Raw genomic sequence first — 498607 nt, forward strand, 5'->3', positions numbered from 1 at the left:
CAACCTTGGAGGTTTTAGGGATGCTTGCACTAACCCCCCTTGAATTATGGGTTTAGCAGGTGGTGTTTCTACAGGAGGTCATTTTGGGAATTTGCTGAACATACTTGTCCTTGGCACCTTAGGTGAACACTGTTCTGGTGTTTTACTGAACATGACCTTTTCATTGAAGACTTGCTTGTCTAACAACCACCTTGGCTTAGAATCTTTCTTCCACTGGTTTTCCGTAATATCAAAAGGTGATTTTCTTTCAGATTGTTTTGATTCATCTGCCAATTTCTTTCTCTGTAGTTGTGGTGATTCCTCCTTTGGAAATGTTGACCATCCTTCTTTTGACTCTGGTAAATCTTTTGAATTAGTAGTGTCTTCAACCTTCTGAATTACCTGGGCTGGAAAAAACTCAGTGTTTCCAGTGGACTGCTTGCCAGTCTGGGTGTGCTGTTCCACTAAAAATGCTTTCTTGATGTTCAAATATTTTTTTATTCGATATTCAATATATTTTTTTTATTTAAGCTCTATTGAGAGTTTACTCTGAAACTGTTTCTATACTGTTTCTTACAGAGAGGATGCCTTCTGTTTGAAGAAAGACCTCTTGGGTGCTACATCACTCTTGAAGTTGTCTTGGGGCTTCCCTGACTTACTTTTAACTCAGAATTGCAGGATGATGTTTGATTCAGACCCCATGATAGTCTTGAAGAAGACAACTTTGGTATGTTACTGCTGTGTTTTTGTTCGCCAAAAGCTCTCACTTTATCAAATATTTTGGAACTTGCCTGTGACACTTTTTGGGGTTGGAGTGAGAATTTATCTTGGGAACCACTGCTTTGACATGAATATGAGATTTTAAAAGGTAGCTCAGCTCCATTCATGTCTGCTTTGGTGCCTTTGTGGGCAGTTGATGGATCTGTTGTGGGAGGTCAAGGTCTAATGGGACCTTGAGCTTTTTGGAATGACTTGGTTTGAACAAATGGAGATGTTTCCCTTGTCATAAAGTCCAACTAGCTCCTGAAATGAGGGTGACTTTTGAAAATGTTGCATTATGACAGAAAATAAAAACACTAAAATGGCAAATCCATGTCAAAATTGTGTGGATATTTTGTTACTAGTGCATTTTGAGTGAAAGAAAGTAAAATGTCATAGTTATACAATAAAACGTGCACTGAAAAACATGCCATGTTGAAAGATGTAAAACACTGCTGGAGATTAATAAACAAAAAAGACTGCAATTAGAATACAAATGTCACATGAAATGGCATGTAAAATAGTTTGTAAGAAAAAAAAACAAAAAAAAAAACTATGCAAGTGGAGCCACAGGAAAGTAGGAATCAAGGAAACATAAATAACATTACATGGTTGAGATAAATAGGCCACAATAAATGAAGAATAAAGCAATGCAAACTATTTTTAAAACGTTCCATTAGAGCTGTAATCTAAATTTGATACATTTGTTTTGTGCCACCTTGATTCAAGTTACGTTATGCCTTTTCATATCTAGTGTGCCAGCACTCATTATTGAACACTATAAATGGAAAAGGTCCTTCTTCGATACAGGCTCAAAACACTGCCATAGTAGTCACTGGCTATTGACATACTCTCCTCTGACCCCAGTGCCACATAGTACACACTTATTTGTGAGGCCCGCACAAGAGCTTCAATCCCCAGGTGTCTGGCTGGAGGGCTCTCAACACAACCAGCATTTGCTTGCCTGCCAGGTGACAAGGGATCCTGAAGACCAGGAGCTCTAGAGCCCAGAGCTTGCATCTCTCTCTCTACTACTGGACCATCACCTGGGATATGGAAAAGCATTGCTCTCCCCCGGCCTTAAAAAAAAACACACACACAAAAAAAATGTTCTGTTAATGGAATATTATAATAATCTAAAGCTTTTTTCAATTGGTTAATTTGAGGGATGTATTAATTCTAATACATTTATGAATTCTGAGCTTTGTTGGAAGGCTTAACAATCACAAGTACTCACTCACTATGTTCTTACCAGTGGGTTGATTGTTTATTGCTTCCCCCTGGGAAGGCATATACTGTTCCTTCATCTCCATGAAGACCTGAGGCTCTTCAGTTTCATCCTCTGTACTGTTTGAGTCTAAAGAGGGAGTAGTCGAGGCTTGTTGAAATGTATTGGTATGATTTTTACAAAAATAACATTGACATTTTTCTTAATGATTTAGCTGCAAGAAATTTCTGAAATAAATAATTTGAGAAAAGTTATGCGAAACTTACAACGTGTCTACACCAGACTCGACAGTTGTCACGCCGAGCTGGAACAGCTAAAGTCTGTCTACACTGGACACGACAAAGCGACCATTGAAAATCATTTGAAATTTGTGTCAATATGACATAAATAAAACACAGGAGAAGTTTTCTGTCGGGGACTTGTCGTGTAGCACCGCACCGTATCCAGTGTAGGTAGCATCACTGATTATAATGAGCTCTATAGTATTTTGTCAAGTCGCATATATTTTGAGCAAAATTTTTTTTTAAAATTAAGAAAATAATAATAATTCTGAATACTAAATAATAATAATAAAAATTTAAGTAAACATATGAGAATTCACACACTTTTGAATTAAAAGCCAAAGAAAAAATCTTAAAAGGAATTGGTTCTTATGGATAAATCTAAGGCACATATCTATTAAAGGTCCAGTTTTCACAATTCCCAGAACACATTAATAAATTACTGTCACTAAAAGATTTTTTTTATAGTAAACCAGTGGCCAGTTGCCTAAAAGGCTAGAACTAGTCTTACAAGTTAGGGATGTTTTTCTTCTTCTTCTTCTTCTTTAAAACTGGTCATAACATTTTAAAGTCAGTTGCATTTAAAAATGTAGATTTGTCTAACTTAAATAATAAATAAATAAATAAATGAGACTTATTAACCCTTGGCTAACTGCTAGTTGGTCAGACTTCAGTATGTTCAGACCAACTAATACAACTGGTCCAAAACCTTTAATGATGTATAACTTGTAAAGTTGATTAGGCCTACATTGTTTCGTTTTATAACTAAACATACAGATACTTTCATACTGTAATTTTCTTTTCCCGGATACATCATGGCAGTATCAGATAAAATCTCCCTATGGATTGAAATGATAGGAATCCACTTTAACTGGCATTAAAGAAAGAAAGAAAGAAAGAAAGAAAGAAAGAAAGAAAATAATGCTGCATTAGAAGCCTTACTCTACCTGTAACAAATAATGTAGAATTTAAGTTAAATGAAAATAAATCAAACTGAAACTAGAGCTCTGGAGTAAAACCTACAGTGTACATTACAGTTATAATAACGCATGCATGCAAATGCTAACCAATCCAAGAGTCCAGTAATGAAAGGTAAGGATCACAGAAATGGATAACAATTACCATTGCTTTCCTTCCTGCACAAGTGAAAAACTTCACTTCCATAACGGCAGCATGCAGAGGTGGACAAGAGAAGACTGTTACTATAGAAACCAATGTCTGCAGACATGCACTTGTGTGGGAGCATATATATAACACACAAACATAAACACAATTCCATAATTAAAGGCAAAATTAAAAATGTTATTATTGTACCGCTTCAATCAGCATTGCACACAAAATTTCTGATGTTTACATTTAAAAATCTATAGATATAAATGTATTTTCTTAGCAGCTATTTCTAAACTGTTTAACCATGTACGCTATGATTATTTTGCAAAACATATCCATTTTGTAAGGTTGTGCACACTCTTCAGTTGTTGTATTTTCTACAAACATGTTTGCAATTTTGGACTTTTAACATATTTGTTGTAAGCAAAACACACCATGAGTGAATCTCCCAAACGTCCAGCTAGAATGTCCAGCTCTCTGGAAAGACAAATAAAATACACAAAAGTCTGTTCGTTAATTTTGGAACATTTTAAATAGATTTTTATTAGCCTGTTTGTTGCATTCATACGGTTATGCTAGTGGTATAAATAATTTGGGTTTCATTCAACAGCTATTCAAAAATATATCATGGTGACACAGGGCTGACACAGAAATGAAACGCAATTCATATATATGAAGATGTATGCTTATTTCCCTTCCTTTGCCAATTCTCATGCTGGTTTGCAGCATTTCAAATGCACTCCTACATTGCTACCAAGGCAACTGGGTAATTTAGTTGTCACGGTGCATGAGGAATTGTATTGTTTATCACCCATTATAAAGGCAAATAACTGGGGGAATATACAGTATATTTATATATATATATATATATATATATATATATATATATAAACTAATGAAAATGGTGTATATATATATATATATATATATATATATATATATATATATATATATATATATATATATATATATATATACAACATTTTCATCAGTGACATTAGGTTTGTTTCTTTAAAAGTTATTGTATTGCTCGTAACTAAATCACTTATTTTACATTGCTACATTATGAGTGTGATTTGCCAAATTCAGAAAAAATCTAAAAGTAAAATTGTAAAAATTGTAAAAAGTAAAATTGTATAGTTTGTGGAGTGTATGATTCTGAATAGAATGATTAAACTCACCTGAAATCTTTTCTTTGACCAGATTTTCTTCATGGCCTCAGATGAACTTGATCTCTCTTTCAGACTAAACAACAGAGACCACTGTCTATTTCTAATCTGAATCCTGGTTATTACTGATTCCTGTGTACTCTCCTAATAGTCTCAGTCATGTCTCTGCCAGAGCCTTTACTTCAAAGAATGTATCAAAATGCACAAATATGCAAAAATCAATAAAAATTCAAACATCCAACCATGATCCTCGTGTGACAAAAGATAGTTTAGGGGAAAAAATCCTCAAGTAAACGACAACAACAACAACATCCAAGCTCTTGGATTCAGATGCTCTTAAATGTCAAACAGAAATCCAAGTAATAAGATATTCCAAAGGCACAGTAGGAGGTGGAGGTCAGCTTGGTCCTAGTCACAAGAGAAGGGATGAAAAATCAGTCTTTTACCGACACCCACTTGCATTCTTTCAATCCCCTTTGGAGAAATAGGGTAGTGGTAGATCAGACTTAAAAGAGAAACAAATAACAAGCGGCAGGTAATGATAGAGGCAGATCTTAGTGCAGTCAAAGCAAAAACAACATTTTCAGCTTCCACTGTGTGCTATCTCTCTTTCTCTCACATCTCTTCCTTTGTCTCTAGTGTTAGTGTGAAGAGAGAGAGAGACTTTTCTTTTGCTACCTAATTGAATTCATTTATTCAGCATACACAATGAACATTTTATTTGCTTAATTTTGTAACTATATGCATAAAATTTTGTCTACTACATGGAGAATGACATTCAATCTTTATCGAGCACACATGCATAAATGGAACAACAAAGACAATAATGTTAAAGATAATAATGTTGTAGATTAATTAATTTTCTCATCTAAGCCTACCTCAAAACAGCAATCCATAAGATAAAGAACTGACTTATTATTTTAAATTTAGCTGCAGTTCATTTCTATTTTTATTTAATTTTGTAAATTAATTCAGTAGCTTTAAAGTATAGGGTCATCGGATTTAAAGGGGTCATCAGATGCTACATGTACTTTTACAAGTTGTTTGAACTGAAATTGTGTTGGCAGTGTGTTTACACAACAACCCTATAATGCTAAAAATCCACCCAATGTTTTTTTCTTTTTGTCTACCAAAATGTTTACCCCTAATCGAGCCGATGTCAGATCACACACACAGGCCCCTCCCATAATAGTTAGATTTACAGTAGCATTTTTGCACAGACTGGACTGGCGTCTTACCTTAGATTCGCCCTGAGTGAGCTGTCATCAGTCCATTATTGTTTCACCACCGGAACAGACGTAGACAAGGATGACTCCTAAGTGATTGAGATGTTTTGTTGTTGGATGTAATAGGAAACAAGACAGTCCTCATTTACTCATGACATCTGAGCCACTGAAGATGCAGTGGATTACATTTTTGTTTTTGAAGGTAATGCACCCCTGATCTGGCTAAATGCATCTCTCTTTGTGTGAATCATTCGTGATCCAGTTTCACCAACAGAAGCAGTAAGTATAATGTTTTTTAGGATTATACTTTTTTTAGGATGGCCATATGTGCCATTCATACAGGACACGTCCCAGCCAGGATTTTAATAATGCCTAAAATATCCAGGTTTTGGCTATTTGCATTGTGCAGGTTGATCATTGTGAACATTCATTAGAGCTATAAAGAGCAGAGCAGATAGTTCCTTATGCTTTCGAATCACTTTCATGTGTTTGTTCGTTCGTTTGATTTGAAGCATTGTGGCACACTTTGTTTTTTTTTGGATTTGTGTGCAGCGATGCTTCAAGTCAATTGAACGAACAAACACGTGTGCATATTTGCATTGCTTTGATCATTCTTTATAGATCTCACCTTCTCACACGCAGCCCCACGATTGGTCGATTATGTACAATACCTGCATGTTATTGGTCAAACTGCTCTGGATGTTTTAGGCAATATTAAAATCCTGGCTGGGACTTGTCCTGTATGAATGGCGCATATGGCCAACCCTACTCTGGAAGAGAGGGGCGGGGTCAGCAGAGCTCAATAACATTTAAAGGAAAATGCTACAAAACAGCTTGCTCTGAAAAGAGCTGCTTTTGACAGGGTAAAAAAGGTGTTTTTTAACCTACCATTAAGAAATTTTAACCAAACTATGTTACAGACTTTTCATTAAGACCCTAAAGAATCATATCAACTTGTGGAAAATGGGCATCCGATGACCCATCCGATGAAGTTATAACGAGAACATTGTGCCCGAAGTGTCCGTTTACAAAACTAGAAAACTGAGGTAAGTGTGAGATGAGTATCCAGTGGCTACAGTCCTGCTCGAGTTGATGCAAGTAATCTACCTTTTTGTAACCTAATTAAAAAAAGTTATGATCAGTCTTGAAGAAAAAATATATATATTAGAATAGCTTTTAATACTAATCTAAGCAGTAATGCCACCTGGCCCAGGAGATTTCCTGGATTTTGTGGTTGGATTGGCTGTTGGACTGGGGATGATAGCTTGAAGAAAGTATGAGAGTGGTACCAAGCAACTTGAAGAAAGCCATCCAGACTTGGCATATGAATTGAGGACTATGGTCGGACACTAAGTCTTCCTAGTGGGCAGAAGTTCCTTTGGGGAACAGTGTCTCCATAGGCCTTTGTAAAATGGTCAGCAGTCACCAGGATAAAGTGGCCATCGTACTGGTGCTGGGGCCACCGGTTCCGTGAAAAGGTCAGCAAAACCTGGGGGTTATGTCCATTTGGCATTGAAAAGATATTCCACACCAAGGTGATCTTGGTAAACAGATGGCACGACTCCTTCACCAACTTGATGGCGAAAAGCACTAAGTTACCGGTATTATAATTTTGCTCAAAGAAAGCGAATGAATGAAGCTTTGCCAGGTGTCTGTACCCTGGGACAGAATAGCCTCACTCTGGTTGTAAAAGCATTATGAAGAATTATCCACACTGAGCAGGAGTTATGTATCGTGGTGAATGCCTCTTTTGTAGGTTTTTTTTTTTGATTGCTTGCACTTCTTAGGGGAATTCCACAGGTACCAATAATGTATCCCAGGATGTGGATGGTGGTTCAGTGCAACTGGCTTTATGAGAGATGCTCCTGAAGGAAATGGAGGACTAGGCATACAAACATGATTGGAGAATGAGGAGGATTAAACCTGGATATTGTTTATGTAGATGATGAGAAGGCGATGAAGATGGTACCTAAAGTTTTCAATAAGGAACCACTTAGAGACTGTAGTTGAGTTGGACAGCCTATACAGATTCATTCAGTATTCATAGTTCCCCAGAATAAGGAATGCCTGCTATAGTGGTTCCTGACATTAGGCCTGGTGTAGATGTGAGCATCTCAAGGGACACTTGAATCATGGGTTCTTTGACGGTTACATTACTGAGGGCATGGTAATGAATGCAGGAACACCTATGCTGAACACCTTGTCATGACCCGTGTCTGAAGGTGGTGCTAGCGCAGTGGATAAGACACATGTCTTTGGTGTGAGAGACCGGGTTCGAATCCACTGTGAGACACCAATGTGTTCCTGAGCAAGACACTTAACCCCTAGTTGCTCCAGAGGTGTGTGACCTCTGACATATGTGGCAATTGTAAGTCGCTTTGGATAAAAGCGTTAGCTAAGTGAATAAATGTAATGAAGCATACATTGAAAAAACACCATTGTTTGAAGCGTGCATCTGAACAACCATGGTAAAAGCGGCCTTCCTCTGATTATCATGGCATCCACTAGCAAGGAATTTGGATGGTGTGTACATCCGTGTCAGCGTTACTTGACACCTGATGACACACAGTCTTTGCGTCTTTTGTTTGGGTGAAGAGCACGCACGCGATGTCCTTGAGGGGGCGGTCTGCGTGCATTGCAAGCATTTTCCTATGAGAGCATGCCCCCTGTAGAAGAGACGCTGGCTAGCTATCTCTCTGTGGGGGAAACATCCTCTCTTAAATCTCCCTCTTTGCCATCTAAGCCCCTCCAGGATACATCCCACTTAAATGGCAAAGCATACGCAGCAACAGGTCAGGTGTGGCTTCATTGCACACGATGGCAGTGCTTCAGACTTATCAGGGCCTTTCAGCTGACCAGGTAGCTTAGCTGCGCTACACCACAGATCTCTCTCTCCGTGCTACCAAGCAGGCCGCCTCCACCATCTCTTGCGCTCCGTAAGAGGAACCATGGGTCACGAAGAGTTAGGGACCTGTAAGGGAGTTAGGGATGTGATCCAGATGAGGCAGCGTTCTCGTCCGAATTAGAGCGATACCTAGGTATCTACTCATTCCCTTTGGGGGTTTTTAACTTCTGCTTTTATCCTCCCCTTCCTAATTCCCCTATAACCACCAGCTCTCCACCTGATCAAGATTAGGTGGAAACTTCTCGCATAACAGTCTCCTATGCTGGACCTATGATGTTTTTGGCTGGTTCTATGTTCATAGCAACCACCTTACTGATGGTCCGGACAAAAAGGAAGCACCCCTTGAGCGGGGTACTAATAAACTCTGTGTGTTTCCCTGTAAGTGGTAAGTGTGCACACAAGACTCTGCACACTTTCTGAAATCCTGTACTGTAAGGGTTACGCACTCAGCTTAATTTCCTTTCTTGAGATGGTTAGAACTTGGTTCCTTGGGCTCCATTCAGCCAGTGTGTATCGGTTTATACACTTCAAGCATCGCTTCCCTCAACGTGAGGGGCTATTTGGGCGATTCTCATGGTATTTTAGTAGCGCTCCCCCTTTCCAAGAAGGGTCGCCTATGAGTGCGCTACTCTGAATTCGGAGTTCTCCTCTCATATGAGACAGAGTTCTCTGTTTTTTCCCCAGAGCGCTCCAGCATTATTTCCACAGATCGAGTTTATGACTCTCAAACATATTGTTTTGAGATGTACCATTCCATGTATGAGCTGCTCTATTAGAGTGCCACGAGAGCCCCTCCTTAGAACAGTATTTGAAAATCCATGCTATGGTAAGTGTCTTAGTCTTTGTACACTTTTGAAATCCACACTGTGGTAAGTTTGCACGCTAGTGCCCTGCATTCTTTCTAAAATCCTATATGGTGAGGGCTTTGCGCAGTTGCTTCGTGTCCTTTCTTGAGTTGGTAACGGCCCCATTCATCTTGATTGCCACTCCACTTATGTATCCTCAGATACCTATCAAAACAGGGTGTTGCTACTAGGGATCTGTTGAGACAGCTCCTTCAGCAAGCTTATGCGAGAGTAAGCAGTAGCCCCTGTGTGACAGGCAAGACTTAATTTAAATACTGGGTTCTTGACCGTATCCCTTTAAAGGAAACCTTCCTGATTCCAAACCTTCAGGGAACGTCTCAGGTTAAAAATGTAACCATGGTTCCCTGAGTAGGGAATGAGACACTGTGTCCTCTAGCTCCCTGCCATGCTTCGGACGCAAGCTTCAGACGAAGAGATGGATGATGTGTTCTTCTGGCGCCTATTTATAATAGCGCTGGTAGCGACGTCAGAGGCTGTCGCCGGCCAAATCGTTGGTGTTTTTTCAATGTATGCTTCAGACACGGGTCACGACGAGGTGTTCCCCATAGCGACCCCTAGAGGATGCAGTGTCTCGTTCCCTACTCAGGGAACCATGGTTACATTCGTAACCTGAGACGTTTTCTTTTCTTCTTTTCATTAAAAAAAGATAGTGAAACACTCTCTGGTGATGTTAATGAAGGTCACTACCTTCAATAACATCACCAGAGAGTGTTTTCACTAACATCACCAGAGAGTGTTTTCGCTATCTTTTTTAATCTATAAAAACAATATATGAAAAACATGACATGGAAAGCCTAGTTTTGTCAACAAACTGTTTTGTGTCTGGAAAATACTCAATTACACGCACCCCTCTTTTGTTTTTTACAGCCCTGAGAAAAGTTTTAATATCCTCAGTTTCATAACTGTGGGTAGAAAAGTCACCCTGATACAAACTAATGCTAGAATCAGAGGACTCACAACTGCTTTCCATTCCATCGTCACAATAAATATTCTCCACATCTGCTTTCTTTGATTTAACAATCTGCTTTTTCTTTTTTGTTAGAACTTTAAATTGGTTCTTTTCTGCCTCCATTTCAATGCCATCCCAAAGCAAATTCCACAGCAAAACATTACATTTATTCATTTAGCTGATGCTTTTATCCAAAGCGACTTACAATTGCTATATATGTCAGAGGTCGCACACCTCTGGAGCAACTATAGGTTAACTGTCTTGCTCAGAGACACATTGGTGTCTCCCAGTGGATTTGAACCCAGGTCTCTCACACCAAAGGCATGTGTCTTATCCACTGCGGCAACACTACCCCACTGCGCCAACACCACCCCTACACCACCACCAATAATTTGTCTTCTTTTAAGATCATGAAAACGCCTAAATTAAACCACATGTTTCAAGAGAGGGGACTTGCAGCCAACTAGTATAATCTTGATAGGTGACACCAGTTTACCATATCAGGAGTAAAAAGGTTGTCAACAACTATACCAGTCTCAACTAACTCATTTGATTTTTCTACCAAGCCAAGAAAAACAACTGTGGCACTATTCTTCCTGGTTGCTGACATGATATGTTCATGCCCCACGACCTCACCTACAGCTAAGCAATAGTCTTACACAGTCTTCACGGACACCACTTTCACACCATGGTGCCACGTGATATTACTGAAAACCTGTGACCACAGTGAACGCCAGCACGTGGCCCAACAAGTCAAATAAGTATCAAACACTTGAAGACAAAAGCTCAAGCAAGGAAAAACCTGCACTCGCACCACTCTGTCCACTTACGCTCAATGCTCTGCCCACTCACTCAGCATGTGCGCACAGAGAGAGAAAGAGAGAGAGAGAGAGAGACTGTGGGGAGAAGAGAACAGGACGAGATACACAGTGCCCAAAAGAGAAAGAGTGAGAAGAACTGAGTGTTCTGACAGCTGATGACCCTGCATAGTCATAGCCATTGACTTTGTAGTTGATGTGAATCTTGTGTATTTTAGACGCAGAACAACAATAACTCACAGACGTAGGACTTGAAATGGTTTGAAAGCATTGAAATTTACACAGTGTAATCCCATTATTCAAAAAGAACAAAACAAGCCTTTCTGGTGTAACACCTTATAATAAATGTCCATCCATTAGCATTAGTTAAACGACTTCAGAATTTTTTTTTTTTAAGTTGACTGTTATGAGATCAAAGTGGAGTTGACATCAACTAGTCGATGACGTCATTCATAAAACCACAAGAGATGGGACTGCTTTGCAACATGCCACAATTTGCTATTTATTAGTATAAAATTATACAGATGCTAAAAGACAGCTCATAATATTTTGCAACTTAACGGTAACAATGCAACAATAACTCCCGTTTTAGTGCAAAAAACAAAATGATGCATTATGTCGGCATAACGATGCCATTTACGCTAGGTAGGCTGTAAGCCTTCTCAATGTGACAGTCCTGCTCATTCACAGTTTTTACTTTTCGATCATGGTTTTCATGTAAGAACACAAGGGAATTGGCATGAGCTGGATGGAGGCTTGCCTGCTGTCGGCTGATGGTGTTCCCAGCCAGTGAAAAAATTTATCTCACTTGGGGTGCTGGTAGCTGGAACAGCCAAGTATCTTTTGCAAAGCTTGGACAAACGGGAAAAAAATTTTGTGGTTGCGGGCCCACCACTGCAAGGGGTTCTCCATTGTGGGAATTTATGGTGCTAAAAAATATTTATGAATTTCTTCGGCTGCTGTAGAGTGTCTCATTTCCACTGTGATAGTGTGGCCCAAAAAACTGCTGCAAATTGTGTTCAAGTCTGGCCTTTTTCCAATTTCTAGCTCACCCTCAATCGTGTCTTAGCTGTTAACCTGCACCCCGACACAGGCATCCTCAACTCCCCATGTTCGCACGTGTAAATATTTACGAATAGATTAAATGAAATGGGACAAATTTAATCTTGATAAACTATATATCATTATAAAGATCTAAGCCTCAAGCATTGACGACAGATCGCTGTTTTTCAATGGAAAGCTTATAAAGACTGTATTTGCTACATTTGTGTAAGCAGTACACATCAAAACATGAAGAATAAAAAACGCAGTACATACCAGATTCATCGTAATAATGAGTCAAACACATCCACAACTGTAAATCCCGGTTTAGTTAGAAAGGTATGTGTTCACTGAATGACATATCACGGAGCACGTTTAGTCCAATGATGCAATAACGTTGTAATATGGATGATAATTCCATTGTTTATGTTTCAGTTCTTCAGAGACCGAACTGTTTGTGTCCGTTATGGAATAACTCATGGTAAGAAACTGTGTCTTGGTAGTAAAATAACGACATAGTTTTGCAGCATACAGTGTCACAAACAGAATGAGATGATCCGCAAAAAAGTGAAAGATAGGAGAAAGTGTAATATGGAAAGATGAGGACCCAATAGCGATTATGCAAGTGAAGCTCCTTTAATAGAGTAGCAATGGAACAAAACTAGTCTTCAGAACAAATAACAAAAAGCAGCCGATGAGCCGGTACCCAAACAGTGAACATAAAGTCTTTTACGTAAAACAGCAACAGAAAGTTCTTGTCGGTAAACGGATCAGCGCTCGGGCAGTGTGAGGGGATAAGCGTTCACTGACCTCCTCTCTCCCTTACAAGATAATGTCAGATGGCAGGAATGGTGACTGCCCAGAATACTCATCAGCACCAGCAGGACTGGACAGAGAGCAGAGCAACAGGTTAATCCAGAGCACCGTTTGATCTGACCTGAGACTGGAGAACAAGAGGCAGGATAGGACCCGACACGACACGACAGGACAGGACAGGACAGGACAGGACAGGACAGGACAGGACAGGACAGGACTGGAACAGGATGATAGTGTAGTTTCTGCATCAACAGCAAACGAAATAATCTAGCAGAGAGCACAGAAAATGGGGAACTAGAAATAGCAAGGATGATTAGGGAAAAGAGAGAACAGGTGTGAATCTATTAGCGTGACAGAGGAGTGATAATGAGAAACAGCTGAAGAGGTGTGTGAGTGTAACAAGATGACAAGCAGAGAGAGGGGGGGAGAGAAGGGAAACCGAATCCATGACAGAAAGATAGTTTCTAGATAGCTCACATAAATCACTTATATGATTTCTAAGTTTCTGTCTAGTGTTTTATAATTGACAATAATATGCAGTGGTATGTTTAATGACAAAAATAGTTTGTAGAAGCCTTCAATACAGTTGGTAAATATATTTTTTTATATCTGCAAAAAAATATTTGCAGAAATCTAAATTTTCATGATATCTTCTTCAGATTCGAAATAGAAACTCATGAGATATGTGACTTTCAACCCATTCATTTTCTAGATTGCTCCAGGACTGATTTCATGTATTTTTATATCAAATAAAAAAAAATTCAATGTGTAAAACATTTTTCAAGGCACTTCAGTGTCTATAACTTTTAATATTTTTGAGCATTATCAAATCTGGTTGATTAAAAGTAAAGCCCAAAGGGTCTTCTTTCCAAAGACACCAAAACCAAATTCTGTGTGTAACAAACATAAGTAAGGAACTGTTACAATTTTAAGTTAGGTAGGGCACTTTCAGCTGTGAGTCCCAATATGGGGGGTGCTGGCTAACAGGTAAAAGCATTTTTTTTTTTACATCATTTGCTATTTTTATTCATGTTTGTACAAATACAATGATTCCTTGTTTGTTCATGTTAGTTCACAGTGCATAACAATAAATAAAAACTTATGATTTTAAAACTATTTTAGTAAATGTTGAAAATATAGTGCTGACGCATTGTTAATTCGTGCTGTTAACTATTGTACATCTTGTAACAAATGGAAATGTATTGTAAAGTGTTATAGTCATGTCTAAGGATAATCATATTTACACTCACATTTAGGCAAAATATGTAAAAACTATACCTTTATGGATACAACAGCTTGTAAATGGGGAAGTACCCTTCAAAGGGTCATCTTAGCACCTTATTTACTACTAAAACATTCATATCAGTAATTTGAGGGTATGTTACTACTCTAAATTACTAATATGCTAATTTTAGATAAGATAGATAAGGTACAACATTTTCCTTTTAAGGGGTACAGATAAGCTGATGTACTCCTAATGATACTTTTTTCTTTCTGACAGTGTAGGTTCAAAACCAGTGACAGAAATGTAGCCATTCTATACTGTCATACCAAGAGAGTCAAGAAGGGTCAACGCCTCCCCCATCCCATTAAGGAAAAATTATATTTTGATAACATTGAGAACATATAGTCATGTCAGTCAAGCCGTCTTACAGCAGCTAAATTAACTTGCATCCATTTACCCTCAGGGATATACTACAACATCTTACATTCTTCAAGTTCCAGAACAGCATGGACAGCACTAGTTCTAGCTTCACCCAGGTGATTAACAGTCACAAAGATGTAGAGGCCTCCATCGGCTTGCTTACAATCTCGTATTCACAAGCCATCATAATCTTCATGATCATTTATCAGAGAGTCATCATTATGGTACCAGTGCAGTGTGGGTCTCGGGTTGCCTCCGACAGATAGCCTCAGACAGACATCACAGCTTTCGGAGGAACACTGGTGGAGCTTCAACAGGGAACTGCTCTGTCAAAGTTTCTTGGGTCGAGGAAATCATGGAGTTTCTCTTCAGCAACTCAGCTTTTTTCATTATGATTATTATATTGAACAATACTGTTAAACTCAAAATTTTGCACTGAGACAAATCATTTGGTGGAGAGTGATTGTTGAGATTTTATATTCCTCAGTTTGCTATTGGTCATGATGAAACTTCTTACAGATTGAAGTCTGTAATCTTCAAAAAATAATTCAAAGCAATGGTATTTGGAAATTTAGCAATTATTAAAACTATTTAATTGCAGATTGTCTGATCAGAACCTTATAATAAACAAAAAATGATTGTGCACATAACATTAAAATACATCTGGATTTAATTAATATTTAATATTAGAATAATTTGCTGTATGTATATGTATGTATATATATATATATATATATATATATATATTGTGGCGAGTATCCCCGTTCCAAATCAGCATCGCTCTGGAAACACCGCTCACACACTCATCACACAGTCACAACACCTGTGCGTGATGAGTGGCGCCCCTTGAGTTTGTTCCCGCCAGCTACAAAAGCCAGAAGAAGAGGCTTTCAAGGCAAGTTGCAGCAAAGCTCCAGAACGCACTAACATACCTATTTTTTGCTCACTTACATACTCAGACACAGAGGTGGAAAGAGTACAAAAATATTCTACTCAAGTAAAAGTACCATTACATTAATGAAATTTTACTTAAGTACAAGTAAAAGTACCAGTCTAAAAATCTACTCAAGTAAAAGTAAAAAGTAGCTCATTTAAAATTTACTCAGAGTAAAAATTACTTAGTTACATTTTAACAGTGGGAGGGAGTCAAAATGGGACAGGCCAAGGTTGTCAAACTCAGTTCCTGGAGGGCCACAGTCCTGCACAGTTTAGATATAACCCTAATTAAACACACCTGATCCAGCCAATCTAATCATTTAGGTTTATTTGAAAACTACATGATATGTGTGCTGGAGCAGGGTTAGAACTAAACTCTGCAGGGCTACGACCCTCCAGGAATTGAGTTTGACACCCATGGGCTAGGTCTATTAATCTCAAACTAGTTGTTTTTAATTAAAGGAATCAGTTATTTAGAATAATAAAACATTTGGGCTGTTACCAGGCAAATCAGTATCAACAAACTCATCTTTTAATGCAGAGGAAATGCAGAAGATTCATTGGAAGTGGCATTTAGATGTATTACACTGTTTAGTGCAGGACAAGAATGCATTTAACCTGCTGTTACAAATGCATGAATAATGTTTTGATATACAAGACATAAAATGTTGAATACTCATCTGAAATGATAAGAAATTAATTATTTAAAAAAATCAAAAGATACTTTAAATGTGAAATTAAAATGGCCAGTATGTGTCAGCAAGTCACTGTTAATAAGTGAGTCATTGCGATTGAACCGAATCATTTAAACGGTTTATTCATTCAGGAATGAAACACTGTCACGTTGCTCAGAGACGCAAAACTGTGCTTTGGTGGCTGTGTTTGGAATTATTTTCTGTTGTAGAAATAGAGCTAAAAAAGGCAATATGGTGTCTAAAACGCAAGTCTCTTAATTAACTTGTTTACTGTACTGTTATATATATTTATGTATATATTCATGATGATTTTTGGAGGAAAAGATGGCATTCTTTGTGTGATTTTGATTTAATATATGAAATTATATAAATATGTTAATTTTCTGCCCCTATATCTTCAATTTTGTGATCATTCTAAATGCATTTTAGGAGACTGAATCACACAGTGAAAGAACGCACAATAAATGCGCGCGCACATCATTAAAACAAAAATAGCACACTCCTCACCACTGTCTTTTTGGCTAATTTGTGCAAAACCTCTTGCTAAAATGTCAAAGCTTCATTTTAACCACCAATGCAATGATGCAATTATTTAGCTTACCTCTAAATTCTTGCGCAGGGTTGATGTCTTGTCGAGATTTTATAAGCTGCTAGTTTGGTCTTCCTAGGCAAGTACAGCTTACACTGCATAATATAGCATACATATGGCCAGGGGTTCACTTCATTTCCTTCGAGTTCAACTTCAGAATATGACGGGGTTTCGTTTTCAGCGGTGGCTGCACCACTAACGCCTGTTTTGTCCGTCTGCATCTTTCTTGTGATTTTAGCGCCAGTTTGCCCTCCTGCCCATTATTTACTGCCGTAGTTTCCAGGGAGCGATTTTTTTTTTTTTACTCAGTAATTAATGTGTTTTAAAATGTAGCAAAGTACAATACTTCAAACAAAATATACTTAAGTAAAAGTAAAATTACAGATTTAAAAAATTACTTTAAAAAGTATTAGTACACAAAAAAGCTACTCAATTACAGTAACGCGAGTAAATGTAATTCGTTACTTTCCACCTCTGCTCAGACGGCACCCCAGGAGAACGATGTTCACAACAACACCGCACCCCACAAGCACAGAGTGGAAGCCTGCACCTGTCACCTGAGCACGTGTGATCAGTTGTGTGTGTTAATAAATCACCCTCCGGGGCACTTACCAGCAGTACCGAGTCTGTGTTCTCATTCACCCCGCGACATATGGTGGAGAATGCGGGCATAACAGGTGAATTGAGACACAGACTTGTGATCGCCAGGTTGCTATAACGATCTCTCTGTTTCATCTAGGAGAACTGCTCTCTCCCCTGACGGCAAATGGAAGAGATCATCTGCCGCCTGACTGAGCTCTCAGCCCATAAGCAGCAGTTCAGAGTATATTGATTGGGTCGTAGAACAACTACAGGCCAGTGTGGTGGGACAAGTGCCCCTCCCGGAGGCGCCAGTTAAAGCTCAGCAATTTCTGGTGCGACTAACGGAGCAAGATGATGCAAGAAGCTTACCTCCACACGTTTGAGGTTATTGCTACTTGAGAGGGGTGGGTTCCGGAGGAGTGGGCCCGCATCATGGGCCCGGGACCTGGCCGGTAGAAGTGTGCATAGTGTCTGATGTCTCTGTGCTGCTGCTCCTGGGACGGGAGTGGCCGGGGTTCGAGAAGCTCCTCCATACTACCAGAACACCAGGCCGCACTGCCCGGACTGGGCCAAGGCGAAGTAGTCAGGGACCGCCCAACCTAAAACCGGCCTACCTGGCAACGGATAGTGAGAGGGAGCGTGAGTGTCAACCAGCTAACCTACCATCTAACTCAATGTGTTTTCACAGGTCATGGCAGGGGGCTCATTCAGCCGAGAACATTGCGAGGACGACCGCCTGTGGAATTGTTGGGACCAAGTACAAGGTAGACGAGGACAGTGTACCGGGCAGTATACCGGGCCCATATCCCCTCCCTCATTTTGTCATAAGAAATGGTCTGCTGTACTGTGTCACCCACAGACGGGGAGGAGGAAAAGGTGCTTCTGGTTGTGCCAAAGACCAAAACGGAGACATACAGGCAAGTATGGTGACCCATACTCAGAATTCATGCTCTGCATTTAACCCATCCAAAGTGCTCACACACAGCAGTGAACACACACCCGGAGCAGTGGGCAACCATTTATGCTGCGGCACCCGGGGAGCAGTTGGGGGTTTAGTGCCTTGCTCAAGGGCACCTGAGCCATGGTATTGCCGGCCCGAGACTCAAACCCACAACCCTAGGGTTAGGAGTCAAACTCTCTAACCACTAGGCCACAACTTCCCATATGCCCATCCAATGGCGGGACACCTGGGAGCTGAAAACACAGTCCAGCGCATCCGGGACCTTTTCCACTGACCAGGCCTGGACGCTGAAGTAAATCGGTTCTTCCGAAGCTGTCCTACCTGTCAGAAGACAGCACCCACTCATTTCACTCCCCTTCATCAATGTGCCCTTCGAGCGGATCGGGATGGAGCTGGTGGGACCGCTGCTGAAGTCTGCCTGGGCTCACGAACATATCCTCGTAATCGTAGATTATGCCACTCGGTACCCAGAGGCCATCCCCCTTCGAACCGGCAACACCAAGAACATTGCACGAGAGCTGTTTCTGCTGGCAAGCCTGGTTTGGATCCTGAAGGAAATACTGACGGACCAGGGCACCCCCTTCATGTGTCAGGTCATGGCGGATCTCTGCCACCTCCCCAAGATTGATGGGCTCATGGAGTGGTTTAATCAATCCCTAAAGCAGATGCTGAGACAAGTGGTGGTGGAAGATGGGCGCGACTGGGACCTCCTGATCCCGTACGTGCTCTTTGGAGTCCGAGAGGTACCCCAGGCTTCCACCGGCTTCACCCCCTTCGATCGCTGTTTTGAAGGCTTCCCAGAGGCCTTCTCAACATCGCAAGGGAAGCTTGGGAGAACCAGCCCAACTGCGCAGCCTGGTCGAGCACATGCGGGAAATGAGTGAAATTATCTTCTGAGTCATGCCCCTAGTGAAGGAACACCTCGTGACGGCCCAGCGTGCCCAGCAACAGCTATATGATCACCCGGCCCAAGCCAGCAAATTCCTACCAGGGGAAAGGGTGGTAGTTCTGGTCCCGGCAGTGGCATGCAAGTTCCTGGCAACCTGGCAGGGGCCCTACACCATGGTGGTACGAATGGGGCCGGTGACGTACCGTGTGCAGCAGCCCGGCTGCCGAAAAACAGAGCAGATCTACCACGTGAACCTGCTCAAGAAATGGGTTCTTCGGCCGGAACAACTCGCAGCACACCGTCCGGCAGTTTAAGGATGTGTTCAGTGAAACCCCAGGCAGAACCACCATAATTGAGCACAAAATCCACACACCACCAGGAGTTGTAATCCGGCAGCATCCCTACCGGATACCAGAAGCTCGGCCAGCTATAGAGGATGAGGTAAAGAAGATACTCCATCTAGGAATCATCGAGACCTCCCGTAGCCCCTGGGCCAGCCCAATTGTGATGGTACCAAAACTGGATAACCCCATCAAGCCTATGCCGCGGCTTACCTGGATGACGTTATCATCCATTCGAAGAGCTGGGAGATGCACCTGGAGCGTCTACAGAGGGTGTTGACGCCAACCCCAAGATGTGTCACCTCGGCCTCACCGACACCAAATACCTGGGTAACAAGATTGGGAGAGGGCTCATCATGCTCCAGGAGAAGAAGGTTTAGGCAGTGAAGAAGTTACCACGTCCCACAAACAAGACCCAGGTATGAGCTTTCTTGGGGTTGGTGGGATACTACCGGTGTTTCATTCCTAACATCTCCTCTATAGCCTGCTCAGGAAACCTTTGCAGGTGTTTTGAGTTGATTAGTTGATTGGCATGTCACCATATTCTCATATTTTCAGATGAATTGGTAGGTTTTTGTTAAATGTGAGCCAAAATCATCACAATTAAAAGAACTAAAGACTTAAACTACTTCAGTCTGTGTGCACTGAATAGATTTAATACATGATTTTCACAATTTGAGTTGAATTACTGAAATAAATGAACTTTTCCACAACATTCTAATTTATTGCAATGCACCTGTATATATAAATACCATTTATTTTTTCTTTTTCATGCACACTAGAATATGGAACTGTAAATTTCAAGGCAAATTAAGCCTTACATCATACTTATTTGTAACAAAATCCAGTTTACTGTAAAAAATAAATAAATACAAATAAATACAAATTAAAATAACAAGAAAGATAAATGTTTTACCTCAACACAATGCATATGAATAGCTTCATTAACTGCAGCTTAACCTTTAAGCCTTCACAGGATTATGTAGTATTAGTCCAGTACTAGGGTCTGTTTATACAAGAGAGGGAAATGGAGTGTGTGTAAGAGAGAGGGGACGAGGCTACATCAATTTCTATATTAAGGGACACTGGAGCAGCGCAATCATTAGTTGTAAACAGCGTATTAAAACTGGTCCCAGGGACTTATACTGGACATTCTTTGAGGGGTGAATACCCACTGTATAAAAGCTCCTCTACATAGATTTTTCTTGAAGTCAGACTTGGTAACCGGGTATGTGGATGTGGCTGTGTGCACACAACTCCGAGTAGATGGAGTTGAGTTCATCTTAGAGAATTACATGACTGGTGGTCAAGTGATCATTCCCTGTATGTGTGATCATGAGAGCACAAGCTCTTAGGTTTTGACGAAGTGGTGAATTTGTCAGATTCATTAATGGTTGCACCTGTGTGAGCGAATCAATTTCTGAAACAGAAGTATGCATTTCTTCTTGAAAGTCCTTTGCAGGTTGGTCGCAGGCTGCGCAGAATGGTGATTTGACACTATCAGGATGTATTGCTGCTGCAACGGATAAACAAAACTGTGACTCAAATGTAACATTTCTGGGAAAATGACATTCTAATGCTTAGATGGGAAACTGAGGATAGTGTGTATCAGATCATGGTTGCCAAGGGTTACCGTAAACAGATAATGTAACTTGCACATAATAATGTTCTTCCAGGACATTTGGGAATCAGGAAAACGTATGAGCGAGTGTTACGTAATTTTTTTCTGGCCTGGGTTAAAGTCTGATGTGTCAGCCTAATGCCATTCCTGTCTTGTGTGTCAGGTGGTGGGAAAACCTAACCAGAAGATTCATCTTGCATCGCTGCATCTGATAACTGGGGGAATCATTGGAACGTGTCATTATCGATTGTGCAGGCCCATTGCCCGAAATCTGAATCTGGGCATCAATACATACTGACCCTCATGTGTGTAGCTACAGTTTCCACGAGGCCATTCCCATGCACAGTATTAGAGCTAAAGGTGTGGTAAAGGAGCTGATCAAATTTTGTTCAGTTTTTGGTTTGCCAAAAATTATTCAAATGGACCAAGGTACTAACTTTACCTCTGCCCTGTTTTTGCAGGTTCTTAAGAAATTTGCAGTTAAGCATCAGTTATCCAGCGCTTATCACCATGAGAGTCAGGGATTACTCAAATGTTTCCACCAAACACTCAAAACCATGCTGCGTGTGTTCTGTGTAGAAACAGGACTGAGATGAAGGTTTACCGATGCTAATGTTTGCCATTTGTGAGATCATACAGGAGTCGCTAGGTTTCTGTCCTGCTGACTTAGTGTTCGGTCACACATGACAGTCACACATGTCTTGACTTTTGATGGGTGGGGGTGTTTCATCCGAAGACATATTTGTATTATTTCCTGTGTATGTGCGTGCGTCTCTCTCTCTCTCTCTCTCGCTTTTAGGTAGCTCCATCTTAATTGGATGTGTTCGGGACATACCAGTAGATTAGCAGGCTGGAGGAAGCGTTCCTCTGAAATACACTGAGAATGCTGACATGGCCCAGAGAGAGCAAGATGTTGTTGGCACGTTGTGGCTGCTGAGAGAGTGTTAAAAGAGAGTTGTTTTTGTTTACTACATATTCTTATTTATTTATATTAAGCATCCTTATTTAGATTTTGAATTTGTTGGTTGTCTATTTATCGTTCTTTTCATTTCTTTATTGTGGCAGTTGTGTTGCCCTTTCATTCTGTAAACATTACACATATATCTTCCTCTTCCGCCGCAAGTCTATGGCAGCCCATAGAACCAAGTCGTCTTCTTTCTGTCGTTGTTGGCGGCTGTACTGCGTTTGAGCTCCGTCACTATATTCTTTTCATTGACTATTTTTAACTCAAAAATCAATTTTATACATCATCGTTTCCGTTTATATAACGTGTGAATATATCCTCTATTGTATTCTACAACAAAAACAATCAGAGCGCCTCGCTATCACTAGTTTTATTTTGATCTCGCTATTAGCTTTTAGCCCGTTAGCATCAGCGGCGTGGTTGCAGCTAACTGCGCTAACATTGCTAATACTCTATTCACACACATTACCACTGCTGTACTCACTGTTACTTGCTTTAATGGCGGATGAATGTCTCCACTCTGTGCAGCTCGAGCTCGAGGCCGTGGGAAAGCAGATTCGCGACCTGGAGGTGAGGCAGGCCCAGCTGAGAGAGCGGAGAGCCGTGCTGGAATCATCCCGGGCTGACGCTCACAAGTCCGGGGTAAGTATACAGCGATCTGCTAACAGTCCCACCACGTCTACTCCGTGTGTTTCTCTGCACAGGCCCGGTGCACCCAGGACGCGATCTTCCCAGATGTCCTTCACTGCGACGCCGGGACACCACGGACCCTGGGTGCATCCACAGCGGAGGACGCGAGCCGGGTCCCGGGCGACGACTTCTCCCCCTCCTGCCTTCGACATCTCCATCCGGAACCGCTTCGCTCCCCTCCGCGAGACAGGACGCGACGCTGTGATCATCGGAGACTCCATCGTCTGACACGTAAGTGCTACGTTAGCCGAAGGTAAAGTGCACACTCATTGTTTGCCTGGTGCTCGTGTTCTCGATGTTTCTGCGCAGATACCCGCGATCCTGAAGGTCGACGAGAGCCCCAGAGCGGTCGTGCTTCACGCCGGGGTTAACGACACCACGCTGCGGCAGACGGAGACGCTGAAGAGGGACTTCAGCAGCCTGATCGAGATGGTTCGCAGCACGACGCCCGCGGCGACGATCCTCGTGTCAGGACCACTGCCCACGTATCGACGAGGACACGAAAGGTTCAGTAGACTTTTTGCTTTAAATGAATGGTTGTTGTCATGGTGTAAAGAACAGAAACTGCTATTTGTTAATAACTGGAATCTTTTCTGGGAGCGTCCTAGGCTGTTTCGCGCTGATGGATTACACCCCAGCAGAATCGGAGCGGAGCTGCTCTCTGACAACATCTCCAGGACACTTCGCTCCATGTGACTAGTAAGACAATTCTCTAACAACTACATCCCGAATTCCGGAAAAGTTGGGACGTTTTTTAAATTTTAATAAAATGAAAACTAAAAGACTTTCAAATCACATGAGCCAATATTTTATTCACAATAGAACATAGATAACATAGCAAATGTTTAAACTGAGAAAGTTTACAATTTTATGCACAAAATGAGCTCATTTCAATTTTGATATCTGCTACAGGTCTCAAAATAGTTGGGACGGGGCATGTTTACCATGGTGTAGCATCTCCTTTTCTTTTCAAAACAGTTTGAAGACGTCTGGGCATTGAGGCTATGAGTTGCTGGAGTTTTGCTGTTGGAATTTGGTCCCATTCTTGCCTTATATAGATTTCCAGCTGCTGAAGAGTTCGTGGTCGTCTTTGACGTATTTTTCGTTTAATGATGCGCCAAATGTTCTCTATAGGTGAAAGATCTGGACTGCAGGCAGGCCAGGTTAGCACCCGGACTCTTCTACGACGAAGCCATGCTGTTGTTATAGCTGCAGTATGTGGTTTTGCATTGTCCTGCTGAAATAAACAAGGCCTTCCCTGAAATAGACGTTGTTTGGAGGGAAGCATATGTTGCTCTAAAACCTTTATATACCTTTCAGCATTCACAGAGCCTTCCAAAACATGCAAGCTGCCCATACCGTATGCACTTATGCACCCCCATACCATCAGAGATGCTGGCTTTTGAACTGAACGCTGATAACATGCTGGAAGGTCTCCCTCCTCTTTAGCCCGGAGGACACGGCGTCCGTGATTTCCAACAAGAATGTCAAATTTGGGCTCGTCTGACCATAAAACACTATTCCACTTTGAAATAGTCCATTTTAAATGAGCCTTGGCCCACAGGACACGACGGCGCTTCTGGACCATGTTCACATATGGCTTCCTTTTTGCATGATAGAGCTTTAGTTGGCATCTGCTGATGGCACGGCGGATTGTGTTTACCAACAGTGGTTTCTTAAAGTATTCCTGGGCCCATTTAGTAATGTCATTGACACAATCATGCCGATGAGTGATGCAGTGTCGTCTGAGAGCCCGAGGACCACGGGCATCCAATAAAGGTCTCCGGCCTTGTCCCTTACGCACAGAGATTTCTCCAGTTTCTCTGAATCTTTTGATGATGTTATGCACTGTAGATGATGAGATTTGCAAAGCCTTTGCAATTTGACGTTGAGGAACATTGTTTTTAAAGTTTTCCACAATTTTTTTACGCAGTCTTTCACAGATTGGAGAGCCTCTGCCCATCTTTACTTCTGAGAGACTCTGCTTCTCTAAGACAAAGCTTTTATAGCTAATCATGTTACAGACCTGATATCAATTAACTTAATTAATCACTAGATGTTCTCCCAGCTGAATCTTTTCAAAACTGCTTGCTTTTTTAGCCATTTGTTGCCCCCGTGCCAACTTTTTTGAGACCTGTAGCAGGCATTAAATTTTAAATGAGCTAATTAAGTGGATAAAAGTGTAAAATTTCTCAGTTTAAACATTTGCTACGTTATCTATGTTCTATTGTGAATAAAATATTGGCTCATGTGATTTAAAATTCCTTTAGTTTTCATTTTATTAAAATTTAAAAAACGTCCCAACTTTTCTGGAATTCGGGTTGTATTATGATGAGTTTTGTTCCACCCGCTTAAATGATAAAAGTACTTGTGCTGTAAAAACTATTAAGACTGTGTCTGTTCCCCGAATAGTGAGGTCAAAATATAATGTAGGATCTAGAAAAAATCTTATCGTAATTAAACCAGAAAAATGTAAAGTAAATGAACAAAAACAATTTTTAAAGTTTGGGCTCATAAATATTAGATCACTCACACCCAAAGCAGTTATTGTAAATGAAATGATCACAGAAAATAGTTTTGATGTACTCTGCTTGACTGAAACCTGGCTAAAACCAAATGATTATTTTGGTCTAAATGAGTCTACTCCACCAAACTACTGTTATAAGCATGAGCCCCTCAGACTGGTCGTGGAGGAGGTGTTGCAACAATATATAGTGATATTCTCAATGTTACCCAGAAAACAGGATACAGGTTTAACTCTTTTGAAATACTTCTGCTAAATGTTACACTGTCAGACATGCAAAAGAAATCTAATGTATCTCTTGCTCTGGCTACTGTGTATAGACCACCAGGGCCGTATACCGAATTCCTAAAAGAATTTGCAGATTTCCTCTCAGACCTTCTAGTTACAGTTGATAAGGCGCTAATCATGGGAGATTTTAATATTTACGTTGATAATGCAAATGATACATTAGGACTTGCGTTTACTGACCTAATAAACTCCTTTGGAGTCAAGCAAAATGTCACCGGGCCCACTCATCGTTTTAATCATACACTAGATCTAATTATATCGCATGGAATCGATCTTACTGCTATAGATATTGTACCCCAATGTGATGATATTACAGACCATTTCCTTGTATCGTGCATGCTGCGTATAACTGATATTAACTATATGTCTCAGCGTTACCGTCTGGGCAGAACTATTGTTCCAGCCACCAAAGACAGATTCGCAAATAACCTGCCTGATCTATCTCAACTGCTATTTGTACCCAAAAATACACATGAATTAGACGAAATTACTGACAACATGGGCACTATTTTCTCTAATACATTAGAAGCTGTTGCCCCCATCAAATTGAAAAAGGTTAGAGAAAAACGTACTGTGCCATGGTATAACAGTAATACTCACTCTCTCAAGAAAGTAACTCGTAGTCTTGAACGCAAATGGAGAAAAACTAACTTGGAAGTTTTTAAAATTGCATGGAAAAACAGTATGTCCAAGTATAGACAGGCTCTAAAAACTGCTAGGGCAGAGCATATCCACAAACTCATTGAAAATAACCAAAACAATCCAAGGTTTTTATTTAGCACAGTGGCTAAATTAACAAATTACCAGACGCCACCTGATTCAAATATTCCACCAACGTTAAATAGTAATGACTTTATGAATTTCTTCACTGATAAAATAGATAACATTAGAAATACAATAGCGAATGTAGATTCTACAGCGTCTAACACTTCAGTTTCATCCATCGCACCCAAAGATAAACTGCAGTGCTTTACAAATATAGGACAGGAAGAGCTAAATAAACTTATCACTGTATCTAAACCAACAACATGTTTATTAGATCCTGTACCCACTAAATTACTAAAAGAGCTGTTACCTGTAGCCGAAGAACTGCTTCTCAATATCATTAACTCGTCGTTATCTTTAGGTCACGTCCCAAAACCATTCAAGCTGGCGGTTATCAAGCCTCTTATTAAGAAACCAAAACTAGATCCTAGTGTACTGGCAAATTATAGGCCTATTTCAAATCTTCCATTTATGTCTAAAATTTTTGAAAAAGTTGTGTCTGCTCAATTGAGCACCTTCCTGCATAAAAATGATCTGTATGAAGAATTTCAGTCAGGTTTTAGGCCCCACCATAGCACAGAAACTGCACTTGTTAAAATTACAAATGACCTGCTTCTTGCGTCAGATCAAGGCTGCATCTCATTTCTAGTCTTACTTGATCTTAGTGCTGCGTTCGACACCATAGATCATGACATACTCATAGATCGATTACAAAACTATACAGGTATTCAAGGGCAGGCTCTAAGATGGTTTAGATCCTACCTGTCCGATCGCTACCATTTTGTTTACTTAAATGGGGTGTCATCTCATTTATCATCAGTAAAATATGGAGTGCCACAAGGATCCGTCCTAGGTCCCCTACTATTTTCAATATACATGTTGCCCCTTGGTAATATTATTAGAAAATACGGAATTAGCTTCCACTGTTATGCTGATGATACTCAGCTATATATCTCAACGAGACCAGATGAAACTTCCCAATTATCTAAGCTAACAGAGTGTGTTAAAAATGTAAAAGATTGGATGACAAATAATTTTCTCCAATTAAATTCGGTTAAGACAGAGATATTAATTATTGGACCAAAAAACACCACACAGAATCTTGTAGATTACAATCTGCAACTAGACGGATGTACTGTTACTGTATGCACCTCTACAGTCAGAAATCTGGGTGTTATATTGGACAGCAATTTGTCTTTTGAAAATCATATTTCCAATGTTACAAAAACCGCATTCTTCCATCTTAGAAACATTGCCAAGCTACGAAACATGTTATCTGTTTCTGATGCAGAAAAGCTAGTTCATGCTTTCATGACCTCTAGACTGGACTATTGTAATGGACTTCTAGGTGGTTGTCCTGCTTCGTCAATAAACAAGCTACAGGTAGTCCAAAATGCAGCAGCTAGAGTCCTTACCAGGTCAAGAAAATATGATCATATTACCAGTGTTGGGGAGTAACTAGTTACATGTAACGGCGTTACGTAATTTAATTACAAAATTAATGTAACTGTAATTAGTTACAGTTACTAAGAAAAAATTAGTAATTAAATTACAGTTACTTATGAAATTTTTAATGATTACAAAAGGGATTACATTTGAATATTTACACACATCCACATACAGATTTAACTGATTTCTTTCCCAAATTGCACTGACTATTCTGAGACATACCGCCCTAATAATTTCCGGGATGCGGAAATACAGTCTGGTTCGTAGAATCCAGTCATAAAAACGGAATGCCTAACGCGGACGGAATATGCCACATTTTGGATGACTAAATCAAAAGTAGGTCAGTTCACTTGAATCAAAACATGACATGGACTAGTGTCTGTCAATATTAAGCTCCAAAAATGCAATATATGACTCCTGCACGTTCCGCGTGTCTGTGGAAATCAGGCGCGGACTGGACACCGGGAGAACCGGGACAATTCCCGGTGGCCTGGCAGCCGATTTGGTCCTCTATTTTAATATTATTATTGTATAATTGCCTCCCGAATGTACTAAAGCGATCATTTGCGAATCCGCCATTTAATAATTAAATCTCTAAAAAGTCATGAAGTGTTATTCATGACTCGCGCGCTCTCCATGCCTCCGCCAAACGGTTTGGATCAGACTCAGAGTAATCAATGCGAGAGAGAGAGAGAGAGAGAGAGAGAGAGAGAATAGAGTGGAGTGTGGAAGCGCACAGCTGGAGCAGAGAAGCAGAACTAGTGTTCAGGGTTTCAGGTCAGTTTCATCTGTAAAGATGCTTTTTTGTCTTTGTTTTTTTATTTATTTGATCAAGCAGCAGCACGTTGCTCATTAGTCATCACTCAAAATACTATTTAAAGGACATCATTATTATAAACGTTATTATTAACGTTTTATTATTTTACTATAAATCCAGAGAAAATGTTTACTATTGTTTAACTGTGGTAACCAAAAATGTAAAATTATTTTACAAATTTATTTATTCAAAAATAAATACAAATCCATTTGCAAAATAAAAAACAAAACAAGGTTATTTTATTTTTATATAGGCTAATAAAAGCATAGTCAATTTTTGTAAGGGAAAAACATGACTCGTGTACAGTATTAGGATTTTTCTATAAACATATTGTAGTATTGTAGAGTATTGTATTGTATGTTTCAGGAGTTTATTATACAGAATATGACACATGCTTAATAGATAACTGTATTTGAATTGATATATATGCTTTTATTTATTATTATTTAATTTTCACAAATTCAGAAAAGTAATCAAAAAGTACTCAAAAGTAATTAGTTACATTACTTTAATAAAGTAATTGAAAAAGTTACACTACTATTACATTTTAAACAGGGTAACTTGTAATATGTAACCTATTACATTTCCAAAGTAACCTTCCCAACACTGCATATTACCCCAATTTTACAGTCTCTGCACTGGCTACCTATTAAGTTCCGTATCAGTTACAAATTATCATTACTTACCTATAAGGCCCTAAATGGTTTAGCTCCTGTGTACCTAACTAGCCTTCTACCACGCTACAACCCATCACGCACCCTAAGGTCACAAAACGCTGGACTTTTGGTAGTTCCTAGGATAGCAAAGTCCACTAAAGGAGGTAGAGCTTTTTCACATTTGGCTCCCAAACTCTGGAATAGCCTTCCTGATAATGTTCGGGGTTCAGACACACTCTCTCTGTTTAAATCTAGATTAAAAACGCATCTCTTTCGCCAAGCATTCGAATAATGTATCTCTTAAATTGTGAGTGTAGTTGCATCTGCATTTTTATTCTTTAGCTTGGGTTAAACTAATTTTACTTTGTTGGATCAGCAGCTATGCTAATGATGTCTCTATTTTGTTTCTATGTTTTGCCACGGGATTTACATCCCGGTGGTAACTAGGATTTACACAAGCTCCAGTCTGGATCCAGAACACCTGAGAAGAGATGATGCTGACCCTCAGAGGACCCCAGATGATGCTAACCTTGAATCAACAAACAGAACTAACAATTATTGCTACATGTGTGACTGCATCCTATAATTACTATTAATTAATAATATTGATAGTTCATCATCTAGCTGACTACGTCTTGTATTATTATTATTATTATTTTTATTTTTCTAAAATCCTGTCAAACGTGCACAAACTACTAGCTACTACTAAATATTGTAGAAACATAATTTTCTGTAAAGTTGCTTTGTAACGATTTGTATTGTAAAAAGCGCTATACAAATAAACTTGAATTGAATTGAATTGCGGGAAAGTTGTATAATTTGGCTCACTGATTGAGGACAGTCCAAACATTAACTATAGCAAATTTGAAGTCTCTATCTCCATTTCTCTAGCGCCACCACTCCAAAGTTTCAATATTTTTATGCTAATAACTTTTGACTCGTCCTAGATGGTTAGTCCGATTTTCACAAAAATTGGCTCAGATCATCTTCAGACCATGCTGGCAAAAAGTTATGGAATTCAAGTTGATTCGTCCAACCGTTCTCGAATGACACTTTAACAAATTCGACGAAAAGCATGCAAAAATGTGTGTGAGGCTACATCTCGGCAACGGTGAGGCATATTGACACCAAACTTGGTGTATGTTATAATAACCATGACCTGAGACTACCTGCAGCGTTTCGACACAGCGCCACCTAGTGGTCAGGAGATATGAAAAATGCATATTTTGGCTTATAACTTCTGAATGCTCAACAAAACTGGTCTCTTTAGATTCAGTGAGTCATGTCGAGTCGAATGATATACAATTTTCCCATGTCAGCCATTTTAGGCGTAGGCCATTTTGAATTGTTTTAAAATGCTGTATTTTTTGAATGCAGCATCGTATCATTACAAAAATAATTACAAAAATCTTCGACTCCATGCCCTGAAGGTAATCAAAAAGTTTGGTTGCAGCGCCACCTTGTGGTCAAGAGTTAAACTGAAATATCACAAAAATGCTAATAACATTTGAATAAATTAGACTACTGAAATTAAAATGGTCTCGCTATATTCTTTGGGTCATGCCGAGAGCATCGATACCAATTATGCGAAAATTGGCCATACTTCCTGTCCGCCATTTTGATTAATGTTGAAAACCTACTTTTTCAAACTCCTCCTAGACCGTTAGTCCGATTTTCACCAAAATTGACGTGGATCATCTTCAGACCATGTTGGCAAAAAGTTATGGATTTCGTGTCGATATACGAAACGGTTCTCATTTAGCGCATCAACGAATTTGCTGGAAGGATGTCAAAATGCATTTGAGGCTGTATCTCTGCAACGCTTAGACATATTTGCACCACACTTTGTATGTGTCATTGACACCTCACACTGACCATGCCACATAAATTTGGTAACAGCGCCACCTATTGGTCAAGATTAATAAACCATTCATTAACCATGAATAATTACACTTATAAAAATGCTAATACCTTTTTAATGCATTAGCATATTGCAATGAAACTGGTCTCAAAATATTCCCTGGCTTATGCCGACAACATAGATACCAAATATGCCAGAGCCCGCGAACTTCCTCTCCGCCATTTTGATTTATGTTGAAAACCTACTTTTTCAAATTCCTCATCAACCGTTAGTCCAATTTTCACCAAAATTGAATCAGATGATCTTTAGACTGTGCTGACAAAATGTTATGGATTTTGTTTCGAAACACAAAACCGTTTTCGCATACCACCGCAACGAAATTGAGGCATCATGCCAAAATGACACTTCAGGCTGTATCTCTGCAATGCTTTAGCATATTGACACTAAACTTTTTGTGTGTTCTTGTCATCTCACACAGAACAAACCAAGATGATTTGATCACAGCACCACCTGTTGGTCAAAAGGGATAGGCCTTTTAATCTCATTACTACTGGTTGTATCTATGATTTTTCAGCCATTTCAATTACAATAATCCTAAAATTGCTGTTATCGCTCATTAATGCTCCGTAATTGCTGCTTGCAGCTATATTTATTATTATTATTATTATTTATCATTTACTTAATTTTTTTGCAAGGTTTATTTAGCTGTTATTTGGGTTTAGTCAGTGGCTGTTTTGTTTATTGTTTTGGCCTTGCCCAACCCTGAAGAGTTGCTTCACTTTGCCTCTATGAAACTGGATAAAAAATAAACAAACAAAGAAACTGTTGAAACTGAACTTTTTCAGAACATTTTATTTATGTTACTTCCCTGACCCTGGACCAGTGTCGTAACATAATTGGGACAGTGACCCTCTCTCCCAGCAATCTACCAGCACGTCACACAGCACCTTGCTGACTAGATGGTAGCATAACTCAAGTCATCAAGATCTAACACATTCCATTCTCTCTTCTCCACCCTTTGTCTTTCCTTTCATGTGCTTTATACTATGCTATAGAGGTGACAGGCCACTACCACCACCTTTCAAGTGAAAGCTGGATCAAAGGTAGGCGGAATCTTTTACGGTGTCCCAAAGCCTCTTGTAATACTTTTACTATGAGATTAGAGTTTAATAATGTGATGAGATTTGTGAGCAAGTCAAACAGAGATATGGGTACACCAGTCATTTATCTATTTTAAATGTGTGTACCATTGAGAGAGAAAAAAAAGTTCTTATAAACTTTTGCAGACCAATGGAACAATCCACTTCACACTTATAAGAATCAAAAATAAATGGACATAAATCCATCATTAACAAATCATCTACTTTAAGAAAATATTTTTTTTATGATTTATTTATTACTTCCTAAATTTAATTTGATCAGAATACATGATTAATTTTCAGTGGCAATTAACTGAGAAAGACGCCTTTGCATGCATAATGGTGTACTTACAGCATCTACCAGTAGGGACTAACTGTTGACACTAACCAGCCAAAGGCATAGTACAGACAAGTATAAATGTGACTACACTCTGTGACACAAATGTGACACTCTTCCCCACTGCTGTGAAACATACCAGACTCTTTGTAACCAACCAACACTAATGTTTTTGTGTATGAAGAAAATGTATTAATGGTGAGTGATTTATTGGTTAAAGATAGCATGGGCTAGCACATGATATGTTTACCGATAATAATTATGTTAAATACCCTTTTGAATAATAATGCAATGAAACATAGGTCTTTAGTTGTGTTGAAACAAAGAGAGTTACGCATATTACTTCAGAAAATTATCAGTAAGAGTGTTCTATTGAATTACACAATTTATTTTTAATAATAATCATAAAACTAAAGGCTACTATATGAAATTTCATACATTATGCAGACTGCAAAACTGATCTCTTCCTGACAAATTTATAATAATGCTGAGCCATTTGCCAACTGTTGTAGGTTGTAGGCTTACCCTACCTGCTGGCACAGTGTGGAAAGCTTAACCATGTTCTACATGTATTCCATTATTGTTATGATGGATATTCTGACTATTATTTTGACTTTTTAAAAGTAGAAGAAATCCATGTGTATCACACCCATTAGTACAATGGTTTAAATCTAAACTAGACACATGTGACTAACAGAATTAAAGGGGTGGTTCGGGATTTTTGACATCGGACCTCATTTTTAAGTCAGCCTGGTTGTTATTCATCAGTGGAGACATTTAAAAAAAAAAATTATCCAGTCTTTATATTTGGATAGATAGCCGATGCTAGGCTAGCGCGAGTCAATGGGTATATGTTAGCCAGCCATTAAAAATCGTTTTACCCGCTCCACAGTGCACCAAATGCAAATCAATTATAACACTAGACTATCGATGCAAATGTCCGTTGATAGAATAATGTTAGAAATCAAACTTACCTTTCATCACATTGCATTAGTTATAATTTGTTCCCTGTAATCATAAGCCTTGTCGACAGCAGCAGCGGAGTGATATTGATTACCTAGGCAACCGAGTGAGCCGGTCCACACATGACGCAAGTGTATTTACCTGCCGCTGGCACACTGAACATTACTAACCGGAGCAAAGTAAAATTCCGCAGCGGCTGAGAAACTAGTTCCTTTAGGATCATTGAGATGAAAGGTAAGTTTGATTTCTAACATTATTCTCTCAACGGACATTTGCATCGATAGTCTAGTTTTATAATTGATTTGCGTTTGGTGCACTGTGGAGTGGGTAAAACGGTTTTTAATGGCTGGCTAACATATACTCATTGACTCGCGCTAGCCTAGCATCAGCCAACTATCCAAATATAAGGACTGGATATTTTTTTTTAAAAAATGTCTCCACTGATGAATAACAACCAGGCTGACCTAAAAATGAGGTCCGATGTCAAAAATCCCGAACCACCCCTTTAAGGTGTCAAAGTGTTTGCCAAAAGAAAAAGACTATTAATATTTAGAATGGTGACAGTTAATATTAGCTTAGAGAAAGCATTACATTTTATCTATATTTCATATCAAACATAATGTCTTATCTTTAACATTTATTCATTCTGGTGGTGTATGTGAAGTGGCTGAGCTGTTCCTTTCTATTTCAGAATAGTCCTGCCAAGATACTGGCAAAACTACTGACAAAACCGTATTCTTGGCAGAGATTTTCACGAAAATTGGCTCAGATCATCTTCAGACCATGCTGGCAAAAAGTTATGGAATTGAAGTTGATTCGTCCAACTGTTCTCGAATGACACTTTAACAAATTTTACGAAAAGCACGCAAAAATGTGTGTGAGGCTATATCTCGGCAACGGTGAGGCATATTGACACCAAACTTGGTGTGTGTTATAATAACCATGACCTGAGACTACCTGCAGCGTTTCGACACAGCGCAACCTAGTGGTCAGGAGATATGAAAAATGCATATTTTGGCTTATAACTTCTGAATGCTTTGGCCAAAATTCACTCAACTGGTCTCTTTAGATTCAGTGAGTCATGTCGAGTCGAATGATATACAATTTTTCCATGTCAGCCGTTTTAGGCGTCGGCCATTTTGAATTCTTTTAAAATGCTGTATTTTGTGAACGCAGCATCGTATCATTACGAAAATAATTACAAAAATCTTCGACTCCATGCCCTGAAGGTACTCAGAAAGTTTGGTTGCAGCGCCACCTTGTGGTCAAGAGTTAAAATGATATATCACAAAAATGCTAATAACATTTGAATAAATTAGACTATTGAAATTAAAATGGTCTCGCTATATTTTTTGGGTCATGCCGAGAGCATCGATGCCAATTATGCGAAAATTTGCCATACTTCCTTTCCGCCATTTTGATTAATGTTGAAAACCTACTTTTTCGAACTCCTCCTAGACCGTTAGTTATTAATTTATAAATGGTGAGTGATTTATTGGTTAAAGATAGCATGGGCTAGCACATAATGTCTTATCTTTAACATTTATTCATTCTGGTGGTGTATGTGAAGTGGAGAGTGGCTGAGCTGTTCCTTTCTATTTCAGAATAGTCCTGCCAAGATACTGGCAAAACTACTGACAAAACAGTATTCTTGGCAGAGATATTGGCACAACCAAGGTCAAACATCTGATAAAGCAATATCTTGTTTGTTCTTTTCAAACTCAAGTTTTATACTGTGGGAAAGCAGGTATCATAGTATCCAAACTGTAAGAAAAATCTTACAAAGAAAAATGAATAATAAGGATGTAATAGAATGTTTTCACGCCTAATTCAGTTCAGGGGTCACCTTTGACTTATAAGACAAAATGCAATGACATCACATAATAAATATAATGGGCTTCTGTATTTAAGATAAACACAAACAGGCCAGAGGCATAAAAGTGCTATCAACTTTTGTGTAAATATGCTCTCTGACAAAAAAATCAATTTTAAAAACCCTTCTGTTTCACGGTGTCAGTTCTCTCCAAAGACAAGAGAACAGGGAAAGAAACGGTCTCATTATTATTTATTGAAAAGCTCAGGAGACCTGCTTCTGATGACACAGATTGCAAAAGAGAAAGGATAGAAATCTCCTTCGAGGACCTTGGCTTGGACAACTGGATTGTTCATCCTAGAGCCTTCACCTTCTACAGTACTACTGCCATAGCAACTGCTCCGGTGCTGAGCAAACTACTACTCTACTTGGGATCAACCATTGCTGCGCTCCTGTCCCAGGGAGCATGAAGCCTCTCCGTTTCACCACCACCTCAGATGGGGGATATTCTTTCAAGTATGAGACCCCGCATAACAACACACCAGAAGAGTGCAACTGTATCTAACACTCTGCTGTTTCTTAGCACAGATAAGCTATTTTAAATGAATGATCAAAGCAAATAATTGTGCATTAAAATAGTATGATAGATAACTTCTCTACTTGTAATTTTAACTTTAGCAATGCTAACCTTCAGCAAAAATAAAAATTGTGTTAATACACAATCACTAGTTTTCCTAAGTAAAACCTTGCTCAGTAAAGTTCACACATATAGCATCAAATGAGGATGTTTTTTTTGTGTATTTGCATATTTATTTCATTGTACTAAATTATAAAGCCAATTACAGAAAAGCATCTTAACCTTGTACACTAAGCTCTTTGAAAAATAATTCTAAAATACTTAAAAAAAATTTGCACAACACCCATACAGTATCTATCAAGATAAATCATAAATGTTTGAAAAAAGAGAGAGAGAGAGAGAGAGAGACATGTCATTATTATATGTGACCCTGGACCACAAAACCAGCCTTAAGTGTAAATTTTTCCAAATTGAGATTTGTACATTGAAACATTGTACATTGCACACCTGAAAGATGAATAAATAATATTTTCATTGATGTATGGTTTGTTAGGATAGGACAATATTTGATGACAATATTTTGAAAATATGGAATCTGAGGGTGCAAAAAGTAGCTACTGAGAAAATCGCCTTTGAAGTTGTTAAATTGAATTCATATCAATGCATATTACGAATCAAAAATGAAGTTTTGATATATTCACAGTAGGAAATGTACAAAATATCTTCATGGAACATGATCTTCACTTAATATCATAATGATTTTTGGCATAAAAGAAAAATCGAACATTTTGACCCATACGTTTTTTTTTTTTTTTTTTTTTTTGCTATTGCTAAAAATATACCCATGCGACTTAAGATTCAGGGTCACATATAATCTTTTATCCACTTTTATCTTAATAATAATTGTTCACTTCTGTAGAAAGTAATATATATATATATATATATATATATATATATATTATAAAGAATACAATACAGTGTAATATGTTGAATGTCATTGATTATATAGCAGATACTTGAAAATAAGCTACAAGCTAAATGAATAGTCACAGAAAGCATTTTGGTTTGCTCAGAGGCACAGTGAAAAGGAACTTTTGTATTACAATTTAAATACAAGACCTTTGGCTTACCAGGTCAGATTTTTTGCAGTTGTACCATCACACTCTTATAAGACTGTAACATTCTGATTAAAATGAAAAGGACAAATGCTGAAGGCAAGAAACAAATGACACATTTATTTTTAAAGGGGCATTAACCAATATTGTATGTCATAACCATAGATTTGGATTTTTACGTCTAATATCAACATGGTAGCCACTGTTAGAGGGAATCCATTAAATACAGGTATTAACAGGTATTCCTATAGGCCACTGGCACAACTGGAGTCATTTACATAACATTTAAAAGATGGTTGTATGTATGGTTGTATGTAAGTGTCATACAAATCAGGGAAAACAAAAAATAATTGATCGAACAATAGTAATGAGCCTTCATCGCATAGTAGTCTACATTTAAAACATATTTTTCAAAGTACTACTCATTTCCTAAGATGTGCCAAATACTTTACCAAAGACACAAATAGTGAGCGTCTATATAATGTCATTGCAAAGTCTGAATTCCAGTTCCCCATAAATCTCATGTAAACCACAAATATCTTCCGTATTAAAAGTAATGCAATTGCTTCTTGTATAGATTATTTTAATTTTATTTATTTTTTCATTTATTTTTAGTATAATCTTACAGTAATACTGAGCATTAAACCTTTTAATAAACAATTCAAAGCAATTTCCAGGTACTTTTTATTTATTTTATTTTTTTTTTATTCTGGTAAGATTCATGTGTATTGCAATGATTTAATTCAAAAGTTCTAAATGTAAAATCCTCAAAATGAATTTCACCAAGAAAAACAGACAACCATTATTGTGCCCTTATTTCTATTTGAAAAAGGTCTTCCATAAACCTACTCGACCTGTGATTTTTGGCTAAACAATAAATACTGGATAATAATGAACAATACTTATATCTTCAACAACACAGGGAATGTATCTTTGTTCTCATGTTGTTGTTTCAATATGTGCACAATATATTTGATTGATAAAGAAAGGGACAGTAGTGTGTATTTTAAGAGCTGGTGTTTGTCTAGTCTTTAAATTTGGCAGTTATGGTTTTAATGCTGTTAGTAACACTTCTTCTGATATGCATTTAGAGGAGCACACAAAATGTTGTCAATAATTGGTCTCCGTTATTTGTTTCTTAGCTTTGAGTTTATCTATTCAATGCCAGATGAACAGGAAAAAAGACACAAAATCTTGTCAACCACTGCCCACCAAAATTGGCATCTCAGCCTGGAGTTGGTTTGTTTGATGAAAAGCCATTAGTCTCTTCAAGCATGACCCTCTTTAAAAAACAGAAAAGGAAAACATATATTATTAAGTATTCATCAAATATGTAAAAAAATAAAAATAAATAAATGTGCACAAAAATCACAAAACATGGCAATTTATATCGAGATGCACTTCAGGTCTGACTGAAATTAATGATTTATATTTCATGAACAGTTTAAATGAAACTTACTCGCTAGCCAATTTTGCTTTTGATTGTTGAGAAACTCAAAACAAACCTTTTTCCTTAGAGCTGACATAGCCTTCCTGAGCTAGGTTGAGTCGGTTTTGCTCAATGGCAGTGCTGTTAGAGTCTGGACAGCTGCTATGTGGAGCCCTTACATCCTCAGAGTGGTAGGCCTGGTCCAGATGTTGCTGTGCCATTTTCAGGTGTCTCCGTAGACGCTCTATATCCCGACCAGTGTAGCCATCACCCAATGACTCCCGTCCAGACTCTCCCAGGACCTCAGCCTTAAGTTTGCCAGTTGAGTGCTTTTTCAGGACAGCCTGATATCCCGGGGGTGCACTAAGGCGGTGACAGATAGTGGATGTGGATGACCTGTGTATAGGAATCCTCCGAGCCGATCGACTACGGAGAGTGTCCCTCACACCACCAATTCCCAGATGAAGGATTTCCAGTACAGTCAGCACCAGGCAGAGTATACTGACAACATACATGATGAGCAGGAAGATGGTCTTTTCAGTGGGACGTGAGACAAAGCAGTCCACGGTGTGTGGACATGGGCTTCGAGTGCAAATGTAGGATGGCGCAACTTCAAAACCATACAAAATATACTGGCCAAAAAGGAAGGCTATCTCAAACGCAACACGAGAGATCAACTGCAGCACATACACCTTCATAAGACCATCTCTTTTGATGCGACGACGGCCGTCATGCTTCGTAGACGTAGCATTGGATGTAGGGGCAGTCTTGGCTGCAGCTACCACTTTACTATCCTTTTCAGAGGGCTCAATCTCCTCCAAGATCATGGGAACTTCATCATCCATTTCGTCAGCCTCGTCATAGTCACGAACCATAGACAGCAGTTTTTGCTTACATGGTCGGTATTCGTCATCAGCCATTCGAGCAATTTTGTGCATGGCAAAGCCGAGGTACATAATGGATGGTGTGGAAATCAAAATGATTTGAAAAACCCAGAATCGAACGTGTGATAGAGGGGCAAATGCATCATAGCATACATTATTACAACCGGGTTGTGCAGTATTGCATATGAACTTGCCCTGTTCATCTTGATAGATTTTCTCGCCCCCCACCACTGTCAGAACTATTCGGAAGATAATGAGGAGTGTGAGCCAGATCTTTCCGACAAAAGTGGAATGGTTGGAGATCTCATCAAGCAAGCGAGTCAAGAAGTTCCAACTCATGGTGCCACCAAAACAAGAGACCTGATCTGCAGAAGAAAAAACAAAAAGGTAGTGGCATCATAGAGGCATTGCATATGGGAAACACAACTTCTCAATTAAAAGGGTTAAAGTGTTCTCCTTTTTGAAAATGTATGCAGTAACCAATGCATGTAAATAACTGCATATGTTTAACGCTGTAACAACGTATATTATTATTTTTTTTACATAATTTTCTGTGATGAAGAAAGTCACCAGCAGGTGTCAGTGTTCATTAGACACACACAATATAGTTTAGCCATATAGTTAAGTGGCTGGGATTACTATTTTTGTAGAATCACTCACATTCAATTAATTAACTTGATATAAGGACTTTTTATGTGATATTTTATCACAAAAGATTATTTGTTTTAAACTCATTAATGTAATGCTTTGTTGATATTGTCATCAGATGCGCCCAAGTTTTTATACACAAAATGTAATAAAATATTGGTGCCAAAGAGGTGCATTATTATTATTATTAATTTAATAAATGTTAAATAGTGTTCAGTAAGTTTAAGGTCATCCACGTGTGTACAAATGTATTATTAGAAACTACTGAAATCAGTGCACAAAGTCAGATCATACTATGTTAAAGTTGCTGAAATGTCATTTAAGCACTTCTGGCCCTATATATATATATATATATATATTAGGGATGTGACGAGATCTTGTGGCATGCGAGAACGTGACGATAATCCTCGCAAAAACAATTTGCTCTTTTTACATAAGAGCTGCAAGATTAACGTTTAAAGATGGCGATCTCAATTTAACCCCCCACGCGATCTTATTCCTGAATGACAACGATTCAGCTATGTCTGTTATGACTGTTTCACATCGGGAGTGTCAGTTTTGTTGCTGCCCATGTTAATTAATCCTTCATGCTACAGCTGATCCAGAAAGAGCTACACAAACAGTCTTTTCAACCACACATCATTATTTCTGTGTTAAATACATTTAGATAGCAGAAGTACTGGGATAAAAGTTTATAATATGGATATAAACACTTATTCTCTATACAGTATCTATCAAAACGAAAGTATCTCTTTTCGTGAATATAACACGTGAATATATTGTAACACCATATCCTTTTCCGCCACGAGGTGGCGACAACTGCACGTTTAAAAAAAGTATTTGTCATTGAATCGTTCATTCAAAAGATTCTAATTGAGAAACAGGTCTTTATGTATGGAAGCATATGGGTAGCATTATTAGCACATTAGCACATAAATATTTATGAACGGAGACACCGACTCCTTCATTACATTTTTATTTTGTACAAATTAATATATATTTTTAAAAGACTATGCGTTTATATATGTGTGTGTGTGTGTGTGTGTGTGTGTGTATAAACATGATTCTCAATTTATCCAGAACCTTGCAGCTCTAGTTTACATGTTGTTTATATCTGCATATAATTATTTAAAATAGAAGTTTAATTTCATAAAGTACTAGTTGATTTTCATTTAAATACAATATTTTCCCCCTATATATTCCTATAGGAGTTCTTCAAAAAAAAAGTCTAAAAATCTTGTTTCGTCTCGTCTTGTGGGATAAGTCTTTCGTCACACCCCTAATATATATATATATATATATATATATATATATATATATATATATATATATATACTGAATATGAAATAGCCTACTGCCAAAGACCATTTTTTGTTGCAACAATACATGAAAATTAAATATAATAATAATAATAAATTATTATTATTATTATTATTATTAGAACAATAACTTAAACATGAGAAAAATATTCATTTCGTGTTTGTTACGTCCATTAATGGAAATGTACTGAGTAGCTGCATGCCATCATCAGCGACCTCACCTGTGAGCTGGAGCTTCAAAGATAAGGACAAGTCACAGCAGGTCACAACCTGAAACTAACCATGTCTAAGGTTCTGCGGTTAAGAGAAAGAATGTGTTGTGAACAGTCATGGATGTACACAGACGATTCACATTTTAACTCCACTATTGAAAAATCTGTCGATGGTATAGTAAAGTGTTAGCATACAAATTCCCTATGCTGACAACAGATAGGGCACAGAGGACAGCTGCTTGTGGAAACACCACAATACCTACATTGCTACAGTACCGTCTGAATTGACTGTCCCTTATCATTCTAGATATAAATAAATACGACATTATACACAATGCAAATTTCAGAAAAGATCATCATAACATCGCCAAAATTCAAGCTGGTGGAATGATTTTTGATTGATGTTTGACTATTCAAACTTCAGGTAAAAGTTGCGTGATGTGTTATTAAACAATTATTTGCGGTACATACAGTACAAAAATAAAATAAAATAAATAAAACCAGGAAAGGTTAAAAGATGCAAAAATTATATAGCTGATGAATAAGAAAACACACATAGGCTAATTCTTTCTTTTTCTACATTAGTATATGCTTCTAAATTACATCGAAAAGTCTTTTCCGCAATCGATTTATTAATCGATAAAATAAAGTTTCAGCAATCTGAGCCGATTAAAATCTATTTTAAGTTTTATTCGCGATAACTTTGTATCACTGAAATTAAATCTGAATTCTCAAGTCACGTGTTGCTACGGTAAATACACAGCACAATTAGACTTTAAACAAAAACCAAAACAAAACAAAACAAAAAACATGAACATACCTTCGTCCAACAGGTGTTTAGTACTCCTGTGCTCAGCTGTTGGACAATACCTGTGTTTGATCAAAACTCCGACACTATCCTGTCACTTATCTCTCAATTAACTTCCACTCCCTTTTTTTCACGTAAACCCATACACAGTTTGGAAGCCACACACCACGTGAACATCCATCCTAAGCAGCGTTTTCAGCTCGTCTACACCCACACGTAAGGCTTTTAAACCTGAAACCTGAGCGCATTCGTTTCCGGGCAAAAATAAATAAATAATCATTCAGTTTCCACTGTAAATATTGATTCGAATATATATATATATATATAGTTATGTGAGTTATCAGGATTGGGCAAAATGTATCTGGAATTACAGGAAAGGAGATTTATTAAATCGCAAAAATTAAAAATAAATAAATAAAATAAACAAATGTAAATATCTGTAATTTCCCATATAAAATAAAAGTTAATTTAACAAATATAATGAAATATACAACCCAACTAAACATAAATTTCAATAGGTGGTGTATCTGCAGGTAGGCTATCAGTACTGTTTGAAGTTGTTTCTGTCTAACCTAAAATATTTTTGTCTTGATTAACATTCTTTTCAGCATCCAGCATCAGCATCCAAGAAAAGCAATCCCCAAATTATAACAGGGCCAAACTGTAACTTAAATTGGCTATAATGTTCAAGAATTTTTCTTTTTCATTTCATTTCCTTAAACATTTCAGATGAGGCAGGTAGAGGCACTCATTTTCCTTCACAAACACAAAATATTGCTTAACATTCAGATGTGAACTATGGGTTTGACATGCAAGGTTTATAGGATGTTGCAGCAGCTGTCCAGTTGTATTTATGTGTGTTTAATATAATTGCTTTTGACTGAAGAAGACCTTAAGGTTTTGACGTTATGATTTTAATAAACTTTTGTTTTTGAGAGCTGGGGGCCGTTCTCGTATGTCGCTAACTCAGCTGGATTTGATTGTTGTGGATTTGGCACTATCTTGGATTATTTGGTTATTTGAAGCTCATCGTGAGGGGCATTGCACCAAAACAAGAGATTAAGCTGAGATTTTCCATTTATCCTTGTTGAATTTAGCCCTGACTCAGTTGCATGAAAGCAGGTTAAATTAAGTTACTATGGAGATGTATTCTTTGCAGCTAGCCTGCTCCAGAGAAGGCTAACAACCAGGCTAAGATTAATCCTAGTTATTTATCTGTTAGTTCCACTGTCAATCCTACTAGAAATGTATGTGTTTTACAGTCAATCCATGGTCTTCTGTAAATATGTTGCATCATTTTAATGATCCTGCATTTAAATGCTAGATATAGGCTACTCTCATTCAACTAAGTATGTCTGTTTTAATGTTATTATGAAGACTGTTCATATTACTGTCAGAGGTTTAGTGAATACATATATTATTGCAGTTGTTGAGATTATACATTGCAAAAGGTGGTTTCATGACGAGGTCAATATGAAGTTTATAGGCTTAAGTCAGATTCAGGTATTTCCTCTTAACGATGGCGTGCCCTTTATTGATGTACTAGACGAGAAAGTGTTAATACTCAGACGCATTAGGCATGAAAGTGTCTTCCGGGATAGGTCAGACCCGTTGGCCTCTGCAGACGAATAATCTGACTAAGAGGTACATATTTTCAGGTGATGGCTTTCGATATCTGTGTAGACTGCTGGGTCCAAAGATACAACATAGATCAGTAGGGAGCCATGCTCTCACTGTCCCACCGATAATCTGAGTAGCGCTGTGATTCTTAGCAAGTGGCATGTTTATTATTTTTTTGGAAATGCTGAAAACCTCTACAAAGGCACTATTTGCCGCATGATAAGAAATGTTTGTCTTACACTGAAATCACTTGCGCACATACTGTATTCATCACCTTCCCTTGCAACAGAAGATCTCTCCACATCAATGAGGAGTTCTTCAAGATTGCAGGTAACATGAATTACAGATTACAACAAAAAAGTGTTACATTAGCACAGTCTCAGGAGGACACTTATATTGTTACAGCTTTCCTTAATGTCATTGGTACAGTGGATAATCATAATAATAATAATAATTCCTTACATTTATATAGCACTTTTCGGGGCACTCAAATCACTTTACATAGAAGGGGTAATCTCCTTAACCACCACCAGTGTGCAGCATCCACCTAGATGGATCCACCGCCAGAACACCAGTTTATTGGTGGAGAGGAGACAGAGTGATGAAGCCAGTTAGTGTATGGGGATTGTTAGGAGGCCATGATTGTCAAAGGCCAATGGGTGAATTTGGCCAGGATGCCGAGGTTACACCCCAACTCTTTTTCGAAGGACATCCTGGGATTTTTAATGACCACAGAGAGTCATTAACTCTGTTTAACATCTCATCCGAAAGACAGTGGTTTTTGTCAGTACAGTATACCCATCACACTATACTGGGGTGTTAGGACCCACACAAACCACAGGGTGAGCACCCTCTGCTGTCCTCACTAACACCTCTTCCAGCAGCAACCTAGTTTTCCCAGGAGGTCTCCCATCCAGGTACTGACCAGGCTCAAACTTGCTTAGATTCAGTGAGCAACCAGTTTAAGGCTGCAGGGTGATATGGATTGCACCCATATCCGTATCAAACACCCCTTAGGGGCACATGAGGGAAATTATGTTAACAGGAAATTTTTCCACAGCATCAACGTTCAGGTAAGAATGATTTATGGATATTGTCATCTACATAAATTATTTATATGCATTAAATGACATTAATAGGTTACATGGTTACAGATTAATAGGTTACATTGTTACAGATGATCTGTGATGCTGACTGCCTTATCACAAATTTAGAGGCAAAGTGGCCTTGCTTGGTGCATCTTTCGGGTCAGAATAATTTACCAGACACTCTCACTAGGTAAGCCACCCCAAAATTTTTAAGCACCTTGTACATCATGTGCATTTCAGAAGTTTACTCTGCTAGTTGTAAGAATTATATTTTGTATTCTCAGGTGAGTTCTCTGGTGTTCTGCTGAGACAAAGCTATGCCTGTGAGATGTTCCTGTTTACTCCAATTGCAGAGCCCCAAACTTCAGCACAGCAGGCTTGCAACCATCCCAGATTGAGGGCTTGATTCGAAATTGACCTTCAGCCTCCTGAAATCATGATTTCAGTGCCTGCACCACCTGAGGGTCTCCTCAGACAGGACCTGAGACATGACTGTTGCCTGCACAGTGCTGCACAATATTGCCAGCCTAAGAAAAGAAAGGGCTCCCAGAGTTGCTTTGGATATTGACTGGGACAATGCTGCCATCTTCCCAGATAACTGGGATAAATGGTAGACTGGTCAGAGAACAGTATATAGCTAATTATTTCAGTTAATTTTGTTTTGATTTCCCTTTTTATAAAGAATACTGCATGTCACTCTTTCATGTGTGCATGCAGTTTGTTTGGCATTAGCAGCACACACTGTGTGGTTATCTTCCCAAATTCTAGGTACAATTTGCTGGATCAATAACTATATAGTGTACTGGAGATTAATGAAAAAGGTAAGAGACCACAATGTTTTTGTATTTTTTTATTTTGCGGTCATCACTTGTTATCTTGGAGCTTTTGAGAGAAAAAAATATGATGATACTCTGCAGTCATGGTTGCAGTGTGGACTGAAATCACTTACTTCTCTGTCTAGTCTCTGGGTTTTCAATTCCAGTTTCCATCTCAAGGTCTATGTCCTGCAGTTTTCTCTTGTTCACTTCAATCTTGTCCTCTGCCAGCTCTATCTGTCTCTTAAGCTGCATTGTGTAGAGATGTCTAACAGTTTGTAAATTCTGTAAAACATCTATCAATTAGCACAGCAGGGTTTGTGCTTAATGTAGGTTTACTGTAGGCAATACTCACTATGTGTTACCAGGCTGCAAAGTGTCTGGATCCTGTTAAAAATATATTTTCTATTAGAACCACATTGCTGACTACTTACCATTATGGACTAAAAATGTAAATTGTAAAATGTACAAAATTGACACGACAACTCAAGCCTTCTGAGTCCAGCAGCACAGTCTCATCATTGGCATCACTGCTGCAGATGTGCCTTTATTACCAGACACTGCTAAGTAAGGCAAAGTCAAACAGTCCACATAACAAACTCTAAATATTTGATTGTTTTCCATGTGCTTTAGAATGGCAATAATGTACCTTGTATGAAGAGGCCAGTTTCTCTTGCTGGGCCAAAGTTAGTGGCTGGTCCTCCATGGATCCCTTCCATCACTGGCTTCCCTTTATTCAACTCCAGGGCCAGCTTCTCTGCTGTGGTGAAGTCTTCGGTCGGAGGGCCACCCCCCATGCCAGATACATTTTTTTTATACTAAAATAAATTATATAATCAATACAGACAATAAAATATGTCAGCAGACACTATTCACCTAATTTGTAAATTGTTTTTCAGCCATCAAATCACCAGCCTGCAAAATGTTCTTGTACTCATTCTTGACTTGCTGCCAGATACTTTTTTGGCCAGACACGCTTGTTCAGATAGACAATTATTATATGTTTCACCTCTTCATATGTTTCCATTAGAAACTGTTGCTCAGCTGGTGAGAAAAATACAGCACAGGTTATAACCATTTTTGCATCATTGATTCTGTGATTGGTCTGTTTAAGAATGCTGCGAACGTGCATTTATCCCAACTATCTACACCTGGCTTGACATAGCTGCATGTTCTCATCCTGGCTCAGCAAATGTGCAACGGACTAAACCAGCATGCATTGATTAAACTAGGTCAAGCCGCGCCTTTTCTGTTATACTGGCTTTCTTAATTCTACTTTTGTGCAATACCCCTCTAAACTTGCTGTCATAGCAACAGAGCAACAACTTGCTCTGGAGAAGTCTTATTTAATGTAAATAGGATTAGATTGCATCTTTTTAAGTGCAACTAATATAGAAAATGTATCCCAGCCACAGCTACTCTGTTACAAGAGTACCTGAAAGATTTATTCATGCTAAAATAATAACTTTATTAGAGTCATACACTTATACACATGCTGTACAGTTAATCTGAATCGTGCACTAATTTGAGCACTGACAGCTAATATAAGAGAGACTTGATGGAGCAAAGGAGATGCAGATAACTTGATCTTGACCATTAAGCAGAGGTGAACCAAGATGAAGTGGGGGGCCAAGGCAAAATTAATAGATGTGGCCCATCTAAAAGATTATTTTGTTAATATATCGATATATGTAAGGAATAATTGACGACGGGCCGTTGAATTATTAGAAAAATAATGCACACCTGTGTGAATTTTTTTTAATTATTTAACGGCCTGGAGTCAATTATTCCGCTTATACTATGGATACCACACCTCAAGACATTGATCAGATGATATATTTAAAGGGATTCGTCCGGTTTTTGTACTTAAATCGCTATTGTGAGTAGGATTATTTGTTCTGCGTCTCACCAACGGCTCTTTTGCTGGTTCCAAGACTCATTTTAAAGCCGGTAATGGAGGCTTGAGCCGTTGATAGCATTTTAATGCAGATATTAATTAAGTTATTTTAAAGAGAGAGTGAGAGAGACAGAGATACACAGAAAGAGAGATAGAGAAAGAGAGAGAACCTGCGTTTCCCAGAAAATAATTGCGTTTTGGTACTAGCAAAATAGGCATTGGATGAGATGCGGAAAAAATAATCATACTCACAATAGCGATTTAGGTACAAAAACCAGATGAATTCTTGAGGTGTGGTAACCATAGTATAAGTGGAATAATTGACTGTTGAATTATTAGAAAAATAATGCACACTCGAGGTGTAACGGCCACTCTGCTTCGCATCGTGACTGCATGACCACCTCAGGTGAGCATTATTTATTTAAAGTTCTGCATAATTAAGGGCTCAGCCACTTGAGTAACAGGTGGATTGCCGCTGCTGTCACCGCCGTCGAGCTAGGTGGGCGTGGTTTCAGCAACCAGCTCCCGCCTTTTTGCCCATTTTCGATTATCCGAGAGTGACGCTCAGCAAAGGCCGCCTCCGCCCACTTTGAGCTTCAAAAACGCTCTTCAGAAACCAATGGGTGACAACACGGACAATACATCCATGTTTTTATACAGTCTATGGTATTTACCCATGTCGAAAGGTATGACAGTGAAATGATGTCACTTAATCAACGTTAATTCTCTATTAGTTTTATTGGATCTTAGTGCTGCATTTGACACAATTGACCACAACATTCTTTTGCATAGACTTGAACACTTTGTTGGCATTAATGGAAGTGCATTAGCATGGTTTAAATCGTACTTATATGACCGCCATCAGTTCGTAGCAGTGAATGAAGATGTATCATATCGATCACAAGTGCAGTATGGAGTACCTCAAGGCTCAGTACTAGGGCCGCTACTCTTCACGCTTTATATGTTACCCTTGGGAGATATCATCAGGAAACATGGTGTTAGCTTTCACTGTTATGCTGATGATACTCAGCTCTATATTTCTCCGCGGCCCGGTGAAACAAACCAATTTGAAAAACTGATGGAATGCATAGTCGATATAAAAAACTGGATGACGAGTAATTTCTTACTGCTAAATTCTGAAAAAACAGAGGTGTTAATTATAGGACCTAAAAACTCTGCTTGTAATAACCTAGAACACTGTCTAAGACTTGATGGTTGCTCTGTCAATTCTTTGTCATCAGTTAGGAACCTAGGTGTGCTATTTGATCGCAATCTTTCCTTAGAAAGCCACGTTTCTAGCATTTGTAAAACTGCATTTTTACATCTCAAAAATATATCTAAATTACGGACTATGCTCTCAATGTCAAATGCAGAAATGTTAATCCATGCATTTATGTCCTCAAGGTTAGATTATTGTAATGCTTTATTGGGTGGTTGTTCTGCACGCTTAGTATACAGACTACAGCTAGTCCAAAATGCAGCATCAAGAGTTCTTACTAGAACCAGGAAGTATGACCATATTAGCCCGTATTATTATATATGACCATATTATCAAACATCGTATAGATTTTAAAATATTGCTTATTACTTATAAAGCCCTGAATGGTTTAGCACCTCTGTATTTGAATGAGCTCCTTTTACATTATAATCCTCTACGTCCGCTAAGTTCTCGAAACTCAGGCAATTTGATAATACCTAGAATATCAAAATCAACTGCGGGTGGCAGATCCTTTTCCTATTTGGCACCTAAACTCTGGAATAACCTACCTAACATTGTTCGGGAGGCAGACACACTCTTGCAGTTTAAATCTAGATTAAATACCCATCTCTTTAACCTGGCTTACACATAACATACTAATATGCTTTTAATATCCAAATCCATTAAAGGATTTTTAGGCTGCATTAATTAGGTAAACCGGAACCGGGAACACTTCCCATAACACCCTATGTACTTGCTACATTATTAGAAGAATGGCATCTACGCTAATATTTGTCTGTTTCTCTTTTATTCCGAGGTCACCGTAGCCACCAGATCCAGTCTGTATCCAGATCAGAGGGTCACTGCAGTCACCCGGATCCAGTCTGTATCCAGACCAGATGGTGGATCGGCACCTAGAAAGGACCTCTACTGCCCTGAAAGACAGCGCAGACCAGGACAACTAGAGCCCCAGATACAGATCCCCTGTAAAGACCTTGTCTCAGAGGACCACCAGGACAAGATCACAGGAAACAGATGATTCTTCTGCACAATCTGACTTTGCTGCAGCCTGGAATTGAACTACTGGTTTCGTCTGGTCAGAGGAGAACTGGCCCCCCAACTTAGCCTGTTTTCTCCCAAGGTTTTTTTCTCCATTCTGTCACCGATGGAGTTTTTGTTCCTTGCCGCTGTCGCCTCTGGCTTGCTTAGTTGGGGTCACTTCATCTACAGCGATATCGTTGACTTGATTGCAAATAAATGCAATCACTTTTTAACTGAACAGAGATGACATCACTGAATTCAATAATGAACTGCCTTTAACTATCATTTTGCATTATTGACACACTGTTTTCCTAATGAATGTTGTTCAGTTGCTTTGACGCAATGTATTTTGGACCCAGGCCACCATGGCCGCCACATAGACCTTCATGGTGGAGTGGGTCAACCCTGCGGAGAGCCTGCAGGAACTCCAGCACTGTACCATACGGGCAGTTAACTGGGTCGAGCTGGCGGTCTCCGTACCAAGAAGTGAAAAGCTTCCACTTCAAGGCATACAGTTTCCTCATTGAGGGAGTTCTGGATTGGAGAATGGTCTTACAACCTTGGTTGACAGACCGGAAGCTAAGAGTTCTGCCTCCTCAGAGACAGCACCTACAGCCTCTAAGCTCCATGCGGGGGCGCACCCTCCGCCTGCGAGAGGAGATCTCTCCTGACGGGAACCTCCCATGGAGTGCCATCAAAAAGAGAAATCAGGCCCTGGAACCATACCCGGCCTGTCCAGAACGGGGCTACTAACAGCAGCCGGACTCCGTCCCGGCGCACTCTCTCCAGAACTCCCGAGAGCAGAGCAATCGGGGGAAAAATGTACAGATGAAGCCTCGGCCATGTCTGTACCATGAGGTCCAGCCCCAGTGGAGCTGGATGAGTCAGAGGAAGCCAGTGGGGACAGTGCGATGTCTCTCGAGTCACAAACAGATCCACCTGAGTCTGGCCAACATCTCTAACTCTGCTTCATCACCTCAGTGTGAAGCCGCCATTCCCCGGGCCTTGGCCCCTGCCTCAACAGGATGTCTGCTCCCATATTAAGATGCCCAGGAATGTGAACTGCTCTGAGCGAGAGGAATTCGTCCTGGGCCAACACAAGGATCTGGTACGCTAGTTGTATAAACGGCGTGAGTGCAGACCTCCTTGGCGGTTGATGTAAGAGACCACCGCTGTGTTGTCGGTGCGCACCAACACATGGCGACCTCTTAGGTCTGGGAGAAAATAACGAAGTGCACGAAGCACGGCCAGCATCTCCAGGCAGTTGATGTGCCATGTCAGATGGCGACCACTCCACAGACCGCGGGCAGGGTGGCCACTCATGACCGCACCCCAGCCGGTGAGGGACGCGTCTGTCGCTAGCCTCCCGCGGCGACAAGGAGCTCCCAGCACCGGGCCCTGAGACAAGAACCAAAGAGTATAGAAGTAACAAGAGGCGAAACTCAATAGAACGTTCCATAGCAACAAACGCACCCATGCGCAGAGCTGCAGCTCCGCCATCTTGGACTGAACACAACACAGCTGTCATAGAATTGAATGATACCGGTTCCAATTCAAAAGCGGTTGAGGGAATTAAATAGTAGTTTCTAGTTTTTAATATCTCTATAGCAGACATCCCATGTCTCTAAAATGTGAAACACAACTTGCTTTCATTTTCGTGCAGTTATAGAGTAAAATATATTTTGATATATATATATATATATTTTATATAGAATATAAATAATTATATTTTTTAATTTGTACATTTTAATAAACTCAAACTTATATAACTTTTTTTCTGTTTCACTTTTCATAATTTATTTCACTTCAACAATAACCTAGCAAATGTCTTCTTTAAAACAAGACCAACCATACAGTAAGTCTAAAAGCATTCCAAAGCATTCTTGAATTACAATAAAAATCATTTTCTAACTGTTTTTAAATGTTTTAATCATTTTAAAAGTTTTAAAATTGCTTGTTTTATTTTTGTTATTATTTTTCTTCATGATTATTTTACTTTCTTTTATGTAAAGCACTTTGAATTACCATTGTGTACGAAATGTGCTATATAAATAAACTTGCCTTGCAGACATAATGTTAATGCTGCAGTGTATACTGTAGTTCTGCCAACGGTAAAGCCGTTGGTTCAGTCCAAAATGGCGGCAGCGCGATGGCGGCAGCGCCATAGCAGCGCCATCTAGCGATTGTTGTCAAAACTGCAACGGAGTTTCGCCTCTTGTTACTTCTATACTCTTTGCAAGAACCAAGGCTTCCTCCACATATCCAAGGCACGTAGGCAGCGCCGCGTGACCTTTAGCATGCGAAGTGGGTTTCCCTTCAGGGAGAACCCCTTGGTCTCGAGCCACCACTGTAGGGGTCTCATGTACAGCAGGCCAATAGTATTCACGTTGGACGCAGCTGCCATCAGACCCAGCAATCTCCGTGACTGCTTGACAGTGAGTGACCGGCTTTCTCTCACTCTCGCGACTGCAGTGAGGATCGACTCGATCCGAGCAGGTGACATACGTGCCTGCATCGTGGTCGAATCCCACACCATGCCCAGATAAGTGGTTCTCTGAACTGGAGAAAGCACACTTTTCTTGGCGTTAAGTCTTAACCCCAGCTCTTTCATGTGAGCGAGAACGACATCTGGGTGCAGAACCGTCATCTGCTCAGATTGAGCTGATATCAACCAATCGTCAATGTGGTTGAGTCGTGAAAGTGTGGGGTGAGAGTGCAAGGCCAGAGGAAGATCCGTATTGGTAGGCTTTTGCCCCCAAAAGCAAACCTCAGGAACTTCCGATGAAGAAGGATGGAGATAAGTGCATCTTTTGATAGATCGTGACACACCAGTCCTTGGACTTGGCCTGTGCAGGCCTGCTAAACTTTAGTCCCCTGACTGAGAGGTTCAAAAAGCACAGATCTAGAAAAGGACACAATACCTCATCCTTCCTTGGAACAGTGAAGTACCGGCTGTAGGACCGGACTCTGCAACCCAAGGAGGGACCACATCGATGGTCTCCGTCCTCAGAGAGAGTCTACTTCTGTTCCATTACCAGAGCCTGCTTGGGGCCCACCAGAACTGGATTCTGTGGCCTCTCACTACAGTGTGCAGGACCCACTGAGACAGCCAAGCTAGCTGCTCTGGAAACCTTCCAGGAGGTCACGAGCCTCTTAGCACCACTATGTTACACTCTCGCTGGAGACCGCTGCGCCCTGGAACACCGGCAGGGTTGGCAGATCGATCTCCTGAGGGCACTGAGGAGAGACGGGCACCGTGTAATGCGGTGTATACCGCTCTTCCCCAGAGGGGCCTGCCCTCCGAGGTCCTGAGCCGCAGCATCAGGACTCTCGTAGCTGAAGTCTCCTAAAAACGACGTGCCTCAGACCCACGTCGTCTGCTAGGAAGACTAGACCAGAGCCTGCTCGGGGCAGGACCCCGTGAAGTACACTTGGCAGGGGCTCCCACACTGCCATGTGACCTCCTAAGGGAACCAGTCTCGCGAGACTGGCCTCTGGTGTGCCTAGAGTCACTAGCTCGGTGTCCTGAAGCGGCGGACCAGCAGGGGACGACCATACTAGCTGCTCTAGAGACCTCCGTAGAGGTAGCGAGCCTCTCAGCACCGCTACGTTTCCGGGCGGTAACTGAGAGAAGCGCTCGCTGGAGACCGCTGCGCCCTGGAACACCGGCAGGGTTGGCAGATCGATATCCTGAGGGCACTGAGGAGAGATGGGCACCGTGTAATGCGGTGTACACCACTCTTCCCCAGAGGAAGCTGGCCCTCAAAACGTCCTAGGCCTTACGCGTCAGGATGTTATGATGAAGGCTATCCAGCGAAAACAACGGTCCGTAGAACTGCTTTCCACTAGAAGCCTTCGGCCTGGGAGCGCCACTCTGACTCTAGCATCTGCGGAGTACAAAAGTGGCACCCCCGGCACAAGGGGCTGGAACATGGTTGGGACTGCTCCGCCCAGCAGCCCCTGACCGCCTCAAGCTCCTCAGAGGAAGAGCGGTACATACGTGTTCTCACATAAGAAATTACATCCCTAGAGCCCCTGCACATCTAACTTCACATAGTCAGATAAATATTAATATATAGTAGTCAACAACCAGACGAGTCAACACGGTCTGGTGTAGAAAAAAAAAAAACTCACATAAAGATGAAACAATGTAATACACGCGTTGCCTCGGCAAGCGTGCATGTCTATTTTTTTATATATATATATATATGCTACTCAGTCACACAGACAGCATCAATGTCCTCAGAGAAAGACGAATGCTGCAGCAACTCTGCCTCCGAGGACGAAGAAACCACAGCACGGGTTTTCAAGCCTCGAGACCGAGCTCTAGATCTAGTGAACATGGGTGCAGATAGGACGAGCCGTCTCCAACCTGTTCGCCGGATCATGTGCGATTCCCGCTATCGCGGTCGCCGCCGTGCATCAGCCCCTTGCGCAACCGCAAATCGCATGCACGGATACACTCCTCATAGCGTGCCCGACGAGAGAGCATGCAGCAGCAGCAGCAGCAGCAGCGAGCTGTCTCAGAGGGCGAAAAAAACGCAGCGCTGGTTTCCAAGCCTAGAGAACGAGCTCTAGATCTAGTAAACACGGGTGGAGATAGGACGAGCCATCTCCAACCCGTTCACCAGATCATGTGCGATTCCCGCTATCGCGGTCGCCGCCGTGCATCAGCCCCAGCGCGACCGCAAGATCGCATGCACGGACACACTCCTCGGAGCGTGCCCGGCGAGAGCGGAGCGCTTAACAGCGAGAAAAGCACAATCAGCCCCCCGAGAGCCGACTGCGCGAGCTCCACTCCTCATTAATGCTGCTTATTATAATATTAGGCATAATATGCGTGTGTAACTGGTGCTTGTGTGACTGGTGCTTGAACAAGCTCATCGAAGCCTTTCCATTAGTGATGGGAAGTTCAGATCATTTTACCGACTTGGACTTTTGAGTCTCGTTCAGCAAAATGAACGAATCTTTTTTCGAGTCATTTCGTTCATTTTAGCAAAATGTAATGAAAATGTTATGTGTTACTTCCCCAACACATCTAGTACTTACGCAAACGTTGATCACATTAAAAACAATACAAAACTAAAATGCTATAAGATACAGAAAAAAAAATTCATTCTTTAACTGGGTCTTCAGTCTGTGATTAGCTCACCTCACCTCTTATCTGACAAGAGTCTTCGGGTTTAAGTCATTCCTTAATCACATGACAGCCCCATACGCAAAACTAACGCAGCCTTGAGCCGGAAAGAGAATTGATTAGTTCATCTCATGAGTCTTTCGGTTCTCGGGTCGAGTTTGACTCGTTCCTTAATCACGTGACAGACCCATACGCTATTTCTGACATTTTCTGTCACTGTGTTTTTGTTACTGTTTGTTGAGGATCTGTGGTTTGATTAATTTGTCTTTTTGACTGTCTATCGGTAAATAAACACTAGGCTATATAATAATATAATAATTCAAGCTTACAATAAAAAGTATTTATACTAGTTTGTTCATTTTTACTCCAATTTTGAGTTTGCTGGTATAATAATTGCTTTTCCTAGGCAGACTTGACATATTGGTGTAATATATGTATAAGAAGATTGCTCAAAAAAGGACATAATGACATATACATTAAAAGCAAATAACATTTTGAATTTGAATTATTAATGTTAGTTTAAAACATTAAGGTTATGATAACTTCAGCTTTAACAGTTTTAACCCAGCTCAGAGTGAGGATGATACTTCAGATCCTGGTGCTACTGCCAGTGCAAGGGCCATGTTTTGGGAAGACTTTGACGAGAGGGTAGCAAGCTTGAGGCCTTCTGCTACCTCTTCTAAGACCTCAGATGCTATAAAGGTGCAGGCCTACCTTGCAGAGCCACTCTTACCCCGCACATCAGACCCTCTGGCCTGGTGGAGGAGATGTTCACCAGTATACAAAAGCCTTTCTGAAGTCACAAAGACAAGACTTTGCATTGTGGCCACATCTGTGCCATCTAAAAGAATTTTTTCTAAAACTGGGCAGATTATCTCAGATAGAGGAAACAGACTCAGCCCATCCAAGGTCAGGGAGCTTGTTTTTTTTTTTTAATGCAAACATGCCTTAAAGCAAGTCCTAAAAATATAGCCACAGTGTGTTATTTATTTTAAAGCTTATTTATTTTTATTTATTTAGAAAAAGACTAGCTTGTTGTGCAATATTTTTGTTGTTGTTGTGATTTTAAAAGTAATTTGTTATTGTTATAAGGCTCCGTAGCTTTAGTATCTCTTAATTTTCATTTATTTTTATTTAAATGGTTTAAAAATTATTTGGGGAATAGTTTTCCTCTTTGATATAAAGTTTTTATTTTGGCACAAAAGTGTTATTTATTTTAAAATGTATTCATTTTAAATTATTATATAAAAAAAGCAAAGCTTGTTGTGCAATATTTAGTTTTTCTTTTTTTTTCTTTCTTTTTTTTATATTGTACTTGTAAAGTTCATTTGTTAAGGTTATTAGACCCTGTGGCTTTATTATCTTTTAATTTTAATTTTATTTTTAATTATTTACTTTTTTATTATTTTGATTTATTTTGGAATAGTTGTCCTCTTTGTTACAAAGCTTTTCTGGCACAAAAATAAACAATAAACAACAATTCAAAAGTATGTACACAGTGTTTTTTAATGTTTATAAAGTGTCATATGTTACAAAAGTATGGTTTATACAGACAATCTGATTTAATAATTACTCTAGCCAATGTTGTCACATCACGGGACAAAAGAACGAACAACCCGAAGAACCAAAAGATGAACTAATTAATTCTCTCTCCGGCTCAATACTGCATTCTTTTACTGTCTATGATTTTAGCGTATGGGGCTGTCGGGGGAGGAGCCAAGATGGCGCTGTGAACGGATGGAACATTCGAGCTGTCAGCATCAAACTTAGTTAATTAGGATAAATTAGTCTTCTGAAAGATCTTTCATACTGAGCAAAACTGTGTAGTATTTTAGCATATCTTTTTACACCAATTCATTAAAACAAAATGCCTAAATCTGCACAAAAACGACCAAGTGCTGTTAGCAAAGCAGTGAACAGTGAAGGCAGGATGTCTATCACTGATCATGATTATGAAGATGGGATGATACATGATCTGGAAAACGAGGAAGAATTTCCCCCACTTCCCTTAACACCCAGTAAGCCTCCGATCGCCAAGAAACCTACGATTTCCCAGTTTAGTGCAGACAACTTAAAGTCTGATGAGATTGTTGCTAAATTGGCTCATCTCATCAATACAAGAAGCGATGCACTAGAAGAGATGGTTAAAGCTACACGAGGAGAAATTAAGGACTTGACGGAAAAGTTGGGCTCCATTGAAAGACGTGTAGAGATAAATGAACAGTCTACTCTGACCTGCATGAATCGTGTGGCAGATATGGAGCGTTACAGCAGGAGATGGAACATGAAAGTGCACGGCATCCCGGAAGCGGTGAAGGAGAATGTTCGCGAGGAGGTGATTCGTATTTGTCAAGAAGTGTTACCGCAAGAAAGAGAGCAGTTGCCAGCTGCGATTGATGTAGTGCACCGGTTGGGATCCAAGCGTTTGAATGACTCCAGGCACAGAGGTGTCAAGTAACGAAGTACAAATACTTCGTTACATTACTTAAGTAGAAATTTGGGGTATCTATACTTTACTTGAGTAATTATTTTTTAGCCGACTTTTTACTTCTACTCCTTACATTTTCACGCAAGTATCTGTACTTTCTACTCCTTACATTTAAAAAATAGCTTCGTTACTGCTATTTCATTTCGGCTTGTTTTCATTCCGGCTTGTCATCATTCAAAAAAAAAAAAAAAAAAAACTATCCAGACAAATCGCGCCATCCGGATGGAGTGAATTTGATTGTGGTTGGATGAGAAGTATAAACAGATACCATTCCGACACTCTATTGGTTTGTACGCGATCCATCGCACCTGCACAAGACAAAAATCACATCACACTCCAGCCAGGACATAGCCAGTTTTGGGTTCGTTTATCAAAAAATATATTTCTTAAAAGTAAGGTTGGGTATGGAACCGGTATGCACCTAACTGAATAAGAGGAAGCAGATTTCGGTGCCTTTTAAATGCCTGAGCGATAGATTGAAATATTTGTCCTGGTTCTCCGAAATGTACACAAGAAGCACGGGCATCGCTAGGCTTTTTTAGCGGGGCTGTAGCATTTAGCTCCATAAACCGTACACAATTTTGTGATCGCCTCAGAGTCATTCCCCTTAAGTTTCATATGAAACCAGCGTCAGACCGGTCTCTTCTCCGTCTTTCAGCGCGCTCTTCAATCCGCAGACCGCGGCGGAGCAGCGCGAGCGGAAACAAACACAGAGGACACAAGGTATGTGTTAACAAAAGATTGTTAGAATATCCGTATCTGTGCAGTTCTTTGTCATAAATGCAGTTTACAGAAGGTCACGAGGGAGCAGTCGGTTTCTCATCTTCTGTAAAGTTTTCGCTGCGTTCACCGCTCATCACTTAACAGCTGTTTCCTCCAGCGAAAATCTAGCCCTTAACACATATGAACGAACACTTAACACTTATTTAAATATACTTAATTTAATCATACGTACTTCATACATACACCAGCTACTGTGCAAAAGTCTTGGGCACGTTAGTATTTTCACTAAAGAATGGTGTTCGGCCAGTTATTTATATACTTTGCTGTTTCAGTATAAAATATCAGTTTACATTTCTAAACATTCATTTCGCCGTTGTCAGACTGCTTGTGCATTCAAAATCTCACTAGATTATTAATAAAATTAATGGCAAACTGATATTTCCTACTGACACACTACAGCAAAAGATATAAATAACTGGCTTAAAACCCTTTTTTGGGGTGAAAATACTAATGTGCCTTAGACTTTTGCACAGTAGGCCTACCCTACTTTACAAACGACTGTTGCTACTTTATAAAGAATGAGCATACAGTCATTCACAGAATGGATTAAAGACAGTGACAGACAGCACTCTTCTTAACTAAATATCAGAGTGAGTGACAGAGGTACAGTCGAAACATTATGTGTGGTTTTTGTATTAAGTAATGACCCAGATTATGAAATACATTTATTAGCCTTAGGCCTTAGATTGAGCACAATTTGGGAAATTAGAGCATCCAAGGTGAAAGCTATGTATTTATTTTAAATATTTGTAATGTTCTTTAATGTTATCCATAGTTTTTTTGTGGGTCTTTTTTTTAAAGTATCGGTTCAGGCACCGTTTAGGCGCCGGTACCGTTTTAAAAGTATCGAAATGGCACTGGATTATTTCTCACTGGCTCATTTACCAAATGGGTGCTTTCTCTTCGTCCTCCACAAATTAAGCTACTGTAGGTAGTTCGGTAGCGAGACGTTTTAATAAATTATCGTTTGCGATTGACGACGCGATTGACAATGTTGTGATAAGTAGGCTATACCAACTTTGTAACTCTTTACCCCCCCCCCCCCCCCCCCCACACACACACACACACACACACACACACTGGACATAGCAAATACAGGAAGCTATCAATCAAGAAGGTATCAGGATTATGGGTTATTTTTCATTTTTAGTTTTTGATTAATCACTTGGATTAATCATTAATTTTGACAGCACTATAATCTTTATTGTATATAGACAACCATACAAGGCTAATTGTTTTTTAGCCTCCACCAATGTTCTTGTCCATTGCCCTTGCAGATTCCTGCAGCTAAACTTGGATGTACATTTACATTCCATTAAAGGTTATTGATGACATGCCTCTGAAGTTTGACTTTTTGCACCATAACAATACTTATAGGCAACTATAGGGTGACCATATGAGCCATTTTCCCAGGACACGTCCTTACCAGGATTTTTATATTGCCTAAAATATCCAGATTTTGGCTGTTTGTGCTTTGCAGATCGATCATTGTATGGCATTCATAAGAGCTATAGAGAGCAGAGCAGACGGCTCCTTATGCATTAAAACCACTCTCTTGGTACTTTGGTGTCATACAATGATTGGTGCGCAGCGATGCTTCAAGTTGAATGAATGAACAAACACCTAACATGTACGTGTATTTGCGTTACTCTGATCGTTCTCTGTAGATCTCACCTCATCACACGCCACGATTGGTTGATTATGTAACATACCTGCATGTTATTGGTCAAACTACTTTGGATGTTTTAGGCAATATAGAAATTCTTGCAAGGACGCGTCCTGGGAAAATGGCTCATATGGTCACCCTAGGCAACTAGTCATCATATCTCTAGTTCTTTAATGTATTTGCATTGTACTAAAGTACATTCATTTTCAATGGGCATATATGCGGCTGAAACAGGTAGCCTAGTGCATCCCAAATTTTTCAACATGAACATTTTAATATAACATTATAGTCATTATGGCCTATGGCTTTTAGAATAATGTTTTTTTGAGGAGGTGGGGTAGTGCACAATAGGCCCCTGTGGCGCGGCCTAAGCTTTTGTTCTTAATGGCATTTTTTTCCCTTACATTACTTTTACTTTTATACTTTAAGTAGTTTTTTAAACCAGTACTTTTACACTTTTACTTGAGTAAAAAGCTTGAGTTGATAACTTCAACTTCTACAAAAGTCTTTTTAAACCCTAGTATCTATACTTCTACTCAAGTAATGAATGTCAATACTTTTGACACCACTGTCCAGGCATCGAGCTGTCATCGTTCGCTTCGTTGTGAGAAGATACAGGGAAGCAGTGTGGAAAGCTGCCAAAAACAGCCCGTTTCTTCGAGATCATGGCTTGCGTTTCACCGAAGATTTAACGAAGGAAGACAGAGATTCCAGGCAGAAACTATGGCCTATAATCAAAAAGGCTCGAGAAGAGGGTAAATCGGCATACTTTGTTGGAGGCCGAGGCTTTATTGACGGCGTGGAGTTGTAAAAGAAACACAAGTATGCTGTTGTACACTTAAAAATCTGGGTTTGTCATTTCATTTTACTAGTGAAAGTGGCCAACAGAAACTGTACTTTTGCTGCTTCAAGGGGGATAAATGTTTTTTGAAGGGCTATTATTCCGTTATCCTGGTTAATGTGTATATGTGTGTACATGTATGTATGCATATATATATATATAGGATTAAAAAAAAAAAAAAAAAAAGAAGACGAAAAAAAGGGTGCTGATCTCGGCTCAACCTGAGTTTTAATTTCTTATAGTTATATAGAGGTTGACTTCATACTGTATATATAAATATATTTTTTCAACTATGTTCTGTTAAATCTGTTAAATTTATCTATATTTTCTTTTAACGCTAGGGGGCTGCGTAATAATATTAAAAGAAAAGCGCTGTTTTTATTTGCTAAACAATACAGGTCTGATTTTTGTTATATACAAGAAGCTCATTCGGTTAATGATGATCGTAAATTTTGGAATGCTCAGTGGGGTAATTCGGTATGGTTTTCTAATGGTTCTGAACATTCAGCTGGGGTATTAACACTCAAGAATAGATTTAATGGGGAAGTAGTGCAGTCTGTAAGTGATCCTGAAGGTCATTTTGTTTGTCTGTTACTCAATTGTAATGGTACGTTTATTATAACAGCTAATGTTTATGGATACAACAGAAAACCAGAGAATTATAGCCTTTTGGGGGCTGTAGGGAACACCTTTGAAGGTTGGCTGGATAAATATCCAAATGCTTATATAATAATGGGAGGGGATTTTAACATTATTCAGGACTATACTAAAGATAAATGGCCACCAGGTCGATCAAATTCAATAAATATTAATCTAAAAATTTTCATGGATAAATTTAATTTAAAAGATATCTGGAGAGTTAAACACCCTACTGATATAGCCTTCACATGGAGTAATAAGTCAGGCTCTAATCTATCCAGAATAGATTATTGGTTAATTTCAGAAAGTTTTAATAAAGATGGGGTCAAAGTAGATATTTTACATACTCCTTTAACAGATCATAAAGCCATTTATATAGATGTGAACCTGCACTCCAAAAACCATAATGCAAATATCTCATATTGGAAACTTAATAACTCCCTCTTGCTGCATAATGAGGCCCAAAAGAAAGTTAAAGATCTGATTTGTAGGTTTTGGTTTAAAGCTAAATTGGAAAATGCCTTTGGTAAAAATTGGGAACTTCTAAAGTTTGAAATCGGCAAATATATGAGAAAGTATGGTTCCTTCATGGCCAAAAGTAAACGTGACAAAGAAATTAGAATAATAACAAGGATAACAAATTTGTCTCAGAGACATCCAGACTCTCTTTTAGAGGATGAAAAACTAGAAATGGCTGAGTTATCAATTAAACTAGATGATTTGTATAAGAAAAAAGCTGAAGGTGCCTTTATTTGTTCCAGAAAAAAGTGGCTTGAAGCAGGGGAACAAAATTCACATTATTTTTTTAATTTAGAAAAGCGGAACTTTGTTTATAACACCATTAATAAATTAAATATTAATGGGGTTATAACAGATGATCATACAGTTATTTCTCACTATTTTTAGTGAATTTTATAAAAATTTGTATACATCTAGTTACTCTCAGGTGTCAGCCGAAGCCTTTTTGAATTCATTGCAGATTAAACCTTGTAATGATATCAACCTTCATATTCATCCGGAAGAAGGAGGCGGGAACCGGCGAACAATCAAAAACATTTTAATAACAAAATAAACACAAAACAGCGCACCAGCCCCTCACGGACGACTGGTGCGCATAAAATAAAAACCAAAACACAACTAAAAACCCAGGCCTGGTCCTCTCTCGTCCTTCACTGTCGTCGCTCCAGTTTTATATCCTTCCATCTCCTCCATGGGCCTCGAGACCGGTGGGACGAACAGGTGCAGTTCATCTCCAATCACTCCCCCGGCCTCGCTCCCATGTCCCTCGGCCCCGCCCCACTCGTCACATACCCCCATCGCCCCTCGCAGGCCGGGGGGTACTCCCGAGACTGCGCTCTACTCCCCCCCCCCCCCCCTCCCTCCGGGGGGGCCGCTCCCGGGGACCTGCGGGAACCTGGGGGTAGGACAGGCGAGGCGAGAGAAAAGGAGATGGAAGGAGGAGCGACAGAGACGAGAGAGGGGAGAGAGGAAAAAAAAAAAAAAAAAAATTCCGGTTCCCAGACGCACCGCTGCTCGGCCCTCCACCAGCTGGGTGATCTCCTCCGCGGTGCCTGGCGGTGGCACTGGACGGCCCTCGGCGGACGGCACGACACTCCTCCGCCGCCCGGTGGACGGCGACGGCTCCTCCGGTTTTGGGCAGCCGGCAGGAGTCCCCCGTTCCCTGCTCCTCCCCGTTCCGGCGGAGGCAGCAGGCTCCGGCCACCTGGCGAACGGCGCCGACTCCTCCGCTCCCTCACGGACGGCAGCCGTCTCTCCACATCGTGGGCGGCCGGTAGCGAGCTCGCCCGTCCCCGGCAACTCGCTCCAGTCCACCGCCTCGAGCGTCCATGGCGGCACACTCCTCGCCAGCTCGTTGGCACCGCGGATTCACCACAGCGGCGAGGGATCTTCAGCAGCGCGTCCCTCCTTCTCCCGGGTTTCGGCACCACTGTAATGATATCAACCTTCATATTCATCCGGAAGAAGGAGGCGGGAACCGGCGAACAATCAAAAACATTTTAATAACAAAATAAACACAAAACAGCGCACCAGCCCCTCACGGACGACTGGTGCGCATAAAATAAAAACCAAAACACAACTAAAAACCCAGGCCTGGTCCTCTCTCGTCCTTCACTGTCGTCGCTCCAGTTTTATATCCTTCCATCTCCTCCATGGGCCTCGAGACCGGTGGGACGAACAGGTGCAGTTCATCTCCAATCACTCCCCCGGCCTCGCTCCCATGTCCCTCGGCCCCGCCCCACTCGTCACAAACCTATTAATAGAACTGAAAAGGAACTTTGTGATAGACCTGTTACAATTTGCGAGCTGATGGATGCAATTAATCATTTGAAAAATTCCAAATCACCAGGTAATGATGGCCTGACATCAGAATTTTACAAATTACTTTCAAAGGAATTGGCTCCCTTTCTTTTAGAGGTTTTTGTTGAAAGTACAAAAAAACAGTGTCTTCCACCTACTTTAACACAAGGTTTAATTGTATTGCTTCCCAAACCAAATAAAGACAGACAGTATATTGATAATTGGCGCCCCATTTGTTTATTGAATAATGATTATAAACTGCTGGCCCTAATTTTAGCTGGAAGATTGAAAAAAACTTTAGATTCAGAAATCGATGAATCGCAATCAGGATTCATGAAAAATCGGCACATAACAAATAATATACGATTAGTTTTGGACATTTTGGACTGTTCAGATCTGATTAATGATAATGGTTTTATATTATTTTTAGATTTTTGTAAAGCATTTGATTCTGTTGAACATCAGTTTATCCTTGATACTCTAAAGAAATATGATTTTGGAAAAAAATTTCTACAGCAATTGAAACCCTTTACAAAAATGGTAACTGTTCTATAAAGTTATTTAATGGTACTTCCCCTAGATTTGATATTTCCAAAGGAATTAGGCAGGGGTGCCCAGTATCTCTTACCTCTTTTTATTAGTAAGTCAGCTTCTTTCCTCTCATATTATATCAAGCCCACTGAGAGGTATTACCATTATTGATAGAGAGATAAAAATTACACAATTAGCCGATGACACTACTCTCTTTATTCAAAATGAGAATCAGATATCTGTGGCAACTGATCTAATTGGCGAATTTTCAAGAGCATCTGGAGTATACTTAAATTTGGCTAAATGTGAGCTTATGGCCATAAAGGAATGTCTCAAAACTAACTATAATGGTATTCCCTTAAAGAATGAGGTTCAATATCTTGGACTATTGATAACCAAAGACCAGAAAAGAAGGTGCTTGCTGAATATTAGTCCTATTATTGAAAAAACAAAAAAAGTTAAATCATTGGCTAATAAGAGACCTCTCTTTAAGGGGTAGAGTTTTAATTACAAAGGCAGAGGGTATTTCTAGACTTATTTATGCAGCAATGGCTTTACATCTTGATAAAAAACTATGTAAAGAAATTGACAAAATATTGATTGATTTCATTTGGAAAAATAAAATACATTACATAAAGAAGTCAGTTATTATGAATTCATATAAGAATGGTGGCTTAAATGTTTTGGACTTTGCTACATTGAATAATACATTTAAGGTCAATTGGCTTAAACAAATTGTTAAAAATCCTAATTCCATTTGGTACTTTATTCCCTCCCATATTCTATCAAAATTGGGTGGTATTCACTTTTTTCTTAGCTGTAATTATAATATTGATAAAATACCAGGAAAACTAGCTGAATTTCACCGTCAGGCATTTTTATCATGGTCTTTGATCTACAAGCACAATTTTTCTCCTCATACATACTATATATGGAACAATAAGGATATAATATACAAACACAAATCGCTTTATCTGAAACACTGGTTTGATAATGGCATCATATTGGTGGATCAGTTATTTAATTTGAATGGTTTTCTTTTTACTTATGGTGAGTTTTTGGCACAGTATAAGATTACGGTTACACCAGGGGACTATGCCAAAGTTTTTGGGGCTATTTCTCCTGAAGTTTGCATGTTATTTAGACATCAAACAAGAATTAACATCCATCAGTGGTCTCTGCCTAATGTAATGAGTTCTTACATAGGTAACATTTGTTTTTCTTTTAAATCACACAACAGTTCCATAAGAGCTTTATTTCAATGAGATATTGTGTCTTTGCCTTACGTTAATTCATATTGGAATCGCCTGACAGACAATATTGTTTTGAAAAAGGTTTGGTTAATACCTAATAAATATTTGATTACAAACAAGGTTAAGGAAGTATCATTCAAAATTATACACAGGATTTACCCAGCCAAACATTATTTGGTAAAATTCAAATCTGACATCGATATAAGTTGCTCTTTTTGTGTTAGTTGCCCTGAAACTGTGGTACATTTGTTTTGGCATTGCCCTTTTGTAAAATTATTTTGGCAAAATATATGTGATTTTATTGTGCAGAATATTGATCATCATTTTGTTTTGTTATGGAAATATGTATTATTTGGTATGTTGGAAAACAGCAAAGAAAACGTTTACATGATCAATCTTATTGTTTTACATGCAAAATTTCATATTCACAAATGTAAGTTCTCATGCAAAAAAACTTGTTTTATTTCTTTTAGGAAGGAAATGGAGCATTATATTGATACTATACGATTTTCATTGAAACAAAAAGCAATTAAAACATTGAAAGTTTGTAAACGCTTTAATATTTTTATATAAATTAGCAGAGGTGGAAAGAGTACAAAAATATTCTACTCAAGTAAAAGTATCATTACATTAATGAAATTTTACTTAAGTACAAGTAAAAGTACCAGTCTAAAAAATCAACTCAAGTAAAAGTAAAAAGTAGCTCATTTAAAATTTACTCAGAGTAAAAATTACTTAGTTACATTTTAACAGTGGGAGGGAGTCAAAAATGGGACAGGCCAAGGTTGTCAAACTCAGTTCCTGGAGGGCCACAGTCCTGCACAGTTTAGATATAACCCTAATTAAACACACCTGATCCAGCTAATCTAATCATTTAGGTTTATTTGAAAACTACATGATATGTGTGCTGGAGCAGGGTTAGAACTAAACTCTGCAGGGCTACGGCCCTCCAGGAACTGAGTTTGACACCCCTGGGATAGGCCTATTAATCTCAAACTAGTTGTTTTTAATTAAAGGAATCAGTTATTTAGAATAATAAAACATTTGGGCTGTTATCTGGCAAATCAGTATCAACAAACTCATCTTTTCAATACAGAGGAAATGCAAAAGCTTCATCGGACGTGGCATTTAGATGTATTTACACACTGTTTAGTGCAGGACAAGAATGCATTTAACCTGCAGTTACAAATGCATGAATAATGTTTTGATATGCCAGACATAAAATGTTGAATGCTCATTTGAAATTATAAAAACTTAATTATAAAAAAAAAAAAAAAAATCAAAAGATACTTTAAATGTGAAATTAAAATGGCCAGTATGTGTCAGCAAGTCACTGTTAATAAGTGAGTCATTGCGATTGAACCAAATCATTTAAACGGTTGATTCATTCAGAAACGAAACACTGTCATGTTGCTCAGAGATGCAAAATTTTGCTTTGGTGGCTGTGTTTGGAATAAATTTTTGTTGTAGAAATACGGCAATATGGTGTCTAAAACGCAAGTCTCTTAGTTTGCTGTCCTGTTGTAAAAAAAAAAATATATATATATATAAATATAAATATATATATATATATATATATATATATCAGTGGCGGCTGCTGGTCTTTCAAAGAGGGGAAGCTCATTTTCGGCCTACATTATAACCCTCTGATGGTCTTCATTTGTAGTGACACTCGGGGTCTTTTTGACCCCAGACAATAACATTTCATTTTGTAATAGTAAAATATTTAAATTTTTTACAAATATAATTTTACTCTGTTCATTTATGTTTTTACTAAACTTTGTACAGTTTTTGGAGGATTTAAATCTTTTACATTTCTATAAATAAATAAATATTTATTTAAATAGGCTTTTTTTTTTACAAAAAAAGAAAAAAGCATTTCAGGTAAAATTCACTTCATAAAAGACCCAGATTTCTAACTTTCATACATGGGGATACCATGGATAATTTTATAAGGTTTAATGTAAGATTTTTGCCCATTTTTGGGGAAATTCAGTTTAAAAATTGTAATAAATCACTTTAACCACTAGATGGCTATAGTGTGTGTGTGTGTGTGTGTGCGCGCGCGCACATTTTCAATCTGTCTTAGTTACCAATTCAATTTTGTGGTGGTTCTGCATTTTACAAATATCAAGAAATATTGCCGAAGTTTGTCTTTCGAATACACTTGAGAAATCCGCGATCATGGGACCGAGCGTGAAACAGCTTCACCGACTTCTTATGGTGCAGACCGCTGTCAGTCAAAAGGAGATCGACAGATCCTCCAATCATCACGCGGAAGCCCAGTCTTCATTCACCTCCAGAGACGCTGAGCGTCCGTGGGCGGGACATAATCGCAGCATTTATCCAATGACCGTCTAGCTTCGGAGCACTGAAAAAAACTGTTCAAAGCAGCCCCATTGAAGTCGCTCGGCTTCTTCAGGGAAATGCACTGTGACGCTACGGGAATGTATGAGAAGAAAATCGAGTCAGCCGACATGTAGCTGATTAACACAATACATAATACACAATAGTACATATTTGACCGTTGTTTTTTTTTTTTTTACATTACGTGGGGTTGATGTCTTGTCGAGATTTTATAAACTGCTAGTTTGGTCTCCCTAGGCAAGCACAGCATACACAGCATAATAGAGTATAAATATGGGCAGGGGTTCACTTCATTTCCTTCAAGTTCAACTTCAGAATATGACGGGATTTCGTTTTCAGCGGTGTCTGCACCACTAACGCCTGTTTTGTCCGTCTGCATCTTTCTTGTGATTTTAGCGCCAGTTTGCCCTCCTGCCCATTATTAACTGACATAGCTTCCAGGGAGCGATTTTTTTTTTTACTCAGTAATTAATGTGTTTTAAAATGTAGCGAAGTACAATACTTCAAACTAAATATACTTAAGTAAAAGTAAAATTACAGATTAAAAAAAATACTTAAAAAAGTAGAAGTACACAAAAAAGCTACTCAATTACAGTAACGCGAGTAAATGTAATTCGTTACTTTCCACCTCTGTAAATTAGTATGTGGATACAGCCCCCTAGTGTGAAATTGTTTATTTCATGTGTAATGTTTGTCTATATCATGTATAATGTTTGTCTTATACATGTAATTTTGATTTTGTTAATTAAAAAAAGTTAATAAAAAAAAAAAAAAAAAAAAAAAAACAAAGCGTATGGGGCTGTCACGTGATTAAGGAATGACTCGACCCGACCCGAAGACTCATGAGATGAACTAATCAATTCTCTTTCCGGCTCATATAGAGGGTTTTCACCTACGTCACGATTTGGTCAGTTACCCGGATGCGCGGCCATATTGGAGGTACTCGGATGTAAACAACGGCATGGATTGCACTGTTTATGTACTACTGAACACATTGTTACACTAATTTCTGATGTCTAAACCACGGTAACAACACATGGAAGCTGCAAAATCATATAGAGAAGGACTTAAAGCAGGAAAGAGCTCAACATTTTGACAAACTTAAGGTAATATGTGGTAAAGATCTGAACGAGCTAGCTTCTCTAACTAGTCCTTACTTTTATTTCATATCCCGACATTGACTAACTTACGTTCAGATTGTCAGTCCAAAAAAAAGCACATGAAATCCGTTTCAAGCTATACATCCATATGTGGTTTAATATCCTATTCAAATCACATATCAGGAAATCCACCAGTCTGAACGCTCTTTCGCGTGGTTTATGTGACTTTCTCACGCCACGTAAAATGTAAACATCAGACGTTGTTATAGGGCACATGCTGAAAGTCGCTGCCGAAACAAGGCTGTGTTGTTGCAAAGTGCCGGACTAGCAGAAAATTATTATTTTTGAAAAGTATTTTGAAACCGGCGCGGAAAAAGAGTTGTGCAAACAGTAACTTACCAGCCGCCTACAGTTCTGCAGCTCGAGACGCAGTAACTTAGTCCAGCGCGGCCAGAGCCGCCTTAACCACTGTCCGTGTGTTGAAAAAAAAACTTAGATTAAACACACTCGCAACAGACACACCCCAAAGCGGAGACGTTACAGCGATGCCATGCGCACTGAGCGGACTTTTGCCGCTGTAGTGGACAGGACACGCACTGAAAGGTGCGTTCAGACCGGACGCGAATAGCGTGTCAGGCGCGAGTGATTTCAATGTTAAGTCATTGCAAAGACGCGTCAAATTTAAATAAGAAAACATTTATATTCCAAATGCAATACCCCTCCATCAACGCAACATCATTGCCGTGTTGTCAAAGAGCTGCGTGGACACACAAATCGGACCTGAACAGTTGCAATACAGCGTGGACATCATTTTAGATAATATTCAAAACGGATACAAAGATAATCGGATTGACAGTGTGTATGTACCCATAGTTAACTATTTTACGTCAAAAATGTAGCCATAGATAATGCTTCATTTACACATGTGGCTGATGCTGTGCCTCTCTCTACCTCAAACGCCATCTTTCATCAGTTTTTTGCACTCTTCTCTTTAACTTTCGGCAGTCTATAGAACTAGAAATGTTTTTTCTCGGTGCGACCAATGAGTACAGACCAAAACTTGACCATTTTTCAGAAGCAATAATCAGAGGTGGAAAGAGTACAAAAATATTCTACTCAAGTAAAAGTACCATTACATTAATGAAATTTTACTTAAGTACAAGTAAAAGTACCAGTCTAAAAAATCCACTCAAGTAAAAGTAAAAAGTAGCTCATTTAAAATTTACTCAGAGTAAAAATTACTTAGTTACATTTTAACCAGTGGGAGGGAGTCAAAAATGGGACAGACCAAGGGTGTCAAACTCAGTTCCTGGAGGGCCACAGTCCTGCACAGTTTAGATATAACCCTAATTAAACACACCTGATCCAGCTAATCTAATCAATTAGGTTTATTTGAAAACTACATGATATGTGTGCTGGAGCAGGGTAAGGGCTATGCCCCTCAAGGAACTGAGTTTGACACCCCTGGGATAGGTCTATTAATCTCAAACTAGTTGTTTTTAATTAAAGGAATCAGTTATTTAGAATAATAAAACATTTGGGCTGTTATCTGGCAAATCAGTATCAACAAACTCATCTTTTCAATACAGAGGAAATGCAAAAGCTTCATCGGACGTGGCATTTAGATGTATTACACTGTTTAGTGCAGGACAAGAATGCATTTAACCTGCAGTTACAAATGCATGAATAATGTTTTGATATGCCAGACATAAAATGTTGAATACTCATTTGAAATTATAAAAACTTAATTATAAAAAAAAAAAAAAAATCAAAAGATACTTTAAATGTGAAATTAAAATGGCCAGTATGTGTCAGCAAGTCACTGTTAATAAGTGAGTCATTGCGATTGAACCAAATCATTTAAACAGTTGATTCATTCAGAAACGAAACACTGTCATGTTGCTCAGAGATGCAAAATTTTGCTTTGGTGGCTGTGTTTGGAATAAATTTTTGTTGGCGGCTGCTGGTCTTTCAAAGAGGGGAAGCTCATTTTCGGCCTACATTATAACCCTCTGATGGTCTTCATTTGTAGTGACACTCGGGGTCTTTTTGACCCCAGACAATAACATTTCATTTTGTAGTAGTAAAATATTTAAATTTTTTACAAATATAATTTTACTCTGTTCATTTATGTTTTTACTAAACTTTGTACAGTTTTTGGAGGATTTAAATCTTTTACATTTCTATAAATAAATAAATATTTATTTAAATAGGCTTTTTTTTTTACAAAAAAAGAAAAAAGCATTTCAGGTAAAATTCACTTCATAAAAGACCCAGATTTCTAACTTTCATACATGGGGATACCATGGATAATTTTATAAGGTTTAATGTAAGATTTTTGCCCATTTTTGGGGAAATTCAGTTTAAAAATTGTAATAAATCACTTTAACCACTAGATGGCTATAGTGTGTGTGTGTGTGTGTGCGCGCGCACATTTTCAATCTGTCTTAGTTACCAATTTAATTTTGTGGTGGTTCTGCATTTTACAAATATCAAGAAATATTGCCGCAGTTTGTCTTTCGAATACACTTGAGAAATCCGCGATCATGGGACTGAGCGTGAAACAGCTTCGCCGACTTCTTATGGTGCAGACCGCTGTCAGTCAAAAGGAGATCGACAGATCCTCCAATCATCACACGGAAGCCCAGTCTTCATTCACCTCCAGAGACGCTGAGCGTCCGTGGGCGGGACATAATCGCAGCATTTATCCAATGACCGTCTAGCTTCGGAGCACTGAAAAAAACTGTTCAAAGCAGCCCCATTGAAGTCAATGGACGCTCGGCTTCAACAGGGAAATGCACTGTGACGCTACGGGAATGTATGAGAAGAAAATCGAGTCAGCCGACATGTAGCTGATTAACACAATACATAATACACAATAGTACATATTTGACCGTTGGGTTTTTTTACATTAGAGGGGAAGCTGAGCTTCCCTTGCAGTCTTAAAGAAATCCTCACTGATCTATATATATATATATATATATATATATATATATATATATATATATATATATATGTGTGTGTGTGTGTGTGTGTGTGTGTGTGTGTGTGTGATTATGATTTTTAGAGGAAAAGACAGCATTCTTTGTGTGATTTTGATTCTAAATGATTTTGATTGATTTCATTCTAAATGCATTTCAACAGACTGAATCACACAGTGAAAGAACACTCTAAATGCGCGCGTACATCATTAAAACAACAATTATGATATTATCGCAGACAATATATATCGCACACTCCGCACCAGTCTTTTTGGCTAATTTGTGCAAAACCTCTTGCTAAAATGTCAAAGCATCATTTTAACCACCAATGCAATGACGCAATTATTTAGCTCACCTCTATATGCTTACGTGGGGTTGATGTCTTGTCGAGATTTTATAAACTGCTAGTTTGGTCTTCCTAGGCAAGCACAGCATACACAGCATAATAGAGCATACATATGGCCAGGGGTTCACTTCATTTCCTTGAGTTCAACTTCAGAATATGACGGGGTTTCGTTTTCAGCGGCGTCTGCACCACTAACGCCTGTTTTGTCCGTCTGCATCTTTCTTGTGATTTTAGCGCCAGTTTGCCCTCCTGCCCATTATTTACTGACATACCTTCCAGGGAGCGATTTTCTTTTTTTTACTCAGTAATTAATGTGTTTTAAAATGTAGCGAAGTACAATACTTCAAACAAAATATACTTAAGTAAAAGTAAAATTACAGATTAAAAAAAATACTTAAAAAAGTAGAAGTACACAAAAAAGCTACTCAGTTACAGTAACGCGAGTAAATGTAATTCGTTACTTTCCACCTCTGGCAATAATCAGCCAAATTTGCGAGTCCATTCAGTTCAATGGCACTGTTTACGTTCAGTCCCTCCAAAATGGCCGACTTCCGGGTTGATGACGTGTCGTGAAAACCCTCTATTGCATTGGTTTTAGCGTATGTGGCTGTCACGTGATTGAGGAACGAGTCAAAAACCCGATAGACCCGAACTATGAACTAATCAATTCTCTTTCCGGCTCATATTGCATTGGTTTTAGCGTATGTGGCTGTCACGTGATTAAGGAACGAATCAAAAACCCGATAGACCCGAACTATGAACTAATCAATTCTCTTTCCGGCTCAAGACTGCATTGACTGACAGGTGAATACATAGACATGTATAGAAAGGCTAGATGGCTCAAGGCGGAGTCAGCTGTGTCGTCACTTGGCGGCCATCTTAGGTCAGGAGACTGCGCTGCTGCTCCCTGCTGCTGTGGACGGAAGGTGAGTGACATACGCCAACTAAAATGCTCGTAACTTGCTGAATTCTTGACGGATTTACAAACGGTTTGGTTTATTACAAACCTTATTAACGTGGCTATGATTTGTGCTGATGCCGATGTTTAAATTGTAGCTTCACGTTTTGAGAAACGCTTAACATTGCAGCGTAGCTGTGTGTTTCATGGCTGCCCTCTACTCTAAAGTGATAACACAGTCGACATTTTCAATTATTAACAGGTTTCCTGAGACCAACAACGTTTCTTGACAACCTAATCTTTTGTCTAAATGTCATTTTGTGGATGTGGTTGTATTTATCCGGTTGCCCGAGAGCGGGCGCCGGATCTGGTGGCTAAGAAAGAACATAGGGACTTGAAAAGACCCGTCTTACATTCCTTCCAGCAGATCCGAAAGCGAATCCCGCGAGCACAACCACCGCTCCGTTTTTTCCTCGACAAAAGCGGGGCTGGCACCGCGAGAAATGCCAGTGAAAGCTCTCTTCTAAAGAGAGCCTTCTGAGAGTGAAGCAAAGAGCTGACTCGAGAGCTGACACTGCGCGCTTCACTCTCAAGCAGACAACACACGAGCTGCGTGTGTCCCTACCTTTTTTTTTTTTTTTTTTTTTTAAACATGAATACAAAATAAAAAAAATAGATCACTGTTCAGCTCAAAGTTCAGTGACAGCTGAACAGTGCTCTGTATGACCGTTCCAAGTCCTTCAGATGCAGCCTTTGATATAGTTGGCAAAAATTTTTTGTCAATATTCTGACAAAATGTTGATACTTTAATTTTCAAAATAATTCCTTTATATTCTCGAACAAATATGAAGTAGTAAGTTTTCTTTTTTTTCTCACAGACAGAAACACTATAAAAATATTATATTTTACAACATTATGCATTGTTTTACATTAAACTAACCAACAGTATATTTAGTACTTTAACTTTAATAACCTTTAACGCATTCAGAAGTAAAATGCAACATACACATTAGTACAGCAGTAATGTTAATGCAAAACCATCCTAACAAGATTTATTATTATTTTTATTTTTTTGAGAAGAATACTGTATACATTTTCTGTTACTCTCAATACCTTAAGTATATTAGAGTATGCAGGATAATACTTTTACTTACAGGATAGCTCACCCAAAAAAAAAAAAAAAAAAAAAAAAAAAAACCTCTTAAGTTGTTCCAGGTTTGGAATTTTCATTTTTGGGTGAACTATCATTTTAGCTGAGGTTTTAAATATAACTAGTTTTACCCAATATGGTATTGGTATTTACTAAAAGTAGTTTACTAAAGTATCTCAATATTTCTTCTACTAAGTACTTTGTCATAGCTCTAAACAATTTCTCTTTACCTTCTTTCCCTTAATCAGACAAGACCCCTGTACCGAAGGATATAGCTGGATGTGCCAGTGGTGGACAGGTTTTATAATGACTGTTACACACAGCCCGATTTTTGGCTGAGCAGGGAGGCTCTGAAAGTGCTGCTGGATCTTCTGAGAAGTGAATGGCAACATTGTTGGGGTGCCACAATCCAGACATTTTTCTGTCTGGCCGGTGGTATATCATACAGAATGGTCTCCAGAGGGTTTAACATGCGCCTCCTTCCACTGACACTGCATTGTCTTCTGAGTCACTGAGGAGGTGCTGGCCATTCATTCATCAAGAGATTCACTTCCCGAAGACCCCAGAACACGGAGGCAGGCTGTTAAACCTTAGCGATGTTATAAATAGTTGTAAAAAGTACTTTCAGTAATGTATAGAACAATTTGTTTTAATTTGTAAAATAAATTATTTACAAGACACATTTTTTTATAGAAGAATGTTTTGTACAAAAAATGATAAGCTGCATTAAAAAATATTTAACAAGGTACACAATTCTTTTTTATTTACACATGTGAATAAGCAAAACAAATATACAAATTGTACAGAAACAGGCTAATTTACAAATGAATTACGCTATAAAAATGAATAATGTATACAAGTTATTCATTTCATTTTGACTTACATCACAAAAATAAACTACAGAAATTAGGTTGTTTCACTGACAATGTGACATTTAAAAAAAATATATAAATAATTTCTATTGTACCCATTTTTCCTCTGTTTTCTCGTGTCTAATAGAGAATGGCTAATAATGTATTTGTTAGGCATACTCTCAAGAAGAGAAAACAGTCTCTTCATTCTCTCCCTGCTCTCCTGTGCTTTTCTCTCTCTCTCTCTGGAGTTTGATGTCCTCCCTGAGCCGCTCCACCAGCTCCACCACTCACTCCCTCACCTATCCCAGGACACTTGTTAAACTAAGGCAGAGAAAATGAACCATGCCTGTTAACAGCAACAGCACAATGAATTTCAGCAAAAATGTGTCCATCAACTTGCTTTGGATTTTTTTAAGTCTTTCCCCATCAGGCACATTTTCTCCAAAAATAGTCCTAAAACAAGAGAAAATGGTAACTTAAATATAAAGTCAGGTTTGCAATTAGAAAATACAACACAGTAGGACATGCATACAAAATACTGAAGTTTGGTTAAAACAATTGTAGACATATCTTGCTTGACAGCACTACAAAAACACAACAAAGAGAAAGACTATTGCCTTAAATAGTGGTTGTCTTATTGTTTGTGGGCTTTGTTTTTTAAAAGGTAGGTATTAGGTATTAGGTATTAGGTAGGTACTAGGTATTTGCATAAATTAAAACACAATACTTAAATTTCAATGTGAATTCTTCCACAGAACTGTCATCCTCCATGTTCTTTGAATATAAATTCCATCATCATCTGCACGCAAGTGATTCTAGGATATTGTAGAGTACGAAGTGCCAATCAGATGTGTACTTCATTTTCCTGGGAAAGGGAGGGTGTATTTGAAGTTGCTTTCAAATTACATCAGCCTTTGTTGCGCCGTGGTGACAAAATCAGCCTTGGAATGCGTATTCGTTGGGTTCATCCTGGGTGCTTCTCAAAGGGAAGGCTGCATATCTCGGCTGCTACGTCATCAAACATGGCTGAAGGCTATCTCAATCGAAACGATCCTTGGAAGGCTGCCTTCATTTCACGCTCTTTAGCTGAATTTGGGATGTATCCTCTGTATCCTTTTGTAAGGGTTGTGATATCCACGTTTTTTGTTGAAGAAATTATAAGGCTGTGTCATCTATAACAAAAAGGTGGCCATAAATGAAAGATTAAGTAAATATTTGAATAAAATATTTGGCCAACAGCTTAAACAAGGATTTGATTGTCCTGTAAGTGTAACAGCAGCAATTACCTTTGGCTCCCTTTACAGATATTTGTAATAACATGTTATGTACATAAATTGTTTATTTTGTATTAACCTACATTATTATTATATTATTTTATGATTATGATTATTTTAACAGCATGGTTTATTTGCTCTGCCTTAGGATTACAAAAGTGCCCTGGGACAATGGCATGCCAAACACTGTCACAGTGTCTGGTCTGTGTTTCCCAGGGTGTCCACTAGTGGTCTCACTTCCCCATAGGCACGTTTCCCATGTTTCTGGATTGATATTGGATTACCCATTAAACACACTGCTTTTGGATCTCTCGTCTCCTGTGTCCTATCGTTACAGAAGGACTCCATCATGTCCAGATCCAGCGGTGTGGGATTTAGTGTCCGTTCCCCAGCCAGCATGGAGAAGCGGAGGGGGAGATTCCAAAAAATTAACCACCCTCCGTCAAAAGGGGAGTGAGGTTGGTGGTTTAGTGCAACTGTTTTGGACTATGGCGGAAGGCATTGGGTACAATGATGAGGCACTGAAAGACCTATTTAACGCCTGCCTGGACAACCCTGTGCCTGAGCGCGAGATGGATGAGCTGGAGATTTTTGATTTTTGTGGATTCACAATGTACCTACAACATCGGTCTCAGTGGGATACCCCAGCCACACCTGTCTCTCCAGGTGTGAAGGCCGACTCTAGACCTGTGTCTCCAGACAGGAGGGTTGCCAACCCAGCACCACTGCACAAGATGGTCGCCAGCTCAGCACCACTGCACAAGATGGCCACCGGCCCAGCGCCACTGCACAAGATGGCCGCCGGCCCAGCGCCACTGCACAAGATGGCCACCAGCCCAGCGCCACTGCGCAAGATGGCCGCCAGCCCAAAGCCATTGCGCAAGATGGCCGCCGACCCAGCGGCACTGCACAAGATGAAAGCCACAGTTGACCCTCCAGAGTCGAGTCAGGTTCCCGTTGACCCTCCAGAGTCAAGTCAGGTTCCCGTTGACCCTCCTGAGTCGAGTCAGGTTCCCGTTGACCCTCCAGAGCTGAGTCAGGTTCCCGTTGACCCTCCAGAGTCAGGTTCCCGTTGACCCTCCAGAGTCAGATCAAGTCACCATTAACACTCCAGAGTCAGGTCAAGTCACCATTAATACTCCAGAGTCAGGTCAAGTCACCATTAACACTCATGAGTTAAGCACTACCACAGTTAGACCTCAGGAGTCAAGTCAAGTCAACAATGATCTTCATGAGCAAGGGCAAGTCACCAATGATCTTCATGAGCAAAGTCAAGTCACCAATGATCTTCATGAGCAAAGTCAAGTCACCAATGATCTTCATGAGCAAAGTCAAGTCACCATTGGTCTTCATGAGCAGAGTCAAGTCACCGTTGATCTTCCTGAATTCGGTCAAAACACCACGGATCTACCAGAGTCTCTTCTCGTCTCTGCTGAACTACCAGAGTCTCTCCACGTCTCTGCTGAACTACCAGAGTCTCTCCACGTCTCTGCTGAACTACCAGAGCCTCTCCACGTCTCTGCGGAACTTCCAGAACCTCGTCACATCTCAGCCGAACTCCCTAAGCGCTCGACTTATCCTGTCATGGCCACGGAGGCCATCCAGGAGCTCACCGCCTGCCATGTCATGGCCATGGAGACCATCTATCATCTCCTCAGGGCCACGGAGGCCACCCTTAACCTGTTCATGTTCTCTATTTCAGGCTTACCTAACCAGACTTGCTCTCCTGTGCCATCGATCCCACTGTGGTGGTCTTCGGCGACCCCATATGACCTCTTGCCTGTTTCTGGATTGATATTGGATTACCCATTAAACACACTGCTTTTGGATCTCTCGTTTCCTGTGTCCTATCGTTACAAACACTCCACACGCGACGCGTCCGGAGTGTGTGTGATACAGGAGAGTTCCCCTAGACTCAGCACAGCTCTTTTATTTTGATTCGATAATCATTAAGTGTTCAATGATAGAAGCAGTTAAATTGTCAGAGCCCTCTGTTTTAAAACGCGGGCGAAATCGCGGAATTCATAAAAACGGAAAACAGTTTAGAGCGTGTGACGCTCGCGGTGATTCCAGCGTCTGCCGTCTGAGGACGAAAACACATGAAGAACATCTCCAGAACTGCTCTGAGAGTCACTTCATGAGCATTTGACCATTTGAATTGTGCAAAAACATCATATCACATGCACAGAATTGTAAATGTATTGTTATCTTTTGTTTTGTGGTAAATTACTTACTAAACGCTAAGCCATCAGGAGACTAGATGACTGTGATTCATTGTACTGCATTATTAGAAAGTTAAATAATATAAAAATTTGTAATACAAAGTATTTTTCCAAAACTAAGGTTTATTAGTGTTTTGGTGCTGACTAGGACTCAAGCCTACAAGACTCTGTAGGTCTGAACTTTATTTTGTCTTCCATTTGAGAAGCAACCCCTGAATTGGGACAGCCATCGTAAGCGCTGCTGTGACGCAGTCGCATTTCAAGTGCTCACTTTATAGTTCGTGCACTTCTATGTTATTATATCAATTTTGGTAGTGTATGTATTCTTGCATATCTTTGTCTTGTCATCTTTTTTGTATAATCCTTGTTTTGTTTTGTTTTCTTTGTTTTATGTATCTGTATGTAAATCATTGACAATGTTCTTATGTTATTGAGCATTAATAAAAATAAATAAAAAAAGTCTGTGCACTTCACATTGGGACACAGCTTTAGATAACTTAATCCAGATATTCTTATCAAATCAACAAAATCTTTTGAAGAACCAAATTAGCCAGAAATCAGTTATCACGATTAGAAGATTTAGCATCTTTCAAATCTTCTCAGATATATGAAGGGACATACGAAGAACAGGCCCCAGTGTTGCGTGCCGATTTTTGTTTAATAACAGTGAAGTGCTCCATGTGATCGAGGTTTTTAAATGTGCTCATATTACACTTTCTTTGAGTATTTGTGTGTGTGTGTATATATATTTACCATTTGTGTAATACAGCTCATAATAATGTTTGAGAGAAAAAAAAAAAAACAGAACCGAGACCAAAGAGCCACCTAAAAAAAACACGCCAACAGTTATTTAAAGCTTGAGTCTTGAAGATTTCAGCAAGAAAAATTACCAAATCTGGATCACTTGTAAGTCTTTTGAAGCCTCCCAGTTGTCACCATCTCAGCTGAAAGCAATTCTGATGTTGATACCAGTTGCATTATGGGCTCTGCCACTTTCCTTTTTTGTTGTTGTTGTTGTAAAGGGATAGTTCATCCAAAAATGAAAATGCTGTCATGATTTATTCACCGTTCCAAACCCATTTAACTTTTGTTCATCTTCAAGACACAAATTAAGTTTTTTTAATGATATCTAAGAAATTGCTGTCCCTCTATTTACACAAAACTTCAAAAAGTTCAAAAAGACATTGTAAAAGAAAACCTAATGAATTGAAACTCTTATGAATCAAGCAGCTTAATCCATTTGTTCTGAAGAGCCACGATGGCTAAACACTGTTCAATACATATAAATAGGGCATACTAACTCTTTCCCCACCAATCACAGAATTTTCCAGGTTACAGGAGACAATGCTTCCCCGCTAGAAGAATCTGCCGCCCCTCATGCCTGGACCCACAGAGGGGAGCATGTGCAGCCCCCAGAATACACCCCTTACCTGGACCCTACCTCCATTAACATTGCCCGACCCACACAAACCCCGCAGCATGACGAGGACACCAGATTCCTAGTTTGTTTGGGACACTTTTCCCCTTTGGATACTTTATTTCCCTACTTTTGCTTTATTTTCTGTTAATAAAAGCCTCTCCGGGGCCTGACGCCACACCCACTGTGTCTGTCGTTTGCTCCTCCCGCCACACTGGTGGAGAATGCGGGCATGGTGGAGCCTACACAGTGCAGGTGGGAAACACCTGGTGACGTCACTCCCTCTCGCTCACAAAAGTTCGTGAAAACCCGGACTGGGACGGAGGAACGACGGAGACAGCCTCCCAGCCACAAAAGGGGTAAGTGAATTCTCTTTTATTGTCATTTTACCCTGTGGTTGGTTGAGGCTGTCGACAAAAATCCGGTTTCTCTGTCCCTGTTCTGGTGCGGTGCGAAAAGGAAGAACTGCCCAGAGAGGAATCCCCGCCCTGCCCACTCCGACCATTTGGAGCCTGGTTGAGGAAGGCAGCACTCCCGTGTAGGCGGCAGCCTGACGACAGGGATGTCGCTTGTGGGGGGGGATGTGACGAGTCAGCTGCCTTCCCCCTAATTATCATCGGCAGCCCGTCCTAATCGCCGCCCTTCACCAGGCTCCCGACAGGAGTGAGTGTGTGAGAGAGGAGGGGTGCTGGATGAGCCAGGGCTGGTGGCGTGTGATATGGCACACCTGATGTAAATGGAGCCTCATCACCGCCGCTGTTGAAAAGTCCAACGCACCTCTCCTCGAGAGACCAGTGTCTTCCCTGTGCATGCACACTTGTGTTCTCGTGGGTCCAGTAAGGGTGTATTGAGAGATTCCTGCGCCACCAGAGACGTGAGCTGCCCGAGGTCCAGACGAGAAACGCACCGCAATGGTATTGCAGGTGGGCCACCAATTACTATTAAAAGAAACAATAATATTGTTCACATATGTAAAAATGTCTAAATCATAACATAATAACATCATATATATATATATATATATATATATATATATATATATATATATATATATATAATTAAATAACAAAAGAAAATATTCTTCCACTGTTCAAGCTTGCTGATTGGTTTAAGAATAAACCGCCAATTTATCTTAGATATTTTTGCTGCATATGCTGCAGAACAGCAGTTGTAACAAGCGATGCCAGCCGGAGTTATTTTCTGTTCATTGCCAGTTCATTCAATAAAGACAGTTAAAAATCTTCCGTCTGAGTACTAAGTTATTAACCCAACAATACCGGGTTCAGTTAATTTTTTTGCAGTGGGTCGCGCAAACATATGTGTTTGGTTGTGTGGGCCGCGAGTCAAAAAAGGTTGGGAACCACTGCTAAAAAGGATTAACCCAGGCAAATCTGTGGGTCCTGACAACATACCTGGCCATGTACTGAGAGACTATACTGCACGGCTGATAGATGTCCTAATAGATATCTTCAACATCTTGCTGAGCCAGGCAGTTGTCCCCACATCAAATCCACAACAATCATACCAGTACCAAATAAATCCTGTCCTGTCCTGTCTAAATGACTACCGTCCCATAGCACTGACTCCAATCATGAAGAAGTGCTTTGAGAGGTTAGTCATGCACAACATCAATACCAGCCTCCCCAACACACTCTATCCAGTCCAGTTTTCATACCTTCCAAACCACTCTTCATGCTGCTGACCCACAACTGCACTGCCAAGTTTAGTTCCAACTAGGGCTGCACGATATGAGGAAAAGCTGCGATGTGCGATAACATTGTTTAATATTGCGATGACGATATGACTTGCAATAAATATTCAAATGTGAATGTTAGCTATACTGTTCCCATGTCAGTGCTTTAATTGGTTATTTGCAAACCTAAACATTGAATAGCCTATTTCCACTGAATAAAGAAACAAAATAGATCATTTTTGACATGCTTTTATTGAACAAATTGCACATAAATGAAGCATTATAACTATGTAACCCCCAGGGGGCGCTCACACCCAAATTTGTATAGATAAACTAGAAACCCCAAAAACCCACACTCCCTTCTTAGATATTGAGGCAGGTGGTATCCAGTGAAGGAAGGGACATGGGACTGATGTACTCAATTATAAATTTATTAAACAATCAATATAATAATTGGCAGTAAAAATAGACAAATATTCCCTCCAGGTAACAGTAAGCAATTTTACAATAAATAGATCACAGTGAGTTAAAGCATCATAGTGCATGGATACAGGATATAAAGTCTAACAATATCAAATCTACAGTGCATAAAGTCTACTAAATAAGTACTGCTCACAGAACACTCAAACACTGCAAGAAATACTCCAAACCAATACTACCATACAGACACACACAACACAGCATTTCACACTTCACTAGTGAACATTACATTACAAAATGGATACTGTTTCCAAGTGAAATATTGCACAATGCCCATAGGCCGAATGTTAGGATGGCTTAAGCCCAACTAGATCCAAGTCATCACTGGTAGTAGCCGCTCCTCAGGACGCACACATACACACACAAAAATAAAAAAATAAAACAATGATTAAGCTCAGGAAAAACAGTGGCTAGTGACCGACGTGGGCAATCCTCATTTTTCTTTGCATCAAAGTCGTATGCCCCATAGCAATTTAATTAAACGATGTGGATGACTGAAAGCTGTGCACACTCTCTATTGTTGCTTGTTGCTGCAACACCTGCGTAAGATCACTACGCTAGTTCTGTAAGCTCTTTACTGCTGGTACCATTTACTGGACACCATAAACACAGACCCCAGACCGAGCTACAAAACAAACAAACAATGAGCTGTGGTAAGCGGCTCAATGACTTTAATATCACGCAACGAACTGGCGTGAACTTCCACAAAGACTTGCGCCACTTACGTTGAGCGCAACACCTGTGTAAGATCACTCCTTACTATGATGACCGCAAGTTTCTGTACGTGCTCTACTGCTGGTACCATTTACTGGACACCATAAATGCAGATACCAGCCCGAGCTACAAAACAAACAAAGAGCTGTGTTAAGCGGCTCAATGAATTAAATATCAACAACAAACCGGCATGAACTTCCAGCAAGACTTGCGTTACTTACATTGCTGCAACACCTGCGTCCAATCACTTGCTATTGTGAAAGCAAGTCTCTATAAGATAGTCACTGCTGGTTCCATTTACTGAACACCATAAAAGCAGCTGTCAGACCGAGCTCCTCCCGTTTGCACAACTGATACACAATAAGACTCACCCTTCAACTCACACCGCATGTTTTTCCTGTTCATATCTCCCCACATTTAAAGGGACACGTCACTTACGCCACCTGATCCCAATAATCAGCAAACCTTAAAGGTACACTTCCCAAACTCACCACCTGACCCACTACATTCACCGCCCCTAAAATGTCACCGTCTCGGTGACAGATGGCAAGTACTACAACCAGGGCCTAAAAACAACATTGTGGGAGCAAACGATTGAATGGGCTTCCCCATGCTCGTCTTCAGGTGATTGTCCAGTTAATGTACACGGGAGGTTAAAAGGGTTTGAATGGTAACCGGCTGTTGTTCTATTGGTCCGCCTTGGCACAAACTCTCGCTCCGGTATTGGCATTTCAGCTGCTAGAGCATGTTCCACAGGCGGATCCTGCCGGGTCTGCTCCTGTTGCACAAAAGTTGAAGGTGACTGGTCACCAGCTGAAGTGGGGACATGACTAATCTGCCCCTCTCTGCCAGGAGTGTCTAAGGCTACCAGTAGTGCCAACTCACCACTGTCATCACTGCTACTGTTTGAATCCTCGGAACCCAGATCAGACTGGTCTAATGTGGGCTCTACGACTGCCAAAGTAGACGGGGGTTGACAGGGGTCCACCGGAAGGTGACGCAACTCCTGTCTATGAATGTTCTTCTCTGGACCCTGCTGGTCCCTTGGTCTAATTTTATAAAGGGTGCCAACCTCATCCAAACAGTTCACCACTTCATATACTACCTGGTCCCAGTGGTCATGAATTTTATGACGACCAAGCGGGTGACTCCGTCGGTACACCAAGGTACCTGATGGTAGAATGGGCAAAGGAACAGCTTGATGCTTTGCTCGCTGCCTGGCGGCTGCCTCAAGATTAGCTTGCGCCCGCCTATAAACTGACGACAAATGTTCCTGATGTTCTCGAACCCACTCTTCTGTGATCAGTTCTGCTGGGGGATCAACTGCACCCAAGAGGGAGTCGAGAGGGAGGATGGGCTTCCGCCCGAACATTAATTCATATGGTGAAAACCCTGTTGATTTATGGGCTGTAGTATTATATGCAAACAGCACCTGAGGCAGGTGTTGAGGCCACCTTTTCTTCTTTTCTACAGGCAGGGTACGAAGCAAATTGTGAAGTGTACGATTAAATCGTTCACACTGTCCATTGCCCTCCGGGTGGTATGGACTTGTACGGGACTTATGAATACCATATAGTTGACACAGTCGCTGAAACAAATCTCCCTCGAATTGACGACCCTGATCTGTATGGATACGTTGTGGAACCCCATAAGTATAGAACCACTGTTCGGTGAGCACCCGCGCTACAGTCGTGGCCTTTTGGTCCACGGTGGGATAAGCTTGCGCAAATTTAGAAAACACGTCAGTTATAACCAAAAGATTTTCTTTTCCATCACTAGACTTTTCCAGTGTGGTAAAATCCATGGCTAGAATTTCTAAAGGCCTAGACGCAAGAAGACTACCCATGAATGTTCTCAGCTTTGGCTGCACCGCTTTTGCCACTACACACCGTTGACATTCTCGGCACCAGCGCTTGATGTCTCTCCGCATAAGAGGCCAATAACAACGTTGACGAACAAGTATATTGGTCCTTTCCACCCCCTGGTGTCCATGATTATCGTGCAAAGCCGTCAAAACTTCCTCTTGTAGCAGCTGAGGCAGCAACAGTTGCATTATTTTTACATTACCACCGGGGACATGACTTTGCCGGTAAAGCACACCATCTTGTTCCTGTATGTTAATCCACTGACGCACCAGTTCTACCACCGCAGGGGACTCTTTAGCCCTTTCCAATGCTGTAGGGGGTTTACCTCTCCTCCAGTAAACTAAAAAGGCCCGTAGCACCGGATCTTCTGACTGAAGAAGCTGGAGATCGGCACTAGTTCTCACTGGGGAGGCATCCATAGCCTGAATGTCAACAGGCCCGGAGAGGTGAGTTGCCACCACGCCTTTAATCTCCGTAGGGACAGAGATTCCTGGTGCTACCGCTTCAATAGAGTCTAAAGCTGGGGATGTAGGCAAGCGAGACAATGCATCTGCATTTCTATTACACACACCTCGGCGGTATTCAATTTTAAAATCAAAAAGAGCCAGCTGTGCTGCCCAGCTGTGCTGCCCAGCTTTGCTCTACCGCTCCCAATTTGGCCGTCTGCAGATAACAGAGGGGGTTGTTATCGGTCAGAACCGTGAACTTTACACCTAATAGATAATCTCGAAATTTGTCTGTTACGGCCCATTTAAGGGCCAGCAACTCAAGCTTCATGGCGGAATAATTGTCCATATTCCGTTCTGTTGGTCGCAACCCCCTACTTGCATAGGCCACTGGCCGCCGCTGTCCCTCCCCCTGCTCTTGTGACAAAACAGCACCCAACCCAAGCCCACTCGCATCTACCTCAAGGACAAAAGGTTTGCTGAAATCTGCATAGCCCAAGACCGGTGCAGTTATCAGTTTCTCTTTTAGGGTTTCGAAAGAACTTTCACAGCCCCAATCCCAGTGGTCTCGCAAAGTAGCATTAAACCCTGCTCTCTTCCTTGGGGCTGGCTGTAATTTTGCTACCAACTTATGCAGTAGCGCCGCATACCTTGCAAACCCCTCAACAAAACGTCTATAATATGACGCAAACCCAAGGAAGGAGCGCAATTCTGTGATGGTAGCTGGGACTTTCCAGTCCCTCACTGCACTGATCTTATCAGGGTCAGTTGCAACTCCCGAAGCTGAAATAATGTGTCCTAAGAACTTCACCTCCGCCTGAAAGAAATGGCACTTCCCCAAATTAAGTTGGAGGCCATGAGAGGCCAACCTGCCTAACACGAGTTCCAGTCGTTCCAGATGTTGCTGGAACGTGGATGAAAACACCACCACATCGTCAAGATACAAAAGAAGGGTATGGAACCGCTGATCTCCAAAGATTCTTTCCATTAGTCTCTGGAAAGTTCCTGGGGCGTTGCACAATCCAAATGGCATCCTCTGAAACTCAAAGAGACCAAATGGTGTGCAAAATGCTGTTTTTGCCCTATCCTTTTTTGCCACCGACACTTGATTATAACCGCTTGCTAAATCAAGAGTAGAAAAAAAACGAGCACCTGAAAGGGCATCCAAGGATTCCTCAATCCGAGGCAGCGGAAAGGCATCTTTTCTAGTCTTCGCATTCAATTGTCTATAATCAACGCATAAACGGATAGACCCATCTTTTTTTTGAACCACCACAATGGGTGAAGAGTAAGGGCTACAACTGGGTGTTACTACTCCCTGTTCCAACAACTCTTGAATGTGGGCCTTCACCACATCATACTGCGACGGTGGCAGTCTACGGTAGCGTTGCCGCACTGGTATCTCATCGACTAATGGAATCTCGTGTTCAATAAGGTCTGTACAACCCAACTCCCCTTCCCCACAACTAAAAGCTGCACTGTGCTTTTGGAGCAAGGACTTCGCCTCTTGCTGCTCCAAGTCTGTCAAATTAGGCCACGTCGTATTGGCAAGACCAGGAAGGCGAGAGGCAGTAACCTCCACAGACTGGATGACAACAACAGAGCCCTGGTTGTCATCCTCTTCCTGAAAACAAATGGACTTATTAGCAGAACATACCTCTATCATATGTATTTGCCCTAAGATGGTGCGTGGCCGTAACCACCGATCCTCCTTTCCCACATTGACGACTGGAACATCAACTGTGCCATCACCCATGGGGAGTAAAGAACTGGGAATGAGCAAATCTGGTGGCAACTGCCACTCTAACTCTCCTGGTTCTATCAACACTGCGGAAATCAACGGGCAAAGCCCTTGCCTGCATAAAGCTGGAATTAACTTCATTGATCCAGCAGGCACAAGAATAGAGGCCCCTGGGGGGGTGGAAACCTTACCCAAGAAGCCAGAGTTTGCCAAGTCTTCAAAGCTTTGACACGCCAACAGAGCATGTTTCCAGATTGAAGGAACATCTGCAGAAGAAGCAAACAAACTTGTGCTCCCTTGACAGAACATTTCTCACAAGAAACAAGGCACGCGATAGGCACCCCTCCCATTTTAACGTCAGCCACCGGACACTGTCCTATAAGTACAGAATGAGAAGGTGGTATCGGGCGGAAAGAAACTGAGCCTGTTGAGGCCCCGTCTAGTGTTTGGCTCCATGCACTAGAGGGTGCTAGTTTCCCTGCAACCCACTGGATTGACTCTCAGCTGCCCTCTGACCAGAATCACTCCGTACCCATGGTCCCTGCCGACGAACTGTCGAACAGTCCCTGGCCATATGTCCAGCCTGGTCACACCGCAAGCAAATAGGCCGACCATCAGCTTCAAATCTGTAACGTCTGGATGGATTACTTGGTCTGCTATTTAGATTAGAATTTACTGGACCGGAAGACAAATGTTTCAAAATGGTGTCCAATTGAGTTTGTTGCCTACGCAAACAATCTTTAAGTTCAGCTAATTCATCGTTTGGTTTTGCAGCTACGGCCTGGGTTTCCGCTCCCCATTCCCCTACTACCCCCGAACTAACATCGCAAGAGAAAGCTCTAGCGCGCACGGGGCGGGCACTCTCCCCATCATCAGCCCAACGAAATGACTCTTTACGCACCTCCAAAAACTGCGAGTTAGGATTAAGGCGAATGAATTGTTTCAATTCTCTACGCAACGTTTTGTCTCGAACATTTTCCACAAACTGATCACGAAGAACTGAGTCAGGGTTTGAAATAGCAGTTGAATTTTTACGCTGACAACTTTCCATTAGGACCATTAAGGAATGGGAAAACTCACGCAACGATTCTCCCTCACGCTGGCGGCATTGGAAGAATTTTTGCTGGGCCTCAATATATGAGTGTGCACAGCCAAACGTCTCCAATAATATCGAAAAAATTCTCTCGGGGTCAGCCCTATCGGTAGCTGGACGAAGTTTAATCTCCAATTTAGCCTCCCCCTCCAGGAGATCATATACGAAGTATGCCTGTTCGCTAGGGGACATAGGTCTAGCCTGTAAACATTTACGAACCTCTTCAACCCATTCCTCCAGAGGAGGACATTCCGGACCTGGACTACCAGAAAATTTGGGATATTTGCGTTCTCTGGGCACATAGACATACCTCATACCGGATGGACCTGGCACTGCCCGACTCGGCTCTCCCTGATTTGTATCCACTGAGGGTACTACATTTCCCTGCCGAAGTCTTTCATTGTCTGCTTGAAGTTGTTGGATCTGCTCAGTTAAAAGTCTAACCTGATCCTCCATAGCCTATAGTATTTGGGCAGAATAGAAAAACACCAAAGAAACAATTAAACCCCAAACACAAACCACTTTATATGTCTAGAGTGTCGTCGTCCCGGCACCTCTCCCCAGCCACTGTTTTTCCTGTAATCAATATAACCTTGGTTATTAACACAAAAAAAACAACCACAACAAAAAAAAAAAAGTACATAAACAAAAACAAAATTCACAGATATTACACCAGTCCCAATTATCCTGCCGACTACGCCAAATGTAACCCCCAGGGGGCGCTCACACCCAAATTTGTATAGATAAACTAGAAACCCCAAAAACCCACACTCCCTTCTTAGATATTGAGGCAGGTGGTATCCAGTGAAGGAAGGGACATGGGACTGATGTACTCAATTATAAATTTATTAAACAATCAATATAATAATTGGCAGTAAAAATAGACAAATATTCCCTCCAGGTAACAGTAAGCAATTTTACAATAAATAGATCACAGTGAGTTAAAGCATCATAGTGCATGGATACAGGATATAAAGTCTAACAATATCAAATCTACAGTGCATAAAGTCTACTAAATAAGTACTGCTCACAGAACACTCAAACACTGCAAGAAATACTCCAAACCAATACTACCATACAGACACACACAACACAGCATTTCACACTTCACTAGTGAACATTACATTACAAAATGGATACTGTTTCCAAGTGAAATATTGCACAATGCCCATAGGCCGAATGTTAGGATGGCTTAAGCCCAACTAGATCCAAGTCATCACTGGTAGTAGCCGCTCCTCAGGACGCACACATACACACACAAACATAAAAAAATAAAACAATGATTAAGCTCAGGAAAAACAGTGGCTAGTGACCGACGTGGGCAATCCTCATTTTTCTTTGCATCAAAGTCGTATGCCCCATAGCAATTTAATTAAACGATGTGGATGACTGAAAGCTGTGCACACTCTCTATTGTTGCTTGTTGCTGCAACACCTGCGTAAGATCACTACGCTAGTTCTGTAAGCTCTTTACTGCTGGTACCATTTACTGGACACCATAAACACAGACCCCAGACTGAGCTACAAAACAAACAAACAATGAGCTGTGGTAAGCGGCTCAATGACTTTAATATCACGCAACGAACTGGCGTGAACTTCCACAAAGACTTGCGCCACTTACGTTGAGCGCAACACCTGTGTAAGATCACTCCTTACTATGATGACCGCAAGTTTCTGTACGTGCTCTACTGCTGGTACCATTTACTGGACACCATAAATGCAGATACCAGCCCGAGCTACAAAACAAACAAAGAGCTGTGTTAAGCGGCTCAATTAATTAAATATCAACAACAAACCGGCATGAACTTCCAGCAAGACTTGCGTTACTTACATTGCTGCAACACCTGCGTCCAATCACTTGCTATTGTGAAAGCAAGTCTCTATAAGATAGTCACTGCTGGTTCCATTTACTGAACACCATAAAAGCAGCTGTCAGACCGAGCTCCTCCCGTTTGCACAACTGATACACAATAAGACTCACCCTTCAACTCACACCGCATGTTTTTCCTGTTCATATCTCCCCACATTTAAAGGGACACGTCACTTACGCCACCTGATCCCAATAATCAGCAAACCTTAAAGGTACACTTCCCAAACTCACCACCTGACCCACTACAACTATAAAAAAAATAACGTTAAATTTCCCCTGCTCCTTTTAGATTATTTTCTTGTAAACTCAACAAAAAGATCTCTCTTTAAACAAAACAAATGTGGGGAAAATAACTGCAAACTAAAAACGAAAATTTTAAATAACTGTATGGCTCATAAAATCAGCAAAAAAAGATCTGCCCCTTTAGGACAAGTTACTGCCTTGGCCATCTCTTTAGGACAAGTTCTTGGCCAAGAAAACCAGCATGTTAACTTTGCTAGGCTTCAAACATGTTCGTTGACATGTTACTACATTCCCTGAAGTGCTGAAGAGCCTCTCGGAGGGAGAACTAGTTGCAGGTATACAAAGATACTTCCGAGCAAGTTTGGTCAGCTTAGGGTAGGTGACCTGGTGGAGTTTCCACCAGGCCAAAGGGTCGGCTTCACTGTGAATGGTGGGGGAGAACAAGTAGCTGTTAAGTTCAGCTTCAACAGCTTGCTCTAGATGCATGAAAGATGCTGTTGGAGTGGGGCTTGGATTTGTTTTGAGCAAACTGCCCAATGATCGCTTTGTTTTTTTTTCGCTGGGTGGCTCCATGGTCTGGGCCTCTGTGTTCTCAGAATGTGTCCCTTCCTTCTGTGCAGAGTCTTTCATTTCTGACATGATCCTGCTCTTGATGTCCTCAACTTTTTCACTGCTGATGTAGGTGACCTTGAACCTGGGGTCCATGAAGGATGCGATGTCCAGAAGTTCTTGTGTTCCTGGGTCATCATACTTTGTATTCATGTAATCCAGGATTTTCACTTTAATGGACTTGGTTAAATCTGTGTCATCTTCCTTTTCTACAAGGACCGATGTCTTTAAAAGATGAAGGACGGGTTTCACATTTGAAACACTGACATAGATTTCCCCGGAAAGAGCATCAGTAAATTCCTGCAAAGGGCGTAATGCCAGGTTTACAGACTCTAGTACATCCAGGTCCTGCCAGGAGGGAACCAGATGCCGTGTTTTACGGTCTGCTGAGAGGACATCAGAAATGGCCCGCCGCTGCTCCAAGACCCTCTCAATCATCTTTTGTCTTGAGCCCCACCTAGTTGGACATTCTGTGATGAGTGAGTGCTCAGGGAGGTTGTGCTCCTGTTGTGCTTTTTTCAGTGCCGTCTTCTGTTTCCAGCTGTGGGAAAAATGTCCCACCAATTTTTTGCCCAGCCCAGCAGCACGGTCAATGCGGCTGTCATCCTTAACAGCATTTCCTGGAAAGAGGATAAGAAATAAATTGTCACAAACTATACAAACTACCAGTAAACATTGTAGCCAATTATTGAATTATTAATAATTTAACTAAATTACATTTTATAGTAATATAATTATTTTAATAAAGTAATTTCAATTTCAAATGCTGCATAATTAACTAAAATTCTTACACAGTGATAATCCTGTTAACGTTAGATAAATGCTGACCATGCAGTGGGGAAATACAACTTACAACAAGTGCTCAGAGTTTCCTATTGTTTATAATAAAATAATACTTGCATTAGCCTAATAGTAACTTAGCATTTATTACATGGCTCAGACCGTATATGAAAAACAGATCGTTGCTATGGATACGCTTCTGTTTAGCAAAAGCAATACACTTATTTTTAAATCAATAAACTTATTTTTAAATTAATATTTTGTGTCAAATTATTTATTTGGAAGGTAGCCATGTAATAAGCGGGATAATGTAGAGCGAATCTGTTTGTTATGCAGCGAATACAATGCCTTCATGCTGATTAGGACTAACGTTAACTTTAGCTGCTATTATAACAACCGCCTCGCTCTATCCCTTACGTAACTTAAAGCAAATATTATCATCACACTTACCAATAGCAAGATGCAGCCTATGGCCAAAGCACTGAAGTCTGACCCAGTGGTTGAGTTGCTTTCACAACGTTTGCCCCGTTGTCGGTAGTAATGTGCCGCGGTAGTATCGCGATGACAATGAAAATTCGATGTATCGTTCAGCCCTAGTTCCAACCACATCATCAAGTTTGCTTATGACACAACTGTGATAGGTCTCATCAGCAATAATGATGAAATACCCTACAGAAAGGAAGTGGCACAACTGGTTGAAAGGTGTGGTGCAAACAGCCTGTCCCTCAGTGTGAGTAAGAAAAAGGAGGTTGTGATGGACTTCAGGAGGAACTCTTGCCGGGTTTCCACCAAGATTACACAGAACAATTGTACCAGGAACTTTTTTCCCCAGGAACTATTTCTCCCCCAGATCTGTTGCTTTCTGCGTTCCACCACGGTCTAAAGTACCCTGAAGATTAGGCAAATAGTCTGGGGACGTAGGTCTGCACGCGCTTCTCAATACAAAGTACGCAAATTTTGGACTTGCATCCTCTGTAGTTTCGACTTTGTGCATTTGACTTGGGAGTGTGATGTCCGCGATGATGCAAATCTTGTGTTTCTGCAAACAGCAGCATACATGATAACATCGGTTAGCTCGCCTTTCCTCACTGTATATTTACAATAAAACTAAATAGGATATCAAATACCACTGCCTCCTTTCGTTTTCGATATACTTTTAAAATTACATTTCATGACACAATATCAGTAATATTTTGAAAATGATCCAAATAAATGGTGGTTGAAATCATAATACTGTGTGAACTCAACCAATCAGCATGTTTAGCACCCAAGTCCCGCCCACGAAAGTTCCAGAACTTTGAAAAAAAATTACCTCGCCAGCAGGGACTTTCTGAGGGGCATTTTTTTTACCCGGAACTTTATTTAGATCCTGGTTCCAGTGGTGGAAACACATCGAGTACCAGCCCAAAATCCCTAGTTTGGGTAAAGTTCCAGCAGTGGAAATGCGACATCTGTTGAGCACACCCCACTGACCATCAACAGCTCTACTGTGGAGAGGCTGTGAGAGCTCTCAATTGCATTTACCTCACCCCCCTCTTAAAACTCATCCAACAACCCTACCTCCTGAAACAAGGATCCTCTACCCACCTGTAAAAACAAACTCTTTTCTCTCTGAATGCACTAGACAGTTTCTTATAAACACTCTATGTTACAAGGAAAATATTGTGCAATTCTGAGTGTGCTACACACAGGTGAGTGGGTTGGACAAACCATATGTAGAATCACTCTTTTCTCACTAAATCCACCAGACACTTTCTTATAAACACTCCATGTTACAAGAACGTAAGAACTTAAAAAAATGTTTACTTGTGAATGCACCACGAATCATATTGCACTATTTGCTTCTTAACCTTAAATATCTATTTTGCAAAATATCATGCACAGTTATTATGTAAAGTACTGATATAGTCTGTCTTAGGTTATGTATATGTATAGTCAACTATTTATAGTATATGTATAGTTAGATTACTGCTTTCAGTAAGTTAGTTATGTATATTTATACAAATTGGGCTTAAAATCCTGTAGTGTAAACTAGGCATAAACTTGCAAACAATCTCAGCTTCACCGTGGATAGTGATGAGCTCCCTGATCTCCGCTTCATTACAATTTGCAAATCTTTTTCTTTGTGAACGTTGATCTGCTTTCAAAACAAAGAGTCAAGGTAAAAGAGTCACATGATAACGTGCATCATCACTACGACACACCCATTACAGCATTTGTCCTGGCTTTTGTTATCACAGGGCTCGTTCTGGGACTGATCCAATTTTTACCCCCTGCCAAATTATTATCCACATCGTTTGAAGTCACTACCTGATTGCCTAACACTAAAACCACTCCAAATCCTAACCCCTCCCCCACGCCTACTCCTTAACCAACCAATACTAGGGGGGTAAAAATCTGTTGGGGGGGGGGGGGGGGTGTCACAATTGGGCACAACACCGGCAATGTTACTAATGTGCCGCTCAAAAACAAATGTGAGGGAGACGCAGAAACTAGCAATCTTGTATTGTACGCGTCTGCATCTAAAAAACAATGCAATCATCAACAATAAACAGCATATAAATCAAAATTGCCCAATGTTACAGAGTGAAATGTTGATCCTGGAAGTGGCAAAGGACTGTGCAAGCTTAAGGGGTGTTGATGGAAGTGATCTATTGCATCTTTGCTTTGATCATCCTACTGAATATGATCCAGATGTAGTATTTGATAAAAATGTGATTTTCTCTCCTCTTTGCTCAAAATGTTACTTTTTTTAATATAAAACTTACCTACATTCAAGTGTTAATAAAAAAAGAGGATCTGTTCTTTATTTTGATGTATTGCATATTCAGATATTCATAAAAAAAAATATTCTGGGGGCCATGACATTTTAGTGAAAATAAAAAATGCTGGCGGTGGCTGGCAACTTTTTTTTTTTTTTCAAAAATGCTGTCAGGGAAAAAGATAAATATGATAAACGGAAGCTCAAAGTACTTGCTTGATGTGTGTAAGCACTGAGAACACAAATGACTATATGAAACTATGACTATATGGAGTTTTTTTAAGATCATTGTAAGATTGGCTGGGTTTTGTCTCATCAGCTGAATGCTTGTCATGCCACAAGTCTAGCCTGCTGTGAGCTCTTTCGATTCGTTTGGGGGTTCTGGGGGAGAGTCAGGCTGCCAGCAGGGTACTGGGACTCTTGAAAGCTTAACCAGCCGCTCACTTGCTCAAGAAGAATCAGATAAATCTGTTTTCTGTGACTCTCCCTTTTTCTATCAATTCCTCAGAGTTTGGTTCCTAGGACAACAGTAGGACCCTAAAAAAAGCAAGCACTGATACATATACCTTTGTACCCTAGTGTTAACCTGGGAAGCTCTATTTCCCACAGTGATCTGATTAAAGGGAGTATGAATCATTTAAGAACTGTAACGGTCATGTGTGAATCACATTAGAGCTTAGACTGAGCTGAATGGAACATTGACTGTGCTATAAACCAATCCATAAATTTCCTAGAGGTGAACATCACACCCATCTTAAGCTTTATTTAATCTAATTATGTAATGTATCAGACATCATGCTTTGAATCTACCACTACATGTTCTGCTACTCTAACCATTTGTAGCTCTTTCCCATCACAGGCAAGTCATCACATGCTGTAACCACCATTTAATTTCTTATCTCATTCCTCTGTGCTGGTTGCTGGCTCTTGCAAAAGATGCATTTTTGGTAAAGAAGGTAAATGCCTATCTTCATCCTGGAAAACACAGACACTCACCCTGCTGAAGGAATGCTAAAAGGTACCGGAAAGGAGGATAGCTGTCATTTTCTTCACAAGGCAGGGCATCCTCACAGACTAGATGTCTATAAAAAGACAGATTAGGATTTAAAACATGTTAAGAAATGATTTATGGTTAGGGTGGCCAGGATGTGTTCCGTTAAAATGACAAGTATGGTCACCCTACTTATGTCTTTTTTAAACAGTAGTGATTATTCTACACCTTCTGTCATGATGATTTATGACTTTGACCTTTGACCTTTTGACAGGTTGAACTTCCGGTGACCTTATGATGGATGGGTTGAACTTCCGGAATGAGTTTAAGGGACAAACCTATGACCGTTTCCCACGCATCGATCATGTGGTTTTGACAGAAAGTTTTACCCTATTGACCTAGTTAGTACTAAATTATAGTTTTGACGGCTAGTTTAAACGGTAAAGGAAACACTCCCCACGCATCGATCATGTGGTTTTGACAGAAAGTTTTACCCTATTGACCTAGTTAGTTCTAAATCATGGTTTTAGGAAACCCTCCCCTACGCTGTTTGAACTTTGTGTCAGTTAGCTTGTTTGAAGTGAATTATATGGCTTCTCCCCCCTCCCATTACATTCCTGAGCAGTGTATAAATGGGATCGGTGTGTTCTACGTTTATATATAAAACATCCTATAATTTATATGATATAATTAATTATCATGCTATAGTTGAAAACATTTTTGTTATTTCACATTTATATATATATATATATATATATATATATATATATATATATAAAACATTATAGAATTTACATATAAAACATTATACAATTTACTAAAACAATTAAAGGTTTAAAACACATTTTAGTTATTTCATATATGAGACATTCAGTTATTTCACATTTTCACATTTATATATAAAACATCCTATAATTTATGTAATATTTATATAATATAATTAATTATCATGCTAAGGTTGAAAAACATTTCAGTTATTTCACATTCATATATAAAACATTATATCATTTATACAATATAGTAATTATCATGCTAAAGTTGAAAACATTTTAGTTATTTCACATTTATATATATATATATATATATATATATATATATATATAAAACATTATATAATTTATATATAAAACATTATATAATTTACTAAAACAATTAAAGGTTTAAAACACATTTTAGTTATTTCATATATGAGGCATTCAGTTATTTCCCATTTATATATAAAACATTCTATAATTTATATAATATAATTAATTAAAGGTTTAAAAAACATTTTAGTTATTTCATATATGTGACATTCAGTTATCTCACATTTATATATAAAACATTCTATAATTTATTTAATATAATTATCATGCTAAAGTTGAAAAAAGAAAAACATTTAAGTTATTTCACATTTATATATTTCATATTTCACATTTATATATATATATATATATATATATATATATATATATAAAACATTATATAATTTATATGATATAATTAATTATCATGCTAAGGTTGAAAAACATTTCAGTTATTTCACATTTATATATAAAACAGCCTATAATTTATATTATATAATAATCATCATGCTAAAGTTGAAAACATTTTAGTTATTTCACATTTATATGTAAAACATTATATAATTTATATAATATTTATATAATTTATATAATATAATTATCATGCTAAAGTTGAAAAACATGCCGTTCTATATATTCTATCTTTTATATAATATACATAATCTAAAAGCAATTTAACTAAGGTTGAAAAACATTGTGTTCTTTTAAAAAGGTTATAAATGAAACGTTTATAAAAAATATACTGAAACCGACTGTTTCAGATAAAACAAGATCCATTTTTAGGGGGCAGAAGAAGCTGTTTTCACATCAGCTTTGATCCTGACCCTCTGTGTCCCACTGTCTACGTCTGCACGCTACAGTGCACACTCGTCCGAATTTACTACAAAATCACAATATCTTCAAAGCCATTGCTAATTAAAACTAACGTATCTCAGGCAGGAATATCGTGTTTTGACAGTTTTCTGACGGTTCACCTATGAATTACGGTTGGTGCGCGGCTAGCATCTCTTGTACCCCCCTCTCTCTCTCTCTCTCTCTCTCTCCCTCTCATGCATTCATTCGTCTCCAAGTCTTATTTTCTTCTTTTAATGAATATAAACACATTATACATTCGCAAACAATATAAAACAAAACATTTACATTAGTTTTAGTCATCACTAAAAATATACATTTTACCAGGATCGGGGAAAAAATATATAATTGAACACAATGAAGAATATGGTCTATTGAGGAACCCGGATGTGTCATTGACACAATTCAGTTAAATTCATCTCACATTAATCATTGCAAAACATTTTCTATATTACATTTAAAACCTTTTATATCCATCTTTATATCATATCTTTTTCAAAAAGCTGTTTAATTATTTATTTTAACCGTACACCTACAGTACCACCACACACTAAAATGCTGCATGCACGTACATTTTTAATTAAATTTAGTTTTTAAGCGATCTGAATTATGACTACCCTATACATTTAATCATAAACCACACGTACCTTGTTATATCACTATAATATCCATTCCACTATACAATTTTGTATTCGGATAAACCATATAAACAAGCAGACATACGCATGAACATATCAAGTTAAAAAGAGACTTATCTCTATTTTAAAAAATATGAAAAAATAAATTAATAAAATTATATATGACAACGTGTTACTAAACCAGAACACACGTTTTAAACAAGTATTCATCATGTTTATAAAACACATCGCAGTAACAGACATGTTACTAAACCAAACCAAATCATTTATCATACATTTTTAATCATGTATTCAACATATACTTATAACACCAATGTCTGGGGGGGGGGGCAAAATACCTCCAGTCACCCCAAAACCCACTCAGACTCCAGGGGTTAAAGAATATGGAAATAAATAATTATATAATGACATCATCATCCTAAAGCAATTCATTAAACAAAAAAAGTATAACTTAAAAAAAAAAAGATCACTTATTTTAAATGTGATAGCATAGTATATAAAATAAACATTTCTGATGATACATATAAAAAATATCCCTTACATTTTTTTAGACCGGGGAGAGATGAGAGTCCAAACATGAATGAAATATCCCAAAATAAAATATTACGACTTAAAAAAATAAAGTAAAATGTTTAAATCATAAACAGAATCTCACAGGTCCAAGTTGGGGTATTCTCCTGTATGTGAGACCTGAAGGGGTGCTTCACACACCCCGCGCGCGGCGAGGGTGGAGTTCCAGACCGCATGATCTAAGCCAGAGGGGTACATTATTTCAAAGTTAACATTAATGTAATGTTTGAATAATCAGTACCCTCACTACATCTGATGTAATTCATTACATCTGTTTAAATGTTTCTTAATTCAACAAAATGATGATATATATAAAATATTTAGATTTTTATATAATATTATATAATAATTATTTATATCATATCATATATATAATTATATTATATTAGATGCGTTATGCATTAATCACTTTAGATTCTTTAAAGTTCTTATTTTTTGCACGATCTTCAAAGTTTTTAATACCATCTTTCTGTCTCCCTCTCCCTCTCTCACACGGACACACACACACACACAGACAATGAAACATGATGCCAAAGTCTTTCTGTATGTTTTAAAAATAAAGCTAAAAATATTGATTTTGCTTTAAATGTATGCTACATTTGTTTGTCGCAGCATAGACTGTGAAGTTTAGATGAAGTTGATTGATCTTTTAGAAGAATTCTTTCAGAGAAAGACCCTCGATCGTATTCACCCATTAAAGATGGTTCAGGAGAGATGGGCTTCTGGACCCACGCATCCTAGAGATGTAATTTATGTGCGTTGCTACGGTCGTAACCTTTCACATATCTACGGTACTTTCAGACACAGAGCAGGAAAGACATTTGCAGGGCCTCTGTTTAACCGTTCCAAAATACCTCCATTTAAAAGCAAAATTAAAATATAAAAATGACCGCCTGTACAGCTGTAGTTCTATTTTATATTAAAAGTATCCTTACTATCCATATTATATTCTTTATTTAAAATGATATATTTAACCGGCAGTATCCCCCCAACGTGTTTTCCATCAGTTGTTTGGCCTTCGGGCTTTTTACGTAGTGCTTTTCAGTTACTGTAAGATCGCTTTACACTAGTGTAATGAAAGTTAACTTTTCTTAAAGTTTATAGTTGTATTTTACTGTATCCGCATCCTTCTATCCTGTAGATTGTATGCGTACTGTAAAATAACAAATATACATTTTGCTTAAAGTCAATAAAATAATTACACCTACAATTTGAAACGTGTTTAAACACATTGTGTGTCACTAAAGCAAGGCACGGCGTCTATCGTCTTATTTTTTTTAAATAACCTGATGACCAGCATTGTTTCTTCATATAATTTATGCCCCCGAGCGCTTTTCTCACACGAGTAGAAAACTCTTTCTCTTTGGATGTGTTTGGCAGAAACATAATTTCTACATCAGAAATTTTTTTAAATGTACGACTGAACTTTTCTCATTCGACAGAAATACTATTTTCAAATTATTTACCCGGCCTATGACACTCGGTGTAAATGTTCTTACCTAAAACATACGCTTTGATTATTTTGTAGGCATCGTGTAATGTTAAATGGTTTACTAAAAAAATTAAAGCACCGGCAGCTGTGATTTTCAAAATGAAAGACATGTACAAGCTAAGGATGTGTCAACTATTATCATCATTTCCTTTTGACCCGGATAATACGGTAATTAATTTTCTATGCGAGTGACACAATATACAGTTCTCATACTATTGGTGTAAATAGCTGTGCTAAAACATTTATGACTATTTTTGCAGGCCAGCAGATCATGTCAAGGGTGTTTCACATCTAAGAATCACAATGTTTTGTAAATGACATTTTTCTTACACCTCGAGATTTAACCGTATCAAGATTTTGGATGGCCGTTCGCAATTTGTTTGTCGGACCGTACATTTTTAGGCGATCTTTGTGCGGCGTCATCGTAATAGGAATAAATGAAAATTAAGAAATTAAGTTACAGTTTTTCTCTTCGAGATATTTCTTTTAGCGCAACTTCGTGTCTGTCCAAAAAGTGTGATCGCATGAAACATCGACGCAAAAATGAAGTCTAGCTGTTTTACACTTAAAACTATTACAACATCAAACGTTACACTCGTTTAAGTTTCCACACTCTTGTTGAGATACATTTTTTTATCCATAACCTTTCGTGTATTCGAGCGACCAAATCACTAAGAAAAGACAGTATAGCAAGAAAACTAGCGTTTACAATGCATATAGAATTCAGAATACAATCGTTAAAGTATTTATTTTTTTTTTTTGATTTGTAAATGATATTTTTATTACTCCGTTAGATTTAGTCATCGTGTTCGGATAGCCGATGACACAATTCACATTCTGTTTTAAGACTCCTGTAAGTTCATGCTAACTCTCGCGTGGGAAAGAGAGTGGGGTGAGCGCATTCTATTCATTTAAGAAGAATTATTAAACATTTGCCCAAACTTTTTTATTATTTTGACAAAACACAACACGACGACATTAAAGAATGTTATCAGTTCCTACGGCCATCTTCTTTGATTCAAATAAAGCAACATCTCTGGTGTACGTGTGTATGCGCTAAACATCTTTGCTTTTCCACTTCTGACAGATTTGTTAGATGGGCTACCGTTGTAATACAAACACATTTGAGAACTACGATGTTCTCACTTTTGTAACGGTTATAGAAAAATGCCATACACACTCTTGCATTTCATAATTCAGTAGTTTTAGCTGTAATGAGCACATGAGACAAAAATTGTCAATGTGTGACTCGTAAACATGAATAATATTTAAACATAAACGTAAACATAATTTTATTTATTTATTTATTTTTACCAGAGATAGTCGACCGATCTGTTGACACGTTGTTTTGCAGTTTTCTGATGAAGAGTTTTCTCTGACCGCGGTCAAACATACACTGCCTGTTCATAGGAATTTTACAGCATAAAAATATCACCCCTACATCTAGAGCTCTTGTTCATATAGCCGATGACGACGTTCACATTTTACTCGTCGTACTCGTTTCAACATTTCCGCTTGACATTAAAGAGTAGACCTATGCGTACGCCCCTTTGGTCGTAAGCATTATCATCTACCGCGTGCTGAGATTTTTCTGCTTTGTCCACTTTTGACGGATTTGCTAGAGGGACTATGTCACCTCGTTGTAACGTGATTACGTTTAAGATCCATAAGATTGCACTACATTCACCTGAAAAGGTTATAGACATACTCTTTTATACAGGAAACGCGTATCAGAATAACAAATACCTAATAGTGAAATCCAGTATTCTAAACTATTGTGAAAGTTTTAATGCAACTCTGTAAATAGCTTTTTTTTCTACTACTGTATACATTATTGTTTGGTTGTCTTTGTACGGTACTTCAATCAATAAACCACTGTTGATAAGTCGTTCATTTAAGTGAGAGACAGGATGATTTAGACTGTTTCAGTCATTCATCGTGGTCTGATCCGGAAACCGCGCTACGACTGGAACTGCGCTCTGTCACGTCTAAATAACCCGTTGTTCTTTAAGAAAACACGAGGCGAGCAGTTTCTGACATCTATTAATTCACTTCATTTTTTCACAACCGCAAATGTTTTGTTTAGCATACATATTAGTTTTAGTCAGTTACATAGGCATCACGCATGAAGTTTATAGTTATTTTAAATAATTATGATAGAGTTACAGGTTTAGGTTAGTGTGGCGCCTGTAAGCGGTGAAAACTTCAAGCATCGTAGACGACGGTGTTACTCAAACAGCCCATAGCGTTATCTTTTAACAAACTATTGTATTGCGCGTTACTAAGACAAAATCTGTAACAGCGTTCATTAATATGTTGAAATGAAAATAAACATACAAAACTTTATAATGACCGCGAGTTTAGTATAGCCTAACACCGCATAGACAAATGTTTGTTCTAACTCTTTCGCCCTAAAATTGTGAGATTTCTTGACTTTGCCGTGTTTAACGGACTCTAGATCTTATCACGCCGCAGCGAACTGTAAACCACACACTTTCTCATCGCATTACGCTAAGAAACTGCACATGGTTAAAGCTATTACACCATAAACTGTCTAAAGTTGTTAATGTACAAGCCGAGTAAGCTATTTCTACAAAAAATATCATTGCACTACAGTTTTTTGTTTTTTTTTGCGTATGATACATCGTTCAACAATACTTTTGCACACTCATTCGACTGTATTTATTACCACCGTTCTCACGTTCCTGCTGTTCATAATGTATATATAATCCTTCAATGCATTCATATTTATATACTGTATATACTCTGATCGGTATTGTACGTATATAGCAACTACACTGTACTTTCTGTATGTCATAGCTTTACTTACTCTGCACTTTTATGAATATAAAACACTATATTCTCACGCTTCTGGTTAGATGCTAACTGCATTTCATTAGCTCTGTACTTGTACTCTGCATAATGACAATAAAGTCGAATCTAATCTAATCTAAACAAGTACAATCGTACGCTTCCAGGACTTTGCTCATTCTTTCTGTTTAAATTTGTTTAAACGGACTTTCACATTCTTATTTTCACCAACTAAGTGTAATTTCCTAGGCCTCGCGGATTGTTTTTCTAGTTTTGCCGTCAACCCCTTTGTTCATACGCAGCGATATCTCTGTGAATCTGCTTGATTTCATAAAATATTTATCTCTTACGTTATATCATTATACTATCCTAGTTTATATCAGATACAAGTTTGTTTCTTCATATTTCTCACGAGTCAAACCCTAACCAGGGCCCTTCACCCTCCTCCGCTTTTGTGTGCAACACCCCCATTTCAACAACCAACCAAGCAACATTTGATACGTAGAAACAAGACCGCTCATTTTTATTTTTTGTTCGAATGTACAGAAGATCCGCCACTACTTCCTCGTGACTACGGCTAGTCTTTATTCCCTGTGAGCGGCTGACCTCATAAACTCTGCAGTTATCACAGGATTTTTTATGATCCGCGAACATCTTGTCAATCAAACTGCAACATCTTGTCAATCAAAACATTATCTACGTGGACTGACAGAATCGGCTTCAGCGATCAAAACGATCAAAAAATTGCACAAGGCCCGGATAGTCGTGGATTTTAAAAACACTCGGTTTACGTCTTGGAATAAATTCTGAAAAGGATGTCTGCCACTACCAGCGCTGGTGCGGATGAGCGAGAGGAGTGCGGCTGTGCCGAAGGAAAGATGTGTCCTGTAAAAGCCAACATAGACTCTATGTTTAAACAATGTTACAGAGAGCAAATAATCGATCTGATGCGTAAAATCATAGACGATGCGTCTGATCCGAATCATGATTGTACGACGGATTCCAAGCGCGTAACAAATCTCAAGAAAGAAATGGACGTTGTAAGAAGCCTGAAAAATAATCCATGGCCCGATTTGTCGAGCTTGTATACGACCAGCAAGGCGCCGATTTGTGTAACGACCAGAAAGATTCTGTATGTGACGGCCGAATGTAGCGACGAGATGTACATTAACGAGACTCTCTGTCTGTGTACGTGCATAACGGATTTGTGTGTGATGTTAGTCGCTAAATATTATGGGTTCGCGATACATGAAATTATTGAAACCGTCGTCAATTTCATAATAGAACAAAACTTGAGGGCCTGCCGAGATTTTCTTTTCTGGCTAGATAACTTGTGATGTCATCACTATTATTTGTAATAACAATTTGATCACTTTCTTCATTACTTCATTGTATGCATGTAAATTCAACACTGTATTGTTGAAATAAAAGTTTGAATCCCTTCACTGTATATTCTTTCACCGAGTTCATTTTTTGGATTTTTATGATTTAGCATACGTCCGAAGAGACTTACAAATGAGTACACAGTCGTAGATACTCTAACGGGGTAGAATGGACGGGAGTAGATGTAAGAGAAATATGAAGAAACAAACTTGTATCTGATATAAACTAGGATAGTATAATGATATAACGTAAGAGATAAAATATTTTATGAAATCAAGCAGATTCACAGAGATATCGCTGTGTATGAACAAAGGGGTTGACGGCAAAACTAGAAAAACAATCCGCGAGGCCTAGGAAATTACACTTAGTTGGTGAAAATAAGAATGTGAAAGTCTGTTTAAACAAATTTAAACAGAAAGAATGAGCAAAGTCCTGGAAGCGTACGATTGTACTTGTTTAGATTAGATTAGATTTGACTTTATTGTCATTATGCAGAGTACAAGTACAGAGCTAATGAAATGCAGTTAGCATCTAACCAGAAGCGTGAGAATATAGTGTTTTATATTCATAAAAGTGCAGAGTAAGTAAAGCTATGACATACAGAAAGTACAGTGTAGTTGCTATATACGTACAATACCGATCAGAGTATATACAGTATATAAATATGAATGCATTGAAGGATTATATATACATTATGAACAGCAGGAACGTGAGAACGGTGGTAATAAATACAGTCGAATGAGTGTGCAAAAGTATTGTTGAACGATGTATCATACGCAAAAAAAAACAAAAAACTAGTGCAATGATATTTTTTGTAGAAATAGCTTACTCGGCTTGTACATTAACAACTTTAGACAGTTTATGGTGTAATAGCTTTAACCATGTGCAGTTTCTTAGCGTAATGCGATGAGAAAGTGTGTGGTTTACAGTTCGCTGCGGCGTGATGAGATCTAGAGTCCGTTAAACACGGCAAAGTCAAGAAATCTCGCAATTTTAGGGCGAAAGAGTTAGAACAAACATTTGTCTATGCGGTGTTAGGCTATACTAAACTCGCGGTCATTATAAAGTTTTGTATGTTTATTTTCATTTCAACATATTAATGAACGCTGTTACAGATTTTGTCTTAGTAACGCGCAATACAATAGTTTGTTAAAAGATAACGCTATGGGCTGTTTGAGTAACACCGTCGTCTACGATGCTTGAAGTTTTCACCGCTTACAGGCGCCACACTAACCTAAACCTGTAACTCTATCATAATTATTTAAAATAACTATAAACTTCATGCGTGATGCCTATGTAATGAAGTGAATTAATAGATGTCAGAAACTGCTCGCCTCGTGTTTTCTTAAAGAACAACGGGTTATTTAGACGTGACAGAGCGCAGTTCCAGTCGTAGCGCGGTTTCCGGATCAGACCACGATGAATGACTGAAACAGTCAAAATCATCCCGTCTCTCACTTAAATGAACGACTTATCAACAGTGGTTTATTGATTGAAGTACCGTACAAAGACAACCAAACAATAATGTATACAGTAGTAGAAAAAAAAAGCTATTTACAGAGTTGCATTAAAACTTCCACAATAGTTTAGAATACTGGATTTCACTATTAGGTATTTGTTATTCTGATACGTGTTTCCTGTATAAAAGAGTATGTCTATAACCTTTTCAGGTGAATGTAGTGCAATCTTATGGATCTTAAACGTAATCACGTTACAACGAGGTAACATAGTCCCTCTAGCAAATCCGTCAAAAGTGGACAAAGCAGAAAAATCTCAGCACGCGGTAGATGATAATGCTTACGACCGAAGGGGCGTACGCATAGGTCTACTCTTTAATGTCAAGCGGAAATGTTGAAACGAGTACGACGAGTAAAATGTGAACGTCGTCATCGGCTATATGAAAAAGAGCTCTAGATGTAGGGGTGATATTTTTATGCTGTAAAATTCCTATGAACAGGCAGTGTATGTTTGACCGCGGTCAGAGAAAACTCTTCATCAGAAAACTGCAAAACAACGTGTCAACAGATCGGTCGACTATCTCTGGTAAAAATAAATAAATAAATAAAATTATTCATGTTTACGAGTCACACATTGCCAATTTTTGTCTCATGTGCTCATTACAGCTAAAATCACTAAATTATGAAATGCAAAAGTGTGTATGGCATTTTTCTATAACCGTTACAAAAGTGAGAACATCGTAGTTCTCAAATGTGTTTGTATTACAACAGTAGCCCATCTAACAAATCTGTCAGAAGTGGAAAAGCAAAGATGTTTAGCGCATACACACGTACACCAGAGATGTTGCTTTATTTGAATCAAAGAAGATGGCCGTAGGAACTGATAACATTCTTTAATGTCGTCGTGTTGTGTTTTGTCAAAATAATAAAAAAGTTTGGGCAAATGTTTAATAATTCTTCTTAAATGAATAGAATGCGCTCACCCCACTCTCTTTCCCACGCGAGAGTTAGCATGAACTTACAGGAGTCTTAAAACAGAATGTGAATTGTGTCATCGGCTATCCGAACACGATGACTAAATCTAACGGAGTAATAAAAATATCATTTACAAATCAAAAAAAATAAATGAATACTTTAACGATTGTATTCTGAATTCTATATGCGTTGTAAACGTTAGTTTTCTTGCTATACTGTCTTTCCTTAGTGATTTGGTCGCTCGAATACACGAAAGGTTATGGATAAAAAAATGTATCTCAACAAGAGTGTGGAAACTTAAACGAGTGTAACGTTTGATGTTGTAATAGTTTTAAGTGTAAAACAGCTAGACTTCATTTTTGCGTCGATGTTTCATGCGATCACACTTTTTGGACAGACACGAAGTTGCGCTAAAAGAAATATCTCGAAGAGAAAAACTGTAACTTAATTTCTTAATTTTCATTTATTCCTATTACGATGACGCCGCACAAAGATCGCCTAAAAACGTACGGTCCGACAAACAAATTGCGAACGGCCATCCAAAATCTTGATACGGTTAAATCTCGAGGTGTAAGAAAAATGTCATTTACAAAACATTGTGATTCTTAGATGTGAAACACCCTTGACATGATCTGCTGGCCTGCAAAAATAGTCATAAATGTTTTAGCACGGCTATTTACACCAATAGTATGAGAACTGTATATTGTGTCACTCGCATAGAAAATTAATTACCGTATTATCCGGGTCAAAAGGAAATGATGATAATAGTTGACACATCCTTAGCTCGTACATGTCTTTCATTTTGAAAATCACAGCTGCCGGTGCTTTAATTTTTTTAGTAAACCATTTAACATTACACGATGCCTACAAAATAATCAAAGCGTATGTTTTCTGTTCTAGGTAAGAACATTTACACCGAGTGTCATAGGCCGGGTAAATAATTTGAAAATAGTATTTCTGTCGAATGAGAAAAGTTCAGTCGTACATTTAAAAAATTTTCTGATGTAGAAATTATGTTTCTGCCAAACACATCCAAAGAGAAAGAGTTTTCTACTCGTGTGAGAAAAGCACCCGGGGGCATAAATTATATGAAGAAACAATGCTGGTCATCAGGTTATTTAAAAAAAATAAGACAATAGATGGCGTGCCTTGCTTTAGTGACACACAATGTGTTTAAACACGTTTCAAATTGTAGGTGTAATTATTTTACTGACTTTAAGCAAAATGTATATTTGTTATTTTACAGTACGCATACAATCTACAGGATAGAAGGATGCGGATACAGTAAAATACAACTATAAACTTTAAGAAAAGTTAACTTTCATTACACTAGTGTAAAGCGATCTTACAGTAACCGAAAAGCACTACGTAAAAAGCCCGAAGGCCAAACAACTGATGGAAAACACGTTGGGGGGATACTGCCGGTTAAATATATCGTTTTAAATAAAGAATATAATATGGATAGTAAGGATACTTTTAATATAAAATAAAACTACAGCTGTACAGGCGGTCATTTTTATATTTTAATTTTGCTTTTAAATGGAGGTATTTTGGAACGGTTAAACAGAGGCCCTGCAAATGTCTTTCCTGCTCTGTGTCTGAAAGTACCGTAGATATGTGAAAGGTTACGACCGTAGCAACGCACATAAATTACATCTCTAGGATGCGTGGGTCCAGAAGCCCATCTCTCCTGAACCATCTTTAATGGGTGAATACGATCAAGGGTCTTTCTCTGAAAGAATTCTTCTAAAAGATCAATCAACTTCATCTAAACTTCACAGTCTATGCTGCGACAAACAAATGTAGCATACATTTAAAGCAAAATCAATATTTTTAGCTTTATTTTTAAAACATACAGAAAGACTTTGGCATCATGTTTCATTGTCTGTGTGTGTGTGTGTGTGTGTGTGTGTGTGTGTGTGTGTGTGTCCGTGTGAGAGAGGGAGAGGGAGACAGAAAGATGGTATTAAAAACTTTGAAGATCGTGCAAAAAATAAGAACTTTAAAGAATCTAAAGTGATTAATGCATAACGCATCTAATATAATATAATTATATATATGATATGATATAAATAATTATTATATAATATTATATAAAAATCTAAATATTTTATATATATCATCATTTTGTTGAATTAAGAAACATTTAAACAGATGTAATGATATACATCAGATGTAGTGAGGGTACTGATTATTCAAACATTACATTAATGTTAACTTTGAAATAATGTACCCCTCTGGCTTAGATCATGCGGTCTGGAACTCCACCCTCGCCGCGCGCGGGGTGTGTGAAGCACCCCTTCAGGTCTCACATACAGGAGAATACCCCAACTTGGACCTGTGAGATTCTGTTTATGATTTAAACATTTTACTTTATTTTTTTAAGTCGTATTATTTTATTTTGGGATATTTCATTCATGTTTGGACATCTCTCCCCGGTCTAAAAAAATGTAAGGGATATTTTTTATATGTATCATCAGAAATGTTTATTTTATATACTATGCTATCACATTTAAAATAAGTGATCTTTTTTTTTTTAAGTTATACTTTTTTTGTTTAATGAATTGCTTTAGGATGATGATGTCATTATATAATTATTTATTTCCATATTCTTTAACCCCTGGAGTCTGAGTGGGTTTTGGGGTGACTGGAGGTATTTTGGCCCCCCCCAGACATTGGTGTTATAAGTATATGTTGAATACATGATTAAAAATGTATGATAAATGATTTGGTTTGGTTTAGTAACATGTCTGTTACTGCGATGTGTTTTATAAACATGATGAATACTTGTTTAAAACGTGTGTTCTGGTTTAGTAACACGTTGTCATATATAATTTTATTTATTTATTTTTTCATATTTTTTAAAATAGAGATAAGTCTCTTTTTAACTTGATATGTTCATGCGTATGTCTGCTTGTTTATATGGTTTATCAGAATACAAAATTGTATAGTGGAATGGATATTATAGTGATATAACAAGGTACGTGTGGTTTATGATTAAATGTATAGGGTAGTCATAATTCAGATCGCTTAAAAACTAAATTTAATTAAAAATGTACGTGCATGCAGCATTTTAGTGTGTGGTGGTACTGTAGGTGTACGGTTAAAATAAATAATTAAACAGCTTTTTGAAAAAGATATGATATAAAGATGGATATAAAAGGTTTTAAATATAATATAGAAAATGTTTTGCAACGATTAATGTGAAATGAATTTAACTGAATTGTGTCAATGACACATCCGGGTTCCTCAATAGACCATATTCTTCATTGTGTTCAATTATATATTTTTTCCCCGATCCTGGTAAAATGTATATTTTTAGTGATGACTAAAACTAATGTAAATGTTTTGTTTTATATGGTTTGCGAATGTATAATGTGTTTATATTCATTAAAAGAAGAAAATAAGACTTGGAGACGAATGAATGCATGAGAGGGAGAGAGAGAGAGAGAGAGAGAGAGAGAGAGGGGTACAAGAGATGCTAGCCGCGCACCAACCATAATTCATAGGTGAACCGTCAGAAAACTGTCAAAACACAGTATTCCTGCCTGAGATACGTTAGTTTTAATTAGCAATGGCTTTGAAGATATTGTGATTTTGTAGTAAATTCGGACGAGTGTGCACTGTAGCGTGCAGACGTAGACAGTGGGACACAGAGGGTCAGGATCAAAGCTGATGTGAAAACAGCTTCTTCTGCCCCCTAAAAATGGATCTTGTTTTATCTGAAACAGTCGGTTTCAGTATATTTTTTATAAACGTTTCATTTATAACCTTTTTAAAAGAACACAATGTTTTTCAACCTTAGTTAAATTGCTTTTAGATTATGTATATTATATAAAAGATAGAATATAAAGAACGGCATGTTTTTCAACTTTAGCATGATAATTATATTATATAAATTACAACCCGAATTCCAGAAAAGTTGGGACGTTTTTAATAAAATGAAAACTAAAAGACTTTCAAATCACATGAGCCAATATTTTATTCACAATAGAACATAAATAACATAGCAAATGTTTAAACTGAGAAAGTTTACAATTTTATGCACAAAATGAGCTCATTTCAATTTTGATTTCTGCTACAGGTCTCAAAATAGTTGGGACGGGGCATGTTTACCATGGTGTAGCATCTCCTTTTCTTTTCAAAACAGTTTGAAGACGTCTGGGCATTGAGGCTATGAGTTGCTGGAGTTTTGCTGTTGGAATTTGGTCCCATTCTTGCCTTATATAGATTTCCGGCTGCTGAAGAGTTCGTGGTTGTCTTTGACGTATTTTTCATTTAATGATGCGCCAAATGTTCTCTATAGGTGAAAGATCTGGACTGCAGGCAGGCCAGGTTAGCACCCGGACTCTTCTACGACGAAGCCATGCTGTTGTTATAGCTGCAGTATGTGGTTTTGCATTGTCCTGCTGAAATAAACAAGGCCTTCCCTGAAATAGACGTTGTTTGGAGGGAAGCATATGTTGCTCTAAAACCTTTATATACCTTTCAGCATTCACAGAGCCTTCCAAAACATGCAAGCTGCCCATACCGTATGCACTTATGCACCCCCATACCATCAGAGATGCTGGCTTTTGAACTGAACGCTGATAACATGCTGGAAGGTCTCCCTCCTCTTTAGCTTGGAGGACACGGCGTCCGTGATTTCCAACAAGAATGTCAAATTTGGACTCGTCTGACCATAAAACACTATTCCACTTTGAAATAGTCCATTTTAAATGAGCCTTGGCCCACAGGACACGACAGCGCTTCTGGACCATGTTCACATATGGCTTCCTTTTTGCATGATAGAGCTTTAGTTGGCATCTGCTGATGGCACGGCGGATTGTGTTTACCGACAGTGGTTTCTGAAAGTATTCCTGGGCCCATTTAGTAATGTCATTGACACAATCATGCCGATGAGTGATGCAGTGCCGTCTGAGAGCCCGAAGACCACGGGCATCCAATAAAGGTCTCCGGCCTTGTCCCTTACGCACAGAGATTTCTACAGTTTCTCTGAATCTTTTGATGATGTTATGCACTGTAGATGATGAGATTTGCAAAGCCTTTGCAATTTGACGTTGAGGAACATTGTTTTGAAAGTTTTCCACAATTTTTTTACGCAGTCTTTCACAGATTGGAGAGCCTTTGCCCATCTTTACTTCTGAGAGATTCTGCTTCTCTAAGACAAAGCTTTTATAGCTAATCATGTTACAGACCTGATATCAATTAACTTAATTAATCACTAGATGTTCTCCCAGCTGAATCTTTTCAAAACTGCTTGCTTTTTTAGCCATTTGTTGCCCCCGTGCCAACTTTTTTGAGACCTGTAGCAGGCATTAAATTTTACATGAGCTAATTAAGTGGATAAAAGTGTAAAATTTCTCAGTTTAAACATTTGCTACGTTATCTATGTTCTATTGTGAATAAAATATTGGCTCATGTGATTTGAAATTCCTTTAGTTTTCATTTTATTAAAATTTAAAAAACGTCCCAACTTTTCCGGAATTCGGGTTGTATATAAATATTATATAAATTATATAATGTTTTACATATAAATGTGAAATAACTAAAATGTTTTCAACTTTAGCATGATGATTATTATATTATATAAATTATAGGCTGTTTTATATATAAATGTGAAATAACTGAAATGTTTTTCAACCTTAGCATGATAATTAATTATATCATATAAATTATATAATGTTTCATATATATATATGTATATATATATATATATATATATATATATATATATATAAATGTGAAATATGAAATATATAAATGTGAAATAACTTAAATGTTTTTCTTTTTTCAACTTTAGCATGATAATTATATTAAATAAATTATAGAATGTTTTATATATAAATGTGAGATAACTGAATGTCACATATATGAAATAACTAAAATGTTTTTTAAACCTTTAATTGTTTTAGTAAATTATATAATGTTTTATATATAAATTATATAATGTTTTATATATATATATATATAAATGTGAAATAACTAAAATGTTTTCAACTTTAGCATGATAATTACTATATTATATAAATGATATAATGTTTTATATATGAATGTGAAATAACTGAAATGTTTTTCAACCTTAGCATGATAATTAATTATATTATATAAATTATATAAATATTACATAAATTATAGGATGTTTTATATATAAATGTGAAATAACTGAATGTCTCATATATGAAATAACTAAAATGTGTTTTAAACCTTTAATTTTTTTAGTAAATTGTATGTTTTATATGTAAATTCTATAATATTTTATATATATATATATATATATATATATATATATATATAAATGTGAAATAACTAAAATGTTTTCAACTATAGCATGATAATTAATTGTATCATATAAATTATAGGATGTTTTATATATAAACGTAGAACACACCGATCCCATTTATACACTGCTCAGGAATGTAATGGGAGGGGGGAGAAGCCATATAATCACACACACACACACACACACATAACCGTATAACTCGGATAAACTTCAAACAAGCTAACTGACACAAACTTCAAACAAGCTAACTGACACAAAGTTCAAACAGCGTAGGGGAGGGTTTCCTAAAACCATGATTTAGAACTAACTAGGTCAATAGGGTAAAACTTTCTGTCAAAACCACATGATCGATGCGTGGGGAGTGTTTCCTTTACCGTTTAAACTAGCCGTCAAAACTATAATTTAGTACTAACTAGGTCAATAGGGTAAAACTTTCTGTCAAAACCACATGATCGATGCGTGGGAAACGGTCATAGGTTAGCCCCTGAACTCATTCCGGAAGTTCAACCCATCCATCATAAGGTCACCGGAAGTTCAACCTGTCAAAAGGTCAAAGGTCAAAGTCGTAAATCATCATGACAGAAGGTGTAGAATAATCACTACTTTAAACTATGCAAATTAGTCTTTATTTACATTCTCACACATTTGATGCATTTGATGCCAAGATTTGGGTAGGATAGGCAGACAGAAAAATAAAAACCCTGAGGGAGAAATAAAGAGAGGAGGAGTTGGAGAGGAAAAAAAAGGCCTGTCTGTTTGCTGCGTACCAGAGGTGGTACATACAAGCTGGGTGGCGGAGATTTCCTTCAGGTGCTTTCGTACTTTGGGGCCAATTCCCTTGCAATTTCTGCATGAAAACATAGTGCTGTATTAAGAAAGAATATCTGTACAACTTCTTTGCAAACTCTAAACTTAATAAAAATAAAATATATTTTTTACATTACGTATACATAGTTATATTTATGTTTAAAACAAAGATTAAAAACAAAAGAAGATGTTGCGGCAAACCAAATAAAGAATCAAATAAATCTGCAAGCAGAAATTACAGGAATATGCATAAAAATTTTGATTTAAAAACATCTTTAATTTGTTGATTTAATGTGAAAATGCTTATGATCACAAGTTTTAATATTAGGTGTGATTGATTGTGATTAATTACAGAAACGTGTGTGGATGGTTGACTGCATGATAACTGCATGATGCCCCTGGTAGTAGAGAGAGTGCAGGGATGTCAGCCGTTAGGTATGATTCCTGTAATGTAATTGGCCCAGTATACCAGACAAATATATTTTTCCTCAGCTTAAACCTCATAAAACCTAAAGTCCTCCTTCAGGTAATACTTACTTATTTTAGAGACTACAACACCTTCATACAATAAATTTTAAATCTTTGCTTTATCCAAAGGTTGTCTTATGGATTGTGTTTGGATTTTCTTTTATATATATATTATTATTATCATTATTATTATTATTATTTTTTTCACATGTCTTTCCTTCTGGTGAATCTTTATGACCCTAACAGGGCCGATAAGCTTGTCTCAGCACTGTCCAACTTGAATCACATTGTTTGATCTGATGGGTTGGGATCTGAGTAATGGGATCAATCTTAGACCTAGAATGACATGCTCAATCTTAAAATGCAGACTAAGTAAGTGTTTCTGAGTCAAATTGGGTGTGTAGATCCCTGGATGTTTGTATTTTTTTTTTTTTTTTTTTTTTTTTTTACCAGTAATGGTATTGACACATTTTGATATGGACATTACTCAATGTAAAGTTCTTGCAGTTAAGGGAATCAGTGATTAAGTGAACCAGATGTTGATTTATTAGATTCTCTGATGGATTCAGTTCAGTGACTATTTAGTAAAATAACTTTAACTTTAATAACTTTTAAACAGGAGTAATTTTCCCTAAATCCGACTACTTGCATTGTATGTTGATTTGAGTTCAGCCAGCAACGGGTGTCTCAACAGAAATATCAAGAGATGTTTTTTGAGGGGGTTTTTTGCCATTATTTTTTGGAATACAATCTTGTTTTAAGTCATATTCAATACAGACTGCAAGCTCACATTCACAACTCAAGGTAAAATGCTACATTTTGCTGCAGTGCTAAAGAATACTGTACGTGCTTTAGAGATCATCACTCCTGGGTGGAGTTCCCCTAGTGTCAACAATTGATGCAGTTCCAAATTGACTGAATGAAATACACTGAACAAATTTATAAACGCAACACTTTTGTTTTTGCCCCCATTTTTCATGAGCTGAACTGAAAGACTTTTTCTATGTACACAAAAGGCCTCTTTCTCAGAGTATGCTGGCCATGCAAGAACTGGGATGTTTTCAGCTTCCAGGAATTGTATACAAATCCTTGCAACATGGGGATGTGCATTATCATGCTGCAACATGAGGTGATGGCTATGGATGAATGGTACAACAATGGGCCTCAGGATCTCGTCACGGTATCTCTGTGCATTCAAAATGCCATCAATAAAATGCACCTGTGTTCGTTGTGTATAACATATGCCTGCTATACCATAACCCCACCGCCACCATGGACCACTCGATCCACAATATTGACATCAGCAAACCACTCACCTACACAACGCCATACACACTGTCTGCTATCTGCCCTGTACAGTGAAAAACGGGATTCATCCGTAAAGAGAACACCTCTCCAAAGTGCCAGACGCCATCGAATGTAAGCATTTGCCCACTCAAGTTGGTTACGATGACGAACTGCAGTGAGGTCGAGCCCCCAATGAGGATGACGAGCATGCAGATGAGCTTCCCTGAGATGGTTTCTGACAGTTTGTGCAGAAATTCTTTGGTTATGCAAACCGATTGTTGCAGCAGCTGTCCAGGTGGCTGGTCTCAGACGATCTTGAAGTTGAAGATGCTGAATGTGGAGGTCCTGGGCTGGTGTTAGGGCTGTGTATTCCCAAGAATCTGGTGATACAATACGTACCATGATACGTCCCCTTATTTGGTGAAGTTGTGGATTGTAGGGAAGTCATGGCGTAGTGGTTAGAGAGTTTGACTCCTAACCCTAGGGTTGTGGGTTCGAATCTTGGGCCAGCAATAACATGACTTAGGTTCCCTTGAGCAAGGCATCGAACACCCAACTGCTCCCCGGGTGCCGCAGCATAAATGGCTGCCCACTGCTCTGGGTGTGTGTTCACAGTGTGTGTGTGTTCACTGCTGTTTGTGCACTTTGGATGGGTTAAATGCAGAGCACAAATTCTGAGTATGGGTCACCATACTTGGCTGAATGTCACGTCACTGTCACTTTTTAAAAAAATGTTATTCCATGTGGGAATATCCAGTCTATGGGAATCACAGAGACCGTGATGCAAGCACTGCCCCAACTGCACAAAAAGCCCCCAAAATGAGGGGGCTACGATACGTATCATGATACATGGGTTGCGATATGATGTGTTGCGATAGATTGCGACATATTTTTTAGGAAAGAACACAATTTAATTCAAGTTTATTTGTATTGTGCTTTTTACAATACAAATCATTGCAAAGCAACTTTACAGAAGATTTATTTTCTACAATATTTAGTAGTCACTTTTCAGTGGTGACTGTCAGTTTATGTACATATGGCAGAAATGTACGGAGAAATCAATCAAAAACATAATCAAACAGACGCTGAACACTATTAACAGCAATTATATGATGTAATCAAACTTATAGAAAAATTTGGTAGTTCTGTATGTTGTAAGAACACACCACCATATGCAAATCTTAGCAATAAGTAAATAAAAATTATTAAACCAGAACACAGTGGGATCTGCATTTGCAATAATCAGTCCCTGCAACATTCAACGTTATTGAACCAATTTTTGTGCTGTACGAGTAAAGGTTGGGGTGTTGGGAATTAAAGTGCTTGCAGGATCCTTTAGTTATAAAATGTATTTTATAAAAAGACCACACATATATATATATAAATTTTTATTGTTATAAAACAATAAAATACAGATTTCGAACCTTTCCACTTGGATTTCACAGGTTTTTCATTTTGTATTTATGTTCTGTTTTGATGAATCAATACAGTATCGCCAAACAAAACATTACGATACTCTCGTGTATTGATATTTTCTTACACCGCTATTTGGAGATGGCTTATGGTAGAGAAATGAACATTCAATTCATGGGCAACAGCTCTGGTGGACATTCCTGCAGTCAGCATGCCAATTACACGCTCCCGTAAAACTTGATACATCTGTGGCATTGTGCTGTGTGATAAAACTGCAAATTTTAGGGTGGCCTGTTATTGTGGCCAGCCTAAGGCACACCTGCACAATAATCATGTTGTCTAATAAGCATCTTGATATGCCATACCTGCAGGGCTGGGGAGTAACGAAATACATGTAATAGCGTTACGTATTTAAAATACAAAATATGAGTAACTGTATTTCGTTATAATTACATTTTAAATAAGGGGTAATCAGTTTACAGTTACATCCAAAAAATATTTTAGATTTCCAAAGTGATTACTTTTAATTTAATGTCATTTCTTAATTTAATACTCAAGTAAACATTCTGGGGATTTTAAACAATACGGCAACCGATTCTCCGTTGAAAAACAAAAGAAACAATAAAAAATAAAAACTGCATGCAGCAGCCTGTTCATTTAGCAAATCTTAGTGTGCGTACATACATGCTCATCATCAGGACACAAAAATTATCCTAGAATTCACACTTTGCATTAAGTTAACAGATCCATACAACTCATGCATGAAATAAAAGTTTATAAAGTCAAACGATAGCTTTATGTGCTTTACAGATGAACTTTAGTCTTTATTCATTCAAAATGTTCAAGAATAGATCAAATTTGGTGTGGTAACGCGAGTTCATGATCCGATTCGTGAACAGATTATTCTTTTGAGTCAGTCTTTTAAAATGATCATTTATTCTGTTTAACAAAACCAGTGTGAAAACCAATGGTTCACAATCTGTTTCCCAAAAGCTTCATTAGCGAACTGTGGTTGTTAAATATTGAACTATAACGACATTGCTTGCGAGCATGTGAAATGAGCCCTGTCAATTTTGACTCTGCTATTCTTTTATTCCGACAGCCACAAAAATGAAACAAATTAAACGGCACAAATGGGTTGCTGTGAGGAAAATTGCCAGTTTCATTGTTCAAATTGTTCATGTAACTCAGTGTCAGAAATCTGTCAGCTTCTAAATACAATAGTGGCTGTGCCAGAAGTTTACTGTTTCTGCAAGACTTCTTTCTAAGCTTGGTGCACAGGTGGATTGTTGTTAAAAGTTCATACCTTGTTAGTTGCTCCATAAAGATAGCAGTGAATCTGTTATGGACTTCAAGAGTTGTATTTAAACTTTGAATTAAAATATGTAATGAATGTGCATACAGTATCCTGTATTTTAATGTGTTAACGCAATAAACCATGAATCCTTCATTCATTCAGCACTTCCTTCTAAATCTTGTTTGACCAGTTCTTTTAATTGAATCCAGGAATCAAATATTTTGTTCAATTTCACAATAAAACAATTTGTCATGGTGAATTGTTAACCAACTATAAATCTATTAAACAAGCCATTTTTCACATGATTTTAATGCAGTTTCTTAGCAAGTCTACTAAGTGCTCTTTTCTGCAGCCAGTCTGAGGGTTGCCCTCTGCAACAGAAATGAGAGATAGTGTAAGAAAATGTCAGAAATATGAAAAGGTAAGATATATGGAAAGTAATATTCTTGTAAAATCATTAGTAAAGCCAGTCAGCGAATATAGATTTATTCCCTATGTGCATGATTTTAAAGATATGATCATTTAGTGGAAATGGCTTAAAACTATAATCCCTTATGATTAAACCTTATCTAGATTTATTAAGCCAGTAACACAGTGGACAAAAAGCTCCATGCAGAGTCATGTTGAGGGTGTGACAATGCACACGCAGTATTGAATGCCAGACATCATTCTTTACTGGCTTTCAAATCACCATGCAGGCAAAAGTTCACTTCAAGAATGAACAAGTTGGTAAGTATGAAATATGCTATTTTTTTCATAATCTGTATGAAAAAAAAAAAAAAACACAGCAGTGCAAATTGTTTAGATTACAAGGGCGATGTACTGTAAATTATAGAATTTCCCTTTATGATGTTGCATATACATTATTAACTTAATATTCAGCAATATTATTGAATTGTTGACTGTACAGACAACAATATTATTGACTGTACAGACACCATTGGATAACTCAACAGAACTGGATGATAGCATCACTGTTTTCCACAAGGCTGCTTAACAGCTGTATTGAACTACTTTTATAATTGATGATCTTCATAGATCTAATCAACACTAAACTCACCTCATCTGAACAATGACACTATTGTTTTTTAGAGCTGCTTTACAGCAGAATTGAGCTATAAACAATCATTAAACCATTATTTTACAGATTAAAATCTGTATTGCATTATGTGGTATACAAATAAAGGTGACCTTACTTGAAGTTATGCTGTCAAATCACAAAACTTGAAAAACAAATCTATACAAATGTTCCTAACCTAGTGTAAATTATGTATGTACATTGGCAAGGAAAAATATATTTAAATAAATTAAAGAAGAAAAAAAAAGGCTGCATGGTGTGAAAGGATTTTGAGCAGCCTCAGAAGTCATAGTTGGGTGAGTGGCACAGTACGTGCAAATTCATAGAAAACAATGTGTTCAACTTCTAGGAACCTTTGAGTCATCCACGAGATGTGTGCTGCCTCCTTTAAAGTTTTATGTAGGTCCACCTAAACAAATATTTGCTGAAAATTTACACAACAGGCCATCAAAGATGTTGATGAGTTTGTTTCTTCATCAGAACAGATTTGGAGAATTTACATCACATTGCTACTTACTTCACCTTTACATTGAATAGGTGCTATGAGAATGGCAGCTGCATGCTATTGTCCTCTCACATTAAAATCCACCAACAAATTTGGTTAGAACTGTTTTTGCTTGTAAATTATACTTAATCCGTGCATATTTCTCTCCTGATGCAGAATAAACTGAAACAGACTTTTTCATTAAAGAAAGCAATATTATGGATACAGGAATATTTTAGCCAGAAGCAACAGTCTGATGTTAAAAAAGTCTTTATTATGAATTTGTTTATTACAAATACACAGCTTCTTACTTTACAAGAGGTTAATTGATGGACTGTAGTCATGACAATTACTTGTGGAGTATTATGATGCTTGCGATGCTGGAGGATGGCACTACTGTCTTCTTAAGGGATGCAAACTCATTATGGTTAAAAAAGGTGACAGACGTGCAATAACATTCACTTTAAAGACTCACAAATCATTCATGAAGATGACATTTTTAAAAATTGTCTCCTGGTGGAAAACAAATACTTGTAAGAATGAAAACGACATGAAAATAACATCACTCATCAGCTCAGTTGCCATTTCAACTTTTTTATTTTTTATTACAAAATGACAAAGTATAGCGAGTGCAGTAAGTCACAAAGTACAAAGTCTCATGTCATTAAATAATAATACAATAATTTAAAAAAGTTATTAATTATTTGAATACTTAACTAGTTAACAACAAAATAAGTTAATTTTTAATGGTATGAATGAGTGTAAATGAGTACTAGTCTGGTGAAATACCTATCACACTAATTAGATTGTAAGAGAAGACTTATTGCTATAAAAGGAGGGAAGAAGCACTTCCAATCATTGTGTTCTTGTTAGCAATGGTTACCTCCAAAGAAATGTGCAACCATCATCACTTTGCATCCAAAAGGCCTCACATGCAAGAAAATTGCTACAAAGAATATTGCACCTGAATAACTTTTGATCAAATAAATCGGTGAAACTATCGTAATATCACCACCACAATGAGAAATCGTAGCTGTATCCTGAGTGAGTCAAGAAGAGAGCTTATCTGATAGTGAAATGATCTTGAGAGCTAATGCTTCCTTTAATTTTCCTCGAGGGAGAGTGGTTAAAGAACAGAAAACACAAAGCGCTGTAAGAAACTTTGCTTAGCACAGCATTATCTTTGTGTCTTTGGAGCATCTGTTTTGGCACGTTCTTATTATTATTAAACTGAGGAGCCAACTTTCAACTGGACACGTCGATATTATTATTTTTCTCAACAATAACACATGCAACAATATAAACACGATAAACAAAGGCTGACTTGAGTGCATGTACGTTCTGTATTGCAATTGGCATGGTCTGCTTTATTTTTTCTGTTTGATCTGCTTGAGCTTGAATGCTTTTATTCTCTATATAAGGCTATGGTCTTCTGATATACAAAAATACAGCATTTTTATTCATGTGATATTGCTTAAATATATATAATACAAAAAAAAGAAGGGCTGTCAACGTTAACGCGTTAAAGAGATAGTTCACCCAAAAATAAAAATGTGATGTTTATCTGCTTACCCCCAGGGCATCTAAAGATGTAGGTGACTTTGTTTTTTCAGTAGAACACAAACAGAGATTTTAAAAACAAACCAGTCTGTTATTCATATAATGCAAGTGGATGGGAATCACGGCTAAAACATACAAAAAAACAAAACAAAACCATACATAAACAAAACCAAATTAAACCCAGCGGCTCATGTCGATACACTGATGTGTAAAGACACAAAACGATCGGTCTGTGAAAGAAACTGAAACCGTGTTTTGAGGAGACATACAGTTTAGACAGTTCAGGCACTGCAGTGCATCATAGGTAAAAAATGATAATACTGTTCAGTTCCTTGCACAGACTGATCATTTTGTGTCTTTAAACATCAATGTATCGCCACAAGCCACAGGGTCTAATTTGGTTTTGTTTGCATATGTTTTTTTTTTTTTTTTATGTTTTAGCCATGATTCCCATCCACTTGCATCATATGACTACAGACTGCAGTGGTTTGTTTCAAAAATGCGTTAATGCGCCTTAATGCGTTAAAATTTTCCTGTGGCTCAGTGGTAGAGCATTGCGTTAGCAGCGCAAGGTTGTGGGTTCGATTCCCAGGGAACACATGTTAGGTAAAAAATGTTAATAATAATAATAATAATAAAAGCGTTGGATTGGATAAAAGCGTCTGCTAAATGCATAAATTTAATTTTAAAATAATTTAACGCAATTAACGCAAAATTACTGAAGCACAATTTCTATTCTAACCCTTTAACCCAATTTTGCTTCTCTGCTTGCGATCAGATAATTTTAAGCTGCTAAGCTCCGGGGAAGTTTTCAGTCCAATGATCCAGTAAGCAAATGCATTCAAACAATCCATCCAAAACATCACTTATATAAAGGAAACCATACTGATTACATAATTACTCTGTCATATTCTGTGATTGTCTCAGAAGAGCGCGAGCCCTCACAAGTTGCACTGTGTGAAGTAAAGACTGAACCAATTGTCAACACATCCCACCGCTGTATGTCCAGATGAGATGCAAACTATGTTTTCTCGACTGGATAACCAGTCTTGCTAGTAAAGTTTTGATGGATGAAGACTGCAGTCAAGGTAAAGATGATTGCAGTGGCATACAGGAGTCGTAGGCTATAGTAAGCATGCGTGAGTCTGTTATGTTAATGCGTGTATGAGTGCTCTTGACGCACAGATCGCACATTGTATTTATGCACAGGCACAGACATTTACATACATTCACCTGGTTTTCACACACATTCGCAATAATGTTTTGATTTGTCATGTGTCTGTTGCTGTATCACGTGTTACTTATTCTGAATGGATCCATGTACTGTAGCAGATATATGCAGTCAGCAGGCGCTTTAGTTTTTTATTTGGCATCACCATGTGGTCCTTATCAAATGAAAACATCTTGAAAACAAGATGGCGCCATTGTGCGTGGCTTGCCGTCTGTCACTGTCATTGCTGTGTGTGTTTTTGCTGTTTGTTTTATTTTTTGCCTGGGATGTCGACTCTCTACTGGTGTACGATCGTCAAACACTGCTGGATCTGCGATTTTCTGCTGGAAATATAGTAAAATTGGATGATGGTGGAAGTGAAACTTTGCCCCCCCTCCTGGCGAGGCTCCCGGCTCACCTTTGGTGTGCCCCGGCTCGAAGTAAGCGCCGAAGAAAGCGCACCCGCCGCCGGGGAAAACGCAGCGGCCGGCTGGTGAGGTTGAAGGCCCGTCTTGCATGTTGTTCTACGCCTTTTTGGACTGAGTTTGGAGTCGTGCCTATACCTCGACGCTCGCTGGACCCTGTCGACGCCTGGCTGGTACCTGTCGTCGCCCCGGAAGAGGTGTTCCAGCCCCGCGGCCCCTGCTCTCCTCGTCTCCGCTGGCGCGGAGTGAATCACAGCAACTTGCGAGCTGTGTCGGGTTTCACGAACATCCATTGCCGCGGACCCCCCGGTTCCTGTCAGGTTTGGGCTGGTAAATGCTAGATCTCTAGCAAATAAGACTTTTGTATTAAAGGATTTTTTCACGTCCCGAGGATTGGATTTCCTCTGTGTAACTGAGACATGGCTGAGCGATGGTGAGTCTAGCGCTTTCACTGAATTTGTACACCAAGATTGCCGCTACTTTAACTCCCCGCGAACATCTGGCCGAGGAGGAGGAATAGCGACTGTATATAAGAGTCATTATAAATGTAAACAGATTTTGTTGTCTTCCGCTTTCAGCAGCTTTGAGCTGAATTTATTTGAGATGGGTCACCCCCACACAGTGTTGTGTGCTGTGGTCTATCGGCCCCCTAAGTACAATAAGGACTTTTTAAATGATTTTTCAGATTTTTTGGCTGAAATCATGCCTAAATATGATCGTGTTCTTATTGTTGGGGATTTTAATGTTCATGTGTGTTGTCCTGAAAAGCCAATGGCAAAGGGGTTTTTAAACCTCATTGATTCTTTTAATCTTGTGCAATCTGTGTCTGGACCCACACAAGAACATGGACACACACTTGATCTTGTTTTATCATATGGCTTGCCTGTTCTTAATCTAGAGATATGTGACGCAGTGTTTTCTGACCATATGCCTGTTTTATTTGAGACTGCTCTTGCCTGTCATACAGTTAAACCTCGCACTGCTGCACGGTGCTGTCGTATGATTAACCACTGCTGTTCAGTTCTCGGTTGCGTTCAAACAGAACTCCATCACTCCCGAGTCTGTATTGCACCCAGATGAGCTTTGCTCATGGTTTCACTCCACCTGCCAAACTGTTTTAGACACTGTGGCTCCATTAAAATCCAGGCAGCCTAAAACTAAATGAGTTTTAGGCCCTGGTTAAATGACATGACTCGTGCCGCCAGACGTGAGTGCCGTAGAGCTGAGGGCAAGTGGAAGAAGGACAAACTGCAGGTGTCTCTTCAAATGTTAAGGGATTGCTGGCGTCATTACCAGAAAACTGTGAAAGATGCCAAAAGAAAACATTTCTCAGATATTATTCTGGCAAATTGTCACAAGCCTCGTGTTTTGTTTAACACCATTGACTCACTTTTAAATGCCCCACAGAATGCTTGTATGGAAGCATCCCCTGTTATGTGTGAAAACTTCCTTTGCTTTTTTATTGATAAGGTCACTTCTATTAGGTCTCAAATTGTCCCTTCAGCTTCAGACCCTTCAAACTCTGTCCCCTGCTCGGCTGTCTTTGATCATTTTGAGCTGGTGACTTTTTCCTCTTTAGAGGAGGTTGTTGGTCATTTGAAGCCCTCAGGTTCTCCATATGATGCTGTCCCCCCTCGACTATTTAAGGAGGTTTTCCCCGCTGTAGGATCATCTGTTGTAGCAGTTATAAATAGTAGTCTGACCTCGGGTGTGACCTCAGTAGTTCAACCTGATTAAAAAACCTGCTCTAGATCCGTCAGTTCTTGCTAATTTCAGGCCTATTTCCAAATTGCCTTTCCTTTCAAAAATCTTGGAGAAGATTGTGTACAGTCAACTATTGGCCTTTTTGGAAGAACATAATATACTAGAGGTTTTCCAGTCCGGTTTTAAGACCTTGCACAGCACCGAAACTGCTCTTTTAAGAGTTTTTAATGATATATTTTTAGCTACTGACTCTGGTGACTGTGTTATCATTGTGCTTTTAGATCTAACTGCTGCATTTGACACAGTGGATCATGAAATATTGATTTCACGTTTAAGGCAGTGGGTTGGCATCAGTGGCATAGCACTGGATTGGTTTAGGTCATACTTAGCGGATCAAACTTTTTGTGTTAGCTTAGGTGACTCTGTATCCTCCTCTGCTCCTCTCTTGTGTGGGGTCCCACAGGGCTCAGTCCTCGGCCCTCTACTTTTCTCTCTGTATTTGCTTCCACTTGGTTCCATACTTAGAAAGTATGGCATTTCATTCCACTGTTATGCAGATGACAGTCAGATTTATGTACCTCTTAAAAAGAAAAATTATAACTCTGTTGGACAACTACTCAATTGTCTCGACGATATAAAGGCCTGGATGGCTCTAAACTTTTTAAATTTTAATGATAAAAAAACAGAAGTGATGGTTTTTGGAGGCACCACTGGGACCCCACCTGTAGATCTGGGCTCCTTAGCACCCTATATTAAACCTACTATCACAAACCTAGGAGTTAAAGTGGACCCTGAGCTTAAATTTGACAGTCAGTTCAAAGCTGTTGTCAAATCAAGCTTCTTTCATTTAAGGCAGCTGGCCAAAATAAAGCCAATTCTGTCAAGACAACATTTTGAAACTGTTATCCACGCCTTTGTAACTACACGGCTGGACTACTGTAATTCACTATATGCGGGGGTTAGTGGGTCCTCCATCACCCGTCTCCAGATGATACAAAATGCAGCAGCACATCTTTTAACGGGCACACGTAAACATGAGCACATTTCCCCTATTTTAGCTTCATTACACTGGCTGCCTATTCAATTTAGGATCCATTTTAAAATTCTGTTATTTGCTTTTAAATCACTAAATGGTCTTGCTCCGCCATACCTCTCTGAGCTTCTACACTCTTATAAACCCGTCCGCTCTCTCAGATCAGATGATCAGCTGCTCCTGACTGTGCCTAAAACTAAGCGTAAGCTCAGAGGGGACCGTGCCTTTGCTGTGTCTGCCCCTAAACTATGGAATGATCTGCCTTTGCATGTTAAGCAGGCCTCTTCTTTATCTGTTTTTAAAACCCTTCTTAAAACCCATCTTTTCTCTTTGGCTTTTGACACCTAGTAAGAAGTCGACTTTATTTACTTGATTCAATTTGTTACTTTGAATGCTTTTATTGTGTGGTTATAAATGGTACTTATGTTTATTTTATCTATTTTATTTTTATTTATTTATTTATTTTTCTGTACAGCACTTTGGTCAACTTTGGTTTTTGTAAAGTGCTTAACAAATAAAGTTGGTATGGTATGGTCCTGTTCAGTATCCCAACTTGACTTCTCTAAAATGTAAAAAAGCTATTTGCTGTTGCAGTGTACACATACTATACAATTAAGATATTTATCATTTGTTTTGCATTTTTCTTTCATATGTGCTTATATGGGCTCCTTTTATGATTTGGTTCTTGTGTCCTTTTGGAGTCCTTTTTTGGAAAGAGATATAAAAAAAAAAAAAATACAGAAAATACAGATCTTTGAGAATCAGCCTTCAATCTTTTTGTTTACTTTGCTGAATATAGCAAATTATGACAAAATAACCATTTGAAACCAGATAAATGGCCCTTGCTTATTTTCATGAAGTGTGCAATTAAACAAGATTAATCAAAGAAAAAGGGTGTGATTAATTAAATGTAAAATTTTAATCTATTGACAGCCCTAAAAAAAGATAAGTATGCTGAATTGGTGGATTCTACAGATAAAGGACCATGACATTTACTCTGCTGACACATAAAACCCACAATAATGCTGAAAGTTTCAGTGTTAATTTTTTTCTGGACTACCCATTCCGAGCTGAAAGCTGTTCTTTGAAAGCCTGCATTTAAAGGTGCACTAAGCATTATCTGAAAAATGCTTTTGTCCACAGTATGACCAAGTCCCAAAACACACTCGCTGCCAATCAGCAATAGGTGTTCCCCAAAGCGACCCCTAGAGGACGCAGTTCGAAAAGGGAACACTCAGTTTGGTCAATGAGTTTCAAAGCTACACTACACTATTGCCGTAACTGGCAATCCTAAAATTGACCTGGGTCCAGTATCTACAGCTTTTCTTGCCATTTCCAATCACAGTATGAATCCATCCTTTTCGGGGTAGTTTTTCCTCTTTAAACAAATTCTCATTACTGTCTCCCTTTTTAACCACTCCACTGATGAAGAACATTTTAATTAATTTAAACAATTTAATGCAACACATTAAACTGGAACCAGGGAATGAATCCTAATGTTTGGCATAGTTTATAGTTTATATTCCAATGAGGGATTTAAACATAAACATTATTTTCATTTCAGCTCATTTTGACCTGCTGTCAGAGACAGTGGATCATCGGCTTCAGTTGTTTCTGGATGTGTAAGTGTTTGGGGGAAAGAGGAGTTTTGCTGCTTTTTAAAGGCAAGATAACATGTACACAATGCCCACAGTACACAATTTGTTTTCAGTAATGGTGATAAGATTTTTAAACACATTTCCGATGTTTCGACACCAGTGTTTGCCATACATTGATTTATTTGTGGCATTTGACTTCGTTGAATAAACTGCACAGTTTCAAAATCAAAACTCTTTTTTTTCATGATTCTTTGATGAATATAAAGATCAAAAGATCAGCATTTATCTGAAATAAAAAGCTTTTGTAAAATTATACATTATTACATTCAAAAGCTTGGAGTCAGTATGATAATTTTTTTCCCTTTTTTTCTTTTTTTTGGAAATAAACTATAGAAATGAATACTTTTATTTATCAAGGATGCTTTAAATTGATCAAAAGTGATGATAAAGACATTTATAATGTTACAAGATTTCTATTTCAGATAAATGCTGGCCTTCTGAACTTTCTATTCATCAAAGAAACCTGAAAACATTTATTTTTGAGTAGCAAATCATAATATTAGAATGATTTCTGAAGGATCATGTGACTGGAGTAATGATGCAAAAAAAAAATTATATATTGCTTTAAAACCACCGGAATAAATTATATTTTCAAATATTTCCATATAGAAAACAGTTATTTTAAATAGTAAAAATATTTCAACGTTATTGTTTTTGCTGTATTTTTGGATCAAATAAATGCAGACTTTGTGAACAGAATAGAATTCTTTAAAAACATAAAAAATCGAACTGTTCAAAAACTTTTGACTGGTAGTGTATGTTAACCTAAAGTTTGAAGTTAAAGATATTAATATTACGGGAGAGGCATGCTCCAGTTTTACAAACCTCTGGCGAGGGGAGCATCACCTGAGGCAGTATATACAGGAAGAATTCTGTAACTACCACCTCCACCTTCCCGCTGGATGTGAAAGCACATTTAAGCGGCCAGGAGGCCCCTCAGGGTGACCTGGCCGGACATTCATGAAATCCCCTGCAGTGCTGTGCCAGTTCTGATGATCAGCAAGGCTCCCGCAGAAGCCTGTGATCTCACCCGCCTAATACCAGAGCACGAGGCCGGAAGGTCGGTGCTGACGGGTGTTAGTAAATGCCACAACTGAGCACTGTAAAAGAGACTCACAGAATGTTAGTAGACACATAACCACCAGCAATTTAACCCATAAGTATATACAGAAATTGTTACATACTCACCCAGCCTCCTGTACTGGAGCCCCGCTCACGGGGCGCCTCCTTATAGTCCGGACCATCAGTAAGGTGGTTATTATGAATATAGAACCAACCAAAAACATCATAGGTCCAGCATATGAGACTGTTATGTGAGAAATTTTTCCACCTAACCTCGATCAGGTGGAGAGCTGGTGGTTACAGGGGAATTAGGCAAGGGAGGATAAGAGCAGAAGTTAAAAACATCCAAAGGGAATGAGTAGCTACCTAGGTATCGCTCCGATTCGGACGAGAACGTTACCTCGTCTGAATCACATCCCTCAGATCCTTACCTCCTCATGACCCACGATTCCTCTTGCCCCTGCCCACAGGCGGGGGAGGAGCGCAAGCCGCGACACTAGCCTTCTGCACCCGTCTTTGATCCTCAGAACGAGACAGGCCAGAATCCCTATGTTGTTGGAATGAAGGATTTAAAGGCAGCTTAGCGCGCCCTTGCCTCCCTGAACTTCTCGACCACCGTCTCGACGGAGGTACCGAAAAGCTCAGAAGGCGAGACCGGAGCATCGAGAAGAAAGCCCCTTTCTTTCCTCCCGATGTCTGCCAGGTTCACCCACAGATGTCTCTCCATTTCTACCATGGCAGCCATAAACCTATCCATGGCGGAGGCGGCCTGTTTGGTAGCACGGAGAGAGAGGTCTGTGGTGCGGCGCAGCTCGGCTACCTGGTCAGCTGAAAGGCCCTCGCCTTTATCCAGGTCCTTCAGCAGGTTAGCCTGATCGGCCTGAAACACTGCCATCGTGTGCAATGAAGCCACAGCCTGACCTGCTGCTGCGTATGCTCTGCCATTTTAAGTGGGATGTATCCTTGAGGGGCTAAGATGGCAAAGAGCGAGATTTAAGAGAGGATGTTTCCCTCACAGAGAGATAGCTAGCCAGCGTCTCTTCTGCAGGGGGCATCTTCTCATAGCTATTTTCGCGCATGCCCTCGATGTTAGCATTACTCGTATGCTGAAACCAATGGATGCAAGAAGAAAATGGTCTCTTCCATTCTTTTTCGACTTCTGCATGTATAACAGGCAAGAATGGAAGGCTCACCTGGGCTGGAGGGCTATGGTCAGATAAATAACGGTCATCAAGGTGACCTCGCGGCGTTACTTTGCTGGCACGCTTCCATGGCAAGTCTAACTTTGCCGTGGCACGATCCATAACCTCTAACAGCTCCATATACGCAGGGCAGGAGGATTGAGAAGGCTCAGCCTCAGCTTCTTCGCCATCCTCAGACATCTCCTGCTCTTCCTGGGCAGAACCCAGCAGAGCACTAACTTCAGTATCAGAAAGGGTTAATCACAACACATCTTCCTCCTGAAGTTCACTCTCGTCTGCCGTCGAAGAGTGTGAAAGGGAAAGTCCCTCTCTAAACTCCTCAATGCGATCCACCTGTGATCCCCACGAGCTCATTCTCCTCCGTGCCTCAACAGCGGCTGGTCCTGAGCCGCGGGTGAAACAGATGGCTGTTCCTCTTTCCTCGAAAATAGAGACAAACGAGAGCGGAGCTTTTTCATAGGAAAACGCTCACAATGCACGCAGATCCCCCCCCTCAAGGACATCGCGCGCGTGCTCCTCGCCCAAACAAGAGACGCAAAGACTGTGTGTGTCATCAGGTGTCAAATAACACCGACACGGATGTAAGCACTGTTTAAACGCCTTGCTAGTGGATGCCATGATAAACAAAGAAAGATCGCTCTTACCTTGGTCATTTCTCAGATGCACGCTTCAAACAAAACGGTCAATGAAGACGAAGAAGATAAATGACCTGTTCTCCAGGCGCTTATTTATAGTCCCACCGGTAGTGACGTCAGAGGCTGTCGTCAGCCAACGCGTTGGTGTTTTTTCAAAGTATGCTTTAGACATGGGTCACGACGAGGTGTTCCCCAAAGCGATCCCTAGAGGACGCAGTTCGAAGTTCCCTCGAAAGGGAACACTCAGTTTGGTCAATGAGTTTCAAAGCTACACTACACTATTGCCAGAACTGGCAATCCTAAAATTGACCTGGGTCCAGTAACTACAGCTTTTCTTGCCATTTACAATCACAGTATGAATCCATCCTTTTCGGGGTAGTTTTTACTCTTTAAACAAATTCTCATTACTGTCTAACCACTCCACTGATCTTCATCCCAAGAGTGGACCACCTACCATTGTTGGAGCATTCTGTGGACATTGATGACTGTTGGTCCTGATGTTTCTGATATCTGTTGTTGCAGGAATTGACAGCCACCTCCTCCTTAATCTCCTCTGAGTGACCCTGCACTTGTCCATCAGTTGTGCTGAAGTTGATTAGTTGAGAGGTTCTCAGATCAACCCATGTCTCATTATGGTTAGTCAAGCAATCAGGCAGGAAGGTATGGGCTGTGTGGAAGTAAGCTGTGGCTCCCTCTGAATGCTGAGGCGAATGGAGGGGACTGCCATGGAATAGCAAAGACTATCCTGGGACCAACGCCTAAGGAATTAAGCAAATTCAGTGAGTGAAAAGAGAACATTAACATTATACTACCATGGAAATATCAAGTCAAAAAGAGCATAAACCCATACCTCATTGAGCATGGGTTGAACCATGTTGTCCCTGTCATCAAAGGTAAAGTATCTGGCATCATTCTGTTCAAATGGTGTACTGATGGAAGGAGCTGATTGGGCAGCCAACTGAACTACATGATCACTATTGCACTCTAAGCAGATGACAGGATAACCTGCAAATGTAAATAAATAATAATAAAATAAAATAAGGTATATAAAGATAAATGTTCCTATCTTGAGACATCCAAGACCATCTAAGCAAAAAAGAAAATCAAAGAGATGTACCTATGCCATTCAAGGTACACTCAATACAGAGTGTTCAACATCCTTCTTTCTTTCATCCTTCTTCCTTTTTCTTTCCTAAGATTTATTTTAAGGACGTTAATGCTCCTAAAATAAACAACTTCACTGATCTCTGCCCCATGCAGGTCCAACTATGTGTTTGGCCTAGATGATCTGCAGGACACCAAGCAAACTGAAAGCAGCTGAACAAATGTCCCAGAACCTCTGGTTTGCATGTCAAAGCACATTTTAAAACTATGCACCACTGCAGAGGCGGAGGATGAACTGTGTATTAGACTAGTCATTAAAAGATTATGGCCTGCATGATGTAACAGTGGGGAGAGAAAGAAAAAAAAGCAAAACCATATAAAGCTGGTTACGCTGAAATTAGGTCATATGATAAAATTATTGGCTGCCTGATGGAGTCCCAAGATAAAAGGCTCTCACACCCAGTGCTTGGCAACCATTCCATATTCATGAAATTCTTTAGTAGCACATTTTATCCAGGTTCTCTCATGTTCCAACAAGATGATCACCCACTCATGGGTGTTTTTTTTTTTTTTTTTGCCATGATAATAACCAGTATCAATCAACTGGTGTAATATAAACTATTAAGAAACATTAGAATATTGTATTTTATTAGGTTTAGGCAACCACAAGCTAGTCATGCTACAATAATTGTCATTTCTGTAATACTAATGAGAAGTGTGTTGGGAGTTGCATGTGTTTGTACCACTCCCTGGAATGTTCTGGCAGGACAGTATGTCCGCCTATGCTTCCAGGGCCTTGCTCATGACACACAAATAATTATCTTTATGACTGTTAGGGCCATATGCCTACGGTCATTACTTAGCTCATCCAGGTGGCTCAGGCTGCTGTCCGATTCAGTCGGTGGCTGGCAAAATTCAGTCTGACATTTTAGGCACTAAAGCCAAACTGTCTCTGGTCTATCATCATCCACCTGCTGCTTGTTTACCTCCACGACTCTTGAGAGAACCTCTACTAATACCTGAGGAGTTCGAACTCTGAACTCAATTGGGTAACATTACATTACTTTAAATTTGAAAGTTGTCTTTAATTACTTAGTAAAGACCACTAAAAGTTCTCCTGAATAGCAGTAAAAGTTTTTAGCTAAAAACTATTCACAAAGCTGCTGAGACAAAGGAATAGAGTCTTAAGCTATGAGTAAGGGTGGGGTTAGTCTCGCGTAGCCAGACCTTCAGGCTGAAGGTCTGGAATTCATGGCAGCTTTCACTGGTCAAGGCCTGCCCATGAGGCCGTTTGACCGACATGTCCAACAACCAATCACAGTTCGTTTCATTCATTGTCACGTTTCGAGGCATGGAAATGTCGCCACAACAACTTTAAATATTTTACATACTTTTGAAAATTCAACGTTTAGTTGATCCTTATAAGCGCTGGTCATCACAGTTGTAAACACAACGTCGTTCTTCTTTCGTGAGGGGGTTTGGTGCCACTTTGTCTTTGTTTCCAGATGGAACGTTAAAGAACGTGACACACACGTCTCAAGGAAATTCTGTACAATTTATCTAATCCAATAACGATTTCCACATTCCTGAAGTGTTTCCACTTTTGTGTCCCATATGCATCAGACGTTTAGCCAACAGTCTGTGTGCGTGATGTCTGAGGCTGAGACTAGGGAGGGATTGACCTCGTTGCTATGGATGATGTCAGAATCCTTACTAACTATGCACACAGTGCAGGGGTCTCTGTCACAGATTTATTCATAGAAATAATGCAGAGCACAATATTATGTTGCCATAGTCAAATAAAGGTTTAAAAATAAAAATGATGCAACATTCAAATTAATTTTAAAATGCATGCTTAGTGTCACTAATTAATTAAGTACATGTTCAGCTAATTGTTAGCCTCTTACATGGCTACATATTAAGAGACTGCATAATTTAAGCAACAAATTATATTTTCTAACTTTTTCAGTGTTTTATTTTCCATCATTCAATACATTTTGCCTGTGCATAAATTGAAACTTTATGTTATGTCATCGCAGATTCAGATATATAAATCACAATATTTATCAGTGGCGGACAAACTTCTCCACTACAAGTAAAAGTTGTAAAGACAGGCTTTTACTCAAGTAAAAGTACAAAAGTACATGATTTTAAAAGTACTTAAGTATCAAAAGTAAAAAGTAAATGCATTGTTTTATTGTCACATTGTTGTATACTTACAATACCTTATGCCACTAATGCAACCTACTGAATACACTGATTAGCTTGTATTACCTTTGGAATTAAGGGCTTTTATGTTACCAATCCTATAAAAATGGAACAACTTAATGAAGATAATCATCTTTATTTTTTATTTAACACTCCTACTGTCACGATCATTAGCTGGAGTGCCCATGAACTTCAGTAGAGGGCACTCAACTCAGGACCATTCCACCCATCAACCACCAGATGTCACCATATCATCACTTGGACACTAGCACCTCTCATACTGTTGCACCACACCCAAACTACATCTCCCATGAAGCACTGCATCACTATCACCTTGCCACACCTGCACCTCATTCATCAGCTAATCTCCTTGCCACACCTGCACCTCATTTACACACTCATATAAGCAGCACTCCCACACAGTCACTTTGTGAAGTCTTGATTTGCTAGTCAGTCTTTTCAGAGCGTTTTCTCCCTATCTCCTGGTTCTCCTTAAGGTTTTCCTGTTTGGCTCCCCGACCCTGGACTGTGTACCCCGTTTATGAACGTTCTCTGCCTGCCTCGACCCTTAGCCTGCCTCAGCCTAAGCCCTGTGTTTTGTCATTGCTTTTGTCATACCGGCTAATAAAAACCTGCGAATGGATGCCTCTGATTCTCTCTGCATAACACCTACAGCTGCATTGAACTCATTTTAATACTTGTTTAAAAGTTACAAAGTTTTTTTTCAACGAGATATTGAAGGATACGATATGGCTCATTTTAGGCAAACAAAGCAAACACTGAAAATAAAACACATCTTTAGTCTTTTCAGAAAACATGTGGCTAGGGTTGGATATTGTTTGAATTTTATCCATTCTGATTCTGCTTATTGACTTAAATTCTTTTGGATTTCCAGTTTAGATTCCAAAGTTGTAAAAAAGCATAGTAAAACATATTGACCTGTGTCATTTAACCTACTTATTGATCGATTGTTTGCAAATAATATATATGTATTAATGTACAGTGTTTTGACAATAAAATAATGTTCAGATTTATATACTTCCTTGACCAGTTTTTAGCAGCAATTCACCAGTAGGTCTGGGTAGTAAGGTTTTTTTTAATATATGGTAATAGCAGCCGTTTTTGATGGATATATTAGCCCACCATTTGTATTGCCTTAATATTGTATTGCAATATTTACACAAATATTAAACTATAGTTACTATAATGAAACTGTTAAATTTGTGGTTACTGTAGTTTTACTACAAATAGCATTATTATGGTTACAATAGTGAGAGAACAGTAAATTTGTGAAAACTGATTTTACCGCAAATACCAGTTAAACTAGTTACTATAGTAAAAACATGGTTAATTTTCCAAAGAGCTTTAATGAGATAACATACACATTTTTTATTTACCGCATACCGATCAGATGCAGGGTTGTAGACCCCTGTTAAAGACATTTGATATAGCATTTTACTACAAAACTCAAAATGGATGACGTCCAAAAAGGCTGACGTAGGAAAATTAGGTATTGTTCGGTCAGAAGTTATAAGCAGAAATGCAGACAATTTTTATATAGCTATTGACCAGTAGGTGCCACTGTGCCGAAACTACTCATGTTCCCTTAGGTTATGTTAGTTATAATGCATACCAAGTTTGGTCATAATCTGCAAAAGCAGGGGTCTACAAACTCAGTCCTGGAGGGCCAGAGTCCTGCAGAGTTTAGCTCCAACTTGCCTCAAAATACCTGCCTGGAAGTTTCTAGTATGAATAGTATGACCTTAATTAGCATGTTCTGGGTGTATAATTAGGGCTGGAGCTAAACTCTGCAGGAAACCAGCCCTCCAGGACGGAGTTTGGAGACCCCTGCGCTAAAGCATTGCTAAGATATAGCCTCGTGGCCATTTTTGCACAAATTTTGTCAAATTCATTAACACACTTTACTGAAATGGTTTGGTATAACAAAAAGTGTTTGATAACTTTTTCCAAAATTCTCTGAAGATGATCTGAGCTGTCTAGGACAAGTTTGGAAAAGCTGATTTTTTCAAAGGAAAGCATTTTTGCTTCTAGACCTTAGGGTTCAAAACGTATTAGCAGAAATAAAAGAAGTGCAAATTTGGCCTATGGTTGCGCTACATAGTTTAAGATAAAGACTCCTCATTTGCTATGGTTAATATTGAGACTGTCCTCTATCTGTGTGCCAAATTTCATATCTTTCCCACAAGCAGTTCTATAAGATTCATAAGATTACAAATAAAATACAGCATTTTACAAAAAATTGTCCATGCTTAACTTTAGTTCATAGTTCATTTATAATTAATGTTAACAGAAGCAAGTTTAAAATATAAAAATGTATTAGTACATTTTTGAATAAACACACTCTAACAAGGAACTTTTACAGCTTTTGTCAATAGTCACGCTTAATGACCATCTTTAAATATTGATACAAAGGCCATAACATTTAAATTACATACATATGGATACTCTCACACTTTATTTGCTTCTATTTTAGAACAATTTATTCTATAATAAAAATAACAAAATATGTTTGCTATTCACACCGGCATAAGCGTAGTGCTGGGTCACATCTAGGACAACTCGCAGCTATCACACACACCAGACACTATGGATTTTTGCTGATAGTTCCTGCAATCAGCTATCTGTGCCATTTAATCAATCAATCAATTGGTCGACCTCTAATTTGCCTCTGCATGACCCAAGGGATCAGAGGAATGAGGAATTTTGCCTCTAGACCTTATGGTTGCACTACATAATTTTGAGATAGAGACTCCAAATTTGCTATGGTTAATATTCTATATGGTAGAATGGTTCTATGGGCTGCGATAAATGTACAGAGCAGAGGAAGAGGAAGAGGAAGTAGAAGAAAAAGAAGGAGAAGGAGATGAAGAAGACTAACAGATACAATAGGTGCCTGAGCACCAACACCAGTGAAAAACAATAAATTCTAAGATTAATTTTCTGTCTTAGTGTTTTGTTGTGATGCAAACCACTAATCAATAACTAACCAAACGTGGTGCAGTTATTGAAGGTTAAACTGTTGTTGCTGTATAACACATACATCTTTATAAAAACATACATCTCTGTATATAAAAAGTAAGAACATTGCTGAACTGAGAAAGCAAGTTTGAGTGAGTGAGACGGCAATACATAAGACGGTACATAAGCATACAAACTGCTTCTATCGCTCCAAACTCTTTGAGTGTCTTGACTAACGTCACAGCAAACACCAGTCCCATCAGTTGTTATTCAATTGTGGAACACAATGCAAAATCAACAAAATGCTAAATTGGCCATTTTAACGCATAATTGTTAATTTTGCCACAAAACAGAAACCACAGTTTTCCCTTATGTAATTACTAGACTACTAGACTCGTGCCGGTATTCGGTAATGCAATATATTGCGGTGATTAATATGGACGATATTGTTATCGTGGGTACTAAATACCGTGAATAAATATACATAACAAATTATTCAGAATTTGGAATGCATTTTAAGAATAGTATTCCTATCAGCTGCTTAAAATGCACAACATTGCTGTATGCTGCTTGAAAGAGCCCATGCGCTCTGATGTAAACAAGCACGCATGAGAAGCACACGGAGGAACAGGTGAGAGACGTGCTGAATGAAATCACATTCACTCTCTGACAGCAGATGGCGCTAAATGCAGCCCTTACCCTGTAAACACAGTAAATAAAGCAGCTGTTACTTTCAAAACCGTATTTAAATAATCTTTTTATTTTTATTTTTTTCCTTTTTTTATTTTTTATCTGGACTACAAATGCCCTAGATATTGTTTGAAAGTGTTTTGATCTTTTATTGTTCATTCACACTTTACATTATGGCTTCATTAGTTAACATAAACTGCCAATGAAAAAAATATTCTGAACATTCATTAATCTTAGGTATTCCAATATTTAATAACACATTGTTAAAATTGAAAGTTGCAACTGTGTTATTTAATGAGCTAACATGAACTAAGACTTGTATTTTTTAACAAAGATTAATAACTTTTATAGTAAATGTAGCTATTGCTCATTGTTTAGCTGTGCATTTATTGAATGAGCACTATGCGATCTCCGAACTGATTACACTATATTTTATTTATTGCACTGTATTTTATGTAAAATCATTTTCAATTTTCAGTTTTTTTTCAAAACTGTCTTAAATTCATTTTAAGTAAATTTTTTTATCAATTTCATTTTCAAGTTCTTAAATTTCTTGTTTATTTTTGTGATTATTTTTCTTCATGGCTTTTTTTTTTTTACTTTCTTTTTGAATTACCATTGTGTACGAAATGTGCTATATAAATAAAAGTTATTTAACCTGTTATACTGTATTATAACCACTTTTTTAAAACAAAATTTCAATACCGTGATAAAACCGTATAGCGTGATAAACGCATTATCAATTAACCGCAACAGGAAAATTTGATACCGGCATATCCCTATAGACTACAAATGTCGTACTTGATGCCAAATTCTTCTGTCATATGGCATTCTTGATTTTAGGAACATTTTTATTAGTAAAAAAAAACAAATTCTTGATATGCAAAAATTGCATAAACAGCAGTTTCAAATCAAAATATAATTCCGAATTAAGCAGAAACAATAACTGAGATCTATAATTGAATTTTCAGAATTATTCAATTATGTCATACTTTTGCATGCAGATTTTAACATTATTTTAACATTATTTGAACATTATTACTCATCTATGCCCTGCCTTTCTGAAATGCATCGATTTTTACAAATTCTGAAAAGCGAGGTCTGCTTTGTTTTTCCAGCTATATATATTGTGATTGGCCGAATACCTCAAGAGTGTGACAGAAATGTTAGCCCCTTAGCATACTGTGATGCCGTGTCCTTGTGGTGCAACAAGACAAAAACAATAAAACCCATAATAAACCAGACATTTGTTGCATCCAGTGGGGACATAATGACTATATAATGATGATTATAATGACTTATACTATGTTTTTATGCATTGCATTGCATCACGCCGAGTAAACCTAAAACCATGTCTGCGTCTGTGATCAGAGAATGACAAACAACAAGGGCTACTCTACACTGCTCAAAACTCGCGTTCCAATCATCAGTGGCAAATTATTTAAATATGAAAACGCACTTACAGACTGCGAGTCAGAAGAGACGGCATTGTAGGCTACTCTCACAGGTTCAGGAAACAGTCCTCCGTAAAATGCGCTGCACACATCTGAATATTTGGGTTGAAATGTTCTGGAACAGTGTTGTAAATACGACTTAACCATTGACTTCTAGTTGTGTCTTTTGGAAGGCCAAACAAAGTATTTTCGCTTTCACAGCAAAACAAAGCATCTCAATGACAGGGCGGAGGTGGCAGCAACAATACTACAGTGAGAATCAAAGCTACGCCTACTTTCTTTTTGCATAAACATTTGGGCGGTTTTATGCAAATCTTCCCTCACAGTGACATAGACGTGGGGGCGTGTTTAAACAAAGCATTTAAGGAAGGCATGGACGAGTCTTAACTTATATAAAGAATATCTCTTTGGGTTTGAGACTTCAGTCTTTGCAACTTTGGGGATCTTATCTATTCATGAACAGCTTGTAACATTCCAAAGAGAAGGGAAAACTTGAAATCGCATCATATGACCCCTTTATTAAAATACACATTTTTTATATCAGAAATTGAATTTATACTAAAGAAAGGTGGATCCGTACACCCATTCTTGAAATATCGGTTGTAATTTTTAGGATTATATCCCAAGCACTGTTTGATTACACTTGATTCTATAATGATGAATGATCCTTCTGACCTGTAATGCTTCCTGTGGCTTGTCATCCAGCATTATGTAACATCGTTTACGTCTTTCACGACTAATGTACCGGAAGTGGCGCTCCAGGGCTGGGTGAGTCATCTCCATGTTCTATAAAATGTAAAGAGAGAGTGTTAAACGTAAAACAAATATGCTCCATCATCTTATAGATCCTTATCAAGAGAAAATATGCCATCTAACCTCCACCGTGCAGATGACCTCAGTGGTCATGACATCTTGCAAACTGTCTAGTTCTACACGTTTTTAAACACACCCCTGGTGCATGTCGACTTCCAGCAGGCAACCCTGCCGCACTCTCCACATCCTCTAAGAGCAGCCCCACCAGCATTGGTCTGCACAAGTCAATGTCAATGTCAATGTCAATGTCACCTTTATTTATATAGCGCTTTAAACAAAATACATTGCGTCAAAGCAACTGAACAACATTCATTAGGAAAACAGTGTCAATAATGCAAAAATGATAGTTAAAGGCAGTTCATCATTGGATTCAGTTATGTCATCTCTGTTCAGTTAAATAGTGTCTGTGCATTTATTTGCAATCAAGTCAACGATATCGCTGTAGATGAAGTGTCCCCAACTAAGCAAGCCAGAGGCGACAGCGGCAAGGAACCGAAACTCCATTGGTGACAGAATGGAGAAAAAAACCTTGGGAGAAACCAGGCTCAGTTGGGGGGCCAGTTCTCCTCTGACCAGACGAAACCAGTAGTTCAATTCCAGGCTGCAGCAAAGTCAGATTGTGCAGAAGAATCATCTGTTTCCTGTGGTCTTGTCCTGGTGCTCCTCTGAGACAAGGTCTTTACAGGGGATCTGTATCTGGGGCTCAAGTTGTCCTGGTCTCCGCTGTCTTTCAGGGATGTAGAGGTCCTTTCTAGGTGCTGATCCACCATCTGGTCTGGATACGTACTGGATCCGGGTGACTGCAGTGACCCTCTGATCTGGACACAGACTGGATCTGGTGGCCACGGTGACCTCGGAACAAGAGAGAAACAGACAAATATTAGCGTAGATGCCATTCTTCTAATGATGTAGCAAGTACATAGGTTGTTATGGGAAGTGTTTCCGGTTCCGGTTTACCTAATTAATGCAGCCTAAAAATCCTTTAACGGATTTGGATAATAAAAGCATATTAGTATGTTATGTGTATGCCAGGTTAAAGAGATGGGTCTTTAATCTAGATTTAAACTGCAAGAGTGTGTCTGCCTCCCGAACAATGTTAGGTAGGTTATTCCAGAGTTTGGGCGCCAAATAGGAAAAGGATCTGCCGCCTGCAGTTGATTTTGATATTCTAGGTATTATCAAATTGCCTGAGTTTTGAGAACGTAGCGGACGTAGAGGATTATAATGTAAAAGGAGCTCATTCAAATACTGAGGTGCTAAACCATTCAGGGCTTTATAAGTAATAAGCAATATTTTAAAATCTATGCGATGCTTGATAGGGAGCCAGTGCAGTGTTGACAGGACCGGGCTAATATGGTCATACTTCCTGGTTCTAGTAAGAACTCTTGCTGCTGCATTTTGTACTAGCTGTAGTTTGTTTACTAAGCGTGCAGAACAACCACCCAATAAAGCATTACAATAATCTAACCTTGAGGTCATAAATGCATGGATTAACATTTCTGCATTTGACATTGAGAGCATAGGCCGTAATTTAGATATATTTTTGAGATGGAAAAATGCAGTTTTACAAATGCTAGAAACGTGGCTTTCTAAGGAAAGATTGCGATCAAGTAGCACACCTAGGTTCCTAACTGATGACAAAGAATTGACAGAGAAACCATCAAGTCTTAGACAGTGTTCTAGGTTATTACAAGCAGAGTTTTTAGGTCCTATAATTAACACCTCTGTTTTTTCAGAATTTAGCAGTAAGAAATTACTCGTCATCCAGTTTTTTATATCGACTATGCAATCCATTAGTTTTTCAAATTGGTGTGTTTCACCGGGCTGCGAAGAAATATAGAGCTGAGTATCATCAGCATAACAGTGAAAGCTAACACCATGTTTCCTGATGATATCTCCCAAGGGTAACATATAAAGCGTGAATAGTAGCGGTCCTAGTACTGAGCCTTGAGGTACTCCATACTGCACTTGTGATCGATAGGATACATCTTCATTCACTGCTACGAACTGATGGCGGTCATATAAGTACGATTTAAACCATGCTAATGCACTTCCACTGATGCCAACAAAGTATTCAAGTCTATGCAAAAGAATGTTGTGGTCAATTGTGTCAAACGCAGCACTAAGATCCAATAAAACTAATAGAGAGATACACCCACGATCAGATGATAAGAGCAGATCATTTGTAACTCTAAGAAGAGCAGTCTCAGTACTATGATACGGTCTAAATCCTGACTGGAAATCCTCACATATACCATTTTTCTCTAAGAAGGAATATAATTGTGTGGATACCACCTTTTCTAGTATCTTGGACAGAAAAGGGAGATTCGAGATTGGTCTATAATTAACTAGTTCTTTGGGGTCAAGTTGTGGTTTTTTGATGAGAGGCTTAATAACAGCCAGTTTGAAGGTTTTGGGGACATGTCCTAATGACAATGAGGAATTAATAATAGTCAGAAGAGGATCTATGACTTCTGGAAGCACCTCTTTCAGGAGCTTAGATGGTATAGGGTCTAACATACATGTTGTTGGTTTAGATGATTTAACAAGTTTATACAATTCTTCCTCTCCTATGGTAGATAATGAGTGGAACTGTTCCTCAGGGGGTCTATAGTGCACTGTCTGATGTGATACTGTAGCTGACGGGCTGAATGGTTGCAATTTTATCTCTAATAGTATCGATTTTAGAAGTAAAGTAGTTCATAAACTCATTACTGCTGTGGTGTTGGGAAATGTCAACACTTGTTGAGGCTTTATTTTTCGTTAATTTAGCCACTGTATTGAATAAATACCTGGGGTTATGTTTGTTTTCTTCTAAAAGAGAAGAAAAGTAATCGGATCTAGCAGTTTTTAATGCTTTTCTGTAGGATATGTTACTTTCCCGCCAAGCAATACGAAATACCTCTAGTTTTGTTTTCCTCCAGCTGCGCTCCATTTTTCGGGCTGCTCTCTTTAGGGTGCGAGTATGCTCATTATACCATGGTGTCAAACTGTTTTCCTTAACCTTCCTTAAGCGTAAAGGAGCAACTTTATTTAAAGTGCTAGAAAAGAGAGAGTCCATAGTTTCTGTTACATCATCAAGTTGTTCTGAGGTTTTGGATATGCTAAGGAATTTGGATACATCAGGAAGATAACTTAAAAAGCAGTCTTTTGTGGTAGAAGTGATGGTTCTTCCATACTTGTAACAAGAAGTAGAATTTACAATTTTGGCCATATGAATTTTGCAAAGAACTAAATAATGATCTGAGATATCATCACTTGGCTGAATAATTTCAACACCATCAACATCAATTCCATGTGACAGTATTAAATCTAGAGTATGATTTCGACAATGAGTAGGTCCTGAAACGTGTTGTCTAACACCAATAGAGTTCAGAATGTCTATAAATGCTGATCCCAATGCATCGTTTTCATTATCAACATGGATATTAAAATCACCAACTATTAAGACTTTATCTGCAGCCAGAACTAACTCGGATGTAAAATCACCAAACTCTTTAATAAAGTCTGTATGGTGCCCTGGTGGCCTGTATACAGTAGCCAGTACAAACATAACAGGGGATTTATCATTAACATTTGTTTCTTTGGATAATGTTATATGAAGTACCATTACTTCAAACGAGTTATACTTGTAGCCTGCCCTCTGAGAAATCCTGAAAACGTTGTTATAAATTGAAGCAACACCTCCACCTTTGCCTTTTAGACGTGGCTCATGTTAATAATGTAATCATCAGGTTTTAGCCAGGTTTCTGTCAAACAGAGTACATCTATATTATGATCAGTGATCATATTATTTACAAAAAGTGTTTTCGTAGAAAGGGATCTGATATTCAATAAGCCAAGCTTTATCATTTGTTTATCCATATTGCTTCTGTTTTTTATTTGTTGAACCTCAATTAAATTGTTAATCTTAACTTGGTTTGGACGTTTTTTGTATTTTCTAGTTCGGGGAACAGACACAGTCTCTATAGTGTGATATCTAGGTGAAAGAGTCTCTATGTGCTGAGAATTAACTGACCTCTGTGACGGGAGGCAGCTAGCAGATGGTCGGTTTAGCCAGTCTGTCTGCTTCCTGACCTGGGCCCCAGTTAGTCAAGTATAAACACTAAGACTATTTGCCATATTTCTAGAGAGAAGAGTGGCGCCACCCCAGGAGGGATGAAGACCATCTCTTTTAAACAGGTCAGGTCTGCCCCAAAAGCTCGTCCAATTGTCTATGAAACCTATGTTATTCTGTGGGCACCACTTAGTCCACTGTTAAACAAAGTGTAACGATGAAAAAGAGTTCTGGACACAAACTGGACAGGTTATAGGACAATGAAGAATTAGAGATGTATCAAGAATTTTTTGGTGGGCACCAGATATTTTTGTCATTATAAATACATAAAACAATATCTTCAGAAACAAAGTAGATCCAAACATTTGGTCCACCACATTTTTGTCATACATACATACATTTTGTTACTGTTTATGGTAATCAGAGTTGAAGAAACTTTAAAAGGGTAGCTTGCAAATTCGAAGTAGTTAAACAACAGTCAAGCTACTGATAGAAATAGAACAAAAAAGTAACCAATTGCAAATTACTTAAGAGGGCAATATGCTTGAATACACAACTGTCCAAAAGTTTTGGAGAAGTAAGATTTTTTTTATTTTATAAAAAATCTGTATAATATCAGTATAATAAACAGCATACACATTTAAATATCAGTATGTAAAGTATAGTTATCAGTGTCAATGTATCCCTAGGAAGGAACAGACAGACCTCCCCTATCGTCATCTTCTTCTTCTGCTGGTGGTTTTGGGTCAGAGTAGGCCTCATCTGTAGCTTGAGTGTTTCCTAAACTCATCTCAAGAGTAGATTTAGTGTTTGGGGGGCTGTGGCCTGTATACTGTAAGGTGGACTCTGTCTCAGGCTGCAGGAATTTACAATTTTGGCCATATGAATTTTGCAAAGAACTAAATAATGATCTGAGATATCATCACTTGGCTGAATAATTTCAACACCATCAACATCAATTCCATGTGACAGTATTAAATCTAGAGTATGATTTCGACAATGAGTAGGTCCTGAAACGTGTTGTCTAACACCAATAGAGTTCAGAATGTCTATAAATGCTGATCCCAATGCATCGTTTTCATTATCAACATGGATATTAAAATCACCAACTATTAAGACTTTATCTGCAGCCAGAACTAACTCGGATGTAAAATCACCAAACTCTTTAATAAAGTCTGTATGGTGCCCTGGTGGCCTGTATACAGTAGCCAGTACAAACATAACAGGGGATTTATCATTAACATTTGTTTCTTTGGATAATGTTATATGAAGTACCATTACTTCAAACGAGTTATACTTGTAGCCTGCCCTCTGAGAAATCCTGAAAACGTTGTTATAAATTGAAGCAACACCTCCACCTTTGCCTTTTAGACGTGGCTCATGTTAATAATGTAATTAGTCTGTGCTCTGTGCTCTCCATCTCTTCTTTGTCCACTTCCTCTTTCAATTCAGAGGACAGCAGTGGAGGAGGAAGCAATTCCAGACTAGCTGGATGTGTGTTTGTTTTAAGCAGGGGGGGGGTGGGGCATGGAGGTGCACAGTGGCACTTGGAATTCACTTTATTGGTTACACTGTCCACTATTGGGAAAGCTGAGTTTTATGGAATATCATCAAGATGATGCTGGTAGCGTAGCCAGTCCTCCCCTAACTGCTCTCGAAAACTGTCCATTCTCTTATGGAGGAGGAAAATATCTGAAGAGAATCAAACATTTCACATGAGAAGCATAATACATATTCTTAATAAATACACAAGCTTGTCAATTAATTTTAATTGTAAATGTGATCATTGGAAAGAGTAAACTTTAAAATGTTCTTTAAAGAGTTAAAGGGATAGTTCACCTACAAATGAATATAGCAAAATCATTTACTCACCATAATATAATTCCGAACATATAAGACTTTCTTCTGCTGAACACAAAAGCAGAACTTTTGAAAAATGTACTTTCATTCTGTTATGGAAATTTTTAGTTTTGTTAATTTGGCATTGATTGCATTAATCTCATTTAAGTATCTTTTACATACAATGAATAAGGTAGTATATATAGTCCATAGAGACATTGAGTTATTTTATGTAACTTGTGCACATAACTGCTTTAGGTTGAAAAACAACATTTAAGGGGAAACTGTGTAGCAGAGACGGACAGTTTTTGAGAGTAACCAGGCATCTAAGATGAGATGTGCATGTGTTATGATGTGATGTGCACTGAGCAACATGATTGGCTCAAAGGTCCTAGTCTGTCCTTCAATGTATCTTTTTTACATTCTATAAAAAGAGGGCTGTAAGTCTGTGTGTTATCTCTTTGCACACAGACTCAGAAGCTGTGTGTAACCCAGATCATTCTCTGCAGAGAATTAAAGCAATACAAAGACAAAACTCTGTTTGGTTTTTCATTCTCAGTCTCTACAAATTGTTTTTGAATTAGAATTTCCATAACAAACTTGGCGACGAGTGACGGGATTCCACAACTGATCGTCTGGGACCTGAGGACGTTAGTTGGCTGATCACCCTAAACCCCAAAAAGGTTTCAGGGAAGGGGGGACTGACGTCTGAGGGCTTGTGGACCTTCACTGCTGGTTTCTCAACGGATTAGAAAACGCGTGCTACAAACGGTGAGACTGATTTTGAAATTCCAATAACCTAAAATTTACAAATTGGTATTTTAAATTGGCAAATTAAGATCTGGTATTCCCAGACTTTACTGGACTAAAACCTCCATTGCTGCAAGTCCAAGCCACCCCGTTTCACGAGTAAGTGAAACCAGGTTTCGCAAGTAAGCGAAAATAGGTCTGCGAGTAAGCAGGACCGTCTTGCAAGGAAGCAAGACAGGGGGGTGACAAGGCAAGACTTCGGCAAGTAAGCGCGAAGCCACACTGTAGTGACGACTAAGTGTGAGGAAAAGTGGACACGTTACAGAAAGTCTTGGATTGTGAATATGGGGTCTGGGAATGTCACATCTAAGATCAATCTTGATGATTTGGACAGTTCAATTTACAATGACATGAAATAGAAATATGGGAAATAAAAATGGTTTAAGTCATACCCTGGATTGAGAATTATGGTTTTCCAAAAAAAAAAAAAAAACAAAGGGGTACCTTTAGCCCTTAACAATATAAAAGAGAGCTTGGAAAAATGTGAAAACAAATTAAGAGAATATAAAAAGTGAAAAACAAGCAAAAAGACAAGTTTCAGAAACATAGGAATTTTTATTTTACTTTTTAAAGCACAGGCGTGAAGCAGCAGAACGCCGAGAAATAAATAGCAATGCCATTTAGGAAAGAACTGAGAAATTACAGTTCTGTAGAAAATGCTGACAAAAGAACTGATCATACTGTTCAGAATTCTTCTCTTTATCCCCTTAGAGAACTCTAGTGTGCCAAAGTGGACTTTGATCTGGACTCCTGGCTTCACCCCTATCGAGAAATGCCACAGCAGCACCAGATTCAACCACCACAGCTGCCTCCATCCTACAGAGCAACTGCATCTGCACCGCAGTCCTTACCGCCCGACGAAAGACAAGCACAACTTCGACAGCATCATCATCATCCAAACCGTCTGCTCTGCCACCAGCAATGTCATTGGAATGAGGAAATACTCCATGGCTGGAGTCAGCACCAGATCTTAAGCTCATGAGAGAGTGACACTGCAGCCGAACAGCCTGAACGAGAAGAAACTGGAGGAAAAGGAGAGCACGTCAGAGCTTTCCCCATGATTCAAGTGGCTGGGCAGAAATCAAGGGTCAAGAGCCCAACTTATACAAACACTGATCTCTAACATGGTTACTTCAAATGAAACAATAAATCAACATCTAAACCTTAGTTCATTCTCAATAAGATCTTCCGTAGACGTTGATTTTATCTTAGACTGTGTCTGAAGTCAGTTGTAGTAGTTCTTGTGTTTCTCTTTTCTTCAGTGATTCTGTTTGTTAACAGCAGCTGTTCATCACTAATTCTCAATCAGCACTTAGTTAATTACTTAATTACTTGAATGCAAAGTTTTAAAACTTACATGGTTTAAATCAAGGCAATCTGTTTACTCAAACGGTTTGAGTTAAGTTTACTAGTCGGGTTTTACAGTGCAATTTCTTTTGTCTGTTTTCTTAATTGCAGAATATTTATCATGGGCATCCAGTCCTTTGTGCTGTCTTTGCTGTAAACTGGTTGAAAGGGACAGAAGTGAGAGACTTATTTACCCTCATTTGATAAAACGGTTTTGAAAAAAAATATTTTACATTTAGAAGTTTCTAGAATCTCCGTTTCGGGTTTTTAATTAGTGTAAAAACATTTCCAAATTACTTTTCCAAAATAAAAAAGTAAGTAAGTGAAATTTTCACTTATTTTTCACAAAATCTTGAAGTGTTCCTGTAGCTCAGTCGTAGAACATTGCATTAGCAAGTGCAAGTTTGGGGGGTTCGATTCCCCGGGAACACATGATAGGTGAAAATTGTTAGTATGAATGCACTGTAAGATGCTTTGAATAAAAGTGTCTGCTAACTGCATTAATTTAATATTATTTAATTAAAATTTACTCAAAAAAATGTACTTATTCGTATTTTTATTTTTACTTAACTTAGTTAAGTAGATTTACTTAATTTCCAAATGTGTTAAATTTACTTGAAAAATGCTTGTGCAAAAACTTGCCAAATAAAAATTAAGTAAATGTACTTAGTGTTTTTTTCAGTGTGTGTCTTTTGTCACTGAACACATGAAAACTGTAAACTGCTTCATTTTAACAGAAAGGATCCTGAATTTTTTTAAAGCCAACAATCCTGAAAAAATAAGCAATCTGTAACCATTCTACCATCCTTAATTGCAGAATTTTACCAGTTTTTAAGACTTTGTTGCCATTTAAGGACATAAAACTTTACTAAATCCTTTTCAAAATGAATGTGGGGAAAAATACAGCACAATCTTGGATCTTGTTGTGGCTCAACCACTTTAGGACACTATGAAACAATTTTGAAAATTGTTAACTGCAGATTCCGATATTTGTTACTCTATTTTTACATATTTCATAAGTTTAAAACAGGAGATTCTTACTAGCGACTTGTCAAGACGGGAAATGGAATTGTAACTGAAATTAAGGGTATGATGTTCTAACCAGGGTAAAGCTGAGCTGAGATCTCCTCCACACAGAGAGAGAAGCTCCTATTAAACACACACATATAACAGTTACTTTATTTATGTATACAAACATGGTTAAGTTTACAGTGGCTATGTCAATGCTTGTTGGAGCAAAAATTACCCCTAGAGCCGACACCTTTTGAGCAAGTGAAGACTTCCAGCTGAGAATACACTCCAAGACCCTCCAGACAAGGAGGAGGAGGAATACGCTTGAGCTAAATAGAAAGATAAATCAAACAAAAAGCAACATTAAGGACAACATGGTAGAATAAAAGTTATGATGCATTTCTACACACACACACACACACAAAATGATAAATAAAAACATATATAAGGATTAATCAGGACACTTTGTTGAAGTCAGAAAATCATCTTAATCGAAGATGACCTACAAAAATGTAGTACTAATTAATATGGAATACATTTTTCCTCAGACTATTACAATCAAGCTGTCCTCCTGATAAGTTTGTAATTTTATAGATACATAAAAGCATCATCAGAACCTTCAGTACCTTGAGTGATACGCTCTTCTGCAGCATGTCAAAGAGGAACTGGACTTCCAGCAGGGAGGCAGTGTCTGCTGTGTGGGATGGCAGGGCCAGAAAACCATGCTGATGTGTTCGCGACAGAAGATGCTGCTTGAAGAGTTGTGTCAGGTGCTGTAAACATCCCACTTGCAGAGTGAGAGTACTGGAACCATCCAGTACTGTGTCACCTATACAGAAAGCAACGAGAACATAAGGCATTGCTTGAGCATGCTAAGCAGGGGCGTAGCAAGCTTTTCAAAAGTGTGGGGGATGGATGTGTTTTATTATAAACAATAAAAATGATGAATACAGTGACAGAGGGGTACAAAATGCAGGGCTTAAAGTTCTCCGGCACTGTGCCGGATTTCCGGCTTGCAGTGTTTGGCTTTTTTTACTGTTTTTAAACATATAATAATATACACTTTCAATATACACTTTCAATATACTCTTTCATAGTTCTTCAACAGGAATGCAAACAATAGCTGATGAATAATATCCCAATTATAGCAATTAGCATTAGTCTAAAAAACGAAATATAATACCGAAAACACTCGACAAAAAAACGATAACAGAACATCTTCCCAAACACATATCAAGCTTATTTAAAAACCTCGAAAGCATAAACACGCATAGATACAGTCGGCATCTAGTCATAGATGGGGGCGTGGCAAGGGCGGAGTCGGCGTGGGGGAAAACACTGCGAACATCGTGTGTATCTGAATGACACAAATGCACATATTGAGCACTCATTCCCAGAGACACGTAGAACAATTGTAGTCTCTTTTAACTTTAATATTCATATACACTAGTCCATATCGATATTTGATTCATTTTACAGCCCTAATGTAGATGTATTCATTCAAAAATAGCCAAATTCCGTGACGTTCTGCTTTATACAGCAAGTTCTATTTTTGACTGGATTCCGCGATTCAATCGTTTCACAAACACAGACGGGGTGAATTTATGAATGAAAGTGTAAAAGTTCTGACACAAAACTAAGTTGTTACGTGTCCACACGCTTTTGTGGGTTTATTTTCCACACGCTTTAGTGGGTTTATTTTAGGGCTGTCAAAATTGCTCAAAATTGACGTTCGAATATTCCCTCTAAAAATATATGAATATTCGAACTATTCGAACATCTGGTTGCATGTTGTCAATGACGCGCATTACGTCAATAACAGGCAAAAATAATACAAAGAGACATAACTACAGATAACTATAGATAGTCTATTTAAGTTTAAACATAATATGACAACGTATTACCTACACAAAAACAAGGAAATCAACTAATGGCCAAGACTGCAGACCTCACGCTCTCTCACCCTCACGTTCTCTGCGCATAACGGTTTAAATGAACTAAAAAATTTTGTGCAAGCAATTTAAGGTCGCGACTGTTGTCCCAAATATAGCAGGCTTCATTCAGTGATTGAAACAAATATTATTAATATTAATTAAAGTTTTACAGCATATAGAACTGACATTGAATGCTCCGAGCTACCTGTGCTGTGGTAAACATGTAACTTTTCCTTGACATGAAACGATAAATAATCAAACCTCGGATCCATTGCTTGACAGAACTCCCCGAAGCGTGCCCCATCCGTGATACTGATCGTCTCATGTCCTTAAAAATGAACGAAATTATTTTATCCGTTATGGCCTCTTGTCATGTTGCAAACAAAGTGCTTGCGGCGGGCGATGCAAAGTAACGTTAAGTGTCATGACGTGACAGTTTAGCTGGAGTTCCACACATTATGCCATGCTCATTTGGGTGCACATTTTTGAGATGTGACCTCATGTTGCTAGTTGTCGAATGGTATGCTAACTGTATCTTAAATAGCTTGCATCAGGGCTGGACTGGGACAGAAAATCGGCCCGGGCATTTTTGCCCAGACCGGCCCACTATATGATCATAAACACCACCCATCTTTGCACGCCCTTAATTATATGCATACCAACTCCTATTCATTAAAACCACTAACGCCATGTAATGAGTGAGTATAGGAACGAGTGAGAGTTAACAGATGAAATAAGTCAAAATTTTATATTTATTAATACAGTTGAACTATACTCCACAGCGGTGAATCCTAAAACAAGCTATAAGCGACTCTGGCATAGCAATACCAGTGTTTCTTACAGGATTTTTGTTAAAACTATGGTGGTGTGTCCTCGGTCCTTCTAGGGGGGTTCGGGGGTTCGGGGGCATGCCCCCCCCCCCCCCTCCCCCGTGAGAAAATTTTGTGCATTTTAATGTTAAATTCATTAATCTGATGCACTTTGAGAGTTCAAAATTAAAAGCTCCAACCCATATTCAGTGTGCAAATTAAACAAAGAAAAATTCAAACCTCTTTTAGTTACAGTGTCTATTTACATTACACCTATACATAATAATAGTTATAATATTAATCCAATGACAGTAATAGCCATATTTTGTAAAACAAATGCACAAAAAAATAAAGGAAACTTTCTTAATTAGTTACCATTATTAGTACCAATTTCTTTACTTGAAAGAGATAAGCACAGGATCTTTTATTTTGACGCAAACTGCATCAAGCTTTTATTTTGGCGGAAAACATGGTTTACAAACGCCTCTTATTAAATTTCTAGTGAATTGCGGTAATCGTCAACTATGCAGATGTGGAAATAATCTACACTCATGACATGGCCTAAGTGTTTTGAAAGTAGTTATGCTTACCGCAGGCTCTACACTTTCTCATCTCTCTCCTAATCCTCCTTCCTCACTATCATCATCTGCCAAGGGAGCTGATGAAGGTCAGAAAACATATATTTTGACACAGTTTACAGTGTCTGCTTTAAGGGCCTGGTTCTATTTTTTCACGCTATTTATCTGCACATTCCTTGCGTTTCTTCTCCATCTTTTTTTACAGATACACACTGACACTGCTGCCGCTCGCTCACTCGTTTAAAGTTGTGATTGGGCCAGCCCAGTGTCAATCAAGAAAAGAGCCAATGGGCCGCTGATCTACGTGTTTCATGGGCTGGTCTGTCAGAAAAAAAAAACTAACACTGACTTTGACCAATGCATTACACCGGCACAAACCCAACGCCGCCAATTAAGCAAAACAAAACAAAACGAATAGGCCGCCGATGTACAAATTTTATGGGCCGTTTAAAAAAAAAAAAAAAAGTATGAGTATGAGATATCGGCCCAAAAAGCACGTCGGCCCACCGGGCAAATGCCCGGTATGCCCAATGGCCAGTCCAGCCATGGCTTGCATACAACAATCTCGCGGGTCAACAATTTTACCTAATTTTCTCTGCTACGGTCGAGCTGGGCTCTGCACTTGCTGGCATCTTCCATGAAGACGCGTCAACTTTCAGCAGTGATGCTGCACCAGACAGTGCGACCTGTCCCTGAACCCTCAGGCGCGCTAGCGCGCCCACTCGCAAAGCAGACAACCAGCCTCTACTACCGCAGGCCTTTTTTTCCAAATTTTTTTTTATTCGAATATTAATTTTCACCTTCGCAATTTGTTTTTTAAAACTATTCGAATACATATTCAAATTTAGAATATTCGTTGACAGCCCTAGTTTATTTTCAACACTAGGCTAACGTTACATAGTTTAGCTTCAGGTAGAATGATAAGGCTAATTATATATACATGCCACTTTCTGAAACAACCTTACACAGTTTGGATAACATTAATAAAGAACATGATGTTAATATAGCCTGCCTGTGATGAATGCCGACTGCACACATACACATGCTTAGTCTTGGGATTCCACAACTTCCCTTGATCATCCTCACAACTTATTGCTTGTAGCGTTCCCAGACCAACCGTCTGTATCTATAGAGCATCACAGTCCCGCCCACAGCTGGTGCCGGAAGTAAAAATTCAATGCAATTTTATGCAAGACTTAAAACCAGCTACGGCTGTACTAAGCGATAGTATATGCTCATATAAACGCCAAAGGATCATGGGGCACTAATCTTGTTTTGATATAAATGCCTTTTATTCGCTATGTCTTGGATAAGTACTTCATTACCCACAATCCTGAACAATCCCACAATCCCACAGTGATGCATCTGATTGGTGGAGCTCGTGTAACCATCTGTTTAAACCCCGCGAAGGTCCGTGAAGACTGAAATAATAAAAATAATAAAATAATATAAGATATATTTTATCTTTTAAAAATAAAATAAAAACCTGTGTTGCGTTTTTGCACGGTAGACTTATCAGTGCAATCATGATCTCCTTGGCTGCCATGAGAGTTTTGCAGGGAGGTTGGTAACTTAGCTAGGCTACTGTAGCCTTCATATGGTATGAGTCATATCGAGCATTTTATAATGCCACTGTCAAAACAATATTTAGCCTAGGCATACCTTTTTGTGCATTTACTGAACATTTGTGTAATGGCAACGACATGTGTTGACGACTGAGCGGTGATTGCAGTCAGGTACAATGCACTGCACCATGTTGCTGACGTTATTGTTAACAACTTCCACACACGCACACAATATATAAAATACACGATGATAAATATAAAAATCAATACACAATACCTATATAAAACACTATTTATTTACACAATTGTAAATTCACTACATTCACTATATAAAATAAAATTCACTGGAGGAAAAAGTTCGCGCGAGCGGCCATCATCAGATTTGGAAGTCGCTCAAAAGGCTCGTTCGCGGTTGTGGCTTCAGTCGAATTCAATGAGGTGCGGTGGTTTATGGGATGAGTAGTTCCTGCGCTCAAAATGAAAATATGTACACAGTCTTGTACCTTTGACTTTTTTTGGATTTTCTCTTAATTGTTTCACTCAAAATGATATGTTATATGCTTATGAGTTCAGCCGTAGCTGGTTATCCTCACACATGCTCTAAAAAGCTTTAGATACGGATTTTTCCGAAAGTCAATGGGAGAAATGAATGGGAAATTTACTTCCGGCACCAGAGCTCTCTCGGGCTGTGGGCGGGACTGTGATGCTCTATTCACTATTCTCTAAGTACCTGGAAAAGGTAGATGTAAATAACCATAACCATAAGTTCCCGCCTCCTCAGCACGAGCTGACCGATAACACCACAAGAGAGGCGGGACTTAATGCAGAACAGCCAATCATTAGCCGGTCACACTCAAAGCCGGTGTCATGTTTGAGAGGGAGGGGGAGAGGAGGCAGCCGCAGCAAGCGCAGACACAGAGCGGCCAGAGAAACGGAGGAGCGACTGTAGTAAGGCGTTTGTGCAAAACTGCAGAAAAACTGCAGAAAACTTGCGGGTGTTGAACCCTCTCACAAGGGAAAAACACCCACATCCCCCACGGGTGCGACGCCCCTGATGCTAAGCATCCTCAAACATATGCAAAAGTGCTCTCAGATTTTATTGACTTTATCTCTGTCAGTGTGCAAACATAATCTTTGTGCATAGCAGTGTCCACATTAGCAGTTGTAAATACGGAGTACATTGGCTTATCCCCATGTTTTCAACATAAAGAGAATAGAATTTAATTCTCAACTTGCAGCAGAGTTGCACTTATTCCTACTCAATGTAATTCCAAACCTTGAGTGACTGCGGACAACTTCTTTGTTACATTTTTTTGCTGTATGGATTTTTTTCTGGAACTGGGCCTAGTGAAACTGTTTAAATATACAATGATAAAATTAAATTACTGCTTTTATACCATTATTTCGCAGTAACGTGGCAAGTCTGTGTACAACCGTTGACTGACCAGCCTGAGTGGATGAAACTACTATTAATTTGGATAATAAAATAGGCTTATAAAACTAGATGTAAGCAGGGCCGGTGCTACCGGCGCAGTAGGCAGTTGCCTAGGGCTCGGGCTTGGAGGCGGGGCCTCCAAATCATCCCTATAGAGCATCACAGTCCCGCCCACAGCCCGAGAGAGCTTTGGTGCCAGAAGTAAATTTCCCATTCATTTCTCCCATTGACTTTTGGAAAAATCCGTATCTAAAGAGTTTTAGAGCATGTCTGAGGATAACCAGCTACGGCTGAACTCATAAGCATACAACATATCATTTCGAGTGAAAAAAGTAAGAGAAAATCCAAAAAAAGTCAAAGGTACAAGACTGTGTACATATTTTCATTTCGAGCGAAGGAACTACTCATCCCATAAACCACCGTGCCTCACTGAATTCGACTGAAGCCCACAGCCGCGAACGAGCCTTTTGAGCGACTTCCAAATCTAATGACGGCCGCGCGAACTTTTTCCTCCAGTGAATTATATTTTATATAGTGAATGTGCAGTAATAGCAGTTCTTTCAGTATTAATCGTGTAAATAAATAGTGTTTTATATAGGCATTGTGTATTGATTTTTATATTTATCATCGTGTATTTTATATATTGTGTGCGTGTTTGAAAGCGGTTAACGATAACGTCAGCAACATGGTGCAGTGCTTTGTACCTGACTGAAATCACCGCTCAGTAGTCAACACATGTCGTTGCCATTACACAAATATTCAGTAAATGCACAAAAAGGTATGCCTAGGCTAAATATTGTTTTGACAGTGGCATCATAAAATGCTTGATATGACTCATACCCAGAGCCGGCCAAGCCACTAAGCGATCCTTGCAATTGCAAAGGGCCCCGTGGCCAGCAGAGGGCCCCCTTATAGAGTCACTGCTATATAGTGGGTGAAAAAAATCATACATCAAAAGTAACATAAAATAAATAAATAAAATTAAATGGGCCTACAGCGCTCTTTATCAGGCATCATGATAAGCACAGTTGTTTTTTATTTAGTTCTTTATTATGGCGAGTTCCCCGCGAATCTTGACCCTGACTGACCCCTATGATGTCACTCATCACCCGGTCAGTGTCTGTCAGTCAGTTACTCCAGCGTCGACGATGTCTGACAAGAAACGAAAATATCTTTCTGGCCATGAAAAACGACAAAAGAAAAGGCTGGAAGAAGAGAAGAAGCAAGAAGATAAAGGTACGTAAACCTGTAGGCTTAATTTTCCGATACCTGTATAGATAATCTGCAGTCTAAAAGTCTTATATTGTGATGCAAACACCATTACAGCGCAGTTTTTCGGCGCCTCCCGCTTTTTTTCTCGGTTTTGGGTGACTTGGATCTGAGATGGTCCGTCTGATTATAATTTCACGAAGTCATCTGAAGCCATTCCATAGCTTAATGTGAGGGACAGAAGACTATTTACATCATTAAAGTTTACGGAAACTCGTTTTTCCCCGTCAATCATTCTCCATTCAGTAACGTTATTCAAACAGTGCGCGCGCCTCGTGCATGGTAAAACTCTCTTCAATATATGATATATTCACATTATAATGCTTGATCTGTAGATAAAAGGCTGTGGATTTGCATAAGATGACTTTATTTTGTGTATTTGTATTTTATGTTTGTTGCTGTTTTTTAACGACTCGCTACCGTGTGTAGTGTTAGATCACGGACACATCACAAGGACTATGAATAGGCATCAAACGCACAATAACTGGAATTTAAAACTGTGAAGAAACAACTGATCAATAAACTGTTGGACAGATATACATTAGGATTTGTGCGCTCGACATTTCTTCGCCTTGTGCCGTGAACTTTTAAATGCGCACTTGAGCAGCGCAGCGCTGCACACTGTGACTCCATGTTAAAGAAAATCTGCTCCGCGTCCATAGCAACGCTCTGTTTTTCATGGCACGGTGTGTTCTACTTCGCAGCGGTCTGTTATCAAGAAATAACAAACCGCATTCTATATTGGGATTCAACCAAGCCATGTAATAAATGCTAATAACATGATGCATAAAATTGGTTTAGTATTATACATTTGCTGTGATGTTAAAGCATTTAACAGAACAATATAAACCCAGTTTGGCTTCTACACTAAAGGCCTAACATTAATTTACTCCTTATGTCCCCTTTCCAGGGCACTATTAAAGTATATGCTGCCAGTAAGCAAACCTCCAGCTGTTGGTGAGTATAAAGGGGCTGTAAAATGATAACCTTCTGCATTTTAAAAATTAAGTCTAACTTTATGTATAATTATTTTCTTTATTTCATTGCAGCTCCATCAACAACTACTTTTCCTGGTTCACAACACAGTCATGTCACCCAAGAAGCTGGCGATGCTGGTAAGTTCTGTGTTTTAGTTTAACCTATAGAGATACATTTCCCACTTGTTGTAGTGTCCTGTCCTTTGCTCATAAATGAAATCGGTCATGAGGGGAGCGTGTAGTAGCTGTTTTTAAGGACTGATTATTCAGCAAAATTATGGAGTTTCCTCCAAAGCTGCTAATATTGAAAAGACATTTTATCTAAAGTAACTTTTTAAAAGAAGATGGCATCAAACTCTTGCAGATTGTTTTGCATTTTAAGATTCTCTAAGTTTGATGCTAAGAACACAGGTAATTTCAATTCAGTCAATTTATTTCATTATTTTATTTTGATTTTTCCATTAGCATTCCCATCAACCTCTACCTCCAGCTCTGGTGTCACCCAAGAAGCTGACAATGCTGGTAAGTTTACTCCGACATCGACAATAAATTAACAATTATTCACCGCTAGGAAAACTAACATCCAACATATTTCAACTTACTAAATTTAAGAATTTTTGGTGTTAAACTTCCCCATAGGTCTTTCTCCTGTTGAAGTGGAGAGCAGTACCCCCATGCCTTCCATCACACCTGGCTCTCTTTCTGGCATTGATCTGGTTAACAGAGGGCCAGCACATGTTGACCACCACTTCACATTTCCAAAAAGACAATCAGACAATAGGAAATTTCACTATCATTTCATGTTTCGATCTCTCACAAATGGTGAAAAGGTAAAGAGAAGTTGGTTAATATATTCACAGAAAAGTAATGCTGTCTACCGTTTTTGTTGTAAATTGTTTTCAAAAAAATCAACAAAGCTCAGTACAGATGGTCAACAAGACTGGATCAATATTGGCACATTACTTAAGCAACATGAAAACAGCCCAGATCATGCTAAAAATTTGCTGTCTTGGAAGGAGCTAGAAGTCCGTCTACGAAAAGGGGAGACAATAGATCAAACTGAATTGTCCCTCTTAGAGTCAGAGAGAAACAGGTATAGAGAGGTCCTCATTAGGCTTGTGTCAATCATACAATCTCTAGCAGAGAGGAATATGGGTCTTAGAGGATCTGTTGATACGTTACATGTCAACAATAATGGTAACTTCCTAAAAGAGGTTGAATTACTAGCGAAGTTTGATCTTGTTTTAAAAGAGCATGTACGACGCATTGACAGTGGAGCAAATCACACAACATACTTAGGGAAAACAGTACAAAATGAGCTTATCGCTTGCATCAGTGACACCATTCTCCGCACAATTGTTGTTCAAATCAAGGAGTCAAAGTATTTTTCCCTGATTTTGGACTGCACTCCAGATGTCAGCCACCAGGAGCAGATGTCTTTGTGATCCGTACAGTCGACCTAAAAAACACACCAGAAATCAGAGAGTACTTCCCGGGGTTCCCATTAGCCCATGAATCAACTGGACTCGGCTTATCCACACTGATTCTAAGAAGGCTAGAGGAGCTGAACATCCCCTTTGAGGACTGCAGAGGACAGTCTTATGACAATGGTGCCAACATGAAAGGCCGAAATAAAGGGACACAGGCCAGGCTGTTGAAGAAGAATCCTCGAGCTCTCTATGTACCTTGTGCAGCCCACACATTAAATCTGATGGTGGCAGATTCAGCCAAGGGGTCAGTGGATGCTACTAACTTCTTCGAAGTGGTGCAGAAATTTTACACCTTATTTGCAGCTGCGTCCCAGAGGTGGGCCATCTTAAAAGATCATGTGGACCTCACTGTCAAGGCCTGGAGTGAAACAAGGTGGGAAAGCCGAATTAACAGCATTGAGCCTTTACGCTACCACACCGTCAAAGTCAGGGAAGCTTTGCTTGAGGTGAGAGAAAAGACAAATGACCCTATGATTAGAATTGAGGCCCAGTTCCTGGCTGAAGAAATTGGATCATTTAGGTTCCAGATCTGCACAATTGTCTGGTATGACATTCTATCAAAAATTAACACAGTTAGCAAACTCCTTCAGTCCGTCAACATGCAGCTGGACAAAGCAGTAAGTCTCATAAATAAAACCAAAGCATCTCTAAAGACCTACAGGGCAACTGGGTTTGTAGATGCTCAGACCACTGCAAAAGAGCTCTGTGAAAACATGAATGTTGAGGCAGTGCTGAAAGAGAAGAGGCTGCGAAGTACAAAGAAGCACTTTACCTATGAGGCAGCTGACGAGGTAGTGATCACTGCAATGAAGAGAATGGAAACAGGATTTTTCAATGTTGTGGTGGACTGTAGCATCCAGTCTTTGGAGGACCGATTCAAGTCAATGGGGGAAGTAAACGATAAATTCGGAGTGCTCCTGAACCTCCACAAACTGGATGAAGAGTTACTTAAAGAACAATGTGCCCAGCTCGGAAAAATACTCATCTGCGGAGAAGAGGAAGATATTGATTGGAGAGAGCTAGCCATGGAGATGCAGAGCCTTCCAGAGCTTCCCAAAGAAGTCACGACAGTGTTGGACCTTCTTATTTATATACATGAAAGGGGGCTGTGTGAGTTATACCCAAATCTTTGGGTAGCACTGAGGATAGCCTGCACTCTTCCAGTGACAGTGGCAACTGCAGAGAGAAGCTTCTCTAAGCTTAAACTCATAAAAACCTTCCTGAGGTCCTCCATGTGTCAGGAACACCTGAGCGGAATGGCAATGATTAGCATCAATCACCAGATAGGCAGCCAGACCTCATATGATGAGGTTATAAATGACTTTGCATCCAGGAAGGCAAGAAGAGAACAATTCTGAGGAATGAGTAAATGGATGTATAGCATCACAGATTTGAAGAACTTCAGAGGAGAAAGGCATTTCCCACAAATGTCTTTTTTGAAAATCACAAATGATCAGCATCATTGTAAACTTATGATTATATTTAGTCAATAATACATGGTTAATAGCCTGCCTACTTATAAGTCAAGTTTTGGCACCTTATTGCACTCTCTTAAAGGTTGTATCAGTGATTTCAGGCCCAACCATAAATGAACGCATTCATCTAATCTTTCTTAACGATCCGTTAGCTGCCCGCCCCATAAGCAGGCCGTCAAAAAAACGTGTCTCTGTTGGCAGCCTAGGCCCTGAGATCTGCACATAAAAAACAGTTGCTTTCACCACCACTCAAAACCAAAACAAATAGTGTTCCAACCAATCTCCGACAGGGGGAGGGCGTTGTGAGGCTTTGCGCTTGTGTTCTCCGACTTCGCATGCAGCCGTGCATGAGCGCAGAGACACGTTTTTTTGACGGCCTGCTTATGGGGCAGGCAGCTACTGGATCGTTAGGAAAGATTAGATGAATGTGATCATTTATGGTTGGGCCTTTTTTGGGCCTGAAATCGCTGATACAACCTTTAATTCAATTTTTTGTTTTTTAGCAAATTACTTTTTTCCAAGGAGAACATGTATGCATGTGCTCGCACACAAATACACAAGTTTGGATTTTAATAGTTCTATTGAAATGTTACCTAATTCTTATTATTGGTACTATTAATCTTGTTTTTGGTGTTTTAGATGTTATTGTTAATTTTGTTTATTTGAAAAATTCAAACATTTAAATGTTCTATTTATTATTATATATAATATTTTATTTTAATGTTATTCTATTTGCTCTATTTCATTTAAATTCTATATAAAGGCTGTTGTTTGTGCCTCTTAAACTCTGGTGTCAATTAAAAATGTTTCTTTTATGGTCAGTGAAAATCACTTTATCAGTCTTTTTATTCAGCAAGTTCATCAGTGTGTGTTCGTTGCACTGCACTGCCATTCAGCTCAGTGGTATCATAATTTTCCTGTTAGACATCAAACATGGGACTCAACTCAATAACTCAAGGTTTTTATTGTCATTCTGTACATGTTGCCACATAAGAACGAAATACTCACTCAGGGCCAGCAGCGTAAAAAAGATAATTAACATACAGCATACATAGAATAATTAAAAGATAATTTAATAGACTAAAAAATCTAAAAATAGCATAGTAGATATAATATGTACAGTATAGTTACAAGGTAGTCATTAATTTCTGTAGGCCTTACTTAAAACGGTCAAAGGGGCCTCCAACCAAATTTTGCTTAGGGCCCCCAAAGGTCTAGGGCCGGCTCTGCTCATACCGTATGAAGGCTACAGTAGCCTAGCTAAAGTGGACGATAATGCTAACTAATGTTACCAACCTCCCTGCAAAACTCACCAAAACTTTGTAGGTCTTGTCCCTCATGCCGGCCCTTACTAAACCCACAAGCTGACCCTCGGACCACTCAACGTACGTTACATGACCCTATCTAAAGTGTTTTTCACCCCTTTGAACACTTGTTTTCCTCCTTGAAAAAAGCCATCATGGCAGCCAAGGAGCTCATGATTGCACTGATAAGTCTACCGTGCAAAAACGCAACACATGTTTTTATTTTATTTTATTTTTTTATTAATGATCTTCAGTCTTCACGGACCTTCGCTGGGTTAAACCAGACAGTTACACGAGCTCCACCAATCAGATGCATCACTGTGGGATTGTGGGATTGTTCAGGATTGTGGGTAATGAAGTACTTATCCAAGACATCGCAAATAAAAGGCATTTATCTCAAAACAAGGTTAGTGCCCCATGAACTTTTGGCGTTTATATGAGCATATACTAGCATATATATTTATATGAGCATATACGCTTAGTACAGTCGTAGCTGGTTTTAAGTCTACCATGTATGGTTACGTTTTTATGGCTTATTTCCCAAATGTCAATGCAGAAATTGTATTGAATTTTTACTTCCGGCACCGGCTGTGGGCAGGACTGTGATGCTCTATATGCTTGTCCACCAATCATGAGCAGCAAAATACTAGGCTGTTTGTCCATTGGATACAACAATTGTCATTCACCTGTAGTAAAACCAATTAGTATCCTCGTTTAAAACTGAGTCACGCCCACCCTCTGAATAATTGAATGAAGAGATTACATACCGGTTTTATGAATGAGATCCAACTTTCCTAATTGATCTGATGGCGCCGAAACGAACGCATCCTTCAGGGGCTGCTAAGCGTAAGGCTAAGCAGGCACGCAAAGAAAGTGCAGCTCGTCATGCAGGTATCATCTACTTTGGAGTGATTGTAATGTATTGTAAAAATAAATAAATAAACTGAGCCTGACGATAAGCGTCATTTTGGGATAGATCATTTGATGGTTATTCTGAGTTCAAAAGAGCGCGATCACCGTTGATGGACAATTCGCTTCTGACACTTTGAATCTGAGCGTACAATGCATAATTTTGTTAGAAAATAGATACGTTACGAACCGTCCGAAAGAATCTGTTCGCGGAAATGAATCGTAATTCCAGTCACTAGCTGTGTCCCAAAGTTGAGTGTACACACTTCGAAGGCCACGGACTTCGAAGACCTGTCTCCGAAGTGCACGAAGGGCCCTCCGAAGTGCGTGGATGCTCCGCCTTCGCAGGATTTCCTAATTCCTCCACCTGGTGTTTACGATTAGCGCTCTGTCGCATAGCAACGGTGCGAGCGGAGCACTGACAAGAGGACAATTCTGCCAGGAGAGGTGGAGCCAGAGCGGTTTTTGTTTTTATGTTTTACGTCAAAGCAGACATGGGGACTTGTGACTTTGTGACTTGGACTCGAGTCGACTCAAGTCGCTATTTTTATGACTTGTGACTTGACTTGACAAAAAATAAAATACTTGAGACTTGACTCGGACTTGGAAGTTAAAGACTCGGGACTTGACTTGAGACAAGATGACTTGAATGACTTGAGTGTTAATCACATCATGTTTTCAGTTTGAATGTAAAATATATAAATTATTTTTAAAAATAAAATGAATTACTCAGCTGGAGCACAGGCTGAGAATCGCGTTGTCTCCAGGACACTATCATCAGTCATGCCCTCTCTACCTTACGCACACCACGCCCACTTAGATCAGATATCACATCACATCAACATCTCAGCTTGAGGGGTACCGAGGGTCATCGCTTTTGTCGTATATAATTCGCGCCTAAAAACGCGTGGAAATCGCTAGGCGCGCCGCTTTCTCCTTGTTTCCAAAGCGCTCGGGCAGTTGCGCCCCTGAGGCGTCTGCCGTTGCTAAGCAACCATGACGCGCTCTCTCCATGAAGACACGGGAATTTCAGCAAATGATAAATGGATTTGCAGCACTAAAAATCGCTTGCAGTAGCTCTGCTACTAAATTTATTTTGAAATGGCAATCCATATACAGCTATGATCAGCTGTTCCTTCATCTTGGCTGAGCTTTCAATGTTGTTAGGGGAAAGGATGAAGCTGATTGGTTGGTTCTTGTCACATGACCTGCGGTGCGCTTGCGGCTCTCTGAAAAGTTGAGATGTTTTTAACTCGATGCGGTGCGGACGCGATTGGAAAAAACGAGCGCATCGCGACCGCGTTGCTTCCATTATGAGCGTGCATACCGGTGGCGCATAGGGGATCATTGGTTGGTTCTTGTCACATGACCTGCGGTGCGCTTGCGGCTCTCTGAAAAGTTGAGATGTTTTTAACTCGATGCGGTGCGGACGCGATTGGAAAAAACGAGCGCATCGCGACCGCGTTGCTTCCATTATGAGCGTGCATACCGGTGGCGCATACATGGTGGGATAGGCCACATCGTGCTCGGCTTGCAGACAAGACTCTCTCGAATCTTATATTTTGCAAGTGCAATACCTTGTAATAGAGGTAATGACTTACGGATATACTCTGAGAGAGAGTGTGTGTGTGTGTGTGTGTGTGTGTGTGAGAGAGAGAGAGAGAGAGAGAGAGAGAGAGAGAGAAAGAGAGAGAGAAACACACTCGTGCTTCACCTGATGAAGGAAACCCAAACTGATTCTGACTCCAATCACAACCCCAACATTCAGAAACTAATTGACAAAAATCTGAAGTATAATTATGATGAAAAATGAAAAAATGAATTTGAGCTCCAAACCAAACTCCAGTGTTATTCGGCCCTAAACAGAACCACAAAACTGGCAAATTACTTATCACTCAAGCAATTAAAAGAAAGACAAATCCTTTCAAAATATTGACTCAGTGATCATGATTTGGAAATAGAGATTGGTAGACATAAAAGATCCTGGCTACCGAGAGAAGAGAGACAAACACTGTGAGCTGAATCAAACAGAGGATGAGAAACACTTCCTTCTTGTCTGTCCCAAATACAGCACTACAAGAGAAACATTCTTCCCACAGTTTGAAGCTTTGAATCGTTCATTCTCTAAATGACTCAGTCTCTAAATGACTCAGAGAAACTACTCTTTATACTTGGAGAGAATGAGACGGCAGTCACACTAGCTGCCAAATATTTATACACCATACACACCATACGAAAGGCATCATTTATTGTATTCAACTGTTTTATTTGATATTCTTAATTTTATATAATTACTATTATTAATATTAGAAATAGTATCTGCTGTTGCTATTTTTATTGTATTGTATTTTATTGTAATCATATTTTATATTTTATTCTGTATCTAAATGCTTTGGCAATACTGTAACTCAAATGGCATGCCAATAAAGCAACTTGAACTTGAACTTGAGAGAGAGAGAGAGAGAGAGAGAGAGAGAGAGAGAGAGGAGAAATGTAAGAAAGTTTAATGTTGTATGTAAACTTAGGTGCCCTTGAGCAAGGCATCGAACCCCCAACTGCTCCCCGGGCGCTGCAGCATAAATGATGAATACTGCTCTGGGTGTGTGTTCACAGTGTGTGTGTGTTTCCACTGCTCTGTGTGTGTGCACTTTGGATGGGTTAAATGCAGAGCACGAATTCTGAGTATGGGTCACCATACTTGGCCGAATGTCATGTCACGTCACATCGTTAGAGAGAGAGGTGTTCAGAGAGGAGTCTGTTGGATGTTTAGCTGTTATTTGTTTTATGGACTCAATGTTGAAAATGTAAAACATTTCAAACACTGTTGGCAGAAGTGAAAAATATATAATTTTATGAAGTTACAATTTTGTTTGATTCCATGATGTATTTTACTGAACATGAGTATTTACAATGCAAATCCAAATTATTTTAATTTACTGACAGTTACTTATATCTTGTCTTTTAACTTTATTAAGATCAGATTCTGCAGGTAAAATTACAATAATAAGGTGACTTGACTTGGACTTAACTTGACTTACTACAGGACTTGACTTCACATAACTTGTGACTTGACTTGACTTGCCCAAGAAAAAAATACTTGGGACATACTTGAGACTTGAAGGTTAAGACTTAAGACTTACTTGAGACTTGCACATGTGTGACTTGGTCCCATCTCTGCGTCAAAGTGGAGAAGCCTCCGGCATAACCAGGACTGAGGCCAAGTTACAACTGGTTTGCTGCGTCCTTTGTCGGATTACAACTTTAAATGCAGGTACTGGTTTGGAGCTTACTTGAATAATGTAACGTTAATGATACATAATGAAAACCTACAAAATACACGAACACGCATATCAGTTAAAATGCTTACTGATATCTTACAAAGGTGCGATTTTATGTAATTTATTGTCTTGACCATGGTGATCATGTGTAGACATGTTTGCAACCCGTTTTTATTAAGCAATTAAGCATGAAAATAAAACTGAAAAAAGTGCATAGTATGAACAGTGCTCTGTTTGATTTTAATATTCTGACAATAAATGTTGTTACTTTAATCAGAGGTGGACTGTAAGGAAGTACATTAGTTAAGTTTACTCAAATATACAAATATAAAGTACTATGTTTTGTTTTTCTCACAGACAGCAGCACTACAAAAATATGGTATTTTACAACATGATGCATTGTTGTAGATTAAACTACCCTACAGTGTATTGGTAGGCACCTTGAATAACATTGAACATATTTAGAAATTAAACAAATTATTTTTCAAAACAATACTGTACATACCTTTACTTTTACTCTCAATACCTTAAGTATATTAGAGTATGCAAGATAATACTTCTACTTAAAGGATAGTTCAGCGAAAAATGACAATTCTGTGATCTTTTGCTCACCCAGTTGTTCCAGATTTGTAATTTTCCTTTTTGGGTTAACTATCCCTTCAGCTAAGGTTTTAAACATTTAAACAATATGGTATTGGTAGTTATTAAAAGTAGTTTGCTTAAGTATCTCAATATTTCTTCTACTAATTACATTGTCATGGAGCTAAACTATTTCTCTTTTCCTTATTTCCCTAAATCAGACTAGAATCCTGTGCAGGATAGAGCTGAATGTGGCAGTGCTGGACAGGTGTTTAATGGTTTTGGCCCTGACAGTGCTGCTGGATCTTGTGAGAAGTGAACGCCAACAGTGATGGGTGCCACAATCCAGACCCTGGTGTTTCTCTTCTGTCCGCCAGTGGTACATCATAAAGATGGTCTCCAGAGTGTTTGACATGTGTGCCTCTGTCAATGCATTGTCCTCCAAGTCTCTGCTTCACCAAGAGATTCACCTCCTGAAGACCTCAGAACACATGGAAGCAGCGCTGGGCTCAAACTGATGTTCTTTTTCTGATTTTAAACCTAAACTATGCTGTAAATGGTTGTAAAAAGTACTTTCAATTATAGAGCAATGTGTTTTAATGTGTAAAAAAAATATTTACAGGATGAAAAAATAAAAGATTGTTTTGAGAAAAAATGTATAAGCTGCATTAAACAAATTAACAACGTACATAAGTACTTCTTTTATTTACACGTGAATATGCAAACAAATAATATACAAAATGTACTTATTTACAAACAAATAACACACAAAAATGAATAATGTATACAACTTGCACCACAAAAATAAACTACAGAAATTAGGTTGTTTCACTGACAATATGATATTTATAAAAGATACTGAAAAACTGTTATGTACCCATTTTTAATGAAGAATATATTTGTTAAGCATTCTCTCAAGAAGAGAAAGCTTGTGCTCCTCCCTCTCTCTTTCTCTCTCTCTCTATCGAGTTTGATGTCCTCCCTGAGCAGCTCCACTTGCTCCCTCACCTGTCCCAGGACACTTAGCAAATAAACCATGCCTGTTAACAACAACAGCACAATGAATTTCAGCAAAAAAAAATTGTCTATTAACTTTGTATTAAGTCTTTCCCCAGCAGGCTCACTTTCTCCAGAATAGTACTTGAATGAGAAAATGGAAACACTTGTAAAAAACAAAACAAAAAAGCAAACAAATAGATCTTAACATTAGAAAATATGGCACAGCAGGACATGCATACAAAATACTGAAGTGCTAAAGTTTGGTTAAAACATTTGTAGACATATCTTGCATGACAGCACTTCAAAAACACAACAAAGGGAAAGACAATTGCCTTATACTATATATAATCTTGACTTGACTGTCTTATTGTTTGTGGGCTTTATGTAAAAAAAAAAAATAACACTGGCTTTTAACACTTTGGCTAGATATTTGGGTAAATGAAAACACAATACTTATATTTCAATGTGAAGTCCCCCACAGAACTCTCACCTGCCTTGTTATTTGAAAAACAAGACCATCGTCGTATGCACGCAAGTGATTCTGGGATATGGTAGGGTGCGAAGTGTCCATCAGATGTACACTTCGTTTTCATGGGAACTGAAGGGCGCATTTGAAGTCGCTTTCGAAATTCGTCAGCCTTCGTCGCGCCGCGGTGACGCATTCGCACTTCAAATGCGCCCTTCCAAGTGCGCATTCTGACTTTGGGACAGCTTACGTCGTGACGCTGTGTTGCAATCACACTCCACATCCGCACTTCGGAGTCCACGCACTTCACTTTGGAACACCCTTCGTCGCGCTGCTGTGACGCATTCGCACTTCAAATGCGCACTTCGGAGTCCACGCACTTCACTTTGGGACACAGCTATGGTTTCACTGAGGCGATTTCATGATGATATGTTGAACTGTTGATATGAATCTTACAAAGGAGTCGGTTCCACTCAATGGAATCGATTACAACCTGTGGAATCGAATCTTGATGCCTCTGAATCAAGGAATCGATTCCTTTCCTTTGGAATCGATTTCCAGCCCTAGTCAGGCGCGGACTGTCAAAATACTAAGTTAAAGAAAAAGTAAAGAAGTTTGTCAGTCAAAGAGCAAGCGCACTATACTAGAGCATTGTTTATTATGTTTCAAAACAGCTACCTCAACTGTCTTTATATCTTCTAAAACGCAGATGTTTAGCCTACATTTACTGCTCGATCATAATACACCTAGGCCTACTTCATTTTTTTCGTTTTCCAATCATAAATAGGCTAGGCTACTGTTGCCATATTTATTGAAAATAATTTTAAGCATATGAACAAACACACCCGATTACAGTTGAAGAAACGAACTAGACTTTTTATTTAGTAGTTTATTTCCATCACTTCCACTAGCAGCTGATTTGTGTATATTCATATTAAATGTACTATTTCTCTACAGAATATGACATATTTAGTCTATCAAAAACAAAACTGTTCATTATCCCAAATAAGGCGTTAGTGTGTTACTATAAAGAAATTACTCAACAAATTACTGAAAAAAATTAAAATAATCCTGACTAATAAAAGAAAAACTATTATTAAATGAACATTAAGCAATGAGGAAAAAAAAACGTTTTTAAAATAAAAAATATTTCATTATATATATATATATTTTTTTTTTTTTTACAGTGTAGAAAAAACAAATGTAGCCAAATAAATACGCATAATATTTACTCTATTTAATTTGATGTGTAAGTGTGAATTCATGAATTCTAAAAGGTGGAGGGGAGAAGGGTGTGGCAGGGGGGCCTCCAACATACCTTTTGCCTAGGCCTCCAAATGTCTAGAACCGGCCCTGGATGTAAGTGAAAAGAGGGTGGGATTCCACAACCAAACATTCCTCACACTGTTACTCAACTGTAAATAACGTTACATGCAAGCCGAGTGTCATCTTTTCCTATTTCAGTTATGTTTACAGTTTACTGCGAGAAAGAAATATTAAATATTTTTACCATTATAAAAGATATGAGCACATAAAGTCAGGTATCCAGACACGCTCCACATATTTTAATTTTCAATCACAATACGCTTACACTGGCACTTCATTTTAATCTTTTTAACCAAAAAATTAATAAATAAAATAATAAAACTGGCAACTCTTACTGACATTCCAACAATAAGGGTTGGTGAATATCTGTTCTCATGAAATGCAATATTATGCTCCAAGAAATACGTGACCCTCAGCCTCAAATAACGTTATACCCGGTTTTGAACCGGTGTTATGAGGGAACACCATACCCATCAGAATGGGATATGGGATAATCGAGGCATTTCTATCTCCCATGAATTTATTTGAAGGATATGTTACCCCTGGCTCAATTATTATTATTATTATTTTGTAAATTTATTATTTTTTATTTTGTTAATATTTTGTTTTACTTTTGTCTATTTTACTTGCTTTTTACTTTACTTGCTCTTTGTCTACTGTTTATAATTATATTATTTTTTGTTTTTGTAGATGAAACTTTATTTGCTGTTATGTTTGTTCAAAAAAAAAATAAAAACCTTCTTGAAATTGATGGAATTGCGCATGCGTTAAATTTAAACATAATTTCAGCATACCTAAGATTACAAGAGGTAAACAGCATACCCCTTTATACACTGTATTTTTATTAAACCAGGGGCTATCAAAACAGCATACCCCTTTATAAACTATATTTTATGTATAAACGGCATTGGGATTCATGACATTAGGAAAGTTCAATTCCCTTTCACATTTGTTGACATCCTGATCTCATCATATGATCTTATTTCTTAAAGGTACGGCGGCCTGAAGAAGCCAACCAAGTGAATATTTAACCAAGCGCGCCCTCCTGCGTCTTTTACATGCACAAAAAAAAAAAAAAAAAAAAAAAAAAAAAAAAAATTATATATAGGCTACATATTTGTGATAACTGATAACTGTGATTTTTTGTTTAATAATGAAAAATCATTTGTCAAAATCCTTATCTCGTTGACATCCATTTTTACAGCTTATAATGCAAAACAGCAAAATCTACTTGCCTTACCAACCTGATTGTGTAACGGTTGTTTTTATGGTAAACATGTAACTTGCAAATATGTTTGTTCTCTCTTGCCTCATACCCACACGGACTAAAAATTTACTCTAATTTTCTTGGAAATTAAAGAACCTCAGGAAACAATATTCCAAAGTACACACTATAGTGTGCACGTACAGAATCCAATAATTATTTTGACATGCACATTTTAATATACAGTCACACATATTCAAATCTACTAATATTCGAACATTATATTCATTAATATAATGTTCATTCTGATGACAGTTAAGCCTATTAGATACAAACAAAAATCACTATGTTAGCCACATAAATCACTCTATTTGGGAAATCAGTTTTTTTTTTTTATTTATTATAGCTGACCTTTAAAATAGGCCTTTCTCCCCCATTAAATCTCTAATATAAATCACAGACATGCCTTTTATCTGAGTAAAGTGAAAAGTTTCTCTAACTAATTGCCACAGTGGAGTATGCTGTATAGACGTTCTTCTGGCCACTTGTTTACTCAGGAATGTCCTTGATGGAGAACTGCACTTAACCAATTGGAGATACTGTGGCTTATAGCCCTCAAAATCCTAGAGAAACCCAGACGCTGTACAAACTCTGGGTACACAGACATGGGTTATGAATATGTGGGTCTCCAGTTGGTTAAAAAAAAAATAGAAGAAAAAAAAAAGACCTAGTTCTGCATAAACACTCCTGCTTCATCACAACACCCACATGACCTGGCATTTCAAAAGTCCATTTTCTCCATCAAAATCTCCAAGGCAAAAAGGAAGCTTGCCAACCAGAAATACATAAAATGCCATGAAATCAGAGGGTACCCACACAGAAAAATAATACTCATTTATATCTCTTCGACAACCGCTGTAGCTATAGGTCTCACATGGAGCAGCTATTTCTGTACCCTTAAATAAACAACGATTAGTCTCAGAGGGGAACAGACTGTGCTGGGCTTTGCTCAGGACGGGTTAATGGTTGTTTGGTTGGTAAGCATGATACCTCTACTCCTGGCCCCTCCAATCAATAGGCAACAGAGAGATTACATTCAGCTTGTAGGCCAGTCTTATAAGTACATGAAGGAACAGCACTGATGTTTAATTTTAATATGCACTGAGATGCAACCATGACTACAAAGACACAGAATAGTTTGCTTATGTTTATTCATATCAGTGTTGCTGAGCTACTTACTGACAACTACAACCCAGACAGAACAAACATGTGAGGGACACTTCACTGACCACTGTCTCTCTCCACGCCAGTCATTATAGAATGGTCTCAAATATTATGAATGTATCATTTTTCATAATGTGTTCAATAAAAGTGACCATACTGCACATATTATGTAGCCTAGGTACATTTATGTAGTGTGTGCACTGTCAGAGAAAAATAGGCTATCCCCGTTGTAAATAAATAAATAATTTTAATAACTTAAATTCCACTTGTATTTCAAGAATTTAATTTTATTAAGCCATTTAATTGATCAAGAACCTGCTGGTTTAGCTTAGCTCAGGAATTCTCTCAATGCCTATTGGAGCTAAGCATGACTTTCTTAATCCAGCTGCTATAAGCACTTTTATTTAATGACAATCTTAACATAACACATTAAAACGAAATATCTGTTCTGAAATTGAGGCAGGACACAGGACTAACATAAACACAAACGACCCAGCGCTGGCACTGTAGTCCCTTTGAGGATTTGTTTGGCAAAGCTGCAGCCTGCCTGTCATCTCCTGTGATGTCAGCGGCATATGAACACTGATAGAAGCCCGCATCAGCCCCAGTTCGCCGTCACCTGTCCGCGTACACTTCTTTATCTTTACTTCGTATCTGCATAAGTTAACCACTTCGATTCGCAGAGTTTCTACACCGTGGACACGATGCTGTTCTACGGGAGTTGCAGCTTGCTGTTGGTACTGGTGACTTTTCACGACGCCGCTCGTTCGGAAATGGTGTTCCGTTGTCCGAGCTGCACTGCGGAGCGCCAGGCGGGTTGCCCGATTCTCACGGAGACGTGTGCTGAGATTGTTCGCGAGCCGGGCTGCGGCTGCTGTCCAGTGTGTGCCCGGCAAGAGGGCGAGCTGTGCGGCGTTTACTCACCGAGATGCTCCAGTGGTCTGCGGTGTTATCCCAAGCCGGATTCGGAGTTGCCCCTGGAACAGCTGGTTCAAGGTTTCGGGAGATGTGGACGTAAAGTGGACACTGAGCCCACAGGAAGCACAGAGCCTCGGGAAGTCAGCGGTAAGCGATTTAACGGGTTTATAGTCTATATAGGTAGTGATTTAAATGTATGATTTGTTGCAGTAGCTAATCTACCTAAAGTGATCTATAAATATGAGGTTTGAATAACTTTCCTCTTCCTGCTAGCCTACATAATGATAACAAATCAGATGATTTAGGCTTAACGCTTCCGTTGACATTTTAGAAGGTTCTGTGTTTGATTATTCTTTTTATTCCTTACTAACAATTGGTGAAAAACGCATTTCATTATGACAGAAGGCATCACATTTGATTTTTTTTAATAACGCATTGTATTTTTTTTTTTCAAATAAAATACCATTTGTCCTTTAAAAAAATGAATGGTGTAAAAGTAATATAGGCCTAGGCTTTTCACAAAAGTTTTCTATTCCGTGTTTTGCTGATACAGCGGTTCTACTGCAAATCATCAACAGTCATCGATAAAAGACTTGATTAATTGGTTGGAGCTCGATATCAGTTGATCGAAACCTCTTCAAATTTTTACATAGTTTAACATCCTTTTAAATATGCAATTGTTGTAGCAGTCTGAAGTCTAATGTTTATAGTTGTGTCTCTCTGAAATTAAATATTAGGTGAAGAAGGAAAAATAAAATAAAAAGTGAGCGTTTTCTGGAGAACTAGGGAGTAGGCTACATGGAATGCAACAGTGATAGCAAGACGGATTTTGCGCTTTGACCCTTTCCTGCAGTACATGTAGCCTATCAAATTGTGTGTGTGTGTGTGTGTGTGTGATTGAGAGAGAGAGAGCGAGAGAGCGAGAGAGAGAGAGAGGGAGGGAGGGAGGATGGGTCTGAACAAGTAGTACAGGAGGACGGGTCTCAACCAAGAGCAAGCAGTAGCGCCTTTAGGAAAATTTTCATTGGGTAGCCATTATGGGTCTAGTAAAATGTTAAGGTGGCACGCAAAAAGTAATTTAAAATAGTGCTTTGTCTTAATAATAGATCACTTGCTGCATATTCAGTTGCACTAATTACATAGCCTAAGTAAATAAATAGCCTACATATTAAATAAATTATGGGATTATGAGTTTTTAGTGCGAAACGACACAAAAACGGTCGGAAATAGCATTAAACTTAAAAAAAAAATCGAAAAAACTAAATCATGGCGGGAATGGGAGGGTTAGCACAGTTTGCTCCAAAAAATATGCATGTAAAAGTTTCTCAGATATTTGCGAAGTGGATGATTTTTAACATACCAACCTCAAGGGGGAATTTATCATAACGTCCTGATGTCAGTGATGTGGACACATAAATATCGTTAAGCTTGGACTTAGGTCTGTGAATCGATTTTTTTAGGAGTGTGACTATAGATCTTATAGACCTAAATCTAATTAAATAGAAATAAGAAAAAGAAAAAAAACTACCTTTAATTATTGTAGCCCCATAGGCTATAGATGTATGTAGCGTATAGGCTACCTGTATAGTCGGTGGGATCAGGACTGAGGTCTCCGATTTTAGGGAAGAAAATTATTCTTTTTATTATTATTATTTAAAAAAGGGCAACTCCAGAACTTAGCACTTTAGGTGCCTGGTCAAGTAGCTAAAGAGGGCTTTAGTCCCACACTTGGGTTGAGTAGTCTTCTTTTGACTCCATGATTTTTACAATTTTAGAACTTTTGATCATGAATATTGACGATGAAGCAGTTCCAAGTGCTTTTATACAGAAAATAAGTGTAGACTACACTTGCCAAATTAAATATATTGATTATTAGTTTAGTGCAAGTCAATTGGATCGCATAGTTTCGAACTGGTTACAAAATAATTTGTTTGAATTGGATTGCAAAACATCTAAATGTTTTTATTGTGGTGAATGTGTGATTGCTTAGATGCTACTAAAGGCTCCTCCATAGGTCTGCAAAAAAAGAGAGCACTGTTGTATCAAAATAATATATATCTGTCTTAACAGAATTTCAAAACAGGCCTGATTTATATCTGTAGTGTTCATGAACTGTGCAAATACTGCATCTCTAAGTCCTATGCTGGTGTTGTTAAAATAACTTGTGGCACCAACATGCTGGACAGTAAACGTGTCCTAAAAGCTGTCTGTCATGTAGAGAAAAGCCGAAAGGCCTGGGAGAAGTTAGGAAGGCTCAGTACACGGGAGTGATTTTCAAAATGCCAGTTGTGATTTATTTTAGAAGCTGCATTTTCAAGAAGCAGTCCATGTGGTGCACAAAAATAAACAAAGAAACAAACAAAAAAAAAACACTTAATGCAACATACACTGGTGCTAAAAAAATAAAAAACAAAATGCTGTGAGCAGCAAAAACCGGCACTAAACAATGCCTAGTGGTACATCCACATAATAATCAGCATGTCTCACCTCAGACAAGTTTTTACATTGGCACAGAATCCACAGGATGCAACCACCCTTTACTCTGATCAGACCATTGTTTAAATACACAAATTTCCCGCCCAAACACTGGTGGATCAAACCATATTCACGGGGAGGAACCTTTCTCAAAAACACACAATACAGACTTTCACAGCAAAGCATTAGTAGCTACATAACTAATATACATTCTCATAAACTCATTTTTTACATGAAGTAACCATAATACAAACATACATAACATGCATAACAAACACTCAAACATTAACACTCCATAGCACTCATGTCTCCCTCCATTTTGTAAAATGGTACGTTCCGGATATGCGCACTACCAGAACCCACCTCCAAACACTGGATTAGACATGCAAGATCTAACATGGGCTGTAAAATGTAAACTTACAAAATAAATAATTCAAAACAAACAATGACTCCTGTATCCTTCATAACCTTAACACATTGAACAAATGATCTTGGTACCATCTATCACCATACACATTGTCAACACACAAAATATAATAAAATTTAGGTTGGCACTCTAGTGATGATGTCATTGACCTGGACCATCATCACATACCCCCCTCCTCAAGACAGCCACTCTTCAAGAGAGGCGTGACAAAAAGTCTGCAATAACGTTCAATGTACCAGCCCTATACTGGACTATGAACTTAAAAGGTTGGAGAGAAAGATACCACCGTGTAATTCTTGCATTACTGTCTCTCATTTTATTGATCCATTGCAAAGCCCTATGATCAGTCTCAAGAACAAAGTCTTTGCCAATCAAATAATATTTTAACGTGTCCAGGGCCCATTTAATGGCCAGAGCTTCTTTTTCAATGGTCGAGTAGTAAGTCTCACGAGGAAACAACTTTCTACTAATGTACTGCACTGGGTGGCGATCTTGTCCTTCACCCTGTAACAGTACTGCACCCAATCCCAGACCAGATGCATTGGTTTGAACTACAAAAGGAAGGTCAAAGTTTGGGCTCTGTAGGACAGGGTCTTTGCACAGACAAGCCTTTAAATCTTGAAAAGCTTGCTCACACTCTGGGGTCCTCTTAACCTTTAAGGGGCTACTCTTCCTTGTGAGATCAGTTAATGCTGCCGCTCTGTTGGCAAAATTTGGAACAAATCTCCTGTACCAACCCACCAAGCCCAGAAATGATCGAACACTCTTCTTCGTAGTTGGGGGTACACATGACAAAATAGCTTCCACCTTATCTACCTGAGGCTTGATTGATCCTCCTCCCACAACGTAGCCTAAATAAGGGACTTCATGCTTGGCAATCTGGCACTTTTTGGCATTGACCACCAAACCTGCGTGTTGGATCCTGTTGAACACTTCAGCCAGATGCTCCAGATGTTCTTCCCATGAATCGCTGAAAATAACAATATCATCTATGTAAGCTGCTGCAAAACTGTCCACTCCTCTCAGCACCTGGTCCACCAAGCGCTGAAAGGTTGCTGCTGCCCCCTGCAGGCCAAAAGGCATATATTTAAAATGATATAATCCCGAAGGAACACGGAAAGCAGTCAATTCTTTAGCCGCAGCAGTCAATGGCACTTGCCAATATCCTTTGCACAAGTCGAGAGTTGTTAAAAACTTAGCTTTGCCCAGTCGTTCAATTAGCTCATCAACTCTAGGCATGGGGTATGGATCAAAAGCTGACACTGCATTAAGCTTTGAAAAGTCCACGCAAAACCTGAGTGAACCATCCTTTTTTGGTACAAGTACCACTGGACTACACCACTCGCTCCTGGATGGTTCTATGATATCTAACTCAAGCATCACTTTCACTTCCTCTTTCAAAGCAGGAATCAGGCGTGCAGGAACTCTACAATGAGTCGGTCTAATGGGCTCGGTCTGCTGAAGGTGAATATCATGCTGTAGAAGATCTGTTTTCCCAGGCTGATCACTGAAGAGATTCTCTGGAACTCGTTTCTCTGCTGATTAGATGTAAGATGATCTATTGCTGGACAGGAAATCGACTTTTGAACAACTGGAAAGTATTGTTCATCCAGTTCCTCTTCTTCATCTACTCTTCTTGCCCACAGCTGCTCGGAGCATGAGCCTTTTCTCTCATGCCAAGATCTTTAAAGGTTAATATGAAAGACTTGCAACTTCTTCCTGCGATCTGGTAGAGAGATTTCATAATTAGTAGCACTTAGTTTGCGTAACACTTCATACGGCCCCTGCCACTTGGCCAGTAATGAACTGTCAGATGTAGGAAGAAGCAGTAGCACCTTCTGACCTGGACTTAATGTTCTCTTCCTGCTTGACTGATCATACCATTGTTTTTGTTGTTGTTGTGCATTGGCCATGTTGCCTCTTACCAACTCTGCCATTGATTCCGTCTTCTCCCTCATCTTAATGACATAAGACAAGATTTTGGTTTGCTCACTTGCATTGTCTCCTTCCCAGGCCTCCTTTAAGACATCCAAAGGTCCATGAACCCGGCGTCCGTAGAGCAATTCGAAGGGTGAGTAGCCTGTAGAGACTTGTGGAACTTCTCGATAGTCAAACATCAAATATGGCAGCCACTGGTCCCAATCTGCACCTGTATCAGAAACAAACTTGCGCAACATTGCTTTCAATGTCTAATTGAACCTCTCTACCATACCGTCAGTCTAAGGATGATAGGGAGTGGTCATTATAGGATGTATATGCAACATTGAATACACTTGCTTAATTTGCCTGGACGTAAAGTTAGTTCCCTGGTCTGTGTTGATCTCTTTGGGTAAACCTACCCGTGAAAAGAACTGAACAAGGGCATTAACAATTTGTCTCGTCTTTATGTTTTTAAGAGGAAAAACCTCTGGATATCTGGTAGCATAATCGGCAATAACCAGAATATACCGATTTCCTGTTCTACTCTTTTCTAAGGGACCCACTATATCCATAGCAATCCTAGAAAACGGGATGTCAATAATAGGGAGACTCACCAGAGGTGCTCTATCGCTCTTTCTAGCTGGACTCACCAGCTGACACTCTGGACAAGACTTTAAAAAAATCCATTACGTCCATATACAGCCTGGGCCAATAAAATCTACTAGCAATTCTGGCTAGCGTTTTCTGCTGGCCTAAATGCCCGGCCCACGGTACCGAATGACCCAACTGCAATACTTTCAGTCTCATGGATTCAGGGACTACCAACCTTTCTCCTTCTGTGCTCTTCAGGTACAGCCTATTCTCTTTAACTACAAAATGATCTTTCTGCAACAAAGTTGACACAGGGCTTCCCTTGTCTACCTTCTCAAACAATGGTTTCAGGGTTTTATCCTGCCTTTGAAGCTCCACTATATCATGAGGGATGCATTCAATATCATCTGCATAAGGTTCAGGCAACTTTTCAACCATTTCTGTACCCTCAACTTTGTTCTGACGCCGCTCACGTCTAGATTTCCTCGATTTATCACCCTCACTAAAAGGTAAATCTTTCAGCAGCTGTTTACAGGTCATGTCATGCTTAGACTGGGCTCTTGTTACCACCCTAGCTTCAGCTATCTCACTGTCATTCTGCAAAAGATCTACAAGCACGGGCACATCTCTGCCCAAAATAACTGGATAGGGTGCCTGGTCCATTACCCCAACTGACAGATAATAAGCCTGACCACTTATTTCAATTAACAGCTCAGTTTTTGGATATTTTTTCATCACCATGAATACACCGCACTCTCAATTTGTCTAGCATCAATGTGTTCCCTTCCCCCAGACATTCAGATCTTACTAATGTTTGACTTGAACCAGAGTCCACTAAAGCTTTAAAGAATTTAGCCCCAATCTTTACATCAATTACAGTGTCTGTATTTGACTCTACCTCATTTAATCCTAGAGAGGATCTCGGCACATAACAAAGGTGGGTATTAGAAACTTTCTGTAAAGGGCAATCTGCTTTCTTATGTCCTGGCTGGCCACATCCATGACAAATAATCACAGCTCTACCCTTATACTGATTAACTGTCCCCTGCTGTTTACCCATGTTAGTACCAGAACTAACCTGTGCTACACTGGAATTAGTACCAAGATTACTCAGACCACTACCCCAACCATCCCCAGACTTACCGGTTGAGCTGTTGTTATGGGTTCGCCATCGTCTTGGTTGATACACAGATCGTCTTGCGGCCACAAAGGACTCTGCCATCTCTGCTGCTTGTTTAGAAGAGGTAGGGTTATACTGTCTCACCCATGTTCTGGTCTCTGGGTTGAGTAATTTGAGGAACTGTTCTAGAACAATCTGGTCACCAATCTCCTCCTTTGATCGACTCTTAGGATTCATCCATTTCTCATACAAGTCTCTTAGTCTTACTTGCAACTCTCTTGGAGTCTCATCTTCTGGAGCACTGTAAGCTCTGAAGCGCTGTCTGTACATTTCCACATTTATTTCGAACTTGTCACGAATAGCCTGTTTGACCAAGCCATAGTTTAGAGAGTCATCAGGCTCCATGGCCACATAAGCTGCCCTCGCTTTGCCAGATAAGAGAGGTAATAAATGCAACACCCAGTCTTGCCTTGGCCATCTGCACGCTTGAGCAATACGTTCAAAAGTTGTTAGATAGTGCTCTATGTCCTCATCCTGGGCCCAAGGAAGCATTCTCGGAGTCTGGAAACGTGGCACTGAAGGTCCTTGTCCCTCAGTTAGATTCTCACCTCCTAAAGCATACTCATCATCTTGCAAAGGTTGTCGGCTTGTATGGATGGTCGAAGGCCGACGCATAGCTGTATCTGCTGATGCAGTTGCATGTCCTGCCACTGACCGTCGTTGTTGTAGGTCTTGATGAACTTCCGACTGCAGCTGTGTAAACTGATGGTGAAGCACCTGCCATTTATGATCTTGGCGTTGCGCCTCTCTTTCTAAGCGTTCCTCTCTTTGCTGTTGCTTACGTAAAAACTTTTGCATCATATCCATAATTTGGTCAGTTGTACTCCCAGCTACAACTTCTCTTTGGTCTGGAACTGTGTACGTTGATTCAGACTCATCTGGAACATTAGACTCGTCCCTTGCCTTTGGTGCATCTTGCTTCTTTGGTGGCATTTTTGTTTAAAAACAATGTCTCTTGCCACCCAACTTGACAAAGGGTTTGTTGCACAACTCAACATGCAGCCTCCACATGTACTAGCCTCCTATTGGCCTGGAAGTACTGCTGCCACCATGTGTCATGTAGAGAAAAGCCGAAAGGCCTGGGAGAAGTTGGGAAGGCTCAGTACACGGGAGTGATTTTCAAAATGCCAGTTGTGATTTATTTTAGAAGCTGCATTTTCAAGAAGCAGTCCATGTGGTGCACAAAAATAAACAAAGAAACAAAACAAAAAAAAACATAACACTTAATGCAACATACACTGATGCTAAAAAAATCAAAAACAAAATGCTGTGAGCAGCAAAAACTGGCACTAAACAATGCCTAGTGGTACATCCACATACTAATCAGCATGTCTCACCTCAGACAAGTTCTTACATTGGCACAGAATCCACAGGATGCAACCACCCTTTACTCTTCTTCTTCTCTTCTTCTTCCCTTTTTTTGGCGATTCGCACCAATTTTGCGCATTACCGCCACCTACTGTGCACTCGATCCAGAGACTCTAACCCCTTTCCCCATCTTCTTCTCTCTCCCCTCTTAGTAAATTTATATGCTATAACCAGCGCTACGTGTTCAGCTCCTCTGGTTTAAAAAAAGAAAAAAAAAAAAAGAAATGTATAATAATAATAAAAACAAAATTTCCTTTCCTCAAATCCTATTAATTAAACCGGTGTTCTCTAAATATTTAAACAATGCTTCTCTGTTGTTACTCTGTACTGGGTTTAGTAAGTATCGCAAGATATTACCAATCTCTTTGTTCTGAACTTCTTCTATTAACTTTTCTCTCTCTTCTTTATATTTCTCACAATACATAATTACATGCTCTACCGTTTCATCTCCTCCACACCATTCACAACGTCCTGTCGGATGCTTGGATATTAATTGCATCGTTTTATTAAGTCCTGTATGTCCTATTCTTAGTCTGGATATTATGTTTTCCTCTCTTCTACTTCCACCTGAGTACCTACTTTCCCCCACTTTTGGCTGAATTTTATACATATGTCTTCCTTTACGTCCTGTTTCCCACTGATGTTGCCATATTTGATTTATTTGTTTTTTAATTATAGCTTTTATTTCATATCTACTGTATGGTATTTCACTTTCTATTCTTGTGTCCTGCATAGCCTGCTTTGCCAGCTTGTCTGCTGCTTCGTTCCCTTTCACCCCCACATGAGCTGGAACCCACATGAATATGACCTTTACCCTATTCACTGATACCCTATTCGAAATCCTTAATTTTCTTGCTATTTGCATTTTTGGTATTTGGTCTGGATTTTTTGATGCGTCCGTATATACTTGTGTTATATTTCCATACATTAACCTCAGGTATTCCCTAACCTGGATTTCCTCCCATTCACTCTGACCTTCCTTTCTTCTCTGTTCCAGCATCTTTAAATCCACTGCAGGCTGAGGCAAACTCCACAAAGGGACTGCTGACAAAACCACTCTTGGAGTAATACTTAACTCTTATTTTCAACTCCTTTACCAAATCTCCAACCACCCACCCAAAACTAGTGCACTTCCTTTTTTCATACTCCCAACACTGCTGTAGTACCCTTAAAGTGGGATGTGATTGTTTCTGTCCCATTAGGTTTGCCCAATATACTGCCGTTAACTGTTGTCGTCTTAGCTTGAGAGGCATGTCACTTACTTCTACCTGCAATGCTGAAACCGGTGAGGACGGATATGCCCCACAGCAAATCCTTAAAGCCTTTGCTTGAATTCTGTCTAATTTATCTAGATGAGTTTTTGCTGCTGATCCATATACTATGCTTCCATAGTCCATTACCGATCTGATTAATGTAATGTAAATTGTTTTCAATGCCAGCCTGTCTGCTCCCCATACTTGCCCCGATACACATCTCATTATATTCAACACTCTTTTACACTTATCCTCCATCTTCTCAATGTGCCCTTTCCATGCGAGTCTGCTGTATAACCAGATTCCAAGAAATCTTATTTTGGATACCCTTTCTAATTTGTGATTAAGTTTTTTCCACTGAGAATTTAAACCCCCACTTAACAGACCATTCCTCAACTTCTTGTAATGCTTTTTGCATTTTACGCTCAACATACTTCATATTCCTCCCTCTGTACCACAGAGCTCCATCATCTGCAAATAAAGATCTGCAGATATTTTCCTCCACTCTCGTAAACACATAATTTATCATGATTATAAAAAGCAATGGACTAATGACACTTTTGAGGAGTGCCATTCTCTATCATCCCTTTTGATGATATGCTCTCTCCCACTCTCACCTTAATTGATCTGTCTTCCAGAAATTCTTTAATCCAATTATACATTCTCCCTCCTATCCCCATATTTTCCAATTTCAGAAGCAACCCTTCTCTCCACACCATGTCATACGCCTTTTCGATGTCAAAGAACACTGCTGCCACCATCTCTTTATTAACCAATGCCTTCCTAATATCTGACTCCAAACATATTACTGGATCCATTGTTCCTCGTCCACCCCTAAATCCGCTCTGATTTGGAGATATCTTATCTCCTTTTTCCAGACAATACTTTAATCTATCTGTAATCATTTTCTCCATTATTTTACATATTTGGGATGTAAGCGCTATTGGTCTATAGTTTTTTGGAATACTATGATCCTTCCCTGGTTTCCTTATAGGAATAACAATTGCCTCTTTCCAGCTTTTAGGTAAAACCCCTTCCATCCATATCCTGTTTAAAAAGTCCAATATTACAACCAATGCCTTTTCACTTAGATGTTTTATCATTCTTGAACTTACTCCATCCTGTCCAGGTGCTGATTCTTTCATTCCTTTTACTGCTCTCTTCAATTCGGTCATTTCAAAAGTAACATCTAACACACTGTCCATAGTTTCCCTTCTTTCTTTTATTGTTGGATTTCTTTTTAACATATCTTCCCGTACTCTCTTCCTCTTTTCACACAAATTTCTAGAAGAATTAACCTTTATAAACTCCTCTTGAAACATTATTGCCTTCTCTTTATCTGTTACTGCTAACTTCTCTCCCATTTTAAGCACTGGTATTTCAATTTCTTTCCTTATTCCTCTCATTTTCTTAATCATATTCCATATCTCTTCTACTGGAGTACTTCTCCCTAATTCATTACAGAATGATCTCCAACAATTTCTTTTTGCCTTCCTTACCACTCTCCTTACCTCTGCCTGAGCCGCTTTGTACTCAATTAAATTTTGAAAATTATGTGTTCTTTGTAGTTTCCTATATTTTTTCCTTTTCTTTCCTATTGCTTCATTGCAATCTTCATTCCACCACGGAACCATTTTCGATTTCCTAATTCCTTTACCCTTTGGTATATATTTCTCTGCTGCCCCCCTTATTATAGCGATTATGCTATTATTCGTTTCCTCGATACTTTTCCTTTCTGTTTTTTTCCATCATACTCAATCCCTCTTCACTTACCCTCATAAAATCTGCCCAATTAGCCTTTTCATATATCCATCTCCCTGACGCGCCCTTCTTGTTCCCTTTTCCATTTCCACTCCCCAGTATTGTGATTAATAATGGAAAATGATCGCTACCCACTGTGCATTCTCTCAAATCTTCCCATTCCGTTACTCCTCCTAACACTCCTCAGAATCAGAATCAGAATGAGCTTTTATTGCCAGGTATGTTTACACATACGAGGAATTTGTTTTCGTGACAGAAACTCCGCAGTACAACAGAATGACAGCGACAGAACATAAAACACATAATAAAAGAATATAAAAATACAAATAAGTAGACAAGGAATGACAATATACAAATTGACAATTGTAGGCAGGTATATTACAAAAATGCAGTTATGTATGTACATGTATATTATGTGCAAAATTTAAGTGTATACTAAGTATGTGTGTTAGATAAATTAAGTGTATGTGTATATAAATATAAAGTGTTATGTGTTCAGTGTGTTCAGTGTGTATCAGCTGTTCATAAGATGGATTGCCTGAGGGAAGAAACTGTTCCTGTGTCTGGTCGTTCTGGCGCACTGACAGACGGAGGTGGGCACGGAGAGCTGAGTTAGTTTGGGCAGGAGGAGGTTTGGCATGATCATATTAAAAGCCGAGCTGAAGTCCACAAACAGGATCCTCACATAGGTCCCCGGTCTGTCTAGGTGTTGCAGAACATAATGCAGTCCAATGTTTACTGCATCATCCACAGACCTGTTTGCTCTGTAGGCAAACTGAAGAGGATCTAGCAAGGGTCCAGTGATGTCCTTCAGGTGGGCCAGCACCAGTTTTTCAAATGACTTCATGACTACAGACGTTAGAGCCACAGGCCTGTAGTCATTTAGTCCTGTAATTTTGGATTTCTTTGGGACGGGGATGATGGTGGAGCGTTTGAAGCATGAAGGGACTTCGCACAGCTCCAGCGATCTGTTGAAGATCTTTTTGAAGATGGGGGCCAGCTGGTCAGCACAGGATTTCAGACAGGCTGGTGTAACACAATCTGGGCCTGGTGCTTTTTTCCTTTTCTGCTTCCGGAAGACCTGGCGCACCGCATCCTCGCTGATCTGTATTGCAGGTGTGGGGGAGAGGGGGGATGCAGGAGGTGTGAATGGTGAGAGTGCTTGATTGGAGAGGTGTTCAGGATGGGTTGCAGGAGCTGTTAATGGTGTGAACGGTTGTTTGGAGAGGCATTCAGGGTTGGTTGCAGGAGTTGTTATTGGTGTGAACGGTTGTGTGGAGAGGTGTTCAGGGCAGGTGATGGGTGTTCTTTCAAACCTGCAGTAAAACTCGTTCAGATCGTCTGCCAGTCGTTGATTTTCCACAGTGCTGGGGGGTGGTGTCTTGTAATTGGTGATCTTCTTTAGACTTTTCCACACTGATGCTGAGTCGTTCGAAGTGAATTGAGTCCTTATTTTTTCAGAATAATTCCTCTTTGCCACTCTGATCTCCTTTTCCAGTGTGTATTTAGCCTGTTTATACAAGACATTGTCCCCCTTCCTGTAAGCATCTTCTTTGGCCTGACGGAGCTGTCTGAGTTTTGCAGTGAACCACGGTTTGTCATTGTTGTAATTTAGTTGAGTCTTGGTAGGAATACACATATCCTCACAGAAACTGATATATGATGTTACGGTCTCTGTGAGTTCATCCAGATAGGTGGCAGCAGCTTCAAAAACACTCCAATCAGTGAGGTCAAAACAAGATTGTAAATCCTGCTCTGCTTCATTAGTCCATCTTTTTACAGTCCTTAATACAGGTTTAGCTGATTTTAGTTTCTGCCTGTAGGTCGGTATAAGATGAACCAGAAGGTGATCAGAACGTCCCAAAGCTGCTCGTGGAACAGAGTGATATGCATCCTTTATTGTGGTGTAACAGTGATCCAATATATTACTGTCTCTGGTGGGACATGTAACATGCTGTCTGTATTTTGGCAGTTCACGGGAGAGATTGGCTTTATTAAAGTCCCCGAGAATGATTAAAACAGAGTCCGGGTGTTGTTGTTCTATCTCTGTGATGTGCTCAGCGAGTTTCTGTAAAGCCAGACTTACTTGCTCTTGCGGAGGGATGTAAACACTAACCAGAATGAGCGAGTGAAACTCCTGCGGGGAATAGAACGGCTTGCAGTTGACAAACTGCATTTCTAGATCAGGACAGCACATCTTCTTTAACACAATTACATCTGTACACCACCGTTCATTGATGTAAAAGCATGTCCCGCCGCCGCGCAATTTCCCCGTTGATTCTGCGTCGCGATCCGCTCTAAAGAGCTGAAAGCCCGGCAGATGGAGCGCGCTGTCCGGTATGGCGTCATTCAGCCAGGTTTCCGTGAAACACAGAGCAGCAGAGTGTGTGAAATCCTTATTTGTCCGAAAAAGCAGAAGGAGTTCGTCCATTTTGTTGGGTAGAGAGCGTAGATTTGCCAGATGGATGCTAGGCAACGGCGTTCGAAATCCGCGCTTCCTGAGTCTGACGAGCGCGCCAGCTCGCTTTCCCCGCCTGCGCGTCCTGAAGCGTTTGATCAGCGCCGCTGCTCCTCCGATAACAATATTCAGTAAAACGTCTGAATAATTGAAATCCGGAAAAACATCTTGTGGTGCGTTCTGCCGAATGTTCAGCAGTTCATCCCTGGTGAAACTGATTGCAGGAATATAACTAAAGACAGGACAAACTAACAAAAAGACAAAAACATATGCAGAGCACGTCACGGAGGCAGCCATCCTGTACCGGCGCCAAGTCAAAAAAAAGTCCTGACACCAATGTTAAATCTAATGCTGATTCTAATCCTGAATTGATACTTACCCTAGTTCCACCTCCATCGTTGAGACATACTAATTCCCTTTCGTCTATTAATGCTTCTACTACCTGTCCATTTACATCCACTTCTGTCCCCCCCCAAAGAGTACTATGTGCATTAAAATCCCCACACCAGATAACTCTCATCACCCTGACCTTCTATATTTTCCAATTCATTCATTTCTAATCTTTTGCATGGGTTATAAAAATTTATTATAACATGCTTTCTGCCTTGGTCCCATACTTCAACCACTACATATTCCATTATTTCCCCTATTCCTACTTTCCTATATGGCATTCCTCCTCTGATAAATGTCACACACCCCCCTCCTTTACCTTCTTCTCTATCCCTTCTCACTGTCGTGTATCCCTTCAGAACAAATTCAATTCCTGGTTTTAGCCAAGATTCCTGGATACAAATCACATCCGGTTTCATTTTCATTTGATTTATATATCCTTTGAACTCCAACCCATTAGCAAAAAGGCTCCTTGCATTCCACTGAAGAATTAATATCATCCAGATTAGTAACCAACCCATGATTCCTGACTTTGTTGAGACTCCAAAGTTAGACCATCCCTAACTTTCTCCCATGTGAGCCCTTTGATACCTAGAAATCTTTCAGCTGCCTTCACAATTATTTGAATCTTTTCTGTTCTTTTTTCTGTTTGAGCCGTACAGTTAATTACTTCTGCCATAAACAAAACAAAATTCTTCTTACTTACTACTAGCTCGTCTTCCCTGACTCCCCTTTCTTCTTCCAGCCTTAATTGCTCTCCTGCTTCACCTACTTTCTGTCCTCTTATATTACCTCCTTCTATCCTCTCCTTACTCCTCCTTTCTACTAGTTTCACTGATTCAGCATATGACATGTTATTTTTTTCCTTCTCTTTCTGTACCTCTACCGCTTTCTTCCTAACTATGCAGCCCCCAAATGCAACATTGTGAGCACCTCCACAGTTGCAGCATTTTGCCTCCACACCTTCCTCACATCTCCCATAATCGTGTTCTCCTCCACATCTCGCACATCTCTTTTTTTCCCTTGCACATGCTTGCAATGTGTCCATATCTTTGGCAGTTATAACATCTCAATGGCGCCTTCACATATGCTCTTACCGGGAAACTTATATACCCAATTCTCACCCTCTCTGGTAACACTTCTCTTCAAACTGTATCATTACTGATAGACTATCCACTCTTTCTCCATCCTTGTTCATCTGCAATCTTCTGACTTCTCTTACTTTCCCTCCATCGATATTTTTCTTAATCTCTTCCGCTGCCACCTCTAATGGCACTCCAGAAATTACCCCACTTACCCCTGTCTTTCCACCTACTGGTTTGCAACTTAATACCTCTTGTTTACACACCTTTTTGATTTTTATTGCTTTTACCCTTTGCTCATCATTTCCACATATCACCAACAATGCTCCATCCTGCATTACTTTTGCACTTTTTATCTCCCCTATCAACTTCTTTAACTCCATTGTCAGAGCAATCGGACTCACCCCTATCATTCCATGACCCTCTTTAAACCTAACCATTACTTTAAATTCCTTCCCTCCGATCCACCCCTCTTCACTACTTTCCCCTGAACTTCCTGTTGACACTTCTTTATTTTTATTTTTCCTTTTCCTAGTTCCTACAATTGTAAAAGTTCTTCTCTCCTCTACATTTCCCCCACCTACCTCCATCCCATCTCCTTCTCCTTCATCTGAATCTTCACTAAAATCCTTAGTCTCTGGATCGGCCACAATCTTTTTATTCCGAGACTTAGTCATCTCTTTCTCTCATCCGTCCCCTGTAAACAGGGGCTGCATCCTGGTGTTTTCTGCTGCACTTCCCGGTTGAAAATCTCATGCACACCCTTGGTTTACACTACAAACAGAGTCTGTTTAAAGAACGCAGTTTTCCGCATCAGAATCTCCTTCCCACCCTTTACTCTGATCAGACCATTGTTTAAATGCACAAATTTCCCACCCAAACACTGGTGGATCAAACCATATTCACGGGGAGGAACCTTTCTCAAAAACACACAATACAGACTTTCACAGCAAAGCATTAGTAGCTACATAACTAATATACATTCTCATAAACTCATTTTTTACATGAAGTAACCATAATACAAACATACATAACATGCATAACAAACACTCAAACATTAACACTCCATAGCACTCATGTCTCCCTCCATTTTGTAAAATGGTACGTTCCGGATATGCGCACTACCAGAACCCACCTCCAAACACTGGATTAGACATGCAAGATCTAACATGTGCTGTAAAATGTAAACTTACAAAATAAATAAATAATTCAAAACAAACAATGACTCTTGTATCCTTCATAACCTTAACACATTGAACAAATGATCTTGGTACCATCTATCACCATACACATTGTCAACACACAAAATATAATAAAATTCAGGTTGGCACTCTACTGATGATGTCATTGACCTGGACCATCATCACACTGTCCATAAAATCAAACAACTTTGGACTGTCTGTGGGGATTCGAGCCCAGTGTGAATAGGTCCATAGGAATTCATTGTTTTTGTTAAAAAATCTTGAACATGCACAGGGAATATTTGATCTTGGTTCTTTGAAGCTCTACACAAGTGCTCTCCAGATCCTGTTGTGGCAGAGGGCATGTTTTCTGGTGAAAGACAGGAAAACATACACTTCCTGCGAATGATGAGTGTGGCTGTTTAACACCATCTGCCTCACTTAACATAGTCGTGACACAACTGAAATGTGTAATGTGCTACTGAAGTACATTTTGACATGTTAATAGTTTGAAGGGTAATTGGAAGCATGCAGTTGGTCTGTCATTGCTCTATTTATGTTTCTGGACTTCAGGAGTCCACTTAGAATGTTCTCTGGAAGCCAGCTACTCCATCTTTTCTCCTTTTATTAAATATTTATTGATTTACATTTACATTTATTCATTTATTATTATTATTATTATTATTATTATTATTATTCATTTATTCAGTTTGTGAAAGTGATTTTGTGCCTCTTTGGGATGGCACAATAAAAGTGACATTCAATTGCAGAACGCAACCTTCTAGAGGGCACATAAGTAATAAGTAATGAATTTAGGTAAAGGGGTGCAGAGTCAGTGGTGGTTTGGTAGGCAAATTTTATGCGAGCAACTTTTAAAACAATAAAATAAAGCAACTTTTAAAACAATATTTTGAAATCAATAATACTGTGATGTTCATCTCATTATCTTATTGGAAGGGGCAAAGGCAGTACAGAACACATAAACATGACTGAAACATGACTCGCACCGTAGAAACATTCATTACACACAGACTGATATATTTCAAATGTTTATTTCTTTTAATTTTGAAGGTTATAACTGACAACTAAGGAAAATCCCAAATTCAGTATCTCAGAAAATTTGAATATTGTGAAAAGGTTCAATATTGAAGACACCTGGTGCCTCACTCTAATCAGCTAATTAACTCAAAACACCTGCAAAGCCTTTAAATGGTCTCTCAGTCTAGTTCTATAGACTACACAATCATGGGGAAGACTTCTGACTTGACATTTGTCCAAAAGATGACCATTGACACCTTGCACAAGGAGGGCAAGACACAAAAGGTCATTGCAAAAGAGGCTGGCTGTTCACAGAGCTCTGTGTCCGAGCACATTAATAAAGAGGCGAAGGGAAGGAAAAGATGTGGTAGGAAAAAGTGTACAAGCAATAGGGATAACCGCACCCTGTGGAGAGGATTGTGAAACAAAACCCATTCAAAAATGTGGGAGAGATTCACAAAGAGTGGACTGCAGCTGGAGTCAGTGCTTCAAGAACCACTACGCACAGACGTATGCAAGACATGGGTTTCAGCTGTCGCATTCCTTGTGTCAAGTCACTCTTGAACAACATACAGCGTCAGAAGCGTCTCGCTTCAAAAAGGACTGGACTGCTGCTGAGTTGTCCAAAGTTATGTTCTCTGATGAATGTAAATTTTGCATTTCCTTTGGATATCAGGGTCCCAGAGTCTGGAGGAAGAGAGGAGAGGCACACAATCCAAGTTGCTTGAGATCCAGTGTAAAGTTTCCACAGTCAGTGATGGTTTGCGGTGCCATGTCATCTGCTGATGTTGGTCCACTGTGTTTTCTGAGGTCCAAGGTCAACGCAGGTCAACGCAGCCGTATACCAGGAAGTTTTAGAGCACTTCATGCTTCCTGCTGCTGACCAACTTTATGGAGATGCAGATTTCATTTTCCAACAGGACTTTGCACCTGCACACAGTGCCAAAGCTAGTACCTGGTTGAAGGACCATGGTATCCCTGTTCTTAATTGTTCTTAATTGGCTTAATTCAGGAAAAGGAGCCCCAACTAAGTATTGAGTGCTGTACATGCTCGTACTTTTCATTTTCATACTTTTCAGTTGGCCAAGATTTCAAAAAATCCTTTGTATTGGTCTTAAGTTATATTCTAATAACTTTTATTGTAAATTAAAAGTAATAAACATTTGAAATATATCAACCTGTGTGTAATGAATTAATATTATATACAAGTTTCACTTTTTGAATGGAATTAGTGAAATAAATCAACTTTTTAATGATATTCTAATTATATGACCAGCACTTGTATATGAACATGGAAATTTTAAATGAACTCTGGAGCAGTTTGATTGTGGTGAGAAAGAAATCATATTAAATGGACCAACGAACCAAAGTGTATAATAATTAATAATGGTAAATGTGTTATATAAAAGCAGCAGTGTCTTCTGTGATTGAGCATACTATTGAAAATAATATAAAGAACACCTTTATATGCTCTTTTTCAAATCAGAATGCCATCCCGATTCAGCCTTGGTTCTCACTCTAACTTAATCTGGTCAATGAGAGGACAGTTTTACTCACTTACCTGCAGACAACACATTTTGGTATGCTTTGAAATGTTGCCTTGTTAAAGTGAAAATAACAAAGAAGAAAATAGAACATTGTAACAATTTCAGTCCCTGTTTCAGAACAAAGCAAATGATCTAAAGGTCTGAAAATGCCCTAAGAGGCTGGCATTTGGTAGAGAGACAGCCTTTGCACATAAACAGACCTGGGTGACCAACAATATGCAGCCCTTCTTCAGCTTTAAGAAGCATCTCACTAGACTTTCTCTAAGTGGGATAACATAACTGAATGAAAGCCTGGGAGGGATAAAGGACTGGACTTACTAGACTTATTTTTAGCACAAAGCAAGCAGTTACAAATCAGTAGACATTGTCCACCACAGCTATTTACAAAAGCCCTGGAGTAGAAAATCCTAATCCGATGTCATGGAAGGGCTTTATTCTTATTTCTTTTTTTTTCTTTTTTTTTTAAGCACAATTATAGCTGTATAGGTCAAAAACCTGACAAGCAGATTCTTATGTGTTCAAAATAAGAAATAATAGCTAGAATGTTATAATGGGTGCAAGGGTGGCCTGGCTGCAAAGGTAAATAAATTGTTGCATGTGAGATCCTAAAGTGTAATACAGTATATGACATGGATGATGGTGGAATGTTGGGGCTTTGCAAATTCAAAAATGGGTCATGGAAAACCCCCAGTGTAAAGTTTTGGCCATAATGGAAAGTACTGAGAGTGTTGACAGCACCAAGCAATTAGGTCCTCATATATTGGTCTCATATTCACTAAAAGGGGAAATGGCTGGTGACCCCCTTCCCATTTGCAGTGACCCAAAAAAAAGGTCTTACAAAGCCCTCAGCACCTGGCAGAGGGACTCAAAAGTAAACGGACTGCTTATGAGCAATACCTACAGGGCTGTGGGGAAGCGGCATTCGTTGGACTAAAATAGAGCAAACTAATCCCCCAGTTTTCTGCAAGAGCGGGTATGGCTGCCATCCCCCCCAGGGCGACTCAGCAACTCAAATACCAAGAATCCTACTGTGTCTGTGTCCAGAATAAACTCTCTAGCTCCCTGCAGCAGCTTGGAGATAACACAAACAATGTGAGAAATGTTGAGGCGAGCTCGGGGTGGGAGCAAGCAATGGTGTAAGGTCCTCTTCGGAATTTGCAGCGGTGGTGATTTTTTAAATTAGCATATTATTTTTTAAATCCCACAGTGTATTATCAGTCTAACAGCGTTTAGAAAACTACAATGCCGGACAGTGAACTGAAACTTAAGAGGAACTTAACCCTTTAAACCTTAGGTGTACAACCCACACAAAAAAATTCTAAATCAAATTTACTAAGCAACCACTGAAAGGAATAACACAAAATTGTAAAATTTTAAAGCTTAGAATGTCAGCTCTTTAATGAATATAATTATTTCGATCAACTCTTAAAGAACACTGAGCAGTCCCCCTAAAAACCAAAGTGTACCGCGAGCGGGACATCCCCTCTGCGACAATATTTATAGTCATGTTTTTCAAACCACTGCCTTGATTGACAAAAAAATGGATATCATTTGAAAGCTCTGAAAGAGTCTGAAAAATATAAAAAATATCATAGTCATTTTTAGTCATTAGAACCTTATTAAAGAGCTTCAGATGGTGATGTAGCATGTGGTGCTTGTGAAGTTTGATGGTCTTGATAAAGGAGACGAGGATGATCATTGAAAAATATTATTAGTAATATTGTCACGGGGGGCTTCCCGCCCACGGTACACTTTGGTTTAGAGGGACTGCTCAGCGCTCTTTAAGAGTTGATCGATGATGGCCGTTTGGTAACAGCGCAGCCCTATTTGGGACTTTTTTCAGTTTAATTAAGAAAAATGGAAAAAGCTAATGCATTATCATAGCCATTCATGTGATTTGTGGTTTTAAAATTAAAGGAAAAAAAATCCCACAAACCTAATTGTTCAAAGTGATTACAGCAAAATACACAAATTATTCATGACTAAAGATGTGGAAAGTATACCACAGAAAATTCAGCCTGTGCTAGTGGCTTTCAGTGTGAGAAACTGCAGACGGGTAGAAGTAGATCCAGGTGATGTGCAGCATCTTTTCAGGTGCTTGCGCACCAACAAAGCTACTGGGCCAGATGGGTTACCAGCTTTCTTGTTAAAAAACTGTGCTGAAGAGCTTTTAATGGCATGGTGTCCCTTATTCCAGCGATCTCTTGATACCCATACTGTGCCAGCTCTGTGGAAAAAGTCATATATAACACCAATTCCAAAAAAACCTGGTCCATCGTCAAATAATGACCTTTGCCCTGTGGCTTTGACTTCAAATGTCGGGAAGTGTTTTGAGAAATTGGTATTCTCACTGTTGGAAAAAGAAGTAGAGCCACTATTAGACACCTGTCAGTTTGCCTATAGGCAGAATTGAAGTTCTGAGGATGTTGCTCTTAACATTGTTCATCTTGTCTCTAAGCATCTTGAGAACACTAAAGCCTAGGCTCGTATTTTATTTGTGGATTTTAGTTCAGCATTTAATACAGTGCAGACGTATCTGCTTTTAGAGAAGCTTTATGGCATGGGTGTCAGTACTTTTTTAATTAAATGGTTTTATTCTTTTTTAAGTAACAGAACTCAGCAGGCTAGGGTTAATGGGACACTTTCTGAGGTCAGATATAGCAGCACAAGAGTTCCACAAGGTTGTGTTTCATCGCCTGTGCTTTTTGCTTTATACACAAATGACTGCAGGAGCACATATACTAATAATTATATAATGAAATATGCTGATGATACTGTCATTTTAAGTCTCTTACAAAAAGGCATGGACCTGTTATCTTACCACAGTGAAATAGATATTTTTACTCAGTGGTGTGACAAGAACGGTCTTGTGTTAAATGTAAATAAGACACAAGAAATGGTCCTTGACCCAAGAAGTGTATCTGAACATAAGCCTGTGATCATTAAAGACAGAGATACAGCAAGTGATATCTTACAGATTCCTGGGGTTTTATATGGACAATGTTCTTCATTGGAAAACACACATTGACAGTCTGTGCACACGACTACAACAGAGGCTTTATTTTTTAAGAAGGCTGAGACTGTATGGGGTGGGTAGCAATATCTTGCGTGTTTTTTACCAGGCCACGCTTGAAAGTCTTATTCGCTACGGATTTACAGTCTGGTTCGGAAACTTGTCTTTTCAACTGAAAAACAAATTGGCTCATATCTACAAAACAGCTATGATAATCATAGGAATAAAACAATATGAGCCCATACAGACTCTATATGAACAAGCAACAATGAGAAGAGCAATAAGTATCAGTACTGACGCCAAACATCCTCTTTTTAGCGAATACCAGACACTGCCATCGGGAAAGAGACTAAGAATGCCAATGTGTAAAACTAATAGACTGAAGCTTTCATTTGTTCCTGCTTCGATAAAAATGCTAAATTGTACCAAAAATAATGCTCATATAACATATCAGAACCTTGTGTTTTGCATTATATGCATTTTATATATCAGATTCATACATTATATTTTATTCTATTTTTATTATTATTATTATTATTTTTGTCTGTTCAGAGAACAACACTGTAGCACTTTGCCCAAGACAAATTTCCCTTCGGGGACAAATAAAGTTTATCCTATCCTATTCATCGTGTAAAACTTCACAATTCAGATTCCAGACCATGAAAAGCAAATGCAAAAATAAGTATTTGAAACCATGTATTAATTTTAAAAATAAATCTTATATTTTACCAATAGATACTTTTGCTGTATTATGACTTCAAAATCAATAATTTAAATAAAATCTAACCGATTTTCTATTTTTCTATTTTTAATTTGTTTTTTTTTATTATTATTTTTTTGTTAATTTTTTATATTGTATGTATGTATTTATTTATTTACTTATTGCACAGGTGTGTGGCTGCAGAGTGCTTTAAATAATTTACACTAGGCCCACACATTGACTACGTTTACATGCAGCCAATAACCCGTTCAAAACCGGAATATTAGCAATAACCCGGTCGCGCACGGCCATGTAAACACCGGCAAAAACGCGGATATGCTCATATCCCGGTTTTTAAAAACCGGGATATTATACCTGGGGTACCCCTTTTCTAACCCGAATATTTGGTCTTGTAAACGCGTTTCGGCATATCCCCATTAAAAAAATGTGTGTTCTGCGCATGTTCTATTCGCAAGGAATCTTGGTCTTTTGAGTAGAGACGGCGCATAAAAAAACCCCGCATGCAGTATAGAGGCACAGTAGTGTCAAGTGCTGCTGGTGGATCAGTACCAGCGCCAAAGCGCAAACAAAGACTATCGCTATCTGCCCCAAACTATTCATTATCCGCCAGCTGCTGCTGTTGTTGTTGTTGTCTTTGGATACAGGAAGAAGAATCGGAAATGATGCATATTGCGTCTTGTTGTCCGTACGTCCAGACGCTAACCGTGCGTCGCCATTTACATCGGGATTGGCGACTGATTACACATTCCATGTATACAGGAGTAACTCTCTCTGCTCACGCATGTAAACGGGTTATCCCGAATGTTTCAGAAACCCGAATAGTGACCTTAACCCGACCATAACCCGAATTTTAACAGCTTGTAAAGCTGTAGTCATTTGTAGTCATTGAGGTGTAGGTTAAAAAGACACAGAGGACAACCTTTTCCACTTGAAGTGCCATTATTTTTATTGTTAATAACTGTGCAAAATATAATGTAGCATTTTCAAAATGTTGTTGTGTTGTGGATAACAATGTGCTTAATGCTAACGTTGCACTTTATTTATTTTTGTGTTGTGAACTGTTATTGAGTTGGATGTGAAAAGAGGCTCCACCCCTTGTGTGTGTGAAAGGGAAAAGAAGGGTTGGGAAGGTTGGGTATCTCTTACCAAAAATAATTTTATTCAAGTGTGCTATTAGTATACCTCTTTTAAACTAAAAATAGGAAAGTATGGTTTTAGTTTACTTTTTATGTACAGAAATAGGCTTTATCTACTCGACTTATATATTTAAATACTTGACTTATATTTACAAAAACTCTAAATCTATTTGAGCTATACTCCTAGAATCCGTGTTTTCATTATTATATGGTAGAGGGCGCTAGTACACATCTTCTGTACAGAACCCCCCCCCCCCCCCCCCCAAAAAAAAAAACAAGTGAAGAAGAAAATAAGGAACACCAGATACTAACACATGTAACACGATTCATAGTCTTTTTTCAGCTTTTTGTTCAAAATGTTATTTCTTAATTTTTTTTATGAAACACATTAAAGTGAAGCTTGAATAAAATGGTTTTATTTCTTATATATTTTTTTGTTATATTTCTTTGTTCTTTCTTTGGATGTTTTGTATGTTCAGATATTCATGTAACAAAATATATACACATTAAAACCTAAATAGGGACATAGTAGTATACTTAAAGTATGATGTAAAGTTCACTTTAGAAAACTTATGAGTATACTTGCAGTATAAAACTACTAGACTAGTAGTTTACTGAGACTATACTTCAAAAGTATTTAATTAGTAAACTATCAGTCAAAGTTCACTTTTAGTAAAATTGCAGTACAAACTACAAACATAGAGGTAAACTATAGTAGTGTACTCAAAGATTGCTACTGTTATACTTAAAGTATACTTAAAAGTATACTTTTATATACTAGAAAGTGGGCCAATTTAGCCCCAAGGAGTATTGAAACAGTACACTTACAAGTATACTATTAGAACACTGATATTTGTATACTTGCTACATAAATTATTCTTAAAAATATACTTGAACTTTACTTAAGTATACTTAGTAAAATAAACTTGAAGTATACTACTTTTTCATAAGGGATGGGGGAAGAAGAATGCCTTGCTGGTTCAAGTGCCATCCTCTTGGAAGTCGGGGTGTGTACAGCGTAGGTTGTGGCCAACAACAGCCCTAATAAACACCCCTCGTGCATCAAAACACCTTGTCCTTTTTTGAGAAAGCTACAACTGGTTTTAGAAGAAAAATTATTGAAGACAGTGGGAAGAGTGTGCATTAGCCAAGTAAATTATATTGTCCATTGGTGAGAATGGATACTTCAGTTCATACTAAGATGAAAGAAGATGAAGGTTATGCGGGAGCTGGGGCAGTGCATATGTTTGGTGTGCACACCGCGGTGATTTCCAGTCAGTACATGGTAAATTGAGGCTGCGGCTATGAGTGAGCTGGCATTACCCGGCAACTACCGAATGCCATGACCTCAGCCGTTGGTGGAGCTGGCACATCGATATTGCAAGAAATGACGGGCATAAAGGTAAACATGGCAAACATGAACTGAATCAGCCAGTTGGAATAAAAACATCAAAATACTCTGGCAGATCATACTGTGAGGCTTTTCATGCCCAATTTGAGTTATTAGCCCATGCATGTGCTTGGTCAGAGGAACAAAAAGCCCTTCAGCCTACTCTTTGCTGACAGATGATGCACTTTCATGTTTGTTGCTGCTTGACACTAGTGAGAGGGCTAAGTATTGTGCATTGGTGGGTGCATTGTGATGCTTCTTTGCACCGTGTTTCCAGTATTGTTCTGAGTTACACAGCAGTCAGAGAATTCCAGGAGAACCACTATGGACTTAAGCCAATGATTTTTGAATCTGAGGCTAGTTTATTCACATATCACCATCAGTGCAGAGCGAGCTGACCCGAGGTCAGTTCATTAGAGCTCTTTCCCCAGCAGAGCTTCGCATGCATACACAGATCTCACAACCCATGTGATTTGGCTGAGGCCTTGGAGTTGGCACTGGAGAGGGAAATTGCAGTTGAAACAGAAATGCGAGGGTCAGCAATTGACTCCTTCTCCACCATCAGGGCAACTGGAGGGGATGAGATGGCATCTCCAAAGTGTCTGAATGAGATTACAGACATGATTTGTGGGATGGCATTGCCTACACCCAGGCTGTAGACACAGGCCCACCTTTGCCGGGGTGTGGTCAGCCAAGACATCTGATTAAGGAATGCCCTACGCTGGCTAAGAATTCAGGAAACAGGAAGGGGGCACAGTGTCTTGTCCTGATCATCACCAGAACAAACAGAATTAGCAAAATGAATGATGGATCAAAGGAACATGGGGTGGGCTTTGTGGGCAGAACAGCCATATTCGATTTTTGCCATATCCCCATTTGCATTTATGACATTGAATGCACCATCCTAGTTGACACAGGGTCTACAGTGACTGTGTACAGAGGCACAGCATTGGCAATCATGGGAGGCGGTAGCTTCCCTCTCCTCATTCACCAAGGGATTGTGGGCCAAGTTCAAATGTTTACAGCTGTAGATGTGGTCCTTCAGCAGGCAGGAGTTGTGCTAGCAAAAAGAGAAAATAGAAGACAGGTCATGGTGCCTGGAGACATGCAAGAGGCAGTGTTAAATGGCGTGCATGGCTCTGGTGGATCAGGCCATTTTGGAGTGACACAGACACTTTGACATATGGATCAGGCCTCTTACTGGGGACGGCTGTGGCGTGATGTGGAGGACTTCTGCAGGCACTGTGATCATTGTACAGAATGCAAAGGGCCACCGATGCATCATGATGGGGAATCGCTTTGTTTTGACTGCTATAGTTTACTTCACGAAATGGCCTGAGGCCTTGAATTGCCTGACCAGGAGTCTAAGACTGTTGCCAATGCCTTGGTGGAGCATGTTTAGTAGGTTTGGAGTTCCTCATAGTATCTATAGTGATCTATCTATAGTCCAAGGTGTTCTCTTCCATGTGTGAGCGTTTGGGGATTAACAAGACCTGCACCACACCACTCCACCCTCAAAGTGATGGGCTTGTTGCTCTGCTATTCAGAACTCTACCTCATGAACACCAGCCCTGCTCATTTTGGGAAGGGATATTAGGACCCCTGCAGAGTTGGCCTTTGGTCGGCCCCCATATGCTCCACCTGTATCTGCTGGACCCAAATATGGAGGACAGGTCCAGGACCGCTTGGACTCTGCCCATGCATATGCCAGGAGGCAGCTGGTGACTGCAGGTATGTGGCAAAAGAGGGCTTATGACTTGTATGTCCGCGGGCATTACTTTGGGGTGGGGGAGCTAGTTTGGATTTACAACCTACTGAGGAAAAAAGGGAGTTGCCGGAGCTGGACACCCACTGGGTGGGACCATGCCCATTATTGAAAAAGCTGGGGGGAGGTTGTGTATCATGTACAGTTACCTCATAAGGGGCACAAAGTGGAACTGTATCAAGAAAGGTTGACTCTTTACCGGAGCACTGCAATACCACTGGGGAGCATGGGACTTCAGTCACAAAATGCTGGGACTCCAAGGGGGACAGAGGGGGTTATCGACTCAAGCAGCCAGCAGGTGACATCGCTGTCCAACAACCCTTAGGGTGATCATTAATCTATTAATTAAGTTACTGGAAAGAGAGCGAGAGCGGCAGAGACACACACACACACACACAGAGAGAGAGAGAGAGAGCTTGTGTGGATTAGGCTACCTGTTTGCGTCTCTAAACAGCGCTGTCTCCTCGTTAGTGAGAAATGTCATGTGTAGCCTTTAAGTTGCTACACTATATAGGCTAACTGATCAAATCGTCAGGGCAGTGCTGACAACACTTTTTTGTGAAATCTGTGTGACTGTTATTACTGTTAACTATGCGAAGTAATATGGAACTGTAATGCGGTCAAGAGAGCTGCCTGGAACTATGTTTGCCGTGCATTTCCCAGAAAATAATTGCACACCTCAGAACGTTCGTCAGCAAATCAGATTCAAGCATAGTAGTATAAATAGATACAAACAATCAGAAGGACACCAGAATCTTTCTTTTCCAGTCTGCTCCTGATGGCTTGTACAAGAATGCCCTAAGTTAAGAACTGTTACTAACAATAAAAATGATGGCACTTCGGGTGGAAAAAGTCAACCTCTGTGTTAGGCCCAATCACAGTTCTACCCCTTACTCCTTTGTTTTGTGCGTTCACTTGAAGGGGTTGGGGTGTCTCAATTCTAATTTGGATGGAGGGGTAGGGTGGAAGGGCCAAATAGCCCTTCAAACGAATATTGTTCAGGACCCCACTTAAAACGAAGGAGTATGATAAATTTCCCCGCATACATCAATATGGCTACCCGATCAAGCAGAGAGACCCATAAATGTAAGTATTTTTAGCATATACAAGGATTTTAATAACACATAATCATTAGTTTTATGTTGTATTAAATCTTGTGTTCATATGTACGGTTATGTTCTCCAAATAAACGTTTGCAAAAAATCACTATGATAAAAGTTTGCTAATGTTATTGACTGCACGATAGTTCCACAACATATTTTACTGATACCCGCTGATTTGACAACTTAAATACTAGTACGGTGGCAGGTAACTTATCTGATCAATGCATTGTTTTTACGTCCATGAATAAGTCAATACATGGGATTTTGTGATAAACATTGGCACATTTTCTTTGACGTAGGAGCTAGTGACATTTTAGTAATGGTGTCCTATTTCTTAGGCAATATTTCCAGCTCTAACCCTTGACACTATAGGTGCTTCTTGATTTTTAATTGTGCATCCTCACTTTCTTTCATCACGTCTTAGCTCCACCCCTTCAGGATAACATATGGTATTGCCTTTTTACTTAATCAAAAATGTTAGTAAATTAAATATAATTTGAAAGCTTAAAACCTCAAGATTCATCCTGTGAATTTTCTCATTATGAAAACGGACATTGCGTTAGCATGACAATGGTACTTTAAAATCTTTTGGCGGTCTCCTCCCCCTAAGTGGCCTTGTCAAGTCCCAGAATACGAAATGTATTACGGTATTTTACAGTCAAAATGTTTATAATCGTGACAGTATTGTTGGAATGTTCTCCAGATTCCATATTTGGTGGTGTGCACCAAATGCATATTCTGTGAAAATGTAACGAAAAAAAATTTGATATTTGTGACAGAAAACTGCATCAAAATATTTCAAAGGAGTTTGGGTGTCACCTGGTGGGTGTTTGTGGCATAGTGCCCTAAATGAAATCCCACAGGAACCTCAATTTTCTTTTTATCAACTTCAGATGGGAACATCGTGTATTTAGATATAAGGCTTTATTTTTATAGCATTTTAAGAGTAACACCTGGGATGAAAAATATTTATTTTATGTAAAAAAAAATATATATTTTGAAGTCAAGATTTTTCAAGAGTAAAAAAAATAAAAAAAAAATGTGGAGAAAATGACAAATATCCAGTGATGATGAAAAAGAAAAAAAAGACAACACAGCAAGTGAAGGAAATCTTATTATCTTATTATTATTATGCACATACTGAATATACTGAATCTAAGTAAACTATGCAAATATTCAAGTGTTTCAACTGTACTTGCTGTAAATGTACTAAACCGTCTGCTTAAATGTAAAATTGTTCTGTTAATTGCTAAACTATAATTACTTAAACTAAAAATTAAACAAAAAACTAAAATCAAAGCTGACTGAAAAAAATATAAAAAATAATAATTAATAATAATAAATAATAATAATAATAAATATATATAAATACAAACTAATTTAAAAATGCAAAACTATAATAATGTTGGATAACACAGGATCAGATTCATTGTATTATTAAATCTATTATTTGCTTTGTCCTTATATAGAATATGTACGACTTCTGTAGCATGGCACAGGTTATGACAGGTTTAAGGCTTGTCATTAGCTTACAATAGCAATCCTGATAAAGATTTAAATTGTCAGTTGAGGAAACTTTTGTTTCATAACCATTGTGTGTAAACCAGCCATGTGCTTACTGATGAGAACTTGAATCTGCTCTTCTGTCACTGGGAAAGAAAAAAAAGATCCTTGCAAAGTACATAGGATTTTAAATTAGTGTTGAAGAAGTGAAATAGATCTCTATCTTATGGTTTTCAATTCCATCCCATAAGTAAACAGCAGAACAGAGATTTTTGATCCCAAACAGATGGAGAGGAAAAATTTTTATTAAGGCAAGGAGCATGTAGTTCCCATGTACCATCAGTGCTGACCACCATGCTAGAGTTCCAGTGGAGTTTGCATTGGATGATGCCAGATAAGATGGTAATGATTAAGCTTGTTGGCATGACCCTACACCAACAACTTGGCATCCCATTCAAACCAGCATGCCTTTTGAGCATCCATGCAGTTATATTCTCATGGTAGATGTAAAGGTAATGGAAACAACTTACCAACCAGGTTGTAAAAATTAATCAAATTAGTTGTGTGTTATTTTCTTTCCTGCTGGACAGTGATGATTGGCCCCTAAATGTGGATTATTTTAAGAATTGCCATCCTTTGTGGATGCATCGCACGCCCTTTTATTTCCTGAAGGACTTGGAAAACATCTGCAAATTAAAACAGTTCCTTCCACTTTCCATTGAATGATTGTACTTGGGGAACATGTGGAGACTTCCAAAAAGTCCACTGCAGCTTATTAAGGGTGGCTTGTAAACACAAATACATGGAAAACATGAAGATAAGACTTTTGAACATAGATTCTGGGTTTGATTAAAGTTGTTCTTGGTATGTATACTTAAAGTAAGATTTGAACATTTAGGTAGTGTGATGCAAAAGAAAATATATATATATGCTCCATTTCTAGTCATTGCTCAAAGAGAAGATGGTTCAACTGAGTATTAAAATCTAAGTATAAAAAGCTATAAATATTTCATTTTAATATACAGTACTGTGTGCAAGTGTCTTAGGCCACTAGAATTTTCACCAACAAAAAATGGGTTTAAGTCAGTTATTTCTATCTTTTGCTGTAGTGAGGCATATTTCTGCCATTAATTGTAGTAATCCAGTGTAGGGCTGGGACAACGCGTCGAGGTCATCGCTCGCGCACTCACAGTCTTCAAACTACACGAGCGCTGTCTTGCTCTCTCTCTCTCTCTCTCTCTCTCGCTCTCTCTCTCTCTCCCTCGTGCATATTAACCAAAATCATTAGACACGATAGAAAAAGGGCGGAACGCCAAAGTTTCACGTGGAGCTTTGGAGATTTTTTTTTTCTACATGTCAGGCTGCTGGCTCCCACTGTTAATTTTTATTTTTTATTTTTTGGAAAAGCACTCTCTGTATTAGCTTAGCAAGTTGTTGTTATTTTCATCTGAAAGAAGTACTTTTTTTCAGTAAGCTAGGCCCTATGTGTTCAGTAAGCTTGTTTCAGTAAGCTATGTGTTTTCAAGGCTTCAAGGTTTTATTGAATGCTATCTCTATACAAGTGCAAAGTAATGCATTCTTAGTCAGTCTTTTATTTTGTAATTTTAAGAGAAATAAACATATATTGCAATGTTAAGGAATTCATGTTTTTTTTCATTCAGATATGTAAATCAACATGTATAAATTGTTAGTAGTCAATTAATGGGGAGATAATCGAAATCGAATCGGTCTGGAAAAGTTAATCGTTAGATTAATCGATGCATCGAAAAAATAATCGCTAGATTAATCGTTTAAAAAATAATCGTTTACTGTACTGATAGGCATCTTTGGTTTTCTCTTTTTGTGTAATTTGGATGGAAAATGTGTTTGGAAAATTAGTCATTTATCAAAAGTTGCTAAAAGTTGTCAAATAAATGTAAGTTGCTAGGGTGGTCTGAAAAGTTGCTAAATTTAGCAACACAATTGCTAAGTTGGCAACACTGCTTCAGGTCAGGCATGTGTGCTTGATGAAACTGAGTGGATTGCTCATCGAGTTCTAAACTTCCATTCAACGGTGAAGCCGCTGGAAGTGTTCGAGCGGCCATCTTACTTTTCCCTACCGGTGGAGAGCACCATTGACTAAACTCAAAATCACCTGATTTTAAGTGTATTAGTCACATGGGATAAGTTTTTAGGTTAAGTGTATGGAAATAAATTCATACTAAGATGTTTTCTGCAATGTTAGTGTTCTTTTCGGGCAGGATAAGCGCTATATTGAAATCGTTTAGGTGGGTGTGTCAGCTGCACACTTGCCGACAAAGGTGACTGATCCAACACAAAATATATTTCTTTATGTACGTAATTATGCATGAACATGAATATATATCTGGTACCAGTATCTGAAATTGATTTGGATATACAATACAAATTACAATACAAGTATATATTACAAAACAAGTATATATTGCTCTTGAAATTCAGAGCTTACCATGCATCATCTTGGAAATAAAGCTTAATGTCTTTAAGTCAGTAACATACGCAGTCAGTGTTATTTCTCTGAATACGTTATGATGTGTTTATTATTTTATGTCCCGAGAGAGCAATATCTATTTCAGATTCCTCAAGATTGCACAAATTCTATTGCATTTTAGCATTACAGTTTCCAGTAGAAGCCTAATGTGTTTATTGAATTATTAATTTAACCGATGTTTAAATCATAAACTGCTAAAAAATGAATGCTGTTAACAAAATCATTGTTAGAAAAACATTTGCAGTTGCCGTACTCTATGAATAAAAAACAACATAATTACATAAACCGTGAATGTATAAGGTGAATACATACAAAGCATAAGTCTTTATTCAGATTTCATGAGCACTTTGTCATTTGCATACAGTATGTTGTGGATTTCTCCGTCTGAAGTTCATCATGTTCTGGTATTCATCATGTTCTGATATTCTCTACGGTAATGCATAGGATATGTAACTTTTTAATATGTATTAAATGAATAACCATTTACATGCTCAGGAGGTTTTCGTTGTAAGAATGTAAAAGGATACTTAAATTCTTTGAATTGGCTGCTTTTAGTAAAGTGGTTGTGTAAGGAATAAATTACCAATTAAAAATTATTGCACACTCTATGTCTAGCTGACATTCATTTTTCTGACATAATTTTCAATAATTCAATGGCCCAGACTCAATAATTCTGCAAATAATTCTAAAGACCAGTTCAAAAGACTCACACAAGTCTGTTTCTAAGACGTTAGTAGATAAAGAGAGAGGGAGGAATACTAGATGAAGAGAGACACTATAATTCTCAATATAAATATATCCATAGTCCAGAAATGTGCAAGCTAATTCACATTTGCAAATTTAAGTGAATATTTTCACAAAATATACCACATTATGATAAAGAGACTCAAATCATTGCTTCTGATGTCATAGTGTTGAGCATAGTGTTCATGTCTGTTTTACAATTATTTGTGCATTTTTAAGGATGCTCCTCTAGCAAATCAAATGTGTGCTGTTGCAGCCAAACATGGGAGGCATAATATTTTATTATTATTATTATATATATTTTTAAACTTTAATTTGGAAACTTTTTTTATTTATTTTTTATTTTGGGACAATTTGTCTGATCCTGCATTGCACAGAGAAAGGTAGCTTCATCTGGGGGGTAGCATGAAGCTGACAATGAACAGCAAAAATGTACCATGAATCATTCATAGAACTGCAACACAGACTTGTCAATTTTACATTTTGAGACATAAATATTTAGATCACTTCTCAAAAGAAGAAGAACAAAGATATGTGAACAAACTGCAAGTTTTGGGCCCTTGGGATCTTTATAGCACCTGTCACAATATTTCAATCACTTATAACAGAGGGGCATTCTAAAACACTAGATGTGAAAGACGAATAACATGCTCTTCATGTGGGTGTTCCTACAAGAGTGTGACATCACATGAATACTATGAACACTAGTGGCTGAAATATATATATATTGTTATAATGTTATTATATATGAATAACCTTACTTTTACTTTTAATAATCAGTCATAAAAGATAAGCATATTAAGATCACGTTTTGACTAATTTTAAAAATCTATGTGTCATATCATTAGGTGAGGTGCAGGACTCTTTGGACATTGGTCTGACTGAGGTTCCTCCCATAAGGAAGCCCACCAAAGACAGTACCTGGAAGGAGAGTGCTGTCCTTCAACACCGTCAGCAGCTGAAGACCAAGATGAAGTACAATAAAGTTGAGGATCCTAAAGTGCCGTATGCCAAACAGGTAGGTGATGTAAATAAAACCAAAATCAAAAAAATCTTCTCTCAGATGTTTGAGTGTCTTGGTGCGGAACTGCTCATGTTGAATTGCAGAGACAAGATTATATTTTGCCTAGAGTGTATATTTTAGAGTGGGGTACACATTCATGCATTCTAATGTCTCAGTATGTAAATTCTAAATCTTCCATATCTGTTCCAAACCCAGACAAAACACGTTCCAATTGGCCTATGATTAATAATTTAGCTTACCATAATGGGTGCTTTGACCACAATACTGTGATCAAATCTGACCAGTCTGCAAACTTCAAATGCACAGTAACATGTGCAAAGCATTTTTTTCAGGCTCAGTTCACACACCCAATGCTTTGCAGGTTACTGTACTGTCAGGTCATATTTACATTTACATTTACATTTATTCATTTAGCAGACACTTTTATCCAAAGCGACTTACAGATGAGGACAGTGGAAGCAATCAAAAACAACAAAAAGAGCAATGATGTATAAGTGCTATAACAAGTCTCAGTTAGGTTAACACAGTACACCTAGCATGGGATTTTAAATAAAATAATATAAAGAAAACAGATAGAATAAAAAAAGAATAGAGCAAGCTAGTGTTAGAGGTCTTTACACATACACACACACACACACACATACAATTGCATAATTAATGAAAAGAAAATAGAATATAAAAAGATTAGAAAGGTAGTTAGATTTTTTTTAAAGAATATAATTAGAATAGTGAGTGTGAAAGGTAGAGGGTCAAATAAAGATGGAAGAGATGTGTTTTAAGCCGATTCTTGAAGATGGCTAAGGACTCAGCTGCTCGGATTGAGTTAGGGAGGTCATTCCACCAGGAGGGAACATTTAATTTAAAAGTCCGTAAAAGTGACTTTGTGCTTCTTTGGGATGGCACAATCAAGCGACGTTCACTTGCAGAACACAAGCTTCTAGAGGGCACATAAGTCTGAAGTAACAAATTTAGGTAAATGGGTGCAGAGCCAGTGGTAGTTTTGTAGGCAAACAGCAATGCCTTGAATTTTATACTAGCAGCTATTGGAAGCCAGTGCAAATTGATAAACAGAGCTGTGACATGTATTCTTTTTGGCTCATTAAAAATGAATCTTGCTGCCGCGTTCTGAATTAATTGTAAAGGTTTGATAGAATTGAATAGAATAGAATTCATATTACCTAAACACCCACAAATCAAGCATTCTGCGTTAGTTCAGGCAGGCCTCATAGTGGAGCCCACTATCAGCTAACATCAGCTGATTCAAAAATTCAAGCCAGCCCCTATCAACTAATCCGATTCCAATACACTCTTTGGCAAATCTTAAACAGTGCGCCTTACTTAAATGCAGCTTTGCAATTTGCAATACACTTCCACCCCAGATCCTCCTTTAATTTGTGTTGAACTTAAACAATGTCATTCTCTTGTCATTGTTGCATGCTCTGTTCTCAAAGGGGGATTTGGTAAATCCAAAAAATTGCAAATATGACAACATTAAGGACATAGCAATCTGACCACAATTTACATTCACACATTTATTTATATATTTTAGAGCCAGTGTCAGCAGGAGCTTGATGAGGTGCTGGAAAGGATTGTAAAAATACCCTTCAGAGATAACAGGGGCCCCCTGGAGGACCTTTATTCCCTGCACATACCCAACTGTGACAAGAGGGGGCAGTACAACTTGAAACAGGTATTTAATTCCCTATTCAGCAGCAACAAGTTCAAGTTCATTTTTGTAGATTTGCCATATCTGGATGGACATTAAATACATTATCTAAATGTTTTATTAAATTTTGTCAGGCTAACTCTGTTTACCTCACTCTGGTGACATTTCTCCCATCTCAAAACTTATTTTCTTAATCTCTCTCTCTCTCTCTCTCTCTCTCTCTCTCTCTCTCTCTCTCGATCTTTTATTTATTGTCACCCCACATTTGATTCATGTAATGTGGAGAACTTATTCTGCTCATCCATAGAAATCATTTAAATGTATGCATTTACCAGAGATTTTTAAACAAAGTGACTTATAATGCATTTAAGGCATAAATCTGATCAGTTTATGCATTCTTGAATCAAACCCATGATCTTGGCATTGATCATGTTTACTTTTAACTTTACAGGAATACAAACAAATAGATGCCTTAAAGGAATATTATAGGAATACAAGTAAAAATCAATTTGTGGCCAAATTTTAATTGCATAAAAAGAATCTATGCATGACGTACAGTCAAACCAAAAATTATTCAGACACCAGATATCATTTTTGAAACTAATTTGTGTTTATTAGTGGGTGCAGGACACTATAGTTCATTTACAGTATGTAAGTGAGGATAGCAAAATAAAGTAAACTGTGACATATTATACCCCCAAATTCTGCATACAGTGGACTACCAGTAAAATACAAACCCTATTCCAAAAAAGTTGGGACACTGTACAAATTGTGAGTAAAAAAGGAATGGAATAATTTACAAATCTCATAAACTTATATTTTATTCACAATAGAATATAGACAACATATCAAATGTTGAAAGTGAGACATTTTTAAATGTCATGCCAAATATTGGCTTATTTTGGATTTCATTAGAGCTACAAATTCCAAAAAAGTTGGGACAGGTAGCAGTAAGATGCCTGAAAAGTTAAATGTACATATAAGGAACAGCTGGAGGACCAATTTGCAACTTATTAGGTCAATTGGCAACATGATTGTCATCATATCAGAAAGATGTTTCTCAGAGAAAAATTTTAAAGAGTTTGAAGTTATCATTATCTACAGTACATAATATCATCCAAAGATTCAGATAATCTGGAACAGTCTCTGTGTGTAATGGTCAAGGCCGGAAAACCATACTGGATGCCCGTGATCTTCGGGCCCTTAGACAGCACTGCATCACATAGAGGAATGCTACTGTAATGGAAATCACAACATGGGCTCAGGAATACTTCCAGAAAACATTGTCGGTGAACACAATCCACTGGCTAAAACTCTAAAAAAAGAGGTAAAAAAAGAAGCCATATCTAAACATGATCCAGAAGCAAAGGCATTTTCTCTGGGCCAAGGCTCATTTAAAATGAACTGTGGCAAAGTGGAAAACTGTTCTGTGGTCAGACGAATCAAAATTTGAAGTTCTTTTTGGAAAACTGGGATGCCATGTCATCCATACTAAAGAGGACAAGGACAACCCAAGTTGTTATCAGCACTCAGTTCAGAAGCCTGCATCTCTGATTGTTTGGGGTTGCACGAGTGCGTGTGGCATGGGCAGCTTACACATCTGGAAAGGCACCATTAATGCTGAAAGGTATATCCAAGTTCTAGAATAACATATGCTCCCATCCAGATGTCGTCTCTTTCAGGGAAGACTGTGCATTTTCCAACCTGACAATGCCGACCACATACTGCATCAATTACAACATTGTGGCTGCGTAGAAGAAGGATCCGGGTCCTGAAATGGCCAGCCTGCAGTCCAGATCTTTCACCCATAGAAAACATTTGGCACATCATATAGAGGAAGATGTGACAAAGAAGACCTAAGACAGCTGAGCAACTAGAAGCCTGTATTAGACAAGAATGGGACAACATTCCTATTCCTAAACTTGAGCAACTTGTCTCCTCAGTCCCCAGACGTTTGCAGACTGTTATAAAAAGAAGAGGGGATGCCACACAGTGGTAACATGGCCTTGTCCCAACTTTTTTGAGATGTGTTGATGCCATGAAATTTAAAATCAACTTATTTTTCCCTTAAAAGGATAAATTTTCTGTTTAAACATTTGATATGTCATCTATGTTGTATTCTGAATAAAATATTGAAATTTGAAACTTCCACGTCATTGCATTCTGTTTTTATTCACAATTTGTACAGTGTCTCCAACTTTTTTGGAATCAGGTTTGTAGATACGAATTTGGGACCTAAAGTTATTCAGACACTTTGACCTGATCATGTTTTGCTTAAGTGTCATCTGACATTATCAAGATTAGTTTGTTCTGACACAGTTTAACTCAGAGTTCTTGTCCTATTTTCTTACCATTTTCTAAACTATAGAGAATAAACTGTGATATGAATGACTGTGTAAAATGTTGAAGGGTTTGAATACATTTTGGTTTGACTCTATATGTATATATGTCATTCAAAAGTCTGGGATCAGTAATGTCTTATGTTCATCAAGGCTTAATTTATATGATAAAAAATACAGAAGAAAAACCAAACAGTAATCTTGCAAAATGTTATTACAATATAAAATAATGGTTTCTATTTTAATATCTTTTAAAATATAGTTTATTTCTGTGATGTAAAGCAGAATTTCCATCAGGCATTACTCTAAAGTGTAACATGATCCTTAAGAAATCATTCCAATATGCTGATTTATTATTAGAATTATCAATGTTGACAACAGTTGTGCTGCCAAATATTTTTTTGGAAACTGCAATACTTTTTTTTCAGGATTCTTTGATAAATAAAAAGTTAAACAGAACAGCATTTATTCAAAATATAACTATTTTCGAACAATATAAATCTTTGCTATCACTTCTTAAAAATTTGACACCTCCTTGCAGAATAAAAGTTTTAATTTCTTAAAATAAATAACAATAATAAAATAAAGATTTTGAACTGTAGTGTAGATTGTTTGAAAATATTTATATTTTAAATAAATGCTCTTCTTTTTAACTTTTTATTTATCAAAGAATCCTGAAAAACATTATCATGGGTTCCAAGTGCACAAAAGTTTCCAGCACTGATAATAAATCAACATTTTAGAAGGATCATGTTACAGTGAAGACTGGAACAATGATGCTGAAAATTCAGCTTTGATATCACAGGAATAAAATAGATTTTAATGTATATTAAAACAGAAAAACGTTATTTTACATCATATTAATATTTTACAATATTATTTTTTTTCCTGATTTTTATTAAATAAATGCATAATTGAGAGAGACTTTAAAAAACAAAACAAAAATTGTTCTGAACCCAAACTTTTGACCGGTACTGTCTGTATGTACACACACACACACACACACACACACACACACACACACACACATTAACGTTAACATTTAACATTTATTCATTTAGCAGACGCTTTAACCCAAAGCGACTTACAAATGAGGACAGTGGAAGCAATCAAAAACAACAAAAAGAGCAATGATATACAAGTGCTATAACAAGTCGCAGTTACCTTAACACAGTACACGTAGCAAGCACTTTTAGATAATATAATAAATAAAAAGAAAACAGAATAGAAAAAGAATAGAGCAAGCTAGTGTTAGAGGTCTTATGTATGTATATATATACACACACACACACACACACACACACAATTGCATAATAAATGAAAAGAAAATAGAATACAAAAAGATTAGAAAGGTAGTTAAAGTTTTTTTTAGAATAGAATTAGAATAGTGAGTTCTAAAGTTAGAGGGTCAAATAAAGATGGAAGAGATGTGTTTTAAGCCGATTCTTGAAGATGGCTAAGGACTCAGCTGCTCGGATTAAGTTGGGGAGGTTATTCCACCAGGAGGGAACATTTAATTTAAAAGTCCGAAAAAGTGACTTTGTGTTTCTTCGGGATGGCACAATCAAGCAACGTTCACTTGCAGAACGCAAGCTTCTAGAGGCTTCTAGAGACACATAAGTCTGAAGTAATAAATTTAGGTAAATGGGTGCAGAGCCAGTGGTAGTTTTGTAGGCAAACATCAATGCCTTGAATTTTATGCGAGCAACTATTGGTAGCCAGTGCAAACTGATAAACAGAGGTGTGACGTGTATTCTTTTTGGCTTATTAAAAATTAATCTTGCTGCTGCGTTCTGGATTAATTGTAAAGGTTTGATAGAACTGGCTGGAAGACCTGTCAAGAGGGCATTGCAATAGACCAGCCTGGACTGAACAAGAGCTTGAACAAGGAGTTGTGCAGCATGTTCCGAAAGAAAGGGCTTGATCTTCTTGATGTTGAATAAAGCAAATCTGCAGGATCAGACAGTTTTAGCAATTTGGTCTGAGAAAGTCAGCTGATCATCAATCATAACTCCAAGACTTCTGGCTGTTTTTGAAGGAGTTATGGTTGATGTGCCTAACTTGATGAAAAGTGAAAGTGAAAGTGAAGTGACATTCAGCCAAGTATGGTGACCCATACTCAGAATTTGTGCTCTGCATTTAACCCATCCGAAATGCACACACACAGAGCAGTGAACACACACACACACTGTGAGCACACACCCGGAGCAGTGGGCAGCCATTTATGCTGCGGCGCCCGGGGAGCAGTTGGGGGTTCGATGCCTTGCTCAAGGGCACCTAAGTCGTGGTATTGAAGATGGAGAGAGAACTGTACATGCACTCCCCCCACCCACAATTCCTGCCGGCCCGGGACTCGAACTCACAACCTTTCGATTGGGACTCCGACTCGAATAACCATTAGGCCACGACTCCCCTTGATGGTGAAATCATGATGAAACGATGGGTTTGCTGGAACCACAAGCAGTTCTGTCTTGGCAAGGTTGAGTTGAAGGTGATGGTCCATCATCCAGGAAGAAATGTCTGTTAGACAAGCTGAGATGCGAGTAGCTACCATCGGATCATCAGGATGGAATGAGAGGTAGAGTTGAGTGTCATCAGCATAGCAGTGATATGAGTCATCAGTCTCACACACACGCACTACTGATCAAAAGTTTGGGATCAAAACGCACACAAATGCGCGCTCTCACACACACATTAAGGTTTTAGAGTTTATGCATTCTGTTGTCAAAATTGGATATTACTTGACACAAAAAAGGTAAACAATATTTTCCACACTAAAATCAGGGTAAAAAAATGCATATTATTTACATCTTAAGATGTAAAGACAAAGCATGTTGCACATCTTTAGTATTTTTAGTATTCCCCTTCACTTCCATTGTGTGTGCTTTTAACTGTAAAAGAAAATACTTTTTAAAAATGTGTTTGTGGTAATCAACATTCTGCTAGAAATGCTGTCGATTAAAGTTACAGTACTTCTTATAGTTGTACAAACACATTCCTTTCAAATCTTTAAAATGTTTATTTTAGTTCTAAAAACTTATTTTGACTTTTGTGTACGTTTCAGTGTAAGATGTCGGTGAATGGACATCGTGGTGAATGCTGGTGTGTGAATCCACACACAGGAAGACCCATCCTCAACTCTCCACTTATGAGGGGTGATCCCAACTGCAGCCAGTACCTTGATGCCCTAGAGATGGATCCCTCTGTGGACCCTCAAAACTACTGATATTCTGAACCTTCCCATCCCTCCCCATCCTGACCTTCAAGCCTACAATCACCCATGCCCCTAAATAAGGCAGTACACTCTCTAAACAAGCTACCTATACAACTTTTGTGTTTATACATATTTGTGCTTCTGGGTTTGAGATTAAAACAGTATTGTTACAGTTAAAGTACTGATAACTAAGCTTATAGTACTCATTAAATCCAAGCTAATTGATGACATATGACCTGAGGACTGAGATTAGCAGGCTCGTACTACTACTTTTCTGTAGGAAAATGTCTAGAATTGTGAACTTAGCTTTAATACTTTAACATACTTCGTATATATCTAGTTCTAATCGTGATATATAAGTTGTATTCCTCTCATGATGTTACTGGTGCTATTTGTTTCAATACACTTCTTTTATAGGTTGCCCCCTCTCATATTGTGCAGGGAATTCTATGGTAATGGATTTTATCAGACAGGACAGTGTTCCTTTTGACAAACACTGTAGCACTACATTGTAAGTGGGTCAGCTAGTGCCTTACCTTAAATGATTTACATAAATTATATTGGGCTGCTTATGAGGTCTTAAAATATTTTAGTTTAAAAGACATTAAAAAAAAGATTTATGCTAACCAAAGTTGTTTATTTAGGACTACACAGTACTAATGCGGTTGATGTTTTGTTCCAATTGCATTTAACTACTGACATCTGGTGGTCACACAAAGGAAGAGAAAACAATTCTGCATAAAACCATTCACTAACTACTTTTACTTAACACTGTGATTTACTCTCTGTTAGGTGTCAGTGTCACTTGGTATTTTGGACATGATTTTTTAAGTGTACACGAATAAAGAAGTATTTCCAGGTATTACTTGCAGCTTTGTTTTTTTCCAAGTGACAAAAGTCAAAGGGGTCTTCAATTCATTAATGACGGCAGAACAAACACGTTACCTAAATCTTAAATATAATATACACTCACTGGCCACTTTATTGGGTACAACTTGCTAGTACTGGGTTGGACCCTTTTGCCTTCAGAACTGCCTTAATTCTTTGTGGCATAGATTCAACAAGGTGTTGGAGACATTCCTCAGAGATTTTACACAGTTGCTGCAGATTTGTCGGCTGCACATCCATGATGTGAATATCCTGTTCCACCACATCCCAAAGCTGCTCTACTGGAAACCAGTCTAAGATGATTTAAGTTTTGTGACATGGTGCATTATCCTGCTGGAAGTAGCCAGAAGATGGGTACACTGTACAGTAGTTAGTCATAAAGGGATGGACACGGTCAGCAACAATACTCAGGTAGGCTGTGGCATTTAAATAATTCTCAATTGGTACTAAGGGGCCCAAAGTGTGCGAATAAAATATCCCCCACACCATTACACCACCAGCAGCAGCCTGAACCGTTGAGACAATGCAAGATGGATCCATGCTTTCATGCTCTTTACACCAAATTTTGACCCTACCATCTGAATGTCAAAGCAGAAATTCATCAGACCAGGAAACTTTTTTCCAATAATCTATTGTCAAATTTTGGTGAGCTTGTGTGAAATGAAGCCTCCGTTTCCTGTTTTTAGCTGAAAGGAGTGGCACCCGGTGTGGTTTTCTGCTGCTGTAGCCCATCTGCTTCAGGGTTCGACATGTTGTGCGTTCAGAGATGATATTCTGCATACCTTGGTTGTAATGAGTGGTTATTTATGTTACTGTTGCCTTTCTTTCCTCTCTAACCAGTCTGCCCGTTCTCCTCTGACCTCTGACATCAACAAGGCATTTTCGTCCACACAACTGCAACTTTTTTAGACCATTCTCTGTAAACCCTAGAGATGGTTGTGCGAGAAAATCCCAGTGGATCAGCAGTTTTTGAAATAAGCAGGGCAGCCCATCTGGCACCAACAACCATTCCATGTTCAAAGTCATTTAAATCCACATTCTGATGCTCGGTTTGAACTTCAGCACTTCGCCTTAACCACATCTAGATGCCTGAATGCATTGAGTTGTTGCCATCTGATCAGCAATTGTCTTACCAAGCAATTATCAAGTGCACCTAATAAAGTGGCTGGTGAGTGTGTATACATATATATATATATATATGTATATGTGTGTGTGTGTGTGTGTGTGTGTGTGTGTGTGTGTGTGTGTGTGATGCGATCTAGGAAAACCCAACACATGGTGAAATTTTACCATAGCTTGTCCATAGCTTGAACGTAACAAAAGTTATGGCTATCTGAAGTTGGCTGACAGCTATGATTTTGCGAAAAACGGGTTTAAAGTGAGACGGGTTTCACTTTCACTTCTACCAATCGCTGTCTGTCAGGAGCGCTATACTGCGTCATACACAAACAGACTAACATTACCCTGAAGATGACAGTTTTCCGTTGTTTATCATGATGGACATAGTCTCTGAACTTTTGATCACCCCTTGTATGTTTGGATAGCACGAATAATGTAGACCTACCTTGTATAGACTACCCGGAGCAGTGGGCAGCCATTTATGCTGCGGCGCCCGGGGAGCAGTTGGGGGTTCAGTGCCTTGCTCAAAGGCACTTCAATACCACGACTTAGGTGCCCTTGAGCAAGGCACACCCCCAACTGCTCCCCAGGCGCCGCAGCAGAAATGGCTGCCCACTGCTCCGGGTGTGTGCTCACAGTGTGTGTGTTATCACTGCTCTGTGTGTGTGCACTTTGGATGGGTTAAAAGCAGAGCACGAATTCCGAGAATGGGTCACTATCAGTGTTGGGAAGGTTACTTTGGAAATGTAATAGGTTACAGATTACAAGTTACCTTGTTTAAAATGTAATAGTAGTGTAACTTTTTCAATTACTTTATTAAAGTAATGTAACTAATTACTTTTGAGTACTTTTTGATTACTTTTTTTAAATTTGTGAAAATTAAAGAATAATAAATAAAAGCATATACATCAACCTAAATACAGTTATCTAATAAGCACCTTCACTTCCATTTTAAAAAACATTAAATAAAAAAAATCAGATTTTTTTTCAGCTAAATTACTACTGTAACATTACAACAGATAATAATGATGTCCTTTATATAGTATTTTGAGTGATGACTGATGAGCAACGTGCTGCTGCTTGATTAAAAAAACAAAGACAAAAATTCATCTTTACAGATGAAACTGACCTGAAACCCTGAACAGTAGTTCTGCTTCTCTGCTCCAGTCTGATCCAAACTGTTTGGCGGAGGCGCGGAGAGCGCGCGAGTCACGACTAACACTTCATGACTTATTAGAGATTTAATTATCAAATGGCGGATTCGCAAATTATCGCTTTAGTACATTCGGCAGGCAATTATACAATAATGATATTAAATAGTGGGCCAAATCGGCTGCCAGGCCACCGGGAATTGTCCCCCGGTGTCCAGTCCGCGCCTGATTTCCACAGACACGCAGAATGTCATATATTGCATTTTTGGGGCTTAATATTCACAGACACTAGTCCATGTCATGTTTTGATTCAAGTGAACTGACCTACTTTTGATTTAGTCATCCAAAATGTGGCATATTCCGTCCGCGTTAGACATTTCGTTTTTATGACTGGATTCTACGAACCAAACTGTATTTCCGCATCCCGGAAATTATCAGGGCGGTATGTCTCAGAATAGTCAGTGCAATTTGGGAAAGATATCAGTTAAATCTGTATGTGGATGTGTGTAAATATTCAAGTGTAATCCCCTTTGTAATCGTTAAAAATTTCATAAGTAACTGTAATTTAATTACTCATTTTTTCGTAGTAACTGTAACTAATTACAGTTACAATAATTTTGTAATTAAATTACGTAACGCCGTTACATGTAACTAGTTACTCCCCAACACTGGTCACTATACTTGGCTGTATGTCACGTCACTTTCACTATAGTAAAGCGAGCGCACCGCACCTGTGCATATAACAGACTGTCATCGGACTCCTCCTCTTTAGTAACATTTTCCGATCCTTCATCTTTGGATGTGAAATAGTCTATTATAACATCTTTTTAGGGCACTGACATCACAACGATTGAGCAGACTGAGACGAGCAAGATCGTCTAAGTGAACAGCTTCAGACATGCGCTCCGCCATCTCATGATATTAATAAATAAATACAATTGTGCGTGGCGTAGTTTACACAAGACTTGCGGGAAATGTGCATTGATACACCTTTATTATATGTTACTTGATTTATTTTGATAGGTTAACTGTTTTTGTGGTGCTAAGAGAAAGCACCTCCGCACAGGGGCGTAAAACCAATACTGATTACCAGGGCCCCAAAGAAAAGTCTGGAATATATATTTTCAAGGGGGTTGGGGGGCATTAGGACTGCCTATGCATAGGGCCCGGGATCTTGTGCAGCGCCCCTGCCTCCGCAACACTCTCAACATGAGAGCAAGCTACTGTCACGGTGCAGGGTGCATTCTTGGCTTCTCCTGCGGTCTGTGTTGTCCTGTCTGTTCGGTACCTCGTGGTCTGGGCAATCAGCGCTGATCGTGGCGGGGATGCGCAGATCACGAGCTCATTCTTCCCCACTGTTATGTTGGGAATCAGTAAAATAAGTAGCAGAAAACAAGTAGTACTGAACCACACTTGGTCTTTACTTAATTCTCTTCTTCCACATTGCTATCCTACAATAGAACATGTATGAACAACAGTGCCATCTAGGGGAGGCCTTAAAAGTAGCACAATTATTCAGAAGCAACATCTTCCCCTTTTTCAGAAAGATACAGCTGGCTTTAAATAACAGAAATATGTATAAGCCAAGAATAAACAGGTACTGTGAAACACAATTAAATATTTTGACTTTTTATCTTCTTGACTCCATTATTTTAACATTTCCAGAGGTGGGTAGAGTACCCAAAAACTGTACTCAAGTAAAAGTAAAAGTACTTCTAGAAATATTTACTCAAGTAAAAGTAAAAGTACTAGTCTTGAATAGTTACTTGAGTAAGAGTAAAAGAGTATCGGATAAAAAATCTACTCAAGTAGTTAGTTACTAGTTACTTTGGGTCATATATACTGAGCCTATTTTTATTTAGATATATAGATAAAATGTATGTAATGTATGTGTGTGTGTATAAATGTATATATTTCATCAGCCTTTACTCCAATTTATGTAATTTATTATAAAACTGTTTACTGTCTGTTTACTTAAGTAACAGATATAGGTGTCATGCCATAACATATTTTTAATATGACTGACTTTATATTAAATGTGAATTTAACATTGAAAGTTAATGTGATATAAATATTGCTACTAATCTTTCATTGTTCAGAAAGAGAGCAAATAACATTTACATTATTATAGATCATTTTCACTGACAGTCTAGATTTCAATCACTCTCAGAAACTCCCATTAAAAATCACTGAAACTGCTGACACTGTGAAATCAATATCTTAATTAAAGATTCGTACACACATCTGCACTTTGTTGTTTCTGACGAGAGAATTCGCCAGAAAGGGGTATTCAGTCAGGAGCGAGTGAAGGAAGCACCGGCATTTAGCATTGACTCATCTGAACGCCTTTGATTGGCCAATGCTTTAATAAGCTCAAAAGAATCATGTGTGATTGGTTATAATGCGCAGTGCTGTAAAAACACATCTATCTCTGGCTCAGCGCCAGCAAGCAATCACAGATCTGAATTCAGCAGCTGATGATATGACTTGCTGAACGTACTCGCACCGTGTGATTGTATTAAAATTAATAAAATCTTAATCGGCTATTTTTTGTCTTTTGGAAGCTGCATTCAACTTGACTCCCCTCTGTTATAAGCCACACACGTACAACAAACTAATGTCACAGTAGTATCGTGTACTGTAATCGAATGTAGCCCAAGTTATTACCTGTTAAACAGTAGACAGCACACGCGGTGTTCATCTAATAAGGATCTCCATCGCTAGCAAATAATAACCTTTATAAATCTGCTTTCAATTCATTGCAGATCAAGCCACGTTTTCAACGCTGCTGATGTTAAACGTTACAACTCCGAATGAACCGCTTCAGACGCTCAGCGCGTGCGGCAGGGAACTGAACGACTCATTCAAACTGATTCACGAACTAATTCACTCGTTTGCCAACTGGTTTGATCAAGCCTTTGAACAGAATTGACTCAAAAGAATGAATCATTCGCGAATGGGCATCGCTCATTGCCCAGAGAAAAGTAGACGGCGCGTTTGGAATAAACTGAAGCATTTATAACATTTATTGCATTAAGATAAAGTAACGAGAGGAGCGTCGCCCACAGTAACGAAGTAAAAGTACAGATTTTCCCCCCAAAATTTACTCAAGTAAGAGTATAAAGTACCCATCTTTAAATATACTCCGAAAAGTATTAGTTACCCCCAAAAATTACTCAAGTAAATGTAACGAAGTAAATGTAACTCATTACTACCCACCTCTGAACATTTCAAACATGTAAAACATAGTCCTTAGTCCACATAGGTTTCTGCCTTATTCTAGTACACCTGAATGTTGTGTCTTTTAAATGATGACTCTGGATTCAAACTGTATGAACGTGTTCACTTTACATTCTTTAGGCAACGTTAAACATACATAACTCACTGGTACTTCCTCGTCGCCTCTCTCGTGACATCATCAACATTTTGCCAACCTAGAACACCATAGCAACAACAACACACTGAATAGCACACTCAGAGGGTTGACAATTGGTGACGCAGATTGTTGCTTTTCATAAGTTTCAGCACCTCTCGGTTCTGGCACTCCAGCAAGACGTGAAGCATTCCATATTTTACTGTCATCCAGGAGGTAGGAATCCTCACCTCTCTTCTGCACAACAGATCTTGTCGTATGAACTTTTGGTCACCTTTCCTTACTTTCCAGGGTGTCTTAATCCGCACCAGGTCTCCAGGTTGGAGTGTATAGGATTTTGTATTTCTCCTGGCATCAGTGTACTGTTTGACTTTGTCTTGTTTCCTATTTACACATTGTCGTAGCATGTTTTTGTCTATATCTTTTACAGGGTAGTCCATGATTTGTAGTTTTGTTCGCATGTATCGACCATGGAGCAACTCTGAGGGTGTATAACGCCTGTGGTAGCATGAGGGGTACTCCTGTAGTTCATCAGGAATGTTTGAGTGAATGATTTCCAAGGCTCCCCCTGAATTGAAGCAGTTTGCAAACAGTCTTTAAGGACCCTGTTAAACCTCTCAACCTCTCCATTTGCACGTGGATTAGAGCTGAAGATTTTTGCCCGAACCCGATGGGACCCGACAGGTTCGGTCGGGTTCGAGCTTAATTTACAGTATATCACCTTACGCGGGCTCGGGCCGGGCTCGGGCTTGCGCTCCGGTTTGCGAGGTAAACGAGTGGTCATGTGATGTGTTTCGATTAGTGCGAGAAAGATGCGAAAATGGATGCTGAGTAGGTGTAATGGAGGCTTGCCTCTGGCGATTATGTTTTGGTTGCACCAGCAACTAAAGCAAAGTCTGAGGTGTGGAAAAGTTTTGACCATGTTTATAATGAGAATAATGAGTGAATAATGACACACCATCAGTGAGCGCAGGAACGTACTGAACCCATCTACAGTGGATTCAATAATTTTCCTCCACAAAAACATGTAGGCCTAGCATAATCTCTGTGAGTAAAGGTTTTCAAATGATAACTAAATATTCATTGAGTCTTAAACAGGGCTGGACTGGCCACTGGGAGCACCGGGACATTTCACGGTGGCCTGACGGTCATTCTGGCCTGCCAGCTGCTGCTGTGCAGTCGATCAGGCTGACATGCAATAGGCTGGTATGCAACTGCGAATTAATTGACAGTCTTATGAATCTACGAATCAGGCCATCGTGGAGTGAAAATGACACCACCACATGACCAAAACATCAGCAAAGCACTGCCTAATTGGCTATATCTAGAGGCAGGCTTTATCTTAGAAAATTGCGTAAAAAATGGAGCGTAAACGCAAAGGAGGAGCAGAGACGGAACGTATAAAAACGGCCACAGACGGAGCAAGTTGCTGCAAAATCCATGTTCGCCAGTAAGGGAGCAGGTCGGTCAGGATTAAATTTATATTTACTAGGGATGAGACGGTTCACTGAAAAGTCAGTTTATTTTATTTGTATCTTTACTCTATTGTATTTATTTGTGCTGTTGCTTTTAGTTAGAATATTCTTAATAATATGATAATATATATATATTTTTTGAAAGTATAGTTTTTCCATAAACATAGCACATAGAACGGTACCGAAACCATGACTCTAAAACCGTGAAACAAACGAACTGTGAAAAAGTTGAACTGTTCCACCCTAATATTTACATAATCATTTGGCAGACGGACGCTTTCATTCAAAGCGACTTACAATAGATAAAATCTTTTATATATATATATATATATATATATATATATATATACAGAGGTGGAAAGAGTACAAAAATATTCTACTCAAGTAAAAGTACCATTACATTAATGAAATTTTACTTAAGTACAAGTAAAAGTACCAGTCTAAAAATCTACTCAAGTAAAAGTAAAAAGTAGCTCATTTAAAATTTACTCAGAGTAAAAATTACTTAGTTACATTTTAACTAGGGATGTGCACGGATAGTCGAACATTCGAATATTCGTTCTGCTCTAATTATTCGATAAATAAAAATGATATTCGAATTTCGCAAAAAAAAAAAGTTCACAATAAAACCTAATTTGGTAACTTTCTGTGATTCTCCACGGCATATTTGAAGGTGTATGCAAGCAAAAAATAATTAATGAATGATTAAGGGGCCATTCACATATCGCGCCTAATAAGGTGTGGAAAAGGCTATGCGCGCCGCTTTCTCCTTCTTTCCAAAGCGCTTGGGCAGAAGCGCTCCTGAGGCGACGCGTTCTCTCCATGAAGACGCGGAAATTTCAGCAAAGGATAAATGGATTTGCAGCACAAAAAAAAAAAAATCGCTTTCAGTAGCTCTGCTACTAAATTTATTTCAAAATGGCAATCCATATACAGCTATGATCAGCTGTTCCTTCATCTTGGCTGAGCATTTTACGTTGTTACAGGAATGGTTGAAGCTGAATGTTTAGTTCTTGTCACATGACCCGCGGTGCGCTTGTGGCATTCTGAAAGTTGAGATGTTTTTAACTCGATGCTGTGCGGACGTGCCTGGAAAAAACGGGAACGCGTCGCACCGCGTGCGCATCGCGACCGTGTCGCTTCCATTATGAGCGCGCATACCGCGCGCCTACATTGGAAATAACGAACTTGAGCATGCAAAAGACGCGATATGTGAACGCCCCCTAAAAGAACTGCGGTCTTCTACAGTACTTCAAATATGGCGTGGAGAATCACAGAAAGTGATCCAAGAACATTGTTGCAGCATCTCTCAAGCAACGAATAAACACCGCTAACTTGGAGAATGCAGTGAAAACTCCTCTTCTCGCCTCTGCCCTCGGCACAAACATCTCAGGTTTCTCGATGAAAACATGAGAGAAGTAAGAAAAAAAAAGAACATTTCCTTGATGCGAGTGGTGCGGATGCAGTCTCCAGCGATGATTACAGAGAGTCCAGCCGAGACGAGTGGGAACAGTTCTTGCTGGAGCCATGTATTCCACCATATGACGATCCCATTCAGTGGTGAAACGAAAACACGAAGCGCTTCACAAAACGTATTCGCTTAGCACACCGTTATTTGTGAGTCCGCCAACGTCTGTGCCATCAGAGCGCGTTTTCTCCGCGGCCAGCCTTACTGTTAACAGACAGGAGCCAACTTTCCCCCAATCATGTTTATATGCCTGTATTTCTTAACAAGAACATTTGAAACAATAGAAAAAAAGAAAAAAAGATTTGCTGACAGTTTAAAAGCTAAGTGTAAGCTACATTCTGTACAATAGCCTAATTGCTGCAGGCTGCTTTACGTTTTTTCTTTGTTCACTTTTTTAATCTGTACTTTTGTTTGTTTGCACGCATTGTTAAAGGTTTTCAGCTACAAAACACGATGTGTAATGTTCAAGCTTATTGCTTGTTCAAAATGACGAAAACAAATGTTGCTGAAAAATAACTACATGATATGTGTGCTGGAGCAGGGTTAGAACTAAACTCTGCAGGGCTACGGCCTTCCAGAAACTGAGTTTGACACCCCAGGGATAGGTCTATTAATCTCAAACTAGTTGTTTTTAATTAAAGGAATCAGTTATTTTGAATAATAAAACATTTGGGCTGTTACCAGGCAAATCAGTATCAACAAACTCATCTTTTAATGCAGAGGAAATGCAGAAGATTCATTGGAAGTGGCATTTAGATGTATTACACTGTTTAGTGCAGGACAAGAATGCATTTAACCTGCAGTTACAAATGCATGAATAATGTTTTGATATACAAGACATAAAATGTTGAATACTCATTTGAAATGATAAGAAATTAATTATTTAAAAAAATCAAAAGATACTTTAAATGTGAAATTAAAATGGCCAGTATGTGTCAGCATGTCACTGTTAATAAGTGAGTCATTGCGATTGAACCGAATCATTTAAACGGTTGATTCATTCAGGAACGAAACACTGTCACGTTGCTCAGAGACGCAAAACTGTGCTTTGGTGGCTGTGTTTTGAATTATTTTCTGTTGTAGAAATAGAGCTAAAAAAGGCAATATGGTGTCTAAAACGCAAGTCTCTTAATTAAATTGTTTACTGAACTGTTATATATATGTAGCTATGTATATATTCATGATGATTTTTGGAGGAACAGATGGCATTCTTTGTGTGATTTTGATTTAATATATGGAATTATATAAATATGTGAATTTTCTGCCCCTATATCTTCAATTTTGTGATCATTCTAAATGCATTTTAGGAGACTAAATCACACAGTGAAAGAACGCACTATAAATGCGCGTGCACATCATTAAAACAAAAATAGCACACTCCTCACCGCTGTCTTTTTGGCTAATTTGTGCAAAACCTCTTGCTAAAATGTCAAAGCTTCATTTTAACCACCAATGCAACGATGCAATTATTTAGCTTACCTCTACATTCTTGCGAAGGGTTGATGTCTTGTCGAGATTTTATAAGCTGCTAGTTTGGTCTTCCTAGGCAAGTACAGCTTACACTGCATAATAGATCATACATATGGCCAGGGGTTCACTTCATTTCCTTCGAGTTCAACTTCAGAATATGACGGGGTTTCGTTTTCAGCGGTGTCTGCACCACTAACGCCTGTTTTGTCCGTCTGCATCTTTCTTGTGATTTTAGCGCCAGTTTGCCCTCCTGCCTATTATTTACTGCCGTAGTTTCCAGGGAGCGATTTATTTTTTTTATTTTTATTTTTTTTACTCAGTAATTAATGTGTTTTAAAATGTAGCAAAGTACAATACTTCAAACAAAATATACTTAAGTAAAAGTAAAATTACAGATTTAAAAAATTACTTTAAAAAGTATTAGTACACAAAAAAGCTACTCAATTACAGTAACGCGAGTAAATGTAATTTGTTACTTTCCACCTCTGTATATATATACAGTACAGACCAAAAGTTTGGAAACATTATTATTTTTAATGTTTTTGAAAGAAGTTTCTTCTGTTCATCAAGCCTGCAGTTATTTGATCAAAAATACAGAAAAAAATGTAATATTGTGAAATATTATTACAACTTAGAATAATAGTTTTCTATTTGAATATACTTTAAAAAAAATAATTTATTCCTGTGATGCAAAGCTGAATTTTCAGTATCATTACTCCAGCCTTCAGTGTCACATGTAACATCCAGTCTATCACATGATCATTTAGAAATCATTCTAATATTCTGATTTATTATGAGTGTTGGAAACAGTTCTGCTGACTAATATATTTGATGAATAAAAGGTTAAAAAGAACTGCATTTATTAAAAAAAAAAAAAAAATTCTAATAATATATATTCTAATAATATATTTTCTTTACTATCACTTTTTATCAATTTAACACATCCTTGCAGAATAAAAGTATTGATTTTATTTTAAAAAAAGAAAGAAAGAAAAATTACTGACCCAAAATAACTGACCAGTAGTATATATTGTTATTACAAAATATTTATATTTTAAAAACATAGCTTCTTTTTTTTTTTTTTTTTTTTTTACTTTTTATTCATCAAAGTATCCTAAAAAAGTATCACATGTTCTGAAAAAATATTAAGCAGCAGAACTGTTTCCAACTTTGATAATGAATCATCATATTATAATAATTTCTAAAGGATCATGTGATAATGATCCTAAAAATTCAGCTTTGCATCACAGAAATAAATGATAATTTAAAGTATAAAAACAATTTAAAAACATTTAAAAACAATTATTTTAAATTGTAATAATATATCACAATATAACATTTTTTCTGTATTTTTGATCAAATAAATGCAGGCTTGATGAGCAGAAGAAACTTCTTTCAAAAACATTAAAAATAGTAATGTTTCCAAACTTTTGGTCTGTACTGTATATTACAAATGTATATAATGATAGATGTTTTAAAAGATCATCTTAATGACAAACTAGCACACTGTTTTACATATGGGGATACATTATTTTTTTAGTGCCAAAATTGACCAGAAATTGATTTTCCATTTCTAGCCTACAATATGTAGCCTAGTGTACAATGCTTATTTATTTTGAAGGTGACGAAGGAAGCAACAGTAGCACTAGTGCTCCTGCTGTTGAACAAGAGGGGGTGGACAGTTCAGCCTTTGAGTCAGAGCAGGAACCTTCAGGTAAAGTTTAAGCTACAGTATAAGCAAAACTAAACATGCTGGCTATACTCTTAGAAAAATATGTGCTTTTATGATTTATAAGGTCATCAGTAGTAGGACTGTGATCACTGGGACATACAATTGATGGCTGCATAATTAATATAGATTATTGAAAGTGCTTATTTTATATTGCAAAGAAACTCAATGTGCAGAGTGAGAGAGAGGGGGATTAAGGGAAAGATGATAGAGACAGTGAATGCCTAGATACTTCTTGATACTTCATTTGATTATTTTGACCGTCCACAGTCTAAGGATCTTGATTTATTTTTTAAGTATAACACAATTCAAACAACTGAAAGAGCCAACGAGTTTAGCAGTCTGTGGACACATGAATTGGGTGGAGGTGACTGCAGCAACAGAGGTGGCCTGGGGTGGAGTCAAATTCCCGGCATGATTTACTGTCCCAGTCCGTCACTGGTCTTAAATGCATAATGTGGACAGAGTATTTACACTTATGTTGGCATTATTCTTTTATTAAATGTCAGCTGCTAGTGGCGAAGCAAATCCGGCAGAGCCTTTATCTTAATTTCGTTATTGCCAAATACCCATCTTAATTAAAAATTTATCTTAATTTAATTTGTTAAAAAAGACTTTTTATTGGTGCGTTGGTCTATTTATAGGTTAACGGGTTCAGGCTTTTAAAAACCTGTCAATCAAAATGTACTTGTCGGGCTCGGGCCTAAACCTGCCGGGCTCGGGTCCTGTCGGGCATAGGCGTCGATTTCGGGGGGGACGGGGGGGACGCGTCTTCCCCAGATTTCGTCATGAGTCATTTTGTACCCACCACTTTTTTTTTTTTTTTGAAAACCTCGAGTTCAATTTAGCCGTTCTGCTGCTGTGCTGGCTACACGCTTTTCTGTTCATTAAAACTGCAACAACTGTAACATTAGGATACGTTCTAGGTTGGGGAGGGGGAGTCATCGTGTCACTGAGGCAGGTGCAGCTCAGCTGACGTGCGTAACTGCTAGCTAGCTAGCTAGCTAATAACATTGTTTGTCAAAAAGAGTGACAGAATGGGTTATTCATTTAGCCGATAAGATACCGGCACTTACTGTGCATGTCTGCTTGGCTTTAAAAAAAGCTCTGATGTCCTGTCCACTTCTTTTTGACATAATGCTGTTATTATTTTCTCTATATGACTATCGCGCTTCTTTTTTTTTAAAGAATGTTTTTCAAATGAGTTGACAGTTTGGAATGGACAGTGAACGAGCGGGAACTAGGCTACCTAGTCTTTGCTGGGATTGGCCAGAATTTCTGGCGAATGTATCATAGACGAGCAAGTCATTTAGCCTTCATACAATATCACAAGGTTGCATCCTAGTGCCATGGACTATAACATATCAAAGTGATAACCTGTAGAACAAATGGATGTTGTTGTACACACTGCATGGGTCTGCAGACCATTGACACAAAGGTAAGACGCGATAACTTATGTTTATTAAGATTTGCTGGTATTATGGCTAGGTCTTGTGCATTTGCACACAAGGGATCGGCTGTTTTAATTCTTCTCTTGCAATTAATGTTACGTTAGACTTCCTTAGCCACCAACTTAATTAGCTAGTTACGGTTTGCGTTCATACAGCAAGTATTGGGGGAGATGATTGTTGAGTAGTCAGTATCTTGTTTAATTATTGCTTGAATCTATTGCTGAATTCTGGAATAGTTGTGATGATGATGATGATGATGATGATGAGGAATGGATCAAGTTTTAGTCAAAATGCCTGATGTAGATTGGATGGATGCATGTTGTTGTGAATTGAGAGCAGTCAGATCATGGTGTGATAGTCAATAGTGTTCATCTGTGCTACACGTATTTTTGCTTTTTCAATCTTGATAAAATTTGTAGTGCTTAAGTTGTGTTGTGTGTAGATATGGTAAATTGTACTGGGAATTAAATCAAATTATTACATGGCTTGGTTGAATTCCACTGTAGAATGAAGTCTGTTATTTCTTGATAATAACACCGTTGCCATGAAAAACAGAGCGTTGCTATGGACGCGGCAGGATTCTAATCGTAGAGACGGAACTATTTTCTTTAGCGGAAGCAATACAATCGTGTTTAAATCAATAAACTCTTTTTTAAATCAATATTTTGTGTCAAATTATTGATTTATTTGGTGGGTAGCCATGTAATAAGCGGGATAATGTAGAGCGAGGCCCGATTTTGGGTTAGATTTTTTTCCCCGTTTTCAGTGGTTATAACAAAGCAACATGAAAGAGAAATTTGGTAATCATTGTTTAGGTACATTAAACCACATCATGGCCATGTCATATTGTCAACATGGTACTTATATGATGATATGAAGCAGATTAGTGGGTCATATATCATATGTCTAATGCTTTGTACGGCTTTCTTCTTCATAAAACGAGTCGGACATCATCACATTTTTGTATACATTTTTATTTATTTACATTAATTAGATACAGGACGTCTTTCAAAACATGACCTGCGCGAAAGAGAAAAAAAAATGCATCATTGTACCCAGCACTTCTGAAAATGCACTTCTGAATGCGTCTCTGTCCCCACCACATTTCAAACCAAACTGACGCCCATGCTGTCGGGCCTAACTTTAATGGCCCGATTACAGCTCTAACGTGGATGATACACAGCAGATCTGAAATGATGTATATTTCTATATAAGAAACTCAGAAAACTCAGAGGAAATAAACTGAGGTCCATTATCTGAGATGAGTTCTTTTGGGTTCCCTTCACGGGCGAAGACTGAAGTCAGGAACTGTATCAACTCTGGATGAGAAAGCAACCTCCGGCCATTTACTGAAGTAATCAACAAGCGTTATGGCATGGACCTACAATATCAATGGAAACCTTCTCCCATGCAGCTGATGGCAACTCGACAGGTTTGAGTGATGAAACAGCCGATTTATCATTCTGTTTGCATGTGGAACAGTCCCGTATCAGAGCTTCAGCCTGGCTATCCATTTTCAGCCACCAGTACAGTTGCCTAAGCCGCTGCTTAGTACGAACCATGCCTTGATGCGATTCATTCGCAAGGTTTATGAGTTTTTTTTTGTAGTGACTCAGGTACCAAAAGACGATGTGTTCCTCTGACTATGCATCCCTCCACTACAGCAAGCTCATGACGGATCGGAAAGTAGGGTTGTACGTGCAGGTTGACATCCTTCTGCTGCCAGTCTGCTGATATGTATGCAGTTTAGTTCAACACTGGGCAGTTGTTGCATGCAGTCTGGAAATCACCCTTGGGGACCGCACTAGAAGCAAATGAGATCAAAGCAACAGATTCAATTGTTTCAGCATAGTTATGATCAGTGTTAGGGAGTGGCATTCTTGACAAGCAATCAGCAACACTGTTCAGGGGGCCAGGTCTGTACCCAACGTCATAATTAAACTCCAGTAAACGTGCAGACCTGGCAACATGTAAGCCAGCTCGACTATTACCTTTACTGATGAGTAGAGTAGTAAGAGCTTGATGGTCAGTACGTAACATGAATTTCCTTCCCCACAGCCACGTACGCCATTTCTCCGCAGACCAGACACAGCCAAGAGCCTCCTTTTCTATGATGGAGTATTTTCGTTCTGCATCAGATAAGGAGAGCGAAGCAAAAGCAATGGTTCTCTCTATTCCCTGGTCATCAAGCTGAGTCAAGACAGCACCTACACCATAATCTGAAGTATCACAGTAAAGTATTGTGCTGTGATTGGGGTTGAAGTGGGAAAGTGCAGTACTGTTCACTACAGCCTTTTTGATCTGATCAAAGCTTTCTTGTGCTGCAACCGTTAACTGAAATTCACAATCTTTGTGAAGTAAAGCTCTCATTGGTTCAACCAGAGTAGCATAGGCAGGGACAAACTTGCTGTACAACCGTAGTGTAGCTGCATCTGTAGGGCACAGTGCATTGGTAATTGCAGTGTTGTGGGTGTCATCAGGGTGCAGGCCAGCAGCTGAGAGTCTGTAACCAAGGAAGCTTAGTGAAGTTAAATGAAACTTGCATTTGTCCAGATTTAGTTTCAGGCCAGCTTCACTGATCCTATGCAGAACAGCGTAGAGGTGACGACAATGGGTGACACCCACTCGGATACAATAACTTTTTCAATGATTCTGTTCTCCTCCAGTGTTTTCAGTTTCTCTGTCACTGCTGCTAGTACTGATAGTGGTAAGTGACATACTTTTTGTTGTACAGGCTTAACTTCTGAGCAGACCTTTATTTTGTGTATAAAGTCTTTCGCACATCCAATCTCCTTTGAGGTTAATACAGAAGCAGGGCCATCTGTACTTGTAGGTAGACTGCTAGGCAGCTGAAACATTGCACAGTGAGTGACTGGTTCAATCAAGTGACCAGCATTAATTACAATATCCAGTGCTTTACATACAGTGGGTACGGAAAGTATTCAGACCCCCTTCAATTTTTCACTCTTTGTTATATTGCTGTAACGGATATGGAGTTGATTCATTGGTTCTGAACTAATGAATCACCGTTCGTTGAATCTAAAACAATGCAAACCCAAAGCTTGTAGATTTTGAATTCAGGCATATAAACCCAACTCTCTCTAAACTAAATGCCTGGCCTGGCGCCAGCCTGGCTGGAATTAAATTATTTACGACACTGGATGAGAAATTCCACAGTCACATGAGCAGCCTCAAAGGAGAAACGAAACACATTCCACAACACACACACACACACACAGAGACACACACATAAGCACACACACACAATTTACGCTCTTTATGTAAGTCCTTAATAATATGTATTTCGAATAGGTTTGTGTGTTGCATAAAGTGGTTAATCCTGTTATGCGAGGATTATAAATTGCTGTCTTGTAAATTGGAAATGCTTCTCCTAATTTAATGTTCTCAAATAAGAGTCATGATTCTGTAACCCTACTCCTGACCAGCCCATAAAACTTTATGATCCCACTGGGAAAACAGGAGAGTTAAGCTAACTCTTAGAAAAGAGAATAGTACCCTTTTATTTTCTCAATGTATTCTAAATGTATGGAGTATTGCCTTTTTGTGCAGTAGATGTTTCCCCATATAAATTATAGTATCTGCAGTTTTATCGTGTGTTAATCAAACTTTAAATGTGTGTAATTCTGTATATGAATGTAACGTCGTGTTTCTATCAGTTATATATATCATTTTTGGTATCTGTGGAATCGTCATGTTGTGACCAAACTATCCACCTAAAGGAAATTAATGAAAAATGTATTAATCTGGAATTACGAACTTGCTAGAATATCACTGCTGAAATCTGATAAGCCATAGCTCACGCAAGGGGTTGTTTCCCCAGAGACAAAGGAACTTTTTCCCGGTTCGGATCGCGGACGTTCATTGGTTGTTCGTGCAAACAGAGGCGTGAACCAGTCACTCCATAAGTAGAACTGACCCAGGAAGTTCCTCCTCCTCTCCTCTTGTTGTTCTTGCTCTTCTTCGCGCTCTTGGTCCGCTCTTCTATCGCTGTTGATCTCAGCACAGCGGCTGAGAGAACAGCTGTTCTCATGGCTCCTTCGGGAGCTTTCATCTCCGTTGCTTTCATCTCCATTGTTTTCATTTCTTTTACTTACTAAGTTCCTCTCTACACGAGGAAGACGAATCATTATGTTTGTTGGACCTTTCAAATATCGCGCGATTCCGCAGCAGCCCCGGAAGACACAAAAGAACACGCCTAGCTACAAAGGACCACGCTCACACGCACGCTGGTCTGGCGAGTCACAAAGTGACCACATGCAAGTATCATTCTCTACACTGTAACAAATTTCTGTAGTTTTCACAGCATTATTACTGTAAAACGGGCAAATGCTTACTGTAAAACCTGAATACAGCATGTTACTGTAGATCTGCAAAGCATCATGGTCAATTTTCAATGGCGGTAAAATTCTACAGTAAAAATATTTTTTCTGTGAATCACAATACAGCAATTTAGAGGATTTTTTTTTCCAGCCATGGAAAGCTGAAAAGCTAGATTCCACACTTTCATTGGAATTTTAACTTCAGAAAGGTAACTTTGCTGATTTTTTTCCACAGTTTACTCTAGTCAAGTTAACTATTTGTTCAACTAATTCATTATTTATTATTATTTGTTCAAGAGTGCACTGAGAGAGAGAGAGAGAGAGAGAGAGAGAGAGGTAAAATAGCGGAACACTTCCTAGTAAACTCATGTCTTGTGTGCATTGTATTACCAAAAAAAATAATAATAATTGTGCATAATTTTGATCGATTTTCTAATCTGGCAACATTCGATAACATCATCAGTTTAGAGAAGGATAGCATTGTTGAATAAAAATTTAATTGGAATTGTGTATGTGATGTTTCTGTTGGTGCACTAGCCGGATTTTTCTCTAGCCAGCTAACGTCAACTGTCACGGCCGACACCGTGTGCGTGCGCGTGAAGCCAGTGTTGTGCCAGTTCAAACTTAAAAAGAACTAGCTCAAAGTTCAGTTCACACAGATGATAATGAACTAGTTCATGTTCATAGTTCTTTTTTTTTTTAAATGAACTAAGTTCACATATCTAAAAACGAATTAGTTCACGTTCATTTGTTAAATTCTTTTTAAGATAGGCCACTATCTTACTCAATAGAACCTCTTTACCATCCATTACCAGCTGCAAATCACTGCCATTCCAAAACTAATCAAAATTATTGCACCAATAAACAAGAGACAATTATTATAGCCAGGAGAAAAATAATGTTGAGATAGAGAATATATTTACCCCTTAAATAATGTGTAATCATGATATGTAGAAACTGGAAAATACAAGGTGCAGTCAAGGTATACTGTATGTTCAGTGAAACTTTATTTAGCCAGCATGAACCAAATTACCCAGGACTTTCTAAACAACTTCAACGGTCAAAATCATGTCTGACCCGCTCCATGTCTCATATTGCGCATCCTATCTTACTCGGTAGTGCTGTTCACTTTTCATAAATCAACATAAATGGAAAAAAAAATAACATTATAATATTTTAACAAATATGAAACGCGCTTTTTTTAATGGCTACAACAGCACAGTATGCCTACATAGCCTACTCTCTATTTGTACAAATTTCTGCACATTAATTTAATTCTGAATTTTGCACACACAAGTTGAAAGGCATTTGTTCAAATCAAGTTCACGGATAATTGTGCGTGCATTTATTAGCCTAATAATTATGATACTAAAATCCTAACAAATAGGCTATGCTATGTACAAAATATCAGATGAGTCCATAATATGAACGGTTAAGCATTTTCATTTTTTGCTTGTTTGGGATCTGACTGTCCAGCGTATTTGAAAAAGTTAAGCAAACTTTCCTGTCTTTTTGACATTTTCCCCCTGCGTGAAACGATCGAGGCTAACAGCAATCTCAACTAGTACAACAAGCGCGCAAGTCATGTGTCACAAACATTGAACACTACACAAACAGTATTTTTTTTTTCATTTAGGCAATTAATTTTAGTGACACAGGAGGTGCCGGATCCAATGTCGGAGGTGACGGAACATGTTCCGGCTCAAATTAAGCCCTGGTAAAACCTGACTTTTCAAATGAGCGTGAACGTGAACTGCGCGTTCTGTTCATTCCTGCCAGAGTGAGCGCCGCTCTCGTTCACGTTCATTGTATGAAAAGTGATTCGTTCAGTTCAGCGTTCGGCGAAAATATGAACGCGTTCAGTGAAGCCAGCCGACTCCAGAGTCTAGACTCGACAGAAAACGCAGTTAGAGGTAAGACTTTAGACATTTTTCATAGGTTCAAAATTTTTCTGAACTTCATCGCAAGTCAAACCGCAGAAACGAGATTGTTGATAGTCTAATTTGAAGTGCCATTCCCGACATGTGGGAGCATATACTGTATAAAGATTTGTCTTCTCTGGCAACATTTACGTACATTTATAACGTCTTCAGTTTGATTAAAGAGTAACCTTTAGCATTGTTGAATAACATTCATTTGAAATTGTGTATTTGATGTATGTGCTGACGCGGTAGCCGTTTGAATAATCTCACTCATTTTTTTTTTTTTTGCTTGCCAACGTTGGCGCCTGAAGAATCAGACATTTAAGCGGGCCGATTCGAAAGTTTTATTCATTCGAGAGTTTTATTCATGATACGTGGAAGCATAATAATATACTCGCACTGCGTTAAGATTTTTCGAGATCTTACTCGTATTTTTATTTACCATTTGGTTCATTTCTTGCAGCAAATAGGCCTTAACAATCAATCCAGGTACATAAATTACATGAACTAGCATGTATACAATGTTTTTCAAATGCAAACAATGTTGTTTCTCTTCAGACACAATCCCTAGAAAGTGCACATAAAACATGCAAACATTAAGACATTTTGTGCGTTGCAAACACATATGTACCGCTATTACTCAAAACCTAAACCAGCTAACGTTAGATCTCAAAAGTGTGTATTGCCACACACTTTCTCTTATGAATATGGTACTTGTGATTTTTCTATTAGTGTTTTTTCTGTATATTTTGTGTTACAGGAAACTTCCACCCAAGCAGACGTTGAGGCCCAGATTTCCTTGCCAAGCACTCTTAAGACTCATCATGCTCGGTAAGATCCCAGCACTACACATACACAATAGATCCCAATTTTAAGTATATATGTATATTAAGTGTTAAGTATATTTGTTTCGATTCACTGTGTGTGAACAAGGTTTTACGTCATTTTGCACTTAGATTCCAAAAATCTCTAGTTGTCACTGATCCAATAGTATAAAGGCAAAATGCTTTCAAAACTTCATTTTAAAAGGTCACACTTACTCATCATGTGTAATCCATGTCTCTGTATTCTGTTATATGATCAGGACTTTACAGACACCCAGATTTTTACTAAATGAAGTGCACAAATTCTGCACCGTGCATACATGTGCATACATGTGCAGGCTCACTAACTGGCTGTGCATTAGAGGATGTTATGAAAGTGAACTGTGTAGCAAAGTTTTTTTGCCAAACAGTAAACCATATCTGATTGAATGCTGTGCAATCTCAACTTAATTTTTTTAGGAGAGTCCATTCTGGGGGCAAATAGGTGGATGCTTTCCATCGAGGGCAGAGTTCTCCAACCAAATCCAACTGAGTGACCATTCCGAATTCACTTCTGCTCTGGCTGTGCTTTTTGCATCATACTATATATTTAACATGGAATATCCTGCGGAGGCAGCCCCACTACATTAGAATTTATCCAGAGGTAAGCACTTATTTGTTGTTGATATATTTTTGACTAGGAATGGGAACAAATATTTGAGTACTCATTCTTTAACCACCTACCTGATTAGTAAAATACTTCTCAAAGTGTTTATTTGGCTTTATATGAACTGTTGTGTAATTTTTAAACATCAAACTTTTATTTTAACTCACCATGCAAATAAAGTACTTGGTTTTTAGAGTACTTGACTTCTAAATTACTCAAAATTCCCATCTCTACTCTTCACACTTTCATTATTGTGCTCACTGTAATGAGCATATAAAATATAAAAACTTAAAATATTTATTTAAAAGACCATTTGTGAAGCTGTTTCATGACTAACGTCTATGAATGTTGCGATATGATTTTGTCAAAGTTTAGTAGACAGACAAATTGAAAGGTCGCGATGACCGAGGTCACAGTCTTTGATGAATCATGCAGCTCTCTTGTTTAATCTTGCTCCCAGCATCTAAGCAGGGCAAAGGCTTTTCAGTGTGTTCAGTCTCATGTCTCTTCTACATGTCCACTCTGGATGTTACGACACTTTAATACTCATAGATAACGACACATTTCATCCTCTCTTGGAACGAAAGTGGCTAACTTCTGTCAACCTCATCTACAAGCAAGGACATAGATTTTAGATTCTGTAATAAAAAAATTTAAAAAACGATTTTAGAATCTATGCAATAGCTAGGTGAATCGATTTTTCTCTCCAGGCCCTAATATGTGTGTTTTAAGTAAGAGTTTTGGTTTATAGAGAAGTGGACATTGTATTACATGTTGTATTATTACACGTTGATTGGCTAAATCAAATGATCCAATCAAACTTTTATATATTGTCATCAACCCATCTGTCTTGCTTATAAACCTTTCCATTAATAATTAATTTCTTCCACTGCAGGGTAGAAGACTCCAGCCCAGGAAATTGACTAATTCAGGCCCGTTTCTGAAGAAAAATACAGTTCTGGGAGAAAAACAACATTCAGGGACCAAATTCTACTGTTTGAAATCCTGCTGTTTTTAAATAATTTAATTTGCCTTTTATACATTCTAATTTTAACCGAACATTTTAATACATTTGAACAGGATTGATTTGTATGTTCAGAAAAGTGTTGTTGTATACAAAACGAAATGAAATGTTAACAGAAAAATGTTTACCTATTGAATATTTTTATTTTATGAATTTAGAAATTAAAAGTGTGAAAAGTTATAAATAAATGGCATTTTTGTGGCAAAAACAGTGACTTCATTTTACAGTACACAAAATTAATGCTGTAATCCTTATTACAGTAGTAAAATATATGAGGCGATGAAACACAGTACTGTGATTATTACTGTAAAAAAGTTTACAGTATTTTTAAAGTTACTGCAATTAAGTTTACAGTAAGCATACTGTCAAATGAACTACTGTACAGCAACTTACTAGCTAATTGCTGCCAGTAAGTTACTGTAAATTTCACAGTATTCTTTTTACAGTGTATGGAGATTTAAGTGCTGCTTAAAGTTTGTCTATTACCTTTTCAAGGTAATTTGATTCGTTGTTGTCTTTCAAGGGTTACTGTCTGTGAGTTTGCATAACTGAGCGTAATTCTTTGATCACGCCTAATTCTCTCACCTCTCTCTCTCATCCTCTCTCACTCATTCTCTCTCTCTCTCTCATTTGGATTCCGTTATGTCTTGTACAAAGTTTACTGTCTGTATTGTCGTACGCGTATTTACTCTGTGTGATTTGTAGTTTGATGTATTATTAGTTCAATTATTAAAAACCAATATATATTCATGATTGCCTTTGTCTGAAACGCTCACACCACGAGTCAATGAAATGTCTGATCTTAGCTGATAGCTACAAGCTCTTTACTTTTTAGTAACCTAAATTTCATAATGATAGGATAATGTTTTCATGGCCAGAGAATATTTTTCCTTGAATTATAAGAAGTGATAACTTTATTGAAAGTTGATAAGTTAATCTTACGACCGTTTGCTGGACAAACCACTGTTTGATTTGCGGTAATTTACAGTAAGAGATATCACTATAATTGATATGAAGAATGGAATATTGACATATTAATGAGTAAATTACAGTGCCTTGTAATGAGTTATTGATATATACAATTGACCTATTTTTCATCTTCAATAATTTTAATGTAACTGTCATATGAGATATATATATATTAATCATATTCCTGATTAATTATTAAAATTCCCTATATATCATTTGAGTTAATTATAATATACAACCCAGTGCGGCTACATTGCAGCCATTTGCTAAAATCATTTAAGTTCTTTTTTTCCCTCATTAATGTACACACAGCACCCCATATTGACAGAAAAACACAGAATTGCTGACATTTTTGCACATTTATTACAAAAGAAAAACTGAAGTATCACGTGGTCCTAAGTATTCAGACCCTCTGCTGCGACACTCATATATTTAACTCAGGTGCTGTCCATTTCTTCTGATCATCCTTGAGATGGTTCTACACCTTCATTTGAGTCCAGTTGTGTTTGATTATACTGATTGGACTTGATTAGGAAAGCCACACACCTGTCTACATAAGACCTCACAGCTCACAGTGCATGTCAGAGCAAATGTGAATCATGAGGTTAAAGGAACTGCCTGAAAAGCTCAGAGACATAATTGTGGCAAGGCACAGATCTGGCCAAGGTTACAAAAAAAAAATTCTGCTGCAGTTAAGGTTCCTAAGAGCACAGTGGCCTCCATAATCCTTAAATGGAAGACGTTTGGGACGACCAGAACCCTTCCTAGAGCTGGACGTCCTGCCAAATTGAGCTATCGGGGGAGAAGAGCCTTGGTGAGAGAGGTAAAGAAGACTGGTTGCAATCGAGGCAGTGGTGTCAAAAGTATTGACATTCATTACTCAAGTAGAAGTATAGATACTAGTGTTTAAAAAGACTTTTCTAGAAGTTGAAGTATCAATTAAAGCTTTTTACTCAAGTAAAAGTGTAAAAGTACTGGTTTAAAAAACTACTTAAAGTATGAAAGTAAAAGTAATGTAAGGGGAAAAAAAGTAGTTGCCTACAAGTATTGTTATGGTGCAAAAAGTCAAACTTCAGAGGCATGTCATCAATAACCTGTAATGGAATGTAAATGTACATCCAAGCTTAGCTGCAGGAATCTGCGAGGGCAATAGACAAGAACATTGGTGCAGGCTTAGTAACAATTACCCTTGTATTGTTGTCTATATACAATAAACATTATAGTGCTGTCAAAATGAATGATTAATCCAAGTGAATAATCAAAAACTAAAAATGAAAAATAACTCATAATCCTGATACCTTCTTGATTGATAGCTAACCGGTATTCGCTACATACGTCTGCTATGTCCAGTGTGTGTGTGGTGGTGGGGGGGGGGGTAACGAGTTACAAAATTGGTATAGTCTACTTATTACAACATTTTCAATCGCGTCGACAATCGCAAACGATAATTTATTCAAACTTCTCACTATCGAACTACCTACAGTAAAATAATTTGTGGAGGACGAAGAGAAAGCACCCATTTGGTAAATGAACCAGTGAGAAATAATAACTTTTAAGTAGGGTCCAGTGCCTTTTCGATACTTTTAAAACAGTACCGGCACCTAAATGGTACCTGAACCGATACTTAAAAAAAAAAAAAAAAAAAAAAAATCTAAAGATAACATTAAAGAACATTACAAATATTTAAAATAAATCAATAGCTTTCACCTTGGATGCTCTCATTTCCCAAGTTGTGCTTCCCTTACTCAAATTAAAGTATTTCACAATCTGGGTCATTATTTAATACAAAACCACACATAATGTTTCTACTGTATCTCTGTCCCTCACGCTGATTATTTAGTTAAAATGAGTACTGTCTGTAACTGTCTTTAATCAGTTCTGTAAATTACTGTATGGTCATTCTTTATAAAGTAGCAACAATGTCGTTTGTAAAGTAGAGTACAGTGCAAAAGTCTTAGGCACATTAGTATTTTCACCCCAAAAAATATGGAAGCATATGGGTAGCAATATTCAATTTGGAATGTAATATGCAAAATGACAATGCAATATGTAAAATGGCAATGCATTTCTGTATTTACATTTACACAAAAAAATTAATCTGATAAGATTGATCAATAATATCAGAAATATGGTGTGAATTGTTATATTTTATTACTTTAAAAAACAGAGAGTGATAGTAAGATAAAGGTTCTAGAGAAAAAAAATAAAAATAAAATATAAACGGCTACACGGGGCTACGATTAGCTACAGAAGGCCAACAGGAAGTAGAGAAAACACTGTCCAACAGCGACACCCGCCTAATATAGTGAGCATGTTTTGGGAACATTTTGAATAAAACAGGAAAAATTTACTAAAAGTGATCCATGTGTCATACAGATCTATTTTGACTGTGTTGTCTCACATGACAAGCATGACGTGTTGCCATGGAAACAATAAGGCGATACATTCTAAAATAATGGTCGTCTAAAAAAACTCACGCTGGGGGCTAAGGGGGTCTGAATACTTTTCGTACCCACTGTATGTCACATCCAATTAGAGGTGTTCCTGATTTTACTATGTTGAACTCACCAACAACTGTTTTTCGATAGTATGTCACATTCAATGTCAAGGAGCCACAAACAGGTAGCATGGTGCATGAACTGAAGTGTTCTTTGTAAAGGTTCTGAGGCAGAATAAATGCACCATAGCCTGTATCTACCATCATCTTAATGGTGCAAGACTGTGCAGGGAGTATGGGTGTGGCTTCAGTAAAAGTGCCCATTGGCGCTCCATCTATATTACAATTATTCACACTGAGGACCATTACTTCAGGTACCTGTAGGCTTACTTCATTAACTGACTTCGGTGATGACCTGCACACTTTTGAGAAATGCAGGGCAGGACTTGTCAGTTGAAAGGTGATTCACAGAACCACAACGGTAACATTGCTGTCGACCCTTTATGCGTCTATCCTCTCTCGACTTACTCTTTTGTTTACTTTTCTGCATTCGCATGTTAGTTTGTTTTTGTATTGCTGATATTTGTTTCCATTCCCCTTCAGCAATGACTTCGGCATCTGCAATGGCTGCTTCAATTTGTCTTTCAATAATATGTGTCTTTTCAAGGCTTAAATCTGGCTCTAATAACAGTCTTTCACGAATTCGGGGGACATGCATGTTTTTTCCACAATCTGATCGCGGACCATTTCATGCTCCAAATCGCCAAAAGCAAATTTTTTACTAGTTCACGAAGCACTGCAACGTAGTGATCTGTAGACTCACCCACAGCTTGAGCACGTTGCCTGAAGCGATATCTCTCGGAAACAACATTCAGTTTAGGGGAGAAGAACTGTTTCAGTGCTTGTAAAGAACCATTATATGTATCAGCGGTAAGAGGCAAAGTATTGTAAATTCGCTGACCTTATGTTCCCAAACAGTGTTTTAGTAGTGCTCTCTTCCTCTCGGTGGAAACTCCTCGCCACCGATAGCAAGCAGGTAGTTTTGAAACAACTTTTCCCATGCATCAAAGGGATTTTCGGTTCACCTGGGGCAATCCGGAAATGCTACTAGGGGTTGCAGAGAGAGCAGAGACATCCTGGCATCCTCGTCACCAATTGTTATGTTGGGAATCAGTAAAATAAAGAAGCAGAAAACAAGTAGAACTGAACCAAACTTGGTCTTTACTTAACTCTCTTCTTCCACATTGCTTTCCTACAGTAGTACATGTATGAACAACAGTGTCATCTAGGGGAGGCCTTAAAAGTAGCACCATTATTCATGCGCAACACCCACCTGCTCGTTCCCCCACTCCTTTATATGTCTCTGCCTTTCTGTCTGTCATCGTAAGTAGATTGTTTTGTCTTTGCCCGTGTTTTGTGTGGTGTCCAAGCTTCAGTCTTACCTTCTGTGTTCCTGTTTAAGGACCCGTAGTTCGGAGATCCGGCAGTGCGAGTGGTCTGCAGTGTGCACCTGAGCATTTAATTATTGTTTATGTTATTTTGTGTTCTGTGGCAAGAATAAAAGATTCTCCTTTTCACTACTCTGCATCTGAGTCCTCTGTCTAGCCCGCACCCAGACAGAATCTATTCAACATTAAATGGATTCAGCAGAGGAAACAGAGCTGGGCCAAACTCTCCTGCAGCAGGGCTCTCAACCAGCTAGCAGAACAGCTTGACCAGCTGCAGGCCAGCCCTTCAGCAGCCCAGGCTGTTCCACCTGCTCCGGGTGGTGAAGGAGCAGTTCCTCGCCACGTGGAACCGCAGCTTAATCTGCCTGCTCCATACTTGGGTGGGCCCAACTCATTTCCGTCATTTCTTTCCCAATACTCACTGACTTTCACTCTCCAGCTTTCCTGTTCCCCACGGAGCAATCCAGGGTAGAGTTCGTCACACTCTCTTGGTAGGTCAAGCGAGAGACTTGGGAACGGCCATGTGGGACAGGAAGCAGGACTGTTGTGTGTCGTTTGAGTTGCACAAGGTGTCTGATTGCTCTGCACGCGGTACTGAAGCAGCATGAGCATTGTCGCTGCTTCAGCAGGGAGAACAGTCAGTGTTTGGTTACTCCATTGAATTCCGCACGCTCAGCGCGTCCTGCAGCTGGAATGAGGAGGCTCTCTGGGATCACTTCCTCCACGGCCTGGCTGAGCATGTGAAGGACGAGATCTATTCTCTGGAGCTGCCTTCTGGCTTGGATAAACTTATCGACCTCGCCATTCGGGTCGACGACCGGATTGCCCTCTGTTCTCAGCACCGAAGAGAGGGGATTCCCCTGGACACGTCACCGGGGTTGTGTTTGGAGCACCATGTAACACGATGTCTCACCGCCGCATCCTCCCGGAGGAGGAGCCTATGCAGATCGGGAGAGCATGGTTGACCAAAGGGGAGCTACGCCATCGCCTGGATAATCAGATGTGGCTGTACTGCGGTGAGGCAGGTCATGTGGTAGTGCAAGGGAGAGCACATGGTGACTGTCACTACAACTCGACTGCCACCTGGTGGCCGTTCAAAGTTTCAAGCTTGCTGTTTTCCAGGTTTCGGCATTAATTGACTCTTGAGCGGAGGGCGACTTCATGGATTCCAGATTGGCAATACGTCTGGGCATTTCGGCCATTGCACTGGCCGAACCTATTTCTGCCAGGACCCTTTGTGGCACCCATCTTACTAATACTACTCACACCACCCAGTTTGTCATATTAACTTTGTCTGGTAATCATGTCAAGGAGATTAGATTTCACCTTATTCACTCGCCCATCGCTCCAGTGGTGTTGGGTCACACTGGGTTGGTTAAACATAACCCCCATATTGATTGGGCCCGTGGTTCTATTTTGGCTTGGAGCCCTTTCTGTTTAGCTCAGTGTTTGAGTGCTGCATTTTCCCCAGTCTTACCATGATTTGAGAGCTGTTTTCAGTAAGTCCCGAGCTTCATCTCTATCTTTTCACCATCCGTACGACTGTGCGATTGACCTGTTGCCTGGCACTTCTCCACTTCTCCACCTAAGGGGCGACTTTACTCTCTGTCGGGTCCGGAGAGGGAGGCCATGGAGAGGTACATGATTCTCTGGTAGCAGGCATTATCCATCCCTCTTCCTCTCCAGCATGGAGAAGAAGGATGGATCGTTGCGCCCCTGTATTGACTATCAGGGGAGAAAGGACATCACGGTGAAGAATCGTTATCCTTTGTCGTGGATGTCATCGGCCTTCGAGCTCCTACAGGGGGCAACCATCTTTATGAAGTTGGACCTCCGCAGTGCTTATCACTTGGTTCGGATTAGGGAGGGGGACGAATGGAAGACCGCCTTTAACACCCATACGGGGCATTTTGAATATTTATTTATGACGTTTGGGCTTTCCATCTCAATGACTTGCTCCAAGACATGGTTGATTGGTTTGTTTTTGTTTACACGGACGACATCCTGATCTTCTCCCAGAACGAGTGCGATCATGTCCAGCACGTCAGGCAAGTGCTCCAGTGGTTACTGGAGAATCGTTTATTTGTCAATTTGGAGAATTGTGAGTTTCAAGCACAGTTTGTTTCGTTCCTGGGTCTTATTCTTTCACCTGAGGGTATCCGAATGGATCTTGCCAAGGTAAAGGTAGTTGCTGATTGGTCCACCCCAGATAGTCATAGAGCGGTCCAGCGCTTTCTGGGGTTTGCCAATTTTTACAGGCAGTTCATTCGAAACTTTAGCCAGATCGCCCTTCCTCTGACTGATCTCACTTCCACAAAGAAACAATTATATTTGTCGTCGCAGGCCCAAGCTGCGTTTGAGAGCCTTAAGATTTATTTCGGCCCCCATTTTAACGACCCCTTACCCATCTCGTTTGTTCATTGTGGAGGTGGATGCGTCTGAGGTGGGGGTTGGGGCAGTTTTGTCTCAAAGATCATCTTCAGATGAGAGAATACATCCATGCGCCTTCTTTTCTCATCATTTAACCCCCACGGAACGGAACTATGACACTGGGAATGGGGAGTTACTTGCTGTCAAGCTGACGCTGGATGAGTGGCCCTGGTCACACATAGCGATGGACTTTGTTACTGGCTTGCCTCCGTCTAGTAGCAAGACGATAGTTCTCACTGGGGTGGACAGGTTCTCAAAGGTGGTCCATTTTATTCCCCTCCCCAATTTGCCTTCAGCGAGGGAGACAGCGACTATTGTCTTAGATCATGTTTTCCGTATTCATGGCCTCCATGGTGGTTTCTGACAGGGGTCCCCAGTTTGTGTCTAGGTTTTGGACAGAGTTTTGTCGATAGCTGGGAGCTACTTCGAGCCTATCCTCCGGATATCATCCACAGCCTAATGGTCAGGCCGAGCATGCCAACCAGGATTTGGAGAGTGTTCTGCACTGTGTGGCGTCTGCTGAACCGTCATCTTGGAGTTCCAGGTTGACCATGGTAGAGTCTGCGCATAACTACCTCCCGGTCTCATCTACGGGGTTGTCTCCCTCCCAGTGCTGTTTAGGCTACCAGCCACCTTTATTCCCCTCTCAAGAATCTGATGCCATTGTTCCTTTTGCACATGCGTTTATTCAGAGATGCCTCCGTACTTGGAGGATTGCCAGAGAAGCCCTCACTCGGACTGGTGAGAGGAACAAGGCATCGGCAGGAGAGATGCGGGATTCCGGCTCGCGATCTTCTGGATCGTGCTCTCATTGATCAGTTTCATCAGCATCATGGTGAGTCCTCCGGAGATGCCAGGAGGCGTCCCTGAGGTGGGGGGTACTGTCACGGTGCAGGGTGGCTTCTCCTGCAGTCTGTGTTGTCCTGTCTGTTGGTAGCTCGTGGTCTGGGCAATCAGCACTGGTCGTGGCGGGGGTGTGCAGATCACCAGCGGATTCTTCCCCACCTGTTGCTCATTCCCCCACTCTCTTATATGTCTCTGCCTTTCTTTCAGTCATCCTGATTAGATTGTTTTGTCTTTGCCCGTGTTTTGTGTGGTGTCCAAGCTTCACTCTTACCTTCCGTTTTCCTGTTTAAGGACCCGTAGTTCGGAGATCCGGCAGCACGAGTGGTCCGCAGTGTGCTGGCCAGCTCAGATATCTCTGTGTGCACCTGAGCATTTAATTATTTTTTTATGTTATTTTGTGTTTTGTAGCAAGAATAAAAGATTCTCCTTTTCACTACTCTGCATCTGAGTCCTCTGTCTAGCCAGCACCCTGACAGCTACAGTCTTTTCTGCTTACTGAAATAAATCACTATTTTTCTGTACTAAACAAGTGAATTTTGCCAAGATATTTTCAGAGATGATAGATAAGATGGTATAGAATAATAATCGAATCAAACCCTAATATTGACAAAAAAATTTACATACAACCTATTTTTTAAAAATTACCTGAAAACATCCCAGCGTGACATCCAACATGTTTTTCCAGATCGCATCACATACTGTATGCTGCACACGTAATTGGTGGTGTACCTATTAAATATTTGAAATTACTAGCACAGTACACAGACAAAGTGTTTCTATGATTATATCAGAATATCTTTATATATTTATTAAATGTTTTGTCTTTACAAAAGAGACAAAAATAAGAGTAAATAAATTACATGGCAAATAAATATTGCACGCAGGTATTTAGATGTCATACAAATAATTTTATAATCCATATTATTTGACTTAAGGTCAGCTTAAGCTATTTAAAGCTTTTAAAATAAGAAGAATAAGAATCTTAAACTGAAAAGGTTATGGGAAAATTTACTTTTTTTAATGCACATCAAAGTCCCTTCATTATTAGATCGGCATCCTACAAAACTTGTCACACTGCTCTGCTTTGTATTTTTGTCTCATAAAATGAGCCTAACTCTGCAACATGGGGTGGTACCATTCAGAATTCTTTTCATGTTACTCATGAGTAACAAGAGGAATATTGTCCTTTAAAAATCTCACAGAATCACTAATGTGCCTTGAAACTTGTTGCACCAAATTCAAGTCTGCAGGCCAACACCTAATAGTGCCTTTGGTACTTTACTACTATAGCATTTTCATAATGCAAATAATCTCAATTTGCCTACTTTTTAAGAACACTGAATTTGCTTTTTTGAATCTACACTCCTGCGAACTAAAGGTAAGCATTTTGAGTGTTTGTATTTTCCCTCTGTGGCCCCTTTGATGTCTTTGATGTAAATCAGTATTCAAATATTGAGTAGAAAAAGGCACTGAGATTTCCATAAGAGCCCAAGGACCCTGATCTGTTAAAGTTTGAAAAACTAGAAAAATGGCTGGTTGCTTTGTCACAGTTGTGCTCTCAGATGGTGAGGCTTTCTTATTCCATAGTGATTTATATAAACTGCATGCTTATATATGTGTCTACACTTTTTTGGGAGGTTGTGCTTTGTGTTCTTTCATAGGACTTTTGTGTGTTTCTTTTTACAGTACACTAAAACAGTGGTTATTAGAATATATATTTCCCTATATCATTCGGCCTGGCAAAACAATATGCCAAGACAATAAAAGTGATGTGCCGAAAACTTTGGAAAGGGTTATACTGATACACAGTGCATACAAGTACTATTACGTGAATAAGTCATATGAAACAGTCATATTAATACATGGGGATAGTTCACCCAAAATGCTAATTCAGCCATTATTCACTCACCATATCATTCCAAACTTTTATGCAATTTTTTTTTTTCTGTGGAAGACAAAAGAATTCACAAAAGGACTGATGCTTTGTACCCAACTGACTGTATGGACAAAACTGTTGGAAATCTTACTTTGTGTTCCACAGAAGAAGCCGTGTCGTATACAATAATGGGTAAATAATTACATTTATTTTTAGGTGAACTATTCCTATAAGCTCATAAAACCTTTTAAAGATGTCTGTTATATAAGATACAGTGGAAACAAGTCCATGACTCTAGTACATTTCCCACATAATTATTGATACATCCCACCAACCTTAATGACACATGAAGATCACCTGTTGCATGTATTGAGCATATCCTCTGCCTAGCTTTAAAAGAGGCTGTTTTTATATAATATGGATTTTCCACAAATAAAGGTCAGACTCCTTCAGATTAAGATAAGAAATAATTGGCAAATCACATAATATGGTAGATGAAAGACAATTTCATTGTTATGTGACCAAATCTGAGTTGTCTCATTCGTTGTTGTTGTTGCTGTTGCTTTCAAGATCTTTGCATTGGATGTTGCCTCCATTAAAGTCAGTGCCCGGCATCTGAACTCCATGCTTGTTTACACACCAGCAGATGCCTCGCTTGCGCCCCCTGGAGGGTTTACACTGCAACATAAAACCAAAGATGGACAACAAAGTAAGCAATGTAACTTGACCCTGCCCTCAGCCAAGAGCCATGTGTTTATAGGAAAGAAAACTTTCCGACAACTAAGCTTGCCAGCAGCTGACATCTATAAAAATGCTGAAGTGCAGAACTAACCTGTTTGCGCTTGAAGAAGCCTTTCTTATCACAGTTAGGCAGGTACAGTGAAAGAGCCACGATTCTGGAGTTGTCCTTCATCCTCTGGACGATTCCATCCAGCTTTCTTCGACATGGACCCTACAGTTAGCACAAACATCATTAACAGAACACTCTGGAAAAGGTGTTAGGCATTAATATACACTTTATAACATATAAAAAATATAAACAGAATCAGCATGAAATCAGAAGTATTTTTTACAATCATCAGATGGACGTTGATGAACAAACTTACAATGTCAGAGTGATGTTTGTCCTTTCTGAATAGTGGGTATTCAAAATTGCCCCTGATCCTGAGTTTAGCCTCCTGTCTCTTCTGATCATTTCGCATGGCTTGAGCCTTCTTGCTGTTAACGTGGTCTCTTTGGAATAATGGTACTTTGGCCTGGGGAAGCAGATCCTCTGTTACCTCTGCAACGTGTCTGTCTTCGTGTGACTCATGATCTGAAAAGAGGACAATAGTCAGATGCAATGGCATAACTGAGATGGATGTAACAAATACACCAGGGTTGCTTGCACTGTCAAGACATCTTTATGTCAAACACAAAAGGCCACAATGTACTGGTATGCTTCAAGTTGACTACAGTCACTTTGTAATCATCTATCCACAACAAATACCTTTATCTTTCAGTGCTGGTCTTACAGTATATTTATTGGTATCCATAATGTTGCTTGTAAAGATGGCTTAGCAAGACTAATGTTTATCATCTGAGAGCAAGCCACTACTCTTGAGAAGAGACAACAGATTTCTTCTTTTTTTTTTTTTTTTTAGCTGTTGGCTTTCTCTCGTGTCATCTCATAATGAAAACTTTTTTAGGGAATAACTCAATAACTCAAGTCTTCCAGGAAAAATAAATAAATGAAAATCAGTAAAGCATAATTCATTGAACATGCCTTCATCACAATATAACCATAGACTTACCATAGAAACTATACAAGTTCAAATTCAGAAATAGAAAAAGCCAAGTATTTCTGAATAAACAATCTGTAAAAACCTATCATAGAAGTTTTCAAAGCTACATTTTCACATGTCATAGAATCTAATCAAGCATGACAATAAGCCATCAACAGTTTGAACTCAACTACCGGCTCTATTCTTTTAACTTAAAGCAGAGATGCCAGATGCCATCTTCAATTTGCCTAGTCTATACCCTCGTCCTCTCTCTCACACATCACTGCATTGCCCAGCTGTACAGTGAGTAATCAGATTCAACAGCTTGACCCATTCCTTGCCCCTTCTGTCTTCAGTGGAAAATCTAAGCAGCCAGGGTCACAACAGATGGGTAAATCGCTCAAGCCATTTGTGATGGCATCACTGGCAAATCAGAGTAAAATAACTCAGCAAATCTTGGAAATCCTTGAATAAATCAACACTGTGTTCCCACCCCTTTCTTAATTAGCTATTTTATCATCTGTCATACAGTAGTTAACTGGATCTTTCATTTGGGGATATTGTGTTTTGAGTGATGTTACAAGTGCACTTCCAAGTATCCTATTTGGAGGTGTGTGTGTGGGGGGGGGGTACGTCAATTTAGTTAAATTGCAACCACATCTTAATTATTTTTGTAACTTTTTAGAGTATCTAAACTGTTTCATCAATTTTTGTCCTCAAAACTTGCATTGTCCTTTTACTGTGTGTATGATAAGATGCATACTGTATATGTTATAGGCAGAGACAATTGGCTAGAAAATGTATATCTTAATTTATATCCACTATATATATATATATATATATATATATATATATATATATATATATATACACATATTATGCCAGACTTATTATTATCAGTTACTAAACTAATTGATAAGTATAGAGAATGAAATAAATAGAAATGTGAAACTGATTCTACATTCATTTATTGAACCAAAGCAACATCATTGCTCTTTGTGATAATAGGTGGGTCAGAGCTATATAGTACTTTTATGTAGCATTGCATCTTTAAACAGAATATAGAGGCTGCATAGTCTCATCTGAGCAGTCTTAACAAATTTGTGTAAATATTAGCTTGTATTTTATTTTAATTTATTCAGAATGATGCCTAATTCTTCCAACTCCTTCTCTGTCAGAACCATTCTCAAGCCTTCCATTCTGGGCTAAATTTGTGATAAATTGCAAAACGAAGGTTCAGCGTTAAATAGCTGCAGCAGCTGTTTTCAGTAAAAGTGATGAGATCGCATAATCACAGTTTTCAGAGTGCTGACAGCCGAGTTTATCGCTGATTTTTATGGACCTGAAAAGAAAGGTAGGGGAGGCTAAAGCCTGTGAAAGAGTGTGATAAAGAGATAGCCTAGATCTGCTGGTGTGTGGGTGGGTGGGGAATTGCTGAGAAGGAATTTGATTTGAATACCAACTCTGTTTTCAATAAATATAAAAACTCATCCATGATATCAAATAAATCCTATGAATGTTCCGTTTTGGATGTCCTGACCTAGATAATTCAGCATATATAGATAGATAGATAGATAGATAGATAGATAGATAGATAGATAGATAGATAGATAGATAGATAGATAGATAGATAGCTCAATAAAATATTTTCAATCATTAATTACATATACTGTCAATAAAACGTACCTCTAGGCAGTGGTTTGTATACACCTTGTTTCTCATTCATGCAAACTCCTTTGCCGTAAAGCAGCGCGTGCAGCGGCTTTTCCTCCCCGTTTCGAGGTAAGCAGCGCAGTCCCTGTCCACAAGTGCCCGTGTAGACTCCACACGCTTGCCCCTCGGTCAGTGCGCAGGTCAAGCAGCATCCGCAGCCGGGCTCCTTCACCACCTGACACCCCGTCCGCACCGGAGGACACATGGACATCGCCTTCTGATCGCACGGCTCACAGGGAACGTAAGAGGCCGAAAAGCCGGGTAGTCCCCATACAAATGTCATCAGAGTATACAAACTTATCAGCATTGTACTGTAGAGAACCTATCCACCAGCCTTGAATGAGTAGAACCGACGCTTTCTTTCGTTTGAGATGTCGGAGAACGAAGGTGTTAGCGACCGGATGAAGGAAAAAAGTGTGCCGGTGTTTGAAAATATGAATCCTCTCACCACTTGGTAGAAGAATCCAATGTTGCATATAACACCTGAGATCTATAAATTAAGGCAATGCCCTGAGATGTAATGGTATCAGCGGAATTCGGGGGAAGAGCACAATCCTCAAAATACGTGTAGTCAACACCTTCACCCCTATATTAAAAAAATAAATCAATATGTGCCAGTTCTATTAGAGGTTCTGCAGCTTAATCAAGTATTCACCCTCGAGAGCTGCTGTCAGTATGAAGATCTGCTCATGTTAACCGCGCAGAAGGGAGGCGCACTGCACTTCATTTAAAGGCACTGGTGTTTCTTGGGCGGATCCCGGAGTGATGCTGTGCGAAAACAGTAGCTATTCGGAGCAGGTTCAGATTAAACGAAACGCTAACAATAAAACGATATGAGATAATGGAATACTGCAACAGTAAAAATCTGGCAATCACATGGAAGTGTGCTACGGTGACTAATCATTTAACTTAAGTTAAAGCTATAGGCCTACAGTTAAAGGCTATATAAAAAGATTTCTGTTCAGGCTCACGAATGTCTTTTTTGGGTCCGTGTACGTTCTTTAACAGTTCAGAAATAAATAACAAATATTATTTGATCGTAGCCTATAGTTTTACCTTCATATGTAAATTAGTATTGTGAACACTAATGCGCACAAATCCCTAGCAAATTTCAGTTTAAATTTTAAAATTAAATTAGATTAACTATTAGATTAGCTAATTATCAGATTAATGAAACAATATTTTATTACGTATTTGTTTTATCATGCACATGGTTAAAATCGAATGAGCTAATTACTTAAAAAAAAATTAAGGTAACAATATTACACATAACATTGTTGAGTAGTTTTTCAGGCTTGATTTTTTTTAAATGTAATTTACCTGAATAAATCATGTGAAATCTCCTAAATTAATCTATGACACAATGAATTTAATATAATTAGGGAAATGTGCTCATTTATTTTAAGTTGATTCTCAAAAGTCTGTGATTTTGAGTGAGGTCTGTTTGTATTTTGTTATTTTATACATTTGCAAGACTGTTTACAGCCAAACAGCTCATGTAGGAAAATACTTGAGAAATACTAGAAAGTACTGCACTAGCACTAGCAAAGCTACCGCTCATTAAACAAGGCTTAATACCTTAGAAGAGTAGTATCCATAACCATAAGCTCTACTCTTCTGCACAGTGGTAACGATTGCACTGTGCAATGGAAACTTCAATGTAACAGAAACTCAAATGTCAAACATAACTGAACATTAAACATTAGATGCCTCCCTTCACTCAAAAACATAAAGTAGCATTTAATTTCAAAATTTACTCTCCATATCCAGCCATATGCAAAGCATGCTGGGAACTAACAATCACCTCTAAAATAAAACTGCAAAAATTGAGCTAATTCAAAATTAAAAAATAGGCAGCCTTCTTTCCTTAATTATTTTAGTTTAATCAGTTCCCCGATTCAAGCATCAAAAAACTGCTTCTCTTGGTTTTATCTCTTGGTTCTATTAGTAAAAAGTCTTCAACATTTTCTGTACAACACTGAATCACAATTTCTTTAATGAAATCCACACATTATTTTTAATTATCACCTTCCTTTTTTTTAAATGAAAATTACAAGACCCATGAATAATTTTTTTAACGTCACCAAGTTAACTAACTATTAAAGGGGTCATGAACTGAGAAATCAACTTTTACTTGAGGTTCTGATATATAAGAGGTTATCGTACTTACAAAAAATGCCTAGGAAATGCCAGATCCTGGAATGTTCCTACTTATGACGTAATAGATTAAACACCGCCTCCTAATTCTGTAGCCACTAATTCACACATGCATACAAGGGAAATAACGGAAATGGTACTAAACCTAGATCGAGCAATAAACATGTCATTAAAGGTCGCAAAATATTATGCAGTGCCTGGTTGTGTAAGAACACAGTCACTGCATAAACTTCCTTTGGGTTCAAATATTAGAAATGCGTGGTTGAACTTTATTTTTTAGGAAGTTTCTAGATCTAGATTTAGATGTTTTTGAATGTAAAAACCACGCAAACGTCATAAGTCGACCTCAGACAACAGTAGGCTATAAAATAATAAATAAAAAAAGCAAGTTCATGACCCTTTTAATATAGGAGTTGAGCTTACCTGCCAACTAAACTTAGCTTATGCTCAGCCAGCTAATGCAGTCATCTGAGATCATATTTGTATAGTAAACTATGTCTGGTATTAAAATGCCCCTATTATGCCCTTTTTCCAATTTTGCCTTTTTTGCAGTGTGTGATATAGCTGTATGTGAATGTAAACAATCTGCAAAGTTGTAAAGTTTAAAGTGCACAATAATTAAAGTTATTGTCTCTTAAAATAAAGAATCGACTGTACAGCTGAAACGAGTTGTTAGATTCGAATCCCACTTTGGGGCAACACATTTGCATAATGCGTGCCTATGTTGGACATCCACAAACAACTTGACCCCACCCACAAACTTATCATTATAACTATGATAAATAATAGATGTTTATATTTTCTATAGAGCTTTCAAAATTCAGAACCATTGAAATTTTCCGACACCGCTGTACACCATAGACCAATCACATCAGGATGGGCCATCTGATCAGTCAGAGCAGAACAGGCTCACGGAAAGGAGTGATTCAGAGAGACTGAATCTTTGAACTGCTTTGAATGAATCGTTTGAGAATGAGTTTTTTGATCTTGCATGAATATAATTATATTGTAGAAGACTCCCAAAACAATATAAGAAAACATAAAAATGGCATAATAGGGGCACTTTACGCATTTACAGTACGTTCAAAACTGAGGCGATTTCACCTCAGCACTTCTCTTTTTCCTTACAGTTGTGATATGTTTTCAACACATTATACAGACAGTTGTGTTCAGGGGCGAAAATCTCATCTAAATGTTGGGGGGGACAATAAACATAACATTTCTCACGAGCAAGTTTTGAAGGGGACACCAATAAAATAGGCAAAATTGTACTTAAGGATATGTGTACAGAGAGGAAAGCCTTACTATTGCATGGAGACTATTCCATTATCCTTCTTCTCAAAGTTTCTTTCTGGTTCAATGAAAACGCTGACTAAATTGACCAAAACATTCTTCAAAACAATTTTTTTTGCAATGTTTTTGAAGTTGTTTACACAATCAAGCCACCAAAATACAATGGAATTTGAACTTAACTTCAACTTTTATTTATTTATATAGCACATTTAATAGCAATGTTGTTGCTTCACAGTTATAATTAAAACATGCATATATAAAAACATTTGCCATGCCTAGCAAAATGAAGGCATACACACTCTTAGACATACACCCTCACACAACTGTATAGTGAGATCGGTATAGACGTGAAAGTGAGGAAAACAAAAAAACAAAAAAATAATAATTTCTTACAATGACTGATTTGTTCAAAAAGTGGATGCACTCAGTTAGGAAAGACCTCCTCAGTGTGTTTCTCAAAATTAGTGCTGTTACTGCTGTAGCTTAGTTTTCAATTGTTTCGTTGGTGAAATAGGGCTAAAACTGTATTGGTCTGGGGATCCCTGCCGATTGTTATTATTATTATTTGCTTAACCACTTTAAAATGCCTTTTTGGTGGCTTTTAGTCAGAAACCGTAAAGAAAATATATTCAATATCGATACTCATTATAAATACTTGGTAAATTATCAGCCCAGCCACTCTGGGAGACGTTCAAACCATAAGACTGTATAAAAACAGGTTCAAACTAATAGCACGTAATTTACATCTCTATGATGGTTGGTTGATATTCCAGAAGGGAGGCTAGCCTCCTCTATGATGTTACTTTTCTCAGCACTCCTCAGCGCTGAAAGTGAACACTCGATGCTGAACACTCGAACACCCCTCCCCTTCCCCTTCTCTTTCACTTAGCGGTGTAATTACATCAGCAGATTCGCCACATTCGTGATAGAAAAGCGAAGCTTTCATGTAATGGTATTTCCACTGTGAAATTACAAACAAAATTATATACATTCTGAGACATGAACTGAAATGAATAGTGAATTTTTATTGAAATTAAATCTTTCTCATTTTCAACTCAAAATTTGGGGGAAACTGTGCCTCCCCTGCCTCACCCGACGAGCCGCCACTGAAACCGACTAAATCATAGTGAACACGGGGAAATCTAAATGCGCACCCGCAAAAGATTTGTATATGGGTGTGTGTAAGATGTTATTAAACAAGCTAGGTAAACGCCTGTATAAAACAAGGGTAAACGTTAAAATCGCTAACAGCGCAGACTACATCGGTGACAAAATTAATTGGTACACAATAATATTTTTGGACACGATTTATTAATGACTCAGCATCATCTATATTAAAGAGAAAATAATCGCGTCATCGGATGTTTAATGTGAATTAAGTAAGCTTGACTTATGGAGTTCCACACCTACTGAAACAAGTTGTTTTCTTGCACCGGACTGTGTGTGTGCGTGTGTCGGTGGTGGTGAGGTAAAAGGGGAGCAGGCAGTGGACCAAAGCAATTTGAGGCAAAGCAGGGGGAACTCGAGATGTTTAAAACTTTTTTTGTTGTTGCTCCGTTTGCATTTGTATTGTTTTACTACTTCTACAATTAGTTTAACTATATATCATTATATTATTTAAAATACACATATTTCAATTATATTTTAGGGGGGGAATCCGCCAACCCCCCCGCGATTTCCGCCTATGGTTGTGTTACTATGGTCATTCATTGGCTATAGAAGTACTGACGTAATCATATAGCCATCATCATCCCGATTTAAATCCTAAATATCAAATATATTTGATATAATCAGGGAAGCCCGATTTGTGTGCGAGCATATCGGGAGGTGAAAGATTCAATTGATGAACACCTCACATTACCAGATAATCCGTGCCAAAATCAGGACTGAACGAGGTGGTCAACAAGATTTTTACTCTGAATCTAGGGAGGGGACAATTGGGTCTAAATTGGGCTAAAAATCCTGTAATGTGAGACAGGCTGAAGTGAGTGTGCTGTGATGTTTAAAAACCATCATAAACAAGCTTGATTGTGAACTATAACGTGAGATGGACACGACCATGTTTGTTCGTGCTGCAGTTCAGAGAATCCTGTCAGTTGTATTTACAACATGTGAATTCATCAATTTCTCCTGAAATGCATACAAATAAGTGGCTGGTAAACTGGGAGAAGAATAAAGAAAACTTTACAGTTTATATGTGTATCTGATATGAATATAATACGTCGGCAAATTATATTTGAATGGATTGTTATTGCTGCTTCCATAGACATCAGTGTGTATTTTACTCTACACTCTAAATGTAATGTTTTACTAATACTTATGTGTATTTAAATGAAAAAAAAAAAACATTACTGCATTTATGTGATGTCACTGAACATTCTATGTCCCATATGTGGGACCGAACAGTTCGAAGGGTTAAATGTCCTAAACTGATGATTCGATATTTGATTCAACATAATTAACTGGAGACGGGCAATGAGAACCAGGTTTAAAAAATAAAATATAAAATACTTCTATCTTCAGTGCTTTAAGTGTGCATGGCACTTTCATGTCTACTTCTTTTTTCCAAAAATAAGTAAATTCAGTACACGATAGTAGAAAGTCAAAGTCCAGGGTAAGTCCATCATGTCACTGGTTAGCCTCTGCCTGTTCAAGTTAATGTATTTTAGAGGAGGCGTGTCTTTGGAGAGAGATTTGCAGGGAGGATGGGATATTATGCTTTCAAAATTACCTTGCTTTTGCTAACCTAGAAATCACCTACCCTACCTAAGCAATATATTTATTTAAACAATATTACATGCCCTCACACTAGAGACATTAAACAACCACACAAAGTGTTGAAATGATAAAACAGACTATTTACCTATCCTTACGGATGTGAATACACCTCTATCTGAATATGGATAGAGTTTAATCAAATGTTTTCTTTTTTCGAATGTGTTTCTCTTTTTAGGCCACTGATGAAGAACAGGTTGTGACTGGGATGAATGCTGGTCAAAGAAGAGAATGTCCTTTCCTCTAAACTGATGCAACAGTGGTTTTAAAGGAGGACGCTGCCCTAGATGATGTAAAAGATGTCACATGCTGTACTGATGGGGCTTCTTCATGACTACATCAGTTATGGTAAAGAGATCATGATAACTGACAGTGATCCATGATCTGTATTCATGGACTATGAAACAAACGGTAGAGTGTGTAATTTGTAAAAACAAAATGTTAAATGCTTGTTCTGTGTTGTTTAGTAGAAATGGAGTTTGCACTCTGTCATCCATACACATGCTCACATTCTTTCACACACACCCGCCTGTTATAATATCACTGTTAATGTTGTGGTTTATTTGTGTACTGTCATGCCAGAATAGTAAGAACTTCACTAATTGTACAATTATTGTATAATAGTGTTTTTGTATATTTTTATGCAATATATAAAATTTACCAAAAAAGTCAAATTTGATCTTAAAAGTTATATTCAACAAATGTTCAATGCTTTATTTATCAACTTTGTAGCTGTTAAAGGTACAGGTTGTAGGACCTGCCACGAGAGGAATGATGGGATTTGTTGTCTTCTATCCAACCGCTGACGGCCATCAATCAGACGGAAAGATAAATCATGGATTTAACGTGAGTTCAACAATTTGCGCGAGTAGATTACATACAAAGTCAATGCAAAGACGCGTCCTCGCGGGGGTCTAGAGACGCGATGCCCCGCGTTTGCCGTGTATGCCCCATAATACTTATCTTGTTGATTGTTATAATAGCAAACATTTTCTGTAAAGATACGAATCGAAACAACTCACCTGTCGAGTAAAATACAAGCGAGATCAGCATCTCTTTCTAGTTGAAGTTTGTCGCGAAGCTCTCTCCAACTAGAAAATGCAACACCGATATTGATCCTCGCTCTTTCTCTCCTCTTGTCCCAAACTCTTCTTGGTTCGTTTGCCCGTACACTTAAGTTTACAGGAGCTGTCCTTGTCAACAGAACCAGTGGCAGATGGTAAACAGTAATTTTGTTCCATAAATAAGTAACACAATCCACCATAATACGTGCAAGAAGAAGTAAATAAGGAACTGCTAGAAGCAAGCTAGTGGTTTGCTGGACGCTAGACACTACTTCTGCATTTGTCCACGACACTGTTGTCGTGTGGTTTCTACGTCAGTAAAGGAGGAAACAAAGGGTAACTATAACGTCATTGACAGGCGACTACACTGCCTCGTATCACTGTTTAGAATGGGAATTTTCTCATAATTTACAAGTTGCAGTTGAAAACATTAGAGATATTGTTAGTAATTAGCTGGACAAAATATATAACACTAGCCTAGTGGTTTTTGGATATTTTACTGCAAATATCTTACAGATTGTACCTTTAATGCCATACTTTTCTGCATTTCTTCTTACATGCATGTTACTTTTTGACTGCTCTCTAAAAATGGCTGGGTTCAAAATAACCCAATTGGCAACCCAGCGCTGGGTAAATATTGGACAGAACACATGCTGGGTTAAAGTAACCCAGCATGCTGGTTTACACATTTTAACCCAGCAGGCTGGGTTGTTGAGAAAACCCAAGATATATTCATTTTTACCATTTGTGTGTTTGCATTTTTGTGGTTCTGGGTTATTCTTGCTGGGTTATTCTCTTAATTTTGCCTATGCTTAACAAGACAATCATGAATTAATAAATAATGAAGAATACAGGTTACTTAGATTGTAAAAAATATCTTAAATGTTTCTAAAATATGTTTCTAGCAAATGCAAAAATCAGAGAAATACAGTTGCAATAAATAAGAAAAATAGTTCTGAATGACCTGTGTCTAGCTATTTAACTATTACATTTTGACATGTTTAGCTATTTAAATACACAGTGAAATGACATTGACAATTGAAATTTTAAAAAGAGCATGTAAAATCATTTAAAGATGCCCTAAAATTTGTATCAAGAATATAAAGACTCCTAGGTAGATGTGCACTGTAGTGATGCGGGTCCCGCTTTTATGAAATTATTTGGCTCGCGCCAGCCCGCCCGCAAGTAAAGTAAAATTTCTTGACCCGCCCCGCGCATCGGGGACATCACGGAAGTTACGTTGCTACTTAGACCTTCGTATCGTAACCTTATCAATATAGACTATATGTAATTGCACTATGATGGTTCGTTCATGAACAAATCTTTTAGGTGAACGAAGCGTTCTCGTTTAAGTAATCCACTGACCATAGACAGTAAAAGACTAATTTCTCGTTCAATGAAGTTCCTCCACCAGCAGCGCGCGAGCGCGGCGCCATTAGCAGCGCATGCGCAGCTCGTGAACAGCTCTGTGAACTGTTTCATCCTGTCAAAAAGAGTTACTCAAGATGTGACGGAGCATGTGACTTGTTGAATGTAGTGAACGAATACGATCTTCTCGTAGGTGAAAGATTTGAAAGATCTGATACATCTCGTACGTGAATGAAATGAATGAGAGTATACAGGGTCAGTCGGCCAAGCATGTAAATCTCGATCAGCAATCAGCAGATACAAAGTGCAGTTATAGGTGCACATACGCTTGTTTTCATATTTGGAATACAGAACATAACTCCACGTTTAATCCCCGATAAAACCTTGTGCTTTGTTAATCTGAACAATTTATTTAGACTATTATTTAATGCGATCATGCACACACTTTAATAAAGCCAAATCAGTTTTTGTCACAAGTAAAAACGTTCGTTGAATTAAGACAACACATAAGACACTCTTTTTCGCCAATTGCTGCCGTATTTGTGTAATATGAAGAAATGGTCACTGAACGAATCAGTGAATGAATCATTTTGGTGAACGAACTGAAAATCAAAGAAATTTTTTTTTGTTTTTATTGACCTGCCCCAATCCGCACCGCAATAAAGTGCCAATTTCTTAACCCGCCCCAACCCGACCCGCGGGGCCTGCGGGTTATGAGACGACCCGTGCATCACTAGTGCACTGCTTAGGGTAGTTCAACATATAGTTCACCCAAAAATGAAAATTCTGTCATTTATTACTCAACCTCATGTCGTTACAAACCCGTAAGTCCTTCGTTCATCTACGGAACACAATTTAAGATATTTTCAATAAAATCTGAGAGCTTTCAGATCAGGGTGAATAATTAATGACAATTTTCATTTTTGGGTGAACTCTTTTCAAACATTTAGAAAGCTTTGAAGCAAAGATCTACAGCTCAGAACATTGTGCTCTGCTATAGAAACTTTCTATCGAAGGACAATTTTCAAAAGGAATTGCAAATTATATTTTCAAATGCGTTTTCCACATCTGACAAATTGTGACATAATCCAAACACAATTGCAAATCTTGCATTACTGTTTCCGTTTTCACAAATGCACAGTGAATGCCAAATTTCAAATGGAAAAACAAAGTTCATTTGCAGCTGTATTTTCCATGTATTATGAGTTATAAGCCTGTCACATTGAAAAAATACAGCATCAAAGCAGATTTACAGTATTCAATAGGAAAGCAGTGTGTAATAATGCAAAGGGACATCAGTAAACACTCAGTTTTCAGTTAAAGTCAGTTCTTCAATGATGGCAATGAAGCTCAGTGCCACTATATATAGCACAGTCTTTATGGGTTTGGACATTATTGGCTAATGTAGGACATTGGTGCCATTCAATTGGGCTTCAGTATTTCAGGAGAAAGAGTTTTCCCCGTAGCATTAACTACTGATGCAACATCTTATCCCCCATTTTAGGAAACCAAGATTACATTCAATCACCTGAGAAGTTATGTGTGTTACTGTAAAAGTCTATATAATAAGACTGGGTAAAATATTGATTCCTCGATTTTAATCGATTCTCATTTTTATGAAACAATATCAATTCATAAAACACATGAATCAATTAGTCTAGCCTGTCAGATATTAAATGGAACATTGTAGCACCTCCCATCCAATAAATTGCAATAAGCTTTGTGATTTGTTACTTTTGAAATGAAACAAAGTCTCAAATTTTATTTTATTCCATGTGATTACAATATTCAAATACTGAATGCCATTTTGGCGCCGTTTAATGTGGAGTTATAGATCGCTGTAGCGCCTCGGTTAGAAGTGGCAGCACAATGCTGATCATCTCCCCTTTATTATCAGTTTCAGCATAAAATAAACATGAATGAACATCTGAAGCTATGTTAAAATAAAAAAAGTACAGTTTACCAAATTCTGGAAACTGTCTCATTTTATCGCTTAATCTGTGTTTCAACCTCGAAAGACAACAATATTTTGTAAACATTATGTCAAGAACATCACATTTACCACAGAAAGAAAAAGCTAGAAATATTCTAGATATAAGAATATATAGAATAAATAAGAGGTGCAGCGATCGTTTACGTACCGAGTAGCGGACTGCAAACGTGTCCTGTGTGAAAGCACAATGAGTATGAGTTTGTGCTGCTTCTGCACCACATACGTAATGCACACGGACTGCATACGCACTACAGATGGAGTATGTGTGAAACAGGCGTGCGTCTTGTCGAGGTTTCCATTGGGAAGCTTCTTTAAAAATATATATATATTTCCTGAAGCAAACCCGGCGGCTTCAGCTGCATCCATGTTAGCACGACACGTTTGATGTGGTAATTTCACAGTAGGCATACACACAGGTTCGAAGACTCGTTCTTGCCCCCTACAGTGCAATTCGGTTAGGCATACATCTGCTATAAAATATCAAGGTGAAAGTCATCATAGCTCGCCTAGTATAGACCCAGCTCTCAACCCAACTTTGAGAATAGATTAACGGCGATATTATTTTTTTTATCGCCCGACAAGAGTCTCCCGTTAACGCAGCACGTTAACGCCGATAACGGCCCACCACTAATATATATTATTTTATTATTTTGGTTAAATATTGGGATGTTATTAAAGCCCCCACCATGGTACAGAGCCTACAACATCCCCCTGTCCAACTCACCCAACCAACAGAACCCCGATAAAACAGTTTTAGTGGTCCATGGCAGCTGTGTGAGTAGGCTTGTGGTTCATGGCAGGCACAGGCTCAGGGTCAATATAAAAAAAAATAATGCAAAGACATTACATTGTGAATATTAGTTCACAAATAAACTATATTTATCTTATGTAAGTATCTTTGTAGTAAGACATTATGATGTACTGTATGTTGAGATTGAGAGGTCTAAACCAAAAAATTTACTAACATAACATCAGCTAAACACAAATTATAATTTCTTCCATAAACTAATGTATAAATAGGTGATTTAGATTAATGATTTCATATTCATAGAGTACATGAGTTATTGTGTGCTCCTTAGCCATGTCAATGCTAAAGGCAACTAGCACAACCTTTAGGTCTTTTCTTGATCTTGCCTATTATATTTTGTAGTAGTAATAGTAAGACTAGTGTCAATTGCGAGCCGTTGAACATGCTTACCCAGCAGTGCTGCCACGTATATATGACCAATGTCTAATAGGAGAGTGCTAGTGATTGGAGCGATTTGACAGCTGACCACATCAGCAGCATCTGCCTCCGTGGCCTGACTGAACTAACGCTGCACTCAATTTCAGATAGGAACCACTTTGGCAAGTTTACTTGAGTTTATTGAACACAATTTATCTTTGGTGTATGGTTCCTTATAGAGGTTCTTGCTCCCAGAATAACTGAACATACAACAGCTTTAACATTAACCCCCAAAACATAATAAGAGGTATTACTGCCTGAAGAAGAACCCCCCAAAACCAACCTGTTCCATTCCTGCAAAGAGAAAAGACAGTGTTATTGAGATATCCTTAATATAGCCTACTGGCTAGCGAAGGGGTATTCTCCAATCTAATGAGGCAGAGAATAGTGGGCCTCCCTTTAATTAAGAAGCAGGTAATAGCAGTGAAGGGTATTCTTTCCAGCGGGAGAACCGCAAGAACAAGTAGCATGTCCCTGAGCTTGGTATGAGGGGTAGGAGAGTTGCGTGAAGACGCACCAAAATTGTCCCTGACAAAGAGAAAGATAATGTTATTGAGATGTCCTTAATGCAGCCTTTGCTAGGAGAGGGGTATTCTCTTTTTCTCCTTCTCATTCAACTTCTCCTTCTCCATCTCCATTTAAGTAGCAGTGGTGTTCATCCCCTGCTGAAGGATGAACAGCAGTCACTGTGACTACATTAAAAGGCTTTTACCATTCTAAAACACAGATTGTGGCCATTATTGGAACAGTATTGGAAATGTTGAATAACCCCAAACACACGCGATAGTTGTCATGTGGTGAAGCTGGCCAAATGTGAACAGCTGTGTCGTCATCAGTGCTCCTGCAGTCACTCTGGAGAAACTGCGGCGGCTGAGTCAGCTGGCTGCTCTCGAAACACACTCGCGGTACTTTGATGCCACACGTGATGGTCATGTGCGTCGGTGCAGTCTCAAGTCGGACAATATTTCTATATATATATATATATATATATTGTATATATTAATATATTCTATATATTAATTTTAATTCCAATAATACCTACCCTGATGCTGAGGAACCCTGAATAAGATTGTATGCATTGTTGTCTTAGGATGTAGTTTAACTGAGCAGGGAAATTTGTTTACCTTATATGCTCAAAGCGCACACTCTCCCGTGGAAACAAACCAAGCAGACTTTTTCTCTTTTATCGGAGGGCTCGCGTTAATAGAGCACTCTACAGCCACAGGCGCAGACTCCCTACTATGCAACGGCAGGAGTCCCATGTGATGCTGGACAATAGATAAACCTCACAAGCAAGCAGTCCCATATCTTGATAGCTTTGAGCAAAAACCTTCTTAAGTGTGTGGAGTGGGGCGGGATCCCCTACAGAGATAGGAGTAGCGAGGGTGGCTCTTTTAACCAGCTAAAAGATCAGCATGCACCTGTAAAGCAGTACGCCATATGGTCAGACTCTAATTGGCAATGAGACTCTAATCTAAGGCAATCAGCATTGCCCTTGTTGGATAAAGTTTTAGCATTGGTACAAGCAAAATTTACGATCTGTACATTTAGTATCAAGCACTTATCGATACACTAGTTTGAGCAACAGCAGATCACCAATTTAAGCCCAGTGTTTTGGAAATAAGTTGGATACGTTTGATGAAAGCATCCCCAGTAGATGAGCCTGAAGCAGCAGCCCGTTAATATCAACAGCCTTGACCACAGATTAACGAAGCTCATGGTTATATTTAACTGGTAGTATTACCGGTGTGGTAATATGATAGCATGCCTCACAACATAACTGAACAATTAGCTTGTACAATATCAATGTCTGAGCATGTTTGCCAAAATAGCACTGGGCAATAAAATGAAAGAACTTTGCTTAGCCTCGCCATCTATTAGTTCCTGAGCGAGCGATAGCTCTCGCGAGCAGTTTGAGCCTTGCGAGCCATTGAGCATGATTACTGAGCAGTGGTGCTACGTATATATGTCCCGTGTCTAATAGGAGAGTGGTAGTGATTGGAGCGATTTGACAGCTGACTGCATCAGCTGGTCACAGCCTATGCCTCAGTGGCCTGACTGAACTAACGCTGGGCTCGATTTAACCCTCTGGAGTCGATTAACGCGGATACGCGATATGAGTCATTTTCTCCTGATAACCCCGAAAAGAACTTAAATTACACTTTCAGTTTTGATTGTACAGATAAGAGCAATACATCAATCGAATCTGTAGAGGGTCTACTTTTTTTGGATACAGACATAATAACAACAGAACTTTGTGCACTTATAAAATAAAGATAACAAACAAGGTACTGTAACTCTGTGAATACTCAACGAAGAGACATGAGAGAGATGTCTATAGAAAGCTTGACATGTCTGCTTTTAAACTAAACAAGTGCCACCGAAAACAAATATTCTGTGATAAAGTAATCCATATGAAAACTATGCGATGTCTGTTTTTCACGTCTCCCTTCATTATATGTAATGTGACCACGCCCCGCGCTGAACGCGCTATGCAGATTCAAACTGAAGTGCGCGGCTTGAATACGCCCACACAGAAGAAAAAGCAGCGAGACTGTTCTTCAAGTTTTTTTATTTTACTGTTTGCTTCGCGATGAGAGGAATAAGACATAATTAACCCCGAAAAGATGTGATGTGATTGAAGATTTGAGATTTGGATTCCCACAGGAAAAAAAGGATGAAGCACTTTATTCAGCAGAGATCATAAATATGAGTAAGTCTCTTTTTATTTATTTATATACTTGTATTAGTTTTCACATAACGTGTAAACATTTTACTAGTTTTGACTTTTTCCAAACTATAATTCTTTACTAAATGTATAAGCAAGTGAAACATTATGAAGTTTCAGTAACAATATACAATACTATACAATTCAAAAGCCTGATGTAGATAATATAAATGTAACAAATAAATGTAACTGTAACAAATGTAACAAAAAATGCTGTTCTTTCAATTTATCCCCCCTAATAAACGTGAAAAAATATTCTCAGCTCTTTTCAACATTAATAATAATAATAATGATAATGATGATAATAATAACAATAAATGTTTTTTTTTTTTGTAAAAAATCAGATTGTTAAAAGGATTTCTGAAGGATTGTGTGACTGGAGATGATGCAAAAACTTCAGTTTGAAAGTCAGCTACTCACATATGACTTTTACCAACAAAAAGTGTCTTAGAAAATTTAAATTAATATATTGTTTTCTGTAAGTGAGTAAACAAGATGATTTTCACATAATTTAGAAAGAAATATTCTAGGTTACAAGCTCCAGTTCTCAAAAATCCCGGGAACCAATGTTCTGTATGTGTTTTATGGCCTTATTCAAGTGATTTAACATTTTTAGTTTTTCACTAACCACACATAACATTTTTTTTTTCTCAAAACCACAATCATGTACATACATGCTGCACACATATTATTATAGCCAAGTATGTGCTGATTACAGTGAGATTAGACTTTAGCCATTTAGGTATTTATAAGAAACTGAAAAAAGCACAAATATCAGGGCATGACAAAACTTCTCCAGGCCCAAAAAATACCCTTAGACTCCAGAGGGTTAAAATTAGGGATGTAACAATTAACCTCATTCCGGTCAAAAATCGATTCAAATATGTGACAGTTCAAATCGGTTTTCACAAATTGCGATACAATTGGAGTTTATATGAATGTACCTCTGAGGGGAACCGACTGTCTTTAGAAAGGTTTGCGTGGTATTTTCTTTTCATCTTGCCTCTGAACAATGCATATTAAAGTAGTGGTCATAAGCACAGCGCTGCTTTGTTTACAGCAGTAACCCAGGGAACACTCTGTCAGAGAGTGAATCTGTGTCTCATTCAGCTCATCTGTCTTTCATTCAGTCAGACCATTCTGTTTTTGCTTCAAATTCAAAATGATACAGTCTAATATAGATGAAAAATTACTCATCCAGCATGTATGCTGCATCTTTGTTTGGATCATGATGAAAATCCAGTGGTTGCCTCTAATTTTAAATGGAAAAAGCACAGACAAAGCCTTAGTTTGTTCATATTAAGAGATTTATTTTATTTGTGTAACTTACTTACTTGATTTGGGGTCTTAAAATTTAAATTTAAAAGTTTAGTTTTGTTATATTTAAATTTCACAAATAAATTTGCAGCAATAGCCCAGTAAAGCGATACCTTTTAATTTACTATATCATGACTTCAATATCATTTTGTAAAATAAAAATTGTGAGAAAATCGAATCTTGAAATCAAAATTGTGAATCGAATCATGATTTTAGTGAATCGTTACATCCCTTGTTGAAATTTTATTTTATTTATTAAAAACTGCATTGAGAGATTCATGGGACAACATCTGGACAGAAGACAAGGGCAGCAGTGCATCAATGACACAGAATTGCAATGGAATAAACCTGTTGGGCTGACAACAGATGTGTACCTGCGATGTGTGTGGAGGTTGTTTGATCGGTTTGGTTTGAGAAATGATGGGTCACACAGGAGATAACCTGATGGCCTACCACTGCATCATTCACTGGAAGGCCCTCCGTGTAAAGGTGTTGGACATGGGACATTTAATGAGTTTTAAACAAAACAGTAAACTTTTTGTTCACATGGTTTGAATAACTGGTAATTCGGTATATAGAGGAGGTGCATGAGCATGTGTCATACCAAACAGAGGTGTACGGCTTACATTAGGTTGTTGTGAAGATTTTATGGTACCCTCATTGCTTGTTTCATGGAAAGCAAACAAAATGTCACCCTTAAGCTTATATATATATATATATATATATATATATATATAATTTTGACATAACAGAGCACCTCAAATGTAGTTAATTTAACACAGAGGGTTGAAAGCATCTGATCACTGAAATGCAAGAGTTGGTAAAGGCATTTCAAATAAAACTGTTTCTTTGGTAAGGCCAGATGTTCAACCTTCATTCAACCTAAACCTGTTCACAAATCCATTTGTTGATATTGAGACTACACCTGAGCTCTTGCAGTCAGAACTCACTGAATTGCAGTGCAATACTCATCTAAAGACCCAGTACCAGTAACTTGAGGCAGCTGAGTTTGCACCTCTACTCTCTAAATGCCACAGCCTTGACTTCAGGCTGTTCAAATCATGTCTATGTTCAGAAGCACCTACTAATGCAAGCTGATGTTCTGCGTAATAAAGATTAGCAAGACTTTCCACAGTACCTGCCTCAAAGACCAGCATTGAATCTCAGTATTGAAAGTGGCCAGTAGCACAATGCCTGATTTGCTTAGGTTTGGCATTATAAGCACAGATCGTCCCGGCTTTTCAAATTAAGAGATACCAAAATAAGCCAAATAATAAAATTCTATATACAACTAACTTTAACGTTCTTGTTAAAGATAAAAAGCCTGCTGTGACACAAAAGTGTTGCAATATTTTTGAAATACAGTTACATCTCAGTTTTAATATAGTTAAAATGTACATGTACACTAGTTACAGAACAAATATTTCTACAATAAACAAAAGAATCCTCCAAATATATGTCTGCCCTGATTTTACTCACGGCCCTCAGTATGGCCCTTAGTTGTATATTTGACACCCCTGTTTTATGTTATGTAAAATTTAGTTTATTTTAATCTCTTCATATATTTTTGTCAGGGATCAGGACCCAGGTAGGACCCAATTGCAGTGAGATATAACAGGTGACAAGACAGACTGATACAGGGAGGTAGTGAAGTGCACAAGATACCACAACAGTAACACAATAATAAAAAAAAAAGAACAGCCAGGGAAGGCCACTGGGAAGGCCTCAGGAAACAACTGGCAGAATACTTTGGCAACAGAGGGGGCAGCAAGACCAGGCTGACAGAGAAGACCACACAAGGCACCATAGAGCAGAGCTCAGAAACTTGTTGACCAACTCTGGAGACAGACCAGATGCCAGGCAGGTAGAACCAGGGCAGGACACATGGGGACAGGTCAGGAACTCAAAACACAAGACTAGACAGGACAAAGCTCCACAAAAACACAAGTTAAATCCAAGACAAAGAATATAAACCAATGAACAAGGAAGTACCAAAACAAGGAGCAAGACAAGAACATGGAATTACAAGGACTAGACAAAACATGGGCACAAGACCAACCAGACATGGAGACACAGACACATATTCAGCCACATCCACAGATAAAGACAGAGGGGGTGAGAATGACCACGGACCAGCAAAAACAAGAGGGTAAGGTGCACTATAAATTGGGAGGAAAATACACAAGGGATAGGTGAGCACAATTAGACCAACTAGGCTAACAAGAGGGTGTGGTAAAGAGGAAACAAGGAGGAGGGGCTAAGGAAGCACATGGACAAGGAAAACAAGGCCATTTGCTGAAACAAGACATAGACACAAGAAAGAAAACACAAAACAAACAGTGTCAGTGCAAAACCTGACAATTTTACCCTGAGTACTTTTCAGAATGCAACCCAGATAATGTAACAAAAAAAAAAAAAAGCATGTTTACAGCCAGAGAATACACAGGGAGCAGCTCACTCTTTTAAAAGTTAAGCTTATACACTGAGATTTTAGCAAATTGGTTCAGGGTGTTCATGATGACAGGTACTGATAATCTTTGTGAGTAACAAGGGCTGTTTAAAGTCCTTTAAAGTTATCCTGAAGCCAATAATACTAAAGGAACAATTGCAATAGCAAAAGTAAGACTGAGATAAGGCCCTGCCTAATGCCTCGATAAAGAAGGAAGGGGAATGAGAGCACACTATTTGTTTCCACTGATGCCACTGGAGCAACATATAGTTATTTGATCAAAGAAATCATCATAAAAGTATTTTTTTTTTCTATTAGACGGTAATATTATTCTCATTCTGTCAGATGCCTTCTTTGTGTGAAGAGATAAAACAATGTCTGGTATATCGATGATAGGTGTAAAAAGAATATTGAGAAGCTTTCTAGTGTTGTAAAATAAAATGTATTCTATTCATGAAACCATGATTAGTAGATTAGTAGTCTTCTGTTTGTAGAAATTATTTGGGCTAAATCTTGGAAAATAAATAAAGTATTGTAAAGTAAAAAAAAATTGTCAACATTCAAGAGTGAAATCATTTGAGGGCGATGACTCCCCTGCAGAGTTTAGCTCCAACCCCTCCAGAGCAAGATTTGAGAAACCCTTTCCTGTGAGTTTGGCAATAGTGATGTTGGGAAATTTGATCCATTACAAGTTTGAGATCAAACGTTAAGGGGAGAGCAGAGGTATATAATTCTATATAAAATGCTAAAAAAAATTATTTGGATCATAGGTGATTGCGCCTGTGGTGACATTATTCCAGGAATCAACCTTGATGCTGCTGCAGCTCTAGCTTGGTGGGTCATTCTCCCATTTTTAGCAATTTCCATATCAGAAAGCACCAATTCCTGTTGCCATGATACTGCAGAGTCTTGAGCTTGCACAGTCACCAGAACCAGTGCCAACCCAGAGCTGTATTTTCTTTTGGCTGTTCTGCATAATGTGAGGAAATGCCAGGCTAATCTAATCATGTATACTGAACAATATTATAGACGCAAGACTTGCACCCATTTTTCACGAAAAGATCTCAAAGATCTAAGAGTTTTTCTATGTACACAAAAGGCAGATTTCTCTCAAATATTGTTCACAAATCTGTCTAAATCTGAATTAGTGAGCACTTCTCCTTTGCCAAGATAATCCATCTGCCTCACATACTCAGTCCAGAAGTTTCATCTGAATTGAACGTGTTTCTACTTTCACATGCAAATTACTTATTGCATTTACAGTATGAATATGATTCCAGCATAAATTCTAGTTGGGTAAAACGTAAACTACACTTTAGAAGCGGCTGTGTTGCTATTAGCTGAAGCTCTGTGTGAACAATCCGCTGCTGCAGAGTGTGAGCTGCTCTGTCCCTCATGCAGCCTCAAGAAGGAGCTGCGCAACAGCGCTTAGCAGTCTGATGTGCGCCTGCCAATAAATCGGCCTAATCTGTAACACAATTGGCCGATGTCGATTAATTAAATAATGCCAAAAATCGGCAATTGGTCTACCTCTAGAGACAATCACAGAATATGACAGAGTTTGTGTATCTGCGATGTAGGTACACAATGGAATATGTCAGCCTGGTTTCCTTTATATTAGAGCTGTTTTAGATGGATTGTTTGAATGCATTCGCTTACTGAATCATTGGACTGAAAACTTTCCCAGAGTTTAGCGGCTTAAAATTATCTGATCGCAAGAAGACAAGCAAAATTGGGTTAATGGGTTAGAATAGAAATTGTTTTTCAGTTCAATGCGTTAAATTATTTAGTTGCGTTAATTGCGTTAAATTATTTTAACATGCTAAGGATTGTAAAATTAATTGCATGCATTAATGTGTTAACGTTGACAGCACTATTGTAAACATTATTTTGAAAGGATATTGAATTGATTGAGTGAGACGATTGTTTTGAGATGAATATAGCCATTGCTGATGACATGGCATTAAATCATAAATAAATAAATAAATTAATTAATTAATAAAAAATGTAATATAATGTAAAGAGTACATAGACATTCATTTTATTTTGAAGTATATGGCTCTGCTAATTTATGAATATGCTTGTTTGACTGACAGTAACACAGGATTCATTCCAACATTTCATTTTTTAGTTGAACAAATTAGTGGTTAATATTTTTTATAAACATCATGGTCAAGTAAGTGAGAAAGAAGGTGAGTGAAAGACTAAGGAAGCCGAGTCAATGGGCCAAGCGAAAAGGTCAAGTTATATCTTTGCCTGAGAATTCTCTCGTTGACTGCAATATCATGCATGTTGAATGATAAGGATGTCTGCAGAAATATCTTTGATCTTTGTAGTGTTGGGCCGAAATAAAAAATCAGTTATTGTGTTTATTGTTACTTTTCCTTAAAATTTAAAGCAATTTAGTTAATCACACCACAGACACATAGACAGAGTGGGGTGGGAGGGGGCGGGTGCCTGTAAGAAGAAGCAGTTCAGCAACAGCAGCTTGTAATTGTTTTGTTTCTTTTCTCATTAAAATATTAGCACAGTTTTCGTTGCAAGGAAACATTGTTTTGCTCATTGTGTTTACCATGGTAAACACGTGCTGAAGCCACATTTGTTCTCATGCATATATCGTGTGGCTTTTCAGTTTCGGTTTGCTGAGTAGTAAGGTGCTGGTTGCTCAATTCAATAATGAGTTATGAGGCGAGTAAATAATTGGGTAGTACACCACGGCAGCAGTCTTGGCAGCCCTCATATGAAGCCCTTCTTATATGTAGCCCTCCTTGTGTGAAAAATGATGAACGACCTCCTTCAGGCCATTTCTTCTTCATTTAAACCTGTGCTCACTCACACCTCCCTTCACACTGGTACATTTCCCACAACATTTAGGCAGTCTCAGGGTAACCCCACTGCTTCTCCACATACAGCAAAAACTTCCCTTCTTCCATTCATTGAGCAATTTATGTTCATCCAGCTGTATATTTCTTGCACAGAACAAACTCTCGAACATCCAATCCTGCTTCAAAAGTTGCCACTCACCTGCTATGCCTGAAGACACTTAACTTTACTTCTCATTCCAACCAGATGACCCCATGGTAGCTTTTTGCATTGCAGCCTGTCTAACAGATATTTCTAGCTGGATGAAGGACCATCACCTTCAATTCACGAACCTTGGAGTTGTGATTGATAATCAGCTAATGTTAGTTAGCATTAACAAAAAATTACCTAACAATAAATTTTTTATTTATTTTAGTATTTAATAATCTTAGTTAATGTTAGTTAATAAAAATACAACTGTTTATTAAAGTTCATGTTGTCACCATTGAAGCAGATCTGTCTCGAACCAGACAAATAAAAGAGTCGATCAGGACTGTGGTTGAAACATGAGCCAAATTCCTCAGGAAGGCAACCGGAGGTCATAAATCAGTCCTAGTTTCACAAGCCAGAAACAAGTTAACCAACCAACCAACTCTTTCACAGAACAGCTTTCATTATTAACACCACTAGAACAATTATTGACAATTTCAATTCGGAGAAGAGATTGTCAAATTTGGGGCAAGTAGTTGAGATGCAACGCCGGACATCACATGTAAACCCATGAGAGTTATACACAATATCCTTAAACACTTCCCCCACCTTGCAGAACCAGGCTGAAATTCCTAATGGGGGGGCTTTGAACCTCTGGTCTCCACAGAAATTTTTGTCTGATAATGACAAAGAAACTGTCTTTTCTACATATGTATGGACCAAAATGAACTCAAAAAGACTTATAAATGAATATCAGTCCATCGCTTCACTCCATATTCATTTATATGTAATCCACAAATTTGACTATCATGTTATAATCACTTATTGTGTTTGTCTTTTAATAACTATTGGATAGCTTAAGGATACATATTCATGTTTAGTGTGTACGTGTTCTAATCTGTTATAGGAATCATGTCCAAAATTAGACCCTGCAAGAGCGGGAAAATTCGGACCACATGCTTGATAAGATAACATATGATTTATGATACCCCCTAGCCAAGACAATATCTGATTGGTCAAGACAACATTTGAGGTGTGGCCAACAGGCCAGTTTAAATACTTAGGACACCATAAAATCTTGCTTTTAGTTTTTAGCTATGCTTCTGCTATTAGTCATGCCTGCTTTTATGCTTTTAGCTTTTAGTTTTAGCTTTGCTTTTGCTATCAGTCATGCCAGCTTTTAGTTTGCTTTTAGCTTGTAGCTTTGCTTCCTAGCTTTAGCTTTTAGCCATGCTTTTAGTCATCACTTTAAGCGTTCTTTGAGTCCGGTTCCAGCATGCTTCGGCCTGCACGCCTGTTGCTACTTAGTCACGATGAGAAGAAACACCACCTAGTCTCGTCAAACTTTACTTCTTTTCTTTTCCGTTTGACAGTTTCGTGTTCTGAGTTAAGTTTTGTAACGTCGAGTCTCCGACGTCTGACCTCGAGTGCTTATTCAACTTCAACCAGCCCACACAACTACGCGTCTTCAGCCAACGCCCAACCACGGGCTTCCCAAGACATCACTTTAGAGACTACTGAACTTCCAGCCAATCGGGAAACCCCCTTTCAATGACAACAAAAGGGAACACAGGCAATGTACCTTCAGACATTTTTACTGGTGTATCTAATATAATTTTTAACCTCATTGAGGAACTCAATGCGAGGGTTAATTAAGTGATTGATGGTTGTTCATGTCTATGCAATTTCACGTATTGCTGTAAACTTGGGATTCCACATTTCCATTGTCTTAAACTCATCTTTCCCTAACTTTCGATCTTCCTGCAACTTGTGTGAATGTGTGAGTGCGTGCGTTTATGTGCTAGATTAGTTTATATGTCTTAGATTTATCTAATAAAGCCTTATTCATATTGAAAAGAGAATTATCTTGTGTTTTGTGCTTACAAAAAGTTAATGTCTTAAACTGCCGATCTTGTTACTGTGCTAATTGATAGTGTTTTAACTATACTTTGGATATTAATATCCAGAGCAGATTTGATGTTAAAACGGCTCGTTCAGTGAATCGCAGGGCATCTCAGTGATCAGCCGTGAAATAGTGATTCTGTTCAAATTCCCTTTAAAACCTTAAATTATTCCCTTTGAGTTAAATTGACCTGTATCCCTTACACCATTATGTTCAGTTTAGCTTTAGTTTCATTTTCATGAATTATGTTTCTCTTGGTTTCTGTCTGTATGTTCCTGTTTGCATTCATTGTGGTTATTCATTATGTTTCTAATTAGAGAGCACACCTGTTATTTGAGTTTCCCCTTCTAGAGAACTCCACGCTGCGTCCTCAAGAGGACACAATTGGGAATGCTGCCAGAATGTGCCAGACCGGTGTCTGAAGCACATGTGAAACAACGGCAATCCTATTGGCCCACGTGAGCCATTAGATCAGCCATTAGATCATATGCCCGGAAGCATAAAATGCCAGCTGCTGAATACGTCACCAACTTTTGTTGTCTTCAGGAGCCGTTTGTTTAAAGTACATGTGAGCGACAAAGGCGGGTGAGCAATGTAGAAATTGTTTGCCACCGTACTTGAGGACTCTTGAATATGCACACAATCTGTGTGTCATGTTTCTTGGTCAGAAGCTTGTGAGTGTTTCCAATGAGAAAGCTCAGTTCGCGTTTACACCTCTTCTTGAGAGATGAATGACAAGCATCTGCATCTTGCTGTTAAGGTCCCGCTTTGGCCGAGGCATGGCCAAGACTTGGATTACGGGTTTGTGGGATTCAGACGCTCTTTCTTTTAGGAAACTGCTATTCGAGGATAGCTCTGTCCAGCCCTCTAGTGTTATGGCCACTGCTTACATCAGGCTTTGATCTTGGACCAATGACGTTTATGTGTTCACACTTTGGCAAATCATTTACTGATGGTCGAGATCTCCCTCTTGTGAGCTCCTGGTCGATACCACAGTGCTTTGCTAGCCTACTGTGGGACTGACACTGATTGGGGACCTCCTTAGTATAGTTATCTGAAGGTGGTTGTATTCCAGCCATTGTTATGTCAGGACGGGCTTACTTAATACAGCTTAGGCTGGCTGGGTTTTAACTGTCAAGTTTCAGTGAGCACTCTCCTGGAAACATAGCTACATGAGGATAATTATGTGTTAGCTTTTCCCCTTTCCTAGAGCCTAGCTATCTGAAGATAGCTCAGTGATTGCTCCCCAGCTTTTAAGTAGCGGTCTCCTTGAGCCCCTACATAGACAGTTCTGTCACCCCTCCTTGGGTTGTAAGTATACAGCCCACATTCTGTGTTCTGGGAAGTCTTATTCGGTACCCCTTTTGGTAGCCCATTCCTAGGTACATAGCTATCTGAGCATATCTATTATCGCTTTTATATTATCACAAATGTTCAGTTTTTTCAAACATATAATGCTGGTTTTAGGTTCCAGACATTTAAATATACACAAGTACTTACAAAACCATACATATATAGTGTGTAAAATACATGCTGATGTCAATGGATACGACAATGTAACAAAGTTCGTAGATTAGGAAGACTCCATTCACACGGCTCTCGGCCCGCCCTTCTCATTACAGGCAATAATAATCCTTACAAATATAATCTGATAAAATATTTTATTGATATCTCATACAGATTGTGTAGGTAACTATGAAGTTTACACTGTTCTTCTCCCAGTTTACTGGAGACCTACTTTTACGTGTTTCGGGAGGAGAGGATCAATTTGCATGTTGTAAATCCCACAGCTCAGATTCAGTGAGAACTAACAAGGTGGCGCCCATCAGCAGTATAGATCAACTAACAGGGTCGATATAAAAGCGTTTAAACAACCAAATATATTTACTTGCACAAATTTCAGAATCAGAATATCAGATATTTCATAATATACTGTAGTGAGCATGTTTATGAATATTTTAAATTAAAACAAGAAAAATTTAATAAAAGTTATCCATGTGTCATACAGAGCTTCTGTGGCTGTCTTGTCACATGACAAGCATGACACGTCACCATGGAAACAATAAGACGATACATTCTAAAATAACATTCGCCAAAAAAAAAAAAAAAAAAAAAAAAAAACTCAGCTAGAATATTTTAAACTCACACACGCAAGGGTTAAGTTACTCTGTTACTCCCAGTCATTGTCCAGTATTGTTTGTACTACACTGTTTTACATCTATATATTTCCTGAGATTACTTTGGTTTAATAAACATGCTTCAATCTGAATATTCTTCATCATCATCAGACTTAATTGTGATTGAGTAAGAAGATGTATATTGCAGCCCAATTTGTTGAACTAACATGAAAAAAGACTCTATCTTGAACTACTCTGCCGAATCTGTCAACTGGATGTAAAAACAAACTAAAACAACAAGGAAGTCTATTTAAAGGATCTGGGTGAATCTCCGCTGAGCCTACCTGAAATGGAGAAGGGAACCTGAAGGTGGACAATCCTCCAATGTCTGCTGTATGCCTACCCTCAACTGGTGCTAGCCGTAATGGCCACTGCAGAGCTCGAGCACTCGCCCACGGCAGGAAAGGAGCCCGAACTCAACCCAGAGCTGGTGACCATGCTAATGCCCTCTATGGGTCCTAAGCCAATGCCAGTGCCCACAACAAAGCCTGAACATGAGGCCTCATCTGCCTCAAAGCCGAAAGTAGCCACCCAAGCTGACCAGGTGTGTGTGCCAACTTCTACCTATGAACTGTTGGGAAATAGAGAAGAGTTCAAGTTCAAGTTCAAGTCTGCTTTATTGTCAGTTTCCACATGTACAGTACATACATACAGAGAATCGAAATTGCTTTACTCTCAGACCCCGGTGCATACAGATAACATTAACATTAAAGCCTAAAAAATCTAGATCAAATATAAAATGTAGATACAACTATACAATAAGGGAATGTAAAAAAGAAAAAGGAAAATATAATAAAATTAAAAATAAAGTTAAACAAAGCAGCGCAAGGCAAATGGCAGATATAGTGCAAATCAATGAAGTGAACAACAGTGCAGATTAAAGATTTTTAGTGCAAAAAAATCCCTTATTAAAAATATCTTATTAAGTCTGATTAAAGTGACAAGTGACAAAGGGCTCAAGAGCAGTTATTTTATTTAACTGACTGATGAGGTAGTGGAATGATGTCAGTTCAATGCTGAATGAGGTAGTGAGCAGAACAATGCTGCACTGACTAGTGCATGCCATCATATAATTAGGGGGGGGGGGGGGGTTCATAGTTCAGTGGTGCCTGGGGCAGAAGAGGGGAGGGGGGGCAAGTTCGGGAGGGAGTTCAGTCCAAAATGTTATTACCTCGTGTTGGAAAGTTAAGAGGATGACAGCATCCCTTTACTGAATCTGCCCAACTTAAAGACTTCATCACCCCTTGTTCTTCTCAGCCCAAAGCCTTCATCGCTGCTGATCCTGCCCAGCTTAAAGATTTCATTAATGCTGGTTCTGCTCAGCTCAATGCCTTCATGGCTGCTGATCCTGCCCAGCTTAAAAGCTTAATAGCTGTGCTTAATAAACCAACCCTGCCTTCCTCTCCCACCTCCTCTGCACAGGCTAGTCAGACCCTCGGCTCACCTTCCCTTGTGTCCTTCAGTCCCTGTGCTCCTCTGTTGGCTCTTACCAGTGTGGATCAGCTGTGGACTACTAGTTTTCTAGCTCAGCTAAGGTGTGTCAACTCCTGTGTTCCACCTAAGCCTCCAGGCCTGTTGCTCCATCTTGGCCCATCAGGCAGTGTACTCCACCTTGGTTCCTCCCTTATTCAGCTCAACCTGGGGCCATTGTCCCCCTCAGCTCCACCATTCTTCCTCATCCCACTGGCTCCACCTTAGTCAGACATCGTTCTTCCAGGTTACACATTGGCAGATTTTTGCGGCTCAATACTGTCCTCCAGAACATCAGTTATTGCCTGGTCCCTTCAGCCTCTCAGCTCCACCAGGCTCTCCAGACCTCTCAGCTACACTGCTGGTCATTGGGCTGTTTACTCTGACTTGGGTCCTCTCACCATCGATTTCACCATGGGTCCACATATCACCTGTGATCTGGGCATCCACCTTTTCCATCCTGCCATTACCTCTTCCCTGGTTCCTTCCACTGTCAGACCCTCCATGTCTGTGTTCCCCATCAACACTTCCAGAGGTCCTTCGCCGCCTACTCTGCCCTGGTTCCTTGTACTTAGTTCTGGTTCTTCGCCACTCCTGCATCTGCCTCCAAAGCCCCCACACTCACTATCCCTTTGTCATCTGTTATGGTGCAAGGCTGCCCTTTACAGAGTGGAGTGTTGTGTCACCATTATGTTCAGTTTAGGTTAATTTAGATAAATTTTATGGACACTCATGTTTCTCTTGGATTCTGTCTGCCTACGTTCAGGTTTGCACATCATTCATCAGTTGTCATGGTTATTCATTATGTTTCCAATTAGAGCTTACTTTTGAGTTACTTTGGCTTTAATTAAAACCCTTCAATATGAATCTTCTTCATGGTCATTGTATTTAATTGTAACACGTCAGCTCAGGTCAGTGAAATAATATAAAAAAAACTTTTGATCCCATTAATGTGTCAGTTGCCTAAATGTTAAAATTAACATACATTTTAATTATTTTTCAATGTTGTTAACTAATGTAGTTATTTACATATTTTATAAAAAAAAAATTCTGTTCATCTTTTTTGAAATAATATACACTGTGACAAATGTTATAATATGCCATGTTGAATTGTGCTATATTTTATAACATTATAGATATACCTCTTTTATTACATATAAAAATTTAAAGTTATAATATATATATATATATATATATATATATATATATATATATATATATATATATATATATATATATACATATATATATACATATATAAAGCTAAACCAAAGTTCATGGGACCTAGCAGGTTCAGAAGTATCCTCTCTTGTTTCTCACAGTTACATCATGGTTTATTCTGAGCAGTGACATGATGAATGAACGAATAATGACCTTTTTCTATATTATTAATTACTGCTTTCATTGGTGCTTAAACTTTGCCACCTTTGCTAATCAGCACACTTTGCATCTCTAGACCTGGGGGGACTTCTCCAGCTGAGCATGCAGTCTAAAGGAAATGGGGTGCGTTCTCCGATAACGTTGTCTCTTAGCGCGCTACGAATACTCAAAAGGTACACCTTAACTACAGGTATACCTTTGCTACGTGTGTTCTCCGAACTATACCTTAGGATGTTGCTTAAGGTAAACCTTCTTAAGTTCGACCTTAGCAGTTGCTGTCCATGGTGGAGGTGCTGAATAGGTTGATATCGACGCCTCGATGATCGATTGTGCGCTCTTTCCTTCACAGCGGTATAGGTAAAGTATTGAGAAAACAATGTTCTTTATAAAAAAGCGTTTTAGAAATAGTACAAACTGCATTTATCGGGGCTTATTGAAATAAGTACATGCAGAAATAAATATGAGTATGTGTTTATAATTTAGCAAGTGTACAATCCCAAACCCTCACGGCCATAAGTGTGTTAATGTTCTCCACAACGTATGCTGATTATCCACCAGCCGTATCACATTATTGGCGTAAATCGCTCATTTGTGTAATTTGATGATTTCCTCAATAAAAGTGCAAACATGAGAGACATGCCGACATTCACTATGTAGGGGAAAAAGTCCGCAAAAAGAGATCGCCAAGCCACACTGAGGTCTTTCTCAGCAATATATAATTTTAAAGTAAAGTAAAAATGTAATTTTAAAGTAAAGTAAAATATAATAATATTAAATTATTATAATATATTATAATATTATTAAATATTAAAATATAAATATTAAATATAATATTAATATAATATTATTAAATTAATAATATTAATAATATTAAATTAATAATATTAAATTAGTGTATAATTTTAAAGTAAAATAAAGTAATAATATTAAATTAATAATATTAAATTAGTGCATTATACATTATATATATATTATATATAATATAACATTTTCTATGTGTAATTAAACTGCGATGTAAAAATCTTTTTGCATAGTGGTGGCCACTAGCGGTATGAACCGTCAGCAGCGATAAGGTATAGCTAAGAGCGCTCCAGACCAACCTTACGAACGCATGACTTACAGAAGGTATACTTAACTAAGAAGGTTTCGGAAACCACGTATTAACGATAAGGTACTTCTTAAGGTACAACTTAAGAACGACGTAGCGTTAAGGTAGTTTCGGAGAACGCACCCATGGTCTGTTAAACATCACCACGTAGTTCACAGAGCAAGAAACAGGTTGCACAGTTTAGTGGAAGTTATGATTGGCTTGCATATGAAGCTCCTTCCCTGTGTATGAGGTGAGCGTTCCTCTCACAGCAAATCTGGTAAGAATCTGCTCTATCAGCGGAAATAACTGACATTACTGCTTATTTGGGGGCTTTTATATCTCCTTATCTCTGACTTTCTGTCTGTCATGGATTACAATGAAAGTTCAAGTACAAATTAATGCAGGTGTTTCAAGGTTATTTATTTATTCACAACAGGTCTGTGTACTCGTTTTAATTATTAGTTTTAATTTAATGTTTTAGTTAAATTTGATGTAAATAATTGAGTTCCTCTGATCACTAGGCTCCAGATTCCCATACTGCTGATAAAGCCAGTGGGAAATTCCCAAGGAACATAAAATGTTGTCAGGAGTAGAACCAACGCATACATCACATTTTATCATTATCTGGTTACTGGAACCCATATGTACAGTCAGTATGCATTATCCAGTTAGTTCCATTTTGACAATCAACAGTTATTGCAGTATAAGTATAGAAAAAACATCCTTTAGAAAACAGCTCACATTTTGACATGTGCAATCGATAGAAAACTGCTTTTCTTTGAACACGCAAAGAAAAGGCAAACAATAGGAGCAAAAGAGCTAAAAAAAAATCTCATTAAACTGTATTTGTAAGTGAGGAGCATGGGAAAGTCAAGGTTCATTGTGATCATTGTGTGTGTCATTTGAGCAGTCTGACAGTCACTTATACCACAGTAACCAAAGATTTGTGGTGTGCATATATTTATCAACACGTTCTGAAAAACTGGGACATTTTACATGCACACTGAAATGAAACTAAAACAATGTCGTTAAAAATCATGTTTTCAATTTATTGTGCATGACAATGAATTACTAGTTTGCAAGGGAGTCTGAATTACTGGGGAATGGTACTTACGAACAAGTAAATTACAAAGCAACAGTAGATAATGGGCATACTCTTGGAGAAAAAGTGGGACAAAAGGAAACCTGCAATTTAACAAATAGCAGAAAGTTGAAGTAGATCTGGTTTATAGAGTGACATATTCATATTATATTATACTGTACACATAAAATATATGAGTGGTTTTGAACCACAGTGACTCAGAATCCAGTCTGGGTCATGTCCTAATTACTTGTGACTTAGTCACTTTATGCTTTAGTTATTTTCACTGTTTCACTGTTGTGGTTTCAATATCATTAAACAGTGACAAAGCCTTAACTTTTATACAGCTTAAGCAATGGTGTCCGAATGACCCAGACATCATTGTTAAAGCTCCCTAAGGAATTGCAACAGAAAGAGAGAGAGAATAAGTTATCCCATTAGACAGACATATCAATTTTCTCTAAAGACTTACTTTGGGTTTTTATATTCAGATTTAAAAGGGAATTTCACAGAGCAATCAGACCAACAAGAGAGCAATTGTAAACAAGTGATGTGACAAGTCTCAGTTACTCTAGCACTACGGTGCCCGGGAAATGACATGGTCAGTTCACTTAGTTTTGTCATTGGCATGAGATAACTTGTGGGAATGTGATAATATGTTGTGGCCACGAGATATTCATTTGTGGGAATGTCATATTAACTCGTGGGAACATCATATATAAAGTATGTCATGGCTAGACTTGTGCCGGTATTCGGTAATGCGATATATTGCGGTGATTAATATGCACGATATTGTTATCGTGGGCACTTCAAAATACCGTGAATAAATATACATTACAAATTATTCCGAATTTGGAATGCATTTAAGAATAGTATGCCCATCAGCTGCTTAAAATGCACAACATCGCTGTATGCTGCTTGAAAGAGCGCATGCGCTCTGATGTAAACAAGCACGAATGAGAAGCACATGGAGGAACACATGAGAGACGCTCAATGAAAGCACATTCACTCTCTGACAGCAGATGGTGCTAAATGCAGCCCTTACCCTGTAAACACAGTAAATAAAGCAGCTGTTACTTTCTAAACCATATTTAAATAATTTTAAATAACCATTCAGATTTGTGTTTTCCCAATGGTGTTTATTACAAAGCCAACTACACAGCAAAATCTCCAGTGTTGAAATCCCAGTGCTAAGGACTTTCAGAGTAAAGAGTTAAAGTTGTGGTGTTGAATTTCAAACGATTAACACTAGCTGGTGTAAACAGCCCCCACTAGTGGTGTAAAAACGGAGCGTAACCCTTATTAAAGGTTAGTTCACCCAGATAACAAATTTATGTAATTAATAACTTACCCTCATGGACTACTTTGATGATGTTTTTATTACCTTTCTGGACATGGACAGTATACCGTACACACAGCTTCAATGGAGGGACTGAGAGCTCTCGGACTAAATCTAAAATATCTTAAACTGTGTTCCAAAGATAAACGGAGGTCTTACGGGTTTGAAACAACATGAGGGTAAGTTATTAATTACATAAATTTGCTATCTGGGTGAACTAACCCTTTAACACTGTTGAGTGTTATTAGACACATCCGGGACATTTTCTCGTGTGCGAGCCATAGGTGCGTGCTTGCAGTGTTGCCAACTTAGCGACTTTCCAGACCCTCATAGCGACTTTTTTCCAAAAAAGTGACTAGCGACAAATCTAGCGACTTCTTTTGACAGACCTTATTTAGTCTCTGAGACTCTCCGGTAGTGCCGCACGAGCATGACCTCTCTCTCTCTCCCAGGGCGCGCACATGCCTCTCTCTCTCTGCATCTGCTCTATTCAGCGAGCAGAGAGGAGCAGCACTTTCAGTTAAAAAAAGATATTCTGTTGCTTCTAACTCTATTTTACATGCAAGTATAATCGAAATCACAGTACAACCATTGTCTTAATCTTATGTGTATGTGATTTCATTAGACAATGTCGTGAATAGGATTTTAGTGCAGAGATGAACATCTGGAGCTGGTTATGTAGTCTTAATGGACCGCGTTTCAGTCATTATAATATTAATTCCGTTGTCGGACAACAGAAACATTAAAATATAAAAATAAAAAAAACGTTTTATTGAGAATTTTGGCTGCATTAAAATGCAGTACATGAGCACAGAAAGGGCAAGATAATATGACGCACTTACGTCATTAATATGCTAATTAGCATATGACGTCATCTAGCGCCATTTAGCGACTTTTCAGGCAGGGTTTAGCTACTTTCCATTGAAAGAAGTTGGCAACACTGCGAGCTTGACCTGTCTGAAATATTTTTCAAAGACGCCATTTTCTTTGCTCGAAATGCGAAGTGCATTAGGAAGTAAAACAGCAAAATAAAGTGTTTAGTCTTACTTACAAATATGTTTTGTAATATCATATCGTTTTATAACGATATTTATGTGCTGTATGCGCCTAAACGTTTCTCAGAGACATTTCCTTTCACTCGCAAAGCGGAACAGACGAGGACTTTTTTCAAAACGGGAAAATCCGAAAGTAAGTGTTTTATCTTATTTAAAATATGTATTTTATAGCATCACATTGATTTAAGGTGTTATTTATCGGTGTACACTCCTAAACCTTTTCTCAGAGTGATATTTCCTTTCATCAGCGATGCGAAGTAGACAGGGAAGTTGGTTTTAACAAGGAAAACACCGACAGTCAAGTAGTAACAGTTAAGTGTTTTACCTCATTTACGATATGTATTTTACAAGATAATATTTCTATATGACGATATTTATTTGCTGCGCACACCTGAACAAGCCTAACTTAACCGTTTCTCACAGATTTGAATTGCTCTGCAGTGCGCAGATGCGGAGGTCACTGGGAAACACCAGAAGTAAGTTAACCGTTTTAAACGTTAACGTTACCTAATTTAAAATGTGTTTTATAACATCATGTTATTTATAGTGATATCTAACGTATCTGCTGTAACATTACACTCCCAAACTTTTTCTCAGAGATATTTTCTTTCACTCGCGATGCTCTGGAGCAGATGGGGAAATTGGTCTTAACCCTTGTGGATTGTTCAAATTCACTACCCTTTCGAGTTGTTCGGGATGAAAACATCCACTCAATTAAACTGCTGTAAAAATTTATCAGATTCATATTTTATTTCAATTTTTTTTGCATAAATCTGTTAATCAACCTCAGTCCTGATCAAAACTACCAAATGTTTTTAAAAAATCCAAGATTTTAACTCTTTAATTGCCAAGTTCATAAATGATGTCACTGATTTGGGGGAAAAAACACACAAAATGACTTATTTTCAATATAAAAGTAATTGTGGCTGGATTTTTTTTTACTTTTTATAACAGTCTTGGGCATGTCAAAGATTAGTAGCAACATTGGCTTTGATGCATTTTTAGTTTTTCTGCAACATTAGATTTAATTTTTTTCTCCCTAATTTGTTGTTGGTGGCTGTTTTTGCCCCATTGACTTGCATTATAACGACATTTTTTGATCGCAAAGCCATGACACCATATAATCAGGCATTCTTGATTGTTTGTGGTTTTCCCTTTTGGGAAGAGGTAAAATTTGTTAATTTTACAGTTGATCACTAGGTGGGACCATTAACCATTTAGACCAAGCTTAGTTTCTGACTTGTATATGAAGCTATATGGAGTATAACAGCATATTATATTGAGTGTGTATGTGTGTGTGTGTGAGAAAGAGAGAGAGAGTGTGTGTGAGAGAGACCTTTGCGCACTTGCCTTAATGTATTTCAGAAAATCACAATGTACACCTCAGCTCTTAGAACTACATGGAGTAAACAAAAGTGTATTTATGCACCTGCTGCCTTTTAATGGTGGTGAAAGTATTCGGTTGTTAAGTGATTATGTAAGAAGCGCTGTTTCCGGGTCCAGGCCTCAACTCGCTTCACTTGAGATATGACCTCAGCAGCCGTTTATGAGCACTGTTTATTCATATTGATAATTTAAGTTGAACGCTTTCAAACTTACGATATACACTACAGTCTCCGTGCTCACAGCGTCCCAAACACAAATAATTTTTATATATTTTTTTTATATTTATTTTTTCATTGTCTGGCTATCTGGTACTTCGGTATGGAGTTAAAGGCTAATATTATAACTTTTTCGCTAGTATTCTATCACATTGTGAGTTTATATTATCACCTTTTATTGTTTTCTCGTGGTAACTGATAGAGCGTTTGGACACGGAAGCGCTGCTACGTGACATCAGACTTAACAAGCGAATAGACTAAACAAAAGCAAAGTACGTGGATTTAAACACTTGCATGCCATCGTGCTGGATATTTAATGGTGAGAAGAGCAGCAAGCAACACGAGAAAGGGCTTGACTTGTACCAAAGTTTTAGAAATGATTATGTAGCGTGACCCCTCCAGCAAGCTGCAGCTTATTTGAAGTTGGTATTGCATTTTGGTTCATAATACATTATGTTCAAAAATTTTATGAGAAGTAGATTTTTTTACAGTATTTTAAGGTTTTAAACTGGCTTTACCATCAAGAAAAGAGGAGCATATTTCACATATAGGCCATCTGTACTTTTCACCATCAAAAGGAAGCAGGTGCATAAACACACTTCTTTTTTTATTGTTTACTCCATGTAGTTCTGAGAGCATGAGGTGCATATTTAGATTTTTTCAGATACTGTACATCAAGGTAAGTGCACAAAGGTCTCTATCACACCCTGTCTTTCTCTCTCTCTCTCTCTATCACACACACACACACACACACACACTATAATTTGCTATTATACTCCATATAACTCCATACAAGCCAGAAACTAAGCCTTTTTTTGCACAGGCCTATCTAAAGGGTTAATGGTCCCACCTAGTGATCAACTGTAAAAAATAACAAATGTTACCTCTTCCCAACAGGGAAAACCACCAACAATCAAGAAACACAGAGAAAGTTGTGGCCAAAATAAGACTCAACTTTACCCCCTAGTGGACGAAAACGTCCCCAACAACGCACAAGGGTTAACAAGGAAAACACCAAAAGTAAGTGTTTTATTTATTTTACGATATGTGTTTTATAAAATAATATCACTTTATGACGATAGTTATATGTTGTGCATGCCAAAACGATCCGAAACATTTTCACAGATGAAATCTGAAACTGAAGGGAAATGCCAGAAGTTTTTTTTAATGTTACCTCATTTATAATACAGTATGTAACACGTCATAATGTCAAATCAAACCACTGCAAAACTGCTCAAATATAAATGGCAATATAAGTAAATTGTTCTTGTGTGTCTCATGACCAATTTTTGTGATTTCATTAAGCATGAATTGAGTTTTCATGTTGTGGATTTCATGTTGGATTTGAGTGCATTAATTTGAAAATAACACTTTTCAGTAAACTCAAACTCTCTTCATCATTCAAACTGATTTTGTGCCGCCACAAGTCTTGGAGTATGGCCAGAGACAATTGGTATGGCACATGAGTTGCAGTTAACTAATTTAGACACTTTATTATGATATTATCATTAAGCATTACATTATGTTTTGTATTTGGCAAAAGGGAGTTGTATGGGTTTGATATACAATTTTAAGGAAACTTTTTTTTTATATTGTCACAGATGGTTCATGCTGGCTTAACAGAAAAATCAAAAGGAGATGATGTGCTTGAAGAGTATGAAACCACCAATACATGAGTAAGCCACAATTGCATATTTTAAGATTATCATGTTTGCCATGTTTATTTTTTCTACAATAATAATAATAAAGAGTCTGATCTCTTTCTTAAAAAAATTATACTGTAAGCTATATATATATATATATATATACACATGTTTGGACCGTCATTTATTTATGTGCTGTCCCATTTATGTGCATTCATTTTAATAGGAGTAGTCCAACCTCAACGCAGAGAGATCAGTATGTACTTGGAATTGTGACTTTGTCTCTGTCGTTAGAAGACCCGTTTTCTAGTAAGACTGACTTTCTTTTTACAAAATACATTTACAGTGAATTAGAATTATTTTCCTTAAAGGGATAGTTCACCCAAAAATACAAGTTAAAGGGTTCGTTCATCCAACAATTACAATTAGCCTGTAATTTATTCACCCTTAAGGCAACCTCGGTGTATATGACTTTCTTCTTTTAGATTAATTAAAAGTTTTATTAAAAATGATCCTGGCACTTCCGAGATTTATAATGGCAGTGGGTGCGAGTTTCTGTTCAACAGTCCAAAAGAAGTACAATAAAATGTATCCATCCCTAATGACGTGACATGACATTCAGCCAAATATGATGTCCCATACTTAGAATTCGTGCTCTGCATTTAACCCATCCAAAGTGCACACACACCCACACACCATGAACACACACCTGGAGCAGTGGGCATCATTTACGCTGCGGCGCCCGGGGAGCAGTTGGGGGTTCAGTGCCTTGCTCAAGGGCACCTCAGTCGTGGTATTGAGGTAGTAATAAACAGTGCCTCACACGGCTACGGGGGGGGTAAATAAAGGCCTCATGTAGCGAATCAATGCGTTTTTGTTTTGCTCCATCCTCCGCTCTTCAGTGTTCGTCACGTCTCACCATGCATGCGCTTCGTCGACATCCATACGTCATCCGCCCAGAAGGGCTTCTGCGTACAACACTTAGTGCAAGCTAGAGAAACATTTTATTATGGAATGATGCACTTTATTTCACTTCTTTTGGACTGGTCAACAGACACACCCACCCACTGCAATTATGAAACTTGGAAGAGCCAGGACATTTTTAATAAAACTCTGTCTGGATTGGGAGTGGTCCCATGTATTTCTCAAAAAAAAAAAAAAAAAAAAAAAAACGTTTTGTGTTCCTCAGAAGACAGAAGGTCATAAAGGTTTAGAACCACATGAGGATAAACACATGACAGAATCTTCAGTTTTGGGTGAACTATTGTTGTATTGCAATTCATACTTGTATTTGACATTTCACCTGATAATAGTTGTGATAAATGGATTTAAATATATATATATATATATATATATATATTTTTTTTTTTTTTGTATGTGTTTTTATTTATTATTATTGTTGTTGTTTTTCAATTTTACAGGGGAAGGTGTGTGATGCTGCAAATAGGAATGGATCTTGCTTGGCTGAAAACTGCTGAGAAACGCATCTTGCCGTGCTGAAAAAAAAAGAGGTTTAGAGAAGACAAAAAGACTATTCTCTCCAAGGAGGTCCAAACACCATCACAGACTTTGATTAGTGAGCATTAACATGTATTCTGCATTTATGGTAATGAATGGAATGCTGTTGTTTAACCTGATAAATGTCAGCGATATAAATCTTATGAGATTAAGAGTACATATGGACCAAATAAGAATGTTTTTTGTGTCTTTGTTTTGACATTAGGATGTTTGTTTTAAGACCATGTTCTTTACATTTTTTTTTATTATTATTTATCTTCAAACATTATTATTTTATTTTTATAATCTGGACTACAAATGCCCTAGATATTGGTTTTGATCTTTTATTGTTCATTCACACTTTACATTATTGCTTCATTAGTTAACATAAACTGCCAATGAAAAAATTATCTTAGGTATTCCAATATTTAATAACACATTGTTAAAATTGAAAGTTGCAACTGTGTTATTTAATGAGCTAACATGAACTAAGACTTGTATTTTTTAACAAAGATGAATAACTTCTAGTAAATGTAGCTATTGCTCATTGTTTAGCTGTGCACTTATTGAATGAGCACTATGCAATGTCCGAACTGATTACACTATATTTTATGTATTGCACTGTATTTTATGTAAAATCATTTTCTATTTTTAAACTGTCTTAAATTCATTTTAAGTACATTTTTAAATCATTTTCATTTTCAAGTTGCTTAAATTGCTTGTTTTATTTTTGTGATTATTCTTCTTCATTACTTTTTTTTAACTTTCTTTTATGTTAAGCACTTTGACTTACCATTGTGTACGAAATGTGCTATATAAATAAACTTGCCTTGTCTTGCATAGCATTGAATGTTAATGCATTAACTAAAGTTAACTAATGAGGTCTTATTTTAAAGTGATACCTTTGGGTTTTTATAGTTTTTTTGCACTGTAATGTGTAAAACATTTAACTTTTATATATTTTTCTGTATTGCTTTATTGTTTTAAATGTTTAGTTATTTTTGTTATAAGAAAAAAAAGTTATTTAACCTGTTATACTGTATTATGGCCACTTTTTTAAAACAAAATTTCAATACCGTGATAATACCATACACCGTGATAAGCATTATCAATTAACCGCAACAGGAAAATTTGATACCAGCATATTCCTAGTCATGGACACAAAATAATTTTGTCGAAGTAACGGCATCCTTATGTCGTGGCCTCTAGATGCTATGTTGAGGGAATGACATCAATTTCTAGTGGCCATGACTTCTTATGTTGAGGGAACGACATATTTTTCCCATGGCCACAAGATGTCACGATCCCACACACAAGAACAGAGGAGGTAGATCCAAATGCAGTGATTATTTTTAATAAGGGAAAACCGTTACATCAAGTCCAGTCCAGGCAGGAGTCAAAACCAAAGAGGCAATCAAAAATACACAGAACAAAACAAACGGGCAAAAACGGAACTTGGAAGTGGCGTGATAAATACAAGGACTCCGTGACAAATACTAAAACAGACAGGGTATAAATACACAGGGAAATGACAATGCTAATGGGGAATTGGCTGAGTGCAATGATTAATGACCAGTGACAGCTGAGTGCAATGAGGAGACAGAGATTGGGGGAATGTGGTTCAGGAAGTGACAGACACCGTGGGGAAGGAGGACATCTAGTGGTTACCCAGGGAACACAACCCAGACACTGTGACAATACCCCCTCTCTACAGAGCGGCTACTAGACGCTCCAAGACATGACAGACAAAACAAGAGACCAGGAGGGAGGTGGACAGGTGGAGGCTCACGGGGAGGGACGGAGGGCCAGGTAAAATGGAGAAAACAGAAACAAGAGGAACGTGTAAATTGGGGAAACAGAGACCAGAAGTGCAAGCACAAAAACAGGGGGCCCAGGAGGGAGGTGGACCGGCAGAGGATCAGGGGGAGGGACGGAGGGTCAGGCTCACAGAGGGGAACAGAGACAGGAAGTGAGAAAAAAAAGAACAACAACAACCACACAACAGGAGACCAGGGTGGGTCATGGCGTTTAGGGACCCAGGACAGTGTCGACTGGACAGGATTCCAGGGTGCAGCAAGTGGAACTGAGGCCCACCTGGACGGCGCAGGCGGAACCAGAGCCCACCACAGCCCTGCGGTCGAGACAGAGGCCCACCAGGGCGGAGCAGAAGACCACCACATCTGTGTGGTCGAGACAGAAGCCCACCAGGGCGTCGCAGACGACCACCACATCCGTGCGGTCGAGACAGAAGCCCACCAGGGCGGCGCAGAAGACCACCACAGCCGTGCGGACGAGACAGAAGCCCACCAGGGCGGAGCAGAAGACCACCACAGTGGGATCGAATAAACAGGAGGGCAAGGCTGGTTAGGCAAGTCTGAAACAGAGAACATGAACAAGTTAAGGGTAGCCTCCGTGGCCACGACAGGATCAACAGGATCAGTCGAGCGCTCAGAGAGTTCGGCTGAGACGTGACGAGGCTCTGGAAGTTCCGTAGAGGCGAGGAGAGACTCTGGTAATTCCGCCGAGATGAGGAGAGGTTCTAGTAGTTCAGCAGAGACGTGGAGAGGCTCTGGTAATTCAGCAGAGGCGTGGAGAGGCTCTGTTAGTTCGGCAGAGATGTGGAGCGACTCTGGTAATCCCATGGTGTTTTGACTGGATTCCAGAAGATCAGTGCTGACTTGACTCTGCTCATGAAGATCTTTGGTGGCCTGACTCCGCTCATTAAGATGATTGGTGACTTGCATTTTTTCATGAAGATAGTTGGTGACTTGACCTTGCCCATGAAGAACACTGGTGACTAGCCCTGACTCTGGAGGGTCAACGGTGATTAGCCCTGACTCTGGAGGGTCAACGGTGACTAGTCCTGACTCTGGAGGGTCAACGGTGACTAGCCCTGACTCTGGAGGGTCAACGGTGACTAGCCCTGACTCTGGAGGGTCCACGGTGACTAGTCCTGACTCTGGAGGGTCAACGGTGACTAGCCCTGACTCTGGAGGGTCCACGGTGACTAGCCCTGACTCTGGAGGGTCCACGGTGACTAGCCCTGACTCTGGAGGGTCCACGGTGACTAGCCCTGACTCTGGAGGGTCCACGGTGACTAGCCCTGACTCTGGAGGATCAATGGTGACTAGCCCTGACTCTGGAGGGTCAACGGTGACTAGCCCTGACTCTGGAGGGTCCACGGCAACCTGACTCGACTCAGGAGGGTCAACGGGAACCTGACTCTACTGTGGAGGGTCAATGGGAACCTGACTCAACTCTGCAGGGTCAACGGGAACCTGACTCGACTCTGGACCGGCAGCCATCTTGTGCAGTGGCGCTGGGCCGGTGGCCACCTTGGGCAGTGGCGCTGGGCTGGTGGCCATCTTGGGCAGTGGCACTGGGCCGGCGGCCATCTTGGGCAGTGGCGCTGGACCGGCGGCCATCTTGGGCTGTGGCTCTGGGCTGGCCTGCCATCTTGCACCGTGGTGCTGGGCTGGCGACCATGTTGTGCAGTGGTGCTGGGCTGGCGGTCCTACCACCGAGAGAGACAGGTGTGACTGAGTCATCCCACCGAGATCGATGCTGTAGGTAACTGGAGAACCCCCAAAAATCCAGTATCTTCAGCCCCTTCATCTCCCACCCAGGTAAAGGGTCATCCAGGCAGTCACTGAACAAGTACTTCAGGGCCTCATCGTTATATCCCATCCCCACTGCCATTGTCCAAAACATCTGCGCCAAGGCCCCCACCTCACTCCTCTTTTGACGGAGAGTGGTCAGGTTAGTAAGTCTCCCCATCCGCTCCTTTATGGTGGCTGGTGGCTGGGGACTGTATACGAAGTCCCACACCACTGGATCTTATCATGACGGAGTCCTTCTGTCACGATCCCACACACAAATACTCCAAATGCAGTGAGTATTTTTAATAAGGGAAAACCGTTACATCAAGTCCAGTCCAGGCAGGGGTCAAAACCAAAGAGGCAATCAAAAATACAGAGAACAAAACAAACGGGCAATAACGGAACTTGGAAGTGGCGTGATAAATACAAGGACTCCGTGACAAATACTAAAACAGACAGGGTATAAATACACAGGGAAATGACAATGCTAATGGGGAATTGGCTGAGTGCAATGATTAATGACCAATGACAGCTGAGTGCAATGAGGAGACAGAGATCGGGGGATGTGGTTCAGGAAGTGACAGACACCGTGGGGAAGGAGGGCATCTAGTGGTTACCCAGGGAACACAACCCAGACTCTGTGACACAAGATTAATGTGTAAAACATACCTGCATGACCGTAGCAACCTACAGACAGGCAAGATGGTCACTGTTCTTCACCATTACAACCCTGAAGTCATCCTAGGTGTATATGACTTTCTTCTTTAAGACAAATTCAAAGTTATTTAAAAAATGTACTTTGATTGATCTGCTCAGATGTGACGCACACATAAATGCAGCGGAGAGATCAAAACAACTGTCACTAATTAGAAGTACAAAACAAGGATTTGTAAAGAAGAATGTCCGATTTCGATTATAAGCCAAAAGGAGACTAGTTTTCCTTTGTTCAAGGAAACTTTGTTTCCTTTGATCCTGTTAACAAATGTTGGTTTTCACGAGACTCACCGATGCATGCACAACGCTGACTTCATATGACATTCACCCGGAACTGCTTACGTTTTACAACAGTTAGCACAAGCTAGATTAAAGCTATTATTATGTTTTGAATATGGATATTTTTCTTACAAAAACACATAGATTCACTACAGGAGGCCTTTGTTCAGCCCCGGAGCCGTGTGAGACACTTTTTTTTTCAATGGATGAGCATTTTATTTTTATTATACTTCTCATTGACCAATGGAGTGCAACACCCACTAAGTTGCATCAAATGGCTTGAAAGATTAAATACAAGTTTTGGAATAACTCCAACTGAATTGGTCTGAAAGAAGAAAGTCATATACCCCTAGGATGACTTCAGGGTGAGTAATTTATGGCTTAATTTTCATTTTTGGCTGAACTATCCCTTTAAGCTTTGGCAAAGCAAGTAAGCAAACTAATGCAAAGAACATTTATCAACTGAAAAGTCACTCACCTCGGTTGTTGAAATTCCTGCCACTAAAGAGACAAAAAAATCTGTTGTCCTAATGTCACTAAATGGGATGGCCTTTTCTTAAAGGGTAGGATTCATATGACAGGGAGGACAACCATTCAAGGGACATGGACAAATTCTTATTTTTTATTAAATAAAAATATTGTTTTTATTATCAAATGATCAATACACTCAAATGGAGCTTAACAAAAATGTAACAAAATATTAATAGCAGAAAAAAAAAATGATTTGACTATATTCTACTCTCATTCAAATTTAATGAGCAGTGCATGGAGCATTCTTTTACAAAAAAAAATAGCCAAGTAATGCTTTTGTTATGAATATAAAAACGTAGCCTAATATAACACACCCTTCAATAGTCATTTTTTATGTGAACATGACAAATTAATTATGTGCAGGACAGCAAAAGGCACCCTACAGTGATATTGACCCAGTTGTCATTTTGATTGTTAACACAACTTCTCTTTTCCGTCACTTGTTTACTTTCTGTTCTGTAGCTTTTTCAATAAATAGAAAAACTGGGCTTTGGTGACCTCTTGTGGCCACATTCCCATCGAAGGGATCATCCACCATTTGACCTCTTTAGAAAGCCAGCATGAACCTGGGTTCATGAGTTAGTATATGAATTGAATTAGAGATTGGGATTTCATCTTTAAAATCCATCACATCCATTCATGCCTTGAGTGGTTCTCACATATTGATTAGTGTATGGCATCAAAGTCATCTGCTATCTATAGCTATCACGGTACTCTGAAGTCAAATACTGATCAGTCAGTGAAGCGCCGCTTCAAGTCGAACACACCTGTATGGTTGATTGGTGACAAATATGATGCATATACCCTTATGATATGATTATATAACCTTAAAATACAAGACATTGGGGAAGAAATGCCCCTGTATGAGATTTTGTCTTATATTTAGATCATATGATAATATAGTTAAGCAATATGCATGAGCAGGAATGCAATATCACACAAGTTCTGTTTTTGTCCCGAATGCATTCCCATGAGTGCAAATAAATGTAATATTGATTTTATTCATCAGTTCAATAAACATAATATAGTTATATTTTAAACAAAATATGGTCTGTTTTTACATCTTGCAGATGGAACTTTTTATATAGGGATTGTGTTGTCAAAAGTACGGATGTCAGCACCAGTCGGTACTGAAATTTAAAAAATATGACAATATCAGCATTTCCCACTAGCATTTGAAGCAATGGCCAATCAGGGGTGTTTAAGAATCCACACAACAGTGCTCAAAATGCTAGTGGGAAATTATTCTAGCACAAAATTCTGGCATTGTCACATTTTTTTAGATTTCAGTACCGACTGATACTGTCATTGATACGTCTGACAACACTATAGTGTTAATTTCGTTATCGAAGACGACGACGAATTCGTTAACTAGAATTTTGATGAAGAAATTATGATGAAATTTATGCTGCATCTTCGTTAACTAGACGAGACTGGCCTATAATGTTATTTGAGGACTACCGGACATTCAAAACGCATCCTATGGGCTAGTTGCATATCTCTGCCATCTTGGATTTTCCGGTCTTGCGAGTGTGTGCGTAGATTTTTCCGGTTGTGCTAAACATCAGTGCTGAGAACCAGAGAAATCCAAATATTACCTTCTATATGTTTACAGGATTTATAATATCACTTCAAATGCAAATAAGATATACACTGCTATTATTACTATACTATAAATGTTAACTGAGCCAGTGGATTTTAAACGTGTGTATGTTTGGGTCTGGTGGTACTGTTCACGAAATGAAAGTTGAACTCGATGGTGTGTAAACACAGCTACATAATGTATTTTTATCTTACCAATTATGTAAATGTACAAATTACTTATTTCTCGAAAATTTTTGTATTACATTGATTTTTTTTAAATGAAATATTTACCTCGTGAGACGTGGGCTGTGATTTATCTTCATAAGTATACATTTCTCAATTGTGCACATACATCATCTCCACGTTGTATCTTAATGAATTTCCACACAGAAGTACGCAAAAATGTAGGGAGGATGTTTCCCCATGTCTTTGATATACCACTATCCGCTGTTAAATTAAAAAATCATTTATTACATACATCTAGCCAAGTTTCGTATAAGTTTCCCTTATAGTAAATGCGAGCGTCGCAAGCCCGGAAGTAAGTATGCACACACTCGCATCACTGAAGCTCACCGGCGCCATCTTGTGCACCAAGCCCATAGGCTATTGTCCTTAAAAATGTGCGTCCCTGTCATTGGATTGCGATCGGATAAGGGCCGTTCGCATATTCTCAGTATGGCAGCCACAGTGGATGGATTAGGCTAATAAAATGCGAACTAGCGATCTCAATTAGTCACAATTAGTTGTCGATTAACTTAAAGTTAGTGAAGGTGGGATAGGCTGAATCCCGGTGGGAGAAGTGCTCTCTCTTGCTCGCGTTAAACATTTGGACTGCTGTGTATTTGACTCTGAGAACTGAGGAAGTGGAGCGTGCGTGCGTGATCGGTTCTCATCGCTCAAATACACACACAACAGTCCAAATGTTTATCGTGTAGAGTATCTCACGTAAATACTGTAGGTTATGGATAAAGTGAACGTGAACAGGTGTGTGGAAACTGAACGTGTGTCAGTACTTCATGCATGCCTTCCGTCTTAAAGGGACAGCATTCCAAATTAAATACCTATCTGTCAAGATGTTAAATAAATGTATATATGTTAAGTAAAACCTACAGTATCTGAAAAATGAGTTTAATTTGTATCTCTATTGTATTTGTCTTATTGTGCTTCTTTAAACAAATGTGCTTCAAGAACAATGTTCTTGGTTGCTTATGTTTAGCAACTAAATAACCCCCCCCCCCCACGCACACATTTACGTTTGTCCATAAAAACATCTGTTTCCGTGCAAGTCCTGATAAGTTTTGTGTAAACCGTGTAAGTTTACCTGAGTACTTCTAACATTGTCCAGGGTCGCCACAGTCTTTGGACTGCAGGCTCTTTACTCACATTTAGTCTATCGATTGCAACATCAACCACAGATGGCTGACCCAAAGAGTCATAAGTCAGAATTTTGGGATGGCGGCGTTCTCTCCTAGAATAAGAGTTCACAGGTAAGGAGTCATCATCCTCGCTCTCACTTGATGCTTGTTCTTCTAATCCCTTTGTGTGTCTCACAGGCATTCCAAGATCCGCTTCCCTTTGCTCCTCTAGCACCTCTTCTGCTCTAGCATCCTCCTCCTCAGTCCTCTGTGGCTCTCGTTCCCAGTGCTGCTCCACACTCGGCATGAACGGCTCTGCATCAGGATTGAGACTAACAGGATTTCGGCATTGACTCAAGGAAGCATGAAACTGTAACACCAGCTCAGCATCTTGAAAATCCTCGTCCTCCGACAAATCACTCTGAACCCCTTCCAAACATTTTCTGTCTTTTCTCCTGACATTTGTCTTTCTCACGGTCTCTGGTTGTGGTATTGCTTCTGATTTCTCGATTGGCAAACTATCACAAGGGAGAAGTAAATTCCGATGTAACACTCTCATTTTACCTCCTCCTTCAGGTATGACTTCATACACTGGACTCTCATCACTCCTTCTTTTGACAATCACATACACTTTGTTTTCCCAGTACGATCGGAGCTTACCTGGTCCCCCTCTCTCTGACAGATTCCGAACCATCACTCGTCCCCCAGGCTGAAGGTCTACTCCATGAATTCTCCTGTCATACCCCTGCTTACTCCTTTTTTTCCCTGTCAGCTGTTCTGGAGGCAATCTCATAAGCTTGTCGCATCCTTGCTTGCCAGTTCTTCACATACTCTGCATAGTCCTCATTTCCTTATGTCGGCTGTAGGTTGAAATGCAGATCGATCGGCAGATGGGGGGACGGACCATAAAGCAAGTAGAAATGGGAAAAACCTGTAACCTCACAGCGGGTACAGTTATAAGCATGAACCATCTTCTCCAATGACTTTTTCCAGTGTGTCTTTTCTGTGTCTGTGAGTGTACGCAACATAGACAGTAATGTTCTGTTGAAATGCTCTACCTGTCCATTTCCTTGTGGGTGATAGCAGGTAGTATGAGACACTTGCACCTCACAACACTTCTGCAGCTGGTACATTAACTGGTTCTCAAATTCCTTTCCCATGTCATGGTGAATCTTTTCTGGGAATCCGAAACGTAAAACAAAATCATTAAAGATCTTGTCCACCACTGTCTTGGCTGACTTGTTTTTAGTGGCATAGGCTTGTGCAAAATGAGTATAATGATCTATGACAACCAGAATGTACTCGTACCCTCCCTTACAGGTTTCCAGGCATAAAAAGTCTATAGACACTAGCTCAAACAATCGTGTGGTGACAATTGAAACAAGAGGAGCTCTTGTGACCTTGTGTGGTTTCTTCCGCATTAGGTACTCACAAGTGTTCGGTGTCCCTCTGCAAACGAGCCCAGTAGAAGCGATCCCGAATCAAGTCAACTGTCCTCTCTACTCCTAAATGTTCCAAATCTTTATGAAGCTCCTTAAATACCGTCTGGTGATACTCTTTTGGCAAAACAAGCTGATCTCTTCCACCAGCTTTTCTGTAAAGTATGCCATGCTCATTGGTGTACAATTTTTGCCACTGTCTCAGGAGCATTTTCACATCTGTTGACTCAGTTTTAAATACTTGTTTCGGTGGTCTCTGATCCTTACTTTTATACTGAAGAACGATTACAGGATCTTTTCGCTGACTTTCTAAGATCTGATTTAGTGTGAGTGGTTTGTTTGACGTAGACACAGCAGCATCACTCACCAGTTGGAGAGTTTGTAGTTGAGTTGCAGTAACCCATGCCAGTGGAGTGTCTTGGCCCACCAACAGTTCCTGAATAGATGCACTGATGACCTCTTGACTCACTCTTCCAGTGCACTGCTCCATGAATTGATCGATCTCCACTGGCATCCGGGACAGACCATTAGCGTCCGCGTTGCTCTTGCCAGGGCGGTACTTTATGGAGAAGTTGAAATCTGCCAGCTGAGCCACCCATCTTTGCCCTGTGGAGTTGCGCTTGGCAGTGGAGAGAACATAAGTCAATGGATTATTATCAGTATACATTGTAAAATGTGGAGCATGGCACAGGTAGTCTCTAAAACGTTCACATATTGCCCATTTTAATGCTAAGAATTCTAACTTCCCTGAGTGAAGGTGGTAATTCTTCTCAGGCATAGTTAGAGTTCTGGAAGCATAACCAATAACCACAAATTTACTGTTCTGTCTCTGGTACAACACTGCACCCAGCCCCTCTTGCGATGCATTAGTGGGAAGTCGTTTAGTGGGAAGTCGTGGCCTAATGGTTAGAGAGTCGGACTCCCAATCGAAAGGTTGTGAGTTCGAGTCCCGGGCCGGCAGGAATTGTGGGTGGGGGGAGTGTATGTACAGTTCTCTCTCCACCTTCAATACCACGACTTAGGTGCCCTTGAGCAAGGCATCGAACCCCCAACTGCTCCCCGGGCGCCGCAGCATAAATGGCTGCCCACTGCTCCGGGTGTGTGCTCACAGTGTGTGTGTGTGTGTGTGTGTGTTCACTGCTCTGTGTGTGTGCACTTCGGATGGGTTAAATGCAGAGCACATATTCTGAGTATGGGTCACCATACTTGGCTGAATGTCACTTCACTTCACTTCAGTGCAGAATGAATGGTTGGGTGTGGTCTGGAAAGCCCAAGATTGGAGGGATGGTCAGTTGTCAGGAAGTTCAATGTCTCTTGATGGTTTTGAGTCCACTGTATAGGTGTGTTTGACGGGGGGCCACCATTGTGTTGTCTGCTGCTACATTTTCCTCTAACTCTTTTCTACACAGCTTTTTCCCAGTTTCCCCAGGAGGTGATGACAATAGCTGGTACAGGGGTTTCGCCAATCTGGAAAAATCAGGTATGTACACAGGGTAATATGAAATGAATCCAAGCAGCTTTCTCAAATCACCTACAGTGGCAGGAACTCAATCTTTTAAGGCCTGCACGGGAGCAACTTCGGCAGGATCCATGGTGTATCCATCTCCTGACATGAGACGTCCAAGGAATCTCACCTTCCTCTTAAAGATCTCACATTTACGAGGACTGAGCTTTACACCATGCTGCTGGTATCTCTGTAACACAGCTCTGAGGTGATTGACATGGTTTTCAAAACAAGGGCTTTGGACCAGATTATCGTCCAGGTATGGTTGACACACATCATCTCTTAGACCTACCAAACACTCCTCCATACTCCGTTGAAATTCCGCTGATGCCGAACTGAGGCAGAAGGGTATCCTCACCCAATGGTATAAGCCCCAAGGGTGGATTATGAAGGCAGTCAAAGTTCTGCTTTCCTCATCCAGGAACCCCTGGTTATATGCTTGTCCCTGATCCAACACTGAAAACCAGGAACTGTCTATTAAAGAGTCCAGCATGTCCTGAATTCTTGGAATTGGATGTCGATCTGGTACTGATTTTCTGTTCAGTTCTCTGTAATCACAGCACAATCTCAATGTTCCATCTTTCTTTCTTACGCAGACCACCGGTGATGCATAGGGTGACCAGGTCTTTTCAATCCATCCACGATTCAGTAAGTCTTGTAAGTACTCTTTTACTTCTTGATGTAACGGTTTTGGAACTGACATATATGTCTTTTTTACAGGTGTGGTGTCGTGAAGTGTAATGTGTAGGTTTAATGATGGAATACAGCCGATGTCATCTTCATCAAATGCGAAAGCATTGCATTCCTCCCTTAACAGCCGTCTCACTATTTCCTGCTGTGTTCCACTCAGATGATCCAGGGAGACTGGAGGATCCCATTGACTATGTTTTTGCCTAATTGAATCACCTTTACTGACAGTTTCTATCCTTTTACCATTGTCAACATTGTCAGCTGTGGAATTGTCTCTGTTTAACTGTTTTGTAGCCACCGGTAAAGCAGATTTTATTACTTGAAGATGACCCAGGATGACTCGACGATCTAAGGTAACAGCATAGTTATTTGTGTTAGCGATCGGTACTGGTACAACCGCAAGTCTGTCAGCAGGAACAGTGACTAATCCTTCTTCAATAGTGACCCCTTCTGGCAGTGACGGCTCTTTGTTAGGGACTATAAGAAGACTTTGACCTATAAACTGAGACCATGTGTTGACCTTAACCAATGCAGTTGTGACTTGATTAGCTGATAAATGAACTTTTCTCCTTCCTGTCTGCACAATACCTGCTTCAGTCCCAAAATCTGTAGACTGAATTAACTTGAAGACCAACTTTGTTGTCTTGAATGGCACGGAGAAAACTCTGCTCACTTCACTGATGGTATCTTTTTCTGACTTATAGCCCCTATTTTGACTGAGAACTGCTTCAATTATGTTGAAACCGATGATAGGCTGTTCAGCTACATGTGGGTCGGTGGATACTGATATCGGAACTAGTAATGGCGGAGGAGCTGTTGAGTCTCGGCCTAAACTGAATTCAGCTTCAATCCAGCCCAGAAATGGTATTACAGTCTGGTTTGCAGCTAACCCAACCAGGGTACCGGACTCCAGCAGTTCATGGAGGGATCTCACTGTTCTATGAGGTATATTCTCTTTTCTCCATTACTCATTAATAACACTTGCTTGCGTACCCGTGTCCCACAAAACTTCCACAGGTATTCCCTCCAACAAACATTGAACAAGAAATTTTCTGCCAATGAGGTTTATCAGCTTCACATTTTGGTAAAAAGGAATGCCATTAACAGTCTTTTTCAAGTCATGCAGCTTCACCGTCTGCTTTGAGTCATTGAGGGGGGACTTTATCTCAAGGGCTACTGAGGGTCCCGACACAGCAGCCCTCTCCCTTCCGACACAGCAGCCCTCTCCCTTTTCCCTGCTGTTCTCTGGGTTGTCGACAACCTCTGGAAAGGTGGCCTTCCTGTCCACAACGAAAGCAATGTTCACACTGCTCACCGACTCGAGCTTCCTGGCAGGCTCTGCATCCTCTCAATCTGTTGCCGTTGACAGGTGTTGGCTGGTGTTTGAGTCTACCTCCTCCTGCTTGACTTGACTCCTTTTGCTGTTAGTGGTGAAGTCAGCTTTAACTGCAGCTGCTCTCTCATCTCTCTTGGATTCCAAGGAGCCCCGAGAATGTAGCTGAGACACTAATGGACATATGTTGGCTTGTATTTCGCTCAGTTTTGGCGACTTACTCATTACAGCCTTTTTCAGTTTTTGTTGTCGCTCTTGTTCTAAGTTTGCAGCCTCATTCACTCGCTCTATCAGCTCTTCATCTTTGGTTCTAGGGTTGCTCGGGTAAGGTTTAAGTTGCAGCTTCACAGCTTCACTTAGTAGTCCGGTCTCTATGGAGTGGAGGAATTTTCTTTGAATTAATTCTGGGCTTAATCTCGTTTAATTTCTAACATGTCTCTCAAGTGAAGGCCTGGGCTCACTGCACGTGTTACAGCTTTAATGATTTCTATCTCGGAATGACCTTTTCGCAGTCCGGACTCAATCTGGTTCATTAGGCTGGTGTAAGACATTTTCTCTTGCTGTTCAGCTTCCCCAATTTGTCCACAGATCCAAAACTCTCTCCTTAGAGTCACCTCAGGTAGTGCAGGTGCTGTCACTTTACTAGCTCTGGTCTCCTCCTCCAGCCGCTGTTCCATTGCGACAATCTCCTCCTCAAGTGACTGACGGGCTTGAGCTTGTTCCATCTGCAGTCTGGAATACTTGTCTTTCAACAGGTCTAACTCATTAGTCTCATCTGGTGTAATGTTCGATGCAGCTCTAGTTGACTGTATGAGCGAGTCTATTAGCGACAATAGATCCTCCAGACACTTAAGAAACACCTCTTTATCCTCTGCTTCTTCAATATCATCCAGCGTTTTCTCCACCAATCTAATGAGAGCCCGTCGTGTTTCTTTTTCAAACCATCTGGCCGGCTCATCACATTTTAGGTGTTTACAAACTGGAATGAGATCAGAGTTGCTCAACTTCAGTAGCACTACGCTGATTTGATCACGCAGCTCATCTATGCCTGCCATTTTCCACAGGTTTTTTTTTTTTTTTTTAGATTCGTCACTGGAGCTTACTCATAATTTGCAGCTCCTGGCTGTCTGGCTCACCAAAATATGTAACACTTCCCAGTGTGCAGTCAATCAATCACACAGGATGGTTGCACATTTAAAGTGAATTTATTCTGTAACACAGAAATCAGAGGTTTTAATTGCAGCGCAAACCACCACACACTGTAACTCACGAGGAAATCCCGCCTTCAAACTCACACGAGACTCACGCGAGAGCACAGTGCCACCATTGCTTTTCACATGCAAATATCCTTATTTCAGCATGAAATAATTATAACAAAATCTCTGTTCTAGTCTCTTTAAACAATATGTGTTATCGTGAACATTTAAACACACATTCAAACTCCAATCAACGCATTGTAAGATTAAAAGAACACATATACGCTTCACACTCTTATGTAAACACTTCAGGAACATACACGATAATATCAGAAGCATTCATACACAAGTCTCTCACCAGCCTACCTGTAACACAGAAATCAGAGGTTTTAATTGCAGCTCAAACCACCACACACTGTAACTCACGAAGAAATCCCACCTTCAAACTCACGCGAGAGCACAGTGTCACAACCCCTCCATGCAATGTGACTGCCACCTGCTGGCGTTCTATGAGACTAACATATAAATCTATGTATTTAAAGGCTCGTACTACTGGAGTGCAATATTCAATCTATCAATTTATCTTTGCACTACATAGGCTAATGTCAAATTTCCATAATTTAGACAGGGCAACAAACACAAGTTAAAGAACGAGCAAGGCTACGAGTTAGACTATTAATTTCAGGGCGGTATGGCTCTGTTCATCAGCTAGTCAATGGGGAATTCACCAAGGATATTTTCGTAAACAAAAACTGAAACTGAGACTTAAACTATTGGACAGTTTTTTTTTTTTTTTCGTAAACTGGAATAATAATAAAAAAAATCACAATAAATGAAACAAAACTAACAACAGTTACTGAAATCAAATATTAATTAGCAAAAATCAATAAGCGTTTTTGTTATTAATAAGCTCTTTACTGTGGCGGAAAATCCGTGGCCGTTTAGGGAAATGCCTGTTCGCGCGTGAAGTTGCTAAGGCGATTAACCACTCAATGAAGGACCGTAACCTTGAACACATCGGTAACGTTGTTAGTCCTAAGCGGCTGATCATAAAGGATGCGTCTGTGGCAGTGAAATGGAAAATAACACAGGTTATGAGACAGAAGTTGAACTATAAACTTGAGCGCTGTATGTTTAGTTTCTTGTGCGAGACGCGGGTGCAACAGCAAAATAAGTTCGTCAAGCACACAAAAAAAACTTTATTGTATACTACTTCTGTATGTTTGAGATGTCATATTTTCATGAAGGTTGACAGGCTGAAATGTGCTGTTATTATCTTAGTTTTTTTTTTTACAAAACATTGCTAATAATATTATCATCCATGTGAAGAGACATTAACCCACAATGTAGAGAATACCAGGACAACACACACACACGCGCACGCACGCATACGCAGACAGACACACACGATTTCATCTTTAATATGAATGAGTTTGTCTGAATTTTTCATAGTTTTTACTTGTATACTTTTAAGTTGCATTTTTTCTTTTTTCTTTTTCAATCTCAAACCATTATTTTATTTTGATTATTGAAGGGGTGGTTCGGGATTTTTGACATCGGACCTCATTTTTAGGTCAGCCTGGTTGTTATTCATCAGTGGAGACATTTTTTAAAAAAACATTATCCAGTCCTTATATTTGGATAGTTGGCCGATGCTAGGCTAGCGCGAGTCAATGGGTATATGTTAGCCAGCCATTAAAAACCGTTTTACCCACTCCACAGTGCACCAAACGCAAATCAATTATAACACTAGACTATCGATGCAAATGTCCGTTGAGAGAATAATGTTAGAAATCAAACTTACCTTTCATCTCAATGATCCTAAAGGAACTAGTTTCTCAGCCGCTGCGGAATTTTACTTTGCTCTGCTTATGTGATGTTAGTGATAATCAGTGTGCCAGCGGCAGGTAAATACACTTGCGTCATGTGTGGACCGGCTCACTCGGTTGCCTAGGTAATCAATATCACTCCGCTGCTGCTGTCGACAAGGCTTATGATTACAGGGAACAAATTATAACTAATGCAATGTGATGAAAGGTAAGTTTGATTTCTAACATTATTCTATCAACGGACATTTGCATCGATAGTCTAGTGTTATAATTGATTTGCGTTTGGTGCACTGTGGAGCGGGTAAAATGGTTTTTAATGGCTGGCTAACATATACCCATTGACTCGCGCTAGCCTAGCATCGGCTATCTATCAAAATATAAAGACTGGATAATTTTTTTTTTAAAATGTCTCCACTAATGAATAACAACCAGGCTGACTTAAAAATGAGGTCCGATGTCAAAAATCCCGAACCACCCCTTTAAAATGTCTACACAAGAGTTAACTAATTTGTGCAAAAGAATTAACTTGATGAAATTAAATGTCTTGCTTTGTTTTTCATTGGAAGTGTTCTGTTTGCTCTGCTAAATACGGAAGTTCTAAGCAGCCATGCTTTAGCGGCCACCAATGACAGCTGCAGATGCGAGAATGGACACTGGGCTTCCGGTCCGCTCATCTAAGGATAAATTAAAAATAAGCAATGTTAGTTTTATGGAAGTTACACCTTTACAGATTAAAATTACAAAGTGGGGTGGGGGAAAAATCACACAATAAAATATTTGTATTATATTAGAATGGAGTTTTTCAGCATTTACATTAATCTTCTTCATTGATCTGTCAACTTTTATATACCACATTAAATATAGTTAACATTTACTACTAAAATAACAAAGATTATTTATTATCATTTTTACCTAATGCCTTAACTTATGCTGTTAACAAATACAATCATATTAATATAAGTGGGTGAAAGCCAAGTTCACAAATATCAGGTTGCAGGACCCACCCTTTCTATAATTATATCCAAACAAGTTACAATAAGCCTATAAACCAGGTATTATTTTGAATATTTTAAACAAACACAGTTCTCGACGTAATGTTGGCAATTAATAAAACTGCAGCGGATCTGATCTATTAAACAGTGGCAAAGTAAACAAGCATTTAGATATTTTAAGAGAAAGACAAAGGTATTTTAGCTGTTGATTTGGTTATGAAAAACGTTTATTCTTGCAAGCCTTTTTAACTCCATCTGACCGTCAAAGTAACAATATGCACCATTAAAGTTTCGTCGTGGCCACATTAAGGCAGTAAATATGGTGTTCACATGGAAATCATCGTTGTGTGAGCTTACCTTACGGCACGAACCCAGTCTCCGCTGGGTAACACCGGACGGAAAACGAGCATCTTTCAGTCGACGACTTGTGCTTGCATCTCAGGACAAAACAAAACACCATTGTCGAACTACAGTCTCTCCACAGAAATAAAGATCTGGTAATCGGTTGCCTTAATATCACATAATTCTGTGTACAATAATATTTGTAAAAACTACAACTTGAAAAGACTAAATATATAACGTTATGTATATTAACTGAAAGGTAAACTTCTAAGAACGTGAGGCTGAGAGATTTCATGTTTGTCTTGATGATGTCTAAAGTCCCTGCCAAAGGATGTAGTCCCTTTTAGCAACTTGTTAGCAACCACCGTTTTTAAGACACAATAAAGTTTTAAAAAATCACAAGCAGGTTGTAACTGGTGTGTTTTATGTCATAGATTTAGAGGCTTTGTTAACCACAGACCTTATTTCAGGCGATTTAGCAAAAACCCATTCAAAAAACCCATATACTTTAGGGCGAGGGAACCCGTAGTGCTAAAATGCTAACTCACTTACACGTTTTGGCCTACAAAGTGACGTCATAACTTCGGCACTCTATACTAATACGAACACTGGATCAGTGCATTCTCTTAAAGTTACAGTCTTTATATTAATTGAACAGCAACAACAAAGAAATCACTCACTGATCTTGATTGAAAAGCTTTTTTAACTTTAATAAAGAATAATCTTTAAATTATAGTCCAAAATGCAATGCTGTTTTACATTTGATTACTTTATTCATTTTCTGTACCTAAAAACTAATGCTAGACCTCCCTAAAAAAGCCTGAAAGTAAGTTTATTTTATTTGTATCTTTACTCTATTGTATTTATTTGTGCTGTTGCTTGTTGTTAGAATATTCTTAATAATATGATAAATTTAATTTTGAAAAATAATTTTTTTGAAAGTTTAGTTTTTCCATAAACATAGCACATACAACGGTACCGGAACCGTGATTCTAAAACCGTAAAACAAACCGAACTGTGAAAAAGTTGAACTGTTCCACCCTAATATTTACGTAATCATTTGGCAGATGGACGCTTTCATTCAAAGCGACTTACAATAGATAAATTCTATTATAAAAATATATATATATATATATTACAAATATATAAATTATGATAGAAGTTTTAAAAGAGCATCTTAATGACAAACTAGCACACTGTTTTACATATGGTGATAAATAATTTTTCTAGTGGCAAATTTGACCAGAAATGTTGATTTTCCATTTCTCGCTTACTATATGTAGCCTAGAGTACAATGCTTATTTATTTATTTTGAAGGTGACGAAGGAAACAGTAGCACTAGTGCTGCAAGTGCTCATGCTGTTGAAAAAGACAGTTCAGCTTTTGAGTCAGAGCAGTCAATTCATGTTCAGCAACAGAGGTGGCCTGGGGTGGAGTCAAATTCCCGGCCTGATTTACTGTCCCAGTCCGCCACTGACTGAGCATGTCTTTCTCTGGCTCAGCGCCATTGCCTAGGTATATATCTTCTTGTTTTAGGGATTCCTGTTATTCATGTTTAATTAAACATCTGTAAATAGCCTTGAGATATATAATAATATAATATAATATAATACTATAATATATTATAATATTTTACTTTCACTAGTTTTTTTATTTAAGTTTTTTTTTCTGTGTTAAAATAACTTCCTTTGGTATATATTTTTGTAATAAAAATAAGCTTCTGTTTCAGAAACTTGGTGCTGATAACATCTTAACATTATTTACCATAGCCTACCTTTGAGGTCTTTGCTATATTCCAATATTATTATGCCTCAAAAAGCTAGTTAAAAATTAAGGGTTGTGTTTTGAGATGCAACATGTCCTCCAATAGGTCACATAGGTCGTTTGACAAAATCCCTGAAATATGACCCATGCATATACTACAATTGTGTCTCCAATCTGCAACATGACCCTTTCATATCAGTGCTTTGTACTCTTTAATCTGCATCATAATTCAGGTTTTGTATAGCTCATCTGTTGAAGCATCGCGTTATATGACAATATGCAATCATGTGATCATGGGTTTTTATACCATAGAATGCACATGCTCATAAATTGTATATGCACTGTAAATCACGATTTTGCATTATTTCTGTGAGGGTAGGTTTAGGGGCGGGGTTAGGCGTGGTCATTTGTACAAATTCATATGAATCAGCCACCTAGTAGAATATGTACAAATTGCCATTGATCGGGTTGGACCATGTAAAAAAAGACCACAAACTGCATTTAAATAAACACGCATTTTTATTGATAATGACAGTGATACGTCATTTCATGATGACAGACGCAACACGACACTGTCATTATTTTTACACTTGTCACAGACAGACTGTGACCTATGAATTTTATTTTGAAAGGACTGCTAAAGCGCATGTACACACATGAACAGTTTCCACGATAACACACACAAACAAACTAGATGACAACAAAAGAACAATATATATGATAGTTGTGTGGTCATTTCCTGTTTATGCAGTGAAATATGCCCTTTGTGGCCCTTCGCTTAGTTTCCTTGTATTGGCTATCCAATTATCTTTTATTTTTGTTTGTTTTAGTCTTTAATGCTTTGTTATGTGATTTACATTTTCAAAGAATGCACACTAAACTCTTTTAAAAATGGTTACAGTTTATTTTCCATGCTACAAACTAACATTTACATTTAAAACATCGTCTTACTTACATTGTGGGTCCAAACCCAAGTGTACAAAAGCTGCCATTTTTAAAGCTTCCATTTCCCATTAGGAAGAGCAATTACATTTACATTGACATCACGGGGGGAATTAGGAAGACAAGAATTTCTCATGCATTTTTGTTTGCAATGTTTGTGATTTACTTTTTGATCAGTAGTGTGATGCATATGTTGCAGGTTAATGCCTTTTTTGTGTATTTGTGTGAATTTATCTTCCTTTAAACTTATAATTGACTTTCACTTGGTATGCTCCAGAGATGGAAGGAGCTTAATACTCCTTGTAGTCATTTTAGAGGAGAGTTTTCTTCTATCAAGGAATTTTATTATGAAACACATGCACATCCTCAGACTTAATGTGCCGTTGAGCGGTCGGGTCTATTTAGGGCTTTCTAAAGTTAGAATTAAAACCAGACCGAGGACGCAGGAAGGTGGTCGAAGGCGGTTGGCAACAGCTAGACTGTGACTGGGCAGCAAATCATGGAAGGAAGTGAGGAGACAGGAAGTTAGATGGGATTTGAAGAAGAAAGCGAGAAAGATAGAAGTGTGTGGAATGTAATGCGATCAAGAAAACGAAAGAAAACGAAAGTACTATATTAGAAAGTAACATCTAATATAGATGAAACATATAGTGAACAAAGTATGACAATAGCAGTAAACAACAAGAAACCCGTTTTTCACGCTTTTTTGAAGCTTTGATTGTGTTTACAGTGTGCAATATAACATGTGTTCATGTTTCGCGTGTAAAAAAAACAGTATTTTTCACACAATTCACCTATCTGTATACCACTTTTTTCACTGTTATAAAAACGGGTTGATGACTTCCTTGTTCTATAAAGTCCCTTCTTCAGAAATACGTAACAAGCTCTGATTGTGCCAGCGGTTCCTGTGTTGTGATTCGACAGCAGCTGAGCGCAGGCTGCCCTCCTGGAAACGCGATTGGACTATTTTTGAGAATCAAGTGGGCAGGAGCATGTGCTGGAGATGTACTTATAATCACAGGAGCGTTTTTACTGACGAGATGCGCATGAAAATCGCATTTGATTTTTTTGCACAGCCCTACCATCTAGTTAACAAAGCTAAACAGCGTTGCCCTTTGTGTAATAAGTTACAGAAACTGTTAAACGCACCAATTTAAATAATAAAATACACTTACCGGTTGTGGTCCATAAACAACGCCTTCTCCAGACAAAGAGGGAACTGCTACATCTTTCAGGAATAATATTAACATAAATTGTAACCATTAATCTCCAAGTACAGCGTCTCTGGGAAGCCCAAACAAAGATGATTGGACTCCGAGATGAAAATAACAGCATTTTGACGACATGGCGACAAACACAAACGCAGCTCTTCCTCTTCTCCGTCAGAGCGCAACAAGACCACCCTCCCTTTTTTGCCTATTCATGTGGGCGGAGGATAGTCAAAAAACTTTTTTAGTGACGTCATTACTCCAGGAACTAGAGGGATGTAGTCCAAACGGGTAGTTTTTTGTAGGCGAATTCTGTTAAATAAAATATCTCGCTTGGCATTGAACTTTGAGCTTTAGAATTTTACATATATTATTTATACTCTAACAACAACATTACACACTAACTAAAGTTTAAAACATGGGATCACGAAGAACGGGACATTTAAGTGCCAAAGATATGACCATGTACCAGCAGTTTGTAAGGGTAAACAAAGATGTGGCAGGTGTTCAGGAGAGCATGACTATGGGGAATATGGAGAAGAAGTAAAGCTGAAATGCTGTAACTGTGGATGGGAGCACAGTTCAGCCTACTGTGGATGTGAAGTTAGCAAGAGGGAAATGGAGGTGCAGCGAGTGAGATCGCTGCGAGGAATAACATGCAGAAAAAGTAAAGAAAGTATCTAAGGAAAAGGAAGCCTATGAACCAGAACTCAAAGAAAATAAAATAGGTCTTGTGGGAAGTGTGAGAAAAATGAGGCAAAGAAGGATTTGTTAGTTATGGGCAAAAATGGATTTGTGTTGTTTATGGTTGAGTTGGTAAAATGCTTGGCACAGACAGGAAGACAGAAAAGATCAAAATAATAGTTAAATCAGCAGAAAAATATCTAGAAATAAAAAAGGCTTAGCTGAGTGGTAGTGGAAGAAATGATAGTGGCAGGAAGCACAAGCTCGCAGACATGGGTTGGTGGCTCTTTATGATATTAGCTATATAACAATGGAACTCCAGGGGCCTTATACCGAATGGACAGGAATTCAAGAGTTTTGTCTCAGATTTAGCAGATAGACCTCATGTAATATGTGTGCAAGAAACCACAGTTTCAACTTTGTATTGCATGGATATACTTCAATTAGGAGAGATAGAGAAACATGAAAAGGTGGAGGTGTAACAAGTTTTGTTAAATGTGGGGTAAAATATAAACTTATATGTAAAGGCAAAGAACATGAATGTATAGTGTAGTAGTTGCAACCATTATACAGGCAGCAGAAGAAACAATTCCTAAAAGTACGGGAAATAAATGGGGGAAAAGCATGCCATGGTGGTATGAGAGCTGTAGAGTAGCAGTTAAAAGAAGTAATAAAGCATTTAGACAGCTTAAAGCTCATCACACACTAGAAACTTTAATTAGCTACAAAATGGTACAAGCAGTAGTTAGAAAAACGATTAGGTCAGTCAAAATCATGTATTGGAGACAGTACTGCAATAAAATTGAAAGTGAAACTCAGTTGTCAGACATATGGAGAACAATCAGAAGAATGAGTGGATTAAAGTAGAAAGGTGGAAATGCCAGTGTTATGTAGCAGAGCAGAGCTTTTGGTAGAAACTTTAGTGAAAATCCACAGTTCTTGAAATGTATCTACAATAGATAAGCAGCATAGGAATCAGACACTGTTGGCAAACCCTGGAATAAAAGAAAGAATATCTGTATCAGAAGCAGATATGGACCTGCCTTTTACTATGTTTGAATTAAAAAGGGCTATCTTAAATGCGCAACAAACAACATCAGGAAAAGATGCTATATGGTATATGCTAGGGCATATGAAAGATGTATCATTTGAGGTAGTATTAAGGCTGATCAATATGCATGTAGAATCCCGCTTGAATGGAAACAGGCAGAGATATTCTCAGTACTCAAACCTGGTAAGAATGCTGTAGACCCGTCAAGTTATAGACCTATAGTGTTAATGTCACAATTAGGAAAACTCATGGAAAGGATGGTAACAGATAGGTTAAGTTACTATATGGAAGGTAAGGGTCTATTTTCAGCGTATCAGTCTGGATTTTGTAAGGGTAGGGGGACAATGGACTCTGTTTTGTGCTTAGAAGCAGAAGTTAGGAAGGCACAAACTAATAAGCAAAGTATAATTGCTGTATGCTTTGATGCCAAAAAGCATATGATATGCTGTGGAAGGATGGACTTCTTATTAAACTTGGCAAATTAGATACAAAAGGTAAATTATTCGGTTGGGTATTAGACTTCCTGGACAGAAGAACAATAGAAGTTAAGGGTAGTACAGAGTATTCAGGTAGGCATATAGTGGAAAATGTACCACACAAGGTAGTATTTGCAGCCTCATACTGTTCAATATTATGATAAATGACATTTTTGATCAGGTAAGTGGAAATATAGGTAAGTCACTTTATGCAGATGATGGGGCACTCTGGGTTAGGGGTTGGAATGTAGAATATCTAAGAAAGAAAATGCAAAATGCAATAGAGAAAGTGGAACAATGGACTCAAGTTATGTGCTTCACCACAAAGTAGTACCACTGAAATTGTATGGACAAGATTTGGAACAGGTTAAGGAGGTGAGGTTTCTAGGAGTTCTCTTTGATGACAGGCTGACTTGGTGTCAGCATATATGTACATAAGGTCAGAAATAAGTGTAAGAAGATCAACAACGTGTTGAGATGCTTATCAGGGTGAGACTGGGGAGCGAGTAGAGCATCGCTAATAAATATTTATCAGGCTCTAATGAGAACTGCCTCTGACTATGGTTGCTTAGCGTATATGTCAGCATAAGAATCTAAACGTAAAAAGCTTGATGTGGAGCAGGCACAGGCACTCCGGATTTATACCAGAGCATTTAAAACATCACCAGTAACTGCATTACATGTGGAGTCAGGAGAAATGCCGCTACGTATTAGGAGTTTGAAGATCATGTTGGCGTATTGGACTAATTTACAAGGACATAGCATGGTGCACCCCCCATAACTGTCTTGCAAGAATGCGCAGAGCATAATAAAAGCAATTTTTACAGTTTTGGATGGGTGGGGAATGCTAAGGCTCAAAATGCAGATCTCACTAAGTTGCAAATAGGACCAATTGTGGCAATATCAACGATGCCACCCTGGAAATTTATAAAACCATCCGTAAATATAAGCTTACAACAAATACTAAAAGAAAACTCAAAAGTTCAAAACTACGTAGAGCAGTATCAAGAGGAATTATTCATATTTAAAACATGACACTTAAGCATTTATTAGGGAAAGCATCTGGGAGAATACACAAAATTTAATAATTGTATTGATTTTAAAAGGCATCTGAAATGAGCCATAATGCAGTGTGACCAGGGGCGCTGCACAAGATCCCGGCCCCTATGCATAGGCAGTCCTAATGCCTCCCCCGCCTTGAAAATATATATTCCAGACTTTTCAAGGGCCCTCTCTTTCTTTGGGGCCCTGGTAATCAGTACTGGTTTTACCCCTAGTCCGAGTGTGACAATATGACACTACAACTCCATGTTGCCTTGCGCTTGCGCGCTAGGGACAGAAACAAGGAGACAGCTATCCATTTCTTGTCAACCCAACCCTCTACATTGTGAGTAAATCACTCGCATATGCGACTAAATCTTCATTCTGGCGACTAAATGATGTCTAATATTAGACAATGGCTATTAAATTTCCGATTTTACTCGCCTGTGTGTGAGTTGGAGGCTAAGTATAAGTTTAGCACAGATATATTTTCACTCGTGAACACTCTCTGACTGAGGGCTTCAGAGTTTCACTCTCCGTCAAGCGACCTGTGATATTTCTGTTCATCTCAATGGCTACGCAGCACACTTGTGTTTAATGTACCGTAAACACTAGTGTGAAGGTGCATACATCGCCGTCGCTTTCTCTCTCTCTCACACACACACACACACACACACACAGAGAGAGAGAGAGAGAGAGAGAGAGAGAGAGAGAGAGAGATAGTGAATTGACGTAGGCTACTACATTTAAACAATATTCTTTGTTTATTTTCCTGTCAAAATAACAGCGTTCCTATGGAAATCTTCAGCTTTTAAGAACAGCCGGGTTTTCCGGAAGTGGGTGGGGTTAATGCGCAAATGGAAATCTCATTGGCTGGCGCTCACCTATTATCATCCCTGTTTTTATTTCAGCAAATCAGTTCAAGCAAACGCACAAACCTGATTAATATTCATGATTCCAGCAACTCATTTAGTAATGCTTAGTGTTTTATAGTTCTTATTTTTAGAATTCATATCATTATTATCCTATCAGTATTTTTGTTAGTCTTCTCCCGATTTTTATTTATTTTTTGTCAGAAACATTGAATGTTGATCATTGAACCTCTCAGGTTAAAATGTTCAGTTAAAATGACTAATATGCATTCAAACATGGTTATCAAGTTTAATTAATTTTAATACATGGTTTTATTTAATAAAGGAGCTTTATACACAACCTTATCAGAGCTAATGATAATGACCTGTATTGTTATACATTTATGTAATCTTGATTTGGGTGTGTACAGTGGTTTTACATTTAAAAGGGGTTGTACATTTAGTTCAAGTAAATATTAGCACGCCATGGTCAACGTTTATCAGGTAATTTCACAACAACAAAAATGTGGCTAGTAAATATGCTGTCTGGCTAGTGGAAAACCTAATGTCAAGCCCCCCCAACCCCCCCCCCCCCCCCCCCCCTCTCTCTCTCTCTATATATACATATATATATATATATATATATATATATACAGGGGGCCGGCCCGCGGCATAGGCGGTATAGGCAAATGTTAAGGGCGCCACTCATCCATAGGGGCACCAGAATGAGTGAACGAGTGAATTTTTTTATTTTTATTTTTACATATTTTTTTTATAATAGGCTACTATTTAAAAACCATTAATTCGAAATACTACCAAATAAAGCAAAAAAAAAAAAAAAAAAAAAAAAGTCCGGCTCTTCAATCTTCCCCCGCCCATCGAGTGCTTGAAGTGCGTCAGAAACAGAGCGCGCGCACGATCAGTTGTTGGTAATTTGTTGTGTAGCGTGCCCGACGCCGCATCCAATGTAGACAGCACTGCTTTTGTTAACTCACAGCTCGTAGAAACGGGCCTGGCAGCTCGCGCCAGTTCTAGACACAGTGAAAGTTTCCTGATTGTGACGGAAGGCCGAATTTACATGACACATTATAAATGAGCATAGTCTGCGATAGATACAGTGCCAAAAAGAAGAGAAGAGGATAAAGACAGAGGTAAAGAGATGTAGTGAATGAACAATTTATTGCATAGGAGTAAGATACTATAATTTCATGGCAGTTATTTTTACCTTAAACTTAATGTTAGCAGTTGTTCTGAGTTCTGAGTCCCCAGACTGTGATTTTGTGCAATCATGTCAGTTTTAAGACGCATTTTTTATTAGCACTTTTTTTATTAATGTTTTACTCTACAGTTGTGCAGTTTTGGGGGGATACAGTACAGGCCAAAAGTTTGGAAACATTACTATTTTTAATGTTTTTGAAAGAAGTTTCTTCTGCTCATCAAGCCTGCATTTATTTGATCAAAATACAGAAAAAAATTTAATATTGTGATATATTATTACAATTTAAAATAATTTGTTTTCAATTTATTATACTTTAAATTATAATTTATTTCTGTGATGCAAAGCTGAATTTTCAGCATCATTACTCCATTCTTCAGAGTCACATGTGACATCCGGTCTTATCACATGATCCTTTAGAAATCATTCTAATATGATGATTTATTATGAGTGTTGGAAACAGTTCTGCTGTAATGTGTGTGTGTGTGTGTGTGTGTGTGTGTGTGTATATGTATATATATATATATATATATATATATATATATATATATGCTAAATCATGAACACAATGACAGGGTGAAATGGGCTGTGATGTAGAGGTCTTCACGGGTCCAAAAATTCGTGCCCGAACCCGAAAGAGACCCGTAATGTACTACACCGAACCGACCCGGACCCGTCTAATATTTCAAAAGCTGGACCCGGACCCGTGTAGATCCGAGAAATGCCTACCCGGACCCGACCCAGACCCGTATATTATTTGAAATCTGGACCCGAACCCGCCGGGAAGACACAGACCCGACTGGACCCGACGTTCACATATTCCACCATAAATTGCTATTACAAATCAATAAACCTGTTGCGAAAAATACAGCTTTTTGTCTTACCTAATTTAAAGAGCCATAGTCTCTCCTCCTTGTACCTGACTGCCTGTGATGCATTACAATCCTCCGACAAGAAATTTATTCATGTTATTCCTCTCGTTATTCCAAGTCCAAGCTGAATCCACTCATTATTTCAGTTTCAAAAGTCCACTTGATGTCACGGTGACGGATGACAAATGCTACTGTGCACATGTACATTCTGACTCGAGTTAATTCGCATAATAACTTCCACTGTTTGCCCTTTTGAACTATAATAACGATCGCTCGTGCAATGCCATGGCCGCTGACGTTATTTATTTGCTATCATCTGATCTCTGTGCTCTCTGCTCTGCATCGAGTCTGAATCTGAATGACTAAAACTTTAAGATTAAACGGTTCATTTATAATATTATAAAAATGGGAGAAAATGTAAAACGCGGTTTGGCGGTCGAAGTGTCCCTCACTGGTTGCCATAGAAACATGAAATGCGCTCGAGACTGCACATGCGTGCTAGCTGTATCAACCTAAAATGCTTTAACGCAGTTTGAGCGTCATAGAAAACATTCATGTGACAGTCCACCTCAGATTGTGTTGCTGATTTGAAATATATTAAATATGAGTGTGTCAAGTCTGCGAGCATTAATACCGTGCGTGCACTTGTATTAACTCTGAATCTGCGCGCTCTGCTTCTAAAAGCAGAGAGAGAGATCACTTTTTTTGGCTCCCTCTTTTCTTTTCCTAATTTTACAAGTTGCAAGTTACAAAAAACACAAGCAGTCTTTGATCATGGCCGGGTGTTCTCCGACTCCGAGTCCAATGACTCCGATCGCATGGGTATTACACACAATTTTAAACAGACCCGGGACCCGAGGTAATAGATTCGGACCCGACCCGGACCCGGCTGATGATTTAAAATATAGACCCGAACCCGTACGGGTCCCGGGTCGGGTCCGGGGTCGACGGGTCTCGGGTGCACTGTGAAGACCTCTACTGTGATGCATGGGGCGCCAGGTAAAATCTTGCCTAGGGCAGCAAATTGGTCAGGGCCGGCCCTGTATATATATTTATATATTAGTGCTGTCAATCGATTAAAAACTTTAACTAGATTAATCACACATTTTTTTCTGTGTTTAATTGCAATTAATCGCAATAAAAAAAGAAATGTTTTTGTATGTTTTTAATATATTTTTTTATGTAATAATTTCACAGTTAATCAAATTAATGTAGAAACAACTTAAAGGCAGTATATTTTAAAAACTTGTTTAAATGGCATCTTTTTATGAATGAAGGCCAGTATTACTGATATTAATACAGCTACTGATTTTTTTTTTTTTTTAAATTACATTTATTATTTGGCTTCAAAAATATAACAGTTTTTAATTTAAGTAAACTTAAAACAATGCTAACATAAACCCATAATAAATGTCATGTTTACTTCTGTCCTTCCTGTCTTAACAGTTAGGAAATATACAGAAATTTAATAAAGTTACCAAAGTTATATGCAGTCTGCACTACATAAACTATAAATTAAATTGTTAATCCTTATTAAAGCTACAAAAGTTATTTAGTCAAGAGCAGCGAGTCATTTTCTCTGTTCCCTTTGTTCTTTAACTTTACTGACAGGAAGATTTATTGGCTGCTGTCCCTTTAAGAGCAGACAGACACGCAGATCTCACCAAGTACACCCGGCTGCAGCCTGCAGATCGAGGCGGGGCTGCACCTGGGGCGGGTTGCACGTGCAGCCCCGCCCCACACCTACTCTGATTGGTTCAATCGTCTTTCATTGACTTAAATGATAGGAAATGTGTGCGTAGTTAGTGTCGGACGGAGAACGCTGTTTAAAAAGCTAAAAACGCTGTACAGTTTTACAATGCCTTTTCTATAATGCAGTTTTTTATTGTTAACTTGACTCACTATGTCTGATTTATTGAATCAAGAGATGTTAGCTGCTGCAAGTTTACTCTTCTTGACCAGATTAATTCACAAATTAATAATTGGGACATTCTAAAAGCACGCTTAACATGAAAGTACGTGGCTTTATGCATTAAAACAGTGTTTTAAAAAGACCAAACTCAGTAAACAAATTATTAATAAAGCATTATTTTCACAGACAAGCAGATATGAGCACAGAATACGAACACAAAGCATTTAATTTCCACCCATAACCTGCTTGTCTGTAAATAAAATGTGTTATTAAAAATGTTTACTGAGTTTGGTCATTTTAAAACACGTTTCAATGCATTACACCACGTTACGCGTTTTCCTTTTAGTCTAATGGTTTTCTATGGGAGGAAAGCGCTTAACACGTAATTAAACACATTGTATTCTTATTCTGGACTCATCTGCCTGTCAGTGAATAGAATGCTTTATTATTAATTTGTTTACTGAGTTAGGTCTTTTAAAAACACTGTTTTAATGCATTAAGCCACATTAAACGTAGGCTACAATATCCCGAATCATTCCTGCTGATTGAAAAGAATCGGCTCAATGGTCACAAAATGGATATCAGAGAAGATACCAATTTAATATAAATAGATGATACTTTATAAAGTTTATCTCAATATTTGACAGTGGCTGTGAGACTGCACTAAGATAAGAGCACAATTATCATGAAATTGTGTTCGTTACTATAGCAACGGTTTACAGGTATGTCCTTTCATAATCATCACTGGCCAATAGAAATAAAAGTTTATCGATTTCTTCACTTTCAAATAACGAGGAGCAGCATATTTTCCTGAAATAAGGGGAGAAAAAGTCTATGTTTTGCAATGTAGTAAAGAAAATTAAAAGTTTCATAAAAATTGAATTGGCAGACACATTAGAATATTGCAGTGTTATTTATCAACTGCTTGACGGATAATTAGATGTAACAATAATTGTCTTTTCATGCTATATAAATTAAAACAGTAATGATATACCCCTTTCATTTTCCTTTCTCATACTCTGATGATATGAAATAATAAAATTTTCTAAAATTACTTAATTCATAATTCCATTCTTCTATCTGAAGACCTGATCGTCTTACTGTGGATAATCAACCCAATTAATTTACTATATTCGTATGTTAGCCTAAAGATCATCTTAATTTAACAAAACAATCATTTCAGGGACATGGCGAGTTACAGGCTAATGTTTTATTTTTCTTCTTTTGTGCATTATGAAGGCTTTGTAAAACTGTACAGCGTTTTTAGCTTTTTAAACAGCGTTCTCCGTCCTACACCAACTACGCACACATTTCCTATCATGTAAGTCTATGAAAGACGATCTAACCAATCAGAGTAGGTGTGGGGCCCCGCCCCGATCTGCAGGCTGCAGCCGGGTGCTTCTCGATCTCACCGTTTATATACTGTCTATGGATCTCGCCTCATTCTCTCACAACTCTTTTTGTTCATTTTAGACTTTATATAAATCATTTAAGATTGCTCTTATGAGGATAATCGACAAAACTGGCACTTTGGGATGTTTATTGTTAGTTCAAGCGCTTAAGAGAGCTGGATTCTGGCGCCCTGTCTATGCACTGTGTGTGTAGCCTACGTGTGTATGTGTCACATAAGGGCATTCACAGACAGCGCATTCTCTTTTGTCTTGCCGTGCTTGAAATGTTTAAAAGCATTTCAATGAATAAGAGCGTGCGTAAAGCTAGCCAACGGATGGCAGAAAATACGGATGCTGCGTTAATTGCGTTAAATATTTTGACACGTTAAACCAGACAAAAATTAATCGCATGCATTAACGTTGACAGCACTAATATATATATATATATAATATTTCTCTCCACTTCTCCTTTGATGTCATTCTAATACCCACATTCCAGTCTAGCAGGTGGCGGTAAAGCACTTTGAGATGAGTTGCCAACTGCCATTAAACCAGAAAGAAATAGAAGAAGAAGCATTTTAGAGCAGTGGTTTGGAGCTTGTTGTGCATGGGGGACCTTGAGGTATTTTGGCAAATTGGCATAGCCATAATTCCCTCTTGTAAATGTATTTTCTTTGTACATTGTTATATATATATATATATATATTGGACTTTATAACTTTATCTTAGTTTTGTTACTACATTTATATTCTTGCATTTTGCTTGAGAACCACAATTTTTGCACCAAAATAAACACCCTGGACTAGATATTCTTTTTAATTGTCTTTGATTTAACACCTTCACTGCAAGTACACCCTTACAGCAATGTAAATATAGGTTACAATTAAGTGCTTGCACAAATTACCTATAGGGTTGGGGTTTTTTTGTTGGAGGACAGTCTGTTTAGATGTATGTTTAATAATTTGTTATTAAAATAACAGTCTGTTCCGTAAATGCATTGCTGGTCTGCTGGTTTATTTAGCTACTTTTCAGTACACCACATTAAGTATGCCACTTAGTACTATAAGAGTTTGAATGTTAAAGTACAAATTAACACTTGACCTTTCTTATGGGTTTTCTACTGTTACAATAAAAATCGTAGAAGGGTAAAAACATGCCAGGCAAACATTGGTTTGATGTAATCCAGTGATTCTCAATCGGTGGGCCTCGAAGCGCCATCTGGTGGGCCGTGTAGGCAGTGGTAGACTACCCACAAATACATTTTTATTTATTTTTTAATTGACAAATCTTGTTATTTTCTAATTATCTAATTGTTCTTATGAATTTATTTGATCAAAAACACTCAAGTCAAGTCAAGATGCATTATCTAAAAGCTAATTTATGTTTAAATGTCGCAACACCAATTACATCACAAAGTCAGATTGAACGTTCGTTCAATCATATGCAGTAACATTACGTTACTGTAATATGGATCATTTTCTGAAAAGAAAAGCAGATGTGGGAGACAGACCTGTGCAAGCAAAGGCTTTGAAGTGTGTGGTGAGAAAGTACGACGCTGAATACATTAAATTTGGTTTTATAAGGGCAGGTACTGAGACTAATCCGAAGGCGCAGTGTGTTGAATGTGGAGAAATTTTGTCAAATGAGGTGCTAAAACCATCAAAGCTGCAGAGACATTTGAACTCAAAACAGCCGGGCTGTGTTGAGAAGCCAAAATAATATTTTTTACAGAAAAAAGATGGGCTTCAGGCTCAACAAAAAGTCATAACATCGTTATCAACTCAATCAAGTGTCACATTGAAAGCTAGCTATATGGTTACCGCTCGTGTTGCTCATAGTAAGAAAGCCTTTACTATCGCTGAGGAACTTATTTTGCCAAGTGCTGTGGATATGTTTCGAGAGTTACTGGGTGATGCAGCTGCAACCAAAATTCAGTCAATACCACTTTCCGATGACACCGTGGCTAGACGAATTGTTGATATGAGCGATGACATTGAGTGCCAACTCATGGAACGAATAAAGGCAAGCCCTTATTTTGCCATACAGCTGGACGAGTCGACGGACATAAGCAACTCCGCGTTACGGTTAGTTTTTGTCCGATACTGCATGGACAGTAATCTTTGTGAAGATCTGCTATTTTGCAAAGAACTTCCAACGAGAACAGCGGCAGATAATGTTATGCACTGTCTTAATGAGTACTTCACTGAAAAAGGTCTTTATTGGAAATACTGCTCAGGTACTTGCACAGACGGCGCGGCAGCTATGACCGGAAAATATTGCGGTGTTGTTAAACAAATCCAAGAGCGAGCGCCAGAAGCAAAGTGGACGCACTGTTTCTTGCACCGGGAAAGTCTTGCAATAAAGCACATGTCACCAGAACTGCATGAGGTCATGAACATTGCTGTGAAAACTGTAAACTATATTAAGAAAAATGCACTCAACTCGAGGTGTTTTGCAGCTCTGTGTGAACGACTTGATGCTGATCATTTGCAGCTCATGTACCACAGTGAAATAAGGTGGCTTTCAAGAGGGTGTGTGCTTAAACGTCTTTTTGAACTGGCAAAAGAAGTGCACACATTTCTGGAAGAGCAACGCTCCTCTCTTGCTGAGCATTACACCGATGATCAATTCTGTGCAAAACTGGCTTACTTATCTGATATATTTGATCAGTTAAATCAGCTGAATGTATCAATGCAAGGCAGAAACAGCACAGTGTTTTTGGTTTCAGACAAAATTGAGGGATTCAAGAAAAAACTAATTCTTTGGAATAGAAGAGTCAAGGAGGGACGATTTGACATGTTTCCACATCTGAGTGAAACTTTGGAAGCCTCTTCTCATGTGCACATTTCAAGTGTTATAACCCAGCACTTGTCTCAATTGTCTCAAAAGTTTGCTGACTACTTCCCACAGGACCCTCGACATGGAAACCTTTGGATTTTGGACCCATTCTCTGTGGATCCTGCTTCAGAAGACATGGCTCTCTCCACTGTGTTGGAAAACGAACTAATGGTACTATCAGCTGACAGTAGCCTAAAACTCAAACTCACTCAGGTTGACCTTGCTTCATTTTGGTTACTGGCTGCAAGTGAATATACTTCTCTGTCAAAGCGGGCAATCAAATTTCTATTGCCTTTCACCACCACATACTTATGTGAGTCAGGGTTCTCAACTGTGACTATCACAAAATCAAAAGCAAGGAGCAAACTGAAAGCTACTTTGAATGCTACTCTCCATGTCAGTCTCTCACCCATTTCACCAAGACTTGATCTTATTATCTCCAAGAAGCAAGCCCAAGTGTCTCACTGAGGGTATGCAGAATATGCATTTTGTAGCAAGGTGTCTAAGTATATATGGTTTTTCTCATGTGCAAATGCACTGGTACTTAATTATTTACAAAGCCATCTTGGGGTTGTTGCCCTCTTATCTTTGTTGTTTTATGCAACAGAAAATTATCAAGAATTATTTTCTTCGTTAGCATAACTTTTATACTCTTTCTGTTCCTTTTACTCGAACTGAGCTAGGTAAGAAGTCTTTTATGTATGCAGCGCCGTTTGATTGGAATTTCCTCCAATCTAAATTAAAATTAGAAAATCTGCTGACCATTTCAAATCAGTTATCCGGCAAATGGAAGTTGATCTAACTATATGCAACTGCTTTTAAGTGTTTTTAATCTGTTTGTGTGATGTTTATCTGTGATGTAATTGATTGTACTGCTGCACATTTTGGCCAGGACACTCCTGTGAAAGAGATTTTTAATCTCAGAGAGCTTTTTCTGGTTAAATAAAGGTTAAATAAAAAAAAAATAAAAAAAATGTGAACTACTCCAAAAACCCACTCATGTAAATACTGTATGTTAATGTGTTGTGATTTATTAATGGTCCTAGACCTAGAGTGATTGTTGATGAAAACTGTTATTGACATGTGACACACCTTTTAGACTTCCTCATTTTTGGGTGGGAAGGGGTATAAGTAACTTGTCCAGTTTTTCTCCAGATGAATTTAAAAAAAAAACAAAAAAAACAGTATATACACACACACACACACACACACACATATATAATACATGTAACATTTACGTAATTCTTCAAGTTTTAGTATGCAAGATTGTTTTAAACACATTCACATTGCCAATTGTATTTGATAAATTACACTTACAGTATTTAAATTGCAGTGAATGAACTTTGTTGAACATTTCTGCTAATGATTTGAGAGAATGTTCCCCTCTTGTGTGTATGACCTGATGTTACAGGCATGTTAGCCTGGATGTGGGGAAGTATTGTTAATTAATTTGTTAAAAGAGTGTTCCCCTTGTGTGTCTGACCCAGTCATTGGTCTGACTTGCCCTGTCATTGTTACAGGATTAAATGATTACTGAGTAAACCTGTCAAGTCTTTTTTATACAAGGACAGTTTTCATAGTCTATATAGCTGACTTGACCTAGGATGCTACAGTGGCATAAATAACAGCAGAGTACATCATTGTACTTTTTTCTGTTATTCTGTGTTCATCATCATATTTGCAAAGGTGGTCCTCAGCATGTTTTTAAACAGTCATTGGTGGGCCATGAGTTGCAAAAGGTTGAGAACCCCTGATGTAATCAACACAGCTACAACAAATAATCAGTTGAATTAGTGGCATTGACGGCCCTCCCATGTAACATTCTGCTTAGGTCCCTGAGTGCCCCAAATGTTGTTCCTCCTCTCTTCAGCCAGAGGGTTATGCAAGAGAGAGGACTAGAGTTTATACAAATGTTCTTGTATAAAATAAATAAAATGTTCCCTGTTTATCCAGGCAGTGGGCCCCTAGCTCAATTTGCAAGCAATAGATATAACGCGGAGAGTTGGAGGTTATCATGTGCAGTTTGCTATAAAACTTCCATTCCACAGTCTGTTAATGTCAGCAGTAGAAGGGGAGTCAGCTCAGATTTTAGAGGAAGAAATAATCTCCTTATTGAGCAAAAGAGCAATTCAGGTTGTGCCGTGGGAGGACAAACTTTCTACTCTCAGTACTTTGGGGTTGTGGGAGACGCTTACTTTCACATAAAAATGTACCTGGCATAAAATATTTCCAAGATTTGCCTATAACTGCACAGTCTACGGATTTTTGATAACCAAGCATCATGTTAGTTCAGGCAAGCCATGTCATTCAAGATTGCATCAGCTGATAGTCAGCTGTTCCTGACGTATACCATTCCAGTTTTGACACTTATCATAGTGGTCCATTTAGGTTCCCTTTCTCCAGCATCTCTTCTATCACCTTCTATCACGATAGAGAACCTATTTTCTAATCATTTTTTTTCTCTCTTCTTTGTATACATTTCTCTATTGAAAGCATTCTCTATCATGTATTTTGTATTTTTGTATGTGAATTGTAATTATGTATGCATATACTGGATCTGTTCTGTACCCCAGGGGGGTTTGACTTACTGCCCTCCCCACTCTGTCCAAACGTGGCTGCATGGACAGGCGTGGGAAGTTTTGCCCAGAACAGAACCATACCGCCAACACTAACTGTACGCTATATAATTGTAATGAATATACTTTGACAAAGTGGACTTGACTGAAGTTCCATTTATGGTATTTTACTATGTCTGTTTAGAATATCAATGAATATCTGAATATGTAGAGTATCTGATCTTGGTACAGTGCTCTCAGAGGAAAACAATTTAAAGAGGATCAAGTGAAAGCAGGACTAATCAGTGGTGCAGTTATTTGATCACAAAAAGTACATATACACACACACACATACAATACAGTAATCAATGGCAGAAAAGTGAAAAAGCGCTCATTCTATAAGATTAAAAGTGCGATGAGTCTCTGGCAGCACAAGACTTCTTCCACAGAAAGGATTGCATTAGCCTGACTACGTCAGACTTCATACTTCTGCTCAATTTCAGTTCACTTCTGTACTCAGTCTGAGATAGCAAACTATCTCCCAGATTTCCTCCGGCTCCAAAACAGCCGTCCAATCAAGGAACAGAGGGCGGGCTGAGAACCCTGATGTAGACGCTAAGGATTTTAGTTTAGGTTAGGGAAATTGGAAACGATCACGGATATGGAGACACGAGATGCTACTCGCTCTGTTGAGGAGAATATTCCCAGCGTTTGCACCGAACAAGTTAGTTTCACATTTTGAATGGAGGTGCAAGGCAATAATTGTGATTGTGAACTGCCATGTTCACTCCGGTATTTTGCTCAATGGTTTTGTTTTCGCAGCTTTCCTGTTTACAGCGGAAGTTCAAGGTGGCTGAGCCTGTGAATAACACACATAATAACCAAATGTTATGGGTAACCAATGATTTCAGGCAGCGTCCCCCCCCACAAGAAAGTAAACGCTTGTCAGTTATGCCCTTCCAGACTCTTGTCTATGAAGCAAAGTGAAGTAGCAGGGTTTGGTATTATCAGGCTAGGATTGCATGACTAAAGAGTCACAAGTAGATAAAGATGCTAGGATTTGGATGCACATCAGTGATTAGTCAACCTGGAATGCTGTTGGTAGGATAAAACTATTTAAAGAAGTTTAACACTGATTTATATTCAGATAAATGGCATCTTTTGTGTAAATACCATCTTGTGTTATTTGAACCGTGAGAAACATTTTGCTAACTTATACTGTGAATGATAATGTTGCAGTGTAATGTATTTGGTTCATATGCGTCTACTTAAGTGTACTTATGAGTGTGCATATTGTGTAGACTTGCGAAAACCCTTACGAAAAGAAGCTTAAGTGTGCTATTAGTATACTTCTTTTAAACTAAAATAGGAAAGTATGCTTTTAGTTTACTTTTTATGTACTTCTCAGAAATGTGCTTCATGTACTTCTCAGAAATATACTTAAAATGACAGTTTAAAAGACAAATTTAAGTATACTTTTCTTATACTTACAAAAAAAAGTCTAAATATATTTGAACTATACTTGTGATCCTAGAATCCGTGTTTTCATTGTTTTACGGTAGAGGGCACTAGTACATATCCTCTGTACAGAATTTACTCAAGTGAAGAAGAAAAAGAAACAACAGATTATGGAGTCAATATAATGCTGCAAATATATGCAAAGAATAAAGTTTTGCAAACGAAAATTAAAGTATTGGGAAAATGTGCTTTTTGCAAACAAAAAAATTAAGAATTGCAAAAGAAAATGAAGTATTGGGAGAAAATAAATGAAGTTTTGCAAACAAAAATAAAGAATTGCAAAACATAAATGAAACAGCGCGAAAGCAATGATTTTGCAATACATATTTTCCATGGCCATATCTACTAATTTATTTGCAATGCTGCTTTTATTTTGAGTTTCAATCAAGTTTGAGCTTGTGATACCATTTTCCCTTTGCGCTTCACAGTTCTGCACGTCTACAAGATGGCTCCCTGGAAGTGATGTCATCGGCCCAAGATGCAGCTCGCTGATCCAGGTACTGTCATGATGAACAGCCCTCTTTTCCACTCTCAATAACCATGGCTGAAGTGCCCTTGAGCAAGGCACTGAAGTCCCAGTTGCTCCCCGGTTGCTGGATATAGCTGCCCACTGCTCCGGGTGTGTGTTCATGGTGTGTTCACTTCTCACTTCTGTATGTGTGCACTTGGATGGGTTAAATGCAGACCACCAGTTATGAGTATGGGTTACCATACTTGGCAAATGTCACGACTTTCACTTTTTTTTCACTAATATTGAGGGCAAGACTGAAGAGTAATCTGAAACACAGGCGATGGTCCAGAGGAGGGGTAAACAGTATCCAAATAGGGTGAGATGAGAGGGGTAATCAAAGACAGGCGATGTAGTTCAAGGCAGGCAGATATCAGACAAAATCAATCAATCAATCAAACTTTATTTCTATAGCCCTTTACAGCAGCCACAAGGTGTCCAAAGTGCTTCACATCAGATACAAATAACACATCATTCGAACACAATATTCGAATAAAACTATAAACAATAAGCTATATATAATTACTTAAAAACATCAATGGACAAAGGAAAAATAAAAAATGTTACAATGTTACAATGTTACACCGCTACTGCGTATTAAATGCCAATTTAAACAAATAGGTTTTAAGCTTAGGGCCAGCAACAGCAAAGGCCCTATCACCCCACTGTTTATGCTTCGACTTAGGGACCTGTAAAGTGCATTGATCAGAAGACCGCAACCGCCGATTTTGTCCACCCAGAGTTAAAAGCTCAGACAGGTACTCAGGGGCTAGCCCATTTAGAGCTTTAAAAACAAACAATAAAATCTTAAAATCAATCCTAAAACGCACTGGAAGCCAGTGGAGAGTAGCTAAAACCGGAGTAATGTGTGCTCTTCTAGGAGTACTGGTTAAAAAGCGAGCAGCAGCATTTTGTACAAGTTGCAGACGGGAAAGAGATGTTTGACTCAGACCGACATAAAGAGCATTGCAATAATCAAGCCTTGAACTAATAAAGGCATGTAAAGCTCTTTCCAAATAGTGCCTTGTAAGAAAAGGCTTAACTTTACTCAGCAGACGAAGTTGGAAGAAGCTCATTTTTACTACATTGCTAATCTGTGTATCAAATTTCATGCTGCAATCGAAAGTCACGCCCAAATTCCTGACAGTTTGTTTGGCACATGGAGTCAAAGCTCCCAAACTTAAATTTGAATTAACTGACATGCATCTTGTATTGAAAATAATCCATTCAGTTTTATCTTCGTTTAAAGTAAGGAAATTGCGAGAAAGCCACAGCTTAATTTGATTAATGCAATTTTGCAAGCGGTTTAATGCTACACTGTCATTTGATTTTAAAGGCAGGTAAATCTGCAGATCATCTGCATAACAGTGAAATGACAGATTATGCTTGTTTATTATAGCCCCTAGTGGCAACATATATAAAGAAAACAGGGTGGGGCCCAGAATTGAACCTTGGGGCACACCACAATAGAGGGGGACAGACGATGATGAGCAATCTCCCACTGTGACAGCGAAACTCCTATTTGTTAAATATGACCTAAACCATTTAAGTGCGGAGCCTTGAATGCCTACACAATGCTCAAGACGTGCAAGAAGAATTGAATGGTCCACTGTATCAAATGCTGCCGTTAAATCCAGGAGCACTAATACAGTAGGGTCCCCTGAATCTACAGATAGTGCTATATCGTTTTGAACCCTTAACAGTGCCGATTCGGTTCTATGACGTGATCTAAAACCAGATTGAAACTTCTCAAACACAGAATTTTGTTGTAGAAAAGCTTGTAACTGATTAAAAACAAGCTTTTCTAACACCTTCGAAATGAAAGACAGATGTGAGAGTGGTCTAAAATTCGACAAAACATTAGGATCAAGATTTGGTTTTTTAAGCAGGGGTCTAACTATGGCATGTTTAAATGCATCCGGGACTGAGCCAGAACTGAGACAAAAATTTAAAAACGTGAGTAAACTCGGCCCAAGAGTGCTAAAAACTTCCTTGAGCAACCAGGCAGGAACAATATCTAAACTACAACTGGTAGGTTTCATGTGGTGTACAACCTGAGAGAGCAACGACAAAGAGATAGGTGCAAATTCCCCAAAGACAGCAGAGTACAAAGGATCATCAGGTACAAACTCACTAAGATCAACACTGGCATTTTGCCTAACTGAAGCTACTTTATCAATGAAGTAACATAAAAACTTTTCACACATAATGGTTTAAGCCTCTGTCAAAGCTAACGTACGTGGATTTAAAACAGAGCTTATAGTGTTAAATAAGACCTTAGGTACATGACAGCTGTTAAATATGACAGATGAGAGATAATCCATCTTTGCCACCTTTACTGCCCTCTGATACTCTACAAGACTATCCCTTAAGATTCCCAGAGAAACTTGCAATTTGTCCTTCTTCCACTTCCTTTCAGCTTGTCTGCAATGTTGCCTTCTGGCTCTTGTGTTGTCATTTAACCAGGGGTCCGGCTTAGGTTTAGTAGACTTAAGCCGGTAAGGGGCAACTGTGTCTAGAATTTCTACAGTTGTTGAATAGAAAGCAGAGAGAATGTTATCTGAGGACGATGGAAGAACCATACCATTATTGGCATAAAACTGAGAGCCCAAGAACATCGAAGCAAACTCTCCAGCTGAAGAGGGTGTGAAACAGCGATGCTTAGAAACTGAAAGTACAAGTTTAGGAGGTTGTGGAACAGTGATCTCAAATTTAATGGGAAAGTGATCTGAAAAACCTGATTCTAATATTTCTGTGACTGAAACTGAAAGACCAAGGGAAATAAAAAGATTCCAAGGTATGGCCTAGATTACGTCTTGGCCTGTTTATACATTGGTTAAGGCCAAAAGAGTTTATCACATTTTTTAAATCATTAGCAAAGGCATTTAAGGGGCAACAAACATGAATGTTGAAGTCCCCACAGATTAGGAGCTTATCAAATTTAGGAATGACATCAGCCAAAAACTCAGAAAACTCACAGATAAAATCTTTTTTGGGTTTTGGTGGACGATAAATGACAGCAAATAAAACAGATGAATTCAGGTCAACCATTAACAATTGGAGCTCAAAACTAGCGTAACAGTAAGCAGGTAATAATCTGCATCTATAATCGTCCTTAAAAAGAGATGCCAAACCACCACCTCGACCTGAAGCTCGCAGAGTATTAAAAAAAGAGCAACCGGATGGGAGGAGCTCCGTAAAAGCACCATTTTCCCCTGGTTTCAGCCAGGTTTCAGTCAGCATAAAGAAGTCAAGATTATTTATCATAAAAAAGTCATTAAGGATAAAAGTCTTATTTGTGACTGATCTGGTATTGACCAAAGCCATACGAAACAAACACGGTCCAGTTTTTTGTGACGCCCGGCTAAGGGGGCGGAGATTCCTGAGCACGCAGCCACGTTCGGAAAGTCTCACCGTCCGGCAGCGAGAAAGCTGGCGTCCAGAGTCAGAAGGATCCATAACAGGCCGCAGCCACCGATAACAACATGCCAACGATCGCCGCGAGCAAACTCAGCTGGCAGCCAGCAAACTCAGCTGGAAACCATCCGCTGGAAGCCATCCCCTCGAACGGTCCGGATTGCACACGGAGACTGAATCCAGGTAAGCTCGTAGCCTTACACGAACTCCGCCTCTCTTTCCACGTCTCCTGCGACGATTTTTATTTTTGCGAGGTAGAAAGCAGGGTTGACGCTGTAAGAAAGCTGGTATAGACTCAAGGAAGGGCGGTGGGGTCTTTGACTGTTCGTCAGTACCGTAGATCGAAGAAATATAACCTGATTTGCCTATAGTTAAAAGGGTCAGGCGATCATACACCAGCAGCGGTGACACATTTTGAGTGATTAGTAATAGAAACAGAAAAATCTGCAAAAATCTCAACAGAGACAAGCGGCAAGCCACACAGAACGGCGCCATCTTCCCACAATCCCACAATCCCACAAAAAATGAGATTATGACGATTCAAAACACAGGTAACCTTAAACCGACTAAGAACAAGACTAAGGCTTGGACTAGGCAAGACACAAAATGGCTCCATAAAGTAGCTACCACGGACACAGTGATAAATGCCAAAAAATACTCTGCAGTGAGAGAGGAAGTCTATAGCTTATGTAGGGCGTGTGATTGGTTACAGCTGTGTGCAACAGTGCAACGGATGATGGGAAATGTAGTCCATGGTGACGTGAAACAGTCTGTGTAGTGAGAGAGTCAATATGATTGATGAGTGACCTCTGGTGATCGGATGGAAGTCCATTTCATTTACATTTAGTCATTTTGAAGACGATTTTATCCAAAAACTTACAACTGGGGGATACATAAAGTGATTCTCCTTAAAGAGGCAAACAGACACAGGAAGTGCTTGTAATACAAAGTTTTAGGCATTGTTCAAATAAGTACAAGCTAGAAAAAGAAGGAATAAATAAATTTTACTATGATGAAGCAAAGTAGTTTTAAAAGCAGCTTGAAAATTGTCAGGGATTCAGCATTCCGGATAGGGATGGGAAAATCATTCCACCAGCCAGGAATGGTGAACGAGAATGTTCTGGAAAATAAATTTGAAGCTATCTGTGATGGTACCACAAGGCTTCACTCACTAACGGATATCAGACTTCTGGAAGGGATGTAGTGGGTCCAGTGGTGGAAAGAGTACTGAAAATTTGTACTTAAGTACAAGTACTGTTACATTGATGAAATAATACTCAATTACAAGTAAAATTACTGCTGTCAAAACAGTACTTAAGTAAAAGTAAAAAGTATTCCTCTCAATAAATACTTAGAGTACAAGTTACTAGTTACTTTTTAGCTGGTGATATTTAATTATCAAAAAATATTCATATCAAATATCTGAGTGGATAGATAATAGCAACTTTGAACAAAACCCACTTTTATCTTATTGACAAAGCATGTTAATTAGTGGTCATGATACAGGGATTTCTAACTTCAATAACTTGGTTGGATAGGAGTGGTTTATATATATATATATATATATATATATATATATATATATATATATATATATATATATATATTATGCCCCCAATTACCATTACAAAAATCTCAATCTTAAACATTTGCTCATTTTGTGTATTTGTGTCGTTAAAATAGGGTGAAATCTTACAGGACAAGGAAGCTTGATTTCAAATTTGATTTCAAACTGAATTGAACTTACAAAAAAAAAAAAAAAAAAAAGACAAATACACAGTCGGTAATAAAATTAATTAAACAAATTACCTCAATTCAGTTTGAGGTATTCAAAATATGAGCATACTGAATTTTTACAAGCAAAGATTTAAGAGCCATATACAATATGTTAGGCCTATTTATGTAGATAAATGGAAGATCAGATGGCTTTGACCTGTAATGACTGTAAAATGTTGTGATGCAGTAGATAGACTGGGATATTCATATGTACAAATTAGACTAATATCCCATTCCAAAACATTTCTAGCATAAATTTACATTGAAAAAAAATTAAACTCTCCATTTTTGATTGTTTAAAGACTTACTTTTGCATTTCACTTTCAAACAATAAAATTTCTAGAAGGAATGCAAAAGTGTCACAAAAATAAGCATATTGCCCATACAGGTGCAGCTCAATAAATTAGAATGTTGTGGAAAAGTTAATTTATTTCAGTAATTCAATTCAAATTGTGAAACTCATGTATTAAATAAATTCAATGCACAAATACTGAAGTAGTTTAAGTCTGGAAGTTAATTCCTTTAATATACTTAATTTCAGTTTTTTTTTTTCTCCATTCACAGAATTGCTGCAGGTGCATGATGCCACAATATTTGAATCCTCACCAGGGCCGTCACTAGTAGGGTGAAAGGTGGTGACGATTTATAGGGGCCATGGCTGAGGGGGGCCCCCGGCAATCTCAACCGACGAGTCCAGCCTAAAAAGACGCTCAGGACAGCTGAAAATCACTCCCTGCTCTTGATTAAACTACTTTGTAGTTTTAACAAGAATTAATCCAAACTCAAACCAAACATTTTTCAGAGACCAGATATAATTCTTTATATAGTTTTACTAGTAGGTGCAGGACATTATAGTTCAGGGTTCCTCAAATCTTGCCCTGGAGGGCCAATGCACTGCAGAGTTTAGCTCCAACCTTAATCAAACTCACCTACCTGTGATTTTCTAATGATCCCGAAGACACTGATTAGCATGCTCAGGTGTGTTTGATTATGGTTAGAGCTAAATTCTGCAGGAAAGTGGATCTCGTGGGCCAGATTTGAGGATCCCTGCTATAGTTAATTTATGTAAATGCGTATAGATAAATAAAGCGAACTGTGACATATTATGCCCAAGAATTCTTCATACTGTAGTCTGCCAGTGAAATTGATTAAAAAAATTAATTTGGGACCAAAAATTATTCAGACACTTTGACCTGATCATGTTTTGCTTACATGTTTTTTCTTTAATTGCTAATGCAACCTTTTTACAACACAGACTGAACAAAATTAAGCATTGATTGGTAATTGTTCAACAAAGTATTGATAGTTGTGTAAATATTGTCAACAGTTCTCTAAAGTTTTGGTTGATTGTAATTCATTGCATATGTTTCTATCAAAGTTAGCTGACATTATCAAGATTAATTTGTTCTTACATATTTTAACTCTTGTCATAAGAGTTCTTTTTATTTTATTACCAATTTCTAAACTAAAGCAAATAAACTGTGATAATGTAAGAAATGTTGATGGTGTCTGAATACATTTTGGTTTGACTGTATTTTTTATTTTACATTGAAGACTATGCAGAGCTATTTTATGTTTGATTATTCAGTTTCTATACCTGGACACCTACAAACTTGAAAAAACTTAAACACTGTGTAAATAGCACAAATAAATAAATAAAACAAACATACAAATTAAACAATTTCAAACAGGGCCCACTGGTACAACCTGCACCGGGGCCCTGCTAACCCCAGCTATGGTCCTGATTGTCATGGCTGGTAGTTTATGCTGCTATTTGCCCAAATAAAGCTAAATCCTTGAAAAACAAAAATACATTCTAATCATACTAGTTAATGGTTGATCAATCAGGAAAATAATCTAAATGGACAAAATGCTGCTATTATGCAATTCTCCACCAGATTTACTATGCTGCATGCAAGTTCAGGCAAACTTAAAAACGTGTGTACACGACCTGAGACCTGATGTGAGATTTGATCATAGCCACTGCTTACGTTTATATTGATCAGTTCTGTAGGTGTGTTCCGATTGACAGTGCAGGTGTGGCCGCTCAGCCCGTGATGAGCAGGTGCAGGTGTAGGCCGAAGGGAAGGACCTAATACTGCCAGTGGCCGCTTGGGGTAGAGAAGGCCGTTTTGGGTTTTGCCTGATCCGTCAAGGGGACCTGCGAGTAGCCCTTGGTGAGGTCGAGAGTGGATATGAACCGGCCCCTTCCCAAACGGTCCAGCAGCTCGTCGACGCGGGGCATGGGATAACAATCAAACTTGGAGACCTCGTTCAGGCGGCGGAAGTCGTTACAGAAGCGGAGGGTGCCGTCGGGCTTCATAATCATGACGATGGGGCTGGACCATGGGCTGCGCGATGGTTCGATTACCCCTAACCTCAGCATCTCCTGTACCTCCTCCTCGATGGCATGTCGCCGAGCCTCCGGGACACGGTAGTGCCGATGCCGGACGATGGTTCCCGGTGGTGTGGGGACTTCGTGTTCCAGAACGTGGGTCCGCCCAGGCTGGGGGGAGAACACATCCAGAAACTGACTGACCAGGTGCTGCAGCTCCGACTTCTGGGCAGCGGAAAGTTGGGGGTCCATATCCACAACCACGGGAGTCGAGCTGGTGTAGGCGGAGAGCGACCCAGCGCTTCAGAAGATTAATGTGGTAGAGTTGATCCCCCCAGGCTGCTGCACACGGTACGTAACGGGGCCGACCTTTTGTGTGACTCTAAAGGGGCCCTGCCAGGTGGCCAGGAATTTGCAGGCAGCTGTGGGCAAAAGGACCAGGACATGGTCTCCTCGCTGGAACTCCCGTGGTTGGGCCGCCCGGTTGTAATGTCGTTGCTGCGCCTGCTGTGCCTTAACGAGGTGTTCCCGGACGATGGGCATCACTCTGTCAATCCGTTCCCTCATTTCACGCACGTGTTAAACGGTGGTCCGTTGTACTGCCGGCTGTTATTCCCAGGCCTCTCGGGCCACGTCGAGCAGACCGCGGGGCTGTGGGCCGAAGAGCAGTTGGAAGGGGGTGAAGCCAGGGGAGGCCTGAGGAATTTCACGAATGCTGAAGAGCACGTAGGGGAGCATCTGATCCCAGTCCCGTTTGTCTTTGGCTGCCACTCGGCGCAACATCTGCTTCAGGGTCTGGTTGAATCACTCGACGAGCCCATCGGTCTGGGGGTGGTAAACGGTGGTGCGGAGCTGTTGAACCTTCAGTAACTTGCACACATCCGCCATCATCCGGGACATGAAGGGGGTACCCTGGTCAGTCAGGATCTGTGAAGGAATGCCGACCCAGCTGAAGAGGAGGAAGAGCTCCTGGGCGATGGCCTTCGTCGTGGCCTTTCGGAGGGGGGTGGCCTCAGGGTACCGGGTGGCATAGTCCACGATGACCAGGATGTGTTCGTGCCCCCGGGTGGACTTCAGCAGCGGCCCCACCAAATCCATCCCAATCCGCTCGAAGTGCACCTCTATGATGGGCAGTGGTATCAGCGGGCTGGGGGGAGGGGTCCGAGCCGACGTCCGTTGGCACGTTGGACAGGCCTGGCAAAATTGACGGACTTCAGCCTCTAGGCCCGGCCAGTGGAATCGGTCACGGAGGCGCTGAATCGTGTTTTGGGCTCCGAGGTGGCCTGCCATTGGATGGGCATGGGCAATGTCGATCACCGCCTCCGTCTTGCTGCGCGGGAGCACCAGCAGGGTCTTCTCCTCCCCCCGCCGCTGGGCGACACAGTAGAGCAGGCTATTATCCACAATAAATCTTCGTCTTGGCTTGTCGGTGCGCTAGTGCAGTGTGGGTTCATGCTCTCCCGTGGCGTTGGGGCTGGCGGTCACACGCTGCTCTCTATGGGCAAAGGAAAAGACAAAGTTAGGCGAGTCTTGCGGAGACATCTCTCACCTCTGTGCCCGTTTGCGGGGTTTATAAATGCCGCGGCTGATGGGGCGCAGGTGTGGCCGCTCAGCCCGTAATGAGCAGGTGCAGGTGTGCCTGCTCCGTTCCCAGGGCGACGTTGATGAGCGCTCGGGACACGTGTCACAATACATATAAAATACATACACAATAATGTATCTAATAAATATAGTCAAATGTATATGTTTAGACTGTCAAAACATTGTAGTCGTTTTATCTTGTATGCTTTTCTACGCACAGCCTCATAGGAATTATCCTGAGGTAAATAAAGTAAAATAAAAAATTACAGAGCCTCAGCTGTTTCTCGTCGATTTTACTTAGTTTTACCTATTCATACAATACAATATGCATATGTACATTAATCACCATAACCATTTATAAGTACTCTAATTTGAATAATAATAATAACATAATATATTGCAACCCTTCCATTGCAGAGCTTTTTAAAAACTCTTTCAATGGTTCTGCTCCATCATTACTTCTGACAGGTGATGCGGCGTGCAATGACAGTTGGGTGATTTTCCCTCTCCACTTCCTGTGAAGTGATGTATCGATGTTCCCTTATTCACTATGCAATTGGCACCTCATGTTTGCGTAAAAATTACCATATGCCCAGACTTCTTTCTTACGTTTGTTTTGTAAATGAGGCCCAATGTGACAAAGCTGATATGGATCAGTATTCAGTACTCAGATTTGTCATTTATTAGAAATGACAAGGACATGGTGTGATGAGATATATGTGATGTTATTCAATTTAAAATGGTTCATTTAAATTAAAGGTCATGGTGAATAGATATATAGATAGCATTAACAGGTGTAGGTTGGCCAGCTAGAGAAAAAGTTTCAGGGTCCTAAAGAAATTTTGGTTTAATGGATGTGAATGTAGTCTCGAAGAAGAATGCCAGAGGAACTGTCCCTGGAGTGAGGCAAGAAGTAATTTATGCCTACTTGTGCATCGTGATTGGCAGGATTTAGATGGACATTTTACACCCAAACATTTGTTTCAATAATTTCAATAATCCTCATCCTTTTAATGAAGCACATTTATCATTACCCTAAATAAATCTATGCCAAAGCAAATAAAATCTAATCAGATATGCAATGCAAATGTGTTGTATTTGCAATATAGACTATGGTAAAAGGCAGCTTTATTGGCAAAAGAGCTGGGGAGATTCATGTTTTTTTTGATCTGACACAAAGTCTGTTCATATAAAAAAGCACCCCACATTCAAAGTGAATGTGACAGCACAGTCAATATGGCGGCACAGTGATTATGGGAGTCTGTTGTGTTTAATGATGGATTTAGCTTGGATGAAGTAGCTGGGCTAAAAAGCGTATATGCAGCACTTAATCTATTTTCTGATGTTTTACACCCACTTCCTTGATTCTGTCTTTTACTATACATATTCACTGATAACTGTAATAGTGAAACAAAAATGAAGAAACAGAGCTTGAATGTTTATCTGTATCTCTTCCCTCATTTCTGCTTTTTCCTCTTGGCAATTTTTGGCATCTCTTTCCCTCTCTATCTCTCTGCTTGCTCTCTACTAATCCTGCTCCCCCCACCCTCCCCCACCCACAATGCAGTGAGGGGGTATGTTTGTTAGTGAAGCGTGGCGACTCTGCAGTGGTGCGGTGCACCTGCAGTTGGATGAGTACTTGACATCAGAGAGCGTATTACAGAGAGCTCACAAATGCATTTACACAGAAACCCAGTTGCACACGCATGTTGTTTATCTCCCTTGTGCGTACAGCATCGTGTGAGACTGCATGCGTGCATCTGTGTGCATGTATGCGTGTGAGGCTGCCTGATGACATGCATTCATTATCTGCTTTGAATTCAGAGAGTGAAATTAACTTTATTTCTGGCTTCCTCCCTCACTCTCCTTCTTGTGTCCTTTCTCTCTTTTCCTATTTCTTTCTATATTTTAGCCTGCATCCTGTCTTATTTACATCTCCTTTTTTAAGATTGTGATGCTTTGTTTATCCTGTTAATTACTCTCCTTATCAAAAGCAACCTGACTCTGTTATTTCTCCCATTGCATGTTCCTCTCTCCCTCCCTCTCTTTGCTTTTTCTCTAACTCCCTCCCTCTTTCCTCTTCATCTTCCTTCGACAGACAGAATGCTGCAGTATCCACTGAGTAAGGTAATGTGTGTGCAAGCAAGAGTAGGTTCATTCTTGCTACCTGCTCTGTAGCTAAAGGGATCTTTCCTCCCATCAGCTCTCTGCTATTGGATTTACCTGGAGAATAAGCACAGAATAGAAAGGGTGATTTTAAGGAAGCAAAAGTGTGATAAGGCAACCATGGCCAGGCTGAACTGGTGTCTGGCCGCAGTGATTAGCTGGGGGAAGTTCCTCTTCTCTTGTTTCTTTCCATTGAGAGCAGCTAGGAAAGATAAGGTAAGGCTGCATTTGTTTGACCTACTCTGCACTGACTCGTTCCAATACATACACACAAACTGGGGTCACCTTTCACAGCTGATTGTGAGTGGTACCAGACAACAGTCTGGTCATTCAGACATGCCCTATTTTTTCAGTCTTCCTTTACCTGTGGTGGGTTTTGAGTCTCTCATTGCCTGTTAAAAAAATCTACTTTGTGAAGTCTTGTTCTGTTTCTATGGGCGTCCAAAATGTTGTGTTCAAGAAACTGTCCTGTACACTGTGCATAGTCACTTTAATTTAACTTGTTTGAAAGATAGTGTTAATAGTGACAAGTGTTGAATCACATATACAGTTTTGCTTGTATAATAAGGAGAGTGTATGTAAGGAGAGAGTATGTTAGGAGAGTGCTTGGTGGTGCTTGCTTTGTAGCATGAGAATCCGAGTCTGAAGATAATGAGAGTGGTCAGATTAGTGGTCAAGTTTTCATTAGTTTGCTCATTTCATGCCTCAGTGGTTTTGTCAGTGCTGATGTTCCTGCAGAAAAAAATAAAAAATTTGCCGCAGAGCTACTGTTTTTTTCTTGTACCACTCACCCCACCCCCAAATTTCAATCTGTCCCAGCACACATTCTCATTCTTCAGATCCTGCAAAGACCATAACCAAGCACTATTCATCCAACTTCCCCATCAGCTCACAGCAAGACATCACCATATCTTGTTCTTTTTAATAGACACATTCCCTTCATTCTTTACTGAAGCCCCTTTCTTCAGCTACAATGCTTGCTGACCGATACTTAGATTTTAGTCATCAAACCACTGGCAATATCCTAACCATATTACCAGTTATTACTATGATACCTCCCTTCCCCAACCAAAATTGAAGAAAAGCATTACAATACATTAGAAAAGCATTTACAACTTAAATTTCCCCAGTTCTTGAAAATTATGCATGATATGGATTAATAAAGAAGGCACAAAATGCATAAAACACCCTATAGAAATGTTAAATTGTGTGTCATTATAATTTCACAAATGACACTTGGAATGGAAATATATAGAAAAGGGTTCAGACCACTGTCAATCTGTGCAGGCCAGGTCATCCATCAAATTTTGCCCGAAGAGCAAAGGATTCACAGGCATGTGAAAGGAGAAAGTGGACCTTTCAGCCATTAGAAAGAGACTGCCAGGTCAGCTTGGAAAAAAATAACAACAAAAAAAGTCAAAGGCAAGACAGGAACAATGTACCCTGGCAAATGAGTTGTTTGGTGACATGTTTGGTGAAGAAACCTTTATGTAATTTTTTGAAGCATGGATGTTGCTAGTGTTGTGGTTCAGGGTGTTAGGCTGCTTCAGGGCCCCGGGGAATTTTCCATCATACTAAATTATTCTAAACGTCAAAACCTCAATCAAAGTGCTGCCATAGGATATGCTTAACCCCACTAATACAGCAGTTCATAATTCTGGACAAATGGCCATTTTTGCATCATTGTAGAATAACTTACTTTAAAAAAATATTATATATTTATATATATATATATATATATATATATATATATATATATATATATATATATATATATATATTCATTCGCAAGGCATCCAGCTTGAATAATAAATAAATGCCAGTATTACTAATGCAGCAAAATGGCATTAAATATTATCATATGCAATCACCACTAACAATGTAGGTACAAACATTTTAAATAGAAATATAGAGGTTTCAAAGTAATTGTCTGACATTATATATATTGCAGTGTAAAGTGATAAGAGGCTGCTTAGATTATTTTGAAACAATAGGCCAAAAAAATGTAAAACAGTAGAATATGTGAAACACACCTGTGAACAAGACAATCAATGTATAAACTTGCAATTTGAAGACAAAAGCTAGTTATATTATATTATAGTTATATATAGCATAGTTTTTAGTTACATGTGCTGATATTAGAAAACTGATCATATAAATAATGTTAATAACTCAATCTTTAAAAAATAGGGACAAAATGTGTTATCTCTTGAGATAATTGCATTACAGTCAAAGTCAATGCATTTACCTTATCCGATGAGATAAACATTTCATTTGTGTGTCAATTGTAAAGACTCTTAAGAAAAGGTAAAGAACCATGGGAGCATCAGCATCTGAATCTTTTCAGTACATACAAACAGTAAGTGTTACAGTAAGTGGTTTTGTAGCTGTGCTTTTTATTTGGTGAAAACGTATTTGATTTTCTGAGAGGGAAACTAATATCACATAGAATTTAGGATGGATAGTATGCACATTGGGAAGCCGGCGATATCTGTGGGGAAGCACGTCTTCGCCATTCAAAATTAAAGTAGGCCTATTCCTTTTCATTTTATAATGCCGTCTTATTGCTCTTCTTCGTAACTGTTAGGTGCATTTTAAAAATGTTTTTCAGACTAATCCTGGACTCCTGTTCAAAATGATAAATTCATATAATGACAGCTACAAGAAAATACAAAATAAAGAAAAAAGCCCATGAAGCTGTTGTCGTTCCATTTCGACAGATGACGATGAGCGGAATTCTGAAAAATAAACCATGGAACTTTGACCAGTGAGAGGACAGTTTACTCGCATGTGACTTGTATTAACAATTGTGGTCCATTTAGAAACTTTGGCATGTGAAAGCGAACCGCACCAAGAATAAAAACCATAAATAATTGTAATCCCTGTTTCGGAACAAAGCAATCGATCTACAGGTGTGAAAGCACCCTACATTAAACAAACTAAATTAATTAAAAATAACTAAAATTAAAACTAAATTAACGAAGTAGGATTTAAATAAGAAAATATTAGATACGATTTCAAAATTACAAAGGACTAAAAAACATGCATGTTTGCAAACAGCGTGGTACAGTACAATACCACAGAACAAAGCAAAGTACAAAAGAACATTGGAAAGTAAATAAACTCTTGATAATCTTGGAGGGATTGGCATGGTAATGTATATGACGATGTTAATGTATTTGGTCTTGGCTGAATAGATCTGCTACGCTGCTGCGGCAGAAGTACTGAGACTTACTGCTGTCAATACATCCAAAACATGGTGAGCAACTGCTACGGTAAGCCCTAGTCATATATTTGAATGCTGAGCAGCGAGCTCAATGGCTACCGATACAGGAGAGAACCAATCAGCTGTGCCATGTGATAATAATGTCATTAGGTCTGATTGAGTTAGACCTATCGGATTGTGCAATCTAGAGTTTCATGCCAAAACTCTGTATAAATTTTTTTAATATCTTTCAGTTGCTAGGGGATGCCATGCCCCTCTGGTCCTTTGTGTGTAGCTCCATGGAAGTGTGTTGTTTTCACTCATAATTTGGTTTCTGTTGAATATAAGCATTTAGAATGAAATGACTCTACAACCATCCTAATGCAGACTCACGGTCCACTCTTCTAATTACACAAATTAATTTATATTGAGCCAGGCTGGATATGACTCTGGTCTGACCTGAACTGCACCTCTCATTGCCTTTCTGCAAGATGAGCCCTTTAGCTAGAATGGGAATGCATGCCAAAGAACCACAGGCAGACAGGATTTGGCCAGTAGATTAGAAATGTACACCTTGTGGGTGGTTAAAGATCTGTGCTGTTATACTGTGTTCAGATATTTGAAAGGGATCCATTAATTTGACACTCTGAGCTCAACTACCATTAAGGTCACTTGAGCAATCCATTTAACCTCAGGTTGCTCAAGGGGGATTGTCCCCGCTGTGAGTGCACAGGATGATAAAAGCTCCCTTCCCCCACCCCCTTCCTTCAACCTCCAGTAGAGATCTGTCAGCCCATTCATCCCAGAACTTATTTAATTAAGTCAAAGAGAAAAATAGAGTAGACTCCATCCCAGATGTACTGATCACTCTCACTGGGAAGGAGGTTGTTTGGTTTAAAGTGGGAGAGAGAGTTAATCTTCTAACCTTGAAAATAAACTGTCTGTCCATTATGATTTCTTTGAAAGCTCCCACTACATAGGTCTCCCAGTGGCCTGTTGCACAAATCTGGTTAAACAAACTCTAAATTTCAAAGTAGGTTTAGAGTTGACAAAAAAACGAGCACATCCAACCCGGCATAGATCGAGTTCAGTGGACATTCTCTCAGAATTTGAACCAGATTATTTATTTATTTATTTTTTATTTTTTTGTATTAACTGAATTTAATTAATAATTTATATATTTAACAAATGGCTTAAAAGAAAATATGTAAATCTAGTCATTTTCGAAGCCTTTTATATTCTAAAGCTTTTTATTTGCATGCGCATATTTAATTTAAACTAAATATTTAATATTTATTCATGTTTAATATAATTAAATGTTTAATATTAATAATCAAATATACAATGCTTAGGTGTGATAAAATTGTGATATAACATAAATAATATATAATGAATATAAAATAAATATAATAAATATTGGCGACAAAAGCTGGGCAATTTTGTCTCTAAAATTCTTTTACTGTGTGAACCACATTAAATTGGTGCATAAGATAAAAGGGAAGTTACTTTTTTTGCATCAGATAAATGTCACTTTGCCCACAGCTGAATGGTTTTGGTTAATGATCTCTAACCCAGAATAAAACATTCTCCAAAGTAGGTTAGCTGTGTAGTGTAAGTTACAATGGTGTTGAATACTGCAAAAAATCTATTCAGCTTCTTGAGCTGAGTTTGCTCAAACAAAACTAAAAAAGGAGCCGAGTAGCCATTAAAAATGTCCTTTATGCTACAGGCCTCAGGCATATTTCTTGTAACTTTTCTGTGTTACTACTAACTGTTGTTCAGCTATTTTTATTATTATTATTGTTAATAATTTTATTTTTAATAAATTTACAAAGTTATGACAATTCTGTTTTTGCCTTGTCAGTATAGTGTGGAGTGTAAATTGATGTGGAAAAAAAATTATTTAAAGAAGTTTATCATAAAGCCGAGTTCAGACTGCACGATTTTAGCCCAGTTTTTGGCTCGACCGACAGGTTTAGAGAAATCACCGACAAATGCCCGAAATCACAGGCAAATCTGTGCTTGTTCACGTGAGTGACAATTACGCAGTGTGAATGAGCAAAGACGCGATCTGAGAGAATCGCCGATGAGTCGCCGATGCCCGTGAGATATTTGGCATGCTAAATATCTGGACCTGTCGGCGATTCAAAATCATGCTGTCTGAAAAGTGTTCTGACTGAAAAATACATCGGCAATGACCGACAGCCAATGAGAGAGCAAGATACAGAAAAGCGGGGAGTTCGGCAAGGATTTATAAACCACAATATCAGCAAGCATGGCTTCATTTCAGAAAAAACGCTTTCTTCTTGGTCTATTTGGACCCATGAAATGGAAGATAAATTTGTATAAATTTAGCAGGAGCACCCGTGTCTGTTTGACGTTTCATTTGAGCTATCCCAGTCTCACATGAAAACTCCGGTCTTGCACGTGTGATATTGCGTTTTTTCCTTGTCACATCTTGCGGGTGTTTGGTTGTGAAACGTAGTTTGCATGCCAGACAGAGTTGTCGGCGATTCTTCCTATTGTAAAGTCATGCAGTGTGAAACCTTCTGTCACCGATCCATCGTGCAGTGTGAACACAGCAGTGACTGAATGCTGGCTTAAGATAGTCATGCAGTGTGAAAAGAACAGTGACCCGACTACTTTGAAATTCGTGCAGTCTGAACTCGGCTTAAGGCAACAACATAATAAAATGTGATAAATTAAGGGATATGAATACTTTCGCAAGGCACTGTATCACACTGTTGCACAGTGTCGTTCTTTCTCCAGATATCAGCATGATAACAAATGTAATATTGATTTTATACAAGCTTAAAGTTAGTATTAAGTTACTGACATAGATGCCTGTTTTTCTGTATTTAGCCAATGAAAATAGTTCCAAATAATGCTATTTTGCGCTGCTGAGTGACACACAGGAAAGTGTTTCCTTATTGAATGAATCTGTATTTTTAACAAATTATTCAGTGACTCACTCATTAAAACATTGAATCAGTTCCTGAATAAATTAACCTTTTGAATGAATCGATTTAATCTTAAATCTTAATGATCTTTGATCTTAATGGCGAGCTCATTAACAGTGACTTGCTGCAACCTACCGAAGGCTTTAATTTCACATTTGAAGTATCTTTGTTATGTTTCAAACCTTTTCAAATATAAATATTCAATGTTTCATGTTTAAAACAAAACATTATTTGTAACTGCTGCTTAAATGCATCCATGTCCCCTCTCAGCTGCATTAAACACTCTTGGAATGAAAGAGTCTTTGTACTAGATGACTCTTATGCTAACCCAAATATACAAAATTGAAGGAAGTTAAAACTGAGCATAATCTTGCGGCTCAAACTGTGTATAGAACAATTTTTAATAATCATTTGCTCCTTTTCTATTTTGAATTTACTTTTAATTCAAGTAACTTTAATATATATATATATATATAAAATACTTTTCATACTTAAGTACAATAAATATCACATACTTCAAAACTTTTACTCAAGTAATTATATAAACTGACTTTAACTTCTACCAAAGTCATTTTCTTGTAAGATATCTGTACTTTTAATTAACTTGGCTTTCAGGTACAACCCGAATTCCGGAAAAGTTGGGACGTTTTTTAAATTTTAATAAAATGAAAACTAAAGGAATTTCAAATCACATGAGCCAATATTTTATTCACAATAGAACATAGATAACGTAGCAAATGTTTAAACTGAGAAATTTTACACTTTTATCCACTTAATTAGCTCATTTAAAATTTAATGCCTGCTACAGGTCTCAAAAAAGTTGGCACGGGGGCAACAAATGGCTAAAAAAGCAAGCAGTTTTGAAAAGATTCAGCTGGGAGAACATCTAGTGATTAATTAAGTTAATTGATATCAGGTCTGTAACATGATTAGCTATAAAAGCTTTGTCTTAGAGAAGCAGAGTCTCTCAGAAGTAAAGATGGGCAGAGGCTCTCCAATCTGTGAAAGACTGCGTAAAAAAATTGTGGAAAACTTTAAAAACAATGTTCCTCAACGTCAAATTGCAAAGGCTATGCAAATCTCATCATCTACAGTGCATAACATCATCAAAAGATTCAGAGAAACTGGAGAAATCTCTGTGCGTAAGGGACAAGGCCGGAGACCTTTATTGGATGCCCGTGGTCTTCGGGCTCTCAGACGACACTGCATCACTCATCGGCATGATTGTGTCAATGACATTACTAAATGGGCCCAGGAATACTTTCAGAAACCACTGTCGGTAAACACGATCCGCCGTGCCATCAGCAGATGCCAACTAAAGCTCTATCATGCAAAAAGGAAGCCATATGTGAACATGGTCCAGAAGCGCCGTCGTGTCCTGTGGGCCAAGGCTCATTTTAAATGGACTATTTCAAAGTGGAATAGTGTTTTATGGTCAGACGAGTCCAAATTTGACATTCTTGTTGGAAATCACGGACGCCGTGTCCTCCGGGCTAAAGAGGTGGGAGACCTTCCAGCATGTTATCAGCGTTCAGTTCAAAAGCCAGCATCTCTGATGGTATGGGGGTGCATAAGTGCATACGGTATGGGCAGCTTGCATGTTTTGGAAGGCTCTGTGAATGCTGAAAGGTATATAAAGGTTTTAGAGCAACATATGCTTCCCTCCAAACAACGTCTATTTCAGGGAAGGCCTTGTTATTTCAGCAGGACAATGCAAAACCACATACTGCAGCTATAACAACAGCATGGCTTCGTCGTAGAAGAGTCCGGGTGCTAACCTGGCCTGCCTGCATTCCAGATCTTTCACCTATAGAGAACATTTGGCACATCATTAAACGAAAAATACGTCAAAGACGACCACGAACTCTTCAGCAGCTGGAAATCTATATAAGGCAAGAATGGGACCAAATTCCAACAGCAAAACTCCAGCAACTCATAGCCTCAATGCCCATACGTCTTCAAACTGTTTTGAAAAGAAAAGGAGATGCTACACCATTGGTAAACATGCCCCGTCCCAACTATTTTGAGACCTGTAGCAGAAATCAAAATTGAAATGAGCTCATTTTGTGCATAAAATTGTAAACTTTCTCAGTTTAAACATTTGCTATGTTATCTATGTTCTATTGTGAATAAAATATTGGCTCATGTGATTTGAAAGTCTTTTAGTTTTCATTTTATTAAAATTTAAAAAACGTCCCAACTTTTCCGGAATTCGGGTTGTACTTGAGAACATACACAAATGAGTCATTCAGTGAAATTTGTGAACTGCTAACGTCTCTCAGAGTGGGTGATGATTTCACGTACTATTTTAAAATAATGAGGAATGACATGTAATTATAAAATATACTGAAGTAAAAGGATCCTAAAGTAAAAATGCTCTGATAAAGTACAGATACTTAAAATATGTGTAAAGTAATATGAAACATGTGTTCTGAGTTTTTCACACCACAGAAAAATGTCAACCACCCAGCCAAATTTGAATGATAAAAAACTGATGATAAGTAAACTTAGTTATCAAAATCTTGAAAAAAGTAAGCAATATTCTCTGCCATCAAACGCTGTCTGCACTAAAACCACGCCAATTCGTGGGAAAGCTGCCATCTCTCTCAATTGTCAAATACCTCTACAACCTGAATGGATGCTCCTACTAGCAGGGTAATTTAAATAAGGCGACTGAGCTGTTTTGAAAATGATCACAACCAGGTTAAATTCATTTACGTGATGAAGGCATAGCTAGCTAGCAAACTTTAGGCTATAGTAACCAAAACCAGTAGAAGGCAAGCCTGCAACCTTTAGCCAAAAAGCATAACAGCAAATGCTAACACTTCCGGTTTGCCTGTATGTGGGAAAGGATACCAGGTGCAGGGTTTTTTTTTTTTGTGCATGTCAGTGGAGGAGAAGCTTCACTACGCTGAATGAACAGCTTTTTAGAGGAAACAGCCTAATGACTCAACAGCCTATCAGCTAATCTCCAACGTGTTTTACACTAAGCAATATTTTTGGATTGAACTATTTTTAGAGTTTACACCGAATAAAATGCTGTTTTATAAGAGAACTCACTGACTTTTTGCAACAGGTGGGATACATCTTACGCCATTTCTCATTCATTCCTATTGTATCCGATCTCCTTATTTTTTATCCAAATTAAACCAAATGAAAATGGTCTCATTAGACCTGCTGTTTTGATTCTCTAAGCAATGTGATGTCACACTGTTTAGGCACCGCCTAGTGGGACAGGATCTCAGTAACTCAATGATAGATGATCATTGAGTTACTGAGATCTTGACACACTGATGTAGGCAGCAAGCAGAAACGTCTGTTATTTGTATTTATCTCCGGTTTAAATAAAGAGAATTTTAGAGTGCAGAACTTGAGTAATGTTTAATATTTCTAACCTTGCATCTGAATTTGCCATGCATGCTATAAAATTTATGAAAACGTCTGAATAGCTATGCATCCTGCTGCACAAAAGTATAGAATTGCTTCTGTCCCTTTATTAAACAACCCAACACAACAAATTAATGCTTATTTAGCTTTGAAAAGTTCTATAAAATCTATCCTATAGATAGATTACTATCAAGCGTTATCCTATTACTGAAATGTCATGCAACTAAATGTACTTTCTGCTGCCGCTGCTATATTAGCAACAATAATTTGACTGCTGCTAATTGTAACAGACAGACTGAAGGCAGGGGTTGAGAGGTATACAGGATTTTATTGAGACTGGCAGAATATGACAGTGGGTGAGAGGTAGATGGATGGAGGATGAGAATCCTTGCCATTTGGAAGTGCACTTGCCGGTTGGGGTGACCAGACGAGACAGTGGTGAGCACACACCTCGGCGATGGTGAGTAGAGGAGATACAGATACACTAGAGAGTAACTGGGACCATGGGATGGAGAAGGCAGATCGCTGAGAGAGAAGGTAAACACAATAGGTTAATATTAGTAGGGGTCAACTCAAGTAACTAGCAGGGGAATGTTCCACTGATCAGTCACGAGATTCGACAGTGAAGGTGACTGAGGAGTGTGTGTTTCTTTATGGTGCTGGGGAATTGATGTGAAGATGGTGAACAGGTGCTGGTGATAGGATGATTGGAAGATGAACAGGTGCAGGAGATGAGTGTTTGAGTGCACGGTGGATGAAGAGTCTGAACGACTTATGACACTAATATTATTTCTAACATTGCATATGAATTTGCTATACATGCTGCTGCTATTAAATTTGCTACATGCGGTCAGAATAACTATGCATACCGCTGCTACAGCTGCACAAAGATACTTAGAATTGCTATAAGCCCCTTTTAAATAAACGAAATGCAAATGATGCCTATTCACTTGAAGAGTTCACATACAATTACATTTTTATATAAAAATGTCTTCAAAATGAATAATGTAAAAATAAACTACGGTCTACCTACTGCTGCCGCAACTAAATGCATAATTTGATTTGCTATGCATACTGCTATTAATACAATTTTGCTAATAACGCAATCTGAAATTAATAACACGATCTGAATTATATGATACTGCTGCTGAATCAGAATCAGAAAGAGCTTTATTGCCAAGTATGCTTGCGCATACAAGGAATTTGTTTTAGTGACATAAGCTTCCAGTGCACAGAGACAACAACACAGACAAAAAATAAATAAATAAGTGTATAAACAATTGTGCTATAATTAATAATGGAATAGGATTGAGTAAGATGCAGGGATATACTAGGATGGAAGGGTAACAAATAAATATAAGGATATTGCACGTTTTTATTGCATAAGTGGGGAACATTAAACTGTTCATGAGGTAGATTGCCTGGGGGAAGAAACTGTTCTTGTGCCTGACTGTCCTGGTATTTGCGGCTCTAAAACGCCAGCCAGATGGCAAAAGTTCAAAGATGGGGCAACTTGGATGTGAGGGATCCATCCCTCTCAGTAATTTTCTGAGCCCCTTTCCTCACTCTGGAAGTATACAGTTCTTGAAGGGTGGGCAGGGGAGTACCAATAATAGTTTCAGCAGTCTGAACCGTTCTCTGTAGTCTTCTAATGTCTGATTTTGTAGCTGAACCAAACCAGACAGTTATTGAAGTGCACAGGACAGACTCAGTGATGGTTGAATAGAACTGATTCAGCAGCTCCTGTGGCAGGTTAAACTTCCTCAGCTGGCGAAGGAAGTACAACCTTTGTTGGGCCTTTTTCACAATGGAGTCAATGTGATTGTCCCACTTCAGGTCCTGAGAGATGGTGGTTCCCAGGAATCTGAATGACTCCACTGCAGTCACAGTGCTGTTCATGATGGTGTGTGGGGGGAGTGCAGTGTTTTTTTTCTGAAGTCCACGATTATCTCCACTGTTTTGAGCATGTTCAGCTCCAGGTTGTTAAGACTGCACCAGACAGCCAGCTGCTCAACCTCTTGTCTGTAAGCAGACTCGTTACCGTCCTGGATGATGCCGATGACTGTAGTGTCATCTGCAAACTTCAGGAGCTTGACAGAAGGGTCTTTAGAAATGCAGTGCAATCCCATGTTGACTGCATCATCCACGGACCTGTTTGCTCGGTAAGCAAACTGCAGGGGGTCCAGTAAGGGTCCAGTGATGTCCTTCAGATAAGCCAGAACCAGTTTTTCAAACGACTTCGTGACGACTGACGTTAGAGTAGTATAATTTCTGTAAGATGAACTGAATACACAAATAGTAAATTCCAGTTTAAGGGTGTCTTACTATTAGCAACATTGTACATGGGCTATTGATTGGAAATTATTATTCAAGAGTTCACACTTACATACAATTTGAGGGGGTAAAGTTTAATGCGTATTTGGCAGGCTGTCCGGGGGGAGGGCTCCAAGTTCGGAGTTTTGCCCGAACCCAGAGTACCCCCCCGTATGTAAATGTTTTAGGACTAGAAGTGTGGAGAATGGGTCAAACTGTCAATGAACTGAGGCGAGACTGCTGAGTGTATATATACCTCTTACCATTGCTGAGTGCTCTCCACCTGTGTTAATTATCTGAGTGCTCTCCACCTGTGTTAATTATCTGAACGTGCTCCTCCCGAGCTTTGTTAATAAAACCTTATTTCACGAGTTCACACTTACATACAATTTGAGGGGGTAAAGTTTAATGCGTATTTGGCGTGCTGTCCGGAGGGAGGGCTCAGAGTTCGGCCTGAACCCATAGTACTCTCCCAAAAGGCTAAAGACCATAGGACAGCCGCCAAACTAAATACCCCCCCCAATTGAGTGCCGAGTTTGTCAGGCTGGCATCTCGAGAAAGGGTCTGGATGTTTGTCCAGGGGGGCCCGTGATGGCGGCTCACTGTACCTGGACTGACGGGCCCTGCTGGCCTGCAACGGGGAGCAGTCGTAATTTGGAGCAACCAATCAGGTGAATTTTTGAGACCAATGCTCGCTGGACAGAAAGAAAAAGCGGGGAAGAGTAAGAGGAGTACTTGACCGGGAGATATTCTCACTGCGTCCACTGTGAGGCCAAATGCTCACTGGACGAAAGAGAAAACATAAGTGCTCTACCTGGAAAGTTCTCGCTGCGTCCGCTGTGAGACCAAATGCTCGCTGGACTGAAAGACAAAACAGGAAAAGAAGAAAATGAGAGCTTGACCGGGAGATTTTCTCACACTGCGTCTGCTGTGAGACCGAATGCTCACTGAAAGAGAAAACGTAAGTGCTCTACCGGGAAAGTTCTCACTGCGTCCGCTGTGAGACCAAATGCTCACTGGACAGAAAGAGAAAACAGGAAACAGGAAAATGAGAGCTTGACCGGGAGATGTTCTCACACTGCGTCCACTGTGAGACCAAATGCTCGCTGAACGAAAGAGAAAACGTAAGTGCTCTACCGGGAAAGTTCTTGCAGCATCCGCTGTGAGACCAATTCTCGTTGGACAGAAAGAGAAAACAGGAAACAGGAAAATGAGAGCTTGACTGGGAGATTTTCTCACTACATCCGCTGTGAGACCAAATGCTTGCTGGATGAATGAGAAAACGTAAGCGAGGTACTGGAGTTGGGAATTGATCCGCCTCTGGAGCCAACTGCAGCGTCCTGAAATTCTGAGAGGATTTGTGCGCAGATACTTTGGGATACTGGTGGTGGTTCCATGGCGACTGCGTTGGACGGAACGGGCATCGGAGTTGCTGTGAAGAGAGAATATGGTGATTTATTTTGTATGAGAGAGCTGGGAAGGGTATAATCCAGAGCTGCGAATGTCGGTGGCCTCACACTTGGATTACCCGCTGTAGATTGAAAAGTAAAGTTAGTTGGAGGATATGAAGAAAGGAAGGATTATATGATGAGGTGTGGGCTAGAGCTTCAAGCGGAGGCGGGCCTGCCCTTGTTTGAGCTACTGGAACTGCAGGCCACTGGAAGTGGGCTGGGTTGTAACCTGGTGGATAAATTTGTTGACATGATTGCGCCTGTGCTGCTAGCGGTGATATCCTCGTGCTAGTGTCTGCAACGGGAGCTGGAGGCCACTGAAAAGGAAAAGGGTTATGAACAGCCGGAGTATAAAACTGAGTGGCTGTGGGGAGGCCGCTGGGCCCGGCTGCATGCAGCACTGCAGCAGCAGAAACCGTGGTGGAGAGCTGGGCCTCATCAAGAGGTGGGGCGTGGCCCAGGCTCACTGAAGGCCTGTTGCTGTGGCTCGATGGGCGAAGTGAGCCGGATCCTGTGCGGGAAAACGACAGTGGTGACTGGGCAGGCGAATTTTTGGGCCCTTTGGGCTTTTCTCTGCCTGTGAGTCATCTTGGGAGTTAATCGTACAGATTATACAGCTCCGCTTTGTTCATTTTTCGTGAAGCCTGTATGTCTGAGTTGCCCAGCGCTTGCCTCAATCCAGCTACGGTCCATTTCCCGATAGGTGGGATCGTCGGGACGGCCGAGCAGTAGGAGGAGGCTGGGGAAGAAGATGGAAGTCTAACCGGGGGCAGCGAAGACTGGCCTCAGCATTTTGGTGAGCGTTGGGCTGTTCGGGCCGGTGTGCAGCCACGAGAAGAAGCCTGGGGCTCAGGTACCACGTCCGGCATAGGAGGAATGGCCGTGGGACCAGCGGAATGCGAAGGTGCATCCCTGGTGATGTTCACTTCCCCATCAGATGAAGAACTTGGTCGTTGAGACATGGTAGCAGAGCTAAAAACTGAGAAGCTACTAAACTGCTGCAAAACTGTCAATGTATTGAGGTGAGGCTGCTGAGTGTATATATATACCTTCACCTTGACTTAAAACTGTGAACAACTGTAAAAATGCAAAATGACCCCACTAGTGAAGTCACCCACAGAAGATATTAAAAGCATTGGAGATTTAAGGCTAATAAAGTAATCCCCAATTCACTTTACTGTTCTAAAATACACAAAGCTTGACATTGTATTCTCACATACATGAACTAGGAAAACTGCTTTCTGCTGCTGCTAATGCTACTGCTATGAACCAGACATGCATAGTAATTACTCCTCACACAAATAACCTGCTCGTAGTTTTACAACTAGTATGTTTTCTAGTTAAAAAAAAATTATCTGACAAACGCAATAATGCACTGAAATCAGAGTAAAGACTGTTTACTTATCTAATGTAGCTGTTGAGTAGAGAGAAAATCTGAATGCGTGCTGCAGGAATCTCAAGTGAATTCTAGCCAGCCGTATGAATGCAAGGCAGTAAGCTCATTGGCTGCATATGCAGCATGAACCAATCAGCTTGTGCCAAGGTGTTTAACTCTCTGAATATTATCAGTTACATTAACCACCCATCAGCCTGAGCCATCTGGAGTTTCACGACTGAACTGTATATTTCAACCTGTTCAACGGTTCGTTAATTTAAATAATCAGCCAATAACATGGCAGCAACTCAGTGCATTTAGGCATGTAGACGTGGTCAAGACAAACTAATCTGAGCACTGGCTAATCGAAGCTGCAGTAGTTTGTTTTTTCAAGCTAAAATAATTTTGTACAAGCAACATACAGAATGTAATCTTAAAAAATAAAAAAAGAAAACAAGGGGAAAAAATAGAAATGTTTGATTTCACAACCTATATCTTTGATTCTATACTAGCATATGAAACATGTAATTTAAAAAACATTAATGGTCATTATAATGAAGTTATAAAACGACATAAATCAAAGTGCTATTTTGCAGGAATTGTAATCAGGCGCTGAAAATAGTACCTATTAAAAGTTTGTTGAGCCAATGGAATCACTCAGGGTCCTAAGAGGACCTGATTTCGAGGAGGGACTCGATTTCTCATGACACTGGTCTGTTTTTTTTTTTTGGCCAGGAGGGCCGATGTTGTCATGCCATCGGGTTGAAATTTGGATGCTGTCACTAGGCTGCCTGCACTCACAGCAGCCCCAATCTTTTTATTTATTATTTTCACACAGCCTGGAATAATTATCTTTTGACTCTCCAGACTGCGGCACCTTATTTAAAAAAAAAAAAAAGATAAGAAAGAAATATCAGTTGTTGGAGATATGCAAGAGATAAAAAACAGAAAATAGAAAGCACAAAGATGTGGCCAAATATACTATACTATACTATACTATACTATACTCAGTGTTGGGAAGGTTACTTTGGAAATGTAATAGGTTACAGATTACAAGTTACCCTGTTTAAAATGTAATAGTAGTGTAATTTTTTCAATTACTTTATTAAAGTAATGTAACTAATTACTTTTGAGTACTTTTTGATTACTTTTCTAAATTTGTGAAAATTAAAGAATAATAAATAAAAACATATACATCAACTTAAATACAGTTATCTAATAAGCATGTGACGTATTCTGTGTAATAAACTCCTGAAACATTGGTGTTTTTTTGAAACTGCTGTCTCTGTATATGATGATATTTTTCTCAAAATAAGTAAAATGCACATTAAGTGACACAGAGCAGTTCTAGAAATTGTGTTTATGTGCTCGTGTACTCCTATATTGAGATGGCAGAGGTTGAAAACACTGCGAGCTTCAGTAGGCCTATGTGTAGTAAATGAAACCATGTCTTTGCCATTAATTTACAGGAGGGGCAGACTGGGAAAAAAATTCAGACTGGAAAATTCAAACTCATACAAACAAATTCATGGACAAAACTATTTTTTTTGTATGGACCTGACATAAAAAAAGGTTTAAATCTTTAATTTGGGGACATGCAAAATAATTAAAAGTTCTCTCCTGAACTGCACCTTCACTTCCATTTTTCTCTTCAGTCTCTTTATTTTGCCCTGTTATCCATCTCTCTCGTGACTTTAATACTCAAGATTGAACAAAACTATACTTTACAATACAATACTCTACAATACTACAATATCTTTATAGAAAAATCCTAATACTGTACACGAGTCATGTTTTTCCCTTACAAAAAATTACCATGCTTTTATTAGCCTATATAAAAGTAAAATAATCTTGTTTTATTTTTTGTTTTTTTTGCAAATGGATAAATAAATACATTTGTAAAATAATTTTACATTTTTGGTTATCACAGTTAAACAATAGTAAACATTTTCTCTGGATTTATAGTTAAATATTAAAATGTTCATTTTCGTAATGGTTGTGTTGTTGTCTGTCGTAGCTCCCCCTAAACCTATAAAAAAAATCGGATTTTTTTTTTAGCTAAATTACTACTGTAACATCACAACAGATAATAATGATGTCCTTTATATAGTATTTTGAGTGATGACTGATGAGCAACGTGCTGCTGCTTGATTAAATAAATAAAAAAACAAAGACAAAAAGGCATCTTTACAGATGAAACTGACCTGAAACCCTGAACAGTAGTTCTGCTTCTCTGCTCCAGCAATCCTCTCTCTCTCTCTCTCTCGCATTGATTACTCTGAGTCTGATCCAAACCGTTTGGCGGAGGCGCGGAGAGCGCGCGAGTCATGACTAACAATTCATGATTTATTAGAGATTTAATTATCAAATGGCGGATTCGCAAATGATCGCTTTAGTACATTCGGCAGGCAATTATACAATAATGATATTAAATAGTGGGGCAAAATCGGCTGCCAGGTCACCGGGAATTGTCCCGGTTCTCCCGGTGTCCAGTCCGCGCCTGATTTCCACAGACACGCAGAACGTGCAGGAGTCATATATTGCATTTTTGGGGCTTTATATTCACAGACACTAGTCGATGTCATGTTTTGATTCAAGTGTACTGACCTACTTTTGATTTAGTCATCCAAAATGTGGCATATTCCGTCCGCGTTAGGCGTTTCGTTTTTATGACTGGATTCTACGAACCAGACTGTATTTCCGCATCCCGGAAATGATTAGGGCGGTATGTCTCAGAATAGTCAGTGCAATTTGGGAAAGAAATCAGTTAAATCTGTATGTGGATCTGTGTAAATATTCAAATGTAATCCCCTTTGTAATCGTAAAAAATTTCATAAGTAACTGTAATTTAATTACTCATTTTTTCTTAGTAACTGTAACTAATTACAGTTACAATAATTTTGTAATTAAATTACGTAACGCCGTTACATGTAACTAGTTACTCCCCAACACTGACTATACTATACTATACTATACTATACTATACTATACTATACTATACTATACATTTTTCCTTGAAACCAGTGAGAGTACAAAAAATGAAGACGACACGGCCATTAAGCAAAGTTAAGCTAGTTAGGAGCAGCCCAAGATGATGGCAGCTGTGCAAACAAAGTTGTCTGCAAACCACCGTTCATGTTGAATGTTGATGCAACTTTTTTTGTAGCTCTTCAGCAGCAGCAGCAGCCTCTAGCCCAGTTTGCTGCTAACAGTGAATAACTGGCCCTATACAAGCACTCGTCATGAGTCCAACACACCAGAATGGGCAGCTAGGATTGTCATTGAGTGAATATAAGAATGAGAAGAATTAATATTAATGAAGAGCATGATCTACACCTCCTCAATGAAAAATGCCATGAGATAACTAATGATGTCAGATGATTCAGCTGTTCTACTACAGCGTGTGAGTAAGCAAACATGATCACATTAGTTACAATATAATAACTTTCTATGTGTTGTTGTTTTATATATAAACAATATCACATGAATAGACATGAGATATGGCTGTGTATCGGCCCGGCTGTGATTCGCCATAGGTATTCACATGAAGTACGAGCAACAACAAATCCAGATAAATTCATTAGACAGCATCAATTTCCTACCTTTTGGGGTAATGCAGCAACAAAGTATTAAAGCCTTCTTGTAGAAAAAGGTCTACAGGTCTCCCACTCAGGAAGCATTGTCGGCCTGCAAGCCCTGATTGTCATGATCCTGGTTCTTCCTTTACTTTTTTCTCCCTCCTCTGGCCACCATTTTTTTGTTTACATTCATTACTTGTTATCCTCATCATCAGTTCCACACTAGTTATCGTTTTCCCTAATTATCACTACTTCTTCTAGCCCTGTTTTCCCCTGTTTCTTTGCCAGATTTTTCCAGAAGCTATGCTAACGAATTCTCTGCGATGTACCCTCTCCTGTCTTATCTAAGTCCTGTCCTGTCCTGTGCACGTAAGGGGGATTGTCCTACCACTGTGAATTGCTACTAAGCTATGCTTGTTACAGAGTACCTGTGACTGCGGTCGTTGCTTTCTGATCACCTGGAGAGCCCGGAGTTGGCTGGCATTCCAATGGTACCCTCGACTACCAGAGACGCTCCGCTGCCTAGACGGAGGAATTACGTTTAGTTCCCGGCAACTGTTTAACCGGAAGATTTTTGTTGTCAATTATTACATTCTGAGGATTTCAGTTCTTACCTCTGGACTTTTGATTTTGTTTATTAAAGACTGTATTGCTGCAAATCGCTCTTGGGTCATCCTTCTCTCCTCGCATTACACTGATGGCATAATAAATGGTATGGAACTTCTGGAAATAAAGTGCCCTGTTCCCAAGAACAACACCACCTCTCTAGCATTTCACAAGGAAAAATAGTGACATCAAATTGATTGATGGGAAGCCTGAATTACAGAGGAACAGAGATTAATTAAATATCAGCATTAAATTAAAAGTTCATCCAAAAAAAGAAAATGTCAGTCCAAACCTGTATGAGGTATGAGTATTTTTTTTTCTTCTGTTAAACACAAAATAAGGTATTTTGGAGAATGTTGGTAACCACACAGTTCACGGTAATCACCGACTTCATAGTGGACAAAAAAAGAGAAAAGACTATGGAAGTCATTGGGTACCATCAATTTTCTGGTTACCAACATTCTCCAAAATAAATAATCTTTTGTGTTCAGTAGAAGAAAAAAAAATTGGTTAAAAATACAGGTTTGGACCAACATGGGGGTAAATGAATACAAAATGTATTTTTAAAATAACTTAATTATCTGCTTCAAGGATTGGTTCACTAAATCTGCACATATTTATTTATATTTATATTTATTTATAATTGTATGTGTCTTTGGCTTAAGGGTGATAGGCAAGGTTTGTGACAACACCTTGTATACTTTCAGTCTCCTCATTGCACGTTCAACATGTATTCTTACATTTACAATCCTGCAGGTGCATGTGACTTTTTCTTCTGTTAGTTGAAGTGAGGAATTATCATATTGACTTGCCTTTCAAACAATAAGTCTCCAATTAAAAAAAACCAATCCACCTCCTATCATCTCCTGGATAGAGTAATTTTGAGAATGCCAAAATCGAACGTGATACATTTTGTCACTACAGCATCCCCCGCATGTTGCAGATATAAACATTACTAAACCACATGGTGCAAAAGCCACTAAATACGTGATAGTGTCACAAGCATTCTTGTGGCTGTACGATTCAGACCTTGAGTCTAGGTTCCCTGGTCTTTAGTCTTAACTTTCACTGCAGCCTAAGATACAGGTAACATTGGGAAAATGTTGCTTGTATGTCTCTGGTGTTGTGGCACTGATTGTTTCTTTGGGGAGCCATGGTAACAGATCCTTCAAGACTACAGCCATGGTGCCAATCCAAATAAATTATCCTGCTCTCTTATATACAGAATCGATTGGCTAGATCTCCTCTCAAAAGGTATAATTTCAGCTTCATTAGTGTGAGCAAGATTTGTTGTTCAATTTCGGTCTATTTAGCCAGATTCTCATGGGGACGCAGAACCACTACAAGGGTATGGAATGTGTGGAATGGGAGCCCAGTGTAAATATTTGAGTCATAGTCATTTATCAGAGTAGGAGGATTGAATGTATCGCACTGCATTGACTGGTTTGCATAAGTTACATTGTGTTGACTCTTGATATAACAATGCTCCTCGAAGATGTGGTCTTCCCACTGTGTTCCTTGGTAAACACCAGTTCCTGTAAAACAAGGCATTATATGGTGAAGCATCTAAAATTAGCTGGGTTATTATATGGCACAGGGTTCCCTTTCGAGAGTACTCTCGTACTGCGTAAGCTAGCTTACGCTATGGGAAAAGGTCCCCTTTTCTCGAGAATATGAAGCCAAAAATTATCCTTAATTTTTAAATAATGTAAAACGCAGTGCTGCAGCACAGCAGACCCAAGCGAAGCGGCTCGCGCGCTTATTGGCTGTGCTGCGGCAACTGCAGCAACCTATGGTGAGGCGGCGGAGAGGAACGAACCAATGGGGACGTCAAATTGGACGTCAGAGCGCGCCAAAATAGGCGTGGCTGGAACTATATAAGCCACCGCTTCACCATAGGGATCAGATTTCATCTCCTTCAGCGATCTCACCTGCACTTCGCTGTCTTCTCCGGAGAAGCCTCTACACGCCGTCGAAAAGCCTCTCAGCGGGATAGCACTGCAACGCAGATCTGAGGACGCCGGCTCGTGCTTCATCTCGACGCCGCCTTCAGCACTCGCTTCCTGCTGCGCCATCCGGCGTGACTATATCCTTTACAAAGCTAGTGTGTTTGCCGCTGCATCACACTTTTTTCTCCAGAATTCGAGGCGTTGTTTCAAATGCCTCGGGCCTGCGCTTCCTGCCGAGGCCCTCTGCCCAGCGAGGACCGCCACATCATCTGTGTCTCCTGCCTGGGCCGCGAGCATGCTGAGAGCGCACTCTCCAAGGGCGGCTGCCCTGAGTGCGACAACATGGCTATATCGACCCTGCGGGCTCGATTAGCTCAAACCAGCCACGATGCTCCACCCGCTCCGCCTCTTCTCTCTCAAGTGCCGCGTAAGAAACGCCGCGATCAGAGAATGCCTGAGCACACTGCTACACGCGAGCTCACGCCGGAACACTCCCCGCGTGCCTCGCCCGCTCTCTCTCCTTCGCCTGTCCTCTTCGTGGACGAGCAGCGCCAGTCCCTGCTCACCAGCGCCCCCTTCTCCTTCGGAGCGCCTGAGGCGGAAGAGGACAAACACGACAGCCTTTCTCTCGCCGCGTCCAGTAGTGAGGAATGGTCGGGCTCCATTGCGGACCCCCCCCCCCTCTACAGCACCCAGCTGCACCGGACAACGCGCTGATATCGACACGGAGCTTACTCGCGTGCTTACAAGGGCTGTCAGCGACCTTCAGCTCGACTGGTCTCCTCCAGACGAGCCCGCTAAAAGCAGGCTGGACGAATGGTTCTTGCAGGGGCGCCCTTCGGCCCCTCCGCAAAGAAACGCCCCCTTCTTCCCGGAAGTTCACGATGAACTCACGAAGTCGTGGAAAGCCCCATTCTCCGCACGCTTGAAGACTTCTGTCTCGTCAGCGCTCTCCTCTGTCGACGGCGCCCGAGACCACGGTTACGAGAGCCTCCCCCCTCTCGAGGAGGCTATTGCTGCACACCTCTGCCCGCCCTCAGCCGCAGGATGGCGGTCGAAGCCTGTGCATCCATCCAAGCCGTGCCGCACCACCTCAGCTCTCGCTGGCCGAGCTTACACCTCCGCTGGTCAAGCTGCTTCGGCTCTACACACCATGGCTGTGCTGCAGGTTTTTCAGGCCAGACTTCTCCGTAACCTGGACTAGTCTGCCCCAGATACCTATGACTTTAAAGATCTCCGCAGCGCTACTGATCTAGCCCTGCGTGCGACAAAGACCACAGCACAAGCGATCGGCCGAAGCATGGCAAGCCTAGCTGTTTTAGAGCGACACCTCTGGCTCACGCTCACGGAGATGAAAGACGCCGACAAATCCGCCTTTCTTGACTCTCCTATCTCGCCTTCCGGCCTCTTTGGCCAGTCGGTTAAGGGTTTCGCTGAACGCTTCACTGAGGCTCAGAAAACGTCACAGGCAATGAGACACTTCCTGCCGAAACCCTCTAGCTCTGCTGCGGGACGCCGTAGAAATGCGCCGCCCCCTCAGACCTCGAAGCCATCGCAGCCAGACTTACAGTCTCGCCCAGCGACCAAAACCCAGCACCGCTCTCGCTCTACGAACCGCAAACCGCCAGAGAGACGGGGACCTCGGCCCAGGATTGTGCTGAACCCCGAGCCTCCGAAGCCCTCCTGACCTTCGGGCTGAAAAGACCGTGGTTAAGTCCCGCTGCGGCCGGACCACCACACAAGAAACCTCACATGCTTCCTCCAATCCCCTCACTAAAGGCGGTTGGAGATGTCTATACTGCAGTAAACGAGCCTGTTACAATGCACGCACGCCTGCACACAAACGCCGTTTTCACGGCGACCTCAATAAAGCACAAAAAGAGCTTTTTCTATGTAGGCAGTGTGCCCACTACACAGTACGCACCCCTACATGTATACACACTCCCCCAAGTGTCACAAAGACACACTCGGGTCTCCTTTCATGCCCACCTTCCCGCTCGCGCCGGAGGTGCTCTAAATGTAGCGCGCGTGCCCACTTCTCAGTGCACAACCCTACAAATAAGCGCTGTCACCACAGTGTCACAAGAACAGCATACTCGAGCTACTGGTCCCCTCATAACAGGCGGCCAGTGCCCGAAGCACATTCAACCCATAGCCGCACGAGCCGCTGCATGGCAGGCCATCCCCGGCATATCAAATTGGGTTTTGAATATAATAAAACGAGGTTACTCGCTCCAGTTCGCTCGCAGACCGCCGCGCTTTCGCGCCGTGGTCGAAACGAAAGTGAAAAGCGAAATGACACACGTCCTTCGCGCCGAACTGATAAACCTTCTTGCAAAAGGGGCGATAGAAACTGTCCCCCCTGCGCAGCGCGAGTCAGGCTTTTACAGCCGCTACTTCCTCGTACCAAAAAAGGATGGCGGTCTCAGACCCATCCTAGATCTCAGACGTTTGAACAAAGCGCTTATGACGCGATCGTTCAAAATGTTAACTACCAAACAAATACTCGCGCAAATTCGCCCGAGGGATTGGTTTTTCTCAGTGGATCTGAAAGACGCTTACTTTCACATTCAAATAGCACCCCATCACAGGCCATTCTTGAGATTCGCCTTCGAGGGGCAGACTTATCAGTACATGGTTCTTCCATTCGGCCTCTCCGTAGCGCCCCGTACGTTTACACGGTGCATGGATGCCGCTCTCGCACCCCTGAGAATGCGGGGAGTGCGAGTATTGAACTACCTCGACGACTGGCTAGTTTTAGCCCATTCCGAGGAACTACTGACGACACACAGATCCTGGATCCTCAGCCATTTAGAATGCCTGGGTCTCACGATCAACACTGTCAAGAGCGCTCTGTCTCCCAGCCAGAGGATTTCCTTTTTGGGGATAGACATAGACTCTGTGACATGTACAGCCCGTCTGACGTCACAGCGCGCTCTCACTATTCAGCATCTAGCCGTGTCGTTCAAAGCCGGGTCTCTTTACCCGCTCAAACGATTTCAGGAAATGCTAGGTCTGATGGCATCAGCCTCTGCGGTTCTCAAACTGGGCCTGCTGCGCATGCGCCCACTACAGCGCTGGCTGAGAGACCCTGTTCCAGCGCGCGCCTGGATTTCCGGCCGCGCGCGCATCAGGGTGACCCACAGCTGCATCACAGCTCTGGCCCCTTTGAAAATAGCCAACTGGTATCAGTTAGGCGTAAGCACGGGCGCTGTCTCGAAATGGAAATGACAGATGCATCCAACCTCGGTTGGGGCGCCCTGTACGAGGGCAGGTCTGCCTCCGGCATCTGGTCGAGCCCGGAGCGACTGTTACACATAAACTGTCTGGAGATGATAGCGGTCGAACTATCCCTGAAAGCTTTCCTCCCATTTTTAAAGGGCCACCACGTTCTGGTCAGATCAGACAGCATGTCAGTGGTGGCCTACATAAATCGCCAGGTTGGTGTCAGGTCAGAAACCTTGCACACCCTGACCGAACGTCTTCTGACATGGGCACATTACAATCTGCGCTCGCTAAAGGCAGCGCATGTACCTGGCATCCTGAACCGGGGCCCGGACATGCTTTCCAGGGTGAATGTTCCCCCTGGGGAGTGGTCTCTTCACCCACAAACGGTTCAGTTGATGTGGAGCATCTTCGGCAGGGCAGAGGTCGACCTCTTCGCCTCAGAAGACAACGCTCATTGCCCAATATATTTTTCAAAGAGCAGGGACGCGCTGGCCCTCGATTGGCCCAGACGCCCGCTTTATGCCTTCCCACCGGTCGCGATGCTACCGCAGGTCATCGATCGGGTCAGGAAGAGCAGATGTGCTATGCTGCTAGTAGCCCCACTCTGGACGACCCAACCTTGGTTCTCCGAGCTGATGCAGCTGTCCAGTACAGCCCCATGGCCAATACCGCTGCGGAAAGATCTCCTCACGCAGATGAAGGGCGCGCTCTGGCATCCCCACCCCGAACTTTGGGCCCTTCATGTATGGCCCCTCAACGGGTACCCGGGAACCTCCCTGAGGGAGTGTTAAAGACCATTACGGAAGCCAGAGCGCCCTCAACCAGGCGCCTGTACGCGCAGAAATGGTCAGTGTTCTCCACCTGATGCGGGACACGGAACCTAGACCCTCACTTATGTGACGTGACGGAGATACTCTCCTTCCTACAGGAGCGTTTAGATGCGGGCAGATCCCCGTCTACGCTCAAAGTGTATGTGGCAGCCATTGCAGCTTCTCATGCTCCGGTGGCCGGCCTATCACTGGGAAAAAACGAACTGGTCATCCGTTTCCTTAAGGGATCTCGTCGGATGAACCCTCCCCGACCCCCTTCAATCCCTTCCTGGGACCTGTCTACGGTCCTAGAGGCCTTAAAGGGCCCCCCTTTTGAACCGCTTCAGTCTGTCGATATGAAGCTTCTTTCGTTCAAAACCGCTTTTCTACTGGCTCTGGCCTCAGTCAAGCGAGTGGGGGATTTACATGCGCTATCTGTAAGCGCTGACTGTCTCAAGTTTGGGCCTAATGACTCCAGAGTCATTCTCAGACCAAGACACGGATATGTCCCCAAGGTGCTCTCAACACCGTTCAGAGCGCAGGTCATCTCGCTGTCAGCCCTTTCCTCGCAAAGCGACGAAAGCAACGCGAGCTTCATCTGCCCCGTCAGGGCTCTCAAAACCTATATTGCGCACTCCGCCTTATTCAGGAGGTCGGACCAGCTCTTCATATGCTTTGGTGGGCGCACCCGAGGTCTCGCCACCACGAAGCAAAGCCTATCGCGATGGATAGTAGACACTATCTCGCTGGCTTACAAATCTAAAGGCCTTCACTGCCCGTTCGGCATCAGAGCCCATTCCACCCGAGGTATGGCCTCGTCATGGGCGTGGTCCTGCGGGATACCACTGGATGATATCTGTGCGGCGGCAGGCTGGGCCTCTCCGTCCACATTTATTAGATTCTATAATCTGCAAGTCCCTGCCCTGCAGGCCAGGGTACTTTCTATATAGACGTGCTAAGCCTTATCACGTCCCCCTTTTTTTTCGTTCCCTATATAAAGCTCACTAAAGTTGGCTGTTGGGACTGGGATTTCTCCTGCTATAAAGCCCCGGGCTCTCGCCTTGGGCTGTGACAGGTCGAAGTTCCCGAGCACGCACGGCGTTTTACATTGTGTTCCCATAGCGTAAGCTAGCTTACGCAGTACGAGAGTACTCTCGAAAGGGAACGTACTCGGTTACTAGCGTAACCTCGGTTCCCTGAGATGAGGGAACGAGTACTGCGTAACCTGCCGTGCTATGTGCTCGGACCGGGTGATCGCTTCAGTCGATTTAAAACCTGATCCCTATGGTGAAGCGGTGGCTTATATAGTTCCAGCCACGCCTATTTTGGCGCGCTCTGACGTCCAATGGGCGCGAAGCGCCCCCATTGGTTCGTTCCTCTCCGCCGCCTCACCATAGGTTGCTGCAGTTGCCGCAGCACAGCCAATAAGCGCGCGAGCCGCTTCGCTTGGGTCTGCTGTGCTGCAGCACTGCGTTTTACATTATTTAAAAATTAAGGATAATTTTTGGCTTCATATTCTCGAGAAAAGGGGACCTTTTCCCATAGCGTAAGCTAGCTTACGCAGTACTCGTTCCCTCATCTCAGGGAACCGAGGTTACGCTAGTAACCGAGTACGTTATTTCTATATAATTTTTGAAAATTGTTAATTACTAAAAATAAAATGCAGAGGATGATAATGGGTAATAGTAGCAGTAATCGATTATTTTGAATAAGAATTCCTAATGGTTGCACTATATGTTGATAGAGCATCAACTTGCAGAGGGAGAAGCCTTCTGTTCAGTTAATATACTGCTTTGACAGAGTAGCTTACAATTTTTTTTATTCTTTTTAAAACTGGCAGATGCTTCAGTGATGAGCTGCTCTGGGAATTCAGGCCAGCTACGCAGGGGCAGGAAAGGGCAATGAAACATTTATGTAATGTTAGCAGGGACATATGCAAGCAGGCATGCAGGCGAGAAGGAAGAAAGTGAGGCTTAGCAGAGAAGGGAGGAGGGAAACTAAACATTGGGAATGGGCTGCTTGAGAGAGAGAACTGCACTTGAATAGGAGAGGAAATAAAAGAAAGAATAAGAAAGAGAGAAAAAGGAAGGGGAGGAGAACACAAAAATGACTGAATAAGGGTATAAAACAGGGATCCTCAAATCTGGCCCACAAGATCCATTTTCCTGCAGTTTAGCTCTAACCCTACTCAAACACACCTGAGCACCCTTACATAACAAAAATATATAACATATACGGCAAAATATAATGTGAAATATTACATAATAAATTTCAATATATGGGAAACTATCGCTTATATTTTTTCAATACAGCAATATATGCAATGACAATGCATGGCTATATATTGATACATACAAATATATTTAGAAATGAAGACAAAAATGCATCTAATATTGTATTGATCCTTTATTGAGTACATATTGCACATACATGTTCCCATATAAATGTGAATGTACTGTATGTACGCACATATACACACATTCAGGGAATGAGTTACAGCATATTTCTAGTTCCCAGCCTGCTTCTGACTGTTAAAGGAGAGTAAAAAAAAAAAAAATAGATTAAGTGTTATGGCATGGATTTTGCTCAGTATTATTATAGGGGGATATCTGTTAGTGTTTAATGTTGTATTATTTTGAATGAATTATTTTTGTGAGGTTATCTTTGTGCTGCAGAGTAGAGCCTCCATGTGATATCACAGACTCTTCTTGATTTTATAAAATCTAGTATTTACATTTACATTACATTTATTCATTTAGCAGACGCTTTTATCCAAAGCGACTTACTTACAGATGAGGACAGTAGAAGCAATCAAAAACAACAAAAAGAGCAATGGTATATAAGTGCTATAACAAGTCTCAGTTAGGTTAACACAGTACACCTAGCATGGGATTTTAAATAATATAATATAAAGAAAACAGATAGAATAAAAAAAGAATAGAGCAAGCTAGTGTTAGAGGTCTTTACACATACACACACACATACAATTGCATAATTAATGAAAAGAAAATAGAATATAAAAAGATTAGAAAGGTAGTTAGATTTTTTTTAAAGAATAGAATTAGAATAGTGAGTGTTAAAGTTAGGGGGACAAATAAAGATGGAAGAGATGTGTTTTAAGCCGATTCTTGAAGATGGCTAAGGACTCAGCTGTCCTTATTGAGTTGGGGAGGTCATTCCACCAGGAGGGAACATTTAATTTAAAAGTCTGTAAAAGTGACTTTGTGCTTCTTTGGGATGGCACAATTAAGCAACGTTCACTTGCAGAACGCAAGCTTCTAGAGGGCACATGTCACGCTGTCTAGTCTCTGTATCCCTGGGTGTCCACTAGTGGGCTCACTTCCCCTTAGGCACTTCACCATAGGCACTAGTATTCCACTAGTCTTGTCCTGTCATCACAGTAATTACACTCCTGCTAATTGCACCAGGTGCATTCACTTAATCGTCATTAGCCTCCCTATAAATGCCTGTCTTTCCATGTTGTCAATATGGAGTCCTTACCTTTCGTGTTTCCAGTCTTCTCGTCCTCCGAGATTCCTCATTGTCTTCTCGCCTTCCGAGACCCCCCGTTTTCCGAGTTCCCTTTCCTGTCCCTTTCCTTTGTTTATTTGTTTTGGACTGCCTTTTGGTTTTGACCTTGGCTGTGTTCGACAACAATTTGGATTACCCTATATTAAATAAATACCTGCAATTGGATCTCTCTCTCTCCCTATGTTTCACTGGTCACGATCGTCACAGCACATAAGTCTGAAGTAACAAATTTAGGTAAATGGGTGCAGAGCCAGTGGTAGTTTTGTAGGCAAACATCAATGCCTTGAATTTTATACGAGCAGCTATTGGAAGCCAGTGCAAATTGATAAACAGAGGTGTGACACGTACCCTCTTTGGCTCATTAAAAATTAATCTTGCTGCCACGTTCTGAATTAATTGTAAAGGTTTGATAGAACTGGCTGGAAGACCTGCCAAGAGAGGCATTGAAATAGTCCAGCCTTGACAGAACAAGAGCTTGAACAAGGAGTTGTGCAGCATGTTCCAAAAGAAAGGGCTTGATCTTGATGTTGAATAAAGCAAATCTGCAGGATCAGACAGTTTTAGCAATGTGGTCTGAGAAAGTCAGCTGATCATCAACATAACTCCAAGGCTTCTAGCTGTTTTTGAAGGAGTTATGGTTGATGTGCCTAACTTGATGGGGAAATTGTGATGAAACGATGGGTTTGCTGGAATCACAAGCAGTTCTGTCTTGGCGAGGTTGAGTTGAAGGTGATGGTCCATCATCCAGGAAGAAATGTCTGTTAGACAAGCTGAGATGCGAATAGCTACCGTCGGATCATCAGGATGGAATGAGAGGTAGAGTTGAGTGTCATCAGCATAGCAGTGGTATGAAAAGCCATGTTTCTGAATGACAGAACCTAATGATGCCATGTAGACAGAGAAGAGAAGTGGTCCAAGAACTGAGTCCTGAGGCACCCCAGTAGTTAGATGTTGTGACTTGGACACCTCACCTCTCCAAGATACTTTGAAGGACCTATCTGATAAGTAAGACTCAAACCATTGAAGTGTGGTTCCTGAGATGCCTTTTCCCAGTAGGGTTGATAGGAGGATCTGGTGGTTAACCATGTCAAAAGCAGCGGACAGATCAAGCAGGATAAGTACTGAATTATTTATTTTATTATTTTATTTAATTTTTAATTATTAGTATTTCTGTAGTTACTTAGGGACACCATTTTTTTTTTATTATTAAATAAATTTTTTAAAGGTAATTCATTAAGTGCTATTTGTCCACTTGAAGATCTTCTTGCTGAAATAGGCTTTGCTATTGGATTGGAACACAAAATTGGATCTGCTTTTTTCCTGCAGATTTAACCACAATCAAACACACACCTGAACCAGATAATCAAGGTGTTCAGGGTGACTTGATATTTACAGGCAGTTGTGTCGGAGGAGGGTTGGAAATGAAGTCTGTTTTATTGTGTAATTTTTTATTATTATTATTATTATTATTATTTATATTATGGAATATTATACAAAACATTTAGTCTATATAGCTCTTTCAAGGTATAACAGATATTTGTGCTTATAGTATGCAATAATTTCGCTTGGATTTATCTTCTTGTTAGTCTATATGAATTATGGAGTGAGAGGGTAGCTATCTTTAAGTTATTTTTGTTCCATTCTGCTCCTGTATAATTTAATCTGCTGGTTGCACAACACAGAGTGCTCTCAGTCCAGGGGGCTCCCAAAGCCTAAGAGACAGCCAGGGTCCCAGGGCTAGCAAAAGGGATCCATCATTTGCAGCACCTCACCCTGTGGCATGAACTTCTTCTCCAGGGCTGATCTGAGAGTTCACTCAACCTGCATTTCAACATGTCATTTGAGAAAACTATCGCCAGTTACAGAGAAACTTGAATGAAAGGAATGTTCAAATTTCATTTGATTACATTTTAAAATAATATTATTAATCAGAATATAGTTTTCTGCATTAATGACTACCTTGTTTGTTTGTTTTTTGTTGTTGTTGTTGTTTTTTCATCACTATTAATTATGTAAACAAACCAACAAAGAGCAATCACACAAGGAGCAGAACTGTGACAGTACACTACACAGCACAGGGAGCCACTGGACTAGGAACTGCTGAGACCACTAGATTTGGAACCACCTAGCTAGGGAGTACTGGAAGTGAAGTGAAGTGAAGTGAAGTGACATGGTGTGGTGTCGTGTGCCATACTTGGAATTTGGAATCTTGAAATCCAAGTGCACACAAACAGCCGTGAGCTGTGAACACAGCAGGAGCAGTGGGCAGCCATGTGCTGTGGCGCCTGGGTTCAGTGCCTTGCTCAAGTGTCTCACTTCAGTCGTGAGGGTGAAAGATGGCAGTAGTCATTTACTCGGCCCACATGTCGGTACTGAGACTCGAACCCGAGACCTTTTGGTTACAAGTCTGACTCTCTAACCATTAGGCCATGACTGACTATGAAACCTATATGCAGTTTATATACGCATATATATACAGCATATATGCACATATATGGTAATATATATGCGCATATATGAAACATATATACAGTTTATCTGCACATATATGCTGCATATATACAGCATATTTGCACATATATGATAATATATATGCTGCATATATGCGTATATATGCCACATAATGGCGTCAGTCAGAACAAGAAGTACCATTCAGGTAAGAAAATCTAAAGTTTTACTTGTGTTAAGTCAAAGTCTTTAATTTCTCTTTGAGTTTCTGTTTTGGGGTGCTTTTGTTTTGCATTCTAGTATTGTGTAATCGGTTTATTGTGCCGTTAATAGATGATTTTGAGTGGTTGGGAGATGACTCTCTGTAATGTATTGACTTTAGTATACATATACTAGGGCTGAAACAATTAGTCGACATCATCGACAACGTTGACGATAAAACAAATTGTCGCCAAATGTTTTTGTGTAGTGGTTTGATCTCGTATCGACCTAATGTGAAAGCCTGCAATAATGCGGTTTGACCAGTGTGGCGCTGTAGCGCAAGACTGTATTACAGCTCTCCTGATTCAGTTCAAAAGAAGAAGACAGCGCTTCAGTTAACCTGAGAACCTGAGGCTGCTGAGCGGCGTTTGGATGAATATGTAAATATATACTGCACGCTTTCCTCTCAATAACTAAATAAACACAACAAAAACTGACCGCGATGTAAAAGCAGCACTTAAGAACACATTTGATTACAGCGATGTGGATGTTTGCACAAACTCTGAGGTTCGGCACTCCAGTAAAGAAAAGTCCACCCACATGGAAATAACCTATATAAACATATATGTTTTGATATAGGTTTTAAATATATGCGACATATGGTAAATGGACTGCATTTATATAGCGCTTTCAACAGACCACATGGCCATCCAAAGCGCTTTACAAGTTGCCTCACATTCACCCATTCACACACTCATTCATACACCGACTGCGGTGTCAGCCATTCAAGGCTGCCATCCAGCTCGTCGGGAGCAGCTGGGGTTAGGTGTCTTGCTCATGGACACCTCGACACTTGGTCAGGTGGAGCCAGGGATTGAACCACCAACCTTCCGGTTTGTAGACAACCTTCACGAACCACTGAGCCACTGCCGCCCCTAACATATATAAAATTGGCAGTTTTCCTATATTATATGTACATATATGTGCATATATGTACATATGTGTACATATAATATAGGAAAATGGCCAATTTTATATATGTCACATATATTAAAGACCTATATCAAAACCTATATTAAAACATATACGATTATATAGGTTCTTTCCACGCGGAACCAGTAGACCCACTACACTTGGTTCCTCTGGGTTCAAAGAGCACCCTCATCCAGAGGTGGAAAGAGTACAAAAATATTCTACTCAAGTAAAAGTACCATTACATTAATGAAATTTTACTCAAGTACAAGTAAAAGTACCAGTCTAAAAATCTACTCAAGTAAAGGTAAAAAGTAGCTAATTTAAAATTTACTCAGAGTAAAAATTACTTAGTTACATTTTAACAGTGGGAGGGAGTCAAAAATGGGACAGGCCAAGGGTGTCAAACTCAGTTCCTGGAGGGCCACAGTCCTGCACAGTTTAGATTTAACCCTAATTAAACACACCTGATCCAGCTAATCTAATCATTTAGGTTTATTTGAAAACTACATGATATGTGTGCTGGAGCAGGGTTAGAACTAAACTCTGCAGGGCTATTGCCCTCCAGGAACTGAGTTTGACACCCCTGGGATAGGTCTATTAATCTCAAACTAGTTGTTTTTAAAGGAATCAGTTATTTAGAATAATAAAACATTTGGGCTGTTACCAGGCAAATCAGTATCAACAAACTCATCTTTTAATGCAGAGGAAATGCAGAAGATTCATTGGAAGTGGCATTTAGATGTATTACACTGTTTAGTGCAGGACAAGAATGCATTTAACCTGCAGTTACAAATGCATGAATAATGTTTTGATATACAAGACATAAAATGTTGAATACTCATTTGCAATGATAAGAAATTAATTATTTAAAAAAATCAAAAGATACTTTAAATGTGAAATTAAAATGGCCAGTATGTGTCAGCAAGTCACTGTTAATAAGCGAGTCATTGCGATTGAACCGAATCATTTAAACGGTTGTGTTTGGAATTATTTTCTGTTGTAGAAATAGAGCTAAAAAAGGCAATATGGTGTCTAAAACGCAAGTCTCTTAATTAACTTGTTTACTGAACTGTTATGTATATGTACGTATATATTCATGATGATTTTTGGAGGAAAAGATGGCATTCTTTGTGTGATTTTGATTTAATATACGTCTAAGTTGTACGTTTTTATGTACATGAAAACGTAAGTAAATGTACGTGTGGTAGAACCACATTTAACGTAAAAATAGACACGTATTCTCATGAGATCACGTTGCAACGCAGCATGTGAATTTTCTGCCCCTATATCTTCAATTTTGTGATCATTCTAAATGCATTTTAGGAGACTGAATCACACAGTGAAAGAACGCACTATAAATGCGCATGCACATCATTAAAACAAAAATAGCACACTCCTCACCACTATCTTTTTGACTAATTTGTGCAAAACCTCTTGCTAAAATGTCAAAGCTTCATTTTAACCACCAATGCAGCGATGCAATTATTTAGCTTACCTCTACATTCTTGCGAAGGGTTGATGTCTTGTCGAGATTTTATAAGCTGCTAGTTTGGTCTTCCTAGGCAAGTACAGCTTACACTGCATAATAGAGCATACATATGGCCAGGGGTTCACTTCATTTCCTTCGAGTTCAACTTCAGAATATGACGGGGTTTCGTTTTCAGCGCTGTCTGCACCACTAACACCTGTTTTGTCCATCTGCATCTTTCTTGTGATTTTAGCGCCAGTTTGGCCTCCTGCCCATTATGTCGTAGTTTCCAGGGAGTGATTTAATATTATTATTATTATTTTTTTTTTACTCAGTAATTAATGTGTTTTAAAATGTAGCGAAGTACAATACTTCAAACAAAATATACTTAAGTAAAAGTAAAATTACAGATTTAAAAAATTACTTTAAAAAGTATTAGTACACAAAAAAGCTACTCAATTACAGTAACGCGAGTAAATGTAATTCGTTACTTTCCACCTCTGCCCTCATCCCAATGAAGTAGTTAGGCAAACCTACAAAAGGATAGGCAGAACTCTTCAGTGGGCATTGATCCCTGGTGACAGTGCACTGTTAAATCTGCTGGATTCATAGGTGAATTGTGTGGTGTTGTTCCTCAACATTCTCAATGCTTCTCATGTTCTTTGCTTCTTGGTTTTTGTGTTATCATTTGTTTTTATTTTAATAAACATTATTATTGCACATATTACCTTATATAGTACCATCTAGTGACAGACAGATGTATGTCTGAACAGCAGTGCATGTTTGGACCCAAGTATGGGGTCTCTGCAATTTTTGGTCTCTGATTGCCTACAAACAAGTCAGTCCATTTAGGGAACACAATTCAATTGAGGACTCATTGAGAGGGATGCCCATGTTTAGAGGGGCCTACTGCCGTAACAACCTTACTTAAGCCCCTTTCACACCGCACGTTGGACCCGCAAAATTGCTGGGTCGCCTTCTGTGTGAACACAAACACGTCACAGGATTCCGGGATCGATCCCGGGTTGGGGACCTAGAAACCTTGCCGGATTCAGTCCCAGAATGAGCTCTGTGTGAACAAAAGCCAAAACTAATGCAGTAAAGGGTGTGTCGTAGTGATGATGCATGTTATCGCGCGACTGTTTTACCAGGTGTTTTGAAGGCAGATCAACATTCACGACAAAAAAAAAGTGCAAACTGTAATGAAGCAGAGATCAGTTAGTTCCTCACTTTCCCTGCTGACGCTGAGTTTGTTCGCCAGCTTAAGTGAAAGTTAACGTGCCTAGCATTTTCGACTCGTACATTACAAGTAACATCCTCATGTCACGTGTCTTTATGAGACCTTTCAATGTTGTGTGTGAACACACGCACATATTCTGGGTAATCACTGGCAGTGTGAAAGGGGCAAAATCTAGCGACCCGGGAACAATTGGCGGGACATATTACACATGTATTTTCCGGAAATGTAGTGTAAAAGGGGCTTAAGTTTTGATACTCTCTGAGGAGTGAGGCATATGTCACACTCTGGCAGTGTTGCTTAGCATGGTAGAATCCTGTGGAAACTACTGCCTCCTGAAACATGGAACATGGTGTGACAATGAACGCCAGGGTAGGGGTGTAACCCCCTACTGCTTCCTGAAACATGGAACGTGGTGTGGCAGTGACAAACCCCCAACCCCCCACCACCACTACCACACACGCACACAAATTTTTCATATCTAGCAAAGCTTTTTTACATTTTTATCATTAGATATTACAATAAGTTGAAAGCCATACTTACGTTTAAAATTGTAATCCAGCAATTTGTCTCAAAACAATCCTGTCGTCACTGGTGTGCAATGAATTCTGGGGTAGGCTAGGCCATGAAGGATCCATCTGTTGTATCCGTCATTTCCCAGGATTCATTCAGGCATTCATTTAGAGGACACATGTGAAGGAGCCTTTGAATTGGGACAGCCTCCATCGAACAGCAGTGACACAATCAGCCTTCGAATGCAGCCTTCAAAGGACACAGGCTCTGAATTGGAACACAGCTAAATTGTATCTAGCTGGCTTCTTCATTGCAATCCAGCCATTATTATTTCTTTGTTTAACCAGGAAAATCACACTGAGATATTACAATCTCTTTTTCCAGAGGGACCTGGACAAAAGCAATACCCTGGAAGTTGGATGTCAGAGCTGAGAATGACATCACACTGAAGAGGACCATGTTCCAGTAAAGAAGATGAAAAATCTAATGGAGTTCACTCATGTTAGCATTACCCCGCATTACACAGCATTTTGTAACTGCAGACATACAAAATAGCAACATGTTCACAGAGGTTGGACAGTAATGAGAGTATGACTCAATAATTACAGGAATAAAACAGAAGACTGATAATATTATAGTATTTATAGCTTTCAATTTTGCTCACGTAGGGAGAAGTCATCTTAAATTCATAGCTTGGGATTTAGCAAGGTAGACTGAGTTCTCGAGAAGGAACTCAGACTTGCATGAGCATTCCATGGTGTTTTTTTACACAAAACGAACCATAAAACAATAGTCCTACAAATAATCATATACAGTCATTAAATAAAGTTGAGTCAAGAACAATTACAGTTCTCCTTTAAAAAAGTTCTAAAAAAATATTTAAAAGTGTTAAAAGGTGGAAGTATATCTAAACTGAGTAGTTTTCAATTTATTTCAAACCCAAGGAGCATGAAAAGAAAATGCTCAGATTACTGACGCAACCTCGGTTCCCTGAGAAAAGGGATTGAGCGTTGTGTATGGGGAAACTACTGTTTACACTGGTAGTAAAGCCTGATTTGTTCACATTTGGGTAGTTGCACAAACCAGTGGTACTTTAGCCTGCCGGAATAGGCGGACCCGACCTCTATGTAACTCGGGTCAGAGCACCATTTTATCAGATTAATTAGACTGAAGCGACAGTCATTGATTTAAGTGTAGCTTATAGCACGGCAAGTGACACAATGCTCATTCCATTATCTGAGGGATCCAAAGTTACATCAGTAACCGGAGCATTCCCTTTTGAACATTCTCTTACATTGTGTATGGGGAATGCATCCAATCACACCGTGCTATGAGCAGATTCTGAATGACCTGCTCAGCGAGCTCAGATTTGGAGCACTTAAGTTAAGGACTCCTAAAGAGCATGAGCCAAACTGAGTCCCAAGCACCACTGAGTACTGCAGAAATAACTATTTCCACCCTCGGGAAGAAATAGGTAGATTAACCCTCTGGGGTCTAAGGGTATTTTGGGAGCATGGAGAAGTTTTGTCATGCCCTGACATTTGTGCTTTGTAATCAGCACAAACTAGGCTATAATAATATGTGAGCAGCATGTATGTACATGATTGTGTTTTTGAGAAAGTAACATTCATGGTTAGTCAAAAAATAACATTTTTAAATCACTTGTATAAGGCCATAAAACACATACAGAACATTGGTTCATAGGACTTTTGAGAACTGGATCCTAGAGTTTTTGCTTCAAAATTATGTGAAAATCATCTTATATCAATATATTGATTTACATTTTCTAAAACACTTTCTGTGTAGAAAGGGTCTATGCAAGAGGGCGTCAACTATCATGCATTATGCTGTGATTCTCACCAGAGAAGACAAAGGGCCACATAATGAGCCTTTAAGCCTGGTGTGTGACCAGGTGTGAGAGGGAAGAGTTACAAGAAAGACTGTGAGGACAAAATAAATATGTATATTTTTTTGTTTGTAGTTTATTTAGAATATTTAACTATCACATAAAATCACTTTTGATTTATTAATAACACAGAAGACACAATCAGGGCAAAACTGTGCCAAAAAAAAAAAAAAAAAAAATTGTGCAACTGCTTCTTACCATGCTTTGCTTTGCAAAGCACACAAACAATTTCACCATTTGGAAAGATATAGTCTAAACAATCCACAATGTAAAAAAAAAAAAACATGGTTAATTTTTGTAAAATATTTAATATTATATTTATGTTTATATTGTCCTATAGCATTATATATATTGTATTATATCATTATATAGGCTACATATTATCATTATATATCATTATATATAGTTAAATACGCACTTTGTACAACATTCCAAAATATAAGTTGCCAGTAAGGAGATATTTCATATTACCAATTTTACTCTGAAAAGCTGATTTTAGTCTGACTATAGCCTGTTTGGAAACATCCAAATTTAGATATAAAATATGCTATAGATGAGCAACATTTTAAATCATGAAGGTAATAATGAAAGGCTTAATAAACAGGAATTATATCCTCAGCAGTGTCCAAACTTTCTTCAAAATGAAAACATTCGTCATTGAGTCATGTTGTTCCTCTGAAGAGAAAGTATTCTTTCGACACTGTCCAAAACCATCCGAAATGTTTAATCACCCGTGTAGCATGTCATCATACAAAGGTGCAGAAAAAGTAAATAATTCTATGATGAAGCTTGACATTTTCTTGGGGGCATTAATGTCATTACCTGGCTCACCTCAGTTAATTTCCATATAAACAGCGCACTGTATGGAAATATTAGCTCATTTATTTTGAGAAGAATCAAATCTAAAGATTCGAATTGCTTTAATTGATCTGAGTCCAAATTGATTTAGTTTATACTTCATCAATGGTTCGTCCAGCGAACTTAAAATTCAGTATATCCTTAAAATTCTGTTTAGGTTTACTTCATGAACAAGATAATACAAACAGAAAGATAATTTATATGCTACAGGCTAGGTAGCACAGGATCTGGGCAAAGTTTAATCTTAAAATACACCACACAAGACAATACTTCTTTATAAATTAAACAAGAATTTATTGAGCTATTCTATAGATTATATGGATCTTAACTAATGAACACACACACACAAACATACATACACATACACACACAGTTGCAACGGATTTATGAGGTGAGTTAATGAGAAAATTTCAAAGAATCAATAAAAGCAGAGCCCTAGTTTATCTTTACAACTTAATAACTACCTTGCACCATTTCAGCAATAGATAGCGGTTTGTTTGCTTTTACTTGTGGTTGTGCTGCTGGCCGCGGTGTCGTTTCGTCTCCTTGGCTCGCGTTGAGCTGAAAGGGGAATCCCGGCTGGGATTCGCGGTTGTGTAGATGACGTCTGGGGATGCTGTTTGCCTTGATTGGTTGGTTGACTGGCCTGCGATTTTGAGAGATTGAACAGCTCTTGCCTTGACGGTGGACAAAGTTTCTTCTGAGTCCTCTCTAAGCGACACGATACGACCAGGGCCGGATTAACCATAAGGGCAACTGGGCAATTGCCCAGGGGCCCAAGACCTCTAAAGGGCCCAGGGCAGCAAGGGCACGAGCAAAATACTGTATCTGGTAATCTCCTGCTTTATATTAAACAAACTGTCAACACGGGCTTTTGCGCTGCACAGAGAGACGCTGCGCTGCCTATGACTTTGAACGTGGGTTGAGAGCGGTTGAGAGTCAGTCTCATGCGGAATGACCAATGAAGAGAGGGCCTCAAGTTAAGACCCTCTCCTCATTGGTCAGTCCGCATGAGGTGTGTCAAATGTTACGCCGAGCGGGTTACGTCAGGCGTTGCTACAACAGATAAAAATCTGACATGGAGAAGCTAAGTGGGAGGGCGAAGCGGAAATTAAAAAAGGAAAAGGACATCAGAAACGCAGAAAATTTTAAGTATATACCTAAAATAGGTCATTTCTTCACTCCTGTTAATGTTGCCGAGAGTTCTGTTAAGTCAGCTTCCGTCAACGATGAGGACAACTCAGCTAGCCAGGACTTTTCTTCAAGATGCCAAATGAAAGCAAACATGCACTCCCTAATTATTTAGGATTAAAATTGTGTGTTTTGCCAGGTTTTGAAGTATTTATTTTTATCTTTCTATTTTAGCTATTGGACATAAACTTGTTAGTGGCCTTGATTTGGAAGATGTTATACACCAGTTTGCACAGTCAAAGTCCAGAAAAAAGCCATTGTAAGATGTGTTTGCCAAATGAAGGCATTTCAAATTCAAACATGCACTTCCTCATTATTTAGGACTAAAATTGTGTGTTTTGCCAGATTATGTAGCATTTATTTCTGTCTTGTCTTCTTCAGAGAAATTGACAGATTTCTAAATGTTTATGTAGCACTAAAATGTTTAACTGGTTAATTGTGCTGTGATATGTTGTTGTTCTATTTTAAAACAAGTTAAAATGAGCTTAGGATAAAAATGTTTATGAGCAGATAATAGTGATACTGCATTTTATTTATTTATTTTTTTCCTTGAGGTGTCAGCTTTATTAAAATGCTGTATATTGTTGTGGAGGGAAAACTGGCAGATTTCAAATTGTTTGTGTTGGACTAATAACTTGATTGCCTTGTTGAATTCTGAGGAAACAGGGTCGCCCTGTCAGGGTGATTTCTGCTTAAAATGAGCTGAGGACCAAAATGTTTCTTGATGTGTTGTCTGTGGTCTTCTGTTATAGCTCTATCAATTCAATACATTTATATTGGGAATAAATGTTGTTAAATAAACAATGGTTTGAAAGTGGTTGCCTATTTATTCATTTTTGTGAAAATGGAGGATATTTCCCTCCCTCTCAATGTAGTGGGTCAATTTTACCAGATTATACAGATGCTGATGTGTTTTGTTTTCATAGCATTATATGTGAGTGAATGTCTTTGATAGGGGACATAGTAGTTCATTTGTAGTTCTATGAGCATTTAAATATTTGTAAATCAAAATACACCTGATGACAGTTAGAACTTGAAGTATTGAGTATATTTACTGTATATTACAGTAATATATTCTGTATATGACCATATTATGGTGATCCCGGGGTCGTGATGATGGGGCCCTTGAATATTGTTGCCCAGGGTACAACAAAGTGTTAATCTGGCCCTGGATACGACACAACCCTTGACAAGAGACGACTCTCAATTAGTTCGAGCATTGGGGTTTTAGCGAAGCAGATTTGGTCCATCCCACGATGCAATCCTCCAGTCGACTGGATGCAAGGCGGAGCGTGCATACCTTAACATGACGTTTCACTTTAATACATGGGACATAATTTTTTAGGTTTGTTTAATAACTTCTATAATGTGTTGTGCAACACATATCATTCAAAATACCATCTTTTCATTCAGTTCATATTCTTGCAAAGATCTCTGCCATTCATTCAATACTAAACTTCCCATATCTTACACACATTTAATAGCACTATCTGCTGACAGGGTTATAAAACAATGATTAAAGTTACACAGATTACACTGAACACATCAAACAGTTATAAGACATAAAACATTATTGGTGAATCTAGTTAAACCTTCAGATTTCTTAATGGTTGTCCTTTAGAGATAGTTTGTTGAAAAGTTCAGTTCATAGAAAGATTCTCAAGTAAGCAGGAAGCAAAGTCATGGGATGATCCTGTATTGGTTCTTTGTGTTGAGGTCCACTAATTATTAACGATTCCTGTGGTGTTTCCATACGTTGGGATCATGTGATGCTGTGATACACAAGGTCCTGGTATCTTGTAAAAAGAGTTAATTAAATCAGCTCCTTTTTAGGGACTCAGGATGTCGATGTCCCATTAGTTTCCTCATGAGCGGGGGCATTTTGCAACAGACCTTTTCTCTGTTGTATGATCACATTATCACTTCATTTAATGTCGCAATGTCCTTTAGCCATTTGTTTCCTTCACAAAAAGGGGTCCAGACAGTCTTGAGCATTGTTTTCCTCAGCTAATCATTAACTGTGTTAAGATGGCAGATGGGAGGAAGTAGGCTCTTATAATTACTTTGGCAGAAGCAGCCGATTCTGCAGTTAGTGACGTAACTGTTCACAGAGGTCCTACAGCACTCAGAGTGAGGCGGGAACACATTAGCTATAATGAGGTGATACAGGAGAAACCGGACCTATCCTTACTTTCATACGGATTACATAAAAAGAGATAATTTGTTTTGACTTGAATTTGCTAATTTAAAAGTAGACGTTTCAAGCTTTCTATGCATATATTTATCTCGTATTTGAGGCAAATATTCGCTGATATTCGGCTTGTTTTATTTATGTGTCTGTGAAGAGAGGTGACAGAGATAGAGATGGCAGAGAATGCACTCTGTTTATTTGATTTATTCTACAAAAGCACAGCGTTTTGTTGTTATTAGGAGTGTGTGCAAATAAAACTAGACCCTTTAGAGATTCAACTGATGTATGCTTCTTATCTGTATGATCAAAACTGAAAGTATAATTGAAGTTCTTTTCATCGTATCCGCGTTAGTCGACTTCAGAGGGTTACAAAGAGGGACATATCCATGCAAAATCTAGCAAAGAGGATGGCAGTGACCAGCTGGTGGAGGCAGAAATCTCTCTTATAGAAATTCCGCTGAACCACGCCCAAAAGGAGGCCATTCCTCTGGTGGAGTGTGCTATCACCCCATAAGGCATTGCAAGCCTTCTGAGGCATAAGCCAAGGCTATAGCCTCTATTTTCCAGCAGGAAAGTCTCTGCTTCGTAACCGGCAAACCTTAACAGCGGCCTCTGAAGCAGACAAAGACCTGCTCTGATTGTCTGAAAGATGTACACTCTAAGAGCCATCTGCAGCAGGGAGTACTTGAAGGGTAATTACCGCGGCTCTAAACGAAGTTGAGAGCACTTTAGGTACATAAACTTGTCTTGACTTAAAGATGACCTTACAGCCATTATGCCCAAATTCAAGGCAGGAAAACTGATTGACAGAGCCTGCAAGTCTCCCACTCACTCAACGCTAATGCCATAAGGAGGGTGATCTTAAGCAACATGGGCTGCAGGTCGGCCGAATGGAGTGATCCCAGGCTTGGAGCACTAGGTTAAGGACCCCTAAAGAACATGAGCCAAAACTGACTCCCAAGGACAGCTGAGGACTGCAGATTTAACCATTTCCACCCTTGGCGAGAAATTGGCAGATTAAATAGACAAAGACCATGTCAGCAGGGCAGGCACATCTAAATTATATAATTTGGCAAGACTGGATGGCGATGACTAGCCAGCGGCTTCACAAATTCCACAGGAGGGGGCCATTCCTCTGGTTGTCAGGAGAAAGCAGGCTGGATTCAGGTGCGGGTAAACTCAAGGCTTTATTCACAAAGCGGAGACAGAGAAGAAAGAGTCACGCTCCACAGGTTTCACTCGCAGTGACAGGATGAACAGCAGATGAGTCACGTTTCACAGGATTCACTCGTAGTGACAGGATGAACAGCAGATGAGTCACGTTTCACAGGATTCACTCGTAGTGACAGGATGAACAGCTGAAGCTACTAGGAGCTCTGGGCTTGTAAGAACCAGAGCAGAGAAATAAGCCAAACACACTGGAGCCTGAGGACAAGACACGACAGGGTGAGTACAAAGAACTGCTAGATGATCGGAGCTATTGGAACGAATAACAACAGTCTGACAATAGACAGAGAAACACAGGGAATAATAAAGGGGAAAAAATTAGAAGGACATAGAGAACAGGTGGCGAGCAATTATGGTTAACAACGGGGAACAAGGGAGGCGGGGAAAACACAAACAGGCAGACGTGGTGAGCTGTCACCATCCCAACACACACACCCACACCAAAAAGACAGGTGATTAGCCCCGAGACCCGACAGTACCCCCCCTCCCAGGAGCGTCACCTGGCGCTCTAGGAAGGGGCCTACCTCGATGCCGCCGGAAGTCCTCAATCAACGAGCGGTCCAGAATGTCCCGGGACGGCACCCAACACCTCTCCTCTGGACCATACCCCTCCCAGTCCACAAGATACTGAAACCCCCTGCCATGGCGCCGCTCATCGAGTAATCTCTTAACCGTATAGGTAGGAGATCCATCCACAAGACGAGGGGGTGGGGGGGTGGGGCGACTGCAAGCAGGATTAAGGGGGGAAGAGAACACAGGCTTGACCCTGGAAACATGAAACACCGGGTGAACCCGACCAAGAGTAGGAGGGAGCTTGAGCCTGATCGCCACAGGACTAACAACCTTGGTGATGCGGAAAGGCCCAATGAATCTGGGTGCCAGCTTACGAGAAGGCGCCCGGAGAGGCAGATCCTTGGTAGAGAGCCAAACCCGTTGACCACACACATAGGTAGGAGGAGAGGACCGGCGACGATCAGCTGCAGCCTTGGTTCTGTCAGAGGCTTGGACCAAAATCCTCCTGACTCTCTCCCAGGTGCGACGGCAGCGCTGGACAAAAGCCAGGGCGGATGGAACCGCTGCGTCGGGTTCCTGTGATGGGAACAGAGGTGGATTATAACCAACAGCACACTCAAAAGGGGACATACCTGACGCGGCCGCAGGAAGGGTGTTATGGGCGTATTCTGCCCAGGAGAGCTGCTGACACCAGGAACTCGGATTGTTGGATGCTAGACAGCGGAGCATTCTTCCTAGATCCTGGTTGGCCCGCTCACACTGCCCATTGGTCTGAGGATGAAAACCAGATGACAGACTAGCAGAGGCCCCAATCTGTCTACAAAATTCCCTCCAGAACCGGGAGACGAACTGGGGACCCCTATCAGAAACCACATCCACCGGTAACCCGTGGAGACGGAAGACGTGATCCACCACCAGTTGGGCGGTCTCCCGGGCGGAGGGTAGCTTGGGCAGGGGAATAAAATGAACCGCTTTGGAAAAGCGATCCACCACCGTGAGAATTACAGTGTTTCCCTTCGACGGAGGAAGCCCAGAGACGAAATCAAGGGCAATGTGTGACCAAGGACGGGAAGGGATAGGGAGAGGATGCAGTAGACCATCAGGAGGGCGATTGACAGGCTTACTTTGGGCACATGTGGGGCAGGCCAACACAAACTGTCTAACATCTGCGGCCATAGTAGGCCACCAAAAACGCTGTCGGATGGCAGACAACGTTCTCCGAATACCTGGATGGCAGACTAACCTGGATGAGTGACCCCACTCAAGGACCTCAGAGCGCAGCGCAGCCGGCACCAGCAACCTGCCCGCCGGACACTCTCCCGGCACCTGCACCCCTCGACCGGCCTCCTCAACTCGCTGCTCGATACCCCACGAAAGAGCCCCGACCACCACCCCCTCAGGAAGGATGGCCTCGGCCGCAAACTCCCCCCCCGGAGCACCGAACAGGCGAGAGAGGGCATCAGGCTTGGTGTTCTTTGATCCCGGCCGGTACGAGAGGGTGAAATTGAATCTGGCAAAGAAGAGTGCCCAGCGGGCCTGACGCGAGCTCAGCCTCTTGGCCGAACGGATGTATTCTAGGTTCTTGTGATCCGTCCAGACCAAGAAGGGCTGCGCTGACCCCTCCAACCAATGACGCCACTTACCCAAGGCCAATCGTACCGCCAGCAGCTCTCTGTTGCCGATGTCATAGTTACGTTCTGCAGGGCTGAGACGACGAGAGAAGAATGCACAAGGATGAACCTTCCCATCATGGAGGGAACGCTGAGATAGAACTGCGCCAACCCCAACATCAGAAGCATCAACCTCGACAATGAACTGGGCCTCCGGATCTGGAACCATCAGAATAGGTGCAGAGACAAAACGGGACTTTAAAATGTCAAAGGCTACCTGCGCCTCCCGGTTCCACCTGAAAGACACCTTAGTGGAGGTTAAGGCTGTCAGCGGTGCAGCGATCTGACCAAAATTCCGGATGTAACGCCGGTAGAAGTTGGCAAAACCCAGGAAACACTGCAGAGCCTTCCGGGAGTCAGGGACCGGCCACTGGGCAACAGCTTCAATCTTAGCGGGATCAGGCTTGATCCCCTCCGTAGAAATAATATGGCCAAGGAACGTAACAGACTCAGCGTGGAATTCGCACTTCTCCGCCTTGACAAACAACTGGTTCTCTAGTAACCGCTGGAGAACCCGTCTGACATGCTGGGTGTGTAATTGGAGAGAAGAAGAAAAAATCAAAATATCATCCAAATACACAAAGACAAATTGATTAATCATGTCACCCAACACGCTGTTGACGAGTCCCTGGAAAACGGCTAGAGCATTGGTCAGACCAAACGGAAGAACCAAGTACTCGTAGTGTCCCAAAGGGGTGTTAAATGCCATCTTCCACTCATCCCCCTCCCGAATGCGCACCAAGTGGTAGGCGTTGCGCAGGTCTAACTTGGTGAAGACCCGAGCTCCCTGTAATAATTCAAAAGCAGAAGACATTAAAGGTAGGGGGTACCTGTTCTTGATAGTAATGTCATTCAAACCTCTGTAATCAATACAAGGGCGCAGGGAGCCGTCCTTCTTCTGAACAAAGAAAAACCCTGCACCAGCGGGAGAGGAGGAATGGCGGATGAGCCCAGCCTGAAGTGACTCACGTATGTACTTGTCCATGGCCTCTCTCTCTGGACCTGAAAGGGAATATAAACGACCCTTAGGCGGAGAAGAGCCCGGGAGGAGATCAATGGCACAGTCGTAGGGGCGATGCGGAGGTAGCGAGGTGGCCCGGGCCCTACTGAAGACCGCCCGAAGATCATGGTACTCCGCCGGAACACCAGTCAGGTCAGAGGGATCCTCCTGAGGAACACAAGACACAGAGACAGGACAAAAAGCAGCACCCAAACATGACACGTGACAAGACTGACTCCAGGCTAAAACAGAATTATAGACCCAATCAATGTGGGGATTGTGCTTGTGCAACCATGGGTGTCCCAGAACTAAAGGAGCCTTAGGGGAATCAATAATAAACAGTTCAATCCGCTCATGATGACTGCCAGCAATATGGAGGTCTATCTTGGGAGTGACGTGGGTGATGGTGGTAAGGGGACGGCCAGCTAATGACCATGCTGAAACGGGGCTAGCCAAAGGAACAAGCGGGATCTTCCAACGTTGAGCAGAGGCAGCATCAAGGAAGTTCCCCTCAGCCCCTGAGTCCACAAGGGCGAGTCCAGTGTGTGAATGATTCTGGAAGGAGAGTTGGAACGGCAGCTGAGTGCATGTTGCAGGAGAGCTTGAGCTGAGAACTGTGCCCACCAGGACTCTCCGCCTCACTGGTGGACCCTGGCCCTTTAATGGGCACTGAAGGGCGAAGTGGCCTCCCTTGCCGCAGTATAGACACGCCCCCGACAACAGACGCTCCTGCTTCTGCCGTGGTGTAAGCCGTAGACGACCCAACTGCATGGGCTCCTCCTCCGAGGGCTGTCGGCTGGCTAAACTGGCTGAAGAGAACTCTAGGTGGTGCCACGGGGTGGGTGTTTGCCGTTGTTTGCGGCGCCGGCTGAGACGACCCTCAATGCGGAGCGCGAGACTAATGAGCCTATCCAATTCCCGCGGGAGCTCTATGGCCGCGAGTTCATCCGAAATGGCGAAATCCAACCCCTCAAGAAAACGAGCGCGCAGCGCGCTCTCATTCCAGCCGCATGCCGCAGCTAAAGTCTGGAACTGGATAGCATAGTCAGTCACGGAGCTCCTCCCCTGAGACAGTCGTGATAACTGGGCCGCCGCCTCGTCACCCTGAGCAGAACGATCAAACAATTTGGCCATCTCTTGACTGAAAACCGCGAAAGTGGCACAACAGGGAGCTCGCGATCTCCAAACGGCGATACCCCATTCGCGGGCACGGCCCGAGAGGAGTGTAAGGACGTAAGCCACCTTGGTCTCTTCATTAGCGTAACGCCGGGGCTGCAGAGAAAACACCAGCGAGCATTGGGAGAGAAACGCTTGACAGGCGTTAGGATCGCCATCGTAGACCGGTGGATTGTTGGCATGGGGTTCGGACTCGTGTGACATACCGGTGTGAGGAACGGAACCCCGGCTCGTTGCCTCTTGCTGAAGATCGTCCACACGTGTGAGGAGTTCGGAGACTCGGGCACTGAGAACTTCCACATCCAGCGCGGTGGTGTTGAGCTGAGTGGCATGCTGCCCGATCAACACTCCCTGTTGAGCGAGAGCCGCGCGAAGCGGACCAGATCCCGCTGAATCCATACTATGGTCAGACTGTTCTGTCAGGAGAAAGCAGGCTGGATTCAGGTGCGGGTAAACTCAAGGCTTTATTCACAAAGCGGAGACAGAGAAGAAAGAGTCACGCTCCACAGGTTTCACTCGCAGTGACAGGATGAACAGCAGATGAGTCACGTTTCACAGGATTCACTCGTAGTGACAGGATGAACAGCAGATGAGTCACGTTTCACAGGATTCACTCGTGGTGACAGGATGAACAGCTGAAGCTACTAGGAGCTCTGGGCTTGTAAGAACTAGAGCAGAGAAATAAGCCAAACACACTGGAGCCCGAGGACAAGACACGACAGGGTGAGTACAAAGAACTGCTAGATGATCGGAGCTATCGGAACGAATAACAACAGTCTGACAATAGACAGAGAAACACAGGGAATAATAAAGGGGAAAAAATTAGAAGGACATAGAGAACAGGTGGCGAGCAATTATGGTTAACAACGGGGAACAAGGGAGGCGGGGAAAACACAAACAGGCAGACGTGGTGAGCTGTCACCATCCCAACACACACACCCACACCAAAAAGACAGGTGATTAGCCCCGAGACCCGACACTGGTAGAGTGGGCCCTAAACCCTATATGCCAAAAGGAGGGCGGTCTTAAGTGCGGCTCAAATGGAAGGCCCCGAAGGGCCATCAAGACTAACAACCAAGTTGTTTCTGATTATCAGCTGGCCAGCTTTGGAGATAATAAATCGAATGGTCTCTGACGGGGGGTTATATGGATGTGAAAGTATGGATTTTTCAGATCCACTGTCAGAAACCAGTTCTCAAGACAAACCTGCACAAGGAAAGTAGCGGCTGAAAAGCCTGAATCACTGTTTGCTAGAAGTACCATTTCCACGGCACCTTTTGCAGGCAAAGTTTGTACTTCAGACCAAAGAACATGAGCTTCATTGTCCCATACCAAAGTGTGAATAATACCTCTGAAACGAGGTGGACTGTGTAAGGATCCAACCGCTGGCCCAAAAAGCGGAATCCAGCGGCCTGGTCGAAGGTTTAATGCATATTCGGTCTTTTACTTGCGCTTCTGAATTTATCAGGATTTAGTGCAAATTTTAGTCTAGCTCCATGTTCAATCTGACACCAGTTTTAGGTGATCACTGAATTTAGACAATGTTTCTATTTAAAAACCGATCACAAAGGTCGATTATGTATCAGTTTAGATTTTCAATTATTCCGGAATCACTATACTTTCAATTATCCATTCACTGGGGACATAATGTCCCTTTTAAGTCTCACGCTAGCTTCACGTGGATCTAACGATCACAAACTCGCCAGTCTGATGTTAGTCAGAGGATGTAGGTAGACTAATACATGTTTCACCTGCCGCCTACAGCTTGCATATGACAAAAGGTGTATATTATTTAGTCTTTTCCCATTCAACTTGCTAAGATCAGTGATAGACAGAAATCAAAAGGTCTCTGATGACATGCCTACTGCTCCTATCATTCTCAAGCCTTCAGTTTTACCTATCCTGGCCATAGAGTTTTGGGGTAACAAAAGCCTCCTCACAGTTTACTAGTCACAATGATTTCAGGAGAGTTTAGGATGAATCAATTATAACAATTTATGATTAGTCAGGTAAAATTGTATTATGTCAATGACATAATGAAACAATTAGAAGCCAATTTAGAAAGGATAGTGCGTAGTCACACAAGTAATAGTTATCCTAACTTAAGACACATGGTCTAAAATGCATAGCAAAGCATTCAGGCAAAGCATTAGATTTTGTATATCCTTTGACATACTTGACAACTGCCTGTTTGACCATTCTCTATAATATAACCTGCATTTGGATCCTCAACTCTGTTGTCACGACACCTCCGTAACAGTATGTTAGTAAGTGGTGTTAAAAACTGCTCTAATAAGCTGGTGGGTTTATGGTGTGGTGGACCGCTCTTTGACAAAAAGTCTAGAGCCGCTTTTAAGCCCTAGTTCGCCCCTGGTTTTGAATATTATAGCTACAAAATAAATGACTTGAATTTATTAGTTTAGACTCTTGTTAATTTTTGTTAATTTGAACTTTTAATATTATAGTAATATACCAACTGATGAGGTTCCTGGCATATTATAATGTAGCTGAGAGATTGTTTTCAATAAGAAAATCTGTACACTTCACCTGAAAAATATTCACACTAACTGATCAAATTGTGATTAGAAACTAGTCTAATCAAAATCTTGTGAATCGGAATTTAATCAATTCATGAAATGACCCAAGCCTATTTTTTTATGTGCACAAGGAGACATAATGTGGTATTATGGCCCACACAGAGATCTGATCTCACCAGAGTCAGTCTGACCTCAAGGCAATGGCTCAGGTTGTTGAACTATTCCATTAATTAATATTGATGCAAATTACACCAGTTTTCTGGTCATAGGGTGTAATAATAAAGAAATAATAAAAAAAAAAAACCTTCTCATCTACTTAACTGAAAAATTCAGCAGCCAGTTAATCAATTATTCATTGTCTTGAAACTTTCAATATGCATGAGGGATGGCTGAATGAAACCATGTACTGGACTAGAATCTAAATTCCTCTTTTAATAATTGTCTATGCCTGGAGGTTTTCTAATGTTCAAGAAACATTTTCTGCCATTGTGAACTTAAAAACCTTTTTTTTTTACTCAAGGCCATCTCTCCAATAAACTAGAAAAAAGAAAAGACTTCAAACATTATCAAAATAATTTATATTTGTTAAAGGGGTCATATGATGCTATTAAAAAAAAATGGTGTATTTGGTGTAACAGAATATGCTGACATGCTTTAATGTTCAAAAAACAAAAATGGTCCTCCATGCCCCGCCTCTCTCAAATGTGTAATTTTCTACAAAGTCCCTCCTTCCAACAATCTGACACAGTGCATTGTGATTGGCTGAACACCACAAGCAGTCGTCGGAAAAGTAACACACCTTTCCATAATCACAAGCTTCATCTTTCAAAATAAATGTTAAGACAATTAATAATGTCCTTAGTTTTAAAGACACAGTTAAAACAGTTGATGCCACTGTGATGTCACGTCTCTCTCTCACACACACAAACATGCGCATGTCCACACACATACACACAATGCGTAAAACTCAGCATTTGAAAAGTTAATAGCAAATACTTAAACTAATTACAAAAAAATACTTACAGTAGCTGATTCAGAAGCGCCAGATTGTCATTGCAAAGTCAAGTCAAGTCACCTTTATTTATATAGCGCTTTTAACAACACAGATTGTGTCAAAGTAACTGAACAGCATTAAACGGCAAAATAATGTGTCAATAATGCAAAAAGTCAGTTCATCATTGAATTCAGTGATGTCATCATCATAAGCTCAGTTCAGTTTAAATAGTATCTGTGCAATCAAGTCGACAGAATCGCTGGGAATTAAATGACTAAGCCAGAGCTGACAGCGGCAAGGAACCAAAACTCCATCAGTGAGAGAATGGAGAAAAAAACTTGGGAGAAACCAAGCTCAGTTGGGGGGCCAGTTCTCCTCTGGCCATATGAAACCAGCAGTCCAATTCCAGGCTGCAGCTAAGTCAGACTGTGCAGAAGAATCATATGTTTCCAGTGGTCTTGTCCCGGTGGCCGTCTAGGAGACAGGGTCTTGAATGTGGATCTGTGTTTGGGGCTCATCTAGTTGAGAGCTCATGACTGCAGTGACCATCTGTTCTGGATACAGACTAAATATTGTGGGTATGGTGAGCTCGGAATAAATGAGAAATAGACTAATATTAGCATAGATATCATTCTTCTAACGATGTAGCAAGTACATGTTATGGGAAGTGTTCCCCGATTTTCCTGATTAATGCAGCCTAAAAAAATCCTTTAACTGATCTGAATATTAGAAATGTGTTAGTGTGGGACTTTAATATGATTTAAACTGACAGATTGTGTCTGCCTCCAGAACAATGTTAGGTAGGTTATTCCAGAGTTTGGGCGCTAAATAGGAAAAGGATCTGCCACCCGCAAGTTGATTTTGATGTTCTAGGTCAGTGGTTTCTCAACCTGTGGGCCGCTCCATGGACAGTGCAATTATTAAAGAATACAACACAGATGAAAATATACATAAATATAGCTATGAAAGAATGAAATAAAACTAAACAATAAAAATATAAGAATAAAAATATAAAAAATATGTATACTGTAGAATTATATATAGAATGGAACATAATATGCATGAAAGTACACTGTAGTCTTAAATATTAAGATATCCAGGGATGTACATGAGGCAAATGTGCAAACAGGTTGACACTCTCAGTATGTCAATGTGAGGTAGAGAATGATGAATATCTTACTGATAAAGTGGATATTAAGCGGAGACATGAAGATGTTAAGAGGCTGGTTTTGAGTTTAGGAGCCTGATGGCCTAGTGGGAAGAAACTCCTCCTGAGTCTATCGGTTTTTGCCATCAGACAACAGAAGCGTTAACCAGATAGCAGCAAAGTGAAAAGATGGTTACTGGGGTGGATAGAGTCCTTGATGATTTTAACAGCTCTGCTTTTGCAGCGTTTGAGGTAGATGTCCTGCAGAGAGGGGAGAACGGACCCTGTTATGCGCTCAGCTAAGCGCACAACTCTCTGCAGGGTTTTGCAGTCTTGACTGGAGCTGTTCCCATACCACACTGGGATACACTTTTGTTTAGTTAATACACTATTGTCAATACAATATTAAGTTAAGTTTTGAGAACGCAGCGGACGTGGAGGCAATAAGAGGTGCTTAACCATTCAGGGCATTATAAGTAATAAGCAAGATTTTAAAATCTATATGATGTTTGATAGGGAGCCAGTGCAGTGTTGACAGAACCGGGCTAATATGGTCATACGTCCTGGTTCTAGTAAGAACTCTAGCTGCTGCATTTTGGACCAGTTGGAGTTTGTTTAGTAACCATGCAGAACAACCACCCAATAAAACATTACAATAATCTAACCTTGAGGTCATGAATGCATGAATTAACGTTTCTGCATTTGACATTGAAAGCATAGGTCATAGTTTAGATATATTTTTGAAATGAAAAAATGCAGTTTTACAAATGCTAGAAATGTGGCTTTCAAAGGAAAGATTGCCCTCAAGTAGCACACCTAGGCTGACAGAGCAGCCATCAAGATGGTGGATGAGGAGATACTCCCTGTCTATGTAAAGCGCTTTGAGTGCCTAGAAAAGCGCTATATAAATGTAATGAATTACTATTATTATCAAGTCTTAGACAGCGTTCTAGGTTATTATATGCAGAGTTTTTAGGTCCTATAATTAACACCTCTGTTTTTTTACCAAAACTTAGTAGTAAACAATACTCATCATACAGGTTTTTATATCGACTTTGCATTCCATGAATTTTTTTAAATTGATATGTTTCTCCGGGCTGCAAAGAAATTAAGAGCTAAGTATCATCAGCATAACAGTGAAAGCTAACACCGTGCTTCCTGATGATATCTCCCAACGGTAACATGTAAAGCGAGAAAAGTAATGACCCTAGTACTGAGCCTTGAGGTACTCCATACTGCACTTGTGATTGATATGATAGCTCTTCATTCACTGCAATGAATTGATAGCGGGCAGATAAATACAATTTGAACCATGCTAATTCACTTTCATCAATGCCAGCAAAGTGTTCTAGTCTATTAAAGAGAATTTGTGGTCTATAATGTCGAACACAGCACTAAGATCCAGTAGCACTAATAGAGAGATACAACCACGATCAGATGATAAGAGCAGGTCATTTGTAACTCTAAGGAGAGCAGTCTCAGCACTATGATACAGTCTAAATCCTGACTGGAAATCCTCACAGATAACATTTTCTCTAAGAAGGAATATAATTTTGAGGATCCTACCTTTTCTAGTATCTTGGACAAAAAAGGAAGATTTGAGATCAAAAGTCAGAATTACCTCCTTTCCTAGGTTCATGAAATGGCTGTCCATAAAATCCGTTGCTGTTCCGTTGTAAGTAATCTTAAAGATTCCTAAATGCATCTTCTTTTGGAAGGCCAAATAAAGTGCTTTTACTTTCGCCTAGAAACACACAGCATCTCCCTGACATGGCTGCTTCAACACTAACTGCAGTTACTGAAACCATGACTTCTTTCTTTGCATAAACATTTTGGCGGCATTATGCAAATATTCCCACATCGTGATGTAGAAATGTGGGGTGTGTTTTAATGAGCCGTTTTAGGGGGGAGTGGCAGAGTCTTAACTTTGATCAATTATATCTCTTTGGTTTTGAGACTTTACACCAGTGGTCACCAATCTCGGTCCTGGAGGGCCGCTGTCCTGCAGAGTTTAGCTCCAACCAGCTCCAACACACCTGTTTGAAAGTCAGTATGCCTAGTGAGATCTTGATTATCTGGTTCAGGTGTGTTTAATTGGTGTTGGAGCTAAACTCTGAAGGACAGCGGCCCTCCAGGACCGAGATTGGTGACCCCTGCGCTACACTTTGCGACTTTGATATTATCTATGCACAATCAGTTTAAAACACTCCAAAGAGAAAGTAAAACTTCAAATCACATCATCTATATATCCTTTAAATCATCTGGAAGCCATGAGCCAATATGTTTTTTTGTCTGTGTTTGACCTGTTTGACATCAAAACAACTGAATGCATAGCATACACAGGATCCATTTTTGTAGATAGGCTTGTTCTGCACACATGTGCTTGGACCCCCAATGATGCATATACATGTACATGCCTCTCCACAAGGTCACTATAACACACAAATATTTCCCATACTGAATAAATGCTGTGCATGGTGAGTTACGCAAAGTGTTATTTTAGGGAATGAGTGTCCATACTCTCTGGTTTTCACAGCCAAGGTTACCCATGCCAGGCTGTTTGTACGGTCTTGTCAGTGTGTGACAAAAGCCATTTAGATTTAGGTAGATAGTACAGCTGAAAATGCTGAGGATCACACTTTTTATTACCTTGACCAGATGGATTTGCTGCACAGATACTTAATGGTGCAATAGGTGATTCACTTCAGAAACATTTTTTGTTATGCTGGTTAAAAGTCTCTTCACATTCTGAATGCAGTCATTAAGTTGAGTGGTTTAAATTTATTGTAAATGTAGTAATATATTCTGTGGAAAGATTAAATCCAAGAAATGTTTGTCCAATCAAAACACTTGGTCTGAGTGTTTTAATTTGCTTACCTACCTGCCTTTCAATGTATGTATTTGCATACCTCTGCACATCTTTTTCGTGGAGACAGAATACGTCATCAGCGCATTCACACACGCTGTGCAGACAGAGTGAAAATGTCAGGCAAACATCAACAACCCAATCATCATTCCTGGTATTGTAGTTCTTTTATTAACTGTACTATAAAGTTTTCTCTCTGTGAATGTGCATGAACTGTGTTCCAACTGACACTATCCATCCACAGTGTTTTTTGCTCTCTACTCCCTGAGCAGGGGAAATCTGTTGAAGTTTACTTCACTTCGAAACATTCATTCATGGATTTGTACTGTGCAGCATCTTTACACACAGACAAAACTTACTAGGGAAGTGTGAAGTGTGACATAATACATCTCTGTAAATAAATACTATTTAAATTTACATCTCGTACACGTTAATGCCATTTGTATGGAACATATAGGCTTGCTTCGAACTGGAATCATGGTGGATATCTGGTGAAGTCCACTTCGCAGGGCACTTACAGTCGAATAGGACAAATTTCGCACATGATAAGAGATACACAAAATGTGCAGAGTGGTGTTGATGTGAGGACTGGAATTGGGAACCGCTGATGTAGCCTACAGTATTATAGTAATGTTGTCTCTGGTATTCTGGTCTGTCATCATATATACGTTCAGGGGACTTGGCTTTGGACAGCAAATGCAAGAGGGTGGGACGTTCGCTCTCAGTGCTATCAGGCTCAAGTCAGCATTTTCCAAGACCTCCTACTGCATCTTCAATAAATGTGTAGTATGCTTGTGTGTGTGGAAGTGTGTTGACTTTCTTTATGTCATTCTAACAATCAAACAATAAAACAATAAAGGATGTGAAATCACTTCAAATGATCTGTGAAACTTTTGTAAGGTTTAAAACACTGAAGCCCTTGTTCAGCTCATTGGATGCATTTTAACACTCTTTCTCCCTCTTTGCCCCTTTAGCCAGAAGACTTTGAGGCTGTTCATTCCCATACCTTCAAGGCTAAGACTTTTAAAAAGGCCAAGAGTTGTGCAGTATGCAAGCAGGTTTTGACGAAGGAGGGCCTGGTCTGCAAAGGTCAGTACTGCCATTAGAACAGATTCTGTTAGGTTGCTAATATTTTGGCAATATACAATACTAGGCTTCTCCGACTCTCCTTGGATATCTCATCAAAAATGGTTTGTGGTCATTATATCTGGTTATGCAAGCCTGAATTTGTATTTTTTATATAAAAATGTGAAAGAACAAAACACCTGTGTTAAATTTAATTATCAGTGCACAAACTATTAGCCTTACAAACGTAAAGTTACATCAGGGTGCTATATTACCCTACCTAGGAACTACTGAAAAAAAAAAAACACTTTTGGATTGCAGACATACAAGAATGAAGTGGGGTATCAACTGGAGCTTGACCAAAACACCACAGAGCTTGACTAACTCACTAGCCATCTATTACTCTTTTATTCATCCTGTCATCACATTGTCCTTGCCTGTTTCCTCTTTTTTTCTACCAATTTACAACATTTCTGATACATTGATGTTCATTAAATTGATGCAGAACAGAGCTTCAAACACATCAGAACAGCTGGGGCAGATTTACTAAACATTGCAGAAGTTTCAGGAGGTGAAGAAGCAGGCGGCGACATTCCAGTGCTCACCCCCTCTCCATTCCCAGCTGTCCAGCTCCTCGAATCGCCAGACCCAGAAACAGAGCGTTGGTCGGGTCCTCTAAACAGAAAGTGGATCTGCTGACCGTTGTTCTGACAAAGAGGACCTCGGCCAAGCGATACCAAGCCAAGGCCATTCCGAGGTGTATACCTGTCCTCGACCCCAAGGACATCCCACCCTGGGGAGGAGAAGTACACACCTCTGTATACTTCTGCCAAATGTCTCACAATGGGTCCTGCACACTGTAGAGAAAGGTTACAGAATCCAATTCAGTTCTCATCCACTTCGCTTCAGCCGGGTCATTCCTACATTAGTAGGCCCCGAGCAGGCTCTGAATTTGCAACAGGAAGTAGATAGTCTCTTAAGGAAGGAGGCCATAGAATGTGTTCCTCCTCTCTCCAGAGAGTGAGTGTTCTACAGCCATTACTTCATTATTCTGAAGAAGGATGGAGGGTTGCGTCCAATCATAGATCTGCGTCTTTGAAACCGTGCTATCAAACAGTTTCGGATCAAGATGCTCACTATCAAACAGATTGTGTCTCAAATCAGGTCAGAGGACTTTTTTTTTTTACAATAAATCTCAAAGATGCTTACTTCTATGTATCCATCCTTTCTCAACACAGGAGGTTCCTGAGGTTTGCTTTCCGGGATGAAGCATACCAGTATAAGGTTCTTCCATTCAGCCTGTCACTCTCACCCCGCACTTTCACCAGTTGTGTGGATGCTACCCTGGCTCCGTTGCAACTCCAGGGCATCCACATAATGAATTATATTGACGAATGGTTGATATTAGCTCAGTCAGAACAGATGACATATGAAAGAGCTGGGTTTATGGCTCAAACGGCGTAGTGTGGAATTCGACAATGATGCAGGCACAGTTGTCTCCTGATTGTATCAAAGTGATTCTCACAGCTTTGAAAGGGGGTGAGAGAAGGCTAGTCACACATTGTCAAACAGTTTCAGAGACTGTGGGCAGCTTCAGACGGCAGCTGCATCCAATGTGATACATGTTGGCCTGCTGTACATGAGACCATTGCAGTGGTGGCTCAGGACCAAGATCATTGCTTCACACGATCAAGGTCACGAGGTGATGCTTACGTGCCTTAGACATGTGGTAGAAACCTTGGTTCCTGCCTTAACCCTCAAGAGTCGATTCATGCGTATACGCGTTCTTTTTAAATATATGCGTATATTTTCTCCTGATAACTCCGAAAAGAACTTAAATTACACTTTTAGTTTTGATTGTACAGATAAGAGCAATACATCAATCGATTCTGTAAAGGGTCTACTTTTATTTATATACAGACATAATAACAACAAAACTTTGTGCATTTATAAAATAAAGATAACAAACAAGGTGTACTGTCTGCAGTCTTGGTCTGCGGTGATCTTCATTTAGAAACGCGTCACTAAAATCAACTGTAACTCAGTGAATACTCAACGAAGAGACATGAGAGATATATATTTAGAAAGCTTGAAATGTCTTATTTTAAACTAAACAAGTGCTACTGTATACAAATATTCTGTGATAAAGTAATCCATATGAAAACAATGTGATGTCCAGTCTTTCACGTCTCCCTTCATTATCTCTAATGCGACCACGTCCATGCGCCGAACGCGCTATTGAGATTATAATGTTTCTCTTGAAGCACGCGGCTTGTAAACACCCATACAACAGAAAACAAAGCAGTGAGCAATTCCTGACTAAATGTATAATCAAGTGAAACATTATGAAGTTTCAATAGCAATATACACTATACCGTTCAAAAGCTTGATGTAAATAATATAAATGTAACAAATAAATGTAAATGGTAAATGTAACAAATGTAACAAACAATGCTGTTGTTTCAATTTATAAAAAATACATATATTCTCAGCTCTTTTCCACATTGATAATAATAATAATAATAGAAATAATAATAACAATAAATATTTTTTGTTGTTGTTTTTTTTGGGAGAAAATCAGTGTGTGACTGAAGCAATGATGCTAAAAATTCAGCTACGAAAGTCAGCTTTGATTGTTCCTAATAAACTGTTTAACTGCACTCGCAAGTGAATATTAAATTATTTTGTGGGAAATTAAATATATTCTACATAAACTACAAACATAAAAATATATACATTTATTTTATCCTCACATTCTTTCTTGAAACTCTTCCCTCTCAGTCACACACCTGACTGAAAGACTCATTATGCAGCTCATTTTGCGGGCCTTTATCTTCTCAGGTGTAAATCACAATGATATTCATGATAGTTGATGCCTACTCGCATATGACTTTTACAAACAAAAAGTTTGTTAGAAAATTTAATCAATATATTGTTTTCTGTGAGTGAGTAAACAAGATGATTTTCACATCATTTAGAAAGAAAAATTCTAGGCTACAAGATCCAGTTCTCAAAAGTCCCGGCAACCAATGTTCTATATGTGTTTTACGGCCTTATTCCTTATTCCTTAGTCCTAGTCAAAAGCCTTGCAGCTTTATTCTGTACAATTTGTAATCTATCCATAGAAGATTTGTTCAAGCAAGTGTACAGAACATTGCAATAGTCTAACCGTGTAGAGATAAATGGATGAACAAGCATCTCCATGCTTTAAAAATAAAATCTTAGCAATGTTCCTAAGATGGAGTTTTATTATTTATTTATTAATGGAGGTCAAACAATTCTGCAGAAAAGACAGTTTATCTAGTCTATCAGGACTAAAAGAAATATATAATTGGATGTCATCAGCACAACAATGATAATATATTTTAAAACTACTAATAATCTTTCCAAGATTCACTCACTATAGGACCCTCCGAACCTCATTCTCTGACACGGTGATTACATGATTATCGCTGCTCTGACTGTTGCTTTCTGACTGCTGCTTTCTGACACGCTGATTGGCAAACTTGCGCTTCTTAGATTGTTTTCAAAATGTCTTTAGAAAGAGTTTAACTCATCAGCCAGCAATGGATCTGCTCTCACCTCTGTAGAGTATTTATTTCCAAAGGCACAGATGGTTCTTAGTCCTTGCCACATGTGTCGGGAGTCATGAGCTGAAAATGACACTCTATTCATTCCCTGTATCAGAGTTTGGTGGCTCTTACTGCGCGTTGGAGAGCATAGCACGATGCTTTGTACTTGTTCATGTTCCCTGACAAATGCATGCGTTGCATGCGACAGTGTGTTTGTTTACTGCAGCACAGGTTGTTCAGTCCACCCATGGTTTCTGATTAGAGAAGGTCCTTATAGTTATTGTTTCAGTTGCTTGCTCAGGTAGCATGTATACAAAACTTAATGCTACATCTGTGAACTCGCTGACGTCAGATGAACTTGCCCGAAACATGTCCCAGTCTACTTCATCAAGAGCCACCTGTAGCATAGCTTCTGAGTGGGAGGACCAGCACATCACTACTCTCTGCATTGGGGGTTCTTGAACAAGCCTTTGTTTCTATTCCTGTGTGAGGAAAATAGTGGCATGGTACGATTTGCCAAAAGATGGTAAAGTGGGCTTTGTAGGCATTCTTATACTGAGAGTAGCAATGATCCAGTGTATCCGGTCCTCTGGTTGGACAGTTCTGTCCAGAAAAGTTATAAAACGGCTTTACAGCAGTGTCTTGGACCGAGGTTGTGAATAATTTTAATTTTAGGCTAAGCATCAACATTTACAAACCACTTTCCACTTTTAACAAAAGAATGCAACAAGCTTGTAATCATGACTTTATAAGTTGGAAATAGGAAGATTCCAATAACACGCAAAGACAGCAGAGAAGCGCTCTCGCTCAACACAGTGGAGTGAGACGTTTTGTTAACTTTGTGGTTTATTATTTTGTGTCGTATGGGACGCGGTAACACACATCCCTCTCGCAATATATTGCTTTACTATGGAGCATATATATCGCTTTTGCCACAATGGCGCAGCACGTATCAGATCTGCGCTCCGGTGCGGTTAGCGCTCACACTCACTGATCTATATATAACTGAACCACGTTCTTGCCCACCTCTTCCAACTGAGCCAGGGACTGCTAAATGGAACGATCACACCAGTCAAACGAACCAAGCTTTTGGGGTCAAATGCGCACCGGCACGGTTAAGATTGCATAGTGTGAGCACACCCTAATTATTCGCACATTATTCCCACACACAAAAGTCTCTACCCACTCATCAATTGTTGTCCCGTGATTGTGCAGGCCTCCAATAGGAAGGTGCATATTATAATGTTATGATCGAGGACTCTGAGCACTTGTTTTTCTATAACAAACTATTAAATATTTTCTGTAAAACATTAATTTCCTGGCAGTGACAAATGGCTTGTGTTATATTTAATTTAATTATATTAATGTTATAAATTGAGATTTAGGCTACAATAAATATTTTAACTGCTTCTATATAAAAGGAACACTGCTGTAAAAAGCACCTTATTTGTTTAAACTGTTTGCAAACCAAATGTTAGTACACTTTTGTTCATATAGTAGTAGGACTATTTTTAAATGAAAAAAAGTGCACAATACACTACTTTTGATTTATTATTAGTTTTGTGCATACAATGCAATTCATTGTGATTAATCACAGACAATAATGTGATTAATCACGATAAAAAATGTAATCCTTGCCCAGCACTAATACTGTATATATATATATATATATATATATATATATATATATATATATATATATATATATATATATATATATAGCTTTACTGCTGTCACACACCTGGACTCATTTTGTGTGTTTTTGCCCCTGTGACCCAGTTTCTGTCTTCCGTGTGTGGTTTGATTAGTTCCCAGGTGTGTCTAGTCATTTCCGCATGTGTTCCATGTCCCTGTTAATTTAGTCATTCCATCCACCTGTGTTTTCCCTATTATCCCTTGTATAAATGCCTTGTCCTTTCAGTTCTGTTTTGTCGGGTCTACTCGTCTACTCGTTACTAGTCACTTGTCAACTTGTCAACTTGTCTACTTGTCCACCCGTTTACCTGTTACTTGCCACTTGCCACCTGTTATTTACTACTTACCTTGCCTATGTTTAATTTAATAAATCCTTGTTTCGTTTATCCCTCGGCTCCGTGTTCCTTTCAGCAGCGTAAGCCGTGACAGAAGACCCGACCTAAAAATTAAAAAAAACTGCGTGTTTTCCCTCCGTTTTGTTTTCCGTTTTTTCACAGTCTTTTTCTTTCCGTAGTGTGTCATGGATCCCCTCTATCGCCCCGAATACCTCCTCCTCCTGCTGGAGCAGGAGGGACTGTCTCTCGAGGACCATACCAGACGGTTTCTGTTGATAGCTAATGCCACCAGCTACCCGGACCACGCGCTCTGCACCTTTTATCACGCCAGCCTGAACTCCAGGTGCAGAGCGTTGTCGCCCGAAGATGGTCCTCGGGAGGATTTCGCCGCTTTCATAGAGTGGAATCTGGTGAGAAATGGGTCACCTCTCACGGTCGGCCCAATGGAGGATCTCGCCAGGTCCACTCTGGACCCAGAGCCCAGCCTACAATCTCCCCACGGTACGAGGCATAAGCCCGAGCCCACCGATGACGGAGAGCCAGAGAGCAACCCGTCAGACCAGGTGCGAGAGCCGGCGACACTGCCCACCACGAGGGAGCAAAATGTGGAGCGCCAAATGGGTCAAAATGAGGGGGTTTCCAATTCACCTATGCCAGATCCTCTGTTAAGCCCAGGAAGGGCTCCTGATCTTCCGTTAAGCCCAGGACGGGCTCCTGATCCTCCTGTAAGCCCAGGACGGGCTCCTGATCCTCTGTTAAGCCCAGGAAGGGCTCCTGATTCCCCGTTAAGCCCAGGACGGGCTCTTGTTCCCCCGTTAAGCCCAGGACGGGCTCCTGATCCTCCTGTAAGCCCAGGACGGGCTCCTGATCCTCTGTTAAGCCCAGGAAGGGCTCCTGATTCCCCGTTAAGCCCAGGACGGGCTCCTGATCTTCCGTTAAGCCCAGGACGGGCTCCTGATCCTCCTTTAAGCCCAGGACGGGCTCCTGATCCTCTGTTAAGCCCAGGAAGGGCTCCTGTTCCCCCGTTAAGCCCAGGACGGGCTCCTGTTCCCCCGTTAAGCCCAGGACGGGCTCCTGATCCTCCTTTAAGCCCAGGACGGGCTCCTGATCCTCCTTTAAGCCCAGGACGGGCTCCTGATCCTCCTGTAAGCCCAGGACGGGCTCCTGATCCTCTGTTAAGCCCAGGAAGGGCTCCTGATTCCCCGTTAAGCCCAGGACGGGCTCCTGTTCCCCCGTTAAGCCCAGGACGGGCTCTTGATCCTCCTTTAAGCCCAGGACGGGCTCCTGATCCTCCTTTAAGCCCAGGACGGGCTCCTGATCCTCCTTTAAGCCCAGGACGGGCTCCTGATCCCCCGTTAAGCCGAGAACGGGCTCCTGAACCCCCGTTAAGCCCAGGACGGGCTCCTGAACCCCCGTTAAGCCCAGGACGGGCTCCTGATCCTCCGTTAAGCCCAGGACGGGCTCCTGATCCTCCGTTAAGCCCAGGACGGGCTCCTGATCATCCGTTAAGCCCAGGAAGGGCTCCAGCCCCAGAGCTTACTCCAATGCCTGCTCCTCCAAAATTGCCACCCTCCCACCCACTCCTGCCTCCTCTTCCGCTGTCGTCTGGCAGCCCCTCTGCTCGCCCTCAGCCTACCATCATTGTGGTGCGAGCTCAGCGGGACCGCCATCCTCCAGCGACGCCTTGGTCGGCGTCTCCCTCACCTCCGCCTCCAGCCTCTGAGGCCTGGACTCCGCCTCGGCCCGTTGACCCGTCGGCTCCACCATGGCTCCTAGCTCCTTCCTCTCCGCCATGGCCCGGCAGTCCGCAGGCTCTGCCTGGCTCCCTCGTCCCTCCGGCTCCGCCTTGGTCTGGCGTCGTCCATCCTATGCCTCGGGACTCCACTCCTCCGGCTTCGCCTCATACCTCCGTCCCTCCGGCTCCGTCAGGCTCCTTCATCCCCTCGGCTACACCTCAGTCCTCGGTCACTCTGGCCTCACCGCGGCCTTCCGGATCCACATCGCCGCGTCAGTCACCAGAGCCATCAGTTCAGCCTAGGACCTCCGGCTCCTCCCCGTCACCCTGGCTCTCCGTCTCCGCCTCGGGCTCCTCCTCCACTTGCTCCGTTGCCGTGGGTCGAGTCCCTGGAGTCGGTGACCATTCCTCCTCCAGGGCTCCTTCCACCGTCGGCCCCACCTTGGGCCGTTATGGCTGTGGCCTGGGTCCTGCTGGGTACCTTCTGCTTCAGATCCTTCCTGTCTCCTCCCTGGCTCCTCCCTCCGTCATCTCCTCCCTGGCTCCTTCCTCTGTGGTCCCTGTCTGCTGGCCCCCTCCTGGGAGGCTGTCCTCCACCGGAACCTCCTCCCAGGTTCCCACCCACGCCTCCCTTTGTTGTTTCTACGGTGCGAGGACGCACCTACCGGGAGGGGGGAGTACTGTCACACACCTGGACTCATTTTGTGTGTTTTTGCCCCTGTGACCCAGTTTCTGTCTTCCGTGTGTGGTTTGATTAGTTCCCAGGTGTGTCTAGTCATTTCCGCATGTGTTCCATGTCCCTGTTAATTTAGTCATTCTATCCACCTGTGTTTTCCCTATTATCCCTTGTATAAATGCCTTGTCCTTTCAGTTCTGTTTTGTTGGGTCTACTCGTCTACTCGTTACTAGTCACTTGTCTACTTGTCCACCCGTTTACCTGTTACTTGCCACTTGCCACCTGTTATTTACTACTTACCTTGCCTATGTTTAATTTAATAAATCCTTGTTTCGTTTATCCCTCGGCTCCGTGTTCCTTTCAGCAGCGTAAGCCGTGACAACTGCTCAAATGGCATTAGCCAGTTAATTTTACTCCTTTATCCTTTATTAGGGCTTTAGTATTGCTCAGAGTTGTTTCCCATAGAGTCAGCTTTTGACATAATGTTGTCAATGTGCGGCAGCAACATAAATTTTTAATGAGCCAAAAAGAATACATGTCACACCTCTGTTTATCAATTTGCACTGGCTACCAAAAGCTGCTCGCATAAAATTTAAGGCATTGATGTTTGCCTACAAAACTACCACTGGCTCTTTACCCATTTACCTAAATGTATTATTTCAGACTTATGTGCCCTCTAGAAGCTTGCGTTCTGCAAGTGAATGTCGCTTGATTGTGCCATCCCAAAGAAGTACAAAGTCACTTTTACAGAATTTTAAATTAAATGTTCCCTCCTGGTGGAATAACCTCCCCAACTCAATCCGAGCAGCTGACTCCTTAGCCATCTTCAAGAATCGGCTTAAAACCCATCTCTTCCATCTTTATTTGACTCTCTAACACTAGCTTGCTCTATTCTTTTTCTATTCTATCTGTTTTCTTTTTATTTATTATATTATTGAAAAGCCCTTGCTAAGGTACTGTGTTAAGCTAACTGAGACTTGTTATAGCACTTGTATATCATTGCTCTTTTTGTTGTTTTTGATTGCTTCCACTGTCCTCATTTGTAAGTCGCTTTGGATAAAAGTGTCTGCTAAATTAATAAATGTAAATGTAATGTAAATGTTGGGTGAATCGAATTTTTAATTGAAAAGGAACTACATCATCAATCAATTTCTTCTGTCGGTTTCCATTTCATAATTTTACAGATGTTTTCTGTGACCTTCTTACCTTATTATGCTGAACAGTCTTTTTAGGGTGAAGTCTCAGACACTGTTTCTTCAGACAATGTGCCTTTGTCAGTGGTTCCATCATAATCTGAGTAAAAATTCCCCAAATATTTCCTCATGTCTTCTCATCACTGTTTCATCAGCCAGCATTGCTTTGTATGACAACAGACCAGTCAAATTATGTATGTCCAGGAATTGAATTATTATCATAGCTGAAATGTCTGGCAACTACTGGATCTCCATTATTGAAACTGCATATCTTAGCCTTTTGTCATGGTGATGTTTCTATTTATTTTGCTGACTTTTGGTGTCAAGTGTGGATGTATGAAATCCAAAGAGCATCACAGAATACACTTTATTGTTTATTGTTGCAATCTATGCTCCATCGAGTTCTTGTGGCCAACATCTCTGCACCATATAGTCGCTGGATTCCTACGCATTTGTGGAGTAATAGATGGAATACACGTCCGAATTCAAGCCCCTCACCAATATGAAGATCAATTTGTTAACCGCAAAAACTTCCATTCCATAAATGTCCAGCTAATATGTGATCCAGACTGCAAAATAACAAATGTTACCGCTGAGTGGCCTGGGAGTACTCATGACGCACGCGTGTTATCAGAGAGTAACATTTATCGCAGTTTTGAGAATGGATCACACAGGGGCTTACTTTTGGTGGACAGTGGTTATCCCTGTCGTTCATGGCTGATGACACCTTTCAGGAATCCAGTAGGAGATGCACAGGCAAAATTTATTTACTTCAGTTAAGTTGTTTATGGATAAATAAATAAGCATACAATTAGTAAAAGTAAAACTGAATATTTTTCCTATTGCAGGAAAGATACAACACTGCTCTAACAAAAACTAGAGTAATCATTGAAAGAACGATTGGGCAGCTTAGAAGGAGATTTCACTGTCTTCACGGGGAGCTACGTTTAGAACCAGCAAGAGCAGGGAGAGTCATCATTGCATGCGTCGTCCTCTTTAACATATCCAAAGACTTAGGTGTGCTCATGGATTACTACACTGAACCTGAAGGCGTAGTGCAGCCAAATCATATCATGGAGGATCTGACAACAGAGGGACTTGCTATTGCTATCTTGCTATCCGTAAGCAAATCACATTAGTTATTGTAATAGTATAGTATTGTTATATAGTTATTAAATATTTGTATATTACAAATCATTTGAATAATAAACACTATCAACAGATCAAAGTTTGTGTTACTCTTCCCCTACTGGTTGTATAGTTATTAATCCATTTAGAGCAAGTTTGTTAATTTTGTATTGCAGAACTATATTCTGCATATTCAAGTTTTCCTTTTCCATTTCTATTTTAGAAATCTCCAACTCTGCTTTTCTCTTCTGCAGCAAAATAACTTCTCGTTGAAGTTCAGCCAGCCCTGATGTAGCCTTGGTGGTTTCCAATCCTCTTTCCTCAAACGAACGTCTGAAAACAAAACAAATAACCAGTTAGTTACCTCACAGTTACTGTAGTATTGAACGAACAGTTATACAATGTTATATATATATATATATATATATATATATATATATATATATATATATATATATATATATATATATATATATATATATATATATATATATAAAATCTAATAACCTAGATGTCACTACCTTGGGGCTGTATTGCTGGGAGTGGGGCTTGTCACTCGAACATCTTCCCAGTTATGAGTAGGTAGGCTGAAAAGTATTATTATTATTATTATTATTATTATAACCACTTAGGAAAACAAAAGATGTCTTACAAACTGCACGCAAAAAAAACGCAGTTTATACATATGTTTGTAATTTCAGTTGTAGCGCTCATTTGCATTATTTTACCTGCTTCCCGAACTGCTTTGAGGAACGCCTGGAATACCGACTAGAGAGAATCCTTCCCTAATATATCTTGTACCAATTTCGCTGTGTCGGATAGGTCTTGTGGCGGTGGCCCTCCTCCTTTACACAACAAAACAATAACATTGTTCCATACCAAGCGCAATACCTTTTTGATACAATTTATCAGGCACGAGTATGAACATTACTCACCGGTCTTTCCGGATTCTTTTTTATTGTTTGCTATTTCTTTTCTTGAACTCACCACTATGTTTTCATACTTTTTTATAACTTCTTCTACTGTTCGCTTGACAGCAAGATTTCTTGCATTCATTTTTTCTGTTATCTCCTGCCAGGCTTTCGATTTGTGTGAATGAGTGACTGATGGGTTATAGCGGCTTTGGAGAATGTTTTTTTCTTTTTGTGAATTCTTCTAAAAGAATTACCTTTTCGTCCTCTGTCCAGTTTAGTTTACGTTTTTTTTTTGTTTTCTGTTATGTTTTTACTCTCCATAGCACAAATATATTAATATATTAATATACAGAGGTGGGTAGTAACGAGTTACATTTACTTCATTACATTTACTTGAGTAATTTTTTGGGGTAACTAATACTTTTCGGAGTATATTTAAAGATGGGTACTTTATACTCTTACTTGAGTAAATTTTTGGGGGAAAATCTGTACTTTTACTTCGTTACTGTGGGCGACCCTCCTCTCGTTACTTTATCTTAATGCAATAAATGTTATAAATGCTTCAGTTTATTCCAAACGCGCCGTCTACTTTTCTCTGGGCAATGAGCGATGCCCATTCGCGAATGATTCATTCTTTTGAGTCAATTCTGTTCAAAGGCTTGATCAAACCAATTGGCAAACGAGTGAATTGGTTCATGAATCAATTTGAATGAGTCGTTCAGTTCCCTGCCGCACGCGCTGCTGAGCGACTGAAGCGGTTCACTCAGAGTTGTAACGTTTAACATCAGCAGCGTTGAAAACGTGGCTGGAACTGCACTGAATTGAAAGCAAATCTGCAAAGGCTATTATTTGCTAGCGATGGAGATCCTTATGAGATGAACACCACGTGTGCTGTCCACTGTTTAACAGGTAATAACTTGGGCTACATTCGATTACAGTACACGATACCACTGTGACATTAGTTTGTTGTACGTGTGTGGCTTATAACAGAGGGGAGTCAAGTTGAATGCAGCTTCCAAAAGACAAAAAATAGCCGATTAAGATTTTATTAATTTTAATACAATCACACCGGTGCTAGTACGTCATCAGCTGCTAAATTCAGATCTGTGATCGCTTGCTGGCGCTTAGCCAGAGATAGATGCGTTTATACAGCGCTGCGCATTATAACCAGTCACACATGATTCTTTTGAGCTTATTAAAGCATTGGCCAATCAGAGGCGTTCAGATGAGTCATCGCTAAAAGGCCGGTGCTTCCTTCACTCGCTCATTGACTGAATACCTCTTTCTGGCGAATTCTCTCGTCAGAAACAACAAAGTGCAGATGTGTGTACGAATCTTTAATTAAGATATTGATTTCACAGTGTTAACAGTTTCAGTGATTTTAATGGGAGTTTCTGAGAGTGATTGAAATCTAGACTGTCAGTGAAAATTATCTTTAATAATGTAAATGTTATTTGCTCTCTTTCTGAACAATGAAAGATTAGTAGCAATATTTATATCAAATTAACTTTTAATGTTAAATTCACATTTAATATAAAGTCAGTCGTATTAAAAATATGTTATGGCATGACACCTATATCTGTTACTTAAGTAAACAGACAGGGTTTTATAATAAATTACATAAATTGGAGTAAAGGCTGATGAAATATATACATTTATACACGCACACAAACATTACATACATTTTATCTATATATCTAAATAAAAATAGGCTCAGTATATATGACCCAAAGTAACTAGTAACTAACTACTTGAGTAGATTTTTTATCTGATACTCTTTTACTCTTACTCAAGTAACTATTCAAGACTAGTACTTTTACTTTTACTTGAGTAAATATTTCTAGAAGTACTTTTACTTTTACTTGAGTACAGTTTTTGGGTACTCTACCCACCTCTGTTAATATATTAAGTGTGATTTTAGCAAGGGTTTGGCTTTGTGGTTCGTTATGTTCTGTTTACTGTTAGAGGTAGTTACTATAGCAACCGCAGCGATCTTTGCCATATGTTGTCAGAAACTACTGTGAAACGATTAGTATAAACACTTAGGTAAGGTTGACAGCTCTTAATGAAATGGTAGCACTTTATTTTACAGTCCTGTTCCTCATGTACATACTATGTACTTATTATTGTAATTACAATAACTATGTAATAACTAGGTACTAACCCTGAACCTACCCCTAAACCTAAACCTACCCCATGTAGTTACCAGTTAGTTACCTTGTATTACCAGAACTTTCTTAGATAAATACACTGTAAGTACACTATAAGTACATGTTAGTACACGTACTGTAAAATCCCTTACCTCAGGGTTTTTTTCTCCCTCAGGGAAACCCTCACTTAAGGAGTTTCATGCAACCGGGCACAGGTCAACGTGTAGTCTAACTCAATTGTCAGGCTTTAGTACGGGCACTATGGGTGCTGCCCGTTCTGAGTTATTCTTTGGCTCTATTATTACAGTTTGTTCTGAATATTGTTAGTAACATATTATTCTCACTTCATTTTTGAGTGAGTTTCCTTTGTATAAGATGTGCTGTTTGCATTTTCTTTGTTTCTGTCTTGTGCACTGCCTTTTTGCAGCCTCTCCTGTCGACAGTTTTTTAATATGCATATGTTGGGCCTGCAAATTCCTCACCTTTTTGTTGGTTGTCTCCATTTTTCTTTTTCTTACAATAAATTTGTGCTCATTGTTGTTGTCACTTATTCCACAGACCAGCCTCTCTCAGTGCATTTCTGTTGTTTTTTAACAATTAAGTTATAATTTATAACATATTACTTAACATATTTATCATTTGCATCTTAATTCTAACTGAACAAAATTGCTTTACATCTTGCTGCAACACTAATATTTATCTGACTGACTAGCCATCTTCTTTCCCTTGGTTAACAGTTTGACTTCACAGTTTTAACACATAATTTTTAACACATAAACTTGGGATAATCCACACTTAATTTTTCAGTTCTAGAAGTGTCAGTGTTGTAACCAGTCCCCCTCACCCATGTCTCTCTCTCTCTCTCTCTCTCTCTCTCTCTCTCTCTCTCTCGCTCTCTTAGTCAGATTGTGAAATTATCCCTTGCAAAAATATAGTGTCTGGCAAACTCCTGTGGCAATCACATATATTCACATGCAACATGCAAATGAGCTTAGTGGCTAAAAGTTTGTAGCAAATTTGCAGCAGACATTTGTGGCAAGCCTGTGGTGAACATGAGTGCAGTACAGGTGCTTTTACTTTTTTGATGCAAATTCAATGTATTTATATATCCAAACCTTCAATTATCTCTTGACATGAATGCATATTCTAATACAGTACAACATTGTGTGTGGTATTTCTAAAATTATTTATCTTCAACATATAGAACTGTGACAAATAAATTTACACAAAAACATGAACTCTGATATAACAAATTCAACTGATCAATATTAAATATTATGAATATTTAAATTCGATATCATTTTATTCATATATCATTCAAATATAAATATATATTATTTTACACTTAACCATTAAATACAATAAATGCATTCATTTACTTGTTTTCTATTCACATATCCTATTAAGCATGACTACTCCCCTACAGGTATAAGTTCACTTCTTTGTTGAAATCCACATCTTTCATTTTCAGATTATCTGAAAATGAACTGAAAAAGAGAGTGAAACTAAACTGTATCATGGGGTGACAGAACATAAGGCATGTGTGATTCATTTCATTGCTCAGACTTTATTAATTTTAACTTAAATGCTGTTGATGTCTTGTCATACAGATCACATGATTCTTAAAGTCCCTCCATGAGTTTGTGAATGGTGAAGCCTGGGCCTTCATGCTGGAACCTCTCAAGATTTGTTACAAGCCATGTTTTTAAGACTGCCAATGACTTCAGTATCAGGGGCAGGCTTCATTCTCTTTCAGGATCAACTGGTAAATAAATGAGTTTCTAAACAATCTATATATACAGCTGATACATAATATGAGCATGGCTATTCATCTAATCACATCTAACATCATCAGCAGACAGCATATATACTGACATTGAAGGTATACTTCACCCCAAAATGAAACTTTTGTCATTAATCACTTACCCCCATGTCATTCCTAACCCATAAAAGCTTAATTCTTAACACAATTTAAGATATTTTGGATGAAAACTCGGAAGCTTTTAACTGTCCCATAGACTGCCAAGCAAGTTACACTGTCAAAGTCCAGAAAAATATGAAAGACGTCGTCAGAATAATCCATCTGCCATCAGTGGTTCAACCGTAACAATATGAAGCGACGAGAATACAGTTTTTTTTTACAAAAAGAAAACAAAAATAATGACTTTATTCAACAATTCCTCTCCTCTGTTTCTCTCCGGATCACCATAGCACCATTTTGGAGATTACACAGGCAGCTATGCTCTTCTGTATCATTGGCGCCAAAAGGATATGTTTTTCACATATATTTATGCTTTGATTTGAAAGAAAACAGCGCAGCCTTGTGGCACGGCTGACTCAGAAGAGTGTACGCTGAGTGTACGAGTGTATTCTCCATAATTGCACTACGGTGATGTGGAGAGAAACAGAGGAGAGGAATTGTTGAATAAAGTCATTATTTTTGTTTTCTTCGTGTACTAAAAGTATTCTCATCGCTTCATAAAGTTATGGTTGAACCACTGATGGCAGAGGGACTATTCTGATGACGTCTTTCATACTTTTCTGAACATTGACAGTGTTACTTACTTGGCAGTCTATGGGACAATCATAAGCCTCCCTGTTTTCATTCAAAATATCTTAAATTGTGTTCTGAAGATGGCCACCTAATATAAAGTAAGACCAACAAATCTTTTACGGGTTTGGAACAACTTGCGGGGAAGTAATTAATGACAAAATTTTCATTTTGGGGTGGAGTATTCCTTTAAAATAAAAGCCTCACTACTTCTACATCAAAGTAAATATAAAGTATAGGAAAGAAAAGATGCACACAGATTAAATATGATTCAAGAGTTAACTGATATATTCAGCCATGGTCAGAATTATTGGCACCTTTGATAAATATAATCAAAAAAGGCTGTGTATCTGTATTGTTTTTCCTTTTGATATTTCATTAATACACACACATACACACACAAATCAAACAAGCAATTCAACAAGTAAAACAAATGAGAGGGGGTGTCACATTATGAAATAAACGTTTTCTCTAATAAATCATGGCCACAATTATTGGTACCCCTAGAAATTTATATTAGTAAATATCTCTGAAGTATATTCCCATTTATATTTACAATTTGTAGCACACCATGGTGACTACATCAGGACAATCCAAAACAAACATCATCAAAATTTATCAAAATCAACCATAATAAGCTTCTGCCATGGCCATCTCAGTTCCCTGACCTAAACTTCAGAGGAGAGTATATCAACATGTACTTGGGAAACTGAAGTATCTGGAAAGAATCTGTATGGAGGAGTGGTCTCTGATCTTTTGTCAGGTGTTCTGCAAATTCATCAGACATTATAGAAAAAGACTCTGTAGTAATCTTGGGAAAAGAAGGTTGCAAAAAATATTGATTAAAAATGTTTCATTGTGGCCAGTGTGTGTTAGGTAAAAACATTTATTTCATAAGGTTTAACTTCAAATGAAAGTTTACATTTTTGTGAATTTTTTGAATGAAAGATCAATAGGATTAACAATTCAGATTTATTATCACAGGCTTGGTGCCTAGACAGACAAACAGATAGATACTTTGTATTTGTTTCTTGACAAATTTGATTTTGAAAAAATAATTCAATTACATGATTCATGTAGATCTGAAGATCTGTCACATTACCAGAACTTCAGTCATATCTATTGACATTATGACATAAATTTCATGCTATTTTCATATTTTTTGTTATTTATATAATTTATTATAAAATAAAAGTACCTCACTTCAGAGAAATTCACTGCTTTTAGGTTGCTGCAAATTTGCCGCAAATTACCAATAAATTATCCGGAAAAAAAAAAAAAAAAATGTTTTTGCAAGGGATATGCTATTTACACTGTAAACAGTGTTACAGTCTAAATAGTGGTAGACACTGTTTGCACCAAACATACATAGCAACAAATAGCATCTTGTTTGCATTAAGTACAAATACATGCTATTACATGCTATTCACATAAAGTGTAAATATGAGTAATAGGATATCTTTACTAAAAAGAACAAACAAACAAACAAACAAAAAAAGCACAGATAAGATTATCCTTACAAAGACCTTTTATAGTGGATTGGTACAGTAAAAATAAATGGTTGTATATTGAACCTTGAATTTAACAGATGTATGATTACATTTAATGCATTTTCTTCTTTCCTTTTCCTGCAGAGTGCAAGTTGTCCTGCCATAAAAAATGTGAGGTAAAGGTAAATTATGGAATTTCCCCTTTCTTTCTTTCTTTCTTTCTTTCTTTCTTTCTTTCTTTCTTTCTTTTCTCAAAGAAGGATGTCTTAGTATTCTCTAACTGTGTGTCATGTTAGATTTTGACTTGAGGAATTTTATATATGCTTTTTATTTCAATGACCTTCACTAACCTCTGTGTGTACATGTGTGTTAGAATCACACTTGAATGTAGTGTTGTTTTTGGCAGCCTGTTTTAATTGTAGTTTTAGTCTAGTCTTTGTGTGAAGCTGACATTTGAGTTTTTACTAGTTTTAGTCATGCTCATACTCTTTTTAGTCTAGTCAAGTTTCAGTCAACTAAAAGTCTGAGCATTTTAGTCTTATTTTAGTCAGAATTATCCATGGCTATTTTTGTCTAGTTTTAGTCTACGATTACATTGTAGTCTAGTTTTCATTGACGAAAACTGATGACATTAAAATTTTATTTTAGTCTCTTTTTAGTAATGCAATTATATTTAACCCAGTCAATATAGTACAAATACCTAGTAGTATAGACAAAACCAACATTTTCTTTTAGCCAAACCCATTTCAAACAAGGTTATCTTATTATATCATTGTTACCTTATAGACTCAAGAATACATCCATTTCAGACAAGGAAGACACTCTGATTTGAATTTACAACATTTATTTTACCAACCAAACATGTTAGAAGTCCGCACACTTAAATGTAAATAAAATAAATCAAAACAACAAATAAAATTAATAAATAAATCAAAATCAGCTAATTTTTCTCCCAAAGACGAACCCAGGCTGGCTGACCATCGGTCTCTTCAGTCCCAAGGATTTATACTCGACACGTCCGCAAGTTCGTTTGGTGAGCACAGAAAATATGACGTCATCGCGGTGTTGCCAGTGTTCTGAAATTTTCGGTTTCTGAGATATATGGTTTCACGCGGAGCATACATTATTATTCATGAGTTTCCTGTTTCGCGTTAAAGCAATTCTGAAAATATTAGTGCGTTGTCACTGAAACATAAATGATTTTTAAAAAGTTATGTTTTAGCGTAGAATGACATTATGCTTAGTGTATTGTCGTTTTTATTACTATTGTTAATATGCTAAATAATTTATAAATTGTGTAATGGTTAGTGATTGTCGTAATGATTTACCTGAGGTAGGTTATGCTCCAAATGACCCTACAACAACTAAGCAGTTTTTATAATATTTTTATTTTACATAAATAAGAGTCCTTAAAATGTGTCATATAATAACTTTGCCAAAATGTATCTGTTGTGCCATAATAAAATGTATGATGATTATTCTGTGTAATTTCTAATTGTTTGCTCAATCATTCAAAAAAATTGAATGCTCGGCTCGGTGTTCATCTTCAGTTCTCTCTTCACAGCAGTTCAGTCAGTGTACTGTTTGAGTAAAAGAATTACTCCGGGATATTGTTTTTTTTTTAACTCGGAAGGAGTGTCAGCCACATTGAAAAAGTTAACAGCTTAAGTCATTTGTGGATTAATGCGTATTAGAGATGCGAACCGGTTAAAACGATTCAGTTCGATTTGGTGAACTGGTTCAAAAAGATCCAGTTACATCGAAAGATTCGTTCGCGAACCAGATATCACAAACTGCTTTGTTTTGAACTCTCTCACAACAGACACGGAAGAGAAGACAATGCTGAATAAAGTCGTAGTTTTTGCTATTTTTGGACCAAAATGTATTTTCGATGCTTCAAAAATTCTAACTGACACTCTGATGTCACATGGACTACTTTGATGATGTTTTTCTTACCTCTCTGGACATGGACAGTATACCGTACACACAGTTTCAATGGAGGGACTGAGAGCTCTCTGACTAAATCTAAAAATATCTTAAACTGTTCCGAGGATAAAAGGAGGTCTCACGGGTTTGGAACAACATTAGGGTGAGTTATTTACTACATAATTTTGATTATTGTGTGAACTAATCCTTTAAAAATGTAAAAACATGTAAACATTATATAGAGAATAGAAGAAAATACAAATCATGTAACCAAAACTGTGATAGGTTTAGTGTAAATGTTGAGGTAAACACATAGATCAACCTAATATTTCTCTTCAACTGCTAGATAAAAAGGATATAGAGATCAAACTGTCAAACTGTATGGGGCCCCACTACAGTTCATTTTCACATAGGGCTGAAATGATTAGTCGACATTATCGACAATGTCGACAATAAAAAATTGTTTTATTATAAATATTTTTGTATTCGAGTAGTCGTTTGATTTAATTTTACCTAATTTAGAGCCTGCAATAATGAAGTTTGAACAGTGTGGCACTGTAGCGCTAGACTGTAATTCAGCCCTCCTCAATGCAATTCAAGAGAAGAAGAGATACAGCGCCCAGGTGGGCAGGGTTTCATATTTTTTTGAAGCACCCCTGGGCGCCGCCATTGGCTAGCGGACCCCCACCTGCTGTTAAGTAAAGAAATTACCGTATGGAAAGGAGGAGAAGCTCGCAGGCAATCTTTTACTGTTTATGAGGCTATCGGGGGGATGTGGAGGCATAAAGTCAAGGGAGATAATTAATCACAATACTTATCAAAATTTGCTCCTGTTCACGCTCGCCTTATCTGGAAGATTCGGTGGGTGATTCAGATCTCTCTTGGAACAGCGATTAGAAGACGTACACGTGACATTTAGGTCATCAAGCACAGTTTGAGTCTGCGCAGTACGCCCGACCCCCAGGAAGTGCTTGCCTCTAATTGACTTCATTTTTCTCCGTTGAATCTAATGGGGTCGCTGTGTCCATTTCTTTTACTGCCTATGGCTCAGCCCTGATTCATGCTGTGTCCCAAACCTAAGTGCATGGACTCCGAAGTGCGCATTTGAAGTGCAAATGTGTCACAGGAGCGCGACGAAGGGTATCCCAAACTGAAGTGTGTGGACTCCGAAGTGCGGATGTAAATTGCGATTGCATCACAGCGTCACGACGTAAGCTGTCCCAAAGTCAGAATCCTCACTTCGAATGGCACATTTGAAGTACGAATGCGTCACCGCGGCGCGACAAAGGCTGATGGTGTTCTTTTAATTTATCCCCCCTAAAAAACCTGAAAAATATTCTCAGCTCTTTTCAACATTAATAATAATAATAATGATAATAATAATAATAATAACGATAAATGTTTTTTTTTTGGTAGAAAACAAGATTGTTAAAAGAATTTCTGAAGGATTGTGTGTGTAACAAGGAGTCGGAGGCGTTCGGATCCATATGCAGCATTTATTCAACAGAATGGTAATACAGGCAGAGATCAGGAATGGCATCAGGTGTGTCAGGGATAACCAGAATCGTAACTAGAAAAAAGCAGAGATTGGGACAGGCAGCAGAGAATCAGAGTCGGAATAAACAGTCCAAAGGTCAAAACACAAGAAATAACAAACACAGGGAAAACGCTCGGAAATGTCAGACTGGCTAAACAAGACTTCGCAGTGAGTGAGAGTGAGTGTGCTGCTTTTATGTGTGTGTGTAAATGAGGTGCAGGTGTGGCAAGGAAATTGGCTGATGAATGAGGTGCAGGTGTGGCAGGGTGATTGTGATGCAGTGACTCATGGGTAATGTAGTTCGGGTGTGGTGCAACAGTATGAGAGGTGCTAGTGTCCAAGTGACATCTGGTGGATGATGGGTGGAATGGTCCTGAGTGGAGTGTCCTCTACTGAAGCTCATGGGCACTCCATCTAATGATCGTAACATAGCCCACCCCCAAAGGAGCGGCTTCCAGATGCTCAAAACAATCTAGGAGGGCGGTGGAGCAGAGGCGGAACAAGGGGAGGGATGGAGGGCCAGGTCCATGAGGAAGTGCAGTGGTCGGGGACTGGGGCAGAGCAGGCGGAACTGGAGCCCTTCCTGGGCCTAACTCAGGAAAACAGGAGCCCCTCCTGGGCCTGGCATAGGAAATAGGGGCCCGCCATGGGCTTAACTCGGGAATGGGAGCCCACCATGGGCCTAACTCGGGAACAAGGGTCCACCAACGCAGAGCAGGTGGCGTGGCAGCCCACCAGAGTGGAGCAGGTGGAGCTGGAGCCCACCAGGGAGGAGTAGAGGACCACCACAGCCGAGAAGATGGGACAGAAGCCCACCAGGGCGGAGCAGAGGACCACCACAGCCGATCAGACGGGACAGAAGCCCACCAGGGCGGTGCAGAGGACCACCACAGACGATCAGACGGGACAGAAGCCCACCAGGGCAGAGCAGAGGACCACCACAGTGGAGTCGATGTCACAGGAGAGCAAGTCTGCTCAGGTGGGACTGAAACGGAGAACATTAACAGGTTAATAGCAGCCTCCGTGGCCGTGATGAGATGGTAGCTGGCCTCCGTGCCCATTACAGGGAAGGCGGTGAGTTCATGGAGGACCTCCGTGGCCATGACAGGACAGACAGAGAGTTGGTGGATGGTCTCCGTAGCCCTGACCGGAATGAATGAGAGCTCATTGACGGCCTCCCTGGCCGTGACAGGATAGGAAGAGAGCTCTGAGATGTGACGAGGCTCTGGGAGTTCGGCTGAGATGTGACGAGGCTCTGGTAGATCTGTGGTGATTTGATTGGGTTCCTGAAGATCAACTGTGACTTGACTTAGTTCATGAAGATCAACTGTGACTTGACTGTGCTCATGAAGATCAACTGTGACTTGACTGTGCTCATGAAGACCGTTGGTGACTTGACTTTGCTCATGAAGATCAACTGTGACTTGACTTGGTTCTTGAGGATCAACTGTGCCTTGACTTAGTTCACGGAGGTTAATGGTGACTTGACTTTGCTCATGAAGATCGTTGGTGACTTGCCTCTGCTCATGAAGATCACCGGTGACTTGCCTCTGCTCATGAAGATCACCGGTGACTTGACTCGGTCCTTGAAGATCACCGGTGACTTGACTCGGTCCTTGAAGATCACCGGTGACTTGACTCGGTCCTTGAAGATCACCGGTGACTTGACTCGGTCCTTGAAGATCACCGGTGACTTGACTCTGTCCTTGAAGATCACCGGTGACTTGACTCTGTCCTTGAAGATCACCGGTGACTTGACTCGGTCCTTGAAGATCACCGGTGACTTGACTCTGTCCTTGAAGATCAACGGTGACTTGACTCTGTCCTTGAAGATCACCGGTGACTTGACTCTGTCCTTGAAGATCACCGGTGACTTGACTCTGTCCTTGAAGATCACTGGTGACTAGCCTTGGCTCTGGAAAGTCCATGGTGACTAGCCTTGGCTCTGGAAAGTCCATGGTGACTAGCCTTGGCTCTGGAAAGTCCATGGTGACTAGCCTTGGCTCTGGAAAGTCCATGGTGACTAGTCCTGACTCTGGAAGGTCAACGGTGACTAGTCCTGACTCTGGAAGGTCAACGGTGACTAGCCCTGACTCTGGAAGGTCAACGGTGACTAGCCCTGACTCTGGAAGGTCAACGGTGACTAGCCCTGACTCTGGAGAGTTCACTGGAACCTGACTCGACTCTGGAGAGTTCACTGGAACCTGACTCGACTCTGGGAAATCAACAGGGACCTGACTTGACTCATAAAGTTTAACTGTTGTTTCACTTGACTCTTGGGTGTTAATGGTGACCTGACCTTGTTCTGGACAGTCAGTGGAGACTTGACCTGACTCTGGAAAGTCGACAGGGACCTGACTTGACTCTGGAAATTCAACTGAGGCTGCCATCTTGTGCAGCGGCGCTGGGCTGGCGGCCATCTTGTGCAGCGGCGCTGGGCTGGCGGCCATCTTGTGCAGCGGGACTGGGCTGGCGGCCATCTTGTGCAGCGGTTTTGGGACTTTAAAGTCCTCTGCCTCTCCCACAGTGAAAGGAGAACCACATAACAAGAGTGCAAAGTCCATTATGTCCCTTAAGCTGCAATTAAACTCCCCTCTAGGTAACCATGATTTTACTGGTTCATTGAGTCCAAAACGGAATAAATCCTTAAACAAGACTTCATCGTCTAGAGGAACTTGATAAACCAATTCACAGAACTGTTGAACATAGTCCTCAATAGATCGATCTGCTTGTTTAAGATCTAACAGCAGGTCACCACTGGATCTGTGGTTAGGCTGGATTGGTGATATGCTGACATTGAAACAGGAACCGATACCTCAGTGACAAGGGGATACCGGGCTGCTGGATCCTGGTAAGGCGAAGTCTTCTGTAACAAGGAGTCGGAGGCGTTCGGATCCATATGCAGCATTTATTCAACAGAATGGTAATACAGGCAGAGATCAGGAATGGCGTCAGGTGTGTCAGGGATAACCAGAATCGTAACCAGAAACAAGCAGAGATCGGGACAGGCAGCGGAGAATCAGAGTCGGAATAAACAGTCCAAAGGTCAAAACACAGGAATAACAAACACAGGAAAAACGCTCGGAAATGTCAGACTGGCTAAACAAGACTTCGCAATGAGTGAGAGTGAGTGTGCTGCTTTTATGTGTGTGTGTAAATGAGGTGCAGGTTTGGCAAGGAAATTGGCTGATGAATGAGGTGCAGGTGTGGCAGGGTGATTGTGATGCAGTGACTCATGGGTAATGTAGTTCGGGTGTGGTGCAACAGTATGAGAGGTGCTAGTGTCCAAGTGACATCTGGTGGTTGATGGGTGGAATGGTCCTGAGTGGAGTGCCCTCTACTGAAGCTCATGGGCACTCCATCTAATGATCGTGACAGTGTGACTGGAGTAATGATGCAAAAAATTAGTTTGAAAGTCAGCTTTGATTGTTCCTAATGAACTGTTTAACTGCTCCCCCAAGTGGATATTAAATTATGTTGTGGGATAATTAAATATATTCTAAATAAACTAAAAACATAAAATTATATAGATTTATTTTGTCCTCACATTCTTTCTTGTAACTCCTTCCTCTCAGTGGCACAGATGACTGAATGGCTCATTATGCATCTCATTATGCAGACCTTTGTCTTCTCAGGTGTATATCACAATGATATTCATGATAGTTTACGCCTACTCGCATATGACTTTTACCAACAAAAACTGTCTTAGAAAATTTTCACATAAGATTTTCACATAATTTAGAAAGAAAAATTCTAGGCTACAAGCTCCAGTTCTCAAAAATCCTGGCAACCATTGTTCTTTATGTGTTTTTTGCCTTATTCAAGTGTTTTAACATTTTTAGTTTTTCACTAACCACGCATAACATTTTTTTTCTCAAAAACACAATCATGTACATACATGCATTTCACATATTATTATTGTCCAGTTTGTGCTGATTACAGTGAGATTAGACTTTACCCATTTAGATATTTATAAGAAACTGAAAAAAGCACAAATGTCAGGATATGAAAAAACTTCTCCAGGCCCCAAAAATACCCTTAGACTCCAGAGGGTTAAACATTATTATTAAATATTTGATTAAAGTGATAGTTTGGTTTGCAAAGATCAAAGCTTAATCTAGCTCAGGGGGGTATTCCAGGGTTATTTCACTTCAGCGGGCCTTCAGTGGGCATGACGGATAGCACATAACATTATATAATATTACAATATGTAATATAGCCTATTAAAAAAAAAAAAAAATATATATATATATATATATATATATATATAGATAGATAGATAGATAGATATAATTATATATATATATATATATATATATATATATATATATATATATATATATATATATATGTTTATATTTGATATGTCAATGAGGAAGCATTAATATAAGTAATAAATAAGGTAATATATTATTCTAATATGATTATTTATTTTATTGGCATATATTTCTGTATATATTATAAAACATTCTGACAAGGTAATGTTTAACTTATAATATATATAATATATATATATATATATATATATATATATATATATATATATATATATATATATTATTTTATTTACTTCATTTTATATTATTTCACAAATGGATCAGCATTTTCTATAATGTCTAAATTCTAAATCAAAATACATATCTGATATGACTTAATATATAATTATCATAAAACAAACAATATAATTTACATTCTCAAGGATTAAAGATTAAATGGAAAAAAAATAAAAATGATTGCACAGCCATCAATTAGCTGGCGATATGCACTAAGCATGTAAACAACTAATGAACAAAAGAAGAAGAAAGAAACAGATTGGTGTGCTTTTTCTTAGCGTCCGTTTGTATAGTGACTTGTCGATTCATCGCTCTGTTGAGAATGTCTTGAGTCTTAACCAGGAACATACTCTGAGTTGAATGAACTTACTCCCGGATGCGTTTTTGGAACCACATACCCAGAGAAAGCAAGGTTTGGGGTTAATCAACTGAGAGTTCAGGGTTTAGTTCATGGTGTTAACCCTGCTTTCTGGAATACACCCCAGGACTGTTTTGATTATCATAACCCAGTAAGGTATTTTAAGAGAAATTACTCTACCAGTCAAACGTTTTGAATGGTAACGTTAAGATTTTTTATGTTTTTTTTTTTTTTTTTAAAGAAGTCTCTTCTGCTCACCAAGCCTGCATTTATTTGATCCAAAATACAGCAAAAGCAGTAATATTGTGCAATATTTTTTATGATTATAATAACTGCTTTCTATTTGAATATATTTTAAAATGTAATATATTCTTGTGATCAAAGCTGAATTTCCTCCAGTCTTCAGTGTCACATGATCCTTCAGAGATCATTTTAATATGCTGATATGCTGCTCAAGAAACATTTATTATTATTATTATTATTATTGTTATTATTATCAATATTTAAAACAGTTCAGTACATTTTTTCAGGATTCTTTGATGAATATAAAGATCCAGAGATCAGAATTTATCTGAAATACAACCCGAATTCCGGAAAAGTTGGGACGTTTTTTAAATTTTAATTAAATGAAAACTAAAAGACTTTCAAATCACATGAGCCAGTATTTTATTCACAATAGAACATAGATAACATAGCAAATGTTTAAACTGAGAAAGTTTACAATTTTATGCACAAAAGGAGCTCATTTCAATTTTGATTTCTGCTACAGGTCTCAAAATAGTTGGGATGGGGCATGTTTACCATGGTGTAGCATCTCCTTTTCTTTTCAAAACAGTTTGAAGACGTCTGGGCATTGAGGCTATGAGTTGCTGGAGTTTTGCTGTTGGAATTTGGTCCCATTCTTGCCTTATATAGATTTCCAGCTGCTGAAGAGTTCGTGGTCGTCTTTGACGTATTTTTCGTTTAATGATGCACCAAATGTTCTCTATAGGTGAAAGATCTCGACTGCAGGCAGGCCAGGTTAGCACCCGGACTCTTCTACGACGAAGCCATGCTGTTGTTATAGCTGCAGTATGTGGTTTTGCATTGTCCTGCTGAAATAAATAAGGCCTTCCCTGAAATAGACGTTGTTTGGAGGGAAGCATATGTTGCTCTAAAACCTTTATATACCTTTCAGCATTCACAGAGCCTTCCAAAACATGCAAGCTGCCCATACTGTATGCACTTATGCACCCCCAATACCATCAGAGATGCTGGCTTTTGAACTGAACGCTGATAACATGCTGGAAGGTCTCCCTCCTCTTTAGCCCGGAGGACACGGCGTCCGTGATTTCAAACAAGAATGTCAAATTTGGACTCGTCTGACCATAAAACTCTATTCCACTTTGAAATAGTCCATTTTAAATGAGCCTTGGCCCACAGGACACGACGGCGCTTCTGGACCATGTTCACATATGGCTTCCTTTTTGCATGATAGAGCTTTAGTTGGCATCTGCTGATGGCACGGCGGATTGTGTTTACCGACAGTGGTTTCTGAAAGTATTCCTGGGCCCATTTAGTAATGTCATTGACACAATCATGCCGATGAGTGATGCAGTGTCGTCTGAGAGCCCGAAGACCACGGGCATCCAATAAAGGTCTCCGGCCTTGTCCCTTACGCACAGAGATTTCTCCAGTTTCTCTGAATCTTTTGATGATGTTATGCACTGTAGATGATGAGATTTGCAAAGCCTTTGCAATTTGACGTTGAGGAACATTGTTTTTAAAGTTTTCCACAATTTTTTTACGCAGTCTTTCACAGATTGGAGAGCCTCTGCCCATCTTTACTTCTGAGAGATTCTGCTTCTCTAAGACAAAGCTTTTATAGCTAATCATGTTACAGACCTGATATCAATTAACTTAATTAATCACTAGATGTTCTCCCAGCTGAATCTTTTCAAAACTGCTTGCTTTTTTAGCCATTTGTTGCCCCCGTGCCAACTTTTTTGAGACCTGTAGCAGTCATTACATTTTAAATGAGCTAATTAAGTGGATAAAAGTGTAAAATTTCACAGTTTAAACATTTGCTACGTTATCTATGTTCTATTGTGAATGAAATATTGGCTCATGTGATTTGAAATTCCTTTAGTTTTCATTTTATTAAAATTTAAAAAACGTCCCAACTTTTCCGGAATTCGGGTTGTAAATATCTTTTGTAGCATTATACACAATACCATTCAAAAGCTTGGAGTCAATATAATTTTTTTTTTTGGGGGGGGGGGGGGGAGGTGTTATTGTAGAAATTAATAATTTTATTTTATTTAGCAAGGACGCTTTAAATTGACAAAGACATTTATAATGTTACAAAAGATTTATATTTCAGATAAATGCTGATCTTCTGAACTTTCTATTAATCAAAGAGACCTGAAAAAATTATATTCAGCTGTTTTCAACATAATAATAATAATAATAAATGTTTTTTGGAGTAGCAAATCAATATATTAGAATGATTTCCGAAGGATCTTGTGACTGGAGTAATGATGCAAAAAACCTAGAAATCACAGAAATAAATTACATTTTAAAATATATTCAAATAAAAAACAGTTGTTTTAAATAGTAAAAAATCGTTCAAAATGTAACTGTTTTTGCTGTACTTTGGATCAAATACATGCAGGCTTGATGAGCAGAAAATACTTCTTTAAAAACAATGTTACTGTTCAAAAATGTTTGACTGGTATTGTGAATAAAATTATTTATCCAAAAATTGAACATCTAATCACTTACCGTTATTTTGTTTCTTATCCATATTATATACTTACGAAAGGAGATGTTAGGCTAAATGATGTGTCATTCAGTTAATTTTAGTAATTAAATATAAGTAATTCATATATTAATAAAATTTTAAATAAGAAGGTTTCTCTGTCATCTCATTTTGTTTCAAATATATTTATTTGTATAAATGAATTCTATAATAATTGTAATTACATAATATTATTTCTCAAAGATGAAGTGATTAGACTATCTTTTATTTATTACGTATAACAATATTGTAACTAATTGCAAGAGCTGAATAATCAATTAAATTTTACTGATTAATCAGTGAAATAATCGACGATTAGTCGATTAATCATTATAATTATCGTTAGATTAATAGATTATCAAAATAATTGTTTGTTGCAGCCCTATTGTCACATGCACCACTGAGTATGACCAGGTCATAAATATTGGTCAGCAGTTGTTGTGTATAGAGAAAGAGAGAGAAAGAGAGGTGCGCATATATTCTTTATTAGAAAGATTGTTCTACATGGAAAAAGGAGCAGTGGTACCAGGAATATGCACATTTTTTAGAAATCCTTGAAAATGAACATTTGATAGATTAATATTATAGATTTTGGTAGATGTGAAGTGTTTGTATATCCTGAACGTGTTCTTGTCTTGATACACAACACACATTTTGTTTTAAGGCAATAATAAAATATTTTAATGTCTAGTGTGTTTTATTGTTATGTCTTTGTTTTGAATAAATTGCTAATATAATGTGTTATTTGCTGTGTTAATTTGTATTTATAGCTCTTTTTTCAATTAATTGTTTAAAGTAGCAGACTTGTATCTAGTAAAAACGGTAGGTGAAGAATAAGGCTTTTGTAAACTTTTATTTTACTTTTATTTTTTTATTTTTTAGAAGAATCACAGCTCTTCGATAAAGGTCCATATAAGTTGTCCATGCAATCCATCCACTAGTGCAAAAGCTTGTGTAATGTATTATGAGAGGAACATTGAAATGTGAAAAATCTTCCCTGCTGCAGCTGTCAAATGTTATACTCCATTCAACATATTTGAACTGGATAGAGTTTCGACACACACAAAATCAATCAATGATATCAAACCTTAATAAATCTGAACACAGTTGTGAATCAGCAAAAGGGAAAGCTACCTTCATTTAACAACCTGAAATCCCCTTTTCCTTTGCTTCCTGTCACTCATTCAGTGTTGTACCAAAAAAAAAAAAAAAAAAAAAAAAAAGCATAATTCCTCTTAAAATTCATGGATGTCACTACATCCTAGGCAGTGTTTTCAAACCAGGAGGAGCCACAATCTATGTGGGGCTTCTGTCATTGGGTATCAGGCTGCATGGTTGTGACATGGGATGACTCGAGAGTCTGAGGGCTCCGGGTTCTGGATTGGAGTCCCTGACTGGAACAGCCTCTAAGGCAGGCTCCTGGGTCCTGGGTCCTGGGTCAGGACCCAGCAGGAAAAAAAAACCCAGAAGGAAAAAAACATGGGACCAGCAAAACAGAAAACAGAAAGCTTAGGTTGAGCCGGCAGGGCAAGGAGCCTGGTAGGAGCTGGCAAAGCAAGGAACCTGAGTGGAGCCGGCAGGGCAATGATCCTGGGTGGAGCCGGCAGTGCAAAGATCCTGGGAGAGCCAGCAGGGCAAGGATCCTTGGAGAGACAAAAATGTGGACTGTTCAGTAAATTCAGTTACCAGCAGGGTTGGGTTCTCCAAGACCACCGGACTTGGGACCACCAGAGTCAGGTATTCCAGGACCACTGAACTTGAGACCACCTGAGTCGGGTCCTCCAGGACCACCGGACTTGAGACCACCAGAGTTGGGTCCTACAGAACCACCAGACTCTGGACCATCGGTGTCAGGTCATCCTGGACCACCTGACTTGAGATCACCGAAGTCGACTTTGCTGCCCTCCTCCTTCTCTTCCTCCTCTTAAGTGTGGGAATAGATGACTGCTATAGATGATATAGTGAAGTGAAGTGACATTCAGCCAAGTATGGTGACCCATACTCAGAATTTGTGCTCTGCATTTAACCCATCCGAAATGCACACACACAGAGCAGTGAACACACACACACACACACTGTGAGCACACACCCGGAGCAGTGGGCAGCCATTTATGCTGCGGCGCCCGGGGAGCAGTTGGGGGTTCGATGCCTTGCTCAAGGGCACCTAAGTCGTGGTATTGAAGGTGGAGAGAGAACTGTACATGCACTCCCCCCCACCCACAATTCCTGCCGGCCCGGGACTCGAACTCACAACCTTTCGATTGGGAGTCCGACTCTCTAACCATTAGGCCACGACTTCCCCAAGGCAAGGCAAGGCAAGGCAAGGCAAGGCAAGGCAAGGCAAGTTTATTTATATAGCACATTTCGTACACAATGGTAATTCAAAGTGCTTTACATAAAAGAAAGTAAAATAATAATGAAGAAAAATAATAACAAGAATAAAACAAGCAATTTTAAAACTTTTAAAATTATTAAAAAATGTACTTATTTAAAATGAATTTAAAACAGTTAGAAAATTATTTTACATAAAATAAAATAAAAAAACTGAAAATATAGTGCAATCAGTTCGGACATTGCACAGTGCTCATTCAATAAATGCACAGCTAAACAGATGAGTTTTAAGTCTAGATTTAAATGTGACTAGTGTTTTAGCACATCAGATCTCTTCTGGAAGCTGATTCCAACTGCGGGCGGCATAGTAACTAAAGGAGGACTCCCCTTGTTTTGTGTGAACCCTTGGTATTTCTAACTGACTCGATCCTAATGATCTGAGTGGTCTGTTAGGCTTATATTCAGTGAGCATATCTGAAATATATTTCGGTCCTAGGTCATTTAGTGACTTATATACGAGTGAAAGTACTTTAAAATCAATCCTAAATGTAACCGGAAGCCAGTGTAAGAACCTGAGGACTGGTGTGATATGCTCAGATTTTCTGGTTCTAGTCAGAATCCTGGCAGCAGCGTTCTGGATGAGCTGCAGCTGTCTAATGGTCTTTTTGGGAAGGCCGGTGAGGAGGCCATTACAATAGTCCACCCTGCTGGTGATAAAGGCATGAACAAGTTTCTCCAAGTCTTGGCTGGAAACAAAACATCTAATTCTTGCAATGTTTTTTAAATGATAGTATGCTGATTTAGTTACTGCTTTGACATGACTACTGAAACTAAGGACTGTCTCCAGAATCACACCAAGATTCCTGACTTGATTTTTAGTTGTTTGACCCCTAGAATCAAGGTATGCATTCACCTTGAACACTTCATCTTTGTTTCCAAATGCAATGACTTCAGTTTTTCCTTGTTTAACTGAAGAAAGTTCTGACACATCCAACTATTAATTTCATCAATGCATTGGCAGAGGGAGTCAATTGGGCTGTAGTCATTTGGAGATAAGGCTAGGTAAATCTGGGTATCATCAGCATAGCTGTGATAGGCAATTTGGTTCTTTCTCATTATTTGACTTAGTGGGAGTATATACAGGCTAAACAAGAGCAGTGCAAGAATTGACCCTTGTGGGACTCCGCATGTCATGGACGTCCACTTAGACTTATGCTCTCCTATACTCACATAATAGCCTCTCCCTTCTAAGTATGACCTGAACCATTTAAGTACCATCCCAGAAAAACCGACCCAGTTTTCCAGTCTCTCTAGTAGTATGTTATGATCGACAGTTTCAAACGCAGCACTGAGATCTAGCAATTCCAGCACCGATATTTTGCCAGAGTCACAATTTAAGCGAATATCATTTATTATCTTAATGAGTGCTGTCTCTGTGGTGTGATGAGGTCGAAAACCAGATTGAAAATTGTCCAGGTATCCATTTGAGTTTAAGTCTTTGTTCAGCTTATTAAAAAACACCTTTTCTATAATTTTGCCTATAAAAGGAAGATTAGATATTGGTCTAAAATTGCTCAAAATGGTGTTATCAAGATTGCTCTTTTTCAGGAGGGGCTTAACAACTGCAGTTTTTAAGAAGTTTGGAAATGTCCCAGAAAGAAGTGAGGTGTTCACCCCTTCTAAAAGATCTGCTTCTAAGCAGTTAAGCACACTCTTGAAAAAAGATGTGGGAGGTGTGTCAAGAGAGCAGGTTGACGATTTTAGGTGCTGCACTATGTCTTCCAGAATTTTGCTATCAATTGCTTCAAAAATAGACATGGTATCTTTTTGATATTGTGGCCTAATCTGTCTGACCTCTGCATTACTTGAGGATGTGCTAATCGCCTTCCTGATATTGATGATCTTCTCAGAAAAGAAGGATGCAAACTCATTGCATTTGCTGTCTAAGAGCATTTCACTGGGAATCTGACTTGGGGGGTTTGTCAGTCTCTCAACAGTGGCAAAAAGAGTATGAGTGTTATTAAAGTTACTGTTTATAAGGTTTGAGAAGAAATTCTGTCTAGCTGTGGCTAGTTTCACATTTATATAGATGAATAGATGATGGTGCTGCGCTTGATTAGATGAGTGAAGTATGGGAGGGATGGTCCTTGCAGATGGACTCTGGTGATGGTGATTAACTTTACCCTCCTTCAGGAGCTGCAAATATCTGGAAAAGTTCCAGAAATCCAGACACTTCATCAGTTCCATCTCCCACTGCAATAGGGCTTCATCCAGACAACGATTAAAAATGACCTTAATGCCCATACCTTGAACACCCAGCCTCTCTGCCCCAGTCCAGAATCGGACAGAGGCCCGTAACTCATTTTTCTGGTCATTCACCATGGGTTCTAACTCCCTCCTGTGATTAAAGAAATATGTGCAACAGAACATCTAATTTATTTTGAATAAACTGCCAACCTCCATTGACATGTGACTTGACATATGCAGTAACTTCAGAAAGCTGATAAAAGTTACATTTCATGCAACTGAAGAGCACCTTTCAGGAGTGGGGGGGGGGCATCTTGTGCAGCGCCCCTGCCTATCGGGGACATTATAAAGGTTGCTCACATCCACTCACATTGCTGATTATTGCTTAGCCTGTTACTAAGGGATGGGCAGAGCAAGGCTTCATGAAACATTGAAACAGTCGAAGCAAATTTGCAGAGGCTTTGTAACAATTCGACACCTTTCTCTACGGTTACACCTAGTGGTCACTGTGTCGAAACATCAGTTTCAAGTCAGCCATCACTATCTTGCCTTGCTTTGTTTTGCCTACGTATTTTGATCTTGGATTGCTTATTGGATTACTCTGTATTTTTTTTTAGCCTGCTCTTGGATTATACCCGTTTGCGCCATTTTGACCCATGCCTGTTTATGACCACATTTTTGTCTATTAAAAGCCCGCAGATGGATCCTAATGTCTAACATCTCGTTCTGGACATAACACGGTATAGGTGTAATGGTTTTTATACTGAGCTAATAAATTTTTCTATCCTTTAACCCTAACCAACCCCTGAACATTAAACCAAACAGAAAACTTTTGGCATTTTTTACTTTTTTTACATTTGTGAGTTAACAGATTATTTCTTAATTAACTGACAGCCTGTTTGCTAATCTTCAATGTGTTTGTCATTAAATATTTCTTTTAAGCTATATTTGTACTTTAATGACAGGACATAGTCAATATACATTTATGCATTTGACAGACACTGTTATCCACAGCAACTTACATTGCATTCAAGGAACACATCAGTTTTTTATCGGTTTGTGCTTCCCCTGGCAATCGAACCCATGACCTTGGCACTTTTTCACCCCACTTCAAGCACTGGACAGGACTAAGAAGTTTCGGAGCAATTTCAGTGGTCTATATGATTTTTCTGTAACCACATACATGGATGAAATGGTGTGTGGAAAAGAAACTGTTGGCAGTCTTAGTGAGTCTGATTTATGCACTTATAGTTCATACTGATGATTAAATGAGGCAATGAGCAGTTTAGCACTTCTTCATATTAAAACACGTTCCCTTGCCTGATGATCATTATTAAAGTCAAACAATCTGAATAAAATATTTCTCAAACTTAATGACATGTTAGAAATTGGCACTATTTTAATGTAAGTGTTTTGTTTTAGTTGAGCTAATTAGCCTGCTAGATAAGCAGCTTCAGCTTACACATTTCTTGATTTCTTCTTACACATTTCTTCATTATTGACTATGATTATATTATTTAAAACAATTGTATTATTTAATAATTTTGTACTTTAAAATACATTATTAGTGAATTATTGGTGCACAAGGTTTGATTCAGATTTTGTTTTTATTATTGTTGATAAAATAAAACCCATCATTACAAACAGTTGTCTGTGTCATAGTTTAACAAGCGAGGTTAAACAAAAAGAAGATACAATATTTGGAAGAATTTTGTAAACCAAACAATTGACTGTAGCCATTGACTTCCATAGTGTTTTTTTTTTTTTCGCCATACTTTGGAATTCATTGTCAACTGTTTTGGTTACCAGCATTCTCTAAAATATAATTTTCTTTAGAAAAACTTGAGGGAGAGTAAGTGATGACAGAATTTTAATTGTTGGATGAAATAGCATGTGTTCACAGATTGTTATTCTCATTCACAGAAGAAAAAATAATGTTGTTGTCTTTGTAGTGTTTAATATTAATTTATTTAATAAAAACAATATTATTTAATATTCTAATCAGCACTTCTCATTGGGTTAAGTAATTAAAGATTAAGAAAATGTCACGTCTGGTGTACAGAACACACAGGAGAGAGAACCAATAGCGGGTATGCCTTTTATTAGGGGTTAATCCACAGAGCATAAACAGTCCAGGCGTGAGTCGAAAACCGGAAGAGCAATCCAAACATAAACAAACACGACGGCAAGGCAAGGCAAGATGACGGGCAAGAATTAACGTACAACATTAAACAAGGACTCCGTCACTGAGACTCAGACAGACCAGGTATAAATACACACAAGGATGATGGGGAAACAGGAGACAGGTGGGGAACACAATCAATTACCTAAACAAGGAGGAAGGTGACCAAATAAGGAGACAGAAAGTGATAAGGTGATAGACACCGTGAGAAGGAGGACATCTAGTGGACACCCAGGGACACAACCCAGACACTGTGACAGAACCCCCCCTCTACGGAGCGGCTCCCAGACGCTCCACGACAGACACAAGACAGACCAGGAGGGAGGCGGACAGGTGGAGGCTCAGGGGGAGGGACGGAGGGCCAGAAAAGAAAGACATTGGAAACAGGCACCAGACAGTAAACACAAAACAGGAAGGCCAGGAGGGAGGAGGACTGGAGGAGGTTCAGGGGGAGGGATGGAGGGCCAGACTACAGAGAGGAACAGGGACAGGAGTAAATACAAAAACAACCGACAAAAAACAACATGAAGCCCCCCCAGGGCGGGGCAGGAGACCACCATGTCCGTGTGGTCAAAGCAAAAGCCCCCCAGGGTGGAGCCGAAGACCACCACGTCCTCGTGGTCAGAGCGGAAGCCCCCAGGGTGGAGCGGAGGACCACCACGTCCTCGTGGTCGACGCCAGAGACCCCCAGGGCGGAGCGGATGACCACCACCCCCCTGTGGCCGATGCCGGAGTCCAACCGGCCCGAGCAGCAGCCCACCCAGTGACTTGACTTGACTCCGAACGTCCCACGGTGACCCGCCCTGACTCTGGAAGGTCATCAGTGGCTGGTCCTGACTCTAGACCGGTCTTGGGCACCGAATCGGGAACGGCCTCAGGCACGGGCACCGAATCGGGAACGGCATCGGGCACCGCCTCGGCCTCGGGAACGGCATCGGGCACCGCCTCGGCCTCCGGAACAGCATCGGGCCCCGCCTCGGCATCGGGCACCGCCTCGGCCTCGGGAACAGCCTCGGGCACCGCCTCGGCCTCGGGAACAGCCTCGGGCACCGCCTCGGCCTCGGGAACAGCCTCGGGCACCGCCTCGGCCTCCGGAACAGCGTCGGGCACCGCCTCCGCATCGGACACCGCCTCGGCCTCCGGAACAGCATCGGGCACCGCCTCGCCCTCCGGAACAGCATCGGGCACCGCCTCGGCATCGGGCACCGCCTCGGCCTCGGGCACCGCATCGGCCTCGGGAACAGCCTCGGGCACCGCCTCGGCCTCGGGACCAGCATCAGGCACCGCCTCGGCCTCCGGAACAGCATCGGGCACCGTCTCCGCATCGGACACCGCCTCGGGCACCGCCTCGGCATCGGCCTCCGGAACAGCATCGGGCACCGCCTCGGCATCGGCCTCCGGAACAGCATCGGGCACCGCCTCAGCCTCCGGAACAGCATCGGGCACCGCCTCGGCCTCCGGAACAGCATCGGGCACCGCCTCGGCATCGGGCACCGCCTCGGCCTCGGGAACAGCCTCGGGCACCGCCTCGGCCTCCGGAACAGCATCGGGCCCCGCCTCGGCATCGGGCACCGCCTCGGCCTCGGGAACAGCCTCGGGCACCGCCTCGGCCTCGGGAACAGCCTCGGGCACCGCCTCGGCCTCGGGAACAGCATCAGGCACCGCCTCGGCCTCGGGAACAGCCTCGGACACCGCCTCGGCCTCCGGAACAGCATCGGGCACCGCCTCGCCCTCCGGAACAGCATCGGGCACCGCCTCGGCATCGGGCACCGCCTCGGCCTCGGGCACCGCATCGGCCTCGGGAACAGCCTCGGGCACCGCCTCGGCCTCGGGAACAGCCTCGGGCACCGCCTCGGCATCGGCCTCCGGAACAGCATCGGGCACCGCCTCGGTCTCGGGAACAGCATCGGGCACCGCCTCGGCCTCCGGAACGGCATCGAGCACCGCCTCGGCATCGGCCTCCGGAACAGCATCGGGCACCGCCTCAGCCTCCGGAACAGCATCGGGCACCGCCTCGGTCTCGGGAACAGCATCGGGCACCGCCTCGGCCTCCGGAACGGCATCGAGCACCGCCTCGGCATCGGCCTCCGGAACAGCATCGGGCACCGCCTCAGCCTCTGGAACAGCATCGGGCACCGCCTCGGGAACGTCCTCTGGGCTTTGAGGAACGGTAGACGCCTGTCTCCTCCTCCTCCGTCCTCTATGTTGGCGAGTCGGTGACACCTTGTCTGGAGACTCAGGCGTTGAGTCGGCCATCCTGTGCTGTGGCGCTGGGCTGGCGGCCATCTCGTGCTGTGGCGCTGGGCTGGCGGCCATCTTGTGCTGTGGCGCTGGGCTGGTGGCCATCTTGTGCTGTGGCTCTGGGCTGGCGGCCATCTCGTGCTGTGGCTCTGGGCTGGCGGCCATTTTGTGCTGTGGCGCTGGCTCAGCAGCCATGACATTAACCGTCTTGGGAATCTCTAGGATCTTGGACAGCGTAGCGAAATAATCCAAGAAGGAGTCAGCGGCCCTCTTGGGCGTTGGCGCTGAGCTGGCAGCCATCTTGCACCGTGGCGCTGGGCTGGTGGCCATCTTGTGCTGTGGTGCTGGACCCGCGTTCATCATGGGCAGTGTCGCTGGCTTTCTCCTTCTGCCCTGGTGAGACGGCGGCTCTGGTCCCTCCCACGTGAGCCCAGAGTCAAAGGGGAGCCATGGTGGCGAGCGATGCTGGGCTTCCTCTCGCCCACCTCCCCCTCGGTGCCCTCCCCTGGTCCCGCGAAACACGACCAGGCGGGTTCCCTCAAACTGAGTGCCTCTCTCCCGCTCGGTGGCTGGGGAAGAAGCGTAACTCGACATACCGCTGGATCTCAAAGGGACGGAGTCCTTCTGTCACGTCTGGTGTTACTGAACACACAGGAGAGAGAACCAATAGCGAGTATGTCTTTTATTAGGGGTTAATCCACAGAGCATAAACAGTCCAGGCGTGAGTCGAAAACCGGAAGAGCAATCCAAACATAAACAAACACGACGGCAAGGCAAGGCAAGATGACGGGCAAGAATTAACGTACAACATTAAACAAGGACTCCGTCACTGAGACTCAGACAGACCAGGTATAAATACACACAAGGATGATGGGGAAACAGGAGACAGGTGGGGAACACAATCAATTACCTAAACAAGGAGGAAGGTGACCAAATAAGGAGACAGAAAGTGATAAGGTGATAGACACCGTGAGAAGGAGGACATCTAGTGGACACCCAGGGACACAACCCAGACACTGTGACAGAAAATGTTTCCTTCACACTACAGACATTGTCTCAGTTTCCCACACACAACAAACAATGTGTCAATGAAAAAAAAATGTTTCTGTGTTGTAGGGGTGTCCCCAATTAAGGATTTTCATAGTCGAATCGGAATTTTCGAATCTTGCTGATATTCGACTCATAGTCAAAATATATGTTTGGGGGAGGGGCAAAATACATTGAGTCAAGTCAGACATTCGACAGCCATAATTAGTAGGGGTGTAACGATTCACTCGTTTTCTCGATGCATCGATTACAAACCCTGTCGATTCATATGCATCGATCTTGAAACATGATTTTTGAATCGTGAATCACCGATCTTGGACAGTAATCGATTCAAAATGCTAAGAATCGAATGAATCGCGATTTCTATAGCGATTCAATGCTTTCAAAATGTATACACATTAAATTACTACACACACGAATTAATGGAGACCTTGAAGAGTGTTCGTGAATCGTGCCTCTTATCTGTCCTTCACGCGCTCCACTGTTTACCGACTGAGACTGTCACAGGATTGCTCTCACGCTCTGTTCGTCTCTGACGCAGCTGACGTGTGATCTTGATCTGTAGGACTCGTGGCCAGTAATGCTAACGTGAAGTAGTTTTACTTTTCTGTAGTTTGTCAATGGCTCTCTGCATCTTACCGACGGAGTTACTAGAGCCGTCGACAGCTGTATTTATTGCATGGACGGAGCAGAAATATAAGTGTCTAAATCATACGCACAGATCCATTGAATGATAAATGTTTTTAAACAATGCGGATGAACCGAATATACGAAGGAAGCTGTTAAAATTAACCACAGCATTAACAACGACCTTGAAATAAGAGCGCAAGATTTATCTGATAATCAGATGCATGAAAGTAGCGTTTGTTTCATTAGCAAACAGACATCTGGCACGTTTTCTCTCAGAATCATTCGCTGATGGAGAGGAAAAGTTAAGATGAAGACGTTTTCACACTGAAAGAGAAGCGATCTCGCTCTCATAGACGTGCCAGGCTATATCTGCAGCTAAACTGAATAAAAGCAGAATGAACTGATGAAACTAAAAAAAAACCACAAACAATTTATGAATGATGCAGTGCTAATTGACATTTATTACAGTACAGAAACTATAAAGTATATTTTCTACCTTATTCTGTGCAGAAAATTTTAATAATTGCTAATTAAATGTAGCCTAGTATATAAAACAATCATAAAATTGCCATTAGGAAAAAAATATCGATTACAAATGATTGATTATTGTCCAGCAGTGTATTTGATTTATTACAGCTAATTAAAAGTAATTAAAAAAGAAGATAATTCCTTGTAAAAAAAATTATAATAATAATTATTATTATTATTATTATTATATAGGCTACATACATAAAATGATTGTATTTGACATTTCTGTCACTTCTGAAATTATGGCTATGCCCCTGGTGTGACAAAATGTTAGCTTATACATAATACTCTTTAAGCTCTTTTTTAAAAAACTTGGCTTACATACATTTTTACGTATGCCATGTCGCATCATTAAACTAGCATTTAACAATGGACAAAAGTTTTTTTTGTTTTTTTTTCTAACCTATGCTTCTCTAACCATAAATGCTACTGTAATTTGCCCCCTTACTAAGCATTTAAAGAATTTAGTAGAAGCATTTAAATAATCCCGTGAATGCACTTAAAGAATGCAGAATCGAATCGTTATAATTGTGAATCGAATCGAATTGAATCGTTCTAAATTTGCAAAAATCGTTCTTGAATCGAATCGAAAACCTATGAATCGTAATCGAATCGAATCGCTGCCTTGCCAAAGATTCACAGCCCTAATAATTAGTGATGTTAACACAAACAAGGAAAATGTATTAAAAAAAGCCTCGCAGATACAAACGGGGTAAATAATGTTTTTATTAAAATAGAGTTAACACTAAACGTCAGCGAAACCCTAACAATTTACAATTTTTACAATAGTGCTCTGATTCTAAATTTAGCCTATGTGATGGTAGTTATTAATGTTCTGCATTTCTGTTTTGTGCTGTACGCGCTGAAGATGACCAGTAGAGTGAGCATTTGATATCAAGTTTTTAATCAATGGGATTAAACTCACAATTTCATGTAGAATACGCTTCGTAATTTATACAACATAACGTTAATATTAGGACTTATAGGCTACCTGCAAAAAGAGCCTGAATGCAAATGAACGTGTCTGCGCGGCTCTGAATGAACTCCTTTTGTGGACGCGTTTTTCACGAAACAATGTGCAGAAACGCTGCAGCTAAACTCTAAATTCACAGTGTTTTATTATAATGGTGTTCTCATTATAATGGTATGTGTGTGACATTCCCAGTCATAGTTATTAATATTCTGCTTTGTTTGCCCTGCTCGTGCTGCGCGGTAAAGAGATATCACTGTAATACTACAATAAAGTGCTTGACTCAACCAAATCATCTTATATCATCGTGTGCACGATCTAGCAAATCGAGGGAACGAATTAGTAAATTGTGCACGAACGCAATAGTAATCGTGCACACGTTTTAGTACATTGAGGGAACGAATTAGTAAATCGTGCACATAATTTATTTATTTTTTCTTGCATGTCATGTGTGGGGCTCCGTAGAAATCACCCTACCTGATCGAAAAAAATCCAGTCTCTGCCTATGTCAGATTGAGTCTTGGTAAAGTTTTAAATCCCTGCCGCCAAGACGCTCCTCTGTCACTCACGGATTGTGGAAAGTGAAACAAAAATCTATAGGGGTGGTTGGATATATTCACGCACCTTAAAATATTTATTTGAAGTTTCTTTCTTTTCAGATTCCTGGCTTTCTCATAATAGGCTGCATATTAACTTATTGGGAGAAAACCGAAAGTTCTATGTGAAATCAGACATTTGAGCACTCACATATAGACAGAATGGCATAATCATAACAGCCCACACATCATTTGACTGTGATATCAGTCGAATCAGGCGCCTCTAATCGAAGCATCGAATCGTCAACTATTTGGGGTCACCCCTACTGTGTTGGTTTGTCTTGGCTTCAAGACTGCCTGTATTGTGAGTAAAAAGCATCTGAATGTTGGCTGTAAAGGTACATTTCATTAGTTGGACTTACTGGACAAATATGAATCCTCAAGCAAGTTCTGTGTGGAATCAATTACCAGTAATCACCACAAGTAACATGCTAATTAGAAAAATATATAACTGTTATACATCTAAATTGTCAACACTGGTGACTCCTATATGTAACATTAATTAATACATTTAAAAAATAATGTGAACCCTTCCGATTTACCTGGATTCTATAAAGTAGACATATAAAATGGGGCAAAATTATAAATAATTCAAAGTTGAAAAAAACAATAATCTCTTTTATGAGATTAATAAAACTGGAGATGAACCACCACTTCAGCCTGTAATCTGACCCTGGTGCTGTTCATAGATGTCTGTACTATACAGTATAACACATGAGAAACTGGAAATGTATTGATTACAATTATTTGTTATTTGAATAATAGTGGTGAGGAATCATGTATTCTCAGAAAGATGCAGAAGTAAATGCAATGTCTTATTCATTAAATATCAAGACACTTAAATGTGAATTATTACATAACTTCTATAACTTCTGTAGATCTATTCTTTATAGGATTATTCACAAGACTCCCTTTTACTTCAAGCCTCTACTGCCATAGCTTGTTCAAAGTCATTCATGAATCCCTTTATATGGGTAGTTTATATCTAGAGTGGTTAAGTGACCAAGAAAAACAATACACAAAAATAACTGTGAAAACCAGTTCTGCAAACAGTATTTTGGCTTTTAACAGTTTTGATTAAACATTTTGGGCCTCTAGATTTCAATCAATGAAATGAGACTGGAGCTTTTTTCAGAGCCTCCTTGTCCTATAAGTACACTAACAAAATTTTGTTTGTTGAGTTCGCTGTTCACAAGAACGTTCTCATGATGGGGGCAAGAAGCTCAGGTAAATCTACAGGGTTTAAATACATTTTGTAGTACTGTGGAATATTTGTGGCCATACAGTACTGAAATTGGACACATTTGATGTTTAATGTTGAATTAGCTCTTGTATATCTGTGTAACTGAAATTTCTAAGTACAAATTTGTTTTTCACAATTCTATCAGACAAGGTACAGCAAGGAAAGCTGTAAAAAATATAACTGCAGCATTCAGTCTATTTTTTTCTCCCCCTATCTTCTCTTTATATCTGCAGGTAGCCACAGCCTGTGAATCTACAGCAACCACAACTACTACAGCAACTACAACTAACTACAATCAGGTAAGATCAATCAGGTAAGAATCAGACAATTTGGCCAAAGTCTAAAAAAAAAAGTGTTGTTGTTGTTGATTTAGTGGGAAAATTTTTTGGATTTCAGCACACAGTGCCAAAGTTTTTAGCAAAAGCATAACTTTGACTATCACATACAGTGGCTATTATTCAGTTATATACAGTATTTGGTGGTAAAAGTTTGCAAAAGGTTTGAGGTTTTCTTTAAATAATGTTATTGTGCCCCTTTAGTTTTGGTTTTTAGAGTTATAGCAAGGAAAATTGATGAAGTTTTGCATGTGTTCTCCAAATGTCCTTTGGTAATGTAAACATTGTGGCAAAGAATCATTACAGACCACATCTGAAAAAAGAATTGGTTATATCTGTTATATTTATTCGATTTTTTTAAAATATTTATGAAGGGAAAATTACAGATGTTAAAATAAATTGTGTGTGGGTGTGTGTATGTGTGTTTCTGTCATCCTCTATAACTAGGGTTCTACAAAGTCTCCCAATATGGATTTGAAACGAAGACCATCCAGGTATGCATGCTATTATACACTGACATCACATCCTGGAGATCTTTAGACAAATAATTTCTATAAATAATTTTATCAGTGCATTGGATGTTATTGAATGCTGGCTAGTAGAGTGCTCGTATGATTTGGATATTTGTCTTTTGGCTTGGATCACATTATAGCAAATATTTCATAAGATTAATCAGTAAACGTTTTGTTTCTTTGTGACTAAACTTGAGATGATTCCATATGTGTTTGGTGTGTGTGCTTATGCAATAATAAGCTATGTCTGATACTGTATCAATTCCACTATTATCTGAATACTTAGTTACAATCAAAAAAAAAAAGTTTCAGAAGAACATAATGTTGAAATAAGTTATCTTTATCTTTTATTAAGTGTCTAGCATTTGTTATTTGTCTTCCATCTAAGGACCCTAAGTCTGATGCAGAAAATGGAGGAAAGTAATGAGGTGGACCTGGTCTACATCACAGAACGCATCATTGCTCTGTCCTTCCCTGGTGCAACAGAGGAGCATAGATACAGTGTACACCTGAGGGAGGTGACTAGCATGCTCCGTTCTAAACACCAGCAGCACTATCTAGTAAGTATCCTCAAAATTCCACAGCAACTGACAGCTCCAAAAGAATCCTTCAAAAAATGTTCTAGTGGATTATTTATGGTGAACCCCGTCTGAACCCCGTCTAGGGTTTTCTCTGTATGAATATTAATTAGTCATAATGTGATGTGAAGTGACAGTCTCTTTCTGTGAGGATGCTAAGGAATCTCTATGTGTAAATTATTGTGCTTGGGTAACTTAGACTTAGTTAATTAGTTGTATGCTTAGACTTGAAAAAATCCCAAGCAAGAGACACATTAGAAGCAAGAAGGAATAAATAGAGCCAGACAAAAGACAACATTAAGACTTAAATACAAGGCAAATATAATTCAAAGAGTCAACAAAAAGAAACCTGAGGTTTGTCCAAAATCATCCTCATATCCCTTATAGTGCACCATTTAAGTGTCAGCTCTTGTTTAGTCGTATCCAAAACCAGAGTGGAGATTATCTTGTGCACTTTTTCAATCATATAATGCACACCACAGTAAGCAATTTACGATGCAATGGCTAGGAAATACCTATAATGCACTGTTAGGGTTAAAAACAACATTTTATTTTAATAACATTAAACTGTGCACATCCATTTTAGGCTATATTTCCTTGCTTCATCCATTCAGTAATTTCAAGCCCTTGATAGAGTGGGGTGTTCTTGCATATTTACTTTTATCAGGTTATGTTAATGCTATGACCCTTTTGCTGAAGAAGAGAATGTATACAGCTTTGTGTAACGATACAAACTTCACAATCATCGGGAAGAAGGAGGCGGGAACCGGCGGACAATCAAAATGAAAGCTTTAATAATAAAATAAACACAAAACAGCGCGGCAGCCTCTCACGGACGACTGCCGCGCACAAACAAAATCAAAACACAACTAAATTCCAGGCCTGGTCCTCTCTCGTCCTTCACTGTCGTCGCTCCTGCTTTATATCCTTCCATCTCCTCCGTGGGACTCGAGACCGGTGGGTCGAGCAGGTGTCGCTCATTTCTCAATCACTGCACCAGCCTCGCTCCATTCCCATGGCTCTCGGCCCCGCCCCACTCGTCACAGTTTGGAATCAGGATAAGTTTAAGGGAGGATGTACTATCAATGACTACGAGCAAGTGATCTTTAAACATTTTGTTTCCAATTTCAGCTGCTTAATCTCAGTGAATGGAGGCATGACATCACTAAGCAGAACCCAAGGGTGAGTTTGTTTGTTTGTTTGTTTGTTCCTGTCAGCTTGTGGTCTTAAAGTTGATTCATGCTTGTGTGCATTTATGACAGGTGCTGGACTTTGGTTGGCCCGATCATCATGCTCCTGCTCTAGACAAAATTTGCAGTATCTGTAAGGCCATAGACACCTGGCTTAATGCAGACCCTCACAATGTGGTGGTTCTTCACAACAAGGTAAACATCATATCATGTCTTGCCTTGGGCACCCAATCTCCAACTCCTTTGTCTTGCATGACCGGTCTGAAATGCTGTCACTGTTATAAAAATCATTTGCCCCTTATGAAACAAAAATATATTGCAGTATATTGGAAAATATCATGTACACTGTAAAAAATAATTCTGTGGCTTAGTAAATATTACAGAAATTTTTAACTTTATTAACTTAATAAAATCTCTGAATATCGTGTACTTGATTGTTTGAGTTAAACATACCAAAATAATTGAGTAAAAATCCAATAGTTCATTTTATCTAAAATTTACAGATATATTTAAGTTGTTTTCAATAAAATTATTTAGTATTTGACTAACCAATTATTTCTTTATAATATACTTAATATATTTGTGAAATTTCTATCAAAATATTTGAGAATGTTGAATTAAACTGATCTGTTTCAAGAAACAAAAATATTACTTAATTCAAATCAATATTATTAATATATTTAACACACTCTTAAAATTTGAGTAAGTTTACTCAATTAAATTAATGCACCCCTCCCCCACCCTCTGACGTGACGACAACTCAACGGTAGGTTGAGTCAGTGAGCGCGGGCAGTTTGAACTCTCCAGTCTCCATACAACAGCTCTCTTCTCAGCGTCGCAGATTTGGTGCATTTCCTCTGTGAAATTCAGGTTTGTGTATGTTTTATTTTATCTATAAAATCTTTACTGTGCTTTAAATCATATTTAATGCAAAACAACATACAGAGGCGTAATTCGACACCTAAACGAGAGTCGCGCCTGTCTTTTTGCATGATTGAAACGCTTTGCATAAAAACATGACTTCATTCCTAATGATAATAAATATAATTATTATCATTTGGATGATAAAATGTCCTCAGAACTGTCACTGTTTGTTTATTGGCAGGTTATGTCAGTCACTCGCAGTATCTATCGGCTGTGAGTGAAACGCAGGACGGCGGTATGAAGTTCAAAGTTCACCCGCAGAGGCGAGTCCGTCTCCGGCACGAGGACCGGCGCTGATCCGGTGGATATTGGGTTGATTTGATTACACTTGAATTAGGCTACCTGAATTTTTAAATATTTAATTTTTACTTATAAAATGTTTGTTAAATGAGTTTAAATGTAGGCAATATTGTATACAGTGTAAAATGTGCTGTATTGCTGTACTCATTGACTATAAAGGCCAATGTCATGTATACTGGTGGTTGTGTGGAGTACTATTTTACAAAGGTTTAGAGAAAATAAAAAGTTAATATTACTCATTAATAAAAACAGTTAATATTACTCATAAATATTGCTTTAAATGTTTAAATGTTCAATTATTTCTACTCAATTGTATTTGTTAATGTACCAGATGCAGTTACTCAGATTTACTTAATTTTTTTACTTGCATTTACTCAATTCATACAGTATATTTCATTGATTTCACAGCTTTAAAATTTACTCAATTTTTTTGAGTGTAAAAATGTTTCACCAATAAAATTGAGTAAATAATAGTTAAACTTTTTACAGTGTAATATATTAGGCATATATTCTTATATATGGGATTTAATATTTATTTTTTCCAATATATTGCAATATATTGAAAGCAGCAATCATATAAAATAAAAATGATATATTATAAAAATATAAATAATATATTACAATAAATAATAAAAAATAAAAATAATATATTACAATATATCACAATATATTTTAAGAAATATATTGGTAAATATATTTTCCTTTCGTAAGGGGCTGCCTTAAGTTGAATCACATTGGCCTTTTAATTTAGATTATATTTAACTGATTTTAAAAACTAGTTGAATCTCACATAACAGTTGCCATGATTTGTTGATTTTATAATTTTTTACATGTTGTACAATTGGAACTGAATTTACAATGAAAAGGTTGATATTCATATATGATTGGACGTACCGAAAGATACTTGTCTGTCTTATCATCTGTCTAATCAGAGAACTGTTTTCTACACACCGGCTTTCTAGTTAGGTATAGAAGTAGGAAAATTACATAATTCATTTGCTTCTTATCCTGCATGTATGGCTCATGTGATTGGCGCAAAGTACCCTGTAGTACAACAAGCCAAGACGACATATTTCAGATATTATCATTTGGGCCTGACAAGCAACAACCATTCAGGTGAATGGGAAAACCAGGTCCATTCAAAGCACTCAAAATCAAGGGAATAGTTCATCAAAATTAAATAAAAAATGCATCATAATTTACTCATCCTTAGCCTGTTTGATTTTCTGTCCGCTGCAGAACACAAAAGACAAAAAGACAATTTTTTTTGAGACAAAAATAATTGTCTTTTATAAAGGCATCTCAAGCCTAGCCAACATTAAAGGGGTAGTTCAGCCAAAAATTAAAATTAAGCCATAAATTACTCAACCTGAAGTCATCTTAGGTGTATATGACTTTCTTCTTTCAGACGAACTCAGTTGGAGTTATTTTGTCTTTGATCTTTCAAGCTGTTGGATGCAACTAAGCAGGTGATACACTCCATCGTTCCATGGAAGTTTAATAAAAAGCTCATCCATTAAAAAAAAGTGTCTCACATGGCTCCAGGGGGTGAACAAAGGCCTCCTGTAGCCAATCAGTGTGTTTTGGTAAGAAAAATATACATATTCAATCCGTAATAATCACTTTAATCTAGCTTGCACTCACAGTTGTAAACAAAGCAGTTCCAGGGGGAATGACGTATGAAGTCAGCTTTGCGCATGCGCCATCAGAAGTGACACATACGGAAACGCAGCGGAGAGGTAAGGAAAGTAAGAAAGTAAGGAAACTTTGCTTCCTTTGCTCCTGTTAACAAATGTTGGTTTTCACGAGACTCACCGGTGCATGCGCAACGCTGACCTCATATGTCATTCCACCGGAACTGCTTCCATTTTACAAAAGTGAGCGCAAGCTAGATTAATGTGATTATTACGTTTTGAACAGGGAGATTTTTCTTACAAAAACACATCAATTCACTACAGAAAACTTCTATTAAACTTCTTATGGGCCGATGGAGTGCAACACCCGCAGAGTTGCATCAAACAACTTGAAAGATCAAAGAGAATTTTTTAAATAACTCTGACTGGATACATATGAAAGAAGAAAGTCATATGCACCTAGGATGACTTCAAGGTGAGTAATTTATGGGCTAATTTTCCTTTTTGGGTGAACAAACCCTTTACGAAATAGGACATAGTTAACATATAATCTGACTGAAATGCCAAAATGACAGTGCCTACTTTGTTTTAATTTTGCATGTTCTTGATAATTTGGTAATTCGGCAATATTTCTTGCAGGGAAATTGGGGGAGAACTGGTGTTGTGGTGGGTGCCTATATGCACTACAGTACCTTATCAGCCAGGTAGGATATGTCTGTATGAAATGTGGTGTATTTAAGATACATTAGAGAGTATCATGTATTTGTTTAATTGTTTATATTTGGCATTCATATTTTCAGTGCTGACCAGGCATTGGATAGGTTTGCCATGAAGCGTTTTTATGAAGATAAAGCCATGCCCACAGTCCAGCCTTCCCAGAGGAGGTCAGCAATGCACCACAAATGCCTATTTTGACTCTACACCAAAATATTCATGCAAACTTTTACATACTGATCCTGGAATCAATGTTGCCTGCAGAACCACACTGACAATTATTGCTTTCTTCGAGAGAGAGAGAGAGAGAGAGAGAGAGAAATGCAACAGTTTGCTTTAGATATCTGTAAATCACATCTTTTCTAATTGCAAAGTCTGAATTGAGTCAATGTGTTTGCGTTTCGGGGATTTAACCAGCAGGTGCTACCAAAGTACATGTGCTAAAATTGGATTTGTAGTGGAACATAAAAAGATGTTCCTGATAATTAGAGTTAAAACTAATCATGATGTCATGATGTAGTATGAATAATGATTAATAATACCTACATTCTCTATAATATGTGACATATTAATACATTTTACGTTCATTTGAAGTTTAAGTAAGAGGAACATATATATCATATACAAATATTTTCTCTTAATGGCTAAAATATTTAAAATCGGTATATCATTTTTATATATTGTTTTTTTTTTTTCATCTTTCCCTTCCATAATGCTGTGTATAGATATGTGCATTACTTCGTTAGTCTCCTTTCTGGCCACATAAAAATCAACAACAAACCCCTGTTCCTTCACCATGTCATCATGCATGGCATACCTAATTTCGAGTCTAAAGGAGGTTGGTGCACACACTGCTACACATTCAATTCATCAGTGCAATTTGATGCCTATGTTTATTATAATATGCTGAGTGCAAGCAACTGTAAAATCAGTGATGTACTGTAATATATCTAACCATGTCAGGTTGCCGACCCTTCCTCAAAGTCTATCAAGCAATGCAGCCTGTGTACACATCTGGAATTTAGTAAGTAAATTACTTCCTAGTTTGATTGCTGAATCATTTTAATGCCTAAAATGTAGTTGTGATCTTGTTATCGTAATTGTATACATTGTATGTAAAGTATATAACATATTGACAGTTGTAACAGACATTCTACTGTTTCATCTAGCTTCATTTTCATGGACTTTTAGTTTGTTTCTGTTCAAAATTCCTTTTTCCTTAATTGTAGTTCAGAGATGGGCAACGTTGGTCCTGGAGGGCCACTGTCCTACAGAGTTTAGCTCCAACCCTAAACAAACACACCTGAACAAGCTAATCAAGATCACTAGAAAGCTACAGGCAGTTGTGCTTGATTAGGGTTGAAGCTTAACTCTTCAGGACAGTGGCACTCCAGGACCGGAATGCCAAATCCTGTTCTAGTTCCTACCAATCCTTAGTTGCCATGGTTTCTGAGTTGATTGTGTCATTCTGTTCAGGTGTTCATCATTAACCTTGTTGGCTCTGTGTATTCTGTGTTCACACGTGGCATTAACATGCAACCTGTATCTGGATGTTGTCTACATATTCATTGAAAAGACAAATGTAAACACTACTGATTTGAATGTTATCCGATCATCGTGTCCTGGTCCAGCAGTAGTCGAAGCCGCATTGTGAGCGGATCTCAGTGTAATAGAAACGCAATCCAGCCATTGTGTCTGGATCATAGACTGTATAAAAACATGAACGTAGTGTCCCTGACGTCACCGGTAGACTCCTGAGGAGCGTTTTTGAAGCTCAAAGTGTGCAGAGCAGGCCGTCACCATCTTGGCACTGCGTGACTCTCCCAAACAATCAAAAATGGGCAAAAGGGCGGGAGCCTATTGTTAAAGCCATGCCCACTTAGCTCAACGGCAGTGTCAGCAGGGGCAATCCACCTGTCACTCAAGCGGCCACGCCCTTAATTATGCAGAACTTTAAGGCTTAATACATACAGTCGGCATCTAGTCATAGTTGGGGTCTTGGTGAGGGCGGAGTCGGCATGGGGGAAAACACAGCGAACATCGTGTGTATTTGAATGACAAAAATGCACATATTGAGTGCTCATTCCCAGAGATGCGTAGAACAATTGTAGTCTCTTTTAACTTTTAATATTCATATACACTAGTCCATATCGATATTTGATTCATTGTACAGCCCTACTATAGATGTATTCATTAAAAAATAGCCCAATTCTGTGATGTTCTGCTTTAAGTAACCAGTTCCATTTTTGACTGGATTCCGCGATTCAGTCGCTTCACAGACAGGGTAAATTTATGAATGAAAGTGTGAAAGTTCTGACACAAAACGAAGTTGTTACGTATCCTCATGCTTTTTTAAGTAGGAAATCCTTGGCCTTTTTTAGTGGGTAACGGCGTATCACGTAGACTACACCTCTTGGCAGACGCGTTTTCATGCGAGTTTAGGTTCGACACTAGTCTACATAGTTTTGCTTAAGGTAGAATGATAAGGCTAATTATATATGATAATTATATATGCATGCTTTCTAGTGGGTAACGGCGTAACACGTAGACTACACCTCTTAGCAGACGCGTTTTCATGCGAGTTTAGGTTCGACACTAGGCTACATAGTTTTGCTTAAGGTAGAATGATAAGGCTAATTATATATGATAATTATATATGCATGCCACTTTCTGAAACAACCTTACACAGTTTTGATAATGTTAATAATGTACACAATGTTAACGTAGCATGCCTATGATGTAATGCCAACTGCACACATACACATGCTTAGTCTTGGGATTCCATAACTTCACTTGATCATCCTCACAACTTATTGCTTGTAGCCACTTTGTCCTCCTTTCCGGTTGTGTATGTTTATTAGGAAGGATGTAGAACTTCAATTCATAATTTATTAGTTTATTGGAGGTACAGAAAACGACACAGCAACTCTTTCGGCATGATTGTCCCGTGTATTTCAACTGTCGCCAAGGCAATGTTTCCCCCACGGGCTAAATTCACATCACGTGACGGGGCGTTCCCGGGGGCGTTCCCAGCATGACTTTAACTCGCATGAAAACGCATCTGCTAAGAGGTGGTCTATGTGATACGCCGTAGTCCCACTAGAAAAGGCCAAGGATTTCCGTATACCCACTTATAAAAGCGTGAGGATACGTAACAACTTAGTTTTGTGTCTGAACTTTTACACTTTCATTCATAAATTCACCCTGTCTGTGTTTGCGAAAGGACACGGATAAAAACGCAGAATCCAGTCAACAATGGAACTAAAGCAACGTTTTTTAATGAATACATCTACAGTAGGGCTGTACAATGAATCAAATATTGATATGGACTAGTTTATATAAATAATAAAGTTAAAAGAAACTACAATTGTTCTACGCGTCTCTGGTAATTAGCGCTCAATATGTGCACTTTTGTCATTCAAATACACACGATGTTCGCTGTATTTTCCCCCACGCCAACTCCGCCCTCACCACGCTCCCAACTATGACTAGATGCCGACAGTATGTATTCTCTGCAGACTTATTTAAATATTCCGCGGGAAAGACAGATCCAATTGGTTATCCAGATAGAAATTCAGTTGATGTTGCTAAGTGTAAATGCGCTGTGTTCTGATTGACTGATGATCCGATCTGTTGATCGAAACACATCATCGCATGTTAATGCCAAGTGTAAACGTAGCCTAAGTTTCCCTTGTTTTCAGTTAAGTTCATCTGGTCTTGTCAGTGTTTTGGTTGAGGTTAGTTTGCCTGCCTTGTTTGAATTCTCTTTAGTGTGGATTATTAAAGCCAATTTGTGACAACAATATATAACAAAATATCTTTACAAATGAAGAACTTAAGACACATACAAATTATTTTGTATCCATTCACAGAATACTGAATGTGTTATTTTAATCAGTTAGATTATTAAAAAAAAAATCTTTACATGATTTGACATTATAACATTTTTATTCTGTTCTTTGTGATCTGTAGTGCCGCATTCAACTTGCTTTGAAGGATTTTTAAGGGTGTATTCACACCAGGAGAGTCCGCTAGTTCACTTGCTTTGGTCTGGACCAAATACAATGTTGAATTTTTGTTTATTTTTTTTTTTATTTTTTTTTATTTTTTTATGGTGTGGTTCTCTTTGACACTGTCCTTTTTGCAAGTGAACCAGAAATTGTAAACAAAACCAGATGTGTGCTAATTCATTGGACAGAAATTCTCAAGCAGGAAGTTCGAAAACAGGCTAATTATGGAGGTTTAAAAGTGCAATTGTTATTGTTTTACTGATATTCTGTTATCAGCTGAAAAACGCAATATGTAGACACTTATGGACATCAGGTGAGACAATTTCATCGATACGATGTTGTAACAAGGATTTTGCGAAGACAAAGAAGTGCTGCAAGATGGTTCTGGTGGAGAAAGCATGCTCTTATGTGCGCCTACCATGGCCTGTGCAGCCATGACCATGGCTGGACCATGACACTGTGCAGAAGATTGATTAGGAATATAGAAAACGAAAGTGAAACTTTTTATTAAAAGGCGCTCATAGGAAAGCGATTGCAAGTTTTTTAAATTTTTTTGTGCAGAAGAGAGGCACCAGATGGTGTTACAGTAGCCTGTCTGAAAACCTGTGCTGACCAGCTGGCCCCCATCTTTTCACAGATCTTTGGAGTTGTGTGGAGTTACTTCCTGGTTCAAACACTCCACCATCATCCCCGTCCCAAAGAAACCAAAGATAACAGGAATACAGACCTGTGGCTCTAATATCTGTCATCATGAAGTCATTTGAAAAACTGGTTCTGGCTTATCTGAAGGACATCACTGGACCCTTACTTAACCCCATGCAGTTTGTTTTCCATGCAAACAGATCCGTGGATGATGCAGTAAACATGGGTCTGCACTTCATCCTGCAACATCTGGTCAAATCGGGGACTTATTTGAGGATCCTGTTTGTGGACTTTTGTTTGGCATCATTCCAACAACCCTCCATATCGAACTGACCCAGCTCTCTGTCCATAGCTCTATCTGTCAGTGAATCACCAGCTTTCTGATAGATAGGCAACAGCTTGTGAGACTGGGGAAATTCATCTCAAACAGCCGCTCCTTCAACACTGGTGCCCCTCAGAGATGTGTTCTCTCCCCACTGCTCTTCTCCCTATACACCAGTGACTGCACCTCTAAAGACCCCTCTGTCAAACTCCTGAAGTTCGCAGATGACACTACAGTCATCGGCCTCATGGTAGACTGGAAGATAACAGTGACAATGCCAAAACTGCAGGGTTTTTTTTCTTTCTTTTTTAACTTACAGGGTCATTGAATTACATCCTTTACAGATTCTACCCTGGCCAAAAAGTATTCTCAAATAAATTTCTCATCTCACACCCTGGCATCAAACACTTCTCTGTCCATCTCTTTTTCCATCTGTGCTTTTGTGGCATTAATATCCTGATATTTTGTGTAACACAAGACATTTCCACTGTTGCAAGTTAAATGGTTATTTTTATGTTCTTGTTGAGTAGATCATAATATTTTAATAAGCTTGTCTTACATATATGTGTAGGCTGTATAATTCAGAATTGAGACAGCTTGACGTATGCCTTTAATAACTCCATCCATCATTTTTCCTTTTCCCTCCTCTCTATGTTTTACAGTAATGTTCAAGGCGACAGCCATACAGGCATCTGTATCACCATTGAGCCTGGCCTGCTACTAAAAGGAGATATCCTGGTAGGAAGAACAATACTGACACAGTACATATTGACACCGAAATGATTATAGAGGAGCAAGAATCTGCAAAATGTCTTTTGCATAATATCTTCCCAGCCCGTATCCATTTTGATCTGCCCTTTTTTCCATATCCTCCATCTTGAAGCTGAAATGTTATCACAAGCGATATCAAAACCCTAGTAGGGATGTGATCTTCAGAGTGCAGTTCCACACGTGTGCATTACACAATTTAGCACTGGTCTTCACCAAAAATGACCTTGATGAGACATTTAAAGGTTAGTGTGTTATTTGTCTTTTGCTAATTTATGTTTATTTTTTATTATGTATAAGATGCAGACTAATCATAAATATGGAATTTAGCAGATGAGAGATTTCCTGAATATGGGAAGGTTGAGTTCATCTTTTCTTTTGGTCCAGAAAAAATCAAAGGTAAGCTTATATTACCAAAACTGTAAATCTGTAATCTTTTAATTTTCTAGAAGATATATGATCTTGACAGAAGAGATGAGCACATTTCAAGGCCTTAACTCTGAAGTTCTTGTTTGTGCCTCAAAGAGTTGGATCATCTACAGAATGGACCTAGTGTCTCTGTGGACTACAACACCCAAGATCCACTGATCCGCTGGGACTCTTATGAAAACTTCAATAGGAGATTTGAAGACATTAAAGATGGTGAGAGGCACTATTCTTGGTGTTTTCTTGCTGGTGATTAGACATCTGTGTCAGCTGAATCTTGACAATTCAGAGATTTTATTGTTACAACTGACTTTGGAGCAGGGACAGGGTCAAAATGTAATGGTCATTTGTCACATGTTCGTGTTCTTGGTGAAAGCAGCTTATATAGGGAGCTGGAGAAGGCCAGTGACAGTTGTTCTGCTAGCCTGCTGAATTGCATAAACAGCTAAGTGAACAAGGAGGGCTAAATGGGATATATGGATTCTCGTCTCACTGCTAATAATAATCTACTGAAGAGTCCAGGGATACCACTTGAAGCACTGCTTCATGGATTATGATTGTTCTTTAGGGTATTCAGCATATTACAGATTTAATAAAGTGATTTTACTCTATTGATGGGATTACTCAGTACATTTTTTTTCTCAGATATATTTTCAAGGTGAGAAAATGGTGTCATAGGTTATTAGGACACTTTTCCCTTTGCTCAGTTTTTATTTTAAACCCATGTGGTATGCCATATAGAGCCCTTCCCATGCCTCCTGCCAGTCAGAGTTTTAAATAGCATCTAGAGAAATAGAAGGCATCAGTGGCCCTGTTGGCAGCCCCAGGGAGGGGTGGAAAACTGACACTCTCCTCTTCAGTGTTCTCTTCTGAGAGGAAGGACTGGTGTGAAAGGCCAGGAGATGTGGGCATCCCAAAACACACACTTGTATGCACATACAGTGGCAATATGAAAGACTGGTGCGTTATTGACATTGACAGGACATTGAAAAATGGCACAAAGCCCTAAGGAGATTACAAATACAAGTAATGAAGCTCTTCAATAAATAAATATCTGGAGTGCACTATGTAGACAATCTTCAGATCTTTGGTGACTTACTTGTGTCTGCAAAAGATGAAACTGGACAATAACCGTGCAGCCACTGTTTCAGAAGTTTTGCTCAGGGTGAACACCCTGACCCTGCTTTGGTTATTGCAGCATTTTTATTTTTATTTTTTGTTCTTTGGACAGTTGTCAATAATATATATTTGACATTTCTGGAATTGTGTGATGTCTTTGTCGAAAGATAGATGGATAGATAGACAGATACTCTTGCCTCACAGCATCCATTCAAGTACATTATTATTAAACAGAATAAAGCTCATCTGAGAATGGATGGTTGAGGGTGGTTAAATTTGTCAACACACGCCACTGGACCTTTGTGTGTATTCCGGTGACCATGATTTCACCAAGTACATCCTTGTTGATCCTGGAACAACATTCCAATTAACCAATCAGAATTGAGGGATAATTTTTCAGGAACTATCTGTTTAAGGCTTACGATCAGGGTTAGGTGCTTCTACACCCTTGTTAATCAGCTATCATTTCACACTGATTTTAGGAATAAATTGTGGTTAAGGATAGGTTTAGGGGTAGGGATTGAGTTTAGTCTATATTTTTGGATAGTGATGTTGATCCAGGATCAACAAAAGAACATGTCTTGGCAAAATCACAGCGACTATGCATATTCACAGGATCGTTTTGAAATGTAACATTAGGACAATTCAAGTCAACGTACTCAAGGAAACTGTCCAAAGCCGAAGTAAAAAAAAAAAAAAAAAATTCACTCTTTGTTATATTGCAGCCATTTGCTAAAATCATTTAAGTTCATTTTTTTCCTTATTAATGTACACACAGCACCCCATATTGAAAGAAAAAAACAGACATTTTTGCACATTTATTAAAAAAGAAAAACTGAAATATCACATGGTCCTAAATATTCAGACCCTTTGCTCAGTATTTAGTAGAAGCACCCTTTCGATCTAATACAGCCATGAGTCTTTTTGAGAAAGATGCAACAAGTTTTTCACACCTGGATTTGGGGATCCTCTGCCATTCTTCCTTGCATTGGTGGACAGCCATTTACATGTCTCTCCAGAGATGCGCAATTGGGTTTAAGTCAGGGCTCTGGCTGGGCCATCCAAGAACAGTCACAGAGTTTTTGTGAAGCCACTCCTTCATTATTTTAGCTGTGTGCTTAGGGTCATTGTCTTTTTGGAAGGTGAACCTTCGGCCCAAGTCTTAGGTCCTGAGCACTCTGAAGAAGGTTTCTGCCAGGATATCCCTGTTCTTGGCCGCATTCTTCTTTCCCTCGATTGCAACCAATCGTCCTGTCCCTGCAGCTGAAAAACACCCATATAGCATGATGCTGCCACCACCAGGCTTCACTGTTGGGACTGTATTGGACAGGTGATGAGCAGGGCCTGGTTTTCTCCACACATACCGCTTAGAATTAAGGCCAAAAAGTTCTATCTTGGTCTCATCAGAACAGAGAATCCTTCAGGTGTTTTTTAGCAAACTCCATGGGAGCTTTCATGTGTCTTTCAGGAGAGGAGAGGAGAGGTTTCCGTCGGGCCACTCTGCCATAAAGCCCCGACTGGTGGAGGACTGCAGTGATGGTTGACGTTCTACAACTTTCTCCCATCTCCTGACTACATGTCTGGAGCTCAGCCACAGTGATCTTTGGGTTCTTCTTTACCTCTCTCACCAAGGCTCTTCTCCCCCGATAGCTCAGTTTGGCCGGACGACCAGCTCTAGGAAGGGTTCTGGTCATCCCAAACGTCTTCCATTTAAGGATTATGGAGGCCACTGTGCTCTTAGGAACCTTAAGTGCAGCAGAAATTTTTTTGTAACCTTGGCCAGATCTGTGCCTTGCCACAATTCTGTCTCTGAGCTCTTCGGGCAGTTCCTTTGACCTCATGATTCTCATTTGCTCTGACATGCACTGTGAGCTATAAGGTCTTATATAGATAGGTGTGTGGCTTTCCTAATCAAGTCCAATCAGTAAAATCAAACACAGCTGGACTAAAATGAAGGTGTAGAACCATCTCAAGGATGATCAGAAGAAATGGACAGCACCTGAGTTAAATATATGAGTGTCACAGCAAAGGGTCTGAATACTTAGGACCATGTGATAATTCAGTTTTTCTTTTTTAATAAATCTGCTAAAATGTCAAGAATTCTGTGTTTTTCTGTCAAAACGGGGTGCTGTGTGTACATTAATGAGGAAAAAAAATGAACTGCAATATAACAAAGAGTGAAAAAATTAAGGGGTTCTGAATACCTTCCGTACCCACTGTATATATATATATACATATATATATATATATATATATATATATATATTGTGGCGGGAGGAGCACAAGACAGACACAGTGGGCGTGGCGTCAGGCCTCGGAGAGGCTTTTATTAACAGAAATCAAATAAAACAGGGGATAAAAGTGGCCAAAGGGGAAGAGTGTCCAAAATAAACAGGAAATCTGGTGTACTCGTCGTGTTGCAGGGTTTGTGTAGGTCGGGCAGTGTTCATGGAGGAAGGGTCCAGGTAAGAGGCGGAGTCCGGCGGCCGCACGCGCTCCCCTCTTCGGTCCGGGGCGCGAGGGGCGGCGGCTTCCTCTAGCGGCCGCATCACTCTCGTTGGCTCGCTGGTAGGGGATGGACGGCCCCGCATCCTGGCCCGTCGGCCGTGTAAACGGGTGCGGTTCCCATCCGGATCGCAGGTCCGGCAGCTCACGTCTCCAGTGATGCGGGAGTCCCTCAACGCACCCTTCCTGGACCCATGAGGACACCAGTGTGCATGCACGGGGAAGAGTCCGGTCTCCCGAGGAGAGGCGCGTTGGGCTTTTAAACAGCGGCGGTGATGAGGCTACATTTCCTTCAGGTGTGCCCCATCACACGCCGCCAGCCCTGACTCGTCCAGCGCCCCTCCTCTCACACACCCACTCCAGTCGGGAGCCTGGTGAAGGGCCGTTTTAGGACGGGGTGCCGGTGACAATCAGGGAGGAGGCAGCTGACTCGTGTATATATATATATATATATATATATATATATATATATATATATTAGTGGTGGGCCGTTTTCGGAGTTAAAGTGCTGCGTTAACGTGAGACTCTTATCGGGCGATAAAAAAAATATCGCCATGATCTATTCTCAAAGTTGGGTTGGGAGCTGGGTCTATACTAAGAAAGCTATGATGACTTTCACCTTGATATTTTATATAACCGACTGGCTGAGGCCAGCCTAAAACGATGCTCAGGACAGTTGACGGGCCACTGCTGCGCATCGTCACGAAAGCTTATCTTTTTCACGTGTTTTTAAGCCTTACCGCTTGTCGATTTAAACATTAAAGCATCCAAAAACAAGACGTGTGAAAGCTGAACAGAGTAGCTGGTTACTCGCGCGCTGTGTTCGGTGCGCACGCGGAGAGAGAGCCGCGTATCACAGACAACGACACTGAACCAAGCTCTCTTCTGCGAAGTTCTACTCAAAGTCCTTCCTGCACCTGAACGAACAAATACAAATCACAGTTTGAACAAACAAAAAGATGTGAAAGAGCCCAATTCAGTACCGCGGTGTTCTGGTGTTCAGGGCTCACGCAGAGAGAGGCGTCTCAAAACACTTGAACATCGAATTTGCTTATTTTTGCTCTTGTGCCGACACATACATACAAAATGTGTCAAAATATCCACCTTGGAAATTATGCTCGAAAAAACTGTCAGTTATTTCTTAAGTGAAAGTAAACAGTTGAGGAAAAAATGGGATGTGTATTATATTGGATGCGTTCATCGTCTCTTAAAGTTACCGTGCCTAATTTAGCTACTAGCTGCTGTAATGTTAATCCAAGAAAATGAAAATGAAAGTCACTCACTGCTCTTGACTGAATTACTTTGTAGTTTTAACAGTCAAACCAAAAATTATTCAGACACCAGATATAATTTTTGATATATATTGCAAAACTGTAATAATTTGAGAAATGTTGAAGGTGTCTGAATAAATGAACTATATATATGTATAGTACATTTACTAATTATACTACTTAGAGTTTAAGCCAAGCTTGGCAATCCAAATATGTTTAACTTTATCTCTCCGAAAGGTTATAAAGGGCCATGTCATGTGACATGCATGGCTGGACTGGCCATTGGGCATACCGGGCATTTGCCCGGTGGGCCGACTTGCTTTTTGGGCCGATATCTCATAATCATACTTTTTTTTTTTTTTTTTTTTAACGGCCCATAAAATTTGTACATCGGCGGCCCATTCGTTTTGTTTTGTTTTGCTTAATTGGCGGCGCTGGGTTTGTGCCGGTGTAATGCATTGGTCAAAGTCAGTTTTAGTTTTTTTTTTCTGACAGACCAGCCCATGAAACACGTAGATCAGCGGCCCATTGGCTCTTTTCTTGATTGACACTGGGCTGGCCCAATCACAACTTTAAACGAGTGAGCGAGCGGCAGCAGTGTCAGTGTATATCTGTAAAAAAAGATGGAGAAGAAACGCAAGGAATGTGCAGATAAATAGCGTGAAAAAATAGAACCAGGCCCTTAAAGCAGACACTGTAAACTGTGTCAAAATATATGTTTTCTGACCTTCATCAGCTCCTGTGGCAGATGATGATAGTGAGGACGGAGGATCAGGAGAGAGATGAGAAAGTGTAGAGCCTGCGGTAAGAATAACTACTTTCAAAACACTTAGGCCATGTCATGAGTGTAGATTATTTCCACATCTGCATAGTTGACGATTACCGCAATTCACTAGAAATTTAATAAGAGGCGTTTGTAAACCATGTTTTCCGACAAAATAAAAGCTTGATGCAGTTTGCGTCAAAATAAAAGATCATGTGCTTATCTCTTTCAAGTATAGAAATTGGTACAACTAATTAAGAAAGTTTCCTTTATTTTTTGTGCATTTGTTTTACAAAATATGGCTATTACTGTCATTGGATTAATATTATAACTATTATTATGTATAGGTGTAATGTAAATAGACACTGTAACTAAAAGAGGTTTGAATTTTTCTTTGTTTAATTTGCACACTGAATATGGGTTGGAGCTTTTAATTTTGAACTCTCAAAGTGCACCAGATTAATGAATTTAACATAAAAATGCACAAAATTTTCTCATTGGGGGGGGCATGCCCCCGAACCCCCCTAGAAGGACCGAGGACACACCACCATAGTTTTAACAAAAATCCTGTAAGAAACACTGGTATTGCTATGCCAGAGCCGCTTATAGCTTGTTTTAGGATTCACCGCTGTGGAGTATAGTTCAACTGTATTAATAAATATAAAATTTTGACTTATTTCATCTGTTAACTCTCACTCGTTCCTATACTCACTCATTACATGGCATTAGTGGTTTTAATAAATAGGAGTTGGTATGCATATAATTAAGGGCGTGCAAAGATGGGTGGTGTTTATGATCATATAGTGGGCCGGTCTGGGCAAAAATGCCCGGGCCGATTTTTTGTCCCAGTCCAGCCCTGGTGACATTTCATTTGGATCTAAATTAAAAAGCAAAATAAATTGGAAAGTTATCAGACCCTAAACAGAACATATAATCTGACAGAGAACTTAAAAAAACACAAAGCAAAGACGGATCTTTTCAAATGCTGGCTCTGTGAGCACAGTCCAGCCATAGAAAAGAGCAGTCACCAAAAAAAAAACATGGATTTAGAAGGACGGAATAGTATTTGAGACCAAAGTTAAAGGACACTTTGTACTTCTTGGTTTAAATCTCAAACCTCTTTCTACACATTTCCATTTGTGTGTTTCAGTTAAAGTGTGTGTGATGTTTGTGTGTAAATGCATTCCTATGACAGAGACAGAGGGGTGCTTTGGGACAGTATAGCAACCAGGGTTTGTTTACAGCTCAGGCTCCCTTATTTGGCTGCTGCACAGCTTCATGGCATTTTTGGAATGACTGAGAGGGAAGTGTGTGGAACAGAGAGAGAGAGACAGAGAGGTGACTGTGACACTTGGTCAGAGTGAATCACAAAAGAGAACAACTCAGATTATTGAACTAGACCCAATGATCTCACATCAAAGACAGAGAGACTGGCAAAGTCGATGGTGAGCAGTGCTATATACACTTGTTGGAATCAGAACTGAATTTGAATTAGATTTTCCATTGGGCTTGAAATTAGGTAAGTCTTAAAGTGGAAGTTGCCTCATTCAAAGTAATGTACTCATTCTCAAAGCATGTACTTTATCTGTGTGGGTTCAATCAATGATTTTTATGTTCTGCTACTGTGTATCTTTTTTGTGAATTTTGAAAGATAATTTTGTCAGATTTTTCTGCTAAAAAGGTCAGTATTTGTAAATCTAGAAGTGAGTTTTGAACTAAACAGTACCGGCTGAAATTAACATCAATAATAACTGAATCTCATTTAATGTTTTACAATTTGGATATATTGATAATTCAACTCTGCATCTCTTTGTTGGATCTGTTCTTGAATCTAAAACTAAATTCTCTGTAATCTAAAAACAACTTTTACATGTGTTCCATTTGTGATCAGTTCCTCTAGGTTGAATATGCCAGCTTTTATTAAAGCCTAAAGGCAAAGATTAAAAAAGATTACTGTACAGTACATACAGTATTTTTAGTGGAAGATATTTTACATGTTGTTTGTGCTCCTTAAAGCACTTTAGCCAGTGTGGATACAGATTTAAAGGGTCTTGTCACCAGTAGAGTAAAATTGTGACAGTAACCTAAAAGAGTAACCTAAAAAATGTAAAGAGATACATTTTTTGTTCCACCTCTTTTCTGAGATAATGTTTTTAGTGAGGTTTTTATTTTCATGTAGGCCTTTTTTATTATTTTGTAAAACTATGCAAGTATGTTTTTAAAGTGCATTACTTTCATGTTAACTTTTATAAATTCAAAAATCTGAGGTCACATTGAATAGACAACACAGAAAGTTTCACAATTTTGAAGCATTTAAATTTAAATGTATGTATTTAGCAGATGATTTTATCCAAAGCGACTTACAGTACATTCAGGCTAATAGTTTTAGACTTTTAGTTTTAGAAGACTAACCTGTCTTCCCTGGGAATCAAACCCACAACCTTGCGCTGCTAACGCAGTGCTCTACCACTTGAGCCATGGGAACATTTAAAGCAAAGGACTGTTATGAGGTAAATAAATATCAATAAAGATAAATATCAATAATTAATATTCAAGAATTTATTTACTAGATTTCTCTGTCACTTAACAAATGTAAGCAAATAGCCTTTGCAAAAGACATCCTTTGCTTCCACTGAAGGACAAAAGATGCTATATTGGAATATTCTCTAATCATGCTAAGATAGCATGGACCATCAGGTCTGGCATTATCTTATTCATGCAAGTTTGAGTGCATATTGTAAATGCTAATAATTCTGGAATTCATATAATTTTATGTGTTTTTCAAGTACTTTTTTGGGTCTCAACTGGACACTGTTTGGGGCTGGTAATTTAGCTCCTCTGTATCACAGCCTTCTGCTTTTAAGTCATCTGTCAGCATCTGGAAAATCTGTAATTATCATAAACAGAGCTAGGGGTGGGCCAGAGTCGTGCTGGACCCACCTTCAGTGCCCCAATCCTGTAAAATTATTGGTAATAGGAAGCCAAATCAGAGATTATTTAGCCAATTAAACGCTACAAAGAACAAAATAAACATAGATCAACTAGAAATTACATTTGACCTGAAGTTATTTCGACTTGAATCTTATTCACAGATGTTAAAGCATTTACAATTTAAAAAGAAAAATAAGAATTCTAAGATTTTATCTTGTGAAATTTGACAATCTGCTCCACTAGATATTTAAATTAAACATGTTTGCAACAAGTAAATAATTGCAAATAATATTAGTAGTGTCCTGTATGTGTGTGTGTGTGTGTGCGTGCGTGTGTGTGCGTGCATGTGCGTGTGTGTGTGTGTGTGTGTGTGTGATGATACGATGTTATTCTGAATGTGAATGAGCTGTGCTGTCTTACAGAGCAGCAGCTGGATCGCTTTGTGACTTCATGTTGAATATAGCTCACCCCCACCATCTGTTTTAACTTTTACAGTAACTTGTATCTTGGGCTTTCTCATGTCATTGGCATTTCTGTCAGCTTACCATTCACCTGTTTCATTTCTGTAAATTATCATATTACACTCATTAATACACTCACCACACATGTATGACTGTCTATCTGTCTGTCTGTCTGTCAGCCTTTCTGTCAGTTAGCTATTCTATATTTCTGCCTAGGAATTTTTTTTTTTTTTTTTTTTTAGTCTTTTGTCCTTCCGTTATTTATTAGAATACCATTATCTTTCACTCTCCTTTTATAAATTTGGCCAGTATAACATGATTATGGTATGTTGAACTGCAGTGGCCCTCTGCCTCTTCTCTCTCTTGACCAACACTTTGGCATGATTTACCCATGATATCATTCACTTGGCCCTAAGCCAACACCATGGCTGTTGCTAGACAGACTTAGTAAAACTTGGTCATCATCATGGCAGGCAGGTTTGTGCATATTACCTGAACCCCAAAGAACAATCAATCATTAGTTACACAATACTGCTTAGGTTTAAGTTACATATCTTAACTTGATATTTTCCAGTTTATAGCATACGCTTCTTTACTAAGGTAGTGTGCCAATTACCAGGACTGGGAGATGAGAATACACAACACACTGATAATTGGGCAATTGTGTGCTGTCTCATTTGCCTTGGCTCAAACCTGTAACCATGGTTCTAGTCTGTTAGCCCATTAGACCTCCACTATTAAGGATTTATTATTGGAGGTGGGGGAGGTTAAGGATTTTGCGCTACAAGACTTAACCAAACTATTAAAGGGGTCCTATGATGCGATTTCAACTTTTCCTTTCTCTTTGGAGTGTTACAAGCTCTTGGTGCATAAAGACGATCTGTAAAGTTGCAAAGACTAAGGTCTCAAATCCAAAGAGATATTTTATATAAAAGTTAAGAGTCAACCACGCCTAACTAAAACGCCTCTTTCTAACACGCCCCCAACATGTCTACGTCACGATGTGGGAAGATTTGCATAACACCGCCCAAATGTTCATGCAAAGAAATAAGGCATATTGTTTATTCTGACTGGTGCTGTGTGTTTCCTTGTGAAAGCAAAACTACTTCGTTTGGTCTTCCAAAACAGGACACAACTAGAAATCAGTGGTTAAGCTGTATTTACAACACTGTTCCAGAACAGTTTAACCCAAAAATTCAGATGTGTGCAGTGAATTTTATGGAGGACTGTTTCCTGATCCTAGAAGAGTAGACTACAGTCTGTAAGTACAGTACGTTGTCATATATAAAGGATTTCCCACTGATGATTCAAATGCAAGTTTTGAGCAGTGTAGAGTAGCGCTTGTTGTTTGTCATTTCTCCGATCACAAATGCAGACATGGTTTCATGTTTACATGGCGCCATGCAACGCAATGGGTAAAAAGACATTATAAGGGACCATGTCAATCATAACACAGTTCATGTATGGAGCTCACTTCTAATGAGCTCATTAACAGAATCAGCTGTGTTAACAAAGTAAAACATACAAAATATGCAGAGCTGGGGGGTGTGAGGACTGGAATTGAGAATCGCTGTTATAGTCAATATAATCCATAATTATGTAAATACACGTCATAATCACAGATGAATCGCATGCGGTTATGAACTCGATATTGCGTAGCTTGTCAGCGAACTACGACTCTGTATATTAAGTGCCGCTCCGTTTGAAAGCAGGTGATGGACATTTACTGCTAATCACAGAACCGGCTTTACTGACGAGACACGCATGACAATCACATGTAATTAATCAGGCAGCCCTAATATATATTAAAAATATATATAATGAAAAAAATGAAGAACTGTGTGACTGAAGGACTTTTTTGAGGGACATTAACATTTTGAAGGACTGTGTGTGAATTCAATAGACAGAAAATTATATATATATATATTTTTTTTTTTCCATTGATTTTTAGTTAATAATGAATTAAACTTGGCATCCATTGTCAAAGCTATCGTATGACTTCAGATAAGATACTAAATGTAGAGGATGGGTCGTACATTCCATTTTAAGAATATTGCACAATTTCATAAGGGTGAGCAAGTGATTTCATAAGTTTCATTTTTGATGAAAATTAAGAAAATATAGAGATAAAAATAGAGTTATAATATAGTTAATATAGTTATAATATATTTATAACCTCTTTTTTACAATTTGCTCATTCTCAAGGTCCAGTAGATGGCAGCCTTTACTTCCGGGTTCAGAAGAAAGACTCTCTTGAGGGAATTGTGTCTGCCGATGGTGCTTATTCAACTGACCATGCTCCTCCTGTAGTTGAACATGCACTTCCTCTTCCGGTTGCCAACCATCCACTACCAGCTGCAGACCACGCCCTTTCTGTCAGCAGTGACTCAGGAAACTCTACTGCTTCTGTTAAGACAGACCGCACAGATGATGCTCAACAGTCTTTGTCATCCTCAGGGCCTGTGAGCCAAGCTCCCCCTGAGACTGCAATTAGTCCTTGTGAGAACCGAGAGTTGGAACAGCTTCTGAGTGGGTCAGAGGGATCACCACTTCTCCTTCATCAGAATTTCCTCTCTTTTGCCAACACAAGCCCAGGGGTTGGAGTGCGGCACCTTGTGCCTGCCCAGGTCCACGTTAACGGACAAGCAGGTGCTGAGCAAGAAACTGACATTATTGACGATGAGTTACCGGAAAGCCAGGTGAGAGATAACAGTGTAGGCAGTCTTGGCACATTCTCCTCCTTTGAGGGTCAAGATACACCAGCTGACAGCAAACCAGTCACTGAGTCCACAGTAGTAGAAGTAGACAGGCAACTTGGGAATTTCCTAGAGAGGAGGCCTAAAAAGGAGATGCCTGTGCACCAGATCAGAGGGTCGTCATCGGCACATGGACTGATAGAGTACAATGGGCAGAATGAAGGAATGTATCGCTCGCAGTCATATGGTGGCATTATGCTGGATGGAGGACTTCAGCACTTGCCACAAGCTCCTGAACGTAACACCAGCAGCCGAGAGGCAGTGCAAAGAGGGCTCAGTGCTTGGCATCAATATGGTCTTGTGGATTACCCCTTCTTTGGCTCAGATGGTGCCCTTCCATGCTTCCCAACTTGTGGAGGTGGATCACAGCAGGATGTAGAACAGTCTATAGATGCCCTAAATATGCTCATGCTTGACTTGGAGCCTTCACATACACCATTTCCCAAATCTCAAAGTGCTCCTGCAGGTGAGAATATCTCAGCTTTCCAACCACCCTTTGCCCATACACTAATCAGACCTTCTTACCAGGCTGACCAGGCCATCTATAGTGTCACTGGTGGCCCACCACTCTCTTCCTCTGCCAGTTTTGGACAGTCCTCACAAAGATCATCACCTGCTTACCCCATGACTCCACTATCTGAGCATCATCAGAGGGCTTACCAGTCCCCTCAGGCCCTTTCACCTATCTATCAGCAAGATCCCTACAGTATCCGTGGAGGTTCAGGCACAACACCATCCCCAACTTTACCCCTCCCATCTCCAATCAAGCCCCAGTTTGTCTACCCAGGAAGCAGCGAGGTGTCTTACTCTCCAGACCTTCAGGGTACATTCCCAGGTGCTCAAAAAAGCTACAGCACATCGTCATCCCCACTCCCCCCAGTTTCCATTGCAAAAGAACCTGAACCAAAGTCTGAGGAGGAGATACTAAACCTTGATGGACTTGTGGCCCACCGTGTGGCAGGTGAGGAAGAAGGAAATCGGGGTCTGAGTACATAGCTTTTGCTGCATATAAGATGACTGAAATTGAAAATGTGTCCACTAGAATGTGTAAAAAAAATCCTATAGATTATGTGATGTATTTTTTGGTTTTGCCTTTGTATTTTTGAGAAAGCTATAAAAATTGAAGAAAAAAAATTATAAGCTAAAGCTTGCATGGATTTATTATGGTTCATTATTAAAGTTTGTAAGTGACAGCATGATGGATAAACAGGATATGACTCTACCCAGCCTCATTTTCATGTCATTAGAGCATGCAGTTTAGTTTAGCCTGCTTAAGGCTTCATTTAAAAGGTCTCATACAAAGTGCAGCATCTTATATTAATCCATATTTGACAAAAAAAAAAAAAACAATACACCAAGGCCTGGTAACATAATGGAGCCATATTATCTCTCTCTCTCTATCACTCATATTTGATTTAGTCCTGTAGGAGATCAAACATAAACAATGGAAAAATTCCCTGCAAGTATGTCCCACTGCATAGATAAACAATGAAGACATGTTCTAATACTGAGCTATAAAGTTGACCTACACATTTAAGATTGATGAAAGAGGATTATAGAGGTGTCATCATATCTCATGTTGATATTGTGTATTCCTGGCAGACACTCACACTGTCCACTGTGTAGGAGTGAATAGCTGCAGCGATGTAAGTCAGCAATGAGACTGTTGTGTCTCTAGTGCTTTTTAGTACCACTAGTAGACAACTATAGCATTTTGGGTACTTGATTATTTACTCGCATATGGAAAGTCATGTACAATTATACAAACTTATTTTAGTAAACAGTACAGTTTGTAATGTAGCACAGTATTTTAAAGAAATATGTTGAGACCATAGAAAGTAGGATTTAGATTCACCCTTCCTTCATTATTGTTTTTCTTCCCATTTCTGTCTATCTCTGCTGTGGTATATGGATCACCCATCACACCACTGATTCCCAACCTGCACCTTCATACTCCTTCTCCTCTTCTGCTTCAACCCATTCCATCATTCCTCAACCCAGAGTACAACGCCCGCATCCGGGGCATCTCCAAGAACATGTCCTTCCAGCCTGAACATCATCGTTCCTATTCTTTCTCTGGTTTGTCCCCTCTCACACCTCCACTTCCTCCACCCCTTTCTGTTCTCTTTCAACATCTCTGTCATCTTATTCTGCCTGGTTCTTTGTTTTTGTTTTTTGTTTTTATTATTGTATTATTATTATTTTTTTTTTTTAGGCAAATCACTGAATGTATGCAGGAAAATATAATGAACCTTTAAGTGTAAAACATTTTGTCCGAATTATTATTATTATTATTATTATTATTATTATTATTATGGTATTATTATTATTATTTTGTCTATTGGGTCATTATTATTTGGATCCCAGCAAATCAAAGTCATCAAGAATATCACTTTTTGGGATATAACGTCTAAGCAATATGTATGTCACAGATTATTTCAATTTTATAGCATTGGAATCCTTAGGTCAAGCTGAAAACATATTTTTATATGATTTCACGACTGTCTAGAAGTCTTTCACTATATTGGATTTTGGCAAAAAACTTTTGTTACGTATTTTTCTTGGCTGTTTGCACTGAACTGAATGAAAATGATTCAAGAAGAGTCTCAATATCAATAATCATCAATAAAAGTTTAAATTCAACATGGATGTTAATCATTTTCTTTTTACTTTTGAATGCAATCAGCTATTATCACAAATGTACACATACTGTATATAAGGTTCGAATCTGAGGAGGTTTCAGTCATCAAAAACATACTGTAGCCACTAGAGGCCAAATGAATGATGTAGGATTTGACCTATTTAAGTAAAACAGCTATAATTCTTGATATAATCCTTAATCTAATGAAATTTAAGATATTTGGCTGAAAAGTTAAAATTGTAGCCTTCTGACATATAAACTTAATTTGCTTTAAGAACTTTTTTCCATGTTTTCAGGATCACATTCACGTACAGTAACCCCAGATGAAGCCATGCCAACTATGCGCAGACGAACCACCAGTGAAAGCCAGTACCTCAGCAGCCAAACTGAAAGTGCAGTCCACGGGTTGTGTTCACCCTTGAAACCTCTATCGCCAGACTTTGCCAACACAATTGCAATGAACCCAGGTGGACAACCCATGCAGGTATACAATAATGGATATATTGTGGAAATAGATGTTTCACTTTATCATTGTATTTAACATTGTGATGTTTTAAAATACATTATCGTAACATGTTTTTACTTCTCTTAGTTGTATTACTGTATATAGCATTTATTGAGTATTGTTATACATTATACTTTAATATTTTGTTATCCTATCTGTTTCCCTTTCAGAAAACTGTGCATAGCTTCAGGGAGTCCTTTGAGGAGAAGGAATCAGCTCCTTTTAATCCTACCCACAGTAATGCTGGTGAGACACATCCCCTGACCCCTACCTTTTCTGTATAACCCAAAACCTTGCCACAGACACAGATTTGAACCTGTGTATGTCTCCCTGCAGAAAGAGTGTTCACTGTTCAGTGATAATTTCAGTCATAACGATTCAAAACATTGGTGTTAATATACAACAAAATTTCACACAGTTACAATTCTGGCATGACATTAGGTAAGAAAAGTAAAGCTAAATCGAACAAATTTGCATTTTCATACAGAACTTGCATAGATTTTTTTTTTTTTACAAAGAACTATCATATGATGTGACAGGACAGGCTGCAGGTGAAAAACTCTTCTGTGGCAAGGTTAGGCTGAATTCATAATGCTTAAAGTGCGTGAATTGTGCATAGTCTTTGACAGTTCATAGTAAAAACCTGATGCCGTAACTACCTTTCATATTACTTAAATACTTTACATATGGGTCTTTTAGGTAGGATTTTTATTGCATTTGGGCCTCCAGAAAACGAAAAAAAAAAAAAAAATACACGGGTTTCCCTTCATCTCCGTTCCAGTGCTTTTCTGCTGCTCTGAGGACAGCAATTGTATCGCTGTCCTCAGCTCAGTGCTGAAGAGGACAATTTGCTGAATTTAAAATAAAATAAGCTACTTTGTTTTGTTTTACGTTACATATTAGCAAAACTGTCTGTGTTTGTCTTGAATGAATAACGTCCGCCAACGTCATTCATTTTATTGGATCACTTGCTGGTGACGATGCAGTCCACACGTGGGGTAGAAGCCGCTGATTGGCTGAGAAGCTTTCAGTCAAAGCTTTCCTCGGGCTGCTTAATGGATGAACCGCTAGAATGAAAATCACTCACTACTCATAGGCCTGGGCCAAAATGTGTGAGCCCGGACCTAAAATGGGAATGGTAGCGCCGCGGCTGGGGTCTTGTAAGTGGTTTAGCTACTTCAGACAAAGCTACTGATTTAAGATAAATAAGACTTAAAGCCACTTATATTTTATATTATTAGCACTTTTGAGCTTAATTTTTGTTTTTAAACTGTTCTTCTTGTGGCTTTTGAATGCTTGAACCTAACAATGAAAGTATTTTTGTTTAAATAGGTCATTCTGGTCAGGCCGCTCTTTCAGCCACAGTACTGAAGGCAAAGAACCCTACAGAAGCTCTGGTACAACAAAGCAGTTCAGGTGAGTACCTATAAAACCCAAATAGTCCACTGTCCACTTATGTACATTTTCTAAATTTTGTCATCATTTAATAAGTAGACTACTTGATTTATTATCCGTTACATGGCCAGCAGTGTTCAGAAATACCCCTTTCGTCCATCTACAGTGCTAATTTCACTGTCCTCCTGCTGTGCTTTCCCACCACATTCACATTTTTATTATACTCTTCCCCTTTTAAAAAACTGTCATTGCTCCTCTTTTTCCTTTTTTATGCCTGCTGCTATCAGATTCTGATTCTAGTGATGATATAGAAGGTAAGAGTATTTTGAAATGAAAGTGGAAATCCTTGCAATAATATGTTCATTACCTCCAAGAATGCTACACTCTCCTTCCTGCACACATTCACTCCTGTTAACTCCTGCAAACCCTCTTGTATACAGTATATGGGTTTTATTGAAATTGTATTTCAGTATTATAGTGTCAACAATATTGTGCCAAAAGGCTCTGCTCTGTAGCTCTTGAAGTTTTAAATGTCCTATTTTAATGTCATATGGAATACAATAATACTTAGCTTTCCAAGATCAGCCATATTGCCTGCCTGACATTTTACATTTTGTTTTAAAACATAAAATTTTTAACTCATCCTAGAGCTTTCATTATATCAACCCCAAATTTGTGTCATATGATGTTGAGGCAGTGGCAGTGCAAACTCATACACAGCTTTTTTTTCTTATAGAGCAACATGGTTTTGTGGGAACAGGAGTCAGAGGAGGAGGATTGATTTCTCCTTTGCAGCATCAGTACTCTCCTGCTTTTGAAAGACCAGTTCCTACTACCCACACTTTCAACCCACCTCAACCAGTTAACAATCCTAGTAATGATAGGTAAGTGTCATCTGAACACTGTCCCTTTTTTCAAAATGTAAAATATATGTATTTGTTTGGGTGAAAGTATATGATTAATTTTATATGCTTAAACCTTCTCTGTTTTATCTGTTTGCTCTCTAACAGTTTGGGAAGGCAATCTGCCTTTGCATCATTTCCATCTGAGCCTGTCCGGGCTCCTCTCTTCCCAGATACCTTTACTTACCTTAACCCCGATGAGGCCACTGTTAACATTGTGGGTGTTCATCACATCCCAGGTAGCCCAAACACACTCCACCGTACAGTTGCCACCAATACACCCCCAAGCCCTGCCCTTCAACGTAGGTTTGGTGGTCCAAGTAGCCCTGCTATGGGGCGACGTCTTCCAACAGCCATTGGCAGCAGTGAACCAACCACTCCCAACAGCCCTCTTTTGGGTCGCAGTGGCAAGTTCATCCCGCCAAGCCCTGTGATAGACCGCCACCACTCACCTGCTTCAGTTGCCTCTAGCCCAGAACACAAAACCACACCTAGGTGTCAGGCCACTCCAGTTGAGAGACATGGGGCAGAGTCCAGGCAAAGCACCAATTATTTGGTTCAGTCTGGCCTAGCTACTCCTTCATTTCACCTAGAGCAATCCTGTAGCCCCTCACTGTTCTTGCCCCTGGACATAACTGCAGGATCCATCGCAGGGAATTCTAAAAGCGTTCCAACAGAGAGCATCGAAAGTAGGAAAGCACCCACTCCTACACAAGTGTCGCCACAAGAAGCTGCAATTGGCTCAATATATGGTAAGATAAGAACTGCAGCTAGAAATCTTGAAAATAAATTCACTAATGAAACAGATGTGTGTAATTATTTTATTTTATTAATTATTTATTTTCTTTTTTAGCTGATGGACCTCCAGATATTAGAATCAATATCAAGTTTGTACAAGATACATCCAAATTTTGGTACAAACCAGAAATCTCAAGGGAACAAGGTGAGAGATCTGATGCCAGTTTACACTCTTGGTTTTCTCTGAATCTGTGTAGTGTGGAGCCAAACCCATCTATCATAGGGCAGGCCATATCAAGACACCATTGTGAACATTAATGTAGTTGCTGTGTTTTGCCTTTATATAGATTAGACATGTGCCGGTATTCGGTAATGCGATATAGCAGGGTAATGAATATGCACAATATTGTTATTGCGGGCACTTCTAAATACCGTGAATAATTATTCATATTATTATATTTTTTAATTATGTATATAATTATTATTTACATAATTATTATCATTTATCATTATAAATTATTCAGAATTTGGAATGCATTTTACGAATACTTTCCCATTTAATCTTTAATACTTAATACTTTTCCCAAATGTAATTGATACATTTAATCTTATATGTTTTTTAGCCATCTGTGTTCTTAAAGATCGTGAACCAGGAGCATTTGTCATTCGAGACAGTAACTCATTCAGAGGAGCATATGGCTTGGCCATGAAAGTAGCCTCTCCCCCTCCAATGGTGCAGCAGAAGAAAGGTAACTGCATGCACCACGCAAATCATCACCGAACAGAACTTCATCCTCATTTATCTTTTGTTCTTACTTTGAAGTTGGAGACATCACAAATGAATTGGTACGACACTTCCTGATTGAAACCTGTGCCAAGGGTGTGAGACTTAAGGGTTGCCCAAACGAGCCCTACTTTGGTAAGAATGAATTTCCAGTGGTGATGCGATTATGATTTTATTGTCTGCTGTGTATTGTACTGACTTAAATTGGTACCTTTTGAATAGTAGTCTGTAGTCTTCGACTTGTGCTATAACTTGTACTTTGTGTGTGTATGTGTTTACAGGGTGTCTTTCTGCTCTCGTTTATCAACACGCCATCACACCTCTGGCTCTTCCATGCAAGCTTATGATCCCTACAAGAGGTGAGAATGAAATTATCACCCAGTTTCTGTAACCCCTGTAACTGACTTCTTGTTAATAGATGGCATTTTTGTTTGTATTCCTCAATCACTGACTGACCTGTACTTGTCTCCGTGTCTGACCTTTTTGTGAACAGATCCAAATGAAGAGGCCTTGGAGTTAGCCACTCCAACAAGTTCAACTATGGATTTATTAAAGCAGGCAACAGGTTAGTCTCTCGTTTCCCTTATTGCCCTTTGTAAATATCATTTGTATCCTAATTTCTTGTAAAATTTTCTACCACTTCAGGACCTCCTAAACCTACTGAAGATGTTTATGGTAAATATGGCACATCATCTCCTAGCTATAGCATTTGTGTCACTGTTTGCATGCTAATTTTATAGTAACTTCTGCCTATGAAAATCAACTACTCTCACCATGTGCACATGAAACCAGTCCATAAAAGTATATTTTATCTAAAATAATAGTTATGATGTCCTTTTTTCATGTCATTCCTTTTACATGGTATTGTTTTGGTGTTATTTGAGACAAAAAAGTTTCAATGTAACCTCTATTTCACACTTACTTTATCTCACTCCCAGCATGTAATGTTTTGTACATAAACTCTGTGGATATGGAGTCACTGACTGGTCCACAGGCTGTGGCCAAAGCCATCACTGAAACACTTGCTGCCAAATCCTCTCCTACAGCAACCATTATCCACTTCAAAGTGTCCACACAGGGCATCACACTCACTGACAATCAGAGGAAGTGAGTGGATTTTTATGTTTAAGTTTAACATTTTACATAGCCAATGGTTAAGTGTTGTCTTGAATCAATCTTGTGTGACCTTGGAATAACAAAACGTAATTTTCCTTTAGAATTTTTTTCCGTCGTTATTACCCGATGAACATGATCACTTACTGCAATTTGGACCCACAAGACAGAAAGTGAGTATTTTGTTTAAGTATTTCAGTTGGCTTTTCTGCATGGTCCATGTACTACATTTCATGCATTCAGAAATATAATTCTACATTAAATTTAGCATGGGCCTCATATCCCATTGTTTTCACAGGTGGAATAAAGCAGAGGGTGGTGTAGCAAAGTGAGTATACCAAATATCAATGCCAATAATTTTGTTATACACTCAGAAAAAAATAACTAATAAGACTTTACTCTGGTTTATAATGCAGACTTTTTGGGTTTGTGGCTCGAAAACAAGGAAGCACAACTGATAATATGAGTCATCTGTTTGCTGAGCTGGAACCCGACCAGCCTGCTTCAACCATTGTAGATTCTGTATGCAAATTAATGCTGAACATCCATAATCCAGCAACCATCTTGGTTTCTCCACAAGTCTGAAATTTCTCACCAAAGAGGATTTGGTTATACTTATCTTATTTTTCCAGAGTGGATTATTCTTTTTACATACATTATTACTTTCTTTTTTGTTTATTTACTCTGGTGGTCGGGCTCTTACTCTTTCTTTGTGAAGATTTGAAAATGATGCTGTTTTTTTAGGTGAGTCTCTTGCTGAAAAAAAGCAGATTAAGAATATGTCAGGGTTAAAGTACTGTAGTAAGTGTAAATGACAGGGATAAATGTTGTCCCTCTGGCCTTCTTCATTAGGAGGCGGGACTTTACAATATATAACAAATAATAAAATACAAATAATATGCCAACATTGTGAATGAACAACCAAAGGTAGAGTTCAGGAAACAAAATGTCTGACAATTATTTCCTTTTTATTTTATAAAAAAAAGAAAAGGAAAAAAAAGATGAGATCAGACAAGTCAAAAACTCAAAATTCTTCTTTCTGTGTCCTCCTATGAAAAGTATGAAGAATCCATTGTGCATGTTTGCGTGCGAGAATTACAAGAGTAAGTTATTTTCTCTGAATTCAGAGAACTTTAGTTTGCTCTGCTGTTACTCAGAAAAGCATTGAGCAGAATTTAGCTTTTCACTTCAAATAACAGATCAAATCTGTAAAAATAAATGAAAATAAATAAATATGGGTGTGAGTGTGTGCGTGTGTGTGGGCAGGGGCGTCAGACTGGGGGTAAAACCCAGTACTGATTACCAGGGCCCCAAAGGAAGAGAGGGCCCTTGAAAAGTCTGGAATATATATTTTCAAGGGGGGGGGGGCTGCCTATGCATAGGGCCCAGGATCTTGTGCAGCGCCCCGTGTGTGGCTGTGTGGTCTAAAAAATGTCAGAAAATCACCACGCCAGATTGATCACCACATGAAGACATGCTACACTTGCCTGTGGACATGGAACTAGCAACTACACTGCAGTCACTGGAAACTTTACATTGAAATTCCATATTCATATGGATAGTAAAAAACACACTGGCTCTACCCACAAATATCAAATAATATATGCTGGGTAGTAGATGTTTAGCTTTTACTGAACTGTGCTCAACATCCCATTCACAGCTTTGCCTCAGTCAGTGACTGTAAGTGCATGGGTAGGTCCATTTTGTACTGGTCTTTAAAATGTATTATGACAAACAATGACATTTAATGAATATTTATTTTTGCTGCAATATTACTCATGGGTAACTAATGTCTAAAAAGTGTCTAAAAAAAACTTGACTTAAAAGGTAAAAATTAATTATTTTAGCTAAAATATCAAAATCAGGTTTTGAGAAGCTCTTGATGTAAAATGTATGTTACCGTTCTTGTCTTTATTTAAATGTGTGTTCACTGTGTCACTGTGTTAGACGATTTAGAATGAAAAGGCATGAATGTGGAAGAAACTGAAAAAAAAAACAATATATGTATAGAAATTTGCCATGAGTGCTGTAATTATGTGTGTGATTAAAATAGCTACTGGATTTATATGGATTATGTCATTGATCAAAGGGAGGTCAGCTATTTGCTGTTTTTTGTGTAAATGTAAAAGAGGCAATGTAACAATATGTTTACAAAAAAGTATATAGAATTTCATGTAACGCACTCTCCATCCTGTCAATGACTAGGGACTAGGTTGTTATAGCAGGTTAATTTCTCTGTTCACCATCATTAAGTGCTTTATAATCATAGATGGGGCAAAAGAGATTGAATATATATATATATATATATATATATATATATATATATATATATATAAAGAAATTAGTAACTGACAGGATGAAAAGTGTATTATTACAGATTTCTGTATAACAAGAGGCAAAAGTGGTACACTTAAACTCTGAATTAAGTAAGTCATTAGTAGAAAGTCAAAGCAGTTCACCTAAAATGTGTTAGCAGTGCAATATTTACTGTAAGGTTTTACCGTTTTCAGATGTGAGTTCTGGAACTGCAACACGTTTGTGGATGAAATTAGAGAAACTGTGGTTTACAGTCAATTTTGTCTATTTTCAAATGATCAGAAAGGAGCAATTTGACAAACCATGTGCAGGTGAAAATAAAAATAATAAAAAGTGAACCATTGTTAAATGGTGATCATCTTGAAATATATTGAAAGAGATGTTCGGTATCTTGTGCTTACACTGCTTTTATTTTTTCGTTATTACAATAACAATAATAATTGGTTTGTGGTGCTGTATAAGTTGGCAGATGGCAGTGTTTCAAATTAAGGACCACATTAAGTGACAAACATCAAAACACAGCATTAGATTCAGCAAAGGAAAAAATATTTTAGTTCCACACTGTGAACCCTTAAACAGCACAATCTCTGTAACCACCCTCTGATTTAGACTGAACCATTACACAACAGACTGATTCAACAGGTGACTTAATCAGAGCTTAAACAATGACTTCCCTCCATCATGATGCTGAGTGCAAGGACAGCTATGAGAGTCATATATGAGTGCTTTGATTCAAGTCAGATAAACAGGTTTGTGAGTAGGTCAAACTGAATGCCAAAAATATGACCTCATGCCGTTCTTCTTCTTCTGCTTCTCTCAAAATAGATAGATCTGGCTGACAGTGTAAATTCAATCATCAATATCTAAGCCCCTGTTCATACTGACTGGAATTTTCCATGAAAAACATTCCTTTTTTAAAAAAACATAATTTTTACATATCTGAAAATATCTTTATAATTATATATTTTTAGGGGATGCAACATCACCTAGTAGAGAGTCAAATAAAATTCATAATTCACTATATTAGTAAATGAATTTAGAGAGGGTTTACTGATGACAAAGTTCTCCATGCTTCTTTATTCTCCAGCTTGGGTCAGTTCTATTTCAGTATAACAAATGCACAAAAAAAAGGTCTGGTGTGGAAGATCTTCATTGGCCAAGTACTGTATTAACCTGAACCCCATTGCACCTTCAGGATCAACTGGGCCTCACTGGTGTTCTGACAGAATGAGAGTATGTATCCATTTTCCATAATCTACTTTAATAGTAAGATTTTCCAGGAGGATGCCAGCTGTTAAAGCTTAAAGGGGAGAAAAACATGGTTTGTTTGCCTTCCTTTGAGATTAAATGTTCAACAAGACACATAAGGCAAATACTGTTTGATGACGGTAGTCCTATGTGGTTTAATATTGATCATCTTGTTAAATATCTCAGATTTTGTTAGCAAAATATTTTATTTATTTTTTAATTCTCCTGATGCTAGGGGTTTAACCCTCTTCGTTAATGTTTTTAAAGATTAAATAAACTTTTCCTCCCTTCATTTGAAAGCTGCTTGGGAAGAAGATCTAGGAATTCAGATTACCGAGACTGACGGGAAAGATGCCTTTCATCTGTTTAGTCATGTTCTATAAATTCGAGACATCATCTTATTCAATACAAGGTTTTACACAGAATTCACTATTCTAAAATTCCCCCATATGTGACAAGTGTAAAGTTGCTGAGGGTACCCTGGCACATCTTTTCTGGTTCTGTGTACAAATTCAGAGTTTTTGGACAGAAATATTCCAGTTTTTTGCCAAGGTCTGTAACTGTGTTTAACTCCCTGACCCAATGATAGCAATATTTGGTTGGTCAAATTAGCTTGAGTCTCTCAGCACAAAGGTATGGTTGCCTGTCCATTATGGTATGATTGTAGCTAAATTTATTCTGCTTTTTGTGGAAATGCTAGGCCTCTCTTTTCTGACTGATTAACTGGACTTTCTTTAACTTTACATCTGGAAAGAATCAAATACACCATTTCTGGGAACATTCTGACAAAATGTGGGAACCAGTTTTTAGTTTTCTGATGAGCTAAGCACTAATGATGTATTCATTTATTTTAGATTAGTAGCAATCTTCTTTTTTTTTACTGTTGTAGTTACTTTTTGTAGTATATGATTGTCTTGTATACCATCATATATATATATATATATATATATATATATATATACACATGATTAATGCAAGTAACAATTCAAGTTATGATTAACAATAATGGTGCAGTCGCATTTGCAAAATTTTGGAGAAATTTTGAGGGGGAAAAGGACACACTGGAATGACTGGATTTCGCACATAAGAATTCACCAAAAGTAAATGTGACCTCATCTTAAGACTCAGCTTATCATCATACTGTATGATCATATACTGTATGTCTCTTCTTCTTGCTATGTTTTTGCCATTTTACATTTACATTTAGTCAGTTTGCAGACGCTTTTATCCAAAGCGACTTACAATTAGGGGATACATAAAGCTATTCTTCTTAAAGAAGCAAACACACACAGCAAGTGCTTGTAATACCAAGTTTTAGGTATTGTTCAAATAAGTAAAAGCTAGAAAGAGAAGAAATAAATAAAGAGAAAGACAATTATTTTATTTTTATTTTTTACGATGAAGTCAAGTAGCTTCGAAAGAACTGTCGCTTGAAAATTGTCAGGGATTCAGCGTTCCAGATAGGGGTTGGAAGATCATTCCACCAGCCAAGAATGGTGAATGAGAATGTTATGGAAAGTGATTTTAAGCCTCTTTGTGATGGTACCACGAGGCGTCGCTCACTAGCAGATCTCAGACTTCTGGAGGGGATGTAGGTAGGTGGGTGCTGAGCCAGTGGCTTTTCTATATGCAAGAATCAATGTCTTGAACTTGATGCAAGCCGCAACTGGTAGCCAGTAGGGGTGGCACGGTTCAACTTTTTCACGGTTTTAGTCACGGTTTCTGTACAGTTCAGTATGTGCTATGTTTATGGAAAAACAATACTTTCTAATAAAAATTAAAAACAAATAAGAATATTCTATCCAACTACAAGCAACAGCACAAATTAAATAAAAAAAGAAATTAAATTTATGCATTTAGCAGACGCTTTTATCCAAAGCGACAGTGCATTCAGGCTATACATTTTTACATATGATGTGTTCCCGGGGAATCGAACCCCCAACCTTGTGCTTGATAGCGCAATGCTCTACCAATTGAGCTACAAGAACACTAATAAAACAATAACAAATAAAATAACACAAATAAATACAATAGAGCAGTGGTTCCCAAACTTTTCCATTCCACGACCCACCTAGACAAGTGTAATATATTTCACGACCCACCAAAATATTAAAAAAAAAAAAAAAACAACGAGTGAAATTACTTTAAACCTAATCTTACTTAAAATTTTTATGACAGAAATTAAGTATTTAAGAAAAATAACCATTTTATTTTAGAGTACAACTGAAAATTTCACTACAAATTTACAAGTTTTAATTTTTGTTTACTGGCGTTAAAATATGTAGTGTCCATAAAAACGTGAAGCAGGCTCACTCCAGTGAAGTGTGATCTGCGCTGCTGTGTTTTGTTGCATTCATGATCCTTCCGTGTGTGTCGGCGAGAACGGAGCACAATCCAACACTTTTTTAGAAAAGCATAAGAAGCAAAGCAGAACTATCTAAAACAGTTTGGAGATTAAAATAATTGTGAAATAGGTAAAAAAAGACCGATTGAACCTTTTAATGACATTGCTCTGAGACCTTCAAAACACGCAACGCACACGGACTTAATTGCAATTTGAAAATCACACTAAGGATATTGCAGTTCATTATTAATGTTGGTGGGCTATATCGTTGTGATGAGTGGGTTCCCAGTTCCCGCCTCCTTCTTCCTGTGATTGTGAAGATTTTAATGTTTTACACTGGTGCCGAAGCCAGGGAGGAAGGAGGGGCGCGCTGCCGAAGATCCTTCGCCGCTGGGGTGAATCCGCAGTGCCATCGAGCAGGGCGAAGGAGTCTGCCGCCGAGGGTGCTCGATGTGGTGGGCTGGAGTGAGTTGCCGGGGGGGGGGGGGGGGGCGAACTCACTCCAGCCCACCGCCTCGATGACTCCTTCGTGGAAAGAGGTGGGAACCGGCGGACAATCAAACAAAGTTTTAATAACCAAATAAACACAAAACAGCGCGACAGCCCCTCTCGGATGACTGCCGTGCACAAATAAAAAACAAACACAAAATAAAACCCAGGCCTGGTCCTCTCTCGTCCTTCACTGTCATCGCTCCTCTTTTGTATCTTTCCGATCTCCTCCGTGGTTCTTGAGACCGGTGAGTGTTGCTCATTTCCCAATCACTCCACCGGCCTAGCTCTGTTCCCATGGCACTAGGCCCCGCCCCACTCGTCACATTCGTGCAGCCCTAGACTGAACTGTGTTAGTGTCTGTGTGTCATTGAAACGCAAAATTAGCTGCAGCCAAGTGACTTTGTGCGACCCACCTTGTTCCATTCCGTGACCCACGAGTGGGTCGCGACCCACAGTTTGAAAACCCCTGCAATAGAGTAAAGATACAAAAAATAAACAGTGAGTTTCAGTTTTTTTTTTTTTTAATAATAAAGTAATGGAATAGAATAACAGAATAAAGTAATTGTAACAAACCTGGTTTGTAGTCTTCTGTTCGATCACCACCAGAATCTGCCTGTGCTTTACATTGACTCTTGCACCACACAGACTGTCCCAGATCACCCTGGACTACAGTTCCCACAATGCATCTCACTGATTACATGCACATCTGAGGCCAATTCACATGCTCTACGAAAGGCTCGCTCTCTTGCTCATCTGGGCCGAGTGTTGTTAGCATTTAGCGCTTGAGAGCATTAGCTACTTTGCAGAGCCATTTACCTTTCTGAGTTCCATTCTGTTTCTTAGCTTTCTTAGCTCTATCATTCTAGATCTTGACTTAGTTCTTAGTACCTAGTCTTAGTTCTACTATTCTAGTTATCTCTTGTCTAAGCTTTAGTTTAATCATTCTAGTTTCATCCCGTGCCTCAACCTTCTGCCTGTCTTAGTTTTACCTCTCTAGTCTTGCCCCTATTAGAGATTGTCTCCCCCTTGATTGATCATCGCCTGTATACGGATGACCCCATTGGACTACCCAATTGGATATTGATCGCAGATCCACGCCTGCCTATGCATCACTCTTTGCTTGTATCCTCTGTTCCTGTTTGCCAACTTGTATCCAACTTCCTTTTTGTCTTACCATGTGGTCTAATAAAGTGTTGCATTTGGATCCGCACCTTTCCTATTTTGTTGGCTCCTTAACAGTAATCATATGTAAAACAGCACTGCAAATTGGACTGTAAAAATTAAAGATTATCTTTTATTAAAATTACAAAAGCTTTTTAATCAAGAGCAGTGCGTGGTTTCTTTGTTGTTGCTGTTCGATTAATATAAAGACTGTCACTTTAAGAGAATGCACTGAGACAGTAGGCCTACGTTCAGCTGGTTATGTCTGCTGTAGGATACTTACCAAGTAGGGCGTTTTGACATAATTTTTGTCTGAATTTGTCCATTTAAACACAATACTTCAGAGAGAGCTTAATATTTGCGCACATTCGTCGTGGGTTTGCGAGTCGTGGGTTTGCGCACTTCAGATGAGTGCACGCACAAATCTTCTCACTGAGCGCGTGAGCTAGCATCCTTTGTCTCTTAGATGTTTAAACTGGCAAAGCTTAAATGAGATTAGTTTAAACACATATTCCATCATAAGGCATTTGCACTGAACAAGAGTGAATGGATTGTCCAAGGTTTTAGTTTTTTTTTTTTCATCGCTGTTGTTGTAATGTCTGGGAAGCCAGAATGCACATCCATCAACAGAAACATATATTAGCTGAACCCTGTTTGTTTTACGTGCTATATATAGCAAACCATATTACAGGGGCTTTGTCAGATTTAAGTTGAACCGCGGTCCCATCGCATGCCACACCATGTGTGGTGAACCAAACAGTTCAGTTTTTTTCAGCGAACCATGTCATCCCTAGTAGCCAGTGCAAGGAGATAAAAAGAGGTGTAACATGGGCTCTTTTGGGCTTGTTGAAGACCAGTCATGCCATTGTATTCTGTATTTTGGTTACTATAACTGGAAACAACTGGAAGCAATCATCAACTGCTAATGGAATTTCTGAAAGGCTTGCTAACAATAACATGCATTCACAAAAATTGGGTATAAAAAATGCTGGGTTAAAGAAGGTGGCATTATTCTAGTTTTGACAATGAAAAAGTTGACAATTTACTTACAGTAGCATTTGTACCTATTTCAACACATACTATTATATGCTATCAACAGGAAGACCATGAATAAGCCCATAGTTTAATTTGGATAAGATGTTAATGTTACATTAAATGTAACTTACACACAGACATAACTGAAACTAACTTATGTAACTGTGGTCTTCATTTATAAAACTCTCTACAGATTTCATCCTAAAAGTGTACGTACTTGTTAAATGTATGCAGTTTTGCTGATAAGATGAACATATTTTAGCTATTTTTAGTGGAAACAGATAGGCCCATATTTATTGAAGTGTATTGTCTGATTCGGCACGTCACTGACAAAGTATTTTAAAAAGAAAACATGCAAATCTTACAGTTTTCTCCTAGTTATATCCTTCAAATATAGTGGTATTTTTCATAATGTTGTAGAGATGACTTCACATGACATTAACACCTCTGTGCAGCTGTGGTTGTACAGTAATCCACTAGTGTCCCCCATAATATCACAGTAAGTGTGCATCATCGATCATTGTTCTTGCTAAAATATTAATCATAAAATGTTATCTGTAGTTAGTTTAAAGATTAATTATTGTGCACCTATAGAACTCCTCGCTGTCATTAAAACATAGCATGTCACAGGAAAATTATGTTTATGGTTAATGAAATTATGTAATTATGCTTTTTGCAAAATTATGTAATTGTGTTTATTTCCTTTAATGTGAGTTGAATATTTAATGTAAATGTGTATATTGCCATGGAAACGGAGTTTAAAATCATTGTTTACATAATTACTTTTCTTACTCCATGAAAAATAGTTTGTATGCATGGTCTATAATATCGATGCGTAAATATTTACGACAAGTTTAATTTTTTATAAATCACGATATGTGCATGGAAAATTGCGTACGCATATATTATGTCCATTTTGTGTGTACGCAACGTTTAGAAATGAGACCTCTGGACATTTTTCATTATTTACTGTAATACTGATGGATATTTCAAAAAGCTTTTTTGTCATTTTGACAAATAAAACATAAGTCTATTGTATTTCCCGTTTTTAGAAATAGTAGAGGATAACAGGGATTGAAAATAACAGGGAAAATTCATTAGGGAAATCCACAACACAGTGCTTGGTAAAAGCTAAAAAAAAAAAAGCTCTTGCCACATTAGCCTTAAATTATTTTACTGTCATACACTACCATTCTAAAACGTGTAATCAATAACTTGGAGTTGCAGTAAATTCATCAAAAGTCACAGTGAAGAATATGATGGCTGCTGAAAAATCAGCTTTGCTAACATGTTATTCAATAAATAGAAAAATCAAAAAACAGGTATTTTAAATTGTAATAATATTTAAATATGTTACAGTTTTTGCTTTATTTTTGATCAAGTAAATGCCACTTTGGTGAGCAAAGGAGGCTTCTTTCAGAAACAAAAAAATGTATCACTTTTAGCATAGGAATCGATTCTCACTAATAACTAGTTGCTTATTAGCATGCATATCACTAGCATATTGCCTATTTATTAGTACTTATAAGCTATAAGCACATATTCTGCATGACCATATTCTACATCCCTAATCCTACCCAATACATAAACTTAAGAACTACAACCCGAATTCCGGGAAAGTTGGGACGTTTTTTAAATTTTAATAAAATGAAAACTAAAGGAATTTCAAATCACATGAGCCAATATTTTATTCACAATAGAACATAGATAACGTAGCAAATGTTTAAACTGAGAAATTTTACACTTTTATCCACTTAATTAGCTCATATAAAATTTAATGCCTGCTACAGATCTCAAAAAAGTTGGCACGGGGGCAACAAATGGCTAAAAAAGCAGGAAGTTTTGAAAAGATTCAGCTGGGAGAACATCTAGTGATTAATTAAGTTAATTGATATCAGGTCTGTAACATGATTAGCTATAAAAGCTTTGTCTTAGAGAAGCAGAGTCTCTCAGAAGTAAAGATGGGCAGAGGCTCTCCAATCTGTGAAAGACTGCGTAAAAAAATTGTGGAAAACTTTAAAAACAATGTTCCTCAACGTCAAATTGCAAAGGCTTTGCAAATCTCATCATCTACAGTGCATAACATCATCAAAAGATTCAGAGAAACTGGAGAAATCTCTGTGCATAAGGGACAAGGCCGGAGACTTTTATTGGATGCCCGTGGTCTTCGGGCTCTCAGACGACACAGCATCACTCATCGGCATGATTGTGTCAATGACATTACTAAATGGGCCCAGGAATACTTTCAGAAACCACTGTCGGTAAACACGATCCGCCGTGCCATCAGCAGATGCCAACTAAAGCTCTATCATGCAAAAAGGAAGCCATATGTGAACATGGTCCAGAAGCGCCGTCGTGTCCTGTGGGCCAAGGCTCATTTAAAATGGACTATTTCAAAGTGGAATAGTGTTTTATGGTCAGACGAGTCCAAATTTGACATTCTTGTTGGAAATCACGGACGCCATGTCCTCCGGGCTAAAGAGGAGGGAGACCTTCCAGCATGTTATCAGCGTTCAGTTCAAAAGCCAGCATCTCTGATGGTATGGGGGTGCATAAGTGCATACTGTATGGGCAGCTTGCATGTTTTGGAAGGCTCTGTGAATGCTGAAAGGTATATAAAGGTTTTAGAGCAACATATGCTTCCCTCCAAACAACGTCTATTTCAGGGAAGGCCTTGTTTATTTCAGCAGGACAATGCAAAACCACATACTGCAGCTATAACAACAGCATGGCTTCGTCGTAGAAGAGTCCGGGTGCTAACCTGGCCTGCCTGCAGTCCAGATCTTTTACCTATAGAGAACATTTGGCGCATCATTAAACGAAAAATACGTCAAAGACGACCACGAACTCTTCAGCAGCTGGAAATCTATATAAGGCAAGAATGGGACCAAATTCCAACAGCAAAACTCCAGCAACTCATAGCCTCAATGCCCAGACGTCTTCAAACTGTTTTGAAAAGAAAAGGAGTTGCTACACCATGGTAAACATGCCCCGTCTCAACTATTTTGAGACCTGTAGCAGAAATCAAAATTGAAATGAGCTCATTTTGTGCATAAAATTGTAAACTTTCTCAGTTTAAACATTTGCTATGTTATCTATGTTCTATTGTGAATAAAATATTGGCTCATGTGATTTGAAAGTCTTTTAGTTTTCAGTTTATTAAAATTTAAAAAACGTCCCAACTTTTCCGGAATTCGGGTTGTACCTTACTAACCAGTAATTAGGAGGTTTAGTGAGAAAAAAGTCATGGTTAATAGTTTATTAATAGTGAGAATTAAACCTTAAAATAAAGTGTGAAAAATCTCACCACCCCAAATTTTTGAATGGTAGTGTGTAAATATAAAGACAAAATTTACAACCCATTTGGTTAAAGTGACGGAATTATTAAGAATTATTTGTAGCTCAGACATTTTATTTGAAATGATTTGTTACAGTCCTCAATTGTGATTAGTACTGTTTGTAAAGTAGATTTATAAAAAAAATTGAATTTGTTAACAATATGCACAATATCAGGTGATGTCCTTTTGTATAATCTAAAATATTTGTAATCTTATTGGAACATAAACTTCTTTTAAAGTAAGTAATGTATAACTATCTTTCACCTGATTTTGTCGCCCTAGCTGCACCTGATCGCTCTCAACTCACCCCAGTGGGGAGTAATGCAGGGTATCAGGGGTGTAGATGGCAAATGCTTCTTCCAGGCCCAAGCCATCAGGCTCAAAGGAATATTCAGGGCTTTCCTGTCATCCTGGTTACAGGCATTGTTTGACAGAATGACAAGGTTCTGTCACCAATAGTCAATCTTCAAGTAGGATCCTTCCTTTTTTACAGAATATACTGTAGTCTGTTTAAAACAGTCTTTTACAGAGCTGTTTAATATTTTCGAAGGAAGAAGAATTATTCAGCAACTGGGAATCCATCTTTAGTGGCTCAGAGGGCAAGATGAATGATAATGCGTGCATCTATTCATTTGATGGTCAAGATGTTCTTGATGATGAGGTAGGTGGATCTAACATATCCACAGCTAAAATCGTAACAGAACTTATTAGACTCACTAACATTTGTTTTCTCCATAACCACTTTAATAGGCCAGGGAAGATGGTATGGCATGGATCAAGCACTGAGGGAAGCAGGCAGACAGACAGCTACTGTGAAACATGGCAAACAGGGAGTCATGCCGTCACAGACATGGCTTCCTCGCTTCAAGAAGGCTACCTACTTCAGCAGTTGCCACGTGGCTGTACCAGCTCTTTTATCGTACTATGCATTGATAACAGTTTTATTGCTATTAGTAAACCAAAATGTCTGGTAAACCAAATTTTTCATTGAGTCACACCACAAACTGAAACTTAAGTGTTTTATGATTAAAGGTGATACTGTATATGTTGATTTATTTTAGACTTAAATTTTGACTTTATTTTTTTTATGGATTAACTGCTGTGTGACAGCCATCTCTTTCAAACAAAGAAATGCTTTGCTCCTTACGCCATTAGCTTTACAACAAAAACATTTTGTCTCCGCAGAAAACATTCAGTTAAATACTTGACCATTTAAAAATAAATAAAAATAGACATGCTAAATTCAGAGGGAAAAATCACTGTTTTGTTTTTATTTATTTTTTACAAAAACAAAATTGTATTTTCACACATAATGTGTTCGTATTGGACACCCTTAAAAACACATACAACACATACAGCTTATTTTAAAATGGACATTTGCAAGTGTCGTCACAGTACATTGCCAAAGAAAAGGGCCGCATTCCACATTTTTATAATTCTCTTTAACCCACTTTGTTGTCATAAACATTTTCATTCACATTTGTATTTGATTTTATGTCAGTTTATCTATGTTACCTTTCTACATTTTTATAATTTGCAACTCAATCAAATCAAACATTCCATGATGTAATGCAAAATGACTGGTTAACTTTCTCTAAAGAAAGATGATGACTATTAATAAAATCATGTAAATTACAACTTTAAAGAGTTATTTTACAGCCTGCTATAATCTAAAATTCAAATGTGACCTCTAAAATTATCAGACAAAATTTTTTTTATTGTATTTTCAATGACACTTACTGTAGATTAATAAACAAAAAAAATTCATATTTATGTGGAACATAAAAAGTTAATTACTCGATAAATGAAGTGAAAGTCGTGACATTTGGCAAGTATGGTAACCCATACTCGGGAACTGGTGCTACGCATTTAACCCATCCAAGTGCACACATAGAAGTGAGAAGTGAACACACACCCGTAGCAGTGGGAAGCTATAGATCCAGCGCCCAGGGAGCAACTGGGGGTTCGGTGGCTTGCTCAAGGGCACTTCAGCCAGGGTTATTGAGGGTGGAAGATAACGTGGTTGATTCACTATATACAGCAGTGCTGTATATATATATATATATATATACACTTACGGGGGTTGGCGGTCAGCCCAGCGGAGTTCCAACAGCACCTTCCGCAGCCGGTCCAGGTGATCCTCCCAAGTCTCTGAGTGGATGACAATGTCTAGGTAGGTGGCCGCGTATTCTTGGTGGGGCCGCAGGAGGACGTCCATCAAACGTTGTAAGGTGGCGGGAGCCCCGTGCAGGCCGAAGGGAGGGACCCGGTACTGTAGATCAGCGAGGGCAGAGAGCTGGGGCCCGGACTCGAGCCAGCGCTTCAGGAGATTTACGTGATATATTTGATCTTCCCTCCGTCTTCCGGGCTGCCGGACTAGGTAGGTGAAAGGGCCAATCCTTTCGGTGACATTGTAGGGACCTTGCCAGCTGGCCAAGAATTTGCAGGTGGCGGTGGGAACTAGGACCATGACGTGATCTCCTGGCTGAAACACCCGTGGCTGGGCCGCCCCTGTTATAGTGCCATTGCTGAGCTTGTTGGGCCTTGGCAAGGTGTTCCCGGACGAAGGGCATCTCCTGGACATGTTCTACCATGGACAGCAGTCTGTTGCTCCCAGGCTTCTCTGTCGACGTCAAGCAGGCCGCGGGGCTGTCGGCCGAAGAGGAGCTCAAATGGGGTAAAGCCGGTGGAAGCCTGGGGTACCTCCTGGATACCGAAAAGGACATAGGGCATCACACACTGCTGTCTGGGGGAAAATAACAGAGAGACATTAGCTGAGTCTTTGGAGACATCTCTCACCTCTGTGTTCGTCGGTGTGGCTTATAAAGCCAGGTCTTGATGGGGCACAGGTGTGACCGCTCAGCCCGTAACGAGCAGGTGCAGGTGTTCCTGCTCCGTTTCCAGGGCGACGCTGATGAGAGCTACATTATTCTATATATTAGATGCTTTCCTTGGTGATGTGCTTGAGCAGGTCTTCCATCTTCAGGGGAGGAGCACCACCTGGGGAAACAGGAAGGGGACCGTAAGGAGCAGGTGCAGGTGTGCCTGCTCCGTTTCCAGGGCGACGCTGATTAGAGCTACATTATTCTATATATTATTATATATAACATTATTCCTAGTTACCTTCTATTTTGCTCCTCCTTTCTAGGCTGCGTTTTACTCACCCCCGAGGTGTCCTTAGTGTAACTTATATGACTTTCTTTTTTCAGACGAATCCAGTCTGAATTATATAAAAAATTCTCTTTGATCTTTCAAGCTTTTTCATGGCACTCAACGGGGTTTTGCATTCCTTCAGTCCAAAAGACGTGGAATAAAAAGCGCCCTTCCATAAAAAAACATCTCACACGGCTCTGGGGGGATGAACAAAGGCCTCCTGTAGCGAATCAATGCGTTTTTGTAAGAAAGATATCCATATTCAAAACGTAATAATCGCTTTAAACTAGCAGTTCTGGGAAAATGACGCACCAGCACCGGTGAGTCTCATGAAAACCAACGTTTGTTTACAGGATCAAAAAAAGGAAAATTTCCTTACTTTAGCAATGGATCTTTAGTTTCGTCTTGGATTATATCGAAATCCTATGACATTCTTATTTGCAAATCCTCCTTTTGTACTTCTAATTAGTGACGGTTGTTTTGTTTTGATCTCTCTGCTGCATTTTCGCTTGCTTGCGTCACTTGTAAAGCTGACCTCATATGTCATTCACCTGGAACTGCTTAGTTTACAACAGTGAACGCAAGCTAGATCAAAGTGATTATTAAGTTTTGAATAGAGACTAAGATGTGACAAAAGAAAGCAGAGTTTTGAAACTCTTATGATACGAGCCCTCATGTTTTGCTAGTAGAGTTGAAATGTTAAAATGTAAAAAAATAAAATAATAATAATAATAATAAAATACTAATAAAATAAATAAAACACCTTTATTCTGTGGCACTTAAAAAAAATAATTTGGAGCCTTAGTTTTTTCCTACAGGAAAAAAAATACCATGGCCATAGTTAGGGTTTGAAAGTTTGTGTGGTCTGGGTGGGAATTGTGCTATAATAACCCCACTCATTATGTACACTAAGCACTTTAAAAGAGATTGATATTTAGATGTTTGTGAAAGATGTTTTCTCTGTTTTGGAGGAACGAGCATTGTTAAATTATATCACATTGAACCATTGATTTAGGTTTGGGGTATATAATTTTATCAGTTGTTTATTATTCATTCACCAATACATAGGTATTACTGTTATAATTTTCATTAATAACCATTACTATATAGATGATAACTAGTGTCCTAATGAATGATGTTGGCATGACTTTGTGAAAATGTAACTACAATATGAAATAGCATAGACATAACATACTTGTTCTACAGATCTGTTAAATGCTACTGTTTGATAGTGTTGATAATGTATCTGACAGATAAGATAATATCTTCTGTAGTCGCTAATGGCCAACAAACTCTGTTTAGTCTGTTCATGCATTCATGACCTCTAGACTGGACTATTGTAATGCACTTCTAGGTGGTTGTCCTGCTTTGTCAATAAACAAGCTACAGGTAGTCCAAAATGCAGCAGCTAGAGTCTTTACGAGGTCAAGAAAATATGATCATATTACCCCAATTTTACAGTCTCTGCACTGGCTACCTATTAAGTTCCGTATCAGTTACAAATTATCATTACTTACCTATAAGGCCCTAAATGGTTTAGCTCCTGCATACCTAACTAGCCTTCTACCACGCTACAACCCATCACGCACCCTAAGGTCACAAAACGCTGGACTTTTGGTAGTTCCTAGGATAGCAAAGTCCACTAAAGGAGGTAGAGCTTTCTCACATTTGGCTCCCAAACTCTGGAATAGCCTTCCTGATAATGTTCGGGGTTCAGACACCCTCTCTCTGTTTAAATCTAGATTAAAAACGCATCTCTTTCGCCAAGCATTCGAATAATGTATCTCTTAAATTGTGAGTGTAGTTGCATCTGATCAAATGTGCATTTTTATTCATTAGCTTGGGTTAAACTAATTTTACTTTGTTGGATCAGCAGCTATGCTAATGATGTCTCTATTTTGTTTCTATGTTTTGCCACGGGATGTAACTAGGATTTACACAAGCTCCAGTCTGGATCCAGAACACCTGAGAAGAGATGATGCTGACCCTCAGAGGACCTCAGATGATGCTAACCCTGAATCAACAAACAGAACTAACAATTATTGCTACATGTGTGACTGCATCATATAATAATTATTAATTAATAATATTAATAATGTTCATCGTCTAGCTGACTACGTCTTGTATTAATTTTTTCTAAAAATCCTGTCAAACATGCACAAACTGACAGTCACCACCATAAGCTACTACTAAATATTGTAGAAACATTATTTTCTGTAAAGTTGCTTTGTAACGATTTGTATTGTAAAAAGCGCTATACAAATAAACTTGAATTGAATTGAATTTTATTTAATTTTAGAAAGGCTACACCTTTGCTGTTCAACATTTTGTTTCAGAAATGCAAACAATTAAATATTGAAATTTTAACTTTATTTTATTTTAAAAAATGACTGCCGGTAAAAGGAAATTATAAAAGTAGTTTTTAAATTATTATTTATTTCACATGGATTTAAATCAGATTCGGTCAGATGTCATTTTACACCCAGATGGTGCATCTTACGTGACTTGACTTGGGTCAACTTACCCCAAACCCAGGGCAAACTAAGCTATGGGAACACTTTTTTATAAGAAGCCATATTTTTAGAACCCTTTGTCATAGATACAATCTGATCATTTAAAATGATAGGAATACTTTCATTTGAATAGGATAGATACTTTGATTGTTCTTCTGCGTCATTTTCCACAATAGTAAAAAGTAGCTAATCTTACCCCACTCTCCCCTATAAGTATTTGACATTTAATTTAATATGTACATTTACAGAATAAATCTATATTATATACTAATAAACAACTAATTTAGAACATTTATACTATATTTTAACCTATTTATAGGCCTACTATTAATATAGTTTTAATAAAATATGAAGTGTTATACATTACTAGTATCAAGAAAAGGGATTATAATGGGAAATATACTTAATTACAAGACATTTTTGTCTACAAAGCATGCCAACAACAGCAGATTTGGTGTTATCTATGTTAGATCTGATCAAGTACAATAATTTGATCAGACAGTCTAATTTAAGGACATGGATATTTTGTACAACACTTTTAGAAGGCATTATCGACAAAAACAAAAACTACCAACTAATTACTAATTCAGCAGATCAACCACTGACTAATATGGATCGTAATGCATCTACCTGGTAAAGCAACAACCTTCTGGGACTATGGTCTCCACTTTCCAGAGTGCGGCACACAGATTGTGAGTTAAGATGCTGAGCAGGCAGGAAACACGGTGCAAATTTACGGTATCAGCAGATCTTTAGCGGAGCAGTAACAGGCAGCTTTGAGCTGGGGTGATGGGGGGAATGGTGAGAGGGGCACCTCAGCCAAAGAGGGCAAAGGGGCAGTGGCTCTAGCCACCGCGCAACCCCCCGTCCACAGCCCTGATCAGATGATAGAAAGCATGTAGACCATTTTTTCAGCAAAGTTTTGATCATGTTGATAATTTAGAAGCTTACTGTCCTCACTATCTGTTCTTTAAAAAAATGGTGTAAGAAAAAATGATGAGGACTCTGAAGATCTCGATGAAGATGTTTATTAATTCACGCAATGTCCGAACTGTTAGAACTCTTGTGAATGCGCTTCTAAAGTCTGCGATCCGCCATAATACAAGAAGAAGAAGAAGAAGAATGCCTCATGTTTGCTGCTGTGAAGCTCGTTCAAAAGAGTTCTAACAGTTCGGACAAGTTCCGTTTCTTGCACAGACCAATCATTTTGTGTCTTTACACATCAATGAATTGTCACAAGCCGTAGGGTTTAATATGGATTTGTATGTGCATGTTGTTGTTTTTTTAACTTACACTAAGTAGACATCGAAAACGCCTCTTTTACCCGCTCTTTTACCCGCGGCGGCGGCGGTATAAAGTGCATTTGCAGCCTTTGACCGCTGAGTGGCGCTTTAACCATAAGTTATCAAACAAGCGCATCAAAGCACATTTTCGCAAATAGACATCAGTTTTGCCTCACTGATGTGTTACATTTAACTGCTTCAGTCACGGAAAATGAAAGAAAAACACTATAATTGCATTTCTTAGAATGAATTCAAGCAGGATATGTGAAGCATGTGCCTGAGTCTGTGCTTATATTTTCTAAGCTACATGGTATTAAACCATATTTTAGATTGGACACATTTAAAAGGTGTGCAGTATTATTTATATTATATTAATTATGCGTTATATTATTCAAAAGAAATTGTGGTTTACTTTGCATCTGAGCATTAAAAGTGGTAGCCTATTTTAGGGGGGTAGGCTACATGGATTAATATGCAAAATGTCAATATTTTAATATATTTTGCCTATATTTTAATTTATATTTTAAATTAATATATTTTTTCCTTTAATAAAACAACATGCATTTTTTCGTATTTGTTACCTGTCCTTTATTTTGACATAACTTATTGGGAAAAAGACATTTGTCTGTAAACTGATTAAGAAATTGTTGCATGTTTAAATGTGAAGCACGTTCCCATTATTTAGGCCTAATTTGCCTAAAACAAGAAACGAATAAAATTAAACCGGCACGATTAAATCTTTGAAACTCTAAAGAATTAATAAAACGTCCTCACGATTAAACTCAAGTTCTCTCATTATAATCAACAACATTCACACGATGTAAAAAAAAAAAGCTTTAGTAATTGACAACTAAAGTAATTTTAAAGGGAACCTTCTTTACTTGTTTTTAAAGTAGGGTAATATCATATGGCCTAAGAAAAAAATCCCTGTTTTTTTTTTTTTGGAAAAAAAATCTGATTTATGATTTAAACCGATTTTTAAATCAATATTCAAATGACGAAGAAATTTTACAAAAAAAAAGTTTTAATATAGTTCTTTATCATTCATTTATCAGTCAAATTTATAACTGCAACAAGATGATTAAAAAAAAACTACTGTTATTACCTTAATGCTGGAAAGATGCTATTTTTTTTAATAGCCCATCATGCATTTAACCATCCACTCAGCTTTAAGAGCTGTTCAGATTAAAACTGCCAGCTCCGCAGTGAGTCAGTGTCATGGACGGAGGACCTGTTAATATTTTTTCTAGTTTATATTTCCATCTGGTTATGCCGCTGGTTTAGTTTTTTTTTTTTTTTTTCTTATAGAACTTATTTGTAAATAGAGCAGTCACTGTCTGTGTCTACACCGGACGCGAGAGTTGTCATCTGTGCCCCACAGCGAAAAGTGTGTCTAAACTTGATGACATCACACTATAGTGTGAAATCATCTGAACACAGTATCAGAACATTTCATCATAAACAGAACGAGCATCAGTTCACTGATGGGGATCGTGTCCAATGTATCCATCACTGTGTTCTGTTGTCTTTTGTTGGATCGTTCCACTCGTGTCCAGTGTAGACCTGGCATGCGTTTTTTATTGTTTTATTTTACAGCCCTGCTTGTTTTAATGTTTTTATTAAATATCTGTATTGACTGCATGGTCATATTATCGAATTATTTACTGCCATGCGACCTACAAAAGTAAAGCTTGGCGAGTCGATGAACGAGCATTGCTGCAGGTTGATTTTTGGCGGATGTGCTGTGCTTGTGCAGCCGCGGTCATCTTCATTTCGTCGGGTGAAACGTCTCTCTCACTCACAGCAGAGTCTGTGAGAAGCAACAACTTCCCCTCCACTGATACCAGAAACACGCTTCACATTCACTCCGTGAATAAAGTATTTCAGTATATTTGAAATGTTATGTTCATAACATAGCATATAAAATAATAATAATAAAAAAATAACAGGAGAGTTTCAAAGTGGCTTAAGCTATTTTGTGTAAACTTTTTTCCCTATAGCCTATCACATGCCAAACTAATAACATTGTAAGCATTACATCTTTAATTGCTGCTTTCTGCTGTGAAAATTTTGTTTGTGATGAAAATAACAGTATATTTTTGTCAGTTATTTTATCTAAACAGATCCATTAACTTCAAGATTTCAAAATCAGATAGCATGCTGATAATGTAGTAGCACTGTAAGATTAAATTTTTTTGAACGCATTATTGCGAAAGCGATTGAGTGTGAATCTGTTTATATCATGCTTTAACCCGAAAATAATAAGTAAAAGAAACAGACAAACTCTTAACATCCCGCTCGACTCTTGCAGTCAACCTTCTGATCAAGCTAAATATGTTGGCTGTTGGCATTAATTTTACTCGTGATAAGAAGCTCATATTCAAGTGTTTGTGCAAAAATTATTAATGTGCATTAATGACAGGGAGGCACCATCTCATCACTTTAATTTTTCATGATAATGAATGTATAATTTTTTAATTAACATAATATCGTGGTGTCTCACATAGGTACATTAAAAATATATCTACAGAAAGCTTGAAATGTTTTTAGACGAAAACGAATAGTGTAATGTGTGAATGTTGCATTTCTCTCGTCGGAGAGAGCCAGCACTGTGAATATAATCAAAACAACAGTCTTATATAAACCAGTTCAGCAAGTGAAAGCCTCATAAGACACTGTCCATATGAAAGAGCAATTCACACCTTTATCTCGACCCCCACAATCCATGAATAACTACCCAAAACCCAACCCCCTCCAGCTGAACAGAATTCGTTCTGTGTTTTGGCTCTGAGGAACGGTGTGTTACTGGGCTGAAACATGCTTGCACTCAGCAGTATCCTACTCTTTGTATTCATAATTTTCTCGCAGCCCTTATTATTATTTTCACAAGACCATAATGATAATAACAAATCATCAATTAATAATTAAAAATTATTTTATGAAAATCATTGTTATTTGTGATCGTGGATGTTTGCGGGAGGCTTTAAGACCAAGCAGAATCCTCTGTTCCCGCCTCACAGCGCACGGGTCTCGAGGCTTCACTGTCTGCTGTTTGACTTTACTGAATCAGATAGAGGCGAATAAAACTTATTGATCATTCATGAGCCCAGGGCCAGCGCAAGCTCAAATGCCGCTCTAGGCAGAGCACGATCGTGCTGCCCCCCTCACATTCACAATTAGGGATCCTTAAGATGCATGTAAACAATTTTTTTTTAATCTATGAAATTACACTAAAATAAAAACGTGCAAGCATGTTTTCAGAGTTTTTAATTTTTTTAATTCTGCAAAAAGGTGAAAAGGGTAGCCTACACAATGCAACATCTAAGTATAAATTCTGTTTTATAGGCTAATAGACAATGTACAGAATAAAACTAAACATATGCACACATTTTTTTTAGCTCACAAAACTGGAGTTTTCAATTGTTTTCTTGACTGATACACACATTCACACACCTACATTTCAGAAGCGTGCGCGTCGGGCTTTCGCAGCGGCAAACGCCTTGATTGCGTCCTCGAGTTTAACTTGTACTTCGGAGATAATTTTTATCAGTTTAAGCTTTGAGAAACTGCGTTCTCCATAGCTCACAGTGACAGGGAGAGTGAGAAGCACTCTCAATGCTACAAAAACATTTGGAAAATTGTTTTCCATCCCTTTTTCACAGATGAATTTAAGCGCATCCAGTGGTTTAGATCCAGCAACCAGGCGTCTGCCCAAAGCAGTCAGCTCTTCAAACAATTCATGCCCATCAACATCCCGCGAGTCTCCATGAGTCAGGGCCTTTCCAGTCCTAAGCAATCCTGAAGAACTAGGCTATTCTCTCCTTTTCTTTGAGAGATGCGATGTCATATAAAAATCCAAATACGCGCCCATGGTCTCTAAGCAGCGAAAAGCGCTCTTCCACGGAGGCGATTACTCATGACCAGATACATTTATTCGGTTTGACATTTTTGAATATACATTAAAGTATTTTGCATGCATATAGACCTACTAATAGGGCTCTGCCGTGCGGGAATTTTTATTCGAAATGTAAAGTTTTTTTATTTATTTATAGCTTGTATTTTATTTATACCTAATGTGAAGCAAACAAATAAATTAATAATTCTCTCTCTCTCTCTCTCTCTCTCTCTCTCTCTCGCCTTCTCTCTTGCCGCCCTGGCTGAGCTGCCGCCCTAGGCTATTTTTTCCCTTGTTTTCCTAAAGAATAAACACATATTTTTTACAAGAATAAACATGATAACATATTATTAATTAATAAAAATAATTTAAGCAATTAAAACCTTTTTTTTAAACTTGAATTTAAATACTATTATTCAGCATGTGGTGCGAGCTGCATTTGAATTCGTGACGGGCAGCGGGTTGAGAACCACTGCTTTATATCAAACATTTTTAAATCGTCCACAGCTGAGCTTTGCGGGAGGCTGATCTGCGCCAGATCGCGTGAAGTGAATGTAATGAAAAAAGTCATTTTCAGATGCAATGAAAAAAAAAAAAAAACATGGATAGCCTAGATTAGTCCCAGGCTCTGTTCTGAAGTAAAATAATTATAATTGCTGTTAACCAAGATTAACACATTTTAACAGATTAATCGCCTATTTTCATTTGCTGAATGTTTTCTTTATTTTTTATTTTTTAAACACGCTAAAAAATAAATTAAGTTTGTCAGAGGAAAAAAAAATAGGCTATGAGTCGTGTATACGTTTCATTTTAACGGATCAATCACCTATTTTCGTTTGCTGCATGTTTTTTTTAAACACGCTAAAAAATAAATCAAGAGTTTGTGAGAGGAAAAAAATAGGCTATTAGAAAATATTTTACAACAAATCCTTTAAATTTAACAAATTTATCAGAACAAAACAATAATTAAAAATATATAATTCTAATGGATAAATATAATTGCAGTATATAATAATATAGGCTTAGTAATAAAACAAAAAAACAAAAAATAATAATAATTTAAAGCTAAGCATAAGGTAAGGTTTGGCTTTCTCAATCGGGAGAAATCAAACGTTTCCATATTTGTGATGTTGCCCATTTGAAGCTTAACTATTATTCATGAGGTAAATAGGCTGTGTGCATTTCAGTATCGATGAAAAAAAAATCATAATTAACAATATGTCAAAGTGCTCATGCCGAATGTCTGGTGAACGACTGCTGTTTCCAGTGAATATGTGCGCGAGGCACCCGCACGCTCAAACAGCTGAAACAAATAATTCTTAATTTTTGGTCACACATAAGGCATAATTCAAAAATGCTGGTAGTTTGAAAAATCAAGAATAATAACAGAGTTAAAACTAATTATTGCTAAATGCTGGACCGTTCCCATTTCGCTCTGCATATGGAACCTGAAGATTTTTTTAAACCAAGAATGAACCGAAATGAAAATGAAATTAAAACATTTAGCTCATATATATATATATATATATATATATATATATATATATATATATATATATATATTTATATATATATATATATATATATTTATTTACTGTTTAATAAAAATAGCATGCATATGATCCTTTGTGTTAAGGTCTTCTTTTAATTTTTGTTTAGTAGACTGTAGCCTAAGATTATCCTACATTTTAAAAATTAACAAATTGTAAAAAAAATTATGTTTTTTTTTTTTAAATGTTACAATGTTATATCATAATGTTATTGTTGTTTTACTTCCTTCTTTTATCTCATTTTACAATTACATTCATTTCACAATCCGTCCCTTTGCACCACCTGGCGGTAGTTTCACGAATGATTTTAACACGCGACTGAATTACAGTTACCGCCGCCCCAGATAGGATGGTCACCTACTGTAGATTCTGTTACCATTTGCCATGCATTGTACGACTGAGATACTGCAACGACTGAAGCTAAAAATCATAATTTCTGTTGTATTGAAGAAACAAAGTCACCTACATCATGGATGCCCTGGGGTAAGCAGATCTAAACATCTCATTTTAATTTTTGGGTGAACTATCTCTACTCAGCATATCCACGAGGTGGCGGCGGTGTCCACTCGTGATGTCCCCGAGGTGGCGGTGTCCACTCGCGATGTCTCCGAGGCGGCGGTGTCCGCTGGCGATGCCCCCGAGGCGGCGGTGTCCGCTCAGGATTCCCACGAGGCGGCGGTGTCCGCTCAGGATTCCCCCGAGGCAGTGGTGTCTGCTCAGGAATCCCACGAGGCGCCGGTGTCCGCTCAGGATTCCCCCGAGGCGGTGCCGGTGTCCGCTCAGGATTCCCCCGAGGTGCCGGTGTCCGCTCAGGATTCCCACGAGGCGCCAGTGTCCGCTCAGGATTCCCACGAGGTGAAGAGTGTCTGCATAGTCCCCCCCCCCCCCCCCCCGAGGCGGCGGCGGCGTCCGCTCACAGTTGCCCCGAGGCGGCGGCGGCGTCCACACACAGTTCCCCCGAGGCAGCGGCGGCGACGTCTGCTCACAGTTCACCCAAGGCGGCGGCATCCGCTCTCGGTGCCCCTGGGGTGAACCTTTATACCGCTTTCTCCAGGCACTCTTCCACTACACGGGCCTGGCCCTCCATCCCTCCCCCTGATCCACCTCCGTTCCACCTTATTTTAGAGTGTCTGGAATCCACTCCTTAAGGGAGGGGTTCTGTCACAGTCTTCTGTCTTTCTGTCACTGTCTTCTGTGAGTGTTGTGGTTGTTTGGTGCCATGTGCTCTCTCCTGTCCTTTTCTGACCCCGCCCACCTTGTCACCTCATTACTGTTTAGTTGCTACACCTGTGTTTCTCCCTTGCTCCCAGACTCATTTACCTTCACTCTGCACACCTGTCTCTCAATCACACACACAGCTGTTGCTCATTGTCATGGACTATATATTCTCGTCTCACAAACCACTCTGTCTGCCTGTATTATATGTTAATGTTAATCGTGTTTCTAGTTCTTGCATTTCGGCTTGTTCCCTGTTATTCGTTTCTGTTTTATTTTTGCCTTGTTGGCCTTTTTGTTTTCTTTTATTAAAAAGTTATGTTTCCCTGAATTTGGACCCAGACCCTGTTCTTTCCTCTGCGCGTCCTACCGCGCCGTGACAGGTTCTTGGTGTCCCACACCCACTCCCATTCTACAATTGGTCACCATTTGCTCAAGATGTAATCATCCCAGATTATCTGCAAATAACATAACTGTTGACTTTCTTCTTCTCTATAATAATTTAGCGATTTTTGGGAAATAAGCATGATCAAACATATATTGTGGAATGGAGTCTGGGTCGGGGCAGACTATAGTTTCTTACAATGGTTACGAATTGTCATGACTGTATCACTACATGTCTGCAATTTCAATACGCATCAGGTTGAGGCATGTTTTCAGTAGTGAAATAAATGTGTTTGTTAATTACAATATACCGGTAGTCAATAGACTATTTTGGGACACCACTTATAGGGGACACCAGATGCAAAATTCACTTTTACATGGTGTTTCCAGATAAAAGGTGTCTTAGCTGTGTGTGGACACAAAAATCCCCCCAAAAAACCTAAACAGTCTCAATAATCAAGCCGTTTTGATTTTATAAGCAGTATGACAACTCAACGCTCAGGCCCTGCCCACAACTGCTCACAGACTTTCCCATATTAGCATATTTCCACCATCAGCCAGTTTTATGCTGTCTGCCATTTTCACCACAGTTGAGCAGCTGTGGTGACAACAATGTCTTGTTAGCAATGCAGGTGTTTTGTAGTTGGATGTAAAAGTGAGCATAAAAGTCCTAATTTTCTACTGAAGTGAAAGCCACTGAGGACGCAGTGGAGTAGTTTTGTTTTTGATAGTAACATGCCACCCAATGCAAAAAAAACAAAAGTGAGTGGTGGAGTGAGCAGTATTTCATTATCATTTAAAGAGACATGCACCGAAACGGGTCACTATAAAAGGCAAGGCAAGGCAAGGCAAGTTTATTTATATAGCACATTTCGTACACAATGGTAATTCAAAGTGCTTTACATAAAAGAAAGTAAAATAGTAATGAAGAAAAATAATAACAAGAATAAAACAAGCAATTTTAAAACTTTTAAAATTATTAAAACTGCACTTATTTAAAACAGTAAGAAAATGATTTTACATAAAATTAAATAAAAAAATTTAAAAAAAAAACAGTGTAAATATATATTGCAATCAGTTCGGACATTGCACAGTGCTCATTCAATAAATGCACAGCTAAACAGATGAGTTTTAAGTCTAGATTTAAATGTGACCAGTGTTTTAGCACATCTGATCTCTTCTGGAAGCTGATTCCAACTGCGGGCGGCATAGTAACTAAAGGAGGACTCCCCTTGTTTTGTGTGAACCCTTGGTATTTCTAACTGACTCGATCCTAATGATCTGAGTGCTCTGTTAGGTTTATATTCAGTGAACATATCTGCTATATATTTAGGTCCTAGGTCATTTAGTGACTTATATACGAGTAAAAGTACTTTAAAATCAATCCTAAATGTAACTGGAAGCCAGTGTAAGGACCTGAGGACTGGTGTGATATGCTCATATTTTCTGGTTCTAGTCAGAATCCTGGCAGCAGCGTTCTGGATGAGCTGCAGCTGTCTAATGGTCTTTTTGGGAAGGCCGGTGAGGAGCCCATTACAATAGTCCACCCTGCTGGTGATGAAGGCATGAACAAGTTTCTCCAAGTCTTGGCTGGAAACAAAAGATCTAATTATTGCAATGTTTTTTAAATGATAATATGCTGATTTAGTTACTGCTTTGACATGACTATTGAAACTAAGGTCTATTTCCAGAATCACACCAAGATTCCTGACTTGATTTTTAGTTGTTTGACCCCTAGAGTTAAGGTATGCATTCACCTTGAACACTTCATCTTTGTTTCCAAATGCAATGACTTCAGTTTTTTCCTTGTTTAACTGAAGAAAGTTCTGGCACATCCAACTATTAATTTCATCAATGCATTGGCAGAGGGAGTCAATTGGGCTGTAGTCATTTGGAGATAAGGCTAGGTAAATCTGGGTATCATCAGCATAGCTGTGATAGGCAATTTGGTTCTTTCTCATTATTTGACTTAGGGGAAGCATATACAGGCTAAACAAGAGCGGTGCAAGAATTGACCCTTGTGGGACTCCGCATATCATGGACGTCCACTTAGACTTATGCTCTCCTATACTCACATAATAACCTCTCCCTTCTAAGTATGACCTGAACCATTTGAGTACCATCCCAGAAAGCCCGACCCAGTTTTCCAGTCTCTCTAGTAGTATGTTATGATCGACAGTGTCAAACGCAGCACTGAGATCTAGCAATACCAGCACCGATATTTTGCCAGAGTCACAATTTAAGCGAATATCATTTATTATTTTAATGAGTGCTGTCTCTGTGCTGTGATGCGGTCGAAAACCAGATTGAAAATTGTCCATTTGAACCATTTGAGTACCATCCCAGAAAGCCCGACCCAGTTTTCCAGTCTCTCTAGTAGTATGTTATGATCAACAGTGTCAAACGCAGCACTGAGATCTAGCAATACCAGCACCGATATTTTGCCAGAGTCACAATTTAAGTGAATATCATTTATTATTTTAATGAGTGCTGTCTCTGTGCTGTGATGCGGTCGAAAACCAGATTGAAAATTGTCCAGGTATCCATTTGAGTGTAAGTATTTGTTCAGCTGATTAAAAACTACCTTTTCTATAATTTTACCTATAAAAGGAAGATTAGATATTGGTCTAAAATTGCTCAAAATGGTGTTATCAGGATTGCTCTTTTTCAGGAGGGGCTTAACAACTGCATTTTTTAAGGAGTTTGGAAATGTCCCAGAAAGAAGTGAGGCGTTCACCACTTCTAAAAGATCTGCTTCTAAGCAGTTAAACACATTTTTGAAAAAAGATGTGGGAAGTGTGTCAAGATAGCAGGTTGACGATTTTAGGTGCTGCACTATGTCTTCCAGAATTTTGCTATCAGTTGCTTCAAAAATCGACATAGTATCTTTTTTATATTGTGGCCTAATCTGTCTGACCTCTGCATTACTTGAGGATATGCTAATCGCCTTCCTGATATTGATGATCTTCTCAGAAAAGAAGGATGCAAACTCATTGCATTTGCTGTCTGAGAGCATTTCACTGGGAATCTGACTTGGGGGGGTTGTCAGTCTCTCAACAGTGGCAAAAAGAGTACGAGTGTTATTTAAGTTAATGTTTATAAGGTTTGAGAAGAAATTCTGTCTAGCTGTGGCTAGTTTCACATTAAAAGCATGAAGGCTGTCTTTGTAGATGCTATAGTGAATTTCAAGTTTTGTCTTCCGCCACATCCGCTCTGCTTTTCTGCATTGTCTTTTCATAGTCTGAACTTCTGTTGATCTTCTCCAAACTGATTTCTGTCTGTTTGTTTTCTTTCTGATCATTGGAGCAATATCATCAATAACATTCTTAACTTTTGAGTTGAATGAATCAAGGAGAGTATCAACGGAGTCTGCAGAAATGCTTGGTGTTAAAGATATAGCCTCCATAAATAGTACACTTGTGTTCTCGTTAATACATCTCCTTCTGACAGAGACCGATCTAGATTCAGTTGTAGCAGACAACAAAATTTCAAAGAAAATACAGAAATGATCAGATAGTGCTATGTCCTTAATAACAATGGATGAAATGTTTAGACCCCATACTGATGATTAGGTCTAGAGTGTGTCCACCTTTGTGTGTGGGTCCATGCACATGCTTAGTCAAGTCAAAAGTGTTTAGAACCGTTAACATTTCTTTTGTAGTTTTGTTTTCTGAATTATCTATGTGAATATTAAAATCCCCTGCAATAGCAAAACAGTCAAACTATGAGGAAATCATTGATAACATTTCTGTGACCTCTTCAACAAAGGCTGGAGAGTATTTTGGAGGCCTGTAAATAATAATAAACAGAATGCGTGGAGCACCTTTCAGCACAATCCCTAGATATTCAAAAGACAAGTACTGACCAAATGACACTTGCTTGCATTGATAGACATCTTTAAATATAGCAGCAATGCAGCAAAAGCAGCAAAAGGACCTTGCGCTCCATTTTGAAGGGCTCATCCCATGCCCTAATCCCCTAAAAGGGTTTACCCTCAGGATTGAGAGCTTTGAAGGATTGAAGGGTGTAAGGGACCAAACAAATGTTTCTTGAAGTACCCTTCTGCAATATCACATGCTCACATGTAGGAGCCATCATCATGCAAAGAATTTGTGCAAAGGATCATGGTAGCCCGAAGTGTCCATCCAGTCGTACCCTTCAAAATCCTTCATTACGAAGGGCCCTTTGAAGTGGACAGTTTTGATTTCTTCAGTTTGGAATGACCTTTCAATATGGCGGCCATAATTGTTTTCACTCCGAAGTGCCCATTGGAGTGCCATATATCCCATTTGGAATTCACCTAGAGCTTTTTTTGACATGGTAAAATGGTGTTGTCTTACACAGCCATTGAGGAATTTTAACCAAAGTATGTTGCAGACATTTCATGAAGACCTTAAAGAACAGGCCAAGGTACAGACTTAGCATCCAATATTTAAGTGGGTTGTATTGCACAGCAATCTGGAGCTTCACAGCATTGCCTATTTCAATGTGGAACAAATTTAATGCTCTATTTGTGTCATCTTCCCAGGGGCCACTGAACAAACAGCAGGCTGCATATCACCCTCCATTACAGTCGCAACCAACGATCACAAAAACAATTTGTAAAGTTTTTTAAAACTCTAACTTGGGAAAAACTTGCATTTTTCTGTTTTCTGTTTCTGTTTTCTGTGGTTTTAAGAAGGAGGTTAAGGAAAGCCCATACAATATTCACTTGGTTTTGTAATAATTAAATTGAAGTAGGTCACAAAACACATTTTTTTTGTTTTTGTATTGCTTTTTTCTTCTTCTTCTTCTTCTTCTTCTTCTTCTTCTTCTTCTTTATATAAACCCCCTGTATTGTCCTATGTAAGTAAAAGAATGGAGAATATATTTACAGTGACTATCAGAACGGAGCACTTCAGTTATAATGACTGGAGCTTAATCCCTCCACAACATCGCCCAACACAATGTCCTAACATCGCCATGGATTTGCTCTGGGTCACTTAATCCATGGAGGAGAATGCTAAAGCTCATTGTAATTCTGGGCTGGATGGAACATAGAATTGAAAGTGTAGTAGAGTACACTGCATGGGGCGACCACATAACATTAATGGACAGACTAATGCCTTAATTCACACCTAGAATGTAAAGATATAAATACCCTATCAATTTCAATGAGGGAAGTGGTCCTTGTTGCCAAGAAGTTGGTACCTATTATACTCTCTATCTTTGATTTGAAAC

At 39.2% G+C, this 498607-nt stretch overlaps 5 protein-coding genes and 2 long non-coding RNA genes across 17 annotated transcripts in view; 4 read left to right on the forward strand and 3 right to left on the reverse strand.

Annotated features, from left to right (window-relative positions):
* LOC132152010 (uncharacterized) overlaps positions 1–477 on the reverse strand; it is a 4783-nt gene extending 4306 nt beyond the window's left edge. The window contains exon 1 of the long non-coding RNA XR_009436462.1: positions 1–477. This exon is cut by the window's left edge and continues 193 nt beyond it. This is a non-coding gene — a long non-coding RNA (uncharacterized LOC132152010).
* A 22415-nt stretch (positions 478–22892) lies between these two features.
* LOC132152011 (uncharacterized) lies at positions 22893–484832 on the forward strand. Its single transcript, XR_009436463.1, has 3 exons — positions 22893–23012; positions 23075–23759; positions 484479–484832. It is a non-coding gene; the product is annotated as an uncharacterized LOC132152011 (long non-coding RNA).
* Positions 37459–42844, reverse strand: LOC132151999 (gap junction gamma-1 protein-like). 4 transcript variants are annotated; one of them, XM_059560607.1, is made up of 4 exons: positions 42677–42844; positions 41866–41938; positions 38870–40037; positions 37459–38646 (listed from the first exon to the last, which is right to left on the reverse strand). In XM_059560607.1, the coding sequence occupies exons 3-4, from the start codon at positions 40014–40016 to the stop codon at positions 38633–38635; spliced, it is 1161 nt and encodes a 386-aa protein (XP_059416590.1). In that variant the 5' UTR covers positions 40017–40037; positions 41866–41938; positions 42677–42844; the 3' UTR covers positions 37459–38632. The 4 variants fall into 4 exon arrangements, with proteins under 4 accessions (XP_059416590.1, XP_059416588.1, XP_059416589.1 ...); XM_059560605.1 differs by having other exon boundaries at positions 38870–40042; XM_059560606.1 differs by lacking the exon at positions 41866–41938.
* Positions 172428–214431, forward strand: LOC132152008 (insulin-like growth factor-binding protein 2-A). The gene is made up of 4 exons (XM_059560627.1): positions 172428–172920; positions 206177–206346; positions 207902–208042; positions 213422–214431. The coding sequence occupies exons 1-4, from the start codon at positions 172560–172562 to the stop codon at positions 213581–213583; spliced, it is 834 nt and encodes a 277-aa protein (XP_059416610.1). The 5' UTR covers positions 172428–172559; the 3' UTR covers positions 213584–214431.
* On the reverse strand, positions 245811–250615 carry LOC132152000 (insulin-like growth factor-binding protein 5). Its single transcript, XM_059560608.1, has 4 exons — positions 249907–250615; positions 247564–247772; positions 247290–247409; positions 245811–247135 (listed from the first exon to the last, which is right to left on the reverse strand). The coding sequence occupies exons 1-4, from the start codon at positions 250238–250240 to the stop codon at positions 246995–246997; spliced, it is 804 nt and encodes a 267-aa protein (XP_059416591.1). The 5' UTR covers positions 250241–250615; the 3' UTR covers positions 245811–246994.
* On the forward strand, positions 336956–468736 carry LOC132152001 (tensin-1-like). Of its 8 annotated transcripts, none has more exons than XM_059560610.1 (34): positions 336956–337255; positions 392524–392638; positions 410198–410235; positions 435455–435520; positions 436004–436050; positions 436457–436628; positions 437778–437828; positions 437909–438031; positions 441334–441398; positions 441495–441578; positions 442134–442246; positions 442372–442432; positions 447045–447120; positions 447266–447395; positions 447481–447549; positions 447676–447792; positions 458832–460343; positions 461384–461461; positions 462320–462507; positions 462699–462774; positions 463861–463944; positions 464211–464237; positions 464660–464807; positions 464934–465577; positions 465679–465768; positions 466187–466312; positions 466387–466482; positions 466629–466706; positions 466841–466912; positions 466993–467022; positions 467286–467454; positions 467565–467633; positions 467759–467788; positions 467877–468736. In XM_059560610.1, exons 1-34 carry the CDS (start codon positions 337160–337162, stop codon positions 468043–468045), a joined length of 5109 nt encoding a protein of 1702 aa, XP_059416593.1. In that variant the 5' UTR covers positions 336956–337159; the 3' UTR covers positions 468046–468736. The 8 variants fall into 8 exon arrangements, with proteins under 8 accessions (XP_059416593.1, XP_059416594.1, XP_059416595.1 ...); XM_059560611.1 differs by having other exon boundaries at positions 447484–447549; XM_059560612.1 differs by having other exon boundaries at positions 410198–410229.
* On the forward strand, positions 476479–480461 carry LOC132152258 (collagen alpha-1(XVIII) chain-like). The gene is made up of 5 exons (XM_059561069.1): positions 476479–476505; positions 479677–479837; positions 479926–480059; positions 480150–480364; positions 480456–480461. The coding sequence occupies exons 1-5, from the start codon at positions 476479–476481 to the stop codon at positions 480459–480461; spliced, it is 543 nt and encodes a 180-aa protein (XP_059417052.1).
* Positions 484833–498607: the final 13775 nt, after the last annotated feature.

This window comes from Carassius carassius, chromosome 10 (genome assembly GCF_963082965.1).
Source record: "Carassius carassius chromosome 10, fCarCar2.1, whole genome shotgun sequence".
Classification (NCBI taxonomy): domain Eukaryota; kingdom Metazoa; phylum Chordata; class Actinopteri; order Cypriniformes; family Cyprinidae; genus Carassius; species Carassius carassius.

Coding starts and splice junctions, on each gene's coding strand:
- LOC132151999 (XM_059560606.1), bottom strand. CDS start 40,016: ATGAGTTGGAACTTCTTGACTCGCTTGCTTGATGAGATCTCCAACCAT.
- LOC132152008 (XM_059560627.1), top strand. CDS start 172,560: ATGCTGTTCTACGGGAGTTGCAGCTTGCTGTTGGTACTGGTGACTTTT. Junction 172,921..206,176: donor AGAGCCTCGGGAAGTCAGCG/GTAAGCGATTTA, acceptor TCATATCATTAG/GTGAGGTGCAGGACTCTTTG. Junction 208,043..213,421: donor GGCAGTACAACTTGAAACAG/GTATTTAATTCC, acceptor TGTACGTTTCAG/TGTAAGATGTCGGTGAATGG.
- LOC132152000 (XM_059560608.1), bottom strand. CDS start 250,240: ATGCTGATAAGTTTGTATACTCTGATGACATTTGTATGGGGACTACCC. Junction 247,410..247,563: donor ACAAACATCACTCTGACATT/GTAAGTTTGTTC, acceptor TGCTAACTGTAG/GGTCCATGTCGAAGAAAGCT. Junction 247,136..247,289: donor GCTTCTTCAAGCGCAAACAG/GTTAGTTCTGCA, acceptor TTTATGTTGCAG/TGTAAACCCTCCAGGGGGCG.
- LOC132152001 (XM_059560610.1), top strand. CDS start 337,160: ATGGCCAGGCTGAACTGGTGTCTGGCCGCAGTGATTAGCTGGGGGAAG. Junction 435,521..436,003: donor CTACAACTAACTACAATCAG/GTAAGATCAATC, acceptor CTCTATAACTAG/GGTTCTACAAAGTCTCCCAA. Junction 447,793..458,831: donor ATTTGAAGACATTAAAGATG/GTGAGAGGCACT, acceptor CTCATTCTCAAG/GTCCAGTAGATGGCAGCCTT.
- LOC132152258 (XM_059561069.1), top strand. CDS start 476,479: ATGACTTCACATGACATTAACACCTCT. Junction 476,506..479,676: donor CACATGACATTAACACCTCT/GTGCAGCTGTGG, acceptor TTGTCGCCCTAG/CTGCACCTGATCGCTCTCAA. Junction 479,838..479,925: donor TTGTTTGACAGAATGACAAG/GTTCTGTCACCA, acceptor TCTTTTACAGAG/CTGTTTAATATTTTCGAAGG.